The 491,629-nt window shown below is 36.3% G+C and overlaps 2 protein-coding genes across 5 annotated transcripts; both read right to left on the bottom strand.

Annotated features, from left to right (window-relative positions):
* Positions 1-20,449: 20,449 nt before the first annotated feature.
* CSN8 (COP9 signalosome subunit 8) lies at positions 20,450-39,214 on the bottom strand. 4 transcript variants are annotated; one of them, XM_069841527.1, is made up of 5 exons: positions 39,003-39,214; positions 38,846-38,916; positions 38,549-38,727; positions 34,277-34,558; positions 20,450-21,451 (listed from the first exon to the last, which is right to left on the bottom strand). In XM_069841527.1, exons 1-4 carry the CDS (start codon positions 39,063-39,065, stop codon positions 34,308-34,310), a joined length of 564 nt encoding a protein of 187 aa, XP_069697628.1. In that variant the 5' UTR covers positions 39,066-39,214; the 3' UTR covers positions 20,450-21,451; positions 34,277-34,307. The 4 variants fall into 4 exon arrangements, with proteins under 4 accessions (XP_069697628.1, XP_069697629.1, XP_069697627.1 ...); XM_069841528.1 differs by lacking the exon at positions 20,450-21,451 and adding an exon at positions 21,907-27,623; XM_069841526.1 differs by lacking the exon at positions 20,450-21,451 and adding an exon at positions 31,052-34,057.
* An 86,558-nt stretch (positions 39,215-125,772) lies between these two features.
* Positions 125,773-433,825, bottom strand: LOC138710545 (ribosomal protein S6 kinase alpha-5-like). The gene is made up of 17 exons (XM_069841517.1): positions 433,286-433,825; positions 351,624-351,692; positions 275,787-276,005; positions 199,711-199,826; positions 178,879-178,989; positions 177,034-177,117; positions 148,203-148,306; positions 145,242-145,392; positions 144,852-145,013; positions 143,205-143,324; positions 140,708-140,929; positions 138,875-139,045; positions 136,776-136,982; positions 134,202-134,352; positions 132,502-132,716; positions 129,945-130,050; positions 125,773-126,868 (listed from the first exon to the last, which is right to left on the bottom strand). Exons 1-17 carry the CDS (start codon positions 433,470-433,472, stop codon positions 126,138-126,140), a joined length of 3,126 nt encoding a protein of 1,041 aa, XP_069697618.1. The 5' UTR covers positions 433,473-433,825; the 3' UTR covers positions 125,773-126,137.
* Between the last annotated feature and the right edge of the window lie 57,804 nt (positions 433,826-491,629).

The raw sequence follows: 491,629 nt of genomic DNA, 5'->3' as shown, positions 1-491,629 counted from the left end.
GTCTGTGTAAATACGATAAAGGGATGAACATTTCCGAAGATCCGAAACTTCAAATACTATGTTGAGGTATGGTGACCAGACGTCCCGTTTTTAACGGGAATGTCCCTTTTTTCAGCCTCTTGTCCCCTGTTCCAAGAAAAGAATGCTCGAGACGCCAAATGTCCCGTTTTTTTAAAGCGGCGTCCCGTTTCCCTAAATTTATTGTTCAAATGTTTCTTTTTCTTTATTTAATAATCGCATAAAACATTAATTCTATACTGTTTCCTTCAAATGTTACCGTAATTAATTCAATTCGATAATCGATACCTCAGAGCTTAGATCGACAATCAGACGGTTTTGATAATTCTAACAAATAACTTATAATATAAATAATACCGGACAGCTAGCAGTTTTGCGTGCGAACGGCGCAAGTGCTGCTACCTAGGCGGCAGGGTATGGTGAAACCCGCGAAGCAAGCTGTAATCTACTACAATGTAGATTGTTGCTGGGCTAATAAGTAGTTTTATTAATTAATGCTGTGTTAAAATTTCAAGGTGTATATGTGCTGCAACAATAATTACAGCATTACAAACTGCTTCAAATCGTACTTTCGATTTCCGAATCAACAAAATTCTTTAGTATGTCTTCGTCTTCTTCTCTGTGTTGATAGAACAATAATAATTAGCTTTTTTATTTAGCTATAATAAATGAACAGAAGTTAAAAATGTATTGGAAATTTTAAGATTATCTCAAATTAAGTTTTATTGTTGTCCACATGCCTTTACTAATCATAATTAGTTATAGTATTAGTATATTATATATTGTATATATATTATTATATATTATAGATATATATTATGGACTATATTATATTGTTATATTATACAATAATATATTGTATATTAGTATATTATAGTATTAGTAATAATTATTACAAGCATCAGTTACTACGAATTTTATCTTTGCAGCTGTCAGCAATAGGTATATGAAGCGTTATTGTAAATTCATTCTTAATGTCAGAATTAATTTTGTCTCACTAAAGCAAAGAAAAATATGTACCAATAACAATTAATTACGGAAAATAATACGAATTATGGATATTTCTCATAATATGTAGCTTTTGATATAGGTAAAATTATAATGTTACTAAATACTATTCAACATTTCGTAAAGTGTCTCATATATTATTTCACATTAGTACCTCACGTTGTAAACAATAGTCCGATTCCCGCTATGTTAATATTTGTATTTGTAATCGTAATACCACACCTTTCCGCTAGATGTCAGCTCCGCTACATTTCACACTCACGTCAATGCTGCTAGTATACAGCTGTCCGGTATTATTATAGTAAGGCATTTGATTCTACCACCATATATGGAGCAAAAATTGAACATGGGAAGGAGTGTGATGTTGAAATTACTGAGAGGTGGACTGAAACATTGCAAATTATGGAAGACAAATACATTAGTTTTACAAACATAATTCAGATGTCAATTTTGTATTAGAAATACCTCGCACCAAGGCATCATCAGAAAGAGTGTTTTCATTGATGAATTCAATTTGGTATGATGAAAGGAATCAGTTAAAACCATGTTAATCAGAAAATGTCATTTCTAAAATGAGCCTTGCATGGAATTTATAGTTTCTGAAGCAAAGAAAGGCAAATTCACTCATCAAAGAAATATGATGCAGATTTTACAGTTGATCTTCAAGGAGAACGTTAAAATACCTAGTTAAAAGATAATATGGGGCAAAAAATGTTGTTATGAAATAGGTTCAGAATACAGTGACATGGATATGATGTAAGATCCCACTAACCTAAAATATTTTAAACAGCTAAGTTAACCTAATTAATCCAGACTAGTTGCAATATAAAAAACTGTCAACAATGATTTAAGTCAAGTAGCCTATCCATGCTACTCTACTATGTACTTGCATAATTATTATAGCCTAGTTATTTTAAACAGTCTTATGTATTACTTTAAAATAAATAAAACTGGACCTTATTGCTCACTGACATTATATAAACACAAGTAATAATGAATGTTTAGATAAAATGTTGATTCATGTAAACTTTAACCTCTTCCCTTACTATGTATTTTACCAGTTTTGTAAAAAAAAAGTGTCATATTTTTTTATTTTCGTAAAGAGGTCATTTAATATTGCAGAACCACTGTACATCACTAATTTTCTTACATACCTAAAAATCACTATGAAATAGACATACATTCATACCTGAATTATTATCCCGAGTTATCTCGTGCACCTTGATTCCAGCTCTGGTAGTTGTCCCACTTTTATTTTCTCCTGAACTATTTACCACCTTATGTTTTTTTATGGATTAATTTATGAGGTACAATACCAGTGCTGTTATCAAGGCGTTAAATGTTGCTTGTCGTATGATAGACTCGAAAGCAGGGTATTACGCACAGTGGCACATTGCATTCCGGACAGTAGTATCTGCTCTCTTATATGAGAGCGTTTTGGGAAGAATGGTGTAGCAGTCATTGAATATTTGTACCAGTACATCTGTTCTTCAGGTTTGTGAATAATGTTCTGCAGTATCACTATGCCCAAAAGTATATGTATTTCAGAGTCTGTAGTAGGCCGCCACGAATTATTTTCAGCATTCTGTGAACACTTATTAGCATGCCGAATCGTCTCCTCGAATATAATGTTGATGAGGTCATTATTAAAGAATAATTTAAAAAATTAAGAATTATCGTTTTCAGAGACAATGTTAAAATTTCAGGGATTGGGGACCTCGGAGGTGCAGAAGAAACGTTGCCAGATGTCTTCTATTCAAACCACTGTCGAAAAGACGCGACATCAACTGATTTGAATTTGTTTGTTGGTCTATAACTTCGTCTTCTGATACCGATGTTTCATTTCCTAATCTTCTACAGGAATATATTCCTGATCAAAAGTTTCGGAATCACTAACTTGATCCATCTTTACACAAAACAGCACAAAAAACACTAAACACAAACAAAAACCGCCAAAACCCTCTAGCATCTACTCACTACTGTATGTGAATGCTGTATGAGCATAGAATTCCACTCGCAAGGAAGAAGTACAAAAAACACCACCTGATATAGCAATATCACTAACTTTTGTAGCCATCTAGTGAGGAAAAGGTTAATGAATGAATGGAAACGTATATATTCGGGATATAATCCTTAGCAGCGAAAATGGGACTCAAACGAGTTAACTCGGGTTAATAAATTTTGACACAAGTTAGCAACCCGAGTTAACTCGGGTTAATCAGGGAAGTGGTTAATAAGTATCCCGTTTTTTTATTTTGAAAATCTGGTCACCCTATGTTGAGGTGCCGTGGCGCATCTCGGTGTCTCGCGGCGAGAACGAAGTCCTCTTGACCCGATTCCATGCAATCATCATCGTATTTATTGATAATATAAGATATTGCCTAACAGAAGCACGCTCTGGCATCATTACACGGACTGTCCACACACTTGAGATCGTGGCATCTTAAGCATCAATAACATTAGGCCTAATGAGTCAGTACGCACACAAGGTGCACGACGAATCATTTTAGTCCCTACTGAGCAGGAACATCTCCGTTTTAGAAACTACGTTGTTTCCTGTAGTATATCACGAGATAACACCAGGCACTGAGGACTGAATTTCCGGGCGTCAATTTAACATTGAAACAGGCCAGCGTTTCCGTCCCTTCACGTCAAAGCAACGCTAGGATGCCGAAACAAGTTATTAGCCTACTTCAGGCTAGAAAATGACCCCCATGCCCTTCATCCACAAAAGAAACCGTACCGGTAGTTTTATACATCACAGACATTGAGAATATTATCGTTCCTTGTAAGCACCGCTGCACATAGGCGGAGAGAGAACGCAGAAACTTACATATAAAATAATTTAAAAGCAAACAAATAAGCAAGAATAAAACCCATTGAATAAATTACAAAACAAAAATCGGTGGCAAAGCAAATCCATAGAATCCCCATATAACGGGGTTATGGGGGACATCATTTACCTCATCCCCCCCGTTATAGCTTAACCGTGGTACAGTATATCGGAATAAGATCATTTAATAAAGGTATTTTCGGGGGCATGTTTCTTACAGTGTTACATCCATATCCGCGATGTTTCGGACCTAGTTGTATAGGACTTGAACTGTAGGTCTACTACAAATTATAATAGGGTGTAACTTAAAACAATGTCCCTCTTTTTCTCTCTCGTACAGAAACACATGCATACATCAATAAAACTACCTAACAGTGCTAACAGAAACTTTTTATATGAAACTTACCTTCCTGAAGATATCATATGAAATGTAAACTCTAATTATTTTATTTAATCTCGTCTTTAAGTTTACACATTATACCGGGATCACTTTTCTTTTTTCTGCAGTATTGTGCAGTGTTACTCAAATTTCTCCAAGTGGCGGCCTGAACACCTGCAGACTTCTAACACATGAGTGCAGGCTGTTATAAAAGAAAGATTACTGTGCTTTCATTCCCCAAATTCAATGGTTGCCAAACATCACGAAATGGTGACGTAATTATATACACCACTATTATAGAGCGGTATGGAGTGGGTATATCCTCAGGTATTGCAGTGAATGACAGTGCATGGATAAGAAGAGGGTGGGGGTAAGATGCCAAACCTGAATAGAGTCAGGGGCATGTGTCGCGACACAGCTTTTGGCGATCACTGAGTCAAATGAAATATAGCAATTCTTATACATTCAGAAATTTAAAATAAATGTTATAGTCCAGACACATGATCTGAAGACATTAATTCAACAATTTAAGCATAGAAACTTAATCATAAACGAAAGCAAAAAAAAAAAAAATATATATATATATATATATATATATATATATATATATATATATATATATATATATATTTTGAATTCAATATTTTCTAACATTAATAGAAAAAAAAAAGAATTGAGACAAGTTTGGGGGGCAGTGTCCCACAACTCCGCCTAAATACTGTACTACTCTAGTTATAACTTCTTGTACGTTGTTGTAGTTCATACAGAGTGGGTAATGTATTGTTATCCGTTCTTTTTTAATCAGTTTTAACTACGTTGTATCAACTACACGTTATTTAGCGTCAATGGGATTGGTTATGGGATGGTATTTTGGCAAGTTGAGTGCAAGAATCGATCTGAGTAAGGACAGGCCCGGACCCACTGCTGTGGAGTAACGGTTAGCACATCCCACCGTGAAACGAGCGGGCTTGGTTTCAAATTCTGGTTGAGACAAGTTACCTGGTTGAGGTTATCCCTCAACCAATTGAAGCAGAATTGCTGGGTAACTTCCGGCGTTGGACCTCGGATTCATTTCGCCATCATTAATTCACATGTCATCATTAGTGCCGTAACATCGGTATATTTGTATTAGTCTGAGTTGAACATACGACGCCCCGGACAGAATGTAGTCGGCGTGTTTCAAGTACAGGCAGCGGAAGCGAATTTGACACACGTCTAAGCAAGCATGTTCCGTGTTTTCTATAGGATTATTGCGTATCATAAAATGGGGACAATACAAACGTTATATAATAAAGGTTAATATCGGAAAGGTCTAAAATGCTGGTAATACAAATATACCGTTGTCACGGCCCTAGTTATCATCCATACAATAGCCCGGGTTAAGTTCACGGTGCGGCGTGCTGTACTTGTACAATAGCCCGGCCGTTTAGCTACGCAATCATTCACAGAACAGGAGTGGTAGTAAGCTCAATGAGCCTCAGGCTGCAATGAGAGAGAGAGAGAGAGTATTTACTCATGGACCACAGGGGACCGGGCGGCAAAAAAAAAAAATCTGAAAATAAATTTTTGTTAGACCTATTTTTCTACTTCGCAGATGCCTGCTTCAGATAATATTATGTTATACTCGTATATCACACAATTTGACTGCTAAATATCTAAGATATGCATAAGTTAGTTGGTAGAGGGTGCAAACAATTTTGGGCTATAGACGTAGCACTAAGCCTACCTAAATACAGGGCTAAGTCAGGATTGATTTTTTGGTAACGATAAACGCGAAAATATTAGACCCTGAGAGGATAAAAAAGATTAGATCCCTTTACTAATGTCATTTTTAGCGGTATTACGCCTTTTAGATACTCACATGTACAGTAACATAATTAAGCGAAATAAAACGCGAAATTTGTTGGTTTGCCCGAAATATGTCAGTTGCCGAGAAATAAGACCCCTTTAAATACGAAATATGAACCAAAAAATAATTAAACTTGAAAACAAATTCCTGAAATTGCTTTATAATTAACTATCTATTTCGGTAAACTGACATTAACACAGACAGTAGCTTACTCACACAATACAAATTATATAATTTTTCTTTACTGTTCGGACACAGGCCTACTTAAGACCTGCCTCTTTTTATCTATTACTTACTTACTTACTTTTGGCTTTTAAGGAAACCAGAGGATCATTGCCGCTCTCACATAAGCCCGCCATAGGTCCCTATCCTGAGCAAGATTAATCCAATCCCTACCACCATATCCCACCTCCTTAAAATCTATTTTAATATTATATAACAGAAAATTTTTTTAAAATGATTTCCAATAAGTTTTATGCTATGCAAAATTTTGATAGGACTGATATTTAATGAGATACAGGATTTTTAAAATAACAATGCTTTTTATGTCATTGCCGCCTCAGATTATACGAGTAATAAAAATGAAACAAATGATTCTGCATTTATTTAAAGCGGGCTTGAACAACAATCGGATTAATATTCAGTTAACAACCCTTTTTATACGGATGATATTCATATGTGTTTATAATTTATACTAAATATTATAAAGAGAGAGTGCCTGTATGTTTGTATGAGGCAATCTTAGGAAACTATTTAATCGATTTGGTTAGTTCTTTCCTTCAGATGGACATAGGCCTTATGTCACTACAAAAGCTCCTGAGTGAATCGAGGACTGGACACAAATGCATGATAAAACAGACCCTCACGCACAGAAAACTTGATATATACTGCGAAATTAACGATGAATGAGCGATATGTAGTTAAATTTAATGCTGTTAGAAGGTAATAACATGTCTGATTTGAATTGCGTTTATTTATGAACTCATGATAGGGATGGAATAATTTTACAAATATATTGTACACGCGACACATACAGACCGGTATTAAATATTAATTATTCAGTAAGATAACGGTACATATTTTTATTGCTTAATTACATATTTGGGTGAGCTACGGTAATGTATATTTCAACTTTATTTGATCTACATAAAATATTACTTTTTACTAGACTTTATTTTTTTGTACATAGAATATAATCGTATTTTTACGAATGTTGTCGTAAAAGGCAAGTAGGCCTATTTCACCTGGGCCAAAAATAAAAAGAAATTTAATAATTTCAAGGGAAAAATTATTCAAGCCTGCTTCACAGGGAGCTTCTACCTGAAAGCCAGATTTCCATAACAAAAAGAAGTTGAGTAAAAATTAGTATTTTACCTTGGAGCTCACTGGAGCTATTAATTTTCTAGATTATCCGAGTAATTTTACAAACTACCATGAAATGGCGTTCTTTTGCTTATCATATACCTACGATTATTTCCTGTGATTCTTAAAATAATATTTATGTACCAAGTTAACTTTAATGTGTTTTTATTTCGTACGTAAACAAAGATGTGCAATGAGGCCAACACAAAAAAAAATATCTTCGTACACAATCCACGCTATATTAATATTGGTTTGGAGTGGTTTGCCAAGGAATGTATTCAAGACTAATTTAGAAAAATGTTAAACGAATTATTCTTGTACCAAAAACGGATGCTCCCTGGATCATAGTCGTATTTTAATTATGTAATTACTTCAGTTCCACCTGGTGTTGCATGACGTTATGACTGAGATACCTGTTGTTAATTGTTTTTACTCAAAAAATTAGGCCGTAACAAAGTAAGCTATGTAAGATCTCGCGCCCAGAGGGGTGGAGTTCGAGGTTTGGGGTGGCCTACAAACCACAAATCGTGCTAAAGATGTTGTTCTGCTAATTATTCAATATGAAGTGTTGTGCACTATACAGAACTGTTAGGCCTACCTATTAAGTATAGCCTATAACCTTCTCAGTCATCACACTGTGTCTGTAGAGTAGTGTGTTATAATTCTGAGGTTATTTCCGTTGATTCAAGTACGTTGTGGTGTGGGAGGATATCGAAATTTCACCTGATTTTGTTATGTAGGTTGGACATTAATAAATCATGTGTCCCATTTGTAGATTCTATATACTGGAGAGCATTCGTTTACATAATGTAGATCGACCGGGTAACGCGCGACCGGCACGAAGGCCATGCAACACGCGGCAAAACGTCTCGCGTACGCTTGGCAGTTTTATTACTTAACTTACCTGAAATATAAGAGGTGTTGGAAATGATGACCTTCTGCTGCAACACATCTCTGATATCTTTTAAGGATTTAAGAATTTTAATGGGTGCATATGCTGTGGTTTTAGTGACACCAATTTTTGCGCGAAATGACGAGATATTTTTATGGGGTGTGTTCCAATCTTTCTCATATTTCATCCAGTTTTTCCTCAGTAAGTACACAACGTGGTCTTTTGTTGCTTTTATTCAATACTGACCCAGTTTCTCTAAATATTTAACGAGATTGCATATAGTGTTGACATGTGGAACAGTAACATTAGAAAATCTTCTTGCAAATCATCTTTTTTACCTTTCTGCAATCACTCTTTTCCGGTAAGTTTTTACCATGAAAATCCTTTGCTCTAATGTAAATTTTAAATTTCTGTGGTGCTATGTGAACGAGCTAATCTAAACACTTCACTAACACAATCAGAAGAATAACACGCAATCTAATGTCAACACAGCAATTCTAACAGATTTACTGAAATGGACTGTTGAGTGTTCGGTAGATGGTTTCCCGCGGGTTGTTAGGCCTTCGTGCCGGTCGACCTGTATTATGTAAACGAACGCTCTGTAGATGACACCACGCGATTGTATCTTGCTCTACCGAGAATCATGGCAGACAGCACTCAGGCTCCGCTGCCTGATAGAGAAGCAGTAATCCATGTGGTGTTTTGAATTCGATTTGTGTTTCATTCATTTAATGGATAAGTATAAGTTCAACATTAATAATTTCGGGTAATGTTCTGTGAGAAAATATTTTATACGTTAACGTTAGGAGGCAGGCCTGTGCTGTACTTGAAAATGCGAAAACAAAAGTCTCAGTTATACCGAAACACTTCTGCCTGAAGGCAAAACAAAATTCGGAGACTTAATAAGAGTGAGGTAGAACAGGAAAAACGTTTTTAAAATAACTATGAAAACATTTAAGTGGTTCGAGCAAGAGAAACTAGCATCGAATGCTTTGATGGACATGCCAATAAGAGAGTTCGAACTTACCAGGACGAAGAAGAGAAAACAGCGCTGAACGTTCTCAGAGAATTAAGAAACAACGAGAGCGTATTGCTAGGACTAGGCAGCGTAGTTAATATGCATGTTAATACGTATGTTAGCATTCTATTAAGATGTAAATATCGATTATGCTCATTTTAATTATACTGAAATACGTAAAACGGATAAAATGAAATGCAAAATTGGGATAAAGGACCAAATGGATTAAGTATGTTGTGCTGCTGGAAACGTTATTTCTGAGACTCAAGATCCCCCTTTCTTACAGTAATACATCCGTTCTAAACACAAGGTTTTAAGTAATATAAGACAATGCAACACCTTATTCCAAGTGGTGCCGTTTGGTGACAAAGCCTTCTTCCAGCTGAGAGAACAATCCTCAGTTCTTACAAATATATTCTGTTTCAGACGCTGTTAGATCTAATGTAATGCCAAGCTTAAAAGTAGTATTAATTGAACAATTCCAGAGTGTATTGCACAATAATAAGAGTGTCATTCATACTTCTAACCAGAACTTTGAAAATAATTCAGGAGCAAACGACTTATAACTTATAAAAAATAATTAGGCCTATTCATTAATAATAACAAAGCTGTATTTGGAAATACAGCAGATTTAAGTCAATGATACTTATATATAACAAGACATGCAGCGAAGCGCACAGGTATGGCTAGTGAAATAATAAAATTATTGCAGCAACAATAACATCCCATATTATTGAAAGTGTACCCCTGCTTTATAAAAGAATCTTCAGAGCAGCAGCCACAAATTGTCCATGGAGAGTAACGACACACAATGCTTATGAACTGTAATTCATCCTTTATTTTATCTGTGGAGACAAACGTGCCAACTTCTTAAAAATAAATACTGTTTACATGGATCCCATGCTCTATTTTACAGATTTTTAGTGCATATTTTTGTTCATATTTTGCACATATTAAATGCACAGTTATTTGCATATTAAGGGAATTTTTAGAGCATTAACTTCCTAACCCTAATAATTACATTATATTGAATAAAATCTTTGAGTGTCATGATTACACACAGAAAATATTACTCTATTTGTTTTACGGAGGAGGGCCCAAAGGCTTACACAGCAGCCCAAAGCTTATTATGTTTACCAATCCTTTCGTAGGGATGATGGTTGGAAGTCCATAAGATTGCATTCGTGAAGTATCGCGATTCACTATTTGATACCATCTATCGATTCAGCTACACAACACCCCTCATCACACACACATACATATGAAGTGTACAGTATGTATGTATGTATGTATGTAAAAAATGTTATGTTTTATTTAACAATGCTCGCAACTGCCGAGTTTACATCAGCGTCGTCAGTGTGCCGGAATTTTGTCCTGCAGGAGTTCTTTTACATACCAGTAAATCTACTGACAAGAGACTGTCGCATTTAAGCACATTTAAATGCCATCGACCTAACCCGGGATCGAACCCGCAACCTCGGGCATAGAAGGCCAGCGCTATACCAACTCCGGCAACCAGGCTGACGTATGTACCAGTATGTATGTATGTACTGTATGTATGTATATCAGATTGGCCATGTTATGAAATGGCAACATTTATAAAAAGAGAACAACCACTAGGATCTCCACTGTCGAAAGTGAATTTTTTGGTAATGACTGCTAGATGAAAGTAATGCCGCAAGTTATTCCAAGCAGTTCCATCATATAACGTGACTTATTTTGATTAACTCAACAGTAACTCATCTAGGGTTCCATCCATCCAGCTTTTGGCAGGATTATTCTGAAATTTGAAACACTGTCCTGGATCCCAGGCAAACACACTCTGTCCCATCTATGCCGACTTTGAGAACAGCAAAGAAAAACAAATATTCTACGAGTAAATGTGCATGGAAACAGAAACTTGAATGGGTATGTAAAACATTTCCTTAGTTTAAAAGACATATTGGTCCGACAAGTTAGCATACAAATGAAAAGAGGTATAAAAATCCTCCAATAACTGTCTTATTCAACCTAAAGAAGAATACAAAAAATATTTCATTAGGTCATTTATACAATCAACATGTGACGAGCGCTTTCGCCAATTAATACAGTAGCATCTTCAGGTCTAGTAACAGATAGTGATACTGTGAGCATAAAGACAGAAATACTTTGGCAAAACAAGATTAGATAATTGTATAATGTAAATATGGAGATGATAGATAAAAACAGCATTACATGAAATAACTGTACCATCACAAAAAAGAAATGATAATCACTTAAAAGTGTAGTGGTTATAGTGAATTAATCATTATACAGAGTCCAAGCGTTAAAATGCCAAAAACATAAATTAAGTGGAAGACTAGAAGAACATGTGTGCAGCATACTTCTTTACTTAATGAACAACTACCTAATCTAAATAATTCTTTATTCAAGTTGGCCAATCGAAGTTCTTCTTGCTGCAACATGTACCCCCCACCCTCCACTCTCGTCATGTAGTTCTTTCATTTGTCAATGCACCAGTCAACATCACGCAACTGGCCACGAAGCATCAAATTCTTCCACGGGATCAATTTGTAATCCATTTATAGGACAGCATTTCTACTTTGCTCCGTATATGTTTTATATTTCTTTTCCACTTAAACGTTTTTATTGATTCTTACGGATTTTTAATATGCTTCTCATACTTTGCATCGTGATGACTGCTGCAAAACTTCACCTGTTTTAACTACTGCAATGTGCGGCCGGTTATTTGATATCTAATAGCGAATTCTGCAATATTGAAGTGATAATAGATACTATGTATACACTTTTAGTGAACCAGAGTGAAAAATGTGTTGTGCGCTGGGACTAATTTCAAAATATTGCTTCTTATGAAGACAATATATTGCATGCCCCTAATTACTCCTTATCACAGACCCGTGCTCCTTATTTGGAAACCGAAACAGCAATTAAACATTCACACCAACATAACTAAGGGTAATTTCATTTCCACGACTGGATGACTTATTCTATGTTATGATATGTTTAATTTAATTTGAATATGTCTTGTTCAATAGCGAAGCATTACAAAACAGTGTGGGTAGATTCAAAATAACTTAATCATTTCGAGAACAATAATATCTTTTCCCTTCAAGCATTAGTGACAGACTGGATCAAATCATTCTGAATGTTTGGAGATGTGCCTTCAAAAACAGAACTGCTTTCAAGTTGGTCTTTCAAGGAAGGCTTCTTCTATTGTCATTATGTCTAGGGTTTCTAAATAATTTTATTTACTTAATGATTCTAGGGCTCCTTGAGTTTCTCTAAAGACTAATTTTTTTATTCTTGCCTTCCGAGGTGTCATACTACATCAACAGTGTGACAAACTATTCGTCTATTCTGTGTAACATTTTCATTATGTCTAACAGCTTCTAAGCATGATGTTTCTTTCAGTGTTCTATTGTTTCTTTCTAACATGTGGAACATTTCTGCATTTTAATATGTTTTTCTCCCTGTATACTTTAGTTTTCCAAATAGAAATGATCGGGGCGAAATTGAAATACAAACTGCTGAGCCATTTATACCCCAACCCACGCTTTCAGAAGTCGAAATTGCGATAGAAAATCTGAAAAAGTACAAGTCTCCAGGTATCGATCAAATTCCAGCAGAATTAATACAAGAGGGTGGAAGTGCATTATATAGCGAAATTTATAAACTTGTACTTGCTATTTGGGAAAAGGAAATTGTACCAGAACAATGGAAGGAGTCCATAATTGTACCTATTTTTAAAAAGGGGGGCAAAACCAACTGTGGTAACTTTCGAGGAATATCACTTTTGTTGACGTCGTACAAAATTTTGTCCAATATTCTTTTGAGAAGATTAACTCCGTACGTAGATGAAATTATTGGGGATCATCAGTGCGGTTTTCGGCGTAATAGATCGACTATTGATCAGATTTTTTGTATTCGACAGATAATGGAGAAAAAATGGGAGTATAAGGGTACAGTACATCAGTTATTCATAGATTTCAAAAAGGCATATGACTCGGTTAAGAGGGAAGTATATGATATTCTTATTGAATTTGATATTCCCAAGGAACTAGTTCGATTAATTAAAATGTGTCTCGGTGAAACATACAGCAGAGTCCGTATAGGTCAGTTTCTATCTGATGCTTTTCCAATTCACTGCGGGCTAAAGCAGGGAGATGCACTATCACCTTTACTTTTTAACTTTGCTCTAGAATATGCCATTAGGAAAGTTCAGGATAACAAGCAGGGTTTGGAATTGAACGGGTTACATCAGCTTCTTGTCTATGCAGATGACGTGAATATGTTAGGAGAAAATACACAAACGATTAGGGAAAACACGGAAATTTTACTTGAAGCAAGTAGAGCAATCAGTTTGGAAGTAAATCCCGAAAAGACAAAGTATATGATGAAGTCTCGTGACCAGAATATTGTACGAAATGGAAATATAAAAATTGGAGATTTATCCTTTGAGGAGGTGGAAAAATTCAAATATCTTGGAGCAACAGTAACAAATACAAATGACACTCGGGAGAAAATTAAACGCAGAATAAATATGGGAAATGCGTGTTATTATTCGGTTGAGAAGCTCTTATCATCCAGTCTGCTGTCTAAAAATCTGAAAGTTAGAATTTATAAAACAGTTATATTACCGGTTGTTCTGTATGGTTGTGAAACTTGGACTCTCACTCTGAGAGAGGAACATAGGTTAAGGGAGTTTGAGAATAAGTTGCTTAGGAAAATATTTGGGGCTAAGTGGGATGAAGTTACAGGAGAATGGAGAAAGTTACACAACACAGAACTGCACGCATTGTATTCTTCACCTGACATAATTAGGAACATTAAATCCAGACGTTTGAGATGGGCAGGGCATGTAGCACGTATGGGCGAATCCAGAAATGCATATAGAGTGTTAGTTGGGAGACCGGAGGGAAAAAGACCTTTAGGGAGGCCGAGACGTAGATGGGAGGATAATATTAAAATGGATTTGAGGGAGGTGGGGTGTGATGATAGAGACTGGATTAATCTTGCACAGGATAGGGACCGATGGCGGGCTTATGTGAGGGCGGCAATGAACCTTCGGGTTCCTTAAAAGCCATTTGTAAGTAAGTAATACTTTAGTTTTTACTTCAACAGTACCAGTGCGATTCCAACGTTCTTCACCTGCTCAGAACCACATAGGCACCTATACTTAGAGCAGCACGTACTTTGACATCTTCTACTCACATTTTCGTCTTTGTGGGACAAATTGAACTGAGGACTGTATACTCAAGTTCAGCTTCTGCTCAATGTTAAAGACAACAAAGAATTCTTTGTATCAATGACTTATCTAAACAGGTTTTACACTCTAAATGTTTACTATATGCTGATGATGTTAAATTGTATAAAGTTAATAACAAACAACAAGATGCTTTCGATCTACAAGATTTGGACAGACTACATACATGGAGTGTTGACAATTTTCTTCTGTTAAATCCTAATAAATGCTGCTTCATGACGTATACTAAAAATAAAATAGTTATTCAAAATTCGTATGAAATTAATGGTGTGAAGTTACTTAGAAATAATTTAAGGATTTGAGTATTTATTTTACATGTAACTTATGTTTTATAATGCACTTAAATCACGTGGTAACTGATGCATATAGAAAATTAGAATTTATCATCAGAAATCCAAAAGAATTTACAAATATAAATATTATTGATGTTCTACATAAAACTCTAGTTAAAAGTAAACTAGAGTATGCCTCTATAATATGGTCACCTCAGTTCCAGCTCCATCAGATGCAAATAGAAAGATACAGAAAAGATTTTTACGTTGCTTATAGAAAAAAAAAAAACATCATGTGTCATCTTATGAAAAGCAAATTTCATATGATCAGTTACTTTTTGAATTTAATAACAAAACTTTAAAATCTAGACTATTAATAAATAGCCAAATTTTACTATACAAGACTGTTAACAGTATACTGAATAACTGTGATTTTCTTAAATTCCTTCAGTTAAATGTTTTTTTTTTTATTCAATGCAGTGGCACTTGACTAGAGTCATTGGCCGTACAATGGCGATAGAAACTAAAATGAAAGAAAACGAAATAAAGTGAACAATGTGTAAGTGAAACTATGAAGGAAAGGATGTCAACACTGCTGCATTCTTTCTCTTAGTTGCCAAACATTCCAGTTTTGATACTTTTATTTCCAAAATCAATTATCGAACTGATAGCAAGAAAACATATAAATTTATCAACAAAATTCAGAACAAAAATATAACTCCTAAAAAGGAACCAGTGCAATATGGAGACAGACTTCTAACCTCTGACGAACAAATTGCCAACTACTTTGCAACCTATTACTCTTTGTCGCAAAAGAAGACACAGCACCTAAAAACACATGACAGGACTGTCCGGCGACTTCTGGCACAAAATATAAATCAATATTCTAATACAGATAATAACAACACTGAACATGAACTTTTCAATGCCAGCTTTACCATGCAAGAACTTCTCAATGTCATAAACAAAATCAAAGCCAATAAGTCACAAGGTCCGGATCTTATATTCGCAGAGTTCATACTCCACATGGGACATAATGCCAAATGCACATTACTGCATTTGTTTAATTTCATCTGGAATTCTTCAGTCCCTTCACAGTGGAAGAAAGCCATCATCATTCCTATACTCAAAAAGGAATAAATCTCCTGCAGACCCGGAAAACTTCAGACCCATCTCTATAACTAGTATCTTAGTCAAAGTTATGGACAGAATGATCATCCATAGGTTAAAATGGTTCCTTGAAAGCAACCACATCATACACCCTGCCCAAGCAGGTTTCCGCTGTCACTTCAAGAAAGCCTACGATTCAATCTGGAAAACAAATTTACTTCTGAAATTTTCCAAAAGTGGAGTGAGAGGGAAAATGTTACAATGGATTAGAAACTTCCTGGATCAAAGATACTGCCAAGTCCGTTTCGGTGACACTACATCAAGGTTTAAACAGCTCCAAACAGGACTTCCACAAGGCTCAGTTATAAGCTGTTCCTTTTTCAACTTATACATTAATGACTTGGTTTCACTATTGACTAAGAACACAAATGTTCACGCCTTACTTTATGCCGACGATCTTGTCCTGTGGACTGCTGCCCCTAAATCACGAGCCAAGAGTGCTATTGCGAATACTCTTAATCACGCTCTTGAAGACTTAAACAAATGGTGCCTAGATAACGCTATGACCATGAACACTGAAAAAACAAAATGTCAAACTTTTTCTCTATGTCACAATCAGCTAACACCTGCCATAATCTACAACAATACACAACTGGACAATGTCCATACATTCAAGTATCTGGGCGTCACTCTTGATAATAAGCTCACATGGAAAGATCATTGCTCCGAGATAGCTTCAAGAACCCGTGGTAGATTATCCTTATTAAAGCAGCTTGCTGGAACCAAATGGGGATGTGCTACATCTACGCTAAACTGTAATGTGAAACCAATCATGATATATTGCTGTGGTGCCCTTATAACTGCATCTGATCAGACAATCAGTAAGCTAGACTGTGTCCAAAATCAAGCCATGAGACTGATACTGGTGCTGTCAAATCAACACCAATACTCACTATTCCTACATACCAATAACATGGACATCAAATCAGAAATAAGACAGTCAGTGTTAAAACTTCATGAAAAACTCACTGGTTTGTCTGATATTGAATACTCTTCTTGCTCCTCGCACACCAACCGCAGATTAAAAACCCAAGAGGGTTTCCTGCAAAAAGTAATCACTGAAAGGCATAATCTGGATCTATCCTGGAAACCCCAGCAATTGATATTACCAACCAACCCACTTGCATTACATTATATTGACTATGCACTAGATCTTATTGCAATAGAAAATAAACAGGACGAATGTAGTGAAGTACTCCGTCTTTCTGCCTTAGAAACATTACAAATCCGCTACCCACAAGACAAATGGCTGCATGTGTACATTGACGGCTCCCAAATACAAAAACACAGGCCCACTGGAGCCGGAATACATTGCCAACTGTTCTCTACCTATCTCACTCTAGGCAACAACCATACACCTTTTGATGGAGAAGTAAGAGTCATATGTACTGCTGTGAAACAACTGTTGTGCAGGTCCTTCCCATTTCCAAACATTGTCCTCCTCAGTGACTCAAAAGCAGCAATATCTGCAATTGGAAACTACTTATTACAACCAGCTAATGATGACATTTAACAATGCAGAGAAGACATCAAGAACCTAAATAAAAGTGTACATCTGCAATGGATACTTTCTCACTGCGGCAATGCCGGGAATGAAGTAGCAGACTTTCTGGCAAAGAAAGGAACAACTACCCCCTTTCATATTCTAACATGCTGCCATTCCATAGAGCATCTACAAATATAAAAAGTCGAGTGAGGCAATGTTTCCATAAGAGTTTGAAGGAACAAATTAAAGATAAACACTGGAAGGACGCACTAAACTCCACTCTCCCCGAATGGCCCAGAAGAGAAGCTGTTGCTACGTTCTGCACCGCAGTAGGTCATGACTGCCTGGCTAATCATCTCCACTGCCTGGGTGTATTATCCAGCCCCCATTGCATGCTCTGTGGATGTTCCGAAATCATGGACTCAAACCACATCAAGACTTGTCCAGCACTTTCATCTGCCAGTTAAATGTAAAAAGAATAGAATTACGCCATAGGCAACCTTTTATTATTCCAATTTCTAGAACTGGTTTCTTCAAGAACTCTCATTGTTTGTTATGTGTATACTTACAACTCTTTGTCTTTAAACTGTGATTCTCAATTAGATTTCAGTTTATCAATTACAAAATTTCATACAATATTAAAAATAACTATATTTTCTTAGGTATTTAAATTATGAATAAGTGTATTATAATGTTTTTACTCTAATTCTGAAATAATTCTGCATTATTATATTGATATTTGACACTAAATTAACTGCAATATTATATTGTAGCATCTATTATGTACTCTTCTTTCTTTCGTTTTGTGTTGCATGTTTTGTGTTTTCACTATTATATATTTTGTATATAAATTGTATCAATATAAGCCACCTATAATTGGAAGCTTGCTTCTGTTGGTGGCGAAGTTTAAATAAAATAAAATATTTTACATTTTTAAAACTTCGTATTATTCTTCATTGTTCTATATACACTTTTAACTTCGTATTATATTACGACGTCTGTTTGCTTCTCTCTTAGAGCATACTTTGACGCAATTTTTTTTCAGTCTTATACAGCAGATCGATAAGGCATAAGTACATCGTTACATTACTCAGGAGAGGGCGGAGTGTGACAGCTCCTGCTCCCTTCCCTTTACTTTCTCTTTCTCCAAGCCAGTTGTGTTCCCTCTTCCACGCAATTTCTTTTGCGCCCTGATTATTCACTAGACAAGCTATCTATGATGCTACATGCGCAGACAGCTTGTTTTTTCTGTGTCACCTCACAGATTCCACAGACGGTGTTTTTGATAAAATTTAAGTTGTATTAGAAATAAACAAAACTGATGTTGAATGATCAGTGTCACCAACTGAGCTGTTTTTTTTTTTTGCTAGATATAGTGGATATTAGTTAAGTTATTATTTAGCAGGAGAAAAATAATATTTAGTATTGTTGATACAGGGATTTAGCAGTTTTTCAAACTATTCTCAGAGAAAAAAAAAAAAAACATTGATTACATGGAATGTAGCAGCCTGTCTTTAAGAAACAGTAAGCAAGATGAGAGCCTGTAGGTTTTTTTTTTGGTGGGCCTCTAATATTCTGTTCTTATTTGCAAGGGTGGTATAGACAGTTGAGACATCTCTTTGGGGGGGGGGGCAAAGGAGAGGCTCGAAAACTTGCAGCTCAGTCTGAGGCTTATTGTGCTCACCACTCCTACTGTGTGAATATTTGTCAGAAAAAATCTGAACCGGTAAACAGCCCAGCTGTCTGGTGATAAGTATTTCGTCTGAAATTGTCAGGTTATTCATACAAAAAAGAGGAAGAGTATTCGTCACTCTAATACAGCATTTCTCTGAGTGTATTCTGCGGAACCCCAGTGGTTCCACGAGCAAACTGGGTGCCAGTTGTGGCTTATGTCACAAGCCAGATTGTCATTCATTCCTTCCCTCAACCCCATGGGTCATTCACATAAGATAGAGCGGATTTGTATTCACTGCACTGTAGTGAAATTCAGCACACTGTCGTTCAGAAAATTCCAGTTTAAAGTGCAATGGGAAAATGAATAGTTTTGCATTCAAAACAATCACAAAATATGCGAGCCTTCACTGCATGTATGAGTTCTGTGTTTGGTTCTACAGTACATAGGTATGTGATCAAACATTCTCGAAAATGAACTTCATTAAGATCGACAATCGCTCTAAATAGATGGATGCACATCTGATTTCCCTCCTCAGCTTATGTGCATCTTCAGTTTAACCTAATGAAACGAAACTGGTAGACAAAAGAAGAATGCAGAGATCTAACGCATGTTGTAGTTAAAGTTAAGTTAATTACAGCAATGATTTCCCTTTATATTCATATGAGAATTTAGATTTGTTTTAGTTTTTATTATGGGATCAATATAGTCAATTTAACTTAAACTATGTTACAAAGGCTTATGAAATATTTCACATGCCGAGAACCTATAAAAAAATTAGTGATTGGAGATCCTGGTCGCAAGTAAGCATGGCTGCAGCAATGCATGCCTGTCGAGAGGAGGGCATGTTTTGTAATGCTGCAGCCGATAACTTCTTTGAACAAAGAATGACCTATTCGACTATCTGTAGGGCATGATTAATCCAGACCTTCTTCTAAACCAGATGTGGAAAAAGAAAAAGATGATGGAAACAATGAAATTCTTGTTTTGCCAGTTGCTAATCGGAATTCGAAGAAACGAAAAAGAATAGTTTTGCCTTCCATGGTGATAACAAGTATACCTGTAGAAGAACAGCTTGAACAAAAGGAAAAAAGAAAAAAGGATCAAATATCAAAATATCAAAAGAAAAGAGAAAACTCAAAGAAGAAAGGAATGAAAGCAAAAAAAAAAAAAGTCCAACCCCCACTCAAGCACAACCTTGGATCATGAGACCAGCTCCTTTCCCTGAGCTACACCTGTGGCCATTTGCTTCTTACAAGAGTAGTCTAGAAATAAACAGTTGTGACATATACAGTGCACTGCAAGACATATATCCTACATCCCTACAAATCAGTATGCTGAGTTATGCTGTGATGGACTACAAAGTCAAAATAACTATACTTCAAGTAGGTCAGCCCGAGTTGAGTGATTTCTTGCTAACTAATGTACAGTAAGTTCACTCTTAGCTAAGAGGCTACTACGTGTTCGTAATGTGTGCATACAATTCATCTCCAATACTCGTAAATTTGATCAATGCCTTCTCACCATTTATTTTTTGGGAGCATTTGAAGGAATGAAGAACAATACATTCACTCTCTTTTCTATTTAGAATTATGCATATTTCTACTCCGAATTATCTGGTATTGTGCTTTCAATTTCTTACAACTCATTGAAATTGACATCAAGCACATCTTTCTATCCCTCATCCAGTACTTCTTTATACTCATCCCCATACACTGTAGAAATACCTTGCCCCTGGATGCCAGGGATTGTTGGACATTATCACAATTCAAAATTAAATTGGAGAAATTTGACTTGCTTCATGGTTTTTAAGTATTGCTAGATGTGTTGATCTGTGTTTTTACTCTAGATTAAAATTGCAAGTTTCTTATTTATGTTACTCACTTAACTAGGATGCAATTATGATACTTAATCGTTCATTTGAAGTTTATGTGACTGATCCTGCATATATTTTCGTGTCGTTTTATTTTGTTTATAGTGTGAATTTTTTTCCATTATTGTATTTGTATTTCTGGTGGTGTGGAAGAGAAAGCCTGATGGCCTCAACTAAATCAGAATAAATAAGTAAATAAATAAATAAAAATATGTTAATATTTCCTAAGTACTGTTTAGCTTGGCAATTAAACAGCATATAGACAGAGTGACAGTTCTAGAAAAAAAAAGGGATGGTTCAGTTCAGGCTTGAAGTAGTCTTGCACCTTCATCTGCCAAGACCAGCAACGATCAGTTCTGAAAAAGACCAATAACAGGACGAAACATGTAAACCAGGTACGATACAATTTAACACGAGAAAGTCATATAATACATATTCCTGAATATAAAAATTGACAGGAGATTTAAGAAAATCCCAATGATAGCCTGAAACGCCTATACTTGAATGAAAATAATAAAATAAATAGTCCACACCTGTGGAGTAATGGTTAGCGCATCTCGCCGCGAAACCAGGTGGCCCGGGTTTGACTCCTGGTTGGGTCAGGTTACCTGGTTGAGGTTTTTTCCGGGGTTTTCCACTGAACCCAATATGAGCAAATGCTGGGTAACTTTCGGTGTTGGACCCCGGACTCATTTCACCGGCATTATCACCTTCATCTCATTCAGACACTAAATAACCTAAACTGTTGATAAAGCATCGTAAAATAACCTACTAAAATAAAAAAATAAAAATAAAATAAATATGCACTACCTTTAACACTGTACTGTGTTTTATTTGACATTCATGTATATACATAGGGCTAGCTTTTTTTTTTGGTGAAAATGTTTAATATGTTTCGCGAAAAATAAATAAAATATCGCACTTATGGTTAAAAATGTGGCTATAATTTCGTGACTGTTATTTTTTTCAACATGTAATGTCACTCACTCATACACAATCATAATTAGCAATAATCTTACGCCTATACAAAATGTTCTATTTGCAACATTCATAGCGAAATAAAGATCTCACTAAATAATAATAATAATAATAATAATAATAATAATAATAATAATAATAATAATAATAATACTGTTTGTAAATTAGTCTGTTACTTAACTCAATTTTGTACAAAAACCCATTTATCAGTGGTCCAGTATGCAATTTTTCTCAACTGCCAGGCCATGAGATATTCTCCTTGAATTTGTCATTTTACTTTTCTAAACATTTTTCACGAATAAATATTTTATATTGAAAATATTCTTAGGAGAATAATTTTCGTGATTATGTCGAAAATGCAGACTCAGATCTTCTCTTAAACTCTAAAATCAAACTAAATAACATCTGTATAGCAAATGTCAGTGATAAAGCTACTTATTTCTGAATGATCGGGAATTTTTCAGACTTAAACATCTTTCAACATTTGGGAAAGGGAATACCGCTGTTTATGACCAGTCATAAAAATTGCCTGCAAACCAATTAGAACAATGGATGGCGAATCCTCTGTTTTCAAAACTGAAAGATATGTTGTGTTGCAGATGTCAGTGACCAATTAGCTGAGAAGTACGAGTATAAACAGGATTTTTATCACTTAAACTGAAGATGAAGGCAGTGTGTATTTCGTTCACGATACTGAATAGTCACAGTGAATACTGTCTCTTCGCAAGTTCCCATTGCAGTGTGTAAGCGCTTGTTTCAAAACCAGTTTCGTGATTTTTTTTTAAGTAATAGGCAGAGACTGAAATATTAACATGAGATCTGCAGGATAAGCAAAAGGAGGGAAAAATTACCAGTACACAGAAGAAAAAGTCTGTATTCACTCATAAGTTTATGGACAACTTAAATTTTGGTTTCATATAATGCCCTGACACAGACCAATTGCCAGGATCTCAATGTGTCATTTGTGCTACTGTTCTGAGGAAATGAAGCTATGAAACCATCAAGACTTTTTCGACATTTCAACACAAAACATTCCTATTTAGTCAACAAACCCACTGAATTCTTCATGCATAAAGGAGATGCACTTAAAATAGAGAATAAAAATTTCAGTCGTACTCAGATTATATTATGGAAGTATATGATTTAAATTCACAGAATCCAGTCTGATATTATTGCAGCCCATCTGAAGATGTTGTTATCGTTTAAAAAGTACTATCCAGAATATGAGGAGCTCTGGAGGCAAAACATGTGGATTGTGAACCTTTCTGTTGAACACAGAGAGAGACAGCCTTTTCCATGAAGAAATCCTTCAACTTCTTTAACTATCATCAGACAAAGAAGTGAAAAGTACTTTCAAATCTATGAGTAATTCGAAGAATGGAAAATGTATATTCAAATTTACATGAAGTAGCTATCAGATTTCTTCTTTATTTTTCCACCACATATCTTTGTGAAACTGCATTTTCTACCACGATGTGCTTAAAACGAAAGAAAGGAACCACCTGTAACTTTCTGACTGTTTCCATTTTTTATCACTTCAATTCATCCCAGAATTAACAAGCCGACAGACAGAAGACAGCAACAAAAGTCTGACTAGCCTTGCTAAAACCTTAAAAATTCTCTAGTGTAATAAAATATAAAATAAGCTAAGCACTAAGGTTAACTTTTTTCAATAACTTATAATTATTGCTGTGTTAATGTGCTGCGTTTTTAAATTCATAATATTATTAGTATTGGATGTTAAAACTAGTGTTTAGAGTTGACAGATTCATAGATTTTTATGCATAAAATTATATACACTGCATATAAAAACCTTTGGCATGTGAATGTGTGACAAGTGCTATGCCGACATGTTCACACCCTTCTGCTGCTTCTCCTGCTCAGCTGACTTCTGTGGTGAGTGAGTTACAGTGTGTAATCATTCTTCCCATTACCATTTCTCAAACCATCATTAAAATCAATTTAATAAGACAATGATCAATGTTATATAAATTTTATAAGCTTTTGGCAGTCAGAAAGGGATCATATGTCATGAAAATTAGCATAAATGAATTATAATGGATTGAGGAAATTACAACATGCTACAAAATTTAATTAACCAAGTAACTGATAATTAAATTATTTGTCAACACATCACACCATTTTCATAATATACTAATGCTCTTTATTCTCAAGATTACGTCATACTTAATTATTAATACTCATGTTGGTTAATGTATGAACTTCAAAAAATAAAAAAATTGGAAAGAGACTGACAAGTAAAACTGTTGGGACCGAGTCCTCACCTTAGGGTAGGTTCGGCTAATAACGCCATCAATTCAGTCATTCGTCAATTATTCATACATATAAAATATAAGAACTGTGAAACATGTAGAAGTATGAAGCACAACTATCTGGCTTAATGCATTAATGTGTCTGTTAACGAATTTTTAAATAATTTTACTTATTTATAAATAATTTTGAAAACGCGTAGAGATGGCGTTATTACCCTCTGTGAGTATAATAACGCCAGGCAGGTATATTGCTATTTATTTTCACACTGGAACTGAACAAGTTCATTAAAATAACGTTAACATAATTCAAACAATTAATAGAACAATATCAATATATAGATAGCTACCAGAGAAGTCCTTGGTTCGATTTCTAAGTCCGTACTTAATGGGGTCAAAACAAAAACTTTAATCATATCCACAACTTTGTAGGTCCTAATGTTGATTTCAAATTATTGTTAAGTAGGCCCTGTAGAAAAATCATACTTCACTTTCACTTAAAGAAGCACAGCCTTCGTCACATAAAGTGCACAACCCACACTTAAGGATATGTCCTTTGTCGCACTTCTCATGGTACCACACTTTGCACTGTACACATTGTATCCAGCTATCCCTGTTCTTCTTGTCAAAATAAAATCTTCTGCAATCACCACAATACATATCATCAGTTTTCTTCTTTTTGTTCGGAACTTCGGAACTTTTTTTGGCTCCTCATGTTGAAGTTTGAAACAAACTTCTGTTGACGAGTGTGGCTTTCACATTGAGGAACTGACGACATTTTACGGGATTTCTAGTGATTTTAGGAGTAGGGCGGAATTCGTGAATGGATGAGATGATGATGTGGTTGGAGTTGATGTGTTTTTGATTGGTGTTAGTTCTGGATGAGTCTCGTGCTGTGGGGTTTCTTGAATGGTCCCAGATGTTGATGGCTCCTCTGAAGTTGGGCGATCTGAAACATTGCTTGCAGCAAATGCTTCATCAGGTATGATCTGAGGATTGTAAGGATAAATTCCTGTAGCTTTGAAACCTGATGCAGCATTGCTCGGAGTGGCAGCACGCATCCATGCCTGGGCAAACAGTTTGGGGAACTGAAGCTTTCCCAAAGAGCTTCCAGGATTCTTTCTTCTGAAGTTATCTAGTTCTGCACTCCAGAAAACTTTCAGCAGCTTAAAAAAGCTTTTGTCGAGTGGCTGAAGTTCATGACTGCAGTGTGCTGGGAGACAGAACAGTTGAATTCCCAATTCTTCTGCAACGTCAACTACAGAAGAATCCAAATGACTTCGATGCACATCTAGAAACAACAATGCTCTTCCAGGCAATCGATTGGCATTGAAATGACATAGGAACCTGCAGAATTCCTCCTTCGTGATGTACCCATTAGGAGTCATGCCAAAAATGCTCCCATTAGGGAGATCATCTCCAAATTTATTTTTGGCATACTTCCCTTTGTAGAGGATCATTGGTGGTATCCAATTAGATCCAGTGGCATTGGTACAAGTCACCACCGTCACAGTTTTGCCCCTATCACTGTGAGTTGCTGTATGGACTCGCTTGCTTTCTTTTTGGGCCAACACCAATTGGGAACTGCTGTACGTCAGTTGTAACCCACTTTCATCCATATTGTATAGTAATTGTGGTTTGTCGCACAAATCTAACTCAATTAGAGTTTTTTTAAGGAGTTCAAAGAAGTCTGAAACTATTTCCTTGTTGAATCTCATCAGTTTTCCGTAACTCAGATTTTCCACTTTTCTCAGCACAATGTCTGGAAACCTTTTGAGAAAGTTGTACAACCAATCTTTCCCGGTTATTTCGTTTTTAAACGGATGGGATGTTATTTTCCTCACATATTTTATAGCAGCATGATCGAACTTGCAGTCTTGTCAAGCCGAATCCAACTTGCTGCAGGCGAACTATCCTTTTAAGTTCCAGTTTTAGATCTGGACTAAGAACTGCACACCTTCCAAGTTTTCTTTCTGGACTCTTATTTCTAATCATCCAGTCCCGTAACGTTCTTCTGGGGATGTTGTACTGACGAGATGCAGCAGCTACAGGCAATTCCGATTTGATTTCCTGAAGGGCAAATTTAAGATCCTCAGTTGCCCACTTAGCCCTAACCTTGGTAGACGTTTTATTCATTTTCTGTAAAGAAATAATTCGTGTAAATTGCGGGATGAAATACTATTCATCAAACTTCTTATTTCTTAACTAGTTTGATGTCATAATGAACTGAAGAAATCGATCTCCCATAAGATTTTACAGTCTCCCCCCCCCCCCCCCCCGGCTCACAAGAATTAACAATACATACTAGCACGCGGAAATACAGTATAATAATCTCAGTTTCGTTGATTTTCGGTTTGTAAAATATTTTCAGTAAACTTAGTTAAAATTAGGGATTTGTGCCATAATACCTATTGAGGCCTACTTAGATACTAAGGGTGCTATTCATAGACATTTCGCTAGCCCACACTACGAGCGTGCTAAACAGGATTCATATCATATCATATAGCTAACATTGGTTTATGAATACGAAAAACGTTAGTTCACTGATCATCCACCGAAAGCTCGAGCTAAGAATGTCTATGAATACAGCCCTTACAGACTAGAGTAGTTAATACTAATATTAAAATAATAATCATAATAATAGCTGTATTTTGTCTTCCACTGGAATAAAATGAACAACTAGAATAGTTTCTACAGCAGGATAGTTATCATTCCATTAAACTTCTGTAATTTTAATTACATAATTAAAATAATTAAGTTACATAATTTAATTAGAATAATGTAATTAATTTAATGGCTCTGTTCTTGTAATTTAAAGGTTCTTAATCATTATTGTTCAATTTTATTGCAAACAAATCTCAAACGATATCAAGATTGCAATGTACAAAACTAGCATGGCGTTATTTCCCGAAACGTGAGTGGCATTAATACCCGAAGTGATATGTTTCATTCAAATTATTTATTGCTCCTTGGAAATTAACTCAAGGTAGTTAATTACATGAGATTATTATAGAGCATTCAATTACGAATCTAAAGACACTAGTTGCAATATGATTCATTTCATATATAACACAGTTATATTACTCACCAAGAATAAGTGTTGAAAATTTCACTTCAGAATTGTGGCTCTTGTTGACGGCGCACTGTCGAACTTTTATTGCTGAGAAAGTAGAATAACAACTGTTCCCCTCCAAAAGCGTGGGTTTCATTGTGTAAGGTCCAGGCTACAATACACCCAAGTGGTATAGTCACTTCTTCTTACGATGTGTCTAAAACTTAGCTTAAAGAAATGAAATGGCGTTATTAGCCGAAGTTACCCTATATAAAAAGAATTTACTGGGCCGCAGTGTCTCACTCCTGTAGGCCATTAAAGTGAATAATAGAATTCTCAAATAATTTGTCGTCCTATTCTTTTGCAGCTAACACCTTCAGAACTAATTTAATTTACTGTATTTCTTTAAAATAGATTAACATAAATGCTGTTTTTGTTTTTATTGCTGAAAAATTAAGATTTTTTTTTTAGCAGAAACAGTCCATTTACACGAACATTCGCGGCAAATTTACTGTCATAAATCAGTCACGTTTACATAATAAATCCTGCATACTTCTTGGTGCATCTCTGTCACATTTCAATTTCATTGTTAATTTAAAAAAAAAAAAACACGGCCCTGTATATGTATATACACAGTTCATATACACAATATTTCCATGACTATTGCATGGAATGAATGAATGGTAGAGAAATGCAAGGAGAAACATTCAAAGGTATGCAATACTCATCCTTGGAAGGGCCGAGAGTATCTATGTGAGCTCCAAGCCTGTTGGCCACTTGTCTCACTCTGATTTTCACCATTCCATTTGAAGGAACATTAGAGAATTTTGGAAGAGGAAAGCCGAAAATTGACACAACCTAATAACTACCACATGAGGAGGGATATCAAAAGCACAACAGAACAGAAATTGGACAGGATTGCCAAAGATGTTGAAAGCTTGGGGAGAAATACAGGGGTGCTGCAGTTCCTGCAAGAGAAGGGATCCAAGCTATTGCACTCTGCAAGTGGCACTCGAGTAAGCTCACACTGAAGTGTCAACGCCGAAATTTATGTGGTGAAGATGTACGTCAGCAGCTCTTTCTTTTAGGGCTCAACCCGACATCTGTCTTAGGACCTTAGGAAAACCACAGACAGGATGAGTTGTCTCAATTTAGGAGACAAGCCAATTAACTATGGCCCAATCGACCTTGAGGAAATATTGTGGGGAAGGTGGCTGTTCTTACCAAGGGAAAAAGGAATATGCATCCCTGGCTCGGAGATTGGTTGGGGGGTGGGGCCTGTTTGCCATCCTCATTGTGACTATACTGGTTGTTTTACAAAAGAAAGCTATAGGAATAATGGCTAGAGTGCATAAAAGGACATCATGTAAAAATATTTTCCGAAATTTAGAAATCTTGACCTTACGTTGTGAATACATTCTTTCCCTAATGATGCTGTATATTAAGAACAAAGATAAATTCAGTACTAATCAAGACGTTCATCATTTTAATACAAGACATAAATCAGATCTTCATCTACCCTCTGTTAGTCTAAGCTGTTTTAAAAAAGGAATTCGCTATTCATGTATAACAGTCTTCAATGCACTGCCTAATTATCTTAAAGATTTGAAGAACCATGAGAAAAGGTTTAGAAAAGAATTACCAAATTTCTACATACTCGTACCTTCTACACAACTGATGAATTGTTTAAATATGCTTATGAATTGAATTATTCTACTTAAAATGACATGTACAATTTTATATAGCTCAACTAAAATATGTTATTATATTGACTTAATCTCTTTACTATGCATTGTATATTTTTGTTTAGCATAACTGATGAATTGTATGTGCTGTAAATTGAATAGTATACTGTATAGGTCAACTGATGAATTGTTTAAGCTTATAAATTGAATTAATCTACTTTTTATGAATTGTACAATTTTGTATAGCTTAACGAAAATAAGTTTGTAATTTGAACTAATTTGATTGTAGCCTATATGTTTGTATAGTTTGGCTGATGAATTGTATATGCTTTTAAAATGAATACTAGTCTGTGTAGCTCTACTGATGAATTGTATTATACTGTAAATTGAATGGTAGTCTGTAGAGCTCAATTGATGAATTGTATATGCTGTAAATTGTATAGTAGTCTGTATAGATCAACTGATGAATTGTTTATGATTATAAATTGAATTAATCTACTTGATATTAATTGCACAAATTTGTATAGCTTAATGCAAGTATGCTTGTAAATTGAATTAATCTGCTTACTTTGTATTGTATATGTTTGTATAGTTTTAGCCAATGAATTGTATATGCTTTAAATTGAATAGTAATCTGTACAGCTCTATTGATAAATTGTTTGTGTTTGTAATTTGAAGTTGTTTGCATGATATGTATTATCAGTTTCCGTATATCACAACTGATTGAATTGTTTATGCCTTAAATTTAATTAAGCTTAACTATATTATACATATAGCTCAAGTGATGAATGATCGTTTGTGTTTGTAAATTTAATAATCTGATTGGCTATGTATTGTATATTTTCAGTAGAGCCATCGATGTAGTTCAGTCGGCAGACTCGCTCGGCTGCTGATCCAGAGCTGCATTCAGGCTTGGTTGGTCTCATTGAATGGTTTCTTCTGAGGTTTTCCCCAGCCATGGGTCTGAAACCGGATGGTCTATGGCGAGTCCTCGGCATCACTTCATTTCACCCCTTTGATTTTTGATTATGTGGTTGGGTTTTTCCGAGGTTTTTCCCAACCAAAAGGCAAATGCCAGGTAATCTTTTGGCGAATCCTCGGATCTCACCTCATCTCACTAAATCTCGCCAAAATATTGTAAAAAATTGCACAAAATTGTAGAAAATTGCTAAATTGTAAAACTGTAAAAATTGTAAAATTTTGACTTGTTCCACATCTTAAAGCTTCATTGCTCATGTATGATCTCTGGAATAAAATAAATGAATGAATGTATAAGTGAGTCAGTTGCTGATGGCAACATCTGTTGGGCTAGCCTGGAAAGTGAGTCCAATCCCAGAATTTCCAGATGTGTAAGGACGAAAGATATGATCCCCGATGTACCTCACCAAACTTTGAGGGGTACATTACAAATAGAATGGCGCAAAACAGACAGCGTGGAAAACAATTACATTCATCTTACACTTCCGTTTCCATGGTACACAAGTGTCCTCATAGTAAACCTTTCATGTCAAAATGTTAAAATTTTTCTCCCTTGTATCTCGAACATAAACATTTAACGTTAGAAGTAAAATAACAATTTGCAGAAAAATGTAAGTATCTTACTTAAGTTCAACTGACATTCTTCCCTTTAGAACTATTCATACAGGTAGGTAGGCACAATGTCACTCATGTTTTTTTTCCAGTACGTGGCCGCTTGTGAATTGACACGGAATCCATAAGTCTCTCCTCCACACTAAAAACTCTCGTAATTACCTTGCCACCTTGCACTCTTGAAATGGTTGGGATTTCCATGTTATGATTTCCCCCAGGCCTGCCAGATGTCTCCTACCATGAACACACCTTGAAATACGTCCACTAGATGTTACATGAGTATCACCAACACATTTTTCATGCACAGATTTGTTTTGCAGGAAAAATAAACAGATGGAGGAGGACTTTTCACCCACTCTGGCAAAAGAATAAAATACAAAGTTATGTTAAATATCAACGAAATCGATATAATGTCTCATTTAAACATTTTTCCATTGTTTCTAGTCATCATTTGTTAAAAGAAATATTTTCATGTCCATTTTGAGGGATTTTCCATGTCAAAGGTTGGTTGTATGACTTTCACATCTCACTAAGCTCCACAAACTGTTGCTATTGATTTCTAATGGCGAGCCTTGAGGAAATCAATTCTTAAATTTCTGGAAGTTGGGCTCTTGTTTTCAGCAATGAAGCATATGTCCTCTGGTCAATTCTAATTCTTGCAGATTGTGTAGTGTCCAAATTGTAGGATTTTCTGTGCAATAATATTATCCTTCCAGTAATTAAAATTTATTGCTTGGTAATGACATAATTTTAACCCTCTGCACATGACATGCTTTTTTTTTTTTTGAACTCCATTATTTAGACTTTATAGTTAAACACAACGTAATTTTGCCATGTAACGTGCTTCTAAGGTGAAAAAAAAAAAAAAACTTTTTTTTATAATATGTACATTGTACTGGATGAGTGCCTAACGTCAATGTTTGTAACACTTTTTTTTAGCAAACCTAGAGCAGATATGGGAAGTAAAATAAGTACAGTATCAGGATATCAATATCTGCAACTGAAAGTTTGACAGGTCACCATATGGCTCCTTACAAGCACAAAATCAACTTCTAAAGGTGAAAGAGGGTCTATGTCAGTGACAGAACAATATGAAGAAGACTGGAAGAGAAAGATCTAATCTCTACAAGATCCAACAAGGATCTCTTGCTGACACATCAAAATTAGTAGCGTGCTTTCACTTAACTCGTCAACATAAGGTCAGGAGAGAAGAGCAATGGTGGACTATCTTTTCAATGAAGAGTTGAAAGTCAGTCTAATATCATAACACTAGACAGAGAATTTATACACATTAAAAACTTCTAAAATATGCACTCAACTATGCACCAAAAGCCTTAGAAATATGCACTAAAAATATGCTGCTTTAGTGTACTTTTAATGAGAGATTCAGATAGCTTCTAACCATACTTTTACTTTCACTTCAACATCACAGGGTGCAACAGGTGCAAACTTTAAAATGAGGTATCCTTCTAAGATCCCCAGTACTTAGCTCAGCGTTCATCAGCCCTTTCAACACAGATGCCACTTTCTGCAAATGACTTAGACCATTATTTTCCTCGCACACTTTGACAAATGTTTTTAGAGAATTGCATCAGTCTCCTTTCAGCCTCTCCTGTGCATCTTCAACCACTGCCAAGGAGTCAAGGAGAGGTAGATTCCTGGTCTCCAGTTTTTTAATGTCTTTAGGCAGGAATGAATAGTGTGCTACTAGAAAGTCCAGGCTCTTCTGCAGACCAACCGAACCAATGCCCTGCCTTCTATAGGCATTTTCTGGAACTTACAGCTATCCATAGTTGTCCATTTCTGAACTGTGAACAAGCAGTTTCTTTTCTTGTTCTTGGAGACTGGCTCAAACCAAGCACATATACAATAGGAATGTGCCAAACATTTTTTGCTAATATCTTTGAAAAATATTGGAGTGCAAGAGGTCAAATGACTTTGTCAAACGCCTGGCATTAGAAAACAACAACAACATTCCAATAAGTCACGAATTCCTTGAACATGATTGTGACACTATCCCTCTGACTTCAAGGTATATAATTTTAAAGATTCATTGTAAAAATGTGTGGAAAACATGAAAAAATGGCAAAATAGGGAATTATATGCAATATTAAATTAAAATATTCATTTTTCACCAAACTGTTGAAATATGCGCAATTTGCAAAATAATATTGCTCTTATTCAATTACTTTTTGTTTGAAACGTGAAGATATATTATGAGCACTCTGTGACTGACCATGATAATATCTTTGAAAAATATTGGAGTGCAAGAGGTCAAAGGACTTTATTGTCAAACGCCTGGCATTAGAAAACAACAACATATTATGAGCACTTCTTAAATATAATTTATCAATAAAAACATGCATTTTCATGCAAATCTTTGGTGTAATGTCACCCAATGCAAAGAATCAATCAATCTTCTTAATGTAACCAGCTGTTTTCTGACAACATAAAGTCCACTATAATCCATTGTAGTCTTTTCAGTTGTTTTTCATGAGAAATGAGGGGTATTTTGATTGGTGTTCATTATAGATGCCTGTTGCTAGTAGCCAGAGTTGAGGTGTAGTCTATATATACTGCAGAGCTATGTCTTCTGCAACTGGTACTGATGATTTTAATTTACTTCTTTTATGGTTTATGGATGAACAGTATAGAAGAATGTGTTCCAGATCTTCATCATGATTATTACACCACAGACAAGTAGGATTATCAGAAAGGTGAAATTGGTGTAGGTACAATTGTGTAACAATGTGACCTGTTCTGGCTCTTGTGAAAAATGTTTGAACATGTCTGGAAAGTTTTTGTACATTTTCAGGTCATCTGGTGTCTTTTGAATGAACTGTAAAATTTTTCCTTTGCCAGAGGAGAGCCAATTGTTGATCCATAGGTTTATAAAATGAGACCTTACTGAAGCAAAGGCACTGGATAGAGATATCACTTGAAGAGGTCTTGGTTGCAAATATGTTGCATGTTTTGCAATATTATCGACTTTCTCGTTTTCAGGTATGCCATAATGACTAGGTATCCATTCTCCAATGCAAAGAAGATGGTGTAAAGAAGGGCTGGGAGACATGTATTCCCGAGTGAAGAGAAAGGCCACCATTGATCCTCTGTTTAGAAGTAATCTTGATCAAAAATGATGTTAATGAGCAAAGGCATAATGCAAATCTTCATGTCAGCAAAATATCCCTTGCTAGATTTGATAGAGACGAAATCTATCTCCACTAATCTTTCTAGTAGGCGACCCCTCTGGTCATACCTATCTGCCTCAATGACGGAACCTGTATGTAGTTCCAAAATGTCAAGTTCCAGGACGTGGTGGAATACCCAAAAGCCTAATTCTGATCAAATTTAAGTTCCTTTCCAAAAGAAGAAAAGAAACAGAAGCTGAAATAAAGAAAGGTGTAAACAATTTAAATCTTCTGAAAAGAAAACATTGAAGACTATACTTAAAAAACCATGAATAAATAATGTTCAAGTACATAAAACTATCCTAGATTGTTTTAACAAGTTTCTTTCTCACATTTGCACCAACTGTGTGCAATGTCAATGAACTCTTCTTATATACATTAATGAAAAAGCAAAATAAAAAATGTGTGTCCTCACATTCGACTCATGCAAGGCTAAGTCCAACACTTTAGTTCTCAAGAAAGGAGACAAACTCCGTCAGCTTGTACAGCTGGTCTTCACTTGATGCTCCTTGGTTTTGGCTAATGTTGGGTCGACATGGTTTAACCATGCGAGAGGCTGTGTCCACCGTCCAGCCCTGTTCTGCTGCTGCCAACACTGCCTGCTCTACAGGCATCCCCACAAATGCAGCAAGATCATCCACGCTGATTGATGAGTATGCGTGAGACACTAGGAACACGGCTCGCTTGCGAACATTTTCTGTATAAAAAAAAAAAAAAAAAAACACAATATCACTATATTATATGTCAACAATTAATTTCCTTTATCATGCTATGAATTATTTTGGAAGTAAATCCCGAAAAGTCAAAGTATATGATTATGTCTCGTGACAATATTGTACGAAATGGAAACATAAAAATTGGAGATTTATCCTTCGAAGAGGTGGAAAAATTAAAATATTTTGGAGCAACAGTAACAAATATAAATGACACTCCCATTCGCAATGGCGCACTAAGTTTTAAGACTCCCGGGGAAGTGGCAGAGGTAATGCATTTGACCTTCAGATGCATATTCTGGTGACGCGGAGTATAGTACTCCAGTTAAGGCCCCTGTTTTGATGAACTTTATGTCACTTTCAATGCATCCTGAATAATTTTTAATTAAATGTTGGCCACAACATATAACTTTCTGTGGAGATATGATATTTTATAACTCAAATCTTTTATGAGAAATAAGGTAGGTAAGTGTTTCAGAGATACATAAGACAAGCAAAAACATTTGCAGAAACCATAAATAAGTAGTAGTTTCTCGCAATAAATAACTCAATGCAAACTGTTATACTATATCCTATAATATTAATATCGCCAACAGTATAAAGGGTTTTTTAAAAAGTAACACATAATTGTAATCGAGGGGTTCAGAAGCAAAGGGATGTAAGTGCACTTAAGGGGTTAGGTACAGCTTACAGCAGTAAAATTTTTGGAAATATTCAACATCTTTTCCTCCATTATTGTATCTTGTACAATAATGAAAACTGGTATGTGTAAAACATTCTCCTTCTGCTATATGAAAAAAATATTTTTAAGGTTAAAAAAAATATATATATATATTATATATATATAAAATATATATATATTATATATATATAATATATATATATATATATATATATAATATATATATATATATATATATATATATATATATATTTTTTTTTCAAAATTCAAAATGTGCATTTCATTGTGCAGTGATGAAGCGTTTCTCTCATAACTCATAAACTTGTTAAATTTTTCATGTCCTTTTTCTTTTAATTTATTGCTGAAACTCATGTTTACAATATCATGCTATTTCAACTACATTTCTTAATAAATAATATATATTTTTTTTATTTTGTGTTAGAAGAAAATTTGATATTCGACCATTTTGTAAAATGAATTTATTTTTTATCAGACAATCTATCAAAGATAGAGAAGTGATCTTGCATCATATTGTAGATATGACAGGCATTAATACACACAAAAAATGTCACCACAGAATGTTGGATAGTTTTTGAGTTATGTGGGAAATGCTTCATCACTGCATAGTGAACTGAATTTTGAAAAAAATAAAAATGTAAATAATTTTTTTAAATTATAAAAATATTTTTTTCATATAGCAGGACAGTGTTTTACACATACTAATTTTCATTATTGTATAAGATACAGTAATGGAGGAAAAAATGTTGAATATTTTCAAAATTTTACTGCTGTAAGCTGTACCTAATCCCTTAAGTTAGTTTTGAGAAAATGGGGTTGAAAGTATTTAAGCTTTCGTCAATTCTGTGAAATTTTTAATTTTAATTTTAATGTGTGATGTGGTTAAAAGATATATGCCTTTGCCACTAACATTTTAGATGCTTTAGCTTACCCTGGATGCACTTAACTCATGTTATTAGAAGTGTCTCTCGCATCCCTTTGCTTCTAATCCCCTCAATTAAAACTGTATGGAGAGATTCTATACCAAAAGCTCGAAGACATCAAACCTTTTATTTAGAAAGGAATATTTTTATAGAAACTAAATATTGGGTTGATGGAAAAGTTCGCAGCACTGTTTCTGCGCACTTCCAGGATTTCACAGGTCTCCAAATGCGAGATGGCTATACTGACATATGTGGTTTCTGCATGGAATGATAGCCCTATATCAACAGTCCATGAAACTCAAACTCATTTCGCCACAAATAGTGACATGTGCTGTTTCTGCAATCCCTGATTCTTTTCCTTTTGTGGTGTATTGGCTATCTACTTCTGACTTTATTATTTGGTTTAGGTTATGCAATGGTGCTGTTTTGCTGGGTTGTTCGAAAAGTTTTGTTCCTTTTTTTGCAAATAAATATTATAATATGCAATCATATGCACTAACACATGTGTTAAATGATTAGTATTGTTATGATAATCGAAGAAAATCACAATTACACATGTTACATTAGTTTGCATACAATATGCATTTTGCAAGTAAATCCACACTTTATATCATAACATTACCCAAGAAGAACTGTGCCTAGAATATCGAGGGTTCAGGTTCTATCTAGTGTTTAGTAAATTTTACAGGAGAATATTTTAAAAGTTTCGTTGTTAATAAAATCAATGCAGATTAGAACCTTTTCAAACTAACTTTATCACGAACAATAATTGAGATATCAGCATATTATTTATATGGCAGATAGCTGTGAAGTAGCAGAATTCAATGCAACAAAATTCTCAATTTTGCTAAAAATGTCAGATAGAACCTTGTCATTCTAAACCCGCGATATATTGAAGTGATGCAAAGTTTGTCTAGGAGCAGAGTGATATTATTTGGACCATTTGTTGTCATTTAAGGTAAGATTAAACATTGTGATACCATTTAATTACACTCTTTAGACCTGTAGTTCAATCATTCATCTTGTTATTCACTAATTTATAGTACGCCTACTACAGTGGGTCACTACAGCTTAGCCCAGAATTACATCCAAATCTTGTATATGGAATTCCTAAATTTCAGTTCCGTAATTCTCCGGAAAAACTACACTGAAGGAGGAATAATTTATTTTTGCTTCATTAGCTTCTGTGATAAGTAAGTAGTGAAAATTACATGGTTTTAGTTAGCAGCCACAAATACTTTCAACATAAAAATCTTTCATACTTATCTGCATATTTTAATACTCTATTGTAGCCCCCTCACTTGTCACCAATACACACTAAAGAGATCCTGGACACAATACTGTAAAAACGGATCATTTCCCTATTAACTCGTCCTGAACTTCTCGCATATTATGTTGGTAATTAATAGAGGGAAAGGGAGATGTGTCTCCTTTAGTTTAGTACATTCTTCTACTCTATTAATTTACTAATTAGATCTACCAACAAAACATTCGAGAGGTCGAGGATGAATTACTCAGGGAAATGATCCGTTTCTCAGCCTATTGCGTCCTGGAGCTATCGAGCGTTATGTTGATAATAAGTGAGGGGAAGGGCTACAACAATGCATTACAATATTCCTAGGTAAGTATCAAACTATTTTTATGTTGAAAGTACTTGTGAGTGCAAACTAAGACCACGTATTTACCACTATAGCCTATAGGCCTACATCTCACAGAAGCCAATAAGCAAAGAACTGTGCCTCTTTAGGAGAAGCTTTTCTGGAGAATTAATTTTTTTTATTTTAGTGGGTTATTTTACGACGCTCTATCAACATCTTAGGTTATTTAGTGTCTGAATGAGATGGTGATAATGCCGGTGAAATGAGTCCGGGGTCCAACACCGAAAGTTACCCAGCATTTGCCCATATTGGGTTGAGGGAAAACCCCGGAAAAAACCTCAACCAGGTAACTTTCCCCGACCGGGAATCTAACCCGAGCCACCTGGTTTCGCGGCTAGACGCGCTACCGTTACTCCACAGATGTAGACTGGAGAATTAATGTTGTGACTTGAATTTTACAAAAGAGAGAGACAGATATAGAAAAGAAGACTGGCAGTTAAATTACATTTATTAATTCACTAGCGAATTTCAGACGAACGAATAAAATTATAAATCATCACTTTACAAGTTCAATTTGTCCCCACATAAACACTATCATCTTTAATTTATGTTAGGCTTACCAGTAAGTTATAGGCCTACATTATTTGTAAAACTATTTGTGCCTGAACAATAAAATTATAATGTTCAGCTTATATTGCATTGGCCAGGATAGAATTCTCTGTAAATAAGTACAATCCTTACATTAGCACTTACCCAGTAGGGCTTGCATGATGTGTCCCACATTTTCCGACCAATCAGCACTAAGAGCTACATATACTCCTGGAAAATCTCGTTGCCACATTCTCTGTCCCACCTTCCAAATTGAAGCTAATTCTGTATGTGAATTCTTTACATTCTGAGGAATTCTTTTCCATAAGTACTTCGCATTACACCTGTTAAGTTGAATAAAAGAAATAACAAAATGCATGAGTTTATTTTCCAAGGAACATAACCTAAAACGTCACCTTACAATTATTTTCTAGCATCAAACAGTTAAATGGTAATACGTACAAGTCGTTTTGATAGAGATATATGGCAAGAAGTTGAGCATACACCTGAGATGTTGGAATGCCACCGGGAGCCTAGAAAATAGTAAGTGTAATTACTTCAATTTCACAGTCAAGGTATACAATACACATAACGTTTCGACAAAATGGACGAAACATACGTCCAACTCTTGTTTTTCCAAGTCTTCGGCAAGTTTTCTGATATTTTCCGTGTCAGTAACCATTTTAATTTATGAACTTATTCTTTCACAGCCACAGAAATAAATTTCTAACCCTCCTACTTTACGCAAACTTCGACAAACTTGAAACTTCACGTGTGATACGAAATAACAAATACACATATACAATGCGCAGAGCGCACGCGCACAGAACAAATTTTTATCAGTGGAACCAACATTCGTTCCTAACAGTTCAGCTAAATACTAAAGGCAGCTAGTGCCCATACACAAAAACCCGCTAAAAATTGTAAATACAGTACGAAGCTGTTGTTTAATCAACTACCCGAAGACAGGTTTGAATCTCACACACTCCAGGAAGTGCCTAACAAAGGTGTTGGAAATATAGTCCCGTCGCTCTTATTTCCGTCAGCCAATCACGTTACAGGTCAGCTACATTCAAACGTGTCTCTCGTCATTCGCTCATTCGCTGCTGATGACGTTATGCACTTCCTAAGGCTCGATAAATACTTAATCGCCCGCCATTTTGTTTTTTTTCGTTGACGTTAGCAGAAAGCACACAAGAACATTATTTGCCACTCACTTATTTATCAAATACAGTGTGTTTGATTTATTATCATAGGAGTTACGACATGATAATGTTTAACGGTGAGGCAAACAGATTCGTCTGGTAACTCGGCAACGAAAGGACAAACATGGCGAACGATACTACCTACCTAGACTTTATAGTCTCTCCACTTCCTAAGGCGTAAGCGACGCGACCACAGTTTAGTATATAGTCACGAAACTCTATACATAGTACTGTTCGTTACTCAGGAGAAGACGAGCGGAAAGAATGTGACCTTCTTGACTATCGCTGTTGATTATTATAAACATCGCTCAGATAAGCATCCCAGTAGCCAGGTTATTACTCGTGCAGGAAACATGAGTAATAACGCGTATGGAAATTAAAACTAAGTTGAACAGAAGAAAACCTAATGTTTCTGCTTAACTTACTGCAGTACAAATATTGCCCGCGTTATACGTTATCTGTTCACATTCCTTCCTCCTCAGTCCGCTCTCGTCTTCTCCTGAGTCATCCATAGGTAGTTGCTAACCACTAGGATTGCTACTATCGCATCATCATCACAGACCTTTCCCCTAGCGGACAAAATATATTATATAGCAATAATGAACTATGAAACTAATAAATATTAATTTGCATTTACCTTTACAACAATATAATAACAATAATAATGGAAATATGAATTAATGAGAGTAACTTACGTGTACTGGTACTTGTAGAGTAGGCCTGCTTAGTTAACAAAGTAGGATGAAGTTAAGCAATAATAATCACACCACAATTGAAAATAAAACATGATCAATAAATTTTATTGCAACAGGCTTAATTTTTGAAGTAAAATAACACATAAAAATAATAACGAAATTAATAGCTATAATTAAAAACATATTCTCTGAAAAAAAAAGTAGGCCTAAGCAATAATAATCACACCAGAATTGAAATAAATGATGAATGATCAATAAATTTTATTGCAACAGAATTTTGTCTACGTCTCTAGTAAAATAATACATAAAAATAACAACAAAATTAATAGCTATAATTAAAAACATATCCTCTGAAAAAAAATTAGGCCTAAGCAATAATAATCACACCAGAATTGAAAATAAAACGTGATCAATAAATTTTATTGTAGCAGACTTAATTTATTTACGTCTGTAGTCAGGGTGCGAAATCATTAAAGGTTGGTGGGGGGGAAAACAATTTTTACTTTACGTTACGTATAATGGTTTGGGAAGTTACAAGTACATATGGTTTTTAAGTACATGCAATGAAAACACTGCCATTTTAAAAGAAAAGTAGATGTTAAAATATGTCAAATAAAAGTAAGCTTACCTTAGAGAAAAACTTTGAGATGTTACTGCTCCTTCCTCCTTTCCTTTAGTAAGTAAGACTGATCCGCCAAATGATGTCTGGAGGTAATCCATCTATCTGCGACGGTAAAGGCATCCCACAAATTCAATGGTGGCCCATTAAGTTTAATTGTCATTAGAGACTGTAAAGTTTTCACCAACGAACGATTTCTTTCGGCAGTTTTGATGCTATGAGCAATGCTGAAACTTCATTCACAAGCGGCAGTTGACAGAGGCACTGAACGGACTTTTCGTATTAATTTTTCCAGAATAGGCAAAGCATTTAAGGTTAGAAAGCCTGACTTGTACTCTCTCCAATGTGACACAGCAGTGTCACCATCCAAATCACGCAACTCAGCTGCTTTATATACATCAGAATTACAGTACAAATCACTTTAACTGCTAATTTTATTTGCTTCAAAACTGAGAAACACTTTATCAGTTCACTTGAAGGAAACCTTCTTTCAAGTTCATTTATTAAACCTTGAATTATTTGTCCTCTTATTTTGTCAAACTGTCTGTTTTCCAGTGGCGTATACTGGTTAAAGGGTTTGGGCTACCGCTGACCCTATTATTACACAAAATATATCTAACAATTACTTTAATTTTAATTACTATGGTAAAACTAATAATACAAAATTTTACATTATGTTATATTATAAACTTTTTCTTTTGTAATTTCCTTGGGCTACCACCGGTAGCCCCGGTAGCCCGCAAAATACGCCCCTGCTGTTTTCACCTTCCTCTTCAGGTTGAAGTTGACAATATGTTAAGTAATTTTCTTTGCAAAGATTCAAATACAGAATTAATTTTATTTTCTATTTCACTGTAAGAAACAGACTCTTTTTGCATTGTTGTACTAATTAGAGACAGAACACATGATATATCTAATAAGAAACCCAGCAATAGAATATTTTTTTTTCAGTAAAAGCCTTTTATAAAGTCCTGCCAATTTACAACGATCTCTACTTAATAATTCACGGCTTTCAGATTCTAAGTTTAGGAACTGCATGATACAACGATAATCTTTGAACACTGCCAACAAAGCATCCTTCTCACTTTAAATCCAACGAATATGAAACAGCTTTTCAACTTTCAGATAACCCGTGATGCCTATAGCCGCCGCAAAGTTTTTAAGTTTTGCAGCTGTATGTGGTTTACTGAAAATTTTATAAAGTTCATCTAACAAGCAAAGTTATGAACAGCATTGACTTCACTAAAAACTTGTTCAGAAACAAGGTCCATCCTATGAGCCATACAATGTACATTAATCCGGTGTGGAGATATATTTCTCCTAATTCTAGCTGCAACACCTTTTTTTTTTTACCAGTAAACACTGCCGCTCCATCTGAACCAAATCCTACAAGCTTTTCTTTAAGCGATTCCACACCTATGCCGTCTTCTGAGAAAGCTTGGATAATTTTTTCTTCAAGGGACTTTGCATCAGCATTTTCCACTGGTACTAGTTTATAGAAACAGTAGCATGTGTTATTTTGTTCGTTCACATACGTAACATATACAATCAAGTGTTTTTCAGAAAACCTATCGGTTGACTCATCCATAGAAATGAAAAAAAAGTCAGTCGATTTTTAAAAAAGTTAACCAATTTCAAAAGTAATTGTTCAACAATAAAATTAGTCTTTGTTGCTGCGGTCTTATCTGTATGAAGATGTGTTCCCATATCTACGCCATTCGCAATTTGTAGTTGTATGGTATGGTATGGTATGGTATGGTATGGTTTATTCTCACTCAAACGTTTGGTCCTGCTGGCCCTTCACTTATATAGTATTCGGGCCAGCAGTCCCTTCCATATACTATTTACAACTTGTACAATACTCGATGTTAATGACCGACATCTCTTCATCATTTAATGTTCACCCACTAAGTCTTTCATGTTCGTTCACCACACTTCCTATATTTCTGCGTTTATTAAATATTCCTTCTTTCCCTCTACTCCTACCTTCTACTATTTCCTATTCCTAATAACAATGTAACAATTACTTTTTCTATTCATCATTTTCACAGACCAACTTATTTAACATATCACTACAATCATTTACTGTACTATAACTAAGCCTACCCTCTATTATTTGCTTTATATCTATCTATATTACTTTTTTTTGTCCTACTGATACCTATCTAGTCTAGTCCTACTTTTAGTTCCTCGACTCTTCCTATATTTACAATATGTCCTACTCATTCCTACTAATTAAATTACTCATCATGACCCTTCTCATACTAAAACACTATTCACCCATATTCACTGCACCCTTAATTAATCCTTCATTCCACTGACACACCATTTCCTTAGATTGTATGCTGGTTTATCCTTGCTGCTCTCCGCCTTATCCCTATCGACTTTCTTTTGCACATTAACCTTTCCCAGCTGTTGTCTCACATTGCCTTCATTTCTTTTGCTGACACCACACACTTCTACATTACCGCTCCTATTCGTTTGACACATTACACTCTTGTTGTGACCTTGTGGTGACGTCACTACAGATTTCTTCCATACGTTCGTGCAACTTTTCCCCTCTCGACTCCTCACGGTCATTCCTCTATCTTCACCTTTCCACCGGGCCGGGGTCATTCTGCTGCATGCTTCTCGATCGGAATTTGCTGTCCTCGACAAAACTCCGACTTCCGCACTCTCTAGCATGTCAGGTTTCTTGCTCTTCACGCCTTCGTTCCTCGTACTAAATGAATTTTCTTTCACTATCCCCATTACTTTATCCTTAAGCATTTTTCTTTTTTCTTCGCTTATATTTTCACCTATTCCAGATTTATTTACGCTGTCCAAACATAACTCTACGTCGAAAGTCACGCCATTAATTTTTAACTTGTCCTTCACTAGTCTCGCGTAGTGACCGTTTTCCCTTGCTGCTTTCAAAAAAGGCACTAACACTTTCCTCCTGCACCTCACTTCATAATCAAAGTCACTATCAATGCTAATATTAAAGTCTTTTAACTCACTTTTTTTGCCCATTATCATATCCTTTACCATAGAGTTCGCCAATTTGACTAGTATAGGCCAGTTAGCCCCATGCCCCACTCTGTAGACCTCCTTCACTTGACCGTTACTAATATCTAATCCCATCCTCTCCCAGCACACAGTCAGTATCACTTCATATGTTTCCCAAGATTGCTCTCTTCCCTGTTCTTTGATCCCGAAAAATACTAAATTATTCTTCCTCTTCTCTTCTAAGTCTTTCACTTTCCTCTTCAACATCATGTTCTCCTCTTGCAATTCTTCTATCTTCTTATTGATTTTAACGATGCTTTCCCTAAGACTTTCCGGATCCATTTTACTCGAAACACTCACTTCACAATTCTTTAAACTTAAGAACGATTTGTTTGTACTATTTACTCTTCGCTACTTTATACGGCGCACGGTCATTCACATCCAGCTCCACTCGTCGCTCAGTGAGAACTGTTTTGTAGTTGTATAAGTTCTGGATGGTCATGAAAACTCCACTCTCTTTTTGTGGCCACATAAACTGATCGTAACACCTTGACAGTTGCATCTAATTTTTCCTTTTGATTTTTTAAGTATACCTCACGAGCATTTACTGTACATGTTTCTAGGATCTGCTTTTTACATATTTTTTCCTGCTGCACACAATCCGAATGAATAACAATTTTTTCATGTTTATATATGGCGTCAAGGTTCTTCTTCTTATTTTTCTTTGCTATACTCTCTCTCCTGACACTAGGTAAATCACTAGATGAAGTTCTAATTTTTTATCCCTTTATCTTTTAAACATTTACAAATACAGATTTTATAAACATGTCTACATTATACTTTTCAGTTGCAACAAATAATTTTGCATAATGTTTTTGTTACACATCTTGATTACACAACTTTTAACACTATATCACTTCGGAATATGCAGTTTATTGCTGTCGAGTGTTATATTAGGTACAGAATCTTGTTGACTAGTTTCAGCCTGTTCCAACCAGTTCTGAGGATAGCCCACAACAGGGTGAAACTAGTCAACAAAATACTGTACGGTACCTAATATTTAACACGCGAAAGCAAATAAACTGCATATTCCGAAGTTTTTGTTACATTTACGGTTTAAAAGTAGTTAATACTTTAATTAATAATAAATCAGTTTAAGTAATGGATATTTTGCAACATTGTTACAAGACGTGTACTTTACCTCAGAGACCTGCACAACGGTCCAGGCCATAGGCTGCTTCCACTCTGAACCACACTGGGCTTCACAGTCTCGCACTGAACAAGTCCGTGGTGACACAGGCTGGGCTGCTTGCAAAGCGGTTTTGTGTGGTGGACTGGTATCAAGGCATTGAGCCCAAGTCTTCTCTTCTATCGGTTAGTTATTTAGTTTGCATGGGTTTGTGCTTGTGTGTGTGTGTGGTTCGATCAACATTTTTGTTTTCCAATATGAGTCCAAATAATGGTACATCGCAAAGAAAATAAAGTCTCTGTGATGAAGGTTTTCAGGCTAAGATGCCGGGTCTGCTATTAGACTGACAGATCACGACATCTTAGCTCGGGAAACTATCACAGACATCGGCCATGAAAGTTTACATGCTAAAATACAGTCTCTCTAGAGTAAAAGTAGTGAAGGAGAAAATCGCTTCCAGAGAGCTTAAAACAACAGAATGAAAATTGAAAAAGTACCATTGGGAGAGTTTATAAATCTGTATTCAAACAGCATTGGAAAATAATTTAATTTTGTATCTTGTCTGGTGTGCGGTGAACTGTATGCTCATGCAATGGGTTTGACTGGTACCTCATATTTTCCCGCCATCCATGCATTACAAATCAATAAATTCGAAGTGACTATAGGAAATGTATATCCATATCGTCGCAAGAGTTGATAACTGAGAAATTTGTGGCCATGTGTGGATAAGATTTAAGGTCATTTGGGACAGTTGACAGCGAACGCTTCCTGGTTCTGCACAGACATTAAAAATATGGTAATATATATGGAAAAGTGAGTGCCAAACATGTCATCCCCCATTCAACAACAGTGTCCCGATACACGGCGCGAAACATCGATTTAATTATTTATATTTTCTGGAAATAGAAGTTATTTATCAGATCATTAGTGTTCAAATTTGATTTAACTCTTGTTGCCACATTTCCAATAAATATTGGAATGAAATGGACTTTCGGCAGGGGGGCACTGTGACCCAACACTGCGACCTTTCAAGATCTATTGCACTAATTTTCAAGCTAGGAGCATTCCCAAACCTACACCAGCTGACTATACTCAGTTTCACTGTGTACCCAGATTTCGAACAGACAACCTCACTTATTCCTAGGCCAGCCCTCTCTGTGCATCGCCAGCTGGCATTCGGGGAATGTTATGGAATGATGTCGGAATGGAGAAATGTTGACGGAATGCAGATACACAATATGGGGAAACGAGAGAACCCCGAGAAAAATCCCAACTGCGATTTTGTCCGCCAGAAGTGTCATTTTTCAATGAAAAATTGCAGGTTTGACCAGAATTCGAATCTGAACAGCCTGCGTGACAGGCTGAATGTCTTACTACTCAGCCTTCGCAGGGGTTTCCAATGGATATTACAAGGCTTATCCAGAAAGTAAGTTTCCTTGGGGACGTTTACGAAAGAAAATAATTTCATCGAAAGATTTATTGGAACAGATAGAGCAATTGAGCTATTTTTCAACATATTCCCCACTGGAAATAAGATATTTGTCATACTATGGGATCAACAAAGATGGCTGTCACACACTGGTTCCCATCCCAGGCAGTAGATTTCTACGACACAGGGATACAAACATTGATTTTATGGTATGACAAATGTCTTAATTCTGGCAGGGAATATGTTGAAAAATAACTCAACAATTTCTGTATCTGTTCCAATAAATCCTTCCATGAAATTGTGTTTTCTTTCTGTAAACGGCCCCAAGGAAACTTACTTTCTGGACGATCCTAGTACAATAGACGTGAATGAATCAGTGAAGGCTACAGAAAATACAACACGAAGGTAGGTACGTTCAGTTGATCTCTGATCCACTGGCTATACGCCAAGAGAAAGCACAACCAATGCGCTCTAGCAGAGAAGCAGTAGAATGCAATGAAGTGATGGGTTGATGTCAGTGCAGTGGGCTACGGGAGCTTCGAAGCCTAGTGCAATGGGCTAGAAAGTGGCTGCATCAGGCAATGTTGGTCTTGAATGGGCTGGGCTGCTGAAGCACGAGGACTGGCAGTGCTGTACTGTGGACTATTCTCCAGTACTCTGTTTTACCCTAATTCACTATCATGTAGCAATTTTTTCTAGAAACAAATTCGATTCCTCACTAAATAAAACAAAGGACACATAATGGCGAAGGATAATTCTACTCTTATCTTAAGGATTTATTATGTGAAGTCACTGTTAATGAATACCTTCCACTCTGTATGAATTTCCATACCACCATTCACAGAAGAGTCGCCCTCGGTAGTGTAGGTGATACAGTGCTGGCCTTCTATGCTCGAAGTTGCTGGTTCGATCCCGGCCGAGGTCGATGGCATTCAAGTGTGTTTAAATGCGGCAGGCTCATGTCAGTAAATTTACTGGCATGTAAAAGAACTTCTGCGGGAAAAAATTCTGGTACACTGGCGACGCTGATATAACCTCTGCAGTTGCGAGCGTCGTTAAATAAACCATAATTTAAATTTAAATTTCACACAAGAGATGCAGCTCTTTGCTTGTTTCATTCTCTTGAACTGAAACAACCCAGAACTCACCACGTGGAGGTGGCTGCATGTCGAGTTCCGCCCTGCCCATCCCAACCTCCCTACCATGTGGGCAAGTGCATTCCAATGTTCATTCTTTATCATTTTCAGTTAATGTTCATACTCTTCGACTTGAATCAATATTTAAGTTTCCATTTCATATTTTTTTTGTCTCAATTTATAAAAGTCATATTATTGAGATACTCCAGTATAATATAATCAATCACTGCATGTCAGTGCAAAGGAAAATATGAATAAATGTTTGATGTCATTCTTTTAGTGTCAGTTTCTTTTTTTTTTTTTTTCCTTTTGTAGGACCGTGCATATAAATGTATATATGATAGCTAAAGTGTAATATAATTTCCGGTATGATGGATAATATTTTTTGACATAAATTTACTAATTTTATTTTTTGTTTTTCTATTTTATCGTTTTCTTTCTTTCTTCCATTTTGTCTCTATCTTCTTTATGTATTGAAGTTTCTTTCTTTCTGCTCTTGAAATACTCTAATAAATAACATTTGAATTGGAAATTGTGAAGAAAATATGGAAACAAACATGTCAGTATCCACTGTTAATATTTTCTACCCATTCTATCCATTTCAATAATGACTATATTCTGATAGCATATCAAGTGTCTATCCGGAAAGGAGAGGATAAATGGTTGCATTCAATGTCTATATGGGAAGCGAGGATCAATTGTTGCATTCAATGTCTATCCGGGAATGAGAGTATCAATGGTTGTGTTCAATGTCTATCCGGGAAGGAGAGGATCAATGGTTGCATTCAATATCTATCCGGGAAGGATCAATGGTTGCATTCAATGTCTATACGGGAAGGAGAGGATCAATTGTTGCATTCAATGTCTATCCGGGAATGAGAGTATCAATGGTTGTGTTCAATGTCTATCCGGGAAGGAGAGGATCAATGGTTGCATTCAATGTCTATCCAGGAATGAGAGAATCAATTGTTGCATTCAATGTCTATACGGGAAGGAAAGGATCAATTGTTGCATTCAATGTCTATCCGGGAATGAGAGTATCAATGGTTGTGTTCAATGTCTATCCGGGAAGGAGAGGATCAATGGTTGCATTCAATGTCTATCCAGGAATGAGAGTACCAATGGTTGTGTTCAATGTCTATCCAGGAATGAGAGAATCAATTGTTGCATTCAATGTCTATCCGGAAGGAGAGTATCAATGGTTGTGTTCAATGTCTATCTGGGAATGAGAGGATCAATTGTTGCATTCAATGTCTAACCGGAAGGAGAGTATCAATGGTTGTGTTCAATGTCTATCCGGGAAGGAGAGGATCAATGGTTGCATTCAATGTCTATCCGGAAGGAGAGTATCAATGGTTGTGTTCAATGTCTATCTGGGAAGGAGAGGATCAGTGGTTGCATTCAATGTCTATCCAGAAGGAGAGTATCAATGGTTGTGTTCAATGTCTATCTGGGAAGGAGAGGATCAATGGTTGCATTCAATGTCTATCCGGAAGGAGAGTATCAATGGTTGTGTTCAATGTCTATCCGGGAAGGAGAGGATCAATGGTTGCATTCAATGTCTATCCGGAAGGAGAGTATCAATGGTTGTGTTCAATGTCTATCCAGGAAGGAGAGGATCAATGGTTGCATTCAATGTCTATCCAGAAGGAGAGTATCAATGGTTGTGTTCAATGTCTATCTGGGAAGGAGAGGATCAATGGTTGCATTCAATGCCTATCCGGAAGGAGAGTATCAATGGTTGTGTTCAATGTCTATCCAGGAAGGAGAGGATCAATTGTTGCATTCAATGTCTATCCGGAAGGAGAGTATCAATGGTTGCATTCAATGTCTATCCGGAAAGGAGAAAATCAATGGTTGCATTCAATGTCTATGGGAATGAGAGGATCAATTGTTGCATTCAATGTGTATCTGGGAAGGAGAGTATCAATGGTTGCGTTCAATGTCTATCAGGGAAGGAGAGGATCAATGATTGCATTCAATGTCTATCCGGGAAGGAGATGATCAATGGTTCATTCAGTGTCTATCCGGAAAGGAGAGGATCAATGGTTGCATTCAATGTCTATCCGGGAAGGAGAGGATCAATGGTTCATTCAATGTCTACCTGGAAAGGAAAGGATCAATGGTTGCATTCAATGTCTATCTGGGAATGAGAGGATCAATGGTTGCATTCAATGTCTATCCAGGAAGGAGAGGATCAATGGTTGCATTCAATGTCTATCTGGGAAGGAGAGGCCCAATGGTTGCATTCAATGTCTATCCGGGAAGGAGAGGATCAATGGTTGCATTCAATGTCTATCTGGGAATGAGAGGATCAATGGTTGCATTCAAACAACTGAGGGATCAGGTGGGACCTATGGAGCATAACAGCCAGGACCTGTGGATGATTCTGGGCGACTCTCGTCCATGGCACAAGAGATGAAAGTGCAGAGTGGAGGGGGATGCCCAGAGACCGCATAGGAGGGAGGGGGCCAGGGATGTCACCAGGGGAAAAGAATTTTCGCAGTCCATTCTCTAGCATGGCTCTATCTATAGGATTATTGTGTAAAGGTCTTCAAAGATTAGATATTAAAGTAGCCCTCATACAGGAACCCTAGGTGTATAAGGGACAAGTTAAATATATGGGAAATTCGGTGGTGCAGTAAACAGTTGTGTATCTGATCCTGTTGCTCGTAGTGTGGTACATATAAGGAGAATCAATGCAATGTTGCTAGCTAACTTTTGTAGAAAAGATATGGTGGCTGTTTGCATTGATCTTCTCTATGAAGGTTCTGTAAGGAAACTGGCAGTTCATTGTGCTTACTTTCCGCATTGACCAGAAAAATTATCACCAGAACTATTTGCAAGTTAGATATTTTGAAGAAGGGCTGCCATTACTAGTGGGTTGTGATACCAATTCCCACCACACCACGTGGGAGAATGGGGACACTAATCCCAGAGCGGGAGGGGGTAACTTTACTTGAATACCTTGGATCAACTGGACTCGAATTGTTAATAGAGACTCAGTACCAACTTTCAATCAAACAGAAGACAAGAAGTTATTGATCTTATCCTCTGATCTCTGGATTTTAGAGATATGACTGGCATATGTCCGCAATTGATTCATTGTCTGATCATCAACACATACTATTTGAACTAAAATTTGCTGCTAGCTTTAATGTAGGCTGCCAAAGCCCCAGATATGCGAATTGGGACCTCTTTCGAAAGGAACTGAGTAGCAGTATGGTAATTTCTCCAGCTTTCAACTACATTAATAAATTGGAGTCAGAAGCACCTGCACAGATTCTGACTACCAACAGCATTCTAGCTTATGAGAAAAGCTATCCTTGTCATCAGAGAAATTGCAACACTGTAAAATACCCTAGTGAACCAAGAATTTGGAGAATCACCGAGGCTCATTAAGAAGACTATTCAACAAAGACAGAGGAGATTAATGCATTGGGTCCAGCAGCAAGGCTCTCAAATTTCTTTCCAAGAATCCGTCTACTAGACTAGGACCTATAGCTTTTCCATCAAAGGCAACCGATGAAAGTGGGATGCTGTTAAAAGTAAAGTAAAGTATCATTTCGAAATGGTGAATTTGCCACCACACCTGAAGAGATGTTGAAGCACATGAAACAGCATTTCTCTGGTCATGATATACAGCAAAATGTATCAGAAACAGAGAACAGAAGAGGAACACGTCATGTGGATTTCAAAACAGCTTCTAAAGTTGTATCCTATGAAGAGTAGATTTCATCCTTCAAATGGTAGGGAAGGATGGCATATATCCGGTCCTTCTGCAATAAGGGTTGGATATTATCATAAAACCGATTTTAAGAATATTTAAATCCTGCATTGTACATTCCAAAATCCTGGAGGAATGTGAGGATCATATTCTTATAAAAGGCAGGGAAAAGCAACTTTACCTAAGATAAAAGTTATTGACTGACTAACCTATAGTATTTTATGTTAAAGTCAGTGTAAAAAATTGGTCGACAGATACAAAAGAAGAAATGCCTTGAAAGTGCATCCACTCCATGATAGATAATATGCCTTTCACCTGTGAAATCCACTGACACTGCCCTTCATCACCTTGCTTCAAGGAATGAAGGAGCAGTAAACAGGGTTGCAGTGCTTTGGTGGTTTCCCTGGATATCGAAGTAGCATTTGATAATTCATCCTTTCACTCCATATGTCAGGCTATAGAGAGAAGAGATACTGAATACACTTTACTATCAGAAAATTGTTAAAGCATGTCTTAATGACAGCATAATAACTATGTCTGTCACAAGGGGGGAATATTATCATCCTTACTGTGGTGTTTAGTGATAGATAATCTTAATAGGGCGGAGTTTTACACTCAGCCCTATGCTGATTTAGTGATATTATCTCTGGGTGTTATGTCAGCATGCTGTTTGAGCTTCAAATGGAAGCTTTGAGTGATGCAGGCTTGGTGCATGAGGGGAAAATTAGGAAATGACTACAAGTTTCCTTATTTGATAAGAACCTAGTATTAAATCACTTAAATATTTAGGAGCAACAATCCTTGATGCAAACTGATGGAAATAAGAAAATAAATGTGGATTGGAAAGAGAGGAGGTGTTAAGTAGTCTTTATATGAAACAATGAGTTAGTCAGGATAGAAGAGATGTCTGAAGGAAGTGCAATAGGGAGAGAAGTATGAAAAGATGCTCTTTATCATCTATCCTGTTCAAGATCTACTTGAAGGATTTAGTGAAGAACTGTTTTCAGAACATAGGAGGGGTGATAGTAGGAGGAAGAAGAATAAAGTGCATAAGATTTGCTGCTGATATGATGTTGTTAGGAGAAGAAGAGACGATACTAAATATGTTAGTGGAGCTAAATGACAGCTGTAAGGAGTATGGGATGAAGATAAATGCAAACGAGACGAAGAAGAAAAATAAAGATGGTAAAAGTGTGAAATGCGAATACTAAATGAGACAATAGAGTAGGTGAACAGCTGCAAATACTTGGGGTGTACTAAATGCAGTAACATGAGCTGCTGCAGGAAATCAAAAGGATAGCTGTGGTAAAGGGAGCTCTTAATAGAAGAAGGAGCATGTCATGCAGATCTCAGGACAAAGAACTAAGAGACTAATGAAGTGCTTTGTGTGGAGTGTGGCATTTTATTGAGCAAAAACATGGAAATTACGACGAAGTGAAGAGAAGCAAATAGAAGTTTTGAAGTATTTGAAATGTGGATATGGAGAAGGATGGAGCGTGGGAAATGGATAGACAGAATAAGAAATGAAACTGTGTTGGAAAGAGTGGGTGAAGAAAGAATGATGCTGAAACTGATCAGGAAGAGGAAAAGCAAATGGTTGGGTCACTGGCTGAGAAGAAACTACTCATTGAAGGATGCACTTGAAGGAATGGTAAACGAGAGAAGATTTCGGGGGCAGAAGAAGATATCAAATGAAGATATATGGATCATATGTGGCGACTAAGAGAAAGGTATAAAATAGAAAAGAATGAAGAATGCCGGGTTTGCAGTGAAAGACCTGTCATCTGGCAGAACATATAATTCTTGACGCACAGTTGATTTGGAAAATTCACGTCAAGTATCGTACAAAAAAAGGCGACTGCTGCCTTTTAGGTCTGCAGACAAGCCTTTGTATATACTTGGATACAGTCAAATCGAAAATCGTTCATCTAATCCATGGTTATGTACTCAGCAATGGTATGGTGGTCCCTGACTGATTTCTTAAGCAATGACCTTGTTGTATCTGTACAATGGCTTGCATGCTTAAACATTGCAGCAGCTATGGGGACTTGACCGATATTAGGTCTTGAGGTCCTGCTGGTTTGCTTCCTCTGGATCTCGCAATCTAAAACTCAGTCATACAAGCTGTGTCTCAAGTCCATGGCCTTGGCAATGGATAGGAATGAATGGATCATTTAGCTATACACTTATTTGTAAAATGGCAACTGATATCAATCTCATTATTGTTACGAGACAGGATAGTATGACTCCTGTTCAACATATAAATCCTCCTGTTTGTATTAGTCCTGATAGGGAAGAATGGAAGGGAGATCACCTTAACCAATTCCCATGTCATAGTCTCGTGTAGTTCACGGATGGCTCCAGAACTGACAGCAGTACTGGAGCAGGGATTTATGGCGTAAGACCCAGGGCTAGAATATCTATCCTCGTTGATCAATATACTACGGTTTTGCAAACTGAAGTGTTTATGATAATAGCTTGCGCTCAATAAAATCTAAATAGATCATGTCGAGACCCTGAATATCTTTATTTGTTCTGATAGCCAGGCTACACAGGATGTGTTTAAGTGCGCAAAGAGTTGACTCTAGGCTGATTGAAGAATGCAGAACTAGCCTGGAAATCCTATCCAAATGTCCCAGGACACAGTGGAATGTATGACAATAACAAGTCGGCCCATTGGCCAAGCAAGGAACTTTCATCCAATGCTATGGCCCGGAACCTTGTGTTGGCATATCTAAGTGTATGATAAAATAGGTCCTAAAGAAGAACCTGATGAAAGGTTTACTAGGAACCTGGAGATCTACACCAGCCATATAACAGGCGAAACTCCTTGTTGGGAATCAAAACCTGACTCAACTGAACAACTTCTGGCACTCGAAAGGAGAATTTTTAAGATGGTTAACTGGAATTTTTACCAGACACTGTCATCTGAATAAGTACCTTTATATGTTGGGCCTTAATGATGACTTAATTTGCAGGAAATGTGGGATGGAGGCCGAGTTATCAATTCACATTTTGCTGGATTGCCCAGATCTAAGCCAATCAGGTATCATTACCTCAGGAAATAAACATAGTATTTTCTGAGGATATTAATCCCAGTAGCACAGTAAAATTGGTAACACATTGCGGTCTTGTATTTTGCTCTCCAGTTTTTGGGGTGCACAAGGGGCCATTTGTGTCCAAATGTTACAGCAGTAATCTACACCCATAATTTAGAAGAAGATTATATTCCGTTCAGTTACTGCACAAACCATTTCCAAATCCATATATTCAGCTAATTTTTTAACCAATTCTTTTCTTGGTATGTATCTTGACCATCTGAATTCTGAAGATTTTCCAAAATATATTCTTTCCTTAATATGCTGGCGTTTATTACATTTATATAATAAATCACTTTACAGATTTTTCTGTCTGCCCTAGAGATATACATTTTTACTAATCATTTTTGTTACATTTCAAACATGATATCCTCGTTTCCTTTAAAGTAAGCTTTACGTTATTTAATGTTCTCTGGCATTGTCTTAATACATTCTATTGTCTTTTTTCACACCATCATTGTTCTTATTTTTGTTACATTTCAAACATGATATCCTCGTTTCCTTTAAAGTAAGCTTTACGTTATTTAATGTTCTCTGGCATTGTCTTAATGCATTCTATTGTCTCTTTTCACACCATCATTGTTCTTATTACTGATCCAGGTCATCGTACTGGTACTGTACAAGATGGTCCTTATCCATAATAATATCAGAAGTTATTTTCATAGTCTGTTATATTGAGGCGATGAAGATGTCTTTTCACGCAGTTCTCACCATTTCCCAATATGAATAAGACCGACTGCGTCTCTTCTTGTTTCATGACTATCTTCAATCCAGAGGTACCGGTAACTTTCCCTCCATGTTGTCACATTTTCGTTTAGTCCAACTTCGGTTTTGTTACACATTTAATAAATTCTTGTGAGTTTTCTGTTACAGCAGAAGAATCATAATTTTCGATTACAAGCATAAAAATTCGAACGATTCTTCAATGTTAGATGTTCTAACTTTCTTAAATAACTGGAATGATGCAAATTTTAAAAAATTAATACAGTATCCTAAGTCTATTTTTGTATCTAAAATTTCTACATTGTTGCAGCATAAAAGGTTATTGAATATTGCAGACAACAGTAAAATTTATTGTTATTTTAGAAATTACGATTTTATCCTTCATCATGGTGTTGCAATATCAAAGTTTAAAGTTTCTGTTGCGATAGTGTAGGTCAATAAATTATCACTTGTTTAATATTTCAGCATTGTATATATTGTAAAGTGTATGTCTCTGTTGGGTACAATTTCAATTCTGTTTCCTATTCTTATTTCTGTTATTAAGTCCATATATTTCTTCAGTAAAATAAATGCTCTCGAATACAAGATTATTACATTTGTATAATATGTAATGAGATTTCTTCAAGTCATTCCTCAAAATTTACAGAAACAAATGTTTTATGTTATAAAATTGCAGTGACAGATGTTCTACTATTCAGTGAAATAATTTAGAGAGTGGAATTGTAGACCATTATTTGAAGTAACTGTGCATTTTACTATTGCTCGTCCATGTGAAATCGAAAGCTTTAGACTCTTTCCTTTATCGATCATACAGTCGTATCCAAAGAAACTACAGACTATATATACTAAGTCGACGAGTTTCATTTTAATTTACTAACAATTTACTGTCAAGCAATGGCGCCAACTTATATGGGCCTGTGAGGCCTAAGCCCATCCAATAATTTGTCGTGTTATTATTATTATTATTATTATTATTATTAACACTGTCATCATTATCACATCATCATCTCATTTTAGGTGAATGATTTATTAAAATCAATGAAGACGGATTTTTAAATACAGTGCGTTCATAGCTTGGCCAGACCATTTCGCAGTGGCCTTGGACTGCATGAAGATTGGCGCACCTGCCACCAGAGTTACACGTAAACGACCGGCAAGTCATGGGTACAGAACACTAACTACTCTACTAATATTAGGCTTACCTACATCACAACAGATGTTGAGAGTGATGACCTTCAACTCGAACACATTCCCTATATCTCCGAAAACAATTCTGATTCACTCACAAAAGTTCATGTTGACTGCCTGTACTTCTCTCGTGATGTTGTCCTTCAATTCTTGTAACGTGTGCAGATTTGATGTGTACCCTTTATTCTTTAATGTTCCCCATAAATAAAAATCGCATAGAGATAGGTCACGGGAACGAGGTGGCCACAATCCTCGACTAATTATTGTCACCAAACACACTTCGCAATTCATGCATAGAATTCGCAGTGGTGTGTGCTGTAGCTGAATCCTGCTGAAACCAGCCACTCAATCGTTCATTTCTTGTTGGTTGCGGAAAAAATTATTTACAATTGAAGTTACATAAACATGTGAATCAACTGTTGTGTCGAAAAATATGGGACCGATAATTCTACTAGGACTCACTGCACACCAAACCCCAACCTTTGCAGCGTGGTGAGGAACTTCATGAATAATATGGGGATTTTCAGTAGCCCAGTATCTATTGTTCTGAGTAGAAACGTGACCATGAAGATGAAACCACGCTTCATCAGTGAAGAACGTTAAAAGTGGGTTCACGTCACCATTATGAACAGACTGCACAAACCAACTGCAATAATTAACCCTACTTACAGGATCTTGTGGTTGTAAAGCATGAACTACAGTTACTCTGTATGGCTTAAGTTTCGTTGCCACAAAAGCTGATGTCTTGGAAATGTTTACCTCTTGTGCTAAACGTCGCAGCGATTTGCGGGGTGAGTGCTCTAACGGGCCCCTACTTCATCAAGCTTCTCTTCTGTCAGTATACGGCGTTGTTGAACACGTTTCTTGTTTAAAAAAGATCCTGTATGTCTGACTTTATTGACAAGGTCACGAATAGTTGACCTGCTAGGAATTCGAACACCTCCAAACCAATGTTCAAATTCCCTTCGACACCTTCTTGCAGAAGAGTATTTCACATGCACGAAGGTCACGAATAGTTGACCTGCTAGGAATTCGAACACCTCCAAACCAATGTTCAAATTCCCTTCGACACCTTCTTGCAGAAGAGTAACTTATTTCACATGCGCATCATAGAGAAAAATACGTTGTTCTAAAGTGTACTCAACCATTATTAATAGACACTTTATCACCATGAGACAACACAATTTTACTTACAACACGCGTATGTCTTTCCCCCACGACAGATCCAACTCGACTGACTGGCGCGTCAGCGGTAGCTACAGCGCTACTCTGGAGGCAGGCGAGCCAATCTTCACCCAGTCCAAGGCCGTCGCGGAACAGTCCGGCCGAGCTATGAACGCACTGTACGGAAGTTAAAGTAAGGAAGCATTGTAGGGCCCTTGTATACAAAGAGTTAGCTAGTTAATAATAACAGTCAACTCATGTGTTTAAATTTTAAATCAAGCACAAGACGTCTTAAGAGAAAAGCAACAATGAACAGTTTAATCTTTCTTCGTTGAGTAGCGGTGCTTAGTAAATAAAAGAATGAAAGAATCAGTTAACTTTAATTGTAGTTTGCGCAAACGTCGCTGTGTGGTAAACTACTTAGTATGATTGTGATGTGATTTTCTTGTGCTGTCAATCAAGACCATGGATAAATTTTTAATTAAAAGAGTGCGGATAGATTCTACCCAATGTGAGTGGGAATCCAACAATCATCGACAACCATCCTGTTCCGATACAATGGATTTGAATTCCGTTCAAAAATCAGCTGATGAACAAAGTTCGTCTTCACATATTTAAAAACTGTGTGATTCTGTTTTGTCTTGCGAAAGCGAAATAAAGGGTGCTGATAAGGGTAGAATTTTCCAAAATTCATGGCAGGACAAACATCCTTGGATTTTATACGATGAACACAAAAAAGTGGTATTTTGTAAAGTATGTAAGGAAACTAGTGATAAAAACTATTAAATTTCTCCACCAAAGCAAACCCTTGTTTCATTTCCTCCGACTTTTCCAACTGGAAACATGCCTTAAGAAAATTTAGTTCCCGTGAAATATCCTGGTGCCACAAAGAATCATGTTCCAAAGTACTGGCGGTGTAGAGTGGAGTAAATGTTGCATCCAGTTTGAATCTTGCGAAGTTGCAAGACCTTCAAAATTCTCGTGTCACCTTACATAAACTATTTTCATCATTCTTATATTTATCAAAGCAGGGACTAGCAATCAGCGGGCATAAGGACAAAGCAAGTAATTTCCATCAGCTTTTGAAATTGTGATGTGAAGACTCCTCAGAACTCAGACGATTTATTGATAGAGATACCTTTAGGTGGGTGTTACACAAAGCGGTAAATGAAATGCTCGAAATCATGGCATTGAAAGTGCTTCATTCATTGGCTAATGAAATTCACGAAACGGGGTGTTTCGGTCTGCTTATGGATGAAACGAGTGACGTGGCGAAAACAGAGCAAGTATCGATATGTTTGCGTATTATTTCTAAAGAACTTGAAATTCAAGTGCACTTCATCGGTTTCTACGAAACATCAGCAACAGATGCGACTAGTCTCTACAACGTTATCAGTGACGCTTTATTAAGACTAGGACTAAATATTCATAATTGTCGCGGACAATGTTATGATGGTGCTGCGAATTTAAGTGGGAAATATAAGGGAGTGCAGGCAAAGATTTTACAAGTAAATAAAAAAGCTAGATATTTGCATTGCTTCATGCACTCAATGAATTTAGTGACACAAGACAGTGTGAAGCACATTACAACTTGCAGAAATGTGATCGATATAACTCAAGATCTAATAAATATGATAAGACAGTCCCCGAAAAGATTGAACTGGTTTAATTCTTTAAGAGATACAAATGCACATGGCTCAGAACAAAATTTAAGACCGTTTTATCCAACACGATTCATTGTCAGGGCCCTTTGCTTGAAATCTCTGACAGATAACTATCAAGACGTTCTTTCGTTCCTTTCAGATTTTTCTGAAAACAAAAAAAGTGATGCTGGTACTAAAGCTTCCAATTACCTAAAACTACTTGAGTCATTTGAACATTTTCCTTATTTAAACATGATGACACAGGTATTTACCACCCTGGTTGCAACAAATATAAAATTACAAAGTGTAAACTTTTATTTCTATGAAGCAAATTGTCTAATTCACAATTTGATAAAAACATTCCAAACTTTTCGTGATAACTACGAAATATTATAGGACAAAACTACAAGAAGAGCAAATGAGCTGGAACTGTCAGAACCAAGGACCCCAAAGCAAAGGAAAGTGTTTTGCCACCTAGACGATCGTCAACACACACAGAATGAATTTAGCAATGTGAAGGAATATTTTAGGAGTAAATTCTTTGAACTTATAGATTGTGTGACAGCATCCCTTAAAGAGTGTTTCCAGGAAAGCGAAATTTTAAATACAGTGAAAAACTTTGTTATCGAGTGTGTTTTCGATGACGACATAAATGACTATGAGATCTTACGGCTGCAGAGAAATATGGTGTGTGATAGTGCTGCAGTGTTGTGTGTTGAATTAAGAAATTTTGGAGATGTAGTTAAATTTCTGAAGTCACATATTATTCGTGAAATAGTGCCTGAATTAATTAAATTTATACACCTGACTTTGACTATGCCAGTTTTCCACAGCTACAGCCGAAAAATCTTTCTCCGTGTTGAAAAGGCTAAAAACATTTCTGCGTTCAACAATGTCCCAGAAGCGACTTAATCACATTGCTATTTTAAATATACAGAAGGATAGTGCTGGAAAGTTGGATTTAGAGGATGTTTGTGACGAGTTTATAGGAAGAAGTGCAGTGAGGAGAAACACATTTGCAACTCGTCATGCTACATAATGGTGAGCCCATATATTGTTTTATATTATATTACAAAGTCGAATCGTAAATTAAAAAAGTTAATTGTAAACTTAAATTTACAACTTAATCATAATCTTGTTATTCACAGGGCTACACAAGTCTTTAATCACGGTTTAATTAAGTTACTATCTGTATTCGATTATTTTTATCGACTTATCTTGAAAAAAGATTGTCAGATCTTTAATTTCTCTGTCATTCTATATTTTATATCATTGTTGTGAACAGACATACATCAGGGTTCATGTAAGGGAGAATTTGATATTTTATTGCAATTCAACATTTTGAGCCCACCCAAAATTTTCAAAAGTTGGCGCCACTGCTATCAAGTACATATTGTAAAATTAAATAGTACATACTACAACTGAAGTATTGTAGCAAATTTAGATGTAAATGTAACGCATGTGCAATAGGTACCAACCACTTCCAATCTAACGGTTGCTACTGGTCAAGATATACCGGGAAAATTATACTAGGTGGCCCATCTGCGCCGTTTTAAAAACGATTATAGAAGACCTATCAAACAGAGAAGCAAAAGAATTTTCTACATTACAGGGGTAATGGCTTTTTGAAATCAATGTGATGGCAATTATTGCTGGTTTAGATCCATGGTGAGATTTGTAGCTTATATATAATTACTGTGTTTTTATTATTATTATTATTATTATTATTATTATTATTATTATTATTATCATCATCATCATCATCAACTTTCTGGTTTAGGCCTTCAGACCTGTTCCGTCCTCAGGGAATATCGTCAGTCCATCTTGTTCTTGTTATTACTATTCATTAACATCACTTTCAAAAGAGGTGCAACTGCATTTTTCCGGGTTTCACCATAGAGCAGAACAATGTCGGTGTAGCCTACTCCTAATTCGTAAACGCACCAGAAACACCACTGTTATCATAATTAGTAACGAACCAGGAACGAAGTAAATGGAGCGGGTTCATAACCCTGTTACTAGTTGTACTTGACGTTGCAACCACTAGGACACTCGAGTCAAACGCTTGCATTTGTTTTAGTATCCGTTCTCTAAGCCTCTGAACTAGGCAACTGTTTAGCACTTTGTGCACAAAGGGAAGTCTAGTTCAACAAAAGATGACACAAATGGGCCACCAGGTAGCTATGCCACACTAGCGTTGCAATGAACAATGCCGTACATACGAAAATAGCCGAATTTGAAGTTAAGTAGTCACTTAAACAATACTTACACTGCAAGAAACTCCTTTCAACGTCGCAAAAAGTGGTAGATGCATAAGAATAACATGAAATGTCATGATGGTTTTGCATGACGAAATCGTCTGAAGTGTCTCACAGTGGATAGCCATTGTGTGTTTTAATTTCAAGTAAGAATCTAGTAATTCTTGATAACATTATTATATGTTATGTGTATCATTCTGGGGTAAATTGAGTAAGCAACAAAGCATTCAACTGGTGCTTCGATACACAGATGATTCCTTATAATAATGATTTTTTAGAAGCTGTTACAGAAAGTAAATGACACTTTTGTTGAGTATTTGAAATATTATTTACTTCACTTCAATGTAATTTGTGACAACGAGATGATATTTGACGAGGTGAGGACTCAGATTCGTCATTTTATTACTTGACATTCGTCTTATATCTGGCATAAAACCTCTGAAAAATAGCAAACAGATAATCAACCCAAGTGGTAATTGAAGCCACGCCTGAGCGCACCTCCGATTTTCAAATTTAGTTTAACAAAAGATTCAATTAACATGATGAAATTTCCGGTACTTACATAATCTTACTTCATAGAGTTGTGTAACATTAATATCAGTTTGCGATATCTGATTTTTATAGTTACACGTCCAGTAAAAGTTGTCTGCACTTCTGTCCACTCAGTATGCCCTATCTGCTGTAGTAAAGTCAACTTCAACTGGAAGAACTTAGAACAGGTGCAGCCCAGTACTTTTGCTGCCACAACTTGAAATGTTTACGATTTTAATACAGGGAATGTGCAGTGGAATAAAAATATTTCTATTAAAGATCCAGTTATTGATAAGGACCCAATTTATTTTAAAATCGATACACTGAATGTGTAATGACATATTACTGAATACAGAAATTTAAAATTAATATATTGACTAGGATTTATGTGGCAATACAGTTTCTGAAAAATAATACTAACATTAATTATCAAGGAAGTACAGTCATTTAAAGTTTAGCTAAATAAAAATTACAAATATTAATGAACAGAAGCATGTGGAACTGAGGGCAATTCTAGCCATAGAACTACGATGGCACAAGATAGCAATAGCAGAAAGCAGTTAATTCTCGGTTAGCAAGATACTGTATCACAACCAGCGATTCAGACAGCGGAGAACTTCTATAATACTATAATATGTCAAAGTATTTAATGTTATCTGGAAAATTAAATTATGATTTAACAGCACTGAACATGATACCGTACCGTACTAATTTTACGTACAATATTATAAAACTATTTTTATCTTCCTGTATTTAAGATGCGATTATCATTGTAGCCATAGATTTTCTTTCAATTTGTCTTTATTAAATTGGTCTTTTCAAAATCATTTCACACACATATTCACTCTTGTAGACCTAATGGATACGAATAGGAAACTATGTTGTGTTTCTGAATAGCAGACAAAAATATATTCAACTGTTCTAATGTTGTTATGTCAATGTCGATTATATAATAATTTCAGATTTCTATTATCTGCCCAAACCATCTAGTACGTTATTTTATTTATTCAGTAAGTTTTAGACGTATAATGAAAAGCAAATTACAACAAAAATCAATATTTTTTGTACAATGTAAATTTGGTATGATTAACATTACGTAACAACCAATATTTGTTTTCGTAATGTCTCCCCAGTGAGTTCGCTGCAGTACGCCATGGATGAATAATATTTTTTAACCATTACTTGATCTGCAAGTATTGCATGATATTTCGTAAATTATAAAAAAATTCGGACCTAATGTTGAATAAATGGTTTGTTTCGGAATATGTATGGTAGCCTAAGACTTTTCTGTGTTAAATTTCAACGTACCTCGTTGAAATTTAACACAGGAAAGTCTTACCATACATATTCCGATGTGATACAGTGTTAAAAGTTGTGTAATCAAGATGCAAAATGGTTTGTACTTTTTTTAAAACTAATTATGAAAGTAATGGGAAAGTTGACAGATTTTCTTTTCTTTATTCTTTGTAATTAACTTAATTTGTAAAAATAAACTGTACAAACTATATGATTTCGACGGTTTTATTACACCTCGTACAGTTACTCAACTTTTATTTTGAAAGGCCTTTTCTTATAGAGTGGAACAGAATTGTATAACTAGAGTGTTTTATATGAAAAAGAAATATGTATCTTCATTCTGGCAATAAAATATTATTATTATTATTATTATTATTATTATTATTATTATTATTATTATTATTAGTTGGTTCTAAATAGGCTACATCGATACAGATTAGTGCAAAGTTGGAAAAGGGCCTAAACTGTATTTTGTCTTGGTATCACAAATTTCGAAGGTACCGGTATTTATTATCTGTTGCTATGTGGAATGGTGACATTTTTAAGAAATTTTCTTTTCACATTTCCAAAATCCCTCTTTTACAGATAAGTCTTTATGAAAATTCTTTGCTCTAATGTAAATTTCAGTTGTGTAATTTGAGCAACCTAATCTAAAAAAAAAAAAAAAAAAAAAAAGAGGATTTGATTGTTAAGTGTAACTAAAGTAGAACTGAGGAAAAGATCGAGAAATAATTAGTTAAGTGCTAAGGGGAAGACGAATAGAATAAACCAGTAAAAAGGAAAGTAGTAAAGAGAGTTGAATAAGTTAGAAACAGTAAGTAAAGAATATTGAGCAGAAAGAGGAAGAGTCTGGGAAGTGCAGTAAAGAAGAAGTGAAAGTGAGTGCAAGTAGAGAGAGTGAACCATATAAGCTATACCAATGAAAGAGAAAAACTGGTAAGCGAATTGAAGAAGTGATAGTAAGGAAGTACTACAAACATTCGAATATTGGAAAACTGAATGAATGCAAGAGTAAAATTCTGAGAAAAGGTCAGTGAAAAATAGGGAAAATAATGTATATATTGTAATGTAGATGAAAGAGTGGAATACAGATAACAATTAGTGAACATTAATCAGATATAAAAATAATTGAAGATAAACAGAAAATTAGGGATAACAGAAATGAAAGGTAGCAATGACAGAAGAGGAGGATTAGTTAGATTGTAGCAAAGAGTGTTTCTAAACAAGAGTAATGGAGACAAGTATTGCATAGTTATTAGTAGAGACGAGAATTCCATGCAAATGCATGTTTTTATAGGAACATAGGACACAGCTCAAACTTACTATTTATCCATTTCATTTATTTCCAGTTCCAAATATGTGTAGTGTTTCCGTGCATATTTGCATGTTTTAGCCTTTTTGGGGATAAAAACATGCACAATGCATATTTAAGAAATTTTTAGCTTAATCATGCATATAATATACATTATATTCAGTTTAAATGCATGTTATAATGGTTTTGAGTGGACACCTCAGTTTCTCGATTTTTATGTTCCTTTTTTGAGCTTCAGGAATCAGGATTGACGAAGGAAAAGAAAAGAAAACTAAATAACTTAAAAATGAAATAAAATGTTAAAATTTTCACAATAAGATGTTAGAGGCCGTTCCATGGACGGAGTTCTCTTTAACAACACTTTACCAACGACCCTCTACAGACTGCGTGTCATATATGGATTTATTACATTGGATATTTTGAGAATAATAGAGAGGAAATATAGTGTGTTCAAGGAAACTGTCGACAAATAATTCAGGTCACAAGCACCCTTTTTCAGGGAGGTTGTAAATACTCTCTCTCTCTCCCTTTTCCAGTATTAGTAGCAATTTAGATTCTTCTAAAATTGGAATCATTCGCAAAACTGTCTTTGCAGTGTGTGAACCTCGTAAGTTTTTTGTGTGTTTATTTTTTCTGTTTGCGTGTGTTAATGTGGTTCTAATCTGCTTCCAACTAAGGTTCCAAAAGTGTACTCTTTGCACAGTGTATTAAAGAAAAGGATTTTGTTATATCAGTTGAAGATGTCGTATTCTGTGATTGGAGCAGTAAAGAGGTAAGCACTGCTATTCTGTTTCCGAATATTTTCTATGACAGTTGTTCTTCATAAAACATTATACCACTTTTTTAAAACAAACTGGACAGGATCATAAACGCGAACCCGGACTAAGGATTCTTTTGTTAAGTGAAGAAGGTTTTGTAGTGAAAACCTGAATGAAGAATTTGACCTGCCACTGTCACAATATGTTCATTTAAGTTTGCACCCATAACTTCTTGCAATGTATGGAGTCATTCTCTGCCTACAAAAACATATTGACTGACAAACACAGGAACCCCACAGAAACCAATAGAAATGTTGTTAGTTGTTAATCTGTGCATAAAAAGTGAAGTGAAATAAGAAATTTGTAACAAATTGGAAGTGCATATTTTAATGTATTTTTCGCTTGATCGTGCATGATTTATAGTTTGATAGTGAATGAATGCATGCATATTTTGGGATTTTATAGTGCATGAAATTCTCGTCTCTAGTTATTAGGAATAGGATAAAGGAAAAACAAACTACCACTACTACTACCACTAGTACCACTGTTACTACTGCCACTGTTGCTGCTGCCACTACTACCACTACTATAAATTCTTGTTGCTGTCTATTGGTTTTTGCAATGAAACGACTTAGGAGCCATAATCAGATAGTTCACCCTTTTCAATTTCCCAAAATAAAAATAAAATAATTTTTGTTAAAATAATACATTTTCCTGTACTCACCTTAAAGTTAAAGTGCGCTGTGATTTCCGAAAAAATTTACACAGCTATACACCAACTGTGTATTTAATAATATATATATTATTTTAATTTCCACTTTTGAGTAATGACTCTCATCTCCATCTCCCTCCGGAATGGAATTTATATTCTAACAGAATCAGTTATACTAGTCTAAATATTTAATACTTTAATTCAGTTATCCCGGTTACCAAATTTCATATGAAGAAGAAAAAGATTTGAATGAGAAAATTATTAAATTCAACAGAGCAATGGTGATAATTAATCAGATATTCAAACCAACCTTAGTACAAAAACACACACGCACCAGAATTTATAAAACATTGGCCAGATCTATACTCTGTTTTGGTAGTGAAGCTTGGACGGTTCGTAATAATGATTCACAAAGATTAACGGCAGCAGAAATGAGATTTATGCGTCGTACAGCAGGATACATGAGAATGGATCACATTAGAAATTTTGACATTATGAAAGAACTGCAGATTGAGCCGATTACAGAATACCTACAGAAATACAGACAAAACTGGAGATCACATGTCATCAGAATGTCTCCTTCTAGAATTCCACGCCAAATTTTAAATTACCATCCTGTAGGCAAGAGATCCTTGGGCAGGCTGTTCAAGCGTTGGCAAGAGACCGTAACGGGCCACTAGGCCCAATACATGCAAGGATGATGATGATGATGATGATGATGATGATGATGATGAATTCACTTATGGAACGGATTTTCTTTATAATCTCCACATAAACCAATATACACCCTCCCCCACCCATACATATGGCATGCACAAGCTATCAGTGACCTGCATAGACTATTTCTGATAGATGTAAATCTTATTTTTAAGGAGAGTTGGTTGTATAATTTGAATTTGTTATTTTCGCTATCTAATTGACCGTCTACTTAATACACCATAAAAGAGTCGGGATTACAAAACAGAATACAATCATATTGGAAGATTAGCATAAGATAATGGCTTCAACAAAGTAACTATTGTTAATATGATCCGCAAACGGAAAATAAACCAACATAGGTACCACACTAACCCAAACTGAACAAAAAAACAAAAAGAAAAACTGGAAACCAATTACCTTTTTCGGCATTATCTCATACAAGCTACATAATTTCTTGAAAAAGAAGAAAATCAATATTGCTTTCAGGACAAATAATAAATTCAACAATACTATTCCTGATAAAATACAAAGTCGAAACAATCTTGACAATAGTGGAATATATTTATTAAATTGTAAAAACTGTTGTAGCAAATACATATATGTAGGTCTAACCAAAAGGAATTTCAGAACCTGTTACAGTAAGCATAAAGCAGATTTCAAACCTAACAGGAATAAATCCAAGTTTGCGACACATTTAATTAATAACAATCACGAACTCACGAACATAAGAAATACCTTACAAGTCCTTACAACAAATAATAATAATGATAAATACATAAACATAGCAGAAGAGCAGAAGAGTACTGCGGTCCTCCAGCTTGGGGGTTGGGTGAAGGGCTAAAAACCCATCACCGTAAAAAACAGCTTGTTACGAATCCTTCAAATAAGAGTGTTATTGGGAGGCCGGAGGGAAAAAGATCTTTAGGGAGGCCGAGACGTAGATGGGAAAATAATATTAAAATGGATTTGAGGGAGGTGGGATATGATGATAGAGAATGGATTAATCTTGCTCAGGATAGGGACCGATGGCGGGCTTACGTTAGGGCGGCAATGAACCTCCGGGTTCCTTAAAAGCCAGTAAGTAAGTAAGAAGAGTACTGCATTGCAAAACACTTCAATAATAATACACATTTAATTAATGAACAGTTACCCAACTTAAATAATCACCTATACAAAATCGTAAATTCTCAGATTGATCCAGTACTTCAGGGTACACAGTTTTCTTCACACCAATCACTTTTTGTAAAGCTCAGTTGTGTTGCTGCGATGTTACTTCAAAGTTGGTGATCCCCCCCCCCCAAACAAAAAAAAAACTATTATTCATATATCGCTTTTTACAGTTCATCTATTCATACTTATATTTTTCTAAAATCTTCCCTTATTGTCGTTGTAGGATTTCTCCTCAAATTTATCGTCCAACATGCAATAACACAATCGAGTTATGTAACACAGCATGTAAAACCAGATTACATCTCAAATGATTGCATATTGATGAAAATACTCAGGATATTTATATTATACACTGTGTGCCCTACTTTTAAGTTATGTAACTGTTTTGGGTAACCATTAAGACTGTTCTACGCACTTGTAACATTTACTGTTACCATCAAGAAAATCCTTTATTAGTTTTCGCATTTAACCATGAGACAGCGGCAGATTTTCAGGGGAGGCCTGGCCTCCCTAAATATTTTATCAGAGACAGTACAAATGTGTTGTCCCAGCTCTCATGAGCTGAGATGACAATATTCAAACTGATTGCGTCTCTAGTCTTAGGAAGGAACATGTAATTCATGCTGCTAGCAACAGGAAATGCTGCAGGTAGCACTATGGAGTGGTGTATACCACATCACAAACACGGAAGTTACTGTACTACAGTGACATCTAGAGACCTTGCATTCTAATAGTTGGAAGTAGGTAGGCAAAGCAGAACTCAGCTCCTGGTAACCATGACAACAGCTGTTAAGCCAATAGGGAAGCTGTCTTGTTCGCACGCTTCATACCAAATAGAAGCCATGAGGGGAGTTGATTTAGGCTTAGACTCCTCGCTTCAGTCTGATGCAGTAAGCTTGTAGCAATGAATGTGAGTGATGATATTGTGGTTTCACTGTTGGAGGTTCTCTTTTCACGACGAAATGAAATCGACAGAAGAATTATACTACAGCAAGGTAAACCTACTCCGAAATTTTCATTTTTTAAAAATGATAAAGGTAAGACCAGAACATTTAAATCCTCATGGTACGATCAACACAAGTGACTGTGTGGTAGCAGTATGAAGGAGAATCTGTTATGTTTACCATGTATACTGTTAAGTAATAACAAAGGGTGTGGTCATATGAGGGCTACAGTGACATGAAAAACTTGTCTAGGGCTGTAGTTAGGCATAGCTCAAGTAGAGACCACTTAAATTGCTACGTGGCATTTAAAGGACTCTGTAAACAAACCCTTAATATATCAGGAATGTTGAGCGAACAGAACAGACTGTTAAAAATCAAATACAATGACGAAGTAAAACTCAACAGGGAAATTTACAAAATTTTAACTGATGTCACTTGTGCTCTGGCTGCGCAAGAAATCGCGTTCAGAGGTCATGATGAAAAGGAATGCTCTCTAAACCCTGGAAAATTTAAAACTATATTTCTTCTAGTTCTAAGTAGGGATGTGGCATTAAAAAAAAAAACATTGGAAGAATATGGGATACCTAAGAGGGGTATCGAAAACAATTCAGAATTAACTCAGTGAGTGCATTGAAGAAGAAATACAAGATTTCATTGGAAAAAGAATTAATGAGACCCCTTTCTTTGTCTGTATTGTTGACGAGATGACTGACATCACTGAAACATCTCAGTGTTTCTATCGCTGTTAGGCTAGTTGATACAGAAGGTGATATTCAAGAGTTTTTCCTTGGTTTTCATGATGTTAGTGAAAGCAGAAATGCTGAAGGCTTGTGTAATGTACTGTGTAATGTTCTTCAAAAATACGATGTTTAAAGTATGTTAGTGGCTCAAGTGTTATGGTGGGGGAGTTGAATGGCTTGAAAGCTAATGAGCTTGCTCCACAAGCCATATTTACTCAATGTTTTGCACATAGGTTGAATTTAGTTTTACAACAGAGTTGATCCAAAATTAAGTCTGTGAAAATTTTTTTCTCGACACTTCATGGAATACCTGCCTTTTTTAATTGGTCCTCAAAGTGTACTGCTATTCTCGACAGAACTGTGGGACAACGTATGTCTACAAGCAGTGATGTCAGGTGGAATTCTAATACCAAATTCATTTCTGCAATGCACACAAAAAGGGTAAAATTAATCGAAGCTTTCAATGAAATAATAGATTTTCCGGATTCAAATGGTCATTCAGCAAGGGAAGCACAAGGATTTATAAACAACCTACGTGATTTCAATTTTTTTTTTCTTCTCCTGACTTTCCAAGAAATATTTAACAAAACTGAGTTATTATTTAATATTCTTCAGAAGAAAACAAATGATATTCGGATGTGCAGCAATGCAATTTTAGATTGTATCTTGTACATAAGAAATTTAAGGAATGATCAGCAATACAGTGTATTCGTGGAGGCTGCTGAAACTGCTAGCAGGTCTCATTCATTGACTTCTCTAAGAAGAAATGAATTATTGTAAGAATGTGCTCCTTACAAGTATAAGCAACTGTACTTCGAAATTTTGGACAATATTTTAATACAGTTGGAATCAAGATTTCAAAATTATGAGAAACTGAAGTTTCTTGAATTAGGTGACACTGCCAGATTTTCAATTTATAGTCAGCATTTCCCTACTGAAGCATTAGATTCATTATTTCAGAATTGAGGCGATTTCCGGAAGATAGTCCTATAAGCCCTTTTTCGGGAAATTGTTTAAATGTAACCGCAATATTAGGTAGATTATTCCACCAAAATTTTATTTCATTAACTCAACGCTTGAGGTCGGGAAAGCATTTTCTTTACGAGCGTAAAGTTGTTCAGATTCATTGCTAATACAGCAAGTGTACAGTAAATTCAGGCTGCGGTTGTTAGTGCAATAACCGTTCTATTCCTACCATACTAATGGGCAAAAAAAAGACTATCTTACGACAATTCTAATAGCAAGAGAAAACAAAGAAGAGAAAACGGCAGATCGGTCAGACCTACATTTGAAGCAATGGAATTGACACACAAGAAAAAACATTTTCAGCAGTATCATCATGTTGTCAAGAACAGTACTATCTCAAAGTACCTATCAGTAAGCAAGAAGAGCTTTTTGGAACGTTCTGTAGTGATCAAGGTAAGGAATACAGGATTCATTTTTAAGTCAATGTATGTCCAAGATTTCAGGTACACACACTCGGAAGGCAACATTAAATCCAAAGAAGCTCAGGGAAAATATTTGGGAATATTTTCTCCATACAGATGGCACTAAATTGAATGTTTGTCGTGGTTTCATATTAAAGCTATATCAGGTATCAGTTAAAAGACTCAGAGTTATTCAAGATAAAACACTGGCCAATGATTCATTTGTGAAGGGAAGAGGCAAACATTCACAAAATAGAGGCTAATATTTGGCAAATGTTAGAGGAACGCCTAAGCACAATTCCCAGCCAAGAAAACCTTTACTGCTCACACAAATCTTCTTTGAGGTATTTCGAAGATCCGAATCTAAGTGTCAGAATACTGTACGATCTTTTTTCGAAGAAATTCTTAGAGGATACAGGTAAAACGCTCCAAATGAGTTACGTTACGTAACTTCAAATATTTCAATCAACACTGTAACTACAGCTTCAAACAGCCTAAAACTGATGTTTGTGATTTTTGCACTGCTTGTGAAATGAAACTTAATGCTGTCAAAAATGATCTTTGCAAAGAAGAAAACACGACCCACAAAAGAAGTGCACAGACATACCTAAAAATGAAGCAGAACTTCATTCGTAAAGCTAAAAGTGTTATTGAGTTCGATTATGCACAGAATCTTCCTGTACCCAAACTAAATGTGACTAGCCAAGTTTATAAACGCTTATTGTGGTTAAATGCTGTCAACGTCAATATACACAACGACGATTCTTCGTTTATGTACTATTTCTTGGAAATTAAAGCCAAGAAAGACCCCAACTCAGTTGTATCATTCATTCATGATGCATTGGAAAATAAGTTGGAGTTTCCAACGTGAAGCATGTTGTTCTGCTCTCCGACGCCTGTAGGGGCCAGAATAAGAACTCAGTGATGATGCCATTTTCTTCATGAATAGCTAAAGTTATTAACGTGGAGGTTATCCACCTTTTACCAGTTCGAGGACATTCGTTTGGTCAATGTGATCAAAACTTTGGCCTTATTAAAGTCAAAAGTGAAGAAAGAAGCAACCATATCTACTGCTAAACCCTACTTTTCAGCGATGATGATGGCCAGAAGTCATCCGTCTCCCTTTATTGTTCTTATGGACAGAAGCCTAATAAAAAAACTGGAAAAAAGGTCATGAACCATATGTTTTCAACCGATGGTCAAAGGAACTGTATTTCAAATACAGAATTATGTTTTGCTGAATACTGCCGATGGTTCTGTACTAGCCTCAATGATGTACACAGGTAATTACATATCCTTCTGGATTTGGAAACAGAAATACAGTATTAAAGGTCTGAAAATCATTAAACTTTCCATGGTGAATTTCAGTCCAGTAAAGCCAGAAAAAGAAGAGGATATCAGAGATTTGTTTCAATACATGGACGCTGAAAGCTGTTCCTGATTGAACAGCATGTTTGAAGAAAGCCACCAGCAACCAAAAACTGCCTAAAACATCTCTCCACTCTGGACAGAATGGTTTGAACATTATTTCAGCAAGCAGAAAAATAAATAATGTTATGTGATATAGGGCAGTGCTATATTCATATTATACATAGAAGTATTCTGTAAAAATCATATAGTACCGGTATTGTAAAGTTTTGCTATGCTTTGACAGTTAAATCAATTTATCAACATCCAAGAACGTACAGTACTATTCTTTATAGTTTCAAATTTAGACTGATTTCTGGAAAAAGGGCACATAATGGCTTATAACAAATAATATTTTAAAATTAAATATATTGATAAAAATGCTTTGTATTGTGAAAGTGGGTTCATAATGATATTCTACATATATTTAATTTATTCTTGTATGCAAGAATAAAGTGTTCATTGAAATAAATTAAAACAAAATCTTTAAACTAGGATTACTCGAATCACCATATTGTCTTATGTGCCCTTCTTCCGGAAATGGCCTCAATTATGAAACTAATTTTAACAGTGAGAAATTGCGTGTTGAGCTTCAAACTGTGTTTTCTCCATTGCACAAGGAGACATTCCATGGCAAGAGTTTGAGTGAACTAATAAAGAAGATGATTGAAAGTGAAACAAGTGAAATTCTTCCCACTGCTTTTAAACTCTTGTCTTATAGCCACAATTCCTTCCACAAGTGCTTCCGTGGAAAGGAGTTTCTCGTGTTTGAATAGCGTAAAAACTTTTTTGAGAAACTCCATGACTCAAGAACAGCTCTCAGCATTGTCGTGTATATCTATTGAAAAGGGATCCTCCACAAACTTCAGAGTCGACCCACATGGAATGATGACCTGATCGATCACTTTGCAAAGAATAAGGATCGTCGAGTGAATTTGCTGTTCAAGTAATGTAAGTACCAGTATATGTATTTTTTAAATAGTTTTTAAATGTAACCCCTCATCATGTCTTGGCCTCCTCAAGTTTTGAACCCACCGTCCACTACTGCCATGAGAATGAAGTAGATCTAGTGAATGGATTAACAAAATCACTGAAGTTGACATTCCTATTCTGGCCCCCATTTATATATCGGAAAATAAGGTTACTTCTTTACCATCTTTTAGAAAATTCCATACACATGAAGCCACACCTATCGAGCCTCTTTTTTCTATAATTTTGTCCCACTTGTAGCAATATGCTTTATTTACCCCTACATTAAGAACAGTAAGATCATAAACAGATAGACTCCTTTTGAATTTATATTTAGACAGGAAAGCAAGCTTCCAAGTCGAATTCGGCTAACACATTTGGCTGCAAAAGGGTATCTGTCGGATACAGGGGGGAGAGCCATTAATCCTTCCCATTGAAGGCTTTAAGGAACCAACCTGGACAAATACCCAATGTCCCATCCCTACCTTCCCGTGGTGCAGCTGTTAGTAAGCATAATTTTACGAGCTGAACTAAAGGGTGGGGCTACTCATCCATTAGCACTGGTCAGCTTGATGAGTTAATGACTGAATTTGGTATAATTTTCCTCTATCCAATACCTAATTCCCTCTTTACCCTTTCCTATCCAGTCCTCTGACTGAACTGTTACTTTCTTCGCCCCAACGGCATTAGAGCATTCGAGGCCTAGGGGTTCATTTCCCTTTCCTTCCTCTTCTTTCTACTTTTCTGTTCCTAGTGCTGACCTGCTATGGCACTAAAATCGTCCTCCAGTGGCTTAAGGAGGGAAAGCTGGTGATCAACAAGATCTCCCAGCTAGGTCCAATGGACCCGTCGACCAACAGCAGGTGTGGTCCTCCAGACATTCTGGGGGTTGTGTGTGAATGAAGTAGCCATCAAAACGTTAAAATATGGTGTTTACTTAAATCGGCTACAACTTGCCATTCAACTCCAATATGAAATGAGTACCATTAAGGTAAAATTATCCGGAGAGAAAATAGTCCCCCAATCGGATCTCCGGGCGGGGACTACTTTAATGGTACAGAATCAACTAAACATCTTACAATGGAATGCTGGCGGTATAACATCAGCCAAGAAGACTGAACTAGCCAATATACTCTCAGATAATAATATAGATATCTTCCTTATCCAAGAAGCAAACCTTAATGCTGACCAATTAAAATATTTTAATGTTAAAGGTTTTAATATGAAACTGTTACCCAAAGGTAGACAGATCAGTAGTGGAATTCTCGCAGGTACATCAAAGAAATTAATTACAAATTTTCAAATCATAAAAGAAATGGATAATCAAGACAAATTAGAACTAATAAAAATTGAAGTATGGAAAAATCAACAACATTTCAAAATCTACAGTGCCTATAACCCACCTAATAATCCCCTTGATCTAACTTTGTTTGATATACAACCTAAAACTATCATAATTGGTGACTTTAACGCCCACTCCCAACTTTGGGGCTACGATAATGTAAACCAACCTGGAAAAATGATCATGGACCTCCTAAATACTACAACCGCAGAACTTGTCTACAGAAAAGAAGATCCCCCTACTTTCATTCATTATTCTGGTTCTGGTACAAATCCAGACTTATTACTAGTAACATCAGATATCCATCACGAAACCAAGAAAAAAATAATTGAAGACCCTGGATCTGGCCATAGAGTCAGCATTGCTTCTATCCATCTCCACCAAAACCGAAGACAGGCACCCTACAATAACAAAACAACATGGAACTTTAAGAAAGCGAATTGGAAACTATTTACAACAGAACTCGACGAACACCTCAAGGTCAACACACCACTAATGGAAAATACAAACTCAGATAGACTGAACAAATATTTCTGTGAATCTGTTCTTAAAATTGCAAAAAAGCACATTCCACGAGGCAAACCAAAAAAATACACCCCATTCTGGACAGAAAACCTGAATTTATTGAAACAAGATAGAGATAAAGCAAGAACCAAAGCAGAACATAGCAAAACACCAGAAGATACTCAAGATTGGAGGAAGAAGACTGCCATTCTTAAAAAAGCAATCATAACAGCAAAAAAGAACAGTTTCAATAAATTTATTGAAAATATTAATTACAGAACCGATAGCACTAAAACATATAAATTTCTGAAGAATATTTCCAATACACAGGAAAATACTAGCCAACCTATTATTCATAATAACAAAACACTAACAGATAGTAGAGATATAGCAAACGCATTTAATAAACACTTCCCAAACTCTCACAGATTACATCCCAATATAAAAAAAACTGACAAATTTATCGAAAGAGAATTACATAAAAATAATAAAAACAATATTACTAGTACAAAACCTGAAATATTTCATAAAAATTTTACTTCCAAAGAATTAACTCTAGCTATACAAAATTTAAAAACCAAGAAATCTCCTGGCCCCGACAACATTCATTCCGAATTTTTTTAACATCTGGGGGAAAAAGCCAAGTCTGTACTTTTATCCATTTTCAATTTATCATGGAACACCTCAATTCCTGCAGCTTGGAAAAAAGCAATCATTGTACCAATTCACAAAAAAGGGAAACCTGCTCATGATGTTAATAGTTATCGACCAATAGCACTATTAAGCATGATAGCAAAAACCATGGAGTCCATGATCTCCAACAGATTAACTTGATATTTAGAATCCCAAAATCTTTTATCACCAAGACAAGCCGGTTTTTGACAACTACACTCTACCAATGAACAAGTCATACGCCTCGGCCAAGAAATAAAAGACAGTTTTAACAAGAAAGAAGATACCATGGCAATGTTTATTGACTTTCAGTTAGCATATGACTCTGTTTGGAGAAATAAATTATTACTAAAACTCCAGAAATTGGGTATCTCCAGCAATATGTTCAGACGGATATCAGAATTCCAAAGATTCATTGCCACTAAATTCAATAACTCACTTTCTAGTTACAGACAAACATATCGAGGTCTACCTCAGGGCGCTTCCTCAGCACAATTTTATTCAATATTTATATAAATGACTTACCCTCCCTATTAGAGGAATCAAACATGAAAACAGCACTATTTGCAGATGATATAGTTTTGTGGACTTCCGGATCTTACAGACATAGAGACAAAATTCAAAATTCTGCTCTTAAAGCTCTAAATCAACTACATGAATGGAATACATCAAATTTGATGACACTCAATTTAAGCAAAAGTAACTACCAAATATTTTCACTCGGTAAAAAAGAAAGAGAATTCAATATCCAATACAATGGCCAACACCTTCCTAGGACTTATGAATCCAAATATCTTGGAGTTATTTTCGATAGTAAGTTAACATGGAGCAACCATTTGAAATACATTTCTGAAAAAGCTCGTAAAAGATTCTCCCTTCTAAAAAGACTAGCAGGAAAGAAATGGGGATGCTCTAGGAATACTTTGAACACTACATACAAAATGTTTATACAGCCAGTGCTGACATACTGCGGAGAAATTTTAATTACTTCACCTTTCATAAACGACATAGAATATGTTCAAAACCAAGCTCTCAGACTCATTACGGGTGGAATCAAAACAACGCCAATAGATTCTATGAGATTCCTCACTAATATTAACAGCATCAAAATGACAATAGAAGAAAAAGCACTGATTCAATATGAAAAACTTATCAGATTACCAGAAAACAATTGGCATTCATACAGTCCTCTTTGTAGATTGAAAACTCAAAAAAGTTTCATATCCATTGTTCAAGAATTAAAACAGAAAATCAATATCCCGAATTTAAAAGAAAACTTACAAATTAAACCAAACCCTTTAACTCTATTAAATATAGAATATAATCTAAATTTAACAGAAGAAATACTGAAATCAGAAGTAAACACTGAAATGTTGAAACAATTGTCTTTAGAGACAATTAATATTAGGTACTCTCCACAAAACTGGCTTCATTTATACACCGACGGATCCCTGATCTCCAGAGAACAAGGTGCCAATGCAGGTGTTACATGCTGTCTCTTCTCACTTTATAGATCTCTTGGATATGGAACAACAAGTTTTGATGGTGAAATCATTGCAATAAGTGAATGTCTCAGGAATCTTCTATGCCACATCAATAAATTTAGGAATGCAGTTATATTGTCACACTCCAAAGCAGCTATTCTTTCAATCGTCTCTAAACACACACCTTCATCTCAAACAGCAGAAATACCGGTAACTAAAATGTTCTCTCAATTAATATCACTCAATAAAAGAAATGTATTCCAATGGATACCATCCCATTGTGGAATCCTGGGAAACGAGAATGCGGATGCTTTAGCAAAGAAGGGCAGCACTGCTACTTACAGACCTGTTACTAAATCTACGTATTACTCTGTGAAGAGATTTATTAAATCTACATACTTGGACTTCAACAAACAAAATTTGATAACTCAATCCCATGGGAAAAATGGAACTCTCTGCATCAAAATTCACAGTTAATTCCTGATTTACCACAAAAATCGTCTGTAGCTGCATTTAGATTGGCAACAGGCCATGATTGTTTGGCCAAACACCTGGATAGAATTGAAATATATCAGTCCCCTAACTGCCCATTGTGCAACTCAAACTAAGAAATGGATTCGGAACACCTCAAAATCTGTGCTTCATTGGCTAGTCATGATAATATCTTTGAAAAGTATTGGAGTGCAAGAGGTCAAATGACTTTATTGTCAAATGCCTGGCATTAGAAAACAGCAACAACATTTTGATTTTATTTTCTTTTTCCTTTTGAACATTTTTTGAAGTTTCTTGCCATTTCTTTTCTTTTAAGGGGAGAGGATGGTATTTTTTGGTGAAAAATGAGTAAATTAAAAAAAAATCTTTAAAATACTCTGTGATATGTGTGAAATACATAGCATAACATTTTGTGGGTATTTGTGCCCTTATCGGATGTTGAGTCGCCATTTTTAAACTTCCTGCGTTATGGGTTTTTAAATCACTCGCCCATTTTTATTGTTGTTTCTGGTGAATTAAATTTTCAAAAGAAAATTCCTTTTCTTTAAAATACTCTTTGATATGTGTGAAATGCATTGCATAACATTTTGTGGGTATTTGTGCCCTTATCGGATGTTGAGAAGTCATTTTTAAATTTCCTGCGCTATGGATTTTTAAATCACACACCCCCTCTTTTATCGGTTTCCAGTAACTTCTTTTTTTTTTTTTTTTTTTTTTTTTGCTACATTGCCAGACAAAAATGGATATAACTTCTGAACTATTAAAGATACATGCATGAAATTTAAAACACACATTCTTTGGACTATTAGGAAACGTTCCTCTGTAATAGAATTTTGTTAATTGATTTCATTTTGAAAATACGTCTGTTTGTTTGCAAGAAAGAAAATCAGAAAAGTGTTATTAAATTTTAATTGTTTATTTTACAAACGTAGGAACTAATATCAAAATTCTGTTACAGACAGTTTGTAGAACATGCTTTTTCAAATACATTGCAAAAAAACTGTTTGAATCTATCTTTAAAGACGGTTTAGATATATCGGTTTTAGTACAATTCTGCTTTGGGTATATTTTTTTCAAATTTGGGCTCCCAAATAATTTTTTTTTTAATATTTATATTTGGTTGAGTTGCTACAGCTATGAGCTCTCTACATACAAAAAATTAATATTTTACACCAAATAGGAAAAAAGATTTAAAAAATACCATCCTCTCCCCTTAATGTGATTTCCCTGTTCCCTTTCCAAAACTTCATTCTTTTTTTTCTGGAGAGAGATTTGCAAATTTTGAACACTTATCACACATATCTTTTCAAGCCCTATGAAATTTCAGATTAAATTCTGTTTTGAATATTTGCCGATACAACCATAATTTCTCTGCTACCCTCCCTTCTGCATGACACTCTTCTTGATGCAAATCATACATCATCTTAATGTTCAAATCAGCAGCTTCGTAAATGAGTTATTTATCATGAATTCACTGAAAGAGGTCAACCCCTTAGAAATAATATTTAGAAGTGAGCACGTTACTCGATTCTGTATATTTTTCTTAACAATATTGTATATGTACAAGTGATATCTTAATTAGACCAACAAAATTATTTGCAAAGATGAGTTATGTTAATCTTTATAGAGACCAAGTGAGAAATTATGATATCTTATATTTTATTACCTTACCCCTTTAGTACATTTATAAAAATTTCAAGTTAAAAGATATAAATGAGGAATTTTACTATGTCTTCAAAAAAAAAAAAAAAAAACTGAGCCCTTTTGTTTCATGTGTTAATAAAAATAAGATTGAAACCGCAAACACAACAATTTGGAAACACAAAGTTCTATTTGAGTACAACAATTTTATTTCAACTCAGTACAACATAAAATAATATTCCGAACATTTTAGATTCACGAAATGATAAACAACTTATTTACGAAGCTAACAGATCAGAGTGGTCTTTAAAAATGTTTTCCACATTCATTTTATTTCTAGACAAACTTTAAAAATGCTCTCCTGTAAAATTTGAGATCTGCTGTGTGTATCAAGGACGACTGGTACTGGGACTTTTGAATTCAATTGAAGGGGAGAAATGGGAGGAGAAATTTAAAAGGTACGCAAAACACGTCCTCGTAAAGGGTTCGGGGCTGAAAGAAACTGAATATGTGAGCTCCAAGCCTGTTGGCCACTTGTCTCACTCTGGGTTACACTGTTCCACTGAAGGAACTCTAGGAAATTTTGAAGGGGAAAGCCGAAAATGGACGTAACCTCTTAGGTACTACATACACGAGGGGAGGGGAATGCGATCAAACTGATCGGAGGACAGGAGGAAGAAGAAATGGCAGATGATGTAAGCCTGCACATTGAAAGGAACATGTCATTTCACAGTGCAGGTAGAGACAGGAAGACTCATTTGTTTGCTGTTCGATCGAAAGTACTGGGACTGGTAGCACGTCAATATTTGAGGTGTGGGAGTGTTGTGGCTTGTCGTCAATGCACCCCACACCAGTGGCTTCGGTGTTCTGATTGGCTATCATAGTGTTCAATTGTCGGAGAAAGGATTTGGTGTGTGTTTCTCAGGACCGAGTACCAAGCTTTGTTGACCTTGAGTCCTTCCTTACGATTAAAGTTTTTGTGTTTTTGTATTTCAATAACCTCACGATATAACCTGGCATAGAAGTGTGGTGTACCGTTTAGGATGTTGGTGTCCTCGAACCTGATGTTGTGATCCTCCTCTTTAAAAGCATGCTTGGCTACGGCTGACTTGTCCAAATGACCTAGACGGCAGTTCCTTCTATGCTCGGTGATTTGGGTCTTAAAGCTACGCTGTGTTGTAGCTATGTACACAGACCCACAGGAAAACGAGATTCTGTGGGTCTGTGTACACAGGTATAATACAGCGTAGCTTCAAGATCTAAATCACCGAGCATAGAAGGAACTGCCGTCTAGGTCATGTGGCCAAGTCAGCTGTAGCCGAGCATGCTTTTAAAGAGGGAGATCACAACATCAGGTTCGAGGACACCGACATCCTAAGCAGTATGCCACACTTCTATGCCAGGTTACATCGGGAGGCTATTAAAATACACAAACATAAAAACAACTTTAATCGTAAGGAAGAAGGACTCAAGGTCAACAAAGCTTGGTACTCGGCCCTGAGAAACACACACATCAAACCCTTTCTCCGACAATTGAACACTACGATAGCCAATCACAACACCAAAGCCACTGGTGCTGACTGCAACAACACAACACTCCCACACCTTAAATATTGACGTGCGACCTTACCTGTGCCAGTCCCAATCCACTCATATCTGGCCTCGACCGGTATGATCCTAGGTTACGGCGAAGACACCAGACAGATCCACTAGCTATTCTCTTAAGACAGGAAGACAGGTGTCACTCCCAGATTTAGGTAGATGAATCACGCATGCCTTAATATATTCACTTGAATAAGCAACCACTGTGAAATGACCTTGCTCTAACTTGGGCTATAGATCTTTCCCACTTACAGATCGACGGAGTAAAGGGTCAATTGGCTAGTCTCCTGATCTGACAGAAATCATCGAAGAGTCAATTGGCTATTACCGCTTCAATGATTAAACAACTTGGGCTAAAATATCATCGTCCCCAATAGTACCCGTTTGCTGATCGATGGAATTGTAATAGAGCCAATTGGCTAGTCTACATCCATCTAATCATGGAGCCAAATGACTAATCTCTGAAATTGAGATAACTCATCCTGCCTAAGGTTTTTCTGTGGTTTTTCTGTGGTTTTCCTAAGGCACTAAGACAAATGTCGTGATGCACCCTAGAAGAAATGGACACGGACCTGCATTCACTCCCCCATTGCATTCACTTCCCCAGACTCTGGTAATGGCTCAAAATTAATAATTGTTCACATCTGACTCGGGCTATAATAGAATCTAATCGTCCCCTTTTACAGATTGATGGAGTCATCAAAGAGCCAATTGGCCGGTCTCCTGACCTGAGGAAAATCATCAAAAAGCCAATTGGCTATTACCGTTCTGATGATTAAATCCTACGCGTTCCAATCACCAAACAGCCAAATTGACTATTACTGTTTCGTTCCCTAGACATCGATCATTTCACCTCTTAGTTAGTTCATTGCATTTTTAACTTGCTTGGTCAGCTTGCTGTGCTTCTCCCCCCCCCCTTTTCTCCCTGTATGTTGTAGCTAATAAGTTACGTTCATTTTTCGGCTTTTCCCCCCTCGAAATTTTCTAGAGTTCCTTCAGTGGAGTGGCGAAACCCGAAGTGAGACAAGTGGCCAACAGGCTTGGAGCTCACATATTCAGTTTTTCACAGCCCCCAACTCCGTTGCAAGGACGTGTTTTCACGTATCTTTAAAGTTTCTCCTCCCATTTTTCTTCCATTCATTCATTCATTCATTCATTCATTTATTCATTCATTCATTCATTCATTCATTCAGTTCCAGTACCAGTCGTCTTTGATACACACAGCAGATCTCTCTGCTCACGTGTACCGTACTACGCCACTGAAGATGTCCACAGGAGTAGTGTATGAAACGTTTGGTTGCATTACCAACAGACCATGGCCCTCTAGCCCGCATAAAACCAATCCTAATTCTTATCAATTGTTCGGCTTGGTTAAGTGTCATGATTTTACAGCCAAACATTGAGTTTAGAAAAAAATATTTCAAATTTTTTGTCATGTTTCCTTATTAAACGGCAAGCTAGAATGGAGTTGTTAATGTAGTTTTTCAAACAAAGAACCACATAATCTTTAAAAATTGCAGAACAACCGTAATTACTAACTACATTCAAGAAAACAAAGCAAATGCATGAGCTTAGCTTGCAGTAAGTCTGTTGCCATTCACACATTAATTTCAATGTACTCTCAATCAATCAATCAATCAATATTCCCATCATTCCTGCGTGAACATAGGGCTCTCAGAAAGCTTTTCCATCTGACTCTATTCCTGGCCAACGCCTTAATCTCACTCCATGTCTTCCCCATCGTTTTTGCTTCTGTGAGAACAGTTCGTTTCCATGTTATCTTGGGTCTGCCAATTCCTCTGCTGCCCTGCGGATTCCAATCCAGTGCCTTCCTGGCGGGGTCATCTGGAGGTCGGCAAAGTGTATGTCCCAGCCATCCCCACTTCCTATGCCGATTTTCAAGTTCAACTGGTTTTTGTTTAGTTTTTAACCATAGGTTTTCGTTGGATATCTCGACTGGCCAGAATATTTTTAATATGTTTCTCAAACATCTATTAATAAAAACTTGTAGTTGATTGATAATAGTTTTAGTTATTTTCCAGGTTTCACAGCCATATAAAAGCACGGATTTTACATTTGTGTTAAAAATTCTCAGTTTAGTATTTATTGTATAGGCAGCACTCTTCCATATAGGCTTTAGCAGCCCAAAGGCATATCTTGCCTTCTTTATTCTTACTCTCACATCGCTATCTGTACCACCATTCTGGGAGACTATGCTGCCTAAATATGAGAATTCCTTCACATTTTCAATTATGCCGCTGCTTAGAGTTAGAAGAGTAGGTTGATTGGTACCTATGCGCAATTCTTTGGTTTTATTAATATTGATTTGAAAACCCACCTTCTGTGCTTCCTTTTCCAATTGTTGCAGTTTGGCTTTCATATCTTTAAAGGAATGAGCTAAGAGACAGATATCATCCGCATAGTCTAGATCTTTTAGTCTACCGGAGAGCCCCCAACGGATTCCTCTAGAGGAAACATTCACTCTTCTTAGAGTTGCATCTAAGACCAGGTTAAAGAGGAGCGGTGATAACACGCAGCCTTGCCTTACACCTATGCCGACATGAATGACTTCTCCAATGTTATTCTTATGAATTACTCTGCAGCTGGCATTCTGATATAATTCTTTAATGATGTTTATAAGTTTGATAGGAACTCTTCGTTCGTATAGAGTCTGCCAGATGGCTGTGTGATTCAGAGTAAGAGCGTTCTCTCACAAAGTCAATAAACACCAGGTACAAAGGTGAGCGGAATTCTATCAATGCACTCTAGTGGCAGCAAAAGAAAAAGAGATTTCTTGGGACGGAAGTGTGAAAAGAAATAAGAACCAAGAAAAAAAAAATGTACACCCCTTTTCTGTTGCTTGGCCATAAAAATATGATTAATTCATAATATACAGCTCCAAATATTTCTAAGCATGATTGCCTATCGGGAAACGACTGCACATCGCTACATTAAGTGGAACCAAGGGACGGAGCATGAGATTCAGACATATTTTTAGCACATAAAGAAAAAGGACGCCAAACAAAATGAAAGTTTTAATGTTGGTAACATTAAGGAGTGCACATAATGTACTATTACTGGTCTGTAACAGAATTGCTTAATTGTGAACAAGTGGTGAGGGAAACATAGGAACATGCCAAGGCGATCTATCTGAAAATGGCTCTTAGATATAAAATGTATAACTACTTACGCCTAAAAAAACGACGAAGCCTACGAAATACATTCCTTAAACGGGAGAAGCAGCCCCTTCTCGTTCTTCTTTCTTCAGCTTCTTCCTCTGCTGGTAGGTCCTCCAATGATGCAGCTGGCATGAGATCTGGCATGGTATCTGGCAAGTCGGCTGACATGAGATAATCAGATGCGTCAGCCATGATTTCCGCGAGGTCTGCAAGAAACAAAATAAACTTGATCGTTAAGCATGTGTCATTGCATTCACTGGCTTTCAGTGAATGGCATATTAATAGGACGAGGATTCGTTTGGAACTGCATATTTTTACTGTTCATTTGCAAGTCATACAAAATCATTTTATATATGTTTTGAACGACTGTAATGGCGAATATTCAAAATTAATTATACATCATTTTTGCATATTTCAGGCATTCCTGTATATAATAGACTACTGAGCATGCAATGTAAGAAATTTTTAGTATTTTATGGCATAACCCCCAAATTAGCATATTTTGTAAAAACAATAATATTCTGAATTGTTTGTCAGCACATAATATTTGTCTCTTAACTGTATTCGATGGCGGGAAATTCCTTACATATGCAGTGTGGGTGTGGAAAAACCAAAACAACCACACTATGCTTTTGTTCCATTTTGCTACTGCACAAGCAGCATTCCCAAACACCTCTACTATCTGACTTCTTCTTCTTCTTCTTCTTCTTCTTCTTCTTCTTCTTCTTCATCCATACAAGTAGTAGGCCATGTGGCCTATTACGATCTCATAATAAAGAGGAATTTTCTCCCCAACTCTTTTTGGGACGTCCCAGAGATCTTTTCCCATAGGGTTGATAGTGAAATATAGTTTTTGGGATTCTGTGAGATCTCATACATCGCAAATGGCTCATCCAGTTATTCTGATTCCAGACTGAGTTCTTCCATTACTTCGTCATTGCTTTTATGGTCCCATTTTGTATATCATGCTGTTCTTCCAATAAATCTCATTTCATTAGCTGTTATTCTGCTTTCATCCATCCGCCTTAATGTCCATGCCTCACTACCATAACAGAGTACAAGGTTTGTTAAAGACGTATTGTAGTGCCCCATTTTGAATCTTGCGTACACTACTTTTAACACTTGAATATAATTAATTGATTAACTAGTGGACTTACTAGTGTTAATTAATTGTATTGTAGTGCTTTTCTGTACCAGGGAAAGTTGATCATTCCCATTGTTTTGGAGTATTTTACAATTTAGCTCATTATATCCAAATCATTATCAAATATTAATTTGTAGCCAAGATACGTAAAATGGGAAAAACGTAATACGGCGAACGCTAAGCTCCGCCCACGACCCCTTTCCACTTTTCCCCTACAAGCTCACCACACACACTAGCGGGAAAGAGTGGAAACAGGGGTTTAGGGTGGGGTAACATCTATTGTAGGAAAGTGGAACAAAAAGATGCGACATCTATGAATCAAAAGAGGAACCTCGTCCTGTCTGCCTCTCCTCTCTCTCTCTCTCTCTCTCTCTCTCTCTCTCTCTCTCCAGCCTTTCGTCTCTCTCTCTCTCTTTTTTTTTCTTATGACTTGGCAGAGGGTAAGGTTCGATCCAAGTAAGTTCGTAACTAAACGCTAAACGCACGCTTTTTGGTCACGCTTTAGACCTCTCGGCTACCAAGGCGAGTTTGGGGGTAGAAGGGAAAATGAATCTATTTATGTTTAAGGGAACTGCCATAATGTATTGCAGAAGAATGGCGCTGGGGACAATGACCGAGGGTAGAAGTGGCGGGCTTGTGAATGTAGCTTGGTAGGGGTTGACTCCGGGGATGGCATAAGTGTTAACGTGCGCTGGTGGAGCTTCATTGTGTCCGTGTCCAGCTTCGTGTACAGACGAACCATGTGTAGTGATGAGCCGTACCGAAGACGTGTACTTCTTCCTCAAATTGTGCAGGGAGAATTTGAAGGCGGATACGGTAAGGCACTGTGAGGAGCATGGACTACTTGCTAGTCATTACGAGTGTCCAACCTGTGGGAAAAATATGAAATTAGTGCCGAACTGATGGTGTGCATTGGACAGTGGGGCAGTGCGAAGTTAAAAGGTAGTGTTGTTTAATGGAAAAACCACATTACATTGTTTGTGTTGTGTTAGTACATGTGGTGGGCTGTGTTGTCGTATTACGTTTTTCCCTTAGGTTTTTTTATGCTGTTGTCTAATGCCCCAATTTTGTTGTTTGTGTTGTATTAGTACATGTGGAGGGCTGAGGAGCATGGACTTCTTGCTAGTCATTACGAGTGTATTGTATTGTGTTGTGTTGTGTTAGTACATGTGGTGGACTGTTGTCTAATGCGTATTACATTGTGGTAGGCAGTGATCCATCGATTGTACGTATTACATTGTGGTAGGTGACTAATGCGTCCCTGTTTGTACGTATTACATTGTGGTAGGCAGTGATCCATCGAAGCGGGACAGATAGTAGAGAGAGACAGTAGAGAGAGAGAGAGAGCATGCGAGCGAGGTGCCAAGCGGCGTGGGTGGGGATAACTTCCCCTACTGGCGTTCGCCATATTACGTTTATGCCAAATAATTTTCTGTAGGTGCTATTAAAACTAAGTCATCTGCAAATATCAATGGACCTATTTTTTAATTTCTGTTTATCTGCAACTGACCATGTCGCATTTGTCTCCATTCCTGAAGAATTTTATTCATGTGCATTATAAACAGGAGGGAGAGATCATAATCCTGTATTACTCCTGTGTTAAATTCGAGCCATTCTGAGGTCCTATTATTAATTTTAACTGAAATTAAATTTGTCCTACTTGACTTAAAAATTCCATAACCACCTTTTCTCTGTTTTACTTATTCTCAATTGGCAATTTTTTGTGAAGTTTATTTATACACACTTTAACATCTGTGGTCATATCACGTGTGTAGGATCTTTGGGTATATCAGTAGGTCGTGTACTTTTGTTCTGACTCTGTTTTTATTGACGTGTGTTATAGATAGCTTATGTTCATGTAACTGATTTAAATTTCGTTTTAATGTTTACGATATTGATGAATCATGGTATATAAATTTCCAATCCGGCATATACATTTGTGACTGAGAGAAACAACCATGAAAAACCTCAATCAGATTGACTGACATGGAGTTTGAACCCGGGACCTTCCAAATACAAGTCTCAAACAGTACCGTTTGAGCCAAGTCGCTCGGTTTTCTTTATTGCTTATCCATTTCTTGTAATTTTATTGTTTGTTAGTTGCAATTATAATAATAAATGTTACATTACAATAGACTACTAAGACATGTATTGTGCAGTGTTGTTCAGTTGTGCAATTAAGAAGTTCTTTGAAGAAAATTTTGTCACTAACTCTTTCATCGAGTATTCACACAATCTAAACAATGCGAAAATTTCGGGGCACTATACTGGAATGTGACTCTTTTTAGATTGTAATAACGGTGAGGGTATGCCTAGCTTCAAAACATGAAGGCCTTTCTTCCTGGAACTGGTAAACCCTCATAAATTCCCATCTTCTCCTCAACCCTTAGGCATGTAGCAGAAATAAAATATGACAATGACTTCAAGATTGGCAACTGAGCCAAGTGTTTATTCCTTGCTTGTTCCTACAGTTAGGTGGTGAGGAGTGTGAGGAAAGATGTCGCCTTTACATGCAATGAAGGTGTTTGAGGGCCAAGGAGGTAGAACTCCATGTCCGAGTTACCTCCCATACTTAGTGAGAAGAAAGTAACTAGGGGATTTTAAATAGACATGATAATTAAATAACATTATTTCATGATATGAATACTTCACTTGAGGTTGTTCCACGTTTATCTACATAGGCCTAATTCTAAATAAAGACAGCCTTTCTCTCTTTCTGGTTGCATAGTGGCCTGTATTGTATAAAATTCCTAATAAGTATGTATTATGATAACTTAAAATTACAATATTAAAACTTTCACTTATGGACATGCTTGTTCAGCAGCTTCATAGTCAACGTTCAAATCCCTGGTCGTAAGGTTAGCACATCGCAACTCCAGTAATCGCACATGCAGATTTGTTGATATATCCAGTGGTGCCATTCTAATTTTTTAAAAACTGGTTCTCTCTGCTAATTAAGACCGCAAATTTAAAAATATTAAATGACATAATAATAAACAGCTACAAATAAAGGAAAACTACAATTCAATGTTCTTGCATAACAAAATTATGTGCATAATTTGAAATGCTGACTCATGTCACTGACACTTCATCTATGCGCTCAGCAGCGGAAGGTTGTCTCACTACAACTCACTACAGAAACATCATATCACATACATTATCCTACCTACTACACTATTACATGCACAAGTACAGTATAATATACAGCATACTATATAAATAAATTAAATAAAAACAACAGAAGTAGGAAATATGTTGTTGTTGTTTTCTAATGCCAGGCATTTGACAATAAAGTCATTTGACCTCTTGCACTCCAATATTTTTCAAAGATATTATCATGGCCAGCCACTGAAGCACAGATTTTGAGGTGTTTCGAATCCATTTCTTGGTTTGAGTTGCACAATGGGCAGTTAGGGGACTGATATATTCCAATTCTATGCAGGTGTTTGGCCAAACAGTCATGGCCTGTTGCCAATCTAAATGCAGCTACAGACGATTTTCGTTGTAAATCGGGAATTAACTGTGGATTTTGATGCAGAGAGTTCCATTTTTTCCCTTGGGATTGTGTTATCAAATTTTGTTTGTTGAAGTCTAAGTATGTAGATTTAATAAATCTTTTCACAGAGTAATACGTAGATTTAGTAACAGGTCTGTAAGTAGCAGTGCTGCCCTTCTTTGTTAAAGCATCCGCATTCTCGTTTCCCAGATTCCACAATGGGATGATATCCATTGTAATACAATTCTTTTATTGAGTGATATTAATTGAGAGAGCATTTTAGTTATTTCTGCTGTTTGAGATGAAGGTGTGTGTTTAGAGACTATTGATAGAATAGCTGCTTTGGAGTCTGACAATATAACTGCATTTTTAAATTTATTGATGTGGCATAGAAGATTCCTGAGACTTTCACTAGGAAATATAGAAGCACAAGATAGACACATGTGTTCCTTACTCAGAATCAATTGATGTTTCCTGGAAATGCGGCAGTGTGTGTGGTGAGAAGTCCACAGAACAACACGAACTAATTAGCTTTGAATATCTGCCCACACCAACATATTGTTTCAATTATCACAAGACGCCCCAGCCAGGAATAAAACAAAGTGGTGCTTGTTTGTTGTAGCCCTGTGCTCCACATAAGCAGCTAAAGGAAATACTATACTATCTGAAGATGCAGCTGCACACAAACTTACATCACATACTGCTACAGCAAGTTAATTTAACATGTTCAGCATATCTCCGCCACTTCTAGCAACGCCATATTGTATCTTTGGTCCAGGGAAAATACAATACGTCATTGCAGAAAATGGCAGGAGTGAGTCTTTCTGTAGAAGACGAGCATTTTCCATGGACCAAAAATACAGGATGGCTTTCCTAAGACGTAGGGGTGATGTACTAAGCATTTACCAATTTAACTTTTTCGAAACATCAACAAATGGAACCAGTTTTACTTTTCTTAGACGTACCTCTACTACAGGTTTAGTTTTAAGAATCGACACATGTGAGGTGCAGACTGGTGCTGTGTACCATCTTCACAATGACGTGCGAGGCTTGTGGTTTCTCAAGCTGAGAATTCGCGTGGATCAGTTGCTGAACGCATGTTGTGTCCACTGAATCTCTCTGCCTGTTTGCCACTTTTGGGAAAGGAAGCTAAGGATGAAGAGGAAATCATCCTGCGTGCTTTGGTGGAGAAGACGGTGATATCTTCAGTATACTGTCAATACTCCAAATATCTAATTGTTTTATTTTCCTATTTTATTATTAATTTTTATTACACATTTGTTCCTTGGACCCACATAATTATGAACTTACATCGCTATCAATATAAAACATTAAAAAGTCCTCCCACATAATTCATTTTTGGCAGTTTGATACAAAATAGGTAGAGTGAGTCTAAAATAAGTTACAAATGCCAGTTTTTTACACTATTTTCTACAGATTTAGGGTTTCCTGTCCAACAATATGAAAGAAGAAGATAAGCGTGGACTAGGGTGGTCCATGATACTATGGCAAAAATTGAAGTTGTTCCAATCTTAGCTCCACATGCTTTGTTTTTGTCCTTTGACAGTCAAATTGCTGTGTTAAATTTTGAGTTAATGAAGTGATATCTAAAGGTCGCTCCATTCTAATAATTTATGTACATTTTTTTAGGTACTGTACAAGTAAATGAATATGTCTAATAATTTGAGATCTACTCTTAAAAACTGGCTGCTTGGGAAGCAAATTTCAGAACTGTCGATAGCAAGATTACCACATGGATTAGACATGCTGTGATGTGTACAATTTCATCACTTGGACGAAGACAAGCCCCTCCCACATATTGTAGTTACAGATTGATGCAAGGATTCTAACCCTGCGAACAGATTCATGTGTTAAGAAACTTTCCAAACTATATGATAAATATCAGGGTCTAAAAAAAGAACTAGACAGCAAGAAAGTGATATAATGAAACAAAACACATTAAAGAGATCTGAACATATTGTTTGATATGCAATGAAAGAGATTAGAAATGAGAAGGACCAGATATATCTTGAAAAGCAAAGAGAAGACGTATTTTGAAGAAGCATGGAAGCACAGCTGCGTAAGGAACCAAGAAGAGACACTAAGAGGAAAAGGAATGAATGAAGAAAGCTCGGTACAAAGAAGTGAATTTATCCAGGGAAGGTACAGCAACTGATCTTCCTTCAACCTTTTCATCATGTTCATCACCTAGTGAATCTGATAGCAAGAATGAATATTGACTGTCCGAATTATTATCTACATCTCCAAAACTATTATCTGCTTCAGCTGATCTCTCCTCACCACCTAGTGTCCCTAAAAACATATTCAAGTCACCTAAAGTAGTCAGTGCCTCGGATAAAGTCAGCCTTCCAGATCGTGGAGCAGTATTTGTAGCTGAAGCCATTGCTGAGACACTAGATAACATTAGAGAGTGGAACGAAGCATCTATTGGTATTCGAAGTCCTTATAATGACATCAAGATTCTTACTCCTCGTAAGAATTATCCCAACCAAACTATAGCTAAGAAAGCACAATTATAGGCTATTACGGCACTTTGCCAGTGTCTTTAGTTTCTCTTCGAGCATCTGGTTGCCCTAGCCCTTTTTTGATGACCAAGTGACCACAGAGAAAAAGAAAAATCATCATGATCAACATCATTATTATTTACTAAACAGGATTTAGATAATGTGGTCTGTTGCGACTCTATTCATTGTTTAGCTGGTAAAAAAAGGAAAATATGTTGACAAACTTATAGCGTCCACAGAAATCTCGTACTTCTCGACGACTACGGATTATGGATGAATCGAAAGACCTGAAATTGGAGAATCCTGGTGGCAGATTCAAAGAGGAAGAATCAAATCTCAATCTTTCCTGCAGAGACCTCCTATAGAGTGGGTTTCAAGGAACTTCGTGATCGCTCCTCTTAGACAAAAGTAGTAAATGACAGGCAGAACACACTATCAACCTGATCCAAAATTACAATGAGACATTGACGAAGATGAATAGAAACAGTATCTTCAACTTTTACCCAAACACCGACAGGAGTTCCCCACTCCTTCAAAAGCTGCTGTGACTTTTTTTCTTTTACTGTGTTACAAATTATAAACCTCTCAGTCCTGAAGTGACCTGTAGATGGTAATATTTTTAGTCAATTTTTTTGTGCTTGTTTTATACATTAATGCATAATATTAATCTTGTGGAAATTTGAATTCTTGAAAGTTCAGTTTTTTGGACCACATTACCATGTCACGGCATTGGAAGAACCTTATTAGCTACTAGCAAACACATTTGATTTTTAAGTAAAGAGTTCTCCTTTTTAGATTTTTTATGTGAGATTCTAGAATCTTGACGTAACTAAGTACTTAATTGAGGGTATCGAATGTATTTTGCGTCTTCGATCTTACTGTTTCTAGTTGGACTGCGAGAGATTCGGTATCATGTATCTCAGGCAGACTTAGTGTTCTCTCAGGAGATAAAATTTTCTTGGTAGGCGATCTGTTGCAGACTGCATCCTGTTGTTCTCTCACCAGGGATAGCTCGGTTGAAATATGATGTGGACTGGCACACGAACTTGTGTACTGTCACCTCTCGACAATCTTTCTGATGATAAACATTTCTTGCACAGAAAGATGGAGGATCCACCAGACATAAAAGCCTCATACTGAGCATTGCTGAATTTGAGACAGTCAAGGTGGAATCGTAAGCCACAGAGGTCCAGTGCACTTCAGATCGCGCACCTCTTAGCCACTCACTATTGCTTGTGTAGTGTGGATCTTTACAAACCTGGCCTCATACCTCACTCGCATGTGTCAGTTCTTAAAAAACAAGTCCTTTGAAGACTTGATGGAATGCTTTCAAATTTCATTGCATTACACTGATTGCTGTATGGAATTTAGATTCAAACATAAGCACAGCTTAAATGATACTGACTACTGCCGACCCAGCAACCATAAAGCATTCTGAATTGTCAATACTTTCAATGAAAAAAATAATCTATTTCATTCAAATGGAATAAAAAATTGTAAGAGGACTAAGTAGCATGTATGGGCGAATCCACAAATGGATATAGTGTGTTAGTTAAGAGGCCGGAGGGAAAAAGATTTTTGGGGAGGCCGAGACGTAGATGGGAGGATAATATTAAAATGGATTTGAGGTAGGTGAGATATGATGATAGAGACTGGATTAATCTTGCACAAGATGGCGGGCTTATGTGAGGGCAGCAATGAACCAGCGGGTTCCTTAAAAGCTGTAAGTAAATAAGTAAGTAAGAGGAGTATTAAAAGAGGGAAACGAAATATCTTATTAATGTGCTTGATAGTGTATTTTTTAGTTGGAAATCTATTTATTTATTTAAATTATATTTTGAATATAAACTGTGGTTCATTGTTGTGTATGCAATATTAGCACTCAAAAGGAAAGGGTTATTGGTAGACGACTGCCAAAGTAATTGTAGATCGGTTTCAAGCCTGCAAGCATAGTAATATCGACGGGCCAGTTCAAAAGGGAAACAAGTTAAATTTAAAGTTTTGAGAAAACTGAAGTTTAAAGCTCCATGCTGCTGTGAAACATCCAAATAACACACTCTAATTTGAAACTTACAGCATATATAAAACATGATTAATTGAATTTGGATTAAGTTAAACGATCCTTTGATTTTTCACAGCAACATAAAGCTTCAAAATGCAGATTTCTCAAAACTTTAAATTTTGAGTTGTGTCCCTTTCAAGCTGGGCCGTCGATATTGTATTTCTGTTCTGACTGCCTGCACACTTGGATAAGAAATAACGATTTAATAATAATGAGATACGATTATGTTTACTGTCACATTAAAAAGCTAGAGAATTTCGTGTTAAAATGTTAAATTAATGTTCTTCCTTTCTGTCAAGAACCCAATTTGTTTTAACTTCAAACATTTAAGAACAGGTTCTATGAACTACGATAAATTCAACAAGTGAACCAGGCGACTGGTGTGAACTGGTTGAATGAAACCACTGGATAAATGCCATTTTCGCTACCAAAAAGAATTCAAATCTTCTGAACTTGTTCACAGAGTCCGTGGATATCCAGAGTACCACAATCTTTTGCGCTGGAAATGTCGACAAATCAGTCTCATTTATTTCAGCGCACGCTATTTCCCATATACATTTGTATAGGGAATGAATGTAGCCTAAAACAGAATCAAATATTTTTAATTTTAAGGGTCACAGACACTGGCCTAAATTGAGTTTTACTTTACATGTTCCTATCCCAAGCATGTTGAAATGAAATAACATGGCGGCTGACTAGCTGATTGCACTACTCTGGGATTCTGCTTGTGCATAGCTGAAAGCGTCTCTATTTCAGGATGTAAACAGTTACTGAACCTTCGAAGCAAGTGGATGTGAAGAAAAGGAGTTCCTTCTCCAGCATCAACAGCTTCCGCAGCCCCTCCCGCCTGACGTTCTCCTCCCACTCGGCGTACTGGCTGCTGGCTTCCACCAAGTGGTCGCTGCTCGAGGTCTGGATGACAGCATTTACCAGCTTGCCAGTTGTATCACGTAGAGCTAAAAGGTAATGTAATTCTGAGTTGAAATCTTCGTAATACACTGATTGCTAACTATGAAGAGGATAAATAGGTACTGTCCAGCTGAATGGTTATGTCGCATCCCGGTTTGTCCCACTCGTTTCTCTTGTCCTCTCTGTAAGGACTAGTTGCTGAGCTGTTAGGCTCTTCGCTGCAAATATTTGCTGCACAGAATTGGAAGTTTACGTAGTATTATACAACTGTTTAAAATAATTTAAAGAAAAGGGCACTGTTAAATAAGTAAGTCATATGATTTTCCCCCCTTTTGACGACAGTGTGACATAACCACTCAGACAGACAGTAGCATGGCAGCATGTACGTCACCAAACTATTAACAATAAGTGAATCATAAAAGTAAAGTGTGAAAAGAAATCAAAAGTAACCTAGTAACAGTTACTGTACTTCTAATATAAGTATAACCTCAAAGAAAAATGAATTCAGGGAACTGAAATAAAGAATACGATGAAAGAATATACGAAATAATATATATGAAATAAAGAAGTTTAGACTTTTATTAAAAAATGAAATTAATTTATCCGTATTCTTCTATTTACAGATGGCTTCTGAATGTTGTGTGCCTGTGTGTACCAACAATTACCAGAGTGCTTTAAGTGAGAGTGTTATGTTGCAATTCTCAAATTTCCAACTGAAAAGGATAAGTTATGTCGCTAGAAGCTACTTTTATACCACGAAATGTCTTCACGCCAACAAAGCATTCAGTTGTTTGTATTAAATGCTTTGAAGTAAACGATTTGTATCTAGTACATGTTTCTAGAGACAGAGAAGGAAATGTGCAAGAATAGCCCCGAAATAGATGTCTCTTAAAACAAGGATATTTCCAGGTTTAGTCTATTGGAATGATTAGATAATCTTATACCTCAACAAGAGTGGATTCTGCTAATAGGTGGCAGAAGTACATTCAGAGATTTGAGCAGCAAGAAATTAAGTGCTTGCAAATGGACAAAATTAATTCGTTTGAGAACTGTGTAACATAGATAGGCTACTTTGAAAAAGATAGCAAGTGGATCATTAATGTCAATGCAATGTTTGTGTACTTTTTGTTAGTTAATTTCGAGGGTATGTCACAAATTGATGTGAGTATTAAAATATATGAAAATTTATCAGTGCAAGTAAGTGTGTGTAAGTAATCAAAAAGATATTCACTGCATCACAGAGTTGGTAAGTGCAAACATAAAATTAGAAATGTGGTCTCAATTGGAGAGCATTCTTCTGATGTATGTAAATTATTCCATAATAATTATTACAGTGTACCGGTAATGATGTTTATTGCTAACACTGAAAGCATGTTGGTCACGTTTGTATGTTTACTTAAGTGTAATGATTTATTGGAGGAAGTATTCAAAAGACGCTTGTTATGTTTATTGGAACAAATTCCAAACACATTGAGTAAAATGCCAAAATACTTATGTGATGTATTATACGTGAGCAATGCAGACTCAACATAACATTGAACAACATAACTAAATTGCACACTTTGAAGTTTGTTTTTCTCAAACAATTTTACTTTGTTCACAATACTATGATCTTATTTAACATTTTAAAATCTACCCATAGCCAGTGGTCAAGCTTATATAAATCATAAATGTTTATTTATTTGACTTACAAGTCAGTGAATTGTGATGAAGGGTATATTTTTACAATTATTTACATTTAGGGCTCGAAAGTTGAAGATCTAAAAATCACAGCAAAATGACTTATAAAAAGGCCTTAAATTTGTAAAAATATGACATCAAAATTTAAGAAAATGACCAAGATTTTAATAATAATAGCAATAACAATGATAAAATTCGTAGGATTTCAGGTTTGAAGGATTGCCGGTTGTCTTGAAAGACATTCCTGTATATTGCAAAGCTCCTCTCTTCAACTGACGTCATGGGCACATACTTTAAGTGACCAAGGTCCACTAGTGGCAGTATTTTCACTTTGCAGAAGTTTCTCGACTTCAAACATTGACTGGTGCCCAATGTTGTTTCAATAATTTCTTTCATTTTCTCTCTAAATTCTTGTCCCATTTTTCCTAGTCATTGTTGCAAATCTTCTTCGAAACCTTTAATCTTTTTGACAGCTGCATGAATGCTCTCATCTGTTTTCTCTAGACATGTTATTGTTGTTGCCAAAATTGGAAAGTTACCATTGATATATGACAAATGTCCCTTAATTTGAGGATTAGTCAGCAAGCCTTGAGAAACTGCTATAGAAGCAGCACTTTCTCTATGAATACTATCTTCATATATAAGATACAATAGGTTGCGAGCTGAAATGAGTTTACATTGTATCCTGCATTGTCTGTGATGTCTAAGAATAAATATGATATTTCATCAACTTCCGAGCCCTATTCATCACACATTAACTCACCACTATTTTCTCACCTCACTTCTGACATTCCCATCATATACACTCTGTTTCTTCTCATTGCTTCCTTCATGTTTTTCAACTTACCTGGTAGCGGTGGAGTGTCCATATTCCATGTTGTAGTCATCGATCTTCTTCTCTTCTCTGCGTTGGGTTGCGTCATGATGTATCCTTCCCCAGTATCCCCCTCCCGGACATCCGAACGGGGGGATAGTTTACGTCCGGAATTTTTTACCAGGGAAAGACTCATCATGCCATTTTTTATTGTATCTTCTTGGGATAAATAAATGCGGTAGCTTCCCATTGCTGTCCGCACACCACTCTCTCTTTCGCATCTTGAAAGATCCCAGGGGGCCCCAGCGTGGAGGTGAGGAGAGTGGATTTGACTAATTAGGCCCTCCGGACTTCACCGAAATTCACAGCAAGTGTTAAATATCAGTTCCATCAGTGTTTTTGACCCAGTCAGGGACCGGGAAATCCCAATTAGCCTTTGCCCCCCTTATTGAGTCTAAAGCATTATAAAGGTCATCAATGTGAAAAGATAACTAAGATACTTATCGAACATGACACCAAGAAAGTTAATCTTCTAGGATGATTGAAGATTAAAGTTATGTCATTGAAATACTAGATATGTAAAATGAACATTATTACTAAGAAATAAACATGATGTTCTGTCTACATTGGGAATAAGATTATTAGAATGACACCATTTTTTTTCACAAATACCATTTATTAATGTTCAGTTTGCGCAATACCTAGATGCGAAACAGGAACAAGATGAAGTTAAACTTCTATGACGATTAAGCAAATTAACACTTCAATATTTCGGAATATGTACCGGTATTATATGACTTTCTTGTGTTAAATTCTATCTTACCTGGTTTACATGTTTCGACCTTTTATGGGTCATCCTCAGAACTGGTCGTTGTTGGTTTTGGCGCCTCTTGTTTTGTTTCCTGTGAAGGTATGTTCGTGTGGTGTAATGTAGAGTCAAAGAGTGTGTGTGTTTTTGTGTGTCTGTAAACCAGGTACGACAGAATTCAATACAAGAAAGTCATATAATACATATTCCGAAGTGATACAGTGTTAAAAGTTGAGTAAACAAGATGTATACTTCAATATTATTAATTTATGTAGTGATAAGAGGTTATGAAACAAATGCTAAGAAAAATCGTGAACTGAATATAAATTATTAAAGTAATAATTATAGGATTGATAGAATTCTGAAAAAAAAAGTTTTAACTTCAATTTTTATATTCGTGTCAATGGGAACACACATGTAGACATGGGGTAATTTTGTTTGTGCTTCGAAAGCCCTTGAGTCTTGGTGTCCCTGAGTGAAAATATGTCTAGCAGAGCTCACATTTGACGTGGACGAGAAACTGCATGTGAAGATTATTTTATGCGCTGTGCACTTATCTTTGGACTGACACTAAAGACAGGTAGGCCTACACATCGAAAGTCTCCATGATCATCAGCACAACACACAACTACCGCTCAAACAACACTTTCCTTAGACTATGCTTGCAGAACTGCTCAATGTGAGTATTAATTATTACTCATTTTGTAAATCTGTGTATGTTACACTATTTAACTTGAATACTTACTTACTTACTTATGACTCTTAAGGAACCTGGAATTCATTGCCACCCACACATAAGCCCACCATCAGTCCCTATCCTGTGGAAGATTAATCCAGTCTCTATCATCATATTCGACCTCCCTCAAATCCATTTTAATACATTATTCTCTTATCTACATATCAGCCTCCCCAAAGGTCTTTTTCCCTCTGACCTCCCAACTAACACTCTACATACATTTCTGAATTCGCCCATACGTGCCCTGCCCATCTCAAATGTCTGGATTTAATGTTCCTAATTATTTCAAGTGAAGAATACAATGCGTGCAGTTCTGCATTGTGTAACTTTGTCCATTTTCCTGTAACTTCATCCCTCTTAGCCCCAAATATTTTCCTAAGACCCTTATTCTCAAACACCCTTAATCTCTGTTCGTCTCTCAAGGTGAAAGTCCATTTTTCATAACCATACAGAACAACTGATAATATAACTGTTTTATAAATTCTAACTTTCAGATTTTTTTGCCAGCAGACTAGATGACAAAATCTTCTCAACCGAATAATAACAGGCATTTCCCATCTTTTTCTTAGTTTAATAATAACCTATGCTCTGCTCAGCTGCAATTTTGATACTAGCTCTGATATTTTCCCATACGCTATTAACATCTAACTCTTTCTCAACTTCGTCGGAACTTTCTAAAGTGGCAAATCTATTTGAAATTTCGACTTGATAAAGTTGCTTAGTTTCCTCGTCCTTTAATTTCTGAACATTGAATCTACGGATATTAACTTGTTGCTCTACTCACTTGAGTATTTATCAGTCTTTCTCTTAATTCTCCAATTACCAAATAATGGTCAGAATTACAGTCTGCCTCCCCTGAAAATTCGAATGTCTACTATACTAGTATGTCTTCATTTATCTATCAAGATGTGATCTATTTGGTTGTGTGTCAATCCATTTGGAGAAGTCCATGGATATTTATGTATATCCTTATGGGGAAATGTTATACTTTTGACAATTAACTTTTTTGAATCAATGAATATTCATGTGGCAAAGTTGACTAACCTAACTCCAGTGTCATTACTAGTTATGTGTAGGCTCTCTTTTCCAATAGTCGGTTTAAAAATATCCTCTCGTCCTACCTTAGCATTGAAATCCTTCAATAAAATTTTCATGTGATATCTAGATAACTGATAAAAATTGTGTGTTCCAATTCCTCATAGAAGCTATCCTTTATATGGTCGTCATTCTCTTCTGTAGGGCAGTGAGCATTTATAACTACGATATCGCACCATCTACCCTTATATACTAAATACGATAACCTGTCACTGATAAATCCGACCTTTTTTACTGCTGATTTTATTATTCTATGAACAAAGAATCCTGTTCCTAATTGCTGATGATTGTTCCCTTCCCCATAATACAAGTAATCTTCTATTTGTGATATCCCATTCCCATCTAACCTAACCTCTTGTACTCTCAGAAAGTCTATTCTATATCTAGCTAGTTCTTTTGCTACTAATGTCACCCCTCCTGTTCTATAAAGACTGGTTACGTTCCAAGTACCAAATCTCATAACTTTATTCCTTTGCTGTGTTGCGCCAAAGAATCAGTCCCTTTCCGAGGCTTATTGTGTGGTTTCGTAACAAGCTGTTTTTTTACGGTGATGGGTTGTTAGCCCTTTGCCCAACTCCCAAGCTGGAGGACTATCCCTTATTGGCTGTCCACAACTGCTTATTCAATATATTCACAGCTACCCTTCATATCTGGAGGCCATCTCCTCTATCCGTGTCATGCCATGATGATAGGAGCCCACAGTACATTGGTTTGACATGAATGTTAGAATAATCTTACTCTTGCATTTCTGTATTTGTTGTGCAGACCAGGAAAAGCATAGTTAAAATTACAGCACTTTTCATTTCCAGGACTAATCCATTACAGTTATACGAAAATGCTAAGCAGACAGAACAGGTGCTACAAAAAGTGAACAGCCCGTCTCGACAATATCAGAATAAAAAGTAACACTTCGCATTCTCATACGCACTGAGTACTTATTTTTCTCAAAATTCTTTCATGGAGCGAGTCTTGATGGGAGTCCACCTGTATGTAGGCGACAATTTCGCACGACTGCCCACAAGTAGCATATATACAAGGGCTCTTGTTTACTGCACATGTGCAGTGTGTTGTAAGCGAAACATACAGTAAGGGAGCTCCAAATTTTTTTCCGTATCAGTACATACTCGTAGATCTGTGGTTGATACTTTTGTATGCGGATTGTAACAGATGTGTTGCCTAAACACCAAAAGACACAAAACCCTATACGGAAGAACATACTGTTTTATTGTTGTTAAAATCTACTTATTTCCACACTTTCGAACATATAAGCTATCAAAAAATCTGTACAAACTAGTTTCAAGAATTAAGGAGACGTTATGAAAATGCAATAACTAACATGAATATTTCTCAAAGCAAAAGCCTTATATTTCTAGAGGTACATAATCTTAAACCCTCAGTTTCCTGCTACTGCAATGAGGACCAGGAATATTGCTGGAGTAACAATTCATGTTAATTACCTAATAAAGAAGATGAAAGCCGCAAATTCTTACCTTGTTGGCGAAACGTTTAGTCCATCATCATTAATTCCATTGGGTATTCCATTCCATTGTCTGGTATCCTGATGTAGCCAGATGTTCGGCTGGGTTAGTTGTAGGATCCCACTCCATGGGCTGCATGTCATTCTCGGCATTGATGCCTTCCCACTGCATGGACTCCTGTTGTTCTTACAAATTTCGGAAATATGGAATAATAAAAGAGAAAATTTTAATCAACAATGGAGAAGTTTTAAGAGCTATAAATGCCGTAATTTGGCTCATTTGAGAACAAAAATAAAGTGGGGTATCCCATTATGTAGATCAACTACACGTAAGTGCAAGTTAAAGCCAACATAAATTGAAAAAGATATATGATGGAAAATGAGGTATTAAATGTATATTTGTTGCGTATAATTGCTATTCATGTACCTATATGTTAATTGTAATTTATTAAGTTTATGTACTTTTTGTGAACCATTATTAATAAATATCCATATCCATTATGTAGATCAAAGGCGTCCAAAGTAGGACTCTTGGTTACGTGCTACATGATTACATCTCCGTAATCACTGGTAATCACCAATGTCTTTCTTCCCTTTGCGCACGACCAAGGCACTTACTTGAATATACCGAGTAATATACAGCGGTACTATTTTACATGTCATGCTGAATATGCAGAATTGAAAGGTATTATTATTATTATTCCCAAGAAACGAGTTCGATTAATTAAAATGTGTCTCCGTGAAACTTACATTTCTATCTGATACTTTTCCAATTCACTGCAGGCTAAAGCAAGGAGATGCACTATCACCTTTACTTTTTAACTTCGCTCTAGAATATGCCACTAGGAAAGTTCAGGATAACATAGAGGGTTTGGACCTGAACAGGTTACATCAGCTTCTTGTCTATGTGGATTTCGTGAATTTGTTAGGAGAAAATCTACAAACGATTAGGGCAAACACGAAAATTTTACTTGAAGCAAGTAAAGTGATAGGTTTGAAAGTAAATCCCGAAAAGACAAAGTATGTTGTTGTTGTTGTTTTCTAATGCCAGGCGTTTGACAATAAAGTCATTTGACCTCTTACACTCCAATATTTTTCAAAGATATTATCATGACCAGCCAATGAAGCACAGATTTTGAGGTGTTCCGAATCCATTTCTTGGTTTGAGTTGCACAATGGACAGTTAGGGGACTGATATATTCCAATTCTATGCAGGTGTTTAGCCAAACAATCATGGCCTATTGCCAATCTAAATGCAGCTACAGACGATTTTCGTGGTAAATCGGGAATTAACTGTGGATTTTGATGCAGAGAGTTCCATTTTTTCCCTTGGGATTGTGTTATCAAATTTTGTTTGTTGAAGTCTAAGTATGTAGATTTAATAAATCTCTTCACAGAGTAACACGTAGATTTAGTAACAGGTCTGTAAGTAGCAGTGCTGCCCTTCTTTGCTAAAGCATCCGCATTCTCGTTTCCCAGGATTCCACAATGGGATGGTATCCATTGGAATACAATTCTTTTATTGAGTGATATTAGTTGAGAGAACATTTTAGTTATTTCTGCTGTTTGAGATGAAGGTGTGTGTTTAGAGACAATTGATAGAATAGCTGCTTTGGGGTCTGACAATATAACTGCATTCCTAAATTTATTGATGTGGCATAGAAGATTCCTGAGACATTCACTTATTGCAATGATTTCACCATCAAAACTTGTTGTTCCATATCCAAGTGATCTAATAAAGTGAGAAGAGACAGCATGTAACACCTGCACCGGCACCTGACAGAGTATATAATATGTCTCGTGACCAGGATATTGTACGAAATCGAAATATAAAAATTGAAGATTTATTCTTCGAAGAGGTGGAGAAATTCAGATATCTTGGAGCAACAGTAACAAATATAACTGACACTCGGGAGGAAATTAAACGCAGAGTAAGTATGGGAAATGTATGTTATTATTCGGTTGAGAAGCTTTTGTCATCTAGTCTGCTGTCAAAAAATCTGAAAGTTAGAATTTATAAAACATACCGGTTGTTCTGTATGGTTGTGAAACTTGGACTCTCACTTTGAGAGAGGAACAAAGATTAAGGGTGTTTGAGAATAAGGTTGTTAGGAACATAATTGGCGCTAAGAGGGATGAAGTTACAGGAGAATGGAGAAAGTTACACAACGCAGAACTGCACATTTTGTATTCTTCACCTGACATAATTAGGAACACTAAATCCAGACGTTTGAGATGGGCAGGGCATGTGGCATGTATGGGCGACTCTATAAACGCTTATAGAATGTTAGTTGGAAGGCCGGGGGAAAAAAGACCTTTGGAGAGGCCCAAGACGTAGATGAGAGGAAAATATTAAAATGGATTTGAGAGAGGTGGGATATGATAATAGAGACTGGATTAATCTTGCATAAGCTAGGGACCAATGGCGGGCTTATGTGACGGTGACAATGAACCTCTGGGTCCCTTAAAAGCCATTTGTAAGTAAGTATTATTATTATTATTATTATTATTATTATTATTATTATTATTATTATTATTATTAATATCGTAAAACTGCAGGTTACTTGCATGACATTTACTAATTCATTATTTCAGAACTGGAACAAGCCAAGAAACCTATTGACTGAAGGAGATGCACTCAGTTCCTGCTACTAAAACACAATATGACAGAAAAACGACTACTAGCTAGTTACGTTGTGGAATGGAAAATAGGTAAAGCACTTTATTCTTTTCAAGAGGAGAAGTATGTTTTTTTTTAGTTGGTTATTTAGCGATGCTGTATCAACTACGAGGTCGACGAGATTGATGATAAGGAGATGGTATTTGGCGAGATGAGGCCGAGGATTCGCCATAGATTACCTGGAATTCACCTTACAGTTGGGGAAAAGCTCGGAAAAAACCCAACCAGGTAATCACTCCAAGCGGCAATCGAACCCGCGCCTGAGCGAAACTTCAAATCAGCAGGCAAGCGCCTGAACCGACTGAGCACACCGGTGGCTTAGAGGAGTTTTTTAAATCGTGTATGGTGGACATGGTAAAAATTTTGTGCCCCCTGGAACTGACTAATTTTAAAAACTTGCATCTTTCACGACAAAGTATTTCCTAAAGAACTGAGTTGTTGTTCAGTGATACAAGTAGGCAGGTGGAGGCGAAAATCCGTAAATTTGTGTACTTTTCTCTAGCTCTTGATGAAAGTTCAGATTTGATTGACACAGCTCAGTTGGCAATATTTGTAAGAGGAGTTGATGACGAATTAAATGTGGGAGAGTATGTGCTAGAATTGATTTCTTTGGAAGACATATTTAATGCTGTTTGTATGTGTGTAAATAAACACAATTTTAGATTGGTCCAAGACAGTGTCAATTGCAACAGATGGAGCTCGCTCAATGATTGGAGATAAGAAAGGATTAATTGGCAGGCTCAAACCCTTTCTTAAGGAAAAGGATGTAGAAAATACTTGTACTTTGCATTGCATTCTACACCAAGAAGCCTTTTCTGCAAAATTTGTGGACATGCCAACTATTATGAAAATTGTGACTCAAAATGAAAATATAATAAAGAACAGTACATTGAAGCACCGACAATTCAGATGCTTAATCGAATCTTCCGAACATAAATTTGAAGATCTACAATACTTTTGTGACGTAAGGTGGCTGAGTAGAGATCAGATGCTTCGTAGATTTTTTGATCTTCGGAACATTATTGATGAATATATGAAGCAGCAAGGAAGAACAATAGCAGAACTGAGTAATGACGAGTGGATATGTGATTTAGCGCTTTTGTGTAACATTTGTGAACACTTAAACACACTCAATATATCTCTGCAAGGCCGAAAACAAAATGTTGTCAATATGTACTGCACAATTAATGCATTTGTTAAGAAACTTGAAGTTTGGACTGCATATGTCTAGGAATCCTAATTTCACTACTTTCCCTGTTTGAACTCTTTCTCATGTGTTCCTCCACACAAACTCAATAGCTGTAGTGAAATTCTGAAAAATCTGAAAAGTCGAATTTACAGAGACTTTTAGAAAACCATATCTCTATGTACACTGATCCATTCTCTGTAGACGTCAGAAAAGCAAGAATAGATATTCAGGAGGAACTCATTGAATTACAAGAAGACATACGGGTATCAATGAAACAACGGTATAAAAACTGTAACCTCTCTGAACTATACAAAGTATTGTGTGGTGAAAAATACGGAAAAGTTAGAAATTTTGTCTGTTTCATACAACTTATGTATGTGAGCAATTGTTCTCACAAATGAAAATTGTAAAATCTAAATGTACAAGCTGTCTGTCAAACATAGCCTTATTTCTGCTTCTGCATTTAGCCTATTTCGGTAATTTGTTTTCATGGATAAATATTCAGAGAATGCACATATGAAACTGATGAATATTATACTTCTTTTTAGATCTTCAATATTACTGTATTAATTATATTAATAATAAAGAAATATAATGATTATTAATATTTGTTTTGTAACATTACGATTACCGGTATATTATAATAATAATTGGTGATGTTTCATGTTTTTATTGATTCGTATTTTCGTGATTTTGTATACATTTTGCAGTATTTTCCAAATTTAAAATACTACTTAAATACAATTTACAATTCACAGAATTCCACACTTTCAGAAGTGCTGCATTATGCGATTTATTTTGTCTGTACTTATTGATAAGGCAGGATGGTCATAAAATAGTGTCATGTATTAAAACCATAAAACCTCATTGTCCTCGTAATTTTTAAATTGAGTCATGCGTTCGGTAGTGTTTTTAAATGTGTCTGTCTGATCGAGGCTTAATTTATTATCAACCCCCAATAATATACACATTTATTCCTAGAATCGTCATTTACGCTACAAAACGTAAATGTTTTTATTCCCTACTTATTGTTGCAGTTTTCAAGCAGGAATCGTAATATACTTAGAAAGCTTACCTTTATTGGAAAGAGGTTCATCCTGGTTGCCCCTTGGGAATCGAACCGAGCTCGTCAATACACATACTCTCCATAAAACGCTATCTTTGCATGCTTTAAATGGAATAAAAAATCATAATGGCGATCCAATATGTCATTTTCATTTTTTTTCCCAAAATTATTTACTTTTTATTACTTTGTTTACATTTTCCGAATATACAAAATAAACTTTAATTCAATTTTGAAATTAAATTAAACAATTGTGTAAGGGACAAACTAGAAATTAGCAACAAAACTAAAGGATGCGAAATACACGAAATACAATAAAATATTTCTTCCAACGATTTAGATTCTGGAAAAATCCCCATAACACTTATAGTGTTCCCTCGTTGAATGGCAATACTAATTCTTTGGCGGAGGAAAGCCGTAGAGCGAGAGTTACCGTTAAGTGCTGATAAATACTTGCTGATTTCAGAAGTTAACAACTTCGCCTCGGAACACCATGGGCTCATAGATTCTATGGCGAAAACAACAAAATTATATCTATCCAGAAGATCGAGATACTTATTGCGTTTAATTGTAACAGCAGATGCAGCGGCTGACCCAGTGAGTTTGGAAGTTTTGGGCAAATAAGAAGAAGTGAAGGTGTTATAACAAGTGGCATCCCATAAAAGTGATTTGCCTTTGGACCATGGTGTTAAAGTTAAACCATCTGGACGTTTGCCATCGGAACGATTTATGCCAATGGGTTCTAGAATGGTAGGAAAACTAGCGGAAATTAGGGCCCTTTTAATGATGTCGTTAATCATGACGTGTCTGGAAAATCGTCCAGAATTTTTGAGGCAACTTAATCCATGGAGGCCAGAAGAATCGACATCTGCATCACAAATACATTTGTGTGAAAAACAAATTTTAACACCAAGCCTTAAGGCAATAGTAATCTTAAAGGACGTATTATCCATTAAGGTGCCTATGTTGGAAGAAGGTAAGGCTTGAAGCCAGCATCCTGATTCTTTTTCTCGTAAAGCAAGAAAACGGACTCTGTCAAAATCTGAGGAGGAAGACGCAAAAAGGCTGTCAAAAGTTTTGGAAGCAAGACCAAGATCCCAGCATTTTTGAGACTCTGGACTGTTTGGAAGATCCACAATGTGAGTAATGGAGGACCATTATTCAAAAGCCTCAGAAATATGAAGGATTCTGATTTCATCACTGTGACTAGAGAGAGTAGATTTGACGAAATTCAGAGCTCCATGAGCCGAAGCTAAAAACGCAGGCACACAAATATCACTAACATTGCGAATGCCAAGACCACCAAATGAAATAGGCAAAGTAGCGAAAGACCAAGAATGATTGTCAAGTTGGATATTAAGAATAGATTCCAAACAATCCCGCAAAATACAATCAGCCTCTAGAAGAAGAGAGGGAAATAACCAGAGAGGGGTAGTGCAAAGGAAGTAAGTATGTTAGGCGAGGCATATGAAAGCAATTTTTTAAAAGGAAATATGCTGTGTGAGTGCAAAGAGATTGTAGGCCAATAAATAAATGTTTCACAGCATCTAATTTATCACGCATAACAACTTCCACAACTGGCAGTAATATTGGGGAACCAAGGAGTGTCAAAGTGGAAAGGGATGAAGTCGAATTCCAGGAGTGAGAGCTTTAAAAGTTGTAAATACAGTATCATCCTGTGAAGAGCAAAAATGTAACTCACATTTATCTGGGTTTAACTCAAGACCAATAGGTTGACAAGAATTATTAAGTGTTGAAAGGTCAGATAAGACAATATCCGGAGGACCACCTAAAAGCATCATCCAAATAGAAGAGATTCAAAGGACTGTTTAATTTAGGTACTAAGATACTGCGGATTGAAGAGTAAGACTGAAAAGAAGGGGACTGAGAGGGTCGCCTTGTTGAACTCCTGTTTGAGAGGAGATTATATCAAGATTATAATACAAGTTAGAAGGTTCCCGATAGGCTTGCCATACAAAAGCATATAATTGGGGGACACAATTTTGAACGATTTCGAGCATAGAATCGCGTTCTATACAGTTAAAGGCGTTTCTAAAATCAAGCTTTAATAGAACGTGATTATTGTTTTTATTTATGTCTACAAAAGTTCGCACCGTGTGGATAATAGATTCGCATCCTTTAGCAACGCCAAAATCAAGCTGGTGAGGAAGTAATAAAGTACTAGCTGATTCTTTGACAGAAATGCAGGCGATTTTGGAAGTTAGTCGACGAATAGTGTTCCCAATTGCAATGGGTCGTATTCCGCCATCCTTCTTATTAATGGCTAACAGAGAGGCCCCATATAAATGTGGGCAAATATGGCTGTTAACATTGCCTGATAGCATGAAATTAACTAATTGAATAATAGATTGAAGGATACGACGTCCAGAATCACCTGCAGATTTAGATGTGAGGTCCTTATAATGTTGAGGTCGGATGCCATCAATACCAGACGCAGAACCAGTGGGAAAACTATGTATAGCTTTAAGAACCATGTCTTGAGAGACAGTCAACATAACATCTGACCCTGAAGGCGGAACGGGAAAGGAAAGAGGCCATGAAGGAGGAGGATGTTTCAATTTTAAGGCTTCGTATGTAGCACTTGAAGCTTTGGCTATGCCATAATCAGATGAAAGGACTCGAACAGCTCCACGGATATCACCATCAGCTACCTTAGTTTCAACTAGATGAGAAGTAGAGAGAGAAAATTTATGTTTATAGGGTGTAGATTCCAGTGAGAATGTCTGAATGTTCGCTTTAATTTTTGAGATCAAAGATTTATCCGACTTCCGATTTTCTTTCACAGGAACTTTGAAAGCAATATATGCAAAGAGGAATAATTGATGCCAAGATTGGTCAGAATTGAGAGAGACACATTTATCCATAAGTTGTGCTACTTTATCAGCCGCGAAACAACGAGCACCTTTAGGAATTCGACGTAAAATGGGGATATTATTCTTACATCTTGAGAGCGTTGAAAAGAAAGTGTCTTCGGAAGAAGTATCAGAAAGGTGCTGAGAAAGGAGAGAGGCATTAGAATGGACTTTGGCGGTATGAATGCGTAGTCCCTTCAGACCCTTGTAAAATTTATCAGTGTTGTCAGAACATAGAGAGCAAGATAAAAGGTCTTCAGTATGGGTTGTTGACTAAAACTGTTCAGTATGATGTTGGAAGACTATGAAGAGAAATGTGGGGAATTCGCAGTCTAATTCGCCGTGGTGAGAGGCGTTTTGTAAATGATGTACGTAGAGAATTTCAGACGATGAGGCCCACTAATCCCGGCGTTACAAGACAGACTCTCGGGATTTACTTCCAAACCTATCTCTTTACTTGCTTCCAGTAAAATTCCCGTGTTTTCCCTAATCGTTTGTGGATTTTCTCCTAACATATTCACGTCAACCGCATAGACAAGCAGCTGATGTAACCCGTTCAATTCCAAACCCTCTCTGTTATCCTGGACTTTCCTAATGGCATACTCTAGAGCAAAGTTGAAAAGTAAAGGTGATAGTGCATCTCCTTGCTTTAGCCCACAGTGAATTGGAAACGCATCTGACAGAAACTGACCTATATGAACTCTGCTGTACATTTCACTGAGACACATTTTAATTAATCGAACTAGTTTCTTGGGAATACCAAATTCACTAAGAATATCATATGAAACTTCTCTCTATGAATAACTGATGCACTGTACCCTTATACTCCCATACATTATTTTGAATTATTTAATTTAATTTCTTTGGGTTTCTCATAATTCATCCTTGCACATTATGAACTGGTTGGTTCCTTATTACAAGAAGGACAAATCCATAAAGAATTAGACTCACTATGTAGTTGTACTTCTTCATCAGATAAGCATACACAATCACCATGAAACCAGGATTGACATTCAGAACAAAATATAAAAGTACCCTTAGAAGACGAATCAGAAGTGCCACAGAGGGAGCAGATGAGAAAATCATTGGAAATCATAAGCACATGAATAAAATATAGCGTTGCTAACGAAAATCAACAAACATTGATGGCATGATAAAATGTCCATAAAACAAGAATTAGATAAAATAGAATTCACTAACACTGCGACTACACGATGAATCAGTTCTCATCAAGTAGAAACAGGTTTTAGTCCATTAAACAAATAATTCTTCTATTCCTAGAGGAGAAACACATGGCCACAACCATACATTTGAAGCACTATGGATACCGTTGTAAACAGTTATCACACATGCCGTATGAAAATCAGTCCAAATATTCATAAATATGTTAAAACAAGATATACGGTACTAACACTTCCACAACAAGATGAACCAGTTCTCATCAAGTAGGAAACAAGTAAAAGTCCTGCAAGCGATGAATTCCTGAATTCAAGAGCAAAAAGTCACGTACAATTGCAAGCAAGCAAACATGGCCAACTCAGACGATTATCATTTTCATTGTTGAAGACGGCATTGTTATGCCTTGAGCGATGAATGCGAATTCCATAGAGAATGAAAAAATGGATCCAGTGTCAGTGAGTAGAAACTGTAGCAGCTGTAGATAAGAAAATTGATAGTACTTGGGTTGAGAACTTTTGACCTGATTTGAAAATGTAGTCAACCGGCCGCAAGGGAATTTAAATATTGTCGTTTTCATATTTTATATTTAAAACATATTTTTTAGTTTTTTTAATAAATTGATAAAACATACATTTTATGAGCAGTTACAGAGACGCAATTATGCACTGCATTCCTGTCACTTGATTTTTATCAGTATAAAAATCACAAATCTTTACTTTTTTCGAGAAGTCTTTGGCTTAGAGATCTTCCTCTTCTTTTATTAATTTTGTCTCTAGATGATTTCTTGTGAATTTGATTTTTAAGTGTTTGTATTAGTTGCACACTGTGTTCAAATATGGCATTCAAGGAAAAAAGGAAAATATGTTCAAAAATATTCAAAGCACTTGGAGAAAAACCCATTGTTGAAGGGTAAGTTAATATTTTGTATCGATTTATGTTACACAGTTGATATTTATACCTGGTAATACAAAAAGAATTATTTAATTTCTTTTCCATATATATATATATATATATATATATATATATATATATATATATATATATATATGAAAATGCTTTATAAAATAAATTGATAGGCCTAAGAATAGTAATAAAAAAAATACATTATTTTACTTACTTACTTATTGGCTTTTAAGGAACCCGGAGGTTCATTGCCGCGCTCACATAAGCCCACCATTGGTCCCTATCATGAGCAAGATTAATCCATTCTCTGTCATCATATCCCACCTCCCTCAAATCCATTTTAATATTATCTTCCCATCTATGTCTCGGCCTCCCCAAAGGTCTTTTCCCCTCCGGCCTCCCAACTAACACTCTATATGTATTTCTGTATTTGCCCATACGTGTTACATGCCCTGCCCATCTCAAACGTTTGGATTTAATGTTCCTAATTATGTCAGGTGAAGAATACAATGCGTGCAGTTCTGTGTTGTGTAACTTTCTCCATTCTCCTGCAACTTCATCCCTCTTAGCCCCAAGTATTTTCCTAAGCACCTTATTCTCAAACACCCTTAATCTCTGTTCCTCTCTAAAAGTGAAAGTCCAAGTTTCACAACCATACAGAACAACTGGTAATATAACTGTTTTATAAATTCTAACTTTCAGATTTTTCGACAGCAGACTGGATGATAAAAGTTTCTGAACCAAATAATAACAGGCATTTACCATATTTATTCTGTGTTTAATTTCCTCCCAAGTATCATTTATATTTGTTACTGTTGCTCCCAGATATTTGAACTTCTCCACCTCTTCAAAAGATAAATTTCCAATTTTTATATTTCCATTTCGTACAATATTCTCGTCACGAGACATAATCATATACTTTGTCTTTTCGGGATTTAAAAGTCATGTTGAATGTCAGATAAGTTTTGTAAAATTATATTAAATCAATATTTTTTTCAGTCAATCACTTATCATTTATCAATGACAGAAAAGATTCTGTTACATTGAAAAGTACAATTGGTAAAAATTATCACGAATATTTTCGACCTACACAGAGGTCATCTTCAGGTGATATTTTGACAAACAATACTTGAATACTAGGTGAATATTTAAATACATTTAAACACTTGTAATAACCATGTGTGCTTGACATGAAATTAGTGAAATGACATACATAATATTAAATGACATATAGAATAAAATCTTCCATTGGTCATAATTGTGATACAATGTTAGAGCACATGCAATGTGTTTAAAATATAGAATTAAATTAATTTAAAATTGTTCATAAAATTGTTGACTAAAACTGTTCAGTATGATGTTGGAAGACTATGAAGAGAAATGTGGGGAATTCTCAGTCTAATTCGCCGTGGTGAGAGGCGTTTTGTAAATGATGTATTTAGAGAATTTCCAGATGATGAGGCCCACTCATCCCGGCTTTACAAGACAGACTCTCGGGATTTACTTCCAAACCTATCTCTTTACTTGCTTCCAGTAAAATTCCCGTGTTTTCCCTAATCGTTTGTGGATTTTCTCCTAACATATTCACGTCAACTGCATAGACAAGCAGCTGATGTAACCCGTTCAATTCCAAACCCTCTCTGTTATCCTGGACTTTCCTAATGGCATACTCTAGAGCAAAGTTAAAAAGTAAAGGTGATAGTGCATCTCCTTGCTTTAGCCCACAGTGAATTGGAAACGCATCTGACAGAAACTGACCTATATGAACTCTGCTGTACGTTTCACTGAGACACATTTTAATTAATCGAACTAGTTTCTTGGGAATACCAAATTCAATAAGAATACCATATGAAACTTCTCTCTTAACCGAGTCATAAGCCTTTTTGAATTCTATGAATAACTGATACACTGTACCCTTATACTCCCATACATTATTTTGAATTATTTAATTTAATTTCTTTGGGTTTCTCATAATTCATCCTCGCACATTATGAACTGGTTGGTTCCTTATCCATCAGGACAACGTGTTGCATTTTGCAAGCAGACCTATTACCACAGTAGACCTACACTGAAAGTCCGTAACACTTGCACCTTGCTGAGTGCGGACTTTTACTCGAGCAAGCAGACAAATTAGTTTCAAACTAGAAATGTTATTCATAGTTGACGTGACTGGCAATTGTTGCGCTTAATATTTAATATATCAAATCTAATTAAGAAAACATAGATGTAGCATAGAATATAAAAGAAATGAAAATCAGTTGTATCAAAAGCATAAATTTGGATTGGGGAAATTATTTAACGGCATTTTACTGTGGACACTACTGTTCTGTAAGCCATGACTTAAGACAAGGAGAACACGTGTGCAATGCGAGTGACAGGCAGAAGAAAAGCGTCATAATATAATATGAGTAGTAGAGGGAAAGTGAGAAAACATACTTACAAGATACCATACCGGCCGAAGATAACATGATGTTCCTTGTTCAATTACACAACACAGTAGTTTTACTGTAATTAATTTTAAAAATAAATTCTAATGACATAGTTTAGAAAAATACCCCTCTAAAATTTATCTTTACCCTGAAAATCCCCCAAACATTTCTATCCCCCCAAATATCCCCCTGGAAAAGTATTTTCCCCCCAAATTTGGGTGAAAACCCCCAAGTTGGCAACAATGATAGATATAGGTATAGGGGAACAACTTACAAAGCTCCGTTGATCTACGCATGCGTCAATCTTAAAGAGTGACACAATATACAGAGTGTACATAAAAGAATATAGTGATTTTAAACGTGTTTAACTATGACAATAACAAAATTCATGTTAGCCTAAATGAAAGAGTAACATAGCCAGTTTACATTATAAGTTCATAAGTATTCAATGTGAGCCCCATTTGTTACATGACACACGTCTAACCTGTAGGCTAATTCCTCCCATTCTTTAAGGGGGAACTATAGGGAACATGAAATTTTCTCCACTTTTTAAGGTAGACCTTCCATTTTTGGTACACATATGTATCATATCAATGTAAGAGTAATTACTGCCAAAGTTTCATTTCCATCATGCCCTTATTTTTCGAGTTATTGAATTTTTAAGAAAATATAAATGCAAATTTGAAAATCCTACTCCTCATGCAAATTTCCTTCAATCTGTTTGAAAACTTTGATATGGCACCACTGCTGTATTAAGAAGAGAACTGTGCATAGATTTTATGAAGATAAAATCGCAATAAGGAGAAAAAAAAATATTTTGTAACTTAACTGTCACATTTCTTTAAATGATTTTGTTGATGCCACACATATATTTTTTTGTCAAAATCTAGAAATTTAGAAGGAAAATCGATGCATAACTTTATTTAGTATGGTATAGTGACTATACAGAAAAAAATTAGCTTCATAGCTATAAAACTGTAGAATCCTTAGCAATTTTAATGAAGAGAAATGCATAAATTTACATAAGTTAACAGAGAAAAACGACTTTGAAGTTTGGCATGCAAAAAATTATTTCAAACTGTTATAAAAACCTTATATGAAGTTTCCAGCCATATATGTGGGTCCTTCCTTGTTCCTTGCTGCCTCCTCTGCTCTAATTTTAGCAAGTTTCACTGTTTGTCGATAATGCCGGAATTTTTTCACTGCCCGAAGTCTAGCGCTGTTTACACGATGAGAGTCCCTCCGTATTCCAAGTCTCTATGTTTGGTGACCAGGTGAAAGTCCTGCAGCTCTCTGAGTCTCAATTACTGTTGTTGTAGTCCCTGCATTGAAAACACTGACTGCTTGCCCAACAGCAATGATAACACGGCGTTTTGAAACGGGACTGTCTTTCATACTGTGAAGACTTTCATTAGCGTTTTGTGTCCTACATTCTAAACATCTTTGCAACAAACTATCTGCTGCCAGTCTCTGATGTACTGGAAGTATCTTAGTAAGATATGCTTCCTGCAGGGGTATCCCAACGTGATCTTTATGGGGTCGTGGCTGCAAACCCTTAGCAATGGTCCTGTTGTAGAAACACCAGGAATCGTCACCTCTGGGGCATTTCATATGTTGGGGCTGCTGATCAGTAGAAATGCTATGATAGTGTGTTGCAAAGATAGCTGTTTTCATAGAATGTAGGTCTCCTTTACTGTCCAGAATAGCCTTCTGGTAATATCGGGTCAATTTTGATATTATGGAAAGCTTGATGAGCCATGACCATGACCAACTATGGCAATTCCTTTTGCTCTCCACTCAGTGACAGTGTTCTGCAAAGCTGTATCTAGTCTTTTACCCACATGATTGACACACTCTTCCTTGCTAATTTTTTTTAGTTGGTTATTTAACGACGCTGTCTCAACTACGAGGTTATTTAGCATCAATGAGATTGGTGATAGCGGGATGGTATTTGGCGAGATGAGGCGAAGGATTCGCCATAGATTGCCTGACATTCACCTTACGGTTGGGGAAAACCTCGGAAAAAACCCAACCAGGTAATCAGCCCAAGCGGGGATCGAACTCGCGCCCGAGCGCAACTTCAGACCAGCAGGCAAGCGCCTTAACCGACTGAGCCACACCAGTGGCTCTTTGCTAATGCAGACATCTTTACCATATGCATTTGCTTCACATAGCTTTTTGAATGTGGCAGAATCACCATCGGAGAGAAGAGTTGTGTATTTTAGCCCAAATTGCTCTGAACGTTTCCAATGTACAAGTGCTGCAATCAGTTCACTATAAGCATCCCGGATTTTATTTATCGCACAATTCAAAACACTATTAACAGTAGGCCTACTTTCAGTTGCTACCTTCATGGCATGATTATTGAAAGAGCAGTGATTCATAGTTCGCATATTCATTATCATTGCAAAATCCTGAAGCCCAGTATAATCCTTCCCAATTTTTATAAATGCGTGACTGATTCTCTGATTTATGTCATAAGAAGTATTCTTGGGTCCCGCGCCGGGCGTCGTGGTCTAAAGCATCTCGCCTAGGACTCGCGTTACGGAATGCGCGCTGGTTTGAATCCTCGTGGGGGAAGAAATTTTCTCATGAAATTTCGCCCAGTGTATGGGACTGGTCCCCACCCAGCATTGTGATGCACTTGGGGAGCTACGATAGGTACAGGCCAATTACTTTATGGTGACAGCTCTGGCCTGGCGACACAGTGGTTTGGGCGAGTTCACTGCTTGTTCGAAGGGGTGTTCATTTTAGTCTTCCCCTGGCTGCGCTAGCAGTCACATCTCGGGAGCATTAGTGTGGGCGTGCAGTCGCGCTAAGGACTTACTACACCACCACTGTCTTGTATATTGCAATTTAGTGTTTGTTACGTACATTTCATTTAGTTACTTAAATAATTCTAGTGCTTCTGTTTTGTATTGTTTAGTGTGTAGTATTTATTGTCTAGATTCACTGCTATTTTCTGTTTGTGAAAATGCTGCCTGTTAGAAGTAAACTGAAAGGTCGGGTATTGCATTCGCAGTCACGAGAAGTCGTGAGCAACGTGTAGCGCTTTATGAAGATAGCGTCAGAAGAAAAAACGTAATAAATGTTGGAAAACTTGTAGCAGAGTTTACCGCTGTGTCTGAGAGCTGTGTTAGCCAAATAATACGGGAGACTAAAGACATTGATATAATCGGCGCCAAAATCAACTGTGGACAACTTTAATGAAGCTGTCATAAGACAAACCATAGCACGAGTTCTATATTTCACAGAACAGCGGCCCACACTTAAAAATATATATATTATTGAAATTGAAAGACTATCGACTTTCAGGGAGGTATCTCAACTTTGAGGAAAGTTATTATGAAATTAGGATTTTATTAGAAAAAAAACACAAAATAATCGCTAAATTCTGGTGGAGAATCACAGCATTAGGGCCAAAAGTTTGCAGTATTTGAGGAAAATAAAGAAGTACAGGGAAGAAGGCCGCTCCATCTTTTACATAGATGATGATGATATGATGATGATGATGATGATGATGGTGGTGGTGATGATGATGATGATGATGATGATGATGATGATGATGATGATGATGATGATGATGATGATGATGATGGGAAAGGTAACATTGAAGCACTGATGAACATTACCGATATTTCCGCATGAGTATATATCATTGTTAATTAGTGATTAACTGTTAAATATAGAGATTCGATTCCTGCTCATTGTATTTCCACATTAGTGTGTATTAGTGACTATTGTTCCGCACTGCTGCTCATTGTATTTCCACATTAGTGTTTATTAGTGACTATTGTTCCGAGCTGCTGCTCATTGTATTTCCACATTAGTGTTTATTAGTGACTATTGTTCCGGAGTATGAAGTGAACACAGTCACAGGAGCTCAAAATTATGCAGACGCTGCAACGTGAAACTTCATTTCTGATATGACTGTATTTCCCTCCCTCCATTCGCTCCGGCTCGGATCGGTCTCCCTCCCACAGTCGAACCTTCTCCTCTCTCGCGTCGACGAGCTGTCACCATAAAGTAACTGAGCTGTAGCGAAATCCGGGGTTAAACGAGCGTTGAGCGACTTTCGCCGATTTTGGAATAGACACCGACGCACTTAGGTTAGGTTAGGTTAGGCTTTTATTATCCCGTCAAGATGAATGTGAAAGCGATTGAGTGTGATTTTTTGTTTTCTATATTGGCAGTTCAAGTGCGTCGGTGTCTATCCCAAAATCGGCGGAAGTCGCTCAACGCTCGTTTCACCAAATCCGGTTGCAAAAGCCAGCTATAACGGCTATGAGGATCATCATGCTAACCACACGATACCTCCATTCTAGTTGGATGATCGTCCACCTCTGCTTCGGCATGCGGGCGTGAAGTCAGCAGCCGGCCGATCGGTCTAGGCCCTTCACGGGCTGTAGCGCCACGGATTATTATTAAGTGTTTTTGGTGTTACATTCACTACGCTTAGAATTGTATGTACACCCCTTTACGCTAATACAGATAGGCCTACTGCATTTGAGTTCAAGCTTATGAGTAAAACCATAATTAAAATTATCAAGTTCTGTACCAAGAAATTTGCCACCACAGTCATTACATTTCAAATCTAAATCTGATAGCAAAAACACATCTGCTATAATGTATTTACATTGTTCTACATTTACATCATGTGTAGGCCTAATTTTGTAATAATTATTTGCTATATCTAATTGGAGTGTTTTCATGGTCATTATGATAATTAGAATTTAGGCCTACTCCTTCAGGGTTCCTGGAATTATTTATGCCTACATCACTATAATTCTTTTTCCACCTTTTATTAGCTATTTCTACGCAATGTTTTCTTGCCGCTTTCTTCCTAGGCATGTACACATTGAATTTACACTATAACTTATATAGTTTTATAAAAATACTACCTGACTATATTACATTAATTTACGTACACAGAAACTTTATTTACACAAATATTTACAAACTAAGAAAGCTAAATGCGTAATTCACAATTGAAACAAGTATTATACTGTTCATTCGTACAAGAAACACCCATTTCACATTGAATCAAAACAACAACAACATACAATGCGATTTCTAAAACTCATACCAAACAGGTAGATAATTTGTATAAACAAAAGCCGCCCTAAATAAGGGTTCGATAGATCGGCCTACTAATCAATTCATAAAGAATAATAAGTAAACAAAACAATTTTGTGACACTTGGAAAGAAAAAAAAAACACTTTAAAACACGGAAAATTCACAACCGTTCTGAACAATTCAACAAAACACTAACGAAAATAGTGATTCATCTGTTACTGTATGTACCATAGACAAATAACAGACTACTACCGTGGTACTAGGCCTACTATGATTCTGTGCCGATGACTCAGTCACTAGTTATATATTAAAAAAAATGCGCTTCAAATTATTAAAAAAAAAAAATAATAACAAAATATGAGTCAGAACGAAATGTGAACCGGACTACGCCCACCTAGCTGACACTTCAAAAGCGCAATAATTACGTCATTACTAAGGGTTTCAGTCTATACTTTGGGCCTTGAAACTTTGAGAATACTACATAGAGTAGATTATTGGGAACCAATTTCATGATAAATTGAAAAATACACTTTTTTGTCCAAAAATGTCATTTTTCTTATAGGCCTCCCTATCAGCATGTATGGGGTAATGGCAGCAACAGCTTCTCGAATCCTGTCTCAACTCGAGCAGGTTAGCAGGCAATGGGGGCACGTAGACTTGGTCCTTTACAAAACCCCAAAGGAAAAAAATCGCATGGGGTGAGATCCGGTTATCTTGGAGGCCACTGAAGATAAGCCCTGTCATCGGGTGCATGGCTACCAATCCAGCGGTCAGTGACATTCAACCAATCTCGTACAAGTTGATGCCAATATGGATGTGCGCCATCTTGTTTCCAAATGAAGTTATTTGGTTCATCCTGCAGTTGAGTAAAGAGCCATTCTTGGAGCATATCCAGGTACGTAATTCCAGTTATGATAACTTCAACGAAAAAGAACAATCCATAAACCTTTCATTGAGAAAGAGCACAAAACAATAAATTTTGGGGAGTCTCGTTCGGATTGTACGAATTCATGGGGATTTTCAGAGCTTCAGATTCTGACATTGTGCGTGTTAAACCTTTCCACTAAAATGAAATGTTGATCATCACTGAACACAATCAAGCGGTAGAGATGCATATGTAAATGTCTTCTTTAGACCTTCCATACTGTCATCACTGGCATTGCAAGTTCACGACTAGCCTTCCTAATTTACTTTTTAGGACTTCGTAGAAAAGAGTCCCGAATGCGCTGAACATTCTCCTCAGACACTCTTGGTGATCCCACACTTTTATCTTTACACAGACAACCAGTTGTCAGTTGTTGCCAACTGGTTATGCCATCGATGGATGTTGTTGTCATTTGAGGGATCACGATTAAACTGCCTACAAAACGCACGTTGAAATGTTATAACGGATTTACAACTCTCAAAATTCAAAATGCTTTCTGTTGAGGAGCCACCATCTTTGTTATTATCGCTGCCAAGGAAACAAAATAAAGGAAAGCTATCTGCACATGCATACAACTAAAACTGTCTTCCTTCCTCTTTCATTTGAGCATACAAATAACTTTCTATACCTCATCTGAGTAACAATATAACGACTACAAACTGCTATATTCTTTTAAGTACACGGTGGACTATTCACCTCCTCCTTCCTAATTGTCAGCCAATAGTAGCGCATACTGATAGCAGTGATGCGTCAGATGACTTGTCAATCTGTAGCCACAATGGTTCAGATTAATGGAGGGAAACTCCAGATTCCACCTCCAGCACAGCGGTAAGGTTTAGTAACCTCCTACAACGGAGTTCTGCCAGTTGTAGGCTATATATAACATGAGCAAGAACCTCAATCAGAGGTAAAATACGAAGTATTGAAAACAACTGCTGCTGCTGCTGCTGCTACTGCTATTGCTACTACTACTACTACTACTACTACTACTACTACTACTACTAATAATAATAATAATAATAATAATAATAATAATAATAATAATAATAATAATAATATGATACATTTTTCTCTCTTTTATGGAGGAGGGACCTCAAGACTTACACTGCAGCCTGAGGCTTACTGTGCTTACTACTCCTGTTCTGTAGCTGAACGGCTGTGCTGTTGTATAAGTACAGCACACCGCACTGTGAACTTAACCGATCTATGGTATGAATGATGATTTTATGTGAACTAATGATGGCGAAATGAGTCCGAGGTCCAACAGCGAAAGTTACCCAGCAATTCTGCTTCAAATGGTTGAGGAAAAACTTCGGAAAAAATCCCAACCAGGATTTGAACCTGGGCCTGCTCGTTCCATGTTCAGATGTGCTAGCCATTACTCCACAGCAGTGGACTTACGATATATTATATTACGTGGCATTTAACTTCTTATGTACCCACTCCTTAGTTCGAATTGATAAATATTTATAAAAGAGAAGGGTTTCTCGTTCACATACAAACTCATATGGTTTTTTAAGTATTTATATGAATTATAACATATACCGGTATTAGGTTTTAAAATTTTTTTGTAATCTTATGTAATATTATTGTTGTTGTTGTTATTATTATTATTATTATTATTGTAATTATTATTATTATTATTATTATTATTATTATTATTATTATTATTATTATTATTATTGCTGCTGTTCGTCTGTTTTAATAACTGTGGTACCTGTCTTGGTATTTCGAATTTCTGGTACGATGATAACTGCTTCTACCGCTATCCTGCTTTTTGACTTAATAGATACTAAGATAATTCACAAATTAATTACAAAATTATACTACAAAAACAACCCTTAGAAATGTTTAAAAACAAATCAAGAAAAAATTAAACCCTAAAAAGATTTTCATTGTAATGATATGTACATACAACAATATTGGTGCCTAAGATGTTGATAAAATGTCAATAAAAAAAAAGCAGTAGCTGTCACTGCTGTAACAGCCAATCTGATACCTAAAGTAAAAAAATAATAAATTGTTGGAAAATTATATATCATTTGATGAAGCTTAAGAAAAGGATGGGTTTTCCAGTAATTGGTACTGGCACACTGTGGATTATCTGATAATGAAGCTGCTGATCGTGTTGCCAAGAAAGGAAAACCTTATAAAACTCCATGTGAACTTTCTCATTTTCAAAAGCTGAAAGATTAATCAAGTCAAAGTATCAAGATATATCATATCACTTCTACAACATTTCAAGTAATAAAAGATGGGAATATCTCAATGTACAACAAAATATAATTCATGAATATTCCAAGGAAAAGTGCAGTTGCATCCTCTTCATTTATTCACAGGGCATAACTGTTTGTTGTGTCAAAACTCTTGAACAAAATTGGGTTTCTTCACCACTTTGTCCATTGTGCAATCTTTGGGAAGAAACGGATCAGAATCATCTTCAGTTATGTCCAGCCCTTTCCTCTAGACCAGTGATGTCAACGAGAGCACAAACGTGCTCATAGCCCGTATGCGCTGATCAGAGCACGTAAGGCACGCAGGAACAAGTCACTGGTGAACACAAGGGTTGTACATTACACATTGAGGAAGAAGTCATTCAGTAAGTTTCAGACCGACTAGCCTCTTAACATCTTGTGTAAGTGAAAGATGAGGTTGGTTTGTGGAAATTATTTAGTTATAAAGACAAGCAGTGTCGAACGCCTGAAATTATTAGTTCATCTACAGAATGATATAATATTCAAATTAGTTTGTTTTTATTGATATTAAATAGTAGTAAATGTATGTAAAGATATATTGTAGAGCTTCTTCCTCACAGCATTGTATTTATGTTTACAGAATAAAGTACAAACAAAAGTATGTGCTGCTAAAGGCGTAAATTCGTTAAATGTCAGTTACGAGTTGTGTCTATAAATTGTCCAGATTTTCGTACATAAATTCTCAGTTTAACGATGTTTCTTACTATTACGAAATTGTTCTGTCCAGATATTTTGAATTACGTGAATATTTATCAGAATTCATAATAGAAAAACAGAGACAGTCCAGAACTAGTTGACTCCACATGGATCGAGGAACTTAACTTTCTCAAGGATATATATTACAGCATCTGAACGTTTTGAATTTGAGATCGCAAGGAAAGAATCAATTAATTTGTGTCGACAGATATTATTAAAAGCTTTCAGATGAAGATTTTATTGTGGATGTCACAGATCTCTCAACGCCTGCAGTGATTGATCTCCTGTTCAACAGTGTAAAATACTGCAATGGTTTAAAAAATCTCTGGGAAGAGTTCCATAGACGATTTAAAGATATTGACCTACTCCAGCTCAAGTTGGATTTGTGTCGGCAAAAAAAAAAAAAAAAAAAAAAAAAACTTCTGAATTACGCGAGAAGTCAGGAATTTAAATTTGTTTCTAGAAGTGTCATGATGCTCAGATAAGTAGTACATGATTATGTAACAGTTAATAACAATAATTAGGCTAATTATAGGCCTCATTATGTAAACCTGCTTAAGTTAAAGAGAAGCTATGTTTATTATTTGTTATATCCTACTACTGTATAATTAATTGCATTTATTAGAGAGGTACATGCTGCAAAATATGCTTTTATTTCTTGTTTTCTTGTATGAGTGTAACACATTATCTATTACTTTAGAGCAGTTTAATTCATCTTGGAGTGATAGGCCAATAGAGTTCATTTTGCTCACCCCTTCTTGTTCACCGCTACTTCTTGTAGAACAGATTCATTGGAACCCGAAAGCGCTTGGGAGCACGTAGCGTCTTTCGCGTGCTCTGACCTTGACATCCCTGGTCTAGACCCACTGTGTGTGAGAAATATTGGAGAGCAAGAGTGTTAATGGCTTTATTGCCAAGAACTCATCTTACTAAAGAAAACCATGGACAAAGTTACCAGACAGTATCTGCCTGTCTCTGCTTACACCTTACTTAACCTAGGATTTTAGAGCTCAGATGTTAACACAGGATGTAAAGGTACCAGAATAGATAAGATACAGGTATATGTATGAATTATATATAACATTTTATTTTAAATCCCAACATCTATCTTATATACATAACATTTTAAAGTCAAACTTGAATCCATATATTATTCTATATTATATTATACTATTTTTGGAAACAATAATAAATACCACTGAGAGACAGATGGGGAAGTCGACCTGCCCTCACACTGTACTTGGGAGGAGTCGGTTGCAATGACCCTAACCAATGACAAGCAAATCTATAATGCATCCCTGGCTCAGTCACACAATTAATTTAAATTTCAATCATATTTATAAAATACTTTTCTCATATTTATCCACAAACGTCTTATGATGCGATTTGCATTCACTCTTAATCACAGATGAGACATGAAAAATATTAAGGCAAACCATTAGTATGGATATTCAGTCACAGCTGTCGATCTGTGCTGTCACATTACATTAATCCTGGCTACTTAGGATGAGATTTAAAAAAATATTGCTTTATCACAATTGCGTACTCTCTCAGACGATTCCCATGAAGGCATCACATGAGGATAATTGACTCACTTCACGTGGTGACTATTGTCACAGTCCATTACTGTAATGGCTGCCACTAATGATGATGTATCCTGAGATACATCTGGAGTATCGAGATGTCTCACTCAACCTCTCCTCCTAAACGCACACTCACACTGGTATGTAACTTTTGCATATCCAGGCTACTGCCTGATAAGGCCACCCTGGTTAAAGCCATCGCTACCTACAGTAGCAGACTTCTAAGCTCTAACTTGAAAATACTATTGTGTTATATTTTTCACGATACCTTTCACTGGTTCCAAAACAGGCTGCTCATAATTGATGGAGTCCAATTGCAACCACAGGAATATGCGTTAATACTCGCCATCAAAAACTGTCAATAGTTTCACAATGGCAATGTCATTATATAATTAAAAACACAAAACAGACTTCCAAAAGTACAAGCAGTTCTGTGAATATCCGATGTAATTTCAAGTGTAGAGAAATGTGTTTTTACTGTGCATAAATCTGCTTCATACTTAAAAACTGAAATAACTGAAAACAATTATTTCTATTCCTTCTGACTTGCAGCTCGTCAACTTTATGAGAATACATTGTCTGAATTATCATTACCTGCACTCAGTAAAACCACATTTCTCTAGAAATCAGAACGGTACAAAATAGATAGACTAACCAGACAAAACAGCCGTTCTGTTCTGTTGAAAATCATCACTAACTAACACACATTAACTGCCATGGGGAAAAGAACTCACGTCGTGCTGTCAGTAAAATAACTACTACTCTTTCATAATATGTTTGCAATGGTATTAGAATATTCCTTGCCCTGAGCCAAGTTGTTCTAACAAAGCTGACAAATATAACAAACATATAATCAAACAAAATATATATATTCTAATAAATTATGTCCTATGTGGCTGATAGGAATAATAATAGCTACAATAAAAAATCAGAATGTTTAAATTTTATCAATATATAAATAAAGTACAGTCCCTAAAATTTCCCAAAAGTTTTGCTGTGCTTAAAAAAAAAAAAAGATTAAGAAATAAAATTCGAAAGCTTGACCATATGTAGTAACATATATGTAACTCATAGCTAACGTAAAAAAATCAAACGGTAACCTCACTTTTGATAGCGCCATGTTTTCATTGTATATTTACAATTATGTACCTGGAATTATGTTAAGAAGCAATGAATTTCAGTAATAACTTCTACAGCAGTAGAAAATGCAAAAAATTCATGAGTAAATGAAAGTAAAAAACAAAATCCTTTTTTTTATTAAACTTACGTTGATTTGGAATAAATTCTTTGCTAAAAGCCATATTCCGTACCGTCCTAGTCCTGCCCCCACAGTACTGAGTTCTCATTGTGCGTTTCGACTAGTTTCTTACAAAAAATATATATTATGACATTCAATTAGACTAAAACAGGTACAAAAAGATATCTGTGTGAGTTTCTGTGTGCAGTGACTCAAGACATTACAAAGTCCTCTTTATTTTTAAAAATACTTTCTTCATTAACGGCACAATGATAAAGCACCGCAGTTACCTTCCACTGTCGCACCTGCAAAGCAACAACCGGATTGTCCTTGCACCGCGCCACGCTCAACATCTCTTTAAGTAGAGAGTAACAGAGAATAAATTACTTTGATACAAAAACAAAAAAATAATAATACAATCATATCCCTGTGTTATGACTACTCGTCCGTGACCTGGCTTCAATTTTAGGAATAAAATCCAACTATACATAACATGACACAGTATTTATGTTACAGGAATTATGCCATTACAATGTCATTAACCCTTAAATTGACAAAGTATCCTATAGGATATAACATTTTAATTTATGCTGTAATTGTACTAAAATAATAAAATAAATGGGTACCGGTAGGAATATAAAAATTTAAGCAAAATTACAGAATAATATGCAACAAAAAATATAATATGGACATTGCATTAGTTTTCTTTTCAGCCTGATGCAGTTTAAGAAACAGAGCATGACAGAGAGAGTTCTTCCAATTTAAGGGTTAAGTACATGTAATTTTCATGTACAGATACTCCCATGATTATTGCAGTAACACATTTGATTCTTGTTAAATTAGTACAGAAATCTGTTCTCTGTAACAAACACACAATTTGTCCTCGTATGACATAAATTTACGAACCTTGCATATGATCCAAAGCAGTTCACAATAGCCAAACTTTAATATGTGTTTTGGTTATTAACATAAGAATTCACTCCACGGTAATAGTAGGGATCCGTTTAACTCTCTTTCCTCCTCGATGGTGTCCATGCTGGCGCTGACGCTTCGTATGGTTTTTCTGTCTCTTTGCGGCTTTGCTATCTTCACTATTACTGCCGCTGATGCTGCCATTTCCTCCAGAGCTCGAGCAGGATGAGTCGTCTAACTGTCGTTTCCGCGAGCGGGTTAGAGGTCCTTCCAGCCTGTCATTGGAATGATTATCGATCACAGGCTCGGACAAGCAGTCACTATCACACGATACACGCTCGGCACCTTCCCTCAAGGGGTTCACATTCTGCTCTGCACCGTCGTTTGAAGACAATCTATCGAAACTCGCACCACTTGAGATTCGCTCGGCGACAGTTTCCACCACTTCAACACTTCCCTGACTCGTAACATTGTCGGCAGATTTCACTTCTTCGGGATCGACGGACTTCTTCCGCTTTTTAGATATGGGGGAGAAGACAAAGACCTGCTGCACACTATCAGAGGATTCTCCAGTTCGGTGTTTGAGCACATCGCCGGGGGATCGGGAACAACAGCTAGAGTCGTCTGAAGACAGGCTTGAGAGGTACTCGCGGACTCTAGCTTCTCCGAAGTTGAACACTTTGCTGCTGTCATCCTGGAAACTGTTGACACGCTTGCGTTTCAATGTTCCACCACTCACAGAGGACGTCGATCCAGATGGAGTCACCTTCACTGGCGTTTGGATGGATGAAGTACCTAAATACACACAATGGATTACACATTTATAGCAAATTTACTGTTTAAGATTCTATTTTATTTTTAACATATAAGACATAACAGGGTATTCATATCCCTATAATGACGTGAAATGCTTACGCTGTTCGTGATTGTTGTTATTGTGAGCATGGCTGAGGTTGTAAGGATGTTTGGGATTTGAAATAATATTCTGATATTTCTTCACTATCTCTTTATTATTACATCTATACTTACTTACATGGCTTTTAAGAAATCCGGAGGTTCATTGCCGCCCTCACGTAAGCCCACCACTGGTCCCTATCCTGAGCAAGATTAATCCAGTCTCTACAATCATATCCCACCTTCCTTAAATCCATTTTAATATTATCCTCCCACCTACGTCTCGGCCTCCCCAAAAGTCTTTTTCCCTTCCAGCCACCCAACTAATGCTCTATGTGCATTTCTGGATTCGCCCATATATGCTGTTACTACTACATCTATACTAATAATAAAACTGTAAACTAAATTTTTCTGGTAATTTTCGCTTTTGCAAAAATTACTGCTGTAAACATGTAAAATTAGGTATCCTGAGACCGAAAATCCCATTTTGAAATGTTTGTTTGTATGTCTGTCTGTCTGTCTATGTTATCTTTTCACTTTAACTGAACGGATTTCTATGAAAATTGGTATGTAACATAAGTTCGTACCCACTTAGATTTTAAGCTATGTGGCGTTCAAAATACTTTCTTCAAAAGGGGCGGGGGGCTTATAAGGGGACCTGAAGTAAATAAATATCACGCTTATTATTGATTTTTAGTAGAATGTTATAAAACAGAAGTTGCTTTAAAAAATATTTCCAACAAATTTTGTTCTGTGCAAAATTTTGATTGGACTGATATTTAACGACATATATGATTTTTGAAATAACAATGCTTTTTATGACAGTGCCGCATCAAGACTAATGTAGAGTAATAAAGATAAAACAAATGGCTCTGCATTTATTTAAGACAGCCTTGCACAACAATCGGAAAATACTCATTTGACAACCCTTTTTATATGGATATCATTGTATTCTATGATATTCATACGTGTTTATCTATACTAAATACAGTATACAGAGAGAGTGTTTGTATGAGACAATCTCAGAAACTATTTAACTATTTCATAATTGGAAAGTGTAGTTTCTTTACATGGACATAGATTTTATGTCATTATACAGTAGAAGTTCTGAATGAATCGAGGACTGGGAACAAATGCATCATAAGGCAGACTAAAACAGATCCTTATGCACAGAAAAACCTTTATATACTGTCGAAACTGAAGATGAATAAGCGATATGTAGTTAAATTTTAATGCTATTTGATGTTTGATTTATGTTGCGTTTATTTATGAATGAATGAAAGTCGGAAATGGAATAATTTTACATATACACACGTGGCATATATTAGGCCTAAGTATTAATTATTCAATAAGATACTGAATATTCCTTAATTATATATTTTGGGTGAGCTACGATAATCTAATAATAAAACTGTAACCTAAATTTTTCTAGTAATTTTCGCTTTTACAAAAATTATTGGTATAAACATGTATAATTGGTATAAACATGTGGGGATTAATCGACCAATTTCTATTGTAAGATTAATCGATCAAAAATATTTAATCGAATAATTGAGTCGATTAAAATTAATCGGTTATACTTTATATTAATTATTATTCTGTTAATGCAAATTACGAATAAAAATTCCGACAATATTCGTTTTTCAGAAATTGCTTATTTCAAACACGAAATTACTGTTATTTTGTAACTGCAAAGCAGGTAGCAGGTATATAGCATTGGGGCAAATCTTTGCACAAACACTTCAGAAAGAGAATAAGGTATGATGATAGTGACCTGGCCTACCCCTATTGAAAGTTGAAACACAATGCGAAACCCTTATTAAGTTTGTCAATAATTATGTATTACAGTATTTTAAAACTTTTAAAAAGTCTATCAAAGCTCGATTAATCTATCGAGACCGAAAATCCCACTTTTTTTTTATGTATGTCTATACATTTGTTACCTTTTCACGTGATAATGGCTGAACCGATTTCTACGAAAATTGGTATGTAAACTTGGTTTATAGGCCATATGGCATTAAATTACTTCCTTTAAGAGGAGGTTTATAAGGTGGACTGAAGTAAATTAATCGAAATATCTCTCTTATTATTCATTTTTTAGGATAATATTACATAATAAAAGTTGCTTTAAAATGTTTTTGACAACTTTTATTCGAAGCAAAATTTTTATTTAACGAGATACTGTATACGAGTTTTAAAATAACAGTGCATTTTATATCAGTGACGTCTCAATTGGGCTGATATAATAAAATGAAAAGAAATGACTGTGATTAATTATTTAAAGGAGCCTGATATAATAAAATTCATATTCAGGGGATTATAAAAGAACAGATATATAATATGTTGTACAACATAATATAACAAATTATAAAGCTACAGGCTGTGAAAAACATAAAGCATGACAAGAATTAATGAAAGAAAATAAATAAGAACAGCAAGGTACCACCGAAGTTTCAGGGAGAAAGAAGGAAAAGTTTGAAACTATCAAATAAATAAACCAACTGAGAATTAAAATAAACAATCTTGCCAGAAACGTTTTTTCTTAAACATTTATTAAAACCCCAGGAATTTGGTAAAACTATGTAGGCTATTCTAATGGAAGTTGATTATAACTTGTTATTAAAAAATGCTTAATCCCTTTCGTACCGTAAGTTATTGAGCCATGCTGAGAAAAAACATCTCTTTGTAGCAAGTGCAGCAAAGCATAAGGGTATGGCTAGTTAATTAATAAGTGTAAATGCAAGTCTGTGAAATATTATAATATGTAGCCGAATCAGTACATTCTGTGTCTTATGAACTTCGCTTAATAAGCAAACCCTAGCTTTATCATAATTACAATGGAATTTAGGAGTAAATCTTTAACTTCATTTGCATACAGTGAGGCCAAATTAATAGCAACCTCTCTCGTAATCACAATATAAACTCAAGCAACAGTATCAGCTGACGACCTATATGCCAGATTAAGAGTTTATCTTACCTGAGGAACTGGAGGTAGAAAAGCTACTGGAAGTAGAACAACTGCGAGCATCTGTCGATGACTTTTTCATTCGTCTCCTTTGTGCCAACTTGGCATTCACAACATCCTGAAACAATACATTAATCCTCATAAAATGACACTGTTCAGTTTGCAGCTGTAAAAATATCGAGTGGAAGCAGCTCAACTTTTGAATGCTGTACTACGCAATGACACGAGTACAGCTTGGAGTTCAGAAATGTTTAATATTCTTCTTTGATTGGTAGTGGCAGGTCATAGAGTTTAGTTGTGATGGTGCTTAAATAAAATAAATATTTGGAATTTTTTAATGACAAATCATGTATAGTCAAAGTGATGCACTTACTTTATTTATATAAAATGAAACAAGTAAGTAAAACTGAAGAAAAGTTCTAAGTTATTGTTGTACGTACAATGTAGACCATGGTTGATATTACAGTTGTTGGTTTTGTAACCATAGATATGTGTTTACAGGATTAGGCAGTTTAAAGATAAATTAGTTATAAAGTTGAAAGATGGGACTATACCAGTAGCTAAGCCGCCTAGGTGAGTGCCAATTTCAGTTACACTTAGACTGAAAGCCTAAAAGAGAAACTGGATGATCTAGAAACTATGTGTTATTGAGAAAACTGAAGAATCATTTGAATGGGTTAGCAATCTAGTTGTGATAGAAAAACCATTAAGAATTTGATCTTAATAAAAATATACAAAGATAATATCCCTATAAAAAAGTTTTTCCATATTGTCTGCAAACACATGTCCAGGCAGGAATATAAACTTTACAAGAAGATATTTAAATACCCTCTTATGTCAGATATTTGTTTGTTAACAAGATATTAAATTGTTTTCTCCCTCTCATTCACATACTGTACGAGCTGTTCAACACCATCGATATATTTTAATTTCTACTATTGATGAAGTTCAGTCAAAGTTAGCTGATAATAAGTACTAGGTCTATTATAGTGTGTTGGTTCTTAGAGATGGGTTCTACTAAGTGAGATTGAATCCTGAGTTATCATATAATGACATTAGTGCATATTGATTAATTATATTATGAGAAGTATGATCTCTCTTGAACTACATCTAAGACTACCAGAAAAATTGGCAGGACCATCTTAATAGGATGCCTAGAACACGGATCCCTAAACCCACCATGCAATATCACCCACGTGACAAAAGATCTTTGAGTCGTCCAAGGAAGAAGTGGCTTGTGAACAGCAGTGTTTCGTTCAGGCTGTAACAGTTCTTCAAGGACTAATACGTGGAGGGTTGATGATGATGATGATGATGATGATGATATTATAAGAAGGTACTAACAAAATTTAACTTGAATATTAAATGAAAATAAACACATAAACAATTGAGTGAATAAACAAATAAACAAAAACAAATAAATAAATAAATTTCTACACTACAACTTATTTTTCTTTCATTGATTAATGTTCACGTTAACACTTTGTTTGTTAAAAACGTAAAATTACTTAGTCATACGTTAAAAAGTGTTGAAATTTTAAAAAAGGTATATACCTTCGACAGACGGTCCGTTTCGACGTTATGTCACACAATTACAGTTCAATACCCACACATTATTCGAAGTCATGATACGTCATAACATACGAACAACCAGCCCCCACCATAAGAGCAACACACCCCCACCCCTACTATCGACAAATGCACATCGCAGAATTCAAGATCACCAGTAGTTCAGGAGACACTGAAGAAGATGTGACATAACGTCGAAACGGACCGTCTGTCGAAGGTATATACCTTTTTTAAAATTCTAACACTTTTTAACGTATGACTAAGTTATTTTTTTTTTTTTACTTAGAATGAATGTACTTTTGTTTCGTAGGCTTTGCCTTCGGTGTACCATGGGAGACAAAATACATAGCACTGCATGTTGATGATTAATGGAGCAACAGTGGAATGCCGGTAGGAGAAAACAAAGTACCCTGCAAAAACCCAACACGAAGAACCTTCTTTGTTCACCACAAATTATACTTAAAATCGCCAGAACAAACCCGAATTACCAGTGTGGGAAACTGACACTGACTAATGGCGCCTAGCAACACCATCCCTTTTCAAGTACAGTACCTTGACATGTTACAATATTAAATTAACATGATTTTAGCATGTAAGTATGTACACTTCATCCATCTTCACACTTTCACAATTTTGTAAATTGTTCCACAGTTGTGACATTATTACCTACAAGTCCTACCATGATTGTTATCCACATATTCCCAATAGGGTTGAGATCTGTTGAATTTGCATGACAACTAAGCATCTTGATGAAATTTCCAACGAAATACTATATTACTTTTACAGAAATATGATGGTGGTAAAATAATAATATAATAACGTATATATTTGATGAAGAGAATCGTGAAATGAAAAATATAGAATGTCCGCTATTAAGAACATTCACTACTGAGAAGTTATTTTGGCATAACAGGATATGTAAATCTGCCAGGAAATTTTAAGTTACCCTGTTATAAGAGGTGTAAGTTACTGCAATATGAAGGCTTGTTGTATAACTGACCTGGAGTCTGAAACCTTCTCGGTGAGCTCGGTGGAAAGCATTGAACGTCTGTTTTACACCAATCTCCGCTGACCTGGCCGAGGAGCCAGTCGTCAGCACATCTGGTGTCATGAGCGGAGTTGCAGGGTACAGTTGGACATTGTTTCCCTGCAACCACTCATTGATCATCAGGTCACTCATTCTTAGTCTCTTCTTGGGGTCAACTGTCAGCAGACCTGCAAGGGAAGAGTCATATTAGTAATCAACCATGTTCATTTTTTAGGAAGCTGTACTCTTTAAAAGGCAGAATAGAATGCACAACTACAATAACACGACGTCCTTCAGGGATTAATAATATTTTAGTAACACTGTTTCGTATGGCAATTACTGATTATTATTTAAATGTATAAATCATGCAGAAAAAGTATGAATTTAAATATATATTATTACTTTAAAACAATTGGCAATAAAATACTCATTTCTCTACAGACGTCCACGGTATTACTAAGGCTGGTTACACACTAGACGGAGAAAAGTGTCATGTGAATATAAAAAATATTCGGCCTATGTTCATTTGCACACTATGACAGGATGCTTGGCTACCAAATTATCGAAATACATACATTACACCTTAGTCTTTGTTGCATACACTTGCTGAAAATGTGGTAAATATCTTCTTACTGTGTTAGTGTGTTACGAACCTAAGCATCGCGCATGCATGACACCCAGTATTTAATTTTTCACAGCTGAGCAGCCATGATAAAACATGAAAGACAAACCCGTTTTCGTACTTATTTTGAATGTTTCATTGCCAAAAATAAAATGATGAAACTTCATTTAATAAGAAATGAATGTTATCTTGATCTTTCATGACGTAAATATTACACGTAACACAAATAAGTAACAAATTTAACATCTACATTTTAGCCCATATTATTCTGAAGTTACATCTATAATACTCATTGCAACAGGGTTTATTAGCATTCATATTTTCACATTGACATTTTCCAAATGAATGCCTTCAAAAATCGGAGCCTTAAGTCGGCAAATGAATATAATGTTAACCTTTCCCCCACTGATAGTGCTCCTAAAAGTACTGCCTTCTTTTGCAGCTCTTGATCCAATTAAATTAAGCAAGTACAGATGCTTGAAGTCTGTACAAGACATTCGAATAAAATTTTTTAATCCATCACCGAGTTCTTAATTTTTTTAAACATCCAACAAGTTCGATGCATTATTAATATTTCTGTTCTATATAGGCTAGATTCATTTGCCACTACTGTTTCTGTTTTTTTCTGCAAATAACTCTATCCCGTAACAATAAAGGCAGCACTTGTAACTTCGGTGTCCTACATCTCAACAAGCATGAACAAAATATCGGAACACTTCTAAACCAAACATTTGAAGTGAGCATTTGCCACAGTGATTACTTTGTAATGTAACATTTTCTCACTGCGAGCATTACATTACAGTGCTCGGATCCAATCAGTTGTTGCCTTTGGATTTCGCATGTTGCCTTGAGTACTTAAAGACGTACTTGTCACTTGCCCAATGCAAGGGCTGGGGTTCCTTGTCTAGTGAGAACATCGACGCCTCCCCTCTCACCACTTGCTCTGACACCAGGCAAAAGCATCTTCGTTAAAAACATAATCTGAATGTGTTTAATATTAATCTATCAAATTTGTCTGAAAATACTGGAATTCTTGGTTCGTTCTTCTTACCTTTAGTAACATATTTGGCTTGAGAAGATACGTGGGCCCATGCATCAGCATTGAAATTGAAATCTCCACCCTTGATCCGGGCCATTACAGCTGCTGCACTGTCGTCTCTCGATCGTGCATGGAATGGAGCGCGACCAGACAGCATGGTGTACTGTGAACAACAATTAAATTGAGACAGTTAAAAATACAACTACTGTATCAGGACATAAGAGATAGAAGGCATGTGAATAAAACTTAAGCAATTGCTAGTAGTATGAAGTTTTAGAAATAGCATCTGTGTTTTACCATTCAGCACTATCTTTAACATTTCCCTTTTTTTGAAGTGAATAAAGGTTTTGCTTACAAGCAGAATCTGGAAAATTTCTAGCAGTTCATTTCCTTACTGGGTAAATATAAAATAATACAGTTAGGGTGACCAGACGTCCGGATTTCACCAATATGTCCTGCTCTAATAGTATTTTGTGAGCGTCCAGCCGGCTTTTTACAATAAAGCCAAAATATCCAGCTTTCTGTCTTTCAACAACATAATGTACCAAATATTGAAATACCGTATATAAGATAAAATCTGAGATCAAAAGTATATGTTTCTGTCATTATATGAAAAATATGCATTTTATGAATTCTGTGCTCTAAAAGAATTTGTTTTGAAGCAAGATGAAGCATTTTTCTTGGAAATGATGGATTTTCAGTGGAGTACATTTTTGCGCAGGTTGTGAATGTTAAGTGTTTCCAACTTTGCTTTATATATGTCAATTCTTCTTTTCAATAATTGCACACAATGCCAATGTTGAAAGGATATTTTCACTAATCAACACCCAATGGTCACATGAAAGGAACAGACTATCAGTAGAAGCAGTAAAGGGTTTGTAACAGTACAATATAATTTGAAGCATTTTACATGTAAAGAATTTCACACCTATTTATTGAAATTCCCAAAGCTACTGAAGGACATTTCCTCTTCACAGAAGCATGAACAATGAAATTGTAAGATTAATAACAATGAATAGCTTTGGTACTGTGTTTGCCTATTGTTTTTATTGTTCTTAGTGAATGAAAAGGAATTCAATGCGTTGTCAGGCTTTTTTTTTTTTTTTCAAAAGTCCTGCTTTTTTCCTTCAAATGTCCTGCTTTTGAAAATTTTGATCTGGTCACCCTAACTACAATACTTAATAAACTTCAACTGCCAAAAATAAAATTTATCTCTCTTTGCCATCTCTAAACTTTGCAGTGTTCATTTCACTGATAGTCTTCGAAGATATTATACATGTTCTTCTTTAAACCTGAATAATTTATTATAATCACCATGATGAGTGATAATCCAATCTCTGTAATTTTTGCTAGATCTTATTTGCATGGAAGTAGCCATTTTTGAGTAAATATATTAGTTTTTTTTTTTTTTATTAATATGCTAAATGCATTACATACATACTACAACCAAGAAAAATACTTATCTAGTAGCTTCAATATAAGAGTCATTGGTAGGCAAAAATTATTCCAATGAATAATTCTGCTAAGTATTTGCATAATTCATGCAAGAACACGAAATCACTGCACTAAATCTTCAGGTATTATCCTTTTGAGTCTTCTTACTATATTACTGTTGTCTAGAATCTGAAGCACAGTCAGGTTTTGATGGCTATGAAGTCTCTTTTCAGGCTTCACTGACATTTCTTATTAGCTTTGGCTGGAGTATTCATCCAGACTGAATGCTGAATGTTACCAACAAACTGGTCACCTTCTTTTCCTACCTGCTCAGGTGTTTTAAGTGGCATTTGGAGTTCAATGCGGCTCTCAAGTTCAGCTCTGAATCCTTCCCAATTTATTTTATGACTAGATAAAATAAGTGGAGCTTCGTTTTGTACCAAAGTTTCAGCAATATTCAAAATTATAGGTGTATAATCTGATGAGAGATCATCACAATGATCCACTTTATTGCTTATTAACTAAGAATATGACTAGTAGGGCTTATCTCTTAAACTTTATACTATTTTATAAAAAATTTTCAGTTACAGTTCAATAAGAATGATACAATTGAAGAGTACAGGGGAAAAACAATCAAAGTCACAATTATCTTAAGGGTGATTTCATCATCTAATTCAGTATATTGCTGAAAAAAATTACGTTTTTCTTATCAAAACTGTTGAAGGAGAATTACCACCACGGATACAGTCATCTTTTCCTACTTTTTCATTAGGAACAGCAATATATTTTGCAGTATATAGCATATATGAGCGAATCCAGAAATGCATATAGAATGTTAGTTGGGAGGCCGGAGGGAAATAGACCTTTAGGGAGGCCGAGACGTAGATGGGAAAATAATATTAAAATGGATTTGAGGGAGGTGGGATATGATGATAGAGAATGGATTAATCTTGCTCAGGATAGGGACCAATGGTGTGCTTATGTGAGGGCGGCAATGAACTTCCGGGTTCCTTAAAAGTCAGTAAGTAAGTAAGTAATAAATTTTGCAGTATTAGCCTATACTGAATTAGATGATGACTTCACCCTTACGAGAATTGTGACTTTTGATTGTTTTTCCCCTGTACTCTTTAATTATCTGTATGTTATACTCACCAAAATGACACCCAAGCTCCAAAGGTCACAGTTCTCGTCGTAACCGTCAGTTCCCTTGTTGAAGGCCTCTTTGAGCACCTCGGGTGCTGCATAATGGAGAGTAAAGCATGGAGTATGCATTGGTTCTTTCTCCTGTTTCAGTCTGGCAAACCCGAAATCTACTATCTTTATATCAGCCTGTTCTGAATCATCAGTGAAGAGCAGGTTCTGAAATCAGAAAAACAAATAGTTGTATAATTCTGACAAGCAGAGTAAACAGCATGGTCAGAAAATCGCAAGTGTTTGATCGCAGTAGTTTATAAACAAAACAACAAGCCTTACACTAAGCTCAACCAAATTTGTTCTCTTTATAACAAAACAATTCGATATATGAAGAATTTCCATCTGAGCTATTTGATGCAATCGTTTTTATCAAAATTATCAACGGATTCATGGTCAAATCGTAGTTCAGGGTTTTTTTTTTTTCCTGAAGTCCCGATAAAATTCCTACACTTTCCATGTTCATTTATTTCGGTTACACGTTTTTTACACGTAAGTATACGATCGTATTTTAAATCCCAGAGATACGAAACATCATTTATACGTTCTAAATCAATTTTGTCGAAATTAGATTTGTCGTGAAATGTAAGAACGCAAAAATACAGTACGTGTTCAGTATTAAGATACAGCCCACTTTGATATTCGTGAAAATTCGAAGCTGTCCATACTTTCCTCACCAATCTTGTTTCTTTAATGACACTGTTTCGGAATTAGAAACAGTGAAACATTTCGTAACACACCATGATGTAACTGAACAAATTATGGAATAGTTATCACAATTTGAGGGTATGGTTTATTCCTTACGAGAAAGCAGTTCAAAATAACTGACTTCTTGTAAAATAATCAAATGCTATCAAATGAAGATCACACTGGAATAACAAGGTTAAGTCAAAGTCGTAATATTTTTTGGATTGGAGTCTGAAATGTAATATCAGCCAGCCTGGGCTCTAAGAATATGTGTTGTAAATTTGAGTATTAAATTATGGACACAAAGATGGCTTAACTGTGAAGTTCTAAATTTTTCTTGTGAAAATTTTACTAAACTGGAAACTAAATAAGGGTTTTGTGACTATCCATAGTGGGGGAACTGAAAAATATGAACAATTTCTCTGAAGAAAAATGGTAGCATACCAGTGTAATATGTAGCCAATGTAGATGTTTCGCCAGACAATCATGGTCTCATCAGTTTTTTTTTCTTACAAAAATTTGTTAAAATTAAACTGTATTCGCCTTTTTATAACAGATTTAACTTAATAGATTTCAAAGTATAATTAATTGGGTGTGAACTTCACCAATGTATTAGAACTTTTTTTTTTTTTGCTAAGGTCAGCAGCAGTTTCGTTTCTTGGAATGCAGCAATGAGAAGGAATCCATTGGAAAATTATTTGTTTGTTTGTTTGTTTGGTTTCTAGAGCTGTGTGACTAACTTACTAATATCCTACATTAAGACTGAATTTGCATGTTTGTCTAGAGCCTAAATGGCTTCTTTGGAATCTGAAAAGTAACTTTTTTTTTTAACACTTCTGTTGTATAGAGGATGTTTCGCAGAGCATTCCATATTGCTAAGATTTCGCTGTCAAAGTAAGTAATTTCCAGTCCTGCCAAACAGCAAGATGAGAACAAAGAACATATTGTACTTGCCACTGCACCTTTTTCATTATCTGAACGTTCTGTCTGTATAAATTTGGAGCACTCTTTCTGTGGATAGTTTTGATAAATAGTATCTAACACTAAAGATCTGAGTACAATGGGATTTTCCTCTGCTTTTTGCTCAACATTCACATTAAGTTGCACACTATAACCTTATTTAATTTTTATCTGTTGGGCTTACTTTAAAAGATAGATTTTCTCTATTGGTTGATAGTATATATTTCTTTGTCAGGTAAAGGGTAAAATAGCAAAAATTAATTTTTGGGTGAAAATGGATATGCAAGTCATGCTGCATATGGTGTTAAATGATAGAAGTGCCAGAGAAAATTATGTTAGTTGATACAAAGGCCGACACTCTTTTACCCTTTTCCACCACTGGAACTCAAGCATAACAAGATACAGATACTTACCTCTGGTTTTAGGTCCCGATGCACAACTCCACGCGAATGCATGAAGCTGACGGCAGAAATGAGCTTCCTCATGATCTGACTTGCCTCACTCTCAGTGAAGCGATCCTTTTTTCTAATGCGCTCCAGCAGTTCACCACCTCGCAGGAGTTCTAGCACTAGATACGTATGAGCCTAAACAGGGGGAAAAATTGAAGTTACAGTATGATTCTCTTGTCAATATTACAGACAAATTTAAGGCCAGATCAATCTGAACAGCCTGCATTAACAGACACTACGACCTTCTAATACATTTTGTTTGTGAAGAATCGCTAAAGACATAATCTTCTTTTCTATACTGTTCATAATTTACTCATATGAAGCTAGTTGTGTAGACCAATTTACAATTATTGCCTAGAATCCACAGGAAAATAAGTCCAGTACTCTAGACACTAGACTACCATGGTGGCAAAATAAAATATCATTAACTTTTTTTGTCCAATGGCAGAGGCCTTAATTAGCCATTTTCATCTCGAATCTACAAGCGTACTTACATATGTCACTAGTGCCGAGTTTAGACCACTTAGTTCGTCAGACTATCCAGAGTGCACCAAAGGCGATGAATCTCCAATACAATCGTAATGAATGATGGAGAATTGTTGGAATGTCACAGGGGAACAGGAGTACCTGGATAAAACCCCTCTGTTACCTGGACCACTGGCTTGCCCAACACATGTTATAAATTCAGGGTGAAGCAGGATTTGAACCTGAGCCTTCTCGTTTATAAGTCCAGCATGGTAGCATTGAACCACCATGAAGGTTTTTTGTTATGCAATTTTGCAGATTAGAAGTTATTGTACGAAAAATTCGCCTAAAATGTGTCACAATTTGCTTTATTTCATAACATAAGCCGAATTCGCAGTGTTCATTATGAATTCCTGTCCAAAAAAGGAAATTAAAAATATATTTCCAATTATCGTGCCTCATGAATTTCACAGATCTCTCTACAATTAGGTATGAAAATTTCTTGAGGTGCTATAACCCCTTAAAACAACAATAACGCTTTTGTACGATATGTCTTATCAACTCCCCAGAAAATATTTCTATTGAAATTTGACTGTACAGTCTTAGATACAAAAAATGTATGATCCTCTGTAGCGTGAATTTGTCTGAGTTCACTTTGAGCAGCGCCTGGTTTACACAACTACAGAACTGCACCTAATTTACCCCTTAAATATATCTTTGTTATAGACTAATTATTTACAACATTTGTTCTACAGACAGAAAAATGCAACAAACAAAACAAAGGAAAAACAGAGGGGAATCCTGTATAAGAAATTGTTCACATGTAAACCCAAGTTCTCACAAAATCAACGTATGCTGCGTTTCATAATGTCTGACAAGCGACGTAAACATTGCCGGCAGACGGAGGGAGGAAAATATTTGCTAATCAACCAATGGCAGAGGCCATGTTCCAGGCTTATTTTGAAGTTGGGCGGAGGCACAACGCTTCAGATCACCCAATTTCAAAATAAGCCTGGAACGTGGCCTCTGCCATTGGTTGATTAGCAAGTACCTTTCTCCCTTCCTCTGCAGGAAAAGGCAATGTTTACTTCGCCTGTCAGACAATGTAAAACGCAGTATAAGTCTTCCGAAGGAAACTAAGCATGTGGCAGCCGGTCACTTTTTTTTTGTCTAAGATGATACTTATTACACTTCAGGTAACAAAAGTCAGTTACTTGTTCTGTATTGTTCTTTCTACAATTGGTTTTTCACCTTCATTTTGGATTTATTTAAAGAAGTTTGGATCAGAATAATGAAAGTGACAGACACTCACTGCCGTGCTGGGAATCTCACCTCATCATAATAAACTTCGTGCAGGTTGACAATATTGGGGTGACCCTGACACGCGCGCAGCAGGTTGATCTCCCTCGTGCAGTCTATCTTACGACTCACGATCTTCACTGCAAACTCTTGGCCTGACTGGCGGTTTGTGCATTTGCGGCACACAGAGAAACTCCCATCTCCCAGTATTTCCTCCTTCAGGTTCAGTTCGTAGTTCTGGAAGAACTGGGAATCCTACATGAAACAAAGCGAATCAGAACCATATAGCATCAATTTATTTAACACACACATACTGTATGCAATGGAGGGGAAAGGAACTGGCCAAACTACCCCATTATCTCCTGGCTTAGTTGCCTCATACGTGGTGAATTATTGGCATCACTTGTGAGGTTCAGAGCTGTCTTTGGACAGTTGACTAAACAAAACTGTACACCATGATTAAAAAAGGATGGTACAAAAAGAAATGCCAGTGGTAAAAACGGTAACCGAATGAAATGAAGGAGAAGGGTCTACTCTGGATCTTGAAGAGAGATTATAAAGTTGAAGGATCCATAAGGAAATCAAAAAAAAAAAAAAAAAAAAAAAGAGGTCTGAAACTTAATAGGTAATTTTTTTCGTTTCTGTTTTGTTATAGAGCAGTGAATGAATTATTACGGCAGTTCTTTGGAGAAATTTCAACATCTAACTTACCAAAAATACTGTTTATTTTATAAAATGCTATTTCAATATTTGTGTAAGATTAATAAATGCTACAAAACAAACTCCTATTTTGTGTAAAAACCTGACGTGATGGAAAAAAATGTATGTAATTTCTGGAATCAGTGTGAAAAGTGATTCAAGAACACACATATTTGAGAAATCATCACAAAAATATTTTCAAAATGCACCAACTCCGAGAACATTCATAACACCTACAATAGTCAATCACTTCTGCGTTTTATTTTTAACAATTACACAACCTACTACCACAGTTTTTGTAAATTTTTAAGCCACATTCATTCTAGCCTATATTATAATTATTCAATGCGTGTGTGTGTGTGTGTCTGAGGGTGTGTCTGTCTGTATGTATGTATGTATGTACCATATGTATATATGTATGTATGTATGTATGTAATGTAACAGGGATGGGCTTCTTAGATAGATAAATATTTTATTTGCATTGAAGCAAAAACTCGTAATTCTATTTCACATAAAAACACATATTTTGGTGTTGTTTACGTAAATACACATTTTCAAATATTCACATAAAAATTAAGTTTTCATTAAATAATTTTTTATTAAGGCCTCATTTAAAATTAACGATCACCAGAATGTAACACACATAAAAATTGATGCGATATTTGTGGCCCTGCCTTGTAAGTAAGCAATTATAATTTTATTAAACATCAGCTGCCTCTATTTTCGTTTCCAGTCACGAAAATGTCTCCAGAGTGTGCACGTTGTGTTTCTCACTGACCAGCACTCCATCAATCTTATGTAAGCAGTATTCTGTTCCCTCAAAACATTGTACTGATTGAGTCGAGATCAGCTGATCAGATCACTCAGTTGCAGTTAATTTCTGATCGTGCCTAACTGGAAAGACAGGCTATGGCGCGAATCGGAGTCACATGGTTATCATGGTCTAGCCATGGCCATCTTGACAATCGCCTAATATAAATACATGTTCAAAGTTCCAAAAAACAGAGGAATTGCTAATTTAAACTCATGTTCAACGTGCATTTATAATAAACTTGTTCAATGTTGGCCATGTTATGACTAAGAATGTAACGTCGTGCCATAGCCTGTCTTTCACATTAGCCACGTTTCTGGTGCTGTGAGGTAGTGGTTTCCATAGCTTTCTTTAGTGTATTACAACAATGCCAGTTAGTAAAAGCAATGATGTTATCGTTTACAGCAACAGTATGTTGCTGAATTTAATTTTTTTTTTTTTTTTTTTTTTTTTTTGGGATGCATCCTGTATTGCCAGCCATGTAGGAAAGCAATCTGAGGTTACACTACACCTAACTGGCAACAAACATATCGCTGCAGTTCCGCAAAGTAGCGGGTTTCACATCACACTGTGTGTAATATTTCAAGTGTGTTTGACAGCCAGCAAAAAATTGCTTATTAATGGAGATTACTTGCATAAAGAAAATTGCAGTTTCTCTTTCTGTTCTGGAAAAGGGGACGTGTGACCTTTGTAAATTGTGTAAAATTTGATGACAAAACAAATTACAAAATCGGTTTTAAGATATCTCAATTCCTATTGCAAATATCGCACATTAAATATTTCATAGAATTGGGAACAACTTTGAAATTCCAAATGAAAAAGAAATATTAAATGTTAATAACATAAAACAAACTTTTTCTTTTTATAAAATGTGCTCAACTTGCTGTCCATAGCTGGCTTAATCACTTATAGAAAAAGGCAAGACTTCTATTTTTCTTTAGTCCATGAACGCTTTTCATTAAAAGATGGTCCTGTACGAAGCATGAGTGGAAATATAACACTAAAAATACTATCACTTACCTTGAATTTGCACGCCAAGAGATTGGCAGAATTAGGACGCTTTTCCCCACTGGGCTGAAAAATTTCCCCACTCACTACATTTTCACTGAAGAGAACTGATGGTGACACATATGAATACCCCTGAAACATGAAGACATTAAGAAAATTACACAATAGTTTAAAATGCAGTATCTACATAGCAAATCTATTTCACTGATTAACTTTACATCTTCTTTAGTGTGTTAATATGAGGACATTACCTGGCTGATGAGTGTCGAAGTGATATTCTTCATTGTCCGAAAAGAATATCACTTCGAAACTAGACAGCCAGGTACTTTCCTCATATTAACACAGTAAATAAGATGTAAAGTTAAAAAGTGATTATGTAAGTGTTAAAAGTACATATTATAGAACAATGAAAAATCTATTTTGTCACAATTTCTTCAAAGGATACAAAATCCTTTCATAAAATATGTTGGTAGATAGCTGTGGAAACGTTAAAGTAGGATATAGAGTGCCCTCATTAGCCCGCAACAGCCCATATTATGTATGTACACTGTGTAATTAGACGTGATTTATCGTAAAAAAAAAACTGACTACTGGTTGCCGTCTGCGACCAAATACTACGTAGATAGGGTTGCCAACTACCTAATATTTCACTGGCTGGATATTTTGCTGTGTTTTAACATAAGGCCAGTTGCCATATCAACCCCTTTTCGGCCCTATTTGTGGCCGGTAATTTTATCAAATGAGCTTGAGAATTTGTGACAAGATATTTTATCAAATAAGTTAATGGGGTTTTCCTCTATTTCGTGGGACATTTTAACCTTCAACTCAGAACAGCTACAAATATGGAAAATTTTCCAAATATTTTCAGCCTTAAAACTTGATGGTCCGACACCAAAAGTGGAAGAAATTTTAAGTATTGGACAAAAACTAGGTCTTCAAAGGGATGAAAAAGATGAACTGTGTTTATTAAACTAAGTGGCTTCTTCCTTTGTGAAACACAAACATTTGACAAGTGTTGGAAAATGGTGTAAATATTTTCAGGATAAGGGTGCCACTGAGAAATCTCTACAAATGAAAACGGTGTGTTCAACATGTATTCGCTATTCCTGCAAGCAATGCTTTAGTAGAGTGTGTATTCAGTATTATGAATAACATATGGAATGATGAGCAGAATCGTTTAAATGTGAAAATAGTAAAAGCTGAACTTTGTATCAGGGAAAACCTTAAATTTAGTTGTGCAGAATTTTAACGCTTTGTAGCAGAAGAAAAAGAAGTTCTTAAAGCTGTGGCATCAAGCTCAAAATACAATTTTTAAAAACGAATTCGGAACACTTAAGATTGTTGTTTCTCAATTTTTTAATATTTCTCATATCAGATATCACCAATATGCATACAGTTCAATAAATAAAAACTGTTTTCTAGCAGTTTCTGTATTTAGTATATCATATTTAATGTTCCAAATTTTCATATGTAAAATGGCCGGTAATTTTACTTACCAGAATTGGCAACCCTATACTTAGGTCTTCCGGCATCAAGACCGTGTCAAAAGCCAAGAAGCACTCTCAAGGTGTTCTAGACACTTTGTATTAATGCTATGAGAATTTTAAATAATTTAGAAATCTCTTAAACATAATAATTAAGCTTTGTCTTTTGTCTCACCTTGAATATCTTGTCAAAATTCGCTGGTATAACAGCTGGCGAGTCAGTGGGCGTCATTTTTGTGAATTCCTCAGAGAAATTGCTAACGTCCAATTCATCGTTTATTTTGGGCACAAATGGTGCTGGAATCGCTTTTCTCGCCAGATCATTCCAGTTTATTCCCTAAAAAAAATAATATACCAACTTGCTTCAATTTTAGACAAATTCCATTTCATCATCATCATCAATAATAATAATAATAATAATAATAATAATAATAGTAATAATAATAATAATAGTAATAATAATAATCACAAATTCCTTGCCAGGATTGAAACTGATCTTATAGTGATCAATTGTACAACATGACCCCTTCTCATTACGGTACTGAATTCGTATGAAATGACTCACTCTGAAAAATGGATGCCTCTTGAGCTCCTCTGCATCTTCTTCTCCTCCCCCCAGACGTTTTCTTGGGTCTTTCACCAGCAGTTTGGAAATGAAATCTGATACTTCACTGGACAAGTCATCAGGGATTGGAGGATTCATCCGTAGTATTCGACTGTGAAACAGAAACAAAATCTTAAGCCCCATTCACCATGAAAACATAAGCATTAACTTAAGAACGCAAACGTTACTGCAAATTCAGAAAGTCATATTATATTTCACGATGGGAACATGAACATAACCACAAGGATACTTGGTAACCATGAAAACAAAACAACGAATCACAAAAATACTAATTGGTAACCATGAAAACAAAACAACGACGTCGTTTCGTCATTATACTTCAGCGCTCTACGATTGTTTATTGTTTCCAAATCACGTACCTAAGCATAAACATTAAAGTTTGGAGTTTGCAAACTTTCATGTCAACGTCTAGTCTAACAGTAATGTTAATGTCAGTGTTTATGTGAATCATTGTCAACAATCCCATTTGGTAACCTGACCACCAACTTCTGTATTTATGTTACTTTTGTGTTTGATTTTCATTGTGAATGGGGCTTCAGATTTCCTGAGGATATTGAGCATGTGCCCGTCGTGCCCGCTGTGCTTTCTTGTAGTCCTGGAATCATTTTACATAACGATATCATCCTTACAAGAGCTAAGCCAGTGGTCGTCAGCACTCGCTGAAATGGGTGAAGGGTAAGCGGAGCCTTCCCATGAGCCCTGTCGTGCAGGAGGAAGAGGTAGAGAGCATACCCGCTAGCAGCTACGAATGCACCACAGTGCAGTGTGTTCTCCGCGGGTATGAGATGCTAGCCCCAGGGTGCTCTGTGCTGATGACCGCAGAGCTAAGCCAACGAGACAAAGATAATGGCCTACAGTGTTGTCATATTTGACTTAAAAGAGCCGGAAGATGATCCAGATTTCGTTAGGTGTATTTTAATGGATACACAGAGTGTGGCAGAAACAATGAACCATTTTATACATTTTATTTAAGCATGAAGAAATACAACTACACATTATTAGTGTGCACTGTTCGAAAGAACACTTTATACAATTGATCACACATGTCACGTTTTGTATGTCCCTCAGGTGTCTACTATTGTTGGCGATGCAATCTTCTGCACGAACACGAAGAGTGTCGCCTGTTATGGCCTCGATTTCGGCGTGAATGTTGTTTTTCAAGTCTTGAATAGTTGTTGGTCTGTTAGCATACACTCTGGATTTCAGGAATCCCCACAGAAAATAATCATAAGCCGATAAATCAGGCGAACGGGTTGGCCAGTTGAGATTACCAAAGCGGGAAACAAGATGCTCTGGAAACAGTCTGCGTAAGGCTGTCATGGACGTTCTGGCTGTGTGAGCGGTAGCACCGTCCTGTTGGAACCACAACGACTGCACATGAATATTTTTACGCCACATTTCCTGCATTACGAACTGTTGCAACATAACATATCGATCTGATGTTACAGTGACACTGTCACCTGCGTCATTCTAAAAAAAATACCAAGAATACCCTGCACAGACACGCCACACCACACAGTAACTTTTGCGCTTACGAAGTGGTCTTTCGTGAATCTGATTAGGATTGGTAGGCGCCTAGTACCTAAAGTTTTGCTTGTTCACATAGCTCCATAATGAAAATGGGCCTCGTCAGATATCATGAACTTGTTGAGAAAATCGGGTTTGAGTGTTGAACTGTTGATCGTCTCCAGAAGCTGTGTGCGTGCCTGCAGGCCTCTATGCAATAATTGTTGCACCACTTGGAACTTGTAGGGATGGAACTTCATATCCAGATGCAACATCTGTCGCACACTTCTGCCCGAGATATTAAGGACTTCCGAATGCCGACGAAGTGATCGCGCTGGACTTCGCTGCAGATGCTGTTGCTCTGAACTGTTGGACCCATCTCGTAATCGACTTCCGGGACGGAACTTTATCATTCCGACTAATGTCAAAATGTTGCCGTAACAAAAGGCTGCGTTCGTATCACACTTTCACCACTTTTGAAAAACGTTCCAATTACAAACGCACCATGTTCGTTTGACCAACGCTCCATAATGACTGGCAATGTTTTGAACTGCACTACCCACTGGTACCAACATCAACTCTCTAGGTAGTCATGTCCAACAATGGCGCGCAATTTAAAATGGTCATTGTTTCTGCCGCAATCTGTATTAAGGTGAATTTTTACTTAAAAGGCTAAAGAAACAAGCAGAACTTCAGATTCCCCCAACACCGACCACCTGAGCGCATAAATTTGAGAGAATATTGACATCGATCCTCAGCTTCTCGCCAGGCTGATAGAAAGCTTCCGCAAGCGATTGACACAATGCATGGAAAAGGCTGGAGGCTATTATTTTTGGAAAATAATACGCAAGATACGTTTCCAAAAATATGTAGAAACACATTAATTTCATTAAAATAATTTTTGTTCGCTGCAGTTTCAATAATTTAACATATTTAATCGGTCACTGAAAACGCGCCACCTTGTAATTAAAGGAAAATAGTTTTATTGAATATTTCGTTAGTTAATCAAAATGTCACTTCACTACAGACAATATTCTAGTGAATGTACCTGAACCTAATGTTGTCCGCTTTGTTCAGAATGTGTTAACATAGATGCTTTTGTGCTCCATGTTTCTTCCTTCTTTGTCAGAGGTCTCAGTCTCCAAAGACAATTTTCTAGAAAACAAGGCAATTTGGTGAGATAAGCAACCATTTGGTCACTAATCTACCCTGGATGACCACGTGTCTCTAACGTATGACAGAATTTCCAGTTTCACCTTCCCTTTTCAACAAAGCCAAGCGAAGAACTTTTAAGGACGGATTTGAACCATCAATTCTGGAGTCCTGATGAGAGCACAATAATCACTAGATCACAGAGATGTAGAGGTCGCATTTAATTGCTAATAAGTTGCTTACCGAGAAATATCCTGCTGCGTATTCCTCTCGCCTTCTACAGTGAAGGGTGATGCCCCAGTTAGGAGTTCGTATGCCAGGACACCAACACTCCACCAATCCACAGCCTGCAACAGAAGGGAGAACATTGCTGTAGTACATAATAATACTTTTATAATATAATAATAGCACAGTCTAGTATATACAGTCGCGAAGCTCAATACGTAGTAAATATGCAAACATTAGATAGTTGCTCAAAACTAGGATCGCTAATCGCCTCATTACAGGCAATGCAAAATAGTACCATCACAGTCCATTGTATCTAGCACCCTCAAAACTCAAGCTTCGTGACTTTATATAGTAGACTGTGATAATAGGGTATTGTAATAGTTCTTTTTGAGAATTATAACAATTTTACTCAGAAAGGACGGGTTTTGTGCAGAAACTTGTCCACGAACAGTTCCTTATTACGTTGATGCAAAAAACCGATCTTCCTCTCGCTCAGTAAAATTGTAATAAAGTCTCAAAAAGAACTATCACAATATTATTCATATCACAATATTGCCAACCTTTACCCTATATATATTACCTCTGACTGAGGTTATGGCTGATATGTACATCTCTTACCAGGCAGTACATCTCACTTGACGAAATGTGTCAGAGGAAAAACAATTGTTTGTATGCATCTGAAGTCTAATTAGTGTAATATGTAGCTAATCGGCGATGTACCCAATGGAGGGGGAAAGGAACTGGCCACACTACCTCATCTCCTGACCTAGTTGCCTCATAAGTGGTGCCATGTTGGTATCACTTGTGAGGTTCAGACCTGTCTTCGGACAGTCGAATAAACAAAGCAAATATATTCAACAATTCTGTTCAACCATCTTGGATAACAGATTGTGCAGGATATATACTATAATGGTTTTATGGTGCTCTAATATATAACCGAAAATGGTAAAAAGACGTAGTTCATTTTTTTACTACTAACTCTCCTAATATCAATAATTTCACAGTTTTACATTTTTGTGCAATGGCAAAGGCCTTAACTTGGCGTTATTCGTCCCAAGATGTCGCTAGTGCCGAGAAGCATCGACCACTTAGTTCGTCAGAGACTATCAAGAGTGCACCACAAACGGTGGGTTTACATTACGCTCGTAATGAAATGATAACGATGGAGAAATGTTGAATGTCGCAGGGGAACGGTAGTACCCGGAGGAAACTCCTTTGTTGCCTGGACCACGGGCTTGTCCAATACAAGTTATTCAAGGTGGGTCAACCGGGATTTGAAATCAGGCCCGCTGACCTACAAGCGCGCTAGCACTGTATGAATATTTCATGTTTAATATAGTTCTAAAAACTATTCGATTTTAAGTTAATAGAAGAAGTATTGTATGTAAGCTCGTATGACAACGAATTCAACCAATATACCCATATACTAAAAATGTCGTATCTTTAGTGTTTTGAAACTATAAAAACGTAAGGTAAATACGAAACGTAAGATGTGTGTCTTATGTTTTGTTTATACACTGTAAGTCAACATTTCATTTAATTCATTTTATATTAAGAAATATATTGTTTGCCATTTAAAAATGAAAACTGCATATTCTTTATGTAAGTTGTGTAATAGCCATTAAAAGATAAATCACATAAGCAGGGCATTTACAATTTTATACATCTCTAAGTACGCTTCTCATATTCATTATGGCTTCAGAACTGTTTAATTAACCCCGCCCTTTCGATGTTCAAGAGGTAGTCACAATGGGCTCAATGAGACAAGTGCTCAGACCTAACCTAACTCCTTTTATTTCAATAGACCTACATCTAGTGCAGAGCAAACATAAGCTTCTTAGTTCGTAATAGCGCAGCGAAGTATGTCGTAACCTTTGCATATCTCTGTGAACTAATAAAAATCACTACCCTACGTCTTTTCCCATTATGTCACTTATTTCTGCATAACAAATTCATCGCAACGTGCTTGGTAACTAGGTTACACTTCTTTCTACCTCTGTGTTCAGCCATGCTAAAAGTAGGACGGCAAAGAGAAAATTCCGACTGAGAAAGAGAGAGAACAGCGTTCACTTTCACTGTTGGTAGTGACAGTCACATGTTAAGTTTCTAAATGTTGACAAATCTTGAATTCTGCCAAGCACATCACTCACAACGCCATGAGCGTAACAATGTTATTGTTATGGAGTCAAGTTTAACCACACATAAACAATTAAGTCTCACTACGTAGGTTACATTCTTTTTATAATCGAATGTTACTATCATGTAACTAAATTTCATCAATAACTGTAGAGAGAGAGAGAGAGAGATATTTAAAGACAAATAAATCGTCCAGCCTTAATTAAGGATAAGCACAAGGATTCGGAAATCAACAGCAATAATATAATTAAAGATGAACATTGTTGTAACAAATAAACTGTAATTATTAAGCACTGTTATGAAGTCTGACTAGAGTAATGTAGCTAGTCGGCGATGTATGCAATGGAGGGAGAAAGGAACTGGCTTCCCTATCCCATTATCTCCTGGCCTAGTTACTTCATAAGTGGTGTCTTTTTGGTACCAGGTAATTAGTCCAAGTGGGAGTCGAACCCACGCCAGAACGCAGCAGGCAAACGCACTACCGTCTGAGCTACGTCGGTGGCCTCGTTAAGATTCGGATCAAAATGTTTATAAATTTAATGGATTTTAAGAAGGATTGTTTAATATGCACTACAGCATAATAAATTACATATAATAAAAAGAAAAAAAAAATAAGTTGTGTATTATGAAAACATGAACGTGAAGTAATACACTGGAAAAAAGTAACTTACTTCGGATAGATAATCTGAACTTCTGGTTCGAACCCTAATTAGTTCGGATTAGCGAAGTTTTACTGTATTTTATCCGTCATGCATTTAAAGTTATTCATAATATGATGTACTCCAACTAACAATTTCAAATACAGGTTGATTCACAAGGATTTACCGTCACTTACGGAGCTCATTTCCGAAGACATTCTGAGCAAAAAATGTCATATAAACATTTATCCTAATATCAATATTTTCAGAGTTACAGTAATTTGAAGTTGTTAGTAAAATACCTTCGTTCTTTAGTTTTAAGGGTAAAAAAATATTACAAATAGAGAATGAACTATTCAGAAGTGTCATTTATTTAATTGGCTAGTGTTCTGAAGCTAAAACTGTGTTGTTAATTGCTTTGTACAGATTTTGTTTTTAAATTTATAACTATAAATTACATCATTCTTACGCACTTATCACACAAATTGTTACAAATCATACGACTTTAGGAACTTGATTCTTTACAGTTTAATTCGTAATTGGTGAGGTGGTGACTGTGAGTATTACAGCCATTCGAAGGGGGATGTGCGGAGAGTTCCTGTTCAATTCAGATATTTTTTCTTTTGCTTATTATGCTGTCTGTTTCCCTGATTTTGAAGAAAACGTAGTCAAAACAAATGAAAGTCATTTTTTTTTTTTTCGTTGTTGATAACTCTAAAGCATCTATCAGATGCTTTATGGTTGTGCTAACGGATGGAGTTACTTGTCAACAATGTGACGCTGAAACGTGTGTTCAGGTTACTGCCCAGCGACAGTCCTGATGTATTTTTATATTTGTGATGATTGGTTAATTCATATTAACCCGGCACACTCACAATCACACTCACATTCATACAAATTTCCAGACTCTAAACACCCAAGGAATTCCTCTTCCGAAATTACTTGATTATATAAATTAAAAATTCAGTTTGATTATCTGAGTGCTACGATACAAGTTTCTAAGTTGGGGGTAAGTGAAATCCCCACCTCACCAATTACGTGACTAGAAAAATATCTCACCATTTACGGGTTAATTATGCATCCTAATGTACAGTCTTAAAGAATTTACAAGAATGGCGTGATTTGTAACAATTGTTATGATAAATGCATAATAAAATGTAATTTTGTAGTTAAAAATCGAAAGAAAAAAATTCTGTATGAAGCAACTATGGGCTTCACAACACATTTTTAGCTTCAGAATATTACCTAATTAAAGAAATAATACTCCTGTATTGTTCATTCTTTATATGTAATATTCTTTTACCCTTAAAACTCAATAATAAAGGTAGTTTACAAACAACTTCAAATTAATGTCATTCTGAAAGTATTGAAAATAGGACAAATGTTTATATGACTTTTTTGCTCAGAATGTCTTCGGAAATAAGCTCTTTAAGGGACAGTAAATCTTCGTGAATCACTCTGTATATTTTTATTATGAAATTTCTTTATTATTTACTAAAAATCTAATTTTGTTTACTATTTTGACGTGAAATGTCTATATTCAACCTGCAAGAGAGAATATTTGTAACTCTTTGACATGAATGAATGAATGAATGAATGAATGAACTGAAGAGAAATGGGAGGATAAACATTTAACAGGTACGCGAAAACTTGTCCTTGCAAGAGAAATTGGAAGTGACGTGAAAAGAAGTGTCTATATGAGACCCAAGTCTGTTTGTCACTTGTCTCGTGCGATTTTCGCCATTCCATATGGAAGAATATTAAATAAATTTGAAGGGGAAAGCCAAAATTAGGCGTAATCTAATAGCTACCACGTGAGAGGGGACAAAGCACGACAGAACAGCATCAGGGCAGGATCGCCGAAGGTGTTATAATTACTCGTACAATATACCTAAGCTTGGAAAGCAAGAGAGATGGAGCGCCGCAGTGCTCGTAACATTGGGGATTGAAGCCCTTACGCTTACGCTGTGCGAGTGAGTCACATGGAGGCATGAGATGATGCTCTGCCCGTCATTAATCTTACTCTGGCCCTATCGCTATTCGCTGTATTATCTAATTATTAGATAGGATGTACTCATCCTGTCTGTGGTAGTATTCATTTAATCCTTAAATACATGCTTGACTAACATACATACCAAGAATATAGACGTTTCACGCAATCCAAGGAATTTAATAAATTCCCTAACACATTTTTTATTTCTAACTACATATTTTAAGTCCAATTTTATCAATTTTTGGTACATGCACCGGTGCCTCAATTCGGAGACTGACAACAACTATAAGTAGGTATTTTAGGCTTCATACGCTATTTTTGTAGTCGCTTTAACTGTGAGATCATATAGCGATTGGATTTACGTTTTCATAAACAGTATTGCCATCCGGTACTATATCTGAATAGTTTATAAACATGTCCACCGCATAATCAGCAACTTGTGGACTCAAGTCTTGCGAATTAATATCATTCTGTATTTTTTTAGTGGAAGAGGTAACAAATCTGGCATTTTCATTTTAAATAACTAGTTTCCTTGTTATTTATGATCAAGGAAACCATTAAATCACTAGTCTATAAGCTTTATATTATAGCGATGTACCGAAGTACATAGCTATGATATTTCCATGCAGGAATTCTGCGTTATCATATGATGAAGGATCGGTGGAGCGGAGAAAAACTCGAGTGCACATCTGCACATTAGTGTGTTGCCACACATCTGTGACACAGTGCATGAGGTTGGCCACTAAAGGAAAACTAAGACGTTGAGCTTCAACTGAGAAGGATTCAATCCGGCATCGGAATTGGAATCCGGTGTGGCTTAGTGGACAGATCGTCAACACGTAGAGTTGAAAACCCGGGTTCGGATTCCGGTGCCGGAGAGAATTTTTCTCCGTTCCACCGATCCTTCATCACTATAAGCTTGGCTAACTCCTGGATTTGAACCCAGTACCTCAATGCGAGTCTAGTGTTTCAACACTGAGTTACTCGCTGGGTAACTAATTGAAGGGATGACAATGAAATAGTCCAAAGTCACACTTTTAACAAAAATGTTTTTTATGCGAGTTCATTTCTTGCACATATGGGGAAGTTATTAGTAAAATATTACACAAATTACTCAACAAATGTCGTAAGTATACGCCGAAGAAATTATGATACCAAACCTAATAGCATTGGATTATAAATTTTTAAGACGTTCTCCTGTAAAATTCTGTCTTTGTGGCTTAAGACTATATCATTTTACCCCTTCAATTGTTTAATAACCTTGTCATGAACATAATTTTAGATAAATAATATCGATGTCTATATATTTCTTATTTAAAGAACACTGGCAGACAACAAGGATCCTGAATTCTAGAAAACCGAAATTTCTGAGTTTTGAAAAATAGTAAATGCTATATGAAGTAGAAGTAGAAATGAAAAATCATCCTAACAATTACACAGAATCCTGGCGATACCATGCACATCGCCAACAGAGAAATATTGATAAGAAACCACAAAATTAGATTATAATAGGTTTGTTCCAGCAAGCAATTCAGAACGCATTCCGAACTAATACCGAACTTCTTTCGACGCATGCGCCAGTTATGTACGGTATCAGAATTAGTTTGGGATTTTATGTTGGAACGTTTCTTGAACTGTTCTTTCAATGCCTTCGAAGTTTCTTCTCATATTAAAATTATATTCATCATCTGAACTTAATTTGTCATAAAATATATCACTATCACCTTCCAAATCACTCATGATCGACTATTTTTTTACTTTACCTACCTAGTCTCGAACGTCAGATTAAATCAGGGCTGGGCACCGGGAGCAAATCCAAACTCTAAACGGGGATGCTTAATATTCATCCGTCACGCAATCAACGCTGCGCGGTGTTCGGCGGGAAAGAAAGGGGTTGAAGAGCAGTCATATGGCCCCCCGTTAGAGAGTAGAATCCGCTCTTGGTGCCCATTAAACTATCTGCGCATGCACCAACAGTTCAGAATTCCCAGTTCTGCTCTTAATCGAGAACCAATTTCACTTGTTCCGAACGAGTTCTGAAGCATGTTGGAACAGGGAACTGGGAGTTCAGTATTGGTTCGGAATCAGTTCTAATCTTGTTGGAACCCATATTGGGCTACTGCGCATAAGCAGACAGTTCAGAATCGATTCCGAACCGTGCTGGTACAAACCTATCATATCTCGAATATCGTAAGACAACATCTAACCATTAACAATTAGCATAGCCTTCGTAATGTAATATATCGATTCCAGAATTCGGCGATATCTCGCACTTCCAGTACTTACTGAACCTAACCCTACTTTGGTGTGGTTCAGATACGTTAATAAAGTCGTACGAAATAAAAGAAAACTACCGTCAAGTTTCTTTACTTTCTATTAGGAAATTCAAGCAACCATAAACGATCAAAATTCAGCATTCCTGTATTATCCACTTTCACTTCGACATTAAATATTCTCAGTCATGCAGAAATTGACTGCATGCAAGAGGCTGGAGGAAGGAAAGGTGCATCACACTGTAGATTGCCAAAGCATTTCATCTCTTGACCTACTTAAACCGACATCGGCCATGAGTCATGAAATCTGCATGATCAGTATGACACATGACATCAGCTAGTCAATGCCACAAATACATGCAAAAATTTGCATCCCACTTGATTGATGCAACTGCTTGTTAAGTTGCATTTGATGAAGAAAGTAGACCAGTCTTATTGTATGCTTCTCCTCTCTAATTTGTGAGAAATTATTTCATTCCTTAAGAACAGATTTCCACTTCAGCTCGGCCCTGCACGAAACATACTTAGAAGGAAACTGTTAATAAGCCCACGTCGGAATCTTCCTTTCAATTACACACATTGTTAGATTTCCACAACACACATACATTTATAATACAATTAGCTGTCCATACTAACTGTGAGATTGCTCGAAATTGAAGCTTGAGTGAAAGATTACCGAAAAATTGAGTAGTCCCGGCCTGAGTAGATAGTGCTAGAGGGGTTTAACTGCTATGAAGCAAGGTGTATTCATTCATCCATAATTTTCTGCCCAAGGGCAGGTCTTTCACTGCAAACACAACATTCTCCAATTTTTTCCATTTTCTGCCTTTCTCATAGTCTCCGCATATGCTCCATATGGGACGCTCAAAGCACAAGAGAATCAAGTCATAAAAATAAGCTTTTCAGAAAATTAAAGTCTTTTTAGTTAATTATTCATTAAAGGTGAGTGTGATTTTAAACATCTGCACCATTGCAAAGATTGTGAGGACATTATCCTTTTATGCTCTGAAAGTAGCCTCACCTAAGGTACGAGTATGTACAGACGAAATATCTCCCAATTGACCAAAAGTGAACTTGATTCCCTTGTGCTCTGGACGCCCCATATCTTAATACCGTCTATCATCTGATATCTGCTCCCATTCACCGCAAGATGTATCTTCATAGGATTTTCTCAGTCTCCCGAAATAGGGCCGGAGAATTGCTTGCTGTGTTCCGATAGGAATGATGGGAAAAACTGATTAAGTGTTGCCAATCTGACCATTTCAAACACATTAAGAATATCCATTATTTACAGGATTCCCAAGTAGTTTATTATTATTATTATTATTATTATTATTATTATTATTATTATTATTAAACTGGTTACTTTACGACGCTTTATCAACTGCTAAGGTTATATAGCGTCTGAATGAGCTGAAGATGATAATGCCAGCGAAATGAGTTCAGGATCCAGCGCTGAAAGTTACCCAGCATTTGTTCTTAACTGGGTGAGGAAAAACCTCGTAAAAACTTCAATCAGGTAACTTGTTCTAACTAGGATTTGAAGCCGAGTCCGCTCGTTTCATAGATTATCATTATTATTATTATTATTAGTATTATTATTAAACTGGTTACTTTACGACGCTTTATCAACTGCTAAGGTTATATAGCGTCTGAATGAGCTGAAGATGATAATGCCAGCGAAATGAGTTCAGGATCCAGCGCTGAAAGTTACCCAGCATTTGTTCTTAACTGGGTGAGGAAAAATCTCGTAAAAACTTCAATCAGGTAACTTGTTCTAACTAGGATTTGAAGCCGAGTCCGCTCGTTTCATAGATTATTATTATTATTATTATTATTATTATTATTATTATTATTATTATTATTATTATTATTATACTATAAAATCGTCTTTTTGTAGAGCCGATTTAGAATTTCAGTCGGATACACGTAGCAATTTTGGCCAGTAATTAGACGTTGCGATCCTTTTAAAATCTCATAAACAGATAAGCCATTGTTGTGAACAATCTCTGGCAGCAGAGGGAATATGTTGTCAACGGTTTTCAGTTCTATGTTCAATTATTATATTCATAATAAATGTTAAACTAAAAATCATATGTGATAGGATACATATTGTGACTAAACATTTCAATTAAACTGATAAATCATTACGCGCTGCTTTGGGAAGTAATAATAATAATAATAATAATAATAATAATAATAATAATAATAATGCTTATAAATTTCAATAGTCTCTGGAACATATAGGCCTACATTGATTTGGAGATCTTTCTATGTTATTTGTCTATGGACAGGGCTCTCTCGGCTGATACAGCGAGCGCTTACTAGTGCACGCTCTTTCCTCGCACGCTACGTGACAGAGTACTGATTCACATTTCCCATACAATGGCATTTCAACTGTTCTCTCCAAGTACGCGCCGTGGTTTCTTAATGCAACATTCCAAATAAATGTTAACACCCTTACAGGTTTGAAGGGAGCTTTTTGCACGTGCTAATTAACAGCTCCCTTGTGCGTACGCATAGGATGAGCGACGTTAAACACTGAAATGTTACTGAAATATGACAGTGACAGCAATCTACAGCTAACCTAACATAACCTAGAAAAAGTAATATAATGGTAGCAATTAGGGAATTAGTATAATTGCACCACTACGACAAACTAATGTTGTCACACTTTTTCTTTCCTGTAACAATGTATAGCGTGCGTTCTTAGTTTGTAATACATCAAGGCTTGACATCAAGGGTCTGAAACTGCAGTTGAATGCTAAGGCACTTAATTTCATGCCCTACATGTGAATGAGATGTAGGCCTATTTCCCAACTGTATTATTATTATTATTATTATTATTATTATTATTATTATTATTATTATTATTATTATTATTATTATTATTAAATAGGAAAGGAAATAATTAATCTTGTAATATTAGACTATATGACACTGTTATCTATGTAATTGAGGGCACATATGCACCAAGAGCAAATGACTTAGGTTTATGTGCCCTTTTCCGGCAAGCTATATCTTATTCTCTACCATTGCATTCAAACGATGCTATTAGAAGCCATGGAACGCCATCAGTAGGTAATTAAGTTCATTTAACATGGAACGGTTTGTGTGTGGCTATGAGCGAAATGTGACTGAAAAGAAGACATGACAATTTTCGTTTTCACTCACAAATGCACCGATATATTACTCTATAAAATATGTACGCGTCAACAAAAAAATAAGGTAAGCACTAACATAACCTAGCCTATGTTACTAGGTTATTACTTCACGTAGGAATGCAATAATAAAACAACACATACCAGGTGATTCAAAAGATTGTGCTCAAACTGAAGGAGCTTACAGAAGAGTCGAAATATACAGTTTTTTCAAATAAGAACCTCTGGTCTCCGAAGAAATCCTCAGTCAGTATCCCTAATGTCAGGCCATACATTATGGATGTAAACACACTTTGTATCTTATGTACTTCCTGCCACCACGTTTGAATGGGCAAATTTACAACAACGTTTTGCAAAATGTTGTTCCACAGCTGTTAGAAAACGTGCCACTTAACCAGTGTCAACAAATGTGGATTCAACACGACGGACCACCAGCACACTTTACTCTTGCTATACGAGACTTTCTAAACATCGCATATCCCGGGCGTTGTATCGAAAAAGGAGGTCCGATTGAATGGCCAGCCCGCTCCCGATCTGATGCCTCTTGATTACAGTTTTTAGGAGTATATTAAAAGCTTCGTTTACGAGACACCATGGAAGAACCAGAAATACTATTAGTCAAGATACCTGCAGCATTTTATATGCTTTGGAAGGTTAATTTTATTATTTCGTTGAGTGCGCCAGAGTTTTCTTCGATATTGCAATGCCTACACTGAATGCAGTGTAATACACAAATAATTTTTAAGTTCATGTAATCTTTGCCTGCTTAAATTTTGTACAAATTGCTATTATTTCATTTGTATGTTGTTGTCATTCCCGACATTCACAGGTTTATACTGATTCAGGATTGCTTCCAAGACCATGAGTTCCTATTGTAAAATTGTTATATATGTATTATTCCAAATCCTCTGTAAGCTCCTTCAGTCTGAACACAACTTTTTGAATTGTCCTGTACGTGTTATGAGGATACAAGTGACTACAAACTAATACCAAGGACTAGTCGATTTTTTAATAGCGGTAACTAACAAACTTTAATTTTGACTGCAGGATATCTTGTGTACTATATTATTTGTTGATTGTTAATGATTTCATAAGAAATAAATCTTTCTGTATCTAAAAAAAATCATAAAAATGTATATGAGCAATATTACTGTCAATATAATGTAATCCAAGAACATAAAAAGCAAAAACGTTTACACACGCTGGCACGTAGTAAACACATTAAGTACTACCAACGTTAAGATGTTTGCCTTCTTATTACTAAGGAACTTGATAACTAGTATAAGACTGATCAGATTTGCAGGCTCACTACTTCACTCTACTCGAATGACTAAATGGCCAGTCAGCCCATCTACCCTCTCACCTACTTGCTCATTTTAATCAAGTGTATTCCTTTACTTTTGTTTACCAAAGAAATAAAAATCTAACTGTGGCCTTCAGGAGTGCTTCCATATTCACCCACATAAACAACCTCATTTGTACTGTAAACCTGCAAATGTTGAAGCTGCTACGTTGTAAAACTCAAAAGCCATATTGATTCTCCCTCATGACCTGACCCATTTATCTACTGACCCACATCTTAGCCTCCATATTGACAAAACTAGGGCAGACTTGTTCGAAAATCACAGACAGCATCACACACAAGGGTGAAAGTAAACTCTATAAAAGGGTGACAAGGGGAAAATAGATATGCTTTTTAGAGACGGGGGCTAAAGACGTCGAGAACAAACACAATAATCTATTTTTAGGCTCTCGTAGAACCAGTGATCTATTAGGAAGCGAAGCTCAGTTCTACATAGAAAGCATTACAACCGTGCCTTAATACTGTAAAAGTTACATACGAAATATCCCTTCAACTCTCGCAAAAATTCTATATAGGTCTAAGACGAAAGCACCTGAAAACGGTATTAATTATGATAACTCTGTTTATATTGTTCAATTAAGCAGATTTATTGTATTTTATTTGATAGCATATTAAATACAGACAAAATGATTAGGCCTTAATCTCTAAAGACTTATTTTCTGAATAATGATGTAAACGTACTCCAAATGGTTTGGCTTGGCTTTACGAGGGCTGGACCGTGGACGAGAACTAAGGAAGAGACTATTGGAGTGCTTTGTGTGGAGTGTGGCACTATATGGTGCAAAAACACTGACATTACGACGAAGTGAAGAGACTAGACACGTCTAGAAATGGACATACAGAATAAGAATTGGAGCTATGCAAGAAAGAGTGGCTGAAGAATAATAATGCTGAAACTGATCAGAATAGAAAAAAAATTGGTTGGGACACTGGATAAGAAGAAACTGCCTATGGAAGGATGCTCTGGAAGGAATGGTGAACAGAAGAAAAGTTCGGGGCAGAAGAAGATATCAGACGATAGACAACATTAAGATATGTGGATCGTATGATGAGACAAAGAGAAAGGCGGAAAATAGGGACGATTGGAAAATGCTGGGTTTGCAGTGAAATACTGCCCTCGGACAGAACACTATTAATAAACGACTCGAGACGGGTCCGTACACTTAGGCACACTTTGGCCCTTTGTGCGCCCTATTATATGCGATGATTTTCCAAGTCCGACAGGTGGACTGGGTGGCATTTGTGAATCCGATGCTGACAGGTGGGCCATCCATCCTCAGACCCAGGGATAGGTCCCGTACGCATACGAGTAGCTGGATAGTCCCTGGGGCTGTGTCCCAAGCCCTTTCTATATCAGTATTGGAAACCCGTACTAGCCTCAAGACTTCACCCCAGCCCACTTCAAATGGTTTAGCAACGAAGATGTTTCAGCAATGACACATTTATTTCATATTGCCAAAATAAATAACATATTTGGGATTTTTTTTTTCATGTTGTGCCGGTCTCTAGTGGTAAGGTTAGAGGCTTTGATGCGAGATAGCTATCCCTAGACTTGGAATAATATTTCGCATTACTTTTTCTTTCGTTTGAAGGTGGGGATAGCTCTTCCTGGACCTGCAATATCATATTATGAAACAAGTTTTTAATGTTCTACTTTATGGCATGAGTCAATTTTTAGGGAAGGAACGGAGCGAATGCAATAACTGTATAATATTATAAACGTGTTTCTTATGTTTTTTTTTGTGCGACAGCATTATAAAACAATTAATAAAGAAATGTATTAAATATTATAGCATGACATATCGTTTCATAATGTGGCATAGTATATTATGTACGATTTTGACTAACGATAAAGTCTGTTTATAATGCTGATGTACAAAAACAATATTTTGGGTTATTATTTCTCGCTTTGACAACACTGAAAAATCGATAGTAATGAAATCGACATGAATACTACAAAAATCAAAATAGTGGTAGGTCGTACCTAAAACAGGAATAAACCAACATCTGTTTGTGTAATCGTAAAAAAAATTAGAGTACGGTAACACAGTCTAATATATACAGTCACGAAGCTCAATACGTATAGAATATGCATCCATAGATAGTTGCTAACCACTAGGAACGCCACTATCGCCTCATAACAGACAATGCGAAATAGTACCGGCACAGTCTATTGTTCCTAGTATCCTCAACAACTCAAGCTTCGTGACTGTATATACTAGACTGTGACGGTAACTTTATTCTTAATTTGTCGACTTGTTTACCAACATAAATTTTACCATGGCCAATATTGCAAAACTAAATTAAAAAATTTAGATATAGGAAGATAACGCCTATATGTCAACAAATAAAACAAAACAGATAGGTATCTTACGTTACATACTTAAGTAGGCAACAAGCTGAAGAGGAACCTTGTCAGGGATCTAACAATGAAATCCAAGTACATATTGCTCTCCGTACTCTGTGTAATGAGGTAACAGGGCCAATGTTCCATCACCGCCTTTCACTCTGCAGCACAGTCGTATTATATTGACTCGAAGAACATTCACAGAGAAAGGATCACACATTCACTTCTCCGAGGAAAAAACCTAACTTGCTTTTTACGTTTTAATAGTATTGGAACTCAATGCAATCACGACCGAACAGGTGAAAACCTTACTTCTACAGAGAAATATGACCATTAGACATTAAATAAATGGAACACGGTATATATTTTTAACCTTCAAGTTCTTTGTAAGTTAAGGACAAATCATTGGCAGACATTGCGGCGTCTTTATTTTTGTGTTGAAAGTTACATTTTTATATATTATTATACTTTCGTTATCGTGTCCTTTTGAAAAATATTAACACCTTCCTTCCATTATTGAAATAATAAATACGAGTACATAACGTTTATTTATTATTTTCATGAAGTATATTAAATTCCACCATAAACTCGAAGGCACTAGAAATAGTAATAATACTGTTTTTTGGTTTTTACGCAAAACGAACCGAAATGTAATATAAACTTGAATTAGTGGGGCGATAATGAACTTGCGCAACTAATAACATTAATTTGCAGTTACCATTACAACAAAATAATAATATTAATATTATTAATGGAAATATCAATTAATTAGTGTACCTACCGGCACTTGTAGTGCAGACCTAATTTATCAAAGTAGGATGAGGTTAAGCAATAATAATCACACCAGAATTGAAAATAAAACTTTATCAATCAATTTTATAACAACAGACTTAATTTTTATGTCTCTATAAAAATAATAATAAAATGAATACAATCAAAACCATATCCACTGAAGAGAACGTGACTGTACAGTCACGAAGCTCAATACGTAGGGAATATGCATCCATAGATAGTTGCTAACCACTAGGATCGCTACTATCGCCTCATCACAGACAATGCGAAACAGTACTGTCACAGTCTATTGTTCCTAGTACCCTCACAACTCAAGCTTCGTGACTGTATATATACTAGACTGTGACTCTACTGTGTCCAGAGTGGTGATGTCGATTGTTAGAATCGTGAGAAGCGCTTCGATTAGATTCTCGATCTATCATTCCTGTTTCGTGATTGACTTCCATTCAAACTTTAAACTTAAGAACTCGAAGTTTCGGAGTTACTATACTTATAATTTTACGGTTACATCTACGTAAAAATAATGTGAATAGTTTCATTTAATAGAATCGTTGTTAACAGTAATATCAACGTTACGTTTACGTTTAAGTTTGAACTGTAAACGAGACCTGTTAACTATATAATAATAATAATAATAATAATAATAATAATAATAATAATAATAATAATAATAATAGTAATAATAATATACAGGATGGACTGTAAGTAATGTCATTAATTTCAGTGGGTTATTCCTTGAGAGGTTTCAAACAAAAACACATTTTTCCTTGTTTTTGCTTCCTTGTCGAGATAAATGTTTTATATGAAATATTTCATAGCGTGTTCTGGAAAAGCCATTGATTTAATTCCCAATATGCTCAGTCAATTTAAGAGAGCAATGTATTACTATAATAAATGATTGAAATAATTGTAGTTTTGTCCTTTAAATATGCAGAAATTTGATCCGAACAAATTTAATATTGTAAAATTACTTTGCAGAACAATTGTTACACTTGTTTGGACCAAATTTCTGCACATTTAAAGGACAAAACTAAAATTCTTTCAATCATTTATTATCATAATACACTGCTATCTTATTATTGATTGAGCGTATTTGGAATAAATCAATGGCTCTCCCAACAATTTTTATCTCGAAAAGGAAGCAAAAACGAGCAAGATTGTATTAAACTTTCTTGTCTGAAATATCTCAAAGAATAACCCCCCTGACATTAATGACATTACTTACGGTTCATCTTGCATTGTTATATCGGCGTCATTTTCGAAATCTAAATTTTCTATTTCAATAGTTTTGCATCTAATTTCTATGATACAAATTGTAGCGCACGGCCGCTACTGGTCCTCGCTATTAGTAATGTCAATCTGTTACTCTGTCGAAGAAAGCTGTGGCGTACATGTTTGCTGTGTAGTAATAGAATAACTTTCTCTACTAATATCTACCCTCGCATTACTTAATGTTCTCGAACCATCTTTAAACGATCATAATCTATTATTTCACTCTTTCCCACCAGCACTCATTCAACCCCTTTCACTATCTGTTAAGCAAGAGCATGACTTCCACAATACTTTCTCAAAAGCCACATTTCCCTGCCTGCAATTTTTCTCTGCCCCACCCAATGCCTGACCTAAATTTCTTGCGATCTTGACCAGCATCGACCGTAATTAAAATCATAACAGTTCGCACGGTGCTGTGCAGTTCCTCATTGTGCGACTGTGCACTAAAGGACAGTAAGAAGGCTTAATCTAGCAGTGTTACAAAGCAGTGTCCCATTAAGCAACATTGTGGTCACCCACCAATTGCAATAACAAATCTGCAAGCCAACAAGTGGAACCAAGCTGTTACGTTTCCGTGACTTGAACTGGTTCTGATTGAGACACCACCCTGATATCCAGTTTTATCCCTTCTTCTTGTATCAGAGAGCTTTAATTAAAAGCCAGTGTTATTAATCACGTTCAGAACACTGCTCAGACTTACACAGCGCCACGAAAGTGTGTCAACTTAATGAAGACCGTTATGGCAATGTTACGCTACAAAATAAAGTGCGGTGTATCAGAAACAGCACTTCATCCTCCGAAACACTGTACGTGTATGCTGCAACAATTTCATTGCATACCGTAAATTGTGGGCGAGAATTTAGTTGCCCGAATTTTGTAAAAACTTAAATTAGAAACCGCCTTTCAGTAAAAAAAAAAAAAAGTTAATACTCTGGTAACAATGAATCTTGAAAATTCTAATCGTAAATAATTTGATTTCCCAAGGGCTTTCAATGTTTGAAGTTCTCATAAAAATATATGTAACGGTATTTAATAATATGTAAATTTAGCAGTAATTGATCTTAGACAAAGGTCTAATGATTTACTTACATATAGTCCTATCTAGAGTGTAGTAAGACTGGTTGAAAATAAAAAAACTCCAAGAAGCAAATTACATATTTTTTTTTATTTCTGCAAACCTCATTAATTTTCTTTCTATATGATTATTTAGGATGTTGGACAAGCTTTTCCCAATTTGCACTAATACCATCTTCCATTTACGCATTTTTACGACATTTATCCTATACTCATTGTACTTCTGCTTATCGGTTAAAACTACCTTCAGAATGAACATATTTATTTTATAGCTTAAACCTTGCTTAAGGTAACCAAGAAGTGTAAGTCTACTATAAAATACAGCAGCCCACATTTTGCTCTGCATCTCATCAACTTTTAAAACAATTTTTAAGACAGGAAAACTCTCATGAATATCCGTTGTAAATTGTAATATTCTAGCGAACATTTAAACATTTTACTGGACATAATATACAAATTTAAGTAAAAAAAGATCTTGTGAAAAAAACTGAAAACATTAAAACGTAAGTGCCTATTTTTCTCATAAACTAGTAAAAGGATTTGAATGATTTTTTTTTTCAAATAAAAAATAAGTTAACTTTCTCAAACTAACATTGGAATATCATTATAGTTACCAAAATTAAAGTATGTATGTTGTATACTAGTTCATGAGAAATATTGTCACTTATATTTCAGTTTTTCAGCTTTTCTTTTTTCACAAGATTTTTTAAAAATAGTTTATTAAAAATTTATATGTTCACTGGAATATTGAAATTTACAGGTGATGTTCATAAGAGTTTCCTTAATCTGTTTCCAAAATTTCAAATGGATAGGTAGCTTTGAAAGTTAATAAGATATAGAGCTGCTGTATTTTATTATACAGTGTTACTATAAATGATCTTTCCGATTACAAACTTGAATAACTATCGTTAGGAGACACTTAGAAATATGATATTGGTATCAATGGAAAGAGAAACTCAAATATTTTTTGTTATTCATTCGGTTACATCACATGTGCTACTCTTAAATCAGCAAAAATTAGAAAACATGAAATTGGTATCAACAGAAACAGAAACTCCAACAATTTTTTAATTTTTTTCAATGGAAAACATGAAACAGAAAGAGAAACACTTGGTTCATAACCGTAAGCAAGTCACATATGCTCAATGTGAGCTTCTTGTGTCACACGACACACATCAAGTCTGTAGTCAATTTCCTGCCATACACGTTGTAGCACTGGACCATCCACCAGTGCAATGGCCTCTGTGATGCGGATACGAAGATCCTCAATGGTAGGTGGTAATGGTGGCTGATACACTTGTTGTTTTATAAAACCCCACAGAAAAAAATCACAAGGAGTGAGGTCGGGGGCACGTGGAGGCCAATGCAAACATTCTAAATCTTCACGGCCAGCACGCCCAATCTATCTCCTTGGAAGTCGTGTATTCAATTCGTTTCTGACATGTCTCTCTCACACGCTCCACATTTGCCTCACTTACTGATGGACGACCGGTTGACTTCAGCTTACAGATGCATCCCCTCGTTTTGAAGTCAGCGTACCACTTACGGATACTGGGCCACTGGATGGATCAACACCAAATTTTCTTCTAAAATTGCGTTGTATAGTGACAACAGATTGGGATATGTGAAAATCTTGCACACAAAATGTCCTCCTGTCTTCGTTTGAAGCCATTTTTCTGCTATATCGTCTCCTAGCAACGAAATAAATAAATATGCGACAGGTTCACCAACATAACAAAAAATATTCGAGTTTCTCTTTCCATTGATACCAATATCACGTTTCTAAGTGTCTCCTAACGATAGTTATTCAAGTTTGTAATAGGAAAGATCAGTGACACTGTATTTTATAGCAGGCTTAGCCTACACTTTCTGGTTACCGTAAGTATTTCGCCTTATTTATCGGTTTATTACATGTAGACCTTTTACAAGATGAATGAATAACTAGATAAGTAACTAAACAAAGAAACAAATAAATAAATTAATAGCCAAAACAAACAAACAAATAAATAACTAAATAAATAAATAAATAAATAAATAAATAAATAAATAAATAAATAAATAAAATACTTGTGTAATCAGAAAGTGAAAATCAACAGCTTATTTGAGGTACTACCTGTTAACATCGCATTCGTCAGACTGACACGTATTCACAATACTATTTTATTCGGAAAACGGTTTTTGTGTCACAGTCAAGGGCGGAGTGTGACCCTGTTGAAACATATGGGTACGCATGCACTATGCTGCCTCTTGCAGTGGACTCGATTGGACACAGCCTTGTGCAAAAGTAGGTCATGTTCTAAATTCTCAACTGTTACAAAACACAGTTGTATGATGAGATTCACTTCCATTTTCATAACAGTACCTGCAAGGTCTGATGAACGCAAGAATATTGCAGTATAGCGAGGAACAATGAAGATTCACAGCCCACAAAGGAGGTCAAGCCATCAAACGCTACCATCAGAGCAGAAACTTCAACAGTGATGATAATAATAACAGGAATGTTTAAGGTTAAACGCTAATCTACATGTTCTACATATGAACAAGTACGGTATGCAGAGTACAATAATTATCGGCATATGTTTAAAGTTATGGGATAAGAAAAACATTTCAGAAATAAAAGTGGAGCTTCACATGATAGCAACGGCACTAAAAAAAAAAAAACACTTCAGTAGCGAATAGACTGTACACTATGACAGAAACATACCGTATTTACTCAAATATAATGCGCCATCGAATCTAACGCGGATCTCAGTTTTTAAAGGCTTGAAATAAAAAAATGTTTTCTGGCTGGCGAATGTAATGCGCAGCTGCAAAATTTAGTTTTCTTTACCAGTATATCTGTCTACACTTGCCCTGATAAATCACGAAATGTAGCCACATCATTAGCTTTACCGGTACATTTAATTGTGTCACTAGTCACAAGGAGTCCATTTTTCCTCCTCTTTTGTATGAGTTTCAAAACCTCTACCTCAGGATGAAGCCTTCCTTTTCGTGGGCCAGTGAACCTCTTCCTCGTCACTTAAGTTTAGAAGCAAATATCGCCACTCTGTGTTGGCGCCATAAGCGAATATTGCTCGCTGCTACACCGAATTCTCTTGCAGCTTGCCTGTTTCCTTTAAAGTTTGCTTTCTGTCTTTCATCTTCTGATCAAGTATAACTCACTTTGGAGTTTTTACCAGTAATAACAACAATACCTACAAAAATACGGAATCGCGCGAAGTGAGGAACACATGCAGAACCTAAGCAGAACGATTAGCAGAATTTTCGAGTTTGCATACGAATCTAATACGCATCCCGATTTTGGAGACTAAATTCAGCTGAAAAAAGTGCTCATTAGATTCGAGTAAATACGGTAATATTTAAACATTTCATGAAAAGGTAAAATTATGGATTTTTAAAAATATAACAATAAGTGTAGATTATACAGTGTGGTCATTTCAAACCTTCCCACCTTGAGCAATTTTCAATCCGGTTCGTGATCAGAGATACAGTATTCTTTAGTCTCTCCCTGCGAAACGAACTCAGGCCATCACAGTGCATTTTCAATTCATAGTGAACAGTTTTTTCGAACTAGTTGCAAGTATGTACATGGTTATGCATTGTAACGCTAACACCTTCAACTTCGCCGAGGATATGAAAACTTGTGAGGTATGTAGCTATCTTACTTCATTTTCCAGTCACTAGATTGTACTATTTTTAACAGTAGAATATAACGCAGCACATTGACGTCGTTGTTTACATTCACAGTATGTCTGTCTACTATGTTCAATGAATTCTATAGTCAAGTTGTGCGTACATTGGTTGCTACAGTGCCCCGGATCCTAAGCCTGCCTGACAGGTGCTTTTCTGCGTACACGGAAATACTCACGCGCTGTTGCACAAATCTTCGTGCGAACAATGTAGAAACCATGCTTAGTTTATATTTTGGTGAAGCTGATATGTGATGTGTCAGCAAAAAAATATAACAATTTTTTTTCATTAAACATAACAAAATGCAACTGACAACTTACTTCACAAAATATCCACGGAAATAATGGCAGGTTTAACACATAAATCACCCATTTTATTTCACCAAAAAATACGGTTCCTATCAATGTTATAAAACTGCCGAGTTCTATAAATGGTATAGTTCTTTATTATATTTCTGCCGGTGAGAGATCAGTAAATTTCAAGTGGCTTTTCTTGGTCGTGGGCGTCAGAGCATTAAAAAGCATTGCCAACTTCGCTGTCTTTCTTCCCCCACGCCGCAAACTGTGACGTTGCACAGAGGCAGAGATACAAATAAAAGATCCGTACGTACTCGTAAAATCTGTTTACAAATGTCAGATTGGCAACATTTATTTTAATCAATTTTCCCCATCATTCAGCTATTATAGCAACACTCCGGTCTGAATGTGGCAAACTGACTAACTTCCATCTTACATCATAAGAATTAAACCCCCTGGACCTGGTCATATTTTACTCAGGAACCGATACGAAGTTCTAATACGATAGGTATTACTGCATGGAGCAAAAACCTGAAAATCTTGGCACTATGTTCAGCACCTAATATTTAGTAATTTTAAATACACCTTGATGTTATAATAAAAAAAATTATATGTAATTTAATGACACCCATTTTTTAATGTCATTACGGCAGGTAGGAAGAAGGGTACTAATTGTAAGTAGATGAAATTAGAGAATGAAAGTAATTTAGCGTGAGATTGGCCAACATGCTGATGGGCTCCTAACTTGGCAGTCAATTGTATTCAATTCGCGCAATTGGCTCGGTATGGGTTTTGGAGAACATGCCACATGTGGAAGTGGGTCAGGCGCGCCGAGCCGAGCGGCTGGCAGCCAAGGCCGGCCCCAGCTCACACTCTGTCAGTAGGTCACCAATCAGGTAACTGTCTGCAATTAACACCTTGCCACATCATTTATTACACTGAAAGCAAATCTGTACTTGTGCGATTAGCGGGGACAGTCTTCACCCATCATAATACGTAATACGAGGTCCAATAAAAACAGAGCAGACTACCGCGTTTGAAGTTACGACGACTTTTTTTTTCCGTATAGGTCAATATAGATTATAAAACAGAACCTTACTGACATTTAAACGACTGAAGAGGCATTGTACAAACCGTTCATAAACCGAGGAAAACTTGCCTAAATGGAACAGACAAGTTTTTCGAAACAAATTTATGAAATTAATCCAATCGGAAGGAGATACAACTGTGGGTATGTAATAAACCATTTTAAAGAAAAAATAATATGTTTATCTATTTATGTAGCGACCAATTATATATCACTAATTTTGTAAAATAATTCGCATCAATATACAGTAGTTAAGTTCTAATAGTGTTGCCTAGCCTGAAGAAACATTCGTATGAACGTATTAGGCCAATGTGAAATATTAATTTAAAAAATCGGTTTTAAAGACATACTGTCTAAACTACTTGATTTATCATATTATGATTCTGCGTTAAGAAAATCCTTGGCGCTATTTTGAGGAAATCACCATTTTGCGTTACGTATATTTTTCAAATAAAAGATAGCCTTTTTTTTTTGTAAAAATTATCAATTTCATAAGCTTTTTTCGCTGCTAATGACGGGTACTTGACTTTACGTCATTCACCCATATGAAGCCAGTTGTGTATACAAATTTACGGACAGAATCGTTGCCCAGGATGCATCACAGGAGGCTGGTCTACGCTACACCCATGATCAGATGAGAGATGTTGAAGATAGTTGGGATATCATAGGAGAATCGGAGCTGCCGGAGAAAACACCTGTATTACCTGGCCCACGCGCTTGTCCACCACAAGTTATAATTCGGAGGTACACTGGGGATCGAACTCAGGTCGAGATGATTATAAGTCCAGTACTCTAGCCACTAGACCACAGTGGCAGCTCTCATGACATTATTTCCTGATGAATTCACTACTAGTACCTAAATAAGAAAATAAAGGCAGAAAAAGAAAAGAAATATCTTTTTCGGTATTAGTAATGCTGAACATAGGTTATCCCTCTGTATTTTCATTAAAATCTTGAAATAGATTTTTGGCAGCATTTCTATTTTTTTTATATCTCCGCCTAAAAACCCATCACTTTAGGCAAGGACATAACAAGAAGCTTGAGGCAGAGAAGTCCTACAGTATGATATCGAATTATTGTCAGTTGGGTAGAAGCCTTTCGTAGAGGAAGAGGAAACTGTGGACGCAGATCCTTAGAAGGTGGAATTGGGAAGTACTCTAACACCTAACAAATTCACCAAACATGAATCCTTGTGAATATGGTTGTTCTCAAAAATTAAAGAACCCATACGAGGTATTCGCTTTCAAGTAAGACTTCACTTCCTAAAGACTTCAGAGCGCTCTGTGAGAGAGGTTCCCAAAAAAGACAGAACAGATGAGTGCGTCATCTTCTAAGGATCTGGCAACGTTTTGTTGACATGGCAGAGGACTATATTATAAGTATGTAATGTTAAAAGTATATTTAGTGTAACAATAGAAATATTGCCATTACTTTGTCTAATATTGACAAAATCTATATTTAATTTCAAGATACAAGTAAATAAACAAAACAACAAAAACACTACAAGTAATCAATCTGCATTACTTGGCTGCTTCCTCTACAAGACTAAAAGAATCTTTGAACTGAAGTCTGCAATTATCTCGTGCACAGCAACTGGTAGCCAAAACAACAAACGCAGTTACTGGAAAGGGTGAACACTTTCTCTTTTCCGCAGCTGGCAAGAGAGCCTGAGCGAAATCAGGTCGCTGTCGTGAATTTTCTGGAAAGTTGCTGCATAATTTCAACAGAGCCCGCTCCTGGTGCCACCTACATCTTCACTTTCGGAACAGTATCATTGTCTTCATTTTCTTTATTCTATTTCCTGATCCAACTCTCCAATGCCACATAGCCTATTTATCGCAATATGCCAGCCATAAATCTGTCGTTGATCTTCATATTTTACAGAGATGACACGAAATGTCCTATATTACACTTATCGAATCTCTTCTTTGTTCTGGTGGAACAGTTTCTGTACACTACAGTACAGCATCACTATTTAAATATTTGCGGCTGAAGGAAAAGTTTCGTAATTCTTTATTATATAATATATATATATATATATATATATATATATATATATATATATCAATCACATATGAAATTATGTATGTATGTATGTAGTCCACACCTGTGGAGTAACGTTTAGCGCGTCTGACCGCGAAACCAGGTGGCCCGGGTTCGATTCCCGGTCGGAGCAAGTTACCTGGTTGAGGTTTTTCCGGGGTTTTCCCTCAACCCAATATGAGCAAATGCTGGGTAACTTTCTATGCTGGACCCCGGACTCATTTCACCTGCATTATCACCTTCATCTCATTCAGACGTTAAATAACGTAAAAGCGTCGTAAAATAACCTATTAAAAAATGTAGTATGTATGTATTGTAAAGTAATGTTACCTGATATATGTACAGTCTTAGAAACAATTGATGGCGCGACTCTTGGTGGTGAAAATGTTTTTATCACACTATTTATTTAGGCTAAATATATTTTTCCTGGCACTTGTTCTACCTACTTAAGAATGACATATAACGAAACAGAACGAATGTTATTACCTCAGCTAGTGGTACGATTATGAACCTGGTCGCTCGGCCTTTGATCATGCGCAGTGCTTCCTTTCTGGGACTTGGAAAATATATGTGCGCCATAAATTATTTCTAAGACTGTACATTGGCGTCCATTAGAAATCCCAGTAAATATTAAATTTTTATCGTTCCACAGGGACTTTGATAAATAAACAAAAGAAAAACCAATACTGGACATTTGATACTGTTCAACATGTTCAGTCGGCATCCTATGTTGTTTATTTTCCACTCGAATTCCTAGTTCAGTTACCCATTATTTCAGTTTAAAATGCAGTACGGTATTTTATTATATTTTAGTGAATCTTATTTATTTTCTCATGTGATAGTAATTTGTTAAATAAAAAGTGACAGAGGATTCAGCGAACCACTATAATTTGCATGAAACGTTTACGCTGTTCGTGATTGTTGTGAGCATGCTTGGGATTGTAAGGATGTTTGGGATTTGAAATAAAAGTTTGATTTTTTCCATTTAATGTACTTCTCACATTTAAATTTAACAAGGTGAACAGCCTTTCCGTAACTACATCATAATTGCTTCCTCAATCCACGAGGCCTAGCCTCTAGACAACAATGCAACGGTTCACACATCAATATGACACTAACGAGTTGTTTGAAATTGCAATGAATAATGTATAATTATTATGGAAAATTGGATTCATGTGGAAATTAATACCGCAGTTAACTACTTTAGAATCAAACTATGTTAAATTAACTCTTTGTGTCTTTACGCCTATACTCTCCACATTTATTAATCATCCCCATTTGTGTAAGACTAATGATTTTTTTTAAGATTAATGTTTCGTTAAGATTTTACAAGCTAAAAACGTTTCACGTGAATCTTCTCCAAGTCCATCTGAAGCCAAAACCACAGATCTACAACAACTGTTTTTAACACGGCCCCCTTACACAATGATGATAAATCACTGAAATAAAGAAGCATCAAAATACAATATCGGTACCAATATTCGTTTATTAACTAATACGTCACCGTTATTGTTAGGATTGCCTATATAAAGAGACGACATCCCAGAAGGCTGGTTTATTTCTTTCAGGAAATGCTGTGCTGCATGTAATCTCTTAAAAAAAAAAAACAACAAATGAGGATGGATCTGCCAACATAATAAGCATAAGCTGCGCATTCTATTTGATCGATGCTGCAGCAGAAGTATTGAACAAATAGAGCTCCATATCTAACGAATGCATTGCGAATGGCATCGACGTAACTTCCGTTAAGTGGAAATATTGCAATCCTTGTTACAACCTTTCTCGAGTGGTACGCAGAAAAACGCTACACATTAAAATTTGAAAGTAACGCTATTCGTAAGCAAAAATTCAACGTATTTCTGTAATGTTTACATGTATCTTCTTATTTTGTATCTAACTTCCTGTGTAGTGTGAGGGTTATTCCTGCATACACTGTCTTTAAGGTCTTATTATGGTGTGAATAACGATTTCACAAACAGACATCAGGAATATGGGAATGCATCAGTTTGAATAACACCTATAACACGGGTTGGTACGCATTATGAAATAAAAATGTAATTGTGTGCATGCTATTATTAAGTAAAAATACGCGGGAGGTTACGCATCGATAATGACGCAGTCTGCGACGGCCATGCATGCATGTCTGATACGCGTTTTCTTGGCCGGAAACCAGATTGAACGCTCTGTATAATGAGGAAGTAAAAATAATATTTTAATAGCGGTATTCTTGTTGTATAATTTTTGGATTATGACAACAGATATTGCTCATTAAGTGCACTGTCCGCATTTCCTTCTTTAGCGATTAATTAATATGAATTACCATATGAATTAAATGAAATATGACATTTTATTGCTTTACAAATCCAATATATTATCCACTTAATTTCTCTCAGACCAGCTGAAACTACAGTTATATGTATATGGAAGATATCCACAGAGAAATGGAAGAAACTTTAACCTAATTTCCTCGTTCAAACAGAGTTAAATACTGTCCCAGCTTGCAAGACCCAGTTATGTAACGTGGCGTTAAAACCTCGTGGACTTGTGGCTGGTCTGCAGACAGGGAGTATCAGGTTGTTTTCTGGCCTCAATATGGGACACGAGGAAGTAGTGGCCAAGTGTTTGGCAAGTTAGCTGGCTGCCAGCCTCACCAAATGCATGGTGGGAAATGCTCCAATTCTACAACCAGTCAGAGCACAATGCCTCACTAGCGGCCAGTCTCAAGCATCTTTTCATTGGGTTCATGTACCAAGTGTATATAGATTTTAAAACAGGAATTTTTGTATAAATCTTACGCCATTTGAGACACGAAAAATACTCACTTTTCAAGCTTGAACGTTCTTTCAACGTAGGATCATGTGTTACATTTATGCAGGCCTATTTAGTTTTATGACATTAAAAGTAATGAACTTCTTAGTTATATTTTATAACATTTTATTACTTATATACATTTTTTACAACCTACATTTCCTAGCAGTAATAATACTGAAGTAATAGTAAATACTCCAACGTGCTAGTAATGATTAGTAGAAAATATACTGGCAGACTGGATGTTGTTGTTGAAGACGAAGAGACAAAATAATAAATATATAGATATAGCGGAAGAAACATGAAAAATAAAGTATATAAAAATCCAATTGCTCATAATAACCTCAATAAATATACCAAACCATACACTGCAACATCTTATCAGCATTAAAAAATTAATTAGAACTAATATTTACTACAGTAAAAGAACATTTCTAGTGTGGTAAATTCTATATCTTGTAAATTTTCAGGCACCTTCTAAGTTTTCATGCATCCTGTAAACTACAATCAGTCTTGTAAATTTTAAGGCATCTTGATATAAATTTTTAGGCGTCTTGCTGTGAAATCTGAGGCATCTTGCTGTAAACTCTTGTTGCATGTTTATGTGAAAAAGTTTGCAGAGAGATATCTTCCAATAAATATTTAGGCATCTTGCTGTAAATCTTGAAGCATTTTGTAACTTATAATGCAATGAAAGCGTATCTTGTACACAATACCGAATAATAATGCCAAATGTGTGTTGCATATGTTTGAAGAGTAAATTATAAAAATTCAACACCTCGTCGCACACAAGGTGAGCTAACACGTCATATAAAACATAATACACAATTTTCAAGTGAGAAAATAAAAAGTATGCACAAATTGCATTTCTTATTACTTGTGTATGATAAACGTTTATTATTATTATTATTATTATTATTATTATTATTATTATTATTATTATTAAAGTCACAATTATCTGTTTACATTATTATTATTCGCGTATCGTAATTATATTATAGCCTAAATGAAGGGTTCAGAGCCTTAGTGGGCCAAGAGCCATTTATTAAAAACGGAGAAAGCAAGGGTTAAAGTTAAGTGACTACCATAGTTTAATGAAGAGTGACATATCATTTAGTTTTAATGTGTATACTTTATATTACTTGCTATATGTTTCCATTGAATTATGGTAATAACTTCATTTTAACCCTTGTTTTCTACGGTTTTTAGTAAATGGCGCTTGGCCCACTATGGTTGTGAACCCTTCACATATTTTATAATCTTAAAGAAGATACTCGTAATTGCAAACAATGCTTATTTACCCCTTCCGCAAAGAAAGTAAACTAATGTTTAAACATGCTCGATCGTATTCTTAAAACTATCTTTTGTAACAATGTACACTACCGGTCAAAAGTTTTCGATCAGCTATGAAAACAACTATAGGCCTATACTTTATTTCAATGTACAAACACATCGGAAAAACTAAATAGACAAACAAAATAAATATTTTCTCTCTCTAGCATTATGATATGATAGAATATTCAAAACGAAATCCCTATTTTAACCACAAATCCATAGTTGTGATATGTGATCGAAAACATCTGACCGGTAGTGTACCAGTAATTTTTTTTTTCTCGTGGATCTGCCCGCTACTCAGTCCCGTATGTTCACTTACTGTGCCTGCTCTCTTTCACTTTTGTTTCATGTAACTTATGTCAGAGGCCTCTGTGATCTAACGAAGCTTCAGTTCATAAGAATCATCAGTCCGCAGAACAGAAATATGTGAAAGGTAAGCTTTGTCCGGAACCATGACAGAGTTATTTCACTTAACGTTAATCTATAACCCATTTTATACTGTAAACAAAATTCAATGTAATGTTTGTCTTCTACTTACGATATCGTGGCCGGTTGATCCTGCCCGCACCACCTCTGGTGCCATGTATTCTATAGTGCCACAGAAGGAATAGGCCCGCTGCTCCTGGAGAGAAAAAAAAAGTTCAAATGTCACAAAGTTCAAAATATGTAGAAGTGCTTGGGACAGTAGGTCGGAAAAGATATCCTCTCCTCAATTTCATACACTGCGCACGTTTTATTTCCTTACCCCTCAAGTGGCACTTCACTGTTCGCAGCTGCCATACCTCCTTCCGTTATGCGGCCCGCAAGATACTCGCGAAATAATACCTAGGGTCAACGGTTTCCAGGGAATCCGCGAGTGATTAGAAAGTGGTTCGCGGAACCTAGGTGTGTTTTCAAACGACATTTTAACTAAGTTTAACTTTTTATCACATTCTCTCATTTTTATCAGCTTGTTGCATTTTTTTATCTCAGACATTTCAAAGACAGAGTTTAACGGAAATGAGTTCGCCTGAGGGACTTAGAATTACACTTGTGGTATCGCTCAGGTATCAATCGAAAATTCTTTCTCATTGTCAGTGACTTTCTAGTAACACATGATAATCAACTCTAATCCGATATGTTTGCACATAAAAACACACACACGCACGCACGCACACACACACTCACACACACACTCTCATTGATTGACATTAAAATTAAGTGAATATTATCCTTTCTGTAATAAAAAACAAATTATTAATATTAAAAATACCTTCTTGATCAAGAGGGGCTGTTAGAATTATCTTGTGATTCGAGCTTAAAAATGGGGTTTCCTAAAATGCCCTGTTGCAATCTTGGTCGCAAGCACTTCCCATATTTACATCCTGATGTTTTCCGAACAGCAATACAATTAATGCCGTTTGCATTGGAATGCTTGTGTGCGAGTACATTATCTTTTCTAGTGGTGCTGAAGAACATCTTAATGTAGAAGTAGCCTATATTTAATTCTGAGTTGCGACGAAGATTAACAATAACTGAGCCAATATCAACCATCTCACTGATAACCATACGATAAGTCTAAAAGACGGCTTAGTTTTTCACAGAAAAGACATCGACACACTTATGCTAAGTCTAAAAAAATTGGTTTAATTTTTCACAGCCAATCACACCATTGATAATCTTATAATAAGTCTAAAAAAATGGTTTAATTTTTCACACCATAGACATCAACACCCCATTGATAACTTGATGGTAAGTCTAAAAAACCTAGTTTCATTTATCACAGCAAAGGCACGATATTGTTATTACATTATTATAATTAAAAATAAAACACATTGTTTCATTTAAAAACGCTCTACACCAAGAATTACATCGTTTAATAGTTTCTGAATCAAAACATGGGACTTCCTATTCCCTGGACGCTTCCAGTCTGTTTAAAATTTGTAACAAAATCATTGACTATAGGGCGACTAAGAACTTTGATATCTGGAAAATTTTCTAGAAACTTTTTCTGCGCTTGACGGGTACAGTCAGTGAGTTACATAAGAAAAACTACGCGCCCTAACTATTCATTAGACCAACCAGCTATGACGCCAGTTGTTTTGTGAGTGGAACTCTACATATTCCTCAGACACAGTAGATCTGCTATGAAACTGTATTCAAGATAGAGGGAAGAGTTCGACATGAACTCGTTAACAATTTATTATCTTGTTGGTCAGCTTGTACAGGGTAAAGAACGTAAGGGAAACTCTTCATACAGCTGTGGGAGAAATTGCCGCGTAGAGGTAAGAAAACAAAAGTAGATCCTATGTATTTAACTAATGGAGTCGCATGCCAAAGTACAGATGTAGCTAAAAAAACAACATAAAACATTGTTGTGATAATGGCTATATGGTATATTTACCTTCTCGTGCGGCAAGAACTCCTTGCTAAGCCCAAAGTCCGTAAGTACGATGTGCCCCTCGGAATCCAGCAGGATGTTCTCTAGCTTGATATCTCGATAAATAATGCCGAGCTGAAACAAACAAAAAACATACCGGTAACAATTTTAATATTACATTTCAATATCCAGAGGATACATAAGGGTGCGTGCATCAGTGCAGAAAGTAGCTATTTGTCATGAATTCTTGTATGCTACAACAGTGGAAACAGTAAAACTCTGTAATCTGGCAGCGCTTAAGAGTCATACAGTCACCAGGGTCCAATTCTACAAAAGTATGGTATAGTCTGCAGTAATTTGTGAAAATTATGATTGTGTTTCACAATGTGTGGTGTCCAATTGTACTTTATTACTCCATACTTAGAAATTACAAGTGAAACTACCACCCTTTTGTTTTACAAAAGTAATTGCAGACTATTAGCCTAGATCATATATACCCAGATAGCTCGGCCTTATAGGCTTTGACGGTGACAACTTTTGTCAGATTTACTATGCTGCCATTTAGTTGTTACATAAGGAGTCACGGCATAATTCCCATTTGAATTGCAATAGCGACTGTACTGCCATCTCGTGTTCGTTTACGGCGGACGGGTGGCGATCCTGGCGGTTGTTCTCTTCAAACTGTTGCCAATTTTAACACAGGGATGGGCTAACTGTTACATATATTGTCTAGGGTATTAGTTCACATGGTCGGTAATCGTTTGATCGAAGCAGCAGAGACGATACAAACAAAACAAATGAACGTAAGAGGAAGAAAACGATCACTTTTTAATTAATTAATTTCGAGCAGCATGCTTTTAATTATCAGTGTAATTCGATTCTCACTGGTCGAGCTAGCGTCAATGAGCTCGTTCATTGGCTGAGAAACATTCGCGTGGGATATCAAGCAATTTCGGCCTGTGTATGGGATCACTGCCTATCCAGCACCGTGATGAATTTGGGGAGCTGCAATGAGTAGCGAAATTCGGTTTCGAAAGCCAGCTATAACTGCTAGTGGGATGGGGGGAATCATCGTTATCCCCTTACTGGTTGGACGGTCGTTCAATTCTACTGAGGCATGTAGACTGTCTTGGACCTCCATGGACTGTCGCGCCACTTATAATAATAATAATAATAATAATAATAATAATAATAATAATAATAATAATAATAATAATAATAATAATAATATTATTATTATTATTATTATTATTATGTTGCACTGTATAAAAATAATTGCCATGATCATAACTTCGCGAATCGGCGAGTTTTTATATTGTATAGCGCAAAGACCGCTCCTTTGGTAAAAAAAAATGGAGTGCGGGTGTATCGGGGACACGGTCATGGGTTTTACGTGAAGAAGTCTGGTTTAAATCGACAGATCTACACGAGATCTCTCGTTTCGCACCAAAATCAGCGGGCTAGCACATCGGAATCTCGAGATATACTGCCTGGAAATTTTCGCTCACGCCCAAAATGGCCACCAGTCGCCGCGGGACCCCATCCGTGCATCGCACATGCGCGGCACCAACTCAAGGTAATGCTTGCATCGTAGTTGTATACCCGATCGAAAGATACCATTTATTTCAATCATGTTATTAGTCCGAAGTTATAGTGTGGGAATGGAAAACATCGTCGTTTTCCTCCTGGTCTCCCATGTGTCGGTCTGATTTTAAAGACGTCCACTTCAAAAAGCGGAAGGCTGTTTGCGAGTTAAGGAAAATACCTCAATAAGAACATAACGGTGAAGATGGCATTTACTTTTGTAAGCGAGTGCAAAAGCTACGAGGGATGATATAATCTTATAGCTTACAAAATACTGCCAGGTGACTGAATCTTCTTCTAATATGGCAACGATAACAAAGTTTGATGCAGACTGTACATTTCCTCTTCCACACGACAATGACAATGTAACTGTTGTGATGCTGTGCTGTGTAAGAAACAGACTTGTACTCGTTTTGTTCTGAATGAATTTCGATTATTATTATTAATGTTAGCCGCTAGCGAGCTTATTCAAAATGTTATGCAAGATAACGCTCACTGTGCTATCTCAGTTCCTCTTATACACTATTCTTTAAATTTCTTCACAGAAAATAGGCTATTACGATTTGGTCTGGTCGGTAGGCACATTAATAATACCGCCATGTTACATCGACACAAACAATTGAATTCTAGGCCTCATAAGTCACATTAACTAATCATTAGAAACAAAAAAATATTAGATTAGATTCTTCGCAAAATTTTAATTTTTAGATAGAGAGAACATTACACCACATAAGACGCTTATAAATACTAGAAATACTCAGCAACTGAAAATACCCATAAAATACCTACTTACAAACTGGGTAAGTGCTCATTTTTTGTCAACGATAAAAATTAATTATTATGAAAGCAATCACTGCCAGATTACTGGATTATTGTCTACAATCGATACATATCGTTATTCTCCGCTGTGGCTCTATGGTTATGGGTTCGCTTCCAAACCAAGAGGTTCTTAGTTCGATTATTGGCGTGGGCGGAGATGTAGCCTACAGCTCATGCATTTTGTCAAGACACTCGCGATGTGCAGTACAGGAACAATGTTTCTGTGAAGGGGGTAGGAATAGAAGGGAAGGTCGGGCGTGTGTCTACTGAGTTCAAGACAAAGACAAACCCATTCCCCTATATTTCGTAAGTACTCATCCGATCTCATGCGCAGCTCTGTAGGAAGAGTGGCGTCTGGACATAATGCATGCGCTGTATCTCCATTCACGGATCTGGGTGTTTTTGCCTTGTATTAGGCTATACTTGTTCTGTGACGTTTATACGTAGATTCACACGATCAGCAGGCCAGCAACGTGAAATAGTCTAATTAGCTGTACGGAGTGGAAGGGGACAAAATAAGATGAATCAGGGCACATAAAAGTCTAATATCATTGTGCTCCTTTGTGAACGGGTTTTGAGAAAGAAAAACAAAACATTTTTAGTTGAATTTTCGAATCGGTACTCCATGAAAACGGAAGACGTTGGAGAGGCGATGTTGGGGGATTTTGTAGAACAAATAGCAACAAACGTGTCCTTTATTGGTTCGGTGAGTAACATAGACGATTTCGCCGTAATTTCATTTAAGATAGGTAACAAAGTGTGTGACAGGAAGATGTGGCAACAGTGAACTCAGTGACGGTAGAAGTAAGTCGGAAGCAAGACTAAAACGGGAATAAGAAAATGCACAGCCAGCAATGTCCCTCTGCAACATGTTAGATTACTGAACATTTCGTGCAGTGACGTACATAATTATGATTTGTCTTGTAACAGCTACTGTTACGTTAACACGTATTGCAATGTTATCTGTTCGCTTCTATTTGAAAGTATTAATACTTTAAAAATCGTTCACAAACGACCACAATGATATTCGACGTTTATGTTTAACTTCCCTCCCTAATAATCTCTCAAATGACCCTATTTAGTCCTCTTCCACTCGGTATTATATTCCTCTACATCGCATTGGAGTATACAGTAAGTCGGTACTAAAGGCGTCGGTAAGATAATACAAAGAAAGAAGGAAAGGAAGATCGTTAAGAAGTGAATACACAAATGTTGATCCTTGATCCAACCAGTACACGAATCACTATTGTACCACAACTGCGACGTCTCAGTCTTTGTCTTATGCTGTGGTTTTCTGTTCAAATTGTGGACAAAAATAAAACCCTTCTTAAAATAAAATTGTAGACTATGAAAAAAGACATTTAATAATAATAATAATAATAATAATAATAATAATAATAATAATAATAATAATAATAATAATAATAATAATAATATTAATAATAATAATAACAAATGATTTTTCGGCTAATATCCTGTAAATATCTATTAGTACGCCTTTAATTTTGCCCGATTTGTAACTAAATTAATTATTACCCTGATGGTCTTTTGTAATTAATTACCACATTATACATTTACTAACGGTTGCCTGGCAAAGTCTGTGGCAAATTTCTGAAATGTCAATTTACATACTGTAATTATTGTGTTCTTGCTGATATAGGCCTATATGAATATACATCTCTTGCATGTGACAGGGACCTTGAAAGCCCGACGTATCTGTGAATAAAGCTAATTACATACTGTACTTCGTGTTTTGATTGCACATATTCATTCTTTGCTAGAATGAAGCTAGATGAAATCGCATGACCAGTTGTTTAACATTATTATTTCGAAACTATTATTAGCCTATATATTCTATTCTGCAGCTGCATCCAATATCCATTTTACTCTATTTAAGCAGTTCTTTTCTTGTAATCCCCTTTCCTTCATGGTTTTCTGAATATCATTCTTCCAGTTCTCGTCGTCCACGTATTATTATTATTATTATTATTATTATTATTACCACCATTAGCACTACGAGGGGGAGAAATTAACATTGTAAATTGCGGCACGCACAAAACTTCTCGTTCTCGGTGGTCTAAAGGTTATCATGTTACTCGGAGGATTTCAGTGTCGCGGGTTCTAACTCGGCCGAGGGTGATACAATTCACAGCTTCATTTCCTCCACGAGGAAAGTATAACTGGGAGAACAGTGTCACGTTTTACGGCACATGGGTCTATCCCTGGTAGAGGGCCCCAAGCAAGAATTGTCAGCCATTTATCTTTCACGTTGAATTTTGACGCTGAATAATCTCTGCAGTTGAATGTGTTGTTGAATAAATATCAATACTGCTACTATTACTACTGCTGCCGCCGCTATTGCTATTAGACCTATTGCTAATCCTACTACTACCAGCACCACAATCTGGTTTCAATCCAGGGTGATGATGGGAATCTTCTCGTTACCGAAACTTCCAGAACAATTCCGGGATCCATTCATGCCGAATAGAATACAGGATCTTTCCCGAGAGTATGCTTAAAAGTCAGTCGAAGAGTGGTAACCACCACACCACTCCATTCTAAGTGCCATGGGCCTATTCCACCATTAACATTCTCAACTTTTCATTTTTCAGTTTGCACTTTTCATTGCAGTTCTGTTCCACTATTACTTTTCAAAACTGGTTCGCAAAGTGAAAAGAGGAAATTTTTCAAAGATATTAATTTTGTTCCACCATTACAACAATTTTGAAAAGTGAATGGAATTTTTGCAAAGAACCAAGTCTCATTGCCATTGAGATTAAGTACATTAGATATATCCAGTATATTTTTGCTTTCGACTCAAAACAATTTAGAGAAAAATATGATAAGATAAAATTTGCTATTGTTAATACTACTGTATCTTCTTTTTATATTGCTTGTATTATTTTATTTCTATTTCTCTTGTTTGTTTTGTAATTATATTTTTTATTCTGTATATTTAAATTTAAATAAAAAATAAATAAATAAGGTGATTCAAGTGACGAAGAACCCCAAAAAATGACTATATAAAAACAGGATAGGTCCAAGTTTCTGTAATCTAAGTTTTTCTCAATTCTGTGAACGTTTTCGAATTACGCCAACTCAAGCAGATTATGCTCTTGAAAGAATTGGGCCTATTCTAGAACCAAAAAAAGAAAAAAAAGTCTCTCTCTTATTTAAATAACAATAATGACTCATATGTCATCATTGACTAAGAAATGGAGCTCAAGAACATGGAGTTGCAATGACTGACATGCAAAAACTTTGAGGAATTAAATTAAAAGTGCAAAGCAGTCTGTTATTCATGGGGGAACACAAAGACATTTTACTTTTCAAAAGTGATATGTTGCTAAGTTGCAAACTTTAATGGCGGAATAGGCCCCTGGTCATGAAAGCATGGAGCTCTACCTCCATAGCGTGTATAGGGGGTAGGGCTACCTTTTTACTGTAGCAGTAGTAAGCAATCATATTAGGACACAAACGGCAAACCGACGCTGTAAAGCACCTCGACATTTCCCCCGTTAAAGTAAGTACAGTGCATATCCCTTTCAGTTCTTTGGTAAAAAATCTTGGCATTCACATGGATAATAATCTCAACTGGGACATGCAAATCACAGAAACCTGCAGAAAAGTATATTCTATTATTCATGTGCTAAAAAGGATAAATGTTCATCTTCCCTCTTGCTTAAAAAAGTCCCTTGTGCAGACCCTTGTATTTCCCCATTTTGACTATGCTGACATTTTACTGACTGACCTTTCCAGCGACAACAAAATGAAACTTCAACGTGCTCATAATTTGTGTGTACGTTTTGTAAGCAATGTTCGTAAATATGATCATATTACCCCATCCCTGGAAGCAATAGGTTGGCTTAAACTAGATAAGAAAAGAAATTTACATTCACTTCTCTTTCTCTTCGAAATCTTGAACTCTTCTATTCCTTCGTACCTGTCGTCTCGCTTCACTTACCTTTCTTCCCACCACAATCTGAACACACGCTCTCGCCATGAAACAATACTAACAATACCATCCCATCGCACCTCCTCATACTCATCCTCTTTCACAATAGCCCTGCCAAGACTCTGGAATTCGTTACCTGCTAGCATCAGGGACTGTCGAAATAAAATTCAATTCAAACGCAAACTTACTAGGCACTTGGTCAGTAATTGAGACTCGTTCAGACATGGTTTCTTGTAAATAGTTCTTTTAATCTACCACAAAATATCTCAATATCCGGTAATTTCATCACTATAGAATTTTGTTATTGTAGGTTTAATTTGTAATTTAGTAAATACAAAAATATTCTTTGTTCTTAACTTCTATGATAAAATGTCTAGCTTTCATTAATCAGGTATTCTTGTCGTACTTTAATTTTTATTGTAATTGTCATTGTAAATTTAATATTAATTGTAATCTTATTGTTCATGTTATAGTTGTAATCCCCTGGTAGAGGGGCAGAGAAGGCCTGACGGCCTTATCTCTACCAGGTTAAATAAATAAATCTAATCTAATCTAATCTAAGCAAAAATATATTTATTTGCACAATAGGTCTTTAAGGATGTTTCTGCATCTGACATGGTGCAAAACCCCTAATCTCGTACTATCTTCAATTCGTGAAAAGCTTCCAAAACCAACTTAAACTCTATGGGGAGAATGTCTGCAATGACGTACGAATTTATCTGAATCTTGATTTGAGAATTTGGGAGGTTCGGAGTTCGAGCTCAGATACCAACTATACTGACTTGTGCTTTTCCCAATAATACCAATTGAAAGGGCCATGACCCGCCTCTTTTCCAATCCTAATTAACTCTTCATCACCAACGTGCTTCATAAACCATCATAGCATTCACTGCGGAAGCCCTGCCATCTAGCCTGAAAGATCGACCCGGCAAGGTGTGCGCTCTGTGGGCATGATGGAGAACCATGACATAGCCCTAATGGTGACACAGTAAATGTATAAGACAGTTTGTTATTGTTATGACGAAGTCATTAATTGGAAGACCCGGACCATCTACTGTGCAGAACTCCCACCGTGAAGGCCGCAATCTCGCAAGGGGGCGGGAGGAGGCGTCTGTCTGTAGGAACGTGTGAAGAACAGTCGGACGAATGTGGGCCGGTCTTCCTGGAGTGGGGGAAGTGCTCACAATTGCATAATCCGCAGGGGTGTAACCTTGGTGAGAGTGGCGATATTCATTAGCTTCGTACAGTTTTTCTCTCTCGTCCGAAGGTTTTATTTCTCTCTAGACGGCGATGTGAGTACGGCCTTATGAACCTTATAGCCATGACCTTCGTGCCTTGCAAGGTCTACACGAGTGACGTTCAGTTTTATATTGCCCATTATAAGGTTACTTAAGAGCAAAAGCCAATTGTTTTCCGAACAGCTTATCGTATTTGTTCCCACATAAAAGTAAAAACAATTCGGTGCTTCCTAATGAGAGGGCACAGGAATACATTTATTTCATGTATTCGCTCTGCTTGTATGGTTTCCATCCAGCATTCATCCATTCCTGCGTCCACATAGAAATACATGAATTGCTTTTAACTACATTTACGAATGATTAAGAGTTGTCATATTTAGCAAATAAAAATAAGTTATAAGGCACCAAGTTAAATTTGAATTCCTTTGATTTGCCTTTACACAAGTAGCTTATATTCAAATAAAGGAACAAAATTACATGCGACATAGGCATACTATGTACTGTACTAAAAATTAAGCATCGTTTAACTTAATATATAAATTGCAGGCTAGCCTAAGCACTGGTCTCAAAATTACATACCCCTATTTTAAATTGTATTCCCCTGACTATTTCGCTCATATATCAAAGCACCAAAGGAGTGTAAGAATCTAATGAGTTTTAACCAATCAAAGTCAAATCACAGTCTAGTGTATACAGTCACGAAGCTTGAGGTGATGAAAGTACTAAGGACAATTGACTGTGCCGGTATTATTTCGCATTGTCTGTGATGAGGCGATAGTAGCGATCCTAGTGGTTAGCAACTATCTATGGATGCATATCCCTACGTATTGAACTTTGTGACTTTTATAAGTTACTAGACTGTGGTCAAATATCAACGTCCATCTTTTCGAAACAATCTTGTCGCACTTGATGTGCATTTGTTTAACATTTTGTGGTGCCTCCAGCGAATAGGGATTATAAAGAATAGACACTTCGCGTCGGTACCTTTGATGTAGCCGGACTGATTTCAATGACCTTCAAGCCAGCTAAAGCGTGAGATTCTGCTTTCTCCCTAGAAGTGGCGCTGACATCACACCAGCTAGCAGTCGACACAGCGGAAATATAACACATAATTAATACATCTAGATACATTATGTACTCAAATAAAATAAATTGGATCCATAAAATAATAAATCCGTCATTAACTGTAATGTATAGACTCTACAGTTCCTTTATAATGACAGTTGAGACGTTGACCCCAACAACAATTAAAATATGTAATGATTTGATAGCGCTGAAAATGGAAAAACAAAACTCTTACGAGAAGTAAAACCATATACCTATATTATATTATATACAAATATTAAACGAATTCGATACTTAATTTTAGAATGTATTATATTATTTTATAATATAATTTATTATATCTGAAATATAAAATATTATTATTACAACCAGTTTGTCACTGAGAAATAAGGAAAAGCCGTCAACTTGAATTTATTTGAAGCAAAGCGTTACTGGATTATGCAATAAGGTAGGCGATGTTTGGATCCTCTGTCTCAACTCTATTCTCAATTATTATCTTAGCGTATGCTCGATTACACTAACCTCTAGCGCTTGAAAGTGGAACTAAACGCTGGCGCACAGAGAAAGAAAACACAGGAAATTTCGCTCAGTGTCCATTCTTTATAATCCCTATTCGCTGGTGCCTCATGTTATATTTTCATCGTTTCCTTAACAATAAAGTGAGCTATGAAATTGCGTGATGGCTGTGCCAGCAGATGTAAGTTTTAAATATCTTAATTTATAGCCTAAGAACCTGTTTCCGTACACTATGTTATAAATTGTTTATTGATATGCCTATGTATGCGAAATAGTCTTCTTCAAACATCACAAGAGTTCTGATCTTGGTGATTTTACTAGATGAAAGTAGCCTACCTAGTTCAAAATTAAATGTTATAACCTCAAATAGGCCTATTTGTTTAATTTTCCTGTTACAGCTATTGTTTTTGCCCATGAAATTCATATTGCACGGTGCCAAGGCCATGCCGGCCAATGAAATATATTAAGTTAGCAACTTAAATATCTTATTTAATAGTAATATAATTAATATTTTCTTTTATTATTATTATTATTATTATTATTATTATTATTATTATTATTTGGTTGTGTGTCAATCCATCTGGAGAAGTCCAAGTATATTTATGTATATTTTATGTATATGATGATAGAGACTGGATTAATCTTGCACAGGATAGGAACCGATGGCGGGCTTATGTGAGGGCGGCAATGAACCTTCGGGTTCCTTAAAAGCCATTTGTAAGTAAGTAAGTACTCGTATTATTATTATTATTATTACTACCACCTGGGAGGAACTAGCAAAAGACAGAACAGAGTGGAAACGTTTTGTGAAATTGACATGGAGTCGAAATGCTCCATAATGTCCTTTGATTGATTGATTGATTGATTCCCTTATTATTAATTATTTATTATTATTCGCAAAAGTCTTATTCAAATATCACGCGAGTTCCCATATTTTGATAATCCGCAAGCGCGTAAAGATTTAGCTGTTCTTAACAGTAGTTCCTTGTTTTGCTTATGAAATTCCTTGCAATTGTAGTTTAGGTTCCATTTACACTGTAACAGAACTTCTATAGTGGTCACATCCAACTTATGTCGTTCTTTTGTCGACTTAACATTCATTAATCAGAAAACACGTTCAACGTTTGCATTATGAGCTGGTATAGGTCCTATTGAATATATACGGGCACAAATCTAACAACTCCGAGTAATGTTCCTCAAATTTTATTTGGTGAAGCACATAATACCATCTTTTGTGACATAACTTCCTTTTACAGTGTTCAGGATTTGTTTGTATCTTTTGATCAACTATTTTTGTAAACACTGTCTCCACTGGCATAATTTAATTTATTGAAACAAATACTCGTACATATAAGACATTTCGGGCGTCCTGGCAAAATCAAGGGCGTTGAAAGCATTCACTCTGAATCAGAATTGGGCAAGAGAGTCACCCTTGGAGGGCTGAAATCAAAATTTGAGGGCCATTTCTCATGCACGTTAAGTTTCAACTCTTGATTTTACGACGACGACAGTGACAGCATAATAGAAGTTTTCACATCTCTGCAGGAATTAGATTGCTGTACTCAGCGTTTTCTAAGTTTAAAAAGGGTGCTCGTCGCTTTCTATCGATCAGTAAGCCGATTCTAAAATAAGCATTTGTTACAAACAACTCCTCCAAGAATAAGATACAAACAATATTGAGAACAGCCATTCAGATTATTCTAATCTCAAAGAGGTTGTTTCTTAATATAGTTGACAACGCTACCGAAAGGTTAGGTTGTTTACATATGACTGTGCTCGCAAGCAGGCACACAACATGGGAAGCTGAAGTCTCCGGCCTGTTTTTCACGGATCGTTACATAATGCTAAAAGAGGGTTGCATAACGACCGCGATGTTCAGGTGTCTGTGTGCGCGCGCATCACGTGGCCAGGAGCTCGCGTGTCTGTATGCACAAGGTCGCAGATAACAATAAATTGAGATGATAACCGAATTATCACACCGAGCGTTATTTTTATAAACGCGTAGGCCATTATCAGCGTGGTCCAACTCCGACATTACAAATGACAATCAACACATGTCTGTCGAGCAAACAGAGATTTAGAAAAAAAAAAAAAAAAAAAAAAAAACCTGAAAGGTCCCTGTGGAGAAATCGTTTAAGTAAAATTTAAGTTGCAGAAGTTCGTAACTTCAAAGCTTAGCGATATATGACTTGCTAGGTATTGCCCCAAGAGTTCATGTATTTATAACGCTTTGTGAGAGCAATAACTATTTGCTGATAAATAGGCTAATCTAAACGAGCTATTTTTAACCATAAGATGTGTTATCTTGCACTTCTTAGATTGCTGGTAATGAATATTGGAATTTACGAGTTTACTCAGGTGGATTTAACCGTTTGTAAAGACTTCAACGAGCAGAATAGTTGGGGCGAATACCAACAAGTTAAGGACCCTGTCACTGGACAAAAAATTCTTAACGGTGTCACAATACAAGAAAATTCTCTCCATGAAGCTGAAAATTCTGACGGCATATTCCAAAAGCAAGTCGATTGCATGCTGTTGCCAAGGCGATAAGTTTTGTTTACATAATGTGTCATGGAGTTTGAACAACAATTCTGATATTGCAAGCAAATACTGGAGTGATCCTCGGTTGGTTGGCTGGCTTCACGAGGGTTCCGTACACTTAGGTACGTTGTGGCCCATTATGCGCTTTACCCTGCATATTTTCAGAGCGAATAGCTCATGTTGTATGTAACAAAAAAGTGTAATACAGTATTGATGGAAAGTTTTTTTTTTTTTTTCAGAAAAAAACTCAAATGTTTAACACTCTCTTATTCGGTAACTATTGCGAGTAGGATCGTGAGTTTTGTCCATATCGATAGAAATCTAGTAAATAATCATTTATCCTTCTGGTGGATTTCAATAGCGTGGACGGTTTTCGTGTAAATTTAATTTTAAAATACTAATTTCAAACCAGTGAACAATACAACCATACTGCAACGTTGCCTTTGGGAGGTAGTTCACGTAGGGAGACACACATCTGTATTACGAAAAGAAGAAGCAGTGTATTAGCGGCGATGTTGCCAGACTGCTAAAACTTCCAACTCAATTTTCTAATTAACCGTACAAAAAGTATTATAGGTTTTATATTCATTTAAGTGTACTCTATCGTCCCTTTTCAATCTGTGGGATTATTTCACTTCCACCCCATATATGTGAAGATGTCAAGTCCGACAGGTGGCCGGGAAGGTATTCGTGAATCCGACGCTGACAGTTGAGCCATCTTGCCTCAGCCCCGGATAGAGCCAGGTCCCGTTTCGCGGACGAGTAAGTGCTGCTCGGTTCCTCTACATTTAAGGACAGAGAACACTCCTGGAAAATATGTTGGTTGGTATCATATGCAATGATTCGTTTCGAATATCGGTTTTCAAATAGGGGAGAGTCGGGTAGTATCGGACATCGGGTAATATCGGACAGTGCGTTTCTTTCATCTACCACCATATGGTAGTACCTGAATGACATGGTTACGTTTCTCTATGCGACATCACAGAAACGTAACCATGTCAATCAGGTACTATCATCGTGTGGTAGATGAAAGAAACTCACTGTCCGATATTACCCGATGTCCGATACTACCCGACTCTCCCCTACTGCGTCACTTCTATCTTGTGACTTAAATTCGCCTTCCCTCTCCAAAGCTTCCAATTTCACGTCGGTACGGTTGCGCCTAAGTGAACATATTGTGGATGATATTTAATGGAATGGTTCCTGGCTGCCATGTCAACATTAAGCCGAGATTTAAGCTTGTATTAAGAATTACGTCCAACATTTCACAAAATTCAAGACAAACTATAGATACAATCGTATCTGTGCTCAAGAATCTTATCCAGACGGTCCATAAGATAACAAAACTCACAGATTCCTTTGGTGAACCAAATTAATTGCAGTTAGTACAGCAATTTGCTGCGAGATGGCACCTGTCAGTCAATACTCTCATTATCGCGCGCTTCATGGCCGTGTTAGGCAACTCTGTACTCCACGTGCGATGAAGGTCGAGCAACGCTCGCAAAAACAATTTCACGAGCAGTTAATGAAAATAGCAAGTTCTTCTAGAAGTCCGGGGCTCGATTCGTAAGTGCCAAGGAAATAGGCTATGATATTTTGACTTGGAATGCCTCCCTACTAGTCAGCCAATCATCTATCAGACGGAATTGCGTAAAGAAAGTTCACAACGAATTAAAACAGACTGGATGTTTCTTTGCTTGCAAACAACTACATACATGGTCATTTAAACATGTTCTCACAATGTGACGAATTCATTTCCGAGCTTATGGCAGCTGTAAGAAAAAATGCATTAACCCCTCGATACAGAAGATCACGGATTAACAAAACTGAATTTTGACTTGGCTGAGAAATCGAGAAAGTTATGCCTTTCATTCAGGGACGGATTATTTTACATGCTTAAAATCTACGACAAGAACCTCACAGCTAATAAATGCATCTTTATTGTCCTTAAATCATTGAAATAATGGAAAGAAGGGAACATCGGAGGAGAAACAATAAATAAAAAGTATGCGATCACGTATCCTTGCAAAGAAATTTGGGCCTCAGAGGAAGTGTCTATGTAAACTCCAAGCCTGTTGATCACTTGTCTCATTCCGATTTCGACCATTTCGTTGAGGAATTTAAGAGAATTTTGAAGGACAAAAAACCAGGAAATTGCGAAATCATATCCCTCAAGTGGTATGCCTATTTAAATCCGAGAAAGTCGGACCTAATGGAAAACACAGTAAGCTCTGGCAGTCGAATTTAATATAATTTGTTTGTTAAATGTAATATACTCTACACTATTTGGTGGCATAATGCTGAAGATGCCGTTTAAAATCTCGGCGAGGCGAATTCGTATTTTCGGTGGACATGGACAACAGTGTGGGGTAGGTTTTCAATAGATACCATAATTACCGATTTTTGGAAATTTTCTCCTAAAGAAAGGACGTTCTGGGTCAAATGATCAAGAAGAACGAGTATTCTAAAAAAAAAAAAAAAAAAAAAAAAGCATGTGAACGAAGAGAGCGTGGGTATAGGCCTATGCCACTAATTCTAGCTGCAAAGTGCCAGCTCGGAAACAGTAGTATTTCTTGCTTGTATTAATTTGACTTTGTATTAAATAAGCAATATTTTTATTAGTTTTAATGGCATATTTAAGTGCATAGTCCTCTTTGTGGTATATTTAAGTGCTATTTTTTTTCTTTAGTAGCATATTTGAATGCATACTTCAACTTTAACTGCATATTTGCACGCAAATTTGGTTCAGAAAGATCCGATGTCTATCAGTCTATCAAAGAAAGTCCTGAGTTTGCTACATGATTATATCGTATCTTACGTGCGTCAGGGACTTTGGAAATAAGATATTGTACAGACTTGTGTCATTTTTTTACAATAGTAATAGTAATAATAAAATTTGTTTGCAAGCATATTATCATCTACAGAGAACAATCAAATGCTTTAGTCAAATCACAAAATATTCTTCCAACATGTAATTCCGAATTTAATAACTTCAGCAATTCATCTACCAATCCTAAAGTTACAATGCTGACATAATATTATGGAATACAATACAATAAATTAAATTAAAATATAATAATAATAATAATAATAATAATAATAATAATAATAATAATAATAATAATAATAATATTTGTTGCAAGTATATTATCATCCAAAGTGAACAGTCAAATGCTTTAGCGAAATCACAAAATATTCCTCCAACATGTAATTCCGAATTTAATAACTCATGTAATTCATCTGCCAATCCAAAAGCTACACTGCTGACATAATATTATGGAATGCAATAAATTTAATTAAATGATAATAATAATAATAATAATAATAATAATAATAATAATAATAATAATAATAATAATAATAATAATAATGTCTTACAAGTTATTTGTGGAGTTTAATTTGTGGTTGTGATAATGTAATAAATTTTTTCGTTTAGAATTCCAAAATCTTTCTCAAACAGTAAAAGTCTTCTATATGAATGACCAAATAAGACAACTGTACTTTAAAAAATTCACGATTCATGCTCACTTGTTATTTTTCTCAAGTGAAGATGACCTTCCATTGTGTGCGGATTTTAAACCTTCAAGGTTTCGAAACCATAACGTAAGGCTGTTTCTCACTACACGGAATTGGCAATGTATTATTGAAATATGCTAATTCAAATGGTTATGTACTTTCGACTAAACTCCCACGCTGATAAAGTTTTAAGGAAGAACATTTTGTTATGAGGAAACAATTACTTAAAATAGCAAGGTGTTTGGCTGTCTTCTTTTTGCGTTCTTCACAACATTTCCGCGTACTTTTCATGAAATTTGCGCTTTGCTTGGAAACTCCTTGTCTATATTACATAAAATGTGTTGTATTTTTTCCTGTAACTTGAATTTCCGCTAACGCGAGGGAATATCCGTGAAGGTCATTTATGAATCAGGAAGGTCCACCAAACTGCCATACAGGCCTAAATTAGATTTCAGAGTTTCCTCAAACTTCTGGAACCTCTTTACACGATAATAACATGCATTTTGTTTTATGATATACTAAAACAGCATTTCAGAAGCTGCGACTTTTTTTTGTGAATTTTTATACAAGTTATAATCATTTTATTGCTCGTTGTTATGGAATTTGTTTCAAGTTTCTCATACCACTAGCTACACAGTAAGCCAATTTGCATGTCGTCAGCGCGATCACTTATCCTGCCCTTGGTTTTTCTGTGGTTTCCCTTGGGAGCTAAGACAAATTTCGGGATGAGACCTAAAAGAAATGGGCCATGCATCTAATCTCTTCCTTTTAAATTCCTCCTTCAACTACTTTGCATATTTTTCTAAATTATTGACGTTCACTATATTTTGTTATATAATTATTTAGCCTATTTGTTATTCCATTCGCGAAATAGTCTTGTTAAATACCACGCGAAATTGCTATTTCTTTTAGATAAATTCAAAAACACATTCGTGAATTTTCCTCTTGTAATATGATGCATAACTCCATTTATATATTTTCCCTTACTGATTTTTTATTTGCATGTGTTAATTAACAAGTTTTCTCGGTTTATTACGCAACCTGCAACATCTGCTATCTGCATAATTAAATTCGCTCCTCACAAGTTCAAGAGGAGGTTGGCAGCACACATCTATGATCCAGAAAACAATAGCTTTCTGTAATGAACTGCAAACTGCATTTTTTTGGAGGATGAACACTTAAAAACTCATTTGTCCTTTGGGACGTTTGGATAATTGCAGGAATGACCTTTCAGTTTGATACGCAGAGTCCACATTAGTAACTATGGGCTGCAAGGTCATAAGCAGGGCCTTCAACGAGCGGCAGGGACAGGGCTGTCCAACGAACTCAATACAGCGTCCCACACTCTCACGGTCTGCAATCAATTTGAATACCGCGAGATAAGAGGCCCGCGCCGCGCCAGACAACAGGTGGCGTTCCTGTGTTCCTCGCACTATCGGCATTAGCGAGGCCGCTCGGTTTCGCAAACAAGCAAGATTTGTTTTGCAAGCTGTTCTTTATTTCCCTGTTTAGTCGCCATCAATTTCTGCTTCTAATGTCTGTGAGATAGAACGTCAGATAAGAGTAAACGCTTATCGAGTGCCAATGATATACATGGGGAAGTGGACACATTAATAGACATAAAGGAAAACATACGGAGTGGATATATGGGGAATAGAAAACAAGGAAGAAATGAGTAACAGGAAGAGAAGAGAAAAAGGAAAAGATGACGAGGAGAAGAACGCAAAAGAGGAAATGAAGAAGGGAAGACGGTAAAAGTAAAGAAAAGAACATGAGGAAAACGTAGGAAAATGGAAGATGAGAAGGGAAATAGAAGAAATGCGAAGGAAATGGAACAAGAGAGGGGTAAGGAGGAAGTTGGGGAAGAGGAAGAGGAGAAAGAGGGAAAAGAAGAAAATTAGTAAAAGAGATAAAGAAAAAGAATATGATGACGAGGTGAATCTTATGAAAAGGAGAAGGAAACGAGGGAAAAAAGACGAAACTAAAAAAGGAGAATGAGAGAAAAGGGAAGAAAATGAGGAAACTGAGGAAAAATGGGGAAAATACAATAAAATGAGGAAAAAGAAATAATGAGGGTAACTAAAGAAACGTTTTGAAAAAGCGGAGAAAATGAAAATGGAGAAGAAATGGGGGAAAAGAGAAGAAAACGAGGAAAAGGAGAAAATGAGGACAAGAATAAAATGAGGAAAAGGAGACAAAATGAGAGCGAAGAGAAGAACATTAGAAAAAGAAGAAAGTGACAAGAAAATAAGGGAGGAAAGAAAGGAAAATGAGGAAAGAAGAAAATGAGCATGAGAAGAAGAAATTTAGGAAAACGAAAAGAAAATGAGGACAAGAATGTGAAAATTAAGAAAAGGAGAATAAACAAAAGGAAAAGGAAATAAGGAGAAGTGATAGTAAATGAGAAAAAGGGAGAAAGGAAAATAAAATGAAGGAAAGGAGCAAAAAGAAAATTAGAGAAAGTATAAGAATATTACGAAAAATTTGGAAAATGATAGAGCAAAAGAGGAAGAGAACGAAGACAAGAAGAAAATGAAGTAATGCAGAAGAAAATGAGAAAAGGAGGAAAGGAGAATGTGAGAAAGGGGGAAAGGAGGAGGAAAAGACTGGGAAAAAAATTAATGCCACGCTGGAGGTTATATTAAACAGTTAGTTATAAACGTATTTACAGTACGTACTGTGATGATAGCGAACCTGGCATGATTCCCAGACGGACGAATGAATCACGGAAAAACGAATGAATGGACGAATTCATGGACTAAAGAACGGACGAACGGAAAAAAATATGGTTGCATGATGGAATGATGGGGCAAGCTTGTACGCATTAGTAGACTGGTGCGGGCTACTGTGCTGCCTCCGGGCTTCAACGTGGACAACCAACTTTGCTTGGAGTCCTCCTCAGTCAGAGACATCTCTTCTAGTTGCTGTAAATCTACGACCCGGGACAACTTCATTTTCTTCACGGAAGAAGTCATCCTAAGGATTTACAGTCCTTTAAAATCTATCACTCTCCCCGAGTCTGAACCCACGAACCTCGAATCTGTCAGCGCGGTAGCCTCAAGGCCAGCGAGAACGACTGGATGGACGGATGGTAGCATAAAAGGCGGAGAGCTGTGGTGCGATAGGTGAGTGCACTGATGGATGGATGACACTTGACGGACGGGTGGCAGGATGTGAAATGGCAGCGAGCGGGACTCGAACTGCAGCCGCGCTACACATACCCTGTGGCCTTCAACGCTGCCGAGCTATTGTGGGCCCGTGTGCTATTTCTGTCGCAGTGCCGCAGCCGTTTCGGCGCGGTCGCGATTAATAATAAACCGGCGTCAACAAGGAAGCGATCAGCGGCACAGCACGGCCCGGCCCGGGCAGGCGGCCGGCTCTTATCAACAGGGAACTCCGCGTGCCGGAACAAACCTTGAATCCGCATACTCACGATCCTGCACAAGCAGGACTCTGACCTGATTGTATATACACTTGTAAAATTATTCCATTTTTCTAGTTACCGTCATGAATTTGTTGGGGCCCTTGGGCCTCTTCCGTCCTACCTAGCTTCCACCATAAATTGTCCATATGTTAAAATGTCCATGTGACAAAATATCCACGAAATTAAAATGACCATGACGTTAAGATGTCTATGAACGTAAAATGTCCATGAGATAAATGTCCAAACGACAAAATGTCCAGTACCACAATTTTTTTTTTTAACTTTATTATGTAGCCTACATTACGTTATTGTCCCTCTTGTACTTGAAGAGGAGCCCCACTTTTCAGGCAATAGTCAATCCCCCTCAGATGGGCTATATGAGAATTTCATCATTTCACTTGTAGATTTGGTAATTACTGAACATTCGGAGAATTTGTCGCGGATTAGTCACCTATGTTTTATTTACTGGCTCTTCTATTTGCGTATGGCCTCCTCTTGCTTATAATATTTGTGTCCACACTTCACAAAGTTACAAATTCGCCGTTCTTTACAAAGACAATAAATTTTAATTCTGTTCTTGTTATAGTCATGATGATGGTATAGAAATCCTTCAAAAGTAAAAAGGGGTTTAACCTTTTGGAAAGTTGTCACTTTAGGACCCCTTTCCATTTCACTTTTAATTTACAATTACTACAGATACCATGAACAATTAATACAAAATTTATTGTTGAACTATTAACTCATAAATACAATTATGCTGTAGACTTCTCATGGACATTTTAGCAACCACGACATTGCAGAACCATGGACAGTATGACTCAGGATATTTTGGTATGATCATTTTGGATATGGACATATTTTTATGGACGTTATGGAGCATGGACATTTTAATCATGGATCTTATTTCTGGTAAGCCCTACCTATGGTCATGTGGTGAGCAAGGAGTAGAACCGTCATTAAAACAACAAATTATAGATACAATAAGAAGCATGCTTCGTTCCATGTATGTAGGCCTACAGGACAGACTATTGTGTGTCTATATGTGTGCATAGGCCTATGTATATATATATATATATATATATATATATATATATATATATATATATATGCATGTACGTATGAACATATGTGCTAACGTCCATCCATCCAGGTATAAACGCATGTATCTATTATCCATTCATCCAGATACGAACACACCTATCTACCATCCATCCAGATAACAACGCACCTATCTACTATCCATTCATCGACCCATCCAGATATGAACACACCTACCTACTATCCATCCAGATATGAACACACCTATCTACTATCCATCCAGATATGAACACTCCTATCTACTATCCATTCATTCATCCATCCATCCATATATTAACAAATCTATCTACTATGCATTCATCCAGATATGGACACATCTATCAACCATCCAGATATTAACATATCCATCCATCCAGATATAAATGCATCTATATACTATCTATCCATCCATCCAGATACGAACACCTATCTTCTATCCATCCATCCACATATGAACATCCATCTACCTACCATCCATCCATCCATCCATATACAAACACCTATCTACTATCCATCCATCCTGATATGAACACATCTCTCTAAAATATATTTCATCTAGATATGAACACCTCTATCCAGCCGTCCATCCATCCAGGTAAGAAATCACCCATCCGATCTCCCATCCATCCATCCTAATATGAACATATCCACCCAGTCACCCGTTCATCCATCCACTCACTACCAATCCATTCAACAATAAATAAATATCCACGTGAAACAATCTACCAACCATTATTCATTCATACAGTACATTTACGTAGGCATCTATCCTGTGCAACAATTAATGAACCAAAAACTAAGTCAATGCATCAATACCAATCATGTTTTTTTCAGATCACTGGTGGTTTTTCCGTTAAAAGGCGAATTATGGTGATTTGCAATAGGCTACAGTAAGTGGCTACACCACACGGACTGGAGGCGGATCTCAAGTGACGCGGAGTCAGCATGACGCCCAAGACAACACAGGACAGCACGCTGACTACAGATTAACATCTATGCGGGATTCAAGTCTAGCACTGTGGCCTTCACGCGACATTAAAGCTACCGCACTTATTTTAGACGTTGCGCAAATCGAGGCCGGCGAACCTAATCATACACAGTATTGGCTGGTTTCTTCTTACCTTGTGCAAATGCTCCAGCGCCAGGATGATTTCGCCAATATAGATCCGCACCTCGTCCTCCGTAAACCTCTCCCGCTTGTAGAGATGGGTGAATAATTCCCCGCCACACACGTAATCTGCAACAAAAACAAAAGCAGTTCTCAAGTTTTCTGCAGTAAGAGAAGGTCTGCGGCATTTCAAACGCGTAAGAGATTCATCTGTGAACGTTATTGGAAACCGTAGTTATTAAACATATATAAATTCACTGTCCATAGAACGAAATTTTCGATATTGGGGGTACTGAAAACGTGTGTTTCCATGATTATTTCACTCAGGTACGTATTCAAAATGGCATATTTAATCTTTATTCAAAATCTCTGAATACATTATGATTTATGTAAGATAATGGATAGAGGACTGTCTGGGTTTTATTCTCAGCAATATTTTTCTATGAGCAGCATGAGCTGCAGCTTTTAGAGAACAAAATGAAAAAAAAAAATAATACTAACAAACATAAAAGGAAATTAACCAATAGTTTGGAATCAACGTTCGTAAATTTTGCGTTAAAATAAGATACAAGATCCAAGGAAGAACAATGATGCTCCAATACTAATCAATAAATGAGCCGTTCAGAGCAAAAGTGGTGTAAGTCAAAATTGGGTAATGAGGTTTAAAGTAAAAATTCTGTATAATATAGCGCAAAGTAGCAATTAATATGACCTCCTTGCTCTCCACTGACTACTAATAGTTTAAATAAATTGAATATTAATTGCTACTCTGCGCTGTATTTTACAGAATGGTAACTTTAACCCTCATTACCCATTTTAGACTTACACCACTTCTGCTCTGAACGGCTCAAAATAAAGGTAGGTCTACCTACAGTACATTCAAAACAAGAACCGCGCTTGGTGCAAACACTGACCGAAGCACTCAGGGCGGAAGGGACGGAAGAGTTCTTTACTTTTCATTTTTCCCTGAGTGTAGTAATTATTTCACAATTTATAGCGAAGTCGTGACATAACCTTATTCTTTCTTAAAGTAATATACGAAAACGCCTCATATAATGTGAAACTGTCCAAAAGTGACATGTATATTTGAGAAGGAATGTTTGTTGTGGCAATACATAACAAATATGATGGCGAATAATACTATGTCGTTCTTCTTTATGTAGTATTCCACATCGCGAACAGAGACATTTAAATGCGAAAAATACATTTGAAATATTGGTAAATACGAGTAAGCTGCAGTAAATCTAAAACCTGTACCTATCTAAGCATTGCTTCAACACTTTATAGACCTACTGCTTATAAATAGACTTGTAGACATATACTAGTTTATTTATGTATTTGTAGGCCTACTGTAGACCTACTATTGCACAGTATTTTCAACAACTGAATAAATTGAATAGATTTATTTGTTATTTCACATACGTTAGAAAAAACGTAAATAACTTACCACCTATATACTTAATGGGATTTTCTAAACTCCGAACGCTCTACCACTGGGTTACGTCATAATTGTGTGAAAATGTCGGAGAAAATCATCGATCGGGTATGTTACAAAGTAAGGCATTTGGGGACGGACTGGGTGGGTTTATAGCTTTCGCAGTGAGCACAACATGTCTCTGGAGTGATGTCCTACAGACATACAATTCCGAGGTTATTTTCTATTATTTAAGTACTTTTTCCCCTCTCCTAGTGTGGTGTGTAAACGAGATCGAAGTCCCATCCCAAATATGTGGGGCTAATTGTGAGTAAACAACCAAACTTCACTACTTATACCAGTAGACTAAATATAAGCTCCCATTAATTATTCGCAAAAAGAGAATAGTGATGTATGATGGGCGGTTAACAGTTGACTGCGTCGCTGCGCAGTCGCTGTGAATGCAACGAGCGGCCTTGTGAAAGCGCGCTGCAGCGTGCACCGGCCTCACGTGCTCCACGAGAAATGCATCCCTCGCGCACGTTCAACTGTCTGTTGAATCTTCAGCTTGGTCTGGAAACCACGCTACAATGTTTCCAAATACGTTACGGAGATCTTGATTAATACATGTTCATCACTAGCAATTATGCATGGTTACCAAGAAGGTCAATATCAATATACTTACAAGTTCATCGAATTCACAGGAAATTACGATTATGAATCAGTGCATATATATTTTACTTGCATTTATGTATTCTTATAGGCCTATTAAACCTTCATGGTGCTTGCTCACTTAGTATTACACTTGGACGGTGCTCACAATCTTCAAAAGGTTGAGAACCCCTGGTCTAGACATTACAGATAATGAGGGATTTGTTATTTTGTGCGAGATCGTGCGTATTTGCTTGGTTTCCGCACAAAACCAATCCGCGGTAAGTCTAAAATTCCACATTCAGTATTCCCAACCTAACACACATAACAATTTCCCTCTTCTTACCGCTGAAGTGACATATTGATTTTACTGCTTTAGGCTTTTAACATATTATTTTTAGAGACGTTCAATATAGTAATAATTATAAATTGGAAACTTATCACTGCAATTTCACCTAAATTGCACTGTTAATTATTGTTTTTAAATATTTTCAAAAATTAAGTAAACTCTACAACTCCACTAAAGTTACTGCATTCGTGATGCATGTAACATTAAGGAAGCCGTTTGTTTTAAGTTCGCATTTATAGATTGGGGGGGGGGGGAAGACGGGCGTATATCACAGCCTGCTGGAGTATAGCAAACACAGAAAACATTTTAAAGCAACATTGTTGAAGATAGATACTTTTGTTTTGCAAATTTGCCGTCATCGAACAGAAACCAAGATGGAAATTTCATTGCAACTAATTAGAAATTTGTCTTTCAGGTATGTAATAAACGATCTTCGCACAAAGAATGTACGATACACGAGCGGTATGTTTTCTTTCAATTCTCGGAAATTAAAAAAGCTCAACTACGTTTCGCTTTTTCAAACTTTTCCTCGAACATGAAAACTTCAACATACCGCTCTTGTAACGCATAATACTATTATCGATACAATTTATTTTTATTTGAGTACATACTGTATGTGTACTTAGATTGATTAATTGTATGTTAGTGGAAGTCATAATAGAATACAATAAATCAGAAGGAGTATACTCATTGTCTCAACTCTTATAATCAATCAATTTATTATGGAGGGACTTTATACAAGCGCAGCATGCAGCACTAGTTCGAAAAGTACAACAAGGATACAAAAATCGAACAACATGAAAGATGCAACGGAAGAAAGAAAAGCGAATATAATATGAACAAGGAAGTACTTTCAAGAGGCAGGACTATAGTTCAGAGTCTATGATCTACAATGTTAACTATTAATCTTTCCTGTTTTTTTTTTTTTTCCTGCTGTAATGACCTACCTACCTACCACGTGACGATGCTGTTTGTCAAGGTCGGCACCAAACAAGGCTAAAGGACGAAACGGTCATTCTGATGAGCGCGGGTCCAGGTGCAACACGGACACTGACCTTCACCGAAATTCACGCAATGGAATGAGCAAAACGCATCTTTGAGATGAGCAACTCACTCTGCTCGTCCGTATGATAAGGTTCCATTGACACAGTCATATTATCTAGTTTTTTTTTTCTTTTTATCAGCATGCTCCATTACATTGGAGTAATACTACATGCTTTACATAAAATATTACAATAATTAGTTACATAATTTATGAGAACAAGATATTTACAAAGAAGAATCCTACGAGCTAGTATAATACGCACAGGTCAAACCTGGCCTCCACCTTTTGATCAGTTCACAACAGCATACCTCAAAAGCTTCAGAAAATTTATAAAATCCATAGAATTTGGCAAAATGTAACAGAAATTGAAATTAGAAATAATATTAACAATGATGGTAACCTAAAATATAAGAAGTACAATTAGGCAACACTTGTATCTATAAGAATTTCAAGATATTATCTAGTTTAGGACATGAATAGTCGCATAGGCTACTGTGCGTGTTGCGTCATGCCTGGACACCCAAGGAAGTGAACCAATTACATATATAGCCTATACCTCAATAGAGGTTGAAATGCCACAACTATACTAATTATTCTAGATGTATTTCTGCGGTGGCTTGTTACGCAGGCGAACCGAGCCTGGCCTATGATTTTTCACATAAAAATTCCATAGATACTGTGACGAAAAATTACATAATTATATCAACTGTGACGAACAGGACCGCAGTTGAGGTTTCTCCTAGAGTTTTCCCGTCCCACCGATATACAGGGTGATACAAAAGATTTCTTCGAAATGTTTTCTGGTGAAAGATATGGCTATTTGGAACAGAAACCGTAAATAACTTTTTTTTTAAATACGGCATCGTTTCACAGATAAAATATTTTCAAGTGTAATTTGAAACAGTGATATTATGATGCAGTTTCTATTATATTATTAATTAAGATTGTAATAACATCAGAACAACATTAAAGTACTTCGTTGTTGTCAGAAAATACCCGTTCGCACCAGCAGTATTATATAAGATCTGTTCAAAGTGTCTTCCATCCATAGAGACGCAAGCGTGACAGCGATGTAGAACAGTTCTTGTGACACGTGTCGTTAGGTCGGGTTCATGTTCTCGATTTAACACTTCTGTAGCATAAACGTTCTGTTTCAAATAGAAGCACTCCTTTTTTATTTTCAGTTGGTTATTTAACGACGCTGTATCAACTACAAGGTTATTTAGCGTCTATGAGATTGGTGATATTGAGATGGTATTTGGCGAGATGAGTCCGAGGATTCGCCATAGATTACCTGGCATTCACCTTACGGTTGGGGAAAACCTCGGAAAAAACCCAACCAGGTAATCAGCCCTAGCGGGGATCGAACCTGCGCCCGAGCGTAACTTCAGACCGGCAGGCAAACGCCTTAACCGACTGAGCCACGCCGGTGGCTGAAACAGTCCTACTTGCATTCTTAGTGACCTAACTTATCTTCTAGTAGATTCGGCCATCAAAGGGAAGCGTTTGTTCACAAAACATAACTTCCTGTATATATATTTTTTCGAAAGATAGAACATGACAGTTAAGAGGCTCTACAGCTCTACGTTGCCAATTTGGGTAACCACGATCAGTACAATCAGTTTACCCTCTCCCAGGAGAATAAAAAAAAGTTTTGGATAAGTTCACCGTGCAAGCTTAAAACTCTCGTAACTAGGGTTTCCAACCTTCCCATATTTCCCGGAGTTTCCCATATTTGCACCCAATTTTTAAGAGTCTCCCGGCTCCCATACTTTTCTTCCCTTCGAACATTTTTCTCCCTTATTTTTGCATAATGTAAAAATCATTATTCCAAACGTTAAATTTTTCCAAGAATGATGATTGATTATATGATGAATTTTGTTGTTCAAGATATCCGTTAAAGTGTGTAATGTTTATAGAACGTAATGCTTACCATAAATCGGTTTTAGTACTCACCCGTTTAAAATCAAACAATATTAAAATTGAGGGAGTCATAAGCAAAGGGCTATAAGTGCACTTAAGTTATTTTTTGGGAAAATGTGGTTCGAAGTACTTAAGCTTTAGTAAATTCCATGAAATTTTTAATTTCAATTTTAGTGTGTGATATGGTTAAAACAATATACCTTTACCACTAAAATTTTAGATGCTTTAGCTAGCCCTGGATGCACTTAATTCATATTTTGAGAAATGTCACTTGTACCTCTTTGTTTCTGACCCCCTCAATTATAAACAAATAAAACCTCGCTAGTTTTGTTCTATGCATACCATGTAATAATACTCATACAAAAAGGATGTTTTATCTCATGAACAATAATTGAACTGATGTTCGAAACAGGAGCACGACACATCTAATCAAATCAGAGCTGGAAACTGCAGTCGACTTCAGCTATTACGTGAGACAAAATCTGTCAAAATACTCTTAATTTAAGCCTAACTGTCCAAGTGTAGAATAAAGCTGTTTTTTAGTAACCGAACAGTATAGTTTGCCGATTTTCTATGTAAAATGTTGTCGATTCCCTAATCTCTACTCTACTCGTAACCCTCTATGCGAAGGAAATCTACCCTAAATAACTTCTATTAATAAGAGAAATGCGGAACAAGAGACACAAATACCGGCTACTATGTCGGAAAGCTGGAACGCTTCAAATTTTGACCATCGCATGAATCGGGAGTTTAATTTTTGTTTGCAATGAAGTAACTAGTGCAGCGGACTTTCTTTCAAGTTAGACATGGCTCTTGTTCTACGTCGTATCCCCATAGCGGGGATACCGTAAGAAAGACTGTATTGTGTTTGTGTGTTCTTCGAAGCATGTCCTGTGAAAATCTTCGCCCTATTGTTTCTGAACGGGATTTATCTTGCTTCGCTGCAAGCTGTTTGCTAGTTGTACATCTTGGCTCGCATGAAGCCCGTAACCGCCATATTCGGTGAAAGTTGACTGTATATTTCAAAACGATTGTCGTAAGTTTCCACTGTTATTAATATCATGATTCATTTAAAAGCTTTAACCATACACACCGAAGAGAGCTTTGTATAGAAATAAACAATTACTTTATCTAGCACGCCGACACATTTTCTTGTGTTTTGTTACTTCCGTAACAGTTCGTACTTGGGATGAAATTTCATCAGACACAACAAATATGTCGTAACTCTAATAATAGTCCCACCAGAAAAGTTATTTTCAAGATGTTAACAGATTCTGTATATTAAGTGACGCAGAATTAACTGGCATCAGACGAACGGATTGTAACCAAGAGAAATAATGTAGAATTGAACTTTTTGTTGCGAATCCAGCCTTCATTATCAATGTTCAGGACCACGATTTTTTATGAAAATTATTGAAATTTTTCGTGACTATTTTCACCATGCAATGTCACACACTCATACACAATCTTAATTATCATTACTCTTATACACGGCATTGTATTTGCAACATTCATTACGAAATAAAGCTGTTAATAATTTTATTATAATTGTACCGGTACTCTTTGTCAGTCTTATTGTCACTTAACTCAGTTTTATACAAAAGTTCAGTCATTAGTGGCCCTGTAGAACATTAAGCCTAAAAGATTAATTGAATTTCCAAATAATTATCTCACCTATTATTTTGCAGCTAACATCTTCAAAACTAATAGATAAGTATTTCTTTAAAATAATTAGACCTAAAAATGTTCTTTTCCACTTTTATTGCAGAAATTAAGATTTTTCGTAGAAAGTCAATTTTTGCGATAATTCGCGATAAATTTACTGTCAAATGATTTACATTTATGACAAACCTACATATACTTATCGGTGCGTCTCTGAGTCATATTTCGCATTTATCGCTAATAACAAACAAACCCGGTTGCCAACCTTGCCATACGCAGAAGGGCACAGACAGCGGAAAACAGAGAATAGCTGGTTCATTGTTCAAGGATTTATCATCCCTTATAATTTCTTGGTGATTTTTAGTAGTCTATTACGAGGAATAAACTGGGAATTGAAATAACACATTTCGTGTCAAACGTAAGTGACTTCCTCGTGTGGATTACTGTCTACAGAATTATCTCTAGGCCTACTTTAGGTCTATCTACTAAGTTTTATCGCGTTTGATACAGAACATAACATTATGAATTTGTTCATGGTGAAAAACAAGTAAATGACAAAAACAGTAATGCCAATACAAACTATAAGGCAAAGAATAGGTTGGAAATGCTATATTTTATAGTCGTAAATTCTGCAATATTAATGAGATGAGAGACAGGATGATACACCTTGATTGAATTATAGTGAAGGCCACCGGCGTAGCTCTGTCTGCTAAGGCGCTTGTCTACCGATCCGGAGTTGCGCTCGGGTGCGGGTTCGATTTCCGCTTGGGCTGATTACCTGGTTGGGTTCCCCCCCTCCCCCGAGGTTTCCCCAACCGTAAGGCAAATATCAGGTAATCTATGGCGACTTCTCGGCCTCATCTCGCCAAATATCATCTCACTATCACCAATCTCATCGACGCTAAATAATCTTGTAGTTGATACAGCGTCGTTAAATAACCACGTAAAAAAATCATAGTGAAAATGTGTTGTGAGCTAGGACTAATTTCGAAATATCGCTTCACAGGAAGATGAAATATATTGCATGCCCTTAATTAAGTACTTATTTTATTATAGATTCATAGGCTATACTCTCCATTTGTAAATTGAAACAAAAATAAAACATTCAACCAACACAACGTAGTTTTATTCCCGGAACAAGTTGACGTATTTTATGTGCCGGTGTATCCCTGATATAGCACAGAATTTTTTGTAATAGAACAGAAACATCCACCAAAAATATCATAGTATGCGATAAAAATAAAAATTATAGTAACCAATAGCTGGATAGAAGACGCGGAAAATTATAATTAGGCTGTAAAATTTACACAAAAGTTTCATTTTTTTTTATTTAGCAATAGCAGCAGCAGTACGAGGGAGGGTACTAAGTTACAAATTGAAGTGCGCAAAGCGAAACAAAGAAGCAGTAGTTGCAAGATGGCAGTTCTGTACAAGTGTACAATTGCCAATTTGATCCAAGTTTTGACGCACGTTTTGCAACGGGTTAGTAATATTGCGCCTAAGACTCAACATCTGTGACTATCCGGCTAGCACGTAGTCGCCTTCATCCCGTTTGGTCGGATCAATTCGCCATCCACTTGCAATTTGCCTCCGTCACAATCTCCTCTGGCCAATCGATTCGATATGCGATACTCGTCCACCCTTCAGAGAACTTATACGAGTACATCCAATAAAATTACAGTAGCCAGCCTGACGTGACAGGCAATGCTCAACCATAGACGGGCAGTATTTCTTCATGGATGCCTTTGCTGCTAAACCTTTACCCAGAAAAATCGCACATAACGAAGCGTTGTTAGATAATGCTACACTCGCGTAGCGGTGCCGCCATCTTGCAACTGCTGCTGCTTTGTTTCGATTGTGCGCGCATCTATCACCTTAACACCTATATAGGCCTAACATTATCTAACGGTGATTTCAGGCGTTTCATTAAAAATGTGTGTCGTTACTTCGATTTGTAACTTACTCGCCTATGTATTATTACTTATAGAAGAATCCCGATTATCCGTCACCCTATTAACCGATTGTTGAATTATCCGTCTGTCATTCTCTCCTTTTTTGTTGCAGAAAAAATATTGAGTACTGCACAATACATTAGTACGTATTTTTTTTATAGAGAGTGATATAACAAGCCTTTGTCCTTGCACATTGTGATCTACTGTTCGAGTGACCTGCTTAATTTCTCTGCAAAACGTCTTCCAGAAGTGCCAAAACAGTACAATATGTTGTGCTAAGTATCGAAGATAAGTTCATATAATTGAGTGGTTTTGGAAAAGAGGAACTGTGGTTCATCTCACATCGGAATACGAGCTTGGAGTTACAACTGTGCGAGATTTAATAAAAAACAAGGATAAAATGTACAAATTACTTAAATCTATAATATGAGACCTATAGTTTTCCTATCTTTCCACAGAAATCCATCATAGGAAGTTTCCTTGATCCTTAGAAACCCGTCATTGACATTCATTCATTCATAGTGTTGTCACTGCAAACCCAGCATTCTCCAATCTTTCCTATTTTCTGACTTCCTCTTAGTCTTCGCATATGATCCAAATATCTTAATGCCGTCTATTATTTTATATCTTCTTCTGCTCAGAAATCTTCTTCCGTTTACCATTCCTTCCAGTGCATCCTAAAGTAGATAATTTATTCTCAGTCAGTGACTCAGCCAATTCATTTTTCTCATCCTGATCAGTTTCAGCATTATTCTTTCTTCACCTACTCTTTCCAACAGAGCTATTATACTTAAAACTTCTGATCCACTACCTAATGTGTTAAAACACATGACCACGGGGAAAATTACTTAATTTATGAAAGTCTTCTATGGTACGGATTATCCGATTTTTTCGATTAACCGTTCAGCTCACCCCCTTCATTACCACAGATAATAGAGGTTCTACATTATTACTATTATTATTATTATTATCATCATCATCATTATTAACAAAATGTCTTGAGGTGACATGCATAAGAAATTAAATCGTAATATAAAAACACACCAGCTTAAAAACGCTACCGTACGCATTGACGTTATTTACCCTTTTCTACAGAGAAGTTCGAATATTAAAACAATAACATAACCCCAGGATAACAGCAGCAGTAATGAAGTTTATGCAGTAATTACAGTACAAATCAAAGCGTAGTGCAAGACTCGAAAAGCAAAACCGGTATTATCAAATTTAGCAGAATACAGGGACAATTTTTTTCAGTAAGGGTAACTACGAAATAATTGGTTTGAATTCACATCAAAGTGTTTTTAGTATAATTTGAGAAGTACTAAATGATTCGTGAGGATGTTGTAATATTGCCAGAGTGTTTTCAGGCCGTGCAAAAGCGTGATGTAATGGGTTTGAATATTCTAGTAAACATCAAGTTGTTTTCTCTAGGTTATAAAAATGCTGACTTGTTTGTCTGCATATCTGGTTCACCAGCACAGTGCTGTAAACATAACGATATCCTGAACATTTTTTTCTCCCTTTATAAGCAATGCAAGTTAAAGGACGAATGTAACAAAAGTGACATTTTTTCATAAGCTTTACCCGTTTCGCAATACTTCACTTCCTTTCCCATGTTGCGTTTGATGCAACTATTTATAGCATTTAAAGTTAATCTTCTTGTATAATAATAATAATAATAATAATAATAATAATAATAATATAACACTGTATAATTTCGGAATATTTCAAACAGACTCATCACTGCACAAAACTACGGGGCCGGAGGGCATCCCCGTGAAGAATGGTGCTTGTAGTAGTATGCGATGGAACTGGGTCACACACGGGGGGTCGATCGAAGCCTCCGTGCCGAGACTGCGCCGAGCTTTGGCGGGAAATGACACGGTCAGGGTGTTCCCATCGATTCGCGGTAAGCGACTTTCCGCACGACTCCATCCTTGGGTTGCGTTGAACTTGAAATTAACATAGCAATCAAAGAAGAGTCGTGGCTGGCATTGAGTAAGGTTCATCGCAATTTGCTCTCCTTTAATTCCACGGACTGACTGCTATTTTTAGCACGCTACTTAAACCCACAGCCATACATTTCGCACCACACGATAATTAAAACAAGGCCATCCGTCGTTGTGAAGCACATCGCAAACACAGTCGAGTACAAGAGTAATGTAGACGGAAGTAGCGCCAACCATATGTTTCGTTAATCCTTAATCCGTTATTTAACGACACTGTATCAACCACCAGGTTATTTAGCTTGGGTGAAATTGGCAATAGCGAAATTTTATTTTGGTTGAAAACGCCCAACTAAAGCAATCATCCCAAGCGGGAATCCAACCCACACCATCCAGCGCATTTTCGAAACAGCAGAAAACATACTAACGCCAAAATGTTGCAACATCGAAAAATAATTGAAGTCAAGTCTGTCGAGTTTCAGACAACAAAACTTCATGCTAGGCACAAGCGAAATCAAGCTCTAGTGCTAGACACGTGTAGCAACACTATATAATAGGCAGATGTCTGTCAACTTGCTTCAGTGCCAAATATGTTTACATAATTTGTTTTCAAGCTCGGAAGTGAATGGGGGACACTAGAGCAAAAGTTAGCATTTGCAAATGTCGAAACCCCCACGCTTTACAAGGCTGATGCTTTCATCGCAAAGCACAAACAACTAACTAACATGCAAGTGTCACATAAATCATTTAGCCTAGATAGCTAGTTGTCGAGAATAGCCTGTCGCCAAGGAAGCTTAAAATCTTGTAGGGCAGTCAAAACATTCATTAACTTTTATGGATAATTCAAAGAATACTTTCAATAGGTTTGTTCCAGCAACCAATTCAGAACGCGTTACGAACTAATACCGAACATCTTTCGACGCATGCACTAGTTGAGTACGTTCTCAGAACTAGTTCCGAATTTTACGTTGTTGGAACGTTTCTTGAAATGTTCTTTCACGGCCTTCGGAGTTTCTTCTCATATTAAATTTATATTCATCTTCCGAACTTAATTCGTCATAAAAATATATCACTATTGCCTTTTACATCACTCATGATCGACCATTTCTTCATTTTAACCTGCCCACTCTTGAAAAAATTTAACCTCAATCTCACATTAAGCCATCTGCGCATGTGTCAGCAGTTCAGAATTTCCAGTTCCTGCTCTTAATCGAGAGTCAATTTCACTCGTTCCAAACGAGTTCCAAAGCACGTTGAAACAGATAACTGAAAGTTCAGAATCGGTTCAGAATCAGTTCAAGTCTTGTTGGAAAGCACACTGCGTACTGCGCATGAATGAGCAGGCTGTTCAGAATCGACTCTGAACCGTGCTGGGAACAAATTTATTATAAAGTTGGGATTCATCTTTCTAACACTGACATTCAACTGTTTACACCGAATGTAAATTGTTTTCTACGAGATGTTACATGGTAGCAATCGCAATCGATGTATAAAGCGGTTAAAAACAATGCAATGCCTACTTTTAAACATGATCGTTTTAACGCAGAACGTTTATGAGGGCACCAATTCGGTAAAAATGTATGTTATCGTTTGTGAAATAGGCCTACTATTCGCGCATCTTGTTCTTCAGTGGGAGCGCGCCGATGGAACCCGCAATATAGCATAAAGGATACAAATAAAATAACTCTTAATAAAGCAGCAGGTATAATGATCTTAAATTTATTTCACAGACATCATAACCTACAAAATCCAAACGCATACAGTCACACAAACAACCACCTACACGTTCCACGCAATTATGGGGATTCTACGAACACTTTGCATTTTTTTGGTTAAGAAACATAAACAAATTAAATAAATTACTTCAACAACTGATAACTAAATAAACAATTAAGAATTAAATATAATTATAAAAATTATAGTGTACGATACACACGTTAAATATAATTTTTAATACTTGTATCGTAAGTAACTATTACGGAGACATGAAGGCCAATTGCAAAGAAACGATCTAACACAAATCTGCAAAGACAGCAGTTGAAACTAACCAAAACTAGAAAAATTAGTACGTAAACCTGTTCTCTATAGCGCAAAATGTGAAGCAAAAATTGATGACAAAGTTTTGAGAAACAGGATAAGATAAAATAAGTAAAATTATAATGACCACACAAACTGTCTGAAAAAAAATACTTCAATAAAATAACAAAGAATATTCGCGAAAAGAATAATTCTCAATACCAAAAACTGAGATGTAAGGACATAGCAGCTTCAAAGCTTACAAGGAAAGACGAAATAGAAACAAGCTTTCCTTTAAGCTTTGACATTAATAACTTAGGGACACATTTCGAATGCATGCAGCAGGTTCAAAAGCTAGAGGAAAAGAGGAATAAATAAGCTAGTTTTTATTAAGCTTCAAGATCAATAACATAAGGACGGACTCTGAATGCATGCGGCAAGTCTGAAAGTTGGAGAAGAGGGGAAATTAGTAACAAGCTTTTTTTTTAAAGCTTCGAGATTGATATGAAATGTTTCGTCACATGTTTACTGCATTATTTAACGATCTTCGTGATACTCCCAATGTTGCATGAAGAAGCTGTTTCGCCTACAACAACTTACTGCCATGAGGTAGCAAGTGAAAATACTTTTTAGGTCTATGGCAGTGTTCAGGAACAGATCCGACGGTCCCTTGCATGTCCTGAAGCGACTCGTTTCTATTACGCATAATTAATGAGATCTCTCTCTCTCTCTTAAATATTAATTTCCACGCGACCTCACAACCAACGTAAGCGATCATAGAGCAAATGTTACATCAGACGAATGAATGAATGGTGGGCATGTTATTAGTACAGAATCATTTCATTTGCGGATTAGTCCCAAGGTTAAATTACCCAGCAGATAAATAATAATTAAACATTACAGCTTACACACTTGCAGATTCAGATCTGATTCCTATTACTAACTTCAAAATAATTAATGCTCGTGTGCGTGCAACACCTCGGAATCATTTAGTGTTATTGATTTTCCTCCTCACTAGGTATAGAGGAGGTAACCTGGGAATTTACGGCCATAAAAATCCAAACCCTCCTATTCTCCTTGTTATTTTGTGTGCCCCAGACATCCTCGTCTTTATCTCGTTCTCTTCGTGTTCCACTTGACTGCAAGTATTTCCCTTCTTCTCCTTGTGCTCTCCTTGTACACCTTATCTCTCTCTTGTTCTCGTTGCGTTTCCCTTCTCCTCGTATTCTCCTTGTTCTCGTCGTGTCCTTGTTCTCCTTCCCTTCCCCTTCTTACCCTTGTGTTTCCTTTGTCCTCCTCTGTTCCCCTTATTCTGCTTATATTCCCCTTGTTTTGTTTGTATTCCCCTTATCCTTGTCTTTCCCTCATTTTCTTTGTGTCCCTCTTATTCTCCCTGTATTCCCCTTGCTCTCCGTGTCTTCCCGTTAGTCTTCCATTCTCCTAGTTTTATTTCTCGCACCACTCACATGTAGTTCTATGTAAAGACAGCCTATGCAGTACCATAAAGCTACGGACCTGTCAACAGGTGATCGCACTCGCGATGGGACTGTAGTACTTCTACTGTACTACTACTACTATAATCCCATCAAGACTGCAGCCACACGTAGTTTACGTAAAGACGATGGTAGTGATGTTTAACAGGGCGCGTCAACAACTATGGCTATTTGCATCCTTACCTAAAATTCTTTAAAAACAAAACATTTAAACAAAAGCACAAGTAAAATATGAATACGAGCTAAAAACTTCATACTATAGTCGGGACACTGTTATTTCCGGCGTGACTCCTCCTCTTTGCTTACGTCTTAGGAACTCAAGGCTCTATAAAGTGTAGGTAGGTAGTATCGTTCGCCATTTTTGTTCTTTCGTTGCCGAGCTACCAGACGAGGGATCTATTTGCCACACCGTTAAACATTATCATGTCGTAGCTCCTATGATAATAAATCAAACGCACTGTAATTGAGCAAATAATTGAGCGGCGGCAAATAACGTCCTCGTGTGCTTTCTGCGAACGCCAACGAAAGAGCCAAAATGGTGGGCGATTATATATTAAGTATTTATCCAGCCTTAGGAAATGCTTAATATCTTCATCAGCGAATCACAAGACGCACACGTTTAAATGTAGCCGACCTGCAATGTGATAAGCTGCCGGAAATTAGAGCGACGCGACTATAAAATAAGACATACAAATTCATTGATAACAAAGTGATTCGTTATGTAACACAAAAATGGACAATTATTAGACCCTGAGCAAGGTTTGGAAAGAAACCATAAAATAATAAAATAAAATAAAATAAAGGCTACAAGATGCAAATTCTCTGGCAATCTGAGATCCAACATTCTATAACATTTTCGGATGTAAAAGGTCCGAATCTCCGTAAAGATATGCAGCATACTAAATATATTGCGTGTCGATTTTTTTTAACGCTTTAACTGCACGCGTGTCATCTTTATTTCCTATTCTCTGTATTAACTTGAATAACCTAGTTCTATTCCATTATCTTATTGTTAGCTTCTTTTAGATTAAACGATATTGGAATCTCGAATTTACGGAACGTCCTTAGGCTAGCCCCCTCCGTGCGTCGCCAGCCGGCGATAGGGGAACGCCATCGAATGACGACGAAATGGAGAAATGATGACGGAATATTGTAGAATCCTAATATGGGGAAAAACGGGAGAACCCCAAGAAAAACCCCAAACTGCGACCTTGTCCGCCACAAGTGTCACTATGGATGTTTCAATGAAAAATCCCGAACCTGACCGGGACTTGAACCCGGGCCGTCTGCGTGACAGGCCGGAGGTCTGACCGCTCAGCCACCGCAGCGGTTTTCAACGATATGTACTCCGCCACTAAACGTAAAAATAGTTCATCTCTGCTAAATAGATTTTTTCTTTTATTTGTTCGATTTAACGTCTAAATTTCATAAGCATTAGAAGCATGGGCACTACCACCACCTTGGAAAATTTTAAATAAAGTATGGCGTAAGACTTTTACGATTCGAGAGAATGTTTTATTTTTTGCAAAATGTCACAGAGGGAAGACGAAGAAAGGGAGAATATGTAGGGAAGAGACATAGTCCTCTTTCACTGCGCTCCATGGGGATGAACCCGACGAGTAGCTTCGAAACGTTTGATGTTTTAATGTAGGCCTACATGACACGGTGCAAAATTCCAAAAAATCTAGTATCGTATTATTTCGCATATTTTTCCCTCGTTTTAAACATCATATCAGAGTTTCGTTGTGATTGTTTACTCTTTCAACATTGTTATAGGGACAGAGGCCAAAGTTGAAATTATTTCGTATCGACAACGCAGACCTGCCTCACAACACGACTGCGGCCAAGATCAGACGGCTTACTCGCCTACAGAGCTGTCCCCTAACTAACTTCCAGGTTGAGCCCGTAGATACTAGAATCTGCCCGCCGGGAAATGTATGTGAAAGATGTAGCGCGATATATCAATGCTGCTTGGCATGTCCACACTTCCTTGTTAAGTTGCAGTCATTTGTCACTTGTGCGACCATGACAACGAGAGACTGCCCAATCCGTCGCACCAGCTGTGGAACCGTTAAAAAATGCAATTTTAATCCAGGACTGAGGACATCCTGATTGAACACTTTGCGACACTCGTCCAAGAATGAAAATAAACAGAAGAACGGCTGAAAATTCCTAATAGGCCTACCAGGGTAAATCAAGTTAGTGGGAATTGCTTATTTTGACTTCAAAGGTTTTCCCATCGTTTCCTGGGTTCACTTTGTTCTCGCTTACCACTTGGGTTATAACAGCATGCTACTATCGTTTAGCAACTTGCTATTTTTCATCCGTTTGAGACGTTTTGTCCCCTTTTCGCGATATTCTCTTCTATGCAATATTCATTCATTCATAATGTTCTGCCCAAGGGTAGGTCTTTCGCTGCAAACCCAGCTTTCTCCAATCTTTCCTATTTTCTGCCTTCCTCTCTGTCTCCACATATGATCCACATATCTTAATGTCGTCTATCATCTGATATCTTCTGCTCCGAACTCTTCTCCCATTCACCTTCACCATTCCTTCCAGTGCATCCTTCAGTAGGCATTCTCTTCTCAGCCAGTGACCCAACCAATTCCTTTTCCTCTTCCTGATCAGTTTCAGCGTCATTCTTTATTCACCCATTCTTTCAACACAGCTTCATTTTTTATTGTCTGTTCACGTTCCATTCTTCTCCATATCCACAATTCAAGTACTTCTATTCGCTTCTCTTCCCTTCGTAGTTCATGTTTCTGCCCTATACAAAGCATTTCACTATCTCTTCCTTAGTTCTTTTTTTTCAGAGGTCCGCAGAAGATGCTCCTTTTTTAATTGCAATCTTCCTTTTGACTTCTCTATGCGATATATTGAATTTATTTCAAAGTCAGGAGACGTATAGCTTGGTCATTTTACATTGTTGTAAAGTATGCAAAAACTCGCAACATTTGTAAAGTTGATTCCACCATCTTCAGTTTTTGCAACCAAAACCTACCTGGGTTTTTTTATTAAATAAATCTCTTTTGTGCTCAGTAATATAAATGATCACTGCCATTTAAAATGAATAAAATAAAACAATTAACACCTTTTCCAAAGCAAACCTATCTATATTCACTGACAACTATGTTACTTTAACAGAAATCATAAAAGAAAATAGAAAAAATTCGTCTTCCACTTGTACAACTTCAGTGCTATAGTATCCTGCATCACCTCTATCAGTACCTACTGTCACAATTTTGTTATAACTGCCTGCAATAACATCTACAACTTGTTATGCGCTATTCTCTTTGCAAACATGTTTTCCGTTATATAAATATTAGTATATAATATAGTGTATGGTGCAATATAAAACGGAACTTATTACTACAAAATTTTCCTTGTAACTGAAATGATGCACACTGCACAACGTGTACGTTACAACAATAAGTTTCAGTAATGGTTCCACATTACATTTGAAGCTAACAAAATGTTGTAAACATACTTAGGTCTATTATCAAAAGGAAATAAAATGAGAAAAAGCATGCAACCTAGCTAGGGTATTTTACGATCCCAAGTAGGATTTTGAGAAATTGAATTATAGTGATGTCTTAAAATAATAAATCCATATACGAAGCAAATTAGAAGGTACAGTAGATGTATAATATGAAATCAAACAGTGCTAATGTAAGAATATCATGTAGTGTAGAAATAATTATTGTTATAAGTAGAGACAGACATTACCATGTTTTCGTTATTGTTCGTGAAACTGCAGTTCATTATTATTATTATTATTATTATTATTATTATTATTAGAGACACACATTACGGTGTTTTCATTTCGCAGTTCTCCAAAAGTTAATTTATTTATCTATTTATTATTGATTTATTCTTACCTCATCGCAGTGACATGTTGCAAATTTAAATTTACAATTTTATATAAAATGCTTTAATTAATTGGCTCCCCCCCCCAGGAAGCTACGGCGACCATCTCGAAAGCCAAGGTGACCATAGGTTAAGAACCCCTGATTTAGCTAGGCCTATTTGTAAAGACTCCAACGTGTAAGAAGTTATCTTCCTCCCCTTTTGAAGACTAACAGACCTATAAATCCAACCTTGGAAAATATTATTTCTTATTTCTCAAGCTACACCTTTTCATTGCAGAGCTCACCATTGGTTGTTTTCTTCCCTATATAAAACTGTGTTATGTGCAATTGATTTCATAACTTAACATCTTACTTCAGTTTTGTACGGCCTTTACTTGTAATAATTTCATCTCAGCTGTTCTATGTTGTATTACATTAAATTCTACTGTTATCCTTTTCATTTTCAGATGAATTAAAATAAAACAAAATAAGAGTTGTAACATTTGAGCCGAATGATAAGATAAAGACTATAAAAATTATTAAAATATCAAAAGGCCAAACATAATGTTTACATCATCATCATTATTATTATTATTATTATTATTATTAGTAATATTTACTTTATTGTTAATAATTTATTTTCAGCTATTATTTGTTTTATTACATTAAGTTATACCGTTATCCATTTCATTTTCAGATGAAGTAAAATAAAACAAAATAGTCTAAGGATTGCAGCAATTCAGCCGAATGACAAGACTATGAAAATCATTAAAATATCAAAAGACCCTACTCGATAAAAAGATACCGGATGTTTACATTATTATTATTATTATTATTATTATTATTATTATTATTATTAATGTTTACTTTACTGTTAATAATTTAACCTCAGCTGTCCTATGTCTTATTACATTAATTTCTACTGTTATCCATTTCATTTTCAGATGAAGTAAAATAAAACAAAATCAGGGTTGCAGCAATTGAGCCGATCAAAATTACTAAATATTAACTGGCCCAACTCCATAAAGCTACCTGTTGTTCACATTATTATCATTATTTATTATTATTATTATTATTATTATTATTATTACTACTACTAACCATCACTTTCTACTTTTTTTCACATATAAGCCTCGCATAGCAGCGGACACAAGACGAAGCACGCTGCTCCGCTAAACCCCTCCACTACAGCAGCCAGCACACCGCACCGCACCACATCTAGTGTTATTAGGGCTCCTCTTAAACTCGCAGTCATGTTCGCCTGAGGGTGGATGACCTTAGATCGAAGATGCGCATTAGCAGGAATCGATGAGGCCTCTCAAGAGGTCCAGCTGCTCGCAGGTTCAGAGTTCGATAATGGTACGCTATTTTCATAACAGATTTTTATAGTGCGCATGCTGCTGCGTAACACGTAATGCATGATCATATTGATGGTGGACCTTGGTGATCAGATAATGATAATGATTATTGTAAAAATGGTGATTTTGATATCGATGGTGATAATAATATGCAGTAGATGGTGATGACAACTGATTATAATTACAGTGGTGATAACAGTGCTGATGATCATGGTGATTGTGATAGCAGTGATGTTGACGTTAAACATTAATGCTGCAGTACGGAAAGATATGTCATTGTCATTGTCGATGGGGAAATATGTGGACAAATAATTAAAAGGTACGCGAAAATACATTCTTGCAGGAGAATTTGGTGCTAAAAAAGTGAATATGTGAGTTCCAAGCCTAGTTGGTCACTTGTCTCACTCCGAGTTTCGCCGTTTCACTGAAGGAACTTCTTTAGAGAATTTTGTAGAAGAAAGTCGAAAATGACGTAACTAAATAGCTACCACATGAGGAGGAGGATAAGGAGGAAGAGGAGAAGCATGACAGGACAACAACAGATCAGGAACACTGAAAGATGTTAGAAACCTGCACATCGACTGGGACTGTCTCAGTACTCGCAAGAGATTTCTCTTAATGTATTGAGGGAAAAACCCGAAAAAATCTCAATTAGATAACTTGTCCTAACCAGGATTTGAACCCGGGCCCTCATTTTTCACAATCAGACGTAGATCCGAAGACATAATGCAAGATATTAGTCATATTGTATAGTTAGTATCGACAAAAACCAGACCACACAGTGAATGGCTCTGTGGTAGCTAGCGCCTTAACATTATTTTGTTTTATTGTCCATCAATATGTGACCCACTATTATTATACATTTCCATCTATAGTTCAGTTCGTTGCAAAAACTCTTAATTGCTTGCTACTCATTTTACAAGTAAGATCATAACTTTATCAATAATGAATTTCAATCAAACAACTGAACGTCATGGCTGATCATATTTCTACTAAACTTTCAAGAACTTTGTTTCTCCTTAAATGATTAAAAACTGTTGTATCTGAAAACTATATTCGTGATGTTTATTTTCCTTACTTTCAAAGTACTCTTACCTATGGAATATTGCTATGGGACAACAGCGCGTTTATAAATAGGGTCCTATTGCTTCAAAAAAGAGCCATAAGAATTATATCAAATGCAGCTTTTAATGAACATTGTAAACCACTATTTGTGAAAAACAAAGTCATGACTGTAATTAATTTATATATTCTAGAGTTAATTTTGTATGTTAAAGATAATCTTCCAACTTTAACATTAAGAAATTCCTATGACACAAGACAAAGAAATGATTTTAATATAACAGGTAGACTTGCTAAATTCCAAAAAAAACTTTTGTCAAGTGTCATTGAAGGTTGCAAATAAATTCCCACCACATATTTTTAATTTAAGTAGAGCTGCTCTCAAATTTTACACCTCTAGTTGGTTAATTTTAAATCAGTTTTATAACCTTGACGAATTTTTTGGTTGTACAATCTCTTTGTAATTGTTCCATTTTAACTGACTTTGTCTATACATTTTGTTTCTAAACATGTAATTTAAACTATTAAACTACGGGTCACTGGCTAAGAAGAAATTGCCTACTGAAAGACGTACTGAAAAGAGGTGAATGGCAGAAAAGTTCGGGACAGAAGATATCAGATGATAGATAAGATAGGCTTATAGGGATGGTATGCGAAGACTAAGGTGGAAAAGAGAAAATATTGAGGAATGCTGGGTTCGCAATGAAATATCTGCCCTTGGACAGAAAATTATGAACGAATGAATCACAAGTCACGGCCTTTATCGTATCCCACGATCTAATCACGCAAGTCTTTCTTCATTTTATAAAAATCTCTGCCTTACGATGCCACTTGTAATTTTTATGAAGTCTGTACACTACATAACAATACGAAATCGAAAATATACTGAACCACATTTTACAAGAACTCACACTTGCAGCATATAGCATGGATACTTAAAATGAAACGAGCTCTTTAATGAACCTCTTCTAAGTTTAGCTTTAACTGCATTACGCACAATATGCAGTTTTCGAAGGAACTATTTGCAGGTAATTATCGTTAAATTCGCTCGTGGTTCAGGCAAGAGTTCCACACACGCCGTAAAATGCGGGGAAGGGAATCTTTACTACTAGGATACTAGAGCGTAAAACACTAAAAGTCCACACGTGCAGTCCACAAAACGGAATTTATGTCCCGAACCTCAAGGTCACTTTGTAAGTTGGCACACTCTTGACGAGGCGAATGCAACCCCACGCCACGCGGAAGCACTCGGAGTCCCTCAGTAAACAGATCGTCAATCAGCACCATCAGTCATCTTCATGTACTTCTGATGACGAGGCAAGTATGAAATTCACAGAATTGGCTATAAGCAACATGCATTTCCCAAGGTATACAAGTTGTTGACAACCTGTAAGTACCTAGAAGGATTGCAGATCGTTCCTTTTCAATGCTTCATAGAATCCCTTATCACATATACATATCAGATTTGCATTTCCATGTTATGAAATCGCAACATATAAAAGAGAACAACCACCAGGATCTCCACTGTCGAAAATGAATTTTTTGGTAAGACCACTAGATGGGAGTACTGTTGCAAGCTATTACTCCATGCAATTCCATCAGGGTTATAACATGACTTCTTTTGCAGTCGCTAAACGGCAGCATAGTGAAATTGATAAAAGTTGTCTTGAAAGTATATTAGGCAGATCAATCTGTTATACTGTTCTCCAACCAGGAGATCAACCGTGAAAGGAATGTGCTTACTATTGCCTCATCTATTGGAACGAAGTAGATAAATAATATTACCGTTATAACGCCAGATTAAAAACCATGCGCTCTCCTGCATATGTTATTTCCTGTATGAAGAGATTAAAAGACCAGGAGATTAACTGTGATCTAATTTTGTAACTAGGGTAGTATCAATATGTCTGTATCAATGTTATGGTTTGTGCTGTAAGAGCTAGCCAATAGAGAGAAGAGTACCCACGTGTGTGACCTTATGACATCTTATGACATCAACATTCATTCACAGCATTACCCCCCTTCGTCTCATCCGGCGGAGACTTTCTCGTGGTTGGAGCACAGTATGTGATCACGGATAGAATTAAGTCACTTAAAAATAAAATGTGTAAAAACAGACTGAATAGTTTTGTCAACGTTAAAATCACAGAGAAATAAACAGTAACTGTGGAAGAAGTCATCAAAGAGCAGCAGCTCAGATCTTCTCAACGTCTAAACTTCCATTTATGATTACTGGTATGTTAATTATTGTGTATTTAAAAATACATAAAATAAAATGAAACAAAATACATTGTTTTATATCATGTGTTACAATTTAATGTCAAACCCCTCCACAAATAAGAAGGGATGAATAATAATAATAATAATAATAATAATAATAATAATTATTATTATTATTATTATATTTTTAGCAAACATGACACCTTATTTTAGCACCCTCCAGATTAAAACCTTGGCTGCGCCACTGATTACAAGCGATGGTAACGTCACTGAGAATTACTAAATGAAGACGCAGAAGTACGTACTAATACTATTGTAACAGAGACTCATATTTTCCTCTTTTTCCCGGTATTCAAAACTTGGTTGACCTATACATTTAATGATTTCTTCCGTGTGTTGTCTCGAATGTCGAATTTTGCTTCACTTGCGCTTTCTGATACGCTACATCAAAGCAGTGTCATGTGCGCAGGGTTATGACATTAGCCCTTGTGATCGGGCGCTTGGGACATTTCATTTCATTTCATTAGCTACGGACCCACGCTCTGACCTTTGAGGAACTTGTGCACGTATCCTCCCACGGAATTGGTAAAATGGCCCAGCATCATCACTAGGGCAACGGAGTGCATGCCTACATGCTTCGCCGGACTTGATAAACCCACGGAGCTACGAACGCCTACATGTCTTCGGTTCAAATCTAGAAAGCAGCTACTTCTCTTCTGTACCAAAATATTACGCTGTCGTGAAAACAGACTTCACGACTTCCACGGAAATACATTTCTACACCTCTGGGGGGGGGGGGGAGAAGAAGTTTTAAGCGTACCGTCCGCATCTGTGTAAAATAATAATAATTATAACTCATTTTAAGTGCAGCAGCGAAAATACAGAATGGCGAAACAAAGAAAAAATATTCCATACAAGTTCTACAAAGCATCGTCAGAACGAAAACCGGAGAATGCAAGTTCCAGTAACTTAAAGTAAATGACATCGATTAACAGTTTTCAAATGCAGGTGAAAAGTTCTTCACTGCCATTTCCATCGCTCGGGATTCAATCTCGGATGTTACACTATTCCCCTGCGGACTGGGGAGTGTTCGCTACATGCCGCCGAGTCAAACATGTGACCACGAGCTGTGTCACAGCTGATTTGTCGACACTGAAGATCAAACAAATCGCAAGGTACTATGATACGGATGTCTGAAACATGTCACTCTCGAGAAAGAAAACAAATAAGCTGAAACAGGCTGTGTTGCATATCGGAGAGAGAGAGAGAGAGAGAGAGAGAGAGAGAGAGAGAGAGACGGGCAGGGCGGGGAGTAAGTGTGCAAGAGAGAGGGAGAATACAAAAAGAAGATAAAAAAGAGAGTGCTTAAGGGTAAACTGAAAGACAAAGAGAGTAACTGAAGCAGACAGGCGAAGAAGAGAGTGGCAGACACAGAAAGAAAGCGTTAGAGACTGAGAGAATAAGTTCTTATCACACAAGCTGAGGCACCGAAAATTAAATATAAAGTTCCAATAACCTTATAATTTGTTGAAAATATTCATCGTTGCAAAGTTAGTAGAATAGCTGAAACTGAATAAATGTAGATTGTAAATCTAAACAAGAAACAGAAAGAAAACGATAGAGACAGAGAGGATTATAAAGACGGAGGATCACACAGAGAACGACAGAGAGAGAAAAAGAGGTCAATAGAGACACGGTGAGCAATAGAGAATGAGAGGGCAAAAGAGACAGAAAACAATAGAGAATGAGAGAGCAATAGAGAGCGATTGACAGAGAGAGAAATAGAAACAGAGAACAAGATAGAGAAAAGAGAGCGATAGAGAAGAGAGAAAAATAAAGAGAGGGTATTACAAAGCGATAGAGACAGAGAGAGAGACATAGAGACTAGTGTCCTGCAATGTTCGAACATAAGACAGCAAGTAAGATATAACAAAATTGGTCTTATTCCATATGAAAAACTAATTGCAAGATTTAACTACTGTATGCTAATATCCACAAGCGGTTAAAACAAAGCAGTGGAGTGGAGGACAGCGAATATTTTCATAACAAGGCCGGACAAACATGATAGGCCGCCTTCTGCAGAGCGAATATCGGCGAATATCAAACTTCATGATATTCGACAAACTTGGACCGAATATAGTGCCTGTAATGCATGACGCTAATAGAGACAAAGAGAACGATTGAGACAGAGAGAGAAATAAACAGCAATAGAGACACAGAGCGATAAAGAGACAAAGACAGCAATTGAGACAGAGAGAGAGTGATATAGAGACAACGACAGTTAGAGACAGAGATAGAGACAGAGACTCAATAATGTAGGAACAGAGAAGAGTAATAGAGACAGATACTGCGCGGTAGAGACAGGGACAGAAATACAGAGACAGAGCGATAGAGAGAGGGACAGAAAGACGAAGACAGAGCGATAGAGACGGAGATAGGAACAGAAAGACAGAGCAACAGAGACAGGGACAGACACAGGGCGATAGAGAGAGGGACAGAAAAACAGATACAGCGCAGTAGAGACAGAAACAGAGAGAGACAGGAACAGAAAGACAGAGCAATAGAGACAGGGACAGAAATACAGAGACAGGGCGATAGAGACAGGACAGATACAGAGACAGGGCGATAGAGAAAGGGACAGAAAAACAGATACAGCGCGGTAGAGACATAAACAGAGAGAGACACGAACAGAAAGACAGAGCAATAGAGACAGAAACAGAAATACAGAGACAGAGCGATAGAGACAGAAACAGAGAGAGACAGGAACAGAAAGACAGAGCAATAGAGACAGGGACAGAAATACAGAGGCAGAGCGATAGAGACAGGACAGATACAGAGACAGGGCGATAGAGAGAGGGACAGAAAAACAGATACAGCGCGGTAGAGACAGAAACAGAGAGAGACACGAACAGAAAGACAGAGCAATAGAGACAGAAACAGAAATACGGATACAGAGCGATAGAGGGACAGAAAGACGAAGACAGAGCGATAGAGACAGAGAGAGAAAAACAGAGCAATAGAGAAGGGACAGACAGAGACAGAAAGCGCGACAGGAACAGGGACAGAAAGAGAGAACGATACAGACAGGGATAGGCAGACTGCATAGAGTCAGCGATAGAGACAGACTGCAATAGAAACCGATAGACATGACGATAGAGAGCAACAGAGACAGAAGGCGCTAGAGGCAGACAGACAATAACAGAAACAGAACGATACAGAGGAACTACAAAGACAGACGGAGCAGACGGACGCAGAGTAAAGGAGACAGACATACAGAGAAGGGTGATGGTGTGGAGGAGATATCTACAAGACAGATGGAAATTGAAAATGTGAGACATAAGCTGTATAGAAAGGAGTTTTAGAAGGAAAGAATTGCAGATTGAGAGAAACAGATAAGCAATGCAGAGAGAGTATGTGCGTATGAAAGACGTAAGGTTGTCAAGCAGACGTACGATTTCAATCTCATAATGAAAATTACACTTGCAGCATTTGAGCATCATAAAGAAGAGAATAAAATTCAAGGAACTCCTCACATTGATTTGCACGATACAATATCAGCCGGAACTGCGTTCATGCAAATTAATTTGCTGCGATAATTGGATTGTTTCACGGAGACTGCCTAAAGCAGTGGGTCATACACAATGCACACTACGAGACGTCAGACGGGGAAGATCAAAGTCTGGACTGCAAACCAACACACACTTATAATCCACATTATGGCTGTTAACGTCATCACTAGCGTTAATGATACCACAACCACCACCGACTGACTGCCTGCCTCGAACACCACTACATGTCTTTACGTTTGGTGGTACTATCACAGTCTAGGCTACTATATACAGTAGCGAAGCTCAATACGTAGTAAATATGCAAACATTAGATAGTTGCTCACCACTAGGATTGCTAATATCGCCTCATTACAGGCAATGCAAAATAGTACAGTCACAGTCTATTGTTTCTAGCACCCTCAAAACTCAAGCTTCGTGACTGTATGTAGTAGACTGTGGTACTATCATCGAAAAAAAGGCGCGTAGAAACAGACTGTATACCAGCCTACTTTGAAATTTAAATGTACCTAATACATTATATATATATATATATATATATATATATATATATATATATATATGACTGAGAAAATTTGGAGCTCCCTTATTGTGTACGTTTCGCTTACAACACACTGCGCATGAGCAGTAAACAACAGCCCTATATATATGCAACTTGTGGACAGTCGTGCGAAATTGTTGCCTACAACAAAGAGGTGAATTCCCATCACGATTCGCTCCAAATTTTAATTCCGTATCTGTATATACATTGTACGCTATTAATTATTCTTCACAGATTTTTTTAGATTTATTAATTTAGTGTAACAGAACTATTATTTCCAAAGTAGTTTATATCACCACCACCACCACCACTCCCTTTATCTCCTAGCATGAGCTCAGAGCATCCACAAAGTGTCTCCATAGGATCCTTATCTATCAGTTTTTTCATCTCCTTCCATGTTTTCCTTTCCTTCGTAATTTTCTCAATTACTGTTCCCAATGTTCTTTTTTTTTTAGGGGAAAGGGGCTTTCCTCTTCCTTTATTCCATTGACGATTCCAGTCTAAAGTCAAATTTTCAAAAAAATTCATTGTCTTTCCTTAATTTAGGCCTATGCCCTATCCAATTCTATTTCCATCTGTTTATTTCTAATTTAATTTCTTTTTTACAGTTTTTCACCATAGTTCCTCTCACAGACTTAGTTTAACTCTTTAGTATTTGTGTGTAGTCATATATATACATACATAATAAATAAACAAATAAATAAATAAATAAATAAATTTCACTGTTAATTCAATACCTAAGACAGTCGCTTAAATTAAGTAACACTATTATTCAGTTCTTATTCGGCTTATATTTTATAGCCTATGTATAGTTTTCGTTTCTATTTTAGTAATTTTTCTGTTTATCTACTTTTCCATTAATTCGTTATTTTCAATTTCTCTTTCTCTCTGACTCACATTTACATATTTCTCTACGAAAGTGCTATTTGGAAAGGAACGTTAAAAAGTCTGTACTACGAGTATTTTGAGTCATGACTTCCTTTACTAACGCTCCCGCCGAAGTACTAACAAAAAAAAAATGAAAATGTTGCTCCAAAAACAAAGAGTGTAGGTACCTACATGTTACACACCATAGATTCACACATGCATACACATCCAGAAAAAACACAAATAGGCTACATGCATAAGCTATGAACAGTTTGTTTTGTTTTTGGATTATGAAATAGTTAAGTATAAAGGTGCATTTTCACGGTTTAATTTTCCGTGCGTTTACCCACGCAATCTGGGGAGAAAATTGAAATAATAAAGTTGAAAATGAACGTTCAATTAAGATACATGCGGATTTTGTGTCTACACGGTGCACCGTGTTGAATGTTATCTTCACTACGTATATATACCTATTAATTAATAAATATTAAATATCAACCCAATACTTAGGTCTACTTGATTCGCAAAATTGTGGTTCAACACTCCATAGGCGATAATCTTCAATAAAGGTAATCGTACCCGCCGCCATTTTGAGCTTAAAGGTCCACCATCACCAAACAAAATTTTCAGTTTATTCACGGTCACCTAAAATAATAGACCTATTCACGCTAAAACAATATTCACGGCCACCTGAAACAATCAGCTGCTCGTTACATGCTACTGTTGTACGAAATACACACAAGATACCCGCGGCGATGGTTAGTTTTCAATTATTTTTAGTGGAAAAAAGTATGCACAATTGAATGCGTTTCGCCCACTTTTGCATGCTTATATTTGAAACAAAAGTTGAATCGTGTAGATGCACCTTGAAGCTATAATAATTGTAGTAATTTCATAAGAAATTCCTTTTAAATCATAAAGTAACGATATATATTCCGTGTGTTTTTCTTTCTCGTTATAGCGCATAGAGATTTAACTTTGCCACAAGAAACCTACGTATAAAACAATAAAAGAAATAACTTAATTAGTAAGTGATATTTATAAATTATCAAGAGTTGACAATTTGTAACAAGAGAACATCATTTATAGTCGCTAAGGTCGGGTGCACACAGAATCAGACGCGGTGCGGCGCGACGCGACATTTTGTCTGATGATACTGGTCTCCCATTGATTTCTTATGATGTGATGCACACAGAATCAGACGCGACGCTTCGGTCGCGAGCAGACACGGGGAGACTCGGAGAGACAACATCGAATGACTGTTTGGAGTTCGTCGCGAGGAGAGACTGATAGCATGCGTTAGTAGTGGCTATAATTGAACGCTTTCATTATCTACGAATATTATTGTTGAGTAGTGCACATTATATAGAATAGAGCTCAATGCGGATACATTAATTGTTTCAGTACAGGAAAGATACGCTCTGTACAATCTTTAAAACAATATCACGACAATGATATGGTTTCTAAAAATATGTGAGAAATTGCAAATTAGATAAAAACACCAAGTGAATAGAAATTGATATTAATAATTTGTAATAAGCCTAATTCTCTGCTCTATACTATCATTCATTACTGATTTAATATATTATTTTTCTTTATTGTGAGTCGTGAAGAAGTCATAAACATACAAAATGACGTTTGTGCACTACATTAGTGGTATTTAATTTTAAGACTCTTTCGATCGCATAGATTTTTAGGCGTATTAAGCTTCCTTAGGAAATAATAACCAAGTACAATAGAATTTCTCATATAGACAATCTTCTTTCATTGACGCCATTTTCTAGCCTAGGTCAGTTTCCAAACTCTCACAGCCAGCAAATCAGTTGTCGCGAGCAGACTGTTCTAAGCTGTCGCGAGACGTTGTAAAGCAAAACGTAGCGTCGCGTCTGATTGTGTGCACCGGCCTAACTCAAAGCCTGATGTTCTCTTGTTTTACTAATTGTCAAATCTTGTTAATGTCTAAACATGGTCCACTGATTAAGTTATTTCTTCATTATACAGTATGTGGCATTAACCACACACTCATCAATCATTAATACATTAATACAAGTCATGTATAGAGCACGATTATCGTTAAAACAATAAAGAGCTCACACCGCTAGATGGCCAAGCATACGAGACCTTCGGGTGGGTTGGCAGGCGGGCTGGCTGGCGCGCGTGTAGCCAAGGCCCATCTCAAGCCTCGCAAATGGTTTGTTTTGGAGGTCATTATTCAACATCGGAACCATCCACTTCAGCGCCAATATCTTTATTGCTGAGGATATGAACATGGCGAGAGTTAATCCTTCTAAATGCCTTATAAGCTTACATAACAAAATTCGCTTTTAATACGTATTTCAGTTAAGTGATATCAAATTATACTCCCAAAGGGAAGCGATACCTTTATACTGTAACACGTGTAGTGTACCACTAACACGCCCCATGTTCAATCTCTCTCCGTCCTTATCAGTCTCTATCTTAATCCCCTCCCCCCGTCTACATTTTTCCGTTCTCCCATACTCTGTCGCTAACTCTTTTTGTCTCTTTTTCTATACACGCCTCCCTCTTCCCTTTTCTAGCCATCTCCCTTTCTGTTTTCTGTCCTTCTCTATCTCTTTTATATCTCTCCCTATCATTTTGTATCTCTGTCTCCTTCTAAGTTCCTTTGTATCATTATTTCTCTTTCTTTCTCTATAACCTTCCGTCTCTCTCTACCCGTATCTTGATCATTTTTACTACCTTGTAAACCAGGGGATAGGTTAAATCTAGAGTTAAACATCTTTCAATAGGACAGCAATTTAGAGAGGAAAAAACAGCACCAAGCATGTGATATTATTTCAATTACTGTCCTCCATTATGAGAGTTTAGCGCAGAACTGCTCATTGTAGCAAATACCAGTACTTACTTTTAAATGAATTCAACCTTAATTATAGTTTAGTTATAGAACAGTCGCCGCTATACTGAATAGGAAACCAAATGGCTGAATCTAACCATCAATAAAATTTCGTTGACCCTGATCATAAATAGCCAGATCCCTTTTGTTGTTAATATGATGGTAGTCGCCAAACTGTCTTGCGTTACCTAACGGTATCAAGCAGTGTACAATTTTATTATTATTATTATTATTATTATTATTATTATTATTATTATTATTATTAGTGGGTTATTTTACGACGCTGTATCAACATCTCAAGTTATTTAGCGTCTGAACGAAATGAAGGTGATGATGCCGGTGAAATAAGTCCGGGGTCCAGCACCGATAGTTACCCAGCATTTGCTCGAATTGGATCGAGGGGAAACCATGGAAAAAAACCTCAACCAGGTAACTTTCTCCGACCCGGATTCTAATCCGGCCCATCTGGTTTCGCGGTCAGACGCGCTAACCGTTACTCCACAGGTGTGGACACAATAATTCTCTTAAATCATGCGAAAAACGTGTTTAAACCATATCTTCCGCTAGTGGTCCACTTTTTATGGATTTCATCCTGACATCTTCGCGCGCAAAAGTTGTAATATAATTGCAATATACAGTATAAACAGACTGTTTCAAAAATACACGGCAAAATTTCAGGGTTGGATTCATATATGTAACAGATATGTCGGGGTTATAGGCTTTGAGGTTAACAACTTTTGTCAGGTTTACTACGCTGCCATCTAGTTATTACATAAGGAGTCACGTCATAATACCCATTTGAATTGCATTAGCGACTGTGCTGCCATCTCGTGTTCGTTTACGGCGGACGGGTGGCGATCCTGGCGGTTGTTCTCTTCAAAGTGCTGCCGATTTTAACGTAAGGAGTTATCTGTTACATATACGATCTAGGATTCCACACATGTAGAGGATAAAAGAATGTTATATAAACATAGATCCGGAAATTGATAATTATTGAGAGATCAGGCAATGAAGTATTTTATGTTAGTACGTTACTACTGTCTTTCCAGCCGAAGGTTGAAGTAGATGTAAATAACTGCACGTGGTAGAGTGGTTCCTGATTGTTAGATGCACAACGCTCCAAGCTTACAGTATACTTTTCAGTTTCTTTCTCGCATTAAAGAAAGTTCCTTCTACAATTTAATGGTATGTACAATATACTACACATTCATAATATGGAATATGGGTTAAATTAAACATATTTATAAGAACACTTTCTTATGATTTAAACAATATGTTTATATTATTAGTCTTAGATATTGCATGATAAATTATTGTAACATATATTATAGCCACACGCATGCATTGTGTGTGTGGAACCCCCAAGGTCACGTGACCCGAGAAATTCGGGTTTTACTTTTTTTATTTTTTATTGTATATAATCTTACACAGCCGATAAGCAATAACATAGTACACAGCTGACCAGCTCTCTACACCTCGTTTTTAAGAGAGAGAAATAGATGAGAAAACAGCGTAATCTTACGTTTTAAATTCTTTCCGCAGCAAATATTCTTCCCTTGCTATGTTATTAACCCTTTGTGAGGATATTACAGGTTGTTTTCTTGGTTTAATGAATGTGTTTCCCTTTCGTGTTGAAATGTCTGGAATACATCAGCTGGTAGCACGTGCGAACGCGGAGTAATCCATTTCCATTTTGTTTATGTCTATTTCAATCTCTAGCTGGAAAGGAAATAGCTCCAGTTTAGTTTTAAAATGATGCAAAATGTTCAGTACCTTACCAAGCAGCGGTGTTCGAAATGTCCACCCTCTGCCGTACTGCAGGTTTCTGCTTGTCGTCTCATTGAGGTACGAACACGCTCAAAAATGACTGGTGTTGTACATACTGTTTGACAACCCCGCACAAGAGAATGAGCATCCAAAGTAAAACTTCAGCAGCAGCTTAGAAACTTTGCGTAGACACGCAGAATCATTTTAAAACATTTACTCACCCACCTTATCACAGCAGCAGCATCTAACAGAGCTTTTCCGCAGTACAATAATGTCCATGTCTACTTATTTTAATGTTTAAACTACTACAATCATCTACGAGTGCTAATAGATTCTCCTCAGCACTGATCTGTATCAAGCACGACTAGTTACAGATATTGTAGTAAGTTAATTTTGCATCATTAATTTACAGCGCTAACATACTTAATATCTTATATGTCTCATATCTAAAAATTTATAAATTTCGAGACCAATGTTTACATAACATTTTTTTTTTATTGTCTACATGTGTGGAATCCAACCCTGAAATTTTGCCGTCTCTCTCTCTCTCTCTCTCTCTCTCTCTCTCTATATATATATATATATATATATATATATATATATATATATATATATATATATATAGTAGCTTAATATCAAAGACTGACATCTGATCTCAATCGAAATTTAGATAGCTGTGGTTTTTATACAATTTTTCATGCTTTTTCCTGTTATAATGAAACCATATGCAAACTCTAACACTACATTTATAAAATAACGTGTGTTAAACATTACAAAGAACACTGTGAATTAAAAAATTGCCTCTAGATCAAAACTATGGAGATGACAGATGTCCGTCTTTTATACTAAGCTACTCATATATATATATATATATATATATATATATATATACACACACACACACACACACACACATACACAATTCATTCATTCATTCATAATGTTCTGCCCAAGGGCGGATCCTTCACTGCGAACCCAGCATCCTCCAGTCTTTCCTATTTCATGCCTTCCTCTTTGTCTCCGCATATGATCCATATATCTTAATATAATCTATTATTTGATATCTTCTTCTGCCCCGAACTCTTCTCCCGTTCACCATTCTTTCTAGTGCATCCTTCAGTAGACAGCATCTTCTCAGCCAGTGACCCAGCTAATTCTCTTTCTGATCAGTATCGGCATCATTCTTTCCATTTCACACGTTCTATTCCTCTCCAGATTCACATTTCAAATGCTTCTAGTCGCTTCTCTTCCCTTCGTTGTAATGCCCATGTTTCTGTCCCACACAATGCCACACTCCACACAAAGCACTTCACTAGTCTCTTCCTTATCTCTTTTTCCAAAGGTCCGCAGAAGATGCTCCTTTTGCCATTAAAGCTTCATTCGCCATTACTATCCTCCTTTTGACTTTCTGGCTGCAGTTCACGTTACTGCTTATAGTACATCCCAAGCATTTGAAGCTATCCACTTGCTCTACTGCCTCATTTAGAATTCGCAAGTTTGCTTCCTTTACTTTTCTTTCTGTGACCATGGTCTTCATCTTATTTGCATTTATCTTCATCCCATACTGCTCACAACCGCCATTTAGCTCCACTAGCATACCCCTTAGTATTATCTCCTCTTCTGCTAACAATCTTCAGCAAATCTTATGCACTTTATTTTTCTTCCTCCTACTATCATTCCTACCATGTTTTGAAAACAGTTGTTCACTAAATCCTCCAAGTAGATGTTGAAAAGGGAGGTGATAAACGGCATCCTCTACCAATTTTGCTTATTATATTCTCTTTTCACACTCCAAATAGACCTATGTACTGGAAGTTGTGATACGTTTCTTCACTTCTTGAAACAAAATTAATAACATCATTAAGTTTTCACTAATAATTACAGTACATGCACAAGCATTTGTGCAATTTTCTCTTTTCTACATTTCAGATTTCAAGGAAATTGTAATTACATGAAGTAGTAGACGGTACTCTTGCCAGAAAGAATAGGGTTTCTTAAATGGTCTTTCGACATATTTTCATGTTTAATAATTTTAGACATTTAATTTTTTTTTCATATAATGAAATATACTGTACGTTGGTTTAATTTTAGAATACTTCAAGTTAACGACCAACTCCTCGAAAATAACTACAGAGCAGACAGAATGATGTCCTTAATACAATTGGCTATTTTTGTGCTACTTGTTGTAACTAGCCGGACTCGAACCTGCACCATGAATCTGTCTCTTTCTTTTTTCCTCCCTTAAGAGGAGGTGAAGGTTGTTGTGATATTGATTCGTCGACCTAGCAGGGAGGGAGGGTGACACGATATGCGGTGTCACCTGTCACCGATGTCGATACGCTGGGGAGAGTCAGCTCTCCGGAAGCAATGGCTTTGAGGTCGAACAAAGTGGCTTCATAAAGCCTTTTAAGTAGGCAACACGTCGGGCACCGCTGCGACGCAGGAATTCTAGCTCATTCTGGCGTTATGTAAGCAGATGACACTGCTACGACAGGCGGAGCTAGCTAATGAAAATAATGTCTGAGGGTGCATGGCGCTGTTGAACAGTGTTGATTTAGAAAAGATGGCAAGCCGGGAAGTCAATGAAAACTTATTCTAACGAATTCTTATGCAAGTTTTAATAAGACATTGTTATAAATTTCATTCCATTTGTCAGTATTTAGGAACGAGGTTAGATTGTATACATTATTATAGCATAATAATCAGGGTACCACTAACTTAAACACGAAACAGCCCTGATCAGTAGGTGGTGAGGCAGAATAGTTTTACATGTTTTTTTTTTATTGGGTTATTTTACGACGCTGTATCAACATCTAGGTTATTTAGCGTCTGAATGATATGAAGGTGATAATGCTGGTGAAATGAGTCCGGGGTCCAGCACCGAAAGTTACCCAGCATTTGCTCGTAATGGGTTGAGGGAAAACCCCGGAAAAAACCTCAACCAGGCAACATGCCCCGACCGGGATTCGAACCCGGGCCACCTGGTTTCGCAGCCAGACGCGCTGACCGTTACTCCACAGGTATGGACTTTTACATGGTTCAAGTAACTTTTATATACTGTAAATCACAGGCGGAGTTATGGGGTGGCATGGGGGGGGGCAACTTTCATATACTGTAAATCACAGGCGGAGTCATAGTGGCATAGTCTGAACTCTATTTTTTCTATTAACGTTAGAAAATACTGAATTCAAAAGATAGTTTTTGCTTTTATTTACGAATAAGTTTCTGTGCTTAAATTTATGAATTAATGTCTTCAGATCATGTGACTGGACTATAATATTTATTTTAATTTCTGAATGTACAAGAATTCCTATATCTCATTTGAGGAATGGAAGCACTGTAATGTTTCTTTTGTAACAGCCTGTACTCTTGTGTTAGAAGTCTGCAGGTGTATGAGATGTATGAATAACGTACCGGTACTGCACAACAATGCAGAAAAAAGAAAAGTTATCCCGGTATAATGTGTAAACTTAAAGATTAGATTAAATAAAATAATTAGAGTTTACATTTCATATGATAGGCCTATCTTCAGGAAGTAAGCTTCATATAAAAAAGTTTCTGTTAGCACTGTTACGTAGTTTTATTGATGTATGTATGTATGTATGTATGTATGTGTTTCTGTACGAGAGAGAAAAAGATGGAGATTGTTTTAAGTTATGTCCTATTATAATTTGTAGTAGACCTACAGTTAAGCCCTAAACATCGCGGATATGGATGTAACACTGTAAGAAACATGCCCCCCCCCCGAAAATAGAGTTATTAAATTATCATATTCCGATATATTATACCACGGCCATGCTATAACGGGGGGAGGAGGTAAATGATGTCCCCCATAACCCCGTTACATGGGGATTCTATGGTTTGCTTTGCCCCCCCCAAGGAAACAGTTCTCTCACCGGCAAATTCTTATTCAAAATGATAAGAGTAATGACTTTCTTGCCAAAAGTTATAGGGCATCTAACAAGCGAATCAATGTAACCACCAATGAACTGCTTTACTTACAAACTGATTCAGAATAAGTGACTTTTATTACGTATAATATAACTCAATTGGTGGACCAACTTCCTACAGACTGTGGGAGATCCCCTTGTTTTTTCAGAGGCGCCCAAGCTACACTTAAGCGCTCCATTATTTCTTAATCACACAGAAAATGTCCGTAAAAATCATCCGAAACAGTTTTAATTGCGTAAGAGACAGAAACTGAATGTAGGGCGGCCGAAGAAAAGATGGTTTCAATAATTACAGCCTCAATGGACTTAAGTGTTTCACAAATAAGATGTTTTACCTTGTCTATTAATTATTTTTCTCGTTGCTAATGCATGCTTTACTATTGATAAACAGAATAAAAACCCGCACAGACCGATATCTCCTCCTCCACTATTTGTACTATCAGCATAATATGATAATACACATTATGTAAACCAGTACGATACCAGAGAAGGTTAAAGTATTATGCAAATATCTGGAATATCTACAGCGTGCCAAGTAGAATATTACTTTCACAATGTTTAAATGTGCAAAATTACAACAAGGGAGCAGTGTTGCTTTGGCGGGATATGTCCCGATTTTCATATAAAAGTCCCGAGTCCCGCTTCGATTCGAGGCGGGACGCATAAAGTCTCTCCTTTAAAAACTTAAGTCACTTGTATAATTGTATCGTTACCTAGTACTACAGTATTTTGTCCTAGGGCTAAATAATTACAACAAATTTAAATTAATTTTCTTAACAATGTAGGTTTTTATATTGGGAAAAACGAATATTTTGACAAGTGTAAGGTTTGTAACAGCTAATTCAGTCGTGAATATGATATTTTTAAATATTTAAAAAGATTCGTTCATCCCAAATACATGGCAAAGAGATTGGGAAAAAGTTGTTGAAAATGCTAAAGTCCAGAAATAAATATGTAGCAAGCTCTGAAAATGTATACTGCACGGTATGTTCAATTATGTATTTCGAGCAGTAATATGGTAAGTCATAAAATATATATGAATTCAGGTTTCAGTCAATTTCATATTGTTATCAATTAATAAACATTGAAATTTAAATATTTTGTCACATCTGGTGCCATCTTTTGGAATTTGTGTTTTATAATTAATAATAAACAGTTGCGGAAATCTATGGGACAGAACTACTAATAAGTCATTAAGTTAATACATGTAATTTGGCTAACATATTATTGCCACAAGCCCTTCGGAAAGACCCCAGAGAAACGTGATGTAATTTATAGTCAGATAAATATTGTTTTGTACTTGGAAACATGTATCTACAATATTTTTTTTAAATTAAAATTTCAATTTTGAGATTCATATTAGTTTCTTCAACTGTATGCAAAGGGATCATTTTTATTTCGTTTTTTATTTTTTTATTATTTTTTTTTGTAGTCATGAAAATGTCAATTCTGCCCATATTCATACCATTCGTTCTTTAAAACAAAACGTAAGTACTGTATATTATGATGAAAAAAGAATGTCCCTCTTTGGTAGATCTAAAATCTGGCAACCCTGCAAGGGAGTCGTCGTCTGTGGTCTGTAGGTCCATTTGCTGTGGAGATCTAACAATGTGTTCTGTTTAGAGGGGGTTTCAGTATGAGCTCAGTGTCAAGTCTGATCGATTTAAAGGAATTCTGGCTTATGCAAGAGGATATATTTGGAATATACTTCTATGAACTGATTAACTTAGCCTATATAGAATGTAAATGTAATCTTCGTAAGATACAACTTTCAATAGGCCATCTTGGACAATAGGAAAAGTCCAAAACAAATTTCTTCTCCACGGCAATGTCTACAGTTTTCAAAATTCTTCCGCGTATGGGCAAGCAACAATTTAAACCAATTGTGTTTTGTATATTTTCTTCCAGCTGGGTTCCCAAGGCCTTCTGGCATGTGGTACCAAGTCCCACCGCCTTGGAGCGCTCCTTCGACCTTCACATTGTCACTGTGTGGCCAATAACTTGGTCGGCTAATTACACGAACAGGAAGCGGCCACTACAGCGCAAGAATGCCATGGAGACAGATCACAGCATAGGCCTATGTTTGGCCCTCCTCACTAGTGTTGTAGTTTGACAGTTTTCTACAGCTCTGAAAACACCCAAGTTTTCATGCTTTTTCCACAAGCAATGAGTTGCATTTTTAGTTACAAATCACGTGAAGGGCCAGAAAAAATACGAATATTGTCTGTACTTATGAAATATAGACTAAACCAATGCAATTCACTTACAAATAATCTACACGAAAAGAAAACAATATGAATAGGAAGTGAAGAACATAACCCGAAAAAAGTAATCGATATTTGAGGGACTTATTTCAAACATGAGCATGTCCGTACAGCGTACTATTTCTAGCCCCCCCCCCCCCTATTGTTTCATTATGCCATAAAATGTATTCGGAAGAAAGATATTTCTTTAAAACTAATAATTTAACCAAATAAAACAGTTATATTACCGGTTGTTCTGTATGGTTGTGAAACTTGGACTCTCACTTTGAGAGAGGAACAGAGATTAAGGGTGTTTGAGAATAAGTTTCTTAGGAAAATATTTGAAGCTAAGAGGGATGAAGTTACAGGAGAATGGAGAAAGTTACACAACACAGAGCTACACGCATTGTATATTTCACCTGACATAATTAGGACCATAAAATCCAGACGTTTGAGATGGGCAGGACATGTAGCACGTATGGGCGAATCCAGAAATGCATATAGAGTGTTAGTTGGGAGGCCGGAGGGCAAAAGACCTTTGGGGAGGCCGAGACGTAGATGGGAAGATAATATTAAAATGGATTTGAGGGAGGTAGGATATGATGGTAGAGACTGGATTAATCTTGCTCAGGATAGGGACCAATGGCGGGCGTATGTGAGGGCGGCAATGAACCTCCGAGTTCCTTAAAAGCCAGTAAGTAAGTAATTTAACAAAATATTTGGACAAAGGATCTTTGGAACTAACGTCTGGACTAGAGACACTGTGGAAATAAATATTTTGAATAAGAGACAGTTTGGTTCTAAAATATTACGCCTACATGTAGACAATGTTTGTCATAAATAGACCTACGTCAAATCCTTATTTCGAAGGTCACTGAACAAAATTCTCTTTCAAAATAATTTTGATAATTTTCACTCATTTAGTTATTTTCTTCAATGTCTGAAGTAATAAAGTATAAAACAGTATTCTTTTTTTTAGGTTTGGAGCAGGTTTGATATTTACTCCACTGAAGTTATGAATTATATATACATATTTAAAACATACAGTTCGCGACCAATGTAAGCAGTTTATTACACAGACTGTGACATACAACGCTTGCGTTACATCATGATGTACAATGCTTTCATTGATGCATGTTTTTTTTCTTTGTAGGTTATTTTACGACGCTTTATCAACATCTCAGGTTATTTAGCATCTGAATGAGATGAAGGTGATAATGCCGGTGAAATTAGTCCGGAGTCCAGCACCGAAAGTTACCCAGCATTTGCTCGTATTGGGTTGAGGGAAAACCCCGGAAAAAACCTCAACCAGATAACTTGCCCCAACCGGGAATCGAACCCGGACCACCTGGTTTCGCGGCCAGACGCGCTAGCCGTTACTCCACAGATGTGGTCTCGATGCATGTTAACGCTCCTACAGTGAAACTACAGTCTACTATATACAGTCACGAAGCTTGAGTTTTGAGGGTGCTAGAAACAATAGACTGTGACGGTACTATTTTGCATTGCCTGTAATGAGGCGATATTAGCGATCCTAGTGCTGAGCAACTATCTAATGTTTGCATTTTTACTACGTATTGAGCTTCGCGACTGTATATACTAGACTGTGGTGAAACCGTGAAACTATAGGTAATTCCCCTCTTTAAATGTTTAATTTGTGAAGTTCCTTGCAAACATGGACAGTTACAATTTGTAGGGCATGAACAATAAGAGGAGATTATGAAGATTTTCACGCTTACTATATTTAGTACAACTACAAGTAACAATGAAATTTTTTGCTTATAATTTTGCCAAGTATCCATATTCTCAACTAATGTAAGCCACATTTACAACATTCTCCGCTTAAACACCCCTTCGTCCTTTGTAGGGACGTACACAAGAGGGGGGTCACCGGGTTTGAACCCCCCTCCGAACATTTTTTCAAGAACAATTAGATATTTAGAATTGAATATTTTTTCTATCCATAATCATTTTTCTTTACCTAATTTTTCAGTCAGAATAACAAACTTTACATCGAAACAAGGCACAGTCTTCTTACCCCCTCCTTCAATATAATCCCTGTGCTTGGTGGTGCGGCACATTCGAATTATAACAACACTATATTATAGAGAGACCTACCACCTAGTACCGACTTGTAATAAAATGAAGCCGACACAGTATGAAATTTGACTTGTGAAACATACTGAAAAGATTGTTTTGACAGTTCTGCAGTGCAATGTTAATATTCTGCACAGTCGATTTTAAACTCATTTTAAGAGCGGTATTCATCCGTTTATTAGTGAGAGTTCTGACTTTAGTGTGAAACGTTCGTTTAACGTTTTGTGCATTTGTCAGTTCATATTTTAATAATAATAATAATAATAATAATAATAATAATAATAATAATACACAAAATTTAAAATACCGATAATGTAAATTGTAAACAATTTTTAATAATAACCCCTCTTGACAAAATTATGCGTACGTCACTGATCCTTTGTCTTACGTAATTACTTCATCACATACGCCGTTAAGGACAAAACAAGAGTCTGAAATTCATGCGTCCCTCTGCAAACGACCTTTCTTTTTTTCCTTATAGCCTACACGCTACATGGTTTATTAGCAAAGATATTCTTTTTCGGAAAACGTATTATGTGTCTTTCACGTGTTAAATTTTATATTACCTTGTTAACATGTTTCGGCCTGCTATTGGCTAGCTTCTGAACTGGTTGTTGCTGGTCTTGGCGCCTTTTGTTTTGTTTCCTGTGGGAGTGTGTTTGTGTAGTGTAATGTGGAGTCAAAGAGTATGTGTGTTCTGAAATTGAATTGTGTGTTGAGAATTTCATTTGGATGTGTTTGTGTGTGTGTGTGTGTGTGTGTGTGTGTGTGTGTGTGTGTGTGTGTGTGTATATTTCGTATTGTTCTAGTGTGTTTAGTTTCTGGCTTTTTGGTTGGATGTGTAGAATTTCCATGCCTGTGTTGATGTTTCTGTAGGTGTGGTTAGCATTTGTGATGTGTTCTGCATGTGTGGAAGTGTTTTGTAATTTTGTTATGGCTGTGATGTGTTGTTTGTAACGTGTTTGAAATGATCTGCCTGTCTGTCCTATGTAGAAGTTGCTGCAAGTGTTACATTTGAGTTTGTATACGCCTGTGTGGTTGTATTTGTTTGTTTGTGTGTTGAGATGTTTTTGTAGAGTATTATTTGTTCTGTATGCGATGTTGTAATTTATACAGACACACAAAAACACATCCAAATTAAATTCTCAATACACAACTCAATTTCAGAATACACACACTCTTTGACTCCACATTACACTATACAAACACACCCTCACAGGAAACAAAACAAAAGGCGCCAAGACCAGCAGCAACCAGTTTTGAAGATAGTCAATAGCAGGCCGAAACATGTTAACAAGGTAATATAAAATTTAACACGTGAAAGACACATAATACGTTTTCCGAAGTGATAGAGTGTTAAAAGTTGTGTAATCAAGATGTACAAAGATATTCCCTGGATTGCTCAATCATGCATTTTTTTTTATAAAGAGGGGAATTACCTATAGTTTCACAGTTTCACTGTAGGAGCGTTAACATGCATCGATGAAAGCATTGTACGTCATGATGTAACGCAAGCGTTGTATGTCACAGTCTGTGCAATAAACTGTTTACATTGGTCGCACTACAAGAGTGTTGGGTCGGAAGTTCTACTTACGTAACGATCGGATCTCTAATTGTTGTTTTCTTATCATACTGCTATTTTTGCAAGTACTCCAGGCTTTTTATAGTATCAGTCCCAACACGGCGAGTGACACACTTAATTCCGTTCTGCTATTTATAGCAGCAATCGAATAGAATTCAGTGGGCCGTGCAGCTGCTGGGAGTGTCAGACAATCGATGTGTTACCAATATCTTCATGGGGACAAAAACAAGAGAATACTCCTACTAAGGAAGAATTCGGGAAATAAATATTTCTGATGTACGAAAATTCGGAAGTGTTCCTATTGCGAATGCGATAATGAGATCTCTGTAGAATACTTGGTTTACTGTTTTTGGATTCTGTGCAGCATCCTTGACGAAATAAGGGCCCAATATTCCATAACCGAACACGGCGCACCTAAAATTTGTAACCCGTGCACTGTGCTGTAGTTTCTGTATAACATCAGGTCGTTCAAACCCTAAAATACTAGTTGTTTGTTGGTTGATGTAGCCATCGAGGTGAATATAGCTTTCATCTTAAAATCATGTTGCAAATGGATCCTGATATTATTCTTTAACGTAAAGCAAACTGGGCCCATTCTGACGTTCTACATCGTATGACCGGAAATAACGTTCCATGATAAACACCTTCTCCTCTGTTGTGAGAACCATAATTGCAGAAATCAACACAGCACTGAATTCAGAATATGTCAAACTATTATATACAATAAATAAATAATTCGTTGCTAGGGAAACGTGGACAGCAGATGAGCAATAATTTCAGTGTCGTTTATTTTGCCGCATACCGTATAGGCCTATACAAAAATGGTCATTTAGTTTAAATCCACTATTATTTAAAGATTAACTACATTATTATTATTATTATTATTATTATTATTATTATTATTATTATTATTATGTTCACAAAACTGGGCAGTTAACTATTTTTTTTCTAGGGTAGAAGATCTTGCAAAGCAGAAACATAATATAAAAATGATGTCTATTTTCAGAAAAATTAATTTTTAAAACTCTTGTTTGGTTCACTTGCAAATTTACAGATACGAGGTATCACTTATTAGCCATCGATATGATGAAATTTGCAGATGAGGACAAAAACAAATTCAAAATTGTAATTACTGAAATAGATTTCCTCAAGCAATCATTGTGATATTCTCTCTCGGATAGAAAAAAAAAATAAAAAATGAAATGAAACAACGGATGAACTATAAAAGCGCTCTAGGCCCTACTACAATTGATAGAATAGACTAAGCTGGGCATGTGAGAAGCATGACTGAAGATAGGCTCCCAAGAATATTGCTGGAATCAAGAGGAAGGAAAGGAGGAACAGGGAGACCAAGGAAAACATGGGTGGAAGTAACTGAAAAGCAAGAAAGCAAGGCTTCTACAAGAAGATGATTTGGAGGATAGGAACGAATGGAGGGAAAAAATTAATTATTAATATTGGACACACAAGGATGTAGGCTACTTGTACATAAGAATATTTCTTCACGGATATTTGAATCCAGACCCTCACAGGAAGTTTATAACGTTATCCGTTACGCCATGTTCATTGCTAACTAATGTTCTGCAACTGACGAGTAGTTAGTCTGCCGTTTAAGTCCTATAATTTGGTAGAAATTCATCAAAATACCAGGTTCCGCGTCCCCGACATCCCGCTGCAGGACGGACTGCCTCATAAAAGTAGGAGGGAGACCTTAGACATTATAGCATACAGCTCTTAGTTCTCTATACGACAGAAGCCAAGGTCGAGGCACATGGATTACATAACCGCTATGAAAACTCGCCGCTTAGCTGCGGATTACTCAAGTAATAAACGCTCTTCCAATTCAAAGAAGGAACGTATGCACAGCTTCCAGTTGCAATGACCGCTATGCCCCGTTGTTTAAGTGAAAACACGGGTCTCCACATTCGCAATTCTAGGTCCCCCACATTCCTGCACATGGCATTGGCGTCTGCTATAAATAGGACTACAAAAAGCCTCAATTAACAGAGGCAGGACGCTGCTATGCAGAACTCTGCGGTTTATTCTTCATACTTGCTACCTGACTCACTTCCTCCTCCTCATGCTTCAAATGTCAGCGTGCAGGAGTACACTCAAGCGGCGAGCAAGTACGACTTCTTGTTCGTAAGATTTATTATTATTATTATTATTATTATTATTATTATTCTTGGTCTCTCACTTTGAGAGAGGAACAGAGATTAAGTTACAGGAGAATGGAGAAAGTTACACAACACAGAGCTGCACGCATTGTATACTTCACCTGACATAATTAGGACCATAAAATCCAGACGTTTGAGATGGGCAGGACATGTAGCACGTATGGGCGAATCCAGAAATGCATATAGAGTGTTAGTTGGGAGGCCGGAGGGCAAAAGACCTTTGGGGAGGCCGAGACGTAGATGGGAAGATAATATTAAAATGGATTTGAGGGAGGTAGGATATGATGGTAGAGACTGGATTAATCTTGCTCAGGGTAGGGACCAATGGCGGGCTTATGTGAGGGCGGCAATGAACCTCCGGGTTCCTTAAAATCCAGTAAGTATTATTATTATTATTATTATTATTATTATTATTATTATTATTATTATTATTAATCAATTTATCATGAAACTGCGGAAATTACGCATTAAACATAAGAAAAATGCACTTAAAATCCGCATATTGCGGAGAGATGGCAGGACTGTGACCCATTTTCTAGTTGTACACCACTTCGGCGGGCCACACTGTACAAGAAATTTAACGTAAAAGCTGTGATTTGTTTACCACCACCACCACCACCACCATTCAAACATAGCAAATAGTATTATAATTTATTACGAGTAGAATAAGCATGGTTGTTTGTTTATTTAGTCAACTGTCCGAAGAGAAGTCTTAACCTCACAAGTAATACCAACTAGGCCAGGAGATAATGGGGTAGGGTGGCCAGTTCCTTTCTCCCTCCATTGCATACATCGCCGATTAGCTACATATAACATTAATCAGACTTCAGATGCATACAAACAATTGTTCTTCCTCTGACATAGTCAAGTGAGATGTACTGCCTGACAATAGAAACATGGTTAGTTACTGTTTATTCAGCTTGTTTCTCTAGTTAGCCTACTGCTTATTTTATTAGTTACAATTTATTTGCAATCACACAAGCAGTGGTACTACTGATAAGGAATAAGCATGACCTTCCACCGCCGCGCCGCTAATGTACAGCCCTAGTGCACGTCACCACACAGTACCTACTGCAGTTACCTCAGCTACTCGACTATGTTCTCATACGGGCACGCTCCTGTTCTGTATTGCCAAAGCGGGGAGTATTCCTTGCCGGCTTTGCTCTAAGGCACGATCAACATTAAAAAATACAAAGTTTTTTAAGAGCATTCAATAAAAGGTATGCATTTTCCTGAACTTCCGCAGTCAAGTCATCAATTACCAATATAGGCTGTAATGTCATAAACATAGTTTCTCCATTCAATTCTATATTTACTTATAAAGTATATCAGAAGTGGCGCGTGTAATGTTTAATGCCCTAGAAATGTTTATATTTATCTGGCATTGTAAATGCTGCTGTCTTCTTCTGTCATTTACACGAATAGACCGAGTCTCACTTCATTTGTCAATTAGGTCGATTCAGTTGTTTCAATTACCCGACCGCGTTGTATTTCTGAGTTGCAAATAGATAATTACTATCTTCTCTCTCTTACTGCGAGGGTCTTAATTCATCTTGAGGCGTAACAATCACCATAACGACGCAGTTTAATCATGCAAATATGTGGACATCAACTACACTGAAATATACATTTCTAAAAATACGTAAGCGAAAGAAACGAAAGAAATAGCGTAATACATGACGGAAGTTCGTCTTTCTGTACGGTTCTCAGACGTCGCTATGACAACGTAAGATTTCATGTCGATGATATCATGGATCATTAGGCTGCTCCTCATATGCAGTATGGATGGTTATTCTTGATGTGAAAAGTCTATGTTTGAAGCACAAAAAGAAAACTGTAACGTTTTAATATGAAAAGTTTACTCTGAGGTCACCTGTGGCACCATGGATGGATAGGTGAACGAACGAATGAATAAAAAAAACGAGAGGAAAAATAATTTATTAAAAAGTACGCGATTGTTCGTCTTCTCAAGAGAATTTGGGGCCGAGAGGAAGTATGTGAGGTTGAAGCCTGTTGGTCATTTGTATCACTTCGATTTCCGCCATTCCAGAGAATTTTGAAGTAGGGAAGCCGAAATTGTACGTTACCTAATAGCTACCACATGAGGGTGGATATCGAAAGCATGATTGAACAGTGGCAGGTCAGAATCGCCGAAGTTATTAAAGACTTCGGCAGAATGCGTGATGAGAGGGGGGCCGTCGCTATCCTCGCTAGATAATCGATCCGAGTCCTTGCACTGACGATCGAGTAGGCTCGCCGAGGCAATACGTGAAAACAAAGGCTCCGATTCTTTAAGGCTTTAACTTGGAAAATGCCAAAATTTATGTGGGGAAGTATGTATGTCAGTGGCTCATTTCTTTTAGAGCTCATTCCGACATTTGTCTTAGTGCCTTTGCAAAACCATAGACAAGAGGAATTCTCAATTCAGGAGACTACCAATTGACTACAGTATCTATAAACGGAAGTGTAAGATTAACTTCGTGCCTCGTGGTTTTCCATATAATAATCACGAAATTATTGAGTATATGGGCTATACATAGGCCTACAAATACACTACAATGTTAAAGATAGCAAGTACTCGTACATATTGTATTTTATTATTTTAATTCGATATATATATATATACATTTCACGCACTCATTGGGCTTTTCTTAAATATACTTAAAATATTTTACTATAGTCTTCCTCCTTCATGAATGAAAACGGGTCTGCACTAAAATCATCATCGACAGAATAATGGAATTATTCGATTATTAAAAACTACTGAATTGTCCCACAATATGGAAAGAACTGAAGTCACAGATTACAAATCAGGAACAAAAGTAAAAATCAAAAGATATTCGATAGTTATATCAGTCTAGTATATACAGTCACGAAGCTTGAGTTTATGAGAGTACTAGGAACAATAGACTGTGCAGGTACTATTTCGCATTGTCTGTAATGAGGCGATAATAGCGATCCTAGTGGTTAGCAACTATCTATGGATTCATATTTACTACGTATTGAGCTTCGTGGCTATATGTACTAGACTGTGGTTATATCCTACTATCAACTAGGTACAATTTAGTCAATAGTAACCACAAGAAACGCCGCAAATTCAGGACATCTGGTCATGCGCAGTACCTCAGGCTCAACAGCTATCCATTATAGCGAATGTGTATCTAACGGCCAAACGCAATCATCCCTGCTGTAACTTCAATGAAACATCTTGACAAGAATGTCTATAAAATGGAAAGTAGCCGGACATTCGGTGACCTAGTCCGGCACTTTCTAGCCACAGATTCCGGCAAGGTCGTCTTGGCTATTAATCACCGACAGAGAGAGAAGCTTCCACTTTCAAAACTACTGATCAATAGTAAAACATGTAACGCTAGTACTTGTTTACAATTCCAGTGGTGTAATTAAAGCATCTCACTTATTCGACAATATTCAGTGACAAGTAGTAGGCCTAGGAGGTGATGTTGATAAAGCGTCGTAAAATAACGTACCGGAAAAAAAAAAAAAAAAGTAGGCCTAGGAATTGCCCTGAATGCTCGTGTGATTAAAAAATCAAGGTCATAGTTATGACACATTCTTCCTCATGTTTTGAACAACTCAGTTCTTTATAGTCGAATTCTGTGACATAAAAGTTAGTATTACAACAGTTGAAATCAGCGATCGTCGTAAGTGCACAATTTACCCCTTTCATGATTCAAAAGCGAACACGAAATCAATCTGAAGTGCACTCTTAAACAAGATAAAAGTGCACATTGGAATCAATCAGAAGCGCACTCATTAACATGGTGTTGGAATAATTTTTTTTGTGTGAACGAGAAGCTCCAGCTACGAAACTTTTCAATGCCAGCTTTGGCTAAGTTGAAGTCTGTAAAATTTTTAAGTTGTGTTAGGAAAGAGTCTTGTCACGGCAATGCATGGAATTAAAATATTTAATTAAAAGTACAATTTTACCTTGATTTAAAATGTGAGTTTTTCAAACATTGCAAAATGGTCAGATGTTCGTTTATGATACCGACCTGTTCAAGATCAGCAAATATTTCCTCTATGTCAAATACAGAATCCCCATTGTCACTAGTTACTTTGTTACGGTCTGGTGAACACTGACTCCAAAATCTATTCACTAATTCTCACCAGGTAACAAAAATCTGTGGCGTGCGCGGTTCACATAGAAAACGATTTCTTTTTCATTTGAAATAACATGTGTTTAGCAAAAACTCTCTGAATTCCGAAGCATGTAAACGAGGCTCTTATCTTACATATTCTTAGACACAATTACTAATGGTGTATACTCAGCGTCATGTTTAGCTTTCAGGTCATCAAAATCTGGCCCCTCTAATATAATATTAACAATTACACTCCAATTTGTACTTTTTAAAACTACCATCTGAAAGGGGATCTAGAATTTTCGTCACATATTACATTTTTCCACTGCAACATTTTGTCACCAATTCACTTTCGTCACCAATTCCATTTTCTCATCACTATTTGCCACCACAATTTTCCTCCCTTCGTATCGCTTCCCTTGATGATATCTATATAAAATGATACTAATATGAAACCTCCTATTCATTGTGTTCACATTGTTCATTACTTTGAGGATGTCATGGGCCGTAGACGTGGCAGAGGTAGGCAGCAGCCCATATTCCCTCCAAATACATGGAATTATTACATTCCTTCAGGGAAAATCTGCCCAGAACAAATACTTGCGAAGCATGACATAGACGTCTCAATACTTTAATGGGCAAAGCAATCCCTCTTTTTACCATGACCTTCAGTTACTAAGCAGGAGACTGCAAGGATACATCAGGACATTGAGAAATTAGAAGCAGGTCAGTTTTTCTCATTGCACACAAATTAAGTTTATTACAATCCACAAATAAGAGGAGCCGAGAACAATTTCGGGTAAATCGGAACAGGTCAAGAATGTACAAAGAATTCTGTTGCCGCCACCACCACCATCACTACTGGTAGTACTGGTAGTGATAGCCTATACGTTTTCTTTCATTTCAGTTTATAAAATAACTACATACATTTCTGTGACCTTCAGAATATAGTAAGAGAAAGTTCATTTCAGAGCGTTGAGCGTCTGTTTCAAATTTACAATAATCTTTGCTTCCATACAAATTCAATTTCAATTGGAAGCAGTCGAAGCACTTCTTTCCGAAGATGAGAAAATAGGCTTGTTCTAGATCTCACGTGTAACTTGCAAGAAGCGGAAGACGAAGTGAAAGGGCGGTAAACGGATAGCAATGATTTCAATTTTGCCAAATTAGTATCCTGGAATGCGACAGTTCATTTCCCTTCAACATCGGAGCGCTGCAAGGCAAATCAGTAATGAAAGAAATGTGCGTAGAAAGTGAGAGCGTGCAGAAAGAAATGCCAGGCTAGACAGAAAATGAAAAGGCATTCTTCAGGAATTTCATACTGCACCAGTTTTCGGACGACATAAATAAATACAGAACTAGAAAGAAAAATTAAGTTTTTCAGACTGATGATTCTACAATCTCACATCGTCCTTGACTTAATGAAGGAGGAAATTACACTATAACAGGCACGGAAACTTTACAAATCTCGGGGGAAGAAGAAATACTATTATCTATGTACGTACCGTTCCATACTTTATGGACAAGCACGGCCTACAACAAATTAAAGTAATAGGCCTTACGGTTGGAGCTCGCGGAACTATTCCCGGTTTCTTCTTCCAAACCTGGAAACGTTTCGGCCTACAGAGGAAGGCAATTGACGACATCGTTCTTGCAGCTCTGAGAAGATCCATATTTCTACTCCGAAACCATATCTACGGTCAACAATGACCTTCAAATAATTAATTTGTAATTGTTTATTGAATTATTTCTTGTCATTGTTGTGTGACCCTCTTAAGCTTAGACATTATATCATTTGTACTTCCATCTGCCTATTGCACAATATGCTCTGTCTTTGTGGCAGCCTGTTAATACAGGGAGCTCGTTTACATAAATAAATAAAAAAATAGATGTCAAATGTTGAAACATTTCTACAAGCGCTTAAACTTGTCTGAAAAGAATATTTATACTATGTAAACAAAAACGTAATTTCAATCGCAAAACAAATGGGTTTAAAAGCGCGAAATTGGTTTTCAATTGTCTCAATCGGTTGCTCTAGCAGGGTTTGTTTACAAAAATATAATAAATAAAAGCTATTCAAACTATTATATATGACGTGTAACGTCTATATTCGACATAAACTAATAGAAAACATGAAAGGATTTTGTGGAACGGAAATTCGACTTAAATTTTTATGGAAATACTTACGTCACAACCGATAAAATGACAATGTGAACGAGTCCATTCCTATACACAAGAGGAGTCCCCATATATAGGCCTATCTGCAGAAGTTTAATATAATCGATGGGGAAGTTGCAACATATTTTTAAAAAATCATGTTACTAAGTTGTGCTTTCACATGGACGCGAATACAGACGCATGCACAATACTACAGAAAGTTAATAGGCCTACAAGGTTGGCAATCTCATATTCAGGTTGATAAAATAACATTTACGAGGAATTCTCATGTGCTTATAGGGTCTTTGACTCTACAGCATACCAGTTAATTGTCTGTGGTCAAAAGCTGTCCTCTAAAGAGTGCATTCTGTTTTAATTAACTGTTATTCATAGCTTATTTCATTCCGTCCATTAGACACACTCAAGTCTTAGAGCAGATTGTATTTATTTATCCTACTTCCTGTATAGATGTTACATGCAATCGAAAGAATTCTCTCAAATTGCCAGTGACTTTCTGTACTAATGTCTTTCGAAAATTGATTCCTCGAAATAATTTGTTTCTCTGCAGATGGGAATTGGTTTTATTCAATGTTGTTATGAACGCTATAAAGGAATTCAGAACTCTTAAATGGTTTGAGATATAGACCACGTAAGCTCTGTAATCTTTTTTTGGGAAAAGTATTAAGATTGAATAACAAAATGGAGCTCGTATTTCTATTTTATACCTCGTCCCTTACAAATAAACTATATAAACTCTAAAATACATCATTACGTAAATGCCGGTATTGTGTTACAATAATGTGAACGTCAGAAAGATGGTTGAGTTTGGATGGAAAGAGCGAAACGAGTCAATCCTTGAAAATATATAAATGAAATTATTATTACGATATTATGTGAAATTATATTAAGTATAATGGTCTATTACATAATTTATTTTGTTAAGTCTACTGTATATGTTATAGCCTAGTTGGAAAAGGTACCTAACTTTTCTTCAAGAATTAAGGACTACCACATCTTTTGAGCCGGGTAAAATAAATATAGAACTGAAATAAATAGTAGAGTGGTGTCGTGGTTAACACGCCTACCTAGTATTCGAGAGGTCTGATGTTCAAGGTTCGATCCCAGAAATCTGCTACTTTCACTTAGGTTTTCTATATTTTCTCCAAGTCATTCCAGGCAAACGTAGGGATAGCAACAATTACAATGGGACACAACCTGCTTCATATGCTATCCTGTAACTCCTAAATCACACTCCGTATGCAACAACAATATTTCGCGACAGACCAGTCATCTGCCCAGTAAGTAGCGGAAACTGGCCGAAGATACTGCCATTTTCCGGAAGACAAGTATACGTAGGTAACAACGCGAAACACGTGTAAACGCCCAGAGGGGGGAATTTTAATTAATTAATTAATAACGTGCTTTGAATGGACGATTCTTTACTGCCACATCACATTCCATATTACAAACCTGATGCTAAGTGACCATTAGCTAGAAAGAGCAGATGAAGGCTGAACACGAATCTTAACAGACCATTTGGAAGAGAGTCTAATCAGGAAAGAGAGAAAAATCAAGATTTTTCATTTGACGTTTCAATAGACCTCGACGACTATTTTAATTCAGCATATCATGAGTGTTGTTCCCATTTCTAACGGTACCGATATATGTTGACGCCTTTTTCATGACAATGTATCATTCTTCAACGGAGTGACTGAAGAGCGTGTGTTTTCCGGTTCCGCTGGGAGGTCTAAAAGAGATTCTCATCAAGTTTCGTGACCTGGATTGTCGCATTTCTCATGGAACTGTGAACAGATATGTGGGTCGGATAATTCCACACAAATGGCAAGAACATAAATGCCAAACGGCGTAATGGCAAACAGAATTTATTTATACAGTAGGTAAGATACACAAGTCGCGAAAGGTTATTTCCTACTTCCACCTTTATTGACATGTGTTCTTTTTAAGTTGTCTTTTAGTAGTCTCGATTACTTAAAAATGATTTCTGAATTATGAAATGTAAGAAAATGTAAAAGCAAACAAAATACAAAATAAACAGAGTGGAAAGAAACATAACTTATTGTGTTCCTTTTGATATATAGATTAATTTCTTGTAGTATAAAGAACAAAAAGTGTAACAACACTTCGTCTCTTTCCTGGTAGTTTTAGAAGACGAAAAGAAAAAATGGAGATACATTGTGTTGAAATTGTGGATTCTATTAAGTTGTTTAAAAACGCCAGTTGTTTTTATGTAGGGTAGTGTAGGCTATTTATGGCCATGTTTAGTAGGTAATAATTTAGTCACAAAAAGATTTCGATTAATCGCTTAAAAATAATTGCAAATTTCCTTCAGCTATAGTAACGTGGTTGTGAAATAAAGAGCTGCAGAATAGGGCTTACAACCGGTTTTCATTCGACAAGTCAGAGAGCATCCGACCGAATATTCGAATTCCAACCGGTTACTCGTGATATTTTGCAGGCTAGACAGAATACTGACATTTTCTGAGTACACAAACGGACTAACAATTAAAGGAAATGTACCATGTGTAATTTAAAAAATGTATTCGCTTAATGTAGCTAGGCCTGCACTTGATTGCATACTTTATTACACTTATCTTCGTAACATATTCTATAGATGAACAAATGGACACTGGTAACAACAAATGAAATAAGCGTAACGCATAATATGAAATCTGTTGTGTAAAGAAATGCAAGAATAGAATAAATTATACAATTACTTATTAAATAGAAGAGAAAATAAGTACAATTAACAGCAAAAAGATTGAGCCGCCGACAATTTCTAAGTTCCAGACACATAACATTGCGCATGCTCGTCTCGTTAAAGCCGTAGTTCACCAGGTAACACATAATTAAACCATTTAAATTTGCTGTATTTTGTTTAAGAATCTAAAATATGTTATAAAATCGAATGTAGGGTTGATTCTAGATACATCAGGACCTCTGAAGATTGAAATAATAATAAAATTTATTCTTTTTTGTGGTGATTTCAGGCAGGTATTGCCAGTGGTACCAATGTCAAGCTGAGTTCAAATCCTAAAATCCTGCATTCAGAAGAGTGAACGAGCATTTTCTAAGTGGTTACCTCAATTAGGAAATGAAACACATCAATCTAATAATCTCGGTGAAAATATTAACATTCCAAATAATTTTATAAGCAAAGAAACTCGGTTGTCAGCCACGTTTTTGCTACTACATTAAATATTGGTATCGTTGATGAATATTCGACCAGAGTTATTGTGTGTCCTCTTAATGACAATTTATTTTTATGAAAACAACAGAGAAGTGATGCATTTAATTGTAGGGGATTGCAAGGAGTACTGCAGAGTCTACTCAATCATCACAGATGACTTAGTAGAAAGTTTAATTAATAAATCATTTTTAAGAAGATATATTTTGCTCTTGACGGTACCAACTGTAATGAATGAAAGAATGAATGAATGAATGAATAAAGAAACTAATGCATCAATCAATTAATGAATAAACCAACAAGTGAATCACTGAATAAGTCAATGAATCAATCAATGAATCCATGGATGAATGAGTCTATGAATGGATGGATGGATCGATGATCGATTGATTGTAGAGAAGAATAATTATCAATTACATAGTAGGCCTACACGATGATAATCGCGTCCTTGCAAGGGCTCATGGCTCAATGTGGTCTGCCTTTGCCGTCCACCTACAAAGAGTGAGAAACAACTCGAATAATATTCGTTAAACCGAACCACAGTCTAGTATATACAGTTACGAAGTTTGAGTTTATAAGGATACTAGGAACAACAGACTGTGCAGGTACTATTTCGCATTGTTTGTAATGAGGCGATAGTAGCGATCCTAGTGGTTAGCAACTAACTATGAATGCATATTTACTATGTATTGAGCTTCGTGACTGTATATACTAGACTGTGACAGATCACTGATACACTCCGCGAGACGGAAGAGCTTTCCATACTGACTACAACGCCAGGCGTTCAATAGCAATATATAATTTCTATTTTTCGTAACCGGTTGTGCACGACTACTGTGAAAAGCCGGCAACGCTGCAACCAGGGTACTGGGTATTTCTGGTAGAATATCACACTTAACCCTCTGCAAGTCAGTATACTAAAGGAGTGCATATTGTCATTTATGCTCTGCAGATTGCTATATAATAGGCTACATTTAATTTTCTCGAAAACTCAACATTTTCAATAGATTATCAAAACAATTATTTGACAAAACTTGTTTATACATCCCGATTTGTAACTGTAATTAATGTAACGTTTCATTTCATCCTATATAGGCCTACAGTAAATGCTTCGACATATATCTTTATACTCTCCATAGTTCTAACTGAATTAAATCACACATCATATTATTAAGGGTTGATGTTTTTATGTTATTTTATACCGAATGATGTTACGTTGCTCGTGCTAATACAGTCCCTTCGGTTTCTTATTCTACACAGCCAGTCATTCATTCGGAATACGAGGCGGAAACGTGGAGAAACGCGGATATGAGTAGATGTTATCCGTGCACTGCATTGTGGGAAGTGTGCTTCTGCATCGACAAACGAAATCTGACCATTTGACAATGATTCTGTTAACTAAATCGACCGTCGTCCCCACTGAAGACAGACTTCACAATAAGCTTTCAAGAGAACGTCCAGATCTGTTTTTAAGTCGCCACAACAGTTGGCAACACTGACAGCTGACGCTGTATTGTTTTCAATTTAAAGCACCCTCGCGGCCGGCAGCCGGCAGTGAGACAGATAATGCAATGTAATAATAGTACAGCATGAGGCTGGCTCGTCACATTTCCTTTAAAAGGAGATCAACCATCAAACACAGTGTCACCTTTAAAGCTTTAAAGAGGAGATGACAAGTCGGACCCTCAGACGCAATAATCTAGTGTTCCTTGGTTTGAACGGGCTTCGGGTGCTTTTCGCAACGACTTATCTGATCAGATCACAGACTCCATATTGTTGTTTGTATATATTGTAACTGTCAGTGCATTACCTTGTCATTGAACTGATAACTTCAGACATTCGATGGTTAATTACATTCACCGTTATCGAGAAATGAAAGAATGTGCAAAAAAAAAAAAAAAAGACGAAACTGTACAGTAAACTCCAGCTTATTTCGACGGCCCAGTTCAAAAAGGAAACAGAACTCAAAATTTAAAGTTTTAAGGAACATGAATTTTGAAGCTTCATGTTGCTTTGAAAAATCCAATTAACACACTCTAATTTTAAACTTACGGTTTTACTAATAAACCGTGTATAGTTTTTATACGAGACTTATGCAGAGTTGGGACAGAAAACGTTACTAATAAACCATGCATAAGCGATGAATGTATATACAGCCTGTAACTATACAATGGGAATTGCTTTGCAGTAGTTATATACATGAAACCCCTTGTTTAAGCGTTGTATATAGAGAAAAAATGGCCGCCCCTCTAACAGCTGTCCGTATCGACTGTCATTTATGATGATGGTTGCCTTGTAACCACAGAAGAACAAACCAAAGAGCACAGAATAATTAGAATAATATTGCTGTAGCTTGTATTCTTTGACCAAAATATAGTGTGGTAATCGATCAGAGCTAGTTGTACTACGGATACATAACACGGCACACTAGAGCGGTCTATCGGGTGCAATAGAGAACCACAGATATTCTATTACTTTTCGTAATGAAGTAAAGACGGAACTATGACGTAGCTGTGTAACAGTTATACTGTTATACATGACGTATGTAGTGATTATTAGTAAGGAATTTACACACGACGTATAAACGAGCACTCATTGTTAAACGTTTGTATATAGAGTTTTTATTAGTAAGACCATTAGTATATATAAAACATCATTAACAGAATTTAGAGTAATTTCAATGATCCTTTAATTTTTCACTGCAACATATAGCTTTAAAATGCAGGTTTCTCAAAACTTTAAACTTTGAGTTGTTTCCCTTTTGAGATTTGGTTTACGGATTTGCGTTACTCTTCCCCCCCCCCCAGGAACTCGCGATGTGAAGAGTAGCTCTTGCGACACAATGAAGCACCACCTACATTTAAGCCTGCTTCATGACAGGATCCTACAACTATTTACTTGAAACTTGGAAGTCAAGCATCACATTCATTATGTATGGTAAGTCGGATACGCTTATGTGGAAATTTTTTTTTTTTTTTTTTTTTTTTTTTTTTTTTTTTTTTTTTTTTAACGGATCGCAGCTCTATCTGGTTTCTCGCTGGAAACGAAGGAAAATCATATTAAATATAAAATGTAAGCAACAAATTCGAGAAGAAAATCGGCTACTAAGCTATTACTCATCCAACTCAAGAGTGAAACCTGATGTCAACGAATGCAAGTCTCATGATATAGTCTGCCACAATAGGGCCTTCACCTCTCGAAGTGAAAATATTTATATTCTATACTGTTTATAGTTTGTTTTCAAATAGAATCTATGTTAACTAAATAATTAGGCCTATATTTTAATTTCGAACCTACACCGTGTCCCTGAATGATTATCGAAGTTTCGAAGTTGTTTAATTTCTTTTATTTGCGATATGGGTATAAAAACAAACCTTACATGAGAATAAAGAGGAACTCTCCGAGTTTTCATACTGTACTTCATAAGTGTTCAACGTAAGCACCATTCGTCACACGGTACACATCTAGCCGATAGTCGAACTCGTTCCAAACGTTGGTCAGAATTTCAGGAGTGATAGACTCAACAGCAGCAACAATCCTTCTTCTGAAATCTTGTAAATCGACGACAGGTAGCATTAATACGTACACACGGTCCTTCACATACCCTCATAGAAAGAAATCACATGAGTGAGATCGGGAGACCGTGGATGCCATTGGGAGAACACCATGTCATTCGGACCGGCACATCCTATCCATCGTTGGGAAATAAGTTAACATCGTTCAACCAATCACGCACATTATGAAGGAAATGAGCACTGTCTTGTTGCCAAATGAAGTCTAGAGGTTCGAACTCATTCAGCTGAGGGAAAAGATAATTCTGCAGCATATCCAAGTATGAAATTCCCGACACTGTTTTTTTCGTTGAAAAAGAACGGCCCGTAGACTCTTCGTTGGGACATGGCACAGAAGACATGACCTTTGAAGAATCCCTTTCATGTTGCACTATTACACGTGGATTCTCCGTCCCCCAGATACGCACATTATGTCTATTCACCTTTCAACTGAGATGATAACTTGCTTCATCGCTAAACTGATCGTCATGCAATTTTCCAGTACATGTTGCATTTCCATGCAGAAATTGGTACGTGCCACTAGGTCTGTAAGCTTTAGGGCAGGACGTAGAACTGGGGAAGAGAGGGGTGGAAGCATGGAGAAGAGTTTGTTACCCCGTCCACAATCCTTGGCCTTCAATGACGTATCTGTGACGTTTCGTAATCATACTGAATACATATTTCTCCTCCCCCTACCATGTCCAATGACGTGAGGGTTGAAAGGAAGAGATGAGTTGCGTGTTCTGGCTTGTGACGTCTGCCAGAATTGTAGCACAGTTTTGCATCCCTGCTTCAGGGATTGCAGTAACTGCAAACGGTAAGGCCGCATATGCAGCCGTTTTCGTAGCACTCTCCATATTGTCACAGGAGGTATTCCTAGTTCACGGTTGGCACGTCGCACTGATTTCTGAGGACTACGTACGAAAGCTGCTGTAATATTCTGGACTCTTTCGATTGATACTCGTGGATGTCCTAAACTCTTCCCTTTACAGATACATCCAGTTGTTTCAAACTGTCTGCATTATCGACGAATGTTATTATCGGACATAGGATAAATTCTAAATTGCTGTCGAAAAGTTCCCTGTACAGTAACGACTTCAATGCTGTTAAGACAGCCCTGCGACCAGAGTGAGAAGAGGTCCTTAGTCTAGGATCTCCTATATTTTCTCAAGATCCAAAATCCCTTGCAAAGACGCTTTCTTGGGTACTCAATTTATTTATCCTCTCTTATTCCCTTTAGATTCATTGATTCCTATTTCATGTAATATAATTTTATTAACGGAAACTTCAGTTAATATGAATTTCAGCGACAATTCACAAATACTGTAATTTTATTTAAAAGTGTTACGTAGAAGAACGTAAAAAAAATAAGTTTTTAATATAGCAGGCCTATAGACAGCTCGTATGATATAGGGCTGTAGCCTATATATAGCCTATCGTGTATAATATATAGTATGATGTGCGGCAAAAAGAGTGTAAGTCAAATTGGAAGTAGCAAAGCCAAAACAAAGTTTGAAATAAGGACTAATAGCATTATGATGGCCTGGAAATCTTATGCTCTACATCTTTATGGAAGAAGGTGGTCGTGAGTTATGTCCTTCATACTATCTGAAGTACATTTTTTGTACTGTAGGTCTATTCACATGGAAGTCATAACTCAAGACCACCAATTTCCGACTTGTATTCTTTTTACCGCGCACTTATAATACATACATCTCAGGTGCAAGCTAATACAGAAAGCCAGAAAAAAAAAATCGAAAAGTTTCAAAGTTCAAGACGTTAACTTCTATAATACGGTAGAGTTGCTATGGAAAAACAAACAATCGTGAACAAAGGTTGGTTATTATCTGATTTGCAAGTTTTAAAACTATGTGCTCGGCAAACGTAGATAAATTCTGGCTTCTATTTCAGTGTTGCTCTTGGGTTTGCAGACCTACGTCCAACAATGTAATTCAGCTGCTATGAGGTTGTACAGCCGAAAGAAAGGATGGGAAGCAATTGACATAGCGCTAATGCAATGCCCTCATGTTATTAAAACCTCTGCGATGGGATATTAGCGAAAACTTCACACGTCTGATAATTAGGTTGACGCTGCTGCAACCTCCAGGTGAAAGTTCTGGAGTGAAAGTTGCCCACATACCGTGTCGGACGCGTGAGTGTGCCGTACAAGCCTCGTAATTAAGCAAAACCACTTAAAACGCGCGCTGGCTGACAATACCACAAGACTGCGAGACGGTCCATATCTTCTATAATAATAATAATAATAATAATAATAATAATAATAATAATAATAATAATAATAATAATATCTCCAAAGGAATATAACCGGATGGAATAATAATAATAACAATAATAATAATAATAATAATAATAATATCTCCAAATAATAATAATAATAATAATAATAATAATAATAATAATAATAATAATAATATCTCCAAAGGAATATAACCGGATGGAATAATAATAATAACAATTATTATTATTATTATTATTATTATTATTACTGTATCTACAATTATTATTATTATTATTATTATTATTATTATTATTATTATTATTATTATTATTATTCCATCCGGTTATATTCCTTTGGAGACTTGACAGCCTATGAATGTTCTACGAGTCAGTTTCTGGCTGAGGAGTATTTAAAGTCCAGAGCTACTGAGAGGAAAAGACCTTTGGGGAGGCAGAGATATAGGGCTAGCTGAGAGAATAATATTAAAATGGATTTGAGGGAGGTGAGATATGATGGTAGGGACTTGATTAATGTTGCTCAGGATAGGGACCGATGGCAGACTTATGTGAGGGCGTCAAAGAACCTCCGGGTTCTTTAAAAGCCATTTGTCAGTATAACTGAACAGGTAACGGACTTTGTATATTTTGACGATCATGTTTCACAATTCACTTATCAAAAAGATATAGGGGAACCTTTATTAAAATATAACAAATTAAATAGAAAAGACAATTGTGTAAAGAAATTAGGGAAGACAACCAAATTAGATTTCACAACATAAATTTCAGAACTAGCTCTCCTCTACTGGAGTGAATGTTGGACTCTTCGTCAAAAGGATAAATCAAGGGTAAACACCTCGCAAATGAGATTCTTGAGACCTCGAAGTGGTTAAGAGATAGAATGAAAAGCGAAGATCTGCGTAATCATTGAGGAGTTGACGAAATGACACATGCCCAGGCAGCGCATTAGGGAAATTATCGGTTAGTACATCCTGAAGGTTCAGTGTTCAAGCTCTGATTCTAAATGCTTACATCAGGACGCTATGAAATGCATATTCGGTACATAATAATGGAGCACGACAATTGTAAGTGGGATTGCTACTAAATTGAAATAGTCTGTCCAGCGAATTGTTAACCACATAAACACACCAACACAGCAAAAGCAGCGCTCTACAAAATATTAATGCTACATATGACAGAAAATATAATTAGATAATAATATTGAACTATATAGGATATATAATAAAACATAACATTAAATATGATGTACATTAACTGTATATATACTCCATATACAATTAATTCATTTAACAAAATCAGTTCCATTACAGTGAACAAAAACATACGCCGATATTCAGACATTATGAAATTCATATATTTTACCATAATTGCCAGAAAAAAATTAAGCTAAAAACTGTTCTTTCTACGTCACATGACGTTACAGGGACACAATATATACAAATAATAATTCATTTATCAAAACCTATCCCGTTGCAGTGAAAGAAAACACATTCTGAGGTTATGAAATGCAAGTATTTTACGAACGTCATATAAAATTTGTTTAAACTGAGAGAATGTTTTTTCTATGTTACATGTCGTTACGGGGTCATATTTATAAAACATTACATCATTGTTCTTTAATGACCTCATTTCATCTATCTTATTCGAAGTTATAGTACCTTTGATGTCACTCATTTGAGAATAGCCAGGGTTTTTATGGAGTACATTTTTAAGTGTTTGTTCCACACTATCAGGAATGTTCAAAGATGAGCCCAATTACAAAATTATAAAAAAAAAATCAGATCAAAATGAAATACGATATAATATAGACTGATAAATTAAAATAATTCAAAATAATTTTTTTACACAAAAGTCTGAATGAAAATCCAACTTATTCAGTATTACAATCAGATCACAATGTTGTCATAACTTGGTGTTTTACACAAACAACATTGACGATGAGGCGTCTGTATTGTACTATGATTCATAGTCTATGCGTACCTGCTTGCAACTCTACCCTACTTATGCATTCACGTGACGTAATAGACGTACCAGAAGAAACTATTCGATCCGCTGTACGTTTGGGAACACAAATGCGCTGCCTGCACATGACATTCCGAAATTATTAATTGAAATGGAATCAACAAGTTCGAAGAATACCAGACGAACGGTTGCCTTTAGAAGCGATACATTACCAACCACAAGGAAGTAGGAATTTCGGAAGACTCTAACGCAGTTGGAAGGACCAATTTGTGTATTAACAGAACGGGCAAGTCACCCAAAACTGCAGAAAAGAATAATTACAGATAAGTTTATCCGTTTCTCTGCCTTCCGTTGATGAAATAGATATGCAGCTTCCACACGTTGGATTTCTCTACTATAAAACGGTGTAAATACCCTAAAACATCGCACCGCTTTCAATATTGTGAAGTTTTCAAATCATAATTAATTGCTATACTTTTGCTATGAATTAACACAAACCCCTAAAAAATAATTTAACGAGTGGGATTTAAATTCATTTGAATACTATAGACTAATCAGAATTTAACCTGGTCGTTAAAGGTTCCATTACAAGAAAGCGAATGTAAGGTAGGTTTTCTATACTTCACTAATGAACACGTCCTAACGGAGTTTCTGCCACATGTCCCGTAACCCACATTCTGCTCGGATTTCTGCAAACAGCTGGTGTATACGACCCTGCTACGTATTGTCGTAACAACACGATATTTCTCGAAACGAGACCTTAAAAATCGATCAATTCCAGTATCCGGCAAGCCCACGTGACCGGCGAAAGGGCAACGGGATGTGAGCATTTTGGAAACGAAGGTAACATGAAGGTCACTGGTTCTACCAGTACGTGGAACGCTTCCACGTTGCCAGTGTTGTCGTCTGCAAAAGTTATTTATCTTCCGATGACAGACGGCAAGCAAAGCCTATCGCTCGTACGAGATCATGAACATGTGTGCAATGGGAATAAACCTGACCTATATGAGTAGAAGGACTTTAAAGTAGACTCGGATTTTAGATTTACATATATTGCTTTCAAAGGTCAGGTTTCAAAGCCTTTGTTTTACATGCAATTCCGTAAAAATTCTCTAGAAAAAATAAACACACACAAAACACACACACACACACAAAACACACACACACACAGACACACACACACACACACACACACACACACACACACACACACCAAGTGTTGGGTTTCTGAGAAAATCCCTATGACTGCATCTAACGTCTATACAGGAATTAGAGTAATGCAATTAGAATGAATAAATAAATAAATAAATACAATTTGCTGTAAGGTTGAACTGATCTAATGAAAGGACCTGGGTTGCGCAGTCGGTAGAGTGTTGGTCTTCTGTGCCCGAGGTTACGGATTCGATCCCAGCTCAGGCCGATGGCATTTAAGTGTGCTTAAATGCGACAGCTTCATGTCCATAGATAACTGGCATGTAAAAGAACTCCTGCGGGACAAAATTCCGGCATACCGGCGACGCTGATATAACTTCGGCAGTTGCGACCGTCGTTAAATAAAACAACGGAATGAAATAAGCTATGAATAACAGTCAATCTTCCTATAATAATAATAATAATAATAATAATAATAATAATAATAATAATAATAATAATAATATGATGCATTAAAACAGAATGTATCATTAAAAGAACAAGTTAATTGCTTATTGGATTATGCATTAAGATAGGCTATATCTGGTTCTATTGTCACAACTTTTCCCTTAGATTTATAAAGGGACTGTAGGAGTGCCACTGCAGTGCCCTCCGTCGCCCAGGAAGCGCACTATGACTCTTCACATTGATGCCATCTGTACGCTAATCACAATACTACACATGTCGGCACCGTTTTGGGTAATACTATTGAAAAGATAATGAATATTCAAATGGAGAGTGAAGATGGAATGATGAAGGGTAACGGGAGAAACTCAAGAAACATCTTAAATAAGACTCATCACTGAGATTCGAACCTAGGTCCGAAGTCAGCCAACTGAGCTACAAGATCAATGTAAGAAAGTTAGTGTTCCACTTTCCTTCCCAAATGAAGGAACTTACTATGATTCACGTCCCACTTGCAACCCAAGGAGTACTCTTCATCGAAAATCGTTACATAAGCGTGTACCGTTACGAAGTATGAACTCACATAAATGTGTGTCATAACTAAAGGTGTCGATGTGCATATTTACCACGAAGAATGCTATATTTAAACATTACAAAAACTATTATCATTCAAAATGGGTTCCACAGTTGTGGAAGGTCATTCGATAACAATAATTGTAAAGGTAACAGCTCACTGGGTATGGCTACGTCCCACACAACAAACGAGCGGCAGCCAATCCTTTGAACCATTCACCCCGCTGAATACGTATAATTGTCCCCAAGTTTTCTAGTCGATGTCAGGTTCACGAGTTTAAACTCAACCTACTATATAGGGACAGGAATTTTTAAATAGCAAGAATATCATCAGAGTGACTTTCTTCGGAAGTAATCAAAATCTGCCCTAAGGTTGGAATTGTGTGAGAAAGAGAAGTTAACGTCGCGTCGCTGCAAATCCTACCTTCTTCTCACCCGAATGACCGTAACCTGTAATTATCCTTGCATGAAACAATAGATCTTCTGTTTTGTACGTCCAACGTTGTCAAGAGCTATGGACAGGGCCGGGTATTTATGGAGATCGCGAAAATCATGACATAATAGATATACCGTACAATAGATTTTTACTAATCTTTACAAATTAAGTGATTCTAATCAATAATATGCGGATAAAACAATCGCGACAAATCGAGAAAGAGAGTTCTTTGGCGCGGAACGAGAAAAACCCCAATTCTTGGAAAGGCAGAATAAGAATAAGAAGAAGAAGAAGAAGAAGAAGAAGAAAAAAAAAAGAAGAGTTCTAATAGCAAAATATGAACACATTCGCGAATATTGCTTCGTTTTATAGCGAATTTCATATTGAGTTTTTTTTTTTTCGAATTTTTTTTCACTTGAATTGTTTTATATAATTAGCCTACATTACATAGTATTCCAGGTGTTCTGATTAAGTTAGTGCAGTCAAAGGACGGAAAATTCAACATTTCACTGATAATTTGAAAGTGTTAATTTGAGGGCTGCAAGTTTTTTTTCGTTTTCAATTTTTTATTTATTTTACTAGGTTATTTTACGACGCTTTATCAACAGCTTAGGTTATTTAACGTCTGAATAAAATTAAGGTGATAATGGCGGTGAAATGAGTCCGGGGTCCAGCACCGAAAGTTCCCCAGCATTTGCTCATATTGGGTTGAGGGAAAACCCCGGAAAAAAACCTCAACCAGGTAATTTACCCCGACCGGGAATCGAACCCGGGCCACCTGGTTTCGCAGCTAGACGCGCTAACCGTTATTCCACAGGTGTGGATGTCCCTGTAGTGTAACGTCTAGTTTATCTATAGACGTCCCTGTAGTGTAACGTCTAGTTTATCTATAGACGTCCCTGTAGTGTGACGTCCAGTTTATCTACAAACGTCCCTGTAGTGCGAAGTCTAGTTGATCTGTAGACGTCCCTGTAGTACCTATAATGTCTAGCTTATCTATGGACGTCCCTGTAGTGTAACGTCCAGTTTATCTGTAGATGCACATGCAGGAAACTAAAATAGTTTTAGTCCTCATTATATTTCCACTTGAGTTTGAAAGGAAGACCGTCGTTTCACAGTGTAGTGCGTTGAGGTCATATAAAGGTGAATTGAGTAGGAAAGTGTTATGAAATGTAACAGTTGCCATTGTCCTTTGCGAGATGGTCGAAATGTATTTGTGGCCGGATAATGGATGGTCCTCAACAAGGAAAAAGATGTGCTGTGAATAATCCGACATGAGCAGGAAAACTAGACGTCTTGCATGACGAGGCATGAACCTCGTGTTATCCGACTTTTATCTGCTTGTAAACACTCGCATTTTCAAGGAACGGTTCTACTTATTTCATGAATAATGGTAGGAATTATATTCCTCTGATAAGTTGTGTTTTCGTTGTTTTGCACATGGTACGACGCCAAAACGACCTTATGCGGCATGTCCTCAATATATATATATATATATATATATATATATAGAATGAAGGACTAGCCTTATCACAAGATGAACCCGAGAACTATGTATGACAAGCCTAGAAAGGTACAGTACGATTATTTAGTCCTGACAGTCGCCGGAGATGTGCGCCTGGGTCAGGAGAGTCCATTTAGTTACGCCAAGGGGTGTATGGGTTAAACTACTCCCTTGCCTTCGGAGCGATCGGATGTCATGCGTGCGGTAGAGCGGTGTGTTTCCAGTACAATTAAGCCGTACTGCATTTCTTTACCGACCGCTCGCCCTTATCTCTACACCGGAGCTCTCCCCACTACTCCTAATTACTTCCCCTCTTTCGCGTCGCTGAGCTGTCAAGACTAAATAATCGGTCTGTAGGCGAAATAGAGTGGAGTCAAGATTGTTAATCTCTTGACGTTTGATGAGCACGTGGTTGTAAAATATCTCGAAGACAAGACATGTGCTTATATTTGGTCTAGGAGTCTAAATGGTTATGAAAAGTGAAATCCGTAACAAGCACGTATGATCCATCAGCTGGCTAACAGTTGATCAAATAGTACAAGTTTTACGATATTTTTGGGGATACTGTGCCTCAGACTTCGTATTAACTTTTCTTCGCAAAATTTACTTTCATACAATCATTAAAATTGTTTTTGCATCTTATGATTTAGAAGAGTTTCCTTATAAAGAATAATAAGATTATCAAGTTTTACACCAGGAAACTTCGAAATATGTCTAATCATGTACAGTAATGAAGTTAAAATGCAAATTGAGACAAGCTTAAGTTCTTATGTGTTACGTCTGATTTCATAATCCGATTACAAGCATATTTTTCTAATTAAAAACTGACAGGCTAAAACATAAAAAAACTTGATTCCTATTATCAATAATAAAATAGTTTTATAAAACCCGAATAATTCGGACGATATTTTTTATTTGGTTCTTTAACGACGCTGTATCAACTACGAGGTTATCCAGCATCGATGGGATTGATGATGGCGAGATATTTGGCAAAATGAGGTTGAGTATTCGCCATAGATTACCTTACATTAGCCTTACGGTTGGCAAAACCTCGTAAAAAACCCAACCAGGTAATCAGTCAAAGCGGGAATAGAACCAGCGCCTGAGCGCAACTCCAGATTGGCAGGCAAGCACCTTAGCCGACTGAGCTACGCCGGTGGTGGATGATAGTTGTATTATTATTATATTAGTGAATAAATTAATGAATAACAATTTTTAAAATATGGCATGTAAATTTATACTAAAAGAAAAAAGGAATTTCGTGACGATAAAATGGGAATTAGACGCCAACATACTGTACAAGTGGATGGTAACCTCTGCACCAAAATTTAAGAGGCGATTCTAAAAATTAAATATAACAAAATTATTACACTTTTCTTTCGACGAAGCACCGTTAAGCAGAAAAAAAATAGTCTTTGCCCAATGTTTGCAGCGCTCTATTGCGGTAATGGCTCGAGAGAAATGGCTGTTGCTATACAAACAGATAGGTAAAAATAATCTGAACAGTTAATGTTTTGAATTTTTTTTCCCCAAATTAAACCGTTTAGCCATGAATTTAAATTGAATAATAGCGAAAATCGTTGAACTAAATCTTGCAACGCAGCACGCGTCGCGTGTTACCGACTAAGTACAGCAGAGGGGGAGGGGAAGGTAAGGAGTGCAGGCCGCGCTTGCTTAGAGTTATTGCAGCAGCCGTGATGTTGTCAAATGCGTCATAAAAAACACAATGCTTTCCTCTAAACGGTGAATATTGGAGAAAAACGTATTTAGATTTTTCAAATCTCTCCTCATGATCTTATTACCAGTTTCATTTTGGTGCAGAGGTTACCATCCATCCTATATATTCAGATATGTGGGAAATATAATATCAAAATTCGTTAATGTAAAATCAGAGCACTCTTAGAAGTCTCTATTCCTGCATAACTCTTCTCGAACAGGAAACAACGAAGGCTTACCATGACAAGATGACTGGGCAACTGTAAGGTTTCTTTTGGAAAAGTCAATAAAATAAGGCGAGGAATTTCTTAATGGTATGTCTGTCAAGATTTTTTTACGACCTGAAATGACCAGAAATATATTTATTTTTTATTCATTTATTTTTGCCTTAGATTCCATGAACGCTTTTCTATTTAAACAACCTACCCACTGCTTCCGTTTTTTATATAAGTTAGTCCCCGTCAATCAAGAAGATATTGTTTGCTTTCAACAGTCAATTGACAGAGCTGTCGATTATTACTTAATAGACAACAAAGGAATAGACTTAAAATTTGATTATAAACCACTAGTATATTTTAATATCTATATTATTCATGGAAATGGAAAAACAATATTAGAAATGATTACAATGTACGAAAAGCTATTTTATACGATTGTGTGCAAACTGATGACATAAACCTAATCTACTTAAATATCAAAATTTATAAATGACATAAAATATCAAACAATTTTGGAAAACGAAAGTTTATCTTCTTATTTGGTGGCACAGTAAATGATTTCGTATCTCTTTTGGGGAAGAGTCCTAGAAAAACTATCATCATTCGCAACATGATAAAAGAAAGAATTGTTTTGAAACGCAGGCAATGTACAATGAAAAAGCGTGCGTCATCTTCTTGAAACAGATTAATAATTGTAAACATTGTTTGTCTGAATCATACACTGACCCACAAACAACGAAACTGTATTTCAAATAAGATGTCACAAACATTTGAGATCTTTGGATTATTTGAAAGTTGCTTTTGTTTCACAGCAGCTGCCATCTTACGCAGGCTTCCTTTACTAACAGATCTAATTAGCTCTATCTGACAGTTGCTGGCAATAAAAATTCTATCTCCGGACTTTTCCTTTGTTCCTCTATCGAGTCTGGGTTTGATTGGGCAACTCCATTACGATTTTAGGGAAGTTCCCTTGTGAATCGCGTAATATAAATTGTTCGTAGAGATCACTTTCATGACTGAGAGAGAAGCTTCGTGCGAGATAATCCTACACCTGATAGCTGTACTGTGTTGAGGTTATGTAAGAAGTCACCGTCGAAATATGTCAGCCGTACCGTGTTGGAATTGGGTCACAGAAATGGGACGTCTGTCATTTGAACCAGAGAGGGGTTGCAGCGCACCAAGCGCTGTGAAGACGGGCCACCCCGAGCATTTGCCTCCTCTACCCCCACACCTTGCACGCTTCGAGGGTGCCACGAATCGGATTTTCCGCGATCATGTCATGTTCTATAAATACATAGTACTAGAGTGAGCTTGGACCTCTTTCGGTTTTTTCTCATGCTGCTTTTATTACGGAATTATTATTATTATTATTATTATTATCATTATTATTATTATTATCATCATTATTATTATTATCATCATCATCATCATTATTATTATTATTATTATTACACTTTATTCAATTGTCTGTTTATGATTTTCTTATGTAAATCGTGTCTTCTTCTAACTTAACATTAATATGGAATTCCACTATGTTTATTTTATTCTTATTGTGTTCATTTTATTCGACTGTCTGTTTATGATTTTATTGTAAAGTCATATTTTCTTCTAAGTTAACACTAATATGCATTCTACTGTGTTTGTTTTTTATTTTTATTGTGTACATTTTATTCGATAATTTCTTTCTGATTTTATCACTAATATGTATTTTTCACTGTGTTTGCTTTTATTTTTATTGTGTACATTTTATTCGATTATTTTTTCTAAGTTTATTATATAAATCGTATTTGCTTCTAAGCTAACATTAATATGTATTCCACTGTTTTTGTTTCTATTTTTACAGTATACATTTTATTTGATAACTTCTGATTTTATTATATGTAAGACTGAAACAGGTCTAAGGTACAGTTCTAATTACGGTCCAAGATTATGTATGTATTAAACAACACATTATTTAAAAAAAAAAGAGCTTGAACTGTTTTTAAAATTATAATCATGTAAATTCTTATCCTTTATTTTTTGTTACTTTAACAGTGATGTATTCATAACTTAGTATGTTTATGTATAGGCTATGTATCGATTTTTCTTATTCTTTTTAAATTTTATGTGTAATTACAGTTAACAGTTTAATCACAGTTGTGATTATTATTTATTATTAATTTTTCTTCTATCCAGTTTTCATTATTGGTCACACCCGACCTCAAGCTTTTTGCTTTTTCGGGTGTGACCCAGTTACATTGTATTTATACAATAATTTGTAATATGAGATTGGTAATCAATGTCGAATTTTGAAGAATATTCATATACGAGTATAACAATAGTAATGTAAAATTTTGTTATTGCATGTAATTTTTGCTTGCAATAAAAATCTTTATTATTATCACTAATTATGTATTCCACTGTGTTTTTTTTATTTCTATTGTGTACATTTTATTTCGATTATTTCTTTCCGATTTTACTATATAAATTGTATTTCTAAGTTAACAATAATATGTATTCCATTGTATTTGTTTTTATTTTTATTGTGTACATTTTATTCGATTATTTATTTCTGTTTTTATTATTTGTACTCGCTTCTAACTTAACACTAATAGGGTATGTAATTACTTAAATTTGTTGCATTTGTATGAGTATGTAAGCAAGTTTTATTCCTGGTTGGCCTTACGGCTTTCAGGTTAAATGGCAGCAGCAGCAGCAGCAGTAGCAGTAGTAGTATATTATTGCTTCCATTATTATTACAATATTTTCAAAATGCGTAAAACGCATATTCAGAAAGTATGCGTCATCTTCACGACACACTTTTCTTTAATACCGAGCTTTAAGGAGATAGAAGCTGACAGTAATTCCGCAACATTGTGGATTTATTTCAACATCCTAATAGTTGCGAAACCCGAACATTTCTTCACGATATTTCAGCAGAATTCACTTGTTTTTCGAACTGTTTCTACTGATGGCGTCTTTGAGACATGCTGAGAATGTAAACAAATCAACACAGATGACGAGGTTAAGAGAGAATTACGGACAATAATTACGAGTGATTGTACAATAAGTGTCTTAATCGGACTGCACGCCATAAAAAGTGTGCATGTATTGAAATATCATAAAACGCTGCATAATATGCAAGCAGGCTGACACGTAGAAATAAATTGTGATGCTGCTTCCATGAAGTGCAGGCAATTCGAGGAACGATCTCGTTCGGTGGAACTCTTGGCTCTTTATTGGTCGTAATATGACGCAACAGTTGACTTCAGCGGACTTTCCTCATGGCAGTCGCGACAAACATGACGTTTCATTCGAAAAAGTTGAAGATCGATACCGCAATTTGCTGCGCAGTTGGCGGGAACACACTTTCACTCAATTTTATTTTACTAAAGAAGCTGTCCTCAGCATTTTATGTTGTTACTGAACACGATTTCATGTTTCAATCCTATATAGCACACACGAAATTTCCCTATTTTCATGTACTGCACTCATTTTGTGTGTTTTCATTCTTTTGATTCCTCATATACCGTATACTCTTCTACCACAATTTTGTTTTCTTTTGTGGAGGGAAAGGAGAAGAGTCCCTTATAACAGAATCAAGAAATGTAACCAAAAAGCATGCATAGCCTGAAATATTTTACAGAGCCATAAGGTTAATGAATATTGATTGATAGAACCAGAAAATAACAGTTTACTTCCACTAAACCATATTTTAGTCTTTAGATCATTCACACTGTCTTTTATTACAAGACAAAAAATGACAAAGGATTTTTAAATTCTAGTGATTACGTAACTACGCCTTTATTTTTGGGGTTATTGTTTTATTAATTTCATATTACGTTATATCTTGTGTTGGGCAAGCCCAGGGTTTTCTCTGGGAGCTTCAGATGTAAACATATATCGTGGTGGCTTTTTGCTAAGTTCTATTCTCTCTTTTTAAGTTGTATTATAGTTTGAACTTCTGTTTTTAACTTTATATACCAAGTGTTCACTTATTATAACATGTTCTATTCGACCTACACGACCTGAAGATGCCAATCAAAATTGGCGAAAACGTTTGTTTTTAATCTGTTTAAATGTTTTTATAACATATTTTATTGTGTTTTTATGTGAAGTATTGACTGAATAGAACTCATTTATCAAGAGAAAAAGATGTTAATCTTTCTCGATTAATTTCAATCAATTCAATATATTCTTAATTACGCATTTTCAACAAACAACAGATCTTATGCGCAGTACATAAGTGTGTTGCAAATTTCCAAGCAGCTACGTCTCCACGAACGTGGTCACCAGGGTATTACGAGAAAAAGGAGAAGAAGCAGGCCTTGCAGATAGTTTGGCAACTGCACAACAGATGGCAGGCAGTATAAATTGAGATGTACCCTACTTAAAAACTGATGTAAAGCATACACGATGACTTGTGAATGAAAGCAATTACAGACGTGTTGATGAGTAACTCCAGCTCAGCAATTCTAGCTGGAATTTATTTTGCAGAAGATAGTAATGACAGACAGAGACAGCCATTGCTTACCAAGACGGAGAAGTGATGTCGACATTTTTACGAGTATATAGCTTTTGTCTTTAGAAACATTGTTCTTTCGATAGCCGTTTGTGTAAAATATGAGTTTATATAGTAAATAAAATATATATTATAGACTTATTATATGTAGCCTACCAATATGAGAAAAACGATTGGATATTCTTCGACATAATAATGATGAAAAAAATTCCGGAATAAAGTAAGACAAATAACTGATCATAGCTTTACAGAAAATAAGCAAAATGATATCAAAGACAACCAAAATTAGAACAAAAAAATACCAACCGAAAGAAGAATACAATAAAGACTAATTAAAATAATATTGGATATCTCATGTGAGTTCAAAACGGGTCAACAGCTGACTTAACACAATGCTAGCTAGATAAAGATATTGACGGCGGTTATAGAGCATTTTCAAGTTAAGAAAAAAGGACTGTTTTATGGGCTTTGTATACTACAATGCAGAAGCTATGTGTTAAGTAGGCGTTTCTATGGCAACTGGTCATTTGATGGAATAGCTACATAATGCTCAATACTTTTTTCTTAATGTGGAATCCTCTTATATGATGACAGAATTTAAAACATTCTTCAATTTATTGTGTGGAAATGAACTTTTAAATCTATCATATTGTCAATTAAAAAAAAACAGAAGAGAAGAAAATTACCTACTGTGGACAAATGGAATTCTGACATGAGACTCAAATTCCGTTAACAGCTATATAGGGTGAAAGTAATATAACTGTGCAGATTTAAACAGCTTATTCCTTGAATAGAGTACAATAGAAAATTCTAATACCTTATTAAAGCTTTTCTCAGAAAAATATTTTTCCCCTAAATAATAACACTGTTTTACTCGATAAGTACTATCTTCACGATTCTGATTTTTACTCTTATCAAATACTCTCTTATCGTTATAGATGCTGATGATAAATTATTTATCCCTTTGCAGTTTTTAAATAAAATGAACGGCTTTTTTTTTACATATTAAATAAAGTATTAAAACGTAAGTTTTTGTTATTTCCTGCTGTTAGGAAATGTGGCAATCCTACTAAAGTGGCTAAGGGACGGAACTCTGCTGTTTTCATTCCAAGTACGTGTGTATTTTCGTACGTGAAAGGCGACGCGCTGTTGCCAAACTACGCAGACTTTCAGTCTAATTTTCTAATTAACCATGCACTTAATTGTAAAACACATAATAGGTTTTCTGTTTATTTTAATCTATTCTATTGACCCTTTAATCTGCACAATTATATTACTTCTACCCATTATTATTATTATTATTATTATTATTATTATTATTATTATTATTCTCAAATATTACAGCAAAACAGCTTGATAAATTAAAAATAAAGAAACTTATTTTATTCTTGGTAATTGTACCTACCATTTTTGGTCAATGTGAGAGTGTCACTTTATCACTTATCGAACAACTGAATACTAATTCATTAAAACTATTTTCCGTTGGTAATCTGACTCGTAGAAACTCTCCTGTCTTCCAGCTCCCAAACGCATATCTTTCAAGTCTTTTACTGCGTCCACGATATGCCATGGCGTATTTTTATCTGCGATTTACTGTAGACAAGCGGTATCACATAAACGGAAATTATCTATAATTAACTATAGACAATCATAATTCTACATCCAACTAAGTTTTATTCGCTTTTACATAATACCGTAATGATATGTTAATATGTGGTATGAAGTGTATGGGAACTACATGCGAATAGGATGAAGTCACTTGCGAAGAGACGAGGAACTACATGTAACTCTGATTTGACAATATTCATCGTTGCGTTTCCTTCATAGTGTTGTGCTGACTGACTCATCATCGTTTCCAAATACAACTAATCAACTTGGCGTGGATTTCCAGTTACCGCTACGCTAAAATTGAGATTGTGCGCGCGTCAGTGCTTGCCCTTGACTTGGATGTAGGTAGGCCTATGAACTTCCTGCTTCTGGCTGGGAGATACGGTAAGAAAGCTAGGCCTATGTATGAAACAATATCACGTTTCTAATAATTAGGGGACGGATTTTGATGAAATGTAATTAATTTTTTTAACTTTTAAATACACTAATTCATTGTATGATATCGGTGCAGCAAAACAAAATATGCAATTTTTATTTTCCACATTTTTCTTTTGCCAATTTTGTCCGATAGTTTTTTTGCTGGGGGGGGGGGATTAAAAACGATTTTATTCAATTCATACTGGTTTTTATACAATTTTTTTAATTTAGTTTTATTGTCCAACAGCTTTATATACAAATCATAGTTACTGCTTTTCTTGTTCATACTTATTTTGTTTCCAAATTTGTATCAATTGAGAATTATCTTTACTAGAAGAAAAACAGAAAGAGAAGAATTTTGATTTCTTTCAAAAACATTTTTTTTATTATCTGTCTATATGCAGTCCCCTGCCTTTCACTTATCAACTTTCAAGATATATTTTCTTTAACGTTTAGGACATTTTTACGTAAATGTAACGAAATTCTAGTGGTCATTTTTAAGCTATTTTAGATCATCAACATCCGTCCCCTCATCATGATGATGATGATGATGATTATCGTTTATGGTTGGCGGTTTCTGACCCAATACTTTGTTTTAAGTTATACATAGCCGGTATATTCTGACAACACGCACAGAATCGAGTAAGTGGTTATGGAGCGATGTGAGATTTTTATTGTCTCATAGTCCATATATTCGCGCTGCCTGCCATTGTTTACTATACTCTGACTGATTTCAAACAGTACTCTTAAACTGTGTAGTATTATCTTCCCTTGCCCTTGTTATCAATAGTAAATGTAGGCCTAACATCAGCTTCTAGCTTTAGGATCAGAAACCGCCAGCCCTAAATATCATCATCATCATCATCATCTTTACAAGTAGCGAAAGCTTTTCGTAGAAGCAGAAGAAAGAATATTGTGTCGGAGTACTCTGTCCAAACATTATTATTATTATTATTATTATTATTATTATTATTATTATTATTATTATTATTATTATTTTTACATGCCGTGAAGGCTTTTCGCTGTGAAATAAACAATATTGTGCCACATTATTTATCCAAACAAACATTTTTCCAGTTATGTATGCCTGCTATTTGCAAATTTGTCCCCGTGTAGTCTAAATTTCTCATACGTCGTCTTCTTAGTGATCATCTTCCTAGCGATTTTTCTTATGTGACTTTTCTAATTTTTCTTTGACATGCCTTATTAGGCCTATCCTTGCAGTTACAGTACATCTGGACGTTCATATAAACGTTACATTTCTTAATCTTTTCTGACTCTTCATTTTCGGCTAATATACTGAAGTGGTCCAAATATTTACCTCAACATCTTCCTTTGAAATATTTTAAGTTTACCTTTTTCTCTCAGATGCATAGGTAAGATCTGCATGGTCAATTTGGATTTCCTTGAAACTATTTTGTTCTTCAGTAGATTCAATATAGAATAACAAGTCCTGTTTGTTTATTTGGAGTCGCTTGTTAATTTAATCAGTTACATTTTATGATAATGATAATAGTAATAGTAATAATATTAATAGTAATAATAATAATAATAATAATAATAATAATATTAATAGTAATAATAATAATAATAATAATAATAATAATAATAATAATAATAATAATAATGAGCTTCAAATGAGAGCTGACACAATGTATTAAATAAGAACAGACATTAATACCACTCACCAAGTATGAGGTGAAGTTTGGCGTCAGTCTGGAAGGCGTAGTGCAATGTGACGAGGAAGGGCGACAGTCGCACTGCCTCCAGCACCTGGCGCTCCGTTTTGGTGTGCTCCGTGGTCTTCTTTTTCTGCACGATCGTTGCCTTTTGCAATACCTTCATGGCGTACAGGCGCTTGTCGTCCACGCCCCCGATCTTGCGCACCAGGAAAACCTTCCCGTAGGCTGCAACACACATTTTAACATCTTACAATGAAACCAATGACATGATAAAACTAGAACGGGAATCTCCCTACATCAGGGGCGTATTTTGCGGGCTACCGGGGCTACCGGCGGTAGCCCAAGGAAATTACAAAGGAAAAAGTTTATAATATAACATAATGTAATAATTTTGTATTATTAGTTTTACCATAGTAATTAAAATTAAAGTAATTGTTAGATATATTTTGTGTAATAATAGGGTCAGCGGTAGCCCAAACCCTTTTAACCAGTATACGCCACTGCCCTACATGCTCCCTAATTTCTGGCATAGTTATTACAGCGAATAGGGATTATAAAGAATGGACACTGAGCGAATTTTCCTGTGTTTTGTTTCTCTGTGCGCCAGCGTTTAGTTCCACTTTCAAGCGCTAGAGGTTAGTGTAATCGAGCATACGCTAAGATAATAATTGAGAATAGAATTGAGACACAGGATCCAAACATCGCCTATGTTATTGCATAATCCAGTAACGCTTTGCTTCAAATAAATTCAAATTAACAGCTTTTCCTTATTTCTCAGTGACAAACTAGTTGTAATAATAATATTTTATATTTCAGAAATAATAAATTATATTATAAAATAATATAATAAATTATAAAATTAAGTATCGAATTCATTTAATATTTGTATATAATATAATATAGGTATATGGTTTTACTTCTCGTAAGAGTTTTGTTTTTTCCATTTTCAGCGCTATCAAATCATTACATATTTTAATTGTTGTTGGGGTCAACGTCTCAACTCTCATTATAAAGGTACTCTAGAGTTTAGACATTACAGTTAATGACGGATTTAATATTTTATGGATCCAATTTATTTTATTTGAGTACATAATGTACCCAGATGTATTAATTATATGTGTCGACTGCTAGCTGGTGTGATGTCAGCGCCAACTCTAGGGAGAAAGCAGAACCTCATTTTAGCTGGCTTGAAGGTCATTGAAATCAGTACGGCTACATCAAAGGTACCGACGCGAAGTGTCCATTCTTTATAATCCCTATTCGCTGGTTATTATTGTTTGAAGTGCCCCACCTCCCAGAAAAAAAGTGCAATGGGTTGAGATCTGGTGAACATGGAGGCCAAGCATGTGCGAAACTCGATGAGACGATGAGCTGCGGCTTTTATTGAGGTAGGAAATGGACATTTTGAACAGTTCATCTAAGTGTAAGTAAATGTAAACAGGATGCATCATAATAATGTCAGCAAACAAACATACTGGACTGCACTATGATCATACTTGCAAGCCCTACTGAGGAACCAAGCATTTTCGTACCCATGTTGATATAAACATCTTTTCTTCTATATGTATATGAGAACTCAATACCTGAAAGTTTTTCCCACTTTTTTCGTTACACTCTGTATTTTATTTATTTTATTTTACTTAGTTATTTAACGACGCTGTATCAACTACGAGGTTATTTAGCGTCGATGGGATTGGTGATAGCGAAATGATATTTGGCGAGATGAGGCCGAGGATTCGCCATAGATTACCTGACATTTGCCTTATGGTTGGAGAAAACCTAGGAAAAACCCAACCAGGTAATCAGCCCAAGCGGGAATCGAACCCGCGCCCGAACGCAACTCCGGATCGGCAGGCAAGCGCCTTAGCTATGCCGGTGGCCTACACTCTGTATATTAACCAGTTTTACATAAATAAACTCCATTCTTTTGTGAATTAACTTTTGTTAACGAGATTAACAAAAGAAATAACACAAGTCAATGATTTATAAAATATCCTAACATTGGAAAAATTCTATATTAAATTTCATTTCTAGAGATACACTACAATTTAGCTACTTTTCTATGTCTACGTGCCTTTGATAAATGAAGTGACATCCAATAAAGTTGAAGGCATTCTAAAATAGATTTATCCACAGCTATTTCTGACCTTACGTGATCAGAACTCTCAAAGCGTTAAATTAACTAATCTTAAATTTTAATCCAGCTCTTTCATAATCTTTCTCGCACGATGAGAATATCTCAATATACACAGAAACACGAAACTGAAGCATGGAGTGTTGTAGAAAAAAACCTTCATTTTGTTGCGCTTTATGAATCCAATTATTGGGTCTTAAATGATTATGGCGTCACCGTTATTTGATTAGTGGAACAAGCTTGCCATTTCACGGTGATTCTGACACTTGCTGATGGAATTGCAAATATGACCCTTCACCCTCGAGATATCGCCAGTTCTTGACCCTTGATCGCAAAAACTCGCCGCATGCCATGTTCATTCTGGTACTGTCACACGAACAGACAGCAATTCCGGACACTGAATGACTCTGTCCGAAGGTCATTGCAGCACTTTTCAAGGCTGCAATGGCTAGAATGTTTGTCCATTACGTTTTCGTCCATTCGTAATTTGGTCCTAATTTTACCTTTGTCCAGTTATGTTTGTCCTGCATCAAATATATATATATTGTCCTTACCCGATTTAGTCCAAATTCGTTTACTTGAAATTTTCGTAGCTGTGTTCATTACAAAAAAAGAATCACTGAAATAAAACATGAGATTTCTTTTCAGTTATTTCAAAGAATAAAGAACATGCGTTCATTGCAGTTATTTCTTAGGAAGTGTAATTTCCTTCTTTAATTTCCATCTTCTGAGTTCTGCCGGTTGCTGTGTAATTTCATTACAGGTTGACCGATTCTCACATCGCCAATATATCCTGGTTCGATCCTTACTGTTGATGACAGTAGCTGTCTTTTATGAGCAATGGTTTGTTCATTTTTGAAGTAATTACTTTGGAATCCATACCTGATAATGTTATGTAAAACTAATGTATGCATTTCCCTAGCAACACCTGTCCATTTTTGAGTTCTCCATTATTTGGTATGATATTGTTGGCATTTGTTTAAAATATGCTTCTAGCATCTGAATATCCAAAATCAATCACGATTGGACAATATGTATATTGGACTAAATTTTTGTGGACTAAAATTTTCTGCACAAAATTTACTCTTGGACGAAAATGCTATGGACTTATTCCACTGGACTTAAATGTGTTGGTCATAGAAATTTGGACGAAATGTATTGGACGAAAATGTTTGGACAGACATTCCTGAAAGCGCTAGAAATGTGTAATTAATGCTGGAGTAATTAATTATAAATAGTTACGGCGTCTAAGATGTTACTGAAGTATTATTATTATTATTATTATTATTATTATTATTATTATTATTTAAATTATGGTTTATTTAACGACGCTCGCAACTGCCAAGGTTCTATCAGCGTCGCCGGTGTGCCGGAATTTTGTCCCGCAGGAGCCTGTCGCATTTAAGCACACTTAAATGCCATCGACCTGGGCCGGGATCGAACCCGCAATCTCGAGCACAGAAGGTCAGCGCTATACCGGCTACGCTACCAAGGCTATTATTATCATTATCATTATTATTATTATTATTATTATTATTATTATTTCATAAATGGGAACCGTATTGTTTGGTGAAATAAAATGAGTGATTACGGTATTAAACCTGCCATCATTTCGGTAGGTATTTCATGAAATAAGTAGACAATTAAATTGTATTATGTTATACTGAATATAAAACATGTGTTACTTTTAAAATAAATATCACCAAAATATAAACTAAGCATGTTTTTTTACATAGTTCGTACGAAGATTTGTGTGATGGTCAATGAACATTTTCATCTACTTATAAAGCCCGTCTTATTGTCAAAATTACATCCAGGCAACCACACTGCCTGCAAACAATTCACACCAAATTCACTGTGGCCCTCTACTAGCTCCCCACAAAACTTTCTCGTCTCAAAATATAGCTTCCGTCCCATAGCATACTGCTTCTGTAGTCGGCTACAGAAATAAATCTTTTTTGTGCGAGATCGTGCGTATTTGCTTGTTTTCCGCACAGAACCAATACGCGGTAAGTGTGAAATACCACATTCAGTATTCCCAACGTAACACACACAACAATTTCCCTCTTCTTACCGCTTAAGCGCGACATTCATTTTACTGCTTTAGGCTTTTAACATATTATTTTTAGAGACGTTTAACATAGTAATAATTATAAATTGGAAACTTACCACTGCAATTTCACCTAAATTGCAATGTTAAATATTGTTTTTAAATATTTGCAAAAATTAAGTAAAGTCTACTACTCCACGAAACTTATTGCATTCCTGATACAAGTAACATTAAGGAAGCCGTGAAAAAATCAACGAGATTCCAGATGCTGATGTTATTACTGCAATATGTTATATAAATAATATTGTTAAAATATTAAAATGAAAAATAAATCATTACATAACCTTACCGTTTGTTTTAAGTTCTCATTTATAGACCGGGGGAAAAAAAGACAGACGTATATCACGGCCTGCTGGAGTATAGTAAACACAGAAAACATTTTACGGCAACAATGTTGAAGAAAGATATTTTGGTGTTCCGAAGTTGGCGTCATTAAACAGAAACCAACATGGAGATTTCATTGCAACTAATTAGAAATTCGTCTTTCAGGTATGTAATAAACGATCTTCGCACAAAATAATGTACGATACACGAGCGGTATGTTTGTTTTCATGTTCTCGGAAATTAAAAAAGCTCAACTACGTTTCGCTTTTTCAATCTTTTCCTCGAACATGAAAACGTCAACATACCGCTCTTGTAACGCATATTACTATTTCGTTAGCAAGAGAGATACACACCTTTATCTGCCGTGTGTTTTATACTTTACTTCCTTCTCTAGTCTGATCCTCACACTTTATTCCTTTCCTAACCTTTTAAAACTAGTAAAAGTGAGTGCACAAAACATCCATAGAAAAAAAAATCAGAATTATTGGCGTTACCAAGCCATTGACAAATTAACTGAAAACTAAAGCCACAAACGTGCTTTTTAACAATATTGGATAAAATTTTGGTGCATATTTCGTAGTTCTTGCGATAGACGGGGTATATTTATGGTTATTTACATATTTCTCACATGATACCAATTTCGCGAGTTTGTTTTACTTAAATACGGTATTTTAGATATCTTGAAGGGTAAATGTAACAAATAAAGTAATTGTGGAAAATTCCGTGCTGTAGTCCTGGCTGCCTTTTCCCCAAGTGGTCTACATACCCCCCATCCAACAAAAATTTCACATGAACCCCATACGGGATTTGAACTAACTCTCCTGCGTGGAAACTCGCTGCTCTCGCCGCTCAGCTAACGGCGTGCCCATGCCCTACATACACGCCAATATTTACAGAAAAAGAGGGCGATATTGCTCTGAATGCCTACCATCTGACGCGTACACAAATCAAGTTGTGAATTCAGACAAAACTGACGACACAGGTACAAAAACGCGTAGGATCAGCGGACTGGGGAGAAATGCTTGTCTTGCGTAACGGGACGCGAGAAAGATCCGTAATACTGTAGGCTACTGCAGAATAAACAATGTTTTACTTGGACTTTCTAATGCATTACCCAAACTGTGCAAATAACACATATTCCCTTTCAGTAGAAGAAGCTCGCGGTTTCTCCCATGATATTTAAGAAGAAGGAAGCAGGCCACAACTGTGGGCCTCGCGTTTAGAAACCTCATGTAATGTAATAATGACTATCTTCGTTTCTTCGTAGGCAACATCGACGTCTTGAACTGTGCTTTTAGCGATATTGTACAAATATTACTTTTCAAGGTTTCAGACTTCAATATCACATTCTATATAAGGTTGTTATTTCGTTTACAGTTTGCTAATAATTTGTACTATTAATAAAACATGACTAGAACCACTGGTAGTGTGTCGTCAATCTCTTTTGGAATGCATTAATTGAGTGCGTATATAAGAATATTTTCTTAAGTACAGGAGAATATGTGTTAATTATGTAATACGAAATATTTTTCTAACAATTCTTGTTAACAATAATAGCTGTTTCAGGTTTCTCATTGTTTAATTGTTATATATATCACAGATAAATGTCTAAATTATCTCATTATTATTATTATTATTATTATTCACTATTATTATTATAACTATTTCTTACCAATGTTTATTATTGTCACACTAACATTACTTATCCAACTTTCATTATTTACTTTCATGTTGTTTTATGGTCTAGATGTAATAACTATGTAAGCAATTGTATTCAATTAGAATTAGAGTCTGGCTGGGCGGAAGAGAAGGCCTACTGGCCTTAGCTCTGCCAGATTAAATAAATACATTATTATTATTATTATTATTATTATTATTATTATTATTATTATTATTATTATTATTAAGTATTGCAGGCCTACCTGGAAAGGGGGCTGAAAGCATAAACAATTTTGTAATTTTCAATGTTATTTCCAAAGATTGTAATACTAAGTCAAAATTATCAAAATTATCCAATAACGTTAGACGAAACAGAGATAAATTAATTAAGACTCAACATCGAAATAATCATGAATGATCAGCTTATTTTTTGTTTGCTTTAAAGGAAATAACTTTTGATACAATTTTATTATTTTCTGGGCAAAAACTGAAATCATAAAACATAATAATGATAAATTATGCAAAGCGCATTGAAGACCGACCGACCATCGCTATATATTGCTATGTTATTTCCAAAGATTGTAATACTAAGTAAAAAATTAATCAATTCTAATATGAATCAGAGAACTTTCTGCTGTGTAGTTATTCTTTTACGGTGTAGAAGTTCTCCGTGTTGTCGGGGTAACTACCACTGCTTTCTTTCTCTATAAGCTTAGTAGAGTTAGATACGCAATTCATCGCGGCGCTGAGGGTGCGATCGAGGGGTTAAACAGAGATTCATTCAAATATTACTGTTTCGTAAATTAATTTTCTTTGACTTGTTAACATGTTGCTTAGATTTATTTAATTATTAGTAATAGATTATTCGTTCGTGGAGATCTATCCGGTTATTTAACCCCCCAAAATGAGTTTTTCCAGAGTCGAGATCTAACTAAATCGCTTTTTCGCACTTGAAGACCGTAGAGTCACCTCATTTCATCAAAATCCTTAGACCCGTTTTATATATAAAATTACAAAGATACAAGAATTGCTCATTTAATAACATTTGACATACTAGGTGGAAAAATCCAAATATCTTGGAATAACAGTAACAAATATAAATGATATTCGGAAGGAAATTAAACGCAGAATAAATATGGAAAATGCGTGTTATTATTCAGTTGAGAAGCTTTTCTCATCCAGTCTGCTCACAAAAAAGCTTAAAGTTAGAATTTATAAAATAATTATATTACCGGTTCTTCTGTATGGTTGTCAAACTTGGACTCTCACTTTGACAGAGGAACACAGGTAAAGGATGTTTGAGAATAAGGTGCTTAGGAAAATATTTGGGACTAAGAGGGATGAAGTTACAGGACAATGAAGTTACATAACGCAGATCTGCATGAATTTTATTCTTCGCCTGACATAATTAGGAACATTAAATTCAGACGTTTGAGATGGGCACACCATGTAGCACGTATGGGCGAATTCAGAAATGTATATAGAATGTTAGTTGGGAGGCCGGAGAGAAAAAGACCTTTGGGGAGGCCGAGACGTAGATGGGAGGATAATATGAAATGGATTTGAGGGAGGTAGGATATGATGGTAGAGACTGGATTAATCTTGCTCAGGATAGGGACCGATGGCGGGTTTATGTGAGGGCGGTAATGAACCTCCGGGTTCCTTAAAAGCCATTTGTATGTATGTAAGGATATTTGATAAGTAATGGCAACAATGCTATAAATCAGTGCTCCTAGTGGTGACCATTGAAATCTTGTATTATGTAAATAGAGCAGTGATTGTTTCATAAATTTGCAATATTGAAAGTCTCGAAGTAGCCATATTTTGTAAATTCAGTGGCTCATTCTGATTTGTAGTAATCAATACAGCCCTAAAGGTACGAACAAAGGTGCTTAATAAAAATCCAAGTTGCAAGAGAAAAACATGCAACTCAGTGCTTTAGGGCATTACAAGAAGCCTGTGGGAGAGAAGTCCTATCATACTGAACTATTGCAAGTTGGGTGGACGCAAGACATTCACTTTCAATCAAGAGTTTACATCCGAAGAGCTTTAGATTGATCAGTGACACTGATATCCAGAAATGCTACTGCAAACGGAGTCTGGCGTCTTCCAAGAATTTGACAACGTATTGTTGACATGGCAGGAGACTATATTTAATAATGATAATAATGATGATCATGATGATGATGATAATAATAATAATAATAATAATAATAATTTTATTGCCAGAAAAATACAATGCAAAGAAATTGTAAATTAACAAAATTCTAACACTTCCCCGAAACAGTATATTCTCGTGCTCAGGGGAGGATTCGATACATAATATGTATGTAATGTCAAAAGTAACCCAAATAAATTTAGTGTGAAACAGTAACTATGTCGCCGTTACTTTTCGAATGCCCTAGTTACTTGTATGTATGTATGTATGTATGTATGTATGTATGTATGTATGTATGTATGTATGTATGTATGTATGTATGTATGTATGTATGTATGTATGTATGTATGTCTAGTAATTCCAAACATATTTCTAAGAAATAACATAATATGTTAGGAGTTTTAAGACTATAATATATTTATTTGTTCTGTAATGTTATCTAAAGTCGCCTCTTTCATAGCGCCAACTTGCCCCCAGTTACCATGGCGATCGTTGGATCTGAGATTCACCAGTTTACATTTACGCGAGGAGATGGATTTTGATGGTCTATAAAATTCCAAGCATGGCTTCCTCAGGGAGGAAGTAAAGCTGTGTGTCCTTTGTCGTAGATTTAGGACTACGGCACATAAATGTGTCCCTGAAAGAGTGCGCCAGGCAAAAGCTGTCGGTCATTCTCTGCTCATGTTGTATCTCAACTTAACTTCTACAGTTGAAAACGTCGTCAAAATAATACTACTATCACCAAGAAAGCCAATTTGAACGACAACAAAGCCTGTACATTGTATGAGGGTGATGCGAGTGGACAAGTCTGTCAGATTCACAAGTAACCTACAAATTCCTGGGCGATCAAATGCCTTAGACAATTAGCGCAAGAGGCGCTATTTGCAGTGCAAACTGCAGAAAGTGTATTTATAGTGTGAATGCATTGTAGTAAGCCACTAGTGGAAGCAGGCAGCAGTAACACGGGCCGTGTACCGTTACCATCCGTTAGCCGAGGTTCGCGAAGGTGAATGTCCCCACCGCGCGGCCCGCGGCCGAGTGAAAGTCGCTGAATTTTAATATTTCGCGCAAAACGCGGTTCGAAAATGTATTAACAAACATCAGCACGTGCTGTTTGATATACATTACGTAAACAGGCCTACCACTCTTACACCAAACATTTTCGTCCGTATGGAAAAGGAGAACACTTCGACGATGATAAAAGGACAAAGGTAGATCGGAGGCGACGAACTGGGATTTTTACGATCCATTACGAGAAACAACGGACTAGGATATTAAGTATACGGGACACATTGAAAATATTTTGTTTTAATTATTAAGCAGGCAATTAAATAAAGCCAGACTATACCCAAGGTATGAACCTATTTCAACAATAACTCTTAGTACGTTATATATTAACTAAAAAAACTTAAGACTAAGAAATTCTTGAACAAAGACATTCCGAAGAATACTAATACGGCTAATAGCAATAATTATACTGACAGTAGTAATAGTAACAGTAACAGGCTACTAGCAACGATAATATTAGTAGTATTAGGAACAATAGTATTGGCGATAATGGTAGACTATTAGTATTAGTAGGCTATTAACAGCAAGAGTCCTAGTAGTGGATACAGCGTCGTTAAATAACCAACTAGAAAGAACTAGAGTAAACCTATTAGTAGCAGTATCAGGAACAGTAGCATTAGTAGTGATATTAGCAACAATAGTATCAGTAGTAGTAATAGCAACAATAGTAGTAGTCTTAGCAACAATATTAGTAATATTAGCAACAACAGTATTGGTAATGAATCTAATGATATTAGCAACGATAGTATCAGTATTAGTAATAGTAATAATAGTATTAATAGTTGTATTAGTAGTAATATTAGCAACAATAGTATTAGTAGAAATTATAGCAACAATAGTACTAGTAGTAATACTAGCAACAATAGTATTAGTAGTGACATTAGCAACATTAGTAGTGATATAAGCAACAATAGCTTTAATAACAATATTAGCAACAGTATTAATAGCAATATTAGCAACAATAATATTAATAGTAGTGCTAGCAACTACAGTATTAATAGTAGTACTAGTAACAACAGTAATTAATATTAGTATTAGCAACAATAGTATTAATGATAGTATTGGCATAAATAGCAACCGTATTAGCAACAATAACACTGGTGTTAGCAGCAACATTAGCAACAACAGTATTTGCAATACTTGCAACAATAGCGATGTTACTAACTTTACTATAGCCTATACTTAGTAGTATTAGTAATAGCGATAATAATAGTAACAATAGTAGCAATGTCATGTATCTTTAGGCAAGTCTTTAGCCTAGATGAGATGGAGGTCAAAAAACAATCCAAAACTTGGCTTAAGTGAAGTCAGTGGCGTATGCAGAATTTTGTTAAAGGGGGGGGGGACGGAAAATTCAACATTTCACTAATAATTTGAAAGTGTTAATTTGAGGACTGCAAGTTTTTTTTCGTTTTTAATAAATGTGTGTTAAATACAGTCTCAATCCAACAAATATTGTCTTATTGGCCATACCGCATCATTACCAGAATCCAACTTTTAATGATAATTATTTGAAAAGTAATATTCATAATCAGTTAATACTCCAATTCCAAAATAATTGTATTTTCCAAAATTTCCATTAATCTCCACCAAGAGTACAAATTAATCTCAAACAATATCCGCCGACACCAATATTAAAAAACACAAATGATAAAATTAATCTCCATAAATACCTGCCCCTGGTAATAAGCAACAGAAATAGCAGCAGATGACTTCCTATCTTACACACTAGACAAACTTATTTTAATGCAAATAATGTACGTATAACGGGACTAACACGACATAGGACATCAAACATCCATAGCGCAGACGGGATTCGAACCCACGACATCAGAGTCAAGGATCTTAGCGCGAGCAATAAATCACAATAAGCCTACTTCATATATTACGTCTTCCACTATGGCTGAAGCGGAAACGTTTCTGACCACAATAGCATCGCAGACTGGTGTTGGCTCTTGTTTTGTGAACTCACATTATGCTGACCACATGAAGGAATGTGGCCAAAGGCAGAGGATGATGACTTCTTAATCACTCCACGGTCTAGGACGCCCAGTTACGGAACTCAGCTGTTTTGATTTCAATAGAAAACGATTTCAGGAAAAAGCGATCAATATTTTCAATGCAATTCTAATATTCGCTGGGAGTTGATATTTATCTGAACATTCGGTTAAGATAAAAGCAGATAAACTAAATGCCAGCTAAGAAAGATAATCATGTACAGTACACACAACCACATCACACACTACTCAATGGGCGATATACGAGAGTCTCACAATGAATTCATAGTAAGTTTGTTTTTAAATGAATCTACAACTTACACAAAAAGAATATCCCGTTTTCAATTTTGAATAGGAGCTTCCGACATTTGTTTTTGCGTTCGTGACGTCATAGTTTTTTTCTCGAACCTAAAAAGGACAAGACGATTTTATTGATTTGTGGCACTTCCGAATGTCTAAGTTTCGTAATTAGTATTTTAATTATTTAAATTGTGTCAGTTTTTAAAAACACGTATTATTTTGTCACGTGAACAAAAAATAAATATAACCTATTGAATTTGCCTGTGAACAATGTTTCATCTAGGAAGTTGCTGGAATTGTGATCAATTGGCCAGAAATGTATTTACGCAATGATCAATATCATAAGTTCATAACGATACTCTCCAACTAAACTCCTGTATAGAATAAAGTTTCAATAGCCTAAATTTGTAAAGCTTTGTTCGCTCTTAGAAATATTCAACATAATTAAATGAAGTTCGATTGTAACAATTAGGATATTTGTTTGTAATTTTTAATACACGTCTGCATTCATTTGTTGACAAAAAAAATGAGTTACACAATGTCAACAACAGGCATGGCCTACATAGTTTACCTATGCCTTGAAGATCAAACTTGCTCCGTGGTGGTGAGCTTATCGGCATACATCGAAGACCCATTTAAAATTGAACACCAAGTGTTCTTCCGTCCTCTTGGTTAAAATTTGGTATAGCCTATTATGTCGCATCCAAGAGATGGTAAAAATGCATCCCCACACAATGAAAATCTCGTAATTCCGCCACTGCCGACGAGTGGATGAATATTAAATACCATTCTTGGGTCGAATGGTAGTTTAGTTAAGATAAGATTACGTACAGAGATCGAATGCAACATCTGTAAGCAAAAAAAAAGACGAATGTCGTATCTTTTTCTGCGAAATTGGCATGAAAACACTATGGAGAAAAAAAAAAGAAACATTTAAAGCGATTCACTGCGAAGCAAGAATAAAAATATTTAGAGACACACATATGACACTAAAAATATTTTTATGCTATCAAGGACACCGCAATTTCCAGTTACGATGACCGTTGTACTAGCAGAGTTCATTGAGAAAGGACCGTCTGTGGTAAGTGTGTCAAGAAGACCCTCACTTCGTGCCACTCAGTACCTCTCAATGAACACTTTCTAAGAGGCTCTTGACTCTTTCTGTTCGATACTTCCCGTCCGAGTGACAAGGCTGGCAATTGTCCCTCTCCTCTGACTTGTCCTTATGAACTATGAATAAGTCCGAACATTAAATCAAACTATACAATTAGTCACATTAAGTATGCATGACTGCATCATCTGTTAACCTTCTTTCCACTCTCGTCACAGCCACAAGAAACTGCCTATGCTAAGTGAAAAATGTGCTTTACGAAACCGAGTTTCGAATGCTTCCTTAAAATTAATAAATACAGACAAGTTCGTGCACGTTGTTATATTATTTTGTCTAATGTCATTGTTATTAATATATTTTATAGTTTCAATGGGTATGATGTCAAACCATTATCACCTCGCATTCCAACAGTAGGTCTTAGGTTATGGTTCCTTCTTTTATTACTGGTGATACCCAATTAGCCCACGGAACTGTTCACCGTTGTAGTCATCAGACTCCCAGATGGGGGGGAAGCAACAACATTATTTTCGAAATATATAATTTCCGTGATTGTTAGAAAACCACCTCTGCAGAAAATGTGATATCTTTGGGACTCAGAGATGCCTCTCATCTCACTCTATGGCAACCACGGTCTGGATCCAGAATTTCCTCCTGCCTTCTTCGCAAGATCGCAGTTTATCATTTTCATAATTAAATAACCGATCCACATTCTCAATTAAAATGCAGTTTCACTTTTTGCAAGGAACTTTCACTCTTTAATTTGTGACATTTGTTAGGACTATTTCTTGTGCATGAAGTGCACATACTGTACGGTACTATGTTTCATTAGTCCGTAGCAAGCCTGTAATATATAACTAATATATCAATGTAAAATAAAGAGCAATTTCCAAGATAAACTCTTAAGTGAAAACTTGAAAGTTGGTGTAAAACCGACTCACGGAATTATTGGAGTTAGTAAACACGTGTGAAGTTGAGAGCTGTGTGTTTGCTGGCGTTTCCAAGAAGCGGATATGGGTCAGGGAGCCCGTACTCAATGCGAAACGCATTCCCTGCACTGCACTGCGCATGTGCAAATGTGCAACACAACTAACTGGCGATGCATCATCATCATCATCATCATCATCATCATCATCACTGTACAACGAATAGACTATTAAATTTCGAAGCAGGTGAGAAAGACGTCCTCTTTGTACAGACTAGAGACGACACGTTGTAGCCAGCTGAATATGTATTTGTAGATGTAAAATGTTACTACATAATTTCATGTTTAATTCTCATAAAAATATCCATATTTATTCTTCCTAACTTTGCCCATATTTTAATAAGTTGTTTAACGATTCTGTATCAACTGTATCAACCTATCACAGTAAAAAAATCCTGCTACGAAACCCCAACATAAGCCTCGGAATGGGACTGATTCTTTGATGCGACCACAGCAAAGGAGTAAGTGAGATAGGTTTGGAAGTAAATCCCGAAAAAAAAAAAACAAACAAACAAACAAAAACGAACAAAGTATATGATTATGTCTCGTGACTAAAACATATTACGAAATTGAAATATAAAAATTGAAAAATTATCCTTTCAAAAAGTGGAAAAATTCAAATACCTTGGACCACGAGTATATATATATATATATATATATATATATATATATATATATATATATATATATATAAATTTCACTTGAGAGGAAATTAAACGCAGATTAAGTATGGAAAATTTCTGCTATTATTCGGTTGAGAAGCTTTTCTTATCCAGTCTGCTTTTAAAAAAACTGAAGTAATTTATAAAACAGTTATATTACCGGTTGTTCTGTATGGTTATGAAACTTGGACTCTCACTTTCACAGAGGAACAGAGGTTAAGGGTATTTCGAGAATAAGGTGTTTGGAAAATATTTAAGACTAAGAGGGATGAAGTTACAGGAGAACGGAGAAAGTTGCATAATGCACGCATTGTATTTTTAGTAGATTATTTTACGACGCTTTATCAACATCTTAGGTTATTTAGCGTCTGAATGAGATGAAGGTTATAATGCCGGTGAAATGAGTCCGGGGTCCAGCACCGAAAGTTACCCAGCATTTGCTCGTATTGGGTTGAGGGAAAACCCCGGTAAAAACCTCAACCAGGTAACTTGTCCCGAACGGGAATCGAACCCGGGCCACCTGGTTTCGCGGCTAGACGCGCTAGCCATTACTCCACAGGTGTGAACCACGCATTGTATTCTTCACCTAACGTAATTAGGAACATTAAATCAGACGTTTGAGATGGGCAGGTAGCACGTTTGGGTGATCCAGAAATGCGTATAGTGTTAGTTGGAAGACCTTTGAAGAGGCCGAGACGTAGATGGGAGGACAATATTAAAATGGATTTGAGGGAAGTGGGAAATGATGGTCGAACTGAATTAATATTGCTCAGGGTAGGGACCGATGGCGGGTTTATGTGAGGGCGGCAATGAACCTCCGGGTTCTCTAAAAGCTGTTTGTAAGTATCAAATGTGATGTGATCTAGCGTCGATGGAATGTGGGTAGGCAGAGGAGTCCGATGATTCGTCGTATATTACCTGACATGCGCCTTACAGTTAAGGAAATCTCGGGAAAAACTCAACCAGATAATCAGTCCAAGCAGGAATCGAACCATGCCCGAACACAGCCATGAATCAGCATGTAAACGCTCTACAACCTGCAACATGAGCTACGATTCAGACTTCCATAGGTTATATAATGTTATAATGTTTAAGGGAATTATGGGCGAAATTTCTGTCTCCTGATGACATTTTTATTTTCTACAATTTTTAAGTTAATATTTGATTTTGAGTACACAGCATCCTCTTACTATAGACAATAAAGCATGTATATTTAATGATTTTTCAATTGAATAAAGTTTTAGTTATTGATATTTAAAAATATAAATATATTTTCAAAATCTGTCTCACCTTATAAAGTTTAAAGACCAAGCCTGAATTTTTATGACAGTATGTATGATATGTGTAAAAAAAAACCAGGATCCAAAATTTTAAATTTAAATTTATTAATCGAGAAAATAAAATTTACATTCTTCAAAATTTCACTTTTGTTTAGGATCAATTCAGTATGTTTCATTCTTAATTAAAAGTACCTACTGACTATAAAAAAATGGAACTGGGTTTTGTTAACAGTTTATACGTAGAACATGCAGTAAAATTTTCATGTTCATAGCATCAAAAATTAGATAGACTTTACACTTTAAGCATGAGGAAATGTGCTAAAATGTGGTAATTATAGCCTTCAAAGTTTGCATGAAATTCAAATAGTGGGAATTAAAGAGTGTGGTCATTTAAATATCGACAGACCAGTTTAAAAAGGGAAACAACTCAAAATTTGAAGTTTTGAGAAACATGTATTTTAAATCTTCATAATCAATACACTAATTTGAAAACATCATTAACAGAATTTTGAGTAATTTGAGTGCTGTTTGGATTTTTCACAGCAACATTGAACTTTAAAATGTAAATTTCTCAAAATTTTAAATTTTGAGTTGTTTCCCTTTTAAACTGACGCGTTGATATGGCATAATATTTTTAAGCTTCCAAGTGCTATAAAGCCCTGAAACTTGGTTAACATACTCTTATAGGCCTAAATAAGATATTAATTCATTTTTCACAAAAAAAAAACGAAAATGCGATTTTTGATTGAACATAACCAAAATTTCACACCCGTATCCTCCCATAATAATAATAATAATAATAATAATAATAATAATAATAATAATAATAATAATAATAATAATAATCATGCAAATAATTTCAATTTTACTGTTCTAACGTGACTTCGGAAACTACAATTTTCACCACATACCCGTTTAACTTACTATTATGACAAGTGTTGTATTGCATGTTTCCACGTATTCACCTTTTTTTTACATTCTAGCTTATTTTATCTTTTTGTTTTCATATTTCTCGATAATGGCATGTATATAATGTGATAACTTGTGCTATATATAATCATAATTTTCCTTACTGTGTGCACCTAAAATTATTGTGTTCATTGTATGCTTTGTACTTCACTATTATTATTAATATTATTATTGTCTTATATTTTTATATTTTATATGTCTAATTTATTTTGACCTACTGTTTCCCTTTCTTTCTATATGTTATATATTATGTCTGATTTCTACTGACTTGTTGTTCACATTATATTTTGATTACCATCTTCAGTTTTGTGTGTAAAATTGTAGTGTACTTTGTAAATTTGTAATGTGTTTTGTAACGTAGTTTTACTCCTGATTGAGTGTTAGAGAAGGCCGTATGGCCTTAACTCTGCCAGGTTAAATAAACCATTATCATTATTATTATTATTATTATTATTATTATTATTATTACTACTACTATTATTACTACTATTATTACTATTACTATTATTATATATGCAGCATATGGAGGTAGAGATCCATACTCTCAAGATCTCGGCACTGAAATTGGGATGTGTGGTGGACAGCCGCATTTCCCCTTCCGGAAAGACCCAGCAGCCTACTCAATATGGTACTCGCAGGAGGAGGAGCTGAGAAAATCTAAGGCCGTTCTGAAAGTTCTGGCAACGAGAAAAATCGCGCCACCAACTGGAACCTTTCAGTTCCTAACCAGTTACTCTACCAAACGGCAGACTCCAACAGTCATAACCGCTTGACAACCACCCTCTCTCCAAATTTTATACGTTTTTTTTTTTAACGTTGGGAAACTAGTGTGACTCCAGCAAGTCTCCAGAAATTCCTGGATGTATCTTTACCGAAATAATGGCACCGAAAAGATGTTCTGTTCATAAACTAAATACTCGTATGTTCACTTCCATCATTCTCAAAAAAGCATAGGCCCATCACATATTTATCACTCTGCTTCCTCATGTGTCGTTATTAAAACTTCTGATGCCAGTGGAGATAACAGACAATTTTAATTATTAATTTAACGATGTTGGGAAAACGTGCACCTGTGAAATTTTTTCCTTCAAGTTTTCAATTAATTATTAAACATATTTTCAATTTTAATACGTGATAAAAACTTCCGACACTTTTCGTTAAAAGAACTACTGTAAATAATATTCAGAACTTGTATTATAATTATAAATATATACTTTGCTTAAAGCTATCATAATTAACATGTACTGTAATTAATTTTAGTGACATTTAATGGTAATAATTATGAAATATACCTATATTAACTTCAATATTTCATTTACCCATTCAGAAAGGAATTGCGAAAATGTTTATAGGAGACATCCCAAAGTCTCCACCCGTCTCCTTGAGAGACTTCTCCAACAGATTAAAGAATCTTTGATATGGTCTGTGTGTCGCGTTGAAGGCGTAATTTCCGATTTCAGCAAACTAAGAAATTACATATCACAAACACTAAAACGATAGATGTAATATAGATTACATGTTCAGGGATACATTTTTAATATAAAAAGGTACCCTATATATATAATGTCAAAATTTTGGGTTCTATTGATTATCTGTGAAAATGTTAATAAAGAAACAAGATGGACAACATTTTCACTTAAAAAGAGCAATAATTTTTCTGAAATAATTGTTACATAATAGGAAAACGATTAATTCCCATATACAGAATTGACAGAAGTGTTCAAAAATGTAAAAACTGTCCTAAATAGTCTATAGGCTGTCATGTAAGAAAAATGTCACTTTTGACATACCTATATAGGCCTACTTCAGGAAATAAATTTTCTAAATGTCATGCGTGATAATGAGTGATGTATGCGTAATCCTCGTAGATCTTGTATTTAACACTTTCAATTGAACTAAAAATGATGTTGTAAGCAATATCCCATTGTACTTTTGTTCACACAGTGTATCTATTTACATGTATAGGCCTGGGCTAATACACGTAGGCTGTCCTGCATTTTTCCTTTACTCGTATTAGATCTACTTATGAATCTATGGCGATAAGAAGAACAGGAATCGCCTGGAGAAAATTTTGGAGATTGAAATACATATGGCAAGACAGGTCCTTCAGTCTGAAGTTAAAAACAATTAAAGGCTGGTTCACAATAAAGCGGGAACGGAAACGACGAGAACGGAAATATTGTTAAAATAAATGTATTTAAATATGAGCATTCACATTTAACGAGAAGCTTGCCGGAGCCCGGGAACGGGAACGTGAAGGTTGGCCAAGTTTTAACTCTGCCGTTCTCGTTTCCGATAACAGTCTAGCTACTAGATTCATTCTGTTGCCATCAAAAAGCTATTTGGTCGTCGTATATTTTGTACCAAGGAGGTCGTGACATTCTTCTTCATCCGTTGCTTGTAGCTGCCCCATAAATTCAGTAGAATCACTTTCAATATATGCTACGTGTATATGTGACCAGATTACCACGTGAATTAATTGAATTCGTAAATATTCCGTGCCTAACTAGTTGAGGCTGTGTACAAAATATGTTAGATCTCTCATGGACTGGTTCACCATATGAGAAGAATAGAACTCCTTATCTTCTGTAGGAGGCCATTGCTCTGTAGGGATTTTTTTTGACAATCTTTAATCTTTAAAAAGATCTACATTGCCAGAGAAGTGAGTTTCGAAGTCTCTCCTGTGCTGTAAATAATGATAGATTGCGATTTTCTTCGCAGTTTTATGCAACGGTTACAGTTAGCACACGCTGTCACGTTACTCAACCCCTGTGTTGACCGGATGAACCCGCGGACGGGTGCGCACCCGCCGTGACGAGGCATTCCCCCGCAAGATGCGCCGCATACACGACGGGAGCGAGATAATTTGTACCGCACTAGAACAATGCGACGCGCACTCGCTCCGCTCCTTGCACAGCCTACATCCCTTTCGTCGTCATGCTTGCTATTAGAGTCGAAAATCGTGTGAGAGAAATGCATGTTTAAAAAATAAAATCAACCCTATTACAGACCAAATCAACCCAGAGACTGGTGGGATGTTGGCGTTCAAACTTTTACAATCAGCATTAATGGCAGTAAGGATGTCCGTCCTTAAGTGCCTGCCGCCTTTACCACCAGGGAAATACTCTGGTAGTCATTTCTGTTAGAAGTTGAGTGAACCCCAGGGCCAAGACCGTGATCGTATTAACACCATATTACAAGAATCCCGCCATGTATATCTAGTAATAGTCTAAGGAGAAACCACAGTCTAGTATATACAGTCACGAAGCTCAATACGTAGTAAATATGCATCCATAGATAGTTGCTAACCACTAGGATCGCTAATATCGCCTCACTACAGACAATGAGAAATAGTACCGACACAGTCTATTGTTCCTAGCACCGTCACAACTCAAGCTTCGTGACTGTATATACTAGACTGTGGAGAAACCCTACCAGAGAAAAAAAGAATAGGAATATTCCAACATTGCTAGAATTGTCCTGAAACTTGTAGAAATAACAGAACAAAGTCCCTTCTAATTATTTATTTTGCTTCTTATAATTTGAGAAGAACACTTGTTACACGATTCGAACTCTGCGTGGATGTCTAGAAATACCTTCAGCAGCGTCTTCAAAATAAAATTTGGTGTGTGCGCAATGCGAATGAATTTTCGTTATTGTGCGACCGCTCACTTGTCAGCCGTAACAGCTGAGGTAATATTGGTATAAACCACGTGTATCAGGCATCTGCAGAAACCTACAGTAGAAGTCTCTCTATACTTAATGCTACAAACATCTAATTCGTAGGCCTACTAACAATCTAATCTAATGTAATCTAATCCAAAATAATCCAATCTAATCAAATTAAATCTAACCTAACCCGATGTAAACCTAAACCAATGTAACATCAAATCAAATTTAACGCAGTCAAACCAAAATCAACCCAACCAAATCAAATTTAACGGAGACAAATTAAAATTAACCCAGTCAAGTCAACCGAACCAAATAAAATGTAATCTTGTCAAATTAAATTCAAGTCTATCCCAGCCTAGCCAAATCGACCCTAGAATAGCCAAGTCGAATCTAACCTAACCAACTCCAACTCAACTTAACCTTACCTAACCCAGTCAACTTCAACCCAACCTACCCTAGCCTAATCAACTCCAACCCAAACTAACAAATTCCAACCCAACCCAACCTATCCTAGCCAATTTCAATTCAACCTAACCTATCCAACACCAACCCAATCTAACCAATCTAATTTAACTTGAACGTAATCTAATTCAACCTATCTACCGCTGTGACTCAAACAACAGCATTTCCAGCAACAAAACTAGCGGACTTTACTTAGATTTATAAGAGAGAAGTATACAAATGCTCTCTCTCCCTGTCTCTGGATTGACAGTGAGTATGGCGTACCTTATCTAACACTCTTGTGTTGCATTAAGCGGTGGTTGTAGCCCAAAAACTACCTAAGTTTACTTCACACAAAGATTTCAGGGCACACTGCCATCCATCGTCATTTTTATCTCCGATATTCCAGCATTACGTATGTGGTACAAAGCTGGGACGAGAACTATCGTTCTGCAATTGAGATAAGTGAAAGGACTTCTAGACAGACATTGTTGTCTCCCAATTTGATAAATTTGCTCTTTCCGGACAGCAATTTCGAATCTTGGAGCAGTCTGTCGCCAGGCACAAAGAACAAAACCACGTGTTACAATCCAGAGCACAACGGAAGTCAGTCGTTCCAACAGGTGGATAACCTCGAGATGGGCCGGTTGAGCGTTCCGGACACTGCCCGTCCTGCACACAGGAATCCATTGCACGGACTGGCGTCACATTTCGGCCAGGGATCTCTAGCCGCATCTATAGAGAATTCCAGGTTAAAGAAAAAGCAATGGGCATATGGGGCTATTTCATCAAATGACCAGTTGCCATAGAAACACCTATTTACCACAAAGCTTCTACAGTATACTAGGCACTGCCAATAAAACCAATGCTATTTTCTTTACTTGGAATTCTTCATATACTGTACTGTCTGCATTATCTGCGTAACACAACCTAAACAGAGAACTGAGGCAAGGTTTCTATCTGTTCCTAACAGGCCTACTATTATATTAATTAATAAGTATTTGTACGTACATGTAGCTATATGAAGGGAAATTTCTTTTTTCCGGGGAAATCTTGTTGTATCTAAATAAAGAGGAAATATTGAATATTTTGCCTAAAATTCGGGGTAATCTCGTGGTGAAGGAATACATAGCATACTTTTTTTTTTTGCAAAATAAAACAGCATCGGAAACCCGTACTACTCTCAAGACTTCACCCCAGCCTATTTTTTACTATTGCGGATGATAGATGAAATGAGGGAGAAAGTGGAAAATGTTGGTGAAATGATTGGGGAAAACGGGAGTGCCCCGAGAAAACCCGTCTGCAACGCTTGCTTTGTCCACCACAAATACCATCACGACCTGGCCGGGGACTGAACTCGGACTGCCTAAATGGAAATTATCTGTAGTTAACGGTAGATTTAGACTGTATACAAGAATTAGTAGGGCTCTTTAACTAGGTATATTAGGCCTACTATATTCCAATTAAAATAAAAACTAATTTCACTAGAACAGTACGTAGAAAATGATAGGTCTAAGAAGCAAACATTCTGATGGGGGCAGATAAAAAAGTTATTTTTTTTTCTTTCATCATGTTATTAATGTCAAAAGACGTGCTTATACAAATTTTGGCCACTCGACCGCAATTACGAGGGCCGTAAAAAAATAAGTTCGCCAGGGGTCGTTAACAGAAAGAAAAAACAAATTCATTGGAAAAATTTATTGATAGACACAGCAATTGTTGAGCTATTTTTCAACATATTCCCCACCGGAATAAAATTGTGACATTGGTCGTATCATGGAATCGACAGAGAGGTGCAAACGGCTGTTGAACGCTGGTTCCGATCCCTGGCGGCAGACTTCTATGACATATGGATACAAAAATTGATCCTATGGTATGACAAATGTCTCAATTCCAGTGAGGAATATGTTGACAAATAGCGCAACAATTTCTGTACCTGTTTCAATAAATCTTTCCATGCAATCGTACTTTTTTATGTAAACGGCCCCAGGAAAAATCACTTTCTGGACGGCCTCGTAATTGCGGTCGAGTGGCCAAAATTTGTATAAGTACTTCTTTTGACATTAACATGGTGAAAGAAACAACTTTAAAATTTTTATCTGCCCCCATCAGAATGTTTGCTTGTAAGTCTATTTTCAGTACCATTACCTAGCATAATAAATTTATCAAACTGAATAAAATAGTGTGATTAGTACCACATGGTTTTCACCACAAGTTATGTATATATATATATATATATATATATATATATATATATATATATATATAAAGGATTCCATGCGTATGCACTCCTTGGAACTATATATATATGCACATTTGTGCGGTATTTATTTATTATTATGGTAATACAGTACAGTGTTCTCAAAAAAAGAAAAACCGTTGGCATCTATATGAACACTGTTCTATACTTCTGCGGCAACGCTGGCTACTAACCAGGAGGTCTCGGGTTTGATTAGAGATTTTTCCTTGGTTAAGAATTGTTCCTTGGTAGGTCCCTATGTATAACCTGTGTGTATGGTTGTCCTAATCTTTAAATTATATTATATTATATTATAATAGAAATAAGCATTAGGAAACTGGCGCACCCTACAAAAAATTCGCTGAGAATATCCCCTCAAGAAATCACTAGGGGTCGCTCGCGACTATGGACTTAGATTTTTATACAGGTCTAAATGGATACACCAGAATGAAACAAATAAGAAACGAGGTTCAAAGGAGAACTTCGAAATCCGATCCCTTATGAACAGGCATCAGTGAAGCAACGCTCCTTTCTAATAAAGGAATGACCGCTATTTTTGCTCGAGTTGCATTACGAACGCAGTCCTGTTCGATTTCCACGTGCCGTCCCGAGTTGTTTCTCACGTGTCCACATTCCTACACAAACGATACAGACCCTCCTCCTAAGCCCCCTACGGGAATCAGAAATGGGCACGTTTTTATACGTAGCTGCAGAAAAAAAAATGCTTTCCACACGTGAAACATCTTATCGATTTCTACTTACTCTTCTTTGCAACAACGGCGCAAACTCCACACCAGCATCTGCAGCATCCGGATGTTCAAACAACTTTTGGTTTAAACGTCTGCCTGCTTTCTTCTGTTAATTTCTGATTAATATTTAGCGAGATGGATGCAAAGCACGTTCGATTTTATAGCCTAGTATGTAACTTAAGTGTAAATGAACCAAATAAAAAGATTTGCAAATTGAAAGCACAGTTTAAAAAATAGAAACATAATTATGAAACACAGAAGTTAAACGTGAAACAAATTCTACACGACAGAGACATGAAAGTACTTTAGTCTATATTATAGAGACGCAACGTTGAGAATGGAACAGGCGCAGTCTGGATAACGCAAAACGTAATCAACTACATTACTACATGCATGGAGAAATAAATCTTGCTTTGGACATAGAGACTGATGTCTCTGCGGAACTCTCAACTGAGATTACAAATGTGTCTGTAGTCAGTAGTGGAATGACATAGGCTTCAGACGACGCAGAATAGGTACTATGTAGAAATAATAGGACAGGAAGTTGACAAGCACATGTTAAAAGCACAGTCAGGTACATTTAACATCTTTTTCAAGAATTAAATTATCCTACCATATTCATAATAATATCTGCGTTATTTATTTCAAGAAGCATACATAAATGATAGTAATTTATAGTAGACCTACAAGAGAGTAAAATTAGATTTTATCCGCAAGTGGGAAGTTCAACGTCCTAGGCCAAGTAGAGGTGACAATTCCCACGAGTGCATAAAAATCTGTCTACTTTCATGTAATATACGATATTTTATCGACCACCTCTGTGGTGTAGGGGTCAGCATGCTGGTATCTTACGCAGAGGGTTCGATTCTAGATAGGGTTGAATTTTCTGGTTGAAGTTTTTCAGGGTTTTCCCTCAACCGTAAGGCAAATGCCAGGAAATTCGGGCCGCAACATCCCTGAATATCACCGGCCTCATTCATCACCAAAATCATATTCATAACATCAGTAATGCATCTACAGACGCCTTCCAGTACACAACAACAGAACCAGTCTCAATACTACATAGGCCTTCGGATTTCACTCAAAAAAATTAACTCGCGGTATGGCCAGAGATGTTAAACACAGAAAAATATATTTTATCAATAATTACTGGTATCTAAATATAATTTTAAATTGTAGCCCTCTTCTTTTGTATGACTAATGTGTTGTTGGTGAAAAGTTATAAATGAATGAATTAACGTAGTTTATGTATGGATTTTATTATTGCTAATGTGTTGATTGTCATGGAGAGAGTCACTGCTGTGAATAAAGCCATTGTTCATGCTGGCAAGGATGGTGAAATAAAGACCAGTTTAGACACCAGACATGGATAAAATCATTTACTGTAGCCATATGCCAAGGAAGAAAAACAAACTGTAAGTTCTTTGGATTGCATTAAAATATATTCATTTGTAATCCAAAAGGAAGATATTTGAATTCACTATAAAGTTTGTGTTGTAAAAAAGTAAAGTTATGGAAGATTTAATACTTACTTACTGGCTTTTAAAGAACCCGGTGGTTCATTGCCGCCCTCACATAAGCCCGCCATTGGTCCCTATCCTGAGCAAGATTAATCCAGTCTCTATCATCATATCCCACCTCCCTCAAATTCATTTTAATATTATTTTCCCATCTACGTCTCGGCCTCCCCAAAGGTCTTTTTCCCTCCGGCCTCCCAACTAACAATCCATATGCATTTCTGGATTCGCCCATAAGTGCTACATGCCCTGCCCATCTCAAACGTCTGGATTTAATGTTCCTAATTATATCAAGTGAAGAATATGGCAGATTTACCCTCTATTAGTTTTATAACAGCTGAAACTAACAGAGGGAAGATGGAGCTCTGTTAATTTTAGCTGTTATAAAAATAAAAATAGTTCACTATACATGTAGGTAGGCCTACAGTAGTACTTCTTTAATGCATTGCCTGAGGCCTTTGGTCCACTACGTTTCGTCCACTTTTTTTTTGGTCCACTGACATATTTGTCCATTACATGATCCATCCATTAATGTTTGTCCATTGACCATTTAGTCCATTTTCATGCTTCGTCCATTATGTTTTCGTCCACTGACTATTTCGTCCACTATAGCAAAAAGAAATTGATGACATGAAACATATTTCATTTGGTGAAAATGTAATTTATTTAAATTATATATGTGTTGTTGAATGCACATACTGATTGTATTATAAACATGATTAGTCATCAATTCATCATGTTCTTCTTCCTGAAGAACTTCAGCAGGTTTAAGATCATTCATAATTTTCCTAACTTCGCCCTCCACACCTGCATTATGTAGATGTTTTGCAGTGCCATCTTTATACAGTATAGTGATGTTATCTAAGTCAGTCCCAGTCGTTGCATCTTGCATTAGAAATCTGTCGATCCTCACATCTCCAATATCTTCTTCCGTCTTCGCTGACTGAGTGGAAGTGGTAGCAGTACCCATTATAATGTAACATTGGTTGCCTCCGACGTATAGGCCTATATACAACCTCTGCCATAATTTTTAATATCCAAAATTGAAAGTATATAGGTAGGCCTATACTACATGCATATACTTTTTAATATGAAATAAAACGTATCTAAGAAACAGACGACAATGATGACAATATTTTCTATTGTGATTGTAGGTGTAATGCATTGTAAGATGGACGAAAGGTTATGGACATAAAAGGTGTTGACAAAATGTATGGATGGACGTAAATACTATGGACCAATCGCGTGTGGACAAGAGAACGTGTACAAAGTGAGTGGACGAAAGGAAATGGACAAAACAAATTATGGAGAAAAGGTAGTGGACGAAAGGCCCGCAAACTGTATTAAAAGTTTTGATGGGCCAAGAGAAAGTTACAGAACAGAAGTAACTAAATTTCTTAATATTCTATAACCCTACCTTACACTCAACTGAGGGACTTTTTACTATGCTTTAAATTGAATGGATGTGCTTACTATGATTGTTCATTTCGGCATGTAAAATACTGAAAAGGTATATTACTCGTATTTTCATATAAATCTCAATGAGATAGACGAGAAGGCCTGATGTAATTAACTACACCAGAATAAATAAATAAATAAATAAATAAATAAATAAATAAATAAATAAATAAATAAATAATTTTTTCACCATCAAAATAATTTCATAAAGAGGAAATTATAAGTGGGGCCTAAACAGTCTTAAATGGCCACATTGTTTAAAGAACTCAAGCAAAGTTCATCATGGAAATGGATAATATTTCAGATTTTCGTGGTACCGGTCAAAAAGTAAGCTAAATACCGTTATTTAACACCCGAGAGGATTTCCAGCCTTGTTCTAAACGGAAAGAATGGCATCTATTACATCGGACTGTAAATTAAAGCGAGGAGCTCTCCACGTGCGGTACATGAGGGGCTCTTCGTTGATTCTCTATCGTGGAGGTGGGTGACCGGGGCGGAGAGAAGCGGCAGACATCGATCCGCCACGTGGGGCTTCGCCCCGCCCCACGCCACAACGTCATCCTACTCACACTGTCTGTGGAGCAATGTTGTATTGCAGAAAACTTATACAATACAGCCGTGTAGCCTATCTTTCAGAAGATCAGACTCCCGGTGTCCTAGGAAATGTATCAAATGAATATTTAACCTCGTAGGGCTGTTAGTGTAGAAATATTGCCTTTTATGTTTTAAATACGAAAATTTCTTCTACAAAATCTAAACGAATAGTCTTTTTGACCAACGTTATAAGAGATTATTAAAATACTCTAATTTGGGCTTCAGTATGTAGTTATAGGTTTGAGTCCTCAATGCTTGCGAAAGCAATCGATATCTACTTTTGGAAAAAGGACCAGATACTCTTTAGTTTTTAGGGGGATTCTCTTCCCTTCTTTCTCTCTTTTCTTTTCAGCGATGGATTACATTTCCACTGTATCGAAGTTAATGGACTCATGTGCTATACAAGTTATCCATCTCTGTTCCTTGTTTTACACAAATTTGTTGTATTTTCCACGATTCAAAAGTATTATAACAGAAGATTGTAGAATACTCCTCACCCCTGGTTAGTTAAACATTTAACAACCTTACTAGCGTTATGAGACTTATGAGGGTAGTAGAGCTTAACATCTTCAAAAAGTAGATTTTTCAAAATAATTCTTGAAATATGTATCAATTATTATTCGAGTTCATTTCTTTGACAATTATTCCATATTTATATTTCTTTAAAGTTATGAATTTTAATGCAAGACGCTGCACATGGCACCATAATTTTAATATTAGAATATCTTTAACACTCTTTTCCTGCTAATTACATTATGGTAATTCCTTTCTATGATAATTCTGAAACTACGTAGACATAATAGAATTTTATGAATTTGTTTGTGTACGAGTATATTTACATAGGTCTACATAAATTATTTACAACAATGACCAGAATCAAGTCCCTCTATTAGATACTTTGTCTACAAAAAATAATTTTGAACTTAAACATCTCGAAGACTAAATTAACATAAATTTAAAATACTAGACCTACTTATTTAACCTAGAAATCTGATTATGACCATATTGTAGAGCAATAGACTATTTTAGCTTAAAAGGAAAATAACGGAACGTGGAAATTTTGAAAACTGGTCGAGTTAAGAGCGAAAATCTGGATTCTGACAAAGCGAGTAGCCCCTATTTTGTATAATTAAATTATGCACTTAAATTCGTGTTAAAAATTGGAAATTGTTTTAGTAGGTTTATACTGAAGAAAGACAAAAGTTTTCTGCGTATTAATTTGCAACTGTGTATCAGGTATGTAGGCCTACTGGTCAATTTTTCAGTGTTCAAAGCTGCATCTACTCCCCTTAAAAGATCTACTTTTAGAAATAGTATTCGACACGTAACAGCCTAAGAAATAGCATTTACTACGTCTTCATGGCGTATTCTTATTGATTTGAATACGATTACCGTATTGAAACTTCGAAAACGGGAATTTAAAACGACGAGTCTCAAGGTCGATACACCTAAAAAACTGGTATCGAATCGTATTCAAAACGATCTCAATACGCTAAGCGCGTGAACGATCGTCATTTGTTTGATGTGTCAGTTGTTTTACAAACAGCGAGGGCAATTATGTATGTTGGAAAAGCGTGTTGTAACACATAATATGTTGTGTTTTCTTAAAAATCATTACTACCATTCTTCATTAACAGCCAGAATATTAAGTTTTCATGCGCCTCATTAAGAAAACGCAACAAAGCCCTACAGAGTGACCAACATGTTAGCATATCAATGAAATGTTAACATAATGTGTATTTTCTAAACTTCAGCTTCTGTATTCATATCGTTTTCAATACGTATCAAAATTGCATGAAAACAGGGATCGGGGGGATCGTATTCAGTACGGTAGGCTAAATTTATTCACATCGATTTGTATATTTCATGAAAACGTAGTAATTATTGCGAAAAGCAAACGAATAAAGCGTAAGAATGGGTCTAACTAGGGAACATCACCTTCGTGACACGACTTTATTGCATTTCTGTCGAACATTTGTATCTATGTTTTATAACTCCGTTACATATATAATAATAATAATAATAATAATAATAATAATAATAATAATAATAATAATAATAATAATAATTGTAATGTTTTAGTAATTCCAAAATTTGTAGTAGGATGTTTTGCGTTTGAGATGCATTTGAACCCACGTAAAACCATTTCTCTGCAAAGAAGCAAAACATAAAATACCCCCGACCGACCGCATTGTCTGAGGGCTGCAGGCCAGTCTGTGCTGTGACATACGAACTGCATCAAACTCCTCCCCCCCCCCAGACGTCTCGTCACCCCCCCCGGCCCGTCGCGACGTCTGTGTGATCTGTGCCTCCATTTCTTGTTGTGATTTTTTTACTCGACTCCTTGCTGACGCCACATGATTGTCCTCATAATTATCAACTCAAAGCACGGCACACAAAACTGTCTAGAAAGGAATTAATTAATTATTGACGTACTTACCCCTCTACTGGAAATTTATTTAAAATAATTGGATTTTATGTATTTATACTAATTATTTTACCTAATAAAATTAACATAATCCCAGCCATTACTATATGCAAGGTATATCAAAGGATGCGGTTAACCAACTATGAGGTGAAATAGGAGCTTGAGTATAAATAGACCTAATCACCTTAACATTTTCTTGTATAGTCTATGGTTCAGTAAATATAGCACTTCATACGTATCTTAGAAAATCATATTTACTTCTGAAATACAGACCTATATAAGCCTTTATGCTGGTTTGTATCGTTCTATGACGATTTTCAATTTCCCATCCTCCATCTATCACGGTCTTCTCAATCACCATCTTGAAGATTTCTGTCTGACAATGTTCTTCTGATTGTAAGATTTATATGAATTCGTTGTCGTTGACGTTGTCAAGTTCATGGATGATGAACTTTATTCTGAACGCGTTCTGAATTATGTTTGCGCGAGAAAGGACAGCACTTTATACATCTGCTTCAGTAAACGCAAAATACTTTAGGCTGTCTCCAACAAGAGATAATATACAATACTGCATCAGGCTATCTCCAACAAGAGATAATATGCAATACTGTGTCAGGCTGTCTCCAACAACAGATATGCAATATTGTCAGGCTGTCTCCAGCAAGAGATATGTAATGTCAGGCTATCTCAGACAAGAGATATTATGCAATAATGTCAGGCTGTCTCCAACAAGAGATAATATGCAATACTGCATCAGGCTATCTCCAACAAGAGATAATATTCAATATTGTGTCAGGCTGTCTCCAACAACAGATATGCAATATTGTCAGGCTGTCCCCAACAAGAGATGCGTAATGTCAGGCTATCTCCGACAAGAGATAATATGCAATACTGTATCAGGTTGTCTCCAACAAGAGATAATATGCAATATTGTGTCAGGCTGTCTCCAACAACAGATATGCAATATTGTCAGGCTGTCTCCAACAAGAGATATGTAATGTCAGGCTATCTCCGACAAGAGATATTATGCAATATTGTGTCAGGCTCTCTTCAACAATCACAGAATATATATCGATTTATCCGTTATGGCTGAAAAAATGAGGTGTAACCTCCCGATCCCGAGACGCTATATGTACTTAAAAGAAATACACACATACTGAACACACAAAGAGTAACGTACCTCAGTCAAGTCTCGTGTTGAACAATATGAACATGTTTTTATACAAGATGTAAATACTTCTTAACTGTTGGCATTATAAGAAACGGAACACGCTATTAGAGTAATTGCGGATGCGATGTTCAACTGTTACACAGTTATAACGAGACGAGCGAAGCGACATCTGCACACATTGCTATATTTTTTGGAGCTGGCGCTGCACGAGGGTCATTCACTTCCAGAAGCGGTCAGGTCCGCTTGAAACTGTGCCGATACGTGGTCACCAGGATTCGGGTATCAAAACATCTCTAGGCTACTTCATCGAGATAGTTGAAATTCATATTTACCACCAATACTTAGCACAGAAAAGCGAGAACGGTGAAGCAGTCCTTATCAATCACTCTTTCTATTCGTGAGGTTCGGCATTCGAACCTAGGAGACGCCTATCATGGCTTTCAAATTCCTCCAGGCGAATACTGGGATAGTGCTAATTTCAAAGGACCACGAACCACCTCTTTCCCAATCCTAATTAAACCTTCATATCATTTCTCGTATGTTATACGTACTATAGTGGGGTTCACATAAGATTGGTTCCTAAAAGCTAATAGGGCTATGGCCGTCTTTTCAGTGTTGTCAACTGTTACCAGGTAGCACCAAAACAGGTAAGAACATAATGCTATGTACTACAGTAATAATAATAATAATAATAATAATAATAATAATAATAATAATAATTATTATTATTATTATTATTATTATTATATAATAATAATAATTACAATAATAATAATTATAAAAAATAATAATAATTATAATAATAATTATAAAAATAATAATAATAATTATAATAATAATTATAAAAATAATAATAATTATTATAATAATAATAATGTATTACATTTTGTCTGGCAAGGTGAAATTCATTGGTTTGACTCATTAATTCATTTAGTGTTCTGCCCAAGGGCAGGTCTTTCACTGCAAACCCAGCTTTCTCCAATTTTTCCTATTTTCTGCCTTCCTTTTCGTTTCTTCATATGATCCATATATCTTAATGTCGTCTGTCATCTGATATCTTCTTCTACCCCGAACTCTTCTCCCGTTCACCAATCCTTCTTGTGCATCCTTCAGTAGGCAGTTTCTTCTCAGCCAGTGACCCATCCAATTCCTTTTCCTCTTCCTGATCAGTTTCAGTATCATCCTTTCTTCACCCACTCTTTCCAACACAGCTTCATTTCTTACTCTCTCTGTCCACTTCACACGTTCCATTCTTCCCCATATCCACATTTCAAATGCTTCTATTCGCTTCGTCGTAATGCCCATGTTTCGACCCCATACAATGCCACACTCCATCCAAAGCACTTCACTAGTCTCTTCCTTAGTTCTTTTCCTGAGGTCCGCAGAAAATGCTCTTTTTTCTATTAGAAACTTCCTTGGCATTGCTATCCTCCTTTTGACTTCCTGGCAGCAGCTCATGTTACTGCTTATAGCACATCCCAAGTATTTGAAGCTGTCCACTTGCTCTACTGCCTTATTTAGAATTCACAAGTTTATCTTCTGTATTTTTCTTCCTATGACCATGCTCTTCGTCTTATTTGCATTTATCTTCATCCCATACTGCTCACAGCTGTCATTTAGCTCCAGTAGCTAAACACTTTATTATTCATGATATCTAATCTAAATATTTATTTTGTTTAACCACATGAAATGATTAGTACGAACTCTAAGTCGGATACTACTTTAAAATGTATATTGTATAAATGTATTAATTATTACTCTATAGTTTATTAATAATAAGTTTATTAACTATTAATTACGTTCAAATTTCAAACAACACTAGCTAGCAACTTTCGTTTCATGTGCGTTGACAGCCTCTTCAAAGGCAAACGATGCTATTGAACATAACAGAAAGTACTGGCAGTAGTTTTTGTCAGTACCGAAATTCGAAACAAAGTTGGCAAAGACAATTCAATCTGACAACTATAAAATCACTATAATCCACTAACATAGTAGCAAAGGGAGGAATGGTTAGGTTTTACCCTTGGAGTACAAAATAGGAAGACCCAGACTGTATCTTTAGCGTGAAGTAGGACTGCAACATTCATATCCGCGAGAATATCGCTCCGGTAAAACGTGGCCTCTAGCGGGAATGGAGAATATCATTTGTAACAAGATAAAGAAAGTATGTGTTTTCTTCTCCACGCCTGACATTTTATAGTTTTCCCCTTGTGGAAAAATGAAATGCTGAAAATAAAAAAAAAAAAAAAAACTTCGATTATTTCCTGTTTATTCGCCACATTTTTTTTTTTTTCCGCGGTTTCGAGTTTCGCAAAACTGCAAAATAACACATCTTGCACAACTAAATTCACTGAACGAGGTCGCAATCCAGAATGAAATCTCCTGCGAATTTATATGTCTGAACGGCAATAAATTGAAGTGAAATAATTTCAGTTAACTTGAAACATGTGTTTAAATACAAAATTTATGTAGGAGATAACTTCAACTTTGCCTGAGGAGAACTTGGCACGGTATCAAACGAAGAGCAAGGATCTCTATTGCAAAGTCGCAGTAGTTCCCGGGATGCGATTTTTAAATTAACTGTTTAAGAGGAATTAGAGAATGGACAACTTACAGCACTTACGGGCATTCCAACTGCAGTTCGTCTTTAAAGCTCAGAAGCAGATTTAAACATTTACGTATTAAGTCAGATTACTAGACTATTAAAAATCTGTCACAATACACAAATTCATCTATCTTAAATTATTGCTACTAGTTTACTTCTTCATAGACTCCAAAACTAAACCTAATTCAGCATTAAAACACGATCTGTAGGCTATAGATTTCATTCAGCAACATGGACTTAAAAGATTCAACAAAAAGAAAAAATTCTTCACGTTTGTAATCTTCACCTTTTTAAAACTGAAACAAATAGGCCTACCTCAAGTTTACGGTTTACTGTTTGCAATTCTGAACGCAGTTTTCTTCAATAAGTGTTATGGGATACATCTAAGAGCTTTCTTTTGTTATAGCTGATTCGAAAATCAAACACTAGATACCAGACATACATTTAAATTGAGACACTAGAACGATGAAGCTGTTCCTAATTTACAACGTACATTATCTTTGTCATACAATTTACATTAACATGAGCAAATGATCGAACAGTATCGATAGCGCCAATCGATTGTTGATTTGCTGTAATACATACAAATGACACTGAATTAAGCTGCAACCTGACACAACTTAAACTAAATCTTCATTGGGTTATTTCCAAAACAGTCCCGCGCCGTAACGTCGTGGTCTAAGGCATTCTGTCTTGGACTCGCGTTATGAAATGCGCGCTGGTTCGAGTCCTCATGGGGGAAGCAATTTTCTCAAGAAATTTCGGTCAGTGTATCGGACCAGTGCCCACCCAGCATCTTGATTCACTTGGGGAGTTACGTTAGGTAGCGAAATCCGGTTACGGACGCCAGCTATAACGACTGGGGGATTGTCGTGCTAACCACGCGATACCTCCATTCTGGTTGGATGACCGTCCACCTCTGCTTCGGCATGTGACCGTGAGGCCAGCAGCCGGCTGGTCGGTTTGAACCCTTAAAGAGTGTAGAGCCACGGATTATTCTTATTATTCTTATTATTATTATTATTATTATTATTATTATTATTATTATTATCATCATCATCATCATTATTATTCCTAAAGTAAACAAAAGATACAACTGAAGAAAAAATAAGCAAACATTACATAGGCCTAAATAATTCAATCAAGAAGTAAATAGAAAATAAATAGTCACAAGAGAGAAATAATTATTTTATATGAAACTGTGTAGGGAAATCTATTTGCATAATAGAATTTGTAAACAAAGCAAGATTTATTATTATTATTATTATTATTATTATTATTATTATTATTATTCCTTCGGAGGGGGGCCACAATGACCCAAACCTATGAACTAGTAAGTAGATCATTATGCTTAGCCTCTATCTAGGCGCATTCCCAGCCCATCGGTTGACTACACTAAGGTTCGCTATGTACCCAGATTTCTAGCAGACAATCCCACTCGTTCCTAGGCCAGCCATCGCCAGGCAGCATTCGGGGAACGCTATGGAGGAAGACAGGACGGATTGATGTTTATGCCTAACTTAGGGAAACGGGAGAAGACCGAGTAATACCCAGCTACAACATCCGCCACAAATGTCACTACGGTTTTTAAACGGAGAATTCCAGGCCTGACCGGGACTCTTAACACGGATTCTTTGGATGACAAGCAGAAGATGAGACCACTCAACCACCGCAGTGACAACGCAGATATCTTTTTGGGTTAAGCTTATAGAAAAATATATTTTGTGTGGAATCAAGAAGACGAGATTTTTATCTTCGTATGTGTAGTAAATAATTTGCTTTATGCATGACTCTTAATGATAGTTCAAGGAAATAGACTACAAAGAAGAATGTCGCTGGCAACGTGACAAAAGAGCTGCGAATTATTGCGAAACGAGTAAAAAGTACAACGAACAGACTAACATTATCTTTTGACACCAATTTTTGAGCAGCTGATGCATTTTAGTGGGTGTTACAGTTCATTTTTATGATTGTACAGTCTGACAGTAAAAAAGAATGTAATGTCTTATTAAGAAATGCTGTTCAGTTGACACACATTTTGTGTTACAATTTCAGACAAAGCGTCATTCGAAAGCTACGTACCGCATGATGGGAAAACATGCAACACAGCAGAGGTATGCTTTTGTTTACTGTAAATTTAATTTATTGCGTATTTAGAGAAGAGCTCGTGTTATGTTTTATGTACTCTCTGCTGCCGTGTTAATGACTAATCGGTTTTCATTGTTTTAGTGAAAATTACAGACTGGTCGAATGGAATAAAGTTACCAATTGTCCACTGCAGCCAGCAAGACAAATGAATGATGCACTGATTCAATTCCTATCCCAAGTTGTAATTTATAGCTAATGACTAAATATGCTATTGCTTTTCTTTTCCACTATCATCTTCCATTTCGGCTTAGCTAAATAATAATAATAATAATAATAATAATAATAATAATAATAATAATAATAATAATAATAAATTTGAGTTCCTTTATAACAATTTAAAATAATGTAATTTATAATTAGCTCACTCCCGAAAAGCCAAAGCCAAAGCTTGTTCTCGAGAATATTCTTGGGAAGGCAGAAGTAAAAGCAGGGGCCTACACACATTAAAATATATAAAAATATAAACAGCGTATGTTATAAAAATCAATTAAAATATAAAAACGCAGGTAATATTCTTAAGAGTCCATTTTTCTGCAGGAGAAAAGTCCGCAAAAATAATTTGAGCACTTCTATTCTGAAACTAAAATAATTCATTTATATTAATAATAATACTAATCCATGGCGTCACAACCCTTGAAGACTTCAGACCGACCACCCGGCTGCTAGCTTCACGTTCACATGCCGAAGCAGAGGTGGACGATCATCCAACCAGAATTAAGGTATCGCGTGGTTAGCACGATGATCCCCCCCAGCCGTTATAGCTGGCTTCCGCAACCGGATTTCGCTCCCTATCGTAGCTCACCAAGTGCATGACGATGCTGGGTGGACCCGGTCCCATATAGGCCTACTGGCCGAAATTTTACGAGAAAATTTCTTCTCCCATGAGGACTCGAACTAGCGCGCATTCCGTAACGCGAGTCCTAGGCAGGATGCCTTAGACCGCGACGCCACGGTACGGGATATTCCTTAATATTAGGTGAGGATAATCATTAATAAAAGAATTAATATAATTAGTCTTGGACCGAAATTTGAACTATGCCTCAGACAAGATTCCGCATTAGACTCTACACTTAGGCAATTTGACGAGTGATTAGTTTTGTTTGTGTGGTAGCTCGCGCAAGACACAATTACCGAAAAACAGTGGTGGCGTTACTGTCTGTTTTGACGTGTGTATGTAGACACGCCGAGGGAGTGAGAGATGCGGGCCGATGGTGGAAGTACTGCCTCTTCCAAGAAGATGATTAGATAGGGACATCGCCTGTGAAAATGAAAAGCGTAGCAAGAGAAAAATTCGATGCGAATTAAACGCGCAACATTATTTTACGAATAAAATAATGGTACTCTGCAAGGGGAACGCTCCATCACTACATAATAAAATAAACGCACTTGGAATAAGACACGTATTCACATGCAGTGGAACTGAAACTAAAACTGTAATGTAACTATCAAAATGCAAGACTGATTCTATCGATGTCGTTTGTCGTTTATCTCGTGACATTTTCTGTCTTCCGCACTTCCATATTGAATTGTTTCGTTTGCATTCCTTTCGTCGGTAATCTCTGCTTGCGAGACCTACGCTATGTTAAGTATAATAATATAAGCTATTCCTAACTCCTTTTGGCGTCTAAAACTTTGAAATCTTTGTATATGAGATTTGTTGGGTAATCTAAATGCTTAGTTAAACCAATTGTAATTATTAAGTTAATTCAAGGGGGAACAGAGCAGATTTTATTATGCCTCCCCAACCTATTATTTCATACTGAATAACCGACTGACTAAAGCTAAATAGACTGAATTACACTACATATATAAAATGGATCGTAGCTGGTAAAATTGTATATATCAGTATTCTTAATTTAGAACAAAGATTACCTATATGTTCTTCCCTACGTACGTTTCGGTCCATTATAATGCCTAAATATTTCACTTTATGGCCTGTTTTGGTCATTATGTGAAACTTTGAATTTAGGTCGTATATCTATAGATTTGAATGTTTTGAATCACTCACACCTGTTTTTGACATTCGATTAACATTTTAAATTTCTGGTTACACAAAGAAGATTAAAAAAATATATATATGATAATCCTACAAAATGGATTTCCGTATTTTGTCACTAAAAATAAAAGAAAAACTTTCAGTTTCAGTCATTATTCAGTTGTTATTTGTCAGTAATGAGGGTTTCCAAGGAAACGAAGAGTTTAGAAATTAAGAGAAATTCATCAAAATATTGCATTTGTACAGTTCGAAATCAGGCGCAATTGTTTGCACAAGGTTTAACACGAGCCTTTGCGATTAGGCACTGTTGTAGATGTCGCTGGAGTCCCGTTGTCTGGACCGCACCGCCCCCCATACATCGAGCAGCGCCACGAGTTCAAAGCCCTCATACGCTCGAGAAGATGAGCAACGTTAAGATGTGAGGAGGACCAGGCAGGCCACGACACACGATAAGGGAGGAGGGGGGGCGTTTTTGTAACAAGCTGCACGCTCCAGAGAAAGAGACACTTGAAACACGAGCGTGTGACAAGTTTAAGAGTACAGAGAAGGGGAGAAAAGAAAACAGGAAGAAAGTAAGAGACGGGCAGGAATATGGAAAGAGAAGAAAGAAGAGAAAGATGTGAAAAGAGAAACACCAGCACCGCCACCACCACATCATCCTCATCATTATCACCATCATGAACTTGTGTGGATTAGGTCTTCTGTGATCTGTTTCCTTATAGATCTTGAAGGTGTGGCTGGTCTAGAGTATAAGAATTTCCATGGAGATTCTAACAGTCTTTCGCGAGTTTTCCACTTGTGGGTCTGCCATTTTTCAGTCTTATAGAGAAAGAGACATAAAGGTACAAAGGAAAGAAGATACGGAGACAGAAAGATACAGAAGGGAATAGGTCTGGATATAGAAAGAAACGGAGACAGAATGGTACATAGGAGGAAAAGGCACGGATACAGAATAGCATGGACACAGAAACGTACGGAGACAGAAAGGTAAATACGGGGAGAAAAGACGCGAATACAGAAAGACATGGAGGCTGAAACATACGAAGACACGGATGCAAAAGAGGCAACAAAGACTCGGGTAGAAAGACGAGGATACTGAAGACATGGGGATAAAAGATAAGGACACAAAATCACGGATACGAAAGACATGGACATAAAAGTCACGGAGACAGACACTGAGGAAAAGTTACAAAGGAAATTATATATATATATATATATATATATATATATATATATATATATAATGGAATGCAGGGACAGATAAAGGAGGCTGAAAGATACCGAGAGAGAAAGGTGCAGTACGAAGATGAAAGATGTTACAAAAAGTAAATGAAGTAAGAATGGCAGAAAAAGGGAAGGGAGAAGGAGAAAAATGTATGAAACGAAGGAAAAGGTAAGCAATGGAATTACTGTAAGCAAAATATGAGAAGTAGAGCTGAAAAGAAAGGGAAAACAATAGAAGAAATTAATATTTAGCAAAGAAGTGGAAGTAAGAATAAGGTAACAATAAAATAAAGTGATTTAAAAATGAAAGGAAAAACATAAGTATAAAGACATCCCTATTACATGCGTAGCCAGACGTTAAAACTTCCTTCTTTCATAGACAATCGGCATTAATAGCAGTAGGGTCGTCAGTTCTACCGTACGTGATTGCCGCATTAAATCTCAAGGCAATACCCCTGTTACTCATTTCTGTTAGAAGCTAAGAAACCCAATGAACATCACAGTGCGGCTGGAAGGATTAGGTGGAGAAACTATGATCTCAACCGAAATCGAACCCGCAACGTTCAGGATTACAGCGTAACCCCATAATCACAATGCTACCGCGTCCCATAAACATAAACAGACACACGACCGGTAAGACAATCGAACCACACTGTTATGCCGAAATAAATTATATACACACAGCATAATGTCAGAACAGTAAGAATTCTAACAAACTTCATGAAGAGATTCGACAGAGAGGAACAGCATCCTAAGCAAGGAGAACCAAAGGAAGAAAGCAAGGAGATCGGTTAACGGGAACTCGTTCATTCCTTCACGAACTGCTTCTCGAATTCCACGAGGCGTGGTGATCTGTTTAGCTGTACTACTGAAGCATAAGCTTACTAGGCAATTTGCAGGAAGTTGTACGAGGACAGGAAAAAGAAATTTCGAATTAATATTCAAAAGCTTGTGGATTTTTCTCACACACGATTGTCCAGCCTTGGCATTGGCAACAATGCTTCGCAAATAAAGAGCGCGGCAATGCATTCATTTACTACAGTTCTAACAAAACCCATTTTTATGAAACGAGAATAGAATATTTTGTGAAACATTGGAAACATAATGGCAGTATCTTCAATAGTTTCAATGTTTCGTGCTGTGAAATAAATATATATTAACATAAAGGAAGCTGCAGGCCTGTAAGCCATATCCTGTGCAATTGAAAGTGCAATGAGCTTCTATTGAATGCTCTTTAACGGTAAGCACTATGAATTAGATTAGACTCATTACAGGACTACAGTTCTCAAGAGGAGTCATTGCTCTTATTATTATAATAGATAACCGTAGAGTACTGAGGAGTAAAGCACAAAGACTCTGTATAGATAATTCATTATCTCGTGAAACCAAATGCATGTATAGCTTACAGCCCTGATCACATATACTGTGTGTATTTCAAACAGAGAATTAACATTCTTATAAAAAAATCCATGTATAAAAAATTGGGAGCCCAATTTCATGTAGCTGGCCATGTGTAATAAATTAGTAAGCCTTGTAAAAAAGAAGACTATCTACTGATCATTGCCAACTAATATGATCCTTTTACAAAATATCAGTTTTAGATTAGGTGATTCAAAATAATTCTATCATGGTGTTACTATTATACTTTCAGTTGTGTGTTGCATTTTAAAGATTTTTTTGTCATAGGTTACTTTTTTCACAAAGACACGCATAAAACAATTTTAGCCATATTCCTAGGTTTACACAAGTATGATCATATTGTGGGATGGAGCTCTTCTACCAGGGAAGAGTCCAGCAAATAGGTATCTTACCTTTCTCAAAGAACTGTTTCCATACAGTTGAATAAATAAAATATGTTATCTACTAACGTTGGAAAAATAGGCCATTATTTGACTTTTGTACTGCAAAAGTTTGCCTTTATAGTTCAATAAAATGGCAAACACGTTGCTATGTTATTTTACTTAGCAATGTATTATGAAGCATTTTATAACGAATTATTACCATAGCAACAATGTAACAGACATCATGAATCATGAAGAATAAAATTCTTCGCTGATATATTAGATTTAATAGGCCTAATTGAATTTATACATTTATTTCCTTCTAATTTTCGGCAAATAACGAACAACGTAAAGTAATATATACATCTCGTACAAAAATAGCTTCATTAACTCGTGGGACTTATCACTTCCTCCGGTCGTGATCGAGCTTGACCCATTCGGTAATAAAGCTCCACTTTTGTAAGTCGTTATGTAATATACTATTATTCTGTAGTATATCAATCCATTGTTTCAATATTAATGCCATCGAACAGAATAATAAGTTGGCAATAATCAGTAGACCCTAGTCTTCATTTCTACAAGGCCTACTAATTTATTACACATGGCCAGCAGTATGAAATCCCATTTTCAATTTTTTATGCATGGATTTCTTATGGCAATATTAATTCACTATGTACTATAGTTTGAAATACACTGGTATATCGGCTTGGCCATTCCCATGTTATGAAATGGCAACTTTAATGAGAACAACCATCAGAGTCTCCACCATCGAAAAGGCATTTTTTGGTAACGACCGCTAGATGGAAGTACAGTTGCCCCATGCAATTCCATAAAGGCTATAACATGATTTCTTTTGTAGTTGCCAGATGGCAGCATAGAGAAAATTGGGTTTAGTTTGTTCAGGCTTTTGGTATGCCTTGTATATACGCTTTCTGGTAGATAGGTAGGCAGATTTACCATAGATCATAGAGAAGAAGAGAAGATTCACTATGGACCGAAGAAAGAAGTGTTTCCCTGCGTACTGCAACATCATGGTGGTACCACTGAGTTACGTGATCAATGCGTATGAAAATATCGGAGAAAATCATCGATTGGATTTACAAAAAACGAAGGTATTTGGCACGGATTTGGTGGGTTCGCAGTTGTCAGACACATTCGTGTCCCTATATAGCGGTATGCTAAATTTTTAGATTATTTTCAATAATTTAAGCAAGTTTTATCTCCCATGTGTGATGTATAATGGAATCGAAGTTTCACCAAAGATTTATTCTCTTCGTTCGATTTTCTGTTACGTTTCATTAAACTCCACCAACAATTCTCTCCACAAAAGCTTTCGCAACGAAATATCTCTAACAAGTAAAAATGTTTCCAATTTTGAGGAAAATCCTCCACTCTGGCAACCCTGCAGGAAGTCGTAGTAGAAAGGAAAACGGTTTACTGGCCGAGTGGAATTCAACAGAAGGCTTTTGATATTCTGGTGGTGTGTCGCAAGGCTGGACGCTGTGCGGTGCCAGCCAGAGAGTGGTCTTCCTGACACCCATCCGTCTCTTTTCCTCTCTCACTCTTTCTGCCTAGTAACGGGGCAGCAATATGGAATATACGTTGACCTTGGTAAAAGTCCAACTACAAACACTGAACAAGTGCGCACAACATGATCCTTCATTTCAAAGAAGTGATTTACTTAAATCCCATTGAGAATAATTTAAAAAGAATGACGCATTTTACAGACAACCACGAGCTTCATGGTTCGATCGACTTGGTTACAACATACTGCAAGTGTATATCCTAAGAAGAGTGAAAGATAACTTCAGTAACCTTCTTCTTGTTAGTTGGAAGACCTGAGGGGGGAAATGATCTTTGGGAAATCGTGGATAATATTAAAATGGATTTGAGGGAGGTGGGATATGATGCTATGGACTGGATTAATGTTGCCCAGGATAGGGACCGATGACGGACTTACGTGAGGGCGGCAATGAACCTCCGGGTTCCTTAAAAGCTATAAGTAAGGCAGATAATCATAATTAAGTGTGTATATTTTTTATAATAATTTAACTTTAGTTTTTTCTCATACATACATACATTACATACATAGTCATCCAAGACAACTTTTAATGTCGCTTATTCTGCAGTAAACTTTCACACTTCCTAGAAGTTACATTTCTTCTCGTTTTGAGGCGAGCAATATCTCACTTACATTGATTAAACCTACACGCTGGCATAGCAGTTATTTCGTAAAACTTGAGGCTAGTTGATGTCATAGAATATGGTCTGTAATGGAGATTACCAGTTTATAATGCTGGAAAATACGTCTCTCTCTTCATCAAAGTCTACAACAATATAAATCATATAGTGCAGCATCATTAAAATTCATAACTTCCTGGAGATAGAACATAGCAACTCATTACGTTCAGTTACCTGTCAGTACACTTGAAAATTTGCATATTTAAATCACTTTATATATTCATCTTCCATTTATACTCGTATTATTTATATTTGTTAATCCAATTTTAGCTCACGCAGACAATTAAAATATTCATACATACAGTAAATATTATTGCCATTTTACAATATTTTAGTTTCCTCCATTTTCACGGCCCCCGCAACACACGTACTTGACAGCACGAAGCTAGTTCGGACACGGGAGTGAGTGACATTCAGTTCGCTTGACCCCATGAAAACAAAACGTTGTCACAAAGAAGGCCTTGGAGTTTAAAAATATCGTATTTTGTACGGAAGCCAGATTTCACGTTAGCAACTGGGGTCAGCTTTTGTCAACTTGAGAATTGTGAACCCATGGAGGTCGACATCCCATGGCCTCCTGAAATAGAGTCGTCGACGAGATTGTTGATGACTTATTCGTGTTACATATTATAAAACACAATCTAGTGTCAGAAATGGAAACTGAGAAAAATTCAGTAAGTATGAATAGGTTTATATTGTTGCGAAATACTATGTAGGCTATGAGGAATGTTGACAAGAAAAAAAACAAACTTGTGACATGCGGTTCATTAGACAGAATAGGAAATGAGGACATCAGAGAGAGTGCACATGTTTGAAAGTGATAGGCCTAATCAGGAAACGAATTTTAAGTAAGATCATTCTTCTTTCTGCGGATGTTCTACATGCTTAGGACGTTTTATAATATATACAAAGTTGAACTAGTGTCCCTAAATATTGTCTTTTAAAGAAGAATTGAGCCACGCAATGTGTTGTGATATTAGTGTCGGTGTTCTTTTGCCGGAACCAGAAATCATGGCCTACTCGATTACTGCATTTACCTGGCGCATAAGTAACGGACTGTACAACTGATAGATATGACTGTGATTTTTGGTCCCAATAAATGAACGTGATAATATCACAGATTCCATACGTGTGGTATAAACCTAAATATAATATACAGGGGTTTTAACAGTGCATCACGCTAGGAATTCGATGAGAGTGGAGAGACGCTCGAAGTTAGCTGCTTGGAATTCCAAGCCGATGATCCGCAACGAAAGAACTAACTCAAGATTGAATTAGTAAGTAAAGCTGCACAGCATTCAAGGCGTATGTTGGTCATGAAGGGGGAATTCCCTTTCATTTTTTATTTTGGCACGCTCTGGACACCTTTACACCATTTCTAATTTGAAGAGCAAAGAGCAAAGTCTCTTATATAATTATTGTCGGGGCAATTTGCGTCCTTGTAGTTCATAATTTTCTTTTATGAGCTAACTAGACTTTGAATTGTTTAAACATAATGTAGATAATATTCTTCCTTCTCAGGACATCATTATTGCGACAGACATCTGTTTGGTACGGCTTCCAATGGTCACTGAATAGCTGGGTCAGTAGAAGAGGCATAGAATTACTTCGAAGGCACTCTCCGTGACTGAGTGAGGTTCAAAGTAGAATTTCAGGTCAAAGTTTTCGTATTGTAATTTGCGTATTTAGGGGTTAGTGAGAATTCGAAGAAGCATAAAAATGGATGTTATTTCTGTCCTTCAATGCTGTAGGCTATAAGATTCTAGAAGAAGTTTTATGAATTGCAACTAAATATTATCATCATATTAAGTATGATTTCCGAATTTTCTGTGTCATACAGTCAATGCAGAGACGTCCGAAGTTTCGAAGCTAAATATAGATTTATTTAGCTTATCAGGGATGGCAGACACAGAAGATAGCTGTATGTTGAAACCATTATCAAGAGGTGTTGTCCAGGACAGGAGACTGGATATATAGCTCAGAAACGTTGGATATTTCTAAATCTATGGTACTTCCCAAATGCAAGAACATATCACACAATATCAAAATAATATCGGCACCTCATGATACGATCCCTCCCGGAAGATAATTATTTGTCAACCAGTTTAATTCTGTAGCCATGTATGCATGTTACGTAGGCTACAGTATATCCTCCGATACAACTAAACATGGAGTTATTGACCCAACCATTCGCCTTGAACAGGATCACGCTCAGGCCTATATTACACTATCAGATTTCTGTGTCACAGAAGTTTCATATAATATATATGATAAAATCTTTTACAATGTTGTTGTTGTTTTCTAATACCAGGCGTTTGACAATAAAGTCATTTGACCTCTTGCACTCCAATATTTTTCAAAGATATTATCATAGTCAGCCACTGAAGCACAGATTTTGAGGTGTTCCGAATCCATTTCTTGATTTGAATTGCACAATGGGCAGTTAGGGGATTGATATAGGCTATTATCTTTTACAGTGTAATATAGCATCTTTGATCACATCTAGGTGTGACATAGTTCTATAATAAAAGTTATGGACATCATCATACCTTTGATAAAATATGTGACTGAGAAGAAAGAAAATGACGGACATTAAGTACACATGGTCTGTGAAAACCACAAAACTTTTAATATCACATTATGAGCCGCATGAAATGTTTCATCATCCATTGTTAAGTAGGCCTACTTAGTAGGCCTATATATATAATTTCACCTCTTCATACTGAAGTTCTCTCAATAGAGTTTGATGGATTCCTTTTGTATCTTTTCTCCCTACCCCAATCTCTAAACCAAATTGTCGGCTTAGAGTGTAAACCCTCTAACTAACAAAAAGGAAATTTTACAGGGGAAACAAAAAACTGAGTATAAATTAACTCTTAAACTTCACCACCTGTACTTTGGATTTAATCCTAAAGTTTCAGAGTTAATTTATGCTCAGTTTTTTGTTTCGCCTGTAAAATTTCCTTTTTGTTGGTTAGCAGGTTTACACTCTAAGCCGACGAAATACATTTTTTCTTTGATTTCTTCTTTAGTATTAATGCAATAACCATTACTGCATATTTTACAGTTCCAACAAGCATAGAACTATTGTGGATCTATTATTAGAACTGTGATGAAAGATATGATCAAAGTTTTGACATAGGCTAGTCAAAATCTTACATTTGATCATATATATTTGATCAAAAATTTTATCATATTCTGTGACACAGAAATTTGATAGTGTAATACAGGCCTCAGGCTGAAGATATAGATGAAGAAAACAAGATGTATTAATGAACCTGCCGTGACTTGCAAGTACTTAAAAAATACACATTAGACAATGAGGTTTTAAGACTTATAATTCCCGGCCGGGGCAAATTACCTGGTTGAGGCTTTTTCCGGGGTTTTCCCTCAACCCAATACGAGCAAATGCTGGGTAACTTTCGGTGCTGGACCCCGGACTCATTTCACCGGCATTATCACCTTCATCTCATTCAGACGCTAAATAACCTGAGATGTTGATAAAGCGTCGTAAAATAACCTACTAAAAAGACATAATTGGAGCTCGGATTATCATTGCAAAATTTCTGGTGGACTTCTTTAAATATATCAGCTACCTAATTATTTCGTTCAAGAAATTGTCGTATTAGTAATCAAAAGATCATGCCAGATTTTAAGCAATCATATGCATGTAGAAAATTTTGTCAAATTTACTATATCGTATTAATATTAATTATATAAAGCCATATTCCAGTATACTGCGCCTCTGAGGTAACCTCAATGGAGGACAGTTTAAAATATGTACGTAGGCCCCATATAGGCCTATGCATACCGAATGTTATAAAAAGGATCTAATATTTTGAGGAGATTACAGGCTTATTCGTAAAAACATTAAAAATATGTGTAATAAACATGGATACTGAAATTAATAACTCTGAAGAAACAAGAACTGTGAAATTGGTATTGTAACAGCAGCATAGCTTTTGAGTTGTTTGTTCGTTTGTTTTCGGGTACGTCATAATATCCGCCGCCTGTTTACTCTTTTCTTAACTGCACTGCATTGCCAATAAATAACCATCAATATGTATTATTATTCTCCTCTAATATTAATTGTTACCGTAACAGACGTATTCTATATGACAAAAGAAAAATAATCTTTACGTTGATTCTTCGAGCAATAGTGCATATTACTGTGGAATCCCAGCCACCAAGTCACTTAACTGAGTGCGCTCCTTGTATAATGGCAGTTGACTTAATATAAAAATGTCAACATACATGTCGAACTTGAAGTTAGGCCACAAAGGGAGAGGGATTCGATCCGGTGCTGTTGATTAAACTTTGGCGTAGCTCAATGATTAAAGCGTTTGGTACGTAGAACCAAGGACCCAGGTTCGATCCCCGGTGCCGGAACGAATTTTTCTCCTCTAATATTAATTGTTACCGTAACAGACGTATTCTGTAGGACAAAAGAAAAATAATCTTTACGTAAATAAATAACCAGTTTGGCTCAAATTTCCATATTCCAATAGTAGTGGTGCTTAAGGACGTATCTTGCTTTGCTTGCTAATCATAGCACTGATATTAAGCTGTGCTTTTCTCAAAATACAGATTTTATACTCCCCAGTTCTTCCGATTAGCATGTAAGCGCGTGTATATGTAACTCCTCATTCCAATGCAAACAGTTTAGACTTGTATTTTTAATTGACATAGCCACAAAGAACAATATCATTTGTTTCTGCCATCGATCGATAAACAAAACTGGCTTAATGGACATATGCTGAAAACATACCTAAAAGCCATTTAAAAACGAACTATATTCAATTACTGCCATTCCGCTGGGGATTTACACCCCCTTCCTAATGAAATAAAAGAACGAGTCCAGATAGACGTGTGCAGCAGAACAAAAAAACTCCACAATATCATCCCAATATGCGGGGAAAAGAAATAAAATGAGACAGAGACAAGACAAAACCATGGCGTCAGCCGCAGCGGCTTAGTGGAGCGAGCAACAACAGCACAAGTCCCAGTGCAGTCACCTGTTCCCAGGGCAGTTACAATACAATGCGAAGCCGCTAGGAATTTGATAAATGGGGGATTATCGAATCATGTGATGAGCATTAGAGAGTTTAATGACCTCATAAGCTAATGGAGAACATTTATGAATTTTTATTCGTCTAAAAGTGGCTCTTTTAGTGGGAAATACCACACGTCATAATTAAACTGAAGACACTGCATTGCCTAAAATGCCTATACCGTATTTTCTTTTTCATCGTTAAAAATAGGAAGCGAAGTTAAAAATGCATTTCAAGTTAACATTAAATTTGTTAAAATGAAAGGAGTAGGCGTAAATTAGTGTCTATAACTGCCTATTTTAAATTTTATATTGCCTATTTAAGTACCTAAAATAGCAGAATTACGCAAAAACAAATTTATAATTTTATCGAAGTAATGTCGGTTGGGTTAAGGGTGTTTGAGTATAAGGCGCTTAGGAAAATATTTGGGGCTAAGCGGGATGAAGTTACAGGAGAATGGAGAAAGTTACACAACGCAGAACTGCACGCATTGTATTCTTCACCTGACATAATTAGGAACATTAAATCCAGACGTTTGCGATGAACAGGGCATGTAGCACGCATGGGCGAATCCAGGAATGCATATAGTGTGTTAGTTGGGAGACCGGAAGGAAAAAGACCTTTGGGGAGGCCGAAACGTAGATGGGAGGATAATATTAAAATGGATTTGAGGGAGGTGGGATATAATGATAGGAACTGGATTAATCTTGCACAGGATAGGGACCGATGGCGGGCTTATGTGAGGGCGGCAATGAACCTTCGGGTTCCTTAAAAGCCATTTGTAAGTAAGTAAATAAGTAATGTCAGTTGGAGCAAATACGGTTCACAATCGCTAATGCCATCTAGCCAAAAATCAGCTTTCATACAGTAACATTAGGTTACATTTCATTCGTGTCACTTTTAAGCTACAAATCCATTTCAGTAGTCTGTGTAAAACAGTTCAGATTAGAAGCGGATACCTTTTAAATCTCAACTATTTTTTTTCGTATTCATTTGCAGCCTCCGTTGGAATACGCTGCGGGTAGTATATTGTGTGGAGTTTATGTTATACTTGCATCTTGAAGTTTACTTTATCTGAGGTTGGGAGGTCATCCTCTAAGTTCAGGAACATATTGACTAGGCACAAGGCATCATTTAAGGCAGAAAATTTGGATAATGTAACACACGGTAACATGGCCGCAGAGAGTTAATTTAGGATGTGAAGGCTTAGTATGGTTTTTTAATGGTTCCATTCCCATCTCTTTTGTATTGTTAAGCTATTCATTAAAATTCAACATCAAAATAGCCACCGGCGTAGCTCGGTCGGTTAAGGCGCTTGCCTGCAGATCCGGAGTTGCACTTGGGCGCGGGTTCGATTCTCGCTTGGGCTGATTACCTGGTTGGTATTTTTCCGAAGTTTTCCCCAACCGTAAGGCAAATGTCAGGTAATTTATGGCGAATCCTCGGCCTCACCTCGCCAACTATCATATCGCTATCACCAATTCCATCGACGCTAAATAACCAAGTAAAAAAACATTAAAATGTAAAGAATGCATATATGCAGGTGAGTAAAATAATGTTTTGAAAATTAAATTTTTTCGAAAATAATTAGACAAAGTTTTTAGATGTTTCTGCTTTGCAAGATCTTCTATTCGAGTCCACACCTGTGGAGTAACGGCTAGTGCGTTTGGCCGCGAAACCAGGTGGCCCGGGTTCGATTCCTGGTCGGAGCAAGTTACCTGGTTGAGGTTTTTTTCGGGATTCTGGGTAACTATCGGTGCTGGACCCCAGACTCATTTCACCGGCATTATCACCATCTCATTCAGACGTTAAATAATCTAAGATTTTGATACAGCGTCGTAAAAACAACCTACTCTTCTACTCGAGGACAAAATATTAGTTAACGTTCCAATTTTGTGGACATAATAATATATTGTTAATGTAAATAATAATGTTGTTAAACTAAATGATTTTTTTTGTAGATACGAAGTATCATTTCTTATCATCGATATATATTTCTTCTGAAAAAATGCAAATAGAATGTAACAGATTAAAAAAAAAACCTGACTTGAAAACACTATGTCATTTGTGTGGCATCAATATGAGGTGGCTCAATTTTTCCTGTCCTCAATTTGTATTATTTTTGCTTAACCGTTGCACAAACTTATTATAACGTCTGTTCTTGCTGAAGCGTTGCACCAAAGGATATCTTGTGTATGGTTTATTGTGTCAATGTGTAATAACACACCACTTTTAGCCACATGTTCTTCGAATTTTCGCGGATCTGAATGTAATTTTTTGTATGAAAGTAATTATCATAAATCAATAGATCTACGCGTGGTAGATTATCGGATTGCTCCTGCCTCAATCCTTCATCAACCATCACTTTATTGTCGGACAAACGAAGATCGCTGATATTTTCCAGACCAAATGTGCAAAGTAACACATCCATGAAGACGGATTGGACGTCAATCGCATGGCCTTCCGGTCGTCAGATATAGACCTAACTCCAATTTATTTCTTCTGTGAGAGCATCTGAAGGTGCATGTGTACGCAGTACGTCCCAAAGATCAGGTGGTAAGGCTTCACGCTTCACTGACGACATCCGCTGTCAAAACGTTGAGACTGATGTTTGTGCAGAAGTCGTAGCACGAGAGATAATGCGAATATCTCTCCCAACTAATACTGAGTTTCTATCAACGAACAAGCGCAGCTTCATCGAACCCATTTATTCTACACACGAATAACATGGGAGTTGTGTTGTTCTTCCTCTGATCCTGGTGTATTACAGCACTCAGCGGGGGAATATTGGGGAGGAGTGTTTAAAAGCCAGTGGCATGTAGCAATTCCAAAAATATCTCGGAAACCCCACAACTGGAGGGGTGGGGGCGACATTTCTAACCCTCATACAAGCCCTAGCTTGATACGCGTGAAGCGGGGCTACTTGATGTCTCTTTAAAAATTGAGGGGAAGGGGGGAAAATGACAACAAAGGTGAAATTTAACACAAACCTGGAAAAATTTTCGAGTTGACGAAGCTTTATTTTGAGCATATCTGATTCTCAAAAGGTAACAAATAATTCAACTAAGTATGGACCTATTTTGTAAATTCGAGTTTATATAATATCCTTCTAAAATAATTCTGAAACAGTTGACAGCGATAAGGTAATAGGCCTATGGTAGAAATATGTGAAAATAATACTAACATTATTATTATTATTATTATTATTATTATTATAAGCTAAAGGTAATCCTACTATAGGCCAAATCGGTTCACAGGGTGGCGGAAGGTTAAGACTCACTTTTACAAACAATCGGTATTGGCAAAAGGGATATCGATCCTACGTGCCCAACGCCTTTCCCCCAAAGGAAATGCCGCTGGTACTCATTTCTGTTAGAGGCTGAGTTAAAACCCCAAGGTCGTAGTGCGGTTGGAAGGATCAGAATGATTAGATCAATGAAGAAAATCCATGATACCACTGGGAATCGAAACCGTGACCTTTTGGCTTTGTAGCGTTACGTCTCAACCGTGACACTATCACGCGCCTATTATTATTATTATTATTATTATTATTATTATTATTATTATTATTATTATTATTATAAGCTAAAGGTAATCCTACTATAGGCCAAATCGGTTCACAGGGTGGCGGAAGGTTAAGACTCACTTTTACAAACAATCGGTATTGGCAAAAGGGATATCGATCCTACGTGCCCAACGCCTTTCCCCCAAAGGAAATGCCGCTGGTACTCATTTCTGTTAGAGGCTGAGTTAAAACCCCAAGGTCGTAGTGCGGTTGGAAGGATCAGAATGATTAGATCAATGAAGAAAATCCATGATACCACTGGGAATCGAAACCGTGACCTTTTGGCTTTGTAGCGTTACGTCTCAACCGTGACACTATCACGCGCCTATTATTATTATTATTATTATTATTATTATTATTATCATTATTATTTATATGTTAGAACAAGGGGGCAATGTGCACTGTTCATTTAACGGGAACTTTACACAGAAAATAATAAAGAATAAGCATAAATGGTTACTGTTTTAGGAAAAAAAATTGGATACAGCATGCCTTTCTTATGCCAATGTGAATTAAACAGAATAACTTTGTATAAGTGTTAGTAAATGTTATGAGTTTGTTTCTTGATCTGAAATAATGTTTTAATTTTATTTTTATATGTAACAATTATTTTAATAAATTAATTTTGTTTCGGTTCAGATTAACAGATTTAATTTAATTTCATTTTATTACTTCGGATTTCACCGCTGATTAAGTTCTAGATGATATGTAGGCTAAGCTACACCTATTATCAGGCAGTACATATCTCACGTCTTGACGATACGTGTCAGAGGAAGAACAATACATCTTAATTGATATTAGAAGAAAAAAATTTGCTCCGGAGCCGGGATCAAACCTGGATCCTTGGTTCTACGTACCAAGCGCTCTAATCATTGAGCTACGCCGAAGTTCAATCCACAGCACCGGATCGAATCCCTCTCCACCAGTATGTTTCCCTTTGTGGCCTGACTCCAAGTTCGACATGTATGTTGACATTTATATGTCAATTGCCATTATACATTCTTGGTACGAAGAACTAAGGATCCGGATTCGATCCCCGGCGCCGGAGCGAATTTTTCTCCTCCAATATCAATTGTTACCATAACAGATGTATTCTGTAGGACCAAAATACCTATAGATACCATATGGCAATAATTAACTTTATAGCATTTATATACTTGTGTGTTACATATGAAGGTAAATTTTGCTGGATAACTTCTATTTCAATACATTTTCATCAATATAGTTTTGTTTCAAATGTTGCCACTCCCGTAACTTGATCCTAATACAGCTATTTGTTTCAACATGGATTGCTTGTAAATTTAATTTGGGTTAGAAAGGGTTAAGTCTGATTAATGTAATATGTTGCTAGTCAGCCATGTATGCAATATAGAGCGAAAGGAACTGACCATCCTACCCGATTATCTCCTAGCTTAGTTGCCCCATGAGTTATCACTTATAACATTCTAACCTGTCTTCGGACAATTGACTAAACAACTTCGAATTTATTTTTGATTCTGTAAATGAAGCTTACCATTGCTTACAGTACACCCAGTCTTTTATTAATATTATTTTAAGCTAAATATTGACAATTTTTACATATACTGTATTACTACTCAATATTTTATTTTTATTTATGCGATTTTTTTTTTGTTCGCATCTCAGGTTTTATTGTGTATATAAATCCTTTCAATGTATTGATGTCATGATAATACAAATACATTATAATATAAAAGTACAAGAACAAAGAAAAATAATTAAATTATAATGTTACGCCCATCTGAATTAGAGTATTTTTTAGAACTACTCTTATGGTAAATCCTCTCCACTTCACCATGTTCCCAGGAGTCTTCGAAAAACGATACAAATTTTCTGTTCGCACTTTTAACCAACGCCATTACAAGTAGCTATTGTAGAACACGCTTTTGTGACATTTCGCATCAATAGCAATATGGATTCAAACCTAAACCACTAACAAAGCGTTAGTGAATCAGTCATACAATACCAAAAAGCTGTCTGCAGTACGAAGAACGAAAAACTGTCACTACCCATAGGAGTTGCGACTGGGACGGCGGCCACACGTGCTAAGCAGTTGACTTGTGTGTAATTTTAACTGGCGCACATATAATAAATGTGTGCTGCACCTCGTGAAGGGGTGGGTTACGGCTGAATGCAGGTCAACTCCGACCCAGCTGAGTTGCAGGCGGCCTTGACTGGGGTCAATGTCTGTGCGGGCAATGCTCCGGTCACAATACTGTCTTCCGTCGCCATGGGAACTGCTACCAACTCCCCCTCGATACTCTTTTTATTATAGAAATATAAATAGCCCGCGCTCCCGTGCATTGCCAGCACGCAGGGTTCTACGTTTCGTTATTACAACCGCAGTTTTGGTCCGACAAATCCGGTTAAGTGCTGCGATAGTTCTCAAGTTCCACTAATGCTACACAGCAGGCTATAACACTTAACAATATGTATCAACTCACACACACACAAACGGCATCACTTTTTCCTTTAAGCAGAAGAAGGGGATCATCATGCTCCTGATCGCCTGACGCAGTAGCATTAGAGCAGTGATGCCAACCTTTCAAGTGGGTTATCAGTAGACTTCGTATTTTAGGCTCTAAAATTTATATTTAAGTGTTTAACTATTATATAGGCTGTAAAATTAAAAACTTGCTCTAAAAATCATATGTAAAATAACATTTCATCACTTCTTACTCAATATTAATAAACAAATTATCTCTTATACCTATGTACTACTATTAGTTGAAATTAAGTGTCTTGTGAAAATCTTGTCCTTCAGACATTGTCTTAAGCAATAGTGTGTTTCCCTACTTGTCTACATAAGGGTATACTAAAATGTGATTGAAGTACGCAATTGAAGCATTATTTTATTCCCTAAAGTTGCATTAAGATGCATTCATTTTAATCACAATTAGCCCAAGAAAACCAAAACTACGTAAGAAAACCACAACTAACCTAAGAAAACAAAAGCTAACCAGAGCGATAGTAAGAAATTAGTGACAATCAAAATTTATTTCATGTGCCGTCTATGCTTATCCTTATTTAACAATTATATTGGTTTTACAATATTTTGTTACATAATATATCAATTGAACGTTTTCGGCTCAATTGATATATATATATATATATATATATATATATATATATATATATATATTATGTAACAAAATATTACAAAACCAATATAGTTGTTAAATAAGGATAAGCATAGAAGGCACATGAAATAAATTTTGATTGTCACTAATAACAAATTAGCTTATCGGTCCCATCATGCCTTTTAAATTTGATAGTAAGAAAATTAAAGCTAACCTAAGAAAGGCGGAACTAACGTAAGAAAAGGGAATCTATCCTAAGAAAGACAAAACTAGCCTAAACAAATCAAAATTAATCTAAAGAAACCATTCACTAGCCCTATGGGTACATCGGCCCTGCTTCTGAAGAAAATGGGTGAACACAATTTGCATTTAAGTAGAACTTTATTTGACCGCAGTGGTTTCACAAGCGCTTTAGTAAGTAAGGATTGAATTATCGTCCAATTTCAGGTCCCATAAAATGTTGAAATCAAATACGTCTAAAAAATATAAACAATAACAATACGAGTCTAATCCCGCTTGCGATCTATACATTCGTCAAAAATGAATTGCGGTAAAATAAACGTGTCTTATTACATAAATCAGTGAATTTATAGGTAAAGAATATGCGGTTCGTTTGATGTAACTGAACTCGACAATAATTGCCACAAATGGCCGACTTTAGTATAAGAGTGTAGTTAGTTAATTCAGCATCACAATGGACTGACTGCAAGAACATGTTCGTGCCGCATGCGATCTTTACGAATGTGCAGAGACTGGAAAAGAACGCAGATTCACAGTCACGATGCAAAATAAACTCAATCATTTGCAACAAATATCTTGGTTTGACATCTTGTCGCAAAAACAAAACACTCGTATGACGTCCAGAAACATTTTAACGGGAAAACGATCAAGTTGCAGAAAGGTAATAACAGATGACAGACGGCAACTCTCGACTGTTCCGCGTTGTTCTCGCTAATTGCGTGTTTATGATTGCGTCAAGAAACAAAAAGTGCCCAGGACTGCATGCCATACGGCTGGTTTCTGAAGAATCATCCCGTTGCGTTGTGCAGGTAATAGACCTACTGTATGTATGAGAAATGATACATTACTCGATACAAATACTGTTGTGTGTTATTATTATTATTATTATTATTATTATTATTATTATTATTATTTTGTAAACTGTCCGAAGACGATTTTAACCTCATATGAGACACCAATAAGGCATCGCTCATGAGGCAACTAAGCCAGGAGATAATGGAGTAGCGTGGCCAGTTCCTTTCCCTCTCCATTGCATAATATATTGTTGACTAGTAACATATTTCACTAATCAGATTTTAGATGTACACAATAAAATTATTGTATTTCCTCTGACACATTGTTAAGTGAGACGTACTACCTGATAATAGATGTAGCCTACGTATCAGACAGAACCTCAATCAGAGATGATATTATTATTATTATCATTATTATTTCCTAGGAGTTTCTTCATTCGGCATTCAGGACTGTAGAGAGCCCATCTGACAAATCTTACTTCAGGCCATTATGTTATGTATAGGGTCAGAATTTATATGCACAAAGTCAGAAATATACATAATAAAACAAGAAATGAGCAAAGTTTCGAAACCTGACATATACATTTTCAAAAAATACACTTCAGATGCCAAAAGACTTACATCTCTGCAGTGAACAAAATATTTTCTGTAGTGAAATGTTAAAGATTATTTTTCTTGCTATAGATTCATATAAAATTTCACAATAGAAAAATCTTCGTTTATTAGACAGACACATATTTGTAGCACTTTCTAAAAATGGACATGTCAGGTTTTGAAGGTCTGCTCCCCAAATATCCAAATGTGAATGATTTGCCAGGTAGGTATATATGTTTTTTTTTTTTAATTTGACATTGAGGTTCAATATATGCACTCTATTTCTTTGTTTACCTTGCTTTTTCTGGTCCCCAAACATAATTAACAACTTTTCAAGGTTTTCTGTGTCGTACTTCATCAACAAGGATATTTTTTAATGCCAAAAATGATCTTTCAACATCACATGAGGTTTCTGGACAAAATTTTAGTGTACAAATTGTGAGTTTGTAATTTGTAAAATATAGGTTATAGCAAGTCGCATTTTCTTTAATTTGAGAACAGTGCTATAATCAGGGTTTTTTGATAGCACTGTATTTAGTTTTATCTTTACAGCCTCACCAGTGAATCCTTTTGCTTACAAAATGTCTTTTGTTAGGGATTCTATTACAAATTTTGCAGGAGGCATCACGAGCAAATGCAATCAAACAAACCGCACACAAAATACAGCAAAATCCCGCTTGTGACAGTCAGACTGCTGGCGCGCCAACTAAGAATAAGCGAAGCAGAGAATGGTGGGTAGAAAATGTTAAGAGTCAGAAAGGTAGGGATGTTTGGGAATCTTTCTTGTGCAGCAGTTCAATTGAACAAAAACAGGGAGTGATTGTTTTGGATTTCCACAGCTATTCTTCATATGCAAAACTCTGAAAATATGCTACAATATATGCACAATAGTCTATTACATGCAGGAATGCCTGAAATATGCAAAACTAATATGCACGATTAACTTTGCATAATCGTCATCGCAGACGTTCAAAACATGTAATAAAAAATATAGCCTATTTGCATTACTTTCAACTGACCAGCAAAATTATGCGTTTGCATACGAATCCTGGCCCTAGATGTGTATAACATAGTGCAAACAATTTTGCAAGTTAGCAAAATTGCTTATTTCTGGGCTTTGAGAATAATGAAGACCTCAATATCTTCTAACAACTCTCTCAAGCGTTTCTTAACTGTATGAGTAGTTCATATGACTATGGGAATGATTCATTTATAGCTTAGGGCAGGAATAACATTTACAGACTCAAACTCATAAAAGTTGTGTGTTTACATAAATGTTAAAGAAAACGAGAACCTGTACTTTGATAATCTTTCGAGCTTCTGTTTGTTGATAGTATGATATGACGAGTGGGTAAGATATCAGTGATAAAGGCAGGTCTTATTGATAGGATGTGCAAGGACAAGGTCCGGTTTATTTGCTGGGACAGTTCTGCCTGTATGTATTTATAAATAGTCTAAATCGTAAGTATAGAGTCTATTGGTTTATATCCTGGGTCTGCCTTTACACTCATAATAGGCCAACTTTCATTTTCATTGAGAGGTCCAGGTTTGGGTCCCAATGCTCCTTATATATAGAGTCTTTCAAAACGTATTTGTGAAAAGCTAGGTGATGATAGATGAACGTTATATTTTGGAATAAAGGATCTAAATGAAGAAATATCCAGCCTTTCTTTGCCTACCCATACGTCATGATTCTGGAGGGGGTTATGTTTTGTAAACAAATGCCTCCGTTTGATGGTCGAATCTACAAGAAAACAAATTAGGTCACTAAACTTAAGAATGCAAGTAACTCTTCTGAATAGTGAATAAATCTGATTTTATCGTTTTATTTTTAAACTTGCATTCTAGGTAATTGAAGAATGCATGCTGCAAAAAATCCGAAACGGCACAGAAACATACGAAAAGGACGTTAATCGTATGAACAATTTCCGTGTCGCTATAGATGGAGGACACTTTGAGCTGATCCTGTAAACCAGCCGAGGCGAAAATGCGACTCACGAGCACATTGTGGCTCGCAGTGCATCTCTCGCTCCCTACCTACAACCCCCACCCTCTCACTCACTGGAGTCAAACTCCGTTCCATTTGTATTTGTCTCTGATCTGCGAGTGGCGTATCGTCGCAATGTCTCTCTCGAAACCATATACCTCTATAAAAAACGAAAGTTTCAAGTAGGATGGGAGGATGCATTCTTTTGCTTACAATATGATGAACATATTAAATGTATGATTTGTTCACAAATATTACTAGGAAAACGGTTGTATAACATAAAACGGCATTGTAAGTTACTACATGTTACTGATGAAACATTAAAGGTTAAGTGTTGTTATTATTATTATTATTATTATTATTATTATTATTATTATCATCATCATCTCTGTACGTCGATTCTTTTACAGCAGATGTACGAATAATGCGGTTAGATTTTCAATTTAAACTCACAGATTTACAATGTGACGTTAAATGAAAGCTAGATGTAAGGACTTGACAGATATTGAACTTTTCAAATCTTTGGAAAAAAATAAATATTTGAAGCGTCGTTCTTTCGCTTGCTCTGTTGAAGCCATGTTCGATGTAACTTACGTTTGTGAAAAATTATATTCAACAATGAAAATAGTAAAAATCAAATTTAGATCACGACTAACAGACAAATACCTTCGTGATGAACTACGATTGGCAGTAAGTGACATAATTCCTGATTTTGAAACTTTGTCGCAGATACATTCTGAAGACAGTTAATTTTAGGTTGTGATAATGTGTCCTATGTTTTCTTGTTCATTTCTTTCTTCGTTACACGTCCTAAACATTAACTTCCCCATCGGTGGTCCGCCTCCCTCCATAGGTGCTATGCACGTTGCAGCTTACACAGTGGCTCGGCGCACCATGGCCTTTTCGCCACGGCTGGTGTAAACAAAGGGAAGGCTCCGCAGTACGATAAATTTAATGTTGATATAAAATTGCTGGTACGAACGGGTATTCGAAAACTAACAATAACAAAATACTTAATGATATTTTAAAGTTTTTCTGATGCTATTACAATCCCAAATAAGTAATAGCAGCCCCATATAATAGAAATCGCATCATAATATCACTGTATTTCAAATTACGCTTCAAAATATTGTATCTCTGAAACGATGGCGTATTTAAAAAAGTTATTTAAGTTTTCTGTTCATCATCTAACATTAAAAAAAACTGTTTAAATCATTCTGTATTTTCAACGTAACGGTGTCAATACAGACACTTCTGTTCGCCAAATCTGTACAGTTACTACGTTATCTGTTGTTCCTGGTAACTGATGGCAAACTCTGAATACATATTTGAAAAGTAGTTTCTGTATTTCACAGCAACTTATCGAGAGAACTTGGTTCTGAACTGGGTAATTATTATTATTATTATTATTATTATTATTATTATTATTATTATTATTATCATCATCATCATCATCACCATCATCATCACTAGTATTATTGTTTTTGTTGTGCTCTAGCGGTTCTTTCTAGATGCAAAGCCAACCCATCAGGGCTAGAAACCAGGAGAGAAACTGAAAACATATTTCGAACCCTCCGAACTGTCTTTTTTATGAGGTGATGAAATGTATCAAACTTCGAAACGTAGTATGTTCTTGCATTGCTCAGGAATATAAAATAGTCCGATCTAAACCTCTTTTCTTCAAAATAGTATACCTACAATGTCAATGACTATGTTAAGCACAAAAATGCTGACTGTATATAGAGTGCCGAGCAAATGTTGGCTGCCAGAGATAAACTGAGACCACGTGTTTATCATATGCCTAGAACTTGGAACAGCGCACTCTGGACCTCACCCGTTGCGAAAACAAGTGAGTTACAACGTCCGTCGCCAGCTAGCTTATAGCGTATAGCCGATTAGATATAATATACCGTCCATTTCATTCCCACAACGGTAGAGCTGAACAATGGCAGGTTAAGGAACATGCATAGGTAGTTGACACTTCCAGCTTTTATTGTTTTAAGGAAGGCACATACGTGACGTCAACGAATTGGTTTTAGTACGTGCCTTCTCTGAACCTATCTACTGTACGTACAGTATATAATCACGGTGGCGGTATATTCGTTGTACTGAATTCATTTCGCCACACTGTTGTTAACATCGTGTTAAATTCTAATAACTGTGAAAATGATTAAAATGATTAGTTAGCATCCAATCAGCTTCATATTATAATAGGTCATCAGTAGTTTTAAGACTTTACTATTGTCATTAGTGCGAATAAAATTCTTTACAATATTATTTCAAGTGAATGCCACTTCGCGTTAGAGGCAATGCTCGAATTTGATAAAAAAATAAAAAGGGAATGAAAAATGTATTGTTAACATACTATTTTTACATTTCTCAAATATTTATTGGTTTTAAAGTTTACTGTTATAAAGGTTATGTATAATAATAATAATAATAATAATAATAATAATAATAATAATAATAATAATAATAATAATAATAATTTACTGTGGCACCTGACAAGAATACTGAATTTATAGTCCCATGATAACAATTTCTATCCTACCTGATAACTTAATGTCTTAACAGATATTAGATAATGCACAGATCAATTATTACAAAATCATATTCTGATAGCAATAAACCATTAAGAAAACAACGTAGACCTATAGTATTTCTGGCATAGTTTTAAAAAAGTCTGAAATGTTTTAATATAAAGAGTGTCCCAGCAAGAACGCCGCATTTAATAATGTGAATTATTACAACAAAACCAGATAACAAAGGAGATAGCAATGCCGGCAACCAAACAATAAAAAGGTATTGCTGGGACATTGCGCCAATGTCTTGTTAGTTTGGCAGCACTGTTATCTGTTTTGTTGCTTTTAGTCACTTTATTAAAACCGGCGCTTTTGTTGGGACACAGTTTAGCTACTATTTTTATATTTAAGGAATAGCCATAGTTTTTTTTAATATCTAATGAAATCCAGGTGACATTTACAAACGGCATTCAGAATAAGCTCACTTTAGAAATTCACTCTAGAGAAGAAAATGATTTGACAGCTCCACAGAAAGTAAAAATATTCATCTTCTTTTCCTGTAAATGTTCTTCAGCTTTGCAATTCGCTTTCGGGTAATTAATGTCAGAGATTGTCAAAACATCAATTTTAGAATAAACTAAGGAAGCATTCATCAACTAATTCTCGTTAAACCAATACCAGCAGTTTCAGTTGTAAGTCAATTTTGTTGAATGATTATACATGCAATAACAGGACACGTATTCAAATTACTTCATGATGATGATGATATTGATAATAATAATAATAATAATAATAATAATAATAATAATAATAATACTAATACTAATAATAATAATAATAATAATAATAATAATAATAATAATAATAATAAAGGTCTTTCACTGCAAAACCCAGCATTATCCAGTCTTTCCTATTTTCTGCCTTCCTTTTAGTCTCCGCATATGATCCACATATCTTAATGTCATCTATCATCTGATATCTTCTTCTCCCTGAACTCTTCTCCCACTCACCAGTGAATCTTTCAGCAGGCAGTTTCTTTCGGCCAGTGACCTTACCAATTCCTTTTCCTCTTCCTGATCAGTTTCAACATCATTCTTTCTTCACCCACTCTTTCCAACACAACTTTATTTCTTACTCTCTCTGTCCACTTCACACGTTCCATTCTTCTCCATATCCACATTTCAAATGCTTCTAGTCGTTTCTCTTCACTTCTTCGTAATGTCTATGTTTCTGCCCCACACAAATCACTTCACTAGTCTCTTCCTTACTTCTTTTTCCAGAGGTCCGCAGAAGGGCTTCTTTCTGTATTAAAAGCTTCCTTTGCCATTGCTATCCTCCTTTTGACTTCCTGGCGCTCATGTTACTGCTTACAGTGTACCCTAAGTATCTGAAGCTGTTCACTTGCTCTACTGCCTCATTTAGTATTCGCAAGTTTAAATTCTTTATTTTTTTTCGACAACCATGGTCTTCGTCTTGTTTGCATTTATCTTCATCCCATAGGCTACTGCTCACAGCTGTCCAGTAGTATATCCCTTAGTATCGAAACTGAACAACAGTTTTAAAAAGCTTTATGGCTGATTTTAAGATGTATAAAACTAAACAAGGTTGTTTAAACTTCGAGAGAGTTTGATACAGATGAAAGCTGTGATGTGTGATACTTTTTGAGTGAGGAGCACCGGGAACGACCGCCTGCACACGCCGCCGCGGCGGGCCGCCCGTTGACCCGGTCACTGCCTTCCCGACCGGGCAGGAATTACACCAGTTCATCCACCCTCCACTGGCTCAGGATTTTCCTTCTCCGTCTTACAGGGATAATCCCGCCCCTAGCAGACGGGGGATCGGGGATCGCTATGCGATCAGAGTGGAAGAGAGCTTTTACAACTCCGTGACGTCATCACAAAATAGTCGACTGCCACGAGGAGACAGTTGGAGTAGCGGAAGAGAGCAGTTCTTAATTCACCATCTGCGATTGTTTTTAAATTGCTACGTCGGAATTCCATGACAAATGATAACTGTACAACCAGAAGCTCGATCTGAAAACAGCTCGGCATTCCATTGAAATCGTATTTCTTCTTCTTCTTCTTCTTCTTCTTCTTAATAATAATAATAATAATAATAATAATAATAATAATAATAATAAATCACCCTTTGAAATTAGCAAGCATATTCTTCTTATAATAATTTAATATTATCATAATCGCAACAACCTCCTTAGACTTCCTCCGTCGTCTGTTGTCAGCATACTGGCTTCCAGATCTGGAGGTCCCGGGTTCGATTCCCGGGCTCGGCCCTTGGTGACCTTTTCTTGAAGAAGAAAAATTGCCTGGGTGTCTAGAATCTGGAAATTAGTATGACTGTAGTATGCCGGGTTAATATTAATTAGCCCATCTTCCAAAATATAAAATACAATATATCAGGTCTGTCGCTGGGCAGTAACCTGAACACAAGCTTAGCGTCACATTGTTGACAAGTAATTCCATCAGTTAGTACAACCGTGTAGCACTAAGAGATGCTTTAGAGTTAATAACTGAAAAAAAAACCTCCATTATCTTCATAATAATTATGTTTAACTTCGTAATTTTCATATTGTTATCATTGCGGTAAAACTGCAACCTCTTCATAATAATAATAATAATAATAATAATAATAATAATAATAATAATTATTATTATTATTATTATTACCATTCCCGCAATTATTTCAACGTTATCATTAATATACAAATGCCTTACTAATCGTCCTAACTTTCACCTTATTATTGTTCTCTTAACAGCATGCTTGGAAGATCCAAAATGTATTTTCCTATTTCTTATATTTACGAATATGAATCTAGTTTTATTTATTAAAAAATAGTAATTGCTTCTGCCGATTAATACTACATTTTCATACCATTCTGCCCCCAGATCTTAATTTCTTCAGCGTTCTAATAAAATACAGTTAACTGTTCTGTCTCAGCAGTTCCATATAAGTTAATATGTTTTGTATCCCCCTGTTAGGCCTACGTTCGTCTCTAGCAGTTTAAATGTCGAAATATCATCGCTCAAATGTTCTGAATAAGTAACTATGATCAATGCAAATATATCGCGTGTGCGATGAATGAACCTAGCACAAATTCGGCAAATCGCTGCAATAAAGGAGACACCATCAAACTATGAACTCAGTAAATGAGACACCTCGCTATCAATAGTTCTACAGAGGCGGAATTCCAGGACAATCCGGACAAAGAAATGCCCACGACGACCCTATAAATAATGTAACAAGAAAGTTGAACTCCTCAAGACAGTTAATAAAACAATCCAAGAATAAAATGCTCACAATCAATTAAGTATAGAGAACGCAGGGAAATTTTATTGCTCTTTATCATGCGATCACGGAAGCAAAGAAGTAGGTGTCCCGAAGTCCGACCTTCAAACTCAAGGAGCTGTACTTTCCAAATCTAATACCTTAACACTCTGTAACATTCCATTGCCGAATCACTATTCACTACAGTGTGAAAGAGTATAATTTATCTAACAAGTACGAACGATCTCTCACCACTACCACCACCACCACTTATGAATTAGGTCTCAAAGCAGTTTCACCTCATTCAAGATCTTCCCGAAAGTCATTTTCAAAATAGATTTGGATTGAACTGTCCCCATTGTTGGCAGAGGAAGTACAAACAAATCGTAACATTACATAGTTTTCAGGTGAGAGGAAACGGTATTCCACTTGTTTCATACAACTTACAGGGTGAATCAAAAGCCTGCAACAACTTATTATAATGTCTGATAGTGTATGTTAGGTGAATATCAATGTTCGCGTTTATTATAATACCAATGAATCAACCAATTACACATAATTTTAACACTCCGCCATCTTGAAAGCCAGCATACTGGATACAACTTCGAAATTTCAAATGGAAAACGGGTTCTGTGACCATTTTAAATTGTGAAAAATTTTGTGCCAAGAAATAAATGGCAAAATCGGCTTTTAAAATATCTCAATTCCTGTAGAAAATATGATATGATGAAATATCTGTCAGCCAACTTTACAATTCATAGTTATGGTGAACCATCACATTTCTGCTTTTCGATTCAGCATCCCTTTAATACATTCTAGCCTTTTCTATTAATATATTCATTTGCCAAGTATTTTCTGATTACTTTCTATTCTTCTGTTTTAAATGAATTGCTATCTATTGTTCCCTATCTATCCTATTCTATTCTCTTTCTCATACCTAGACTGTCTCCCTTCCATTCGTCGCTTTCCTATGAAATATTGCATATTCCATTCCTTAATAATTTATAGGCCTATTATTTATTTATTTTATTCTCTATTCTCATATCTACCTGCTCTTAATCATTATTTTCCAGCCATTTTCTCCGAAATTATTTGTTTACATTTCCATTTCCTCTATTTTACAACATCACTTGCTATTTCCCTACTATTCTGTTCTCTATTTACGTATTTAACTTTCTTTACTTCACTCCTAAATTTCCTCTTTTATTACCTCTTCCCATTAATTTATTTCTATAGATGATAATAATAATAATAATAATAATAATAATAATAATGTTTTATTTTCGCTGGCAGAGTTAAGGCCATAATGCCTTCTCTTCCACTCAACCAGCCTTAATCAATACAATACATAAATTTAAATTACAAATATTTTCACTACACTTAAAAGGTTCTCCAGCAATAATCTTCACTACACATTTATTTAAATTTAGATACTCCTACAGTTATAGTATCCCTGATACTACTCTCAACCCACAACATTGAAAAACATGAACTATCTAAATTACTTAATTACACTCCCAATTTCTCTCTCTTCCACTTCATATTGTAGAAAATATAGTGCATTAAAGTTTCCATGAAATTGTTACTACACTTCACTTTTAAGAAGTATCTTTAACATATAAGATCATGGATAAAGTACATTACCGAAAATGGACACTGCTTATTTAATGTTTTCATATAATTTTTTTTTTATTTGAAATTTCAAAGTTTTATCTAATTTTATGGAACGTATAGTATCACCTATAAGTACAGCCTACGTCGTTAAGGCGCTTGGGTGGCACTAGAATGAGGTGGTGTCGGCACCACGCTCCGACCGCCTTTCACCTCCGGGAAAGACCCGGTACTCCATTTGACAGGAAACTGAGTGAACCTCGGGACCGTTCTGGAAGTTTTGGCAACAAAAAAAAAAAAATCCCGTCACCATCCGGGATAGAACCAAAGACCTTCCAGTCTGTAGCCAGTTGCTCTATCAACTGAATTACTTGGCCGGCCAGTATTAACAATGTACCATTCCTAACAGATAGTCGCGATATGACCTCGTTGTTAAAACATTTATATATAAAAATAAAACGTGGAATAAAACATGAGACAGTTAAAATATTAAATGAAGGCTGTGCGGGAAGAACGATGAATGTCACAATTCTGTTAAGGTTGATGTCATTATCTAATTTAATGGATCACTACGAAATTTAGTGTTGTTCTTATGAAAACTGGTAAAAAAGAGAATTACCACCAGGAATACAATAATCCTTTCCTTTATTTTCTATAGAAACAGCAATACATCTTGCAGTTATATACTCAATTAGATCATTATCTAATCCTTAACAGAAATGTGACATTCATCGTTTTTTCCCCAATACCCTTCAAATGTAATATACAATTACGTGCATCTTATATCTTGACATCACCATCATAATCACTGGAGAGGAACACCAACAAGAAATTTATATGAGCAAAGCAAATTCATTCAGTTCAAATAAGAGTGTACCAATCGTACGGCCTTGAGTATCACATGCAAGTCTCATCATCCATAACATGCAGCAAACTTTGAACGTCCCCCGCTCAAACCCACACAGTTTTCGAAGAGCCAGGGTCTCTCATGCGGGGGCCTATAAATAAATGGACGATATTTGTACAACTGGAATCCTTGCCGAAGCAAGTAACCTTCTAACCCACCCAACAAGTGCTTATTTTCTAATCACGGTGGAAATTCCACGATACGAAGTTATCTCATTCTTGAATCCAGCTTCCGATAGCAAGAGTTATCTACCATCCAAATGTTTATTACATAAATACTGAGTCCACTGAATAGCTTTCTTCAAATTATTCTTGTTCTTCTTTCACTTTCCTTTTAAGCTTCTTCTTTAGACGCGCTCTAGTATTCTGAGGTGGCCAAAATTCTAACTCGTAGAAACGCTGAAAGAATCGAATTTCTTTCTTCAGTCATCAATTTGCGTTATATTCTTGAGAATATACCATAATAATTATTAAAATCCGTGGCACGAACAGCTCATTAAGGGCCAAGATGACCAGTCGGCTGCTCACACCCGCATACCTCAGCAGAGGTGAACGATCATCCAACCAGAATGGAGGTAACGTGTGGTCAGCACGATGATCCCTCAGCCGTTAAGCTGGTTTCCGTAACCAGACTTCGCATTTATCGTAGTTTCCAAAATTCATCACGATGCTAGGTGGGCACCGGTCCTATACACTGGCCGAAATTTAATGAGAAAATTCCTTCTCCGTAAGGACTCGAACGTGAGTCCTAGGCATGATTCTCTAGACTACATTGTTACGGCGCGGGACAATATAATTAAAATTCCTCGGTTTTATTTGTCAGATGTAATTATTTGGAGAAAAAACTACTTAGGGGAGAGAGCAGAATTTCCAAGATGTCCCAGGGGAGACGTAGATTAATAAAGTTTGGGAATAGGCTCGGCAGTGTACCCTGCATGTAGATTATGTACAACGTAGTGCGTGCAGTCTAAAACCAAGAAACCCTCGAAATATGTTGGTTTATCAGTACATAAGTTCTAATCTTATCAAGGGAGACTGTGAAGGCAATGCTCCAACAGCGAACTTATATCCTTGAAATGGTTTCTTACACTATAATCTAAGCTTACATTTTAATCTCTTTAATCCTGCATTATGGTTGTATTTGGCGGCCTTGCGGTTACCACATTTGCCACTGGATTCGAAGGTCGTCGGTTCGACCAATGCATTGTTTATTGGAGATAGAAATTCTCTGCATAGCATTCCTCGGAACGAAAATAATGCCGTGTTTTTACGGCACGCAAAACTCCCTGTCTCTGATAGAGAGGGATCCAAGTAGAATTACCGATAACCTATTTCTTGCTCCACTAAGTTCTCTGATTTACTTACAGATGTCTCAGTGAGCCAACGCGTCTACTGAGATTGCAAAAGTCTCCGACTCGTGGCGGACAAAACAGTAAGTAGGCTATAAAAGGATAGGCACGATAAGTTGGTAGTCTGCAGAGTATCCGGGTTTGAATAACGGATGAATTTTATAAATTAAGCAAATATAAACATATTTGATCTGAAGTTCGTCGGTTCAAAAGCGATCGAGGGCGTATAAGTTTTATGATTATATCCTTTGCATGGATTACATCCATTTCTCAGATTGCGTCAAAAATTGAATTTATAACACAAGATTACATCAACGTCATAGGGGAACCCTGCTGAAAACAACGCTATGACGCCAAGGCTCGCTTTCAGTTCTCACTGGCTTACGTCACAAATGACGACCATGGCTGCTAGTTATCAACGAGTGAGACGCGACCTTGGAATGCTCACAAAGTCACAACGCCGATATCTCCAATTCATTCCACGTACGGAACATAACAAAACTTAGGACTCCGAACAACGAAATTATGAATTCCCACAGACAAGTTGTTTTTAGCTCGAAATGATATTTGTACAGCTTTGGAATTGCTCCGATGCATAAAAACAAATACTCCTCAAACTGAATTTCATACCTGAAACCCAAACAAATACCTTGATTTGATATGTTATTTAGTTGTGTACATCTTGTACAAATTTATCATTATGTTAGTATAAATTTCTGTTAGATGGTATGGTAAAATTCACGGCACTGTTGCTTTATCAAATGAAAAATAAACATACATAAAAAATGAATACATAACTTATGCCTTGTCTTACTTTAGGTCTACCTCCAGACCCCCTACATTGACATTAACTTTTCAAGGCAATTCATATCACTTTAAGTCCTGAACATTCTTACCTGAAAGAATTTTAAATTAGAGAAACATTTCTGTAGATACCATAAGGCTTACCAATTCTAGAGACATGTATTATATAACCTATGTAATATATTCTACTGTTATATATAGGCTGGGCTGGACGGGGACTTAAATAGAGTTCTTTTGAGCGATGAGTCAGGACAGTGAGCTAAACATAATAGTATATCATCACTGTGGTCTTTTGCGAACGGGTTTTGAGAAAAGCAGCATTTTTAGTTGAATTTTAGAACGAGTATTCCAGAAAAAGGAAGATGTTGGAGAGGCGATATTGAGGCATTTTGTAAAGCAAATGCTCCCCTCCCCCAAGTGTATTTTATTGTGTGTTGCGTGCATTGACGATTTGGCCGTAATTTATTTAAGATCGGTAACAAAGTGTGACAGGAAGATGTGGCAACCGTGAATTTTGTGGCAGTAGAAGCAAGTCGGAAGCAAGACTGGAGCGGGAAGGAGAAAATACACAGCCACCAGTGATCCTCTACAGCAGGGATTCCCAACCGGTGTGTCGCGCTGCTCCATGAAGTGTGTCGCGAAATTTTGGAATTGAAAAATACATTTGTGCGAGATCGTGCGTATTTGCTTGTTTTCCGAACAGAACCAATACGCGGTAAGTGTGAAATACCACATTCAGTATTCCCAACGTAACACACACAACAATTTCCCTCTTCTTACCGCTTAAGCGCGACATTCATTTTACTGCTTTAGACTTTTAACATTATTTTTAGAGACGTTTAACATAGTAATAATTATAAATTGGAAAGTTAACACTGCAATTTCACCTAAATTGCAATGTTAATTATTGTTTTTAAATAATTGCAAAAATTAAGTAAAGTCTACTACTCCACGAAACTTATTGCATTCCTGATACAAGTAACATTAAGGAAGCCGTGAAAAAATCAACAAGATTCCAGATGCCGATGTTATTACTGCAATATGTTATATAAATGATATTGTTCAAATATTAAAATGACAAAATAAATCATTACATAACCTTACCGTTTGTTTTAAGTTCGCATTTATAGACTGGGAGAAAAAAAGACAGACGTATATCACGGCCTGCTGGAGTATAGTAAACACAGAAAACATTTTATAGCAACAATGTTGAAGAAAGATATTTTGGTTTTCCGAAGTTGCCGTCATTAAACAGAAACCAACATGGAGATTTCATTGCAACTAATTAGAAATTCATCTTTCAGGTATGTAATAAACGATCTTCGCACAAAATAATGTACGATACACGAGCGGTATGTTTGTTTTCATGTTCTCGGAAATTAAAAAAGCTTAATTATGTTTCGCTTTTTCAATCTTATCCTGGAACATGAAAACGTCAACATACCGCTCTTGTAACCTATATTACTATTTATTACATCCAGAAAGTCTCTTTACAACGCATATTTTATTTGCAACCAAATCTTTGATATGGTACATTTTATTTTGTGACAGACCCTATAATTAGAGCAGAAGTTTAATATTTTTCACACAGTTCAGGGTTAATTTTAAAAATTTTGACTCTCCATCTCCCTGTCCGCTATAAAATATTTTACACAGAGTTCGACCCCTTTTTCTCCAGAAGAAAAGTAGTGGTTATTATTATTATATTATTATTATTATTATATTAAAATCAAATAAATGTGTCGCGATATCGTGAGCGTTCAGTAAAGTGTGTCGTCAGTCAAAAAAGGTTGGGAACCACTGCTGTACAGCCTACATCTCTTCTACAGATAGGGTCTATATAGGCTTTATGTCTTCGTGTATTTCATAAACTGAAAAAGTCAATGTGTTAACATTAAAACACATACATGCATTTGCAATATTCTTCCCTCAGTAGGCCTACACGGTTTTTCGAAATATTGGATTGCAGCCCTTAAACTTACCCAACTCCCAAACACAAACTTACTTTGTGATAATAACTGCTATACAAGACATCAAGTGATATCCAGAGGTGTCTGTAAAGCCATCAAATCGGCTGGCGTACTAAATGTTTGATGTGATATAAACACATTTAAAGTAATTCTTGGGAATTTGACGACCTCCAATTAGAAGAGATCTCGACCTTCGCGCAGGGATTGTGAAATCCTAGACTGGAGGAAAACAGAGTAATCATGAAGGAGGCAAACAACGGCTCGCCACACAGACACGGCTCCTCTGCTAAGTGGAACTCAGAGGAGACAGAATTCTACAAATTTTATTATGCATAACAATGGCACTGGCATATCTAACAGATACTGAGAAATATCCATCTATTCCAAGAATATGTACTCTATGCTTACGTTTCTGAGTCATGAAACTTAACAAAACACAGGACACCAAACTTGAAACTATGATCTTAAAAACATTTGCTTAACACAAAAAGCTACTAGCAAAACTCTTGATTTAAAGAAAATGAGGCAGCCTACATACACAAGCTATGAACTTGTTTTGTGCTGCAGTTTTGTGTAATATCGATTTCTTGTAAATACGCCTCTCGAGATAACAGATGCTCTGTCTGACATGAAAAGAAAAAGGAAAAAAGAAAGAAAGAAATACGCTAATAATAATAATAATAATAATAATAATAATAATAATAATAATAATAATAGCACGCAAAAATGGGATATCTGACGAGGAAAGAAGAGAGAGAGAGAGAGGTGTTTTTAGCATTTCAATTCAGTTCTCTGAAATGGCGTTATTAACATAGTATATAGATCCTACACAGTACAGTAGACTATATTCAAATCCTGGTTGGGACAAGTTACCTGATTTGAGTTTTTTCCGGGATTTTCCTTCAACCAACTGAAGCCGGAATTACTGGCTAACTTTCGGCGTTGGACCTTGGACTCATTTCGCCATCATTAATTCACATATTAACGTCCATACAATAGCCCGGTTAAGTTCATGGTGCGGGGCGCCGTGTTGTACCTACTTGTACAAGAGCTCAGTCGTTCGGCTAGCCAATCATTCACAGAATAGGAGTGGTAAGCACAATAAGCCTCAGGCTGCAATGTAAGCCTTCGGGTCCCTCTTCCAAGAGAATACATACATACATACGGACTAAGTACAGATTGGCAAGATACACCTGATCTTCCAAAGCGCATGCGCTAATATGACGTGCTGCGACGTGTTACCAGATCCCGCGAATCACACAAGTTCACGGTGCGGGGCGCCGTGTTGTACCTACTTGTACAAGAGCTCAGTCGTTCGGCTAGCCAATCATTCACAGAATAGGAGTGGTAAGCACAATAAGCCTCAGGCTGCAATGTAAGACTTCGGGTCCCTCTTCCAAAAGAATACATACATACATACATACATACATACATACATACATACATACATACATACATACATACATACATACGGACTAAGTACAGATTGGCAAGATACACCTGATCTTCCAAAGCGCATGCGCTAATATGACGTGCTGCGACGTGTTACCAGATCCCGCGAATCACATCAATGTTCTATGGCATGCTTTGTCACTACAGTGTTGTCGCTTCGTTATTTCCCACTTGAACTCCGTCCCGGTAACATTATTACTACAGAGTATGAGGTTATATTCATTCTCAGATCCTGAGTACAACCGACAATTTCGCGCGGAGGCAAATAAATGCAATAGTGAATCTGTTCATATAGGCCTACTAGTTTCATTACTACAAATTGCGTTTAATTTTTCTGCAGAAGAATAAACCAAGATGTGACCAGCCTCATGGTCTAGTGGTCTGAGCTTCTGGCTATAGTTCATGAGGTCCCGGGTTCGATTCCCTGTTAGAGCACAGGGGATTATTCCTGTGTTCGTCCATGGTCTGGAATTTAGATTAAGTTTAGATTTAAGATCTCTCCCCGCACCACATTATCATAATCATCCTATCACATCATCGGGGTAATGTAACTCCGCCTTCTAGGTGCCCTAACCTCAGAAGTGGGTTACAACTAACCCACGGCCAGGAGAGAAGACCAGAAATGTCGAAAAGACAACCTGGTGGCATTGGATAAAAAAAAATAAAACAAAAAAATCAAGATGTGCCCAAAGTTAACATAGGCTAACAAAGATGTGAACATTAATTATAATTTAAGTTAGCGGACATTGCAAAGGCTACAATAATTATTATCGTTTTGTTGACTGAGATTGTTAAAAATGGAGTAATTGACATCTCGGTCTGATTCGTGTAGTACCAATTCGCGCACTTGCATTCCATGGTCGTCTCCGCCCAAAATTGCCGGACTATAACAGGATAACAAGATCTTAGCTTTGAAGGGCAAAGAATTGAAACAAACGGAGAAACTTCAAGTCTCCGTTTATAAGAATATTAACAAAACCCAAACGCAAAAATAAAATTAACGTTAGCAATAATTATGATAATGAAGATAATAATGATAAATAGTAATAATAATAATAATAATAATAATAATAACTAATAGTAACTTATAATAACACAAATAATAGTAATAATACTAATAATAAGTTCGCAGCTATTTAGGCGCCGAATTGTTGCCGTCTGTTCCTAGAGACTGTGAATGGGAACATCACTCCTCTCATCTCATCACATTTATCACATGGGGTCGGCAACCCGTGGCGAGCAACTTATCGATTTACTTTCCCCCAAATGTTGTCAAGGGTGTGGGGGGGAGTTGCCGCGCGCGGGGTAATGAACTGCCGGTCATAGACTTGAGTGGGACAAGCAGCGGCGCTTCCGTCTCTCTGTCTACGGATCCGAGAGCGAAACTGAATCAACTACGAACAGTATTTGTGTCACAGTGCTCAAAGCTTACCTACAGCATAGTCCTGCCTAAAATTAAAGTCAATTTGGTGCGGAATCGTTGTTTTTCTTTTACCGTGTCACAGAAGTAATAACATCCAACGTTTCGGAACTACGTAGCCAGAGGTGTGCTGGTGATAATTTGACAAAGGCCTCACAAAAAGAAGTGAGGCGGCTAGCGGAGAGATACGGAACAGGGGAATCAATGATTACTTTACGATGATATTATTATTATTATTATTATTATTAATAAATAATAAATAACTTTCTACCTTTAAAATAAGTTTCAAATTGCTATTTCGCTCACCTATGAGTTCAGTTCAGCTGTGGGACGCACTTAAGTATCAGTAGCGAAGCCGTGATTTCTCAGTTACATACAAACGGGATCGCATCTCATTCTTTCATAGCTTTGACGATAATTTTAAACAGGCATTAAACTGGACAAGTAGGAGAATGTACTAAGTTTAGGCCTATTTCTTTCACAAGTGGCAAGTTAATTCATTACACTAAACAGACCAGCTTCCGCACTACTAATAGTGATTTGGACTATTTTGGCTTTGGCTATAGTAAATGACAACGGGGAATATATTTTTTCTATAAAGTTATCCTCCACATCTCGGAAATCATAATTTTATAGAAAGTCTCCAACAAGCAGTGCAAAAGCGGCTAAATTCCTATATTTTCAATGATCGCTTTAGAAGAATGTAGAATAGGAAATGGTTCAACCAGAAAAGTGCGTTTATTTTATTGATTTTATCTAATGAGCTATTTTAACAAAATGTTCGGAACAAACACGAGTATGCCCATCTGTTAAATGCGTTACCTTGCCTTCCCGTCTTGAAGTGGTGGATGAGCTAGCGTCTCTGATATGGTGCAAAAATTGTACCGAAGTCATAAGTCTCTGTAAATTGTATGTGTTCCCCACTCTAACAAAATGGAATTATGAACTCATTTTGTTTGCCAAATTTACAAGCAGCTCCCACTTTCCTATTCGCAGCATGAGTCAAGTGGATCAGTAGAGGATGCCCTCCCCAGAAAAATTCTAGAGATTTTGCGCTAAAATTCTCAAGACTTTCTAATCACGAAAGAGCTAACTTCAATAAGAGATCTACGGAAAAAATCTGTGTTCCCATTTTAAATACAGAAAAGTCTTTCCAAACAAGAGAATGAGATGCGGATGAGGGAAATAATACAGAAGCAATGAGGGGGAAAGAGGCAGGTGGAGAGCGAAGAACAGAGGCAGAAAGAGATTGAGAAAGGGAGAAAGAAGTAGAAAGAGGGACAGAGAAAGGCAGAAAAGAGGACAGAAAATAGGCAGATAGAAGGAGAAAAGATGCCAGGAAGACAGGCAAATATAAGCAGAGAGGAGATAGTAACAGAAGCGAGAGAGAAGCAGGAAGAAAAGAGAGAAGCAGAGAATGGGGCAGAAAGACAGGGACAAGCAGAAAGAGAGCAAAAACATAGACAGAGAGAAGCAGAGAGGGGAAGAGAGAAGCAGAAATGAGGGCTGAAAGATAGACAGAGAGAAGAAGCAGAGAGGGGGAGAGAGAAGAAGAAAGAGGACAGAGAGATAAACAGAGAGAAGCAGCAGAGAGGAGAAAAGAAGGCAGAAAGATGAGGGTAGGAGAGAGAAGCAGAAAAGAGGGCAGAAAGATACGGAGATACCGTCAATTAAAAAAAAAATTAACAACTAAAAACAGACATAGAAGGTGACAAAACAAAATGTCAAAAGATTTTACACGTTTACACAATTTAGTATACCATGCTACAATTCGACCGCGCAGTGATTCCAATACCAGAATAGCGAACTCTTAATTCTGCTCATAATAATACGCAAAAAAATGTTATTATTTTCGAAACCAGGTCATTGGATTTGACCTTTATGATAAAATATTCGGCGCAGGCCTGTGTTATTTTATTATTTTACTTCTTTATTGAATACTTTACTAACTCATTGCCCTTGCTTTAAGTGACGTCGAATGTTTTAACTTCCGTAATATTTTATCAATTTCGCCTCTTTATCATAAGTTTCACGTTAAAAATATCGGACTAGCCAAATACAAGGGAAAGATGAACTTACATAACTTTCCATATTAACTGCAGATACGTTTCTGCGATTCATTATTTCTACAATTTCATCGCGTCTACACAACCACTACACAACTTGGAGCCAGTACTCACCTCCGGTTCCCAGAACTTTGAGCAACTCGAAGTTGGACATGTCCACTCGCCCGACACCAGTCAGGTTCACTGAAACAACAAGAAATCACAATGACAGCCACATCCCATCAGAACGAGTGTACAAGTTACAAGAACCGTTATACAGTACATATGAAACAGAATCAACCTTTTAAAACAGCTGCATCCAGTCCATTACAGACTTACTGTACATGGATTAAGAGTTAATACTTTTGTGCCCACTGCGAATATCGATAATAGCTGCGGCACTTTATGTGCATCAAATCTTCGAAATAATCGTTCCCAGCAAAGATCTATCTCTGATATCGTTTGTTACAATCTCTTCAAACGCTCCTGTAAAACGGTTTCGGGATTCGAAGAAATATTTTGCGTTTATGTTGTAATACTTTAACTTGTACTAAAAAGAATCTATGCTCATAATGCAGGCTTTCATACGAGGAAACAGAAGAAGTTTTGGTTATTAACAGTTATCTTTACGTAGATGACGAAGTTCCAAGTCGGGGGAGTAAGGAGAATGAGATAACACTATACTGTAGTTACTGCCAGGCTTAGGATCAGAGACAACTTAAGATTGAAGTGAAGTTACAGTGCAACGGAGTACAAATGAAGTGAGGTGACGCGTTGAGTTGTGTTTACCTGTGCGTTACTGTACAATCCGGTTCGTGATCAGAGATACAGTATTCTTCCGTCTCTCCCTACGAAACGAACTCACATCATCAACAGTCCATTTTCAATTCTTAGTGAACAGTTTTTTTACAACTAGTATGTACATGGTTGTTCATTGTAACGCTAACGACTTCAACGTCGCCAAGGAACATGAAAACTTGTGCGATGTGTCTCCTACTTCATTTTCCACAATCACTAGATTGTACTATTAACAGTAGAATATAACGAAGCACATTGATGTCGTTGTTTACATTCACAGTATGTCTGTCTACTATGTTCAAGGAACTCTATAGTCAAGTTGTGCGTACATTGGTTGCTACAGTGCCCCGGATCCTAAGCCTGGTTATTACTATAGCGTTTACAACTTTTCCTTTGTTTTATTTTTTTAAACACAAATTTAACGTTTTTGCCAGTTAAAATTCTGACATGTTACATAGACTCCACTATTAAGATACTATTATTGTTAACACATTAAAGTGAGCTAATGCTGTTCACATATCCACGTGCATACAGTCCACACCTGTGGAGTAACGGTCAGCGCGTCTGGCCGTGAAACCAGCTGGCCCGGGTTCGAATCCCGGTTGGGGCAAGTTACCTGGTTGAGGTTTTTCCTGGGTTTTCCCTCAACCCCATACGAGCAAATGCTGGGTAACTTTCGGTGCTGGACCCCGGATTCATTTCACCGGCATTATCACCTTCATTTCATTCAGACGCTAAATAACCTAGATGTTGATACAGCGTCGTAAAATAACCCAATTAAAAAAAACGTGCATACACCAACCGATTGTCGTCTGTTATAGTTTATAAACGGCACTTCTAGTAGCAGCATTGTATTTTAGTCCATAAAACCAATCATACTATAGGCCTACTACATAAATATGCTGTGACGGATTGTGAAGTTCACGTCATAGAGGGGGGGTTCAGTTGCTAAAAATCTACATTTGAAATTATAACATTTGAAATTTATCTTCCATAAGCACGTACAGAGATAACATGCCATTGACATTAAACTCATTCACCTTTACAGGTCTACTCATGTACATTTCGGCATTAGCCTTCGTTTGGTACCTACATAATTATTGCATTCGGCATTATCTTTCTCTTCACGTTTTTATTTTCCTATAAAGTCTCATATATTCTGCGTGACTGGTTCTTTTAGACGTTTATCTGTGCGTGAGGTTACATAGTTGCAGTTGTTAAGGTTACTGCGTCATGCTCTCAGCATAGCAGTTGTGCAAGCCAACACCGTAAGAGATGGATCAAAACGAATTGCATTTTTATAAAAGTCACATTTATTAATACAAGTTACAGAGTGATTGAAAAGGTTTCGCATAAACTTAAGGAGCTTATAGAGAGGTCGAAATACAACTTTAGAATAGGAACTTATGGTCTAGGAGTAATGCTGAGTCAGTGCATGCTTGGGAATGTCAGGAGCTACACTGCAGATGTAAGTTACTTTGCAATGAGGCACTTGATTCGATACGCTATGAAATGATGAAGACGTTCCTCTGCTACCACGTTTAAATGGGGTGAGATCCAAGGTCTTCATATGAGACATTCTTCCAGAACTGTTAGAGAATGTACCACTTATCGTGCGTCATCAGATGTGGATGCAACTAGACGGAGCACCTGCACACTTTTTCTCTTCAAGTACGTGACATAGGCCTACTAAATGACATATATACCGGGATCGGAAAGAAAGGTCCAATTGATTGGCCACCCCGCTCCCCTGATCGGACGCCTCTTGCTTTCTTCTCCTGGGGGCATATCAAAAATCTCGTCTACGAGACACCAGCTCCCGACCAAGAAACACTTCTCGCCAGGATACTTTCAGCATTTGATGAGATTCGTAAGACGCGTAATGTAGGCCTACTTCGTACAGTGTGCCAGAATTTGCTACGACGATGTTATGCCTATAATGGATGTGGTGATCGTCAATTTCAATAACTTTTGTAAAAAAAAAGTGAGAAAACATTATCTTTGCTTAACTTAAATGTGCGATTGTCCATTATGTAGTTCCTAACATTCCCAGGGTTTTACTGACCCAGGATTACTCCCTAGAGCAGCGGTCATCAGCACAGTGCATCCTCGGAGTAGTGTCTCTTACCCGCGGATAAGAGCTGCACTAGCGTGCTCCCGTGGCTGCTGGCGGATATTCTTCCTCCCTCTGCCTTCTGCACGACGGTGCATATTTCGATACACTCCTTACCCGTTACCCATTTCCACTGTCCTATAGTATAAGTTCCTATTCTAAAGTAGTTGTACTTCGACCCCTCCTTAAGTTTGTGTGCAACCTTTTGAATCACCCTGTATTTCAGTCGCAATATGTCCCGATCTATCCTTTACGTTTTAAACCGTAGCAAGTGTGACCATGAACATGAAAGTCTGTCAAATTAGGAAAGTATTAATTATATGTTTCTAGGTTATTGTGTAAACAATGTACAATTTTTTTAATTGGTTTATTTTACGACGCTGTATCAACATCTAGGTTATTTAGCGTCTGAATGAAACGAAGGTGATAATGCCGGTGAAATGAGTCCGGGATCCAGCACCGAAAGTTACCCAGCATTTGCTCGTATTGGGTTGAGGGAAAACCCCGGAAAAAACCTCAACCAGGTAACTTGCCCCGATTGGGATTCGAACCCGGGCCACCTGGTTTCGCAGCCAGACGCGCTGACCGTTACTCCACAGGTGTGGGCATATACAATTTTATTTTGGGAATAAAATAAAGGTCATTTTTGGATAGATCAGTCTTCTTTTTTCATTTATGTACATACTCGTATAACATGTTCTTATAAATACGTCATAGTATTAAGTTATTAGCAGCTAAAAAACGGAGTTGCGTAAGTGTACAGTATGTGAAAATCTGTCCGTTTCATCCTAGAGACGTTATTCATCGTTAAAATGGCAATGTTTAATCTTTCTGTTTCTATAAGAAACTTTCGGCCTTGTTAACTCGGACTCCCAAGACCTCGTAACGTGGCGAGCCACAGGTCTCTGGAGGCGTGCGGACCACTGTTTACACTCAACCTTGGCACACTGACACAGTTACAACACATTTCATTAAAAGCGACAGCGAATATTCTTAACACATTCTCAGTTAAAATATTGTGAAAGGACTGCCATTTTACTCAACAGAAAGTAAAATATTAGAAAGCACAAAAAAGCTGAATACTGAAAAATGAAAAAGAGACATGTTCTTACAAGCAGGCACTGCGAATGTGAAAGCAATTTCTTCAGAATTCAGCCATAATGAAATGGACTCTGACACCCATAGATACATTGATACTAAACGTCCTTGTGCGATATCGGGCAACAATTCAAGCAATGCGAAGATGAGGAATAGAAAAATACCAGCGCAATAGGAATGCACAACAGCGGACATGAAATTGTCGTGAAATACGTCAAAATCATGTATCTCAGAGCAGTATTAGGACTAAACAGAGCACGACCGTGACAGTTATTCGTGTACACGCTGGAATGCCAGAAGCTTGGTTATAGAACAATCCGTAACAGCTTGCCTCCGATTGGCATGGTAACGGACAGTTGAGCATCTTTGGTATTCTTCCATCCTTAAAGCAAGCAAACTTTCAAATTGAAGATAATACTGTCAAAACGTAAATACACAATGATTCACCAACTTTAAACCGTACTTACATAGCTTATTGTACTACTACTACTATACTATACTACTACTACTACTATACTATAACTACTACTACTACTACTACTACTACTACTACTATACTATAACTACTACTACTACTACTACTATACTATAACTACTACTATACTATAACTACTACTACTACTACTACTATACTATAACTACTACTACTACTACTACTACTACTACTACTACTACTACTACTATACTATAACTACTACTACTACTACTACTATACTATAACTACTACTATACTATAACTACTACTACTACTACTACTATACTATAACTACTACTACTACTACTACTACTACTACTACTACTACTACTATACTATAACTACTACTACTACTACTACTATACTATACTATAACTACTACTACTACTACTATACTATACTATACTATAACTACTACTACTACTACTATACTATACTATACTATAACTACTACTACTACTATACTATACTATAACTACTACTACTACTATACTATACTATAACTACTACTACTACTATACTATACTATAACTACTACTACTACTACTATACTATACTATAACTACTACTACTACTACTACTACTACTACTATACTATACTATACTATACTATAACTACTACTACTACTACTACTACTACTACTACTACTAGTAGTAGTAGTAGTAGTAGTAGTAGTAGTAGTAGTAGTATCAAAGTCGGCAATCGAACAGCGTGCCCCCTCCTTGACTTAATATTTTCAGTGCGGGTACTGTGCAAAGGACATGAAAGCACGTAAACACGAATACAGGCGTGTGCTCCAGCTTACAAGGCTGCCAATAGCACGTAAAATAGCCCTAAACTGAGTGATAAAACCTGGCTCCAAACACTACCGCAAACTATCGCGTTTACTGCGCCGAGACTATAGTAGGCCTACATTAACACGACGGTACATTGTCTTCACGTTTCAATTATGTGAGGAAAACAAGCATTATAAATGTCGGTGTAGTGCAATGAGTAAAAACACTTACAATGTTAGCTTTACGCCTCATATAATACAGTATGTTCGGAGAATGGGAGTCATTATAGCCTATAATGGTTAGATTAATTACACGTAGTCATAGAGGCCGTACATTTAACACACAGTTCGCTTTCTTAATAATTATTCTTAGAAGGGAACCTTTCAAAATCATGGCCTCACAATTAGGTACAGCAAAGACAAGCTTAAATTGAAGACAATATGCGTAAAAATGGTCTATCTCTCAAAATAAGAAACTATCAGAGTAGTGTTAACTCTTGGCTGCAAGAGATACTATTTATGAGTAGTCTAACATCAGGAAGCATCGTGAAGGTTAATACAGTATTATTCAGTCAAGGACAGGTCTGAGCCTCATAAGTGGTACCAACAAGGCACCATTTATGTGGCAACTAGGCTAGGAGTTAATGGGGTAGAATGGCCAATTCCTTTCTCCCCATCAAAATTCTTGTGTTTATTGCTCTGGCCTTCCATATTGAATGGGGGTTAGACCATTTTTGTGCACACGATATTGAAAGAATGAATAGAACTTCGTTTTTTTTTTATTTTATTGGGTTATTTTACTACGCTTTATTAACATCTAGGTTATTTAGCGTCTGAATGAAATGAAGGTGATAATGCCGGTGAAATGAGTCCGGGATCCAGCACCGAAAGTTACCCAGCATTTGTTCGTATTAGGTTGAGGGAAAACCCCGGAAAAAACCTCAACCAGGTAACTTGCCCCGACCGGGATTCGAACCCGGGCCACCTGGTTTCGCGGCCAGACGCGCTGACCGTTACTCCACAGGTGTGGACAATAGAACTTCGTACCACCATAGACTGAAAGACGAATTTCTACTTGTGAGGAAACAAAATTTGCTTTGGGCGAAGGAAAGCTAATGTATTGTGCAAATTTCTGAAAGCAGATCTAGTTATTAAAAGCATTCGTATGCAAGCTTTTACATGTTTAAAGGTATCTATATCCAAGGGTATATTAAAAAAATAGTATTAGATCACGGAAAAATATATCGTCCCTCCTCTGACAAACTAGCGAAAGTGGAAAATAAGCGACCCTGCACTTAAGGTCAATATTGCACTATTTAATAGTGCAATATAGACCTTAAGTGCAGGGTCGCTAATTTGTCACTTTCGCTAGTTTGCCAGAGGAGGGACGATATTACTACCCATTTATATTATTATTATTATTATTATTATTATTATTATTATTATTATTATTATTATTATTATATTACGTACATTGAATAGCATTGCTCAGAATCCCGGTGGCATTAGCAATCGCTTACAAACTTGTGTTTATTTCATATTAAAACTCCCCTGGGACATATGAATTTAAACATAATTACCCTCTCTCTCCCCCACCTTTGAAAATATCGATTCTCTCGTTGAAGCGTCACCTGCAGGAATAGACATGCCGACAAACGCGTCACTACACCAACAAATTCAAGAGAGTTGTGACTTTTTTTGCAAAGCTGTGCGATGGATGACGATTTTTACTTAATATGCCTTCTAAACTAAACTACGTAGAGTAGTCAGGGATGATGACGTGGGAAATGCTTTATTCTCACGTCATGAGACAAGAGAGAAGCAGCTTCATAATCGCTCTGTTGTTATACATAATATGATGTATTACGTAGTCTAATGTATTACATCACCATCACCATCACCACCACCACCACCACTGATAGGGGAAGAATAGAACTCTACAGCCCCTTCATTTTCAACCAATCCCACGTGATCTGACTGCAGTAATCTTTCAATTTCATCAGTTGAATCACTAATTTAAAGACGCTAAATCAACTGTGCAGTAATTTAACGTTATGGAATTATCTTTAAAGAGATGATAAACTTCTTTACCAAAAAAAAAACCTTATTTGCCCCTTAAAATTACGGTTTTAAGCCTAAAATTATCATTAATTACAAGAAGACTTTATTGTAAACAAAAAGGAGCTGACGTCTAGGCTACTTTATGTACGCAACAGTTTAAACAATGAGAATATACTCTATACACGCGTATTAAGACTAAATATAGCGGCTTTTCCCTCACTGTAAGTCAAGGTCTAAGGCATCATGCCAGACTCACGTTGCGAGATGACCGCTGATTAAAGTCGTCGTACGGGAAGAAATTCTCTCATGAAATTTTGGGAACCGATGCCCGCACAGCATTGTGATGAATTACAATTACATTAGGAATTCAGAAAGTATGGACACGTGTAATCTACATTATATAATTTCGTTGCTTACTCAAAATGTTGAGAAAACTACAGCACCTATCACGATGGGAAATGTCTCATTCGATTCGTTATTAACTCAAGAAATATGCAAAAAAAAAAAAAAACTAAAAAAATGACAGATTTGTTTATACATTTTATAATTTAACAAATATAAATAAGAAATGTGTATCAAGAGGGCTTTGATTTCGTTCGTTCAACGCCATTTTATGTGACGCAAGGATTTTAAATATTATCATAATTATTGCGGCTAAATCGTATTGTTTGTTACTAATGTTGGTCTACATACTGCTGTAGATCTCTACGCAGAAGGTTAGTGTTCAAATACTGGTGCGTAAAGTTTTTTTTTATTGTTAAATATACTTTATATAACGTTATTTTGTAAGACATTTTGTAGTGTATTAATTTGATTGATTAATATTATTGCTGTGTTTAATGATATTAGGTTTTTCAAGTCATAGCAAGTTAGCTGGTATAGATGGATTTATTAAAAGATTAGAAGTCCTGAATAGTGTCAGTAATGGGAGGCTTTGTATAGGCTTATAGAAAAAGGTGTGGTTCAAATAATGAATGCATGCTTTGCACCTATTTATCACGATGTTCAACTATTGTTCACAACCAAGATTGCAATGTGAAGTGAAAAGAGTTTGTTACTTTCATATAAATAACTAGGTGCAACTCTTATTCGAATCGTTTTTTTTTATTCGAGGGTACTTTTAAACCTCAATTAAGTTTATATAAATCAGAGGAATAAAGAAGGCCAAGATGGTGATATAGCATATACAAAAAACATTGTTTACAAAAAAATATTATTGTTATATAAGTCTCATTCTAATTGTGTCAAGTTATGTTTTTCAATCAGTCTTATGTTTGACTCAATTGTTCGCATATGCAGTATGTGAAGTTAGATTTTATAAAAAGAATTGTGTTTGGGTTGAATTGCTGCCTTCAATGACATTGTACAGAGGTATTGTGCTCCTTATAGCTTCATATTTTGGTCTAATTGTATATTTATTTACGGTCTTACTAATAAAAACTCTATATACAAACGTTTAACTGTCTTATACTTATACAATGAGTAGCTCGTTTATAAGTCGTGTGTAAATTCCTTACTAATAATCACTATATACGTCGTGTATAACAGTATAACTGTTACACAGCTACGTCATAGTTTCGTCATTACTTCGTTACGAAAGGTAATAGAATGTCTGAGGTTCTCTATTGCATCCGGTAGAGCGCTCTAGTGTGGCGTGTTAAATATCGATAGTACAACTGGCTCTAATCGATTACCACACTGCATTTTGGTCAAAGAGTACAAGCTACAGCAATATTATTCTAATAATTCTATGATCTTTGATTTGGTCTTCTGTGGTTACAAGGTAACCATCATGATAAAATGACAGTCGATACGAACAGCTGTTAGAGGGGCAGCCATTTTTTCTCTATATACAACGCTTAAACAAGGGGTTTCGTGTATATAACTACTGCAAAGCAATTCCCATTGTATAGTTACAGCCTGTTTATACGTCTATAGCTTATTTACGGTTTATTAGTAAAGTTTTCTGTCTCAACTCTGCAAAAGTCTCGTATAAAAACTATACACGGTTTATTAGTAAGACTTATTTTTTACATAGTTACTCAATATACAAGCAGCTATTGTTGCTTCAGGACATTAGCATTCTATATAAACTTGTAAGTTATTTCGATAAAGTGAGATACTGATATCGTAAATAAACCTAAATTGCCATAAAATTTGCACCCCAAAGCATTCCTTTTGGCAACTACATTAGGATTCCAGAAAGGACATATTTTTTTCTACATAAATTTGGAAGATTTTCTCGTAACATGATCAGATGTAGACAGCCTGTTTGTTCATGGGAACAAGGCCAGAAAACGAATGGAGATGGTTCATATGCAACCAGTTTGTCGTCTCCACGGGTCCTGTTATACCTGCCAGCGATCGGTCTCCAGAGCTTCCCAATTCCCTGCATGCGGGTCACTTCCGGTACGCGGCTAACCTTGTTTGTTTGTGTGCTCGTCTTGCTAAACGGCCCGGTTCTGCGTCCTCGTTAATCATCAACTACCAAGCAGGTTAGCCTCCTCGACAACCTGCGGGATTCCGTGTGCAACTGTCAACAATCTCAGATGTGACACGGGGAGAATATCAACAAGTTTGGGAGACGTTGGGAGTAACAGGTGGTCACGTGGCTGATACGCGCTGCCTCGATTATACAGCTCGCATACTGTTCTCATTGCTGTAACAGCCTATTACATAACCTTATTCTCAAACACTCTTAATCTCTGTTCCTCTCTCAAAGTGAGAGTCCAAGTTTCACAACCATATAGGACAACCGGTAATATAACTGCTTTATAAATTCTAACTTTCAGATTTTGTAACAGCAGACTAGATAACAAAAAGCTCCTACACCGAATAATAACAGGCATTTCCCATATTTATTCTCCGTTTATTTTCCTCCCGAGTATCAATTATATTTGTTACTGTTGCTCCAAGATATTTGAAATTTTCAACCTCTTCGAAGGATAAATTCCTAATTTTTATATTTCCATTTCGTAAAATATTCTGCTCACGAGACATAATCATATAGGATGCTTATAATAATAATAATAATAATAATAATAATAATAATAATAATAATAATAATAATGATGTTGGCCTATATTATTATTATTATTATTATTATTATTATTATTATTATTATTATTATTTCAAAAACTGCAAACATGTTGAAACGGAAAATGCTGATGAATAAACAAGTAAAACAAATATTTCTGTTTCTGGGGGGCTCAACATTTTTATAAGGAAGACTCAACACCCCTTGTCTCCCATCTAATTACGGTCCTGGTGGTGTTTTGTGTTGATCTTCGGTGTCTGGAGCGACAGAAATCATAACCAAGACAAAATAATTTTGTAAATAATACATTCCAATGGAGAGATGATTTTTACTTCAGACCAGCTGTACGCCTCTGCCAGTGTTGCAAATTTAGTGACTTTTTCGGCGACAGTTTCTTTTACTTTTTCTATGACTTATATATGGGATTTAGCGACTTTTTCATCACCTCTAGCGACAAAAAAAAAAAAAACTTTCTCTATTGATAATAAAGAATCTAGTGACTTTTGAAATAATGTTTGGCGACTTTTCATAAATTTCAGTTGGCAACATGGCCTACCATTTCGGTCTGTTTATTAAACTTAATGTAAAAAAAAAAATAATAAAATAACCGTTGGATTTGGTTTGTAGCGAACCGCTATTTTGTGTTGATACCAGAGACTCATTAATTCCTTTACTTAAAAGTATTATAGGTCTATTTCGTGTGCATCATTGGTGTATAAATTGATTTGTAAAATACTGAATATGAGCGAAATCTAACAGTTCAGGAGAAAACGCTACAGACAGACAAACAGTATGCGCACAATGACATATTTCCGTGAAAATGTAGACGTATAACCGTTTCCTTCAGCATCAGAATAAATTTTCTGTATGTTTCATATCGACACTGAGCCTCCAAAATCCGCTATGAGCTTTTAAGGGTATATGTACGTGAACGAACACAATTATTATCAGAAAATGTAGGCTCCAAATTTCTAAAATTTTATAAGGAAATGAACTCACAATTGGACAAACATTACAAGGTACCACAACAAGACTTAGAAGTTATATATCTGATAAAAGTATAAAAAGATTACTAATAATATTTTTAAGAATTCACTTTTTACGTTAAATTACATTTTCCAAAATTTGACAATTTTTACACTTATTATTTCATAATTCCACAACAATTAGAGTTAGAATTCTGAAATTTTGTACACTGAATTAATATGCATTTATGCAAAAGGTAGAGTACAATAATGCCCCTTTCTTTGAAAATGGAAAAATTAGGTCACAAACATTATGTAAATTTTAATATATTTTATATAGGACAAATAAAAGATTAATTTTATTGTATTAAAATAAACAACTCTACATGTCTGAGAGTAGTATAGAAATAAGTATTCATTACATGCAGGAAAAATATTAAAGCTGTCGGAGAGATCATAACAATGTTATGGTTACCAAATGATGTAACTGCAGAATTTTGTTTTCATACTCTGATAAAACTGGTTTGAAAAATATTATTAGTAACCTTTTTTATACATTAATCTGATATTTAAGTTCTAATAAGTCTTGTTGTGGTACCTTGTAATTTCTGTCCAATTGTGAGTTCATTTTCTTATACAATTTTAGAAATTCAGAGCCTTCATTTTCTGATATTTGTGGTCGTTCACGTACACATACTCTGAAACGGCTTTTTCAGGAGGAGGAAAAAAAAACATTATCACTTTTAATTTCTTGTCTTTCAAAGCTACTTTCGGTACAGTTTCATCATTTTTCATGTAATGATTGAAATTATACGGAAAGTAGCTTTGAAAATCACGTAATTTTTTTTCTTCTTTCTTCTGAAATATACGTTTAAATTCACGTAGCGGATTTTGGAGACGCAGCGACGATATGTGAAATTGGAAAGTTCAAGGGCCCTTGTAGGAAGGGGCCCCTCAACTCCATATCACTAGCGGACACCACAGATACGCAAAGATTCTTCATCGCCGTGCCATCTTCCTGGCAACTCTGCGTTACGATGCAATTAGCATCAGCAGGCGCTGGACTTCATAGTTGACGCGTGGCAACGACATCTGACAATCAGCGGCTGCGAGCAGGTGAATCACTTACACTTCCAATTTGCATAATGACCAGGTGGTCGCCGCACTTTCGACCTCGTCTACGAGACGGTCGTGACGCCTCATGTCCTCTTATCGCATCCCCAGCCTTTCCGGAATTAGGGAAGTCCAGTCTTAGCATTGATTTGTTTTGTAAATACTTTCATTGCGTCCTTGTGACCAAGGGGTTATCTTCGATATGCAAGCAGAGCGATTGGGTTTTCTTTCCTGAATTCCAACGCAGTAGCAGCTCAAAGGCTGTTCTTTGTTGCAACTTTGGACACAGATAAAATAAAGTTCTTCACTCCACATGATGTGCACAGAGCTGTTAAGATGTTGTGAGAGCGACCGGTCCACGTGGTGTGGGGACAGCGAGTGTGACTCGTATTCCGGGTGGCTGCTTTCGAATACCGTTTGAGCTGTTTACTGGTTCGGATTTTTCCAAAGTTTTCCCAACTATAAGGTCAATGGGTGGTAGTCCCATGGGTTGAAACCATGCAAGTGCGGTAATGGAGTTTTCTTTCTTGATTGCCAACATGGCAGCGAAACGACTGTACTTCGTTGTAACTCTGGATAGGAACAAAGTGGGAGCTCACCTCTTCACATGCTGCAAATAGCGTTAAGACGTGGTGCAAACCACAGGTATGGTGTAGGGACGGCAAGCTTGGGCTGATTACTGTTTGAGATTTTCCCTAATTGTAAGGCTAATGTCAGGTAGTTTCAATATAATGAACTCCAATAAACCCATCACTTGTTTTCAGTTTTGAAAACAAGTAAGTTACATCAAAAGCAGCATGTTTGCCTATAGTCGAGTCGATTGTCACATATTGATTAAAATTCAAAGTTTGTCATCAGTTCATCAGTATCTTATATTTAAAGTTCGAGTAATAGAGGATATTTGGGGCTAAGAGGGATAAAGTTACAGGAGAATGGAGAAAGTTACACAACACAGAACTGCACGCATTGTTTTCTTCACCTGACATAATTAGGAACATCAAATCCAGACGTTTGAAATGGGCAGGGCATTTAGTACGTATGGGCGAATCCAGAAATGCATAGAGTGTTAATTGGGAGGCCGGAGGGAAAAAGATCTTAGGGGAGGCCGAGACGTAGATGGGAGGATAACATTAAAATGGATTTGTGGGAGGTGGGATATGATGGTAGAGACTGGATTAATATTGCTCAGGATAGGGACCAATGGCGGGCTTATGTGAGGGCGGCAATAAACCTCCGGGTTCCTTAAAAGCGTAAGTAATATAGGATTGTTCATGTATAATTTAATAATAACAGTGGTAAATAATAATTCGTGACGCGACAGCCCATGAAGGGCCAGGGTCGACTAGCCGGCTGGTGGTCTCACGTCCACATGCCTCAGCAGAGGTGACCGATCATCCAACCAGAACGGAGATATCGTGTGGTTAGCGTGATAATCCACCAGCCGTCTTGGCTGGTTTTTGTAACTGGATTTCGCTACCTATTGTAGCTCCCCAAATTCATCACACGATGCTCGGTGGGCAACGGTCCAATATACTGACCGAAATTTCGTGAGAAAATTCTTTCCCCATCCGTAACGTGAGTCCTGGACATGATGTCTTAGACCACGACGCTACGGCGCGAGACGGCAGTGGCAAAGATTAAAAAATATTCGAATTGCTAGTCAGCAAAGCAACATACAACTCTCTGTGATGTGACAAGAATATGTTTTGCTACATTGTCTCTGAGAACATATTACCAATTTATTGCTAGCAAACAACATATTGCACGAATAATTCCAGTGATTTTTTCCCCCTTCCCTTTATGTATGTTAAGCCTGCATGGCCTTGGGCAATATGTTTAAAAGGAGGAAAAGCTTTTTTCATAAACTTTTAAACTGTCTGTTAGTTAGAGTCTAACGAATTCAAATAGTGTGTATACGTCCGTCATTGTATATCACATTGAAATATTTCACTTTCTAAGTCGCTGATTTCTTTTCACATGTAGGATTAAACCTCCCAACCTCCCCCCTTGTGCACGGCCAAACAATGTTGTATTCGCTACTACTTTAGTCCATTTAAATAACTACAATATTTCCTTCTTCGGTCCAAGAACTTGGCGCTATTACAGATGTTCGCGCAACTGATATAAAGTCGTTAGGCCTATACGCTTATTAGGTTAAAAAAGTAATATGGTGGCACATTTAAGAGTGCGTTCACAGTGGAAAGTTAACGTCAGCTCATGTCGCCTAAATAAGACCTACATGTCATTACTAGGGAACGGATTTCTAGGTGTTAAAAAAGGAGATTTAGGACTTCATAAAATACTATTTAGAACTTTTAAGAGTTTATATAAAATTATCAATCAATAATTTTAATTTAGTACATATTCAATGTTGGTGGAATTTATGTACGAACAACTGGTGCTGACAATTGAGTGCTACTGAACTGAAGAATCAAATTCTATCAGTGAAAGATTGTCAGTTTCATGACTGCTGATTTCTCACAGTTTCATTTCGCATAACGGGGTTGCATTGACTCGAAAACTTAATTTGTAAGCTCTCGCCTAACGGGGTTCAAATGACGCTGAAAGTAGGCTAATTTGTAAGCTCTCGCCTAACCTGAACAACCTACCACCCTTTTATGCTAGGATGTACTTTTCCAAACGAACTTAGGTTACAGGAATTAGGTAAAATCTTCCTCCCTTCCTTTCTAAGACTAATATGAACGAACATGCCAGGCCAGTGTTTGCCTGTAAGAGATTTTTTTTAAATTTTAAACAGCATTTATTTTTGTTATTTTTTTAGGCATTCTTATATTACCGGTAACTTTATTTTAAATATACGCAAAATACTAAAAATGTGCTTTTCAGGCACAAACACAGTTTTTAAGCGTCTATGCTTCATTTAGGCATTTTAGATCCTATAGAATTTTAATAGGGGGATCCTGTGTACATGAAACTTAGAGATATCTGAATAACATAGTCTAGAACGTAGCAAACAAAATAAGTACGGAACTAAAAATCCGTTCCCTAATCATTACAAATTCCACAGACGCTAGGTAACTAAACAGTTGCTAGAGTCCTTAAATAATCTATTTAAAAATAGGTGCTACAATGGATGTAAATAGATACTAGCTTCAATATTGGTAGATATCTAAAACTTCGCCAGTGGCCAGTCAAATCCCTAATATGAAATCCACACGGAGCACTCGAGGGTACTTCACACTGGTAATTTGCTAATCTGGAAACTTCTTCATGGTGACGATGACATACGTGATGGCAAAAAATTAGTGGAGTGATAAAAGGGAAAACGAAAATAACCCAAGATGACATTAACACAAAGTTCATTTATTGTCATCGGTATTTGCATCCCAGTCTTTGGAGTACGAACCCGACGATATGTAACTCAGTTAAACGTACTCAGGAAGACAGGCGTGAACTTCCGTGTCATCACCTGAAAATTTGAAGCCGAATATAGAGGCATGTGAATTTTCTCGCGCAAGCTCCAGTATCGTATTTTCCAATTGAAAAATCCATAAACGAAACCTGGCGAACTGGGATGTTACCGAAGTCTTTGCAGCCTACGAACGATCTGGGCCAAGCTCAGCATGTAATAACAAAGTTACAGAAAAAAAAAACGAGTTCCGTTAGGTCTTTCTCCTTTACTGACTCGATAGCTTCATTTACATAATATTACCTGCTGCTGATACATTACACGATTGTAAAATAGCCTAGCGGTCTTATGGAGATGGACAAGAAGTCAAGTGTGGTACACTCCTGAAGAAGCAGTTATTTGCGTTGTATGTGCACACGCTTAACCGGAATATCAGTGCAGCTTTGTTGTATGCTATCATAGCTAGGTAATTCTCAGGTGTTGGCGCCAAGTCAGGAATTCAAGTAGCGGCTTCTTGTTTCTTAAATCGTTAGCCGAAAGGGTTCAATGCAGTTGCATGTCCAGAGGAAAGCGCTACCATGCAGGAATTTGCTGTCTCTGATAACAATGCTTACAAATTATGGAGATTGTACAGTATAGCAAGAAGGCGTCCAGAGAAAATCACCCTAAAGCTTGCTTGTATGTATGTAGCCAAATTATTTATATATAATATATTCAATGCAATTTCTCTATGCTCTCTACTCTGTATCTGGTTCTGAATGAACAAGACTACTCGTGAAGTATATAAAATATCACAACATTTCCAGGGTTTCAAATATTTTCCTCTTCTTATGAATAACGAAGCGAGAAATAAGAGTATCTTACTCGCTGGGGTCGTTACAACTGACTAAATTTAAGCGACCAACAATTAACAGAATAACAGTGAGGAACAGAAAGAAATAGGTGCATCTCTACACAGGAACTATGTCTATTATCAGAACAAACCCTGCTGAGGGAAGAAATAAAGAAACGTTCATGAAAAACAAGTACCGGTAGCAGCATACAGAAGTTAGCACTGGATTAGAATTTCAGGCCAGTAGAAAGAGAGAATGACCGCTAAATATTTCGAGGAGCTAGCTGAGAAAGTCAAGTGAGCTGGCTATTTAGTGAAGACAGTCAAATTAGCTGGCCAGTATGGAATAAGCTATTATTATTATTATTATTATTATTAGTTTATTACCATTCGATAATGTATGGAGCAGGATAGGGGAATATAAAGTAGGGTAAATACGTTAAAATCTGGACACACAGGGATGAGGAGAAAAAGAAATCAGTAGCAGGAAGAGAAGATAAAGAAGAAGAGCAAAGTAGAGATGAGCAGGGAGAGGAAAAATGAGTGAAAAAAACGAAAGAAGGTGAGGAGATAAAGGGGGGAAGGGAAAAGAAGACACAAGGAAAACAAGAAAATATGAATAAAACGAGAGAAGGAAGAAAATATTAGGAAAAGAGAAACAGACGAAGAGAAAAAAAAGTAAGACGAGAAGAACGGAGATATGAAGAAAGGACAGAAAGAAAAGCAGAAAAAAATTAAGAAAAGATGAGGAAAGATTAAGGAAAGATGAGGCAAAGGAGCGAAGAAGATGAAGAGAAAATATATATAGAAGAAAAAATTAGGAAGAAAAGAGAATAAGGAAGACAAGACAAGAAAGAAACGATGGGAAAAAGAATAAGAAATGAATGTAAGTAGAAGAAGTAGCGGATAAAGAAGAGGAAGGAAAAAGAATATGATAAGTAGGAGTAAGTGAAAAATTAAAGAAAAGACTAGAGCAAATTGGGGAAAAAAATAAAAAAGTAAAATATGATTAAGACGAAGAGGGATAAAAGGAAAGGTGCGCAAAGGAGGGAATAAGCAATGTCTGTGTATCCAGACTTCATGACAACTCTGTAGAGTGAAATCGAACGTATTTCACTAGTAGAAGTCAGTATAATAGGGCATATTCGCAGGAGGTGAAAAGAAGCGTAAAATAGCATTCGGAGCTGCAAGGAGGAAGTAATGATACTACTGTAGCAAAGCGTTCCGTTAAACTTACCAACTTAACTTTCTAGTCGTCCATCATTGATCCAAATTTCGTCATCTGTACTCTCACCGTACTAGCGTTGATCCCTCGAGCAATAAAAAATCCCACAAATAAAAAACATAGCGTAAAGAAAGAGTGATGTAGGAGACTGCGTAATTGTGTAATCACATTATTAACTGCAACAATGTATAAGGTGACCCACAAAGAGTTGCGAGTGAAGTTTCGGTGAGTCACGCAGCTATATCCTGTGGCAGGGCAGGCAGGACTCTGAACTGAAAGTCCTTGCGAAGCGTACTACGTTGTAGTTGTGACCTTCCATTTTCTTACTTCTCCCAGTCCCAAGGTGACCTGAACGCAGACCAGACCTGTTACTGAATTTGTCAAGACTTTCTCATTCCCACTGCATCACGTCTCTTCAGAGCCCAGTCACTTCACCAAGCAGTAACGAGTCTTACAATGCAGCCGAAATATGAAGGAGAGTGAAGGGAAAACGATGGGGAGTAGGAGGAACACAGAGAGAAAGCACAGGGAGAAAGAAGGGATAGCGGGCACAAATAAGTGACAGGGGGAAGAAACAAGGGTCAGAGAAAAAAAAACAAGGGCCAGAGAAAAGAAACGGACAGAGAGAAGAAACAAGGGACAGAGTGAAGAAAGAAGAGACAAAGAGAAGAAACAAGGGACAGGGAGAATAAATAAGGGACAGTGAGAAGAAACAAGGGACAGACGGAAGAAACAAGAGACAGAGAAAAGAAACAAGGTGCAGAGTGAAGAAAGAAGGGAAAAGAGAAGAAACAAGGGACTAGACAGAATAAGGAACAGTGAGAAGAAACAAGGGACAGAGAAAAGAAACAAGGAACAGAGGAAAGACACAAGGGACAGAGAGAAGAAACAAGGGACAGAGAGAAGAAACAAGGGACAGAGAGAAGAAACAAGGGACAGAGAGAAGAAACAAGGAACAGAGGAAAGACACAAGGGACAGAGAAAAGAAACTAGGGACAGAAAAGAAACGAGGAACGGAGAAAAGAAACGAGGAACAGAGTGAAGAAACAAGTGACAAAGAGAAGAAACAAGTGACAAAGAGAAGAAGCAAGGTGCAGAGTGAAGAAAGAAGGGACAAAGAGAAGAAACAAGAGAGACAGAGAAGAAACAAGGGACAGAGAGAAGAAATAAGGGACTGTGAGAAGAAACAAGGGACATACGGAAGAAACAAGGGATAGAGGAAAGAAACAAGGAACAGAGTGTAGAAACAAAGTATAGAGAGAAGAAACAAGGGCCAGAGGAAAGAAACAAAGCAAATAGTGTAGAAACAAAGGACAGAGAGAAGAAAGAAGTGACAAAGAAAAGAAACAAGGGACAGACGAAAGAAACAAATGACAGAGAGAAGAAACAAGGCCAAGAGGAAAGAAACAAGGGACAGAAGAAAGAAACAAGAAACAGAGTGTAGAAACAAGGACAGAGAGAAGAAACAAGGCTCAGAGTGAAGAAAGAAGGGACAAAGAGAAGAAACAAGGGACAGACGAAAGAAACAAATGACAGAGAGAAGAAACAAGGGCCAGAGGAAAGAAACAAGGACAGAGAGAAGAAACAAGGGCCAGAGAAAAGAAGCAAGGGACAAAGAGAAGAAACAAGGGACAGAGAGAAGAAACAAGGGCCAGAGAGAAGAAACAAGGGCCAGAGAGAAGAAACAAGGTACAGAGAGAAGAAACAAGAAACAGAGTGTAGAAACAAGGACAGAGAGAAGAAACAAGGTGTAGAGTGAAGAAAGAAAGGACAAAGAAAAGAAACAAGGGACAGAGAGAAGAAACAAGGAACAGAGTGTAGAAACAAATGACAGAGAGAAGAAACAAGGTACAGAGAGAAGAAACAAGAAACAGAGTGTAGAAACAAGGACAGAGAGAAGAAACAAGGTGTAGAGTGAAGAAAGAAAGGACAAAGAAAAGAAACAAGGGACAGAGAGAAGAAACAAGGAACAGAGTGTAGAAACAAATGACAGAGAGAAGAAACAAGGGACTGAGTTAAGAAACAAGGAACAGAGTGTAGAAACAAGAGACAGAGGAAAGAAACAAAGGACGGAGAGAAGAAACAAGGGACAGAGTGAAGAAACAAAAGACAAAGAGAAGAAACAAGGTACAAAGAGAAGAAACAAGGGACAAAGAGAAGAAACAAGGGACAAAGAGAAGAAACAAGGGACAAAGAGAAGAAACAAGGGAGAAAGAGAAGAAACAAGGGACATAGGAAAGAAACAAGGTACAGAGCTAAGAAACAAGGGACAGAGTGTAGAAACAAAGGACAGAGAGAAGAAACAAGGGACAGAGTGAAAAAACAAGGGACAGGGAGAAGAAAGAAGGAAGAGTGAAGAAACAAGGGACAGAGGAAAGAAACAAAGGACACAAGAAAGAAGGGACAGAGGGAAGGAAGAAGTGACTGAAGAGAAGGGTACAAGAAAAAGAAAATCAAAGCATGAAAGACAGGGGAGAACTAAAAGAAACAAGTAAAAGACGAGGAGTGAATGAGGTATTCAAGTATTTGCGGAATGGAAACGGGACAACCTTCAGTAGATGTGATGGCTGACTTGAATACAATGGGGTTCATCATGCGAAACTATAAATAGGCGCAGACTGATCCAAGAGCGTGGCAACCTACATCTCCAGTCAGCGGGAAGAAGTCAGGCACTTCCGGAACATTGCGGACACCGATGTAACATTATTCAAGGAGAGAGTATCAACTGACTACAGTATATCGTTTTGTTAAATCAGAACCTTGAGCTCCAGGGATATCAAAAATAGTGCAACTTGCATAACACAAGGAAACCGAAAGCCCTTGTGGATGATTAACCTCGAACACAACTTTAGAAGATAGGCAGAGACAAAGAGAGAAGGGATTTTCACGGGGGAAAAAAAAACTCAAAGAAGACACATGATATTTTAATTATTAGTGTCACTCATAATGATAAGTTCTTGTAATATAAACAAAAACTGAACACAAACGAGAATACGACAGCAGTATCAGAAACAGGCCAAAGTTTCTTGACAGATCCACGAAGAAATTAGATCAACAACAGTAACTGGAGTTGAATCGCATGTAGCCTATAGGCCTACCTTTTGACAGAGAGGAAAGAGAAGTTACAGAGAGCAGAAGGAAGAGAAGGTGATACAAGGAAAGAGAAAGGGACAGGAAGCAAATAGAAAGGGGACAGTAGGAAAAGAAAGGCGACGCGGCAGGAGGGAAGAGAAGGAAAGAGAAGGAACAGATAAGTAATGAGACAGAAGGAAAGGGAGGGAACAGATAGATGAGACAGAAGAAAGGACGGAAGAGAAGGAAAAAGAAGGAAAGGGAATGGGGCCAGAAACAAAGAGAATGAGACGGAAGTAAAGAAGAAGGGAAATAAAGAAAGAGAATTAGAAAGAAGGCAATAAGATGGAACAGAAGACAATAGGAGGCGACATAATAAAATAAAAGGAGACAGAAACAAAGAGAATTAGGGAGGAGAATATAGTGATAGTTGAAAAGAAAAAAGGGGAGAGAAGCTAAGAAAAGGAAAAGAAAAAAAAGAAAAGGGAGCAGAAAGAAAGAGAAGGGAAGAGAAGGAGAGAAAATGAGAGAAGGGATCAGAAGGAAAGAAAATGAGAGAAGGGGACAGAAGGAAAGAAAATGAGAGAAGGGAAGAGAAGGAAAGAAAATGAGAGAAGGGATCAGAAGGAAAGAAAATGAGAGAAGGGGACAGAAGGAAAGAAAATGAGAGAAGGGAAGAGAAGGAAAGAAAATGAGAGACGGGAACAGAAGGAAAGAAAATGAGAGAAGGGAAGAGAAGGAAAGAAAATGAGAGACGGGAAGAGAAGGAAAGGAAATGAGAGAAGGGAACAGAAGGAAAGAAAATGAGAGAAGAGGACAGAAGGAAAGAAAATGAGAGAAGGGATCAGAAGGAAAGAAAATGAGAGAAGGGGACAGAAGGAAAGAAAATGAGAGAAGGGAAGAGAAGGAAAGAAAATGAGACGGGGACAGAAGGAAAGAAAATGAGAGAAGGGAAGAGAAGGAAAGAAAATGAGAGACAGGGACAGAAGGAAAGAAAATGAGAGAAGGCATCAGAAAGAAAGAAAATGAGAGAAGGGGACAGAAGGAAAGAAAATGAGAGAAGGGCTCAGAAGGAAAGAAAATGAGAGAAGGGAACAGAAGGAAAGAAAATGAGAGAAGGGAACAGAAGGAAAGAAAATGAGAGACGGGGACAGAAGGAAAGAAAATGAGAGACGGGGACAGAAGGAAAGAAAATGAGAGAAGGGATCAGAAGGAAAGAAAATGAGAGAAGGGCTCAGAAGGAAAGAAAATGAGAGAAGGGAACAGAAGGAAAGAAAATGAGAGAAGGGAACAGAAAGAAAGATGAGAGAAGGGAACAGAAGGAAAGATAATGAGAGAAGAGAACAGAAGGGAAAAGAAGAGAAGGAAAGAAAATGAGAGAAGGGAACAGAAAGGAAGAAAATGAGAGAAGGGAACAGAAGGAAAGAAAATGAGAGAAGGGAACAGAAGGAAAGATGAGAGACGGGAACAGAAGGAAAGATGAGAGAAGAGAACAGAAGGGAAAAGGAGAAGAAAAGAAAATGAGAGAAGGGAACAGAAGGAAAGATGAGAGAAGAGAACGGAAGGGAAAAGAAGAGAAGAAAAGAAAATGAGAGAAGGGAACAGAAGGAAAGAAAATGAGAGAATGGAACAGAAGGAAAAAAGGAGAGAAGGGAACAGAAAGAAAGAAAATGAGAGGAGGAAAGGAAAGAAAAGGAACAGAAGGAAAGAAAAAGGAACAAACGGGAACAGAATGGAATTAAATAAAAGAGAAAGAAACTAAATGAGAAAGGAAGAAAAGGAAAAAGAAAACAGAAGGAGAAAGAAAGTAACGCTTGAGCGCAGAAATAAAGAGAAGAGAGCATATGTAATTATTCAAACACAAGAATGACGTAATTACAGAGAAGAACAAGTTGCAGTTGAATTTTTTTAATGACAGGCAAGAAAGACTTAAAAGCTTTCAATAACACAATGAAGGTACAAGACTCAAGGCGTCAAATATGATCATATCGCAGCTGAAAGAGTTTGGCTAGGACTGATGTAAAAAGGGTGGAAGGAGATGTTGAATATTTCCCCGAAACAGGGGCGTGGAGAGGCAGGGTTGGTTTTCATCTGAACTGGAGCTCGCACCTTCCGCGGAGGAGGCTAATGACGTCTAGATAACCTGAGTTTTGCAACGATAACACAGAGTTCAGTCCGCGAGAATTCTAGTAAAGCCAACCATGATTCATTGCACTGTTCCCCGAAGGAAAATCGATTTGCTGAGGGCAGGAACATCACCGTGACCCCATTTAACCAGGTCCTTGCTCCGGTGCACGCTGTCATCTGTTGGCGTCTCAATTCTATATTACGTAGACCCTAGTTAAGTATTTGCCAACACTATTTCTTCACGTATTACTTTTAAACCTCTACTTTCTGCTTGAGATGGGTGGAATATAGTTCCTATATGTATGATCATTAATTTCTTGGTTTCTTCATTGTCACTTATATGCAGGACGCGGATATTGACGACCTAAAAATACATGAGAAATTACCAATAAAATGACCTTACATTTATGTAAAAATTCCCTAAAAGTTGAAAACAATGACCTTAAAAGCTGGAAAGTTAAAGGCAGGGGACTATAAATGGACAGATAATAAAATAGAAAACAACAGATAGTTCTAAAAAGAAATCAAAATTATTCTCTTGTTTCTGTTTTTCTTGTATTAAAAAAAATCAATTTTCAATTCATATAAATTCACGGATGATGATGGTTGCATACTGCAACAAGGAATAAGGTTTGATTTTTAAACTAAAACTTAACATTTATTCACAACAACGAAAATAACAAAACTTTCTAGAACATATTTTAATTTCTCTTTCAGGTTGTGGCGGTCATGTCACGCATGAGATTCAAGATAATATTATAAAAAGAAATCCTTCTTTAGGACGATCTTAAACACTACAGTGCCATTGCTTGTAGTGGAATAAAATATAAATTCATGGATGTTTTCCGTAATTATTTTCTTTTAAATATAAACTATATTTGATAAATTCATGCAGGCTACAATAGACTATATTATTGCTGCATATTATGTAATAAATACAATAATGTTTCTACTACTCAAATTTTTACGATGGGCCATTTTCAATTAATTAACATACAAAATATTCATTCTTATTGTGTTTGCTTCTTCCTTCCACCCACCTTGTTTGTCACCCTCGACATAAAAGGAAATTGCAACTTCTACGTGCTGGGTTTTATGCGTTTGAGAGTCGAGAGATGAACTATAGCAAAATTAGTAGAGTGCAGTGAACTCTGTATTTCTAGGTAAAATCTTTCCTCGCCATATTCTTCGTCAGTTTATCGGTTCACTATGACAATAAAATAAGTCAGTTTCCTTAGCAAAGAAAAGTATTAAGAAGTGGGGGAAAAGCAGTAACTATAACTTAATTATTGTACTTAAGGTTGCTGGAAAATAAAACTAAATTTAAAGGATTCTATAAAAATCAATAAGAATGGTAGAAAATGACTTACTGACCCCGAAAGTGGGAAACAAAACGAATCGGACAGTAATGGTAAAAAAAATCAACATAATTACATATTTCGTTTTGCTAAATGCTATAAAAATCAATAAGAATTGGAGAAAATTATTTTAATGACGCCCCCCCAAAAGTGAAAAAATTAAACAATCGGACCAAAAATGGCAAAGAATGAAAAAAATCAATATAAACATAACATGAAATGTAACATAATAGTAATATGCGTTACAAGAGCGGCATGTTGACGTTTTCATGGTCGAGGGAAAGATTGAAAAAGCGAAACGTAGTTGAGCTTTTTTAATTTCTGAGAACATGAAAACAAACATACCGCTCGTGTATCGTACATTATTTTGTGCGAAGATCGTTTATTACATACCTGAAAGACGAATTTCTAATTAGTTGCAATGAAATCGCCATGTTGGTTTCTGTTTAATGATGGCAACTTCGGAAAACTTAATACCTTTCGTTTCTTCAACATTGTTGCTATAAAATGTTTTCTGTGTTTACTATACTCCAGCAGGCTGTGATATACGTCTGTCTTTTTTTCCCCCGGTCTATAAATGCGAACTTAAAACAAACGGTAAGGTTATGTAATGATTAATTTTTCATTTTAATATTTTAACAATATTATTTATATAACATATTGCAGTAATAACATCGGCATCTGGAATCTTGTTGATTTTTTCACGGCTTCTTTAATGTTACTTGTATCAGGAATGCAATAAGTTTCGTGGAGTAGTAGACTTCACTTAATTTTTGCAATTTAGGTGAAATTGCAGTGGTAAGTTTCCAATTTATAATTATTACTATGTTAAACGTCTCTAAAAATAATATGTTAAAAGCCTAAAGCAGTAAAATGAATGTCGCGCTTAAGCGGTAAGAAGAGGGAAATTGTTATGTGTGTTACGTTGGGAATACTGAATGTGGTATTTCACACTTACCGCGTATTGGTTCTGTGCGGAAAACAAGCAAATACGCACGATCTCGAACAAAATGAATTACTGTGTTAAAGTACATCGTTTTAAAGTTAAAAGAAAAATAATGACATTTCATCAACACCAGCTCCCTAGTCATACTCTACATATAGATTTATAGGCCTATACAAAATTTCGTTGATATATATTCAACGGGCAATATTTATATTACTCATCTTCTCCCTTTGCTTACACCTGGTTCTACGTGAGAACATTAGGTCCTATCCTTGTTATCTATTAAACGCTGAGTGTAGACTACCCTAAAACAACGGTAGTCAAGGTTATAGCGTGAAAACAATCGACGAATATATATTTATCACAACTTCCTTCGTAAACAGAGATTAAACGATATTGAATTAATGATTAAAGTCGGAAACTTGACACAAGTTAGTCTCGCGGAATACCGCTCAACAGACACTTGGACATGATTGACGTAAATTGCGTCTCGGTCTCTTGACACTGCGCAGAAGACGAAACCTACGCGGGCCGCAGTCCGCTGGTTTTTGCATTACCACCTCTCGTTAGCTTTGAGGACGATTCAAAGCTCCGTAAGTATTCCTACTTCTCATCACGACCGCGAAAGTACAAGATAGTAACACGTTCAGAGGCCGAGAAGTATATAGTACAACTGCAGTTGGGTGTAAGACCGAAACTGACTTCACAGATCTATAAATACAGATATTGCTATGAATATTATTGATCATTATTGAAGAGTAAATGAAAGTACTTGTTAATATATTAATAATATTAACTCTATCAGCAATTAACATATCGTCGTTGTTCCTGCAATAACTCCTGTGACATATTTATCTATTAATTAACATAAAAAGTGATACAGCAAATAATAAAATCTCCTATAATATGTCATTATATTCTTTGTTTCGATAATGTAAGAATTCACAGTCTTCCTTGTACGGCTGCCATAGGATGAATAAATGTGTTTTTTCTTCCTACTGAAAAATTTTATATTTTGCACGTAGGAGTTATTGCAGGAACAACGACGATATCTGAATTTCCAATACTGTTGCATACTCCATCCAATTATTTGCCTTTTAATATTTATTAGCATTATTTCCACATCGGATGTTACAGCACAAAAAATGTAGGTTACATTTTGATGATAAGTTACACCTCTATTAAATGTAATAATTATTGTAAGAAATTATAATTTGTAGTAATAATAATAATAATAATAATAACAATAATAAACTCCATAAGTGAAGACCTCTCCTGAAAAAGGGATATTAGAATCAAATTAATGAAATGTGTGACTAATGGCTGGTTCACAATAAACCGGGAACGGAAACGAAAACGAGAACGGAAATGTTAAAATAAATGGATTTCCGTTCTCGTTGTCGTGTCCGTTCCCGGTTTATTGTGAACCAGCCTTCAGGTGGAAGAAGTAATTTTGAAGCATTAATTTATAATAATAAATAACTGCATCCAATAGCTAAATAAAATTATCCTTTGTTAGTCAAATGGTTCTGCTAGTAAATATAGGCCTAAAGAAATATGTCTCTGAAGTTATTTTCCTTTCTCCTGAAACGCGTATTATAGATTTGTTGGTTATACCCTTATTCCGGGGAGGTCTTCAATTATTAAGCTACGATATATAAACATTGGGACAAAAATAGTCCGTGCTTCGCATCACAGTTTTCGTTACATACATAACATCGTCACTATGCGAGCTTTCGCGTTATTCATATGGTTAGAAAATCAATTCACTTCTATCTATAGTCAACAATTAAAAAATATCCAGCTCTCTCTCTCTCTCTCACTCACTTCCTTGAACGGTCCATACGCGACAAAAAACACGCCCTTGCAATTGGTTACAAACACCGACCATGAGACAGCGTCGGTAAATATCTTTCGTAAACCCAAGTCCCAAGTTTTTACTGGTCCTCCGTTAGGTGAATTACGCAACACGCGGAGACTCTTCCAAAGCACTGCAATGCTAGCCTTCGCGTTACTTACATGTTCCCAGCGCTATCAAGTTATTTCAGCGTAAGACAACCATCTTTGTAACGCTTTCTCTGACAAGATGGCACACATAAGGAAAAACAAAAGCGAGATACACAAAAAAAATCATGCAAGAAGCGGTGGATGTCGGATGGATCGTTTTATTAAGTCACATTCCATCACGTTAAAAGAGCGAAATGGACTATGAGGAGTTGAGGACTAAAAACAAGCCGTATTTATACCAACAACGTGTCTTAGCAGTTGTGTGAATGTTTACTGTGAAGTGTCAGAACTCTAAATCGGGCTTCTGTTCCACAATGCGCAGTCTGTAGATCGTGTGTCACGGGTAGGCTACAGCCGGGGGCTCGCCCCATCATAGTGGACACATGATCAAATCAATGAACTGAAAAGAAAACAATTCTAAGAGGCGACTGTATCGGAAATGGCACGTGACAACGCGGAAAGAAAGGACAGGTTGTCGCATTCTGGAATTCTACACTCCGTCGGCCGACAGTGGTGTAAGCAAAGGTTAGGGAGCAGCCTTGATCCGACGGTCGTGGGTTTGTATTCCACCTATGTCATGGTCGTCTGTTCGTTGCCAATGTGATGAAGTAACCTGAGGCTCACTGCGCGTCCAAACTAGTGTCAAATAAAGGTCACTTTATAAGAAAATAACAAAACCCACAACACAGATGAAGACAGCTGGGCAGATTAGATAGATTTTACAGACAAATCAGACGTTTACACATAGACAGACAGACAGATCAGAAAGGTAGAAAACCCCTTCCAAAACTAGGTTGTTCTTGTTGTTGAGCATTTGTTTATGATGATGATTATTATTATTATTATTATTATTATTATTATTAGTAGTAGTAGTAGTAGTAGTAGTAGTAGTAGTAGTAGTAGTAGTAGTAATAGTAGTACCGTATGAATAATCTGTAAATGACAATGTGGTGGTAAGAACGATACCAATATAGGCTAAAAATAGCTATAAGTGTCAATTTCTACCAAATTTAATTACATCTAATTAAAAAGAACTTGAGTAAGTTAGGTCTATATGCATTAACTATTTTAAATTATTCCCATTAGAAGCCAACGACGTCCGAAAGAAGTCAAAATGAGTATAGAAAATGTCTTGCATAAAATCTAGGAAACGAATGTTTCCTTATATATGTTTGAGCAGTAAACAATAATTGTTTGAAATAATATTGAAATTATTTCATTCATGTGCATTATGAATAAGGTGAAAACAAATAACTGCTAGTACCATGGCAACTGACTCAATTCCTGCTTCGAACGTGTAGAAGGAAAAATATGGTATTCATAATACAGATTAGTGACGAATTAACAAAATATAAATTTACTGAAATGAAGCTTTTCGTCACTTCAAAGCTGTGCTATCCCATCCCTCTCATAAGGGCAAGAAAAGGCCACTTGCATCATGGCCTTGAAGCGCGTGTGGCGTATACTACGAAGACACAAAATTATCACGTGGATTTGGATTGTGAAATAAGATTTTTTTCTCCAAAGCTAGTGTAATAGGATTCTAATCTGTGAAACACCGGAGTTCTACATAAGAGCAAAAAAAAAAAAAAAACCGCACGCGCACGCGCACGCACACGCACACACACACATACACACACACAAAGAGAAATGTCCTGACCCTACAGATTTCGAACCTACATCCTTGCTTTCCAGACACAGTGAAAGAATTTAATAATTAAATTCAGGGATAGTAGCAGACTATCCGACTATGAAATGGAGTGGACGCAGGGTTCAGCCTGTTTTTTGTGCTCTTTTTTTTATCAGTTTCCATTTTTTTATTCCTTTGCAGTAGATTTAACAGCAGACCGCCATAACCGTATCGCTACACGTGAAGACAACCAGCTGTCACGTTGTCTTTTGTTTCCACATGGAAATGTTTTTTAAAAAGTTCTCTTGTCATTTCAATTCAAAGGGAAGACCGGAATATAGTCAGCTGGTCCCTTCTGCTGGTAAATTATTTAGAATCCAGTGAAAGTTTTATAACATGAAATCCTTTCACTTGGAATCTTACTGTGCAATTAGAAGGATAGATCGTAATTGAAAACAGCAACATATTTCCTCTGCGCATCGTTAATTAAACGACTGGTCCATTGGTTTTTAACGCTGAAGGTCAGAGTTCAAGTTATGATGCGCCAGAGTTTATTTTGTAATGAACGAAGACTATTCTGGGCAGGCTTCATAGAGTTGATACAGTTTCCCCTATCACTACACGTGTTCTGTATTATTCAAAATCGTTTTATATCTGTGAAATAGTACAGTAACTGCTACACAGTTTCGCCCTGAGAAGCTCCCGCTTTGTCTGTCTCTAACGACGAACATTCCACGGAGCAAGTAACACTGAAATCCCTGTAACTGCCACCAACGCCTGATATAGGCCCACTGCTAGTACTTACGCCATGAAGTCAAGCACTTGGAAGTTCATCTAACATTCGCAGGGTGTCTACCAAAAGTGTGAAACAAAATTTAGTTACTTTTTAGTTAACACATAAGCACAATGAAAAAATATTAATCACGTTTCATTCATATTACGATCTGTCGTCAGACTTGTTTCTTAAGCCTCTGAGTTTCATTTCAATGGAAGCGCAGTCAACTTCTCTCCCAGTCTCCTAGACTAGAATGTATTAAACTCGCATTATGTAATCGCTGACTGCCGACCACCACAGCTCAGGCTGTGGCGCCAATGTTAAATAATAAATAAGTGAAGCAGAACAATACTGTATGTGTAATTTCGTTACGCACGATAATTCGAGTCTTTTAAGGGATAAAATCAAATTTTGTGTACGAAAATATTCCTTGAACACTTAAGAAGTTCATAGAAAGAGGTTTTTTTTTTCCTTCTACGACTTCTCTAAGGTCCAGGAGCGATTTTTATACAGGCCTGCTCAATACATCAGTATTGCATACCTTTTAAAAAATTTGCCTTTTCTCGAAACTACATTTTTATATGTTCTAAATGCTCCATGCGCATACAGTTTTCACCAAATTCAATGAAAATATTCATACGTGCTCATGCATATAATTACCTGAGATCTAACGTTGCAGTATCTTGAAAATTAAGAGCTAAAAATATTATGTAAATAAAAAATACGAATAAATGAATGTCTGATTTTCAAAAATATAGGCTATTGTGCGTGAATGTCTCAAAGTTAAAATATTGTCCGTGAATCAGGGCCCATATGAAAAAAAAAGAATTTGAATTAAATAGGCCTATAATTAGCCTTGAACATTTTTATTACATCACCATTTAATTAAAATAAAACTAACTTCGAAACTAGCAGTCCGACTGACAAGCAAGCATTCTCATGGGGGCAGACAAAAAAGTTATTTTTTTCCTTCCACCATGTTAATGTCAAAACAAGTGCTTATACAAATTTTGGCTGCTCGACGCAATTACGATGACCGTAAAAATTAAGTTTCCCTGGAGTCGATTACAGAAAGAAAACACAATTTCATGAAAATATTTTTTGGAACAGATACAGCAATTGTTGAGCTATTTTTAAACATATTCCCCACCGAAAATGAGACAGTTGTCACACCGAGGGATCAACTTTTGTATCCCTGTGCCGTAGAAATCTGCGCGACAGCCGTCTGCATCTCTCTGTCGATTCCGTGGTATGACAAATATGTTTCAATTCCAGTGGGAAAAATGTTGAAAAATAGCTTCACAGTTTTTGTATCTATTCCAATAATTTTTGCAATAAAATTGTTTTTTTTTCTGTAAACGATCCCGGGAAACTTATTTACGGCCATTCTTGCGTTCGATTGCCCAATATATTTGTACAAGCACTTGTTTTGAAATTATTAACATGATGGAAGAAAAAAATAACTTTTTTTTATCTGCTGAAATTTTGCACACACCACCTTATTCTTCATATTCTTAACGTATCAAAGAAACAGTTAAAAAAATTGAAATAAACTTCATTAAAATTGTAAAGATTTCAAAACTCAATCCGTGTCCCTTAAATTCGTTACTTTCATTACCAAATATGTTAAAATTAGTTACTTTTTGGTTACTTTCGTTACTGGTAGACACTCTGCATTCGTGACTGTGAAGTGTTCTTACAATGTTACCTTTTATAGTTTGCTTTAATAGTAAATACAATTATTATTATTATTATTATTATTATTATTATTATTATTATTATTATTATTATTATCCATCAGCTTCGGAGGTCATGTCAGTTTTCCACTGCTGAACAAACATATATAACGAAATTCACTCTTTTACACATAGGGTAGCACATAACGTATTCTGTGTTCCTAATTTTTCCCTTCGTGCTATTTTCAGAAATAATGCGATCTAGTTATTATTTTTTGCATAAAAATGAGCCCTCTTTCAAAGCAGAGAGAACCAGTTATGATTTAGACAGCGGGGAGGGAAGTGTTCTTTCACAATCACAAAATACGCGTACTTCGTGACAATGCGAGGGAACTGTAAACATATTGGTTCGTTGGGTATAATGGTTTGTAATATCACGCCATCTGCGGTGTAAAATGACGTTAATTTCCATGGAGAACAAATCCTCGCTGAATTACAAACATCATTTCCTCCTCTTCCACATTTTAACCGAAATCCAAAACCCGTGCGAGCGCCGTCCACATACACACGTGCCGCGAACAAGAGAGTGTCGATATTCCAAACGACACGTGCGCAATAAAAGCAGGACCGAAGAGGGACCGGCAACTTCTTAGACACGTGTGTCCTGCGGGGAGCCATCGACGCTGGTCGCAGGCGTTCCAACGCAAGCAGAAACGTATTACACGTGTCTGCACTCGGCTTTTCTTACTTAACGACCAGTTATCGTTACTCCACATCTTGTGTGTTGACCTACGTACTTTCTGAAGCCACGAGCGGGCATCAGTCTAAACTGATAATTACAACATGAAGAAGGGAACAGGAGAAGCAGGAAGAGAAGGAGATACAGAATAAATTAAGAAAAATAGTAGAAGAGAAGATGGAGAATGAGGATAAACGAGATGAAATAGGATAAAGGAAGAGAGAGAAAAATGAAATAGAATGAAAGGAAGATAAAATAGTATAAAGAAGATGAAGTGGGACAAATGAAGATGAAAAAGGATAGGCTAAATGAAGTTGAAAGAGGATAAAGAAATATAAAATAGAATAAATGAAGATGAAACAGGATAAAGGAAGATGAAATAGTATAAAGGAAAATGAAAAGGGATAAAGATGAAATAAGATAAAGGGAGATGAAATAGTACAAAGGAAGATAAAATAGGATAAATGAAGACGAAAGAGGATGATAAAATAGGATAAATGAAGATGAAACAGGATAAAGAAAGATGAAACAGAATAAAGAAAGATGAAACAGGATAAAAAAGATGAAATAGTATAAAGGAAGATGAAACAGGGTAAAGGAAGATAAAATAAGATAAAGGAAGTTGAAATACGATAAAGGAAGATGAAACAGGATAAAGGAAGATGAAATAGAATAATGGAGACGAAACAGGATAAAGGAATATGAAATAGTTTAAAGGAAGATGAAACAGAGTAAAGAAAGATAAAATAGGGTAAAGGAAGGTGAAATAGGATAAATAAAGATGAAACAGGGTAAAGAAAGATGGAATAGGGTAAAGGAAGATGGAATAGGGTAAAGGAAGATGGAATAGGGTAAAGGAAGATGAAATAAGATAAAGATGAAATAGGATAAAGATAAAATGGGATAAATGAAGATTAAATAAGATAAAGGAATATGAAATAAGTTAAGATGAAACAGGATAAAGGAAGATGAAATAAGAAAGGAAAATGAAATAGAATAAAAATGAAACAGAGTAAATTAGGATGAATTACGATGAAGAAGATGAAACAGGATAAATTAGGATGAAATACGATGAAGGAAGATGTAGTATAAAGGAATATAAATATTAGAATAGGAGCAGAAGATCGAGAAGCAGAATAAAAGATGACAAATGTTAGAATAAGAGGAGAAAATAGATAAATAGAACATTATAGTAGAAAGAGAATTGAAGAACAAGAACTAGAGAAGGAAAAGTAGAAACAGAAAAATAACATAAAAGTCGAGACGTATATATATGAAGAGATGAGATAAGAAGATAAGGGGTAGACAAGTACCATTCGGAGAATAAGAAAAATAAATAGGAGAAGAATGAGGAACGGGAATAGGAACAAAAATGTGAAGGTAAAGGAGATTGGAAATCAAAACAGAGAATAAGAAGCAGCAATATACGAGTGAATACTGAGGAAGACGTAGAAAGAGAAGAAATGAGAGAGGAGGAGATACGTGGATATGTTAGGAAGCTGGTACCTTCAACACATCACAAATCTGCACCATACAGATGACAAAATGTTTCCAGAATCACGACTCCATAAGAAGTAGTCCACTTCCTCAAATCGACTGGGATTTAAACCTCAAGATCCTTCTTTTCCCTTTTGCTTGTGTCATACTCGCTCTGTCAGGCGTCATATCATTTCAGGCATGCTAGTTTCACCCTCCAGACACAAGTAAGGGTGCGTTGGCGTGTCTACTGCTAGGGGACGAAGTCGCGTGTGTAAAGACAGCAGGAGGGAGAGATGATGGCGAAGATTATAAAGACCAAGTGGAGAAGGTGAGGGAAAGTTATTCTCAAGGCTACATGGCTCGCTTTGTTAAGTGATCGGCGGTTATTGTTATCAAGTGAAACATGTAGGATAAAATCCAAGACCTCTGCTCCTATGCCAACAAGACATTTTTAAGTATTTATACGCTATTCAAATACATTAATAAAACTGTAGAGAAACTCAAGGAAACAACATTTGGAAACAAACTTCAAGCAAATAAAATACTACAAACACTACTAGGTAATATCTGGATGACCAAATAATGCTGACTGCAAGTTCAGAAGATGAATTACAAATTAAATTAAATTAAATAACACTGCAAAAAAAAAGTACATCCTATGATATGTATGAAAATTCCATTGTCAGAAACCAAATCCATGGAAAGAACATAAGCAGAGTGAAATTTGAAATTGAAGGTTCCATAATAGGACAAGTATGGTGCAGATTTGTGCCAAAAGTACAACATTCAACCATTTTAAAATTAAGAAGTTACATTTCAGAATTTAAAGACGATGGGTTATCAACCGACAATAAAATATTATTTTGTAATTTGTGTCAGTGTGCACTAACGTCTACACAAAAGTTCCTAGTGTCAACAACATATTCAAACCAGTAAACATCAAGCTAACAAACAACGAAATTTTAAGCAGAGACAATAGATTTTAACAGAACCAACAACATCGAATGTATGGTCCGAGTTCACCATCGACCTGTGCCGTTCTCTCATCTCTGCTGACATTCCTGTATGCAAACTGAAGAATGAGTGCTTCAGGGAATTCCTTGAGAAATATACTCAACATACGACTCCGGATAAGTCAACACTTAGGAAGACGTATGCTCCATCCATCTTCCATGAGACAGTACGGAAGATAAGAGATGAAATTAAATATGGTCCACTTTGGGTTTTCATTGATGAGAATACCGACAAAGAAGGTACGTTTGCTGGCAATGTAGTTATTGGTGTGTTAAGTGAACAATATTCTAAACGGATTCTTTTACATTGTGATACTCTAGAAAAGTGTAATAAAACTATAGCTATACTGTTCAACGAAGCTATGAGTATCCTGTGACACAAAGGGTATTTATGTACTAATATTTAGCATAACCGTAGTCATGTTTTTATCATTTACGTCCATTATATTCTTTGAATAAACTGTACTAATATTTAACGTAGATAGTCATTTTTTATAATTTTAAGACCATATTTAATTCCATATTTTTTTATAAAAATAAGTACATAATATTTCATAGATTTTTAGTCCATATAAGTTAAATCTGTTTCCTGATTATAAGGTATACATTATATCGCACAGCAAATTCCCGAATTTTACCATCAGAGTTCGTCTGTCATGCAGTCCACATGCTTTTCTATTGTAAGAAACAGATGAGTTCAGATAAAACTGGCGCTCTATATGCCACGATTTAGAGAATAGTGAAGATATCTTCAAACTCAAAAGTTTCAGAGTATAAGTATGTTCATTTCGAGAAATCTAGATGAGTAAGAAGCGGAATTGTGATCTCCCGACGAACAGTTATCGCCTGATATTCAACAAGCTCTGTTAGAACCACCAGCAATAGGTCGCAGCGCTTCCTGCCTTGTAGTTATCGACTATAATATGAACGCCGTCATTATAAAGTAGGTAGACTACAGTTAATGAAACTTTCGGTCGAACATCGCTGAAGTGTAACTCACATCATACAGAGCGATCAATAGTAAAACTTCGATGTTATTCTTAGAATACGACAGCTTCTATTGCATTGTGTAGGAATACAATTTAATTTTATAATAATAATAATAATAATAATAATAATAATAATAATAATAATAATAATAATAATAATAATAATAATAATAATTATTATTATTATTATTATTATACACGATGAATTGCTTCAACAATGTCGGCCACATTAAAAATTATGATCTCTGCGCAAAGATAATACATATTTAAGTGTATAATGTACATACATTAATAAATTTAACATATTCGTCATTCATAGTGTTCTGCCCCAGGGCAGGTCTTTCACTGCAAACCCAGCATTCTCCAGTCTTTCCTATTGTCTGCGTTATATACAGTTAAATAATAGATGTGGTATTCTTCACAATCCTTTGGAGGCATGTCTCGCATTATCTCCATAGCAACACAGTAAGCTGTCTGGTGTGGCCTTGCTTTTATTAAAATCCTTTCCTGCTGCAACAACAGCTGTTGGAGCTCATCGAGGTAAGTGCCCCCTGCAGTAACCATGTTTTGGAAGCCGAATCCTTCCCTACCTTCCGTCTGAATGACCGATGCCTCACTAGATCTCAAGGTCTTCTTCAGACGTGAGGAAAGGAACAGTTATTTCAGGCAGGGCCCGACCTACGCGCGTTAGTGAGTATATTATTAAGGTGTGTACTACTATGGCACTGTACGGTAGCTGAATAGAAATTAGAAGAAGTGATTTACAGGTTTAATTTTATTTAAAAAGAATTTGTTAATTTTCTTTATATTCTTCAGTGGCGTACACAGAATTTTGTCAAGGAGAGGGGGTTATTATTAAAATTGTTTACAATTTACATTATAATTATTTTAAATTTTATGTATTATTATTATTATTATTATTATTATTATTATTATTATTATTATTATTATGTGACGGTATATTTATTAATAGGCCTATCTCTGACAGTGAAGAATTAGAGAAGGGAAAACGATTATGGATAAAAAATACTTAAATCTAAATATGTCATTTTTTTTAGTTCAAGGAGGAGGGGGTTCAAACCAGGCAATCCCTCTCCCCTTGCGTACGCCCCTGCACTTCTTATACATTTGTCATCAAGTGATCAGTAGATTACTTACTTACAAATGGCTTTTAAGAAACCCGAAGGTTCATTGCCGCCCTCACATAAGCCCACCATCAGCCCCTATCCTGAGGAAGATTAATCCAGTCTCTACCATCATATCCCACCTTCATCAAAAATATATTTTAATATTATTCTCCCATTTAAGCCTTGGCCTCCCCAAAGGGTTTTTCCCCTTAAGTTTTCCAATTACCATAGCATTTCTAGATTCATCCATACGTGCTACATGCCCTGCCATCTCAAACGTCTGGATTTAGTATTCATAATTATGTTAGATGAAGAATACAATGCGTGCAGTTCTGCGTTGTGTAACTTTCTACATTCTCCTGTAACTTCATCCCTCTTAGCCCCAAAAATTTTCCTAAGCACCTTATTTTCAAACATCCTTTCAACCTTAGTTACTCTCTCACAAAGTTTCACAAACATACAGAACAACTGGTAATATAACCTACTGTTTTATAAATTCTAACTTTCAGCCTTTTCGAGAGCAGATTGGATGATAAAAGCTTTATATTTTCATTTCGTACTATGTTCTGGTCACGAGACACAATCACATACTTTATGCTCAGTAGATATGTAGCTTCTTGGTATCGAATCCACGCATAGTTTCCACTTCCTGTGCTCTCCCTGTAGGTCCGAAACGTTGATGCGTATGCAGGGAGAAGAAGGTCAAATTTTGGTCTTTTTCGTGAAAAAATAAAGTTTTTTTTTTAATAATTAGTGACTTTCCGTTCATATATTGGTCAAATTTTATCAACATAATAGTCCTCAAACTTCATGCTTTAGTGATATTTCACAACAATTACAAACAGGTTTTCGTGACGGAAAATATGCATTTTAAAGTCATTTTCCACAGTTCTAATTTTACTGCATTTACTCACATTCAAGTACTACAGGATCCAACAAATATCATGCTAAGAAGATGGAATTTTTACGGCGTGTTAATATAACTATAGTCTTTTTTTAATAGAGAACATTTTCAAATAAAAATAATATATTATATTAAGATTTTCAAACTGGATTAAATTTTTTCTCGTCACTCAGACATTAAAAATTCAAATTATGGCTGTAGGCTACTATTAAATTATATGCTTGTTAAAGATGTTGTACAATTTTTTGAGGCTTGCAACTTATATTTTGCAGGAGGAGATACTTTTAATAAAGTCAATATTAAAAGAAAATAATAACTCTAAAACTGATGCCAATAAGAAGAGGTTGGTGTACACAAAATTAAATTGTCTGTAGCTTAAAAAAAAGTAGGAAATAGAAATTTCATTCCTTAAATAAGGTGGCTACGGTCTTTGTGTCTTCTGGTGAAATTCTAATATTGGCATCTATTTACTTCTCACAAGCAGCAACAATATTGTTTCAAAGAACCGTGTGCTTCCCGAATGTCATTTTCGAGGAAAAAAAAGAAGAATGAAAAGAATGGAGTTATTTTTGACGTACTGTATATGCGGTTAATTTACATACGTAACTTACTGTAGATCTTTATTATAAATATCGTGGATCGTCGTTGAAACTGCGATAGAATATACGAATAATCTATAATTATAGAAAAAAACGGCCAAGTCCTATTTTGCTAGCAAATTAGACAACAATGAGCTTATTTTCTAATTTACAAAATAACAATGAAGAAGAGGTTAAAAATTAAAGACATACATTACCACCACAAAAACAGAATTGTTGCTCAACGTGCCGCTACAGAAAGCATTTAAATACGCTTCTTAAACACTTATTTTTCTCGCATCCATATTTCCTGTCAAAGCGTTAACAGCCATGAACAGGAACGTAACTAAGCAACACACAGCATTCTTGTCTTAGATCAATTATTGTACTGGCAACACAATGGATTGCTTAATTCTTCCAGTGCTTGCTATAAATCGTGTTTCAAAACAAGACAAAAAACTGTCATAAATTATTACAATTACTATATTCAATGAAGTAATTATTTTTAAAGTGACTTGCGGGTTTCTATTGTCTATACGCTCGGCGATAAATCATAAATTGCCGAGTAGGAAAAAATGAAAACGTATCGATAATATATAAAGAAGACTTTGACCTATGAGAGTGCAGATAATCGCTTTATTTGTCTTATTGGTAGAGTGAGGGGTAGTTTCAAGGTATTAATTCATTTATTAAACAATTGCAAGCCGCTCTGCTATTGAATTACACCTGGAAATAAGTGTTTGTACTGTACAGCTTCGAGTTATGGAGCCAAGAAAAAAATTTACGTTTCTACGCGCTTTAAAGTACAAAACTATATAATCAAAATCTCCAGCACACGACTGGTTATACCTCAAAGTAAAGCTAAAAAAGAAACAAAAAAATTACTCGATATACAATGTAAGACGCGAAAACAGCTTCCAAAAACATCGTATAACTTCGTTTGAATATATTTTTTTATAATTTAACACTATATATATATATATATATATATATATATATATATATATATATATATATATATATATATACCAGGTGTTTCAGACCATACGTATCAGCCTTTTTTCTCGAAAACTATGTGATACTGGTTGTTCATAAAAATATTTTGATAACCAAAACCTATGTAAAGAATCGATTGGTGGTAGTACCATTTCCCGTAACAAACCGGAAGTAGGGCTATCTGTGGTCAACTTCAAAATTTCAAATGAGAACATGGGTCATTGAAGGTATCATTGGAAACTACTTTTAAAAAGAAACAACTTTTACTGAAACTTTCTTTGCAGCTTTTGTTTACTCACAAAGCAACAAAAATGGTATCTTCTGAGAAATGCCGTATGTTGTTTATGTACGTACACTCTTCATAGTAAGTGTTCAAAATGTACACCACCCTGTGCTAAATAATGTTCTGATCACCTCCTAACATCCGTGATTGCACTTCAACACAGTTGAGAGACCACAGGCTTCTCTAGTTGTTGGACGCACCTGGTAGAACATGTCTTTAATCCTCTACCAGAAGGTCATTTGGAGCGAAGTAAGGAGATCGGGCTGGTCAAGTTATTGGTCCTCCTCGTCCAATCCACCGTAGGGGAAATAACTGGTTAATAACTCGTCGAGCCCTCCGTGAAAAGTGAGCCATACAGCCGTCCTGCTGAAGCCACATCATTAACCTAAGCGCAAGGGGAAGATCATAAAGCAACTGGTGCATAATGTTTCGGAGGAAGCGTGGGTTCTACTATTCAAGTTATCTTTAAAAAAAGTATGGTTCTATGACGGTGTCCGAGGAGGCCACACCATATGTTGAGGCTTCACACGTGCTGGTAATCCACTTCACATAATCAGTGTGGATTAACCGGAGACCAGTAATGGGCATTTTAGAGATTCACCTGACCATTACTTTTTAAAGTTGCCTCATCAGTTCACAGAATTCTGAGCTCGAAATTACGGTCCGTGTTTAAAAACCAGTTGCAGAAATCAACACGAGTCTGGAAGTCATGTCCTCCAAGTTCCTGATGGAGATGAATATGGTATGAATGAAATTTGTTCCCTCTTTCATTCCACCAACACACTCTACCTCTCCTTATTTCTTCTATAATCTGAAGTAGTTAAAAATAGGCTGAGATGAAGTACTGAGGGTAGTACGGGTCTCAGATACTGATATAGGAAGGGTTTGGGACTTTAGTGTCGTCCGAGGATGGAAACTGCTTGGTCAGGACTGAGGAAGGCCCACCTGTCAGTGTCGGGTTCATTAATGCTATCCGGTACACCTGTTGGAATGGAACATAGCGTATAGAGCATGCAGTGCACCAAGGTGACAGTGCTGTAAGGTGAGTTACAGTTCTGAAACTACATTAGTACAGCATCTTAATAAACAAAACAAGCACTTTTTTAAGTAAACCATATATCATAATTAATGGATTTTCAATACTTTGCCTAATGTCACAAACGAGTCGACGATGCAGAACTCGAAACCTAACAGTATTTGATAGTGTCTGATTTTTCCTTTCATTAGTGCAATTGGAACCAAATCTTGGACAACATAATTCTTTTAGTTATCACTTTGAGCGAATAGCCTATGAACAGCAACTCCGTGTAGAAGTGTCAAAATGAATTCCATGTGCAAAATGGGAGAACACAAAGATAAAAGCTGGCAGGCTGTCACAACGAGTGAATTAAATGAGGCACTGTGAGCATACAGAGGGTGGAGATGGGGCCCGAACGACAAGCAAGGACGTGATAAATCACGCAGCAGTACCTGACATAATACAGACGACGGTAAACAAATGATCACATCATTTCGCCAAGATGCTTCTTGGAACCATTCTCGCCGGTATTTCCTCCCAGCTGGGGCTCGGGAAACCGCTGGATCCAGGGACATGCGCATTGCCGCTATATTAAAGTTACATTTAATTGCTGGATTATTCACTCCCCTGCAGTTGTAAACTGAGGATAGTATTTCTATAACAGCATGAGAGAGAGAGGGGGGGGGGGAAGGGACATACGGCGACTGTGATGGCGGAGTAGGAGAGAGAGAGAGAGAGAGAGAGAGTAGAAAAATAAACATGTTAATAAGTAGATAAAGAAAGAGGCAGATAACACCACACAAATATATCATATAATATAATAATACTTGTATATATAAAATAAAAAGTACGTATACAAGAGACTTTAAGGCAAATAAATCTTACAGGCAGATAAACAGATGAAGCCTGACCGACATATACACAGATATATATTTTTTATTTTAGTAAGTTATTTTACGACACTTTATCAACATTTTAGGTTATTTAGCGTCTGAATTAGATGAAGGTGATAATGCCGGTGAAATGAATCCGGGATCCAACACCGAAAGTTACCCAGCATTTGCTCAGATAACTTGCCCCAACCGGGAATCGGACCCGGGCCACCTGGTTTCGCGGCCAGACGTGCTAACCGTTACTCCACAGGTGTGGTACACAGATATAGACATAGTTATTGCCAAACCGATAGATATAAACACAGGTTGTTACTGACAAATCAACCAACATAAATAGACAAATAGCCATTAGCAAACGAACTGAGATATCGATGTAAATATATAGGTAGAGAGGGATATAAAAATACAGATATAGGGTGAGATATAGATATTAGAGATACAGAGAGAAGGTATATAATATATATAATAGGCCTATATAGACATAAGGAGAGATATAGGCTTACAGAGATATACAGATACAGACAGATATACAGCGATACAGATACAGACTACATAAATATAGACATACAGATATATACAGAGATATAGACATATAGAGAGAGACATACAGATATATACACAGATACAGAAGAAAATATATAAGCCTACAGAAACATAGTTACAGTATGTATTTGTATGTGTATGTATATATATACATAAGATAGATTAGATCAGGATATATTGATTAGCATAAATTAGATTAGAATAGATTAGATTGATATACTGTAAATAGATATAGACAAATTAGTTAGATTAGATACTTTAGATTAGACAGATTAAGTAGAACGACAGACAGGCAGACATATAGGCAGTCCTATAATAGACATGCCGATAGACAGATAGGTAGGTAGTAGGTAGGTAGAGAGACTGGCTGGATACACATTGTGTTTAGGAACGATCCCACTCTCTTCGAAAGCAGGTAGGCCCAACAAATGCGCATATGTGTCACGTGCCTGCCACGTCTGGTTGCAGTGGACAGATGTTCCAACCCTTTACGGAAGGGTGAACACCGCATAGGAATCGGACTAACACCTGGTACGTAATAAGAAGGCAGAATAAGCTGCCAGCTACCGACACAATCGAAACGATGTACAGACGCAGTCTGTTTACCAGCTTAAGATTCTCTTTGCTAGAACCCGTTGCAGATTCTTGAAGCAATGTTAGTGGGACAAGGCTGGTTTGTTCGGCAAACATTTTCTAGGCCGCCCTTCGCCATAATCTTGTCTAGTCGGATCCGAGGAGTCCTTGTGTGTAATCAGTCGCTGAACACACAGTCGCCTGGAAAGGTATAATAAATACCGCAGTCAGCTTACCTACTTCATTTTTATGTATAGTATTGTCGTTTTATGTTTTTACGATCAGTAATGTCAACTAAGTTTCCCAAATATTAACATTTGTTTACAATATGCATTAATTATCCAAAGGCTAAATGTACGTAATGTGTAATTTGCAAAATAAAAAGAGGGCCGCAGGAAGGAAAAGCTAATGTAAGGCCACCCACAAACACATTTACAGCAAGACAGAAGACCTTCTATTTCGGCCTTGCTGATTCAGATTTCTTAATGTTCCTGTTAAAGCAAGAATTTTATAAGTATGAACACAAACAGGTAATTTTTCATTTTCATTATAGTCAGTGCATAGTTTGTGATCATTGTGTAGTGGGTAATGGAGGATTACGAACTGATGTCCACACCTGTGGAATAACAGTTACCGCGTCTGGCCGCGAAACCAGATGGCCCGGGTTCGATTCCCGGTCGGGACAAGTTATCTGGTTGAGGTTTTTCCGGGGTTTTCCCCTCAACCCAATATGAGCAAATGCTGGGTAACTTTCGGTGCTGGACCCCGGATTCTTTTCACCGGCATTATCACCATCTCATTCAGACGCTACATAACCTAAGATGCTGATAAAGCGTCGTAAAATAACCTACTAAAATAAAAAAAAAAAACGAACTGAATATACATGCAAGTAAGAATGTTGTTTCATGTATAATTAGGCCTACATGCAGTCCGTGAAATCCTGGGAGAGTAACCCAAATTGAGTGTTGGTGAATTGCAATTTTTAAGTTTAGGAACACTTTCGGAGGAAAAGATATTATCTCGAATCCTGTTCACCGAAGTAACTCCATAAACGATACTGTGCTACCAAATGGGGTATTTTGAAACAATTATTGCACGTTCTTTAAATCAGTAACAAATTCCACTTCAAGCTGAGAACGTGTGCTATGTAACAATGTCTTATTGCCAGACTTTCTTGGGAAATTCAATTTGCTGGTCCATGAGTCATGCCAAGATTTCTTATGGGTTTCATACTCCCTTCTTGCATTAGCTAAGCTATTCCGTCTCTATCTTAACGTCATGTAAATTGCAGCCATGATTCAAGAGGAAGACAAAAGGCAAAGTTCCCCTTATGACTAAGCGTTACGGCTCCGAGGTGTAATATGAAAACTCCAGCAAATGAAACCCAACTTAAAACACGCGCTGTAGTAAGTGGAGAGTTCCTTAACTAGCTATTAGTTTATTTCATATTATCCTTATAAAGATTTAAGGATAATTTGCTTCTCAATTAAGGATTTGTGTAACGATGCATTGTTATTATGTAGAATTTCAATGAAATAGGAAGAAGCAAAACAAATAATGAACGAAAAAAAAAAAAGTGTGTCGGGGCCACAGCCGTTGGTTTCACATGAATATCTATCGACAAGTCTAGACGAGATCTTTCGTTTGGCACCAAAATCAGGGCGCTACCACATCAGACTTGCGAGACATAGGCCTACCGCACAAAATGGCCTCCAGTTGCCGCAGGTCCCCACCAAGTTCATGCTATTTTTAAATTGCCTTCTTTTACGACGCTTTATCAACTACGGTGGTTATCTAGCATCTGAATGAAATGAAGGCGATAATGACAACGAAATGAATCTAGGGTTCAGCGCCGAACGTTACTCAGCATTTGCTCTTAATAGGTTGAGGGAAAACCTCGCAAAAAACGACCAGGTAACTTGCAAATCAAGCTTTCAGGTTAAAGTTGATTTGAATAATTTCGAGGGAAAAAATTGTTCCGGGACCGGGTATCGAACCCGGGGCCTTTGGTTTAACGTACCAACGCTCTACCAACTGAGCTACCTTGGAACTCTACCAGACACCGATCCAATTTTTCCCTCTATATCCACAGATCTCAAAGTGGGCTGACAACCGTCAAGCAACCAACATTGAGTGCATACTAACTCCGTGTGACTTAAATTGTGGTTTTCTGTTAACGAACAGTGCCGTGTATTATGCAAATCAAGCTTTCAGGTATAACTCCCTGTAAAGTTGATTTGAATAATTTCGAGGGAAAAATTGTTCCGGGGCCGGGTATCGAACCGGGACCTTTGGTTTAACGTACCAACGTTCTACCAACTGAGGTACCCGGGAACTCTACCAGACACCGATCCAATTTTTCCCTCGAAATTATTCAAACCAGGTAACTTGTTACAACCAGAATTTGAACGCAGGCTCGTTCGTTTCACGTTCAGGCATGCTAACTGTTACTCCACAGCGGTGGACTAATGCTAGAATACCGAGTAGTCTACAGTACAGTACAGCAGATGTAGTATTGACCTATAAACCGACCGGAGAAGAGAGTTTGGCCAACTCATGAACAGATGAGTCTGGAAAGGCAAATGCCTAATACCCGGAGAGAACAAGAAGATGAACAGTCGAAGTTAGTTTTCGTAACAATGGCAGCAGCGAGTTTCTAGGTCACGTGGAAAGCGGTAGTTAAATTGCCCGCGACGAACGGTTGACTAATATCTACCGCGACTGTGTAAATTAATAAAATTCTACGCAGAAAGTTACGACACTTTTGGCCGGCTTCATGTGGCCTACGGGCAGACCGTGTTACACTATGCGGCAGCACTACTGAATAAAAGGCTATACTGCGACTCTGGTTTTACGTATAGTAACACTACCTGTCGCACTATACTTAGAACCACACACTATCCGAGAAAGAATATAGCCTACGTTGAGTACATCCAGAATCTGTAACTGTTCTGTATCGTTCATTTCGATTACATTCCAATAATAGGTTTTAATGGTACCACTACCTATAGTGTGATGATGTACGTAATGTGCAAGAAAGAGAGAAACAAAGATAAGGGAAAAGAAAGAAAAGAGAGATAAAAGTAAAGGACAACTTAGAATGAAAGAAAAGAGAGCAGTATGGGGCAGAAACATGGGCATTATATACGACGAAGTGAAGAGAAACAACTAGAAGTACTAGACATGTGTAAATGGAGAATAGAGCGTGTGAAATGGACAGACAGAATAAGAAACGAAGCTGTGCTAGAAAGAGTGGATGAAGAAAGAACAATGCTGAGGAAGGAAGAGAAAAAGGAATTTGTTGGGTCACTGTCTGAGAAGAAATTGCCTACTGAAGGATCCATTGGAAAGAATGGTGAACGGGAGAAGAGTCCGGGGTGGCAGAAGATATCAGATGATAGACGACATTAAGACATATGCTTCACACGTGGAAACGAAGAGGAAAGCAGAAAATAGGAAAGATTAGAGAATGCTGGGTTTGCAGTGAAAGACCTGCCCTTGGGCAGTAAACTATGAAGGAATGAAGCAAAAATAGAAGACGGCAATAAAAAAGTTGACGAAGACCGAAAAGACCAGATATGAAGAACGAAATGGAAAAAGATAGAAATAACGAAAAAAGGAAAAACATAAAAAGAAAGAAAAGTGTAGAAAAGGAAAAAGAATGGACGAAGAGAAAACGGTAAAAAGAACGAATAAAGGAAAAAGAACAAAAAAGAAAAAAATATCAGAAGGACGAAAGAAAAGGATATAAAGGACAGAAAGGGGAAAAAACTATAAAAAGGACGAAAAATGGAAAGGATAGGAAGGACGGATGAAGGTAAAGCTAATATAAAGGACAAAAAGGAAAATGATAAAAAGCGATATGTCCATAAAAGGGAAAAGGAAAGAAAAGATAGAAAGGACAAAAAAGAAAAAGATAAAAAAACACAAAAAAGACATAAGAGAAACGCCAAAAAAAAAATTAAAAAGACGAAAAGATACAAATGACGAAAAAATGAAACGATAGAAAGGATAAAAGGAAAGGTTAGAGACGGAGGAAAAGAAAAATATATATAAAAAGGACAAAAGAAAAGAATATAGAAAGGACAAAAGAAAAGAATATAACGGACGGGAAAGGACGAAAAAGTAATAAGTACGAAAAAGGGAAAATATATAAAGGACGAAAAGAGGAAAAACATAAAACGAAAAATGAAAAAAAAAAAGACAGGAAGGTCGAAAAAGGAAACGGGAAGGTCGAATGAAGGAAGGCAATAGAAAGGACGAAAGCAGGAGACAGGAAAAAGTAAAAAGATAGAAAGGACGAAAAAAGGAAAATCAGAATGGTCGAAAGAAACAGACAGAAAGAAAGAGAGAATGAAACATACGATAGAAAGGACGAAGAAAGGAGGAGTGAAATTTTTAGTGGGTTATTTTACGACGCTGTATCAACATATCAGGTTATTTAGCATCTGAGTGAAGTGAAGGTGATAATGGCGGTGAAATCAGTCCGGGGTCCAGCACCGAAAGTTATCAGCATTTGCTCATAATGAGTTGAAGGAAAACCCCGGAAAAAACCTCAACCAGGTAACTTGCTCCGACCGGAATTCGAGCCCAGGCCACCTGGTTTCGCGGCCAGACGCGCTAGCATTTACTCCATAGATGTGGACTGGAATGAAAATAGTTATAACTGATGACAAATGATGAAAAAGAGGAAAACAAGAAAGAATTGGATAAAGCAGATACTGAGGAAGAGGAAAATAAAAGAACAAGAAAGAAAAAGAACGAAAGCAAAAATGTGCCTGACGCCGGTGTTATCGTGCGCCGAGCCTCGCCTCGTCTCGGGGGATCCCACATGAGTAACCAGGTCACACTCAGCTCACTTGTGCCGCTCTTGGTCTGCCGCAGCGCCGTCGCAATGGCAGCCACGTGGTTTGTGTAGGGGCACGCACCCCCAGAGTACAGACGTACGCACGCACGTGGCCAGTCATAACGATCGCTCAGCGCCCCCCTCCTCCACGCCTACTACATTACAGTAGTTAACACACACATAGTAAACATCCCTAGCTAAAACAATGCTTGTTTCCGCTTCAATAAGGAAACATCACACAAAGTGCGCGAGAGATTTAACAACTCGTAACTACATTTCAAAACAACAACAATCCTCTATTTAATGTAGCAGTTATATCATTCCCACACATTCACGTCCAATCTGTCGCACAGGATAGTTATTCCACTCAAAACATTAAGTACGTAGAAGTATATATTTTATACAGTGAGTCCAAAAAACTTCCAGACTTCGACGGTAGTAAGTAAAATGAAATTACTTAAAAACTTGTTAACAGGTCTGAAACAATTATTTATTATAGGCCTACTTCGTAAGTTAAAGATTCTCCTTATTTGACGACGCAGATTAGCGCTGCAGTACATCAGAAGTAAAAAACAAAACTTCTCATATGTGTTTTACCATTTCTAGGGGCGGGCACTTGACTGTTCGTCATTCACCCATATAAAGCCAATTGTTAGCAACAGAGTCTGGAGGCGCCATAGGCAGCTGATCTAGGCTAGAAGCCATTCCACTGCAGTTGAGCCATGGCCTAGTCATCTCGCGCAGGTTACGTGAGCGGCAGAAAGTGGATACCTAACGGAGTAGACGCATTTTCGTCCACCGAGCATCCAAGGTCATGCTTCAACAATCGTTGAACGACTTCTACATAAGCGATGATACGAGATAATGATGGAGGTTTGTTGGATTGTCACAAGAGAATCAAAGCTCTCAGAGGAAACTCCTATGTTACCTGGACCACAGGGTTGCCAGACACAAGTTATAAAACGGGGACTCGCCGGGAATCTAACCCAAGTCCACAGGATTTTAAGTTCACCACTCTATACCACTGTGGCGGCGAGAAAATAAAATGTATTTATGGCATTTATTACATTCTAAATCGCTATATAAATTATTATTTTGAAGGAACTGCTGAGATAAAAAAATTATTTTCAGGATCAAACACATAATATAGTATTAACCCCTGTACTACGATTATAGCAGTCGAGCAGCTAAATTTAAAAATAGCTTTTTAAGTAGGTTATTTTACAACGCTTTATCAACATCTAGGTTATTTAGCGTCTGAATGAGATGAAGGTGATAATGCTCGTGAAATGAGTCCGGGGTCCAACACCGAAAGCTACCCAGCATTTGCTCATATTGGGTTGAGGGAAAACCCCAGAAAAAAGCTCAACCAGGTAACTTGCCCCAACCGGGAATCGAACTCGGGCCACCTGGTTTCGCGGCCAGACGCGCTAGCCGTTACGCCATAGGTGTGGACTAAAAGTAGCTGTCAACTGATTTCCATTGTAATGTTCGTTGAAAGCTCTCTGACATTTAACAAGAGGTTATTCTCTGTAGAATAATTTCATTATTTTTATAATTTGTAGTTTTTGCAGCAGCAAGAGCAATAGTAGTAGTAGTTTTGTTGTAGTAATAATAGAAGATTAATTTAATGAATTTTATACTAAAGAAGCTATTCAGCGTCTAAATTCAATATGATGAGAAATGTCGTACAAATTTTGCCTCCTCCGTTGTATTAGGAACAGTCATATGCAGTCGACCTACTCAGTTGTAGGGTACTCTCCTTTTGGACGAAGCCATACTAATTGTCTTAACGTCCTTTAAAACGCACCGACCTCAGCTTAAAGTTTCTTATGAGGGCCTGAAATGAAACTAAGGATTTTGTGTAAATTATACTCCAGAATTTTTGTAATATAAAAAAGTTAAACTGAGAAAAAAATTATTCTAGTGCATTTTTTTTAACTGTTCATCCAAATTAATTAAAATCTGTGTGTGCATTGACCAGAAACCCTCCCCCCCCCACAAAATGTACGGATTTTGCTGTAACACTCTTGGAAATATTAAACAAATATATATATTGATATTAAATGTTAGCCAAAAAAAGTGGAATTTAAAAAAAGTTATATCTCAATACCTGTTAATATTTTTCATTTTGTAGTAGGTATTATTAAGGATTAAGAATGTAAAAACATTTCCTGAACTTTTTTAAAATTAAATTCTGGTTTATTTAACGACGTTCGCAACTGCCGAGGTTATATCAGCGTCGCCTGTGTGCCGGAATTTTGTCCTGCAGGAGTTTAAAATAAATCTACTGACATGAGCCTTTGCATTTAAGCACACTTAAATGCCATCGACCTGGGCCGGGATCGAATCCGCAACCTCAAGCACAGAAGGCCAGCGCTATACCGACTACGCTACCCAAGTCGACTTTCACTTGTTTAGTTATCTGTAACAGTTTTTGAGCAACGTGCACACAAATTTTATGAAATTAAAACTGTTGAGATAGGCAGTACCTTCTTACCTTATAACAATCGTATACTTAACTTCAGATATTAGATAGGTAAAACTAATTAATTACATATACGCAGAGGTGGTAGATTTTTGTAATCATGATAAATGCGAAATGTGCCAAAATTTTGTCAAAATAAGCAGGCTTAATTTTATGTTTAAAAACGTGTCGAGTAGGCTATAACGGCGTAGTTTTTTAATCCGTGATAAAATACCAAAATGAGTCCAAAATGCGAAATGTAGGTATGCGTTTCTGCGAAATAACAAAATTACATTTTATGGGACATTTTTGAATTCTTGAAAAAAATCCGAATCTATCCAAAGGCAACGCTGCATAGAGATTCTCACATTTTTTCACACAGTTCGGTCGCCTCTCCATGTTAGCTTTTACAGTATGAATAGCACAATTATGTGATCTACGTGATACCTTCTTTTTGTTATCTGTAGAGTTATCTCGAGTTTTCAATTAATCTGCCTGGTGCTGGTGGTAGAATATTGGCTGCCTATGCGATCTCTTGAATACTGTGTTCACTCACAAACAAGTTGTAGCCTATGTGGTAGCGGGTAATTGTGACTGAGCAACAAGATGGGTCGATTTTTTTTATTTTAGTAGGTTATTTTACGACGCTTTATCAACAGCTTAGGTTATTTAGCGTCTGAATGAGATGAAGGTGATAATGCCGGTGAAATGAGTCCGGGGTCCAACAACGAAAGTTACCCAGCATTTGCTCATATTGGATTGAGGGAGGTAAAATTACATAATATATTTTGGCATATTTCTTAATGTGCACAATTTCAGTGTAGTTTTAAGTTCCTTTGCTTACGCCTATTTATTATTTTCAATAATTTTAACTGGAAAATCTAGAAAATGCACAATGATGACATTGAATTTCTACCACCAAACTTTCCATAAAAAATAATCCATCCCAAAACGATACAAAAATGCTAAATCCTAACATTCAAATTGCTATAAAATGATAGAGTAAGTTACATTTGGATTTTAAAGTCCTAAATTGTTAATTACAAGTTGCTAAAATCTACCATCCCCACGTATAGGAAGGTATATCCTATCAAATCATTCTTCACGTTGCCATCAACATTAAGCTATGTATAAAAGTTATCATTAGTACAATAAACAATGTGAACCTTGATACGATCGACTTTCGAATGTTTGAAAGCGAAGATAAGATAGGCTAACACATCCTTCGCTTCGGAATGCGTTTTATTTATTGAGGTCATTCCTCCTCTTGTTGCCACATCCCTTTGGAACGGTACTGCGGCTGAATTCGTCCTGAATTCCGGTAGCAAGATTGTGCCGTTATGCACGCAACACAAGCCGGCTGGGACTGGATTAAAAGCCACTGCTCCAACTACACGACTTGACTGGGCTTTAAACATGTCTTCACTAACAAAAAAAAGTAGAGCAGCACAAGGTGCAATGAAGTTTCAGAAGATGAAAGTTCCTTTTTAACAAAATGACTGTGAAATAGAAGGTCCGATTTTCATACCCCAACAAAGTTTAAAAAAAGTGGCTATTGTGAAGAATGTGTCACCCAAATACTTGCGGCATACTAGATCGTTGTCCTGCTCGCCTTCCGTCGCCAACTTTGCGGAACAATATTTTACTGCATTTTTCACCTAATACCGCTAAGGTTAAGTTAGGTTAGTTATGTTATTTATGTTCTCTTTACAATTTTCCCCTATTTTTGTTCCTCTAAAACACTATTCAAATCTCTAACTCGTCACCTATTTCACGGGTTTTCAGGTTACCTGTATCACCAGGTTTCATGAAAAATTTCAATATTTCCGTTAACTTTATCAATAAAATTTCATTTTTTACAATCCTTGTTCTTCAAACTTCTATTCATGAAAAAACACCACTTTTTGACAATTGTTTCTTTCTCAAAATCGCGAGTTACACGTCCTTCACAATCCCCAAAATTACTAAATTATATTACACTAAAGTGTAAAGGTAAATACCTCAAATTTTACAAAAACTCACCTAAAATATGTTTATTTGAAACCATTGTCGCAACGTTTAACCGCTTATATTCCGACACCTATTCCACGTATTACAAAATAAAACTCTTCATGTTAAGAATATTTGTTCTTCGGCCTCGGAAATAAGGTTTGGTTTCGGGCATAGTCACTTTAGACGCAGTTAATAAATTAAATGTCATAAAACTATGTTCTTGCCATCCAGTGCTAAAGGAATTTCTATTGTTTAAACATTTTAACCACTGAATGTCAATGTTTCTTCATTGTCGGCCGTGCATGCTGGGAGGGAAAATTTAAATCTTACATGAAACCGTTACATTTGCTCTTATTTTTTGCCTTCAGCAGATCACATTATTTAACGGTAAAGAGCTTAGCTTCATCAGGAATGCCGACACCTAAAATAAATAAGTTATTTTTAATATTCAAATCTTAATAAAATTAATAGGGAAATATAGATAGGCGCATTTATTAAATATCGCATATAACTATTAACATAACATTTAAAAACAATTGCCTAATTAAATTATGCACCCTAATTTGAAAAATAGAAACACCCGACATTCGAAAATAAACATTATATAAGTTAAATGAATTCTGATACATTTTTAGAATGTTGGAACTACAAACAGAATTCATAAATGAGAAAGCATGGACTCTGAATGAACGAATGAATAATGAATTAACTAGCTAATTAATTAATGAACGAGTGAATGACGAATGAATGGATGGGAGAAGGAGGAGGAAGTATCTTTAAGGTACACGATGATAATAGCATCCTTGCAAGGGTTCTTGGGACTCAACTGTCATGTGAGTTCCTAGCTTAGAGCCACTTGTCTCACTTTGTTCGCTGGAGTTTAAGGTATTCATCGATTCTAGAAATGCCAGATTTCTTCAAAATAATGTTTTCGCCTAATATGGAAGCCCATTCCTTCTAGTTTTCAAAAATATATGACTTGCACCCATTATCTCAATAATTTCACAATTATTTGGACATTTATAATATACGCGCACTATAATTTCCATATCTTACGTCATCTTCAGTGTCTGTTTTCTCCTATTTCCCATTTTCCGAAATTTATTATCTTTCCAACGAACAAAAAGTAGACTTCCAATTGGGCAAAAGACTTCATTGTGGTACCAAATTAAACCTTAAACATGTGGCTATGTTGTAAACTAAAATTATTATTTTCAATCGATTAACTTACGGTACCCTATAATTATTTATCCCATAAATACATAAATATATGTACATATTTTTCTTCTAATGTGGCATATCTTTTAAATGGTTCAAGATAAAAAATTTTGGTATGTAACATTCTCAATATGTAGGGTACCATTTTCCCGAAACGAAGTTTACCCTGGGTCAGGAGTTAGGTCAGTCCAAAATTTTATTAATTATTTTTTCAAAAACATTTTTTTATTTTGGGCACCCAAATTCTATTTTCAAATTTGAATTATAGAAATGGCTTACTTTACTCCCAAGAATGTCATCAAAGTTTGAAAGACATTAAAGGAAAAATGTCGATTTTTGTCTTAAGATTCGCTGAATGCCATAAGTAAATTTTGCGAGGGGAAAAGTCGAAAGAACAGTCCACTAGTAGAACGTTAAGAGGCTGGACAGTTAAGCCAGCCGGGCACGAGTACCTGCAACAGCACAGACAGCTACTACCGCTGCATCCCCCGCCCATTAGTCGAGCCGAGGGAGAAAAGCAGCCCCACCAAAGCCAGGTCCCCGACGCTTGCCTGTGTTTTAAGAAGCTCCGCTAATGCCAAGGTTCCCTTGCCAGGCGAGGATAAGTGAACGACAGGATTTGGAAATCAGAAGAAACATTTCTGGTGGGTGATAGGTCCGTGGGGCTCATTTTCACATTTAAAGATTACATAAACCTATATCCTGATCACAAAGAAATTTCTAAATACGAACTAGAGTCGCCAGAGATGAGTTTTCGAAGATATTTCGTGCATTACGAAGAAAATAAAATGTGATTTGTTAGCATGTCAATGAAAACTAAAACCCATTTTATAACGAGGAACTATGCAATAGCCTACTGTTATTTTTATTAGGGTATTATTATTATTATTATTATTATTATTATTTGTGTTTCAGGGAGAGTATTCTCTGCTGAGAGTGAGTGCACTGTCGTAACCACCGATAATATAGAACACAAACTATCCTACCAGTTATGAACCTGCGAGATGACGATTATGAAGACCAATCACAGAAAAAATTGGATGACTGCTTAAAATGAGAAAGTAATGTATTAGAACTAGCAGTCTATCATTCACCCGCGCTGGGAATTCTTGTGATATTACGTAGCTTACGAAAATATATACTATATTACATAGCTAATACTGGGTGTTCATTTCAAAGTGTGTCATGACGTCACTGTTGTTGGGTCACCGATTTGAAGCGAGTTTCAACTTATATGTTAGAGAAGTTGCCTATTATTTAAGGCGTTCTTCAATCTGAACTTCAGAACGTGTACGGTCGTAGCAACAGATGGCGGTCTGTACAGTCTGTGTGCTACCATAACCTCTTTCGAACTGTGTTTTGCGCCGGCAAGTCGTACGCAGGGTATTTGTTATCATCGGTTGCGTACGGTAACATTCCACAACACAAATCAAATGCTCCGTGTCCATGTTGACCGTCGAAGTTAATGTCAACAAATACGTAAGTAATCGTCTTAACCCTCTCCCCATATCCCGACAGTACGTATTTCCAAACAGTTCACATTCCTGCCACTACCGGCGTTACCGTACGTATCGGTACGTACTCTTCAGAATGAACGCCGTACTTGCTAGCCAACTTCTCTGCCTCTTAGATTATACACCTGAGCTGCGGAAGTGTAGGAAGATTGAATTCTCTAGGCTCATCAGCTAGCCACATGACGGTATACAGCGAGCCAAGACACATTTTGAACTGAACACCCAGTAGTAATATGCATTACAAGAGCGGTATGTTGAAGTTTTCATGTTCGAGGAAAAGTTTGAAAAAGCGAAACGTAGTTGAGCTTTTTTAATTTCCGAGAATTGAACGAAAACATACCGCTCATGTATCGTACATTATTTTGTGTGGAGATCGTTTATTACATACCTGAAAGAGGAATTTCTAATTAGTTGTAATGAAATCTTCATCTTGGTTTCTGTTCAATGACGGCAAATTTGCAAAAAAAAAAAAAATCTATGTTCAACATTGTTGCTTTAAAATGTTTTCTGTGTTTACTATACTCCAGCAGGCCGTGATATACGTCTGTCTTTCCCCCCCCCCCCCCAGTCTATAAATACGAACTTAAACAAACGGTAAGGTTATGTAATGATTTATTTTTCATTTTAATATTTTAACAATATTATTTATAGAACATATTGCAGTAATAACATCGGCATCTGGAATCTTGTTGATTTTTTCACGGCTTCCTTAATGTTACTTGAATCACGAATGCAGTAACTTTAGTGGAGTTGTAGAGTTTACTTAATTTTTGAAAATATTTAAAAACAATAATTAACAGTGCAATTTAGGTGAAATTGTAGTGGTAAGTTTCCAATTTATAATTATTATTATAATGAACGTGTCTAAAAATAATATGTTAAAAGCCTAAAGCAGTAAAATCAATATGTCACTTAAGCGGTAAGAAGAGGGAAATTGTTATGTGTGTTAGGTTGAGAATACTGAATGTGGAATTTTAGACTTTCCACGGATTGTTTTGTGCGGAAACCAAGCAAATACGCACGATCTCGCACAAAAGTAAGTTTTTATAAGAGAATTTTTAATAAGGTTAGCTATAGTAAATAATGTCTGATCAGAGCACGAGACCCATTTTTTTTTGCATCTACTTCGACAGTGAGTAGTGAGTATGGTTTCCAATTCGTTCGTCCTACAAACTAACACAGGTTTTCAAGGAAGGAAGGAGTGTATTCGTAATAATTGTGGAATTGTCTTAACAAGTGAATGAGCAGCCGACCTGAATTCCAGCCAGTTGGTAACTTATGTAACGAAAAATTTAAGGATTTTAGTTACAAGTGGGTCAGTGTTAGGCCGTGGCCATGCCGCCATACATTGTGTGTGTCTGCGCATGCGTGAACAAGTAAGTAGGCCAGCAGCCAGCGAGGTGAAGTGAAGCACAGTGTATTCTAATTAAATACGAAACTGTACTCACTTTTAAATACGATCACAGACATTGCGTGGTATGCACCAGCCATACCCAAGTAACGAGGAGCGGAATACCGCCTCCATACCAGCTGGCTCGCGAGAAATCAGCAAATTAATTTTTTAACCAAATTATATTATAGCAGACATGTAGAAAAGAAACGTTAGAGGTTATAAGTTAAAGACATTAGATTAACGAGCTTTCTGCGCTTATTTCAATACCCCATACCAAAACAACAGAAGGAAACAATATTACAAAACCACATTAAAGATTCTCCTCTAACATCAGAAATTTTAATTGTCTATTTATTTTATTGCACTGGCTTGTCATGATCTATGTGCAACCATACTACACGGGTATGTAGTGCTGTAGTAAAATAGTACATTAACATTTTTCTATACCTATTATTAAATTCTAACGTATTTACTTTTGAAGATACCCTTTCCATAGGTAAGCACACACCCAGAAATATCTCAAATTTCATAAGGATTACTAAAATGCTTAATAATACTAGAATTATTCATAGGATAATTTTATTAGTTAACCAAATTCTGATTCATAATAGTATTATATAACAACGCACAAAAGTGGAGCTTCATTACGGAGTGGATCAAGTTTGATCACGACCGGACCACGAGTTAATGAAGCTACTCTTGTACGAGTTTTAGACTATACAATACTTTACCTACGTTGTTCGTTATTTGCCAAAAATTTGAAGAAAATAAATCTATAAATTCAATTAGGCCTATTAAATCTGTTGTACTTACCATTAAAGAATTTTATTTAATCCTTTATGATTCATGACGGCGGCTGTATTGTTGTTATGGTATTAATAGTTATGAAATGTTTCATAACACGTTGCTAAGTAAAATAACATAGCAACATGTTTTCCATTTTACTTAACAATAAAGGCAAACTTTAGCAGTACAAAAGTATCAAATAACGGCCTACTTTTGCAATGAAAGTAGATAAAGATTGTTTAGTGATTTATTAGATTATCAGTCATTTGTTCCAGTTTTACTTGTGTCATGTTTCTTTACTGTGAAGCTGTTTCATCTGTCATTCTAATATTTTAAAAATTATTAGGAAGAATACAAACTGAAATGACAAAATTGTTTACCGAAGAATGTGCTCCAGTTAAAGAAAGTCTTCTCACGTAGCATTAACAAAGGCACGAGAAAAACATGGGTACAACTGAGAGTCTATGCTGTGTCTATTGCACGGATTTCAAACGATAAAGATTTTACAAATCTCAGAGATTTTACTACATGGCCAAACATTACACAGAGCACAATGGTAAGTTTGAACTGTTTTCACTTTATTTTATAGTTTAGACATGCTGTATTACTATTTTTACTAGTAACAACTTCAACTACAATCCTACCAACCACACAATATATAATATGTTGAATCTAGTCTGAATCTTCCATTGTACTCGTAGTGTCTTCATTTTTTACCTACAATTGTTTTTTCTTCTCACTATTATTTTGTATGAGAGCCTGCTATTTTATTGATTTTGACTTATCTCTAAATATATAACAATGATTTGATGTGATTATTTTCACTAATAAAATAAATTTATTGAACAAAATTCATTCATATGAAAAAGTCTAATAGACCTTAATATGTTTTAATTTTATTACCTTTGTTTCTATTAAACATTTTGTTAATATAGCTATTAAAATTAACAAATTTTTACTAATAGACTAATACTTTGATGAAACAGAATTATAATAGTCTGTTATTATTATTATTATTATTATTATTATTATTATTATTTTGTTTAGTCAACTGTCCGGAGACAGGTTTGAATCTCGTGACACCAATAAGGCATCACTCATGAAGCAAACTAATCCAGGAGATAACGGGGTAGTGTAGCCAGTTCCTTTCTCCCTCCATTACATACATCGCTGACTATAAAAAATAGTAAAGTATATATTAATAAGTTATTATTAATGTCTATGTAAGCCAAGAATCGTACTAGACGAAAACAATATGACGTCAGTCACTGATCTACGATTGGTTGAAAGCCAAAGCCTATATACGCTAACGTTTTTGCGCATATTATGCCAATATAAATCAGTGCAATGTAATTAACCATTATGCTAGATATAATCTTAATATGTACTTGAACTTTTCTTCTTACCACGGCGTAGTGATACATTAGTATGCTTCTTGGCTTGGACATATAATTTCTTACTACTAATGTTGTTATTATTACTATGATTGTTCTATGAAACAGGCCCCAGAAGTGCTTCGAAAACCGTTTAATTAAGTCCGGGATTCTGTCTTTAATCTTGTTCAATTTATGTAGTCCTACTTATTTTTCTGTCCTCTCCCCCCACCCGCAAAATTTATTTAGCGCTTATCGAACGTCATTCAGAGTTCCGTTTCGTTTTTAATCAATATTTCCTGTTACTTTGTTGTTTCCGCGTCCGCGATCGAAATATTATATTGTTACACGTGGCTTTTGGTGAGTGCCTACGTATTTCTTAAATTATTTTCTAGTTTGTTTTTCCTAGCTGTGTGTAACTTCGCAGGACTGGATAACGAGAACAACAAACATGAACAATTCACAAATGTACATGATTACATTTGACGAAGTTTTTTAAATGCGAATACAATATGATCTTACCTGGTAGTCCTACTTTATGTCATAACTAGATAGATAGCTCCAAGCAAAATGTATGTGCTATTCCACGTCTGCGTTTGAAAAAAACCGTTAAATAAAATACTAACCATTAATAAAATAAAATAAAATCACTGTAATCATTTATGGTAATGCGCCACGCTTCATGTGTCGATACCAATTATTGGACGAAAGAAGGGGAATAATGACTTTACGTTTAAAATTCCGGTAACGTGTGTCTTTTGTTTACAACAAGCGCATGAGCAACTAAAATCAGTAGCTGATACCTACTCCATCTCGCTCTGTCAACACAGAAGCTCCAAGGACATCAACACACTGCATAGTAATTGGTATATACTCACGCTTTAACATCCCACGAAACAAGCTGGGACAATATCAACTGTACTTCCTTGTGCATACGCATTTCAGCAATGGTGAGGGAAGCGGTTCTGTTCAACGGTACATCACATCTTACACATTCATGCGCACGGAGGAATGTGGCACATGACACACATTTCGTTTTAATATTCAAGAAATGCCTTTACACCAAATCGGATGAAAATAAATAGAATATTTTCGAAAAATGTGTGTATGTGTGTGTGAGACTGTCCAAGACATTGATGATGGATTAAAAAAAATTGATATCATGAAAATGACAGGCCAATTTATTATAAGTTTTACATAGCTCGCAACAATTTAGTTAACTTACACTTTTATTTTCATTGTACACGATGAAATGCAGAGAAGGTAATTTCCCATATACTAGTGTTACGTATTTAACTTCCATGTGAAACACTATCATCAATATGGATTATCCTAAAAGCGTATTCGCTCTCTATAAACACTCAGTTTCAGTGTGGGTTGGCTGCAGAATGTTATGCACTGGTTCAATGTTAAACTCTATCGACAGGAACTGAACTGGCAACCCAAAGCCATGTGTAACACATTCGCTGATTTAATCCCCCCCTTTAATCCTCAGGAGTCAAAGAGCAGTTCCCTACCTATTTACACCCGACTCCTATCAAATTCAGTATAGGCCAGAACGTTCTTCTTGTCACTTTGCCAATTATTTACACGTGTTTATTTACTACAGTTATCTGTCAGCAGTCCTTTATACTTTTTCTATCTACTGATGGAAATAATCTACTAAAATCAGAGCTAGAGTCTTCAATGAGCCTAACTCACAACTAGTGTTTTGCCCTAATAACAACTTTCACCAACGATATTCAGATTTTTGCTTCACAAGCGTTATAATAACACGACTGTCGATCGTTTTATAATCTACTTTTTTATTCATTGTTAACAACGATGCTCTTTCTTGATGTTACTGTTATTATTCCGGCTTCATGAAGTGTCTTGATAATTCATTCATTTTCTTTAATAAAGATAAGGTCAATTACGATTCAGTGGTTAACTCAAAAATATAAGATGAAAGATGAGTGTAACAGAGAAAAATTCTCTCCGGCACTGGGATTTGAACCCAGATCTTCAGCTCTACGTGCTGACGCTCTATCCACTTAGTAAGCCACACCGGATTCCCATCCCGATGTCGGATCGAATCCTCTCAGTTTAAGTTCCACCTCTTGGGTTACCTCTAGCTCCTACCCTCGGCGCTTACTCCGTCGGATCCCGGCCAGTAACTCAAAACGAGTGCACCTCTGCATATGTATGGACATTGTGTCATTGTCATATATATATATGCATGAGGGTAGGCCACTAGAGGAAACCCAAGAGGTGGAACTTAAACTGAGAGGATTCGATCCGACATCGGCAAGATGTAAATCCGGTGTGGCTTAGTGGATAGAGCATCAGCACGTAGAGCTGAAAACCCGGGTTCAAATCCCGGTGCCGGAGAGAATTTTTCTCTGTTCCACTCATCTTTCAACATATGATGACGCAGAATTTCTGCACGGAAATATCATATGTACTTCGGTACATCATAATAATACATAATAATATTAAAAAACATAAGTTATCACCTATTAATTCAGCAGAATACGTTTTGGGGTTTTATGCTTGGTATAGATAGCAACATTATAGGCCTAGTTCCTAATATTTGAAATCAATACATTTTCATTTTCTCTTGTTTGTATATAAAAATTCTTGGTTATAACTCTGATATATTCAGAATCTGTAGACATTTCAAGGTCGTCGTGCATCATATTTATCTTGTATAGAAGTCATAACCTCCTATTATTCGAAATGCTTTGTTTTGGACCACCTGTAGATGATGTAAGGTAGTATTGGGCGGAAAACTCCAAGCTGGTGCTGCATACATATGTCATTTGATTCTAATATATAGTTTATATAGAATTAGCTTACATCGTAAGGAGAGGACCGTACTTAAGAGCAAAGGCATGATCTGTTTTACACGAATCAGAGCAGCATATTTATTTTTGAAAATGTGTTCCTTCCAGTTAAGACGCCAATGAAGAAGAATTCCCAAGTATTTAGTTTTTAGTACATAAAGGATATGAACATTTCTGAGGAAGAGAAATGTAGATACTGCTGCTCGACTTTTGGTGAAAACTATTGCGGATGTCTTTGTATTGTTAATTTTAATCTTCCATAATTTAGCCCACTTGTCAATCGAATTAAGATGTTGAATAATTCTGTGTGTAGATAATATATTCCATTTTTCGACAGTAGATCACAGTGTCATCTGCATATATTGCCAACTGAGTAGAGTCATGATGGGGAATACCTGAAGTATATAGATTATAAAGTGTTGGAGATGAGACAGAACCTTGAGGAACACCTGCCACTTTTTGTTTGACTGAAGAGAAAGATGTCCGGACTTTGAAAGTACGATCTGAGAGGAAAGAGGATATAATGCTGATAATATCTGAAGGAATTTTCAGGTTAATAAGTTTTGCTAGAAGACATTTATGCCAAACTGTATCAGAGGCTTTTTCAATGTCAAGGAAAACAGCAATTGTGCTCTAGATATAATATATTCTACTATGCGAGTTAACTGATGTACTGTTCTATGTTAACTCTCTAGTATCTCGTAGAGGTTTCTGGTTTAGCTCATTGATGACGTTAATGTCTTGTCAACAATGTAACTTTGAAACGTGTTTTCAGGTTTCTGCCCAGCGACAATCCTGATAGATATATCAATTTGAAGTCAAAAGATTTCACGACAGTGAACTCAATTGAAGGACTAAGGTCCTATCTTTACATTTGAACATAGATTTGACGAATATAAGAGATTACGAACATTAGGCCTAATGTAATTAAATTAAGGTTTTTGACAATGATTAAACATTTGAAATTCGTCAAACTTTGTTGATCATATTTGGTAAAACCGGCCATAAGACTTCAGGAATTTATTAAAAGAACTTCCATCAATGCTAAAGAATCCAGCACTTGTGAGATGGATCATCAGCGATGAATGTATCACACACCAACAGTCTGACTGGACTACAAGAATATTTACAACTTTGAGTGCTCTGAATTCCTTGGCAGGCGTGACTTTGGTGTGCAGCACAAGCTGCCTAGTTTGATGGAAATAGTTGTAAGAGAAGCGATAAAGAACCTGTAAAAAAATATAACGAGTTGGGTGAGCCACAGATGGGTCGCAGGATCTCCACAAAACCCAAACAAGACGTAAAAGAAGCAAAACAGGGAAGACCTCAACAGAGTCGTGAAACAACTGATACCATAAAATAAACCTGGCCAGCTTCGTAAATAGATCCAAAAGAAGTTCCAAATGTCAGCAGAAAATCATTCACAATGTTAGATAATATCACAACAAAATTATTGGAATAGGCATATTTCTTGTCACAGATATTTATTTAACAGTATATGTATATCAACTGCAAAGGTTATTAGGACCACATTACATGATTGCTAGTTTGTGCCGCATTTGTCTCAATGTGGCCTCATGGAACTGGGCTCTTGCGGAAGATGTACAGGGCTGTAATCCCTTGTTGCTACTACCTCAATGTATATTGTGGAATGAAGGCAGGAGAAATAGGAGTTTTTCGAAAAATCCAGCCACAACCCTTCTCTGTCCACCACAACTAACATAAGCGGGAACTTTCAGTATAACAAACAGACACGCTAACCGCTCCGCTAACGGTATGTCCAAACGCCGTCAGCTTATTTCAAGACCATCTGGTATGTGTTAATAACCGATTCGTAATATTTCAATCGATGTCCAAAATTATATAATATACGATTAACATATTCAGAGATCTTTATTATAGCCATTCATAGTCATACTTTCCAAAAACTCAATTATAACATTCTGTCTTAAACAAAGTTCTTGATACCACTTCAACACACTTATGCCACGTACTTTAACGTCGGTTAATGTAACCACCGCATCGGTTAAAATATTGTCACCTGGTTAAGCATTTTTACGACGCGAGTTCGATTAGGCCTTAAACAGGAGGTTAGCCGGTTAGAGATAACAAAGGGCTAGGCCGTGTCTCAAAGTTCAAGTCTATACTACACACTAGTGACTAGCAACTAGGTGACTTGTAAACTATACACTAGGGAGCTTTGAACATGTATGCTCGAAATACGAGCTTCTTCAGACTATTTCTCTAAAAACCATGACGACATTGTGCAGCACTGAATTAAGAAAGCAGTGTCCTAATGCGATTTATGTTGAAAAGACGATAGCCTGATAAATTACAATATTGTTAAAAAAACTGTGAAGAAGGTAGGCTACTAACAGAGTCAAAGTTAACGTGTTAGTCTACATTATATTTACATTATTTCACTTCCAAAGCATCTTCAGATTTCATAACCCCAATTGCTGATGAGGTATCCATGTTTGTTTAGTGAAGAAGTCATCAATCAAGCAAGCATTTTCGTTTACTAGCTACTAGGGACTCGACTGCTATGCACTATGCAGCTTTGGATCATGACTTCTGACGTCACATCCGGCTTTTAGACAACTTCTAGTTCACTTCAGCTGAAAATGTAGCTTTGAGACACGGCTTTAGTAGGCTTAGTAAAGCAAAATGGCTGCCAGATTTATACCTGATGATTCCGAAGACTATTATTATTGCATTTGGATTGCTTGGATATGGATGATGGTGAGCGTGAAGTTGTGCTAGTGGAAAGAGAGAATTCTTATGAGAAATGTCAGGAGAGATTTCGTTTACCGAAATTTACGGTGTCATTTTTGTTGCAACAGATGGATCATTTGCAATAACCAACAAACAGAAACAGTCCTATTTGTACTGTTAACTGTCTGCTTACAACATTAATATTAATTGCAACTGATTTTCAGTACAGTATTTTAAGAGGGAAACAGCATATATTTTCTTAAGCGCGTCGCAAGCTGAACGAAGGGAGGTTATGGACGGATTTTAGGATATTGCACAATTCCCTGGTAAAATTGGAATGTATACACACATTCATATTAATCTCCTGGTGGTCTTTGATTTAACCTTTTCCTTTATGAATATTCCATCATTTTCTCTATTACCGTATACATACTTATATCTAGTAATTCCATTTATCAATACTTCGCACTCATGTTGGCACAACCATTTTCGTTTTTATTTTCCATTTTGTTAGATTTTAACTAACATCACTATACAAAAAAGGGAATACAACTCTTTAAACATAACAGCACCCAATGAAAAACAAATATGCAACACGAAAATATAGGATACGTTCGTTTCGTTGTAGAAAGGAGTAAGCGCAGTGCCTTTTAAACGTTGGCTATCATCTTTGCAGAGGTATGGATGCTATCCTTTGACATTTTGTAGAAATAGTGTATTATTACAGACTTTACCCTTGTTAAATGAGGTGTCCGCTAACCATGTGTAAGTAGGCCTAATCGGTGATAATGAATTGTGCACAGAAATTACATTTTAACGACGATTAGGCTACTTTTTAACCATGATTTCATAATCCATTTTAATATTCATTTTAGTTTTATTTCCAATCAGTCGTAATGTACAATGTTTATGTCTACTGGTATAACAATTTTTCAGTCGAAGTCGTTAGATTGGAAAAAAAAAAATGTCAATAGACACTTTAGTGCAAAATAAAGTTTTTTCATCATAACATAACCCATAGTTACTATGTTCTTAACCAAGGCCGTTAGTTTGCATGTGGTTGCAGCCCAAATCAGTCATTTATAACATCACAGTCTCAATACTTTGTATATATTTCCTACGATGACAGAACAAAAATTATCTTCATTCAAGGGCAACGCAACGGCACCATCTCTTACCCAGCTCGGATGCGCACTTTATTACGATCTGTATTCGGATTTGTCAAATCATAGTGTGCCATGCATCGGAACGACCTCCCCCGCGGCGAAACTGAGCAGGCAGACTTCAAAGGCAAGTTATCACAACCCAAGTCGTGTTAGCTGTGGGCATGCGGATCTGGATTAAGAAGAGCGCGTGTTCGCAGATAACTCTGCTACTTGTTGCTGCGTCCTTGATGCTTCCCCACCCCACCCCCGCTGTTTGAGGTCTGAGGGTGAACACGACACAGAAATGTATGTCTTACGTGACCCACTGCATCTTTAAAAACTTGCAATACTTTCACTTACTACCTGAGGACAGGTTACTGCAGAACTCTTAATCTGTGTTGCCAATTATTCTTCCGAGCTACGAAAACTCCCTAGTAGTAGAAGTAGTAACAGCAGTAGCAATAATAGTAGTAGTAATGTATAATACATACACACTGCATACACAATACATTTACACTGCAAGTGGGCAAACACCCCGTGGCAGTGGTAACTAATTACACTCAATAATGACAATTAATAATAATAATAATAATCTATTTATTTATTTAATGTGCTGTACAACAGCCAGTGGCCAATTACAGTTCAGCACAAATATAACAAAAACATAAAACAAAGATAATTATTACACATAAATATAATTACAATTACAATAATGACGATGAATGGATAACTAAGAATACTATGAGAGAATGTTAATTGAGTATAATGCCTAAAAGAATACATAAATGATAAATCGTTGCCAAGAGCAAACAAAGTCTATACATTGAAGGGATCGAATTCGCAGCCATGCATGTTGGCATTTTTAATGCATCTGGAGACTGGTGAAAGAAATTTCGAATTTCTAATATAGAAAAGTTTGTGGGCTCTCATATCTTTTGTTGGAATACGTAAGGTAATATTGTTTAAGAAAGAGTCACAGGATATATCACCTTTGAGGACTTTACAAAAGAACAGATAATCTAGCTCATGGCGTCTAGCATATAGATTTTGACAATTAAAATATTCACATTTTCTCTCATAACTATACCCGGAATTAATGGGCAGAAATCTGAATGAACATAAGGATATAAATTTTCTTTGTATATTTTCTAATTTAGCCGAGTCCGTAGTTGTAATCGAGTTCCAAACTACAGATGCATATTCGAGTTTCGATCGCACCAATGTATAGTATAGCATTAAAAGAGAATCGGGCGTGGAAAAAGAATAAGTTATTGACCGTATTATTCCTAGCATTCTGATTGCGTGATTGTAAATGTAATCAACGTGACTATGAAAATACAATTTACTGTCAAAGAATATTCCCAAATCTTTTACGCAATCCGTTCTGTTAATTAGTACATTATTTAGATAATAATTAAATTTCAGTGAAGAAGTTTTTCTAGAAAAGGTTATTACATTAGTTTTGGATATGTTAATTGTCATACCATTGTCTTCCGACCATTTAGCGACTGAATTAATGTCACATTGAAGTGATTGACAGTCAGTACTACTTTTGATTGTACGAAAAATGTTTAAATCGTCTGCAAATAATAAACAGTCAGAACTTATTCTTTTGCATATATCATCTATGAATATAATAAATAGAGAGGTCCTAAAGTAGATCCCTGCGGGACTCAGCAATTTATATTATAAGAATAAAAGTGTATATTAAACAGTCTTACACATGAAACTCTATTACTTAAATAATTTTCGAACCACTTTACGTAGGTTACAGAAAGGCCAATATTTCCTAACTTATGAAGAAGGATATAGTGCGGAACTACAGCAAAAGCTTTGCTGAAATCAAAATATATTGAATCAGTAATAATAATAATAATAATAATAATAATAATAATAATAATAATGATAATGAGCATCCCAAATTAAATGAAGCACGCTCACTTAAAATAGCATTTAAAGTACATCTAATTTGTATCTTAACCCTAAGTTTGAACTAAAACCCACGAGTATGATATATTCATACATGCACAAGTACCTTTCAGCACTTCACTCATTTCGCTGTCAACTCACTCACTGCACTGGAACTACGACACATTTCACTGATACTATCCTGATTTCACTAACTCCTCAAAAACATTTCGCTGTTCAAATACTTTGCACTACTAGTATAAACCATAAAACTTCACTGACACAAACTCGCTTCACTTACACAAAACTTCACACTTCACTGACACAACACTTAAAATAACAAAACATCAATTATACCCTTTAAATAGTGTGTATAATGTACTACCGTCTATTAGTAAAGTTCTTAAGCCTATCTTTAAATACATTTTTGGTTATTGGTAAAGCCTTTAGTAAGTCTGAAGGTAAAGCATTCCAGTCCTTGATAGTACGATTGAGAAAAGAAAACTTTCCAGTGTCCGTCCTCTGTCTCCTTTCCCTCAATTTATATGAGTGATCGAAGAGTAATTTGGCGGCTACAACTTATTTTTTTATTTCTCTCCAGGCAGGCTCACCTCTGCATGTTTTGAACATTGCGTATAATCGAATTCGCGTTCTCCTGTCCGTGAGTGACTAGAGCACTCAATTGTAGATTTGATGCTATTTTATAAGCTGTTATTTGTAACCTACGGTTCGAACCGGCAGCTAATATTTTGTACTTAAGCTCTTTTGTTTTACAGTACTTTAATTTGTGTACGAATTTTCAAGGGATTTGGACATGATGATTTTGCTAGGCTTCTTTCCAAATTTGTAACATGGTAATGGTAGTGATGGTCGTAGTAGCAGCAGTGTAGTAGTAATAAGTCCAACGCTTTGAATTAGTGGCCAGCGTATCTGACTGCGAGACTAGCATGCCCGGAATCGAATCCTGGTTGGGACAAGCTGTCTGGTTGAGGTTTTACCCAAGGGTTTACCCTCAACCCATTAAGAGCAAGTGCTGGGTAACTTTCGATACTGGTCCCCGGGCTTATTTCGCAGTTATCACCTTCATCTTCATCCATCCTGCCTACTTCCATACTCATATGTCATCCTATCCTACGGGGCTAACAGAATCCGACCTAATGGGTGCCCCAATCTCAGAACAGAATTCTTCATCATAACCGCCGAAAAGTAGGCAAAGGCGCAAATGGCTACTTAATAATAATAATAATAATAATAATAATAATAATAATAATAATAATAATAATAATATCTGCTTTGGTTTATCTTGTCTCAGTAGCGATAAAGCCATGTCCCTTCAAATGAGAGTGGAGATTATAGGAGGTTGTAAATTTTCAGGATTCCTTTCAAAACCTTGTTATTGTGCAGGCTACCGGAACTCAGTTTCTTGAAAGACAAGCTCAGTGACGGAACTACACATCTACGAAGAGAGATATTTTGTTATTTTATTTTGTGCTACAGAATGTATCAACTAGTCCCTTCCGCCACTGGATGGATGGACGGCACCGCTCCACTCCCCTACCGCTATAACACTCTTTTCACAGTGAGACAAGATACATCACACAGGCTTTAATAATAATAATAATAATAATAATAATAATAATAATAATATCAAATACTGGGCAACAGACACGGTTTTAATAATTTCGTTTCACAACTGAACCCTGTGGTCAACACGATATATGACAACATTGGACAAGGAATCTTTAATTAGTTAGGCCCAGTTAACGACGCTGTGTCAGTTATTATACGAGCTGACGAGATGGCTTGCAACGTAGGTATGAGAGGTGGGATCCAGTGTTGCCAACATATAAATTGTATCCCCGTCAGTCTAATACCTGGAAATCCGTCAGAAACCGTCAAAATAAATAAATAATACCCACTCAATATATCTATATACAAATAAAAATAAAATTTTTAAACAATTTAATTACCAATCTTGATTAAAATATTAATTCAACTTTGACTTGATTACTACGAGGAAATCTGAAACAGGGGATACTTTCCAGTACGGCACAGTTCAATGAAAAAGTGAAATCCTCCAAAAATTAAAAAAAAAAAATTACAGCAACTAAAAAAGTCAAAAGACGATGTAAATCGTAATTTCCGCCAGAAAATACGTCAGCCGTCAAAGCCATTCTTTTCCCGTCCGCTACGTTGACTGAATTTCCGTCCAATTGGCAACACTGGTGGGATCTCGTTACTGTTATCTTATCTGTGAAGGACGGACGAGTGTGACACCAGCCACCTATAGGCTACACAATGCATTTTCATCCAGTAACTTGTTCTTATTGTGTGCAAAGTCTATATTTTCTGAATGCGTAATAGCTGGATTATTGCCTAGCTGAATAGGTTATCTTTCCTCATTGCCGACGCACCGCCAACTCCTTAGCTCGTAGCAATACCTCCTGTGCTCCAACCACGAGAAAGTCTTTGCGGAATGAAACGGAGCGGGGTAATGCTGTGAATGAATGTTGATGTCATAAGGTCACACACGTGGGTACTCGTATCTCTATTGGCTCGCTCTCACAGCACAAACAATAACATTGTTACATATTTATACTACCCTAGTTACAAAATTAGATCACTATTAATCTCCTGGTCTTTTAATCCCTCCATATAGGAAATCACATATGCAGAAGAGCGCATGGTTTATAAACTGACGTTATAACGATAATTTTATCTATCTACTTCGCTCCAATAGATTACGCAATAGTAAGCACATTCCTTTCACGGTTGATCTCCTGGTTGGAGGACAGTATAGCCGCGTCGCCGTTATTTCCGGCACCAAATCACGCTGCAACTCGGCTACATTTAAACGTGCGCGTCTTGTCATTCCACTGCTGCTACATTTAGTAAACAGCTATTAATTAGTATACTGCCCTCCTCGGTGGCAGACAGGTATATAAAATGTGCAACAACGCGGCCAGCTTAAGACATAGAAAAAGAGGAAGAGCCACGCCGGAAATAACAGCGATGCAGCTATAGCTGCAAGAAGATTTCGAACCCATGCTCAAGAGATGCCTCGTTGTTAGACTCCAGCTCGCTAAGTCCTAGACAACGCTGGTGGATGAGGGACAAATATACTGTTCTCCAACCAGGAGATCAACCGTGAAAGGAATGTGCTTACTATTGCGTCATCTATTGGAGCGAAGTAGATAGATAATATTATCGTTATAACGTCAGTTTAAAAACCATGCGCTCTCCTGCATATGTTATTTCCTATATGGAGGGATTAAAATACCAGGGGCCATATTCATAGACATTTACAACGCGGGCTTCCGGTGGATGATCAGCGTTTTTCGTATTCATAAACCAGTGTTAGCGATATGATATGATTTGAATTCTGTATAAGTAACCAATGGATAGCCGGGGCTAGCTTAGCACGCTCGTAGCGCGTGCTGCGAAATGTCTGTAAATAGCAACCTAGGAGATTAACAGTGATCTAATTTTGTAACTAGGGTAGTATAAATGTGTGTAATAATGTTATTGTTTGTATGTATGGATGTATTTATTAACATTATAATTGGGTATGCACCCGGTGGAGTGATATAGGCCTATAATATACAATTATTACAATTACATGAAATAAAATAAATAAACGTAAATGAAATAAAATAAAATAAACGTAAACCTTTAAATAGTAAATGCAATAAACCTAGGACTATAAATAAAAAATATTCTATAATAACGCCTACGATAAGCAAACTTACTTACTTACTGGCTTTTAAGGAACCCGGAGGTTCATTGCCGCCCTCACATAAGCCCGCCATTGGTCCCTATCCTGAGCAAAATTAATCCATTCTCTATAATCATATCTCACCTCCCTTAAATCCATTTTAATATTATCTTCCCATCTACGTCTCGGCCTCCCTAAAGGTCTTTTTCCCTCCGGCCTCCCAACTAACACTCTATATGCATTTCTGGATTCGCCCATACGTGATACATGCCCTGCCCATCTCAAACGTCTGGATTTAATGTTCCTAATTATGTCAGGTGAAGAATACAATGCGTGCAGTTCTGTGTTGTGTAACTTTCTCCATTCTCCTGTAACTTCATCCCTCTTAGCCCCAAATATTTTCCTAAGCACCTTATTCTCAAACACCCTTAACCTATGTTCCTCTCTCAAAGTGAGAGTCCAAGTTTCACAACCATACAGAACAACCGGTAATATAACTGTTTTATAAATTCTAACTTTCAGATTTTTCGACAGCAGACTGGATGATAAAAGTTTCTCAACCGAATAATAACAGGCATTTCCCATATTTATTCTGTGTTTAATTTCCTCCCCAGTATCATTTATATTTGTTACTGTTGCTCCCAGATATTTGAAACGATAAGCAAAAGTAAATCTAACTTATAAGTACTTCTAATTCTATTCTAGTGTCGGCTAGCGCGTCTGGCCGCGAAACCAGGTGGCCCGGGTTCGATTCCCGGTCGGGGCAAGTTACCTGGTTGAGGTTTTTTTCCGGGGTTTTCCCTCAACCCAATATGAGCAAATGCTGGGTAACTTTCGGTGCTGGACCCCCCGACTCATTTCACCGTCATTATCACCTTCATCTCATCCAGACTCTAAATAACCTGAGATGCTGATAAAGCGTCGTAAAATAACCTACTAAAAATATATATTCTATTGTGCTGTGAGAGCGAGCCAATAGAGATACGAGTACCCATGTGTGTGACCTTATGACATCTTACGACATTAACATTCATTCGCAGCATTACCCGGCTGCGTTTCATTCCGCAAAGACTTTCTCGTGGTTGGAGCACAGTATTCTCTTCAGTGAATAGAAGTCGGGTTCTTTGTGACATATGAGAAAATAAATGATCCTGAAAAACTCAAATTAAAACCAAGCAGTGGTGATAAACGCAATCGTACCGTGAAAAACTGCAAGCCATTACACTTATGAGGGACAAGTAATTAAGAAGGCAGACACCTGCATGCAGTTTGGAAACCCCCGGCCTGCCGCGTCCCCGCTCCCGCTGCGTGATCCCGCATAACACGTGCGCCACGGAATTTCCACTCACTACAGAATCAGCTGGGCCGCCGCTCGGCCCGCACCGTGTGGCATCTTTGTCTAGCTGGGTGTTGTAACATGACCCAATTATCTGAGAGAGGTTTGTGTTCCTTGTAACACTTCTCTTATGCATTGCGTGGGACTGCTTGCGCAACTAATAATGTAACACTTTCTTTTGTTGTTCTAATTCTATCAAATCCTGTGACCTCATTTCCACCCTTCTCGTGCTGATTATCAGGTCTACGGAAATGCAACTTTTATCTGCTAGACACAAAAAATACATTTACTGTTCTTAATTACACATCTGAAGTCACAGAATTAGTTGTATAGGCCTAAAGCTGCTTGCACACGATCAAATTTTTTCTTCCAATTCAGTACTTTACAAGAAAACTTGTCAAAGATCAATATTGAAAAAGATTCGTTAGACTGTTTCATATTGCTAAATATTTGACAAGTTTTTTCTTGTATACATAATATATTAAATTTGATACATAATTTTATAATATCATTTATTATATATAATGCATAAAATATTATTGCAGCTAATTTATCACTGAGAAATAAGGAAAACCTGTTAACTTATACTGTAGTTACTAGAAGCAAACCGTTGTAAGTGCTTACTAGATTACACAATAAGGGTTCCACAAACAAAATGTGTCACCTACTTAGCACCTCAAAGTAAAAGAACTCAATGCTCTTATAAATAATTATACACACAGAGTTTTCGAGCGTGTATCGCAGGGAAGTGTTCTACATGGTCTTCCAAAGCAATATATATACTGTTATAAAAATGAATACGTACAAAGATAATGACATGGGAACGTTTGAAAACTCTTGTAGTTCCAAATATTATACAATGCATCTACCAGCTAGTGTAGGCAGGCTTAAGGAGCACATTTCGAACAAAGCCAGCACTGATTAATTAGTGTTATTTACGTTTGCTGTTAGTCTGAATTGTATTGCGTCGTATGTAATTGGTTTCCTCGTGAGATTTGTTTATGATATTTGTTTATTCCGTAACAAGTCTTTGGAAACTCAAGAACGGGCTATGTTGCATTTCTGTTAGCCTCATTATTTGTTAATTTTATGTAAGTGCAATTCACGAAAAGTAATAATAATGTTCAGTAACAATTAATCTCCCATTTTTCTAAAACTGTGATAAGAAAAAACCCACGGCTTAGTTTGAAGGTTTGCATACTAGTATCTTCGTAATAACATTTTTTTTAACATTATGTTGTATTAAATGCAACGAAGATGATGTTACTGTAACATTAACATTAAATACAGAACACTACATATTATCACGTATTTAACTTTTAATCTTGCTCATACATCTGTATTCCTCTATTTACCAAAACATGTGAATCCTAACAACGGCTTGCAAGCGCATTTTAGCTACTTTCGTTTGTCGACATTTTCATTTATTTAAAATCAAACCCTACTTACAATGTTGCTTTGGATGGAATTCTTACGCAGTCTTAACTTTGTGCAGATCATCATTTGTTCAACATTTATTTCTATAATTTAATTCATTTTATATATTTCTGTGGCATTATAGTCTACGACTATATTTTGAAAATGTATTTTCTACGTAGTCTATAGAAAAGTAGGCATAGACTTGCTGTGTTACTATTGTTTTCAGTGTTTTTTTCTCCAAAACCACTTTTTTGGTGCTGCCTATTTTCATAGCTGAAAATCTGTTCTGTCTGCTGCTTTGTGCAAACCTAATTAATTCTCTGTTTGTGCTCAACTTAAAACAAAAAAGAGTGATATTACGTTTTTAAGTTTCTGAATGTACTGGACTTGTGCCATTCATAACTAATTAAACCTAGGCATTAAAGAAAACGGGACTATAGAAACACTATAGGTACAAATAAATAAAAAAGAAGGCGAAATTTTGCATTAGAAACCCAAAAGATGGAAGAAAGCTGTACGATCCAGAGACGGATAGATCCAAAATTTCTCACAAAATTCAGAATTAAGGTTCAAGTTGATATTATTATTATTATTATTATTATAATGTATTTAAAATGCAATTATAACAAGGATGACAAATTCGTCACTTTCCTACACGATAACTTGCTTAATGCAAGCAGGTTCTGTGTACATTTACTCTAAAATATTGCATAAACATCAGTTATTGCTGCCAATATGATCAATAAAAGCATATGCCACAACACAGCTAGGCTTCATAATTTCCAGCGGAAGTACAGAACATAAACTTTCACTTTCCACGCAGATAATCGAACGCCGGACTAAGCATTTATAGCACATACTAGTCATGTCGATTCTAGGTCAGAATTAACCCGACTTCTTTACAGTAAGTGACGGAACAATTTAACACGTATGGTGGGTCTCAGCGTAGAATTCAAGTGTGGGCGGAACAACTGCATTCAGACAGTGAAGAAGAGCCACTCTTCCTGCTTTCTATTGTGTAAGACATTTCAACAGCGATGCAAGCCTTATCATTATTCACAGAGCTGCTGTTACAGTTCCCCCTCAATCGGGCACCTAAATAGACAATCTAATTAAAAACAACTTCACTTTAATATATACAGACTTCTCGACGATAACTTTGTGGTGCTATTGGGGTCACATTCGTGTTTTTCAATCCCACACCCAAGTGGAGACATCTTAATAAACGCGCTGTGTTCTTGTTTTGTTTCTATGGCAACAGTCACGACTCTGGGAGTTGTCGAATGTTTTCTTCTGACTTTTATATAAGAGATTTTTTTATTTATTAGCAGACGTGTGATGTAATTGATTATGCTGAGACATATTGAAACATTACGTATAATGGAGGTTCCTGGTTCGAGACCCACTTACATATAAATCGCGTTTTAATCCACTTCAACTAGTTATTAGTCTCCGAAAGGCAAGATACTGCAATCAATAACCTATTTAAAGCCCTAACATGATAAGAAATTACAATGACTACTTCGTTTTTATGACGTCATTCCATTTTAGACCAATGAAGTGTAATGAAATTTTGAATTCCAACCAATCACAGTCATACATAACGATAATTTTTGCAACTCGATTTATCGCAATCAATTTATCGCATGGTCGTTCTTTTTAGTCAGTGTCGCCAACTGTTTAACCGTATATCGATGAGCATGAATCCATTAATGTAATGATTAAGTACTAGTGCTAAATCCCACTTCCACATCTACATCTCCTAATTCAATGTCCATTTTATATAAAGAAAATGAGTCCTTCATTCAGATTTGATAACTGCGTTTTCAACAACTGTTCATTTAGGCCTAATTAATATATTTATGTTATAATAATAATAAGAGAAAAGCGCAGTACATTTATTTAACATTGTTAAACCTGTATTTCGCTTTTCTCAATTTCTTTATTACAGTAATCGATATTAATCTATTTCAACTTCACAATGTCAGAATAGGTAAGTATTCATAAATGTATAATTATTAACATTTTGTGAGTGAATTTTAGGGATATATTATTTACATTTTTATTTCATTTACGAAATAGTCCTAATAAGTGCTACTCGATGTCTGAGCTTTCCCAGATAAATCTCAAACTTCTTGTGACATTACTATAGATAATAACAATAATGATGTGTTTCAGAGATTAAGCAAATTATCTATTCAGGCACCAAAACAAACTTTTTTCAACTTGAAAGTGACATTTAAGTAACTTATATAAGGCAACCTTTCGGGGGAGATGATTATTTATTTATTTTTGGAATATCCTGGTTTTCATTATATTAATAAATTATAGTACTGGGTATATATAGTGGCAAATTTAATTAATTTCTTAATTGTACAGTGAAGCCCATTTGAAACCGCAAAACTTGTAACTGTAAAATTGTATTCACAGCCATATGTACTCAAGACATGATTTACAGTAGTGTCAATAAGGAAATTGTTTTATAGGAAGATATTAAGTGTAATATTTTGGTGGAGTATGTAGACGAATGTCCTTGTGTCAGGTGTCTGGGCATTAAATGAAATAAATAAAAATAAATAATTTGCTCAGAATCATTAAAAATTGATTATTCAAGTTATCTTAATAAACATATAAGGAAATATGTTGCGTTAAGTAGAAAAAATAAATGCTGACAAATATAACTGACACACTATAGGCCTACTCGTATTTAAAGCGTGTCATCATCAAAGAGAATCGAAATGTAAACTTTCATTTTCTGATTACCAAAATTTAAAACTTCGATGTTGCCCAGGCTTGTTATGAGCTGATTAAAATAACCTGCCACAGTTCCATACTTCAAGAAAAATACGGAAAACCCGTATCAGAAATGAAGGTCCAACAGCTAACTCAAAAGAGAGAGCGGAATCTAGGCCAGAACCCTTGCAATGCGAAGAACAAAGTGCATGCACGTTTCACGGATAATTAAATGTATGAATAAAATGCTGGACTTAGAACCCATCAGCGGACTCCAGGTAGCAACCCCTTTCCCATCCTACCTTTGGTATTTCCAGGAAATTTGTAAGAAACAGTACCTGTGACAAAACAGATTTTGGAACGCACATTTTGACTCTACTGCACATAGATTCTCTATAACCAAAGCACCGGAACTTTCTTGCTAAGAACTTTGAAAAAGCATTATCTACTGGCAGGAAATTATGGACGGTGAAACTTGTGTCAAAAGCTTTAATAAAAAATAAACAGCATATTGATTTTTCTCCCCAGGGGTTTGAGTAAGAATGCAAAACAGCTAATTGATTTGATTATGCCAGGTGTAAATTTTACTTTTTCATTGACAGTAAGCCTATAAAGTGTAGAATAAGAACTGACAATGTTTGGAATGTTCACTCTTTTTGTATATTACTTTCTTATTAGCGAACTCTGCACAACAAAACTGACAAGGAACTTAAGGACGTCAAAAGAATGCGTGAAACATTTAGGGCCTATACTCGAAAACAAGAGAACATGTACTATAATATTTTATTTCATATTCACGTATTTACATAACTCATACACCCAGAAAAGAATGGAGTGAGCCGGACCGCAAAGAAAACCACGATGTACGAAATTTTATTGCCATGTTAGTTCCACGAGTTTCATAAGAGTAAACTTTTCATGCCAAAACGTAACGATTTTTTCTCTTTTGTACCTCGAACATAGGCATTTCAACTTAAAAAAAAATTGGGGGGGGGGAGGGGAGAATAAACGAATTCAGAGTTATTCATACCGAAAACAAGTGGCTTTGGGCATATCTGATTGTGTATCACGATTTCTCCTAAACTAATGGACGGATTTTGTTCGTATATCCACCAATCAATTTATCAGGGAATAACGCATATGAAATATGACAATTTTACTAAAAATGACTATTCTTTATAGGATATGAAGTCGAAAACATAAAATAGCTATGAATTCGAGCTATTTTTATAAAATGTCATTTAATAACGCTGTATCAACTGCGTTGTATCTATCATCGACGGAACTGGTGATAGCGAGATGGCATTTTCGAGAGATGTGTCCGACGAGTTTTTCGCTTTACTGCACATAACTCCACGTGTTTATTTCTCATGTATCTCTAATTCTGTCCGACAAGTGCGAAGAAGGTTAGAAGGAATTTTCCAGGTGTCAAAGTTCCTAGTCGTCCAACAATGCGTAATCTAGCCAGAAAATAAAGAGAGAATGGAAGTGTACAAGACAAAAAAATAGGAGAAGACGTGTTTTGATCCCGGAAACCTTACAACACTTCCTGAAGAACATTAAAAGACAGTGTACTATTGTATTTTTAATTTATGACACAATAACAATTAGTGGTAATGACTAATGATGTATGACTGTCCAGGAGGTTTTCTGCGACATACTGCGGGCCGCATGACGGAAACGGTAGCTTAGGTGCAGACAGTAAAAGTGACGCTTAGCGGTAAGGAAATAAAATGCACACACTGTACTTTATTAAATTAAGATATTCACTAATATGGAAGTGTAGTAAATTTTTTAAAATATGAAGAAAGTGTAATGGATGTTATTATAATAAAGAAAAAGTAAAGTGGCTGGTATTTAAAATGATTTATTACAAAATGTTGGCATAGGCCTATTATTATTAAGGATGTAATTACCATTGTTTAATTCGGTTTATAAATATCAGATACTAATATTAGAAATTAAGTTACTATCGCTTCCTTTTTTTATACTGTATAGACTTTAGGATAGGCTATAGTGGAAGGTTTTTAACACAAATTTTACTTTCATGCGACAAAGTTAATGTCAACAAATACGTAAGTAATCGTCTTAATCCTCTCCCCATATCCCGACAGTAAGAAAAAACTCACCTCAGTATATGTTTCGAAACAGTTCACATTCCTGCCACTACCGGCGTTACCGTACATATCGGTAAGTACTCTTCTGAATGAACGCCGTACTTACTAGGCAACTTCTCTGGCACATAAGTAATACACCTCTGCGCAAGTGTAGGAAGATTGAATTCTCCTGGCTCATCGACTAGCCACATGACGGCACACAGCGAGCCATGGCACACTTTGAACTGAACACCCAGTATATCAATGAAATGGCGTGGCATTGGGAAATGCAAACATGTTTTTCAGTTACAGTAGGCCTACCCTGATATTAAAACTGGAAGATCATTTTTTAATTTGCACCCACCCTTTGTTTTTTTCACTTTCTGCATTGCCTCATAATATTTGTGCACGTATTTATCATGAAAATGTCAAGTACTTAACTAAACTCAATTCTCATTCTAAGGTTCCGACTAATTTTCCATCCTTGCCCAAAGAAATTCTGTACAAAGTGTCTTGTGACATTCATAGTGAAACATGGATGGAAAATATTTTAAAACGTGCAAAAATATAGGCTACCTCATACATAATGCATTCAATGCAGAAACATCAATGAAATTACGTACTATCAGTGGACATAAATATGATGAATGTGGTAAACTTAAATTTAGGTATAGAGTTAAATGATTCAACTCCTGGATCATGTTCCTCAAAACAGTTTCGGGTAACCAAGCAAAGACTTCATAAATCAAAGAGTTTTACAAATGAATAAAGTAAGTCGAATGTTGTGTCCATACAATATTACACCCGTTACAACACTTTAAAAAGGTAAAGGTATCCCCGTAACATGCCATGAAGGCACTTGGGGGGCATGGAGGTAGAGCCCCATACTTTCCATGACCTCGGCACTAGAATGAGGTGGTGTGGTCGGCACCACGCTCTGACCGCCTTTTACCCCCGGGAAAGACTCGGTACTCAATTTTATAGAAGGCTGAGTGAACCTTGGGGCCGTTCTGAAAGTTTGGCAACGAGAAAAAATCCTGTCACCACCTGGAATCGAACCCCGGACCTTCCAGTCCGTAGCCAACAACACTTTAAGGAAATATATTTCTATTATCAATCAATTTACTAAATTTATCTTCTTGCAATTGCAGCTTGAGACCTAGACCTATATTTTAATGAAGTTTTCTTCAGTTTTTCACTTCTATGGGAATTGTAAATTTTACTTCGTGTCCAAATGTCACAACCGTTACAACGAATTCACCCTAATAATAATAATAATAATAATAATAATAATAATAATAATAATAATAACTCCGATCTTTATGTCGGCGGTAAAATTGAAAAAGTTATTTTTTATTAATGAAATATGACCAGGAAAAAACCAATGCATTATTTCATTATAGGGAGTCTTAGCTTCATTTAAACTTTAAGGAAAATGATATCTTTATGTGAAGCCCAGATATATGTTTAACAGGAATTATTTTTTGATTACAACAGTGAAAGAAAGAATTATATACAAAGAATGGGGAGAGAGAGAGACTTCAAAATCAACTTTCGCATGCAGACCAATAGGACACGGAGATCAGGAAATATAGATACTGTATATCGGTGGAGGGATCAAGGCCATCTTTCTTAGAATACTGTCACAGATCACATGATCTAAACAATAAAGTTCATGATGATGAGTTTTAAATTAAAAAAAAATTATCGTTAGGCAAATTTTTCAATGCAAAAATTTTACACAAACAATTGAAGAAAAGAAAAAAAACTGAGCACGGGTATTTTCGCAATGTCTAATTGAAGTAAAGTTTTCAAGTAGAAAATTGTATAAATTATAGAAAAACTCAGCAACGCGTGACCTTAATGACACTTGGAACGCTGGCCCGGGGAAGAACCGACTAAGAAAACGGCTAGAATAGCCTACATTTTCAATCGAGTAAATAAATGATGTGATCACATCTCCCAGACAGAACTGATACTACACAACTCGCAGCAGTGATAACAGCAGGTAGCTAGGCTTAGTGCGAGGCATGTCAGGTATATTCGGTCGTACTTGGACAGTAAAGTGGCTTCTGACCTACTTTTACCTTCTTTAAACCATTCATATATCTGGCAAAGTTTGACATGCTGTCCGGGCCGCTTGATATGACATTGGTTCTCTCACAGCCTTGTCAAGTAATCACAAGTCAAACAGGCTTCCAAGCAATTTCCTTGTAAATTTGTTGTTAATTACAAGTAATAAATTAGGCTTTACTGTCCCATCTGTATATCTGGCTATAGCCTAAGAGTTGTCAATGCGGTTTAAATTTATTGAAAGATACTGACGAATTTAAGTAGTGGCCTTGAGAGTCAGAAGTTTAGAGATACTTTTAAAGAACTGTAGAAAATGTGTTATTATTTATGGAAATGACCTACTTTTACCTTCTTTAAACCATTCATATATCTGGCAAAGTTTGACATGCTGTCCGGGCCGCTTGATATGACATTGGTTCTCTCACAGCCTTGTCAAGTAATCACAAGTCAAACAGGCTTCCAAGCAATTTCCTTGTAAATTTGTTGTTAATTACAAGTAATAAATTAGGCTTTACTGTCCCATCTGTATATCTGGCTATAGCCTAAGAGTTGTCAATGCGGTTTAAATTTATTGAAAGATACTGACGAATTTAAGTAGTGGCCTTGAGAGTCAGAAGTTTAGAGATACTTTTAAAGAACTGTAGAAAATGTGTTATTATTTATGGAAATTAATAATCACTACACCGTTCACATAAATTTCAGTCATTATCACTTGAATTTAAAACATTCTAATCAATACTTATGTTTAAGACAGTCCCAAACGACTAAAAAAATTGAATGTACGATTTGATACATCGAAAATGACAGTTCAAGACAAAATTGAGGGCACAAGTTGTTTACTTCCATTGTAACACGATTTTTCCGTAGGCTATTCAACAACTAAAGAAATAAATTACCAATATCTAGAGATACATGTACTCGTACATGCATTATCTATTCACTGATGACCTATTTGCATACATACATTGAAATTTTAAGTGAATAGTGTTTAGATTTTAAACGTTGTAGCCTACTTGACTGAATCTACTAAGAAATAAATTTAATTAAGTATACGTAAGTCTGAATATAAATTGTATTCTTGATTTTATACCACATTGCTTAATAGGCCTACATCTATTTCTGGTTCGAAAGTAGTCTCTTGTTCACAGACATTAAAAAAATAATGGTGAAAGTGAACTTATTTTCACGCTTTCCATTATTTGTTAAATCTTAATTTAACTTCAAAATCTATTGTCAAATTTCAAAATGGATTTTTTCACATCAACAGAAAAAGTCTGAATTAAAAACAAAGAAAAAAAAAGTGACGGTTAGCTCTTATTTCTAAACGTCCTAATTATGTAGCAAAATTTTATTGGTGTTACGAAGAAGTGCATTAACTTACAAGAACAAAATAAATACTAAACATTAATTTGTGAGTACGCTGTTAAAAAAATTTCAATTCGTAAATAGAACCTTGTTTACACATACTTAAAACATAATGTTCATAATGTCGGTACCGTTCCTTAAACGTTCTACTCTATTCGATGGGAAAATTTTACTCCATAATCGGCTGTCAGTTTCTCCCTTGGATTTATATTCCACTCCGGTAAAATAATGTGGATTCACAATGTTAAAAAAGTAACAATCTACAAAATGTGAACAGTTATGTACTCACTTTTGTTCTCTGACTGGGCGAGTGATTCACAGTAGGTCATTTCCGCAATGCCGTTAGGGTCTTCTTTTTTATCCCCTACAGCCTCACGAATATTGTTTTCATAAATGACTCTCCTGGAAACTTCCTCATCGTCTTCTTCGTCTTCGAAGTATCCACTTTCATGCTCGGCGTTTTTATGTACACCCATATTGTTGGCCGTCACTTGATACAAAAAACAAACAAACACACGGTGTGGTTTCGAAATCTCTTAACCAAATACACAGAATCCAGTCATAATTGGTTTTATCACTTCTAATACACAGAATGGAATCACTGGACTGGATAAGATTTGAACACTGCTAAAACGAGGTTATATGGTGCAGCGTTGTCTATAAAAAGTAGGTCGACAGACACGTCAGAAGGCTGTGGAGTATCAAATAGCGTTTACTACACTTCCGGATCAGAAACACGCAGTCTTAAAAAACTCTCTTCCAATCTTATTAAACACTGAACAGTCACTTTTTATCAACACTCACTTCGTAGAACTTACAAAACGGATCACTGTAACAAACTAACAAACTCCAGTTTGTTATGTTATAACCAAAAATGAATGATTTAGTAATACGATAATTATTACGAAGTGTTGTTGTATGTCAAGCACTTTGCTGATACTGCAACAAAATGGAATTGCCAAAAAAAATTGTCACTTTGACAGCGCAACCTCCTTCTCTAAGAGCGGCGCGCTTCCAACTGATCTCCACTCGAGCCGAGAACGAGCCATATCTCCCCACCACTAGACACTCCGCGATCAGCTGTTTCCAACAACAAGTACAGTAGCACGCTACGGCGCATGCGCGGCCATGTTGAATTCTTTAAAATACACTCACGTCACGAGTCAGGGTAGCCAACAAAATGGAGCGAATCAAAATACCTGCCTACGTAACAAGCTATCCCCTCGCTGCAGCCACCCCTTCGCGCTACGTCGCCCACTAGTTTCTAGATTCTCATACAAAATGCAACCCCTTCCCATCTTCCATATGACGTCACTCACCCCGAACTGACGTTTAGAATAAATTTCTATTTCCAAGGAAATCTGTAATCACAATCTTTTGGGGAATCGCGTTATATGATTATATCACATTTTAAATTGCGGGGGTGCGGATTCTGTTCGCGGAAGTCTTCTGTTGGGTCGTGAGAGCGATTCTGGGAACAGACAATTACCTAAGATTGTTCATTAATAAATATTTTATTTTTAATAACTAAGTATTCCCTGCTGTTCACGATGTCTATTGCAGGGTTGTCCAACTTGAAGTTAGTTAAGGGCCTCATTTTATATCCCTAGACACAGTGCGAGCTGTATAGTTGTTATTTCCAACGCCGCGCATGTTGATCTGTAGCCATTTGCGCCTTTGCCTACTTTTTGGCGATTATGATGAATCCTGTTATCCTGTTCTGAGATGGGGCACGCATGAGGTAGCCCCGTATGATAGGATGACATGAGTATGGAAGTAGGCAGGATGGATGAAGATGAAGTTGATAATGACGGCGAAATGAACCCAGGGTCCAGCGTCGAAAGTGCCCAGCATTTGTTTTTAATGGGTTGAGGGAAAATCCCAGAAAAAATTCTCAACCAGGATTCGATCCCGGACCCGCTAGTTTCGCAGTCGAATACACTAACCACTAGTCCAAAGCGGTGGAGTAAATCATTAATGCTTTTGTTTTTAGTTAATACTTTTAAAACCAGAAAATCCGATGCCCTTTTATTAAGTTAATTTGTTTAATTTGTGATTAATTACTTTGAAATTTTTAATCTAATTCATATTTTGTAATTATTTTGATAATGTTATGAACTAAGACCTGAATTAAAATATATGAACATTTAAGACAGAAATATTCAGCCAATAGTAATTTTAATGGACACCAAGCAGATACAGCATACACTGAAATTTACATTAATTCATTTAGTTATAGTTCTCTGTCAAAGGACAAGCCTTTCACTGCAAACCCAGCATTCTTCAATCTTTCTTATTTTCCGCTTTTCTCTCCGCATATGAACTATCTTTATTTTTACTTGGTTATTTAACGACGCTGTTATTTAGCGTCGATGAAATTTATGATAGAGGGATGGTATTTGGCGAGATGGGGGCCGAGGATTCGCCATAGATTACCTGACATTCGCTTTAAGATTGGGGGAAACCTCGGAAAAAATTCAACCAGGTAATCAGTTCAAGCGGGAATCGAACCCACGCCCGAGCGCAATTCCGGATCAGCAGGCATAAGTGCTCCTCCTGAGCTATGCCGGTGGCTCCCATATATCTTAATATAGCATACAATCTGATAGCCTCTCTTCTTCTGCTCCCATTCACCATTTCTTTCAATGCATTTTTCAGTAAGCAGTTTCTTTTTTGTCTGTGACCGAGCCAATTTCTTTTTCTCTTCCTAATCACTCTCAGTCTATTTTTAATAAGACACAACAGATTTTAGGCTATGCGGATGATGTCATCATCACCGGAAGAAGGATACAAGATGTTGAAGAAGCCTTGATAGCATTGGATAAGGAAACTCAGAAGCTGGGATTTAAAATAAATACAAAGAAATCTAAATTTATGTCAGTCACCAAAAGACAAAATGATCAAGTGAAGGAAGTTAAAATGGGAACATATAAGTTTGAAAAAGTAAAAGAATTTACATATCTCGGATCAATATTGACAGCAAATAATGACCTAAGGAATGAGGTACAAAGAAGAATAAATCTGGCTAACAGGGCATATTATTCACTTTTACCAATTGTTAAAAATAAAATAATATCTAGAGAAATCAAAATCAAGATTTACAAAACCCTAATAAGACCCATTATAACATATGGTACAGAAACATGGGTTCTGAATAAAAATACATGCAAACAACTAGCAGTATTTGAGAGGAAAATCTTAAGAAGGATATTCGGAGCAATTGAAACAGTGGATGGATGGAGAGCCAGATATAATAATGAGATATACGAACTGTACAAGGAATCGGATTTGGAGGCGCACATAAGATGTCAAAGACTGAGATGGTTGGGACACGTCACAAGGATGGAAACAACAAGGAAAGTGAAGATTGTCTTCAATAACAACCCAGATGGAACCAGATTAAGAGGAAGACCGAGAACAAGATGGTGGAACTGTGTACGAGTGGATGTGAATAGATTAGGAATAAGGAATTGGAGGGAGTTGGCGATGGATAGAGAAGGATGGAAGAGAGCCATAGAGGAGGTTAAGGCCCACCTGGGCTGTAATACCAAATAAGAAGAAGAATCACTCTCAGTAGGTCTACTATTCTCTCTTCACTCATTCTTTCTAGCACACTTTCATTTCTTATTCTGTCTGTCCATTTCACACGTTCCTTTCTTCTCCATAGCCACATTTCAAATACTCTAGTCGTTCCATTCATTTCGCCGTACCGGTAATGTCCATGTTTCTGCCCCATACAATGCCACACTCCACACAAAACACTTCACTAGTCTTTTCCTCAGTTCTTTTTCCTAAAGTCCGCGAATGATGCTCCTTTTTCTATTAAAAGTTTCCTTTTCCATTGGTATTCTCCTTTTGATATCCTGGCAACAACTCGTGTTACTATTTATAGTACACCTCAAGTATTTGGAGCTGTGCACTTGTTTTACTGCTTCATTCGAATTCGCACGTTTACTTTATTTTTCTTCCGATAACCATGGTCTTCTTCTTGTTTGCATTTATTTTCACCGCATAGGCCTACAGCTCACAACTGTCATTTAGCTGCAGTAGCATATCGCTTAGTATACTCTTTTCTTCTATTAACAACGCCATATCATCAGCAAATCTTAAGCTCTTTATTCTTCTTCCTCCTACTATTGCCCCTTTCATATTCTTCACTAAATCCTCCAAGTAGGTGACAAAGAGCACCCTTGTTAGACTATTGAAAGTAAACAAAACCAAGATAGGCTATTAATAGCCCTGTTAATCTTATTGAGCTATTTTACGACGCTGTATCAACATCTGAGGTTATTTAGCGTCTGAATGAAATGAAGGTGATAATGCCGGTGAAATGAGTCTGGGGTTCAGCACCGATAGTTACCCAGCATTTGCTCATATTGGGTTGAGGGAAAACCCCGGAAAAATCTCAATCAGATAACTTGCTCTGACCATGATTCGAACCCGGGACAGCTGGTTTCGTGGTCAGACGCGCTGACCGTTACTCCACAGGTGTGTAATTGTTAAAACTTCGTAGCAACAAAATTACTTACAGCACATTCTATTTCTATTCGTAATAACGTAACCTTTCACTCTTTAGCTTTTATTTGAGAAAAAAAAAACATGTAAAAATTACCAATAATAAAATTCATTATACCATCTTTCATATATGCCTGGACTATATGTCATGGTAAGAAATACCATAAAATTTTGCACCGTGCTGAACACTGTCTTAAATTAAGTTCATTACAGTAGACCATGAATGCTTTTATTAAAATGTTAATGCCTATAAAAGGAAAGGGAGCAAATAAATATGTCATTAATATGCATTTTATTTTTTATTGGTATATAATAACAATGAACATATCAATATCTACATTTCGAGCTACTCTTATGATGCTTACAGCTTACAGAGCTCCAAATTTTATTTCCGTATCTGTACATATATTAGTATCAGGCAGTACATCTCACTGGACTATATGTGTCACAGTTTATATACCTATATCTTAAGTCTGATTACTGTAATAAGTTACTAGACAGGAGGGGGAAAGGAACTGACCAGTCTTCCCCACTGCTCCTGGCTTAGTTACATCTTGAGCAATGCCTTATTCGTGTCTCTTATGAGATTCAAACCTGTCTTGGGGATAGCTGACTAAACAACAAGAAACAGCAATAGGCCTATCAATGTTTTACATGTTCCATGTATATTGCAGTAAATTCTCAAATAGCCCGCCTTCTCTGGTAAATAATTACTCAGTCTGTAATAAAACTCTCGTATAAAATTCGCTATAAGTTTGATAAGACTTCATATTCCTCTTATGAAGCATTCATTTAAGTCTATTTTTAATGATCCATAGCCTACTACGATTAGCATGCATTATATATGAGTCTATATAGTTTTAGACTATTGGCTACAATCACGTATTAATTGTTCAATCTTCTTATATTAGATATCTCTCTTTACCTACGACAAAAATTATTTTAATAGAATAGACGCATTTAGAATTTTTCTACAAAACTTTCATAAATTATATCTAATAAAGAAACAGTTATGGGAGCTAATATTTCAATGGCCTAGGTCTATAGGCTAAAGTTTAATACTTAAATTCCTGTAGTTCATCTTTCACCCGGTATAGGTAATAAATATGTAGAAGAAAGTTTAAACATTAGTCAATAAAAAATTAATATAAATACAACGATAATGTATTGTAAAATTATCGAAAGGTAAAGAATAGCAAGACTTTAAAATATTGATAAGGGATTTAAGGAAATTCCAGTGATAGCGAGAAACATATATATTACTGTATATATACAGTAGAACCTCTATTATCCGTGGTAATGAGTGGGGTGGACTGAACGGTTAATCGAAATAATCCATAATCCATACCACAAAAGATTTTCGTAAATTTAGTGAATAGCCTAATATTTACACTTTCGTAATTATGTCCATAGTCTTCTATTTAACACGCTAAGAAGTGGCTGAGAAGTTCATTAATTCAAGTCTGGTTGTCAACGATGGGTTTTTGAGGGTCAAGGAAACTCCTCGTAATGATTGTCTCTGGAAATATGTTAATAGTGGAAGTCTCGTGTTGTACATTTTCATACTTTATACACTTCAATCTCATATTCTGATGCGAGGTGAGCCACAGTTTCTCTTTTCCCAAACCTCGCAATTGTTTACGCTTTTTTTTTATTCTTAGCACAACCAGATTTCTTTCGACATCCGTAGAAGACATTTTATAAAGAAGTTATACAGTATACGACAATTCGAACAGTAGACCATACTGTGTAAGGAAAAAGGCTTCTAATAACACTATCTAAAAAAATACATGCTAATACAATGTTAATGTTAGGTTTTATTTAACGACGCTCGCAACTGCAGAGGTTATATCAGCGTCGCCGGATGTGCCGGAATTTTGTCCCGCAGGAGTTCTTTTACATGCCAGTAAATCTACTGACATGAGCCTGTCGCATTTAAGCACACTTAAACGCCATCGACCTGGCCCGGGATCGAACCCGCAACCTTGGGCATAGAAGGCCAGCGCTATACCAACTCGCCAACCAGGTCGACTGCTAATACAATGTACAGTAGACTTACTTAATATATTTTTGCAGAAAAGAAAAGCGAGAGAAAGACAGACGGATAATCCACCAATCGGTTAATAGAGTGACGGATAATCGGGGCCCTACTGTATATTCGAATTGAACTAATAAAATGCAATATGTACGCGTACTCTCTTTAACACTGTAGTGTATCTTATTTGATATTCATGCATACACACTTAAAACATACATCCAATAGGCTACTTTCATGACTATTGTGTGGAATAATAATTAAGAAAAATTGGAAGGGAAACAATTACATGATAGGCCTACGCAATCGTTTGTCCTTGGAACGGGATTTTAAGCTATGAGGAAGTATCTATGGAAACTCCAAGCCTATTGACCACTTGTCTCACTCCTTTCTAACCATTCCGTTAAGGAATTTATGAGAATTTTGAAGCGAAAAAGTCTAAAATGATGAAACCTAATAGCTATCACATGAATTGTGTTTAAAACCTCGAGGCACATTAAATAGAAAATGGAACGAGACGGAAAACTACGAGGCAAGAAGTTCATCTTACATTTCTGTCTCCTTGGTACCACGAGTGACGTCAGAGTAAACCTTACATGTCAAAACGTTACAATTTGTCTCTCTTATGCCTCGACTCTTTATAGAAGTTTTACATAAAAAAGCGTTATATTGTCTGTTTCTTTGTATAACGAAGTCCTGCCTAGCTTGATAGAAACTACAGACCTCTGTTTCACTGTTAAACTCTAGCCACCTAGGGAGATAAAAGGTTAACATCACAGGGTATGATGGGCACAAGGTTAACACACTTCGGTTATCTATCGATAACTTCACGCGGGAAAAGAAATTGCGAAGTGTAGGGCCTATGTCCGGAACTGGATTCCAGTAGGCCAGTAAGGAGTTGCGTTGTAACGCCACATGCTGAGAGAGAGACAAGGAATTCAACTCGGTAACTTCCTTCTAACTCAGGAATTTTAGTCATGTGATAAAGGTAAAGCAAAATAAATTGGAATTCCAGAAAGGAAATGCTTGTTCAAATTACAGCCTACCTGTTATATCTCTTAGGAAAGGAACGCTCTAATGATGGCTGTTATTTACGAGTATCTTTGATTAATACTGATTTTTATGTTCACTTATGTAGGCCTAATAATTCATTATGTACAAATAACACGCTCTTATTAAGTTTCGATATACACAATGTCAACTAATATGTGGGAAACCTTTGGGAAATGTGTAGAGAAGCTAAAAGCAATCAAGAAAGTTCATGTAAATATAGGCATGCAGTCAATTTCACTTCGTTTTTTAATCACAGGTTGGCCTAAGTTTAGTTCATATAATATGTTTCGTTATTATAGCTTAATTGTTACATCTTTGTTTACAAAGTCTATGCATAATTCTACAGATAGTGCTCAAAATGACCATTAAGAGTTCTAATACAAGCTTACAATAAGTGCCGGATGATGGAGTGTCTTACTCTCTCTCTCATATTCCAGGTGTCTGTTAGGCTACATCTTCTGACATCCTTCTTCAGCACGCTGACGAAGAATTTCAATATAGGACTTGAGGCTTTCCCGGCGTTGGATATGGAATAATTCTTCTCGGGTTCTCAGCCAGGTGAGTTGGATAGTTGCTTTCTATGACTAGCTCTGCCATCTTGCTCTTAGGATACCTGGTGTCTACAAAATACCTTGTGAGTATGAAAAATGCTACATTGGCTACACGGGACGCACCATAATGGAACATGAACACAGCATAAGACTACATTACCGGTAAGTCCGCAATAGCGCAACACAGCCTGGTAATGAGCCACAAGATAGATTTGACGCCACCACCGTCTTGGACAAGGTATCGGAACATTGGGATATGGTCATCAAGGAAGCCATTGAAATCTAACTAGATGACAATAATTTCAACAGAGACGGAGGGCTACAGCTGAGTACCTGTGATCATCACGCTTCGACCAATCAGAACACGGCAGGCGGTCGGGATTATGAACTAGCTTCTGATTGACCAGCAGCGGGAAGCCCTAATGACCGCTTATATACCTGCTAGACATGGTCCCAAGGTATACGACCTGGGTGGCGCAGTCGGTATAGTGCTGGCATTCTGTGTCCGAGGTTGCGGGTTCGATCCCGGCCCAGGTCGATGGCATTTAAGTGTGCTTAAATGGGACAAGCTTTCCTTCAAAATTCTCTAGAGCTCCTTCAGTGAAGCAGCGTAACCCGGAGTGAGACTAGTGGCCAACAGGCTTGGAGCTCACATATTTAGTTTCGTACAGCCTCCAACCCCTTGCAAGGACGCGTTTGCGTACTTTTCAATTTTGTCCTCCCAATTCTCCTCTCTTTTTTCGATTTTTCGAGTCCCAAGGCACTTCAATCCCTGAAGAAGATGACAGAGCTAGTCATCGAAAGCTTGGAAGCAACTATCTAACTTAACCGGCTGAGAACCCGAGAAGAAATATTCCAAGAATTTAAATGTTCTCAATAGGTTTTAAGTTTTGATTACACTTTTAAATTCTTCTTAAGAAGAAGTCCAATGGATTGACATCAGGGGAACAAACAGATCAGGATGTTGATCTTCCACAACCTATATATTTATTGGAGAATCGCTGACCTAGAATTGTTTTAGCAGCAGGAGAAAAATGAGGTGGTGCCCTGTCATGCATCTCGAAGTTTCCACTATCCCTTCTTTTCAGTTGCTAGGTTAGATGGCAATAATGAGTGGATCCTCTTTTTTTGTTACAAGGCCTATCGATTTAATAAATATGACTTACTAAGAACTAATTCATAAGAAATGAAAAGTACCTGTAATTAAAAAACAAAGTGAAATTGACTATATATTTAGGCCTATACGAATATTTGTTGCTTGTTTTTAGGACATTCACATGTCCGGGAGAGGGATACTAGGGAAGGACATATGTTATATTATCTATGGAAGAGAGTAGTGAAGTGCTTTGTGTGGAATGTGACACTATGGAGCAGAAACATGGACATTACGACGAAGTGAATTGAAAGGACTAGAAGCATTTGAAATATGGATATGAAGAAGAATGGAGCATGTGAAATGAACAGGCAGAATAAGAAATGAAGCTATGCTAGAAAGAGTGGGTGAAGAAATAATAATGATGAAACTGATCAGGGAGAGAAAAATAAATTTGCTAAGTCACTGGCTAAGAAGAAAACTGCCTACTTAAGATGCACTGGAAGGAATGGTGAACGGAAGAAAAGTTCGGGGCAGATGAAGATATCAGATAATAGAACAACATTAGGATATGTGGATCGCATGCAGAGACTAAGAAGAAGGCGGAAAATAGGAAAGATTGGAGAATGCTGGGTTTGCGTTGAAAGACTTTTCCTTGGGCAGACAACTATTAATGAATTGATATAGCCTTACTTACTTACAAATGGCTTTTAAGGAACCCGGAGGTTTATTGCCGTCCTCACATAGGTCCGCCATCGTTTGCTGTCCTGACAAAGATTAATCCAGTCTCTACAATCATATCCCACCTCCCTCAAATCCATTTTAATATTATCCTCCCATCTACGTCTTGGCCTCCCCAAAGGTTTTTTCCCCTCGGGTCTTCCAACTAACACTCTATATGCATTTCTGGATTCACCCATACGTGCTACATGCCCTCCCCATCTCAAATGTTTGGATTTAATGTTCCGAATTATGTCAGGTGAAGAATACAATGCGTGCAGTTCTGCGTTGTGTAGGCCTAACTTTCTCCATTCTCTGTAATTTCATCCCTCTTAGCCCCAAATATATTTCTAAGCACTTTATTCTCGAACACTCTTAACCTCTGATAGCCTACATTCCCGAAAGTTTTCCCACATATTAGTTAACACTCTGTGTATTACTGCCAAATAGAAGACTTAAACAATCATCATAATCGTCATAATCGTCATTATCATCATCATCATCCTCTGTCTTCACTTCATGAAAATTACTTAATAGACTCCAGTGAAACTACATAGTAAACCTATTACGTCTCTTGCCAAAGTTTTCTTCGTCTTTCCAAATTTCTATATGATCTTGGGATCAGAGACAATTTTGCGCGTAGTACAGCTGTCGGTTTTCCCCCTTGGCTATAATCTAATTGCGTAGACCTACATGGAGACTACTTTCCCTTCTAGGGAAAATGCCCGATTACGTAAGCCTACAAGGTATATAAGAAAATCAATATACCGTAACTTATATCGTTGCAACAGGCCAGGACTGGGCAACGGGAGCGGAACCAGTCTCTAAACGGGGACGCTTAATATTCATCCGTTACTGAATGAACGCTGCGCGGTGTTCGGCGAGGAAGAAAGGGGATGAAGTGAAATCATATGGCTCCCCGTGAGAGAGTAGAATCCGCTCTTCCTGCCCAGCCCTGCAATAGGCTATGAAAAATCGATTGCTTTCATTAAAAAAGCATGAAGATATAAACGAAAACAAGATTGACAATTCACACATCGTGAAACTTATTGCAGTGTTTCATCAGAAGATATTTAACATTTTGATCAGCATACTTTATATGCTTAAAACATATTTTAAAATAAAAGGGAGAAACATTGATACATTGTTGTCTGCTGACGACCAGATCTTAATTGCAGATTCGGAAGATAATTTACAAAGAGCCATACATGAATTAAATAATATTACAAGTGAATATAATCTTCAAATCTCATATGAAAAAACGAAAATAATGGCTCTTAGAGGAACAGATCTGTTAAGAGCAAAAATTTGCATAAATAATAGACTAAGCCCATCCAACAACAAAGTGATTTTAATTATCTTGGTTACATTGTGTCATATACCGGCAATAGAGATGTGCAAAATAAATTAAACGAATTCCAAACACTATGTGGTACAATAAAAAGAACTTTTAAAAATTGTAATAGAGCAACACTGTTAAAACTTTACAAAGTAATGGCGATCCCAACCTTGCTTTATCGGTATGAAAGTTGGGTCTTGACTATGTCACAACAGAAGAAAATAGAGGCTGCTGAGATGAAATTTTTGAGACAGGTGGCAGGTTATAAACTCATAGACAAAAAGAGGAATGAAGATATTAGAAAAGAATTGGAAATTCAGAGACTAAATGAAACAATCATTGAATGCAGACAAAGATGGCAAGATCATATACAAAGAATGGATGAAGATCCTATAAAAAGGTAAAGGTATCCCCGTAACATGCCATGAAGGCACTTGGGGGGCATGGAGGTAGAGCCCCATGCTTTCCATGACCTCGGCACTAGAATGAGGTGGTGTGGTCGGCACCACGCTCTGACCGCCTTTTACCCCCGGGAAAGACCCGGTACTCAATTTTATAGGAGGCTGAGTGAACCTCGGGGCCGTTCTGAAAGTTTGGTAACGAGAAAAAAATCCTGTCACCACCTGGGATCGAACCCCGGACCTTATGAAGATCCTATACCACAAATAATATATAAGTATAAACCTGTACGTAGAAGAAATGTCGGCAGGCCACGGATGAGATGGTCGGATCAGATTTCTTCAAGACGGAACGAGCCACAAGGCTTATGCCGTGATGAAGATGATGATGATGATGATGATGATGACACAACATTAAGAAAGCGCCTAACATTTCTGGTGTATAAACCAGTACCCTTCCCAGCGATGGACCCTGGACAAATGGATTGGAATGGGTTATAATAATAATAATAATAATAATAATAATAATAATAATAATAATAATAATAATAATAATACTAATAATAATAATAATAATAATAATAGTTTCATTAAGGAATTTCCTATAATATAATTGTTTTCCTTCAATCAGAACCAATTCTATTTTTCCATAAAGTAGCATGTTCCACATCTTCTTCTGCCACTCCATGTCCATCCATAGATCTACTCCATCGGGAAGAATTGATCCCTGGTCTCCCATTTCCTCTCTTATTTTATTATTTCTAAAATATTATTCTCCACTTCCTTAACTCCAATTGTAGTAGGTACTATTCCGGACTATGTTTTGGATTTCCTTGCCGACCTATAAAAATCTATAGTTCTGTCCTTTAAATGTGCAAAGATTAGATCCGAACAAATGTAACTTTCAGTTTCGAAAATAAATTAAAAAATGTTACATTTGTTATTTGAATTATTTATTACCAAAACACACTGCTCTCTTAAACTGATTCAGCATATCAGGATTTATGTCAATGGCTTTCCCAAAACACGCTATTATTTTATATAAAACAATTTTTATCTCGAAAAGGAAGCGAAAAGGAGCAAACATTTTTGTTTGAAATATTTCAAAGAATAACCACCTGAAATTAATGGCATTACTTACGGTTCATTCTGTATATGTAAGTTATTAGATTATTTATATTTGAATTGCCCTGCCGATCTATAAAGATCTATTTCTCTTGTGAATAATATTTTTGGTTACTGTACTAATGTCTCATGTATAATAATAATAATAATAATAATAATAATAATAATAATAATAATAATAATAATAATAATGTAAGAGGGACACTTACGTAAAATTTCAGTCAACGACCGCGATTAGAAATACGAAATAAGATAAAATAAAATATTTACTTAAATATCTGAAAACAATAATAAAGAAGACGGAAAAACATTTTCTTATCCTTATGGTAAAATAGCACATTTGTTGTTGGTTTCGTGCAGCTTATGCATTTGCATATAGAGCCTATACCTTCATAGACTACGTTATGGCGACGTACCGGCATAATAATTACCAGGAAAGTAAAATCGTACGTCACGAAGGTGATACACTTTTCCGTTCCACGCGTTAGTCTTTTCGCAACCAATTCTGTTGTATCGCAATTCCTGTTACTTCTTTTTCACAGTTCGTTTTCCTGAACTGTCATTCAAAGGACATGAAATCGTTGACTACCTGTATACATCAAAATAAAAGGGCAGGCTTTCATTTTCTACATTCCACACAAAAATGTAATATTTATAACCCAAAAAGGAAGATACCTGATTTAAAATCTGTTTAATGTCGAGTACTGACATAAATTAAATTTCACACAAGTGTCCCCCCTCTACGATAAATATGCCTAATCGGCAGAAGACCCTTTGTCGTAGAGCATTGACCTTGGTGCACCTTGGGAGGTGGTATACTGCACACGAGGATAGTTATGACGATTAATCTGAGGACTGGATATATTTTGTTATAAAAATACATAGGCGACTATGTAGGGTGTTTCTTCATCCCAACTGATTATTTGAGGTAATAAGTATTTGTTCCTTTTTTTAGTATATCTATTCACAAAAAGATAACAAGACAGTAAATGAGCCTCACTAATGAACATTGTTGTAAACCCGAGACTAACAACAATGGTAACTAGAAACAATGTTTACCAACAGCAGCCATTTTGTCTGTGGATTTCCTTCTGTCTTAGTATTGTAATCGTCAAATCTTAAGATTTTAAGCAAATCTTTGAACCGATCCCTGGCCATAGATCCTGAGAAGACAGAAAGTGGGGGTCAGTGGTCCAGAGCATGCTTACTGGTTAGCAATCAGTGCAGTAGTTACAAGCACAATTCCGAAGAATGCATATCCCTCACGAAATGTAAGAATCCAAAGTCTTTTTTTCTTACTCGGATTTTCAAGGTTCCATTTTTCGGACAGTAATTCCCCTTACTGATTTGAATATAAGACTATTATGTCCACTATTTCATCGCCCTGGGAATAGTTTGAAAATAGTTTCAATATTTTTTGTACTTAAATTTACAGTTGGGCCACTTTTTACACTCACAATATTGGTACTGTTTCTTCATGTTGGTAGTGAGGGAAATTATTTCCACTTTTCTCCACTTCTACTAAAACATGAAGAATCGTCTTCTCCAGAATCTCCTGTAGATGGATCCACTTCATCATCAGGTACAGGTTCATGTATGATTACATCGTCAAATTCTTCTATAATTTCTAAATTATCATCTACTTCTGAATCAGAAGAAGAAGAAGAAGAAGAAGAAGAAGAAGAAGAACTAACATTCACCAACCTTGCTAGTTCTACATTATCAGTTATAATTCTTCTACGTTCAGTACTTTTCGACATGTTGCAGAAACAAACCACACTTCAAGACAGTAAGTCAGCGGTCATCAAAACACTGCACGCTTGGGCTAGCGTATATTACCCGCGGACAAGACACAGCCCTAGCGTACAATCGTCGCTGCTGACGGGTATGCTGTCTCTCTATCCCTTGTGCACGACGGAGCAGAGTTCCTTACCCTCCATGCACTCTACTCATTTCAGCGAGTGCTGACGACCACTGCAGTAAGTGATCCTTAAAAATGTGTAAGTTAAAATGTGGAACATATTTAAATATTTAAATAACATTGTTGTAAAACCGGTAGGCTACTACCAACACAAATAATCTACAAAACATTAAACAATAAAATAAAATAAAAAAATTAGAAAGTGAAGGTAAAGACTATGGGGATGTTTCAACGCCCCATCTACTAATTATATGTTTTCTAAGAAAATAATTAACTGTTTTATTTTCAACAGTTAGCATATGAAAACATAAAGGAACTCTGCCACAATAAAAAATATCATGACATAAGAAGAGCTTTTAATGTGTTTTTAATTAAAAAAAACTCTTACTGGTGTGTCAAAACGCCCCACCCAGTCTTTAGAAGGTTAATGAAGAAGTCGCGGAATGCCGGTAGGGAAAATGGGGATACTCAGCAAAAATTTACCACCGAACATCATCTTTATTCACCACAAATTGCACTTGAACCTTTCGTCATTCGAACCCGAGTTATCTGCGTGAATGGCCAACGTTGCAGTTCAGTCTATACGTTCGAGTAATGGTGCTTCGCTTACACATAAAATAGCCGTTTTTATAGGCCTATTGTTACCATTCAATCATTTTCTACGTGTGACTTCACTTTTCAATTTTTTACTTCGTGGTAGTGAGATCAAAACTAGCGTTGGTGTAACTGGCGATATCGGGATGATATTTGGCGAGATGAGTCCAAGGTTTCACCAAAGAATTACCTGACATTTACTTTACAGTTGGGAAAAAGTCTCGAAGAATAAAAAAAGAGGTGATTCGTCCAAGCAGGTTTCGAACCTGCAACGGACCGCAAACGCTGCCGATTAAATTGGCTTGACTTTTCCAGTGCTGTATCCGGAACGGGTCCTTGCATTAGGCTTGTCCCGATTGAGCTACACTTGTGGCTCTTTATTTAAACAAAAGTAGGCCTACAATCTCTTTCTTCGGTTTCTAGATGTCATCAATTATAAATTCCTTGATGGGAAGTCGAACCCGCGTTACCCGCGCACATCAGTTTTACGAGCACATAATTTTATGTCAATAGGAGAGTTACAATATTCCGTATTTGTTCAGAAATTCTGTTTTCAGGTAGTAAACGTGCTTAACATGCATCAAGAGTAACCGTCCAGAAATACAAAACAGGAAAAATCGGTGACTACGAGGTTTATGAGATTAATGTTAAAATTCCACGAAACGTTGTCAATGGTGCAGAAAAATAACCTTCGCTGTCAAGTTGTTTGGGTCCGCGGTCAAATACCTAGACTCAGGAAATACCCTTCTTTTGTTTTGTGATACACTCAATCCGTAAAGGATGCGTTAGTTGTGGGCAGACCCAATGCTCGTATAATTGTTGAGGTATGAGTTGCGGAGTCAGATTCAAGTATGTCTAAAGTCTGTCCAACGAAAGAATAAGTGCTGCAAACACATGTACGTGGTCTTGAGATCTCTGAATTAGCAATGACTTTTGTTTGTTGCCATGTGACAGATCTACTGGTGTTCTATGGTGTACAACTTCACATCAGTCTCTGTGGTGGCTGAGTTGTGCCGGTATGGCCACATGAAAAATCCATACTGACATTTGTGGGGCACGATGTTGCAGTTTAGGGTTTTTCTCGGGATTTTTCCGTTTCCCTCCATTTGGCTTCAAAATCATTCCGTCAATATTTCTGCATTCAGCCATCATTTCACAGCATTTCCAGAACTCCGGCTGGCGACGCACGGATAGGGCTGGCCTAGGGACGGGTGGAGTTGCCTGCTTTTAACCTGGTACTCAGCGAAGTACTTAAGTGTATTCAGTTGGTGTGGGTTTGTATGCGCCTAGCTTGAAGGTCAGTGCAATAGATCTTCTAGGTCGCAGTGCTGGGTCGTAGTGTCATCCTCCCGAAATTCAATTCAATGGTTTACATCACTTTATTTCTCAAAATTTTCTCGGGCTTCCAGCCAGGTCATAAGTTATAAGGGTTATAAAATTATTAATTAAGGAGCTGGGTACCCTTAGTTACCATTTAACCCTGAAGATGAGGAAGATGAAAATCCTCGAAACGTCGGTGGATCACCAACTTATGACCTGGCTGGAAGCCCGAGAAAATTTTGAGTTATCACGTCGCCAGGAAAGTTATTTCACTTTATTTCTATCTAAGTTGTATTTGGAAAGGTGTGACACTTGGTAGAGCCAGCCCTAAGTCTGGTTAAGTGGGAATGGAAATTTGTTATTTTTTGAGGCAAAGACATAACTTGGATGTCTCTTTTCCTTGTAGGAGACCGCAACTCGTATGTGGGGATGCTGATTGGATATAGGGCCTACATTCTGAGAATGTGAGATGGTACACAGCTGGAAAACAGGGCCCACGAAGTGCGCAGTCTCATTTATTATGCATCGCTGAGTTAAAACTAACAGGGGAAATAATTACAGTTACTTTTTATCCTCTGATTGAGGCTCTGGCTGATATGTACATTATTATCAGGCAATACATCTCACTTGACGATATGTATCAGAGGAAGAACAACTGTTTGTATGCATCTGAAGTCTGACTAGTGTAATATGTATCTAGTCGGCAATGTATGCAATGGAGAGGGAAACTAGCCACCCTACCCCATTATCTCCTGGCCTAGTTGGCTAATAAGTGGTACCTTCATGATATCACTTTTGAGGTTCAGACCTGTCTTCGGACAGTTGACTAAACAACAATAACTAGGATTTTGGCCATTCTAGAAAAGTAAAAGAAACCCTTTGGACGGACCGTTAAGGGAGCCTTGGGGGGGGTTGCCGAAGCAGAAATGGTACATGGACTCTGTTGGCTGTAGAAACCGGTCGTTAAGGGGGTCAAGTGGGTAGGTTGGTGCGCGTAGGTAGAGGATCGCTGGGCACGCAATTTATCTCATATAGGGGAGTGTACAATAGACCTCAGGTCGTAGTGCGTAGGATGTTCCCTTCCTCCCTCCTAACAAAAAAAAAAACCTTTGGACTTTACTTCTTTTTCGTCATCATCATCATCATCATCGTTATCATCATCATCATCATCATATTTAAACTTATGGATAGGGGCAAGATTAGACAAATCGGTTAATGAAAACATTGAATATCCGCATAATAAAAAACTGTTAATATGGGGACAGAAATGGTAAAAAAATACCAAAATTTACATTTAATGTAGGTAGTTAAAATAAGTACTGAAGCTTTTTTAGTAATAAATCAATTTAATTTTTGGCATATTAAATTGAAATTATAGGCCTATTACAAACACACTTACTGTAGGTCTTTCTGATACATTAGGAATATTTTTCAAAATACAACTGAAATACTCATTTTTATAATACAAAAGGTCTAAAAACGGTTCAGAAAAATAAGGGGGAATGGAATGGAATTGGATGTTGGGTGAAAATTTTGATTTAGTTTTTATTTTTCCAATTTATTACTTGCTTTCCCTCCTTTAGAGTGCTAACTCACGTATGACTACACTAAAATTGTATCCATTTTAATTTGTTCGATTTTCTGAGAAGGGGCAAACAAGTTTTAGGTTTAATCCTCATTTAAAAAAAACACGGATTTCTGGCGGAAAATGATGTCTTTTTTATTTTTCCAATTTCATCTTTCATTTTTGTTCTTTAAAAAGGGATATCAGATATGATCACACTAAAATTAATCTATATCCATGTTAATTTGTTTTGTGATGCAGGCGTAGTAGCCTGTATGTATATATAGGCCTACTGTACATGTCTTATTTTAACGCTCATTTTCCTTATATTTTCCTTTTTTCACACAAAAGGAATCTTTTCAGCTTCTACTTAATGTTTTACAATTCATTTTTGATTTTCAGATAAATCTATTCGAGATAATAAATTTATTCAAATGCTCAATCATATGATTTATCAATTTTCAATTTTATTATCTGCTAATACATCTTGAAAAAGATATTCATGAACGTTTTCGCCTGTACGGCATCATCAAATGTTCATGAATATCTTTTTCAAGATGTATTAGCAAATAATAAATTTGTCAATTGATAAATCATATGATTGAGCATTTGAATAAATTTTTTATCTTCTACTTAATGTATTAGAAAACTGAAATTTGCAGGAACTGTTTATTTGGACGCTTTACATGTAACGAAATAATGTTTTTGGAATGTGTTACATTTCGGATAATGTACTGAAATTCATTGAAAAAAGACACGAATGGGAAAAAAAAATATTTCTAAGTAAGGAAATGAATAAAAAAGTACCGTTTCAGTATAAAGTCAACTTGTGTGTTGATAATCTGTAAAAAAAATTAGCTGTCTAGCGTCAACAGTATTTGACAAAAATTTCCTTATGTAAGACATAATTTGATATTATCAAGATAGGCAATTCCGTATCCCCTTAATGATTAATTAAAATAAAACGAAACAGAGAAAATAAACAAAACTCCATTCCTATTTAACACTCAACAATAAAAATTGTTGACATGAATTTAAATAAATTCTATTCAGTGTTTTCGTGCTTAAGATAAAAAACGAGCGTTGTCTTCAGATTTTCTGGAAGAAGTGTGGTTCTGTTAACAGAGAGTATATCAGAAAGAGAGATCCCTCTCTGAATCTACATTTCAAACTGAGATATGAAGTGCTTGGAGACATTTCAAAGCTATAAACTCGTGATCTTCGACATTCCCCTGAACACATACAAGTACTGCAGGCTTATGGATACTGTAGACCTACAAAAGCAAGTACTTTCACCCGAAGATTTTATTTCAATGTATAGTTGGAAACAGAATAAAAAAAATCCGTTATGTTTACTGATTCTAGGACGGGAACATTCTTAATTATATCAATATTGACAAGTCTTAGCTGAAACAAATGAAACAAAGTTCAAAGATATTCATAAACCTTAGCGTAAGATCTTTTAGTAGAATGTCAATTCGCTTTGCTGTAGGCTACATGCTACACCTAGAACTTCGAGTCGCTTCATTACACCAACCTTGGCCCCTGGTGTCAGTTCCTTCATGGTTTTCAAAGTACCTTGTTTCAACACTGACCTTTCCACCAACATGTACTCGCCAATGAGCTCATTCATTTTTCGCACCACCTTATGGGTAAGAGCATAAAATAAATTAACCCTCAAAGTAAGTGATCATTTTTGTAGTTGAAGAGCAATACTCTTGCACAAAATGTCCTTAAAATGTCGAAATTCGCCTGAATTCGCGAATATGTAAGATATTTCATAATAAAAATATATTTCGTAAATAATCCAAGAGTTCAAGTTTTATCACGACCATAAAGTTACATATTAACGGTCAGAAATGATTTAAATATCTAATAGAACCTTTTACTCTGCATATTAACGAATTTCGCGTTTTCGTGGTTCACAAAAATCGTGCCTATTCCTATGGACTTTCTACTGTTCGTTATGTCTCTAATAGACGTTATCCGAAACTTCCAGCTACTATACTGTCCTTTCAATTGAGTGAATGAAATTTTCGGGAACCTTGTACTCTTCATTCTTTCTGCATAATATTTCCAATCTATTTACTGTCTTGCATTTCTTGCTCGTCTATATACATGCAGCTAGGTTCTTATATTCTCACTTCGCCCACGATCTAACAAGAAACATTCGCGCTGGAACGTAGGAATTTCATTTCTGAAGTCTCGATTCCTCTTCTTAGCTTATTCCTACCGTCAAAATTTCGCTTACATAAAGCAAAATTGATTTTACTTCCGATCTCTAATTTCAAGTAAGAATTTAGTCAGATTTTTTTAAACACTATACATTCTGAAGCTTGCGAGAAAATAGATAGAAGAATGAGTTATCTTACTAAAAACAAATCTTCCTATCAGATGCATCACGTTTACTCATAAAGGAATTATTGTTATTTTATGGAACTAACAGGCAACATCGCAAGGTATGCTGAACACCAGATTAACACACTTTGATATCTATTGATAACTTTATGCAGGAAAGAAGTTGCTAAGTGGATGTCCGGAACTGAATAAAGGTAGGGAGTTACGTGGTATCGCCACATGCTGGGAGAGAGAGAGACTAGGAACTCAACTCGGCGACTTCCTTCTATCTCAGGAATTTTAGTTACTTATGTGAAAAAGTCTAAGGTAAAACAAAACAAATTGGAATTCCAGGAAGAAAATCTCTTTTCAAATTATTCCTTCATATCCGCTACAAAGAACGACATAATGAATTGCTCATTTATCTTGAATTATTACCGATTAGTGCTTTTACTTTTTATTCTAATAAATAAATAAATAAATATATATATATAGAAATAATTATATATAAGGATAAATAAATAAATAAATAAATAAATAAATAAACAAAATTATAGTATAGGCCTACAGTATATATTATATATACATGTATATAGACTACATAAATCTAAATTTATTATTATTATTATTATTATTATTATTATTATTATTATTATTATTATTCTTGCAGTGTCTTTTGTTAATGCAGAGCAACATGTAGACCTACCGCCCCTTGTTTCATCGGGAAAATATGTACAACTACACAATGGTTAAAAGGAAATAAAAACATAGATAGATAGATAGATAGATAGATAGATAGATAGATAGATAGATAGATAGATAGATAGATAGATAGATAGATAGATAGATAGATAGATAGATAGATAGATAGATAGATAGATAGATAGATAGATAGATAGATACATGGATGGATGGATGGATGGATGGATGGACGGACGGACGGACGGACGGACGGACGGACGGACGGACGGACGGACGGACGGACGGACGGACAGACAGACAGACAGACAGACAGACAGACAGACAGACAGACAGATAGATAGATAGATAGATAGATAGATAGATAGATAGATAGATAGATAGATAGATAGATAGATAGATAGATAGATAGATAGATAGATAGATAGATAGATAGATAGATAGATAGATAGATAGACATACGGACGGACAGACAGAAAGGTAGATAAATAGGCGGGTAAATAAATAAATAAATAAATATCACTACTGTTATGTAGCCTGTCTTTCGTAAGTCGCTGCTAGCATGTTAATAGGTCTATTAATAGTACGTAATTATTGATATTGTTTTATTTTGCAATGACGATCCTTAACGAGCAGTCACTACTGAGAACAGACAGGAAAAATACTGGCTAAGGTACACACGTCCTGTTCCCGTGATCAGTAGATTAATTGCCACCTCTTTGACGGAAGTCGAACCCATGTCAACTAGTTTCATAAGCATGAGTGTTATAACGGGATAGACACAAAATTCAATATTTGTTCAGAAACTCTGTTTTCAGGAAGTAAACTTGCTTAACAGGCATCAGAAGTAAAAGACCACAATTTTATTACAAAATGGGAAAAGACAGCTGCAAGGAGGGTTGAGGGATCAAGGGTAAAATTCCGCGAAATGGTATCAACGGTGCAGGTAAATAACCTTTGATGTGCGGTCAAGTTGTTATTTGCTTCCGCGGTCAAACACCTGGACATTAGAAGTATTATACCCTTCCTTTGTTTTCGAGTCCCAGTCATCGCATGAAGGGTTGCTGGCGGACTCAATGTTCGCATAGGCCTAGATGTTAGCACATGGGCTGCCAAGCCAAGATTCAATATAATTTGACTGAGGAGTTCATATAAATAATGCATATTTTAATTTATCTCGTGTATAAAAAACTGGGTATATTTGTCGATCATGTCATATACGGTATTACGTTCAAGTAAAGCTAGGTTTTATGTATGCTTTTAGTTTTTTTTAATCACAAATGCATATATATTTATAGCGTACTATTTAAGAGCGTAGTTCATATTGACAAATCTGTGTAAGATTCGAGTAAAATTAGTCATTTTATAGTAGCTTTTAAAATTATATTTGAATATTGGAATAGCTATGGTGTTAAATTACATAATTATCCGTGTCGCACCAGCTTTGAAGAGCCAAAGTCATAGCCTACATGTCCATATGTTTCCGCAGACGTGAACGATCATCTAACCAGAACGGAGGTAAAGTACTACAGTAAGATAAGTGTGATGATCTCTTCAGCCGTTATAGCTGGCTTTCGAAATAAGTTTTCGCTACTCACCTTAGCTGTCCGACGAAGTCATCGGAAGAAAAATTCCGAATTCTAAATGAGACAGTAGAGCAAGTGGACAACTTCAGACACTTGGCGTGTACTATATGTAGTAACGTGAGCTGCTGCCAGAAAGTCAAAAGAGGATAGCAATGGCAAAGGAAACTTTTACCAGTAAAAGGAGCATTTTCTGTGGACCTCTGGAAAAACAACTAAGGAAGAGACTACTGAAGTGCTTTATGTGGAGTGAGGCATTTTGTGGGGCAGAAACATGGATATTAGAACGAAGTGAAAAGAAACAACTGGAAGCACTTGAAATGTGGACATGGAAAAAAAAAATGGAGTGTGTGAAATGGACAGACACAATATGATATGAATATGCGTTGCAAGGCATTGGTGAAGAAAGAATAATGCTGAAACTGATCAGGAAGAGAAAAATGAATTAACTGGGTCACTGGCTAAAAAGACACTGTCAATTGAAGGATGTAGGTCTACTGAAAGGAATGGTGAACGGGAAAATAGTTAGTGACGGAAAATGGGGAAAATTGGAGAATGCTGGTTTGCAGTAAAAAACCTGCAGAAACCTATGAATGAATGAACGATCGAAAGAATGTAGCTCTTCAGATTCCACACAATGCTGAGAGGGACACTGGTCAAGTCAAATACGTAATATAGACATTCATATGGTCATTTTAGCTTAATACTCATTATAAATGGCGGCCGGGTAGCTCAGTTGGTAGAGCAGCTGGCTACGGACTGGAAGATCCGGGGTTCGATCCCAGATGGTGACAGGATTTTTCTCGTTGCCAAACTTTCAGAACGACCCCAAGGTTCACTCAGCCTTCTATAAAATTGAGTACCGGGTCTTTCCCGGGGGTAAAAGGCGGTCAGAGCGTGGTGCCGACCACACCACCTCATTCTAGTGCAGAGGTCATGGAAAGCATGGGGCTCTACCTCCATGCCCCCCCAAGTGCCTTCATGGCATGTTGCGGGGATACCTTTACCTTTACCTTTTACTTATTATAAATAATATTATTGCTACACAAACGTCAAGCAGTATGAAATGACAGAATGTTAGACGTGTACGCGCAATTTTTTTCATCAGGTTCATTTTAGGAAAAAAAAAAGTTCGTGGATTCAAAGATTGCCAGCATCTTAGCTGCTAAATTACGTAAGTTAGGAGACTTCATACAATTCCTTGCTCGTTTTACCTGATATTAGAAAAAGGATATTGTTCTCTACGACTCGCCTATGTGTTTGAAAAGTGATTCGGATTATAATTTCAACTAGTACTAATTGTGGGTTGGCTTTTCAATTAACAAATTATTCTTATAGATTCTTGAAAACTTTCGCATTATTTCAGCCTGCACAACAAATTACATTAAAATAACAAATTGCTTTATCACAAGTATTTTATTAATATAAACCATTTTTAACAATCATATTTAAAACTCTTACCTCTAAGTTTATGTTCGCTAAAATCCTTATGTTCAAGATCAAAGAGCCCTCTGATATTATAATGTTTTATAGGCTATAAATCTCAACTGAACAATTGAGGCATTGAGCTTTACCTTTATTCATAATAAGGTGGGTGCTCCTGTTATGGCCATGTTCCTGATATGGCCACCTCCCTATTGTGAGTTAGTTAACCAAAAAATCCGCTAAATTGCAGCAGCTTCTAGTGAAAGGCATCCTGGTATGTCACTTGATCGTTTTCCATCCAGTCAGGTTGAGCAATATGGCGTCAGTTGCCTGTTTTGCGGTTTTCATGTGACCTCTTCTTATTTTTCTCTGGTAAGTCTCCTTTGTTTTATGCATGTTTTTCAAAGACTTGTTTCATGAAAACCATCGTACTCCATTCAGTTTTTAATGTTCTGTAGATTGGTGTTGTAGTTGATGGCGTATCTTTTACGAGTTGTTCATAATCAAACGATTTTCGTGAAAGCTTACCTGCTCCTGATATGGCCATATCAAATGCACCATGGCCTTATCAAGTTCATTTCACTTTTATTTTTTCACCTGACAAATTTACATGCCTTATAGCTGGGATTACGCAAAAATTTTGCATTTTAATAAAAAAACTTAATTTTTTATGGAAAAACTTGTTTTGACTACACTTTTGAATTATAAAAAAGATTATTAAGTGTCATTTTTATTCATTTTACACCAAAATTATTTAATTTTAACACAACTGCGCTATCAAACTGAAAACAATCACGATTTGTAGAACATGGAACAAGGGTGGCCATATCATGTGCACATGTTCCTGATATGGCCACTAGGTAGACTTTTGGAATTTAGGACCTTTTGGACAATTGAAGCTATTTTTATGGGGAAAGGAAATTGTTTTAAGAAAGTCCATTAGACTGAGAACGAGTAAGAAAAAATTGGTTTACATTTTTTTCAAAATGGCGGCTAGAAAAATTCTCAAACCTTAGCATGGCCATATCAGGGACACCTACCTTAGTAGTATATCGAAATGATAGCCGTCCAAATCTTGGACTTAAAATATCGGCATCCTAATCAATTCTAATGAACAAAAAAGAAAATGTAAATTAATGTTAGAAAAATACATAATGAAATTTAAAAAATAATAATATTCTGCGACAAAATGTGGTACCTATCAAAACGATAAAAATTTATTGAAAATAAATAATATACACTGAATATTATAAAGATGAATAGTCTTATTCTCGCGTTTCTTGGAAATTAAAACGAAACATACAATTTATTCGCCATATTCCACCAATTTACACACCCCTGAATAGAACGCTATGATACCGAGCGAGCTCAAACTCTGCTTACTCTGCACACAGGTAGAATTTTTTGTGAAGGAGAAATGAAGGTGTGATGTAGACAGTGCCCATGCCTGTCCTATACATTGTAAGACAAATTATAGTAGGCCTATTATATGGAACTTTTTTTTAAATTTACACTGATAGCCATGCAGTAAATAGTCCTTAATTTTTATAAACGTAGAGTTCATAATGTATTTTATGTTTCATAGGAGTAAAGTTAATTAGGCTATGTGACATATTTTGTTTGTTTTTTTTATTTTCGTGTTTAATGACATGAAATTACTAGCAGCATGTTGCAACGTAATGCTACAGGGACATCATTTTATTTTTACTTCAATTTTTATTGTACCTGAGTTTTTGAATGTACTTCACTCCCACCCCTTCTACTAATGAAGTTCAACCGTCCTCCACACAGATCCAAGACCGCATATACAGCCATAGTAGCCTTACTGTCATAGTAAACAGTACGTTCCAAAAATATTTTCACGTTTTCCAGTGACGAAAGAGCTTTCAATATTGAATCATTTTCGCACAGGTACTGTCATCCATATGCCTACGTCGTATCCCGGTTTCCCCCACCAGCTTTTATTCGCCAGCTAGTGGTGGGCTGTCTTAGCTCTTTTATGAGAACATTAATTTCTGTTAGGAATTAGACGTCTACGTAATATTATACAACTGTTTAAAATAACTGAAATAAAAGGCCTCGTTAAGTAATTAAATGTCACGTGATTTTCTCCCTTTCTACGACCCTACGACATAACCACTTGGACGGACAATAGATAGTATGTCTGAGTAATTTTATCTTTTCGGATCGGGCAGAAGTGAAGATTGAATTTACAGTACGTAAGGTACTCTTTTATAGAGTAGGTACAGAATTATTTCAACATGAGTTACTAGCACGAAGGACGAACCTGGTAATTGGAATTACGTACAATAGACTATAGTGCGATAATATGCACATTAGAACTGAAGCCTGTATCGAAATGAACGGCCAACATTTAAAAAAAATGTTGTTTAAATATCCATATGATGATTATTTTTCAATTTAACTTCATTCTCTATATTCTACGCTAAAGTGCTGTAGACAGTATAATGTACACTGCATAATGAATACGTCTGAATGGATAGCTAAGTTCGTAAGTAAAAATACTTATTGTTAATACTGTACTGTATTTTGATTAAACAAAAACCTAATGAAAATGATCAAACTCAAAAGCGCGATATTTCCTAGTTTACGTAAATGGATGAACTAGGTACTTTTCTTCCCTCCTACACTTAGTAAAGTGATTTGTTTGTATATTACGCCAATATCATCGAACTCCACTCGTGGAAGGGGGTAGCAAACGGCGTTGATCCAGAGGTATAGGCAAGTTAATATTAAAAATGTTAGTAAAAATAAAATGATGTCCCTGTACAACGCGTTATAGTATTTTTCCCGTGCTCGCCCCGTAATGTATCACGCTAGAAAACACTTTCTGATATAGCGCGGAAACGCTATAAAGCTGTGGAGAAATATGTCAACAGCCACGTTTATTGGGGTTTAACTGTGACTGCAACAGATATAGCCTCTTTCTCTTAGAACTACAACTATCATAATATGCCCCGCGCCGTAGCGGCGTGGTCTGAGGCGTCATGTCTGGACTCGCTTTGCGGAATGAGTGCTGGAGGAAGGAATTTTCTTACGAAATTTCGGCCAACGTATGGGATCGATTCCTTTCCAGCATCGTGATGAATTTGAGGAGCTACGATAGATATCGAAATCCGGTTCCACGAACCACACGATTGGATAATCGTTCACATCTGTTGAGACGTTAGGCCAGGAGTCGGCTGAGCAGCCTTTGTTCTCTATGGGCTGCCCGCCCAGGATTATTATTATCATTATCATTATTATTATTATTATTATTATTATTACTACCATCACCATCACTACTACTGGTATTATTAGAGAGACACAAAATATGAAATTTCATATTCGAAAGTACAAACCATTTCTGCTAGCGGTATGGGAACAAGGATTTTCACGGTTCTTGATGTGCAGGATGCAATTAACGCCCAAAATATTTTCATATTTCATAATGTTTTGGTAAAATTTCCATACTTAATAAAAATCTTCATATTATTTTATTTATTTTTTATTTTCATTTTATTTTATTTTATTTTATTTTTTTTTTCATTTTTTTCAGGATGCCACTCCTCCGTTAATATTTCTATAACTATAACAGAACCAGACTTCCCAGATATTATGAGACAGAAAACAGCTGAAAAACCTGAGCCACCCATTCCACCAACATTCCAAGAATCTAAAGGGCAAGTGAAATCTCCGAATTCCTCTTTAGAACTGAACACATAGCGTTAATGAATTCGAGAAGCCAGAATTAAATAAATGATTCCTATTCCACCTTTGCCCATTCTATTGAATTCAGTGAAAGTCTTTTCTGTGTTGCAATGCCTACTTTCGTAATTGTAAATTAATGTTTTATGCTGGTTTCAACAAATAAAATTTTGCTATCTACCTGATTTCTCTTCTTCTTCTAACTCCATGGGTTTTTATCGTGCAGAAGGTATCAGGGGCGTACGCAAGGGGGAGGTTACGGGGTTTGAACGCCTCCCCCTTGAACATTAAAAAAATATATATATTTTGATTGTTTTCATGCAACTTTGTAAAATTCCTTTGCAGAACGAAAGGTTACATTTCTTCGGATCAAATTTCTGCACATTTAAAGGTCAAAACTAAAATTCTTACGGTTCATTCTGTATATAATTATTGTATAATGTAATAATGACACAAGCATTTCTATTATACAAAATTAAACAAGTTAAAATTTGTAAAAGCCACCGGCGTGGCTCAGTTGGTTAAGGCGCTTGCTTGCCGGTCTGAAGTTGCGCTCGGTCGCGGGTTCGATCCCCGTTTGGGCTGATTACCTGGTTGGGATTTTTCCGAGGTTTCCTCCAACCGTAAGGTGAATGCCAGGTAATCTATGGCGAATCCTCGGCCTCATCTCGCCAAATACCATCTCACTATCACCAATCTCATCGACGCTAAATAATCTAGTAGTTGATACAGCGTCGTTAAATAATAAAAAATTTGTAAAAAAAATTAAAAAAAATTAAAATACCGATAACGCAAATTGGAAACAATTTTAATAATGTCCGCCTCCTTGACAAATTTCTGCGTACGCCACTGGAAGGTATAATATTATGCCAGAAAATATAAGAGTTGCTTGTGTTGTATTGTAACCAATGCTGAGTCCAGCCTATGTAAGAACTATTTTGTTTTGCTATTTTTTTCTTCAGTGTAAAAAATTTAGTTACCTTGTTCTTGCATTCAGGTAAGGATTTGATGTTGCAGACAAACTGTTCAATTATACAGGTTTATCGCATGTTGCTTTGTAAGATATTAAAATGTGGATAATACTATTAATCTCTATTTAGGTCTATCGTATTTTGTTTTGTGGCATATTAAAAATATAGACAAAACTATTAATATCTAAAGACATATAACTATGTAAACATTTTTCAGATGGTTTAGGAACGGAGATATTTTAACATTGAAATGTTTATTTCATATTTCCATATTTTGCCAAAACAAAATTTTCTTCATTTTGTGCCGATCTCTAATTATTATCATTGTATTATTTCTCCCACATTGAGAAATTATTATAGCTCAAACTTACAAAGTTTATGAGGTAAAGTACATTGAATAAACTACAGCAGTCTTAATTAATTACTAAAATGCATTGCTCTGGGTCGGGTTTAAATCCGTGAATTTCAGCTCTAACGGTTAGAGATGTAACCACAAAGTCACTTACATCAAAGTAGGAATTGCCATTACTTTATACAATTTAGTTCGTGTGCTTTACAATGACTTTAGTTTTAGTTGTCCAAATGTGCCCTGAAATTTATCTCCTATAGGCCTCATAGTTAAGTTTTATTAATGGCAGTAAGGAAAGATGAGTCCGCCTCCTTGGTCTTTAGGTAGCGTGCTGGACTCCTGATCGAGGTGGCCCGGGTTCGAATCCCGGTCGTGAAGTCAGGCGGATTTAATTCGGACCTCTTCACGGGGACTGGTTGTCTGTCCATTGTCCCAATGTGTGTGGCGTCTCGCAGTGGCCCCCGGGTACCCTGACCCAGTAAACGGGGGAGTCCCGCTGTGTGTGCGTGTTTTCGGTAGAGTTGTGGGTCTAGACATAATAAGCTTCCGGCTGCGGTGCGGAAATTAATAAAAAAGAGGAAAGATGAACTCAGAAACTCGACTGTTATTATTAGGGAATGGATTTCCGGGTGCTAGAAAAGAAAGATTTAGGACCTTTAGGAGTTTATAATATAAAATTAACTTAAAACAATTTCAGTGAAATTTATGCACAAAGAACTGGTGCTGACAATGAGTGCTATTGAACTGAATATTTAAATGCTGATTGCTGATTGGTCAGCTTCATTTCGCATAACGAGAATGCACGGAGCGAAAACTAATGAGTAAGCTATCGCTTAATCTGAACAACCTACCGCCCCTTTTATGCTAGGATGGACGTTTTCGAACTAACTTCGGCTCCAGGAAATTAGGTAAAATCTTTTTCCTTCCCTTCTAAAACAAAACCACTGTAAAACCAATATGGAACGAACTTGCCGGACCATTGTTTGTAGACGATTTTTCTTTACATTTCAAATGCTGCTTTTATAGTTATTTTTGGCATTTTTACATTTTGAGTCCGGTATATTTATTTTATATATATATATATATATGCAAAAATACTAAAAAGGCAATTTTCAGGCAAAAATATGGTTTTTAGACATTTATAGGTATCGATGGCTCATTTAGGCGTTTTAGATCCTATAGAATTTTAATAGAGGGATCCTGTGTACATGAAACGTATAGATATCTTAATAACATACATCTAGGACGCAACAAAAAATTAGGTACGGAACAGACATTCGTTCCCTAGCTATTACACTCTTGCATCTGATATGATTCTTTCCTCGGAATGACGCTGTTTTTATTTATTGTGTGATATTTGAAGATTACATTCTATTTCAGTATTTTGTAGGCGATAAGCAGCTATCTTGATAGACCTATACTAAAATAGCTTCGTCGTCAGAAAATAAGATTATATTTAAAACTGTGTCCTTTATTTGAAATGTTCAGGTAAAATTTGTTGCTATTTCTGTCGGACAGGGCATGGTTGCGCCCCACGGTGAGGTACGATGCAGCAGATAAAAGAGGGTCCCTGTTTTGTGGGCATATCTCGAGCCTCGTAATCAACCAATCTTATTGATTTCTTATTCGATTTAATATTCTTTATCGATACCGTTAAAATGAACACCATGAAGTTGACAGTACTTTATTAACTGTTTTTCTACTGTTTATGCAGTGATTATCGATAGTCTACCGTAAAAATGAATACCATGAAGTTGGCAGTACTTTATTAACAGTTTGTGTACTGTTTGTGCAGTGATTATCGATAGCCCACCGTAAAAATGAGCACCATGAAGTTGGCAGTACTTTATTAACAGTTTGTGTGCTGTTTGTGCAGTGATTATCGATAGCCCACCGTAAAAATGAGCACCATGAAGTTGGGAGTACTTTTTAACTGACATATTCAAATGAGTGAGTCGTTGGAATATGGGACCTTAGCAATCTTGACATTTTTATTAGTGATTTCCACACCATCTGTGGCGTATAGTGAGGTTAATTTAAAATGAATGTTATGTTTAGTGAAATGGGTAGCGTTAATAATTAACAATGGTTTTAAGTTTCGATTTGCGAAACTCTGTAACGTATTTTATCGCAATCACTTACGTATGTACTATACCCTCTCCATCATGCTACTTGATTTCAACGCAGCTATCACTATAATATTTTTGTAACATTTTAAAGTAATTTATATATTTTATGACAATCATTTTCGTGTGCACTATGCCCATAGGGCGCAACTATGCCACTTCCATTCTACTACCTGATTTCTGCGGGTCGCAACTATACCATGTCCATTCTGCTACCTGACTTCTTCGGGGTGCATCTATACCATGCCTAGGCCTCCCAATTGACCGCGGGGCGCAACTATGCCATACCGTTTCTGTCCAGCATCATTAAATGCAAAAAAAGAACTGGGAAAGTGAGTACCTTTTTCCTCACTTTAAAGAACACCAATAGTGAATTAAGTCCCGCGTCGTGGCGTCGTGGTCTAAGGTATCCTGCCTAGGACTCGCGTTACGGAATGCGCACTGATTCGAGTCCTCATGGGGGAAGAAATTATTTTCTCATGAAATTTCGGCCAGTATATGGGACCGGTGCCCACCCAGCATCGTGATGCACTTGGGGAGCCACGATAGGTAGCGTAATCCGGTTGCGAATGCCAGCTATAACGGCTGAGGGGGATCATCGTGCTAACCACACGATACCTCCAATCTGGTTGGATGATCGCCCACCTCTGCTTCAGTATGTGGGCGTGAGGCCAGCAACCAGCTGGTCGGTCTAGGCCCTTCACGGGCTGTAGCGCCACGGAAAAAAATAGTGAACTAAATTATTTTAATATGACTTGACATGGGAAAGCTATGTTAATCATATTTCTAGCAAACTTTCATGAACATTTTTTCTCCTTAAGAGATTAAAGAGTTGTACCTGCAAAATGTTCGTGATATTTATTTTCTCGTTTTCAAAGCACTCTTATTTATGGAATACTACAGTAATATGGGTAACAGTACTTTTATAAACAGAGTACTTTTACTGCAAGAAAGAGCTATAAAACTACTGTATCAAATGCAACTTTTAATGAATATTTTAAAGCCGTTTCTGTGAAAAACAAATCATGACTGTAGGCCTAATAAGTTTATATACCTATTCTAGAACTGATACTATAATTAAAGATACCGTAATCTTTCAACTCAAATATTAAGGAATTATATTCGTTTCCGTGATACGATACTAAGAAATGATTTCAACACCTCAGCATGTAGACTTACATACCAAATCATATAATGTAATAACTTTCAACAAATTTCTCTAAAGGTTGCAAATAAATTTCTATTGCGCATTTTTAATTTAAGTAGAGCTGCTTTCAAATAATGCTTCTCGTTCGTTCATTTCAATGTCGTTCTATAGGTCTAACATGAATGAAGTCCAAAGCTGTGGAATAACGATTAGTATATCTGACCGTGAAATGGACGGGCCTGGGTTCAAATACTGGTTGGGACAAGTTACCTGGTTGATATTGGATAACTTTCGGCCCTAGATGCTGGCTGGTTCATTACGCTGACATTATTACCTTCATCTCACTCAGACGGTAGGTAACCATGGCAGCTGATAAAGCGTCGTAAAATAAACTAATTAAAATAGGGTGGTTAGTATCTACGGAAAAATGTTTGGTTAGGAGAAATTCTTATCTGAAGAATTATTTCCACATCCCGTTGCAAATTCGATCTAAGTCTTGAATTCAAAGTCGGATTATAAAATTTTGTAACTTTGAAAAATGAGATCTTCATGAATGCAATCGAAGGACATTAAGTGGCGTGGTGTACATGGAAGGCAAGGGAAGCATCGTTTCCTATGTTCATAAAGCGAAAAAAGAATAAATTTATTGCAGAAAATACATTTTAATTGAATAATTTCGAAGGAAAAATTGTTCAAATCAACGTTACAGGAAGTTATACCTGAAAGCTTGATTTGCATACATTTTGTCAGAACTATGAATTCTTTAATCTTAAAATGTCACAAATTCTTTCTCTGAGTGCCTGTCCTGTTCGAGACGGATTCGTTATTCATGTTCTATAGAGAAGAAAATACTGGAAACCATTCACAGCAATGACTTCTGTGCCCAGGTCATCGATTATTTTACTGCTAAAGAGAGGAGAATTGCTTTGGTCTTCAAATATATTTAGGTGAGTTGGTTGCTATCAGTTTTGTGCTATACATATACAAATTTATTAAAAGAAAAATAATGACATCTCATCAACATCCGTCCCATACTGATAATAACGAGTATTATCTATTAAAAAAATATTTGAAAATAATGTTCCTAAGCAGCGACACATTTTCTGCATCTACGTAGAAAATTCTCGTTAACACGCATAAGTTTCTGAGATATGATTAAAGCAATTTCCCGACACATATTTTCTTTCATTCCCTCTATTGTGTGAGAGTTAGTCTTATAACTTAATGTGCACTTCACCAGACGAAGCAGAAGTAGCGAATAAAATAAGGAACGAATTTTACCCTAGGATCCATTTACATGTAATTAATTTAACCCCGTGCACTATCACTATTAATGTAAATAAAAATACTTCATTAAATTTTAATATTGTGTATATTTGTTTTACAGTTGTCTTTATTGAATCAATGGAACAGATGTATTACAGGGATCATCCATCCCGTATTTCCCGGGACAGTCCCGATTTCGACCATTGCGTCCCGCGTCACAAAATAATTTACACACTCATCAAAATGTCCCTATTTCAAGCCATATTAGACATTTACAGCTGATTTTCGTTCCTATCATGTTGTTGGATTTAATCTGGATCGCACAGTCTCATATAGGCATGTTTCCAATATGTGACGAAATGGAGAAATGACTCTAGTACGAATGTTCAAGGAAAAAATTTTATTCTCGTTGATGTGTCAACAGAGTGACAGGTGCAGTGATCATAATACATAAGTTAGGACAGGTTTGATTATAGCCTATAGGACACTTACTGAATCATTTACCCCCTCGGCTCATCTTATGCACTTTGACTTTAGTTTGCGCCATTCAGTATTATGTCCACTTTGTTCCACTTGATGCGTCATTCATTGGTTTCGGCGGAAAAATGGGGATGGGGGGAAGAAACATTTTTACGACCACTTCTACGATAGAATGATATAGATATCAACGAGGACAACAACAAAGACTTGCCAAATACCAAAGCCCCTCAAGTGTGATAAGATCTGATAGCTCTTGTGATAAATCACGTAAACGTCTCTGTGTTTTCTGAGAAGAGTAGCTGGAATCTTTTGTGTAGGTGGGTTAGGTTAGTTTGCATTAGTTCTGGTTACGTTAAATTAGGCTATTAATTACATCAATGATGGATTCCTAGTTTCCAACGAGTTAACATTTATTTTATCACAAATTTATACTATTTTTCAATTTGTTTTGTCATTTGGTAGGTTTTTCGTAATTTTTTTTATTCAGTATGTGAAATGAGGTATAGCCTATATAAACTGTTATAAAAGTACTACTGTTGAATATGTGGATTGACAGGTGGAAATAATTAGTGCAATAAAATTTTCAGTAATATTTGTGTCCCTAATTTTTACTTATGAAAGTTGGCAAGCCTATCCATCACCATAGCGCAAAAAAAAAAAAAAAAAAAGCTGAAAAACGGCAGATTAGCGTTTTAAGCAATCGTTATTCTAAGATAAGCTGTAATCGATTATTGATAAACTGTAAATGCTATCAAAATAAAGAAAATTAAATAATAAATATTTTTTTTACATTCCTTACGAAACATGTATTATGACAAGGGACATTTTCCAGTTTTCAATGAGGCAAAATTGGAGTACACTAGACAAGGCATATTTTTCACCACCTCTGGTGGTCCGCGAAACTAAGGTATGTTTCCAAACTGTATTTCTATAAGCTTAACTTTATCACACTCTCTGATTTTTATCAGCTTTGTGGAATATTTTTTGTTTACCTCAGACTTTTGAGACACATAGTTTAACAGGAATGAGGTCGCCCGAGGGACTTCTCTTAACTTGCAAGTCTTGCATACCTATCCGATATTTTTATGTTTTTAAATTATAACCTCCTGGGCCCAATTTTAACTGTGTTCACCGTTCAGGATAAGAATGAAGCAACGCTAAAGAAATTAAACTTGTGCTGTTGTTGAGTTATTAATTGACAATTCGATTAATTTACATTCTCAGTGACTTTATAGCAATACATGTTGATGAACTTTCCTCCGATATCTTTGGATGTATAAAGAAACACTTCCATTGATTGGTATTAGAATTAAAAGCAAATTATCCGTTCTGCAATGCAAAGAGAAAGAAAGCAAGAAAAGAAAGAAAAAAAAGAAAAGAAAAGAAAGAAGAAAGAAAGGAAGAAAAGAAAGAAAAAAGAAAGAAAGAAAGAAAAAAGAAAGAAAAAAAGAAAGAAAGCAAGAAAAAAGAAAGAAAGAAAGAAAAAAGAATGAAAGAAAGAAAAAAGAAAGAAAGAAAAGAGAAAGAAAGAATGAAAGAAAGAAAAAAGAAAGGAAGAAAGAAAGAAAGAAAGAAAGAAAGAAAGAAAGAAAGAAAGAAAGAAAGAAAGAAAGAAAGAAAGAAAAAGAATAGAAAAAGAACAGAACAGAATAGAATAGCATGTTTTATTTTCGCTGGTAGAGTTAAGTCATAAGGCCTTTTCTTCCACTCAACCAGCCTTAATCAATGCAATAATGACATACAGATTTAAATTATGAATATTTATAATACACTAAAGATTCTCCAGCAATATTCTTCAGTTAAATTTTAACTAGTACATGTTTATTTAATTTGAGATAAAGCCTATACAAACAAGTAATATCTTAATTTATGAGCTAATATAATTGAATTCAGTCTATATGCAATATGTAAATCATTATAATTAAGTTGAGATTGCTAGTTGATTAAAATGATGAGAACTAATTTAATAGTAGTATACTAGAACTATGTTACAGGGAGCAAAATATAAATCTAAAATATATTGATATAATGAGAATAATATTAATGTAATGAGATTTTGCCACTAGAGAAAGAATAATATGAAAAACCTCTTTTTGAGACAAATAATGATGAGTGGCTGTTGGAATTGTTAGAATTATCATCTCATTCAAGCTCAAAAATTGTGTTTCTTACAACGACCCTGTTGCAATCTTGGTGCATGCACCACTCATAGCTATATCCCAATACTTCCCGAATTGCAGTATAGCACTTAACTTAATGCATCCCTACTTGTGTAGAATAAAATTTACTGCTCACTCTTCTTGAAAACAAATATAGAAGTAAACTTAATGTTGAAGTAGATTGAGCCAGACTTCACAAACCAACATCAATCACTGATAATCTCATGGCAAATGTAAAAAGAAGAAAAAAAAACTGGGTTTAATTTTTGCAGCAAATGGATCCTATAACTTTGTATTTATGTATTTTCAGATTGTATGCCTATTCAACAGCTAAAATTGAAATTAATGTCACTGTCAATTTATTAAATTCATTATATTCTGTAAAATTATAGTTTAACGTTAATGTTAATGTTTAATAAGCTGAACATGTTCACCATTTGAGGTCCGCCAAATGAAACATCATCTTCAAAGGGCCCGAGACACTCTAAAGTTCGGGAACATTGATTTAGACGATGGCAACATATTTACATCGATTGTAACACCAATATATCGATAGTAACATTCATACCATTCGACTATTTAAGAGAGCGTTCTCTACAATCTGGTTCGAATTTATAAAAGTGTGCGACAAAGTTGTACACTTTCTCTATCCACAATCAAATTAGAACATATATTGAGAAAGTATATATCATCGTCATCTTCAAGATACTTTCTTACTTCTTGTAAAAGTAACGATAAAAGTTACCCTGAAATAGTACAATTCTCTGTGGCTACAATTATTGGTGCGCGTGTTCTGAGCTCGTGTTCGATACTTCGGCGGGGGCAATGTGCAGTGGGATTCAAGGCTGCCATGATTTCCACTTTGCAGAGATAACACGAGACTGTCGACTCCCGCCTACGTGGGTTAATACTCCTCTTCGTATCACTTCTTGTGTGTTTTCCTTCTCCGCGTGATAGGACGCACCCGTGCCTTATCTGTGGCAAAGGTAGCAGTCCGGGGAACCCGCCAAGTGCGTGCAAATGAAAGAAGAGATGTGTCAACATAGATAACCCCACGCCATCATCTGCCAAATTACAAATAACAAAGTGCGAATTAACAAGCAAATGACAGCGCGATCTCAATCCGTGGCCTGCTGACACGACACGTCTTGTCGAGTCGCATTGTTTTGCTACCGGTATTCTGAATTGCTTTCGCTTGATAATTCCAAACCATTCTCGCGAGTGATATCGAGACATTCGTAAAGAATTTCGTGGAATTCCACCCTTTTCCTAAACTGTCTCTCAGCGGGTACTTTGAATCCTCGGACCTCATCTCATCTCACTACATCTCGCCAAAATGTAAAAAAATTATACAAAATTGTAAAAATTGTAGAAAATTACTAAATTGTAAAACTATAAAAATTTGTAAAAATTGTAATTGTAATATTGTAAAATGTTGACATGTTCCACATCTTAAAGCTTCATTGCTCATGTAAGATCTATGGAATAAAATAAATGAATGAATGAATGAATGAATGAGTCCCTCTAGGGATAAAGCATAAAAATTATAGATGATGTTTTCTGTAATGTTGCTCGTGGTGCAGGTTGCCTTCGAACAGGCATCTCCGGCTAGAGAGCTACAAAATAGTGCTTACAACCGGTTTGGAGTCGACCGGTTAGAGAACATCCGTCAAGATCGGACATCTGACCGAATATTCGATTTTCAACCGGTTACTCTTATGTTTTGCAGGATAGACAGAACACCAAGCGCACTTCATCATACATGAAACAGACATTTTCTGGATACACAAACGGAAAAACAATTGAAGGAAATTTATTTTGTCTTATTAAAAAATGTGTTTCCTTGATATAGGTCTACAATTATTAATTGGACACTTTAATACACTTATCTTCATAACTAATAAATAAATGAACAAATGGACACCAATAACAACAAAGGAAATAAGTGTAACGCAGAATATGAAATCTGGTGCGTAAAGAAATCCAAGAATAAAATAAATTACAATTACTTACTAAGAGTACATAGTCTAGTGTAATATTTACATTTTAAACTCAAAATGCATTTACCTCTAAAACAGTAGTTATTAATATATAATGTCTTTTAATTGCTCTACAGAGCTGTATTATTATTTAATTAATAAATCATTTTTTAGAAGATAGAATGTTATTAACAAAAAGAAAAGTACTCTGAATCTCAAATGCTTGTACTTTCACGAAGCATGTTGTTGCTTTTGAAGGTACCCAACTGTAATACCTGGACTGGATGAATGAATCAATCACTGATTCTATGAATGAATTAGCTAATGAATGAGTGAATCAATCAATAAATCACTCAATCGATCAATCAATCAATACATGAATTAATAAATGAATCGATGTATGAATGAATCAATGAGTCGATGGATGGATGAATGGATAAATCGATGGATGATTGAATGTACTGAGAGAGGAAGAATTATTATCAATTAAATGGTAGGCTAGGCCTAGCCGATGATAATCGCGTCCTTGCAAGGGCTCTTGTAACTCTTGCAGGGTTCATTGTGGTCTGCCTTTGCCGTCCACCCACAAAGAGTGAGAAACAACTCGAATATTCGATAAACCGAACCTGAGACACTCCGCGAGAGGGAGAACTTTGCATACTGACTATAGCACCAGGCTTTCAATAGCAATATATAATTTCTATTTTTTGTAACCGATTGTGCACGATTCTATCTCCGACTCTGTTCTGTAGCCTATATCAAAATACACATCTTACGCCTTATGCCCGATTTCTCGAACAATATTTTTAAAATATTCATTAATCATAATGAGAACGTTCAGTAGGCCTCATGATTCCTTAAATCACTAACTTACCCTCTCGAATATTTGATGGATATGAAACCCATAACTCTTCTTAGATGCTCAGAACTACCGACAGAATGCAATGACCTTCAATTTTAATCCGTTTTCATTGAGATGACAAAGCCTACTAGAGAGGCCTATATTGGAAATACAGTACGTATTTACATTACTAGAGACGGCGACTATGAGGATTATTGCAGTATAGCAGTGTTATTATAGCATAAGTATTAAAAAATAAGATTATCATGCTCAGATGAAGACTTTTTGATACTGTATATACATGTAGAAATCGAGTTGATTTCTTTACCAAATATAGCGGAAAAGATTTCCAGCAACTTTTTCGTCTAAATGAAGTTGCAGTGATGGATTTGGTAAAAAAAAAATACAAGATAGCTTATCACGTATTAAGCAAAAGAGTTATCCTTTAAGGAAAATGGCTAATTATTAAGAATTTCTAGATTTTATGCAGCTTTTAATGTATGCACATTGATTTGACACACATCTTATATAACATACGAATAATCTTGATCCAGCTGGCTTGAGACAACTTCCAGTATATACGTAGGGCGATTATTAACTCAACAATTTTGATTCCGTTGACTTGACACACCATATCGCATCCTTAAAATAATACTGTCGTAACTACCAAAAGTTAGTTATAAGTAAATGCAAGACAAACATTTTGAAGTCGTATGAAAACTAAGGGTTACCAAGTATCAGTATGAGTCCTTCAGACTTTGCACTTGAACTTAGAGATATGGCAGTCCTGCTGTTTGATGGAGGATTAAATGAAGATTACAAAACTGCCTGTAACTCAAAATTCAATTTGGGAGTTACAAAGGTATTACTCTAATGGCCGGTTTCACCAAGCTTCTTTAAATCAGCACAAACGACTTGTCAGCAAATGGATCGTTTAATTTTAACGGAATCTTTAAAAGTTGACTGTTTCACCAAGCCTCGTATCTTTAAAATTAACAGGCGTTTACTAACGAGGGGATTTTGTACTTGTATCTTGCATGTTTTGTTTTTCATACGACCATGGCTTCGAAATCGCGAATTTCATTGGTTACATATGATCATGGCTGACTTTGTTTGGCATGAGGAAACAATCATAGGCAAACGGGTAAGAGGCAGTAATTTTAAGAACATCTTCCTAAATACAGTATGTCATACCGCAATTTAAAAAAAAAAAAAAAAAAAAAAAAAGACAGCTGCTTCCAAATGTAAACAATAGGAATGTAGAGCAGTTAAATTGTAGCTTCTAAAGGAAATCTGAGAAAATTTAGCGGACTACAAGGTCGACAGCTTAAAAATTGATGCCACAATTAATTCTATACAAAGCATTCTAAGCAGTTATATTAGGCCTAAATTTAGGACAGGAAATCGCCTCTTCCATAAATTGCATACTACTTTTCCACTGTATTTCATGCAGATTTATTAGTACCCTGTAACAATTTTGCCATGCTTGTGTGGCAGGATTCAGGAGAGGTGTCATTAAATTGGATTTTAAGGGGTATCCATTGTCTCCTAAAAGAAAATCTCTTTGCACCCTTTTCATTTAAAAGGCATCCTCCTTTGGAATGTTGTGCTATCCGTGTAGACCGTAACATTATCGTTAAACCGAGAAGAATCTGTTGGAGAGGCGTTAAGTGGGTGATTCCTATCTGTCGTATTCTAACCTATTACAATTTCAATAAACTAGCGCTGAGGTAGTTCTGAGGTAGAAGTGAAAATCGTTGAACTTATAAAGGGATTTTTTTGTGGTAATGCAGTTGATCATATATGCAAGGCATAACAAAAACCTAAACTAATCAAACGTAACCTATCACAGATTCGTATGTGCAAGGTGTATAAGCAGAGTACGAAGGAAACTACCTCAGCGCTAGTTTAGCCACAATTTTTCTATGCGGAGCGTTACATAGGCCTATGAAATTGTTTGAATATTGAAGGTAAAATAGGATCTTCTATTGCAGAATCTTTTGGCTATATTACTGCCAGGATATACGATTGGAACATGTACACAATCTATGTTGTCTATGACAACATAAAATTTAGCTATAAGCTTATTAGGCCTATAGAAATAATGACTATTGTAATGTTGATAGTACGTCTGATAATTTATTCACATATCTAAACAATACAGCTTTTGATACCCCGTTCATATCATCAATTACTATTTCAAAACTTCCCGCAACGTTATTTTAAAACGAGAAGAATCTGTTGAAGAGGCGTTAAGTGGGTGATTTCTATCTGTCGTATTCTAACCTATACAGTATACCGGTATTCAGTTTCTTCTAGAATCATTCTTACTACTTATTTCCTTAATGTGTAGCTTTCGTGGAATTCTTTATCACTTAAATCTTCAAAATGATTATTCCGAGTGTTATTACAACATATAAGTTCGTCGTTATGTTGAAGTTCTAAATAAAGAACTTCATCATCGAATAATTACATCCGCCATGTTGTTGACTTCTTAACGCATCGTTACTGTTTTAACGCGACGAATAGGTTCTAATAAATTAACGATGAATTTAAAGATGCGTTAGCAATAATGATACTTGGTGAAACACAAAAACTGACTAACGTGTCATTAAATTATTTAACGAGACGTTATAATGATAAAGAAGGTTGGTGAAACCGGCCATAAGAGTGCGATATATATTGTACGATTATTTTTGATTTATTTCGATCCCGTTAATTTGATACACGTTATACAGGCCTACCGTACGATTATTTTCTGAATTCTTTTGATTCCGTTGATTTGATACATGTTATACTGTACGTTTATTTCCTGACTTATTTCGATCCCGTTTATTTGATACACGTTATATGATACTAAATATGTTTTATTTTTAATTTTGAAAGTATTTCGTTTATCAAAAAATGCTACTCTCGTTAACTACAGTACATTATATACAACAAGTAGTAAAAATTTCTTGTTCTTAGCATCTAAATTGTAAATTCTTAGCATCTATATGTCGAACTGTGCTGAAAAAATGTAAGAAAACAGCTAGGATATTTTGTTGGAATTAAAAATATAGAGTGCAGCTATTTAAATATGACATAATTTTTATGCCTGAAAGAATGGTAGAATATTTAAATTGTTCAACATACAAACAAGAGATTGCTGATACACGCAAGCACACACATACATACACACATAAAAACGTAAATACGATTTTTGATTTAAATTATCAAAATTTCAACCCGTGCCCCCTTTTCATCATTTTGATCCAGTTGGTTGAAATGAATGGAGATATCTTTATATATGAGTCGTTCAGAGCAGAAGTGGTGTAAGTCAAAAATGGGTAATGAGGGTTAAAGTAAACATTCTGTAAAATACAGTGCAAAGTAGCAATTAATATTCAATTTATTTAAACTATTAGTAGTCAGTGGATAGCAAGGACATATTAATTGCTATTTTGCGCTGTATTTTACATAATTTTTACTTTAAACCTCATTACCCAATTTTGACTTAACACCACTTTTGCTCTGAACGGCCGATATATATATATATATATATATGCCTTTTATATCAAGTGCGATAGTTTCAGTCCAATCTCAAAAAATAAACTTACTTACGCGATGGCTTTAAAAAACCTTGTTTCCTAATAATGACTATGATCATGCTAATAATCAGGGAAAGGATTTATATGTAAATACATATTTACTTATAAAGCTAATATAATTTATATTTTGCATTATCTTTATGTTTCACAATGTGTAGGGTTGAAAAATCCTACTTTTATTTTCCATATTTTTCCATATTTTAGAGTTTAGTACATATTTTCGTTAATTTCCATATATTTTCCATATTTCATATAAAACAGTCCATATTATATTAGGTTTAACAATAAAACAAAACAAAATTCCATTAACTTTTAAAAATACATTTCAACAATAGAGATTTAAACACATGTTCAGTAATCCCTTTAACATCAGAGTTATTTGAAAATTAGCAGTCCTATCAACAATGGGAAAGTAAGTTACAAAACTGTATTAATTTAATTTAAAATTTTTAACAGACTTCAGTTGTGCAGCTCAACAGTTAAATGCCAGTCAGAGTACACATAGGTTCAGTTTTGTAAATCATACTATAAAGACGGTAAATATGCCAAAAGTACGTCATTCAGTCAATTTAAAATCAAAACTAACAAGTTACATTTCAGAATTTAAAGAAGATGGTTTATCAACTGACAATAAAATATTATTTTGTAATTTGTGTCAGTGTGCAGTATCATCTACACAAAAGTTCCTGGTGCAACAACACATTACAACTAGTAAACATCAGGCCAACAAACAACTAAATTCCAAGCAGAGACAATTGTTTTTAACACAACCAACAACATCGAATGTAAGATCTGAGTTTAACATCGACCTGTGCCGTTCTCTCATCTCTGCTGATATTCCTCTCTACAAACTAAAGAATAAGGTCTTCAGGGAATTCCTTGAAAAATATACTCAACATACAATCCCGGATGAGTCAACACTTAGGAAGACGTATGCTCCATCCATCTACGATGAGACAATACAGAAGATAAGAGATGAAATTAAAGATAGTTCAATTTGGGTTTCCATTGATGAGACTCCCGACAAAGAAGGTAGACTTGTTGGTAATGTAGTTATCGGTTTGTTAAGTGAACAATATTCTGAACGAATTCTTTTACATTGTGATGTTCTAGAAAAGTGCAATAACAAAACTATAGTTAAACTGTTCAACGAAGCTATGGGTATCCTGTGGCCAAAGGGTATTATGTACGATAATGTGTTATTCTTTATTAGCGATGCTGCCCCTTATATGGTCAAAGCTGGACAAGCATTATCTGTTGTATATCCTAAATTGACTCATTTTACTTGTGTGGCGCATGCATTTCATCGTGTGGCAGAAGTGGTCAGAGACAATTTCCCTAAAGTAGATTTGTTGATTTCATCAGTGAAAAAAGTATTTCTCAAAGCTCCCAGTAGAGTTAACGTGTTGAAAGAAATGTACCCTGAAATTCCATTGCCACCAAAGCCAATTTTAACTAGATGGGGTACATGGCTAGAAGCAGTTGAATATTATGCCGAACATATAGACTCTATTAACAATGTTCTCCTTGCATTGGACTCTGAAGATGCAGTCTCAATTGATACTGCGAAAACAGTTACCTGTGACATAAGTGTGAAGAATGACTTAGCTCACATTCAGCATACATTTTCATGCATCATAAAAACGCTCAAAAGTCTCCAAAATAGGCACCTTTCACTATCTGAAAGTTTTGAAATTATAAATAGTACTGTGGAACAACTGAATCGTGGTAGAGGTAACGTTGCAGATGCAGTAAGAGCTAAGGTGGACACTGTACTTTCAAAAAACCCTGGATATGAAGAACTACAAAAGGTTGTTGCTGTGATGAGTGGTGAATCAACAGTGAAGATTAACTTGGACTTATCCCCAGCAGACATTGTGAAATTGAATTATGTACCAGTTACTTCTTGTGACGTCGAACGCTCTTTTAGTCAGTATAAATCTATCCTCAGAGACAATAGAAGAAGATTCACTTTTCAGCACTTGAAAGAAATGTTTGTAACCTATTGTTATGGTAACAGACAATAAAAATTGTGTTTTGTTGAAACTACATTGGAAGATAAGGTACGTCCATTATATTTTTTGTTTAGTTTGATTAAAATGTACCAATATTTAACGTACATAGTCATTTTTTTATAATTTTAAGTCCATATTTAATTCCATATTTTGGTAAAAATCCATATTTAATTCCATATTTTGGTAAAAATAACTACATATATATTTACATATTTCATATATTTTTAGTCCATATAAATCCGTTCCCTGCTAATAATACATATGCCTACTATAGAGCATAACATATTTTGCAGACGCTTACGGCTCTATCTAACACGTAAGGCAGAGTACAACAACTTAATTTTGTCCAGAATCTTCTCGTTAATGTGTAGGAATCTTTTACATGGCGTGAATGCCTAATACGGAGAACCAAAATTTCCTTCTCTTCCGTAAAATGTTAATATTTATGGGTGTTGAGAGAGTGGGAACATGTCAAATTATACTTCAATGACAAAATGACTATTATAATAACCGAGAAAGACCTTCTTCGTGGTTAAAGGCGATCGGACAATAGAACTAACTTGTTACTTTAATAAAAAAAGGCTGTTCTACATCCCCGCACTTGTTTGGGTGTTTCGAAGAAAGCCTTTCCATCGCTTAAAAGTAATTGCATGCATACAAGAGTCGTAACCAAGCTACAGCCTTCCTGGATTTACGAGCAATGTCTCTCTTGTTTATAAGCAAAATTCTGCCTCGCTCTTGTTTCAAACTTGACGTCCTAGCTGCTGGTTACTAACGTCTTGACAATTACATGGCTGTTGCCATTGGCAGCCCTTGTTTATGTGCCATGTTACTTATATTTCTACCATTTATGTTCACGCCCAACTCCGGTTTCCACCCAAAAATGGCGACACGTATAAAACATGGTGTAAAAGTTCAGATTCATTTTTCTTTTGTTTCAGGGACAACCAGTCTTTACGGATCGCTCCAGGGAGTATGAAATGTTGCTAGTTGAAGGTCCCTAGCAGCTTTTGGAGTGGTATCTTCCCTAAAAGCCCATCACTGCATAACGTGCACACTAAATCTTTTCTGTTTGATATTTCAAGGTTCATGACCATGGACGTCGCCCAGCTTCGTGTTAGAGCTCACTTATCGATCTAAGCACTAAATTTCCGGCTGCTACACCGTTAAGAGAATAGCTATTTTTTTAGTTGGTTATTTAACGACGCTGTATCAACTACTAGGTTATTTAGCGTCGATGAGATTGGTGATAGCGAGATGGTATTTGGCGAGATGAGGCTGAGGATTCGCCATAGATTACCTGGCATTCAACTTACGGTTAGGGAAAACCTCGGAAAAAAACCCAATCAGGTAATCAGCCCAAGCGGGGATCGAACCCGCGCTCGAGCGCAACTTCAGACCGGAAGACAAGCGCTTTAACCGACTGAGCCACGCCGGTGGCTAATAGATTTTATATGCCGGAGACATGACTTGAAATTTGAATTAATTCTAAATCCAAAAATTACACCGAAACAGAGAATAATGTTTTTAATAGGGATCCTATTTACAGTGAATAATAATCTCAACTTTCGTTGCAAAATTTTGTTGTTAGACTATTTCAGATTTAAAAATATAACTTTGTGACTATCGACACTCAAAATACATTACTATATACTCCTACAAAGACTAGAGGTCTGTATCGACAAAGGAATCTTGAGGGTCTTCGTACATTTTAACAATATTTACAGTTTTATCGGAACTTTCTTGTTGTGTAGAGAAATTTGTTTAAGTTTCCCATCGTGTGTGTGAGTAATATAAACTAATAGGCACCTCAAAACATTCAGGTATTACTAAATTACATTTAAAAAATAAAGTCACTCTAAATACGGTTTGATATTAGATTCAAAATGCTATATTTAAATTGAATTCGAGTATAAATTTAAAATTTTGTACATAAATATCAATGCACAACATATTATAATTTAAACACAAATTTTAAAACAAAATTTCACTTCCTACTTAAAACAAATGTAAATGTTCAGAAACAAATCAGATAAGTCAAGCCATTCCAGATCACAACCATCTCCGATTTATTTCTGGCACTTCAATAACCTACTAAACTCGAATAAAAAAATCTCGTTATTTCACGAGATTAAACTTAACGATATTTTGGCACGGAAGAGCTTTAACATAAAATGTATGCTTTTATCAGCTGAAAAACCGTATTTCGCGAACCCGTGGTTTGCATAAACTAGGTAGTTATACATTATTTTCAAATACAGTCTACAATCCTTAAGCAGAGATGAGAGTACATGATTTAATTAAAATATTTATGCATTGCTGGTAATAAGGTATTTATTTCACTTTACCATTTAGTGAGAAATCTGAAAATTGATGTGTCACAGTATCCAGTTTAACTTAGCGCAGGAAGAAATAACTACTGTACCGAATAAACTCTCTCTCTGTTCGAGTGTACTATCTATCGCATTTGACTGTTTAATATTCTTGTATCCGAAACCAAAGAGACAGTTGGTAAAGGATTCAGAAGGAGCGCAAACCTATAATCTATCACAACTAGAACATTACGGTGAAAAGTTTACAATTTTTATATTGGAATCAACTAATTAGATTATGAACTAATTCTGTTGGTAATTTGTGGTTAACTTCCTTCATGAAAGAGAGACTACTTTATGACAAGCGAAATTACCAGCACCAGTGCCACAAGGTTAACATCAGCATGGGTTGTTCTTGAACCATTAATTCTGTCTGCTGTGAGAATGTGAGGTTAGTGAGGGCCAGGGCATATCATGGCAATTATTTTTTTGTAAGAATGCAATTAGAAATTTTGAAATATGCAAATGAAAGGGCACGGCATGTGTACTAGTAGGGTGGGGTAGGGTACGGATCAAATATCCGTAAACGACAAAGCATAATGCTGCTTGAAAGGGCAGGGTATGTGTATGTGTCACTTGAAACGGCAGTATGTGAGCTAGTGGGATAAAATAGGGTAAAGTAGCGATCATAATAAATCATGTACCTAATTTGTAACCAACTATACTTATCCCTAATATAAATTAGGGTAAAATAGAATATCAAACTTTAAATAATAATAAAAAGTACTATATGGAGAAGATCGAACCAAGAAAATTGCACACAGTAAGTCTAAATACTACCAGTTTCAGGTAGTAAGCATAATTCTTCCCAAAATAATAGTATGTGTGTGACAGAGCTACAAATCATGTTTAAATTTCAACGAAAAGAAAAGCCTAGCAAATTGTATAGGCCTATCTTATCATGATTATAGCAGCAAACACAGACGTAAACTGACATTAAAAACAGACTCAAATGTGCAAACTGCATCAAAAAGAGCGCCGAAGCTTATGATACTTCATGTTGGGTAACACAGCGCTGAAAATGCAGACAGAATATTGAAATATGCTAAATATTCGCTGAGTAAGATGAAAGAACACTTACTGCAGCACCCGCCATGACGAGTACATTGCTATGGCAACGTTGTCATGCTTAATATATAACATAGGAACTGAAGACAAATCGTATATCTTTATACGGACGACTAACAGATCTGTTTTGTTATAACACTGCTGATTAAATGACACCACAAGTTGAATCAAATGAGATCAAAGTGAGAAAATTTATTACTATATTTATTTATTTAGTAAATGTACAAAGTATTGATAAGCTAACAAAAAATATACATAATTAAGTATTATACTTTGACACAAATTGTTCACACCTGTGGAGTAACGGTCAGCGCGTCTGGCCGCGAAACCAGGTGGCCCGGGTTCGAATCCCGGTCGGGGCAAGTTACCTGGTTTTCCCTCAACCCAATACGAGCAAATGCTGGGTAACTTTCGGTGCTGGACTCATTTCACCGGCATTATCACCTTCATTTCATTCAGACGCTAAATAACCTAGATGTTGATACAGCGTCGTAAAATAACCCAGTAAATTGACACAAATTTGCAAGTAAGTATAATGTGTTGCTAAATGAAACGCCTAGCACTATGAATGAATACAAGTCTTTCCTTTAAGTCATTAATATATTATCGCTACTTAAAACACGTTTAACAAAGTGACTATAAATAGGTGTCACGAACATGACACATACGTTCTCATTTATAATAATGTATTTCTATTAATTGTTATTCAAAAGACACAATTTACAAAACAGCCAAAGGAGAAAATTAACTTTTTGTTGTCTGTATTGCATATAAAGAACATCTTCACAATTCTTAAAATCAGCAGTACAAATTTTATAGCTTATGTATATAATGCAATATATTTTGACTTTATTCGGTCAGTTTGAGTTTATTCAGTTTAATTTTGGTTTTGTCACGTTATTTTTAGTACAGGCATGTTTATATATTAGTTTTATTTTGGGATAATTTCGGTACATGATCATTTCAAACACGTTAAAAAGAACACGTCACAGCCATAACAAAATTACAAAACATTTCCACATATGCAGAACACATCACAAATGCTAACCACACCTACAGAGACATCAACACAGACATGGAAATTCTACCAACCAAAAAGCCAGAAACTAAACACGAAATATACAGACACACAAAAACACATCCAAATGAAATTCTCAACACATAACTCAATTTCGGAACACACACACTCTTTGACTCCACATTATACTATACAAAGACACCCCCCACAGGAAACATAAACAAAAGCCGCCAAGACCAGCAACAATCAGTTCTGAAGATGGCCGAAAGCAGGCTGAAACATGTTAACTAGATAATGTAAAATTTAACACGAGAAAGACACATAATACGTTTTCCGAAATATCAAAATATTCGAACTTCCGAATGTGTGTATCTCCGGAAGAGAAGCTTATGGTTACTTCTTCTCGGAGTTTTAAATCCACATCTGACAGCTCACTGTGATCCCACAAATGCTACGGAAAAGAAAAAAAACAGACGCGTCCTCCATGGAGGAGTACATGCGGATGTTTTGGATCCATAAGAGGCAAATCATACCATTGTAAATCTATATTGATGACAAGGTGACAAGGGTACACGGACTTTTCGATCACTTTGTATAAGCCTAGGTTATGTTGTCAAATAGTGGACTGCTCACTGCGTATTTTTTTTTTTTAATGTTACATGTAAGTTATGAGTAAATTTGCCAAGTGATGTTCCCAAAATTTTTCCTCCCCCAGTCATAATTCCTAACTACACCACTGGCCTTGACTTACACTCTCCATGATCTCAATGTAATATTTCAGTTGATAAACACAAGGTACATAACAGGTAGTGTATATTTTTCCCTTGGGGGGGTCGCGCGCAAATAATTTGAGTATCATTGGATTTAGATTAGATTAGGCTCATTGAAATTTAAGTATACTCACATGCAAATCCCGATTCGGATTCTATTTCCATAAAGTTTCTTCACGTAGTCTCTATTACTGCCTTACAAGATGCATCCCAGATTGTCCTTCTTTCTTGAATACATGCTATTAGTATTTCAACATCCATTGTGGAATAAATGACTCGCAAAAACAGCTACAAATATCACGTCACACAGGCAAGCGCGGTAGAAAAAAAAATATTTGATCGGCAGAGGCGTGTGACAATCTTGCGCTTGTTAACTTAAATCCAGTGTGGACACCTTCGCCGCGCCACCAATAGTTTCAAACAGACATTCACTAATTTTGTTTCTTCAGGCACGCTTGGGCACGCAGACGCTTCCATTTTATTTGCCCAAGCGTGTCTCCAAATTTCTGTTCATTACTTTGGTCTACTTAGAGTAAATTTTTTTTCTTAGGTAAGTTTCAGTTTCTTAAGTTAATTCTAGTAAAGTGAGGTTTAATTTTTTGTGCGAGATCGTGCCTATTTGCTTGGTTTCCACACAAAACCAATCCGCGGAAAGTGTAAAATTCCACATTCAGTATTCCCAACCTAACACACATAACAATTTCCCTCTTCTTACCGCTTAAGTGACATATTGATTTTACTGCTTTAGGCTTTTAACATATTATTTTTAGAGACGTTCAATATGGAAATAATTATAAATTTGAAACTTACCACTGCAATTTCGCCTAAATTCCACTGTTAATTATTGTTTTTAAATATTTGCAAAAATCATTACATAAGTTTTAAGTTCGCATTTATAGACTGGGGGGGGGGGGACAGACGTATATCACGGCCTGCTGGAGTATAGTAAACACAGAAAACATTTTAAAGCAACAATGTTGAAGATAGATATTTTTGTTTTATAAATTTGCAGTCACTGAACAGAAACCAAGATGGAGATTTCATTGCAACTAATTAGAAATTCCTCTTTCAGGTATGTAATAAACGATCTTCGCACAATATAATGTACGATACACGAGCGGTATGTTTTCTTTCAATTCTCGGAAATTAAAAAAGCTCAACTACGTTTCGCTTTTTCAAACTTTTCCTCGAACATGAAAACTTCAACATACCGCTCTTGTAACGCATATTACTATTGAGTGGAATGGTTACATCTGAAAATAAAATTATGTTACAAAATATCATTTTCGTAGTTCATTATATATAGCGTAACTGGAACAACGCTCAAGCTAGTACAGACCGGTGTACAAGATCATGTTCCTTGCTTTCTAATTTTACAGAGTCTCTTACTGTAATGAAATTTCAAACTACAGATTCATATTCTAGTATTGATCCACCAGGAGGGCATGAATTATTAAAAGAGAATCGACCGTCTAAAGAGAGCACTTTGTGGATCGCATTGTAGTCGACACTTCAATTTCATGGTTGTTCACTGTGCCATCGTCTTGGCTAGGCTTTCAGAGATCGTACTCGGGACAGATCCTTCAACCTAGAGTTACTTTGGCCCATTGTGCACCCTACACAAGGTGGACGTAATATAACTGTGCAAGTTTTAACAGCTTATTTTCTTGCATAGAGTAGGCTACAACAAACATTCTAATACCGTATTAGTCCCAAATGAATACTCTTCTCAGAAAAAATAATTACAATTTTCCTCTAAATGTTAACATTATTTTAATTGATAAGTATTATCAGCACGATTCTTATTTTTACTCTTATCATTATGGAAACTGATAAAGAATGATTTATCTTCTTTCAGTTTTAAAATAAAATTTATGGTTTTCTTACAAGAGAGTAAATATAAAGATTAACACGTATCGTTATTTCTTGCCATTAGAAAGTCTGGCAATGTTGTTGCAGTGACTAAGGGACGGAATACTTCACACTTGAGGTCGTATGTGTATTCGTTGGTGAACTGGCGGTGCGCTGTTGCCAAACTACACAGACTTTCAGCCTCACTTTCTAATTAACCATGCACTTAATTACAAACCATATAATAGGTTTTTATTTATTTTAATGTATTCTGCTGCCCCTCCAATCTACGCAGTTGTATGACTTGCACCCTGATGATTGTGCAAGTCAGACAGGTGGCCTGAAAGACATTCGTGAATCCAAAGGCCATCCTACCTCAGTCCTGACAGAGCCAAGTCCTAATCTAAGACGAGTAACCTATCTCATAAGCCTCAAGCCCTTTCTATAGCAGTGGAGGAAAACGGGAGTATCCTAAAAATCCTCTTCAATATCTGCTTCGTCCACCATAAATTCCATCACGATCAGGCCAGGATCGAACACGGGTCGCCTGGGTGGAAGATCAGCGGGCTAGGGCTTGAGCCACGGCAGATGATCGATTCGGCGTCGTGCAATCACATGCGGTGCCCTATTTTTCGGAATGGAAGTGATAATGAAAGGGAAATTGTTGAGAGTGCTGCTTTGTCCGTCACTCATAGTTAGAGCCCGGAACTTTAGGTGCTAAAACTAAACATTGTTACTCGATGTAGTTTATAAATATAGAAGTCATGCCCCCACTCCTTTTAGATGTCATTAGTCGTTCTTGTCATTCAGTATTTTCCCTTCGGTACCGTTAAAGGTCTTTAATCCTCCTAACCACCACTTACAAATTAGCGCACGGTTTACAAGATCCATTGTCTAGTCCTTGTGACTCTGTTATCTATTAATACATATCGGACTTTTGTAAACTAGGCTTCAAAACCCTCCTCAGGGACACCACATCTATTCGTTTACACTCATGCCCGTGTGCACCATTCTCGATTAAAATTTGACGATGGTTAAGTCGGCACTTGACCATCTTCAACGCCAATTTGCGGAGTATCAATCTCGATCAAAGTTAAACAAGCGAGTTGATGATGATCAAATTTGATCACGGGTGTGGGACCGATTATCTTGAATTGAACATGGTCAAGTCGAGAAAACCAAAATGGCGGCACGATTTGACGTACTTGATGGAATTGAAGATGAAATTATGTATCTTGAACACGCAAATCACTACGGAAATAACAGAATTGGTGTTACTGTAGAAAGAGTAAGTTTGTAGATGAATAATAAAAATGTTTTTTTTTCTCAAAATAGACTAATGTTTTATATATTTTTTTCTGCTTTGGAAGATCGGGACTTTACTTGAGGACAAAATATTATTCAGGCCTAACTCTCCAATTTTGTTAACGTAGTAATAAAGTAGTTATTCTATGCCGGTAATAATATAGTAAAAATAAATGACCATTTTGTAGAATGCGAGATTATCACTTATTAGCTATAGATTTGCCGTTTGAAACTATTAGGATCTACATGACGTTTTGGACAATTAGGCTATTTATGCTTGAATTAAGAGAAATTACACGGATACCTTCCTTTCCCTCTTACTCCAAAATTGCAACCTTGTGAACACAAAATAAATGGATAAAATTCAGAACAAGGATACATTCCTTTCCCTCTTACTCCAAAATTCCAACCTTGTGCACACAAAATAAATTGGCACTAAAAACTTCCTTTTCGTATGCATGGCGATGCATATTCGACAGACACAGACGAATTGCTTTTTTTTTTTATTATTATTTTAAAATAATTGTTAGCGAGGTATCCGTATACTGAAATTTTCCCAAATAAATTATTGGCACTGAAATGTGTCTTTTCGTAAGCAAGATGATGAGCATTCGACAAACACATACAAATCTGCTCTTTTTAGTAGGTAGCCTATTTCCAAGATAATTGTCAGTGAGGTATCCGTATACTGAAATTTTCCCAATTATTATCAATTATATGAAATAACCACTGTATAAATTACGTTACAAATTATGTGGAATTATGTAAACATGTATAACTCAAGTTGAATTGTGAGGTTAAATCCAACCAGGTAGCCTGCTTTTCTCTTAGAGAACTTCCGTCAGTACTTTTATTCTCTAATATGGGTGCAGAATTGCTGACGAGTTCTAAAAGAATTCCCACTTCGAACTGTGAGAAGTTCGGTGCTCTTTTCTTTTTTTCTTCCATGATTATTGAAACTTGTTATTTGAAAACTGCGAGGATGTTTGAAACAGTCCGACAAACAAAACGAAGCGATTGACAGAGTGCGTTCGTTCGCTGTTTTATACGCGGTAACCTAGCGCTCAGATGATTCTTCTCAAGTGAGCGTACCGTCAGCTGACGGTACTGAGTTGATCGAGGAAAAATGTCGGTGCACCGCATCTGTAACTTGTTCATTGTCAAGAATTAACCATGTTTCCGTGATTGCTGATAAACGGGCTAGATGATCGAGAATGGTGCACTCGGCCATCAGTGTCATTCTTAACTTTTAGCACTTAAAATTCCGGGCTCTACTCATAGCACAGCTCTATAATTACCGGAATTGAACTCGGGTCATGTCAAAGCTATGCCAGCTATCATTGCAGCATAACCACACACAGGTGCTCACAACATTCTAGGCTTCGCTTTCAGTAGGTGGAAGAAAGAAATATCTCTTTGTGGCATGTTAATATCACTGCACGTGTATGACGAAACAAGAGCGGCCGAATGCACTGTGTTGCAACTCGTAAGGAGGAGATAGTTGCCTGGCGACCGCTTGTCATGTAATTAACAGACGAATGCACAATTTATGATCATTTCACGTGGATGTGGGATTGAAAAATATTTCGTCTTGAAGTACAGCCTATGACACAAAATTAGAAATTATTCTACAATAAGGACAGAAATCTCATTTTGAAAATGGTTATATCTTTTCATTATACATTTTACGAGATACGGAGTAATTGTGTTATCTATTAGGCCTACGTTCTATATGTAAAAACAAAGTGTGTACATAGGATTGCAACATGGAAATCAATTATTTGTAAATACTATGTATGTACGGTACCACTGGTAACTACTACCGGTAATAATAATAATAATAATAATAATAATAATAATAATAATAATAATAAATCAGCTTATATTTTATATTTTTAATAATTAGATGTTAACAACCTAGAGTCCTTTAGCCTAATTCGTCCCGAATTTCAATTCTTTATGTTTTGTCACTTTTAGACTTAGACCTAACTCTTCATGACCTCTTTTCGCTTTTTTTTTTTCGATAATTGGTTTGAAATGTTTTCCCCCGTTCGACAACTTTGCATAGTTATTAATGATGAATTTCTTCTACACTGTCATATTTCATACAGGGACCAATAAGCGATTTAAAAAAATACTGTATTTAGGTTACTTAAAATCCTGCAGCTTTTCTTTAAAACCTAAACCTACCAATTAATTACAAAAAATGAAAAAAATGTTCAATCTCACTTATGATTCACTATACACCAAGCTTCTGCGTCATTATCACCAAAGAATCTCCTTTAAATTCCCTGCAAGTATCAAGAAGTCTCAGGATGGAGAAGCGGTTGGGACAGGAAGGGTTTTGCGTTATTTTTTATATGTGGAGTCATCTTATATGGAATGAAACAGTGACGTCATTTAAGTAAGCGCCATCTGCATCCATGCAACATCTGAACAGTAGTTCGACTCTTACTGCCAAATACACGCAGTTGCTTACCTACCTGAAAGCTGTTTACTACACGTTACAGGAATGAAGATTAAATGTTCAATGTTCTTTAGAACGAGAACAGAATCATCACATACAAACTAGCTTCATTCACTAAATGCACTAAATTATTGGTAGAAACAGTTTATTAAATATCAACCTGACTTTGTCCTTCAAGGGTATTTGCTGAGACACTACGCAACGAGATCAGGTAAGTGCGTGCTGAAACTGGTGGAAGTAGTCTACAGCCACGTCGCTAAGATTTAAAACAAATACTGTATTTAGGTTACTTAATATCCTGCAGCTTCTCCATCCTAGGACTTCTTGATATTTGCAGGGAATTTAAAGGAGATTCTTTGGTAATAATGACACAGAAGCTTGGTGTATAGTGAATCATAATTGAGATTGAACATTTTTTTTCATTTTTTTGTAATTAATTGGTAGGTTTAGGTTTTAAAGAAAAGTAAATTGATACTAAATGAAAGATAATTTAATTGGCTTTCATTTGAGCCAAGATTCAATATCCTGTGATAACAACTTATGGGGTTATTTCAAGATACAGTAACTGAAAACATGCGGGTCGAAGAGCGTCATTTTGGTCAACACTTAAAAAAAATCGTGGTGACTTTAAATATGACTCAATTAACAAAAACAAACTGTTTGCCTCATATTTTTCCCTGTGAAATGTAGTAAAAATTACGAGATTAAAAATGGTGCATTCAATTTTCCCCAAAAAGTGTTCGATTTGACGTGGGATGACTCATACCCTACCAGTTACCACTGATATCAGAGACTCCGGAATTTAGCAGTATTCAAGAACAAACTTAACCATTTCGTTACTGAGAAGAGTACAATGTAGTAAAATGAATTTTTTTAAATTTATTGTAAATGTTTCGAAATTGTTACTATTTTGTTTCTCTTGAAATTTCTACAATCCGTTACACTAGTCGCCTGGAATCTGAAAGCATAGCGGCCCTTAAATTCGTCTGTAAAACAGAGAGTGCGCATGCACGAGCATATACTACAGCACTGTTTCTACCTACCGCGTGACGTCACTCAGGCTTGCAGATCCCAGGGCCGAAGTCTACTTACTCGTATTTTTAGATGTCTACTCTACAAAAGTTATTTACTTTAATCAATAAGTACAGTATATTACGCAACTAATATATTATATTGGCACTTTTTTTGTACCTATTGTGATTTTATCGAAAACAAATAAAGTGGTAAGGACACATGGTGCAAATCGGAGAAGAAAGAAAACCAAAGCAAGTAATGGAGGCAATGACGGAAGGGAGAAGAGAAAAGGGAAGACCAGGGACAATGCCTGTGGATAATAATGAGATGATGGCAAGGAAAAGAAGGAAAGGAATTGGGAAACTGAGAAGAATGGCGAGGGGACAGAGGAATGAAGAGATGGATCGAGGCAGACCCGACACCATGAGGCAAAAGGGAAAGATGAAGAAGACGAAAAAGAAGAAGAAGAAGAAGTGATTTTATCTTAGTACTTGTATGCTTTTGTTCCCTTTATTTGCATTTGTTTTTTTTTGTATTTACATTTGCACTTTATTTTTCTTATTATGCTTCTCTCTGGATTTGTTTTTTGTATTTATATTTATGACGTAGTAAAGACGGCCTAATAGTCTAACCTCCACCAGAATAAATAAATAAATAAATAAATAAATAAATAAATAAATAAATAAATAAATAAATACATCATTTTTGTTATTTTATAGAGTAAAAATATTGATTATTTACTATTTTACTGCAGCTTTTTATGGTTCATCTTTGAGTTTGTGTTTTTATTCGTGATTTCTTTGGTTTTAACTTCCCTTTCAGACACATCCCACGTATGTACAGGATATTCCAGCAGTTCTATTTCTTGTTGCCTGACACGAATGTTAAAAACAACTAACAAAAAGATCCAGTGACGTAAATAACGTTGACTGTCTCTCGTATTACGTAATTCTCTGTTTTGTGTCACTCTTAACGAAATATAGATGTTCACTTTACGATGGCACAAACATGTTTGCGGTAAACATATATACATTTCTTTGAAGGTTTATGCAGAAAGGATCCATGGATACGGCTATGAGGAAAAACCACGAATGTTTTGCTTACTGATTCATGGCCTGCAATAATCCAGGACTCATATGATAATTACAAACGACTGATGTCCCTAGCGATTGTATTCAATTTATTCTTATTTTTCAATCATTGGATTTCACATATGAATAGTCTAGTGATAATAATTATTATTCTGGTGGTTATATCGCTTTCTGTCGCTTGAAATGGAAATGTTATATAGAGCTAACAAGTTGATTGTCCGTCTATGTTTACGACGTGAGTTAGTTGTTTGTAATGGAAAGAGTATCAAGAAGCATTATTCTCACGGCTTCATTCTTAACATCGGCACATTGTGAAGTTACAGATATGCTATTTTTAATGTAGAAAACGTTTTTCCCGCACCAAGTATGGGGACCTGGCCCGGAATTCTTGATGAAACAAAAAATGACAAAATTTCAAATGCTTACTGCAACAAAACTATGAGTCACAGCCGAATGCTAATGTTATTAGTAGTTAGAACACGAACCAATATAACTTGTATGGTCACCAGGCTTCGGTCCTGGGCACAGAAACGCATGAAGTTTAGAACGCACGGACTATAGTGTTCTGTTGGTCGAGTGGTCTGGGAGATGGAGCGCGCCGTTACTTCGTGTCTCAACATGTAAACAGTGCGTCATAGTACGGCACAAAATATATTTCACCCTGTACAGAGGCAGTATATACAGTATATTCCTAGTGTAGACAATAAATGTCTACATTTAAAGTATTAACGTGAGTTGTAACCTTCAATCAGGTGTCCCTACGTCGAAGCCTGT

This window comes from Periplaneta americana, chromosome 12, assembly GCF_040183065.1.
Source record: "Periplaneta americana isolate PAMFEO1 chromosome 12, P.americana_PAMFEO1_priV1, whole genome shotgun sequence".
Taxonomy (NCBI): Eukaryota; Metazoa; Arthropoda; class Insecta; order Blattodea; family Blattidae; genus Periplaneta; species Periplaneta americana.
This window is presented reverse-complemented; position numbering and strand designations above follow the sequence as displayed.

Coding starts and splice junctions, on each gene's coding strand:
- CSN8 (XM_069841527.1), bottom strand. CDS start 39,065: ATGGTTACTGACACGGAAAATATCAGAAAACTTGCCGAAGACTTGGAA. Junction 38,728..38,845: donor TATCTCTATCAAAACGACTT/GTACGTATTACC, acceptor TCAACTTAACAG/GTGTAATGCGAAGTACTTAT. Junction 34,559..38,548: donor CATCATGCAAGCCCTACTGG/GTAAGTGCTAAT, acceptor TTTTTTATACAG/AAAATGTTCGCAAGCGAGCC.
- LOC138710545 (XM_069841517.1), bottom strand. CDS start 433,472: ATGGGTGTACATAAAAACGCCGAGCATGAAAGTGGATACTTCGAAGAC. Junction 276,006..351,623: donor CAAAGTTCTGGGAACCGGAG/GTGAGTACTGGC, acceptor TGTGTGTTGCAG/CCTACGGGAAGGTTTTCCTG. Junction 143,325..144,851: donor ATTTTGACAAGATATTCAAG/GTGAGACAAAAG, acceptor TTCATGTTTCAG/GGGTATTCATATGTGTCACC.